The following is a 531,498-nucleotide window of genomic DNA, read 5'->3' on the forward strand; positions in this document are numbered from 1 at the left end:
GGGCTGCTTTGGCTCTCTGGAAATGTTACTGGAAAGAAATAAGCCTTGGTGGGGCTACTTTCACTCATTGGGAAGTCAGAGAAAAAGAGGGTTGTGGGGACAGTTCAGGGGGTTAGCCCAGGAAAAGCTGCTATGGCACAATGTTCCCCAGTTACAAGCCTTGTGAGGTCCCTTAGGGTTTAGGAGATGTCTGCCTGTGAGAGAATAAGAGGGTGAAGGAAAAGGTAGGGTAAGAGGGGGGAGGGAAAGTCACAGGAGTGCTCCTCGGAGGAAGAGTGTAGACTCTGGTCTAATGGAGAAATCTAATCAGATCACTAGGGTGGAATGAGGGAGGGGTCATAGGAGGAGATCTAGGGTAAACAAGCTAGCCAGTGATAGATTTCCCTACCCTTAGGCAGAGATACATTAGGGGGAGATGCTGATCTGCCAGTCTATGATGGAATTGGCTGAAAAGTTGGATGCCTTCAGAATGCATGAAATTATGGGTTGAAATATTTACTCATTAGGAGGGCAGAGACTCTCCTTCTTTCTCAGAGATCCACCTGGATGACTGTGCTGGAACCACCTGCATTTCCCAAAGACAGTATTTTTAAATGGGGGAATGAACTCCAGGTGCAGCCTAGGACTTGCATGGCCTGGCAGAAGGTAGCAGGGTTATTTTTCCTTGGGTGTTTTACAGAGAATGGGCTCTGAAGCAGAAACCTACCATTCTTCCAAAATTGTGTAGCTTTTGAATAAAAGATTCCTTTCCTTTTTTTGTCAAGCCTCTGCCTCCAGAATTTCCTGTGAGTGATGGGCAGCAGGACCCCATACTGGGCAACTCTGGGACCTTCTTGTTTAGGGTTTTTAAAGCCTAGAAGTTTAGGGAATGTCTTAGGGGAAGATCTCAGTAGACTATTCATCAGCTTTATGGTGATGTGCCAAAATGAGATTTATTCCTTTAACTTCATCTGTGCGTGGGTATGGTTGGCAAATGGCACCAATGGGATTACTGCTATCTCTGAGTAGGGTGATTTAGGCTGTTTATGTTACCAAACAGACCCATGGTGGGGAAAAAAATACTATTACTGAATGGATTCCCCCTTCTCCCCGGGTCCCCCTGCTTTAGGTTCACCTTGCCTACCATCAGGGAATTAAGGTTTTTAATGTCAGAGAATGGCAAAAAGAAAAGAAATTATTTATTCAAAGGTTATACAGACTTAGAGTAATGACTTAATGTCTTCATTAAAATCCCAGTGTCCCTTAAAATACCCACAAACACACACAGTCCTTCCTTTCCCCCTTTGCCTGATCTGGGGTACCATATCTCAGGAAAAGAAATAGAAGCCTATGACTCAGGTAGCCCCCGGTTCCCAGCAATCCTCGCTCAGCTGGCAGGCCTCCCAAGATTCCCAACACCATCAGCTGTGTCACCACAATCTCCAGTTCTTAATCCAAACCCACGTGGCACCTTCTCCTGGCCCACAAGCAAGAGTCCTTTCACCCCTTTCCTTCCCACAGTATTTCTTCTGCATTTCTCCAACCTGCTAAGAGAGAGCTCTGCATTGCTGCTACGTCTTGCTTTCTGGCTTCCTAAACTGCATGGCAAAGGGAGCCCCAAAGCCACGTGGTTCTCCCTTTCTTGCCAAGAGCTGTGTGGTCCTCTCTCGTCTGGCTGCCCCACCTGGGTTTAAATCCCAGCACCAATCTTCCTCTGTAGCCCCATTTCCAACTTCTCCCACAATTGACTATACATGCCAGCATTCCCATATTTTTCCAGCTTTTCTGGGCTGCCTTAGTAAGTTCAGACAAGCATTCCCCATGGCATGGAGTGAATCATCCCTGAGCTCTCACACAGGCGCTGTAACCAGGGGGAGTTGCCTCCCAGGTACGTCATGAATTGAAGTCACTCCCATTTCCCTGGTCTCAAAGCACAGCCACAGCTATTTAACATATCCATGAAACCAATCAAAAGTTATAGATGTATTAAATGACCATGCCTGAGGTTAGTTGCAAAACTGTTGCTATGCAAAACAGCTTTTAATGGCCCTGCTCCCTGTGTGCCATCTTCCAGTTCAGACTTGTGGGGGCAAGGACATACTACATATTTTTTAAATTTCTTGGACACCCTGAGCTCTGGACCCCATTACAAATCCCTATTTGGGGGGCCCCCTGGCTGCACCCTGTTACATTTACCCTCTGATTGGAGAGAAGTGAAAACCATTTACTTTTAAGTGTCCTTGGTTTAGGGAAGATAAAATTTACTATATGGCCGCAAACTGCTTGGCATGTAGATTACTAGATGACTGTAAATTGTTTAACTATCTGCCTCAGTTTTCCTATTCTGCTTGTCCTGGGTTACTAATCTGTCTCAACCACACCTTGCTCAATATTGATGATAAATGAACAAATGTACTCATACCTGAGAAACACTGTTACCAGAGCTCAGACACCTCAGGGATGAAGATCTGGGTCATTTCACCAGATAAGCAATCTAGGCAAGCAGAGGTGCCAGAAGTAGCAAGATGTGAGGTTATAAAGAAGGTACAGCCCTGGCTGGTGTGGCTCAGTGGACTGAGCACCGGACTGTGAAGCAGAGGGTTGCTGCTGGTTCGATTCCCAGTCACATGCCATGTCAGGGCACATGCCTGGGTTGCGAGCCAGGTTCCCCAGTGCAGGGAGCATAAGAAGTAACCACACATTCATGTTTCTCTTCCTCTCTTTCTCCCTCCCTTCCCCTTGGTCTAAAAATAAATAAAAAAATAAACAGTCTTTAAAAAAATAAAGATGGTACAAAATAAAGGAGGGAGACAATGAAAATTTGTTGCAACCTCAAGACAAGCCACAGTAGTGGGGATTACAGTTGATCTGAGTATCCTTTCTTTTCTATGTTTTCACAAGATAAGTTCCCAACAAAAATTCTGCATAAGCTGTGTACAGAGGGGTGAATATCTATGCAAAACAACTGGATTCAAAGAGCACAATAGGAGGACTGTAATCAATGCTGTAGTGAACCAATAGATCCCCTTTTAGAACCCAGGCCTCTTTCCCTGGTATTGATTACTGATGGCTAAGTCCTCTCTGAGAATTGCCTTGGCTGAAGTAAGTCACTTTGCACAAGGTTACACCCACTCCCTGAAGGTGTTGATGTCCAGCAACTGCTCAACGAAAGGGAACAAGTGTTAGTCCTCCTGAAGACTTAGGTCTTTAACCCTATTATGCTCTTCCTTCAATATTTTTTGCTCTCTCTCTCACTCTCTCTCTCTCTGCTATTTTGAATTATACTTCTATGACTCTTATTTATGGTACCATATTTTCTGAGTTTTTTTCCTAAGACCTGGAAGACTTTTTCTACTTTTTCTTCTAGGCTGTTTATTAAGTTTTCCTTCTATAGCATTTTTTTTTAATTTCTAAGAATTCTTTCTCATTTATTTGTTTGTTCCTTTTACTCATAACACCATGTTCTTGTATAGATATGTTTGCTTTCAAGTTTATTTTTGTTCTCTAAATTATCTTCGTTTCTTCCAGAATCAGCTTTTTTTCTTAGCTTGTTTTAACCTTTCTCACTTACACAGCTGACTTCTCTCTGCTTACTGTTGAGTAAGCTGGTCGACATCCTGACCAGCCTCTCTCCTGAGTGGAACATGTGCCTGGGCACTGTGAATGTTAATGGATAGATTTTGTTCTAGGATACTGTGAGGAATACTTTCCATTTGCCCTTCCTTCCACCTTTTTCTTCCTGATCTCTGTCCTCTGGCTCCCAATATGATTAGTCAACAAGGCACTCTGATAAGAGATGAGAGGGAGTGAACACAGTATGTTCTGGGAATTGACTTTCCTAGCTTCCTCTCTGGGTGTTGCTACTGATCGTACCCATCAACAGAAAGTTTTGGATATTTTCAAAATCACTCTCATCATCCAGCTTTTGCTGACTGCTTCCTGTCCTTGTCTTTTCAAGTCAGATGTTATGACAACTCTACCGCTTCTGACTCAGGTCCAGCACCATGTTTGTCTTCCAAACACACCCACTTTCATTTTCGTTATTAGGACCTGTGTTACCCTGGGCTTCAATAGAAGCCAGGAAATGCACTATTGCTATTAGAAAGTTCAATCCCAGAGCAGAGAAATAAGAAAATGAGGGATAGGAGGGAGAGCCAATCCTAGGAAGCATGATAGCACTGGCTGCCACTGAGTGCAGTTTGCTCAGTTTCACAGGACTATGCTCTTAGGTGGGATGTTAATAGAACAGCTGGTGTAGAGGGAGATAGAGGCAAGAATGTACTTACCAGTTCCCATCTCCCATTTGTCAAAATAACTCAGTAATGCAGGTGTAAACTCCTCTGCATCTTCAGCTTATACACTGTGGCTCCAAACATGGCATCCTGTGACAGTGTGCTAATTAAACTCCAGGGCAAGAGGTAAAAGTGTGCTGTGTAGACATGAGGGGAGGTGCTGGCAGATGGTACTAATGTGGTGCTGCTAAGTGTTTGACATCTGACTTTCCTGTTGCCATTGTACAAATACTCCCCATGACTGATTTCAATTCAGCCTTGGAAAGAGGGGCCTTATATGGTGTTTTCATCAGATGCACAATAACCTCAAGAATATAATAAGAGTAAAATGTAGTAAAATAGGTAGAAATTAATGATTTTTGAATATTGTTTTTGCTTTTAATATAATTTAATTGTAAGTTTATACAATTTAATTATTTAATAATGACTATGTTTAACCCTCCCAAGCCAATAAGGAATAGCTCCACACATTAACTGAATTGTACCTGCAAAAAAGCACTTGGAGCCCATGGAATGGCCACTGCAACAGAAGCTCAACTGAGAAAGAGGTGAGATACAAAGGATCCAAAGCCAGGCATTGGAGGAATCTGGTATAGTACCATATAAATACACCCTCCTCTCATTATTCTAATTTGAATTGGGACTTGATGATACAGTTGAGTAGCTTTTGGGCAACTGTCAAGCCACATACCCTACAAAGGCCAGAATTAGGAAGGCATTACTTAAGAAGCACCAAGATCCACCCACAAGAACACACCCTTCCATGTACATTCAGCTTCAAGACTCCCCAGATTTTGATGGGGATCTGCATATGTAAGGTGGGCAGTTTTGGAGTAGTTGTGTAAACATTCCTTCCCTTCCACTGTTTTCAGCCCTATTCCTCACTCCCCACCCCCACCATACCTGCCCATTCCAGGTGGAGCCTCTGGGAACCCAGACAACCAGTCCGGCCCCACTTTCCTGGGCTGTAGCTTCTTTCACTCTGTGAGTCAACACACTCCCTATACTTTCCATATCCCAGAAATTTGTTGGGATTTCTCACATATTCATCAATAACTGTGCAAGATCTCTTTATTTTTATGAGTGAATTTCTTTTTGTACTCAAACTCCTACCTCAAGTGGATGTTTTGGAGCATTAGAGACAAACATATAAGGTAAATGCATTGTCTCTCACGTGATTAAGTAAAGCACATGAGTGAATTTCCACACATGTGACTACTAACTTACATCATTACTTACAAAGTAGGGAAAGTAAGTAGACAATTTAATGACTACCTTTGAACCTGCAAACAATCACCTGTTTCTCAGAAGATAGCATTATGCAAAACTTGAGTCAAAGAAAACTTCAGTTCATTTAAAATCTCAAACACTGACTTGATTTCTGACCTATGGCAACTCCTTAAACTTGGGGTTCACACTATCCACATGTTAAATGGGCTAATGGTACCCATGAAATTCAGTTATAGACATTGTTACCAAGGATTTATTGAGTATTTGTTGTATACAAAAAGGAATGAAAGAGAGAGAAAGAGGAGAGAAGGGAACCATATTCTTGTGTAGAATATAAAATATGCCTAAAGAGAGCTTATGTTAATTGACTGGTGGATTTTGTAAACGATAACAAAATGGCAAATTGGTAAAACTATAAAGAAGATATTATGATAAAACATGACTAAAAGTTTGCCCTATGTTTTCATACTATTTTAAAATCTAACTTTTATTTGTGTTAGAGAGACTAATAATTATTCAACCAAACATTTTTCTTTCAGTTTTCTTAGGAAACAGAGCATTGCAGCCATTTACCTGGAGTGTTGGTTCACCCAAGGGTTCATTCTTTTTTAATTTTATTTTTTATTTAAGTATAGTTGCTATACTATCTTATATTGGTTATACTAGTTTCATTTGTATGATATAGTGATTCAAAGGACTCACTCTTTTTTAAAAACAATTTTTATCTATTTGATAAGGATTCTCTTAGCAGGTAGGAGCCCAAATAGACAAAGGTTAGCAAAGGCTAGTTCTCATGACTGGGTGATTCCTGAAGGAGTCACTCCAATCATTTCATTGTTTGTGAACGATCTTTTTCTTCCTGGGGAGTAGGGTAATCATTAAATTATCACATCTTCAAAATAAAGGTTCATATATCTGGAAAGAAGCCAACAAGTCCACCTCATTAAGTGTTCCATCCCTGTGGCTCAGCACCATGGAGTGAGTGATTTGCTAAGCATCAAGCAGCCGCTGAAGCCAGACCTGCCTACTGCCCCAACTGATGCCTGCCCATTTTCTCGTCACTCCTGGTGTATATACTTTGAAGATCTTTACAGAGCTTTTTAAAACCTGCCAAATGAAAATATACTACTTCCCTTTTGTTTATCTCTTCTTGTGTTAGGACAAATTGAGAAGATGAGTCTGGGCATTCAAAAATTCAATAAATTAGCTAAATGCTGGCTTTGCTCACTAAAGTAGAGGCTTTGTTTTGGTACATGCCAGAGTGAATGAGCTATTCTTTTGAATAGGAAAATTGTAGGGTGGCATCTATGAAATCATGCAAATGTAAGTTTTCTTATCATTTCCTGGGTGGCTTTCAGTACATTCAAAATCATGTATTTTATTGGGTTGAAACAAACATTTTAAAATATTAAAATGCTCTCCCTTTCTTCTCCTATTATTCCCAAATCTTAATAAATAAGTAGTCACCACTTTGTGGAAAGGGAACACAAAGCAGAGAAATGCAATATGTCTTCTAAATTTTTTTCAGAATCAATGTTCTGTGAATATACTGTTAGCAAGAGCCTAGTCTGGGTTACTAACTTCTGACCATCATCTCCTCTCCAAGCCAGTAGAATACTATTTATTTCCTTATAGTGAGTTAGATCCTCCCATTGCCCCTGAAAGTTGCTCAATATCTCACAGGTAGCAACAGGTAGAGCCAGAGAATCCAACACCATAACTCTCACCCTTGACTATGCAAAAAGCTAGAGAGAATAAGCAATTACTCTTAATGTTAAAACCTCTCTTGGTCCTGGCTGGTGTGACTCAGTAGATTGAGCACCAGCCTGTGAAACAAATGGTGCCTGGTTCAATTCCCAGTTAGGGCACATGCCTGGTTTGCAGGCCAGGTCCCCAGTGGGGGGCACACAAGAGGCAACCACACATTGATGCTTCTCTCCCTTTCCCCCTCCCTCCTCACCCACTCTGTCTAAAAATAAATAAATAAATAACATCCCTTAAAAAAAAAAAACCTCTCTGGGAAGAAGTGGAAGATACAGATTATTGAAATGGCATCCTGATAAACCTGGGTGGGAATATGAGATAAGTGCCTATTTGGTAGTATCTTGAGTTAGGACTGAGAAATAAGTGATGCAAAAGATAGAAAATAAAAGACTGTAGCCAAGTGTAGAGATCTTTCAATGTCAGCAATATTCATTAGCAACTAGGTCAGCAGGTATAACACAGGTCCAAAGACTGTGGCTTAAATATATTAGGTGGCAATTCTCTCATGAATAAGAAGTCAGGAAGTCAGTTATCCAGGGCTAGTATAGCATCTTCAGGGACCCAGACTGTGTCTATCTTTCTGCTTGTTTATTCTCAAGGCCACAAGTTGGTGGTAGGAGATCCAGCCACCTTGCCTATGTCCTAGATACAATCCTGAGAAGGGGAAGAGCAAAGGGTAATAGGTCACACCCCTCCAGGTGAGTCAGTTCCTCTAAAAGAGCTTTCTAATAGAAGTCCCAATGAGTTCCACATACAGCTCATAGGCCACAAGTGAAGAATAAATATTGGGTAGGCATACTGGATGACAGTCTCAGCCTCACCAGACTAAGGAGTGCAGACTCTTTTCTTAGACCCTGGAAAGTTACTGGAGAATTCTGAGAACAGAAGTGAGGCAATTCAGTCAAGAGATGAAATGGACAGAAATGTGAGAGCAAATAGAGAGGAACAAACAGAGGGTAATACTGTGTAAATGTGCACAGGAAGGAAAATGGATGAACATACTCCAACCTTCTCATAATAACCTAGGAAACTGGGACAGATGTATGACACTGCTTTAAGAATTATCTTCCCACCCTGGCTGGTGTAACTCAGTGGATGGAGTGCCAGTCTGCAAACCTAAAGTTCACAGGTTCAATTCCCAGTCAGGGCACATGCTGGCATTGTAGGTCAGGTCCCCAGTTAGGGGCATGTGTGAGGCAACTAATCGATGTTTCTTTCCTTCTCTCTCTCCTTTCCTTCCCCTCTATCTAAAAATAAATGAATAAAATTTTTAAAAAATATATTTTCCTTGCAGCACTTGAAGTAACAGGCCAGTTGGTGGACTGAATGTTTTTGATTGAATATGAGATGTAATGGTGATAGGGGAATTCAGGAGTTAAAACTTTTAGCTGTAGTTATAGTTGATAGGCTGAAGTGATTAATGCATGTAGAAAGCTGTTATTCCAAGAAATGAAATGTATGACCTAAGTGAATCCAGGAGGTTGACAAAGCAGTTTAACCTTTGTTCCCTAGAGGGTCTACAAGCAGCTAATCGAGATGGTATCTGAGCAATTGTGTTAAGGGAGGGAATATCAGTGATACAGATGCAGAATTGTTGATTGGGAGATAAAGAAATACTAGCAAAATCTCCAAGGGACTTCAACTCTTATCTGATTAACCATCCCCCCCGCCCAAATTGCTACCTATGTGTTTTTTTCTCCTTAAAAATGTGGGCTTGGGATAGGTACATACTCTTTGCCTCATGTCACAACCAAAAAGACAACAACAAAAATTTTTAAGTATATTTTATTGATTATGCTATTACAGTTTTCCAAATTTCCCCCCTTTGTCCCTCCTCTGCCCTGTACCCCCAACCCTTCAGCATTCCCTCCCACTTAGTTCATCTCCATGCATTGTACATATAAGGTCTTTGAATTCTCTGTTTCCTATACCATTTTTTATCTCTCCCTATTTTAGGACTACTAATTATGCTTCTTCCCTGAACCATTTCCCACCTATTCCTCCCTTCTCCCTCCCCACTGAAAACCCTCCATGTGATGTCCATTTCTCTGATTCTGTTCCGGTTCTGGTTCTTTGCTGAGTTTTATTTTGGCTGTTTTTCTTTTACTTTAGGTTTATTTGTTGATAGTTGTAAGTTTATTGGCATTTTACTGTTCACAGTTTTTGATCTTCTTCAATTTCTTAGATAAGTCCCTTTAACATTTCAAGCCCATATAATAAGGGCTTGGTGATCATGTACTCCTTTAACTTGACCTTATCTGGGAAACACTTTATCTGCCCTTCCATTCTAAATGATAGCTTTGCTGGATAGATTAATTTTGGATGTAGGTCCTTGCCTTTCATGACTTTGAATACCTCTTTCCAGCCCCATCTTGCCTGCAAGGTTTCTTTGGAGAAATCAGCTGATAGTCTTATGGGAACTCCTTTGTAGGTAACTCTCTCCTTTTCTCTAGTTGCTTTTAAGATTCTCTCATCTTTAGTCTTGGGTAATGTAATTATGATGTGCCTTGGTGTGTACTTCCTTGGGCTCAACCTTTTTTGGGACTCTCTGAGTTTCCTGGATTTCCTGAAAATCTATTTCCTTTGCCAGATTAGGGAAGTTCTCCTTCATTATATTTTCAAATAAGTTTCCCACTTTTTGCTCTTGTTCTTCTCCTTCTGACACCCCTATAATTGAGATATTGGAACATTTGAAGTTGTCACTGAGGTTTCTAAGCCTCTCCTCATTTTTTTGAATTCTTGTTTTTTCATTCTGTTCTGGTTGGATGTTTATTTCTTCCTCTTGTTCCAAATCATTGCTCTGAGTCCTGGTTTCCTTCCTGTCACTGTTGGTTCCCTGAATATTTTGCTTTATTTCACTTTGGATATCTTTTCAACCAAGCTCAGTCAGTTCTGTGAATATTTTGATTACCAGGGCTTTAAACTCTCCATCAGATAAGTAGGCTATCTCTTCATAACTATCTCTTCATAACTTAGCTCTCTTTCTGGAGTTTTGCTCTGTTCTTTCATTTGGGCCATATTTCTTTGTCTCGGTACACCAGTCTGCTTGGTCTGGTTGACTGTTTCTTTAATTCATTGGTTGGCAGAGTTCCATGCAGTTTGATTTTCTGGCACCTCTGGCTGTTTATAGATTTTTAGATTGGTTGTTATACTCCTTTTAGTTGTGTGAGGAAGCAAAGGGTTTATACCTATGCCTTCATATTGGCCAGAACTCTGCACAACAACAATTAAAAAAAACAACAATGAAAAAAAAAAAACAGAACTTCCAGAATATCAAACTGTATGGAAGTCCAACAACAGAGGAGTTAAAGTAGAAACATTCTTCCAGACCTGTAAAAGGGGTGGACACTGGCAGCCAGGGCAGAGAGCATTCTCTGCAAGGCAGTGACTGGAAGCCAGGGTGGGCAAGGAAGCAACTGATGGAATGTGCAGTCCCACATCTGCTTGCGAATAAAATTGGAGGAACACCTGGGGAGTGAGGCAGACTGTGCAACCCAGGGTTCCAGTGCCAGGAAATAAAGCCTCAAAACCTCTGATTGAAAAAACCTGTGGGGATTGAGGAGGTGGGAGAAACTCCCAGACTCACAGGAGAGTTTTTTGAAGAGACCCATAGGGTCCTAGAACATAGACAAACCCACCAACATGGGAATCAGCACCAGAAGGGCCCAATTTGGTGGGGGTAGCAGAGGAAGTGACTGAAAGCCAGTGGAGAGCCAAGCAAGTGGCATTTATCCATTTCAGACCCTGCCTCTACAAGGCAACAACATGGGTTGCCCTGACCTTGTGAATACCTAAGGCTCTGCTCCTTACTACATAACAGGCACAGTGAGACAAAAAAAAATATAGCCCAAATGAAAGAACAGATCAACACGCCAGAAAAAATATAACTAAGCATTGAAGAGATAGCCAACCTAACAGATGCACAGTTCAAAACACTGGTAATCAGGATGCTCACAGAAATGGTTGAGTATGGTCAGAAAATAGAGGAAGAAGTGAAGGCTATGCAAAGTGAAATAAAGGAAAATATACATGGAACCAACAGTAAAAGGAGGGAAACCAGGACTCAAAGCAATGATTTGAAGCAGAAGGAAGAAATAAACATCTAACCAGAACAGAATGAAGAAATAAGAATTCAAAAATATAAGGAGAGGCTTAGAAACCTCAGTGACAACTTCAAATGTTCCAACATCCAAATCATAGGGGTACCAGAAAGAGAAGAACAAGAGCAAAAAGTGGGAAACTTATTTGAAAATATAATGAAGGAGAACTTCCCTAATCTGGCAAAGGAAATAGATTTTCAGGAAATCCAGGAAACTCAGAGAGTCCCAAAAAAGGTTGAGCCCAAGGAAGTACACACCAAGGCACATCATAATTACATTACCCAAGACTAAAGATGAGAGAATCTTAAAAGCAACTAGAGAAAAGGAGAGAGTTACCTACAAAGGAGTTCCCATAAGACTATCAGCTGATTTCTCCAAAGAAACCTTGCAGGCAAGATGGGGCTGGAAAGAGGTATTCAAAGTCATGAAAGGCAAGGACCTACATCCAAAATTAATCTATCCAGCAAAGCTATCATTTAGAATGGAAGGGCAGATAAAGTGTTTCCCAGATAAGGTCAAGTTAAAGGAGTACATGATCACCAAGCCCTTATTATATGGGCTTGAAATGTTAAAGGGACTTATCTAAGAAATTGAAGAAGATCAAAAACTGTGAACAGTAAAATGCCAATAAACTTACAACTATCAACAAATAAACCTAAAGTAAAAGAAAAACAGCCAAAATAAAACTCAGCAAAGAACCAGAACCGGAACAGAATCAGAGAAATGGACATCACATGGAGGGTTTTCAGTGGGGAGGGAGAAGGGAGGAATAGGTGGGAAATGGTTCAGGGAAGAAGCATAATTAGTAGTCCTAAAATAGGGAGAGATAAAAAATGGTATAGGAAACAGAGGATTGAAAGAACTTATATGGATATGAACTAAGGTGGGGGCAATGATGGAAGGTTGGGGGAGCAGGGCAGAGGGAGGATAAAGGGGGAAAAATTGGGAACAGAGAAAAAAGATAATGTTAAATGAAGACTTACTGTAAAGGGCATGTAAATTAGTGAGTTACTGCTGTGGATAACTGGGGCTCGCTGATGCTGTGGACCCTGGGAGACACAGAGTAGGGCATGTCTCAGAATTGCCTATGGAGGAGAGCTGAGAAAGTCAGGACACTTATCCACCAACTGGTTGAATGTTACTCCAGGGGCATTAGGAGTCTGACAATTTCTGGCTGCCTTGCAGCCCCCAAGTAGAGAAGAGGCGGGCAGGTACTGGAGATAGAAAACTGTTAGTGTGCAGCTGCAGGTGAACATGAGGTGGGCCAAGTTGATGTCCTCACTCTGCTCTCACTCTCATCATCATAAAGGTCTTAAAGGCTGGTTGGCTCTCTTTTACTTTGCCAAAGGTGGGCAGATTCACTGGTACTCAGATGTCTGGCTGATGCCTGGTCCGCAGGCAGGTTCATTCACCAGCTTTGTAGTGATGTAGAAAGAAGCTTCTTCTGTCAGCGTGGGCTAAACATAATCCTCTAAGCAGGGACTGATCCAAAATTTCCACATTGGCAGGGCCTAGAGGGCAGCCATCTGGCTGGAAGGGAGATTAGGGGACTTGTTTTAAAGCTTTCTTAGTATGGGAGGCACCTTGATATCACTTGGGTTGTATAATAGTTTGGGATGATGGAGGGGTTGGTGCACATTATAGGAAAGCTAAAGTGTGCCTGCCATTGCTTGGTCCCTCATTGCTTATGAACAAGATTGTCCTACAGATACAATTTGGCAGGAATGTGATGGGGGAGAAGCAAGCAAAGCCAGAGAAGGGGACCTTGACCTTTAGCTATCAAAAACTCACCTTAACTCTGCTAGATTTGGTTTTTAATAATGCATGGATTTTGGCAAATCAGGTTACACCTCCATTAGAAAGAATAACAACCATCAGTCTTGAAGTAGGAGGAAAATTTGCGGTTTTTACTGTTACAATTTTTGATAAAACCCCTGGAACAGTTCTGCAGTCTAGACCCTCACATTCCTATAGAGAGGGGCAATTGATATATATTTACCATTTGATCCAGAGATCCCACCTCTAGGAAACTTTCCCACCAATGCAGTCGCAAACATATGTAATACATGTTTACAAAGTTATTAATTCAGAACTATTTATAATAACCAAAGATTAGAAATAATTAAATGCCCATCAACAGGAGACTGATTTAATAAATTAAGGCACATCCATACAATAAAGCTGCTAAAAGAGTGAAGAATATTGGGATGGCTGATTTTATGTGTCAACTTGATTGGATCACATGGTAGGTAACACAGGTATTTGACCAGATTTTGGTCAAACATTATTCTGGGTGTCTCTGTGAGGGTATTTTTGGATCAGATTAGCATTTAAATTGGTGCACTGAGTGAAGCAGATTGCCCTCCCCAATGTGGGTGGGCCACATCTAATCAGTTGAAGGACAGCCTAAAACAAAAAGTCTGGCTCTGAGCTAGAGAGACCCCTCCTGCTTGATAGCTTTTGAGGTAAGACATCAGTTCTTTTCCTGCCTTAATTGGAAGGTTTGACATTAGAACAGTGTAGTAAATATTAGTCTTTGTGGTAGCTGAGCCCCTTAATATAGGCTACACAAATACACTCAACAATGTCTCCTGAATAAATGATACAGTCAGTCATTGAAGGTTGATACTGCTGAGGTTATTCAGCTTGGAAAGCAAGAAGCTACTCAGATTGTTATAAACCAAACTCATTGCTAGTTATAGGCAGAAGGGGAGATGAAGTAAGCAAAACAGTGGTCAGAGCAAAGAAAGCTCAGAAGCCACAAGATTTAACACAATATTTTCTGAGAAATTGGGCCATTTTAAACTCTTCCTACTGTTAAGCTGCTTGCATCCAACCGCTTTCAAATCATGAGCCTGCAAGGGATTACTGTAATATGCAGTAATGTCATTTCATGTAACAAAACATTTCATAATAATTCACTAAAAATATCTGCTGCTGCATTAAAAGCAGCTTTTTGGTAATGCATACACAAGATGAGTAAATGGAGGCTTCTGATAAGCATCCCAACCTGCTGATCCAGAGAAAGCTGTAACAGATGCAGCCAACACACTGGCCACCAGAGCCCTTAAATGCAAGAGTCCACCCTTCTTAGCCCATCAAAAAGTAGCTTTAAATGATTACACCTCAAAACAAAATAGGTCAGACTTGCTTCTGGCACTGTTTGAGTCCATTTGTATTCTGTAATTACCTACCAGGTTCTTGGACACTACAAACATTACCTACTTGTAGTGGATTTAAAGTAGGGTAAACGGGAACCTAGCTGACTAAACCCAGCCTCAGGGGCCAGAGATCCCTTTGCAGTGAAGCCTTGAGGGAGAAGAAACTTCGAAGGCAAACACTTGAAAAAAGGAGGAAAGTGCCTCATATAGCACTCAGGTAGAAGAGCCTCAGTTCCAGCAAAGATTCCATCTTTGGCTCTTGGATGGGACAACATTCCAGTGGGACTGTGTCCAGCTTCTCACAGTGATAGCCTCTTCATTAACACACCCTGAATTGCAGGGGTGTCCAAACCACAGCCCCACAGGCTGCATGTGGCCCAGCATGGCTATGAATGCAGCCCAGCACAAAATCATAAATTTACTTCAAACATCAGAAGATTTTTTTCTGATTACATGTCACAATGTGTTTAATACGTGGCCCAAGACAACTCTTCTTCCAGTGTGGCCCAGAGACACCAAAAGTTTGGACACACCTCATTGGCTGCCTCCCCTCCTCCCTTCTCTCACTTCCAACTTCTCCACTTCCTGGGATGAGCTGCTCACACTCAAATGTTTTTCTTAGTGTCTGCTTCACAGGGAACCTAAATCAATACAGTCTCAGAGGGCTACAAACCCTACTGGGTCCACCAGCACAGGAGAGGGATTCCAGATTCCCTTACCAGAGAGTCATTCTAGAAACAGTTTTAGTGCTAACAACAAACAGAGACAGAAACAGCAAGGCTGATAGTATACAGGGGCTGAACTCTATTGATCCAATTATAAACAGTGAGACTAAAATTTCATACACTTGCAGGTGTGGTGAGTGAGCCCAGTTGGGATCAGATGAGTCTGGTTCATATGAGCAGAACTGTAGGATACTAAGCAGTAACGGAACTGGTTGTTTAGACCTACAAGGCTTGGGTCATTTCTTTACAGCAATAGGAACTGCCACAAGATGCCTGATTTTTTTTTTATTGATATATAATTTACAAACAAATTGTATATATTCAAAGCATACAATGCAATGATTTGATATACAAGAAAAAAGTTCTCCTTATGTGTTACCAATAAAGAAGAAAATTGTGGAGAAAGAGCACTATTGCCTCAAAGGAGGGTAGAGAGTTGTGACTGGAGACCATAGCTTACCTGCAATTTTTAACTAGAGGCATAATAAAAGGACTCCAAACAATTCCTTCCTTTAAAACATGTTATTGGTTGGACTGACTGAGGCTGAAATGCAGGAACCTCCTCTGTCAACACCCCAAATATTTTCTCTGGAGCTCTGGGCTGTTCAAGGAACCAAGTTCCTCACTTTCAGGCAGAGAGTGACAAAATATGTGTAGTGTGTGTACTACTCAGGTAATACTTGACACTGCACTCTGTCCTGATGTTTACATCTCACTGTGGTGAAAAAGAACCAAAGGAAGGTCACAAGAGAAGCAACTCCTAAAACTCCAAGGACTCCAGAATGAAACACACCAGCCTCGTAGTACCATCTGCTTCCCTCAGCTGTATCTACTCACTTCTCAAAATTCCTCTGTGAGGTACAAAATGGGAGAAAACATTTTTCAAACATGTATCTGAAAACAACTTTATCTAGAATATATAAGCAATTCTTGCAATTTAATATCAAGACAACTCAATTTTTTAAAAAATGTACAAAAGATTTGAATAGGCAGTTCACCAAAGAAGAGTTTTAAATGGCAAACATATGCATAAAAAGATGTTCAACCTTACTAGTCACTAGGGAATACAACTCATACTGAGATATATACTGAATACTACTACAAATCCAAGGGAACAGCTAAAATTAAAAAGATCTGATCACACCAAGCATTGGCAAGGATTGCTAAAGCAACTGGAACTCTTCCACTCTGCTGATAGAATTATGAATACCACAATCGCTTGGAAAATAATTTGGCAGCATATTAAAAGTTATATGTAGTCCTCTATGATCTAGGTAGTCCATTACTAGAGAAAAAACAGCATATGTCCATACAAATATTTAAACTGGATGTTCACAGTAGCTTTATTTTGGGATAGGTCACAAACTGGACAAAACCAAAATGTTCAATACACAGGTGAATAGATAAACAAATTATAGTATATCCATAGGATGGACTATTACTCAGCTAGTAAAAAGATAAGCTACTGATACACACAACAAGAGGGCTGAATCTTAAAATCATTGGGGTGAGTAAAAGAAGCCATACTGTATATACAGTATGCTCTGCTCCATGTATATAAAACTATAGTGAATGCAAAATTAATATAAAGTGACAGAAAGCAGATGAGTGGTTACCTGGTGATGATAGGAGTGTTGGAGAGGGAAGGATTATAAGGCCAAAAGTGAACTTTTGAGAATGATATCTACGTTCCTTATCACAATTGCAATAAACATAATGAGTATATACATGTCAGAACTCATCAAACTATATACACGTATGTCAGTTTTCTTTTCCTAAGGCTGACAAGGGGTTGTGACACCTGGCACATTTGATGCTCCCATTCTGGAAAATTCTAGTCCTTCCCAGCATTCTTAGAGGAATGTTCCACTAGACCTCTGCATTGTCTTTCATAAGCAAAATAAAATGAAGCAAGCATGGTCCTTTGAATTGCATTCTGCTGGGGGCTTGGCCACTTTGGCAACAGTCAACCTCTGTCTCCAACAGATGGGGAAAATGAAAGGCTATGGGACTGGTCCAAGATCATTTATCAAGTCATAGCCATTACCAGTAATTTGCCCCTACCAGTCCCCAACTATAAAACTGTGCATAGGTCACTGGATCACCCAGCTTCCCAGTCACTTCACAGCCACTGCTGCTTTTCTGGTGTGTATTTTCCCTCTGAGTGATTGATTGAGAGAATTTCTCTAAAGTTCAGAGTTTAAGGACTTTCTTGAAACCAGTCCCAGCTTTCAATGAAACTGATATTCCTCATTCATTGTATCCCTGGATCACAGATAAATAGCTCTTTAGTCCTCCTGAGTCACTTTGATCATTGATCTCTTTATCCCAGATCTGTACCCTAGCAAGCCACACCCCTCTGGAGCCCATATGAGCCCAGAACCCTGTATGAATAATCTGTGGATCAGTTTGACATACATATGCTTAGCCAGAGTCATAAATGCCTTCATTATCCCAGACAACCCAGCTAATATTTTATCTTTAATATGAATGCCCAGCCCCACAATGGCCCTGTTGTTCTGAATCCTTAGGCTGTGACAAAGCTTGACCATAATCTCCCATTCATAAAAGACCTATATGGCTCAGATTATTCTTTATAGTCCTGTGAGCACTTGCAAAGTGCTTGGGAAACCAGTGTAATTTACAGCAGTGTCTTATGCCAATCGTCTCTTAAGTTCCTACTGGCCATTCATAGGCGATTTCCAATGTTCCCTGCATACCACCACCCAGAGTGGCTACCAGCACCCACTGTGCCCACGTGCCAACACTGACATGAGGCTCAACTCCATGCTGGGGGAGGCCCCCAATACTTTTCCCCAAGCTCCTGCCCTCCCCACTGCCTGCCTCTGACTCTTGAAAAGAGTCTGTGCTATGCACACATAACAGAAATACAGGAGAGCACAAGACAGAAAAGTCACAGGCCAAATGAAACTCATGTAGTATTGACCCCTGTCCATCTGCCTCAGTATACCCTGGAGGAGAATAGAGAAGATGTCTGTCTGCGTGGATAAAACCCTACCCAAACTGTTTATTTTTTCCAACAATGAAAGTGCCTCTTTTTTCCTTCTAAGCTATTGCTGAAACCCTCAGTTTTAGTGCTGAAAATGAAGACTTTTTGTAGACTTGTCCACTGGCACCTTGATTCTCAGTGTGGTAGGTGAACCAGCAGCATCAATGTTACCTGGCTTGTTGGAAATGCAGAATCTCAAGTCCCATCTCAGTTTCACTGAATTAAAATCTATATTTAATAAGATCCCCAGCTGATCAAAGCCTGAGAAGATTTTCTCAAAAATTAACTGTTGAATACTCCAAAGAGAGAAAGTTAATAGGCCACCTTGACACAAAGTGCCATAAAAGTGGGAAGGAGGCTATTTGTTTCCCAGAACTCTTTGGCAGTTTCTAGCATTCCAAAATTTCCTAAGAGTGATTCCCCAGTGGCCCTATGGGAATCATTCTGGAATAAATTAAAGAACATTGACCAAGGTAAGATATAAAGCATATATTCAGCATATTCTTGTGGTGGGGGCAGAGAACATAGGGAAAGTCACAAATGACATGAGCCCTTCCCAATATTACTAAAAGCCCAGGGTCACCAACTCACATGACTCCAGAAGGTGACAGCTATTTTTACCAATCTTAATAAACCTCCATCATTATTTCTATTTAAAATATTTCCCCTTTTTAGAGGCATTACTTGTACCTTTTGTCTTTAGACAGGTTTTTCCATGTAACACACACATACATCCAAATAAATGTATTCAAATTGAACTGCTAGAAAAACAGGGAAAAGGTTTAAATCATCTGGAATTATCTCTGCTGAGCAAAAGGACTCTATAGGAATGGTCAAGTTAATGCTATCACTTTGGGATTTTCTCCTGGGATCTGCTGCATTGCGTTCCTCAGTTCTCTCTAGACCAGGGGTTCTCCACTAAGGGAGATTTTTGACTCCCAGGGGACACTCGGCAATGTTTAAGGACATTTTTGGTTGTCACAGCTGGAGATAGGGAGGCACTAGTGTCATCTAGTGGGTAGAGGCCAGGGATGCTGCTACATTTCCTACATACAAAGAAGAGCCTCATCTGACCCCTAATGTCAAAAGTGCTAAAGTGGAGAAGCCCTGCACTAGACAGCTGCTGGTCTAACCACATTCTATGGCTATTTTAATGTTTATCCTACAAGTTCCTTCAACCAGCCCTTCCCAAAACAACCATCTCTCTCTCCTTAGTGAATACACAAAGGATTTAAAAATAAATATATACCATATTTATTAAAATTTAATCTATCCTAGGCATTGTTCTAGGTGCTTTCCATACTTTCCAACAAGTCCTCTTCTCTTTACAACAACCTTGGGGGCTACTATTTTTATTATATTATTATTATTGCTACCATCCCCCATTCAACTGATGAGGAAATGGAGGCCCAGACAGGAATACCTTGCCTGCCTGAGGTGTCTCGGCTAGTAAGCAGTAAAGCCAGGATTTGCACCAAAGAGATTATCTCCAGAACCCACTTTCTTAGCCACAATAGAACTTCAGTAACTAAACACTTGCCAAGAAACTGAGGATGATGGAACTTCTGTGGTGAGAGTTTGTCGCACACCAACCAGAATTTAGGAACCCCAGCCCTGTGGACAAGTCCCCCTCCTCAGGAGAGTTTCTCTTATATTCAGATGGCCTCAAACCCAGGATCCAGGTTGACCTGGGAAGTTGGAGGGACAAGAATTGGCATTCATTGTGCAAAACGCAGAGGTGAGGAAGTTTAAAATATCTCTGTGAGAAAGTGTGCCATTTCCCTAAAGCTTATGCAGCAGCAGTGTACAAGTGGGTAAGATAACAGTTGGGTCCTCATGGCTTGTGGTTACTGATAGAAAAGATGCAGAAATAGCCCTAAATCTGGCAACCTGGTTTGTAAAAAAAAAAAGAGAAAATCAAATGAGTTGTGGTGATTCTGTTCTTAATGTTTGAGGAACAAAAAGCAATGCTGAGTGATTTGTGGCACACCAGAGGAGTTCCATTCTTTGTAGGAGAAAAGCTTATTCACACTGTTTAAAATGTTTAATGTTTAAAACAAAAGTTTTATTTTGTAATAGTGATTTACAGAAATCCTAGCCCTTTTTAAATGTTTCACCAACCACATAGCTAACCAAGCCCTTATTTACTGTCCTACCTTATACCCACAAACTCACCCCAACCCACACTGCAACCAAAGTAAGCCTAAGTGTTTTACAAATGGCAGTCAAACATAGTGTGTAGTAAGTACAGTCATTTAACACTTTTTATGGAGAGAAATTGAAGTTCAAATAGTTATAATTTGAGTGTTGTCATTTTCTTTTGATATGGGCAGAATTTTCTTTAGATGAGGCATTCCTGAAAAGAATATAAACCAATACCAATGATAATATTAACCATGGATGGACCAATTCCTGATTGCTGGACACTATCCTCACCATTTTATATGCATATCTCATTTAAACCTCACAATAATGTTGCCACTTATGGATGAAGAAAGACAAAATCACATGCCCAAAGTCACATCGATGGCCAGTAACATAACTGGAACTCAAGCCTCATTCCTAATCACCAGGCTGTCCTGTGGTCCCTCTTGATCAATTAAGCTGTCATTAAGGTGTTCATTTACAACTTGGACAGCCACAGTCCAAGGGTACCAAAGTTGCAGCTTCTTTCATCTCACGGTATGTCGGTTATTCAGCACATTACTTTGCCGCAAGTTCTAGTTCTGGCCAGTAAAGAATAAAATACCTTCCCAAGAAGGTAGGATCTATTTCCCACCTCAACGGCTCCTGGGGGAACTTAATGACCCAAGAGTTGGTCAGTATGTTGAGGAGAGCCACTAGAGTCAGAAGCTTTCAGGGGAAAAGGGAGATTTTTGTTCCCTTGGAAAACAGAAGATAGCACAGACAGGGTTGCCTTGCATTCAGGCAAAAGGAGTTTAAAACATACTAACAGGGAGGAGAAACTGATGGAGGAAATGGAGAATTTGCCATTGTTATTTTGGTGTATCATTCTTGGGAGGCTTTATCACTCTGATCTGATCAGGCTGCTGTAACAAAATATTCAGATACTGAGTGGCTTATAAACAACAGGAATATATTTCTCACAACCTGGAGGCTGGAAATGTGAGATCTGGGTGTCAGTGTGGTGAGGTGAGGGCCATCTTCCAGGTGCCTGACTTGTTATATGTTTATGTGGTTGAAGGGAGAAGGGTGCTAGAGAATTCTCTCAGGTATCTTTTATAAGGGCACTAACTCCATTCAAGAGGGCTTTGCCTCCCAAAGGCCCCACCTCCTAACTAAAGGTTAGAGTTCAACATATTGTTGTTGTGAGAAACATCCAACCTGTAAAGAATTTCTGTAAGAGTTTATTTGAGCCAAAGCCAGCAAATAATGGGAAGCAAGATCTCAAATTCTCTGGAGAATGGCAGTTTTGCAGGGTTTTTAAATGCATTTGAAATGAAAGAGAGAACATAAGGGAGATTTCATGAAGGTGGGAGAAAGCAAGGCAGGATTTATAACAGAATAGTTAAGATTATGTGCTCTGTTGAGGATGGTTACACTTATTTCAAAGTTGTGTTAACCTAGATACACAAAAACAATGGACAGGTCTTGGTCAAGGCAAAGATAAAGCTTTTTTTAAAGAAGTTATATACCTGGGGTATTACTATCCAACAAGATCTACCTAGTTAGGAATTTATGATCAGATCACCCTCTGAGTTTACTTTCTGTAGAACCCCCTTTTTTTTTGTCCACAGCATGAATTGTAGGGGACACATCCAGACCACAGTAATATCTATGTCTCTATGTCAGTGGTTCTCAACTGGGGGTGGTGATTTTTACCAACCAGGGGTTATTCAGCAATGTCTGGAGACATTTGGGTCACCACTGTGGGGTGGTGAGTGGTAGTGTTACTAACATCTAGAGGGTGGAGACCAGGGATGGTGCAGATGGGCGAACTCAGTAAGTTAAAAATTTTTAGCCTTAAATTATAGTTAGTAGGCTTAGTAATAAATGCATGTAGAAAGCTATTGTTCCAAGAACTGATATATATGACTGGACCTACCCTAACTCCAGAAGACTTGCAAGCAATTTGACCTTTGTGCCCAAAAGGACTACAAGCAATCAAGATGGTATCTGAGCTATTGTGCTCCAGGGAGTGAATGTCTGCCAACCAGGATACAGATAAAGAATACAGGATACAGATAAAGAATACAGGTTACAGATAAAGTCAGCTGATGTGAGGATGCTAGGAAAACTGCCAGGCTGCAGCTTTTACGATGAACCTTTTACCCCAAATCCTTACCTACTTTTTTCCTAAATTTCTAACCCCTTATCTACCCTCTTCTTCTCCTTATAAAAAGGTCAGCTTGAGATGAGATGTAACACAGTCTTCTAGGGTATATAACCCATCATTTTCTCAGATTGTCAGCCATCTAAATAAGTTCCCATAAAGATTCAATCCTTGTCTCTACTTATTAGTTCTGGTAATGACGGAAGCACTAATGCCAACTTTTCTAGTTTCAGTGCTGGACTTTTTCAATGCATTAGGACAGCTCCTGACAATGAAGAATTATGTAGCCCCAAATATTGATAGCCCCTAGGTAGAGAAATTCAGCTCTAAACAATAAATCATGGGGCTTCACAAGCACAGCTCAAGTACAAGGTATTTGGGTTTACCTTAACTACAACTTATCAGCTTAGAGAACATCATCCTTCCATTTTACCTGGCCTCATTTCTCAATCAACAAATGGAGCAAGATCCAGAGATTTACTAATTTCTCTGTTTTGCACACAGGAATATGGACAAAAAGTGATTCTCAATGCTCGAATGTCACAGCCTCCAGGTACCTTGATGATTATCTATGAGGCCATAACTACTTTACTCCTCCTTACAGAAATGGAGCATCAGAGAAAAAAGCCTAGAAAACTAGATGGGGGGCAAGAGAGGGAAGGAAAATGGAAACATCCCATTTATCCTGCAGAGTAAAGTAAAATGTACAATTAAAACAGTAGCAATAATAACTCCTCTTCCTACCACCCCCTCTTGCCACTTCCCCTTCCTCCCCTCCCCCTAATTCCACCTACTGACCAGGCCCTTCTGGGTAGGTGTTAGGAGACTGTTCTGTGTGGCATGGGCTCAGCTCCCACTCAGAGATGCACAGGACCCACACCCATGGATAGGTTCTCCTGTGGGGAATCAGGCCTGCAATGTGCCTAGGCCGCTTTGAGTATTGCTCTTGCTAAAAAAAACTCCCTCACCCTGAATTGAGGACATTTACTGCAAAGTAACTTCCTAAAATCCATGCTAAACCTCCAAGGATGAGGGTAAACGGGTTTACCACTTCTGCCTTTTCATTTGCAAATAATCCTCTTCTGTGATGTGATTAGCGGCATTGGCTCCTGGTTTTCTGTAAAATGAACCACCTAAAGTGAACCTGTGCATAGTAAATGAGGACCATCATGTAATGTGCTGAGAACCCAATAAAGGCTGGTCCCAGCAAGAGTCGAGGCTTTGCTCCCCTTGAGAGAAAAGCCTTGCTGTCCCTTTTCCTCCACCGAAAGTAGTAGTCCATGTGAATGTCTCATTTCATCCACAATGACGCAGACACTGCAGGCTGGTGTCTGCATCAGGTAGGGGACCCACTGGGGCCGATGAAATGTGAGTGGCCGCTCGTGTCCTGATTCACCTGGGGCCATAGTGTCCATCAGTCCCTTGGGCTTTGGCTCAAGAAAAACAAGGAGCGAAGTAGGGCCTCCCCTCCACCTGACAACACCACCCTCCCCAAGTGGCCCAGTCTGCCATGTATATTCCTCCTCTTGGAACTGGGCCAACCCTGTACAGGTCACTTTAGCAGCTGTGCAGCTTGGAAACAATAAGACCTAGGACCAGCCCAATCAGCAGAAGGTACAGAGCTAACCAGGCTAACAAAAAAGATTGAGAAGCAGCTGCAGAAAAGACAAGTAGTTTACCAGGCCATGCACTGCTGCAGGCTGCTGGCTACTGGAGATCTGGTAAAAATGCCATTGTGAAGCAAATGAGGATCCTTCTTATTAGTAGGTTTAATGGAGAGTGGTATTGCAGGCTGCCAGGAGCAACAGTCACAGCAAGAAGGCCACCAAAGAGCAAGACATCAAAAACAACCTGAAGGAAGGCGTTGAAACTAGGTTGTGGCCATGTGGCCACCATGAGCAACCTGGTGCCACCCCCCCATGAGTTGGCTAACCCTTTAGAAACAGTTCCAAGTGGAATACATTCTGAGTGTGATGAATGTGCACAACTTTGATTTCCCTCCTGAATTCTATGAGAATGCCAAGGCTTCTGTGGGAAGATGAAAGACTCCCACCTGCTATGAAGACTCTAATGAGTACCAGCAGATTGACTGTGCTTCAGTACTTCCTGGGCAAGATTGATTTCATCAAGCAGGATTACTATTTCCCTAGTGATCAGGACCAGCTTTGCTGCCCATCCTGACTTCTGGAATCTTTGAGACCAAGTTCCAGGTAGACAAATTGAACTTCCACATGTTGACATAGGTGGCCAGTGTGCATGGGAGGATGAGGTTCCAGGATAAAATTTATTGATGATTGTAAAATTAAGGGAGTTCCATTCCTGACTTCCCATGACCCATCTCCATCCATTTTGCCATAGAAAAGGTCCAATCTTATCTTTAGTAGGGCTGAATAAAGGCCACTGCCCAGAGTTTGTACAGTCCATCCACTATCCAGCTAGCTTAGCATATGTTCCCAGCTGTAGTCCATTGCCCTGCAGTATTCAAGCTCCCTCCTGGAGCCTGCCTATGGAGTCCACATGGCCATGGGCCATGCAGCTGCCAGGACCCACATGGCCATGGAAAGAACAGGTGAGTGCACTGTGCCAGTGTGGGTCATCAGGCGAGAGAGAGAGAGAGAAGAGAGAGAGAGAGAGAGAGAGAGAGAGAGAGAGAGAGAGAAGGAGAGAGAGAGAAGGGAGAGTGGGCTTCTTTGTTTCCTTGGGATTATATTAATTTGTGTTTGGAATGGACCAGGTGCTTTTCAAAGAATCAATCAATTTCCCAAGCTTTTGCAGGCTTTGCATGGGACCACCCCCTATTTAGACTGACAAGCCTTTTTGGTCGAGCACCTCTCCCTGGAACCCCCAACAATCCAGTACCAGAAAGGAAGGGAAGATTGTTAATCCCCCTGGTGGAGAAACACTGTAATCCTCTGAGGTGTAAAGCTGTAGCTTCCTAACTAAGCAAGCAGACTTATGCTCCCCTGTTTCTTAAACTCAATGTTTAAGTTCCTTTGCTCTCTTACTTTTTTATTATAATCAGCTAAATACTGATGATGACTCCATTATCTTTCTGCTATCATTTGAGACAACTGTGGTTGAAAAAGAGGCCACATACTAAACCTAACAAGCTCAGGGGAGGCCTGCATGGTGGCCTTACAAATTCAGAGACCTAAAGTAACCACAGAGGATGGCCTGAAATGAAAACTTCTCAACTAAAAAGCAAGTCACGGTGGTAGCCATGTCCTAGGCCAGTATCTTCCTTGATGAAGTCAATCTTTACCTAAACAAGATTTATCTCTTGTCTTCTTGCCTCCAAGATAATATAACCTTGGAATGCTTGAGTAATCCCTTTTTCCAGACCCCTCAGGACACAAACTCCCACCACAGCACAAGACCACAGATCTTCTCATTACTATTATTATCATGTTAATTGTTTTTAAAATTTTATTTTAATCATTGTTCAAGTACAGTTCTCTGCCCTTTACTCCCATTCCAGTCCACCCACGCATCCCTCCCCACCTCCCTCTCATTTCCACCCCCCCTAGTTTTTGTCCATGTGTCCTTTATATTTGTTCTTGTAAACCCTTCCCATTCTCCCCTGAAATTCACCCCCCCTCTTCTCTGGTCACTGTCAGCCTGTCCTCTATTTCAATGTCTTTGACTATATTTTGCTTGTTTTTTTTTGTTTTGTTGCTCAGGTTTCTGTTAAATGTGAGATCATATGGCATTTGTCTTTCACTACCTGGCTTTTTTCACTTAGCATAATGATTTCCAGCTCCATCCATGCTGTTGTAAAGGGTAGGAGCTCCTTCTTTCTTTCTGCTGCATAGAATTCCATTGTGTAAATGTACCAGAGTTTTTTCATCAATTCACTTACTGATGGGAACCTAAGTTGATTCCAGCACTTAGCTATTGTAAATTGTGCTGCTATGAACATTGGGGTGCATGGGTTCTTTTGGATTGGTGTTTCAGGGTTCTTAGGATATAGTCCCAGCAGTGCAACTGCTGGGTCAAAAGGCAGATCCATTTTTAGTTTTCTGAAGAAGTTCCATACTGTTTTCCATAGTGGTTGTACCAGTCTGCACTCCCACCAACAGTGCACTAGGGTCCCCTTTTCTCCACAACCTCTCCAACACTTGTTTGTTGCTTTGTTTATGATGGCCATTCTGAGTCGTGTGAAGTGGTATCTCATTGTGGTTTTAATTTGCATCTCTTTGATAGCCAGCTATACTAAGCAACTTTTGTATGTCCTCCTTGGAAAAGTGTCTGTTTAAGTCCTTTGCCCATTTTTTAATTGGGTTGCTTGTCTTCTTAGAGTGGAGTCATGTAAGTTCTCTATATATTTTGGAGATTAAACCCTTGCTGAGGTATCATCGGCAAATATGTTTTCCCATACAATTGGTTCTCTTTTATTTTAGTACTGTTTTCTTTAGCCATGCAGATGCTTTTTATTTTGATGAGATCCCATTTGTTTATTCTTTCCTTTATGTCCCTTGCTCTAGAGGACATGTCAGTAAAATGTTTCTGTGAAATATCTGAGGTTTTTCTTCATTTAATTCTGCTCTGATCTTGGTTATTTCCTTCCTCTCGACTTGCTCTGGGTTGTCTTTGTTGTTGTTCCTCGAGTTCTTGTAAAATGTAGGTTAGGTTGTTTGTTTCAATTGTTTCTATCTATTTTAGGTAGCCTTGTATTGCCATGAAGTTCCTTCTCAGGACTGTCTTTGCTATGTCCCATAAGTTTGGGTTGTTGTGAGTTCGTTTTCATTTGTTTCCAGAAACTTTTTGATTTCTTCCCTAATTTAATTCTGACCCATTCATTGTTTAATAGCATGCTGTTTAATCTCCATGATTTTGAGTGTTTTGGATTTTTTTCCTTGTGGTCAGTTTTCTAGCTGTCAGTCCCTTGTGATCGAGAATGCTTGGTATCATTTTAAATTTTCTTGAAATTGTTGAGGCTTGTTTTGTGTCCTACCTTGTTATCTATCTTTGAAAATGTTCCATGTACATTTGAAAAGCATGTGTATTTAGTTTCATTGGGATAGAGAGCTCTATATATATCAGTTAAGTCCATTTCCTCTAGGGCATTATTCAATGCCACAATATCTTTGTTGATATTTTGTTTGGAAGATCTGTCCATTTTTGACAGTGGGGTGCTAAATCCCCTACTATGATTGTGTTGCTGTCAATATCTTTCTTGAAGTCCTCCAAGATTTTCTTATGTATTTGGGTGCTCCTATGTTGGGTGCATATGTTTACAGTGTTTATGTCTTCTTGGTGGATTCTTCCCTTGAGTATATATCATGTCAATAGTTAACTGTTAACTATCATATATCTGCCTCTGTCTGTTCCTTTTATCTTTTATTTAATGCCAGAGATTCCCCACTTTGCTTTCTTCTGCCTCCCTAATCTATCACAATAGATTTCATGTAACCCCCTTAATCTTCTCCTTTGATTCTAATGTACAAAGAAGTGGTAAAACTGCCATCTGTGGACCACATTCTAATCTGTTGAGATTTTGCTTCCCAGCAATTTTCATCAGTTTGACTCAAATAAACTCATAAAAATTCGTACAGATTTGGACATTTCTTACACGGATAGGACAACCAAGCCAACCACTGGCTGGTGGCTTTGAACCTCTTAAAGAATATCTGGATCAACACATGCTCTAATTTCTGTTCTCAACAAGCAGATCTCTTTTCTGAAAAGTCCTTGCTGGAAATAAAAAAAATTACTGCTTCCAGAATTTGCTAACTATACTCCTCCTGGGGATGCTAACTTCCTGAGCCTGGAGAGGATTGCATGCTTGACCCAGGCCAAGAAATTCATCTGCAATGTGTTTCTGAGAAGCAGCACTGCTTGTGCAAATGGCCACCACTACTGCTACCTCCACTTCACTTGCACTGTGGACACTGAGAGTATTCACTGTGTGTTCAACAAGTGCCACAACATCATTGAGAGCATGCACCTTCATCAGTGTCAGCTGCTGTAAAAAGGAACTTCTGAATTTAAAAGTCTTGAGCATTATTAATTAAAAGTGAAATGTAACCATACACAGTTATCATCAACCATAGGGCATTCTTGACAAGCAACCTTTTCTTTCTCCTTCAGTGATTTTTCAAAACCCCCTCTCCCGTTTAGAAAGCTAAGGCAGCTTTCAGATAAAGAAAACAAGGTCACAATGGTTCCCTTTCTCTTTAAAGTACTAAAATAACAGCAGCAAACAGAAATAAAGAAGTAAAAGACAATAAATATTGTCTTGTGCAGCATTAATAATCAGAATAAAACTAGAAAAGCCTGCATTCATGCTGCCCATCACCTACCCAGAGTCAAATAAGCAGAGATAGGGATTTAGTCTTTATGGGCACTTAATTTAGATAGCTAGTGATCTGAGAAAATGGTGGTTATGTACCCTAACAGACCATGTTTAAATTCATCTTAAAATGACCCCATTTATAGGAGAAGGAAAGTGTAGGTAAGGGGTTTGGAATTCAGGGAAAAACTTAATCAAATAAAAGGCTGCAGCATTCTTTCATCTGTGTCCTGGGCAGTGGTCTTTACCTGTTGTCCTGGGTTATCGGAGACCATTCTGCATGATGTGAGCCCAGCTCCCACTCAGAGATGCACAGGACCCACACCCACAGATAGGTTCTCCCATGGGGAATCAGGCCTGCACTCTACCGAGACTGCTATGGGACTTGCTTTTGCTAAAAACTCTCCTCACCCTGAATTGAGGCAGCAAGTGCTTACTGTAACTTCCTAAAGTCTGTGCTAAACCTCCCCAGTATGGAGTATAACCGGTTCAACCACTTTTCCCTTTGCATTTGCAAATATCCTCCTTCTGTGATGTGATTAGTAGCAACCTCTCCTTGGTTTTCTGTAAAAGGTAACCACCTAAATCTAACCCATGCATAATAAACAAGGACCATCATGTAACGTGCCCAGAGAAGCAATAAAATCTTGTCAAGCAAGGGTTGAGGTTTTTTCTCCTCTTGTGAGAGAAGCTGCACCGTCCCTTTTCCTCCACAGGATTCAGTAGTCTGTGAGAATTTTTCATGTCTCATCCATAACACCACAGACTCCATAAGCCAGGGTCTGATCACTGGGTGGTTGTCTTTACCTTTCTCCTGGCAGTAGGCATCTTAATGTGGAGTACAGTGGTTCAAGATGAAGTCTTGGTTTGCTTGTAGTACTCCTGGGGCACAAAGGTGGGACCTGTTTATGGTGTCCTGGAGTCAAGGTGGTTATACCTTCAGTTCCCATCGGAACAATAGCTTCTACATGTATTTATTACTAAGTTTATTAGCTATTACCTAAAGTAAAATTTTCCAACTCCCCCATCAAAAAAAATAAATGTGAAAAATAAAAATAAAATAAACAAACACCCAATGAACAACCAAAGTATAGGTGTTAGTCTTGCAAATTGGGACCTTTGCAATAGTTTTGCAGTTGGGAAAGGACACCACTATGCCAGCCCACCAGGAGTTCCACACTAGAACTTCTGAGAGGAGCCCCACCTTGGAAGGAAGAAAGGGGTCTTGTACGTCTACCTGCCTCAGTCTTTGGCTAGGGGCAACCCCCAGAATAGCACCTAATCAGCCAGTTACACCCCTGACAGCACGTTCTTTCTAAACAGCAAACTCAGTTGTGTCCCCAGAAGTAGACCCTGAGACAGAGGTTGTAACGAGATTCATGAGGAAGCATTCCCAGGAAAAACTTGGAGTGGGATAGTGGACCAGCGAAGGGAGAGAGGGTAAGCCAGGAAAGATCATATGCAAAATCCCATGAGGGCAACTTTGGCTCAGCCCTGGTGAAGGTCATGGTTGGACGTACCAATGAGTCTGTACCCTGTCCCACCCACTCCCAACTTCTGAATCACAGTCACATCTATTCTCTGTGCCATAGGCAAAGTGAGTTCCTGAAGTTAGGGCAGTTGGACAGAGACTCACTTTCTGGCTATGGGTAGTAAAAGCACTCCAGAAGTAGACGTGTTTGAAAAGGTAAAGGACCTGAGGGCACAAGGGTGGAGCTCTCAGCTGAAACCAAATTTCTCTGCATACAGGCTGAAACTAAATCTATAATGATTGGTGCAGAAAGGAAATAGAAAATAAAACCATTATTTTAAAAGTTTGTAACACTGTTCATTTAAAAAGTCAACCCTGACATTTTTTTTTTAATGAGGGTATGGAGGGTAGGGGAAAAAGGAGAGGCTGGGGAAAGGGTACAAACTTTTAGCTCTGAGATGAGTGAGGTCTAAGGATCTAATGGTGTAACATGGTGACTATGCTTGATAATATTGCATTATATAATTGAAAGTTTCTCAGAGAGTAGGAATTAAACTTTCTAACAAAACAAAAAAAGATAAATGTGTAAAGCAATGGATGTGTTGATTAACTAGATGATAGGAATCCTCTCACAAAGTATATGTATATAGAATCACCACAATGTACACTTTAAATTTCATATGATTTTATTTGTCCTAGTATATTCTATAAACCTGAAAAAATCAGGGTACTGTAATGAGGCTTTGAGCTTGCTAAGAAAGTGGGAGGAAACATGTCATCCTGCTTCACCCTATGCAGGGCTGACCTGTCTGCTTCACTATGAGAGTCCAGCAACTGCCTGAGATGTCAATGGGGCCATAAAGACACACTGACTCGTCAGATTCTTCCTATCAGAGGATTATCTATGAAGAATAATTCAAAGGGAGTGGAAATCCAACTGCTTCACTGAATCAATTAAATGTATTTTCCATAATTATGATAGTGAATTTTGCCTCAATAAGGTCTTTGGGTTGTGAAAAGAAAGTCCATCAGTAACTTCAACATGTGCAGAAGGATGTAGTTAAGGTAAGCCAGAAGTTATTCTCAAACTGTGTTACCCTAAAGTTATATTGAGGAAGCTTACTCACAGACTTACTTTTCTTTCAGTATATTTTCTTTGAGTCTCTAGAGAGAAGTTTCCAAAAGAAACTTCAGAACTCTTGTTTCTCAGGTTCTTACAGGGATGGGAGATGGGTCAAAAATTCTCCTTATTGCAAATCAATCCTCAGAATTAGATTTCTCACAGTAAATTTGATCATTATGATTGTGGAACTAGATAACTCTTACCCAAACAACCACCTCAAAATCCAAGTTACTCATCTGGAAAGTTTATGCTAGGTTAGCCAAAATTGTCAAACCTCCACAAAGGTTTACAAGCACATGTAGAATAACTCAATTTGCTTTTTCTTTTATTTTGCTTATTGTTGTATTTGCTTATTTGTTTTTGAGGTTTTTTCACAACACTTTTAGATCTACAGAAAAATTGAAAAGGTAGTAGAAAGAGTTCCCATTTAGCCCTGCCCACAGATTCTCCTATTATGGGCCTTTTAAACTAGTATGACATACTTACTACAATTAATGAACAAATATTGACACACCATTATAAATCAAAGTTCATAGTTTATTTGAATTACCTTAGTTTTTAACCCAGCATCTCTTTTCTGTCCAAGATTCCATCCAGGATATCACATTATGTTTGGTTATCATGTTTCATTAGGCTCCTCTGATTGTGACAGTTTTTCAGACTTGTTTTGATGACTTTTACAGTTGTCAGAAGTACTGGCCAAGTATATTATATATCTTCATTAGTATTTGTCTCATGGTTTGTCATAATTAGATTGAGATTAATGGTCTTAGGAGGAAGATCAGAGATAATATGTCGTTTTCATCACCTCATATCAAGAGTATACACTATCAACATTATTGTAACTGTTAATGTTGCCTTTGAATCACCTGGCTGAGGTAAATGTTTGTCAGGTTTCTCTGCTATAAAAATTTCTCTTTTATTTTCCTTTTCCCTACTATGCTCTTTGGAAACAAGTCACTGTTTGCAGCCCACACTTATAGAATGGGGGTTATGTTCCACCACTTTGTGGCTGGACTATCTATATAACTCACTTGAAATTCTGTATGGCAGATTTGTCTCTTCTCCCCTGTTAATTATTTATTCACCATTAATTATATCATTATGGACTTATATATTTACTTTCTATGTTAGCACTACTTTATTTAATACTATTTAATTTATCTAGTTACTCACATTGTTCTAAATTTAGCTATGGGGAGCTCTTTCACCTGGCTCCTCTGGTCCTTTGACATGCCCCATCAATCAATGTGTATATTTTTTAATGCTGCCTAATATTATAACACTGCAAAATATTTCATAGTTTTCTTGTATATTTCCTGTCCCAGTTGTAAAATGAGCTATTTCTCCAAGGAGCTCTGGTCACCTTTAATGGAAAATGGTATTAGAAACCAAGATACACACATCTATACACATATGCATATCTATAAATATTTCTATATGTAACATCTGTATTTATATTGAGTTAAATATCAGTTCTTATTGATATCTCTAACTCTAATCCATTATCATATAAATCAGCAGTTTTTCAACTGGTATGCCACAGAATTTTCAAACATGCAATACCTGACTATTTAGTCAGGGGCAACTGACCTCTTTTCCTTAAGAATATCAAATAAAATGACAATAGCCAACACAACAAAAGCTGTCCGGTGTGAAAGGCCCTGTTTTGAACCATAAGTACATAGGTCATATAATAGAGTTGCATCTTATTGGTCATGTCACATAATAAGGTTGCATGTGACTGGTTAATTCTTGGTACCAGAAATCCTTAGATACAAGTACAGGCACCTGATTCTTTTGAAAGTTATTTGGACAAAAAAGAAGGTAATTAGTATTATTTTTTATTTTTAACTTTTTTTATTATTGTTCAAGTACAATTGCCTCCATTTCCCCCCACCACTCCCCACACCCCAGCCATCTCCACTTCCCACCCTTGATCATACCCCCCCCCTTCAATTTGTCCATGTATCCTTTATAGACGTTCCTGAAAACCCTTCCCCCTTTATCTCCCCACAATACCCCCTCCACCCCCACCCTCCCCTATGGTTACTGCTAGTAATGTCTCTGGTTATATTTTGCTTGCTTGTTTGGTTTGTTGATTACATTCCACTTACAGGTGAGATCATATGGCATTTGTATGTTACCACCTGGCTTATTTCATTAGCATAATGCTCTCCAGTTCCATCCATGCTGTCCCAAAGGTAGGAACTCTTTCTTTCTTTTTCCTGTGTAGTATTCCATCATGTAAATCTGACAGTTTTTTGATCCATTCATTTACAGATGGGCACTTAGGTTGCCTCCAGCACTTGGCTATTATAAATTGTGCTGCTATGAACACTGGGGTACATAGGTTCTTTCTGATTGGTGTTTCAGAATTCTTAGGGTATAATCCCAGCAGTGGAATTGCTGGGTCAAAAGGCAGTTCCATTTTAGTTTTCTGATGAAATTCCATACTGGTTTTTCCATAGTGGCTGCACCAGTCTGCATTCCCACCAACAGTGCGCTAGCGTTCCCTTTTCTCAGCATCCTCTCTAACACTTGTTTGTTGATTTGTTTATATTGGCCATTCTGACCAGTGTGAGGTGGTATCTCACAGTGTTGGTTTTAATTTGCATCTCTCTGATGGCAAGTGATGCTGAGCATCTTTCATATATCTCTGGGTCCTCTGTATGTCTGTTTCAAGTCTTTTGCCCATTTTCATTGGGTTGTTTGTCTTCCTGGAGTGGAGTTGTATGAATTGTTTGTATATTTTGGAGATCAAACACTTGTCCAAGGTACATTGGCAAATCTGTTTTTCCATATGGTTGGTTTCCTTTCACTTTAATGCTGTTTTCTTTTCCCATTTGAAGCGTTTAATTTGATGAGATCCCATTTGTTTTTTTCATTCCTTTATGTACCTTGCTCTAGGGGGCACATTGGTGAAAATATTGCTGTATGGAATACCTGAGATTTTCTTGCCTATGTTTTTTTCTAGGACTGTTATGGTGTCATGATTTATATTTAGTCTTTTATGCACCTTGGATTTATTTTTGTGTATGGTGTAAGTTGGGTGATCAAGTTTCATTTTTTTGCATGTAGCTGTCCAAATCTCCCACAGCATTTGTTGAAGAAGCTATTTTACTCACTTTTATGCTTCTTCTTCCTTTGATGAATATGAATTGACCATAGAGACTTGGGTTATTTCTGGGCTCTCTGTCTGTTCCATTGGTTTATGTGTCTGTTCTTATGCTAGTACCTAGGCTATTTTTATTACAGTGGCCTTGTAATACAATTTGATATGAGGCATTGCGATCCATCCTACTTTACTCTTCTTTCTCAAAATTGCAGTAGCTATTAGGAGTCATTTATGGTTCCATGTAAATTTTTGAAGTGTTTGTTCTATGTCTGTGAAATATGCCATTGGCACTTTAATAGGAATTGCATTGAATGTGTAAGTTGCTTTGGGTAGTATGGGACATTTTGATTATGTTAATTCTTCCAATCCATGAACATGGTATATGCTTCCATTTGTTTGTGTCTTCCTTAATTTCTTTCTTCAATGTTGGGTAGTTTTCTGAGTACAGGGTCTTTTACCTGCTTGGTTATGTTTATTCCTAGGTACTTTATTTTTCTTGTTGCTATTACAATAGGATTTTTCCCAATTTCTGTTTCTGATATTTCATTGTTGGTGTACAAAAACGTCTTTGATTTTTGAATATTGACTTTATATCTTGCTGTTTTGGCCAAATTCACTTATTAGGTTGAGTAGTTTTTTGGTGGAGTCTATAGGATTATCTCTGTACACTACCATGTCATCTGCAAAAAATAACAGTTTTGCTTCCTCCTTTCCTATTTGGGTGCCTTTTTATTTCTTTTTCTTGTCCAATTGCTGTGGCTAGGACTTCCAATAGTATGTTGAGTAGAAGTGGCAAAAGCAGGCAAGCCTTGTCTTGTTCCTGATCTTAGTGGAAAAGATTTTAGTTTTTGCCACTGAGCATGTTGTTGGCTGTAGGTATCTCGTATATGGGCTGCAGTATGTTGAAGAATGCTCCCTCTATCCCACTTTACTGAGTATTTTTTATCATAAATGGGTGCTGTACCTTATCAAATGCTTTTTCTGTATCTATTGATATGATCATGTGATTTTTTTGTCTTCCATTTGTTTATGTGATGTATTACATTTATTGATTTGTGAATATTGTATCATCCATGCATCCCTGGGATAGACCCTATTGATCATGTGTGATCTTCATAATGTATTACTGGATTCGGTTTGCCAATATTTTGTTGAGGATTTTAGTGTCTATGTTCATCAGTGACATTGGCCTGTAGTTTTTTTTCTTTGTTGTGTCTTTATCTAGTGTTTGGAATTAGGATGATGCTGGCCTCATAAAAAGAGTTTAGGTGTCTTCCATCTTTTTGGAATTTTTGGAATAGTCTTTGAAGAATCGGAGTAAGCTCTTCTTTAAATGTTTTGTAAAATTCTCCTGTGAAACCATCTGGTCCAGGACTTTTGTGTGCTGGCAGATTTTCTTATTACTGCTTCAATTTTTTGAGCTTTTATTGGTCTGTTCAGGCTTTCTGCTTCTTCTTTATTGAATTTTGGAAGATTATGTTTTTCTAGAAATTTGTCCATTTCACCTAGGTTTTCAAAGTTCTTGGCATATTGTTCTTTGTAGCAATTTCTTACAATCCTTTGTATTTCTGTGGTATCAGTTTTAATCTCTCCTCTTTCACTACTGATTGTGTTTGTCTGGGTCCTCTCTCTTTTTCTTGATGAGCCTGCTTAAAGGCTTGTTGATTTTGTTTTATCTTCTCAAAGAACCAGCTCCTGTATTTATTGATTCTTAGAATTGTTTCTTTAAGCTCTACATCATTCAGTTCTGCTCTGATCTTGATTATTTCCTTCCTTCTACTTTTTCTGGGCTGTCTTTGCTGTTCCTCCCATTCCTGTAGATGCAGGGTAAGGTTATTTCATTGAAATGTTCCTGTATTTTTTTAGGTAGGCTTGTATTGCTATGAACTTCCCTCTCAGGACTGTCTTTGCTATGTCTCATAAGTTTTGGGTTGTTGTGAGTTCATTTTCATTTGTTTCCAGAAACTTTTTAATTTCTTCCTTGACCTCATTCTTAATTCATTCATTTTTTAGTAGCATGCTATTCAATCTCCATGAGTTTGAGTGTTTTTGAGTTTTGCCCTTGGGGTTGGTTTTTAGTTTCAGGATCTTGTGGTCTAAGACGATGCTTTCTATAATTTCAATTTTCTTGAATTTTTTGAGGCTTATTTTGTGCCCTCTCATGTGGTCTATCTTTGAAAATATTCCATGTGCATTTGAAAAGAATGTTTATTTTGCTTCTTCAGGATGAAAGTTTATATATATATGTAGTTAAGTCCATTTGATCTAGGATGTTGTTCATTACCACAATATCTTTGTTGATATTTTTTTGGAAGATCTACCCATATTTGACAGTGGGGGTGTCAAAATCCCCTACTATAATTGTGTTGCTGCCTATATCTTTCTCGAAGTCCTCCAAGATTTTCCCTATATATTTTGGGTGCTTCTGTGTTGCGTGCATATATGTTTACAATGTTTATGTATTCTTAATGGATTCTTTCCTTGAGTATTATGAAGTGTCCTTCTGAGTCTTTTTTTATGGCCCTTGTTTTCAAGCTTGTTTTGTCTGATATGAGTATTGCTACCCCAGCCTTTTTGTTTTCCTGTCCATTTGCTTGGAATATTTTTTCCATCCCTTCAATTTCAGTCTGTATAGGTCTTTTGTTCTGAGGTGGGTTTCTTGTAGGCAGCATATGTGTGGATCATGCTTTCTTATCCATTCAGCTACTCTACATCTTTTGATTGGAACAATTAATCCATTTATATTTAGGGTTATTAATGATAGGTGCTTATTCATTGCCATTTTACTTCCTTCATACCTGTGTTCCTCTCTCTCTCACTCTTTTCCTTCCTCTTCTTAAAGCAATCCCTTTAGCATCTCTTGCAGAGCTGATTTTGTGGAGGTGTACTCTTTTAGCATTCTTTGGTCTGAGAAGCTCCTTATTTCACCTTCCATTTCAATTGAGAGACTTGCTGGATTGAGTAGTCTTGGTTGGAGGACTTTGCTTTCCATTACGTGGAATATTTCTTCCCATTGCCTTCTGGCTTGTAGTGTTTCCATTGAGAAGTCAGCTGCTAGCTTTATCAGGGTTCTCTTGTATGTTACTTCCTGTTTCTCCCTTGCTGCCTTTAAGATTCTCTCTTTGTCTTGGAATTTCATCACCCTAATTATGATGTGTCCTGGAGTGGGTCTCTTTGGGTTCCTCTTGATTGAGACCCTCTATGCTTCCTGGACTTGTGTGACTTTTTCTGTCATCAAATTAGAGAAGTTTTCCATCATTACTTTTTCAAACAAGTTTTCTAACCCCTTGCTCTTCTCCTTCTATGTTACGGATATTATGACGTTTCATGTTGTGCTGTAGTTCCCTTAACACCTCTTCATTCTTTCTTCTGCATCTTTTTTTTCCTTTTATTGTTCTTTCTGGGTGTTTATTTGTGCCTTGTCCTCCAGCTTGCTGATTCAATTCTCTGCTTCATCTAGCCTGCTTTTGATTCCTTCTACTGTGTTCTTCAGTTCAGAAATTGTAGTCTTCATTTCCTCTTGGCCCTTGTTGATAGTTTCTATTTCCTTTTTCATGATGATATAGTTTGCAGTGAGTTCATTGTAGTTTCACTGTAGATTTTGGTAATTCTCAGTGAGCTAATTGAGCTTCCCTATAACCATTTATTTGACTCAGTATCTGATCGTTGACTTCCCTCTAGTTCATTTAAACATTCTTTCTGAGGCTTCCTCCTTTCCTTTCATTTGGGGACTGTTTTCTTTGCCTTCCCATTATTTGTGAGACTCTTCTTCTTTGCGTCTGTTTCTTTCTGAGATTGATCTGTGTTGATTTCCTGAGTTTCTGGTGTGGTAGAACTTCTATGGCAGGAGGCCTGTGAGATTCAGTGGTGCAGTCTCCTTGACCTCCTGAACTTGCTGCTCTTGGGATGCCATTTATGTTGGCTTTCTGGATGTATTTGAGTTTTGATTGTTGTTGAGCCAATCTTTGGTTGGGTCCTTCCCTCTAACTGGCTGACTGAGAGTTGATCCATCCACCATGTCTTTGTATGCTGTTGTAGAGGTGCAGCTTTTTGTCAAAGCTGGTTCTTCTGTATGTCCAAGGTTTTAAAGGCTTCTCTCTCACTATTGTTCAGTTGTTTGTTCTGGATAATTTCTCCATAGTTTAGTTTTAATTCCAGATTGGTCTTGAGAGTGGGTTAGTGTGGTTTCCACTCACTCCTGCATCATGTTGCCACCCTCCACTTTTATTATTTTTTTAAATCCACCAAAATTATAACTTTTTCTTTGCCAGATTGGCAAGACATAAATTTTTGGCATGCTGTAGAATTTTAATAATTAGTTTATGTGTGCCATGAGATGAAAAGGTTGAAGTTGCTGATATAAATTATTCTAACCTCTGCCCCTTGCTTATATGTAAATTTCCAGCCAAACAATGAGAAGCCTGGTTTCCATCATTGACATTCTGAGTATTAACTTAATTGTTCATTTCTATATGTCCTTATAGTAGTAGCAGATTCATTAATACATACCCTTATAGAAAACAAGTTTATCAACTTGAGTACAGTAGTAATATGCAGTTCCTTTTGTCTTTATTTACTTATTTATTTTTTAGAGAGAAGGTAAAGGAGGGAAATGTCAGGGGAAAGAAGCACTGATGTGAGAGAAAAACATCAATGGGTTGCTTCTCTACATGCACCCCAACTGGGAATTAAACCTGCAACCTAGGCATGTGCCCTGACTAGGAATCAAACCAGCAACCTTTCACTTTGCAGGATGACACCCAACACACTGAGCCATACCAGTCAGGGCTCCTTTTGCCTTTAGACTAACAGTCTCTATTCACTTTCAAAGTTTCTTAGGTTAACATCTTTTCCCATACTGACTTACATTATTTCATACATTTATAATACAGTTAGATCCTCTTATCTTAGTCCGCAGTTTCTCCTGGGGTTCTGCTTAACTAGATATGGACTTATAAATTTAAAGTAAATTTTTCTTCCCTTCAGATTTTATCAAATAGAAAACTTGAGAAGCAAAATTATTTTCACTAACAATCCAGCTACATAAAAAAGTTGTCATCAACTATCTGAAGATTTAAAAGAAAGTATAAGTTGCCACAACCAGGTGCCAAAAAGACTGCCAAATTGTTTAACTCCTATGTACTTCAATTTCCCTTCTGTATCATAGGATGATAGTATTAGTCCCTACCTCCCAGGGTTTTTATGTGAGGTTTGAATGAGTTTAATATACCCACCATCCTCAGAACAGTCTGGAGCAACTAGAAAATGCTCTACAGATGCTCTTGTTGTTATTAGTCCTATAGGATTTCAGAGAAGCAGCACTGTGGCATGATTAAAATCTTAAATGATTATTCTAAAGCAGGAGACAGGGAGACTAGTGAAGAGGCTATTGTAGAAGTTCAAGTGAGAAACACAGGAAGCATGGATGCAGTCATGGAGAGAAAGAGAAGTTGCCAATGGATACAATGAGATATAACACCACAGAGAAGAGTGAAGTCTAATTTTTGTCTTGAACAACCAGGCACTAGGAAAGTGATACTGTTTACTGGGGAGAGAAGACTGGAAACCTTAATTTGATAATCCTCAAAGCAGAACCTGCAACAAGCATGTGAGTGTCAGAAATTTATTTCCAAAGTGATTCCAGGAAACTGGAGTGAGGGATAGTGATCTGGAAGGAGAAAAGCCCATAATGGATATGTCATTGTGCTGATCATCACTATGATGCTCACCATAGTGAACATCACCACTGGGCTCAGTTTTACAGCCCAGGAAACAAACCCACATCCGCAAATATAACTCCCCACACATTCCCACTATCAACAGCAAGTAAACCAGTATTAGTAAGGGTGTAAAGAGGTTAAGACTATTATAAGAAAGGAGAGTGGAATGAGATGGCCTACTGAAAGAAAAAATGATTTCATAGGGTAGAGAGAGGAGCACTAATAAGAGCTGGGAGTTGGAGCAATGTAAAGAAAGAAAGTAAAATTTATATCATGAATAAAAAAGGGAATAAAAATGTGAAATGGAGAATGACAAGTGAAGCATATAGTATTAAGTTTAAACAAAAATTAAAATAATATAAAATAAAATAGAGTGCGAGAGAGAAATAAAAAGGAAGGAAAACAGTAAACAATTAATAAAAATATAGGAGACAAATTGGAGGGAAAGATCAACAACAAATGAGCAAAGATTAGTGTAGGTGGTATGGAATAAGAGGGGAAAAGAAACAAAGAACAGTCTAAGAGATTTTTCAGAGGAATGGGAAGTGATTTTGAAATGATAGAGGGAGAAGGAATACTAAGAGTGAGGAACAAAACACAAGCTAAGACAGGGAAAAATTATAATTTGACATGTAAGGAAAATCAAGAAGGAGGATAAAGAAAAATAAAAGGGCAGGATGAAAGAGAAATAGAAGAATGAGAAAAAAAGAAGAAAACAGGCTAAGATGGCAGAATTAAAAATTTGAGATGAAAAAAAGTGTAGGAGAGGGGAACCAGTAAAATTTGATATTTGAAATGCAAAATTAGTAAAGTTCTAGAGATAAAATTGACCAAAAATGCAACAACTACCTTACTCACAACCAAAGATTACTAAAGGTGAAGAGAGAATGTGGGTCTTTGAAGAGTGGGGAAAAAGGATGTGAAATGACCATTGACAAGAAAATTGGCTTTGTGTGTCTTGACAGGGGAGAAATAGTATGAGTGTGGAATGGAAACAAGTTGTAGCAAGAGAGGAAACAAAAGTTGAAATGAAAATAATGGGAGAAAAGAAGAAGGTAAAATGGAGTAAGAGGAGGGAGGGGCAAAATATGTTAATTGAAATACATTACAGCATAAAATCTAGTGACTTAATATGTATGAACTTGCTGGACAAGAAAAGAATGTTAAAAAGCTATGCAGGAAAGAAAATACTGCAAATCATGGAGAAGACCACAGTAGATTTTCATGTGCAAAGCCCTGATGCGGGATATGCCTGATCCATTAGAGCTGCAGCTAGAGGCTGAGGTGGCAATGAACAAGCTACTGTGGGGTTTTGACATAGGAATTTTTGTGATATAAATTCCCTTTCAAATGCAGAAATAACTTAATATCCATCCTTTTAAAAATACTTATTTATGTATTTATTTATTTATGTATTTAGAGGGGAAGGGAGGGAGAAAGGTGGAGAGAAATATGAATGTGCTAGAGAAACATCAATCATTTGCTTCTCACACAAGGCTCAATGGGGGACCAAACCTACTGTACCCTGCTGGGAAATAGAACCAGTGACTTTGGCTTTGTAGGATGATGTCCAACCAACTGAGCCATGTGGGCCAGGGCTTAATCTCTATCTTTGATGTGAATATCTGAGTGTGCTCATCTTAGGGATAGTAATAATGTAATAAACTTCTGACAGCTGGCCAGAAGAGGAATTCAGAAAGAGTCAAGGGGCTCCTTCACATAAGAACCCATCCCACAAAAGCTTGTTTGCATTTGGTGATTCTAGTCCACCATAGCCAAAGACTTTAAAAGTCAGGCTGGCCCTGGGTGGGTAGTTCAGTTTGTTAGAGTGTTGTCTAATATGCCAAGGTGTGGGTTAGATCCCTGATTAGGGCACATACAAGAATCAAACAATGAATGCATAAATAAGTGGAATAACAAATCTCTCTCTCTCTCTCTCTCTCTCTCTCTCTCTCTCTCTCTCTCTCTCTCTCCCTTCTCCTCTCTCTGTCTTTAAGGGGAAAAAAAAGGCTGAACCTGATTTTAAGAAGAGCCAAAGACCTAAACAAACACCCCACCAAAGAAGATATACAGATATACAGATGGCAAACAAGCATATGCAAAGATGCTCTATAACATATATCATCAGGGAAATGCAAATTCTGAAAAACAAGATAGCATTTCACAACTATGAAAATGACCACAATTTAGAACATTGACAACAACAAATGCTAGTGAGGATGTGGAGCAACAGGAGCTCTCCTTCATTGCTGATGGGAATGCAAAATGGTACAGCCCTTTGGAGGAAAGTATGGAAGTTTTTACAAAACTAAACATACACTTACCATATGACCCAGCAATCACACTTCTTGGTATTTACCCAAGAACTGAAAACAGGTCCCCACAAATCCTTAACATGGGTATTTATAGCAGCTTTATTCATAGTACTAAAACTCAGGTGCAACCAAGATGTCCTTTGAATGGTTAAATAAACTGAATGGGTAAACAAACTGTGGTGCATTCAAACAATGGAATATTATTTAGGAAAGAAAGAAGGAAAGAGAGAAAGAAGAGAGAAAGAAGAAAGAAAGAAAGAAGAAAGAAAGAAAGAAAGAAAGAAAGAACAGAACAAGGGAGGGATGGGAGGGAGCCGGAGGACAGGAATAGGGGAGGAAGTAAAGATTGAATGGGCAGGTAAGGGAAGGGAAGGGGAAGTGGACACAGAGGAAGGGAAGGAAGGAAGGGAAGGACGGGAAGGCAAGGAAGGGAAGGGAAGGGAGGGAAGTGATACCCGGCCATGAAAAGACAGGTGAAAAGACATTTACTAGGGGAAAGAAGCCAATATGAAAGGGCTACATACGTTTGATTTAATATATAACATCTGGGAAGGAAAAATGATGGAGATAGTAAGAGATGATGTCGCTAGGGGTTGGAGCCGGAAGGAAGGATGAATAGGCAGAGCACAGACAATTAGTAGTAGTAATGAATTCTCTATCTGGTACTTTAATGTAGATTGGCTACATTAGATATAAATTGTCCTGAAGCCATAGCATGTACACACCAAGAGTGATTCCCAATGTAAATTATGGGCTCTAGGTGATAATGATGTGTGAATGTAGATTCATCAGTTTTAACAAGTGTACTAGCCTAGTGGGGATTCTGATAATGTATGAGTCTATGCATGTGTAAGAGTACAGAATATATGGAAAAATCTCTGTACCTTCCGCTTAATTTTGCTGTGAACTTATAACTGCTCTAAAAAATAAAGTTAATTAACTAAAAAATAAAAGAGGCTTATTTGCATATCAACTGTTCTCATTAATTAGCACGAAGTGGAAATTGGTATTTCTCTGAGCTGAACACTCATCCCTTGTTATATTATTGTCATAAAATCCCTTCAAGGGTTTTTCCACTCACTCCATTCAGTGCTCACCAGTCCTTTGAGGGGAGGGGTAAACCCATCTGGTTCCAATGAGAACTATTCTTTCAAATGTGTTTCCCCTCTGGCCGACTATTCTAAAGTTCTGTGGTAGAGACTGGGGGCAAATCAAAAACTATGCCCTAAATGGAACACCAATGCAATAAATTCTAGTATCCACTTAAGAGAGTTTTACACAGCCATTTACAATAATGGCTATGATGACTATGTGTTGCCAGTAGAAATTGGGTCCTTTCATAGAGTTGTGAGAAAAATATTTACAGGGACCCACACACGGGATATTAGGGTATTAGGATAAGATTTAGGACAGAAATAACAGACTAACCCCAGGTTCCGGCTGTTTCATCTCCATCCATCCACTGTGGAAAGAAGCCTAACTTTGTCTTCAGCAAGCCCAGGAGAAAGGCCAAAGTCCAAAATTTCTGGGCCACAGAAGAAGAGTTATCTTGGGCCACACATTAAATACATTGAGACACATAATCACACACAAAAATATCATAATGTTAATTTATGATTTTGTGTTGGGCTGCATTCACAGCCATACTGGGGTGCATGTGGCCCAACAGGATGCTTGGACACCCAATGGTTTAGTCCATATCAAAGCCTCTGTTCCTGTCCTGCTACACTAGCAGGACAGGAACACTCTCCTGTCCTGCTAGTGTAGCTACACTCTCTTCCTGGCTGCACTCTGGCTGCTCTGCATTATTACATCCAGGCTTACACTCGGAGCTCCTGCTTGGAGTCCATGTGGTTACTGGGCCTTAGGTAGTTGCTAGGTCCACATGGCTGCTATGGAGAGAGAACACATGATTGCACAAATGTGTATTCCCAGGCAAGAGACAGAAAGAACTTGGATTATATTATTCCCAACTGGGTAAGGACCAGGCGTTCTTTTAAACTAACCAATCAACTTTGCAGTCCTTCACAGGCTTGTGTTGGACCCTCACATAACCAACCCATTTCCTAGATCTTCCAAGGTTTTGAGTCCCTTTTCCAGTTCAAACTATTTCCAGGTAGGTTTGACCCCTTATGATCGCCACCTTAGTTTTTACTGCCCCATACCTTATAGTCGAAGGACATTCTGCTGGCCATCTTGGCTTCTACTGGGCATGTGCCTAGCAGAGGAATGTCCCTTTTATTGTTTAGTACTCCCTTACTGAGTGTGTAATTGTTGGAGGGTGGACAGGTGGACTGGTTGTACTCTGGGGAGATTGGAAAGCCAGCCCTTCCTCCCTATATGAGTGGGGAGGGGGGAGGGACACTAACCTTCTTGGTGGAGCAATGCTGTGATCCCCTGGAGTATTGGAAGCAGTAACTTCCAGACTTAATCAGGCTTATTGTCTGATTCAGTTCCCTAGTACATTAGGCTCCTTAATGTTTTATTCCCTTTGCTTCCTTCCTTTATTAAATATCTAGCCACCTGTGCTAACATATTCAGCTATGTAAGAAATGCTTTGGGGAAAAATAAAAACAACTATAGAATTACGTACAGGCCAAAAGTACCAAAAATACACATTTTAAAGAAATTGGACAAGAAAAAATAGTGGGGAGTGCATAAAATAATAAAAAATACAATAAGAATCATATATAACATCACTATGAGTGTATTTTATTTTCAAAATTATTTTAAACCCCTAGCTTCCTGACTTCTCTCTTTGCTACATAAGAAAGTCTGTCTTCAGAAAATAGTTTTGGAGAATTTGAATGTCAGACACTCTGAACAGCTCAATTGCTCTGCTCTGTCTCCTGTGCCTGGAAGCAAAGTCTCAAGTGCCCCATGTGGGAGGCTAATGTTTGAGTCACACTCTGTCATGTTTCCTGAGAACAATATAACAATTCCTGGCAGTAATCACTAGCAGTCAACAAATTAAACTGAAAAAAAAAAACCCCATGATATTATCTTTCCTCCTTCTTTGTCTTCAGAAATTTAGTCAAACAAGAATGCTTACAGTCACCTTTGTTGCCACATGGTTTTAATACTCTTCTAGCAACCTCAGACACTTCTCTGCAAATTTAGTGACTGAGCAATCCCTGATACCAAATGTAAAGGGAGGAAATAAAAGTTTTGAGTTCAGTTAGAAAGTGGGGTATAAAATGTGATTTGTAAATGTTCAATTAAAGGTTTAAGCTACTTAAATCCACATGTTTATGCCTATGCAAATGCTGGTCACTTACTTCTCAAATAGTTCAATGTCTTTTTTGGTGAATAATAATTTATATATAATCAATCAGATCTCAATTTTTTTCTTTCTATAAAAATTTCTGCATCATGGGCCTACCTGTTGAGTATCCATATCCTGACTGATTTCTGATATCCTAAACAAGTTGCCACAGTGTCCAAATGGATTTAAAGGATGACTGGATTTATACTCATTACTTTCTAGATCAACATCTAATAAATACCCCCATATAACAATTGTGGATTTTTGTGACTATTTCTCTTTCCTTCCCTCCCTTTCTTGCTGACTAAAATTAAAATAATCATTAGTCACTTCATGATCATACTACTCTTTCTCATTACACTTAAATTATTGAGATTATTTAACAGGAAAACATTTTCCTTAATTTTTATTCAGTGAAATGCAATTACATTCTCCAATATATTCCTCTTGTCCTTCCTCTCTTGCTTTGTTTTGCTTATTTCACCTTTGTCCTCTTGTAAATGGGAGTGTGGGAAAGCTACAACCAATATTTGGGGCAGGGGAGATACAACAAGGTTCTATCACTAATTAATGCTCTAATTAAAGTGGTCGTTGGAAGTGTTCTTCCAATGAACTGCTGCATCCCATTTCCACAGCTTTGACCTCTCTCTGACATAGCTACTGTGTGGCTCTGCTTCCATCCTTATAAAAAGCAGACCCAAGAGTAACTTGGCATTGCCTGTGGTTGCAATAATCTTCTGGCATTTCTACAGAGCTGCATAGTTTCTGCTCTGTTCTGAACCAAGTTGACTTCTTCCTTTCCTCCTTCCCTAGGTCTGAGGCCTGATGTAGTGGGCATGTAGATGACTTGACATCTATTAAAAAATTTCTAAGACTTGTCTTTGACAAGATTAGATGTCTCAGTGGCTATCCCTGTACCCTGGCTTCCCTGCTATTGGGAACATAATCATATCACTGTTGTAAACCTCAATATGACTTCCCACCCCTCATTCTGAACCCAACACAACCTCTCTTAGACTTCTTCCTGTCCAAGTGATGACTCAGCTCTGTGGCAGAAATATTCTAGATATTTTAACCAAACACTCAACACTTCAAAAAATAGGTGTATGAGCCCTTATCTTCACCAATTTGTATGTAATAAACATAGCAGAAATTATACAGGTACATCTGATGTGCAAATGAGTCCATTTATTCTGGCAGTATACATCCAGAATTAATAGAAAGCACAAATATGTTGAAACTAGATGGTTTCCCAATAACAATTGGTTCCAGCACAGCCATTTGCTTGCAGCAACACTTACCAAGAGATTTGAATATCCAGACGTTTGTCATGGAAACAATTTAATGCCTTTGTTTGTAAGTAATTTGTCAGTGTAAGGGAGAAAAAAACATGTTTCTCAACCATCTTAGTGTGTCTGCCTAGGTCTGAAAATTAAACTGACAGAGACAGATGAATAGGAGAAAAGCATGCAAATTATTGAATATGCTTTATGTGACACAGGAAATTTTAGGTAATGAAGACCTAAAAGAAACAGGTAGACCTGAGTATTTTTATGTGAGAGATTTGATGAAGAGGTGGGCAGTCCATGAGAAATATGACAGGTTAAGAGTAAGAGGTTTAACATAGTAAATTGAGGGAAACCTAGCAAGGCTTGTGTGTTTAGATTCTTCTCAGTATCCCTTTGTCTTCAGAGATAAGGAGGATCTTTCATCCAGGTATGGGGAGGGCACCTCTTATGTGGAGGGTTTTTATCACCTTGTCATAGGAGGAGGGTGGGGGTGGTCAGAGTGACCTTCCTGCTTCTGCTGTTTTCCTTGAACTCCTTCAACTTAAAATATTCAAGAAGCCACGGTGACATATTTTGGGTTAGCATGACCTGAACCCCATCACCTGTTAGAACTGTTATATTGATTCAAGTGTTTGCTGGAGTATAGATTTGAAGGAGAAACAAAGGTTTTATTGAAATACCAAAAAGAGTATACATGTCAAGAGTATAATAGTTTGCTGCTGAATTTCTCAAAGTGAGCACTCCTTGCAAATCACACCCAGATCAAGAATTAGAACATTTCAGTCCACAAAATCCCCCTCAAACTTCTTCAGACACTAACCTCCAGCCCAAGTAACTATATACTTCTAACAACATAGATTAATGTTTCTATGTTTTGCACTTTGGAGGTGTTGGCTTCCTTCTTTTTTTTTTTTTTTTTAGTCTTTTAGGTTTCTTTTATTTTATTTTAATCATTGTTCAAATATAGTTTTCTCTCCTTTTACTCCCAGTCCAGCCCCCTCCCACCCCTCCCCACTTCCTTTCCATTACCACCCTCCCCTAGTTATTGACCATGTGTCCTTTAAGTTTGTTCCCGTGAACCCCTTCCCAATGTCCCCTGAAATTCCCTCAACTCTCCTCCGTGGTCACTGTCAGCCTGTCCTCTATTTCAGTGTCTTTGGTTATATTTTGCTTGCTTCTTTGTTTTGTTGTTTAGGTTCCTGTTAAAGGTGATATCATGTGGTATTTGTCTTTCACTGCCTGGCTTGTTTCACTTAGCATAATGTTTTCCAGCTCCATCCACACTGTTTGCAAAGGGTAGGAGCTCCTTCTTCTTTCTGCTTCATAGAATTCCATTGTGTGAATGTACCATCATTTTTTGATCCATTCATTTCCTGATGGGCATCTTGGTTGCTTCTAGCATCTAGCTATTGTAAATTGTGCTGCTATTGAAGATTGGGATGCACAGGTTCTGTTGGATTGGTGTTTTAGTGTTCTTAGGATAGAGTCCCAGCAGTGGAATTGCAGGGTCAAAAGGCAGATCCATTTTTAGTTTTCTGAGGAAGTTCCATACTGCTTTCCATAGTGGTTGTACCAGTCTGCAGTCCCACCAACAGTGCACTAGGGTCCCCTTTTCTCCACAACCTCTCCAACACTTGTTGTTTGTTGCTTTGTTTATGATGGCCATTCTGACTGGTGTGAAGTCGTATCTCATTGTGGTTTTAATTTGCATCTCTCTGATAGCTAGCGATATTGAACATCATTTCATGTGTCTTTGGATTTTCTGTATGTCCTCCTTGGAGAAGTGTCTGTTCAAGTCCTTTCCCACTTTTTAGTTGGATTCCTTGTCTTCTTAGAGTGCAGTCGTGTTAGTTCTTTATATATTTTGGAAATTAAACCATTGTCTGAGATATCATTGGCAAATATGTTTTCCAATACAGTTGGTTCTTTTCTAATTTTGATACTGTTTCCTTTAGCTGTGCAGAAGCTTTTAATTTGATGAGGTCCCATTTGTTTATTCTTTCCTTTCTGTCCCTTGCTCTAGGAGACAAGTCAGTAAAAAACTTTCTGCGTGAAATAGCTGAGAGTTTCCTACCTACCTTCTCCTCTAGGACTTTAATGGTGTCACGGTTTATATTAAGTCTTTTATCCACCTTGAATTTATTTTGGTATATGGTGTATGTTGGTGTTCAAGTTTCATTTTTTTCGCACGTGGCTGTCCAGTTCTCCCAAACACCATTTGTTGAAGAGACTATTTTTACACCATTTTATGTTGCTTCCTCCTTTGTCAAATATTAATCGACCATAGAGACTTGGGTTTATTTCTGGGCTCTCTGTTCTGCTCCCATTGGTCTATGTGCCTGTTTTATGCCAGTACCAGGCTGTTTTGATTACAGTGGCCTTGTAGTATAGTTTAGTGTCAGGTATTGTGATCCCTCCTACTTTACTCTTCTTTCTCAAAATTGCAGCAGCTATTTGGGGTCGTTTATGATTCCATATAAATTTTGAAGTGTTTTGTTCTATGTCTGTGAAATATGCCATTAGTACTTTAATAGGAATTGCATTCAATGTGTAAATTGCTTTGGGTAGTATGGGCATTTTGATGATATTCATTCTTCCAATCCATGAACATGATATATGTTTCCATTTGTTTGTGTCTTCCTTGATTTCCTTCCGAGTGTTATGCAGTTTTCTGAATACAGGTCTTTTACCTCTTTGGTTAGGTTTATTCCTAGATATTTATTTTTCTTCTTGCTATATCAAATGGGATTTTTTTCTTGATTTATGCTTCTGCTGTTTCATAGTTGGTGTACAGAATGCCTTTGATTTCTGGATATTGACTTTATATCCCGCTGTTTTGCCAATTCATTTATTAGGTCAAGCAGTTTTATGGTGGAGTCTATAGGATTTTCTATGTATAGTATCATGTCATCTGCAAACAGTGAAAATTTTGTTTCCTCCTTTCTGATTTGGATGCCTTTTATTTCTTTTCCTTGTCTGATCGCTGTGGCTAACACTTCCAGCACTGTATTGAATAGAAGTGATGAAAGTGGACAGCCTTGTCTTGTTCCTGACCTTAGTGAAAAGATTTTAAATTTTTCCCATTGAGAATGATGTTGGCTGTAGGTCTCTCATATATGGCCTTTATTGTGTTGAGGAATGCTCCCTCTATTCCCACTTTGTCGAGTGTTTTTTATCATAAATGGGTGCTGTACCTTATCAAATGCTTTTTCTGCATCAATTGATATGATCATGTGATTTTTGTTTATGTGATGTATTACATTTACTGATTTGTGAATATTGTATCATCCTTGCTTCCCTGAGATGAATCCCACTTGGTCATGGTGTATGATCTTTTTAATGTATTGTTGGATGCAGTTAGCCAGTATTTTGTTGAGGATTTTAGTGTCAATGTTCATCAGCAATATTGGCCTGAAGTTTTCTTTCTTTGTTGTGTCTTTATCTGGTTTTGGAATTAGGATGATGTTGGCCTCATAAAAACAGTTTGGGAGACTCCATCTTTTTGGATTTTTTTGGAATAGTCTATGAAGGATAGGGGTTAGCGCTTCCTTAAATGCTTTGTAGAATTCTCCTGTGAAACCATCTGGTCCAGGGCTTTTGTGTTTTGGGAGTTTTTTTGATTCCTGCTTCAATTCTTTTGTTGTTATTGAGTCTGGTTCAGGTTTTCTGCTTCTTTTTCATTGAGTTTTGGAAGATTATATTTTTCTAGAAATTTTGTCCATTTCACCTAAGGTTTTCAAAGTTCTTGGCATACAGTTCTTGTAGTAATTTCTTACAATCCTTTGTATTTCTGTGGTATCTGTTGTAAATCTCTCCTCTTTCATTTCTGATTGTGTTTATTTGGGTTTTCTCTCTTTTTTTCTTGATGAGTCTGCTTAAAGGCTTGTCGATTTTGTTTATCTTTTCAAAGAACCAGCTCTTGGATTCATTGACCCTTTGAATTGTGCTTTTAGTCTCTATGTCATTAAGCTGCTCTGATCTTGGTTATTTCCTTCCTTCTGCTTGCTCTGGGCTGTCTTGTTGTTGTTCCTTGAGTTCTGTCGATGTAGGGTTAGGTTGTTTGTTTGGAATGTTCTAACTTTTTTAGGGGGCCTGTATCGCTATGAACTTCCCTCTCAGGGACTGCCCTTGGCGTGTGTCCATAAGTATTGGGGTTGTTGTGAGTTCAGTTTTCATTTGTTTCCAGGAACCTTTTGATTTCTTCCTAATATCATTCTTGACCCATTCATTGTTTAATAGCATGCTATCTAATCTCCATGATTTTGAGTGCTTTGGGTTTTTTTTCCTTGGGTTGGTTGCTAGCTTCAGTCCCTTGTGGTCTTGAGAAAATGCTTGGTATGATTTCAATTGTCTGAAGTTCTTGAGGCTTGTTTTGTGTCCTATCATGTAGTTGATCTTTGAAAATGTTCCATGTACAATTGAAAAGAATGTATATTTAGCTTCTTTTGGATGGAGGGCTCTGTATAATCAGTAAAGTCCATTTCATCAAGGGTATTGTTCAATCCCACAATATCTTGGTTGATATTTTGTTTAGAAGATCTGTCCATTTTGATAGAGGGGTGTTAAAAATCTCCCACTATAATTGTGTTGCTTGTCCACATCTTTCTTGAAGTCCTCTAAAATTTTCTTTATGTACTTGGGTGCTCCTATGTTGGGGTGCATACATATTTACAATATTTATGTCTTCTTGGTGGATTCTTCCCTTGAGTGTTATGAAGTGGCCTTCTGGGTCTCTCTTTCTGGACTTTTTTGGAAGTCTATTTTGTCTGATTGAGTATTGCTACCCTGGCTTTTTTTTCCTGTCCATTTGCTTGGAAGATTTGTTTCCAGCCCTTGACTTTCAGCCTGTGCAGGTCTTTGATCCTGAGGTGGGTCTCTTGTAGACAGCAGATATGTGGGTCATTTTTTCTTATCCATTCAGCTATTCTATATCTTTTGATTGGAGCATTTGATCCATTTACGTCTAAGATTATTATTGATAGGTACTTATTCATTGTCTTTTATGTATGTACGTGTGTTCCTCTCTCTCTCTCTCTCTCTCTCTCTCTCTCTCTTTTCCTTCCTTCCTTAAAGCAGTCCCTTTAGAATCTCTTGCAGAGCTGGTTTGGTTGAGGTGTATTCTTTTAGACTTCTTTTGTCTGGGAAGCTTCTTATTTGGCCTTCTATCTTAATTCAGAGCCTTACTGGATAAAGTAGCCTTGGTTGCAGACCTCTGGTTCTCATTACCTGGAGTATTTCTTGCCATTCTCTTCTGGCTTGAAGTGTTTCCATTGAGAAGTCAGCTGTTAGCCTTATTGGGGCTCCCTTGTATGTTACTACTTCCTTTTTCTCCCTTGCTGCCTTTAAGATTCTCTCTTTGTCTTGAAATTTTGCCATTTTAATTATGATATGTCTTGAGGTGGGCCTCTTTGGGTTCCTCTTGATTGGGACTCTCTGTGTTTCCTGGGTTTGTGTGACTTTTTCTCTCATCAAATTAGGAAGTTCTCCTTCATACTTTTTCAACTAGGTTTTCGATCCCTTGTTCTTCTTCTTCTCCTTCTGGTATCCCTATTATACGGATATTATTACTTTCATAATGTCTTGCATTTCTCTTAATCCCTCTTCATTCTTTCTGAGCCTCTTTTCCTTTTCTTGCTCTTTCTGGATGTTGTTTTCTACTTTGTCCTCTAGCTCGCTAATCGATCTTCTGCTTCATAGATCCTGCTTTTCATTCCTTCTACTGTATTCCTCAGTTCAGAAATTGTATTCTTCATTTTCCTCTTGGCCTTTGTTGAGAGTTCCTATATCCTTTTTCATGTTTATATAGTTTTCGTGAGATTGATGTAGTTCCCTCTAATTCTGATAGCTCATTGTGAGTTCATTGAACTTCCTGATAATCATTGTTTTCAACTCATTCTATCTGATAGTTGAGTTGCCTCTATTTCTTTAGCATTTTCCTGAGGCTTCCTCGTTTCCCTGCAACTGGGAGTTGTTTCTTTGTTTTCTCAGTGTGTCGTGGTTCTTCTTGTTAGCCTCTGTTCTTAAATTGATCTGTTCTGGTTCCCTGCAATTATGGTGTGAACTTTCTGGGGTAGAATACTTGTGGGATTCAGTGGTCAATCTCCTTTGTGTATCCTGGTGCTCACAGCTTCCCCCTACTCTTTTTGTGATCAGTTGGAGGAGTAAGGTGAAATGGTTTAAGACAGCAAGACAGCGTACTATGATATTTACATTAGCAGCCAGTAGAGAAGAGATGGGTTATCCTTTGGCTCCTTATAGTGTTAACCGTGATCCACCCCCCAACTATCCATGTTTTAGAAAGGATGGAAAGAGGGTAAGACTCTTATTGAGGATGAGAGGACTGATAGTTGGATCTAGAAAGCTGTGAGGCTGTGGGAGGTCAGATTCTAAGGTAGGGTTGGATTAAAGATTAGTATATAGGAGTAGTGTGCAAAAGAATGGAGAGAATCCCCACATATTATAGTTCAGGAAAATTGCAAAGTGGGCTGAGATCAGGTAGGGATATTGAGTAGTATTTACAATTGTGTGGACTGGGTCTTATTAACCGTAATAGTAAAGTGACAGTCTTGTGGTAGAATCGATGAGATCTAGATAACAAGAATAAAGAGTATAGAACCTTGAGAGGTGTATTAATGGAACACAGATGAAGGATAGTAAATTATCAACACACTGTGACTGAGATACCAGGGGAACCTATCAAATGACAGTATAACCAGCCAAGCAAAGATTATACAAAAAGAAAAGAATACCAAAGTATTATTAAAATAAAAATGTCAGAAAGGTGAGAGAAAAGATAATACAAATTTACAGTAACTTGCAAGATAAAAAAAAAAGGAAAGAAAAGCAGAAGATGGAGTGCAGGAGAGATAAATTTTGGATTGGAAAGAATATTATTAGGATGAATGGAAGAGAAACATAAGGGATTGCGAGATATAAAATAATAAGAATTGAAAAATAAAATGTCACTTAAAACTCAAGATAAAATCAATCATCCAACAACAGCCACAAAAACCTAACCAAACCAAACCAAACAAAACAAAATAAAAAAACCTCTTGTTGGTTTCTAACTGGCCAGACCAGTTTTTCTGATCTTGCTGGCTTCAGCTGGCTGAGGGACCTTTGAAATGCTTCTCTCTCTTCCCAGCCAGATCTCAGCAAGTCTCTCAGGAACCCTGGATGATCCCAAGCACACTTGCTCTCCGGAGCTCACTGTCACATTTTTCTGGACCCCGGAGTCCCTGCAGGGTTCCAGCTCTATGATCTCAGGAGGTACCCGCTACGTTTTGTGGATTCACTACGCCCTCCCTGGGAGTCAGAAAAGGGCGCGCCCCTCCACGGAACTTTTTGAGATTCAGGGCTATAGGGAGGCACTAAGCGCCTGTCTCTTCCGGATTCACAGCGCGAGAGTCAAGATTCCCGATGGGGCGCGCACTTCCCCAGATCAGAAACTGCTGGCTCCTGAGACCTTAAAATGCCTGAGCCCTTGCTGGCTCTGGGTTTTCACCGATCGCACTCCACCGGGCTAGGGGTGCAGGCACTCTTCCAGGCTGCCCTTGGTCATGCCGGCTGGAGGCCCTCACTTCTCCCATGTCTCTGGGTGGGTGTTCATAGTCCCTGGGCAATTTTTTCCCAGTCCAACTGGCCAATCTGTGCCTTCAAGCAACAAGTTCTCCCCTGGAGTTGCTCAACCTCCATATTCAGGGGGAGGGAGCAGCAGCTCCCCTCTCCCGGGAGCCCTGAGGCAGACCCCGGAGCACTGGGCCTGGGGACTGCACACCCCTAGTCCCTGCGCGGATCCCTAGGTCCCTTTTGTCCTGAAGCAGTCTCCTTGCCATCTGGTTTTTCAATGATCGCAATAATTTTTGATGTCCTGCTTTCAAAAGTGATTTGGTAACCTAGTCCACTTGCTCTGTTTCTCCACTGAACCACGAGTTTCCCTCCTCTTCACAGAAGCTGAGGAAACACACTGCCTAGAGTAAAGCTGCCATCTTCCCTCTCCCTGGTTTCTTTCACTCAACATCATATTTGCAACATTTACAAGGTTGAGTGTGTTTGTAGATCATGCATTTTTATTGCTTTCAAGATTTTAATTTCCATGATGTGAATAAACACACAATTCATTTTACTGTTTCTGGCAATTTGGCTCATTTGTTTTGGCTGTTACAGATAGTTCTGCTGTGAATGAGCATTGTGGCACATGTATGTTCATTTCTAATGAGTATACCTGCAGCACAATTGCTGGGTCCTAGAGAATGTATATATTTGGTTTTATTAGATAATGACAAACTATTTTCCAAAATGACATTGTGTTAGTTTACACTCCCACCAGCAGTTACCACCATGTCATCATATATTTGATATTATCTATGTTTTTCATTTTAGCCATTCTACTGATGGCTATAATTAACACTTCCCTGATTTTGATTTGAACATGTCTCATATGTTCATTGTCCATTTGGATACATCTTTAGGGACAGATTTTTGATATTTTCAAAGAGTGTTTACTTGTGCAGTATAAAATAAATAGAAAAAACACTGTCCATTAAAAAATGAAAACACAAAACTAACTTTTCATCCTCACTTAACTTTTCATCCAGGTGTACAAATACAAGTGAACATTAGTTTCCTGGGTGCAAAAAAATCTCTCTTAGCTGGATTAATGAAGGGAGTTAAACAGTGGTATAGATAGCATTAATAGGGGACAGAGAAGGGCCCAGGGACCCAGAGCAGTGGGGAGCCCTTATCACCCCAGACCTACAGAGGCAAAGGGAAGAAGAAGTGTCCCAGGAACCTAGTGAGAACTACTCCAGGGAAGAGGATCTCCTGGCAGAAGCCAGTAGTTATGGGGAGATATAACCACTGCCAGAAAACATTGCCTAGAGCATAGAGGAAATGGATAAGAAATACATCACCTCTCTCCTGCGCTCTTTGCCCCTCTTCTCCTCTGCTGGTACTTGTCATTGGCCAAATCCAACCTGAGCCCAGAGAACAAGGAGGACTGGATGGGGCAACCAAGGCACAGAACAGGACAGAAAGGAGAGCAGAGTGGACCTGCAGGAATGGAGGTGGGGCAGATTAACCATGACATTGGGATTTTACTTCAGTGTGGTGGGAAGAACATAGTACCAAAAGCCCCTAAGCTCTTTCACTCATTAGCTCTGTGTTTTTGAGAAGAGAAATAACCTCTGTGAACCTCACTATCCTCATATGTAAAGGGAAGGTTTGCCTAAACTGTCTGTAAATTTTTTTTGAGTCCCAAGATTGAGCTTTTCCAGCAGAAAGCAGTCTAGATGCAGGGCAGGTCCCCTGGGAATGGCTGATGTGACATATAGCATAGGCATTTGTGTCCACAATGACCTGAAGGCATTGAAGACATATTAAGGCAGAGGTCTACACCTACATGCTAATAAAATAGGAAGGAAGGGGGAGAAGTATTGAAAATGCCACTGCAAAATATAACAGTAGCTATGAAAACCTAAAACATGCACATCTATAACCCAGCAATTTTACTTCTTGATATATCCCCTAAAGAAACTCTCATACATGTGCCTTGCTTCACTTAAGTTGAGGGTTCTACCATTTTATTATCTACTTATTACTTCCCTTCTTATTATTTATTCTGTGTGATCAGAAAGTAGTAATGGATCAGTGATTATTTTGATTCTGTGTTCCCAGAGATTGTGCCTTGAGCTTCAGTAACAGGCTTGATTTCTGCAGCCTATTAGAATGTTTTTGTTATGCCATCAAGAAATTTAATACCAGGAATTATTGTCTAACAAACAGAGGGCTAGAGGGAAATTCCGGAGGGCCAACTGTACCAGCCAACTTCTCTACAGATTGCAGAAGTCCTTGGGTAACCTTGCTCATTGCTCTTGTTTCTCTTATCTGTGCATGCAACTCTTTTCCCCAGATCTTTTAGGTCACTTTCATTTATGAAACAAAAATGTAAGGAGAACCTTGGTTCTTTCTGTACTTCAAACAAATGAATACCTTTTGATGATTTAAGGTGAATGTCTTATCCTTTTATCAAATTCATTGGAGTTTTTTGTGTAAGAGAAGTATCTGTTCAGACAGCAACCCATGGAAGTTTTTTATTAAATGAAGTTGAAATTAAATTGGCTTTTACAACCTCAGGCAATTCAATGAATTTAGGTGATGAAAATTTTATTTATCCATGTAGCATTTCATCTATCTTTTAATTTAGAAGTAGAAATTCAACATGATTTAATAGTCAATGAGTAGAAAATACAACTGAAATTACGAGTAGAATTATTCAAAATTATTATGGTATTACAAAACATTACGTTTCTGTTGACACCTTGAAATGGGGGTATTTTTAGATCAAATCAATGGAAGCATGTAATTTTAGCTTAGTTCTAACTCTCCAATTTTTTCTAATACAAAAGATAAGCCTTAAATATCAAGGCTTTTTAGTTTTTAAAAAGAAATTATGTAGTTTAAGAAATGCAAGAAACATTAACATGGATGTATTTCACAGACATAATGCTAGGCAAGAGAAATAAAATACAAAAAACTATATACTATAAGATTCTATGAGAAGTTCAAAGACAGAATAACTGACCTATATTAATAGTATAGTGGCTACCTCTGGGAGTTATAGTAGACAACAGGAGAAGACTTCTGTGTGCTTGAACTATTCTTTATTTTGGAGTTTCATATTTTTGCCCTTTATTGTGTACATTATAATTAAATTTAAATAAATAAAGTTAAAAAATGTAATTGAGTAAAAAAAAACACCTGACACACACTGATAGTTTAAGACTATTATGCAAATAATCCATCTATAATTTAGAATATTCTGTTATATTTTAGTGGCTATGAAAACAAAGAAAGACAATTGATCTGTATTAATAGAACAAATGATTTAGGTAATCAGTAAAACAGAGACTCTCAGAAAGAACAATAATGAAGATGCCCTGGCTGGTGTAGCTCAGTGGGTTGAGTGCAGGCTGAAAACCAAAGCATTGCAGGTTCAATTCCCCGTCAGGGCACATGCCTGGGTTGCGGGCCAGGTCCCCAGTGGGGGCCACATAAGAAGCAACCACACATTGATGTTTCTCTCTCTTTCTCCCTCCCTTCCTGTCTCTAAAAATAAATAAATAAAATATATTTTAAAAATAATGAAGAGGCATATTCTTTACTAAATCTGATGTATTTCTCTAACCAGTAATCTCAGTTTTTGATATTACTATTTAGTATTTGATGCTGATGATTTGGATCATATAGAATATTCTATGATATCATATATTTTAATTACTTCATTGTTCATAATGTCCGTATCTGATTACAAATAATTATCCTGTAATATTTGGTTATATGTATTTACTCATATAGTATCTGATGATAAACACACTCATTAACATTTTTCTTTTATATGTTTTTCTGTAAAACATCAGCTGTGTTGCTAAAAATGAATGTGTTGGTGGTTTTGGCTAGTTGTTGAATGGAAAATGTTGACAAATTATTAAATTAATCTTGGAGCTATAATTATCATTATTTCTCTTGCAGCTATACATTTGAATGAAAAGAAGTGTCAAACCCCTAAATTACCAGTAAACCAAGAACACCTGTTAAATTCTATACACAGAGCATGCTGGACAGTTTTATGTTTATTTTCAATTATATGCACAATTACTGCTTCCACTTCATTTTTTGAATTTCTGCTCTAGAGATCTGGTACTAAATAAAGCTCAGACACACAGAAAAACAAGGAAGTGACTGATAAAAATCATATCATAAAGCAGCTTATGGGTCTAAGCAGCTTATTCTGTCCATAGAGATAGTTAAAATTCTTGCTCATAATCATTCCTGGATGAATTTCCACATGAATGAAACAAGTCCCCATCATCCTAAACTATAAGATTATGTTTCCAGAAGTTGAAGTGATCCATAACAAACTGTTGGTACTCTGTCTAGATTTCCTTCCATGCCTTTCACTATGTTTATGTGTAAACCTTACCACTCCCCATCAACCCCCAAACTTTTGTGTGTTACCGTCCAACATGTGGGGAAATTTTTGAAAACACAGTAAGTTGAAAGTCTGATGACAAAAAAGAAAACTATTTGTAATAGATATGATAGACCACATCATTCTATTTCTAATATATATTGACCTCATGTTACTAGATAAGAAAAAACACCAAAATTACAATAGAAAAGTGGGCAAAAAATATAAACAAAAAATTCACAGAAGAAAATACCAATCTTACTACTACACAAAAAACTGCAAATCAAATGAAATTGTGATGTCATTACTCAAGTTAGCTAAGTATATTTTAAATGAACAGTTAAATGAGCACACCAAAACATTGCTAGTACCAGAATAAATTGGAATAGCTTTTCTAATAAGAAATCTTGACTTAAATAAGTTTGTACTCTTTGGTCTTATTAATTCCCCATATAGAAACCAACCTACAAAGATAGCTTTTTCTTTTTGAAGGCACATTCTTAGCTACTGGAACTATTTTTCCCAAATGTGCAGATGGCCTGTAGTGCTGGGAAGTTATTCCCCTCCAGTAACTGTTAGGTGCAAGACTATGAAAGCCCAGAACTTCCATTATCTATCACTTTCACAAAAATCTTCATATTATGGTTTGTTTCTGGGGAACCTGAATTAAGACATGACCCAAAACTCTAATCTGTCATCTCCAACTTGAGTTTGACAAATTCTGCTTTATTATTGAGATTTGATGGGGCTCAGGGGCTGAAGTCTGCTCACCATTACTGCTTTTTCTCCATTCTCTTTTTACTCTTGCAAAAATTCATCACTTCGAACTCTCCCTCACCCCCTTCACACATTCAGCAACTTTGGACTGTCAACCTAATGTTAGCACCAAAATATACAATTGAATGGTATATAACTTCAAAGTGGCTTTTAGAGGAAAAATGACAGAATCATAAACCATCCACCTAATTTACTTCTGGCAGGTTGGGAGCATAAACATAAATCTTTTAAATAAAGGTCTTACCAGTCCAGTGTTATTATTAAGCATTGTTATTACAAAGCAGCATAACCAGTTGAAATATAAGGCATATTCTCACTCTTCATACATTTAAAATATATGCAATGAAAAATAAACTTAAAATGCTCATTTTTTACTCCATGTACATAATTGCAAATGTAATAGTGAAAAATGCTTCAACTCATTTGAAGAAACACGGTCAAACTTTCACTCAAAGGAATGAACCTGAAATCACAGTATTTCTTAATATAGGTAATTTGCTACTAATTTGAGCTTTACTAAGCCCAGGAGACCTAATTCAACAATAAAATTCTTACATTAAAAAAAATTCTTACATTGAAAAAAATTCTTACTTTTATAGTTACTTTTAAAAATCTCCCTGGAATAATAGAGATAAACAGTTGGATAAGTTTTAGTATAAATACTACAATTTCGATTTTTGTAAATATATGTAAAATAATCAACAAATCAAATAATTAAGTCTCTGAGGTTACAACAGATGTAGTGTCTCAAAGAGGACTCAAAAACAGGGCCATACTTCTTACCATAATACTTTCTTTCTCACAACTCAAGAATAAAAACGGAATTGGGTAGCTGGGTTATTAACTACTGTTACAAACTATTTTTCTGAAGAGTGAATTGTTACTAATTCAGGAGACAGTTCTTATCCTCCATCCCCATACCTGGCCATGAAAATAAGGTAACAATGATGTTAAAGCATAAAGATGACGGACCCAAAAAGTGGCCCATAGTTCTAGGTCCTTATGGAAATGGGTTTTGGGCATAGAAATTCAAGAATGAATGGCTGAGTTCCACCATGGATTTCAAGTTCTTTTCCTGTGGTGTACATGAGTTTTGAGGGGAGGGTTTGGTGGCTTCTACCAGATTCTCAAATGGGTTCACTCACAGAACTTGGTTAAAAATCCCTGCAATAGGTCTTATTTCTGCTCACACAGGATACATACAACCTATGACCCCATCCTGGTCAGGCCTCTTTCTAGGCCAGACTCAGACGTGAGTTGAGAAATGTTGTTCACCTTACTACAAGATATCAGCAGCAGATTAGAGACTGGAAATGAAATGCAAATCAAAGCAACCGGAACATTTATGAAATGTATATATCATACAGTTATATTTTCCAAGTTGTTCTGAACTTGACTGTTGAAATTATGGCAGAATGCACAGCAGCAACAAAGAGAATTCCAGCATTGAACAAAAGAAAGTGATTGTCAGGGGTAATACTGGTGGCTTGCACCAGGACAGTAGAAGTTAGATATAAAATGTGGTCAGATTCTGGATGTGTTTTGAAGGCAAAACCAACAGAGTTTGCTAGTGAGCAAGCAAACATGTAGCAAACCACTTTGCGTTGGAGCATGTGACAGTCAAACATTATGCTTGAGTGTAATCAGCTGGCAGGATGGAGTTGCTGCAAGGGAAAATCTGAAGGTGGAGCACATTTGAGTGGGAAAATCAGGCATTCTGTTTTTGATACATTAAATTTGAGGTGCCTGTTAGACATTCAAGAAGAGATATTGAGTAGGCAGTTCATGGGAAAGTTGCAGTCTGGACATACAAATTTAAGTCATTAGAATAAATGTGGTATATAAAGCCGTGAGACTCTTTGAGATCACCAAGAAATAGAAAATAAAAAAAGAAAAGAAGTCCCAGGACAAAGCTCTGTGGACTCCAACTTTAAGGAGTGGAGAAGAGGAATCAAGGGTGAGAAGAAGCTTCCACTTAGGAAAAAAGCCAGGAGAATGAAGTACCCTAGAAGCCAAGTGTGGTAGATTTTATCTTCTAAAGATAACCATAGCACTATCTCCCTTACAATGTGAGGTTAACACTGCTGCATCAAGAAGTGGGGCCTGTGACTACCACAAAAGTGAAACTACACAATTTCTAAGGGTAGTTGTGAAAGGAAAGCTGGTACAGCTTTTGTCTGGTCCCTTTCCTCAAGGCATTTGCCTTGTGAAGCATGAGAATGTAAGAAGTCTGTCTACTCTGATGTTGATGCTGCCATGCTGAGGAGACCACAGATGGACAGATACCCTAGGACCCCAAAGATTCCAGCCCCTAAGTTTTCCCTGCCATTGCACCAGGTATGTGAGTGATTGAACCTCAGATAATTTCAGCCACTGGCCACCAAGCTATCTTAGCTGACATGAAGTGCCATAGAAATGAGTTGTCCCCACCAAGCTTTGCCCAGATCACAGATTCATGAGCAAAATAAATATGTTCATTGCTTTAAGTTATTAAGTTTTGAGATATTTTGCTTTGTTGTTCTACTAACAGGAACACCAAATGAAGACAGTTTCAAAGAGAAACAAGTTCTCGCTTGTGTCAAAGGCTGTTGTAGGTAAAATAAGGTGATGGCTGAGAATCGACTACTGGATTCACAATGTAAAACGAACTGCAAACACTGAAAAGTGATGAGGGCAGAGCCAAAATGGAGTGAGTTTTTAAAAATATGGAAATTGAATTGGAAGCAACCAGTAATGACAAATCTTTCAAGGAGTTTTGCTACAAAGTGGTTTGGGAAGTGGAACAGTAGCTGGAGAGGAAAGTAGAGCTAGGAAAGAGACTGGTTGATGTCGGAGATGTAGTAGTACGTATGTTGATGGGAATAAGCCAGTGAAGTGGAGAAATGGATGATGCAGAAGGGAGGGGTCTGAGTTGCTGGAACCACTTCCAGGAGAGGTAAGAGAGTCTAGAGTCTAGGGATCTGTGATACAGGTTGGAGGGTGTGGCTTAAACTGGAACATGAACAGTTTATTTGTAGTTTAAGAAGGGAAGGCAGAGTCTCCTGTCACAGCTGCAGGGAAGTGAGTAAAGGTGGTGGTAGGAAGACAAATAAGTTCTTTTCTGTATTCTTCCATTTTCTTAACAGGAGAATAAACAGACTAGAGCAATAAACATGCAAACCAAACAGAATAAAGGGCCCATTTGAAGTCCATAATCATGAATTTAAAAGAAGATTAGTGTGGTTATGCTGTTATCCATCCACACTCAGTGGCCTGAGCACATATATAAAATAGGCAGGACATTGGACTTAACCAGGGTTATGGTGTTGCCAAGAGAAGACTATAAGAATGAGGGTGGCAAAGGAGTTGAGGGTCCATGCAAACGAGTGTTTATACCAATTGTGAAATTTAAGCTGGGCTAAGAGGAAAGGAAATATGTGTGAGGGGTGTGGGACAGTAAAGACTCAGTAGGATCTATGCATTGTCAGTCCCAGAAAAGTTCAAGAATTGCTTGAGTTCATATACTTAAATATGCACATTCTGAAGACGAGGAACTTTTTGTTCTGAGAGGTGAAAGTGCCTTGCAAATGAAGTAGCCAGGGAGTGGCAAAGCTAGAATTCATACCCAGGCTGCCCAACTCCTGCAATAGTGAGAATGCCTCTTTTCATAGCCCAGCATCTGGTCAGAAATAAAGGAGAGCAAAAGAACATTCAGCTTTGATGGTTACCAAGATCTAGAGAAAGTTTGGCAGGGGGTGGGGTCCCTTGTGTCTTGAAAGCTTTGTTTGAAACCCTGAGGAAAATTATATTACGTGATTTTTAAAATATTTGTGGTTATTTTTCTTGGAAACCAGTTTTTTAACTGAGTTCTCTTTAGAACAGGGATGGAGCAGAGAGTTAGTGCATAGGTATAGAAACTAAAACTGGTAGTTTCAGTCTGTCTTGTGTGACAGGTACATGGATCCTTCCCACTGAGGTATTTCCTGCACCCCATAGAAGTTTCCATCAAAGGAAGCCTGTACTAGAATTATATCAACAATCCTATTGTTTAAAAGTTTAGTAAGTGCCAATTAATTATAATGAGGACCATATTTCAGCCCTGATGAACTATTTTGGCCAGTGGATCACGCCACAATGATGAGAGGGTGTTTCTAAGAGGAAGTTTTGTAAGAGGAATTTGTCAAGGTTCTCAAGCATATTATGCTCTCGATTGTATTTGCAATATCATTTCCTGTTGTTGATTGTCATGTAATTCTGGTCATGTAGCAACTGTGGTGTTGGTAATGTGTTTAATTCCATAGGCGGTCTTTTTAATGGGGAAGATGAGGAAAGCTAATAGGCTGTTCTTTATGTATTTAAAAAGCACAGGTTAGCCTGAAGCCAATGATCTTCTCTTTCTTTCTGCTGCAGAGAGAAACAAATTTAAAAACCTGGACAAATTCTACAATTTAGGAGATGATCGTGTTAAAATAATTGGAAGGAAACCAGGTTATTCAAGACCAAAATAAGGCTCTAGGGAAGGAAGAATTTATTCATTGCTCACAACATATTTATCCCACTTCATCCAACCATTCCACCTTCAGCCCCACCCCTACTGGGACTTTTGGGACTCTCATTACGTTATAAATACTGACTCAAGGCATAGAAGGAAGAATATCAGTTATAATTTCAGAAAGACCTGAGTTTTTAGTAGTTTCATCTTAATGTGTAGCATTGAGCCAGATGAGGCTCTGAGACTCAGTTTTGTCCTTCATGAAGTGGAGATCATAATACCTACCGCATAGGGTGGTTTGTGGGGATTAAATGAAGAAAGTATGAAAAGCATGTGGTTGTTCACCATTGACATAATGTTTTGTTACCTTTTGTTCCTCAGTCTGTGATTCTTCTTACAATCTAGTCATTATTTTAAAAAATATTTCATTTATTTATTTTTAGAGAGAGGGCAAGGGGAGGAGATAGAGAGGGAGAGAAACATCAATGTGTGGTTGTCTCTCTCACACCCCCCACTGGGGGCCCAACATGACCCTCAACCCAGGCACGCATCCCAACCTGGAATCGAACTGGTGACCCCCTGGTTTGCAGGCTGGAGCTCAATCCACTGAGCCACACCAGCCAGAGCTCTAGTCCTTATTTTTGAATGTAGTGCTTGGAATGTCTCTCACATTTTAACAAATTTGATATGCCTCCCTCCCTTCCTTTCATGCATTCATCCTCCCTCCCTTCTTTCTTTCCTTCCTTCAGGCCCCAAAATCCCACTTCCCAATAAAGCCTTTCCATTTATTTAGGAGACACAACTTACATGTCAAGTTTCCCTTGCAATTATAATATATAAGTTTTTATGACTCACATTACTATACATTTATCATGAAATCAATCACAAATTTATTTATTTATTTATTCATTTACTTATCCAGTTGTTTGATTTATATACTGGTTCAATGTTCACTTCTTATTTGTGCATCTCTATGTTTGACTCATACCTGAGATCTTACTTTTTAAAAAACTTTTAAAATATTTTTTTTTATTTTTAGAGAGAGGGGAAGGGAGGGAAAAAGAAGGAAAGAAACATCAATGTGTGGTTGCCTCTCATGCACCCATTACTGGGGACCTGACCTGCAACCCAGGCATGTGCCCTAACTGGGAATCAAACTGGCTACCCTTTGGTTCTCAAGCCAGCTCTCAGTCTGCTCAGCCATACCAGCCTTTTATAGTGTTTCATACTTTGTTTCCAATATGTTTTATTATATATTATCTCAGTCCAACTTTATACTGTCCTGTGAGTTAAGCAGGACAGATATCATCATTTTCTACTTTTATAAAAGTAAAAATGGGTTCTGTGGAATAAGCGGCATAGCTACCCAAGATTACAACACTGGCTTCCAGAAGCCACCTTGACTCGAAGCATATTCATAATCTTCATAAGCACCTTCTACGTTCCCCAATCTGTCTTATGCTATATGTGACCCTAATTCTATCAATGAAATTCTCTAGCTATAGAACCCCAGGAATGTGGGTCACTGTATACTCTAGTAAATCTTTCCAGGCTACACAAGGGCCTATTTGAAGTAACCTTAATATTATATAAATCCTAATTTTTCTTTTATTTTATATTTCTTTAGTGCTAAGAACCATAAATACTGTTTTTGATTTTTTAACAGTTTAGGGCCATCAGGAGAAATATTTTAATTCTTATGGTAAGAAGAGAAGATCTTCAGCAAAGCATTAGCCTGGCTTGAAGAACTGGCAAGTGTTTGAACTAGTTCTTCGACCAAACAGGTTCTGCTGTCCCTTATAATAATTCGTAAGTTCAAGAGTATGTTGATTTTCATTGTTGAAGAACCTGCTTATCCCTTATCACATAAACAGTTGCAGAATGTTTAAATTAAGTTGATCACTGCTCTTTATGTCTCCATCCTTTTCCTTCCCACTCACCATATCACACCCACATGAACCAAAACCTTGAACACTCCCATATTGGCAATATAGTAACCTTCTAATTGTATTTAGGTTCCAGAAAAAGCTGTGTTTGAGAGAATTTACATGTTCTCAGACAAATCTGTAAAATCTTGATGATCTCATTTGTGTTGCATATGGCCTCATTTTAAACTTGATCTCCACCATAAGGCACATGAACAAAAGAAAAAATACAACAATGAAACATATATTCAGTGTTTGAAGTTTATATTAGTAAGTCTGCTTGAATTAACAGTAAGTCAACATTCTTTTCTGAACCAGGTTTTGAGTCCTATGTCACTGGCCATTATCTATTTTTGCTCCTGGGAACCTCTGAATAAACATTTGTCTTGATAAATTTTTAATATTTTGAATGTGTGTTAGTGGCTTTATGTTTTATCTTTTAAGGAAGCTTTAAATGGTTAATCTCTTACACATAAGGATGAATTAAAGTGTATGTTGTCTCTTGGTCACTTGAGCTAAATGTAAAAGACAATTCCATATGCATGGAAGAATGTTCAGAAATGAACTTTTAATTCATCAATATATGTTGCATGTTTACTTTGCAACATGCAATGGGAGAGGAAAAAAGATATAAATATGGGCTTGGTTTTGGAGCATGTGAGATTTACCAATAAAATAATTAGATAATTATTAAATATAGTTTAAAATAAAGTGTTAAATGAAATACAACCCATTGTCAGATGAGGTTATCTGTGCTACAGTAGCAGAAAAGATAATTTTTAATACAAACCCAAGTTGTTGAGGAGTTGTTCATACCAAGTACCTTGACTTTTGGATTCTTAGCATAATAAGTGTTATGAATGATGGATAAAAGAAAGTTCTCATTAGAAGTCAATTTATTGAGAGTCTATTTCAGTTATACATTGCAGAAAAACAAGCCACTTCAAAACTTAGTAGCATAGAAACAATAACCATTTTATTATGTTTTCACTTCTGTGGGTTAACTTGACTCAGCTGGGTGGTTCTGCTCCTTGTGCTATTGGTTAGGACTCAAAGGCAACTGTGCAAGGGCTTGACTGACCGAACTGGAAGTGCACAGTGAAGAACTCACATGGCTGGTGGTTCATTCTGGCTTATATCTGGGAGCTGAGCTGGGACCACATGCTGAGGGTTTTGGTTCTCCTCTACATAGCTTGGGAACCTAAGAGGATGGTGACTATGTTATAAGAAGGATATAGAAAATGTCTGGGCTCTTAAGGCTCAGTCTCAGAAGTCTCAGAAAATCATTTTCCATCATAATTTATTGACCAAAGCTGTCACAAGGTCTGTCTAGGTGAAGGGGAGGAGAAATAAATACCACCTTTCAGCGGCAGAGTGACAAAATGATGAGGAAAGGTTTTTATGGTGGCCACCATTGTAGACTATCTAACACACAGTTCAAGCAAATGCTCAAGATATGCATGGTAAATGAAAGACCTTTGTGTTGGTCAAACTACCAAAGCCATTGTCACCAGCTCTGTTACCAGTCCCGTCTTTATCTTCTTCCCTTCTGTTCTTCTCTTCTGTGAAATAAACCTATGACTTCTGAATTCATTCTAAACTCAGGATGCCTGATTCTTTCCTGGGATTGAAAGTCTTCTGCGATGGACTTTCTTCCTAGGCTTGATTCTCTCTCCTGTACTCCAGCCTCACAGAACTATCCTTAGTTCAATGGGGTCTCTCCCAGAGCCATGTTTAGGCCCTGATGCCCAATTACTTCTGTGGGGTTTTCATAGGCCCTTAGTTCCAGCCTGTCCATGTGGAATCTAATTTATTGCTCCAACACTCTTGTTCTAACATCAATAGAGCATGGGATTGGAGTGGATGGATAGCCATAAAAGATCCCATAGTTCTTACTTAACAAGTTAAACAGGTTTTGATCGAACACAGGATGAAGAGTCTGAGCAAAGCTGTACTATTAGGACTAAGAATAGGATGCTTATATAACAGACAGGAAAGCGGAAACTTGGCTTAATAAAGTGGGGGAAGGTAGGAAAATTTGGGTCTAGAGCTGGAGGACAGTCAGGCAAAGTAATCTAGACTTTATATGGTAAGAAGCCACTGTGCATTCTTGAGCAGAGGTGTGGCCTGGTGAAATGATGTTTAAGCAAGATTAGTGCAGTGGTAGAATGCAGGTTAGAGTGGAAAAATTAAAATTAAGGAGGTCAGTGGTTACTGGGCTCATGGATAATGAGTAATAGAATTGAGAAGACTATAATAGAAATGGTAAAAAAATGGATATGACACAATTGGAAGAAAATTTATAGGGCAGTGGCTCCTAGAATATGGGAAATTAAACTAAAGATGAGAAAGAAATGGATTAATGAGATAGACAATGGAAAGTTGTTGTGGGCTGTGGGGGGGGGGGGTTGAAATTATTGACTGCAATGTGCAGAAAGCAATGAACAGGGAGAGACCAGAGGAAAGGAAATGATAGTTAAACAGTAATGACTCCCTCATCTAGGCTGGTGGGGGCTGAAATGAAGAAGAGATAACTCAGGAAATTTCACAGGCAGAAGAAATGAACTTTAATAAAAGGTTCAATTGTGACTAAAAGGAGAAAGGATAGATTAGAAACCATTAATCTGGATTTTGAAAATTTTGGAGCCATTGGCAGAAAGAAGGACATGTGAAGGAAGATTAGCTTGGGAGGGAAGCTGAATATCATACAGAGTCTATGACAGCACTTAGCACTCTGGCAGGAATATCTAAATGATCCTAGAAGTGGAATGAGAAGTTAGATAACGCAACATTAAAGACTAAATCCCTTGTTTAGAGTTGAAATCTTGTGCCAGTGGTACTTACCTTTATTCCTGCACCACCTTGAGTTTGATCTTGACCATTATGAGTCAAGGGTAAAATGGAGGAGAAGGAAAGAAGATGTTACAGAGATGGTATGGGAAGCCCCATGATTCCAACTTTTGCCTTTAACCTTTTGAGTTTTCAAGTGAACTCCCTTGTTGTACATCTGATCTCCATCACCCAGCATGAACTGTTCTGGTTACTAGGTCTGAGGAAATCACATGACTCAGTCTTGAGTAAATTTGAAGCCATGGATCCCAGCCATATGTCACAAGTGGAAGGACAAGCGAAAAGCCTCACAATCCCTTATGCACACACACTTTGATGACCCTCTAGACCTGAGACCTCAAGTGGTAGTTCAGACTGGTTCATCCTTCCTCTCTCTTCCCATGCTACATGAGCCTGCTGCATCCCCAAGGTGTATCCGGAGGAGTGAGGTCCTACCCTCTTCTCTCTTTTGCTGACATGAAACATAGATGCTGCTCCCAGTTTGCCTCTTTTCCTGTTTCTGGAATTTGAGTGTCTATCTGCTTTTCTCAGTCCTGTCTCTTGATTCACAGCTGAGCTTATAAAGAATTTCCATCAACCTCAAGCTTTTAGTAAATTAGAAGTTTCCTTATTCAGCTGATATCAGGATTTTTAAATGTATTCTCTCTCTCTCTCTCTCTCTTGCCCCCCCTTCATTCCTCTCTCCTCCTTCTCAAAGGTAAGTTATATTCATCATAGGCTTTTACCCTAAATGTTTTATCATATATTATCCAAGAATAGAGATTTTCTCTTACATAACTAGCACAGTTATCAAATTCATCTATCACCTTTGTAAACAGAATTTAAAATTACACATGTAATACAGAAATCTGCTATTTAAAAATAGTAATAATAACATTCCAAATAAAGCTAAATCTTTAACCATCTCTTTCCTCAACCCTGGCTTCTTCTAACCTCCCAAAACTCATCATTGTTATAAGTTTGGTTTCTGCATCTCCAAAATTTTATTTTATTTCTTAAAACAGTGTTATGTATATAAAGGCCCATTAAAAAATTAGGCAAAACATTTGAACAATTAAAAGGAACTACTGATATCTGCAATAATGGATGAGTCTCAAATTCATTAAGCTAAGTAAAGGAAACCCAGACTCAAAAGATTACATACTGTATGATTTCATTCAACAACACTTTGGAGAAGAAAAAACTATAAGATTAGAAAGCATATTAGTGGTTGCCAGTTGATTTTATTTCAATTAATTTTTTTTAGATCTATCTAGGTTGATATGTAGAGTTCCAATTCATTCCTTTTTAACTGCTATATAGTTATCCCATCATATATAAATACATCAGTTTTCATCTGTCTAAGCTCCCTACTAATGAACATCAGGTTGTTTTCAATGTTTTATTAATAAACAAATAGCCATGAATATCGTTGCACACATTTGAATGAGTTTCTCTACAAATATGCAAAAGTAGAATTGTTGGGTGGTAAAAGTGTGTGCAATTTCAGTTTTAATTATTACTATCCAGATGTTTTATCATATATTATTACCACCCAACAATTATTAATACCCAGATGTTTTATCATATATTATTACCTTCTAAAATGGCCATATAAATATGAACATCTACCACAATGGTGTGAAATTACTAATTTTTTCCAATATCTTGCAATACTCCATATTATCAAACTTATAATCACTATAGTTTTACTATACTTCTTAAAACATTTTAAATAACAAAGTTTTATTTTAACAAAGACTGCTTCAGTCCCCTGGTTGAGGTAGGATGAAATATATGTCCCAGAGAGATCTTTATGCACACACATTTAAAGGGGCTTGAATATATTTTTCCACTAACTTTGCAATGGATGAATTCACTTAGCAGGAAAAGAGCAGAAAATTCAAACTAAACTTTAGTAAACACCTGTTTGCAGTTCATGGAGTAAAATTAAAAGTGAATGAGGAAACCTGGCCAGGTGACTAAGTTTGTTGAAGCATCATCTTGTCCACCAAAAGGGTCAGGGCACTTACCTAGAAGGCAGTTTGGTCTCAGCTTGGGTCACATACAGTAGGCAACCAATTGATATTTCTCTCTCACATACATGTTTCTGTCTGTCTCTCTCTCTCTATCTCAAACTCTCAATTTCCCCCTTCTTCCTTCCATCCCTCTCTCTCTAAAATCAATAAACATGTACTTAGGTGAGGATTTTTTTAAAAGTGAGTAAGGAACAGGAAGAACTGGTCAAAGACATAAGAGAAATACCAAGAGAAGAAGCCATGGAAAGAGCTGGCAAGTAAGAGTTTGGGAACAGAAGTGTTTCTGGGAAAGCAGAGTATGCTTACAACAACTGAACCCTTATTATGTCTGGGCTCTGCACTAATTGCTTTGCATGCATATTTCATGTAATCTCCACAATTAACTTTATGAGTTATTTTAACTTGCCCACAACTCTGAGGCAGGTTCTACACTTAATCTCAGAGTTTCCAGTTGGGGGAGCAGGGGTGGGTGTTAAGTTGTAATTGCCCTCAGAGGCAATTTGCTTTAGAATGAAGGCTTTAATGGCTTCTCCTTTCCCTATTTACTTCCTGCCAATGTTCATAGTGTCACATCCCAAATAGCTATTTGCACTCACACACTGTGTCAGGGTTTCAGCTGAGTGCCTATGGTGTGGAAGGCCCTGAGGTATAGTGTTTTCAGGCTCCACAAAGGTTGAGAGCTTGAGCTAAGTACCTGGGACCTGCTAAGTAGGAAGAGGTAATGCCTCCAGAGGGTGTGTGCTGGTGCTCAGGCAGCAGGCTGCTGGAGTCCTTGGCAGGATTTGAGGGTAGGCCATCAGAGAGAGCAAAGGTGGTGCTGATCAGCTGCAAGATGGCTGATGTTCCCTGTGGGCGGGAGATAGACACAGATACAGACTGATGCCCAAAGGCCAGCAAGGTCTCCAGGAACCACGGGAGTAAACGACCACTGCCCCAAGAGGGAGCAGGAGAATACTTTCTCCAAGGACTCCAAATCTTACTCTTAAATTTTCAAAAGCCATCTTGCAAAGGATTCTGGGAAAGAAGTGGAGGAGGGAGAAATCTGAATGACTTATGAGGATTGCTTTATAAGACAATGAAAACAATCACATCGGGGGAACTAAAAGTTAATTGTTTTTTCCCACTCGTCAGTGAGAAGAGGCTCAGGATCCAAGTCAGACAAGAAAAGGAGCTCCTTCTTCTTTGCACAGACAAGCTGTGCTGTACATAGAAATGTGTGATTCCACTGGAGCAGCCAGTGGGACTGAGCTGCAGGCCTCTACATTGGAAGCTAGTTCCCTTATGACTAAAAAAATTTTCCAGAAATGTCATATGCCACCGCTGATGGTTAGAGGAAATATACTTCATAATATCTTCTGAACATGCTGGGATTTGAATTGATCTCTTTTCAATCCTAGCACATTTTTCAGGAGTGGCTCTGTGTTTGTTTAAAGTACCTCTCCACCCATGAATTCTGGCCCTCCAGGAACAGGGTGTTATACAAATAGGTCAAGTTTTCCACGGGGCTCTCCTTCCACAAGAATATCAAATATACAAAAAGGCACTTGTCTACTCTGTTTTGTATTCTGCCTGAGTTGTTCTTTTGGTAATTCACTAAAATAGAAGCTGGCCTTGCTCAGCTTGGTAGGACACATTCTAGCCCCTTGGCCAGATCAGTGGGGGCCACAGGGTTCCCTGCAATGCATGGAGAGTTTGAGTTAAGCCTGCTTTTATGAAACTACCTATGAAGGAAAAGGGCAGTATGTGAGCTTTAAAACTTGAGCTTCTGCTAAATAACAACACTGATATGATTATTTGGGTAGGTGGGGAAACATGCCATTACAGAGCAAATATGAGGTCACTCTAAGGAATTTACACTTTGTGTTGGCACTTTGTGTTGGCAGGAGTTTAATTATTCAATCCCAGCCAGCCAGATCACAAATATTCAGCTGACAAAGCTTCAACCCTTCTCTGTGACCATTAGAGGAAGTGGTTTGAACCCTCTCACTTGAGTAAACACACAGTGAGTATGGTTCTTATGTCCTGAACAATATCTGAGAATAGAGCTCCAGGCCATTTCCTTTACTGGCAGAATAGTGACTTTTTAAACATGGAGTTGGTGGGGGGAGGTTGTAACCATAACAGCCACAAGAACACCAACAAGTAGGAATTACACATTGAGCCCCTTCTATAAGCCAGGCCACATTAAGCATCTTCCCTGCACCCAGGACAACCCCCTTTATCATTGTTACATTTGAACATACTTGGACTAAGAAAAAGAATATTCCTCAAATTCCAATTCAACAACTTAGTTAGGATTTCCTGGCTAAGTGACTAAGCCATAATTCCAGAATTAATAGTCCCATTCTATTCACTATCTCTATTTATTCTCTCCCTCTCATCTTTCTGTCACTATGGAACTACCTTCCAAACCTTTGATTTTACAAGTGAAAAATGAGACACACCCTTGTAGTAGACAATTTTCTCCCCAAAGGTCTAAAACGAAGTCACTTCACTCATGACTTCAATAAAATAAAATAATATTTCAAAATTCTGTACTCTCAGAAAACTGGATTTTGTCACCTGCCATTAATTTGGTTTCTAAGGTTAACAGGGTGAGTGGGCCGAAAATTTTCACTTCTATTTACATGATTTTTTTTTCAGAAAGCTTTTGCTCACAGTCCCACTTTCCTCTCATGTTGGCAAATAAACATGGTAACCTTTGTTTGAAGTCTCTGAGATGCTGGTTCTTCCTTTACAGAATTTCTTCTCTTACCTCTCAACACTGACTCTTACTCCAGTTCCAAAAATAAGGCCAAGGAATAAAGACAAGGTAGGAAACAAAGCTACCATCATTCTTCCCACCACACCTGCTCCCACCACCTGTCACCACCAAGTGAAGCAGATCTATAGAGATATTCCATTGAATACATTTTCACTTTTCACACCCCAGACAAGGTTAATGAATGCTTTAGTCTTTCTCCTTATAGCATTTTTAAATTAGTGAATTCACGTTATACCTCAGATTCTATTCAGTTGTACCTGTGCTTTGGTTTCAATCATATCAATTTTATCTCTACATGGAAATCATATATTCACATTCCATATCAAGTGTCTGCAAAAAAACAGCAGCAACAATGTGAATCTACTGCATTTACATTCAGTAAAACAAATTACTGAATGTGAATTTGTTTTCAGTAGCCCACTATTCACTCAGGTATCCCACAGATGATTATTTTGGACCTCCTATTTCTATGTGCCTACTGTCACCAAGGCAGGACGACTACTTCCCAAAACTAGTCATAGAAAATTAAGTTGGCCTAGCAGGGTATTATTCAAATATTTGTGAGGTGATTGCTGGGAGTGGGTGGTGGGGAGTGATGTAAGGGGACTAAATGGTAATGGAAAAAATATAATAAAGATTATATTAAAAAATTGTGTGTACTTTAGGGAACAGAAGATGCTACTTGATAGGTTTCTGCTGGATTTTCTTCTGCTCTAGGATAAGAATACAAACAGAATGACTCTAAGATATTTGTTCAAAGGCGAATTTTTAAATCATCTTAGTTAGGTTTTTCTTCATAAATCAGGTTATATAACATCAGTGTTAAGTCTCCCTGGTCCTTGCCAAACTTTATTTGTATGAATTGCTTTTGACATAATGCCCAGAGTTCCAGAAAAGAACTCTCAAATGTTGACTTTAATCCTTCAGTGCTCAGTTTTCAAGATCATGTATATTGGCCCATTTACAACAGGAAGCTTGAGAACATTACCCTCCCTTGCTCCCTTCCAAAGCAACTCTGCATTTGTCACCAGCCACTTGAGCTCCCAAAACTGATGTAAGGAGTTATAGTACAGCTCCATGAATAACACTTCTGAAGCACTTCTCTGTCCTAGATAATGTGTTCAGTGCTTTGGAGGGACATTCATTTATTTATCCCCATTAATGTGTTGCCTGTCAGTGTGCATCTGGCAGGTAACAAGTGGCACTCAAAGAGTTCAACTGAAGGGAGTTCAATGAACGGACATTTACAGGGCTAAGGGCAGGGCTGGGGGACCAACATGGGATGGTGAAGTGTCCAGGGAATAGCAGCAGCAAACAGCCTTTAGTACTTAAAGCTTGGAGGAGCAAGGGAGAAAACAATTTGGTTACAGCTGAAGTCACAGAAGGGGGACCATTTGCAGAAAACAGCTACATTTAGACAGCCAGTCCTGAAGGGAGTGCTAGTAGATTGGGTGGGGGTAGGGAGACAAAGGAAAGTTGGAAAGATATGATACATTTTTTTGTAGCAGATACATATCTTGTAGCAGATACACTTTAAAAATGTGGTAATTAGGTCTGGGACATTTTGAGTAACAAAATAAATGATGATAATAATTAATAATAACCCACAGAGTACAATAAATATCTAGGAGTCCATGCTGATATAAATAATTGAATAAATGAATGAACAGTTAAATAAATAAATGAGAAGGGAAAGCTTTTCATTATAGCAGAATTCCAGCTAATAAATGAAAAAGGAATGATAGAATTAGAAAATCACTATTTAGAAAATATCACAATAATAATTATTCCAGACAACAAACATCAGTAGAAAAAAAGGTGGTGATGAAAGTATGAAAACAAATTGTTTGCATAATCTCAAAGTATCTTCCTATAAGATAATTATTAGTTTCTTTTTAAAACATACTTTATTGTTTATGCTATTACAGTTGTCTCCACGTTTTCCCCCTTTGCTCACCTTCACACCCCATACTCCCTCAGGCAATCATCACACCCTTGTCCATGTCTATGCATTGTGCATAAATGTTCTTTGGTTAATCCCTTCACTTTTTCTCATCCAGTCTTCCCTCCTCTCTCCCCTTTGACAGCTATTAGCCTGTTCTCTGTATCCAAGACTCTGTTTCTATTTTGCTTGTTAGTTTATGTTGTACAGTAGATTCCACATACAAGTGAGATCATATGGTATTTATTTTCACTGACTGGCTTATTTCACTTAGCATAATAGTCTCCAGGTCCATGTATGTTGTCCCAAAAGGTAAGAGTTCCTTCTTTTTTCACTGCTGCATTGTATTCCATTGCATAAATGTACCAAACTTTTTAAAAAGTATATTTTATTGATCACACTATTACAGTTGTCCCAGTTTTTTTGTCCTCTTTATCCCCCTCCACCCTGCAGCCCCCCACCATCTAGCATTCCCCCCATGCTTAGCTCATGTCCATGGGTCTTACATATAAATTCTTTGGCTTCTCTATTTCCTATACTATTCTTAACCTCCTCCTGTCTGTTTTATGCCTAACAATTATGCTTCTTATTCACTGTACTTCCCCCCATTCTTTCCCTACCCCTCCCCACTAATAACACTCCATGTGATCTCCATTTCTGTGATTCTGCTCCTGTTCTAGTTGTTCGCTTACTTCATTTTTATTTGTTTTTTTTTTTTTAGGTTCAGTTGTTGATAGATGTGAGTTTGTGGTCATTTCACTGTTCAAGTTTTTTATCTTCTTTTTCTTAGATAAGTCCCTTTAACATTTCATATAATAAGGGCCTGGTGATGATGAACTCCTTTAACTTGACCTTATCTGGGAAGCACTCTTTCTGTCTTTCCATTCTAAATGATAGTTTTGCTGGATAGAGTAATTTTGGATGCAGGTCATTGCCTTTTATGACTTCGAATACTTCTTTCCAGCCTCTTCTTGACTGTAAGGTTTCTTTTGGGAAATCTTCTGATAGTCTTATGGGCTCTCCTTTGTGGGTAACTCTCTCCTTTCCTCTTGCTGCTTTTAAGATTCTCTCCTTGTCTTTAATATTGGGTAACTTAATGATGATGTGCTTTGGTGTGTTCCTCCTTGGGTCCAATTTCTTTGAGACTCTCTGGGCTTCCTGGAATTCTATTTCCTTTGCCAGATTTGGGGGGACCTCTCCTTCATTATTTGTTCAAGTAAGATTTTAATTTCTTGCTCTTCCTCTTTTTCTTCTGACATACCTGTGATTTAGATGTTGGAACATTTAAGGTTGTACTGGAGGTTCCTACACCTCTCCTCATTTTTTGGAATTCTTGTTTCTTCATTCTGTTCTGGTTGGATGTTTATTTCTTCCTTTTATTCCAAATTTTTTATTTGAATATCGGTTTCCTTTCCTTCACTGTTGGTTCCCTGTATATTTTATTTTATTTCACTTTGGGTAGCCTTCATTTATTCCTTCATTTCACCACCAAGCTCAATCAATTCTGTGAGCACCCTGATTACCAGTGTTTTGAACTCTGCATCAGATAGGTTGTCTATCTCCTCAACACTTAGTTCTTTTTCTGTTGTTTTTATCTGTTCTTTCATGTGGGCCATATTTCTTTGTCTCAGCACACCTATTATGTTGTAAGGGGGCAGGGCCTTAGGTATTCACCAGAATAGGGCAACCCTCTTTGATGCATTGTGGGGCTGTCTGTGGGGGAGGGGTCAGAGAGGGAACAAAGCCTCTTACTCACTCTACTCTAGCCCCACTTTCCAATGAACTCTCCTGTGAGACTAAGAGTTTCTCCCACCTTCATAACCCCTGCAGTAGTTTATAGCTAGTGATTTTGAGTCTTTAGTTTCCTGTTCGGCCAGCCCCACCTCACCCTTGCGGTCCGCTGCTTTTCCAGGATTGTCTCCACCTGCTACCTGTCTTCTCCCCTCCCACCAGTCTGAATGAACGTTTCTTTAACTCCTTGGTTGTCGGAGTTCCATGAAGTTTGATTTTATGGTAGTTCTGGTTGTTTATTGTTTTCAAATTGCTTGTTATTCTTCTTTTGATTGTGTGAGGAAGTGAAGCATTTCTACCTACACCTCCATCTTTGCCAGAACTGTATCAAGCTTTTTTATCCCCTCATCTAATGATGGACACTTAGACTATTTCCTCAATCAGTTTTATGCCTAGACTTCTCGGTTGCATGAAATAATAAATTGCCTTTTAATCCTTCCACCAGCTGGAGTTGTGCTTCTTCAGAACTACATCATAAAAAGTCTTCACTGACACTGTTAATCTGCTTTACTCCAAATATACTCCAGCATATTTAATTCCTTCTTACAATTCAAGATATGGCTTTATCTCATTTCATTGTTGAGAGTGGGCTTTTAAAAAAAGCCTTTTTGCATATAACAGAGTACACAGTTCCCAAATATTCAGTTTGATGATTTTTGATGAATGCATATACCTGTGTAACAACTGCCCAAAACAAGATATAGAATTTTTTCATTTAACCCCAGAAAGTTCTCTTACTCTCTTTCTAAAGTTAATATCCTTGCACTACATGAGGAATCAGGTCTTGATTTCTATAACTAGAGATTTGATTTGCCTGTTTTACTTTGCACAAATGAAATAATGAAATATGTGTTCTTTTGTGTATGTCTTCTTTCACTCAATGTAGTGTTTTTAAGATTTACTCCTGTTGTTGCATGAATTAGTGGTCTTTCGCTGTTATTGCTGAGTAGCATTCTGTGGTATTGGTGGACAGTTGTCCATCTTTTTTCTTGTTGGATATTTGCACTGTTTCAGAGATGACATATTTTTTCATATTCATGTTACACAAAACTCAGGAGCCCAGTATACTCCCGTAATATCATAGATATAAAAACTTAGATGACAAGATCTGGTTTCTCAAGTAGATGCTCATCAGAGAGGATGGACCCAATAAATACTCCACAGGGCAAGGAGGAACCTAAAGATGATAGGCTTTCCTGCATGAAATAGGCAAATGGAGCTTATTAATTCAACATATATTTATGAAGTGCCCATTATGTGCCAGGGTTCCGTGGAGCTCACATTACAGAGGGTCCTTTTGTTATGGAGGATTGTCCACGCACACTAGAATAAGATCATTTCAGATTGCAAAAAGTTCCCAGAGGAAAATAAAGCATGCAGGAAGTCTAGGCATTCCTTTAGCCTGGGAGAACTGGAAAGGCCCCAAAAGTGGTGATGCTGGAGTAGAGGTGAGTCAACTGGGTGTCAATGCCCTGAGCTGGAACCAGTTTTCAGCAAGCATAAAATGGGAACATTCAAAGGAAAGAAAACCAGTGTGGGCCAAGTGGAACAGATGAGGAAAAGAGATCTGAGATGTTAGGGCATGCCAGGAGTGCAGGACTTTGCAGCCATAGTATGGCATTTACTACTTTGAATTTCTCATGAGTAGGAGGAGACATCCCTGATATGCAGCCAACCTGGTGGGCCTCTCCCTGTCTCCACCTCTCCTCCCTGTGTCACCTGGCATCCTCCTCTCAGACCCACTGGGATGAAGAGAAGATCTGGGCCATGTCTTAGAGTACTATCCAGTGCATATACCAATATGAAAAAATCTCAGAAACATAATACTGAGCAAAAAAAGCAAGATGCAAGATGAGCTGTAAAGAATGGTGGTGTCCTTTTATAAGGCTTTATGAACTTTCACAGAGATAGGTGGTAAAGAGTAGAGGCTGTCTTTCCTTAAATTTCCAGTTCGCCTGCCTCTGACCCCCAGGTTAGGACATAGGCTGATAGGTCACATAGATAGTAGGACCCATCATTTTCCGTAAGTGTCTGTCTATCTCTCACCCACCTAGAAGCCCTGGGATTTTTCTTACTAGAATCTCATCAACTTAAATCACTTTCATTTAGCTTATAATACCAGTTCCTACTTTGCTGAATTTAACAAAGACAAAGAAAAACTATGAAAATCCTAGGTATTACTCTAGTGACCATAGCTCTCTTGTGAAACTGAATACTTTCTTGGGTTGAAACAGATTTGCAAACAAGTAGTTGATTTGGAGGAAATCCCAAGGAAACATTGGTAGCAGATTGGGGAAATTAGACAGGGCAGGGAATGTGGCCCATGTGGGGTTCATTGTAAGGCAGGTTACCACTGCAACTGCATAGAACACATTTCTCAGAGTCATTACACTCCAAAAATGAGGGAACTGGGACCTTTATCCATCACCTCCCTGCCTGTCATTGGTTGAGGGCTGCTTCTGGAAGCACTAACTCTCTGGCATGTTCAGCTTGCCCTATGCATGGACCAAGCATGCTCCCATAGTGAGAAAAAAGCCCTTTGGGCACAGTTACAGTTTTTCTTAGTAAGTGGACTTTGGGCACAGAACTGATGGTAGAAGGAATGGGAATGGGTAGTACACTAAAAATGTCTGCTCAGCTTATTTTTTTTTATTGTTGTTCAAATACAGTGTTCTGCTTTTCCACCCACCCCGGCCCAACCCCTCAGCCCTCCCCACCTCCCTCCCTTTTCTACCCCAATCTGTTATTGCCCCTGTGTCCTTCATAATTGTTCTGCAAACCCTTCACCCTTTTCCCCTGAAATTCCCTCCCCTCTCCTCTCTGATCACTGTCAGCCTGCTCTTAGTTTCAGTGTCTTTGCTTATATTTTGCTTGTTTGTTTGTTTTGTTGATTAGGTTCCTGTTAAAGGTGAGATCATATGGTATTTCTCTTTCACCACCTGGCTTATTTCACTTACCATAATGCTTTCCACTTCCATCCATGCTGTCCCAAAGGGTAGGAGCTCCTTCTTTCTTACTGCTGCATAGAATTCCATTGTGTAAATGTACCATAGTTTTTTGATCCATTCATTTACTGATGGGCACCTAGGTTACTTCCAAAACTTGGCTATTGTAAATTGTGCTGCTATGAACATTGGGGTGCATAGATTCTTTGGATTGGTGTTTCAGGGTTCTTAGGATATAATCCTAGCAGTGGAATTGCCTGGTCAAAAGACAGATCCATTTTTAGTTTTCTGATGAAATTCCATACTGTTTTCCTAGTGGCTGCACCAGTCTGCATTTCCACCAACAGTGCACTAGGGTTCCCTTTTCTTCACAACCTCTCCAACACTTGTTTGTTTGTTGCTGTGTTTATGATGGCCATTCTGACTGATGTGAAATGGTATCTCATTGTAGTTTTAATTTGCATCTCTCTGATAGCTAGTGATACTGAGCATATTTTCAAGTGTCTCTGGATCCTCTGTATGTCCTCCTTGGAGAGGTGTCTGTTCAAGTCCTTTGTCCATTTTTTAATTGGGTTGCTTGTCTTCTTAAAGTGGAGTTGTGTGAGTTCTTTATATATTTTGGAGGTTACCCTTGTCCAAGGTATCACTGACAAATATGTTTTCCCATATGGTTGGTTCTTTTTGTATTTTAATATTGTTTCCTTTAGTCGTGCAGAAGCTTTTTATTTTGATGAGATCCCATTTGTTTATGATTTTCTTTATGTCCCTTCCTATAGGGGATGTCAGTGAAAATACTGCTGCATGAAATATCTGAGATTTTCCTGCCTATGTACTCAACTAGGACTTTAATGGTGTCACAACTTATAATTAAGTATTTTATCCACCTTGAATAGATTTTTGTATATGGTATAAGGTGGTGATCGAGTTTCATTTTTACATGTAGCTGTCCAGTTCTCTGAAACACCATTTGTTGAAGAGGCAATTTTTACTCCATTTTATGCTGCTGCCCCCTTTTTTGAAAATTAATTGACCATAGAAACTTGGGTTTATTTATGGGCTCTCTGTTCTGTTCCATTGGTCTAACTGTCTGTTTTTATGCCAGTACCAGGCTGTTTTGATTACAGTGGCCTTGTAATACAGTTTGGTATAAGGTATTGTGATTCCTCCTATTTTGTTCTTCTTTCCTAAAATTGCAGCAGCTACTCAGGGTCATTTCTGGTTCCATATAAATTTTTGATGTATTTGTTCTATATCTGTGTAATATGCCATCAGTACTTTAATAGGTATTCCATTGAATGTGTAAATTGCTTTTGGTAGTATGGACATTTTGATGATGTTAATTCTTCTGATCCATAAACACGGTATATGTTTCTCTTTGTGTCTTCCTTGATTTCTTTCTTCAGTATTGTGTAGCTTTCTGAGCACAGGTCTTTTACCTCCTTGGTTAGGTTTATTCCTAGGTATTTTATTTTTCTGGTTGCTGTGTCAAATGGGATTTTTTTCCTGATTTCTGCTTCTGCTGTTTCATTGTTGGTATACAAAAATGCCTTTGACTTCTGGATATTGACTTTATATCCCACTGTTTTGCCAAATTCATTTATTTTTTGGCAGAGTCTATAGGATTTTCCATGTATACTATCATGTCATCTGCAAACAATGATGGTTTTGTTTCCTCCTTTCCAATTTGGATGCCTTTTATTTCCTTCTCTTGTCTGATTGCTTCAGCTAAACCTTTCAATACTATGTTGAATAGAAGTGGTGAAAGTGGACAACCTTGTCTTGTTCTTGATCTTGGTGGGAAAGATTTTAGTTTTTGTCATTGAGTATGATGTTGACTGTAGGTCTCTCATATATGGCCTTTATTATGTTGAGGAGTGCTCCCTCTACTCCCACTTTGCTGAGAGTTCTTATCATAAATGGGTGCTGTACCTTATCAAATGCTGTTTTTTGCATCTATTAGTATGGTCATGTGATTTTTGTCTTTGCTTTTGTTTATGTGATGTATTACATTTACTGATTTGCGAATATTGAACCATCCTTGCATCCCTGGAATGAATCCCACTTGGTCATGGTGTATGATCTTTTTAATGTATTGTTGGATGCAGTTTGCCAATATTTTGTTGAGGATTTTAGCATCTATGTTCATCAGCAATATTACCCTGAAGTTTTCTTTCTTTGTTGTGTCTTTATCTGGTTTTTGGAGTAGGATGATGTTGGCTTCATAAAAAGAGTTTGGGAGTCTTCCATCTTCCTGGATTTTTTTGGAGTAGTCTGTGAAGGGTAGTCTTCCTTAAATGCTTTGTTAAATTCTCCTGTGAAACCATCCAGTCCAGGGCTTTTGTGTGCCAAGAGTTTTTTTTATTACTGCTTTGATTTCATCAGCTGTTATCAGTATGTTCAGGCTATCTCCTATCTTCATTGAGTTTTGGAAGATTATGTTTTTCTAGAAATTTGTCCATTTCACCTAGGTTTTTGATTTCTTGGCATACAGTTCTTCATAGTAATTTCTTACAATCCTTTGTATTTCTGTGGTATCAGTTGTAATCTCTCCTCTTTCATTTCCGATTGTGTTTCTTTGAGTCCTTTCTCTTTTTTTCTTGATGAGTCTGCTTAAACATTTGTCGATTTTCTTTATCTTTTCAAAGAACCAGCCCCTGGATTCCTTGATCCTTAGAATTGTGCTTTTAGTCTCTATGTCATTTAATTCTGCTCTGATCTTGGTTATTTCCTTTCTTCTGCTTGCTCTGGGCTGTCTTTGTTGTTGTTCCTCCAGTTCTTGTAGGTGTAGGGTAAGGTTGTTTGTTTGAAATGTTTCTATCTTTTTTAAGTAAGCCTGCATCGCTATAAACTTCCCTCTCAAAACTGCTTTCATTGTGTCCCATAAGTTTTGGGTTGTTGTGAGTTCATTTTTGTTTGTTTCCAGGAATTTTTTGATTTCTTCCCTAATCTCATTCTTGACCCATTCATTGTTGAATAGCATGCTATTCAATCTCCATGATTTTGAGTGTTTTGAGGTTTTTTCCCTGGAGGTTGGTTTCTATTTTCAGCCCCTTGTGATCCGAGAAAATGCTTGGTATGATTTCAATTTTCTTGAATTTGTTGAAGTTTGTTTTGTGTCCTATCATGTGGTCTATCTTTGAAAATGTTCCATGTGCATTTGAAAAGGTTGTGTATTTTGCTTCTTTGGGATGAAAGGCTCTATATATATATCAGTTAAATCCATTTCATCTAGGGCATTGTTCAATGCCACAATATCTTTGTTGATATTTTGTTTGGACTATCTGTCCATTTTTGAGAGTGGGGTGTTAAAATACCCTACTATGATTGTGTTGCTGTCAATATCTTTCTTGAAGTTCTCCAAGATTTTCTTTATGTATTTGGGTGCTCCTATGTTGGGTGCATATATATTTACAATGTTTATGTCTTCTTGGTGAATTCTTTTCTTGAATAGTATGAAGTGACCTTGTGGGTCTCTCTTTATGGCCCCTTTTTTGAACTCTATTTTGTCTGATATGACTATTGCTACCCTGGCTTTTTTTCCTTTTCATTTGCTTGGAAAATTTGTTTCCAGCCCTTCACTTTTAGTCTGTATAGGTCTTTGATCCTGAGGCGGGTTTCCTGTAGGCAGCATATATGTGGGTCATGCTTTCTTATCCATTCAGCTATTCTATGTCTTTTGATTGGAGTATTTAATCCATTTATGTTTAAGGTTATTATTGATAGGTGCTTATTCATTGCCATTTTTTCATACCTGTGTTCCTCTCTCTCTCACTTTTTTTCTTCCTTTTCCTAAAACAGTCCCTTTAGCATCACTTGCAGAGCTGGTTTGGTGGAGGTATATTCTTTTAGACTACTTTTGTCTGGGAAGTTCCTTATTTGGCCTTCTATCTTGATTGAGAGCCTTGCCAGGTAAAGTGGCCTTGGTTTCAAGCCTGTGGTACTCATTACTTGGAATATTTCTTGCCATTCTCTTCTGGCTTGGAGCATTCCCATTGAGAAGTCAGCAGCTAACCTTATTGGGGCTCCCTTGTATGTTACTTCCTGTTTCTCCCCTGTTTGTCGCCTTTAAGGTTCTCTCTTTGTCTTGGAGTTTTGCCATTTTAATTATGATGTGTCTTGAAGTGGGCCTCTTTGGGTTCCTCTTGATTGGGACTCTGTGTGTTTCCTGGATTTGTGTGACTTTTCTCTCATCAAATTAGGGAAGTTTTCCATCATTACTTTTTCAAACAGGTTTTCTATCCCTTGCTCTTCTTCTTGTCCTTCTGGTATCCCTATTATATGTATATTACATTTCATGTTGCCCTGCATTTCCCTTAATCCCTCTTCATTCTTTCTGAGCCTCTTTTCCTTTTCTTGCTTTTTCTGGATGTTTTTTTGTGTCTTGTCTTCCAGCTCATTGATCCAGTCCTCTGCTTCAGTGAATCTGCTTTTGATTCCTTCTACTGTGTTCTTTAGTTCAGAGATTGTATTCTTCATTTCATCTTGGCCCTTGTTGATAGTTTTTATTTCCTTTTTTATGTTGACATATTTTGCAGTGAGTTCATTGTAGTTTCCCTGTAGTTTCTGGTAATTCTCTGTGAGCTCATTGATCTTCCTGGTAACCATTGCTTTGAACTCAATATCTGATCATTGACTTGCTTCTATTTATCTAGAATTTATCATTCTTTCTGAGGCTTCCTCCTTTCCTTTCATTTGGGGATTGTTTCTTTGTCTTCCCATTGTTTGTGAGACTCTTCTTGTTAGCCTCAGCTTCTCCACCATTTAGTTGTATTTCCAGATCAGTCCTGGATTGAGGTTAGTGTGGCTTCCAGTCCCTCCTTCACCTTCTTCTGTTGTTATCTGTTGGTGGTTCCTTCGTTGGTGGGTTTCCTCTTCCAGCAGGTGTACTGGTATTCACCTCTTCCACCTTGCAAGTTCTCAGAGTAGTAAAGTAAAATTTGTCTCACTGACTCTGTTGTTAGGATGACCTCTGTTTGGGTCTAACTCTCGTCTTTTCATAGCTCAAGGTTTTCTTGTCTCACTGTTTGATTTTTCAATGTCTTATACAGTTTTGGTCTCCAGTATTTGTATACACTGGAATAGCATTGGCTGTTTGCTCTGTTCCTCAGAGGATTGGCTAGGTGTTTCACCTGTGTGCAAGAGGAAGTGGACTTAGCTCCCACCTGTCTCACCACTATCTTCCCAATCTTCTCACCTTCTTGAGTATGGATTTTCAAGGGGAAGTTTTATGTCTACCCGTACTTTCTAGTCAAGTTCCAAATTATCATGTCATCTACCAGAGCTATTATGATAAAAGTTACTATTTGCTAGGATTTCATGTTCCAGAGCTAGAAACATATAACCATATAAATGTTTTACTGAATGCCACACTTTTATGGAAAAATTTTCTTTGTGTCAGGACAGTGAACATATTTCCAGGGCTCAGAACCTCAAGTGGTCGGGGCTCTGTCATTAGAAACTCATCTGCAGCTAAAGAACTACCAACTTAGGAGGAGTACTACTGTCCCAGAGAGCCTTACAAGGTCTGAATTTATTGGTAGGATCACCACAAGTCCAATGTTTGGTTATGCAGGTCCAGAAATTTGGTGTGATAATGTCTGCTTGTGGCTTTCAAGCTTTGCATAAGTAGCCCGTGCCAACCAATCCAATTAATGAAACACTTTATAAAGAATAATGGGATTAAAATAAAATTTAAAAAAAGAATAATGGGAATTGTTATTGAATGATGCTTCCCACTTTCCAGCTGTTTTTCCCTCTAAGTAACTACTGGAGTTATGATTGGCAGGTACACTCTTTTTCTCTCTTGGAAGTTTCAGATAAATACGGGCACATTTCATTTTATTGCACCTCCCTTTATTGAGATTCACAAATGTTTTAACTTTTACAATTTGAAGGCAGGGCCTTTCACTGGCAAAAAGATTATGACAAGCTATTGTGGGGGTCTGGAACCAAAACCTCAGTATCTCCAAAGTATGCCTGTATTGGCAATGTCTTACTGCCTAATTTGCCTTTCAACCAGTTATCCAAGTGACCTTTATTGTAATAGTTAAAGTATAATATAATGAAGTCTGTTGTATCATTCTCATTTCAGCAATTCCTTCCTGAGACTATACCCGGGTCTCTTAACAGAGACTTGGAAAATCAACTATTACTGCAATTACTGCATTTATTCCCTATCTCTCAGGACAACGTTTTTCCTCACACCCCAAAGTCCAGTGGTCTCTATGTGCCTTCAAAAAGGCAGAATATATTTAAGGATGTTCACAAAAGGGAAGTCATATGAATGACCAGGGAGAAATATGGGTTCCTTTAATGTGGCTGAAGGACTGAAGACTATGCAGAGCAGCAAGTACTCCTTGTTAAAGGGGCAAGTTTCCTTTGCTTCAAGTCCCTGGGCACTAATAATGCTGCCTAATCAGACAAGACTTCCTGATAGATCCTTCACAAAGCTCCCTTTAGCATTTCCTTGTTAGACTGATTAATGGTCATAATTTTTAATCCCTGTCTATATCCATTTGCTTTGTTCTCCGTCTCTAACTTTCAGCTCAGCCATGTGAGTTCCTTTGGCCAATAAAATAATAGCAAACATGTTATAATTAGAGGCTTGAAACTGCTTGGGCAATTGGGCTTGCTCACCCCTGTCTTTTGTCATTACAGTAAAAAGGACATTCCCAAGCCAATCCACTGGTCCCAAGAGAAAGATGAAAAAAATATTGACTAAAGCCTAGTTACCCTGGTCATCCTAGTCAAAGCCACCCAAGATCCGTCAATGACTATTAAAATCCTAGATAGGTAAGCAAAGTCAGCCAAGATCAACCAAACCCAACCCAGATCAGGTGAACCACATAGACTCATGAGCTGAATAAATGTTTATTGGTATGCCACTGAAATTTTGTTGTTGGTTGCCATGCAATATATTAACAACATAGATAATTCATACACCCTCTTCCCAATTCCTCTGGAGACTCCTTCTGTGTTCCTGCCTGCTCACCAGTCACAAGTAACTAGTTACAAGCCCAGTACATTTTTAAATGCTTCTGTCATTCTAAATGAGTCAAAAGTCAATTTCTGAAGTCAGTTTCTGTTGATTTGACTATTTCAGCCTTGCCTGGTGATTTTCTTATAGGCAGTCTGTTAATTACTGTATAAATACCCCAATGTCTGCCGTGGAGATAAACTTTAGGTTTTCTTTCCTTGCTACCACTCATTACCCTGTCTCTTGGAGCTTCATCTTTTGTATGCTTGTAACTCTGAAAGACCATTTTTCCTCCCTTATTGTTACCTACATTCTACTCCTTGGTGGGAAAAGCAATCCTTCCAAGGCCAGTCAGCTTCTGAGAACAAAAATCTCTTTATCACATAGACACTAGACTTATCTGAGATCACATGATGAGCCAAGGAGAGAGTCACAGGCTTAAAGAACTTTAGAACCAGCCCTGGCTGGGGTAGCTCAGTGGATTGAGTGCAGGCTGCGAACCAAAGTGTCACAGGTTCAATTCCCAGTCAGAGCACATGCCTGGGTTGCAGGCCATGGCCCCCAGCAACCACACATTGATGTTTCTCTCTCTCTCTCCCTCCCTTCCCTCTCTAAAAATAAATAAATAAAAATCTTTAAAAAATAGCTGTAGAGGCAAAAATAATTTAAAAAAAAAGAATTTTAGAACCAGAAGAATGTAGAGATAAACCACTGGCTACACTATCTGGCTTTGTCCAGCTGAGGAGATGTATGAGCCTTTGAGATTTGCTAGTTCCAGGTTCTTGGGGCCACAAGCAGACACTCTCTCTGTTTCAATTACTTATGCTATACAACAAACTAGCTCCAAACTTAGCGGTTAACTACAACAGACATTTTGTTTATCTGTTCACAATCCAGTGATTTGGGTAAAGTTTGGCTGGGACAGTTCATCTCTGCTCTGCATGGCTGACTGGTTTGACTGGAGCTGAAGGGTGCACTTGCAAGATTTCCCATAGCTGGATAATTGGGGTTGGCTATTGGCTTGAAGGTTAGCTGAGGCTGTTAGCCATTGGTTTCAGTTTCTTTTAGCATGGCCTCTCCACATGGCTAGATTAGACTTCTGACAGAGTGACAATTTCTGCATAGTGAAACTTCTTACATAGAAGTAGCTGTCTTCCTTCAGAGTGCAAAAATGAAAGCTTTCAAATCTCTTTAAAGCTTAGGATTGAAATTGATACCCTGGCACTTCCTTCTTGTTCTATTGGTTAAAGAAGGTCACAGAATCAGCCCAGATTCAAGGAGAAAGGAAAAGTACAAGGGTATGAATACTGGGAAGTGTGGCTCATTGAAAGCAGTCATTTTAAAAGATTAGCCCACTCTACTTTAGTTTCATTTAAAAATTAAACTTTCACTGACCTTTCCTGCCAGCAAATGATGTGGTTAAATTAACATTGCCTAGGAGTCAACTTCTTACGTAGCTGGACTGTTGATTAGCTTTAGAGGCTTGAAGAAGTCAGCTAATTCTGTAAGTTTCCTTGTCTGGATGAATTATAATGTAGCTTCTGGCTCTAAATGCAGAGTCCTAGGTCTTGGTAGAGTGGCAGGATAATAAGAAGCTAGCAAAATTCCTGGGAGAGTGGAACAGGGAAAGAAGAAAAGTAAACAAGGCCAAACAGTTTGAGTATCTTACGGCCAGCTGGTGAATTGAAAGACCTTATCCCTCCTAACCAAGGACACTCGCCTGGGCTGAGGAAATAGAGAACAGAGACCCAATTAATGTCATTTCTCCCAGCTAAACCCAAGAGCAGATGAAGTCGGGGAAACAAATAACAAAAATAAATAAATAAACAAACAAATAAATAAATAAATACAAAAAAAGGCCCTACAACATTAAAAGCCAGACAGACCCAAGATAAAAGTAAAACAGTATAGCAGACCAAAGAATATTCCCCAAGCCCCCTATACACTCATTTTGATGCACCAGCATATTAAAGATGCACCTGGAAAGCTAATAAATATTCTGCTAAAACCTTACACTAAGATTCTTACCCACAGAAAAAAAGATAGTAAGTCCTCAGGACAAAGACTCAGTATGGGCTCTCTCTAGAGCTTGTCTATGACCCTTCCCAGGCATGAACCTTTTATTTCCTCCTAAACACCAGGGGTGTCCAGGAGACTTGCAGCCAGGGGAGCAGTGAGCAGCAACAGCTCATGCTGAACTTACCCCCTGATCCTGTCTCCAGGACCCCCCTTTTCTCTGACTTCTTGGTGAGGTAACAGCAGCCCTTCCTTGTCTCACTCCTTCCCTATAACTTTTCTAGGGAGCCAAAGCAGAGCATCTCCTAGGCTCTGTCTTGTTACTTCTCCTATCATAAGTCCTTCCTTTGTTTCACTGTCCCTGGCCTTAATAAACATACTCTCAAATTCTCACCTGGGCTCCTGTAATCTTTCCTACACAAAGTCAAGAACCTGCATGCTACAGGCCAGCCTGAGGCAGAACTATTCAAGGCTGGTCCTTTTTTGGTAACAGTGGGTCTTTAGTTCTTGACTGAGGCTTTTTATTCTCCTTTATGAGCCTTTCCTATTCTCTGAACTGGGCTACCTTGATCTCCAACTAAGGGAAGACAAAAAAAGTCATTTATTTACTTCCTATGCTCTGCTATTCTAAGTCCTTCTTCTGATTTGCCCTTTTGACCTACTTCTTGTGAGTTGGATGACCTTGAATCAGCCACACAACTCTGAGTTTAGGTGAAATAGGATAAGAATCCCAACCTCATGGGTTTTAGTGAGGATTAAATGGGAATGTTGTGGAAAATAACTCACATGCAGGGGAAGATGGTGAGGCATGAACCTTTATTACTTGAGGGCTCAGAGGGGTTAACTACCCAAATTCTGAGCAATGGGCTTTGTTTTCCCGGGGTTTAAATAGCCCTGGACTTCCTGCCTACGTGGTGAAGCAAAGTTACAGAAGCCAAATGCGGGGGTTAGTGGCAGCCTTGAGATAACGGCTGTTGCCTTGGAAACAGCTGCTACTCAGCTCCTACCTAAGAATAGCTACTGCTCAGCTATGTCCTGTCACATTCCCCCCTTTGATGCTATAAGGTGTTTTATCCCTTTTAGCATCACTATATATATACCTGGCTATAAGGCTGAGGTCCTTGGGAGGGTTACAACTGCTGATACTGGTGTTGGTACTGCTGGAGGGCTAACACTTTGGCGGCTGCCCTACAAGTCACTGTGGCCTCAGGTGTTGGACCAAAGTCCGGAGGATGCAGGGTCCCATATGCCTGACACTTCTGGGTCTGGTATCCTATGGTCCTGGATATTACTCCAGTCTGGTATACCTTCCCTCCCCAAGTGCAGAGGGATTGCTGTGGCTGAACACAACCCAATGGCATGTCATTGGAGGAGCTGAAAGCTGACCTTGGGAGATAGTAAGAGACCACTTTACCACTGAGCATAATCCTATGTCCAGGGGTATTACATTTGCAGGCTGGGGCTGAGACAGGAGCCACATTTGTTAAGCAAAGCATACAATAAATCCAAATGCAGAGACCAAACAGAGATAAACTATTTCTAGGGTGACCTGCTTCACAGGGATTTCATTCCGAAGGGGCCACAGTCACTAGTCCAATTCTTAATGCTCCTGCGAAGGTGCCAATTAAAGTCAGGTACCCTGCAGAACAATGGTCCATTTCTTTTTTACTGGCTGGCATCCTCCAGTGCCTCAGAGTGGGTATTCTAGGTGTAGGCCTAGTCCTCAGGTCCTCGGGATCTGCTGCTGTTTTGGCCCGGCTGTAGTGGATCCAAGGGGTGACTCCTGAAACCTAGGCAATGCTAGTGGCAGTAAGTCTGTCCAGGGCACTCCAGTTTCCTTCTGTGTACCTGGCAACTCTCCTGCCCTTAACCATATAGCTGCGTCCATCCATGTAGTGGGTGACATCAGGTTGGGCCAGGGGCTGGTCCTGGAGGTCTGGCTGGCTGGCGTGGACCTCTTCGGTTGCTTCAAGACAGTCATGGTCCAGCTCTCCAAGTTCTGCCGGTAAGTAGGTGGCTGGATTGACTTGTTTCATGGTCTTAACATGCACCTTTGGGTTTCCTTGGAGGATGCCCTGGTACTGAGTCAGTCTAGGGTTTGACAGCCACTTATGCCCCTGCCCAGCAAGGAGGCTATTCACTGCGTGTGGTACATGAAGACTGACTTCTTGGCTTAGAGTTAACTTGTCTGCCTCTTGCAAGAGGGCTACGGCAGCAGCGACTGCCCTCAGACAAGGTGGCCAGCCGGTGACGACATGGTCCAACTGCTTAGACAGGTGAGCCACCGGGTGTTGCCATGGTCTGACAGGCTGGGTCAGGACCCAAGGGCTACCTTGTCTCTTTTGTGGGTATACAGATCAAAAGGCTGCCCCGGCTCTGACAGTTGAAAGGCAGGAACATCACTGAGGCACCTCTGGATATCTTGGAAGGCTTTCTCTTCATTTTCTCCCCATTCTAAGGGCTTAATGCCCGGACCCTTCAAAGCCTGGTAGTAGGGCTGAGTTCCACAGCAGCAGGGTGCAGGCTGGCTTTTCCTCAGGAGACTGAGCATTTTTCTCAGAAACCAGACAAGGTTCTGGAGGGTGTTGGCAACTCTGCCATTTTCTGTCCGCACCTCTGATCACACCATGAGTACTTCCGACAAGCCTGGTTGCTGAGCTCTGCACCTGGTGACACTGCCAGAGCCCCAAGGGAGCTTACCAGCCACTGGGGCAGGTGAACCCCACAGAGCACCGTGAAGGGCCATGACAGAGGACTGCGCAGACAGCTGTGGGGGCACTTCAGATACACAGCATGCGCCCTCTGCAACTCGACATGAAGAGCAGGAGTGTGTTTAGGATGTGCTTCTGGTGTTCTTTCCTTAATTCAGCCAGGAGCTTCAGCAGCGTGTGCATTCCCTCCCAGCACTGTTTCTGGGATGGGCCGCCAGGAGGAGGTCATCCATGCACTGCAGAATTGTCAGGTCCGTCCCCCACTTAACAAGGGGCTTTAGGTCTCCTGCTAGGGCTTCCCCAAATAAGATTGGGGAGTTCTTAAACCCCTGGGGCAGTTTAGTCCAGGTCAACTGAGTCTTGACCGCTGGGTGCGGATCTTTCCGTTCAAAGGCAAAAATGGGCTGGCTGGAAGGTGCCACAGGAATGCAGGAGAAGGCATCCTTCAGATCAAGGCAGGTAAACCACGTTGCTGTTGGGGGAAGCTGGCTCAGGAGGGTGTACGGGTTTGGGACCACGGGGTGGCGGGGGAGGGCTGCTTTGTAGATGGCCCACGGATTTTGGATGGGCCGGTACCCACTCCCATCTGGCTGCCATCATGGGTCTGGGCAAGTGTGGCCCCATGTTATGGAGCCAATCTTCTCCAAGCTCCCACAGGTGCTGTAACTCGGGGGACCTGCCTCCCAGTCACATCTTGGGTAGGGGAGTCTTTCTTTATCTCCCTGGCCCAGAGCATGGCCACAGTTATTCAGCATATTTAAGTGACCAGCTGAAGGCTCTAGGTATGTCAAATGACTGTGCCATGGATTAGCTGTAAAGCTGTTGCTGTACAAAACATCCCTGCATGTTCTTGGTCTGTGTGCCCCTCCCCCAACTCATGCCTATGGGAGAAGGGGTGAAGACATCTTAAAATCTCCTGGATGCCTTGAGTTCTGGACCCCGTTTTAAATGCCCATTTGGGTTCCTCTCTCTTGGCTGCACCCTGTAACAATTTCTCATTTTAGATATATACCCACTTTAAATTCTTTAAAGGACAATGGACGAAGGTCTTATCTTCTTGTAACTGCTTCTGGCTGGAAATGGACGTTGTTCTATCTACCCGTGGGTCTGGCATGCCCTGAAGGGGGGTGCAGCATGGAGGGAGTCCTTCCTGTAAGGGCAAGGACCTTACAGAATCCTGGTCAGTTGGCTTTCACCAGAAAGTTGCCAGCTTGGTGTCCAAAGACTAGCATTACTGGATATATTGGCATCCTGGTTATATTCTGGAGATGACAGGTTTGGAAAGAGTTGGAAGGCACAATTAAATCATAACCACTAAATGACAAAGGCAGGGGCTTAGGTAAAGAATGGCTTATCTGGAGGAAGGTATATAAGGCATGCTACACCTACCCAAAACTCTTGTGGTCCATTATACTTCACTCGAGCTGAGGGGAATATATTAGGATTTCCCTCCTTCCAGATATCTGAACCCTTCCTGTCCAAGCCATCAAGACAGAAAAGGGAAAATCAGTTCTAAAGTGAAGCCCACAGATCGCCCAAACTGCTTACCAACCCAACCACTTAGTTCAGCCAAACCATTGAGTTTCAGGGGGCGATGATGAAGAATGGGCTCCTTAAGTGAGGCCTATATTGCAACCAATTACTCAGGTAATGAAGTCATAGGCACACGTCCTTGAAAACAGAAGAACACACAGGTTAATTCACACAATAGTCCCCAAACCAGTCTCTGTGCCTTTGAGACTGTCTTTTGGGAAGACATTCAGTTGCTAGGTTTTTCCTGCAATGACATTCAGCAATGGCAATTTGACAGGTCCTCCAGACCTGTAAATTGTACATCTTTGATGATATTACAAAACCAGTTTTAACTTTTAAACAAAAAGACACTTTCAAGACAGTTAGCTACATCATTCTGATATCTAATACTGAGCACTGTGATTTTCCTTGAACCACAATTTTTCTCCTTAAGATCACCCTCACTGTTATTAAAGGGACTACTTTGAGTTCCACTTTTCATTTTGACTGTTCGTTTGCATAAACACACCAAGAGCAGCCTGGATCACTTATGATCTTTAAGCCTGCTTTGCTGGAACTCACACAGGGAACCTTTAGATTGACTTCTCAGTCCGCCCCTTGGGGCACAGAAGCAGAGCCACACATCTGTCATCTGGCTTTGCCTGTACCAGTTGTTTTACTCAGATCCTTGAGGCTTCCATTGTGCCCACAGGTTTCTTTTTGGCCATCTTTCATGAAAGCAACCTTTGTTCCTTCCTTGGAAAGACTGCCATGAACTGCACAACCAACCAAAGTACCAGGCTTTTCTCGTGGGCTTCACTAGCTTCACAAGTCAATCCCCATTCCTCAGGACTTTCTGGTGATGACCAGAACCCATACATGCTTCCTTCAGACATGACATTCCAGTCAAAGTCTTGGTTAACAAAACCACTATTAACTACTGGTCTTATTGGTCTTATGCAAAGAACCTTATGTCTTCACTCACTCCTTCAGAATGCCAAATTCTGGAGGGATCAGGCAGGGAGAAAAATACAAAGCATGAAGGGAAATCTTTTTCCTTCTGATATCCACCGGGCTTTCAAACCTTTACTTTTACAGACTTTCTGCAACATTTACAAACCCTTTATTCTTCCTTTCATACAGCTTCTGATATCCACTGAGATTGTATCTCCATGCCTTATACCTTCTATTACTAACGCCACATAATTCCTTTCTAAAACTTTTACTTTTCTATTTATTTTTGCAGTTTCCTACAGACCTTCTTCATATATATATATATATATATATATATATATATATAATATTTTTTATTTACTTTCCTACAGAGTTTGAAGTTTCAACCTTCCCTGGAATCCTTAATTTCCTTTTTAGAGCAGATACAGAGCAAAATCCTAAACACAGAGTTCCAGAACAATACACAGGTAGGGGCATTCTCTTGCACCAGTGCGCCCATCAGTGCCTCACAGAGACATGCTCCTTCAGGCCCGGCCTTTTGGCAGAGACATGCTGCTTTGCCTCTGGCTGAAGCACTCATCAGCCCCAAATGACCCTTCCTGGTTCCTGAGTGGCAAAGGCATTCTCCCCGACCAGTTACAGGCGACCTTTCTTAGCTCTTACAGGTGACCTTAAACAGGTCTTTAAGTGCAGAGGGTTTCTGATCAGAAACAACACCAATGTTAGAAATTTGCTCTTTTCCCACAAAACCAGAAAACAAATAGTTGAGGTTTCCTTTACTCCAGGTTTAAAACTTTACATTTTTTATACATAATTTTACTCATTCAGATTTAACCATCATTCTCTTTTAATCCTGGTTCCTTTCCCACTCTGGGAAGGACTATATTTAAACTCAGCATGTGGCAGCCGAAAGTCCCTGGCACCGCAGGCACCTTCCACTAAAATTCCCTAGATTTGCAGGGACATCCTGCAGTTTTCTGAAGCTCAGACCCTGCAAACACCCTATAGGTCAGATGTTCACCCTTGTACCTCAGTTCATGTCCTTCAGAACCAGAGCCATTCTTATCAGAACCAGTTTTACAGATAACCTGACTGGTGCAGTGCCCACACAGCAGCAGCATACAGCCCATAATCTGAAGAGAACCCTTAGCCTGGCACCTTGCCTAGTTCCAAGATGGAGGGGCTCTCACATGACCCATTATCCAAGATGATGACAACCATGCACGCTCCACCCTACACGGTGGGGCACTCACATGGCTCGTCCATTTTACCCAAATGGCGACGTGCTCACATGGCTTGGTGTTCGATCTCCAACATACATGCAATATAGTACTGTGGCAGAACGCCCCCCCCCCCCCCATGAATTCTCCTGATCGGTGCAGACAAACAAAGGGAAAGGGGATCTTTTGCACACCTGCTGCAGGTGAGGGCCCAGTCAGACTCCATAAGCCTGGCTGGCTCGTGGAGTCGCAGATATATTCACATACACAGTCACACAGAGTTTACAACTTTTCCTCCCCCAAGTAGGAGTCCGATGGTCTGAGCCTTGGCCCAGACTCCTGAATTTTTCCGGTTGAGAGGTGATCAGCCTCTCTCTGGTCTCAGGCCCGGTACCTGGGGCACTTACTGATTCCGATTGGTGCCTCCGACAGTTTGTGGTTCGTCTCTCCCCCTCCGCCCGGGTCTTAGAGTGGTCGGGTATGCGGCATGGGAGTCTCCACCCTGGGAAGCCTGGAACAACCAGGGCATGTACTCCTTCCCTTGCAGCAGGGTTCCCCCGCCGTCGCCCCTGGTCGCCTTCACTGGAGGCAAAATGCCTGCTCGCGTGAGTCACTTTCCCAGTCAGGGAACCAAAATGTTGCAGAAAATAACTCACACTTGAGGGAAGATGGAGAGGCATGAACCTTTATTACGCGCGGGTTCAGAGGGGTTAACTACCCAAATTCTGAGCAATGGGCTTTGTTTTCCCAGGGTTTAAATAGCCCCGGACTTTCTGCCTATGTGGCGAAGCAAAGTTACAGAAGCCAAAAGCGGGGGTTAGTGGTGGCCTTGAGATAATGGCTGTTGCCTTGGAAACAGCTGCTGCTCAGCTCCTACCTAAGAATAGCTACTGCTCAGCTATGTCTTGTCACAGGAAGAGGTACATGAAACTGCTTTTCAAAATGGTATTCAAAAGTAATATTTTCCAGCCAACCTAATAGCACCAGAAGCATCATGGTAGAATTACGTGAGTGTTTCCATCCCCAGTTCTGACAACAGCGAATCACTAACCAAATTGGGTTCCTTTATTTCCCACTTTATAAAGAAAAAATACATCTATCAGTCACATTTTTCCCTCAAAACTTTCTATGATTCCAGGATTTTCTTGCTAATAACCCTTGATAATTATATAAAATTATTTAACCCAGATTTATAGAAGGCAATATCAAGACCAGGGCTGGGATGGAGGGAGGCAGAATTATACAAAGGCAAAGCAAATAAGGGGTTTTTGTTAAGACTTTCTGGAATTTAAAAATAAAACTAGTTCATATTTATTCTGCAAAGTGTCCTCTTTGGATAGTTTGTCTAACCAGATATGAGTTCGTTGGGAAGAAGAATTTTTTCCTTTTTATCTCTGTCTATTCAGTGACTAGAATATGTGCCTGGCAAAAAGAATCTCAACAAATGCATGGTGAATGAATAAAAAAAAAGTTAGAGTTGTGAAGGGACTCAATGAGACAGGTTTATTATTTTGATTTTTAAAATAAACAGTTAAGTGGTGGAGAAAAATGTCAATTTGCATTTTTGGATAGATTATTGAAGCCAAACTTTTTAGTCTATGAGGTTTCACTTTGTTGTTTTTATGACTGTTATATCTTAGATTACTAACTTGATTTATAATCATATAAATTATTACTTTAACTTTGTAAAGGACCTATAAACTTTTATGGGTTCAGTCTTATGATAACCAATCTTATGAAAACACACCCTGCAACACATTGCTGAGGCACACATTTAGGTCCATGAGCTCTTGGCCAACATTTTTAATCCAGTATAATTTAAGGTCGACAAAGAAGCAGATATCACCTGGTATGATGGAAGCATCATTGAAGATACCCTTTCTTGCCAAGGAGTATAAAACAAGAACAGGGAATAAAGGATTCTGGGACAGTGCTTCTACCTATTCTGACGGTGTCCAGTGTGGACTATGTAAAACCATAGGAAACCTTAGCTGCATAAAGCCCTCCTATTCAACACATTTAGTAGTGAAGTGTGCACACAAATGAATAATCTTAGCAATCAGAAATTACCTTGTTCATATTTTCTGGGAGTAGGGGAGAAGAGATAAACAAAATAATGTTTATTGAATATTTTTGTACCAGGCATTATGGCTCAATTTTTGTAGTATTATGTTTATTTATTTCCTGTTTTTTTAAGAGAGAGGATGGGGAGAGAGAAACATTCATTTGTTGTTCCACTTATTTATGCATTTACTAGTTGGTTCTTTTTTTATATTTATATTTTTATAGATTATGCTATTATTTTTCCCAATTTTCCCCCATCCCCCCTCCACCCTACCCCCCAACCTCCAACATTCTCCCCCCTTAGTTCATGTCCATGGTTTGTACATATAAGTTCTTTGAGTCCTCTGTTTCCTATACCATTTTTTATCTCTCCCTGTCTACCTTATGCCTACTAACCATGCTTCTTCTTCCCCGCACCTTTTCCCCCTTATTCCTTCCTTCCCAACTCCCCACTGAAATCCCTCTGTGTGATTTCCATTTCTCTGATCCTGTTCCTGTTCTAGTTGTTCGCTTAGTTTTTGTTTTCATTGTTTTTATTTTTTTTAGGTCCATTTCTTGATAGTTGTGAGTTTGTTGTCATTTTATTGTTCATATTGTTCATATTATATTTAATATAATAAAGGCTTGGTAATGATGAACTCCTTTAACTTGACCTTATCTGGGAAGCACTTTATCTGCCCATCCATTCTAAATGAAAGCTTTGCCGGATAGAGTATTCTTAGATGGAGGTCCTTACCTTTCATGACTTCAAATACTTCTTTCCAGCCCCTTCTTGCCTGTAAGGTTTCTTTTGAGAAATCAGCTGATAGTCTAATGGGAACTCCTTTGTAGATAACTCTCTTCTTTCCTCGGGCTTCTTTTAGGATTCTCTCTTTACATTTAATCTTGGGTAACTTCATAATGATGTGTCTTGGTGTGTCCCTCTTTGGGTCCAACTTCTTTGGGACTCTCTGGGCTTCCTGGACTTCCTGGAAGTCTGTTTCCTTCACCAGATTGGGGAAGTTTTCCTTCATTATTTGTTCAGATAAGTTTACAATTTCTTGGTCTTCCTCTTCTCCTTCTGGCACCCTATAATTCAGATATTGGAACATCTAAGATTGTCCCAGAGGTTTATAAGAATCTCTTCACTTTTTTGAATTCTTGTTTCTTCCTTTGTTCTGGATGGATGTTGATTTTTTCCTTTTGCTCCGAATCATTGCTTTGAGTCCTGGTTTCCTTCCTGTCACTGTTGGTTCCCTGAATATTTTGCTTTACTTCACTTTGGTATCCTTCATTTATTTTTTCATTCTAAGACCAAGCTCAATCAGATCTGTGAGCATTTTGATTACCAGAGCTTTAAATTCTCCATCAGATAGGTTGGCGATCTCTTCTTCACTTAGCTCTCTTTCTGAGGCTTTACTCTGTTCTTTCATTTGGGCCATATTTCTTTGTCTTGGTGCAGCTGACAGGTTGTAAGGGAGTGGGGCCTTAGGTATTCACCAGGGCAGGGCAACCCTTCTTTCCATGCTGTCTGTGGGGGCAGGGCCAAAGAGGGAAGAGGGCGGCTCACCTGCTTCTCTCTAGCACACTTTTCAACAGACTCTTGTGTGAGACTGGGAGCTTCTCCTACCACCACAACCGCAGTAGCCCACAGCCACCTCTGAATCCCCTTAAGTCAGCCCCTCCCACACAGTCTGTGGGCAGCCAGCCCCGCCCCCAATGTCCACCACGTGGTGCAGTTTTTCTGAGTCAGCCAGAGTGGTCTGCTGCCTTACCGGTCTGGTTGTTCTGTTACAGAAAAGACGACTCAAACGGCTTAGGGGTTTTCGAAGTGGAGTTTTATTCATGCATGTGGGCTCAGAGGAGATAGATTCCAAATTCTGGGCCCCAAGCTCAGGCTGGGGCTGCTTACATTCTTGTTACAAAGACAGAAGGAAGAGGGGGAAGGAGTGCAGCTGCTGAAAGCAGGCATATGGAAGCAGAAAGTGGAGGTTAGCGTATGACCTTGAGATAACTGCTTATCTGGGAGTGGCTGCTGTCTGAGAATGGCTGCTGTTCAGCTATGTCCTGTCACAGTTCTGGCTGATATTTTCTTCAATTCCTTTGTTGTTGGAGTTCCATGCAGTTTTATTTTCTGGTGCTTTTGGTTGTTAGATTTCAGACTGATTGTTATTCTCTTTTTGGTTGTGCAAGGAAGCTGAGGGTCTCTACCTATACCTCCATCTTAGCCAGAACTCTCCTTAGTTGATTTTTGTGTGTGCACTCACCAGGGATTGAACCTACAACCTTGTCATATTAGGATGATGTTCTAACCAATTGAGCTACCCAGCCAGGGCTTCAGTTCTTTCTATGCTCATTTACTCCTTAGACTAAATAGCCCAATGAAAGTTTATCTCCATTTTATAGATGAGGAAACCTGCGGCTTGGAGAATTCAGCCACCCATTTAAGATTACACAGCTAGTAAGGGGAATGGACTGGGAATCAGAACCTTTGTTTTTGCTATCATCCCATCCTGTCTTTCACAGATTGAAATGAAGTTCGCTTATCTCTTCCCACTTTGGCATCATCACCTTTTACTATCATTCAGCCCTGTTCTTTTTACTAGTCTATGAGAATATAGGCACATTTTCACAACCCCAAAGGTATGCTGTATACAATCACAAGCACAAACCTGGGTAGCAATCTCACAACACCAAACTGCTTCTGGGGATCTTTACTCAGCTCATTGCAACTTACCTCTTTGCCTTGTTTGGAGAGTGCTCAGCTCCATTCCTTAGTTCAGGTGTCACCTCCTCCAGGAAGTCTTCTCTGAATCCTTCCTCATCCCTACTGCCCACTCCTTCCTGATATCTCCCATAATACACTACACATATCACTATTATTAATTACTGTTACCTAGTTAGATATCTATCTCCCACATTAGATCGTGAGTTCCCTACAGTCAGGGCTGTGCCTGTCTCTTCCATTAGACAATGACTTTTCTGAGAGTTGAGGCTGTGTCCTTACCATATTTGTAATTTCATCACTGTGCATAAAACTATCACAGAGTTGGGACTCGGTTAAGTCTACTGACTGGATTAAAAATATTACCAAGAAAGAAAATAAAACATAATAAATATTAGTGTGCCTCAGAAAGGGGTACTCCAGAGAAAAGAAGAAAAGTAAGAACATACAAAAAAGGATAATATAAAGGGAGGAACTTAAGAATGTTCTCTGTGGTAGTTGAAGTCTTCAATTTTGATTAAACAAAAACAATAATATAATTTAATTCTTTTTGACTATTCACCATGATGATTTTAATAATTGCATAATTCACACATACCTTATGTCTAAGTGATCACATCAGTGATTTCCCAGTTAGAATTTGGGGAAAAAATCAAATATAATTCTTAAAAATTTACTGAGAGTAGCCCTTGCTGGTGTGGCTCAGTTGGTTAGAGTGTTGCTCTGTACACCAAAATGTTGGGGGTTTGATCCTAGTCAGGGCACATACTCAGGTTGTGGATTCAATCCTCGGTTGGCACATGTATCAGACACAACCAATTGATGTTTCTCTCTCTCTCAAAAGTCAATAAACATATTTTTAAACTTTTAAAAAATTTACCAAGAGTAGTAAACTATATCTTTCAATCATCTTACTAAAGTACAGGATCTTAATTATAAATCAGCTCTGTAGGAAAACACTTTCCTTATTCCAGGGCATATATTAATTTATGTCAAATGAATTATAAATAATGATAATCCTGTTCATTTTATTGGTTTGTGGAAGATATATTGGTTTATTGGTGTTATTATTTTAGCTAGTCAGAATCCAGTATTCCTTTCTTCAACAAAGCACTCTACTGTTTTCTTGGGAATGGGAGGGAGTGGATGTCTTATCCAGTTATAGTCTTGGTAAGAAGTAGTACCCACATCCTACTTCCAAAGAGGGCTAGCACCTCAGATTTTCTAGCCCAGGGCATCGAGGGAGGGTGGACACATAACCTGGGCATCTGACTAAGGCTTAGCTAATTGGGTGTTCTTGAGACTTTGAACTTAAAGATGCAGGGATGGTGGGAGGTCCTTCACTGTCTTGGAAGCCACATTACCTACCCAGGCCTCCCAGATATGCCTTGGTACCTGATTTTCTAGTTATTTTCTAAACTTGGTTCTCCACCCTTCCATTGATTTTGTAAGCCTAATATTCTTTTAATGAATTAGTTATCTTTCACTTAAATAGCCAGTCATTTTCTGATTCATACAATTAAAAATCTTGTCTGAAATACCAGGTAAAAATAGTCTCAATTATGCCAAGTGAAACAAGCCAGTTAGAGAAAGACAAATACCTTATGATTTCATTGATATTTGAAATCTAAAGAACAAAATAGCAGACAAAATAGTAACAGACTCACAGATACAGAAAAGAGACTACCAGCTGTCAGAAGGGAAAGGGCTGGGGAGGACTGCATAAAAAAGGTGAAGGGATTAAGCAAACAAAACAAAACCCTTAAAAAACAAAACAAAAACACCTCATAGGCAAACAACAGTATGTTGTTTACCAGAGGGAGAGGGGAGTGTGGGGAGGTAGGAGAGGGAAAAGGGAGGTTAAATGTGATGGAAGGAGACTTGGCTTGAGGTGGTGAATACACAATACAATATACAGACGATGTATTATATAATTATACATTTCAAACCTATATAATTTTATTAACCCATCACCCTAAGAAATTCACTAAAAAAGACATTCATATGTAAATTGGTAAAATAATTTATAATCTTGTTTAGTGTTTCTCGAGAATTATTGTTTCCTAAAAATTATTTTGAGGTTCACCTTTTAAAGAAATTATAGGAATTTATGAGTAAAACAAACTGTGTGATGAATGTCTCTATTTTGAATGAAAGTTGTTGACATTCTATAATCTGCCTTCATTTTTAGGAAAATTAGCACCCAGTTCTAAATTAGGGCAGCAGTCTGATCTAAAATAAACCTAATGGCGGCAGTATGTGTTTTGGGGGCAGGTGTGAGGTAATGATCAATGTTTTAGATCATTCTAAACAATGTTAACATTCAATGTTAACATTCAAACATGTTTTTTACTTATAAAATTTCTTTTATGGGCTTATATATTTTTTAATGTTGATGCGTATCCATGATTCAATACTGAAATGTTAAGACTGTTTTGATGATAAAAAATGAAAATGTATCTAAAACAGATGACATCGTGGTTGAAATGCATAGCTGTAAAAACATCTGTTTGAATAAATTTAGAAAAAACATTTAGGTTTATTTCCCTTAAGGCATTACTTTGTTATCAGGAGTTCATTAGACATATCAAAATGGCAAATACATTTTCAAAAACTTTTTCAAATCTGTTTTGAAGTGAAATTTTCATATAAAATGATTTATAGTCAATTTTAAAGTTAAGTATTAAATATCCTTGCTTAACAGATATTTAGAGAGAAAAAAACTAATAGTTTCCTACTAGAACAGGAACTAATAAGAAATACATATACTTTTAGTGTATATAGTAATATATCTTTTGGAAAACAGAAACATTCGTTTTCCTGTTTCTTAAATATTGAGTTTGGCATTTCATTCTTATGAAAGCTTATCATCCCTTCTCCTTTAGGAATTTTAGGTAGGTGTGGATTCTCAGGAGCACAACACACATATTGAACAGATGTTAAGTCAACATTTCAGGGTGAAAACTACAAGAAAAATTTGAATTTATTATACTTCAGTGTTTTTTTTAAAGTAAGAATGCAAAGGGTCCTGTGAGGAATAAAAACAGACTGTGTGTCACAGGGGTCCACCAAGGGTCAGCTTTTTGTGGCCATAGCATCCAAATGAAGATTCACAGTTTGACATGCTTGAAGATCTTTCTCCTGAGGACAGGCACAATGAGCTTAGCTGATAAGAAAATTTGTGGCTAGAGGTTGAATTTTTCCATACACTAAAACTAACATAATATTCATGATAATCAGGATTAATGTGCGGGCACAGGGTATTTTAGTCAATTTGAAAAAAAACCCCACAAATCCTTCTAAATGGAAAACCTGATGAGTGAAAAATTAGGAACTAAAATATATTAACATTTAGGTTTTCTGTAAACTACACAGCTTGCAGGTTTAATCATCTAGAATGATTCCAACTATGCAAGTTAAAAGGTAAACAAATTGTCTCATAACAATGACTGAATTTTGAAGCAAGAGGTGGCTGAAATTAAATGGGGAAGGTCTGCCAGACATTTCTTCTTTTTTGCTAGCAGCAACACAACTTTTGGAGGAGATAAAGGGGGTGTGAGCTGTCGGGGAGATAAATTATTGTTTCATAAATGATGAATGATCTGTTTAAGATAAGAAAGCCCAAAATATTTCTAAGAAAATAAGGGTAAAATTTTAAAATCTGGGTGCATAATACATAGTTAGACTGAGGACATCATACTGAACAACATTCCCAAAATATGCTGACTCAGATATTACTGAAGCAGAGAATGAGTAAGTCCATCCATTTAATAAATATGGATTAAATGTGATGCTGGCCCTATGCTGGGCACAATCGTGGCAACAATGAATTGTAGAATTGTTTGATAACTATTTACCATCAATGATTATAGGAACTGCAGTTTTCACACAGGCCTTTGAAAGACCAATTTTCAGTACAATAGAAAAGAGTGGGAAAGTGTAAAACTATGATCATCACAATTTAGCTATAATAGTTGTTTAGTAAATATATGTTCATTTACATTTATGTAAATAGTATACCAAAAAATCTAAAATTGTGCTCCAACAACATCAGAAATTGATTAGTGTTTCTATTTATTTTTTGAGCCTTTTTGGTCTGTCATCTCATTTTCCTTATTTTGCCATGGTCAGCTTGGCCACTGTCTTCCTGAACAATCAAATTCAATTTGTTGTCATCAGGAAAACATGCTGCTTTTCTAGCAAGCAATGAAGGCAGGGAATTATAAAGCTCTAAAGTCCTGCACTCTCCCCTAATCAAGATCTTGAAATACTCATACATACCCAATTCAGATGAGGTTCCTCATTTGTTGCTGAGTAAGGGTCTTAGCCACCTGAGGGTCCTTAAATTCTATTTTTTTAAGTCTGTCTGAAATCATCAAAGATGATTGAAATGTTCAAGAAATGTTTTCTATTTGAATTCACCTAGTACATTGAAAAAAAGTTATTTTGAATATCATTATGAATTCTTGAATTTCCATTTACTCAAAGTGTTATAATAAATAACAGTCATTCTTTTTGATGATCAAATTATCCCACATTTGTCCATAAGGAGCCACTTTAAGCTGGCTCTTATGTTTTAGAGACTTTCCATTGATCTTTGGACACAGTATAATATTTATTCTATATTTCCCTCTATATTCTATATTTATAGAATAAATATTATTCTATATTTACCTGTAATTTGCCATTTCTTTAAAGAACACTGATTACTTTTGGTTGGGAATGATATTTGAAAACCAAGGTCTGGGTGATAGGTATACTCATTGCCACTGGATGCCATTGCTTCTAGGTCCTTTCAGAGATTAGAAGAATTAGGAAACACAGCTTTTTTTTTGGTAAATATAAATTGATTTTAAATTTTATATGGGATTGGAAAAGACCTAAAAGGCAAAATAACCTTAAACAAGGAAAAATATACAATACATGAAATCAAGACTTACAATAAAGTTTTTAGTAGTTAAGATAGAGGGATAATAGTTTAAGGGTAAACAACCAGATTAATGGGACAGAACAGGATGTCCAGAAATGAGTACTCACATATGTTTAATTCATAATTGACCAAGGTACCAAGTTAATTCAATAGGGGAAAGTCTTTTTATAAATATTGCAGGAACAACTACATATGTGTGTATAAAAAAAAAACAACTATGATCCATGCATGTATTTTTAAACCATGAATTCAAATTGATATTTCTAGGTAAAATTTAATTTTACAGTTTTTACCTAATTTTTTTTAATTTTGATATTTGTGTGTCTCCTTTTCATATGCTGAAAATCTTAGTCCTAGAAACAGTAATCTTCCTTTGCAGATCCTTCGCCCTTAGCATATATTCCTTTAGACAGGTACAATCAGAATAGAATCTTTAAAAGTTACTTAAAATAATTATTTTGTCTACATAGTTATGTTACCAGTTAGATATATGATTGGGTTCATTTATTCGATGTATCTGTTTATTTTTAATTATCAGGTTTTATCTTTTTATTTTAATTTTTGAATATGTAAAACATTTAAATGGTTCAAAAGTCAAAACTGTGAAAAGGTATACTTGGGGAAGACTCTTTGGCCAACTTTTATCTGTTCCACTCCTTTCTCCATGCCACATAGGTAAGTATTAATGTTAGTTTTTGACTTATTATTCCAAAGTTTCTTTTTGAAAAAAAAAAAGCAAATAATTATGTATTTTATATTCTGTCCATTTCTTTTATACTTAACAGTGTATATGTAAGATTAGGTCAAATGAGGAAACTTAGGACATTTTCTCTTTTTCTCTATAGTTGCATAGTACCACATAGCACTGCTTTATATAGATGTACTGGATTCAACAAGCCACTTTTAGATGTGTACACATGCACTATACCCAATCAGATCCCATTAGACAAGTACACTGGGTTCTCTCCACTATCTGCCAGTATTCCTTTTGGGGGGCTGTTGCAATAAATTACCACAAACTAGGTGGCTTAAAACAACAGAAATTTATTTTCTCATAGTTCTGGGGTTCAGAAATCTGAAATAGAGATGTTTTCAGATTTGTGCTCCCTCTGAAAGCCACCAGGGAGATTCTTCCTTGCTTCTCCCAGCTTCTGGTGGCTGCGAAGTTCTCTCAGCTTGTGGTTACATGACTCCAATTTTCACCTCTTTTCACATGGTCTTTTCTGCGTGCCTTCTCCTCTTTTGTCTCTTATAAGAATATTCACTAGTTTTAGGGCCTACCCAGATAATTCACAATGATTTCACCTCGAAATCCCTAACTTAATTATATCTGTAAAGATGCTTTTTCCAAAACTCACAATCAAAGGTTTTGGGGATTAGGATAACGACATATCTGTTCAACCCACCACATTGGCGATTAATAGTGCTGGAAGGAATAACCTTCCACATGTGGTTTTGTATTTGTGGAGGTTTGTCTTCACAATAGATTCTTAAAAATGGGATTTCTGTGTTGAAAAAATAACATGTAATTTTGCTAAATTCTCCTCCATAAAATTTGTACTATTTTACACTCCTATCAGCTCTGTTTTTCTATAGCTTTGCTACCAGAGTTTGTTGTCATACCATGTTGTTGTTGTTTTTTCCTAATCCAAATGGTATTTCAGGGTGGTTTTCATTTGCATCACAAATTTTTAACTGTTGATTTCATTTTCTTTATTTATTGATGAAAGTGGGACATTTATTCAATAGCACTTAGATCTCTGCAAATTACTTGACACCCTGAATCTCCAGTGATAAAGAATTAATTATAGAGCTAGTGATGCCCCCAAATTCACAGTACTACAGGAATGATTTTGAAGAGTAAGTATTTTATTTATTTTTATTTAATACATGTGGGTGAACAAAGCAACAAAATGATACTTTATGTTTCTTAAATTTTTGGAGAAGACCTGGAGTTCTACATTTTCATCAGTAACTAGAGGCTTATAGGATAGAAGAGGTGAATCTATCTGCACAAATGCCTATTTCTGGTATTACCAAGTTTTTTCTTTTTTTTTCCTTCAATTACAGTTTACATTCAATATTATCTTGTATTAGTTTCAGGTGTACAGCATAGTGGTTAGACAATTCTGTACTTTGCAAAGTGTTCTCCCAATATTTCCATTTGCCACCTGGCACCATAGATAGTTATAACAATATTATTGAATATATTTCCCATGACTGTTTTGTAACTACCAATGTGCACTTCTCAATCCCTTCATCTTTTTCACCCAGTCTCCCAACCCTCTTCCCCTCTGGCAACCATCAGTCTGTTCTCTGTATCTGTGAGTCTGTTTCTACTTTTTTTGTTCATTTATATTGTCCTTTAGATTTCACATATAAATGAAATCATATGCGGTACTACCAAGTTTTGACAGTGTCACATGTTCACAATACACTGTCATTTACCCAGTTATTTATGCAGTTCTTCTGCCCCTCAACTACATTGTATGCTTTGGAGATCAGGAGGCTGCATCTTTTTATCCCCAAGACTTAGACTCATGCTTTATACATAGCGGGTGCTCAATAAATGTTTAACTATGATGACAGGTTACTTTATGGTAGAAAAAAATTGAATTTCCGAAGGCAAGTGCCTTCTATTTTTGTTCAATCAGTGTAATGAAAGGTATCATTTTAAAGAAACCTGGCAATGAATATTGTGACTTACTATGTATGATCAAGTACAGGCTAAGTTGTTGTAACAAGGCCACTCAAAATGTCTTAAAAGATTTTTTTCTCTCTTGTAACAGTCTTGAGGGGTTTGTAGCTCCAAAGGAGATGTCATTTAGGGACCCAAACTGGTAGGACAGCTCTGCCATCATCCTGAGTATGGATGGGGCTTTCATCTCTGGGTCTGAGATTCATCCATTTTACTGGATGTATTACTAGTCCATTCCTTTTCATTGCTGAATAATAGTCCTTCAGTATGAATATAATCCAGTTCTAGAAATGCTATTTGGACAACTCTAAAACTAGAGGCTTTAACAATTATGAGGTTTTTTTTATGTATGAAAAAAATATATAGCACCATTTTGGCTTTTTATTTTCTTTTATTTAATGAACTTTTATTGAGTGTTTCCAGAGGCCAAATACTGTGCTCAGCGATCAGTGCAAAGCTGTGTAAATCCCTGATTCATCCTCCAAGGTACAGTTCATCCAAATGAAAAAACTCTGTGGTTCCAATCTGATGGAAACCACATGTTTTTAAACAATCAGTTTAAGTATGGATACTTGCTAAAATGATACTTTGTAGCATCAAAGTATCTAGATGCAGTAAGATCTCTTGTAAGACATCTCCAGACCATCTTCCTTCTCAGTCTTATTCCAAGTTACAGGTGCCTGGCCTTAAAAGGCATTCAGGATTCAGTGCCATGTCCCTCAGGTTCTGTTTACTATTCTACTACTGGATTGCTAATAGGGCTTTGCACAACAGAGAACGTGCATTTCTTACGAAGCAAGAAGCAAGATCCTGTAGAACCATCTGAGTGAGGGACTCTCATATTCCAAGTGAGGTTGGGTCTCAGAAACCAAGGGCTCTTCATCGACAGCCTAGGCACATCCTTCCCTCTTGCCAAAGCCATGTATTTGAGCTGCGATTTTGGGATGATCAAAGGGATTTCCATGGATCCCTGTCCCCTCGGTGTGATTCCAGAAGCTATTGTAGAACTTAAAATGGTTTGAATTTTCAAAGCCCTGAAACTTTTCTTACTGAGGTGTTTCTATGGTTCACGTAACACTAGAGGGAATTGGGCTTGGCACAGACCTGGGCGTCGCTGCCCAATAGCTCCACGTTCTGGAAAGGCGGTCGCAGTGCCTTGCTTCTTGCATAACTACATTTCCCAGGAGACCTTGCTAGGTGGAAGGCGGACTGTGCTTAGGGCCGGCCCACTGACTCCCAGCGTGCCAAAGTCGCCGCAGTCTGATTGGACGGCTCTATCGCAGTGCATCCCGGGACTTATAGTACAGTGAAGGCGTGGGGCAAGCTTCTTTGTGACGCGTGGCGCGGGCTTGGCGCTCCTTGGCCCTCCTTGGCCCTCCTTGGGGCTCCTTGGGGCTCCTAGGCACTCCTTGGTGACCTTTCGCGCCCCTTCTAGGAGTCCAGATCAACGCGCACGAGCTCAGCGTCTGAGGTGAGACTGGCACCTCCCTCGGGGCGGGGCCGTTGATTCGCCTTGACACCACCTTCCTGCCCCTCCCCTATTGGTGCCCGGCCTGCCCCTCCTTCCTATAGTCACGACTGTTGCGGCGGCAGCGCGAAGGGGGGCTGCAAGTGGCCCACGCGATTCTCAGGTCTGGACCCTGTGCGGTGACTTGTGCAGCGCAGGCGCCTCCTTGTCCCCCCGGCGGGACCCCGGCTTCCCGCGGCAGGATGTTCTCCCGAAGGAGCCACGGGGATGTGAAGAAGTCCACCCAGAAGGTCCTGGACCCCAAGAAGGACGTGCTGACCCGCCTGAAGCACCTGCGGGCGCTACTGGGTGAGGCGCGGGCGGGAGCTCTAGTATCGGAAGCACTGCTCGGGCGCGGGCTGGGTTGGGGTCGGAGCTGGGATGCCGAGGGCGTGGGGTGAGGGTGGCTGGGCGTCTGACCCGGTCTCTGGGTCTTGGCATTGTTCCCCGGAAAACCGGCAACCTGGCCCTCGAGCAGTTACCCTGTATTCTCACTGGGTAACCTCGAGGTGGGCACAGCCGTGACCGTCCCTTCCCCAGCAAATACTGGACCTTAAGTTGCCTTCACACGCGCGTTGAGCTGTCATCTCCCTTCCCAATTTTTAAATTTTTATGAGTCCCAGAGTATACTAACCCTAAGTAGTCCTCGCATACACTTAATTGAACTGTTTCTCTTTTTGCTTCCTCTTCCCCCTTTAAATTTTATTTTTACTTTTGAGACTGAGACTCCAGGTCGTCCCAGGATACATTAAATTTAACTATAATATCTCTTTGCACTCCACCCCCTCCCCTTTAAAATTTTATCTTTATTTTGAATCTGGCTGCTTCAGTTTCTTTGTGTTCTTGGTCGTGTTTGCTTGGAGGGAGGGGTGACTTTCCTAGGTTCAAGGAGACTGCTTCTCCTTTATTGCAGGATGACAGTAATGGTTATATGCCATCTTCCGTTTTTATGAGACTGCTGCGTGGAGGTTCAGTAGCTCCTCAGGTGGGTCTGCAATTGACCGGGATGAAGCTCATCCCTGTGGTTGTGCAGTATCCACAAGGCTTTCTGTTACCTGCTGCAGGTGATTTGTAGCTGGTTTGCTAAGCTGTTTTGTGTTCTATTTTCTTCCTTAGTTGTACCTTTTGTTTAGGATGAAGACATCTTTGCTGTCTGTAGACTTTGTGTATTTGGGGGCTGAGAAAAGGACACCTCTGCTTCTTCGAGGTGCCATTTTTCTTAAAATGAGCAAAAATCACCTGATTTAGGGCAGGTAGTCTTAATATATCTGTCCCTAATTTAGGGTACATAGTCTTAATATGTTGAATATAGCAATAAAAGAACTAATTTTATTTGTAAGAATTTTACATAAAGATCTTGTTCATGAGATTAAAAGTTGCAAATTATTTTTATACTCTAAAAGAAAAAAACATCTGGTTTTGCCAAGTGAAGTTCTTCACAATCACCATTCCTTAAGATTTCACTGTTTGTTCAGTTTAGGATGAAATGTAAATTAGTTACTGTTAGAGGGATTAGTTTTCAAGACCTTTGAAAGTGAAATGTGGTGTTCTTGGTAAACTGAACTTTCTACTTCCTGTAGTAAAATACCAGGCACACACAGGTTGCATTGTGCAGAGCCTTTTTGTAGTGACTGATTAACACCTACTGCAGGGGCATTTTTGATAAGTTGAGCAGTATTTTAAAGCATTTGATACTTTAGGACTTTTTCTGTGATAGAGAATTTTAACTTTTGTAATGTCCAAGTCTGTAAGATTAATTTGACTGTTTTGTAAAGGCAGAATCAATTAAACCGAGATCAGTTTGGTTTCTTAGAGATACACAGTACACAGTTACCATTCTGAGAAAGTAGTTAGCCAGCTTTCAAGGCTATGTAATTGTGGTTTCATTTATGCGTGTCTTATTTTGAGGAACTTTTATCATTTCATTTGAAGTCATTATGACTTAAGTTGTGTAACATGGAGAGGTTCTTTGATATTTCTATAGATATATGTTGTTCTTTTGTTGATGCATTCGTTTGTGGAATGGCTTAGTTTATTATTGTAATTTTTACCCATTGGGACTAGATTTTTGTAAATGTATCTCAGGAATTTTAGTCATAATATTTAATGTAAACTTCCACTTTCAATTGTGGTTTAAAACTTTAAAGAAAAATAGTACATTACTGCCTTAGTTCCTACCACTTCACCACTTGTTGGCTATTTTAAGAAAAAGTCTACTTGGGAAAAAAGGTCTCTTGATCTGAAAGATGGGAATTAGCCAAGATCAAGAAAACTATTTGAAGAAAATGAATAGAAATTATTATTGTGTTTTTATTTGTATATTTTATAATACTCTTGCACCCATTTTATCTTCCAGTATTAATAACGATGTCATTTTTTACATACAGAGATGATACTACTGACTTTCATTTGCAGCACAGCTACGTGAATTTGGCCTAGTTACTTAGCCTATGTTTGAACGTTAGTTTCTTTACTCTGTTAAATGGGTTTGATAATGTCTGCCTTGTAAAGGTTATTGTGAGTGTGATATATTAGGTTGGCCAAAAAGTCCATTTAGTTTTCTCCATAAAATAAAACACATTTTTCATTTTAACCAGTAATTTTATTGATTTGGATATTTTGTCAGCCAGCTGTCTTAAGTAGACTAATTTTTTAAAAGATTTTATTTATTTATTTTTAGCGAGAAGGGAAGAAAAGGAGAAAGAGAGGGTGAGAAACATCAATGTGTGGTTGCCTCTCATTTGCCCCATGCTGGGGAACCTGGCCTGCAACCCAGGCATGTGCCCTGACTGGGCATGGAACCAGTGATCATTTGGTTCACAGTCCGGCACTCAATCTACACACTCAGTCTACCGAGCCCCACCAGCCAGGGCAAGACTAATTTTTATGAAGAGAGAACAAGTCTGTAATAAGTATCAAAATAATAGAGGCAGGGGAAATTACCACAATCATCATTCCTTGAGATTTCACTGTTTTGTTCAGTTTCAGGTCATGTATATTATTTAGTTATGTCAGCTCTCTCCCTCATGGTATAACGTTGATTATTCCCAATTAATGCCTTGATTTGATTGCTGTCAACTTCAAGTGGTCTACCCGACCATGGAGCATCATCCAGTGAGGAATCTCCACATGAAACTTTGTAAACCACTTCCCTTTTATATGTTTATCAGTCACAGCACCTTCTCCATACACTGCACAAATTTTTTCGCGTTTCAGTTGCGTTTTTACCTTTATTGAAATAATCAAGCATAATATGCCAAAAATCTTGCATATTTTCTTCTATCTGCAATATTAAAACGGCTATACCAGAATTCACCAATTTTGATGTTTTTTTTAAAATGCACGCTAATATGACAGCTGTCACAATACAATCTAACAAATTGTTTCGAATGAAGTTAAAGACAACTAAGCACTGCTAGAGCCAACTTACAGAAAAAAAAAAACAAACTTTTTGGCCAACCCAATATAAACTATTTTAACTTGGAGTAGGCACTTGACAGTTTCTTCTTCCATTACTTGTCTATCATTCATAGGCTATGAGAAGCATAGGTAATCCCCCCCCCCACCTTTACTTCTTTTCATAATTGTGATGGACTGGTTTTCTCTTCATAAAAATTTTGTGTTTAAGACAGCTGACTGACAAAACACAATTAGCTGTGAAAAGTAGAGTATTTCTTTGTGTCATAGTAATGACTCCAATTAGAACTTGCTTAGCTACTTTGATCTGGCTTTATATTATAGATTGGCCTGATTGATTTTACAGTGGGGGGAAACTGAGGCATAGAAGGCCTTACAAGGGGCCAAACCATGTGCTAAATTGTCTATATATAGGAAGAAGAAAGAGCTATAATGTCCCCTGACTTCCAATTCTCCCTACACTGTTTCAATTGTTATTGGGAAAGTAAATGAGTAAATAAAACAAAACAAAAACAGAAAAACATACTGTGTATTGCTATCTTGCTCCAACAAAGATCCTTTGTCTCATTAAAAGTTTAGTGGCTACTGAGTCCCAAAACAGGGTATAGAAATGGCATTGTTATAACAAGAAGAGTGGGGGTAATAGTAAACAATAGTGCACTGTGTAATTAGATAGTGGCTTATATGGTAGACTCTGTTATAGAATTTCAAAGAGGCAAAAAAGATAATTAAGAGTGGTATAAAAATAAGAGCACCTTGAAGTTTTAATTGTGCTAGGCCCTGAAGAATGGTTAGACCAGCTCTGTCCAATAGAAATATAATATGAGCCACATGTGCAATTTAAATTTTCTAGTAGTCACATTTAAAAAAGTAAAAAGAAACAAATGAAATTAACTTTAATAATATATTTTATTTAATCCCATGTATCTAATTTGTATAATATCAATAGGTAATGAAAATAAAATATTATTTATTATGTATTGTAAACTTATACACATCTCATTTTAGACTAGCGTCATTTCCAGGAGTAAGTAGCTATATGTAGCTAGTGGCTACATACTGGACAGAGCAGGGTTAGAATTTGGGAAAGTAGAGGGGGAGGGCAATTTCAACTAAGAGATGATGGAATATACATGGCAATGATGTGGAAGGGTAAGGAATGCCAGCCTACCTCTTCCTCATGTCCGGTGGGGGAGTAGTGAGGGTAATGTTGGGCATTAAGGATAGGGTGCTAGAATCCTGGTCGCTGTGGGCATCCAAGTGTCAGATAAATGACTGGAGTACTGTGTAGGCCAGGAGTAGGGGCAGGACAGTGAGTTGTACTGAGGACTTGTCGGGAAGGAGAGGAGTAGGATTGCTTGACTAGTTCAGGGCCAGATTAGAAAGGTTTTGTTTACCTGAGTTAGAAGCTCAGATCTTATTCTGTAGGTGAGAGGGCCTGCTTGGAGAATTCTTAGCAGGTCAAATAATAATTCTGAGAACTTTGTCTCTGCCAACAGGGCCAGGAAAAATGGATTGGGGCTCATGGGAGGGGTGGCACTAAACACAGGTAATGATGGAGCAAACAAGTGATGAGGTCCTGAAATAAGAAGTTCCATGAATGGAAAGGAAGGGTGGGATATTAAAGAACCAGAGTAGAAGGAGTGCTTCTCTTAATAAAATAATGAAAGTGAAGTTTGCAGAAGCTAGATGAGGAGTAATTAATCAGAAGGAGAAGAGGGTTGGGATCAGAAGCCACAGTCAAGTGCAATCAAGTGACACAAGGGTTTGGACCAAATATTTAGAACCAGAGAGGGAGACTAGTTTCTCACTAGTTTGCTCCATGCACTATAGAGCAAAATAGAACATTGTGGTATATTTTCTTTTGTGCATCTGTTGCTCTAAGTTCACTTACAATGTTAAATATTGCCTTTTAAATTTATCTAATACTAGCATTTCCCCTTGTTTTGTTTCTCTCATTTTTATTAACTACAAACATTTGTTGAGACTGTCTTCCATAATTTAGCTTACCATTTCTTGTATGGTTAAATTGTTTTATTCCTTCCTTTTTTCTTACTCCCCCTTCCTACCTCTCGCTTTCAGTAATATAAGTAATACTGCCATAAACATCTTAGGAAACAGCTTTTTCTATATTTTGCATTATTTTCTTTGAGTAGATTCCATTGAAATCAAATTGTTGGATTTTAGCATGTTTGTGCCTCGATTCACATTGCTTTCTTAAGTGTTGCTCCCTTTGGGCTTGCCAGCAGCAAGGGTTAGGACTATAGTCTCCACTCTAGTCTGATTAGCAATAAACATATTTTCAAAATTTGATAATTGGTGTTAGGTGTTGGGGACAATGGACATGTCATGGATAGATCCAGAAGAGTTGGGAGCAGATCATGGCTAATGACAAGGGAGGATGAGTTAGGTGTTATGTATGTTGACTTTGAGAAAAAGGCACGATCCAAATGGAAATGTCTGGGAGGTTATAGGACATGGGGTCTGGAGCTTAATGAGAGGATAGAAAGTGATGATATAGTTGTTTGTTATTGTCAGAATTTCATTGATCTTCCCACAGTTGTTGAAGGTAGTGTTTCTACCCCAACCTACAGATGAAGAAATTAACACTCAGTGAGGTTGACTAGTTGTCTACTAGCTCCTAGCCAATAAGTAGCAGAGCTGGGATTCTTAAAATTTATAAAACCCATGTTGTGCTTCTGCTAAGTATCTGACATAAAAACATGTTTACATACCAGAAAATATATTTGTGCACCTGAATAAATGTTAAGATAGTAAACAAAAGCCAAGCAGTTTTTGCATGTCTCCCAAAAGTATCACTTTGAATATTGCTGCTCTCTTCCTGTTCTGTTTTGCCATATTAGTTTGTGGAGACTTGAGGCTATATTTGATTTAAATATAGCAGAAGATAAAAAGACTCCATCTTTATTTTTGTATTCATTGGCTTCTTTGTGCCCTTGGCAGGCCTAGCAGGTGGTAGAATATTTGCATGGACCTTAGTGCCATGTGGATATTTTACAACAAGAACAAAGCTGAGAGGTGTAATTTCGGGCTTTTCAGGCAGTCTTAATATGATCTCTTTCATTTGACCTTGTTTGAAGCAAAGCAATTTTGCCATAACGTTCCCTTTGCTATTGGGTTGGCCAAAAAGTTCATTTAGTTTTTTCTGTAAAATAAAAGACACATTTTTCATTTTCACCAATAACTTTATTGATTTGGATATTTTGAGTATGTCATCTGTCTCCCTCATGGTATAATGTTGATTGTTCTCAGTTAATGTCTCGATTTAATTGCTCTCAACTTCATCTGATCTACCTGACCATGTAGCATCATGGTCCAGTGAGAAATCTCCAGCAAGAAACTTTGCAAACCACTTTTGACATGTTCAATCTGTTACAGCACCTTCTCCATACACTCAGTGCACAAATCTTTTTTTTGCATTTCAGTTGCATTTTTACCTTTACTAAAAGTATAATATGCTGAAAATGTTGCGTATTTTCTTCCATTTTCAATATTAAAATTGATAACACAAAAATTCACCAATTTTGATAAGTATTTTTAAAATGTGCACTGATATGACGGCTGTCACAATACAGTCTAACAAAATTGCTTCAAATAACATTAAAGACAGCTAAGTGCTACTAGAGCCATCTTATTTACAGACAAAACCAAATAAACTTTTTGGCTAACCTGATATATTTTCATCAATTAGTAACATTTTATATCTGTAACCTTTGGGATGTAAAATTAACTTTGGACACAAACATGTAACACAAATATACCATTCCTGCTTCTAGGACTTGAGACTATCTAGACTTCTTCTTTTTTTTTTTTTTTTTTTTTTAAGAATTTTATTTATTTATTTTTAGGGAGAGAAGGGAGAGAGAGAGAGAGAGAGAGAGAGAGAGAAACATCAATGTGCGGTTGCTGGGGGTTATGGCCTGCAACCCAGGAATGTACCCTGGCTGGGAATCGAACCTGGGACACTTTGGTTCCCAGCCCGAGCTCCATCCACTGAGCTACGCCAGCCAGGGCACTATCTAGACTTCTAATGTGAGAAAGGTGAACCTAGAGTAAAAGTCTGATTGAACTCAGATGTATTGTTTAAGATAACTCAAAAAGGTTGGTTTTACCTTTTATTTTGGGAAGAGAGATAACTGGTAGGTCCAGAATATTTTGACATAAACTTTTATAATTTGCATTTTTATTTGTAAGTGCTTTATTTGCAATGGGCATACAAACTTTTACTAGATGTTTAGAGTACTACTGATCTTTGGTCTCTAAATTGAATACTGAAAATAAAGCTGTAGGGAATTGTTTATTTAAAAAAGAAAGACTTTCAAAATAACAAATTGATTCAAATTTTAAAATTACTTTTAAAGGAAGGAATATAAGTTATTTTACGGTAAATTTTTAAAAGGGGAAGGGTGGGAGAAAGAGAGGGAGAGAAACATCACTGTGTGGTTGCCTCTCATGTGCCCCCTACTGGGGACCTAGCCTGCAACCCAGGCATGTCCCCTGACTGGGAATCAAACCAGAGACCTTTTGGTTCACGGGCCAGAACCCAATCCACTGCGTCACACCAGCCAGGGCTATAGTAAAATTTAAAAAAATAATATATAAATGTAGTAAACAACTATCTTTGGATTTAAAAAAAATTCAGTTTCACAAACATTATTGTATTTATGTGTGTGTCTGCCTGGTAAGGTTGTGTCTTTAGAGATTAATAAGGCACAAGGCCAGGATTTGCTGATTGGTTGGAGAGACAGACAGGTAAACACCTGCTGTATTTTGCCATGTATAATCTGCACTTTTTTGCCAAAATTTTGAGGGAAAAATAAGGATGTGCATTATCCATGGGTAGTACTAATTCCATATCTATATAAGTATTTTTAATTCTTTTATTTATGCTATGTGTTAAAAGTGTAACTCTAGAAAGCAATAATGATATCCGTATGCAAAATAATATCCTGGAATATGATAATTGGTTTTGTTGAATTTACAAAGAACTTATAATGAAAGCAGTTGCGACTCAATGAAATGAAATGAAGAGCTATCCACAGAGTTATCCACAGAGTAAGAGAGATCATGTTGATTGTTACCCAGTTGATAAGATAGGTGATGCTGACTTTATTACCATACAGTGAACAGCACGTAAACTTTAGGCAGGAGAAACTATTGGAAAATCCCTTGGAAAATGTTGAAACAGTTTTTCTACACTGCAAGCTTTAAGCTAACAATTATTAAGAATGCTGAAAAGCATGGCAACAGAGCTGCAGAGAGACACTCTAGACCTCCTCCCATAGAGAGTGTTATCAGATTGTGGAGGCAACAGAAAGAAAAGCTTTTTCAGATTGCCAAGACAGAAGAAGGCAATGTGAGGGAAACCTCCATAGTGGCAAGAGGTGGAGCAGGAGGTGAAGTTCTGGAGCAATGTTAAACTGGGATCTCTATTTTGACTAAGATGATACAAGAAGAAGGTAAAAGGATTCCATGAGAAAAAAATATTGATGATTTCTTGGGGACACCTCAATGGTGCTTTAACTTTATAAAGAGAGCAGGTTTGAGCATGAGGATAAAAATGAAACTTGCCAAAAAAACTTCCAGCAGCCTATGAGAATTACATTTTAGAATTTCATTCTTACGTTATCAGTCTTCAAAAAGACTTACAACTTTGAGCTGTCCCAGATTACCAATATGGATGAGCCATCCAACAGAACTGTGGATATCAAAGGAGCAAATACCATGACTGTTAAAACTAGCGGTCATGAGAAAACATAGTTCACTGTTCTTGCCTGCTCTGCAGATGGGACAAAGCTACCACCTATGATCATCTTTAAAAGAAAAACATTTCCAAAAGAAAAGATTCCAAGTGGAGTTTATTGTCCACATGCAATGAAAAAGGATGACGAATGAAGAAGGTGTGGACATCTGGTTTAACAAAGTGGTCACAAAGGCCTGGAGGATTACTTAAAAAACAGTTTTGCCTGTTTTTGGTCACTTCAAAACCCATGTTACACAAAGCGCAAAAGTAACCTCAGGAAACTTGAAAACCCAACTTGCTGTGATACCTGGTGGGCTAACCAGCCAGCTGCAACTTCTTGATGTGTCAGTAAACAAGCCCTTTAGGGTCCTAATGAAGAAAGAGTGGACATTGTGGATGCAGTCAACTGGTAATGATTTACTACTTACAGGCAGAAGAATCAAGAAAGTGTCTATCACCCAGGTTTGTGACTGAATCCTAAGATTGTGGAACAATGTCAAGAAGGAAGTAGTTGTAAAATCGTTTAAAAATTGGCATCATCAGTGCTATGGGTGGAACTGAGGACAATGAAATTTACCCAGATGAGGAAAGTGACTCTTCAGAAGAGACTGGTAATGTAGGAATTGAAGAAGGTGATACTTCTGATATTGACAGTGAGGAGGAGTTCTTGACCTTCTGTGATGGGTAAATATTATAAATTTGTTACATAAAATTTCTTGTACCATAATATATTCAAAAGTAAATGATAAAATTCCTTTATAATACAAAAAACAAGTATTTAAATATAAATAAATAATTGAATTAAAAAATTAAAACCAGAGGTTTTTTTTCCTGAAGGCTTGGGCCAAAAATGTGGGTATACATTATACACGGCAAAATACAGTACATTTACTATTAGTGTTAGTGAAACTGTGGAGGAGCCTACAAGGTGCAGAGGAGGCAGAGCAGAAAGGCCTCTTGGAGGGGTGCATGTCTTGATGGAGGCTGGGTCTGAAGTGTGTTTGGAATATGGGAATTTCCTAGGTAGATAAGTTGGGGGTGAGGAGACTGCAAAGAGTAGCTTGTGCAAAGGTAATGGTTTGGCCACCATGGAGTTAAGTGTTACTGGCTTTTATCTGGTGGTGTGGTTAGATGTTGGGAATCTGGTGAAGAGTTTTTAAGCAGAGGATAGAGCCAAATCCATGTCTTCCCTTGGTGAGTGGTCCAGAAGGCCCAATCTCCCTGAGATTTGAAATAGTAGATGATAAAAGAGCAAGGCTCCCATCGTTCTGGATTGCAAACCATGAGGATATAGGCTGGGCTGCATGTGCTCATCTTTCTTCCCACATGGAGAGCACCTACCTCAAATTGAATTCACACTCAGAGGGAGGCAGAGCAGAGAGAGGGAGAGTGAGAAGGGCCCAGCGGACCCTGTGTGAGCCAATGGGTTCAGCCATGTGTGTGCCATCTCCACTCCTGAGCTTTGCAGTTGCATAAGCCAATAGTAATACCCTGTTTTTGCTTTAGCTTGCTTGAGTCGAATTTCTGGCTCTTGCAACAGAAGAGTATAGATTAATATGACAGGAAGAGAATGGGAAATTCCAGATCAAAGATGGATGGGTGTTGTGTGTGTGCACACTTGCATGTGTGTGTAGATAAGATTTTTGTACTTTTTTTAAGGCCAAGGGAATTTGAGTTTATTTACATTTTGGAAAAGGAACTAATAACAGAGCAAATGAATAAACAGTAGAAGAAAAAGGGGATAAAAATGGAGAAAGGTATGATCTGCAGTAGAATCAGGAGCATGGGGAGGAGATCAGGCTTGACAAGGCGGGTACCTCTTCCTCTACCGCTATGTGGAGAAAGCAAAAATTGTGTGCTGGGTCACAGGGACGTGGAGGGACCTCTCACAAGACAGGTTCTGTTTTCCCTGTGAAGGTAAGAGGTGTAAAGTGAACTGCTGAGCCATTGTTATCACTGGTGTAGTGATAGGAACTGATTATGTCTTGGTCCCTCATCTGTACCATGTATCTCCTTAAACTAAATATTGTAATCTGTAACATACTCTGTCCTTTTGGGGAGTGATGTCATAAGTGCATTTAATTTATATTTTAAATGGTTGGCCAAAAGGGAAGTGTGTGTGTGTGTGTGTGTGTATTTATATATATAAATAATGAGAATAATTTTAAGTAGTGCAGATGTTGCCTGGCCTTCTACTTAGTGATCATGTGCCTGATAGTGATATGAAGTGGGATAAGAGAATTTGCTCTGTCCTCAGTGGTCCTCTTTCCTTCACGTTCCTCACTGTGGGAGCATCTCCCCTGCTGTGTGTGGCTCTAGTATTTAAGAGTAATTTTGATTTTTTCCATTTTTGCAGACAATCCATGTAAGATATAACTGTATTTGACTGTATTGATTTTTTTTCTTTTTTAAAAATTATTCCCCATTTTCTCCCACCTTACCTGCCTCTACCCAGCCCCTGCCCCCTTCCTTTTGGCCATTGCCAACTGTTTTCTCTCTGTGACTTATGCATATGTGTTCTTTGGCTAATTTTTTCACCTTGATTTCTTTCTCTTTTTTTTGAAAATTTTTAAAAGATTTATTTATTTATTTTTAGAGAAGGAGGGGAGGGAGAGAGAGAGAGAGAGAGAGAGAGAGAGAAATATGAATGTGCGGTTGCTGGGGGCCGTGGCCTGCAACCCAGGCATGTGCCCTGGCTGGGAATCAAACCTGCGATACTTTGGTTCGCAGTCCATGCTCAATCCACTGAGCTACGCCAGCCAGGGCTTGATTTCTGATATTAATGTAGTACTTTATACTTTTGTAGAGTGGTTTCTCATATTCTTATTTGATAAAATTGCTGCCAGTTCATAAAATATTTACCTTCTGGATTCTTAGGAGACCTTTGTTTCTGAGTTAGTTCTGATCCTCATTTCAGGGCTTTAACTTTAATTTTTAGAAATGAGATGTATCATAATCACTTTTGTATCTTCTATATTGCTTTAGAAACTGAAACCACATCTGGAAAATATTGAATCCTGTTAGTTGTAATCTTTAACATTAAATATGTACTTTGACTTCATAATTACAATTGTGGTTTGGTTTAAAAAAAATCCCTTTTGAAAAAGTTAAGCACCAGTATTGTCTTTGATTTTAAGTGATGGCAAATATTCATTGAGCCTCAACCATGTTTTCATGAACACATAAGGTACTGATGACATTGCTTGTGCCCAACTGTGGGAACCATGAGAATGCACCACTCAGAGCTCTAGCTGCTGTCCTTGGCTTCACCACCACTTTCTAGCCAAAGCTGAGCTTCTTTAGGGCTACTCCCAACCAATTACTAAGCAAGCAGGAGTACTAACGTGGCCCATTCCTGTTAGACGCAGTTACCTCTGAAAGGTGGCTTTGGCTTGAAGACTCCGCATTGGCCTGACCAAGACCTTCTCAGAAATGTGTTGAAGCCTGAGATTTCTTCTCCCCTGCCTCCTTCCTCCTGTCCTTCACAGGAATCAGAAATCCATTGTGGTCTGAAGCCTCTCCCTGCCTTCTTAGGTCTTCCCCTTTATCCTTCACAGAAGTTTTCCCTGATAAATCTTTTGTATGTCTAATTTTGTCTTGGTGTCTACTTCTCAGAGAACTCAAACTAATATACTCCCTCTTTTTCCCCAGAAGGTGTTGCCCATCCTGCCATCTAAAATTCTTCCATGAGACAATGCAAACACATTACATATTCTCCATAAGCTTTCTTCGTCCCTCTACACTAAAATGATCTTTGCTCAGAATTCCCATAGCATTCTGTACCTCTTATTTGGCATTTATAGCCTTTGGCTTTGTATTCTTCTTGTTTGTGTTCTGCCTTACCTCCCCCCACTAGTTGATAAGTACACTGAGAACATGAATGGCTTCTTGTTCATCTTGATTCCTCTTGGTAACATGCTTTCTTATTTGTAATAATAATAATTAATATTTAATCAGTACTTTTTAAGTGCCAAGTATTGCCAGAAATACTTTTACATATATTAACTCATTTAATCCCTCCAATTGGGATGGTAATATTGCTATCCCCATTTTACAAATAAGACAAAGAGATTAAGAACCCTGTCCAAGATTATGCATGCAGCTAGTAAGGGACCAAGTCAGGATTTGAACTCAGGCAGCTGGCCTCTTATTCATTAGCAGGTATTTTTTTATCCAATACCAACCATTTGCTAACCATATAATACAGTCAGGTATTGTATACAGCACTGGGGACACCAGAGCTTTCCATCCAAGTCTGGAATAAATATTTGAAAAAAACCCCAAAATATGATTTCCAAATAGATACATCTAAGTCTATGGGGGAGTAGCAGCCACCTGTGTGGATGATTTGAAAAATTCCTGAAGCCTTCCTGTCCCAAAGATTGTTTTCACCAGCCAGAAGTTCCTATTATGAAAGCAACACTTTTCAACTGGTGTGCTGCAAGCATTTTTAAAACATGTAATACCTGTTTAGTCAGGGGCACTGACCTCTTTTCCCTTAGACTGTCAAACTAAAAAAAAAAGGGCAGAGGCCAACACAACAATATCTGTCCAGTGTGAATAAATCAAAATTATACCTTCTTTTTTGTCAGTTCAACAAACATATTTTTGGTGTGCTGCACAATTTTAGAAATTAGTGTATGTGTGCCATGAAATGAAAAAGTTTGAAAATCACTGCATTAAAGTAATGATTAAGACCATGAATTAAGATCTCAGACTCACCCCTGAGATCCCAAGGGGAATAGCTGTAAGAAAGGACTATTTCTTCAGACATGAGGGAGAAGAGGTTGGGAAACCTTGGCTGGGGTGGGGAGAGAAGAGGCAGTAGGTCCAGAAAGCTGTTTGGTAGTAAGGACAGGCTTGGGTGAGGCTTAGGCAAGTGCTCCAGATATTCTTTCATAGAAACCAAATTGGAGAGAAACAATTATAAAATTTTAAATTTACAAAAACCAAAACTGCATCACCACCCCTAAAATAGGACCTGTTATAACTAGTGGTGAAAATGCTTTCAATGACATCTTTGGTAGTATTTTCAAGACTGCATGGAAGAAGAGGGAACTAATGACATATGTTGCTTCTTTATTTTTAAGCTTAAAAAAAAGATCTTATTTACTTTTAGAGAGAGGGGGAGGAGAGAGAGAGAAACATCTGTGTGTGGTTGCCCCTCAAGTTCCCCCTACAGGGGACCTGGCCTGCAACCCAGGCATGTGCCCTGACTGGGAATCAAACCAGCGACCCTTTGCTTTGCAGGTTGGGGCTCAATCTACTGACCCACACCAGCCAGGCTAATTTTAAACTTTTTAAAGAGATTGACGTGTCTTATTTCTGTCTGTTCATATTTCTGGTGCAAACAGTGCTGACTTCTTTATTTTATAGATTATAAAATCAGATAAAATGAGGGTGTGTTTGGGTCAGATAGACTTGAGGTAGGAGAGTTTATGCTGAACTCCTGGGGGGAAGTAAAATACCACTTAGTCTTTCTCTGTGTTTGTGTATGTGTCATACTATAGATATGATGGGTTTTGGGGGGGGGGGGGTTTGAGAGAAATGTTCCCATTTTTCTCTTCCTGCTTCTAAAATAAATATATACAAATAGACACATCACCTTTAACCCAAAAAATAAATAATAAACTGAAAAATATTTGAAACTTATAGGAGAGAAAATAGTTATACATTCAATACATAAAGAGTTCCTACATATTAACAGGAAAAATTATAGTAAGTGTTCAAAATATGTGTATACATTAGTCACAAAATGAAGAAATGACAACACTCAGTGTTTTAAAAGTCACTTCTCATTAATAATCTAAGATATATAAGTTTACAGATTAAAATGAATTTACCTATTAGTAAAGTTGCTGGTTTTTAATATTTTTTTCTAATAATAATATACTGTGTTAGCTCTCCAACACACTTTTGATCAGGTTATTATTTAGTATGATCTTTTCGGAAAGTAATTTGTTGATATGTATCAGTGATTTTAAAAATTTGCATAACATCTGACCCAATTTCCTCTTCTAGGAAATTATGATAGATATACTTAAAGACTTTTGTATTAAGAAATGCATTACAGCATTATTTATTTAAAATTGTTTTACCAAAGTCAATTTCACATTATGTAAAATTTAAAGCAAACAATTCTGTGGCTTTTAGTATATTTACAGTGTTGTACAACAAGTACCTCTATCAGAACATTTTCATCACCCCATCAGAAAACTAATCATAAGCTGTCACTCCTGATTCATTCACTCTTCCCTGTAGCCTCTGGTAGCTGCCTGTGTGTGTATGTGTTTAATCAGCCTGGGCTTTTATTTTGCTCCACCAGAATGGTAGTATATGTTGTGCATATTTGTACCAGTCAGGACTCTTGGTTGCAAGTGTTAGAAACCTAGCTTAAACTAATTTAAGGAGAAAGTATTTAAAGACCCAGGCAACTGGTCTAGGGGAACATTTGGTTTTAGGTATGGCTATTGAAAGGGATGTATGTGGTGTTTAGGACACTCATCCACTCTTATCTTTTTTTTCCCATCTCCCCCCTTGGTGGAAACTACTCTTCTCCACTCTTGGTTCTGTGTTTGTTTTCTGTTTCTTTACTTCATTCTCAGGCTGATTCTGCCAGGTGTAGGTGAGATGGTCCCTGAATGCTAGTGACTTGAGATGAATGTGGCCCCTCCCTGAGGGCTCACCCCAGTTCCTGAGACCATTTTGATTGGCCCTTTGTGGGTCATGTACCAATCATCAGGTGAGGGAGATGTGGTACTCTGATTGGCCAGCCTGGATCACTTGCCCTGTACCTAGAGACTGAATCTCATTCTGGCTTGTGTATTTCTGAGAAAATAGTTCTGGACAGGCATTCTGGCACATCCCCACACAAAGCAGCACTGCTTATATTTTGTCTGTGCCCAAGGTGAAGTTAATTGACTTCTGTGTTAATAATCCTAGATCATTGAGAACATCTTAAATAACGTTCTATAAGTTTTATTTAAGACTATGGGAGTTATATTTGAGAATTTATGTAATTTGAGGGAAGTCAGGTTATCATTTTAATAAATGGATTGATCATTCTTGAGTCTGTCTAGGTTAGATCATATACATTGTTTTTAAGTCATTCTATAAATAGTTACTGAGTGCTGCCATGTGCCAAATGAGGCCCAGCTTTATGAGATTTTTATTGAATTAAGGAAGGTGGACAATAAACAAATAAAAAACATATATAATTTCAGGTAATGTTTATACAATAATGAAGCTTGATAAGGGTGTGAGTGTGCTGATCTAGATAGCAGAGTCAGGGAAGGCTTCTCTGAAGAGGGGTTTACAGCCAACATCTGGCTTAAGTGGGAACAGTTTGTGATTATTTCTGGGAATAGTATCCAAACAGAGACAGCAATGGTTGCAAAGGTTCTGAGTAATAATAGGCTTGGGAATCTCATGGAAGTCAACAGAGTTGAAGGAGTAGTGCACAGATGGCAAACACAAGGCTCGAGGGCCAAATCTGGCCCTCCACCTTGTTTTATCCAGCCTGGTGCTTTGTTTCTACCTGGCAGCAGCATCAAGCTCTCACTTAACTGTTAAGAAGTAGTTATATTTATACAGTTCTAAAATTGCATTTGGCCCTTTGAAGGCAACCACGAGGCTGATGTGGCCCCCGGTGAAAATGAGTTTGACACCCCTGGAGTAGGGGTTAGGGAAAGGAACATGAATGAGAAAGTAGAGGTAAAGGTAAAACCAGGTGGGGCTTATAGGTCTCAGTGATTTGGGGAACCCTAGTGTGGGGCTAAGAGCAGGGAAGTGACCTAAATTGGCCTTTAGGTCTGATCTTTGTAAAGAAAGTTTTCTTTGGCTTACTTTTTAAAAGTCACATCCTTTGCCCCAAAACTGAAGTGTCTAGGGACAGTAAAGAGGAGGGAAGAGAAAGAAGTGGTGATGGAGAAGAGAAGTGAATGACTATGGAAGCCATGGCAGGCCCAGTTTTGAGGAAGATGGGCACACATGCCTGCCTGTGTCTTTTCTTATTGCAGCAGTGAGCAGTGATAAGTAGAAAGGCTAGGAACACTGGCAAATGGGACAACAAAACTAGAGCTTGTAATGGTATAGAGATGAGCTTGCTGTGTTACTCCAAATTCTAGTGAGAGGCAAAGAGCAGATACATTGAAAATGCCTCTGATGTTGACATAAAATGGGGCTTTGACAGAGGCTGAAAAAGAATGAGCACAGGAAAATGCTAATGGATTAGTATATTACTAATTTATCCGTACAAATGATTACAAAAGTCAGCAAACACTGCAGTCTAGCCCTGTTTCAGGTACCCAGCTAAATTAGGACCCTGTTTGTACTTTTTATTGTGTTTTTTAATAGAAAGGCCTGAGGGAGTCTTGAACTTTGGCTCAGTGTTAATTGAAGATCTGATTTTTATGAACCAATGTTGCTGAGTGTGCCCTGAAGGAGATTTTGTATTTGCAGTTGCTAATCAGTGCTGACTTAATGTGTACTAAGGCTACCAGGTTTTGCAAATGAATCTTAGCATGATGAAATTTCATCACATGTTTTCATTTAGAGGTATCACACATTTGCTTGTCCCTCCTCTGCAAGGTGTTGAATAGCTAGACAGAGGTAATTTCTTTCTGCTTGGCTCTATGCTTTTACTACACTTTTCAGTAAGTGGTGATTAGAAAAACATAGCTTTCCCTAAAGATAGCAAGCGTCCTTTATAACTAGATCATTACAAAGCATTATGTACATTGTATGTGTTATTACAGAAGTTTAATTATAATGTTGGACAGGGGAATTTTAAATTATTTGCTGTTTTAAGGACATTTTAGCCTTGGTAAAGATACTATTTCATATATTGTTTGATATTGAGTGTTCTTCCAAGTTGAAAAATAAGAGAATTTTGGAGAAAATTATGGCCTGGTATCATCTCTGATGAGTTTTTCTTTTCATTTTTGTGGCAAATAGCCAGACTTTGAAAAATATTTTTTTCTGTAACGTTCTTGGACCTTTCCCCTTCCACAAAATGAAAAATAGCTTTATACTTTTTTCTGGTTATAAAATTTTACTTCCTCATTATAAACATTTGAATAATACAAATAAGCAAAATATAATTTAAGTATAGGAAAGCTCTTCAAATTCTGCAGTCTCCTGGTAATTATTGTTAACATTTTGGTAAACATGCTTTCTGTGCTTGCTGTTGTTTCTGTGCAGTCTTCTGTTTTTCATACTCTCTCTTTGTGTCTGGTATTCGTACACACATAAACACAGTTTTACAAGAATAGTCTTTATACATGGTGTAACACTATATTTTTTACTTGAAATGCCCAGGACATTTTCCACATCAGTAGTTGAAGACATAAAATACTTAAATGGTCATATCATAGGACTCATATAACAAATTGTTCACCACCATTTTACAGGTTGTGAGTTTCAGGACTTCCCAAGCCGTAGCAGATTGTGGCCTGGGAGTGAGAAGAGTGTGCTCAGCAACCAGAGGAGCCTTTGGCTTCTTGTGAGAGGAATACAGCAGATGTGATAGTGTTTGTGGCTATAGACAGGGCAGTGGACAGTGTAATGATTTTCTGATGGTAAAGTGAGCCTTTGGGAGAAGGCCAGTTCAGTGTTTGATGAGTTAATTTCACAGAAAGGCCACCCTTTTAACTGGTTCAGAAGGAAGGTCGTTCTACTTGCAGGCTGGCTCTGGTGTCCTAAATGAACCAGCTGTTGGGTTTTCTTTGGGATTTTGTAACTATTTATTTCTGTAACTTATACCAGGTCTCTCTTATGTACTTTTAAAAAATTGTATTTCCAGGTATGCTTCCTGGGCCTCCTTGATCACTTTCTGTTAATACTAGACTTAATTAGATGAGCAGCATGGGAGCCTGACTACCTAGGTTAAAGTCCTGGTAGTGGCCTAACTTTTCTGATCCTCCACTGACAATAAGGACAGTGTCTGCTTACTAGGGCTGTTGGAGATCTGCTTGAGTTAATAATATATATAAAACTCTTTTGTAAGCTGTTACTATAATTACTGATAATAATAATTTGACATAAGTAAGATGTCTCTATCCTCAATACCACTTTTTCCTTAGATGTTGGAAATGGAGGTTTAGGTCACCATTTAGCTTCTGCTTTATTTTATTTCTGTCTCCAACTCTTTCTTTACTGAGTGCTTTTGACTGTAATACAGTCTAGCCCTATTTCAGAGCAAGAAAAGTAGAAGAAACGGATTCCTGCAAAAGGAGTGGATATATTAAAATGTATATAAAACACATTTGATTTGAACATTATATTTCATTGGTGTTTATGTTGTGTTTTTTTATATTGATACTTGCTATCTCTGTTAAGAACAAAGGTATAGAATCCTGTGTTTGAGATATATGTGAAAAATGTTTAAGATAAAAATAGATCTACTTTTTAAAACTGTAGCACTAGATAGTTGGAGCACATACAGAATTACTTTTACATGTGACGTATCAGTCCTGGATAACAAAGTTAACATCTCTCTGACTTCTTAGAATTTTATTTTCTATATTTAGATGAAAATAATACATCTTAGGAAATGAAGTGGGGTGAATATAACTTTTACAACCTTTCCAATTATACTAGTATTTGTTTCCTATTCTACTGTCAGATTTTATTTCAGTATCTGCAAGGATGTTTTTGGTTGCAGGTAATAATAGAAAACCCAAATATAAATGTAAACGATAAAGAATGTTTTTCTCCTATAAAAAGTGGTCCCATGGCAAGGTAGGTCCAGAGTTAGTTAATTAAGCAGTTTGGTGACTTTGAAAACCCAGACTTTCTCTGCTTCCTTACTCTGCTGTCCTTAGTGTCCTCAATGTGGCAGGTTTGTCCCTCAGGTAGTAAAATGACCACAGCCATTGCAAGCATGGAACTCAGAGAACAGTGTCCAAGGCAGGGAAAAATGAATTACTTTTTCTTTGTGTCCCTTTAAGAACAATTTATCTTTTGCAGACATCATTAGAATTCTTCACCCCCCCCCCTTTTTTTTAATTGAGCAGCTTGAGCCTAAACACTTTACTGGCAAGGAGCACAGTTGCCACAATAATTGGCTCAGCAGCATCAGGTTCCATCTGCTGGAGCAAGAGAAAGGCCACTCTCCCTAAAAGTCATGGCTTTCTGGGGGAGGATGATCCCTGAACAGGAAGAGGAAGGATCTGTTGTTGGTTAGGGTTAGGAGACTGGCGGGAAAGCACTGGCTGTGCCATGTCACTCTCACTTTTTAGTTTAAATGCTGTAGAGAACACCTATGGCAATAAATGATCATTATGATATAATTTTGAATATATATACATTTTTAAGGAAAATTTAAAAAATTAAAACTATAACTGGTATGTAGAACATGGCTGTAATATCTGTAAGAAACAAAACTATCAGTGAAGCTAAAAGATAAGTTTGTTTTATTTCATGCAAACAGGAGTATGTAGTTTAGGTCCCAGTTTTCTTCTAAAAGTATTCCAGAGTTCTAATCTCCTTTTTCTTCTGTTAGGCCCGGCTACTGCTTGGGCACAGAGGTATGTGTGCATCAACTGTTGGCTGTGGAGAGGACTGAAAATTGGCTAACAGTGGAGAGCAATTTAGAGTGGTGGGTGGGGCAAAAACTTGATTGGCCTGGATGCTTGGGTAGGTAGGTGGGTTTAAAGTGTTGGTTTTAGCCCAACTTGTGTGACTGAGTTGGTTGGAGCATCATCCTGTAACCAAAAGGTTACAGGTTTGATCCCTGTTGGGGCACACATGGGAGATAACTGGTCAATGTTTCTCTCTCATGTCAATATTTCTCTCTTTCCCTTTCTCTCTCCCTCCTATACCTCTAAAGCAATGTAAAAATGTCCTCAGGTGAGGATGAAAAAATGTTTGTTTTATTATTACATATCATAAGTTACATATATACAAACTTCTTTTTTTTTTAAAGATTTTATTTATTTATTTTTAGAGAGGGAAGGGAGGGAGATAGAGAAACATCACTGTGCAGTTGCTGGGGGTCATGGCCTGCAACCCAGGCATGTACCCTGACTGGGAATTGAACCTGCGACACTTTGGTTCACAGCCCATGCTCAATCCACTGAGCTATGCCAGCCAGGGCTCAGATTTATTCTTTTACATATGTTTAATATATAAAACAACAATTTAAAAAATCTTTTGTGTCTAGCACATGGCCTGTGCTCAAATACATACTTTCAATTACGTCAAGGTCAAAATTGAAACTGGGATTTTAAGTAAATATGATGGAAGGGGGAAAGGAGAGGCTTGGGGGACAATGAAAGGGCTGATTGAAAAAATGGACTGTGGAAACCAGATTAGAAAAAAAGAAGTAAAGACTTGAGGGGGATCATAAATAGTGATAAGATAGTGGGATCACCAGGTTCAAGGACCTGGTAGGATTGAAGCATTGTTGGAACTAGGTTCCCAGAAGGAGTGAACAGGAAAGATCAGAAATGGCAGGTGGCAGGAGAGTGTATTGAAACAGAGGTATTGGAGGCAGAGAGGTTATAAGTAATGACTGGGTCTAGGATATGACTGTTGGGCATGGGTGACAGAGATAGGGGTGGAGGACAACCTCCTTTGACATAAAGTCAGGTAGCATCTATATAAATGTTGAAATCAGTACTAGTTATGGAGTGAAAAATAGTGAGCTAGGTCCTAACATCTTTAGGAGAGCATGCTGGGGTGAGTAAAAGACTGTGCATCTTGGGTTGGAGGGCCTTAGTTGGTAGTCTGATGGTGTGATTAGCACAGAAGCATTTTGTGTGCTAGGGGAATCCCGAGAATGGTCTGGATATTGCAGTGAGTGAGCAGGGAACATGCCACCCTCATCTTAGATCATCTGGTATGTAGGTGTAGGAGGAAATGAAAGACTTACCTGACAGTCTGCAGGGAAGCAGTGTCCTCAGGGGACTGCCTGTTTTCAGGTGGAGCCAGAAGGGGAAGGGAACCTTTAGAGATGTAGTGGAGGAGAGGGGATAGCGTGAGCTTTAATTTACATAGCGAGTGGAGGGTTGGGATTAGGAAACAAGTGAGATTAGGTGATGCCCAGAGCCATGTGGAGGTGACAGTCAGAGGTGAGGGTCCTGTGGGAAGCTTGGATTTACAGGGAGATAGATGGAAACCCGAGTGCAAAGCCTGAGGGTCTTCACTGGTGTATGCCCAGAGGATGGCTAATGATCTCTTCTAATTATAGTTTCCTTATTGAGTCTGATCTCTTAGGCAGCTTGTGGTGGGGAGGTAAGGAAGAGGGGCTGGGTGTCTTCTGTCACTCTGGTGGAGTGTGGTAAGGGTTATCTTCATTTGGTACATTATTACTTAACTTCTGGATGACTCCAGGAGAAATTCCATGTCAAATATATCCAGTGATGTTTATACCTATAAGTGGATATGGATTAAAAACATGGTACTTGAAGGAGTTTTTCTGAAATTTAAAGTCTCCATGGCATTAGAAAAAGTGTTCTTGTAGAATGGACTTTGATCTTTTAGTTCTTAAAGCTTTGCAGATATTCTATAAATAACCATGCCTGGTTGGGGGTTGAGAGGGTGGGTATAAGGCAAAATATCCCTACCTGCCAGCTGACTTTGGTGAGTGAGTACATCCACCTCCTGATGCATCCTCTTCTCCAAGTCTTCTCATACCATAATGCCACATCTTTGATCAGATCTCATGTTTCAGAGCCCTCTGGAGCCTTTCAGTTGTTGTGTAAGTATTTCCATTCACAGGAAGATTTAGTATTTGTATATAAATAGTACCAGGGACATTTTTAGGTCTGTATATAGTGCATTTTTCAGATATGAATTTCTCTTTAATAATAATGATGACAAAATTATTGATTTACCTTGAAGTACAATCAGCATACCTTCTGTCTTATGACTGATTATCTCCTGAGTCTTGAAAGGGCTTCAATTGTGTTGACTTTATCTGCTTACCAGGTAAGCTCCAGGTCATTTACCTGCTCTTGGTACAATTCTGCATACACAGGAGGTTCTAAAACCTACTTACTGGTTGATACCAGGAAAAGGAGTTCCTGCCTGTACTCTGCTTAGTATGGTCACAGTTGACAGAAAGTTTGTATCAGTGGGCAACTTATGTTATTTGGATCCTTTTTTTCCCGCTTTTCCTTCTTTAAGGGGGATGACAATGTGTTATACTCAGGGGTGCCTTTTCATGGACTTGTTCGCCTTTATGGCCAGTGAAGCTGCTTGGTGGTGAATTTCTTCCCCACTGACATTTCAACAATGATGTTGTGTAACAATCCACCCCAAACCTCACAGCTTGTGTAGGCCTTATGGCAACAAGCATCTATTTTTCTCCCTCACAGACAGACCTGCACTGGCTGGGGTGATTCTGCTTCTGGCTGCAGGTTCCCTGGGATTGGCTCCACTATGAGTTGGGTCCAGTTCCACTCGATGAGTTTCTTCATTTCCCTTGGACCAGAGACGACCTGAGGCTCTCCTGCCACTGTTGGGTCATATTTCTAATGATCAGTTGGCCATAGCAAGTCAGGAGATTCAGCCCTAAATCATTTTGGATGGGAGGAGGGAAGAAATAATATGTGGTATTTCTACAAACTACCACAACAGGGAAAGAGGGCAGGGACCTAGATCACTGTTAAAAGGTGAATTCACCAGAATCATGTTAACCTTTAACTAACAGTCCATTACCAATAACATTCATCTTGTCAGTGTTCCTGTCTTGTGTCTGAGTAGTTCATTTCCTTTGTTCTCTTTGTTCTCACTTATATGTAAGTAATGCTTTATTAAGTTGTCAAGTTAACTTTGAATTTTTCACTTCTCTCTTTCCTTATCACCAGCCTGTGGTCTTGAGCATCATGCCTTCAGTGCTGTATCTAGGGAATAGGAGTAAAATAGTAAATGATATTATCTTTACCTGTACATACATGTGTAGGCAGAGCTGGGATGGCTCTCACTCTGGGATGAGGGTGAGGAATAGAGGGGGATGGGAGGATTGGGGGCAGGGTCATTCTCTACCAGGGAAGAACTGAACTGAGCTCTTTCTTCTTGATGAAGTTCACTGGGGGCTCTCAAGTGGAAGAAGGATGTTTTCCCCTTCATTTGGTGCTTCCCAGGGGTTGCTGAAGCAGGTTTTTGTGAGACTCTGCTATGATCCCCCCAGTTAAAAAGGAGTAGAATTGTTACTGAAAAGGAGTATATGTGGAAGAAAATGGAGGGATAATCCCACTGGTTTCATAGGTATGTTTATTAGTAGTGCTTTCTCCTATATTGGGATTAAGGGGTCATCTAATAAGGGATGGTGTCATTAAGTATATGAGTTTCATGAGTCATTGAGTTTTATGGCTTTATAGGTAGGTGAAGCTGTGTTATTCCCACCTAGTAAGATGGCCTTGGCCAGGAGTTAGGTAATTGTAAAACAACTAGCATTTATATAACGCTGACACTCTTGGAGGTACTTTGCATATGCTCACATTTGTCATCATTGCAGTCCTGTGATGTGTGGACCACTTCAGATGAGGAAATTGAGGTATAGGGTGTTTAAGTAACTTGCCAAAGTCCTGTAGCTTCTGGACTTGAACATAGGGAGTCTGCTCTAAAAGTTTTGCCTTTAAGCTTTGCTATTGCCTTTCAGTTAAATGTGGAGAAATAATTGTCAAGAAGAGGTTTTACTGGACAAAGGTGTGGGTCAGTGTAGATTTTGGTGTGGAATATAGAAGATTTTTTTGAGATATAAGGGGAAATTAATAGAAATAGTTGATTGGCTGTTGGTGGTAAACAAGAATGAGAAATTAAAGGACATTTCTTTAAAAAATCAGGAATGACTTCTAGCTCTATACTGCTATCTGCTGGTTACTTATCTGGTTAGTATGAATGTACTTCTCTGAGTTTCCAGATTATAGTAAGGTGACGTCTTAAGTGTCTGTGCCAAACACACTGAAAGTCAAAGGTGGTTTACAGTCTGGGCTTTATGGTTCAGGATGTGTTCTTCACTCTTCTTACTAGCCCCCATGAATAGGAAGATTACCATAAGCTCCTTCTTGGGGAAATCAGCAGTTCCCATCTTCAGTACAACTCTATTTCCTCTTCTTTCTTACTTGTCTTCTTATCACCTGTTCTTTTTCATCTGGCTCTTCTGCACATGCACAAGGTGATAACTTATTTCTTTGTATTTATGACCTGATTTCTAGTTTGATTTATTTTCACTTATCTCTCAGGCCTCTGTGGAGCTCAGGTTTTAGTTGGAAGACATGAACAGGAGTTCTGCCCACATCCCTGACTGGCTATGTTACCTTAGGAAGGTCACATGAGATCCTGAACCTGAGGTTTCTTTATCTTAATCATACCTGCCACATCTACCTCACAGGGTTGTGGTGGGGGGTCAAATAAAAGTGTCTTTTAAAGCATAACTGTGTAGCATTATTAATATTCACAACTTCCCCAAGTGGCCTTGTTCAAACCCTTCCTTGATGCCCTGCATAAGCTCTGGTCATGGTGCCTGTCCTATTACTTGCTTGTTTATCTGTGTACCCTTGAGGACCCTGAATCTTACTCACTTTAAATTTCTTAGCATTTGGCTTAAAGGCTAGTGGTATGGATATGGGCTCAGTAATGTTTGAATGAGTGGGTAAAGAATGTCTGTGTATAGGAAGTTTGCTGTCAGACATTTCTCCCTGCCCCCCCCCCCCAACAGAGTCTTTCTACAATAGCTCCATAGTTTTTGAAGTTAGCCTTGTTAAAAAGCAGTCCTTCAATACTTTCTTTTAAAAACAAATATACTTTATTGATTATGCTATTACATTGTCCCAAATTTCCCCCCTTTGCCCAGCTCTGCCTGGTATCCCCCTTCCCTCCAGCAATCTCCCTTACCTTAGTTCATGTCCATGGATCATGCATATACATTTTTGGCTTCTCTCTTTCCTATACTATTCTTAATATCCCCCTGTCTATTTTGTACCTACCAATTATGCTTCTTAATCTCTGCACCTTTTCCCCCATTCTCCCCCTTTCCCCTCCCAGGTGATAATCCTTCAAATGATCTCCATATCTATGATTTTGTTCCTGTTCTGGTTGTTTGCTTAGTTTGTTTTTTTTAGACTCAGTTGTAGATAGTTGTGAATCTGTTGTCATTTAACTGTTCATAGTTTTGATCTTTCTCTTAAGTAAGTCCCTGTAACATTTCATGTAATAATGGCTTGGTGATGATGAACTTTTTTAGCTTTACCTTGTTGGGGAAGCACTTTATTTGCCCTTCCATTGTAAATGATAGCTTTGCTGGATAGAGTAATCTAGGATGTAGGTCTTTACTTTTCATCACGTTCATACTTTCGGCTAGTCCCATCTTTCTTGCAAAGTTTCTTTTGAGAGATCAGCTGATAGTCTTATGGGAACTCCTTTGTAGGCAACTCACTGCTTTTCTCTTGTTGCTTTTAACATTCTCTCTTTATCTTTAACCTTTGGCATTTTAATTATGATGTGTCTTGGTGGTGTCCTCTTTGGGTCCAACATGTTTTAGATTCTGTGCCTCCTGGACTTGTATGTCTATTTCCTTCACCAAATTAAGGAAGTTTTTTTATTATTTTTTCAAATAAGTTTTCAATTTCTTGCTCTTCTTCTTCTGGCATCCCTATAATTTGGATCTTGGTACTTTTGGAGATGCCCCAGAGGGTCTTTATATTACTCGTTTTTTTGAATTATTTTTTCTTCTTCTTGTTCTGGTTGAATGCTGATTTCTTACTTATGTTCCAAATCAGTGATTTGAATACTCCCTCTTAGTATAACCTTCATTTCTTCCTTTATATTGTTGCCGTACTCAATAAGTTCTTTGAACATCCTGATCACCAGTGTTTTGAACTCTGCATATGATAGGTTGGTTATCTCTGTTTCGTTTAGTTCTTTTTCTGGGGTTTGTTCCATTCTTTCATTTGGGCCACATTTCTTTGTCTCCTCAATTTGGCAGCCTCCCTGTGTTTGTTTCTGTGTATTAAGGAGAGCTGCTTTGATTTCCTATCTTAGTAGTGTGGCCTATTGTAGAAAAGGCACATGTAAGTTGTGTGAGGTAGAGCCTTAGGTAATCACCAGGGTGGGCAACCTACTTTACTGCTTTGTGGCTCTGTGTGGGAGGAGGACTTAAAGAGGGGACAGTGCCACTGTCTGGCTTTCTGGAGGTTTGCCTAGCACTCACCCTATTTCCAGTCACTTCACCCACTTCTTGTATGTGACTGGTGCCCTTACAGTTGTTGCCCTGATGGTGAATCCCAGAGTGGCAGGTTTGTGTATGTTCTAAGTCTGTGCAGGTGCTTTAAGCTGAGTCTCCTGAAAATCTGGCAGTTTCTTCTGCCACCCTAACCCCAGTGGTTATTACATCCAGAAGTTATGGGGATTTATCTTTCTGGTGCTGGAACCCTGGGCTGTGCAGTCTGTCCTGGGACTGGTATTGCTTGTTCCCAATGTATCCCTCCTGATTTTTATCCACCATATGTGAATGTGGGATCATCTGTTCTGCCACCTCTGCCTCTCCGAGCCATATAACATCACTGTGCTTCTCTGCCCATTTTCACCACTCTGCCCCTCCTACCAATTGGGAGAATGTGGCTTCTTTAAATCTTGGTTGTTGGACTTCCACATAGCTCAATATTCTGATGGTTCTGGGTGTTGTTTGCTTTAATACATATAGTTGTAATTTTTTCTATGGTTGCGTGAGGAGGTCAAGTGTGTCTACCTATGCCTCCATCTTGACTGGAACTCCAGATACTTGCTTGTGTTCCCATTTGCAGGATGCCAAATTCTAATGCCTGTGCTTCTCTTTCCCAAGATCAGTGCTTACTTTATAAATAAGTCTATAAATATTCATCTGATGAGTCTTGTTTTTTAAGGACTAATCAACAAGTCATTCTAGATGTTAAATTAGAGTTAAAAATATTTTATATTTTTTGTTTACTCATCTAACTAATATATGTTGAGTACCTTGTGGGTGCCAACTTCTGTTTTCTTGGATTGGGAATATAGTAGTGAACAAAACAGGTGAAATTCCAGCCCTTGCGCAACTTCTATTCCACTGGAGTGCCAACCAGTGAAGAAGTAAATGAATAAATGAGATAATTTAAACTAATATTAAGTGCTTGTAAGGGGGAATCATGTGAAAAGGACTCCTAATACTGAGTTCTCACACATGTAGATAAACTGAGTACATTTTGGATATTATCCTCTTTCACTTTGTATTGGGTTACTTTGAAGGGCTCTAATTGTCTTGTTTAGGTGAGTATTTTAAGCCTAACATTTGTACCTCATTTACAAGAAAGACAGTGAATGGCTGAGGAAAGAAGTGGTTGTTACTTGGACTTAGGCTTCATGAGAGCACCTCAGTCTATAGAAGGGTTTCTAAACCTGAATGAGGACCCTCTTGTTCAGGTTGCTGATATTTCAGTGTCTCAGAGAGACCAAGAGAGTCCCAGGGAAGATGGAGAAGTTGTTGATTGTGCCATCTTACTGCATCAGTGCAGTCACATTCTCAATGCCAGAGAAATTCTTTGCTTGTATTTTGTGTCTGAGGCTATTTGACACAGTAGTCAGGCATTTATCCATTGCAGAATCTATGAAGAAGGTTGGGTGATAGGATGAAATGTGAAGAGTGATACATGGGGACACTTTGTCAGTTTGTGTGACCCTAGTTCTGAAGGATGCAAAGGAATGAGTTGTATGAAGATCTAAGGATGTGGGCGGGAAACATGTTTGGGAAGTTTGGGGAATGGAAGAAAGTCACAGTGGCTAGAATGTATGTAGGATGTGAACGAGTGGTGTGCAATGAAGTTGATGTTGAATGGAGGAAATCATGCAGGACCTTACAGACCTTGGTAAAAAAATTGGATTTTGGAGGAGGCACAATGGCAGGGGAGAGAATGGAAGCCACACTAACCTCCACCCAGGGCCAATCTGGAATTATAACTAAATTTTGGAGAAATCACCTGGAACAAACAACTGAAAAATAACAAGAGGGAAGCCTTATAACCTCGGACAGACAGAAGAATTATCTTTGGCACTAAATGACTGGTAATTAGTGTGGTGGAGACTGGAGATGGCTGGCTAGGACCCATAGATGGCAGCAATGGAGGGATAATTAAGCAGCTGGTTGGATCCTCCTGAGAAGAATGGGGTCTAAACCCTAAGCTAATATGACCAGCCTAGAGCATCAGAGCCCAAAAAGTTCACCAATAACAACTGATGGCAAAAAGCGACAGGGTTACTCCCTACCAGACACAGAGGGCTGGAGACGCAAGAGCCATTTGATGGCCCAACACATAAATTTTCATTATCGGCCACTTACCTGGGACTCTGGCAAAGGCAGGGGCACAGCAGGCTGGTGATGCCTGAGGAGAGATGGGGGACAGAAGCCTTGGGGAGAGAACTGAGAGACTAGATGCCAGGATCCCAGTGCTGAGTCACCCCCAGACAGCAGCAGCCATCCTACGCAGGTAGACCACTTCCCTTCAACCAGCAATGGCCTGAGGTGAAACAATGACCCCAACACCAGGACGGATTTGGGTTTTTTTCTTTTTCTTTTTTTGTTGTTCAAGTAGAGTTGTCTCCATTTTCCCCCAGCCAGTCCCCACCCCAGCCATCCTCATCTCCCGCTCTTGATCCTGTCCCCCTTTAGCTTCATCCATGTGTCCTTTAGACATGTTCCTTGACAACCTTACTCCCCTTTTCCCCTATCATCCCCTCACACCTCCCCTCTGGGTACTGTCAGTTTGTTCTTTATTTTAATATTTCTGATTACATTTAGCTTGCTTGTTTGTTTTGTTAATTAGGTTCCACTTATAGGTGAGATCATATGGTGTTTGTCTTTCACCACCTGGCTTATTTCACTTAGCACAGTGCTCACCAGATCTGTCCATTCTGTCGTAAAGGATGGGAGCTCCTTTCTTTCTACTATGTAATATTCCATTGTGTAAATGTACCATAGTTTTTGGATCTACGCATTTACTGATGGACACTTAGGTTGCTTCCAAAACTTGGCCATTGTAAATTGTGCTGCTGTGAACATTGGGGTGCATGGGTTCTTTTGAGTTGGTGTTTCAGGATTCTTAGGGTATAATCCCAGCAGTGGAATTGCCGGGACAATAAGCAGTTCCATTTTTAGTTTTTTTGAGGAAACTCCATACTGTTTTCCCACCAACGGTACTAGGGTTCCCTACTATCCACAACTTTGCCAGTACTTGTTGTTTGTTGATTTGGTTATGATGGCTGTTCTGACCGCTGTGAAATGGTATTTCATTGTGGTTTTGTTACAGAACAACAAGGGCGGGGGGCTGGGATTATATACTATTACCCAAACGGAACCCCCTAGGTTCATTATGTCCGCCACCAGAGGAAAGACATCTCTCAATGCCAGAGATTTGTAAAAAGGAAAGGAAATGTTTATTTAATGCTATACAGACTTAAAGTAGTGACCTAATGTCTTCATCAAAATCCCAAAGTCCCTTAAAACACCCACAAACACACACAGTCCTTCTTTCTCCCCTTTGCCCAGTCTGGGGTACCGTATCTCAGGAAAGGAAATAGCAGTCCTTGGCTCAGGCAGCCCCCAGTTCTTCCCAGTAATCCGTCTTGGCTGGGAGACCTCCCTGGGTTCCCGGCATCCTCAGCTGTGTCTCTGGGATCTCCGCTAAAGCTGGGTGGTGGTTCCCCCTTCTAAAGCTCCGGGGGTCCCCACTCTGGCAAAGGCATGTGGTCCTCTCCCCACCACTCCAGCTGTGTGGTCCTCTCTACCCAGGGCCACGGGAGTCCCCACTCAGCCAAAACTGCGTGGCTCTCTCTCCAATGGCTGCTGCATCTGGGTTTAAATCAAATCTTTCTCTGCAGCCCCAATCCTGACTCCTCCACAATGACACTCGGCCACACTTGCCCTCAATCTCCCATCCTTTCCAGCTTTTCTGGCTGCCATCGTGGGTCTGAGCAGGTGTGGCCTCATGTCATAGAGCCAGTCTTCTCTGAGCTCCCTCGCAGGCACTGTAACTCAGGGGACCTGCCCCCCAGTCACATCTTGGGCAGGGTAGGGGGAGTCCCTTTTCATCCCCCTGGCCCAGAGCATGGCCATAGCTATTTAGCATATCTAAGTGACCAGTCAAAGGCTATAGGTATGTTAAATGACCATGCCATGGATTAACTGCAAAGCTGTTGCTGTACCAAACAGCCCTGCATGTTCTTGCTCCGTGTGTCCCTTCCCCCAACTCACACCTGTGGGGAGAGGGGTGAAGACATCTTAAAATCTCCTGGACACCTTGAGTCCTGTACCCTATTTCAAATGCCCATTTGGAGTCCCCCCTCTTGGCTTAACAGTTCTAATCTGCATCTCTCTGATGGCTAGTGATGCTGAACATCCTTTCATATGTCTCTAGGCCCTCTGTATGTCTTCCATACAGAGAAGTGTCTGTTCAGGTCCTTTGCCTTTTTTTAATTTTAATTTTTACTTTTCTAAAAACATTTTATTGATTATGCCATTACAGTCCTATTTCCCCCTTTTTATTCCAGTCTGCTCTGCACACCCCCTCCCACCTGCATTCCCCACTTTAGTTCATGTCCGTGGGTCATACATATACGATTTTAGGCTTCTACATTTCCTATAGTATTCTCAACATCCCCTTGTCTATTTTCTACTTACTATTTATGTTACTTATTCTCTGTACTTTTCCCCCCTACCTCCTCCTCCCACTTCCCCACTGATAACCCTACATGTGATCTCCATTTCTGTGGTTCTGTTCATGTTCTAGTTGTTTGCTTAGGTTTTTTTTGTTGTTTTTTCTTGGGGGAAGTGGGGGTGTCAGTTAATAGCTGTGAGTTTGTTGCCATTTTACTGTTTATATTTTTGATCTTCTTTTTCTTAGATAAATCCTTTTAACATTTCATATAATAAGGGCTTGGTGATGATGAACTCCTTTAGCTTTACCTTGTCTGAGAAGCACTTGATCTGCCCTTCCATTCAAAATGATAGCTTTGCAGGATAGAGTAATCTTGGATGTAGGTCCTTGCCTTTCATGACTTCGAATACCTCTTTCCAGCCCCTTCTTGCCTGCAAGGTTTCTTTTGAGACATCAGCTGACAGTCTGATGGGAACTCCTTTGTAGGTAACTGTCTCCTTTCCTCTTGCTGCTTTTAAGATTCTCTCCTTAAAATTAATCTTGGCTAATGCAATTATGATGTGCCTTGGTGTGTTCCTCCTTGGGTCCAACTTCTTTGGGACTCTCTGAGCTTCCTGGACTTTCTAGAAGTCTATTTCCTTAGCCAGATTGGGGAAGTTCTCCTTCATTATTTTTTCAAATGACTTTTCCACTTGTTGCTGTTCCTCTTCTCCTTCTGATTCAGATATGGGAACTTTTAAAGATGTCCTAGAGGTTCCTAAGCCTCCCCTCATTTTTTTGAATTCTTATTTCTTCATTCTGTTCTGGTTGAATGTTTCTTTCTTCCTTCTGTTCCGAATTGTTGATTTGAGTCCCAGTTTCCTTTCCATCACTGTTGGTTCCCTGTACATTTTCCTTTATTTCACTTTTCATAGGCTTCATTTTTCCCTCTAATCTGCAACTATATTCAACCAATTCTGTGAGCATCCTGATTACCAGTACTTTGAACTGTGCATCTGATAGTTTGGCTATATCTTTGTCGCTTAGTTGTATTTGTTCTAAAGCTTTGATCTGTTCTTTCATTTGGGCTTTTTTTTTTTTTTTTTTTGGTCATGGAGTGCCTATTATGTAGTAAGGGGAGGAGCCTTAGGTATACTCCAGGGCAGGGCAACACTGGTCGCTGTGTTGTGACACTGTATGTGGGTGAGGGGTCCAAGAGGGAACAATACCATTTGCTTGGCTCCCTGCCGGTTTTTACTCACTCTCTCTGCTACCCACAATCAAATTGGGACCTTCTGGTGCTGACTCCTGGGTTGGGTGGGTTTGTGTACCTTGTAGGACCCTGTGGGTCTCTCCAGTGAACTCTCCTGTGAGTCTGGGAGTTTCTCCTGCTGCTGCCTCAACCCCCACAGGTGTTTTCAGTCAGAGGTTTTGAGGCTTCATTTCCCCATTCTGAAACCCTGGGTTGTGTGGCCTCTCATGTTCCACAGTTGTTCCTCCCGGTTTATCTGCACATGAATGTGAGACTGCCCAGACAGCCAGCTGCCACCTCAGCCAGTCCTCCAGGCACTGCCTTGATGTGACTCCTCTCCACCTGGCTGCCTGTCTACGCCCTTCCTACCAATCTGGGTGAATGTTTCTTCTTTAACTCTTTGGTTTTTGGATGTCCATATAGTTGAATTTTCTGTCAGTTCTGGTTGTTTTTTTGTTTTTAAATTTGCTGTCCTTATTTTGGTTGTGCAAGGAGACACAGTGTGTCTACCTACACTTGTGTTGTGGCCAGAAGTCCCCTTTGCCCTTTTTTTAATTGGGTTGTTTGTGTTCCTGAGTGGAGTCACGTGAGTTGTTTATATATTTTGGAGATCAAACTCTTGTCCAAGGTATCATTGTCCAATATGTTTTCCCATATAGTTGGTTCCCTTTTCATTTTGCTGATGTTCTCTTTAGCCATAAAGAAGCCTTTTATTTAGATGAAGTCCCTTTTGCTTATTCATTCCTTCATGTGACTTGCTCTAGGGGACGTATTGGTGAAAATAGTGCTGCATGGAATATCTGAGACTCCTCCCTGTGTTCTTCTCTAAGACTTTTATGGTGTCATGAGTTATATTTTAGTTTTTTATCCATCTTGAGTTTATTTTTGTATATGGTGTAATTTGGTGGTCAAGTTTAATTTTTTTTACGTGTAGCTGTCCAGATCTCCCAACACCATTTGTTGAAGAGGCTGTTTTACTCTATTTTATGGTTCTTCCCCCTTTTTCAAATATTAATTGACCAGGGACTTGGGTTTATTTCTGGGCTGTCTATTCTGTTCCATTGATCTGTATAGCTAATGTTATGACAGTAACAGACTGTTTTGATTACCATGGCCTTGTAATATAATTTGACATCAGGTACTGTGATCTCTCCTACTTTGTTTTTTCATAAAATTGCTGTGGCTATTCAGGGTCGTTTATGGTTCCATATAAGTTTTTGAGATGTTCGATTTATATCTGTGAAATATGTCATTGGTATTTTTAAATAGGGATTGCATTGAATCTGTAAATTGCCTTGGGTATCATGGAGATTTTGATGATGTCAGCTCTTCCAATCCATGAACATGGTACATACTTCCATTTGTTTGAGTCTTCCTTAATTTCTTTCTTCAGTATTGTGTAGTTTTCTGAGTTATAGGTCTTTTACCTCTTCAGTTAGGTTTATTCCAAGGTACTTTATTTTCCTTGCTGCTATAGCAAATGGGATTTTTTTCTTTATTTCTGTTTCTGATATTTCATTGTTGGTGTACAAAAATGCCTTCGATTTCTGAGTGTTGACTTTGTATCCTGCTCTTTTGCCAAGTTCACTTATTAGGTCGAGAAGTGTTTTGGTGGAGTCTACAGGATTTTCTATGTACATAATTATGTTATTTGCAAACGGTCATTGTTTTGCTTCCACCTTTCCAATTTGCAAGCTTTTTATTTCTTTTTCTTTTCTGATCACTGTGGCTAGGACTTCCAGTATTATGTTGAATAAGAGTAGTGAAAGGAGACATCCTTATCTTGTTCCTGATCTTAGTGGGAAAGCTTTTAGTTTTGCCCATTAAGTATGATGTTGGCTGTAGGTTTCTCATATGTGGCCTTTATTATGTTGAGGTATGCTCCCTCTACTCCCACTTTGCTGAGTGTTTTTTCTCATAAATGGGTGGTGTACCTTATCAAGTGCTTTTTCCACATGTCTTGATGTGATCATGGGATTTCTGTCTTTCCTTTTGTTTATGTGATGTATTACTTTTATATATCATATCATCCCTGCATCTCTGCTTGATCATGGTATATGATCTTTTTGATGTATTGCCTATGTGATTTGCTAATATTTTGCTGAGCATTTTATTGTCTATGTTCATTAGCAGTATTGGCCTGTAGTTTTCTTTCTTTGTTGTGTCTTTGTCTGATTTTGGGAGTAGGGTGATACTGGCTTCATAAAAAGAGTTTGGGAGTCCTCCATCTTCTTGGATATTTTGGAATAGTCTGTGAAGGATAGGGGTTAGCTGTCCCTTGAAGGTTTTATAAAATTCTTGTATGAAACCATCCAGTCCAGGGCTTTTGTGTGCCAGGAGTTTTTTGATTACTGCTTTGAACTCTGTCAGCTGTTATAGATCTGTTCAAGCTTTTTGCTTCTTTTTCATTCAGATTTGGAAGATTATGTTTTTCTAGAAATTTGTCCATTTCACCCAGATTTTCAAATTTCTTGGCATATAGTTCTTCATAGTAGTTTCTTACAATCCTTTATATTTCTGTGGTATCAGTTGTAATCTCTCTTTTGTTACTGATTGTGTTTATTTGAGTCCTCTCTTTTTGTTTTTGATGAGTCTGCTTAAAGGCTCGTTGATTTTGTTTATCTTTTCAAAAATCAGCTCCTGGATTTATTGATCCTTGGAATTGTGCTTTTAGTCTCTATGTCGTTTAATTCTGCTCTGCTCTTCATTGTTTCCTTCCTTCTACTTGCTCTTTGTAGAAAGTAGAGGGAAGAGTTGTCTTTGTTGTTGTTCCTCCAGTTCTTGTAGGTATAGGGTTACATTGTGTATTTGAAATGTTTCTGTCTTTTTTAGGTAGGCCTGTATTGCTATGAACTTCCCTCTCATTACTGCTTTGGCTGTGTCTTATAAGTTTTGGACTGTTGGGAGTTCATTTTCATTTGTTTCCAGAAACTTTCTGATTTCTTCCTTGATCACATTCTTAACCCATTCATTGTTTAATTGCATGCTATTCAGTCTCCATGAATTTGAATGTTTTTGAGTTTTTTCCTTGAGGTTAGTTTCTAGTTTCAGTCCCTTGTGACTGGAGAAAATGCTTGATATGATAATCAGTTTTCTTCAACTTGTTGAGGTTTGTTTTGTGTGCTATCATGTGGTCTGTCTTTGTGCATGTTCCATGCACAAAAAATGTTCCATGTGCATTTGAAAAGATTGTATTTTGCTTTTTTGGGATGAAAGGACATAAAATATGTATATATCAAACTGACTTAACTGATATATGTATGTATCAGTTAAGTCAGTTTGATCTAGGGCATTGTTCAGTGCCTAAATATCATTGTTGATATATTGTTTGGAAGATCTATCCATTTTTGATAGTGAGTGTTCTTATCCCGTACTATAATTGTGTTGCTGTCAATATCTTTCTTGAAGTCTCCACAAGTTTTCTTACGCATCTGGGTGCTCTTATGTTGGGTCATATATGTTTATAATCTTTATGTCTTCTTGATGGATTCATTCTTTGAGTATAATTAGGTGTCCTTCTGGGTGTCTTTTGATGGCCTTTGTTTTTAAGCATATTTTGTCTGCTATGTGTATTGCCACTCCAGCTTTTTTTCCCTGTCTTTTTGCTTGGAATATCTTTTTCCAACTCTTCACTTTCAGTCTGCATAGGTCTTTTGTTCTGGCATGGGTTTCTTGTAGGCAGCAGAAGTGCAGTCATGTTTTCGTATCCATTCAGGTACCTCTGCCTTTTGATTGGAACATTTAATCCATTTACATTTAAGGTTATTAATGATAGGCACTTATTCATTGCCATTTTCCTGCCTTTGTACTTGTGTTCCTCTCTCACACACTCTTTTTTTTTCCTTTTCTTAAAGCAGTCCCTTTAGCATATATTGCAGTGTTGTTTTGTTGGAGGTGTATTCTTTCAGCCTTCTTTTATTTAGGAAACTTCTTATTTCTCCTTCTGTTGTAATTGACAGCCTTATTGCATGGAGTAGTCTTGCTTCCAGACCTTCATTTTTCATTACTTGGATTATTTCTTGCCATTCCCTTTTGGCTTGCGGTATTTCTGTTGAGAAATGAGCTGCTAGCCTAATTGGGGCTCCCTTGTATGTTACTTCCTGTTTCCTCCTTGTTGCCCTTAAGAGTCTCTCTTTTTCTTGGAATTTTGTCATTTTAAGTTTGATGTATCTTGGAGTGGGCCTCTTTGGGCTCCTTTTGCTTGGAACCCTCTGTGCTTCCTGGACTTTTTTGGCTTTTTCTGTCATCAAGTTAGGGAAGTTTTCCATCATCACTTTTTCAAACAGATTTTCTACCCCATGTTCCTCTTCTGCTCCTTTTAGTATCCCTATTATATGGATATTACTTCATTTTATGTTGTTCTGAAGTTCCCTTAACTCCTCTTCATTATTTTTGAGTGCTTTTTTCCTTTTTGTGCTGTTTTTGGGAGTTTTTTTCTACCTTGTTCTCTAGCTTGATGATTCGATCCTCTGCTTCATTGATCCTGCTTTTGATTCCTTTTACTGTGTTGTACAATTCAGAAATTGTATTCTACATTTTCTTTTGGCCCTTGTCGATTGTTCTTTGTTTTGTTTTTTTTTCATGCTGATATAATCGCAGTAAGTTCTTTGTAGCTTCCCTGTAGTTGTTGGTAATTCTCACTGATCTCTGATCTTCCTTATAACCATTGTTTTGAACTCAGTATCTGATAGTTGACTTGCCTCTATTTCATTTAGCATTCTTTCTGAGGGTTTCTTCTTTCCTTTTAATTGGGGGTTGCTTCTTTGTCTTCCCATTATTTGTGAGACTCTTCTTGTTTGCCTCTGCTTCTTAAATTGATCTGTTTGATTTCTTCAGTTTGTGGTGTGAATTTGTATGGTAGGAGACCTGTGAGATTCAGTCATGCAGTCTCCTTGATCTCCTGAACTTGATGCTCTTGGGATGCCCTTTATGCCATTTATGTTGGTTCTCTGGATGTAATTGTGTTTTGATTATTGTTGTGTTGTTCTTTGGTGTTTTCTTCTCTCTAGCTGGTTGACTGAAGGTCACTCTGCCCACCACGTATGCTGCTGTGCAGGTGCTGCTAGAAGAAAACCACAAAGCCCATGGCATAAGCCCACATCTGCAAAAATACCTCCCCCCTCAATCACACTATCAACAGCAATGAACAAGTATTAATAAAGGTGTAAAGAGACTAAGACTATTATTAAAAAAGAGAGAAACAAACTGTAGTATAATATATAGTGACTTCATATGCGCAAATTTGCTGGACAAGAAATGAGTGTTAAAAAGCTTTACAAGAAAAAAAATACCGCTAATCATGTAGAAGATCACAGTGGATTTCATCTCTGTAGCCTCTAGTATTTCTCACTGTTTTTTCTTTCTTGATCCGTGTCTGGTGATGTCAGATGTTGACCCCATCTGATCTTAGGCAGTCTGCTCTGAGACTGCCAGGGATCTACTCTCTGTGGACATCTCCTTCATTTGTTAATCTAGTCACTCTACACTCAGCAGTGAGGCTTAAGCCCCATAGGGTGGGGCAGAATACATCCTGGTAAGATAAATAACCCAATGGGCTATTAAAAATGGGCAAAGGATCTGAACAGACACTTCTCTGTATGGAGGACATACAGAGGGCTTAGAGACATATGAAAGGATACTCAGCATCATTAGCCATCAGAGAGATGCAAATTAAAACTACAATGAGATTCCACTTCACACCAGTCAGAATAGCTATCTTAACCAAATCATCAAACAACAAGTGTTGGTGACATTGTGGAGAATAGGGAACCCTAGTAATATTGGTGGGAATTCCAGCCACTGTGGAATGGAATTTCCTCAGAAAATTAAAAATGGAGCTGCCTTTTGACCTGGCAATTCCACTGCTGGGATTATACCTTAAGAATCCTGAAACACCAACTCAAAAGAACCTAAAAAGAACCTATGCACCCCAATGTTCGTAGCAGCACAATTTACAATGGTCAAGTTTTGGAAGCAACCTAAGTGTCCATCAGTAAATGCATGGATCCAAAAACTATGGTACATTTACACAATGGAATACTACATAGTAGAAAGAAAGGAGCTCCCATCCTTTACGACAGAATGGACAGATCTGGTGAGCACTGTGCTAAGTGAAATAAGCCAGGTGGTGAAAGACAAATACCATATGATTTCACCTATAAGTGGAACCTAATTAACAAAACAAATAAGCAAGCCATATGTAATCAGAGATATTGAAATAAAGAACAAACTGACAGTAACCAGAGGGGGGGGTATGAGGGGATAGTGGGGGGAAAAGGGTGTAGAGTCATCAAGGAAGAGTAATAGAGGACACATGGACAAAGCTAAAGGAGGATAGGATCGAGGGTGGGAGGTAGGGATGGCTGGGGTTGGGGGTAGTGGTTGGGGGAAAATTGCTCAACTCTACCTGAGCAATAATTTTTTAAAAAGCAAGAGGAATATGAAAAAAAGTAATAAAAAATAAGAAAAAAGAATTTGGACTTTAAGTACTACTTGCGGCCCTTCAGAAGGTGTTTTTTAGAAAGGAATTGTTCGATTTGATTTTCAGTGTCACATTTTCTTACTGACTGCAGTGTGGAGAGTGGATTATAGAGGTAAGGAGTTGATGCAGTGAGCCCAGGCAGCCAGCATGGTTGCTGCCTGGGTGAGGATTTGTAGTGATCTATACCAGGCAAGGCTGTGAAGGGTGAGAAGAGGTCGAGAGCTGGGACGTTTTTGAGGTGGAACTAACACCCTGGAGATGATGCTGTGAAGGACTGAGAAGAAGCAAGGATGATGTTTAAGTTTTGCCTTGCACTGCTAGGTGGATGGTGGTCCCTGAGGGCAGATCAGAATATGAGGGGAGAAAACAAAACTTTCCTTTGGGAATGTTTAATTGGAGAAGTCTTTTAGAACTTCATGTGGAGAAATCCAGCTGGTGGCAGGCTGTGAGCTTGAGGGGGAAGGAGGTATAGAAGGGGTATGTCAGGGCTACAGGTAGAAATCTGGAGTCCTCAGCAAAGGGATAAAATTTTTCTCTTGAGCCCTGGCTGGTATAGCTCAGTGGATCGAGCACAGGCTGCAAACCAAAGGGTTGCAGGTTCAACTCCCAGTCAGGGCACATGCCTGGTTTTCAGGCCAGGTCCCGTGGGGGCCACGTGAGAATCAACCATATGTGATGTTTCTGTCCCTCTCTTTCTCCTTCCCTTCCCCTCTCTCTAAAAATAAATAAATAAAAACTTAAATTTTTTTTCTCTTGATAGACAGAAGGATTTGAAGGAGGGTTAGGCTTTTTTTCTCCCTGTAGCCTTACACGTTGTGGTCATTTCCTATCATTGTATGTTATAGGCTATTTCTGTTATCCAATTCATCCTAGAAAATACTGAACTAAATACTGTGCTGGATGAAGAGGACATAATGGCGCATGAGATAGACTGGGAGTTCTATGAAGGTAGGGAGTATTTCTAATAGACAGACCATTTAATCAAAGTTAATTCAGGAATTCCATCAGAAATTAAGTAAAGTAAAATATGTTCTATGATAGGGAAAGAAGACAGTGATAGGACACAAAGCAGAGGCACTAACCTAGTCTTGGGGTGGGCTGGGGATATTTCCCTTGACCAGTGAGTGGTGAGTAGGAGCTGGTCAGGTGAGGTGCTTTAGAGGAAACAGGTAGCAGTGGGCGGGATAGCAGCTTATATTGGAGTGAAAATGGACAAAACCTTATTGGAACTGGCACATTGTACAGAAGATACTGAAGGACTGAGTAGCAAAATTGTACCTTGGCAAGATTGCACAACTCATAAAAATGATAATATTCATATGATTAGTGATACTAGTTTCATTGTTACCTTCTTCCACTTAGGTTAACTTGTTAGTCTAGGAACTTTCATTGCTCTATGCTCAGTTTTATTTTAGGGCAGGAAATAGAATGTGAAATTGGCAGCTTACATGACTTAAAAAACACCTTATGTGCATTATTTCAAAGAACCAGGGCAAATTTTTGCATGAAGGGTTCTATACAGTCATGAGAGGAAAACAATTCTTTAGATGCACTAGCAGTAGTGTTAACTATATAGAATTTAAGCATAGTAATGGGTGTGTTCACATATATTCCCAGTTTTAGGACCCCAAAAGTAATTGATGCCATTCTATTGTAGATTGAATAGCAACACATTTTTCTCCATTGTGTAATTTTAAGGAAGCTGTTTTTCATTTTCCTAAGGTTATTAGTATAATATCCAAAGAGATAACACCTTGTCAGGACCCTGTTGTAAATGGCACAAACAACCTTGTTTGCTAAGGGAAACATGCAAAGGTGTGTTGACAGTGAATAAGTTCTCTGATGGGAGTTGTGAGGGATGATTGTGCCTCTGTTAGAAGTGGCCGTGTTGCTGGCTCTGCCCCATCTAGAGTTATTGCTGGGCTAGATTCCCTGTACAACTGGTGCAGCAGGGAGAAACACTACTCACAGCACCTCTAGGAACTTATGGAGGGCTTCACTACATCCAAACGGGAATGGGACAGGTCACCTAAAAGATGGAAGGAAGGTGTTGACCAGTGGCCTAGACGGAAATGGGTGGGTGTGGTGGGGAGCTCACCTGCTAGGTTTCTCTTGCTGGTTTTATGTCAGTAGAGGGAGGGCACAGACTGGGCCATGACTGTACCAGTCAAGTTGTTTTTCAGATGTGCAAACCTATCCCTCTAATGGCCTATGTCAAAAGCTATGAATACTTTGCCCACCGCTAACGGGAAGTCATCTTTTCCTTCCCTAGTCTCTCAGTTCTGACCTTCTGGCTGGTCTGTAAATGCTGTGCCCACATGGCTCTGATCTCCTTGACTCCAGTCTCTTGCAGGGGTCAGCTTTGGGGAAGGGTGCTCTAAGCCCATTCAGAGCTCCCTTAATAGGAAATAAATGGATGGAAATACTATTTTTTAAAATTTTGTCTTATGAAGGGATAAAGCTAGTTTTTACTTTCTTTAATTTCTGAAAAGTTGTGAATTCTCATGACTGTATAAGGTCATAAATGAAAACTTTTTCTTTCAGATAATGTGGATGCAAGTGAACTTAAGCAGTTTTTTGAGACCAACTATTCTCAGATATATTTCATCTTCTATGAAAATTTTATAACACTGGAAAATAGTTTAAAATTAAAAGGTAAGCATTTCTGCAATTTTTTGACATACATTTTTTTCAAATGTTCAGATTTTCCTGTACCTCAAACTCAGACTTCCCAAAGCTGCACTCATTCTCTTACCTTCCAAACCTGGCTTCTCTAACCCTAACCCAGAGTTTCCCCACTGCTGTAATGGCAGCTTATGAACCAGACTCAACATCCTGCATGCATCTTTGATTTCTCCCTCTTACATCCATGAAGTGTCCTGTGGGGCACTCAGGTATATGTTCTGGCTGGGCAGTAAAAATACAGGGACTGGAACTTGGGGGAGAGGTCCAGTCATGCTGTTTTCAAGGAACAATGTATATGCAGAGAAAGAGTGGCAGTCAGGGATTTGGGGTAATTCCTTCTTTTATTGGGCAAAGAGGAAAGATAAAGGAGTAGTGGGTGAGGGGAGGAAAGTGTTTGGTCGCAGATGCCCAGAGAAGAATTTCAAAGAATGAAAGATCAGCAGTGCCTGTTGATGCAAAGAGGTGAGTAGCAACAGGACTAGGAAATGATAGTGCACTGAGGAGTTTGTCATTGACTAGTGAAAGAAAAGCTCTAGCTGAGTAGTGTAGTCAGAATCTGGACAGAGAGAAATGGAGTAACTGTGTGGTGAGACCATGAAGGCTATATGTGAGAATACTGCTTTTGAAAGTGTAATGATGAAGACAGAGGATTGTATCTCAAGGGGTAGCTTGGCCATGGGAAGGTTTTATAGGATGCATTGCTTGTTTTCAGGCTGAGGAAAGGAAGATAACTGATGGTGGAAGGTAATGAGGGAAGTGAGTTGAGACTGGGTCAGGGAATTTGAGGTGAGGCAATGTGGTGGTTTCTGACATATAGCAGATGGCTCAGTTTTACAGAATGCTTCGGGCCTCTAGTAGGTCATCATACATAGGCATGTGCCTACAATGCCAACAAGTGTTTGTTTGTTTGTTTGTTTTTTAATGAATTGCTCTGTTTTTCCCTTGTGATGTATAAATTGATATAAATCTTGAACTTAAAATTCTTTGTTTTCCAAACCAGTAGATATTTCAAATACGAATTCATTTAATTATTTTGCTTTCTAGCTTTGCTTCAATTCACTTTCCTTTTATAGGTGTGTGGAGAATAGTGTGATATTACATGCAATCAAAATAGCAAAAAAAATTTAAAGCCCCATTATCTTAAAAAGACAACAACAACCCTACAACCTAAAAATCCCATTTTTAAAGGGTCCTCCCTTCCTTACTCCTCCTTTTTCTTCCTCTGTATTTTTAGAAAAATATAGCTGTTTAAGATTGTATCAGTTAGTTTGTGCTGCATAGCAAACCATCCCAAAACTGAGTGCAATAAAACAATAGCTAGTCATTTAGCTAATATTTTCTGGGTCTGTTGTGTGGTTCTTCTGTTTTGAGCCAGCTCATGCCTCTGATATTAGCTGGTGGTAGATGGCCTCATTCACATGTCTTATGGTTATTAGTAAGCTGTTGACCAGGGTGCCTTAGTTCTCTTCCATGTGGCCCCTTTTCTCCAGCTAATAGGCTATCTTGGGCTCCTTTGGATGGTGGTGATCTTAGGGTTCCAAACTGAGGAAGGTTTTTTTCAACTCTATCTGGCATTGGCCAGAGCAAGTCACACGGTATCTCAGATTCAAGGGATGGAGAAATAGATATCTTCTGATGGAAAGGAAAAAACTCTCCATTTTTACAATCTATTGCAAAGAATCATTACAAAGAACTAATAAAAACAGGGAGAGATTTTGAAGTTTCTTGATTTTGGTACAATCGTGTTTTGATAGGAATACAGGGAAGAAAGTATACTAAAACAAAAGAATCAAGGGAAATGTTTATTAGGAATAATGAACTCATCTTAGTATAACTTCAGTCTTTCAGTTATTCAGGCCAGATCCTGAGTTATTGACTTTGATTTGAAATACATCCAGAATCATTGGCCTCTCCTTATTGCCTATGCTGGTAATGCTGGAGCTCCCATTATTCTTACATGGATCATTGCGCTCTCCTTTCCCTCTTTAATCCCTACCAAAGTCTCTTCAAAAGAGCAGCTGGAGTGATTCTTAAAACATGTGAGTCAAATTATGACTCCCAGCTCTCCAGACCCTCAGATTGCTTCCCATTCCTTAAGTCATTACAATGGCTTCAGACCCTACCTGCCTTCTTTTACTCCATCCACCTACTACAATTCTCCCTCTTTACTCCAGACACAAGGGCCTTCTTGCAGTTACCTTCCTTCCTGACCATGCCAAACCTGCTCAGCCATAGGACTTTGCACTGTTCAGTCATTCCACCTGGAAAACATTTTCCCCAAATTTCCATATGGCTTATTTTCTTACCCCCAACTTTTCATGTGGTTTGTTCCTTAGGCTCTTTTATATCTTTGCACACATGCACCTTACTAGCAAGGTGTTACCTGACTTCACTAGTCAAAATTGCATACCACCCTTTTGGGCATTCCTCATCTGCCTTTCCTTTTGGTTTTCTCACTTATTTTTTTGAATGCCTCCTCCTGCCAGAATGCAAGCCTCCTCAGGGTTGTCGTGTTTTATTCACTTCTGTACTCTCAGTTCCTGGAGTAATCCCTGATATAGAGACATTCTTTGATATTTGTTCAATGAATGAATGATACCTACTTCATAGAGCTGTGAGGATTCAGTTAGATCAGGCATCCACAACTTACAGCTTCCTGCTTGTTTTTGTAAATCAAGATTTATTGGACACAGCCATACTCATTCATTTATGCATTGTCTATGGCTGCCTTTGCACTGTAACTGCAGAGTCTAGTGGTTTAAGAGAGGCCTGAAAAGCCTAAAATATTTATTATCTGGACCTTTACAGAGGAATTTGGCTTATTTTCTAAGTTAGATGATGTATGCTAAGCACTTAGCACAGTGCTTGGTACATAGACTGGACAATACATGGTAACTGCTGCTGTATGTATTACAATTTTTATTATTATTCTTATCAAAAAGAGCAGTGTGCAATTGCTTAAAGATATATGTGACTTTTATGGTTATTACTGCTCTATGCCTCTTCATATCACAAAATTAGAACTCTTTCTTCTGTTTTACTGTGCACTGTATCATAATTTGACCTCTTAAGTAACTAATTGAGAAATGAATAAATTACCTGTCATGGGTTGTTAACAACTTGGAAAACATGGAAGCTGTGTTTAAACAGTTAGCGAGCAGCAGCTCTGCTAGATGTGGAGCCTAGGTTGTTAGTTCATCTGCATTCCTAATGTGGGTTCCACACTACCTCCCAATATTATTTCAATAAATAAATGTATGTTGAGGCTTTTAATGTTTTAAGATACTTTTTAACATAAGTTTTTAATATCCTAAAATTTATACATTGTGTGATAACTATCTTTTTTTTTAATATTCCAGGGAATAATAAGTCACAAAGGGAGGAGCTTGACTCCATCCTCTTTCTTTTTGAGGTAAGTTTTTATTAATTCATTTAGCTTTTAAGATTCTTGTTGAAAATTTGGTATTTTATATCTTTGATTTTACTTGAAGACAAATAAAAACGGACCCTCCCTCCCTCCCTCCCTCCCTTCCTTTCTTCCTTCCATTTTTACTAATAATACTGCAAAAAAAGGGTTCTTGTGATTTTTTTTGTAGATATGTGGGAGAACTTTTTCTGTGTGAGTATCTAGACATGAAATTGTTGGATGGAAACATATGCATATTTTAAATGTTGATAATGCCAAATTGCTCTTCAAAAAGGTCATATAAAGTTATATGTAAACTTATCTGGAAGTCTTATGTAAATTTCACTGACCAACACTGGACATGATTTGTCTTTTTTATATATGCAAACTGACATGAAAAAACTTGTTGTTTTTAATATATATTTTTCTTACTACTGGTGAGGTTGCAACCTTTGTATGTATCCATGTATCCATGTGTATTGATTATATATTCTCTTCAAAGTTGAAATGACATTTGGGTTTTATTTTTGATCTATTAAGCTTAAAGTCTTTTTTTTTTCCAAATGCATCAGACAAATGGCCAGATAACTGGTACCTTGCAAGCTAGATGAGAACCAAATTATGGGCTCTGAAAGTTAATTGTTGGTTATCTAGAAATTATTCAGGGTTTCAAGGCACAGGCAGATGTATAGGCTCCTCTAAATATCTTGTTAACTGCAGATGAGAGATGGCTGGTTATAAATGGGGGTAATGAAGAGGCCCAACATCTCCAACAAGAGCATCTCAATAGGACCCCCAACCCAGCTGGGAAAATTCTCATGACAGAGCCTAACTGGAACCCAAATGGTGGTGACCTAACCTTCCTGAAACACAACAGAAAGTGTATACTGGAAGTGTATAAAGGGCTTTAGAAGGGGGTGCCCAAACAAAAAAGTCTGAATATGATACAAGCCCTTCAGGAAAAGCCAAATGAGAATCCTTCTGAATTTTTAGAGAGGATCCATCAGGGCTATAGGAAGTACATTGATGCTGACCCAGAGGCACCAGAAAATATGCGGATGGTGAACATGACATTTACTGGGCAAAGTGCCCCAGATATTAGCAGGAAATTCCAGAAGTTAGGTAGGACATTGGGAATGAATCCCTCTCAGCTGATAGACATAGTCTTTAAAGTTTACAATGACCAGGAAGCAAGGAAGATAAAGCAGGCCATGGTGTTCTTAGAAACACTATGGTGAGACCAGAAGAAGAGGCAGGACCCCAAAGGTAGGAGGAAAGACCCCATAGGTGCCAATCAATGTGTGTATTGTAGGGAGAAGGGCCAGTGGAGAAGGGAATGCCTGAACTAAAAAAAAGAAAAATACAATAGATTAGGTTTGAATTTTCTAGAACTTTGTATATATGAAAGCATATAGTATATATTTTTTTATGCCTGGCTTATTTGGTTAGAAAAATATTTTTGAGATTTATTTATGTCCTTGTATCAGTTGTATAAATATGAGACAAGCTAGTAAGCTAGAACAAGTGGAATAGGAAAACTAAGTAAATTGTTAATTGACCAAGCAATTCACAGCCATCTAGTAAATTGCAAAATCCTATCTTTCCTAAACCAAGGACACTTAAAAGAATATGGTTTATACTTTTCCCCAAACAGATGGTAATAGCTTATATCACCCTACTCAGGGAAACAGATGATTGAAATACAACTAGTGCTATTTGTACTAACCACACTCAAAGACACATAAAAGACCTAGAAGACTCAAGGCCCTAAACAGCAGCTAGCCAAAACAATGGATAGGTCCCTATGATATCCTGTTGACAACGCATTCTTCCCTAAAGCTAACAGGAATCAAGCCCTGGATCCACTACACATGGGTAAAACTGGTACCACCTGATAACACAGACCCTGCTGCTGTGTTTGATGCTGAAAGGGAAAGCTGGACCTGTACTCCTCCAGATTTGAAATTCCTCTTTCAGACAAGAACAGTGAACTCTAATACAGGGTGACATTATTTGTTTTACTTTATTCATGTGCTTGTAAGCTAGAGACTTTTAGTTGCCAGATACTGTATTTGAATGTGGTCCTTCCCAGTAGGGAAAAGAACAAGGATTGAAAGTGAGTTATGGCTAAATCTAAATGAGTAAAGGTATATATAGGAGGTTGTGAAAGTTTTAAACCTGGAGGAAAGGAAATCTTACTCTTGGATGTGGTTATTTTTTGCTTGCTTGGTTTCTTTGTTCGTTTTTTGTTTTATGGGGACATGGCTTGAAATTTACTGTTTTGGGTACATCAGGAATCCTCTGTCTCTTCTGTTTGGCCTTTGGGATCTAGGAGAGGTCATCTGTGAAACCAGTTGGACAGAATGCTTTTGTCATTTGGGACCAAGGAAGAGTCATTTGGCGCTGGTGAAATCTGGCTTGGGGCAAGAGAGACAGCATGTCTATGATGTGAGACTGGGTGGGGAGAGGGTATATCTCTGTAAAGACACCAGTGGATGCCCTGGTAGGCGAGAGAGTGCCTCTACCAGTGAGGCTTTGGGCCATTTGGGACCTTGGAAAGGTTGCCTGTGTGGCCAGTTAGTGGGGCCGGTGGGAAGTGAGACAAGATTCTAAGGCTAGTTCTAGTTCCCTTTCTTCTTTTGGAACTCTGTCTTTGCTTCGGATTTTGCTTTGTTTCTGTTCCAAAAGGAAATTGAGGTTTGTCAGGGAGAATTAAAACTTCACATCAAATGGAAAGTAAACAATGAAAGGTAAAAGGCATAGAAATGAAATTTTGGTGGATATTAGAAGGACAGGGATTTTCCTTCATGCGTTATATTTTTCTCTCTACCTGATCCCTCCAGAATTTGGCATTCTGTAGGAGTGAGTGATGACATAAGGTTTCTTTGCAGTAAATCAGTAAAACTAGTTGCCAATGGTGGTTTTGTCAACCAAAATTTTGATTGGAAGGTCATGCCTAAAGGAGGCACACTGGGGCTCTGGTTGTTACCAGAAAGTCTTGAGGAACTGAGATTGACTTTCAAAGAAGCTAGCAAAAGCCCACTGTAGAAATGGCCTGGTTCCATGTCTGGTCAAGTGGTTCATGGCAGTCTTTCCAGGGAAGGAATGAAGGTTGCTTTCCTGAAAGATGGAAAGGAGAAACTTTAAAACAGTACAGGAACCTCAAGGACTTGAGGGAAGCAGGTACTAAAGGCAGTACTGGATAGCAGGTGTGTGGCTTGGCTTCTGTGCCCTGAAGGGTAGACTAAGGGTCAGTCTAAAGGTTCCTTGTGTGAGGTCCAGCAAAGCAGACTTAAAGGTCCTGTGTGATCAATTGTTTCTTCTTGTGTTTATACAAATGAACAGTCAAAAATTAAAACTGGACCTAATGCAGTCCTTTTGAGGATATCAAGAGTGATCTTAAGGAGAAAAATCGTATTATAAGGAAAATCACAATACTCAGTGGTGGACATTGGTCTAGTGCAGCGAACTGTCTTCAAAGTTTTGTTTTCAAATGGAAGTTAAGCTGCATTTGTGACATCATCAGAGATGTTCAATTTATGGGCAGGAAGAATTTGTCAGATTGTCACTGTTTAATATCATCCCAGCAAAAGAATGGTGTTAATGCAGCTGAATGTCTTCTCATAAGGTAGCCTCATGGACTTGAAGACTGGTTTATGGGTTATTGTGTGAATTAACCTGTGTGTTCTTCCTTCTGTTTTTGTAGGGCATATGCCTATGCTCTCATTACCTTGGTAACTGTTTACACAGTATAGGCCTCATTAGAGAAGCCCATCTGCATGGGCTAAACAGCCACCTCCTCAGACTGTACGGCTTGATCGGACTGAGTGGTTGAGTGGTGAAATATGGGGTGGTCTGTCAGCTTCGCTTAAAACTGCTTTCATTTTCTGTTCTAATGGTTTGGACAGAAAGGGCCCAAAAGTGTTAAAGGGGAGAATTCTAAAATATTTCCCCTCACCCTCAGTTAAGTATAGTGGTCAAAAGGGCTCTGGACATGTGTGACATGCTTTACACACCTTCCTCCAAGGAAGCCACTCTTTCTTAATTAAAGACATTGTAGAATTGGTCTGTAGCTTTGTCCTTTACTGGTTATGGTGCCAATTGTGCCTTCTAACTCTCTTGCCAAATTTGTTATCTCCAGAGTATGACAAGAAGGCCAACTTGTCTAGCAATGCTATCCTTCAGATATTTTGCACACCGCTCCCCAGGATTAGTGAACTAACCTCGACTTTGCAAGGTCCTTCTTTCTTGTGTGAAGGCCTCCCTCCACTCCATGCCCCATTTCTGTTAGAGATTTCTGGACCAGAGGATAGGTAGGACTGTGCCCATGGCCAGCAGAAAGTAACTACAGAATGAGACCTTCATCTGTTTGCCTTTGTAAGATTGCAAAGGTCCCGAAGTGTTAAAGGGGAGAATTGATACAGAGAGATCTGATCACATCACTGGGGAGGAGTTAGGAGAGGCCGTAGGAGGAGGTTGTCTGAGGCAATGGTAAACAGTCTAGGACAGACTCGGCTAAGAAGCTGAATGCCTCCAGAGTGCATGGAATTAAGGGACAGAAGATTAAACAAAAAAGAGAGAGAGAGCAGAGACTGGCTCTCAGGCTCTTCTTCCTCAAGGATGCCTGGATGATCATTTTGCAGCTGCCTGCATTTTCCAACAGACAGTATTTTGGATGGGAAGGAAATTCAGGTACAGCCTAGGATCTGACTGGCTTGGAAGAGGGTGGCTGGATTATTCTTCTTTGGGTATTCTAGAGGGGAGGACTCTGAGGCAAAAGCCTGCCATTCTTTCAAAATTGTGTAGCTTTTGTATCTTATGTTTTTTTGTTTGAAACTAATCCTATAGAAATAAGACAATTAAAAACTAACAGGGAGAAAGATAGGAGAACTCAGGCAGAGTTTAGCCTTAATTGATAGGTTTAAGTGATTAAAGCTATAACTAAAGAGTTAAAGATTTTAGCTTTAATTGATAGGCTTAAGTGACTAACACATGTGGAAAGCTATTATTCCAAAATTGTGTAGCTTTTTAATAGACTCTTTCCCTTTATTACCAAACCTCTGCCTTCAGAATTTTGCCTAGAGGGGAGTGGTGGGCAGAAGGACCCCACTTGCTATTTGGTTACAATATCAGCATGTATTAAAAAAAACCCAAATTGGTGAATTTTTGTGTAGCCATTTTAACATTTTAATATTGAAGATGGAAGAAAATATGCAGCATTTTTGGTAGGTTATGCTTTATTACTTCAAGAAAGTTAAAAATGTAATGGAAATGCAATAAAAGATTTGTGTAGTGTATGGAGAAGGTGCTGTGACTGATTTATCGTGTAAAAAAGTGGTTTGTGAAGTTTTGTGCTGGAGCTTCCTTGCTGGATGGTACTCCACAGTCGGATAGACCAGTTGAAGTTGATAGCGATCAAATGGAGACATTAGTTGAGAACAGTCAATGTTATAGCACATGGGAGATAGTCAGTACACTTAAAATATCCAGTCAATGAAGTTACTGGTGAAAATGAAAAATATTTCTTTTATTTTACAGAAAAAACTAAACAGATTTTTGACCGACCTAATATATTGGTAAATAGAAATAATAAAGGTGGTCATTCTGTTTCTGATTTAAAGAGAGTTTCATTAATGTCTCCACATTAGGAATAATGTTTTCTGTAAATTATGGGTATGTATTTGGTCACATTAAAGAACTTTGTTTCTATTCCTTGTTTGGTAAGATTTATAAAAAAATCATAGATGGGTCTTGAAGTTATTGAATGTTTTTTCCTTCATTGATTGATATAATATATATAGTTATTCATGAATATTAATGTGGTGAATTATAGTTCTGAGTTTTTTGGAGGCTAATATTTTATTTACATTGTTAGATCTATGTTTACAACTGAAGTAGGCTCAAATTCCCCTTTCTCATATTGTCTTCAAATGATCCTTTTATAAAGCTTATAGAACCTGTTGTCAGGCATTTCTTCTTTTTCTATTACATAAAATAGTTTGTATAAGCTTTAAATGGCTGGTTTCTGGAAGGTTTTTAGTCTTTTTATGTAAAAACTAGCTGAAACTGGTGCTTTTTTGTTTAATTTTTTCATGGGAAGATTATTTTCTTCAATAGATTTAGTATTATTTTTGTACTATTCTAGTTTTCTACTTTTTCTTAATTCATGTTTGGTAAATTTTATGTTTTTCTAAGAATTTGAAGAATCTTTTTTTTTTAAGATTTATTTATTCATTTATTTATTTATTTTTTTTTTAGGGAGGGAAGGCAGGGAGAGGGAGAGAGAGAGAGGGGGGGAGAGAGAGAAAGAGAAACATCAATGTGCGGTTGCTGGGGGTTATGGCCTGCAACTCAGGAATGTACCCTGGCTGGGAATCGAATCTAGGACACTTTGGTTCCCAGTCCGCGCTCAATCCACTGAGCTTCGCCAGCCAGGGCTAGAATTTGAAGAATCTTAAGACTTTGTTCTTATTACTGAAGTTTTCAAACTTATTTGCATGACCCTTTTAGAGGTCACAATCTCTTCAGCTTTATCTGCTCTAGATTAATCTTCATTGTCTTGAAACAGTTATTTATAATAGGAACATTATTATTATTGGTAGTAATACTGGTAATAGTAGTGAAAGTATTTGTGTTATGCTATACAGATATCATTTTACTATATTGTCTATTTGCCATTGTAGCAGTTTTAAACTCTGCTCTCAGTTTAATTGCTGTTCCTTTAAATACCTTTTCTCCCTGGCTTCTCTTAAAATCTTTCTTTTTATTCTTTGGTGTTCTGCAGGTTTACCACAAAATAACTAGTTGAAGAATTTTTATTTATCTTTTTACTTTTTATTTTATTTTTAAGTGTATAATATTTATTGTATTTTTTTCTATTACCATTTAGTCCTCTTCTACCCTCTCCCCTCAGCAGTCACCACCCTGTTGTTCATGTTCATGACTCCTTTTTTTTTTTTTTGCTCAATCCCTCCATCCCCCAACCTCCTCCAACCCCACTAGCTGTCATCAGTTCTCCATCTATGAGTCAGTTTCTGTTTTTCTTTTTAGTTTAGTTTGTTCGTTAGATTCTACTCCTGAGTGAAATTATATGGTATTTGTCTTTCTCTGACTGGCTTATTTCACTTAGCAAAATTTTCTCCAGGTCCATCCTTACTGTTGCAAAGGGTAAAATTTTATTCTTTTTTATGTCCAAGTAGAATTCCATTCTGTAAATGTCCCATACTTGTTTTACCACATATCTGTTGATGGACACTTGGGCTGCTTTCATATCTTGGTGATTGTAAATAACACTGCAATGAACATAGGGGTGCTTATGGTCTTTCAAATTGGTGTTTTGGATTTCTTCAGATATATTGCCAGAAATGGAATCGCTGGGTCAAAAGGCAGATCTATTTTTAATTTTTTTGGTTTCTCCATATTACTTTCCACAGTGGCTGCATGAGTCTGCATTCCTACCAACAGTACAAATGGGTTTCCTTTTCTCCACATCCTTGCCAGCACTTGTTTTTTGATTTATTGATGGTAAACATTTTGACAGGTGTAAGATGGTATCTCATTATGGTTTTTATTCACAATTCTCTCATGATTAGTGACATTGAGCATCCTTTCATATATCTATTGGCCATCTGTATGTCCTCTTTGGAGAAGTGTCTATTCAAGTCCTTTGACCATTTTTAATTTTAATTTTTATTTCTATTTTTTATTTTTATTCTTTTATTAATTTTTAATTCTTGTTCAAGTACCGTTGTCTCCATTTTCCCCCTCCACTCCCCCACATACCAGCCATTCCTGCCTCCCACCCTCTATCCTACCCCCCATTTGATGTTGTCCATGTGTCCTTTACAGTAGTTCCTGAAAACCCCTCCACTTTTTCCCTACTTTATCACCTCCCACTTCCCATATGGTTATTGTCAGTTCTTTATTTCAATGTCTCTGGTTATATTTTGCTTGCTTGTTTTGTTTGTTGATTAGGTTCCACTTATAGGTGAGATCATATGGTATTTGTCTTTCACCACCTGGCTTGTTTCACTTAGCATAATGCTCTCTAGATCCATTCATTCTGTCTCGAAGGGTAGAAGCTCCTTCTTTCTTTCTGCTGTGTAGTATTCCATCTTGTAAATGTACTGTAGTTTTTGGATCCACACATTTACTGATGGGCACTTAGGTTGCCTCCAGCGCTTGGCTATTGTAAATTGTGCTGCTGTGAACAATGGGTTCTTGCATAGGTTCTTTTGAATTGTTTTTTTTCCAGAGTTCTTAGGGTATAATCCCAGCACTGGAATTGTTGGGTTGAAAGGCAGTTCCATTTTTAGTTTTCTGATGAAATTCCGTACTGTTTTTCCCAGTGCCTGTGCCAGTTCACATTCCCACCAACAGCCCTTTTCTCCACATCCTCTCTAACACTTGTTTGTTGATTTATTTATGATGGCCATTCTTACCAGGGTGAAGTGGTATCTCATTTTGGTTTAAATTTGCATCTCTCTGTTGGCTAGTGATGCTGAGCATCCTTTCATATGTCTCTAGGCCCTCTGTATTTCTTCCTTGGAGAAGTGTCTGTTCAAGCCTTTTGCCCATTATTTAATTAGGTTGAATTTGTCTTCTTGGAGTGGAGTCATGTGAGATCTTTATATATTTTGGAGATACCTTGTCTGAGGTATCATTGGCAAATATGTTTTCCCATATAGTTGGTTCTCTTTTCATTTTAATGCTGTTTTCTTTAGCCATGCAGAAACTTTTTAATTTGATGAGGTCCCACTTTTTATTCTTTCCTTTATGTCCCTTGCTTTAGGGGACATATTAGTGAAGATGTTGCTGCATGAAATGTCTGAGATTTTTCCTGTCAGTGTTTTCCTCTAGGACTTTTATGGTGTCAGTACTTATATTTAAGTCTTTTATCCATTTTCAGTTTATTTTTGTGTATGGTGTAAGTTGGTGGTTGTGTTTCATTTTGTTGCATGTAGCTGTCCAGATCTCCCAACACAATTTGTTGAAGAGGTTATTTTTACTCCATTTTATGCTTTCTCCTCCTTTGTTGAATATCAATTGACCATAGAGACTTGGGTTTATTTCTGGGCTCTCTATGCTCTTCCACTGATCTGTGTCTGTTCTTATTGCCAGTACCAGGCTGTTTGAATTACAGTGGCCTTGTAGTACAGTTTGATATCAGGCATTGTGATCCTTCCTAGTTTGCTGTTCTTTCTCAAAATTGCTGTGGTATTCAAAGTCGTTTATGCTTCCATATAACTTTTTGAATTGTTTGTTCTATCTCTGTGAAATATGCCATTGCTAATTCAATGGAGATTGCATTGAATCTGTAAATTGCTTTGGGTAATATGGCCATTTTGATGATGTTAATTCTTCCAATCCATGAACATGGTACTTGCTTTCATTTATTTGTGTCTTCCTTAATTTTTTTCTTCAGCGTTGTTTAGTTTTCTGAGTACAGGTCTTTTACCTGCTTGGTTAGGTTCATTTCTAGGTAACTTTATTTTTCTTGTTGCTATATCAAATGGGATTTTTTTTCCTGATTTCTGTTTCTGATATTTCATTGTTGGTGTACAAAAATGCCTTTGATTTCTGAATGTTGACTTTGTATCCTGCTCTTTTGCCAAAATCATGTGTTAGGTTGAGTAGATTTTTGACAGACTCTTTTAGGGTTTTGTATATACACTATCATGTCATCTTCAAACAATGTTTTGCTCCCTCCTTTTCAATTTGGATACCTTTTCTTTCTTTTTCTTGTCTGATTGCTGTGGCTAGGACTTCCACTACTATGTTGAATAGGAGTGGTGAAAACAGACAACCTTGTCTTGTTCCTGATCTTAGTGGGAAAGTTTTTAGTTTTGCCCATTAAGTATGATGTTGGCTGTAGGTTTCTCATATGTGGCCTTTATTATGTTGAGGTATGCTCCCTCTACTCCCACTTTGCTGAGTGTTTTTTCTCATAAATGGGTGGTGTACCTTATCAAGTGCTTTTTCCACATGTCTTGATGTGATCATGGGATTTCTGTCTTTCCTTTTGTTTATGTGATGTATTACTTTTATATATCATACCATCCCTGCATCTCTGCTTGATCATGGTATATGATCTTTTTGATGTATTGCCTATGTGATTTGCTAATATTTTGCTGAGCATTTTATTGTCTATGTTCATTAGCAGTATTGGCCTGTAGTTTTCTTTCTTTGTTGTGTCTTTGTCTGATTTTGGGAGTAGGGTGATACTGGCTTCATAAAAAGAGTTTGGGAGTCCTCCATCTTCTTGGATATTTTGGAATAGTCTGTGAAGGATAGGGGTTAGCTGTCCCTTGAAGGTTTTATAAAATTCTCGTATGAAACCATCCAGTCCAGGGCTTTTGTGTGCCAGGAGTTTTTTGATTACTGCTTTGAACTCCGTCAGCTGTTATAGGTCTGTTCAAGCTTTTTGCTTCTTTTTCATTCAGATTTGGAAGATTATGTTTTTCTAGAAATTTGTCCATTTCACCCAGATTTTCAAATTTCTTGGCATATAGTTCTTCATAGTAGTTTCTTACAATCCTTTATATTTCTGTGGTATCAGTTGTAATCTCTCTTTTGTTACTGATTGTGTTTATTTGGGGCCTCTCTTTTTGTTTTTGATGAGTCTGCTTAAAGGCTCGTTGATTTTGTTTATCTTTTCAAAAATCAGCTCCTGGATTTATTGATCCTTGGAATTGTGCTTTTAGTCTCTATGTCGTTTAATTCTGCTCTGCTCTTCATTGTTTCCTTCCTTCTACTTGCTCTTTGTAGAAAGTAGAGGGAAGAGTTGTCTTTGTTGTTGTTCCTCCAGTTCTTGTAGGTATAGGGTTACATTGTGTATTTGAAATGTTTCTGTCTTTTTTAGGTAGGCCTGTATTGCTATGAACTTCCCTCTCATTACTGCTTTGGCTGTGTCTTATAAGTTTTGGGCTGTTGGGAGTTCATTTTCATTTGTTTCCAGAAACTTTCTGATTTCTTCCTTGATCACATTCTTAACCCATTCATTGTTTAATTGCATGCTATTCAGTCTCCATGAATTTGAATGTTTTTGAGTTTTTTCCTTGAGGTTAGTTTCTAGTTTCAGTCCCTTGTGACTGGAGAAAATGCTTGATATGATAATCAGTTTTCTTCAATTTGTTGAGGTTTGTTTTGTGTGCTATCATGTGGTCTGTCTTTGAAAATGTTCCATGTGCATTTGAAAAGATTGTATTTTGCTTTTTTGGGATGAAAGGACATAAAATATGTATATATTTTATGCATAGGGCATTGTTCAGTGCCTAAATATCATTGGTGATATTGTGTTGCTGTCAATATCTTTCTTGAAGTCCTCCACATTTTTCTTGTGCATCTGGGTGCTCCTGTATTGGGTCATGTATGTTTATAATTTTTATGCCTTCTTGATGGATTCTTTCCTCAAGTGTAATGAAGTATCTTTCTGTGTCTCTTTTTATGTATCTTATTTTGAAGTCTAGTTTGTCTGATATGAGTATTGCTACTCTGTCTTTTTTTTTCCTGTCCATTTGCTTGGAATATTTTTTTTCTAACCCTTTACTTTCAGTTGTGTAGGTCTTTTGTTCTGGCATGGGTTTCTTGTAGGCCACATATGTGTGGGTCATGATTTCTTATCCATTCAGGTAACTATGCCTTTTGGTTGGAACATTTAATCCATTAACATTAAAGGTTATTAATGATAGCTATTTATTCATTTTTCCTTAATTGTACCTGTGTTCCTCTCTTTCTTACTCTTCTTTTCCTGTAATAGTCCATTTAGCATCTCTTGCAGTTTTGGTTTGTTGGAGGTGTATTCTTTCAGTCTTCTTTTGTCTAGGAAACTCCTTATTTGGCCTTCCATTTTAATTGAGAGCCTCACTGTGTAGAGGAATCTTGGTTGCAGGCCTTTGTTTTTCATTACTAGGAATATTTCTTGCCATTCTATACTGAATTGGAGTGTTTTTGTTGAGATATCAGCTGCTAGCCTTATTGTATCCCCTTTGTATGTTACTTCTTGTTTCTGCCTTGCTGCTTTTAAGATTTTGTCTTTGTCTTCAAAATTTGGCATTTTAATTATGATATGTCTTGAAGTCGTCCCCTTTAGGTTCATTTTGACTGGGACTCTCTGTGCCTCCTGAACTTTGTTGTTTTTTTTCTCTCTCCAGATCTGGAAAGTTTTCTGTCATTATTTTGTCAGACAAGATTTCTACCCTTGTTCCCTTTCTTCTCCTTTTGGTATTGCTTTGATTCATATGCTGTTGTTTTCCTGTTATCTTGGAGTTCTCTGAAGGTATCTTCATATTTTTTTAGTCTTTTTTCATGCAGCTGCTCAACCTGGATGTTTCTTTCCACTTTGTCTTCCAGCTCACTAAGTCGGTCCTCTGCTTCACCCAGCCTGCTTATAATTCCTTCTAGTGTGCTTTTTATTTCAGAAATTGTATTCTTCATTTCTTCCTGGTTTTTGTTTATAGTCTTTTCCTGTTTCATACTGTTGTAGTTCTGACTCAGTTCCTTGTTGTCTGTGAGTTCCTTGAGCATCTTTCTAACCATTATTTTGAATTCCATATCTGATAGTTTGCTTACATTTAGCTCTTTTAGTGGGGAGTCTTCCATGTCTTTTGATTGCAGGGGGGTTTTTTTGTCTCCACATTTTAGGTGACTCTTCTTGTTTGTTTCTGTGCTTCCTGGTGTTCTGCTACACTGTCTTTGCAGGGTGAACTCTATTGTAGGAATTCTTTGGGATTCATTGCTGTGGTCTCTTTGATCTCTTTGTCTGGATGCTGTAGGGTTTCCCTTTCTTTTGTTTGTGTGGGCTGTCTTGTTGTACTTGGGTTTTTGTGTTTTGGTGGTTCATTTGATGGTGGGTTCTCTCTTCCAGCAGGACCCACCTACTCTTGAATGTGATCAGTTGCAGGGTGTAGGCAAAATGGATTAAGACAGCGAGAAAGTATTCAATGGGATTTAAAGTACCAACAAGTAGAGAAGATATAGGAGATCCTTTGGCTAAGTAATTGGGTGATATTTCACCCAATTAGCCATTTTTTATAAAAGGTAAAAAAAAATTAAGACTCTTGTTAGAGGGGAGAAGGATTGTGAGCTGAATCCAGAAAACAGAGCTTTTGTGTGAGGTTAAGTGATGAGATATAGTGAGAGTAAAGGATAGAAAGTAGGCATAGTGTGGGAGAGAATAGTTAACCACAATAGTAATAAAGCTCTAGAAGATAGTGAAATGGGCTAAGATAAGGAAGGAATGCTATGTAGTATTTGCAATTATGTGGAACAATAAATTATTTACAATATTGGAACAATAATAGTATGACAAGAAATATATGATCTGAATAACAAGAATAGGAAGTACATGACCAAGAGTAGTGTGATATTGCAAAACGAGTGAAGTGAAAGAAGGAAAATTAAAATACAATATGAAAGAGAGAACAAGGAAAAGCAGTCAAACAATGCAATTAAACAAAATGAAAAAAACTAAATAGAAGAGAAATAAAAAATACTAATAAAGAAGTAAAAATAATGAAAAATAATAATAATACAAGTAAACAATAACATGCAGGTTCTCTAGAATAGCAAAGTGAAATTTATCTCAGTTTCTCAGTTGTTGGGAGTTAGCCTTGGGTTTGTCTCTGGAGGTTTCACAGCTCCAGGTCTTACTCTCTCAGTTGGGGAGGAAGAAAAAAAAGAAGACTCGTACTTACTTTAAACCCACCAAGGGAATTCTTTTGGTCTTCCAGGATGCCCAGGCTGAGGGGGTTGGGCTTCACTTTTCTCTCTTCATATGGTTTTGTGAGGAATGGGGGCAGGTCTGGGCTGCAATCTTCACAGTTGCCCAGTCTCCAGCCAAGGTCCTCTGTGCACTGCCAGGCCCCCTCTGTCCATCTGTACCAGACTGGCACCTTTAATCTACTAGTTGTGCTTTCCATGGGGAGCACTACTTAGAGACATCTCACATACCACCTTCTCCCTCTTCGTTGTCCTAGGTGTTGGGCACTCTCAAAGTCTCTTCTGGGTAGTTTAGCTCCCCCACTGAATTAAGTCTTTCTGGGGACTGCTAACTCCCTGAGCCCTGCTGCCTTCTCTGAATGGTCCATGTAGGGCACCTCCTCATTTCTTTTCTCAAGCTAATCATGGTAGAATCAAGGGGTGTCAGTGGTGTGAGAGTTCCTTCAACAGCGACTGAGAGTCTTATTTTGGAATAGAATCCTCTTGTTTAAGCCTGCCACTCCTAACAAATGCCCGTCTTTTCACACAGCCCTTTCTAATCAGGTCGGAGACTATCCAGGTCAGAGTCCAACAGGGCTCAACTCTTCTCCCTTCTTCAGGTGTCACCCAGATCCCCAATTTCTCTGGTAATGACCTAGCTAGTGTCCATAGTCCCAGTGGGTAAACACTGCCTTTGTGCACCTCCCACTCTTTCTTTATTCCCCCCAGTGACTTCAGGCATCCAGGTCCATCCTGGTGCTGCTCTGTTCTCCCTGTTTGATAGGGGATGGAGCTATTGATTTGGCTTGCCTCCAGTAATTCTGCGGCAGGTGCCAGGCCACAGCAGCCTTGGTTCCTGCACTGGTCCTAGGGACCTTATTGTCCTAATGCAATCTCCTTACTGTCTGTTTTTCAATGTCCTCTACAATTTTGGCCTCCAAACTTCATATAAGCTGGGATTCCCTTGGCTGTTCACTGTGTTCCTCAGAAGGTCAGCTAAGTGTACCACCGGTGTGCTGGGGTCAGTGGGCTCTGCTCCCCACCTACTGCACTGCCATCTTCCTGTTGGAATCCTTTGACCATTTTTTAATTGGGTTGTTTGTTTTTTTGGTATTGAGTTTTGTGAGTACTTTACGAATTTTGGATATTTATCATATGTGTCAGCGAATATGTTCTCCCATTCTGTGGGTTATCTTTTTATTTTGTTGATGGTTTCCTTTTCTGTGCAAAACCTTTTTAGTTTAATGAAGTCCCATTTGTTTATTTTTGCGTTTGTGTCCCTTGCCTGGGGCAGATACATCTGATAAAAAATTTGTGTGTGCAATGTCCAAGATTTTTCTGCCTATGTTTTCCTCTAGGATTTTGATGGTTTTGGATCTAACATTTAAGTATTTGATTCATTTTGGATTTATTCTTGTGTGCAATGTAATAAGGAAGTATAGAGTAATTTTTCTCTGCATATAATCTGTGCAATTCTCCCAATACCATTTATTGAATAAACTATCTCTAATCCATTGTATGTGCTTCCTTCCTCTAATATTAATTGGCTATAAAGGTGTGGGTTTATTTCTGGGCTCTCTATTCTGTTCCATTAGTCTGTGTGCCTGTTTTTATGCCAATACCAGGTTGTTTTTATTACTATGGACTTGTAGTATAGTTTCATATTAGATAGTGTGATTCTTCCAACTTTGTTCTTCTTTTTCAGGATCACTATTGCTCTGCAGGACCTTTTGTGGTTCCATATAAATTTTTGAAATATTTGTTCTAGTTCTGTGAAATATGTCATTGGAATCTTGATGGGAATTGTGTTGAATCTATAGATTACTTTGTGTAGTACAGACATTTTAATGATATTAATTTGTCCTATCCATGAACCATGGTATATACTTCCACTTATTTGTATCTTCTTCAGTTTCTTTCTTCAGTGTCTTATAATTTTCTGAGTATAGGTGTTTTACTTCCTTGGTTGGGTTTATTCCTAGGTATTTGATTCTTTTTGAAGCAGTTGTAAATGGTGTTATTTTCTTAATTTCTCTTTCTGTTAGTTTGTTATCAGCATATAAAAATGCAGCTGATTTCTGAATTTTAATTTTGTATCCTGCTGCTTTGCTAACTTCATTTATCAGTTCTAGTAGGTTCTTGGTGGAATCTTTGGGGTTCTCTATGTACAGTATCATGTAATTTGCAATTAAGAGACAATTTTCCTTCTTTCTTTCCAACTTGGATGCCTTTTATTTCTTCTTCTTGTCTGATTGCTGTAACTAGGATTTCCAGTACTACGTTGGGTATGAGGAGTTAGGATTTCCAGTACTATGTTGAATACAAGAGGTGAAAGCAGACATCCCTATCTTGTTCCGGATCTTAAGGGGAACATTCTGTAGTTTTTGCCTGTTAAGTATGATGCTGGCAGTGGGTTTGTCATACATGGCCTTTATTATGTTTAGGTATGTTCCCTCTATTTCCACTTTGCTGAGAGTTTTGTCATAAATGAGTGCTGGATTTTATTAAAAGCTTTTTCTGCATCTGTTGATGTAATCATGTGGTTTTTATCCTTCATTTTGCTTATGTGATGAATCACATGTATTGATTTGTGAATGTTGTATCATCCTTGAATTCCCAGAATAAATTCCCCTTGATTGTGGTTTATGATCTTTTCGATGTAGTGACATATTCAGTTTGCTGATATTTTGCTGAGGATTTTAGCATGTATTTTCATCAGCGATATTGGCCTGTAATTTTCTTTGTAGTGTCTTCATCTGGTTTTGGAATTAGGATAATGCCAGCCTCATAAAATGATTTTGGGAGCCTTCCCTCCTCTTGAATTTTAGGAAATAGTTTGAGAAGAAAAGTTGTTAGTTCTCAGAATGTTTGGTAAAATTTATATATGAAGCCATCTGGTCTAGGGCTTTTGTTTGTTGGGAGTTTTTTTTATTACTGCTTCAATTTCATTAGGTATATTCTGTCTATTCAAATCCTCTGTTTCCTCTTGATTTATTTTTGGAAGATTGTATGTTACTAGGAATTTATCCATTTTGTCCAGGTTGTCTAGCTTGTTGGCATATAATTATTCATAATATTTTCTTGTAATCCTTTGTCTTTCTTTGGTGTCAGTTGTTATTTTTTCTCTTCATTTCTGACTTTATTTATTTGGGTCCTTTCTCTTTTTTTCATGATGAGCCTGGTTAAAGGTTTGTCAGTGTTGCTTATCTTTTCAGAGAACCAGTTTGTGGATTCATTGATCTTTCGTATCATTTTTTTTTAGACTTCATTTCATTTAGTTCTGCTCTGATTTTAATTATTTCCTCCTTCTACTCATATTAGAGTTGGTTTGTTGTTTCTTTTCGAGTTCACTTAAGTGTGAAGTTCCATGATTTATTGGAGCTTTTTCTTGTTTTTTTAGAGGTCGGCCTTTAATGCTATGAATTTCCCTAATAGGATTGTTTTCCCAATGTCTCACAGATTTTGGATTATTGTGTCCTCATTTTCATTTGTTTCAAAGTATCTTTTGATATCTTCCTCAATGTCATTGACCCATTCATTGTTTAATAACATGTTATTTAGCTTCTATGTCATTGTGTGTTTTCCAGTGTTATTCTTGTGGTTGATTTGCAGTTTCATATCATTGTGGTCACAGAAGATGCTTGGTGTGATTTCACTCTTCTTGAATTTATTGAGACTTGTTTTGTGTCCTAGCATGTGATCCATCCTAGAAAATGTTCGATGTGCCCTTCACAAATATGTATATTCTGCTGCTTCAGGGTGAAATGCTGTGAAGATATCGATTAAATCCATGTGATTTAGTGTGTCATTTAAGACTGCTATTTCCTTATTTTTCTGCCTGGAAGATCTATCCATGAAGTCAATGGGGTGTTGAAATCCCCAACTATGACTATATTTCTGTTGATCTGTCCTTTTATGTCCATAAAGATTTGTTTTACATATTTAGGTGCTCCTATGTTGGGTGCATAAATGTTACCTAGTGTTATATCCTCTTGTTGGATGGTTCCCTTTATCATTAGGTAGTGTCCTTCTTTGTCTCTTACTATACCTTTTGTTTTAAAGTCTTCATTTTGTTGGATATAAGTACTGCTACCCCAGCTTTTTTTTTCTTTTTCATTTTGCTTGAAATATCTTTCTCCAACCATTTCCTTTTAGTCTGTGTGTTTCTTTCAATCTGAGATGGGTCTCCTGGAGGCAGCATGTATATGGGCCTTGTTTTCTTACCCATTTAGCTACCCACTGGTAGGAGCATTTAAGCCATTAACATTTGATTGGAGCATTTAAGTTGATTATTGATAGATAGATATATAGTACCATTTTATTGTTAGACTGTTTTCCTCTGGGTTTTTTTCCCTTTCTCTTTTTCTTCTCTTTCTTTTCAAAGCAAGCCCATAACATTTGATGCAATATTAGTTTGGTGGTAAGAAACTCCTTTAGCTTTTTCTTGTCTGGGAAGCTCCTTATTTCTCCTTCAATTTTAAATGATAGCTTTGTTGGGTGAAGTAGCCTTGGTTGTAGGTCCTTGCTTTTCATCACCTTGAATATTTCATGCCACTCCCTTCTGGTCTGAAATGTTTCTAATGAGTAATTAGATGACAGTCTAATTGGTGCTCTCTTGTAAGTAACTACCTACTTTTCTCTTGTAGCTATTAGGATTCTCTCCGTATCCTTAAGCCTTGTCATTTTGATCATGATGTGTCTTAGTGTGGACCTTTTTGGGTCCAACTTGTTTAGGATTCTCTGAGCTTCCTAGACTCTTGTGTTTTTTTCCTTCACCAGATTAGGTAAGTGTTTGGTTGTTATTTCTTTAAATAGGTTCTTGATCCCTTGTTCACTCTCTTCTCCTTTTGGTATTCCCATGATGTGGATGTTGTTACGCTTCATGTTGTCTAAGAGGTTTCTTAAGCTTTTCTCATTTTTTTAAGTTCTTTTTTCTTTCGCTGCTCTGATTGTTTTTCTTTCTAACTTGTCTTCCCAAATACTGGTTTGATCCTCTGCCTCACCTCCTGTTTATTCCTTCAAGTGTATTATTTATCTCAGATAGTTCATTCTTTATTTCTGACTGATCCTTTTGTATGATTTCTATGTCTTTTTTCTTGCCGTTGAGTATCCTTATAATCCTTACACTAAACTCTCTATCTGATAAAGTGCTTACTTCAATTTCATCTACTTTTCCTGGAATATTCTCTTGTTCTTTCATTTGAGGTATATTTCTTTGTCTTCCCATTTTGTTTTCTTTATATTTTCTGCCTTAAATGTTAAACTAATCAGCCAGTGATCTGATCACCTGTTAATGTAATCAATATGTAATCAGCAGTCAGGCTTAAGCATCACAGGGTGGGGCAGAGAAATTCTGGTTGGTGAGCTGTTCCTTCCCCTTAGGCCAATGCCATTCAGAGAAGAGTGGTTTTCCTGAGAGAGATGGCTCCAGCAGTATGGGACATGATTCAGCACAGGGATCCTGGTGGCTGTTCCTCAGTTTTTTCCCCCGAGCCACCAACCCCAGACTCTCCTTAAGCGTCACTAGTCCACTATGCCCTCCCTTTGCTGGCATCCGGGGTAAGTGGCTGGAAATGAAATTTTGTGTCCTGGCCCTTTAAGAGGCTCTCTGAGTCTCTAGGCCTCTCTTCCTGACACACAGAAACCTGCTGCTTTTCGCAGCAGCGTGTTATCTGGGTTCCTTTCCATCTCCAGTTCTGTAGGCTGGGGAGCCCAGCTTGGGGTTTAGATCCCACACTTCTCAGGGGGAACTCCCCCTGGCCACTGAAATATCCCTCCAGCACTTTAGTTGCCACCTGTAGGATCCCAGCCTGCCCTCTTACATCTCCCCCACACTCCTTACAAGTCGCATTGTCCTGAAGTGTTTCTTCTGTCTGTGGTTGTAAGGCTTCTTTCCAGCTAGTGTTCAGTTGGTTATTTAAGGTGATTTCTCTACAATTTAGTTTAGTTCTTTACAATTTACTTGTAATTCCAGATTGGTCCTGGGAGGAGGTTAGTGTAGCTTTCACTTACTCCTCTTCCATCCTGGATCTACTTAAGATTTCTTATTTTGCTTGGTATATATGTCCTTCCTCCATTTTTTAATTCAAATCTTTTATAATATCTGTAAAATTCTCAGCTACTATCTCCTCAAATATTATTTTTTTTCTATTTTTTCTGGCCATACTTTCTAGGATTCTTATTTAAATTTATTGATATGTCTTCCATATCTCTTAGACTCGCTTCTGTCCCTCTGTTTGTCTTGTATTCTGGGAAATTCCTTTAGTTCTCTTTTCTAGTGCTCTAACTGTTTTCATTTGGGTCTAATCTGTGCAACCATTCTATTGAGTTTTAAGTTTAAGTGATTCTTTTTCATGTTTTATTTTGGTTTGGTATCATGTGGCTTGTTGCTTTTGATTGTCTCTTGATCATTGTTCATTTTTAGACTTTTATTTTCTTAAACATTTAACATGTAATATTTTATAGTCTATCTGTTCATTCTAACATCTGGATTTGTCTGAGTTTGTTGGTTATTTCTGGTATCTCTCACAATGGCTTATTTTCTTGTATGTTTTGTGAAGTGATTTTTAGGCAAGATTTAATCAATTATAGATGTAATCTGTTTTGTGTGTGTGTGTGTGTGTGTGTGTAGGGCTTTGCCTTTGATTTTGTCAGAAGTCTGGGAGTGCTCTTCATTGAGATCACTGTTGCTCCATTTGAGGCATCTCAGGTTCAGTTTCTCAAACTTACTGAGGTGGGAATTGGATCTGGAGACCTTGGACATCTATAGATACTTCTGTGGAATTGCATTAGCTCTCTGGCACTCTGCATTGTTTTTCTTGAACTTGTTGCTTACAGGTGAGGTTTTGGCTTACTTTTCTTCTGCCAGCTTTCTTCTTCTCTCCTACTTTCTCTCCTACCATTTTTAAGTTAGTTTTCCTATGGCCCCTAAAGTTCAGATTTTTTTTTTTTAAATCCTTACCTGAGGGCATGCTTAGAGAAGGGAAGGAGGGAAGAGAAACATTGGTGTGAGAGAGAAGTATGAATTGGTTGCTTCCTGCATGCTCCCTAACTGGGGACAGAATTCGCAATTTAGGCATGTGCTCTGACTGGGAATTGCATCAGTGTGACCTTTTGGTTCACAGGACAATGTTCTAATCAACTGAGCCACAGCAGCCAGAGCCAGAAATCTTTTGAGAATTGCTCTTGCTCAGGTCTAGTTGTCCTGCAACAGGATAGTCTATCAGAGACCTTTGTCCTATACCTCCCACAGAGGAATTTTCAATACCTTTTCCTCAAGTACAGAAATTCTAGATTGGGGAGGGTGTTATTAGTGATACATTACCAACTAAAGAGGATTAGTTGCCAATAAAGTAGAACAAACACATTATTCAAAGTTCCATAAAACTCATTTTGCATAGTAAATGTTAATGAACAATGAACCTGTGTTAATTTTGTTTATGCTTTAGTTCTCTTTCTGTCTCTGACTTTAGAAGTTAAGTTGTAATCTGTATTGTTAATTCTGAGAACTAAGTAACTATTGCTACTTTCTACAAGTTAGTGCCAAATAAAGAGATAGTCTATGAGGATTTGGAGGTAAATTCTTATCAAGGGGTGAATGATTTGAAAATGCTTTCTTAAGACATGTTAAGTCACAGAAGGGATACTGTAAAAATAAGAAATGGATTGGAAGAAAGCATAGAGTTAAGAAAGCATGAAAGAAGAGTATGTAAAGAGACATGCTGTCTGCCTTTGTAGGTCAGAGGCCAACTGAAAGGGAACCTTTGAAAATGGAACAGTAGTTTTTAGATATAGTAGGTACTGGAGATGTTACAGTGTTGTGATAAAGCAAGTGATGTGCAGTCCTGGCTGCCAGCCCAGTCTAAGTGGCAGTTTCAGGCAATGAGCAGACCTTTGTGTTGGCCTTTATCTCTAGTGGGAGCACTTGTACCCCTTGGAAGTTGACCTCCAGCCATCTTTGCTTGTGGTTTCAAATTTGTATACCACTTAGAGTTTCTGTTGTTGCTGGTTCATGGAGATGTTTGTCACATTATTTTACTGAGGTTATGACTCTTTAATTTTACCCTTTTTTTAAAAAAACATATTTCATCTGTCACTGGTGTTTCAGATGTGAGCGACGGGTTCCCTAAAGTGAATTTACATTGTCATCTTGACCATAATGTAAATGTTTTACATGGGCCATCCTCTTTAATCCTTTCCTTTTGAAGTAGGTCTTGTCTTCCCAGTTTTTATCGATGGAAGAATGAGAGCTTTGTCATATTAGGTGACTTGTCCAAGATTGTACATCTCCCCAGTGGTACATGGAGATATAATCTGTTGTCTGACTCTAGAACCCATTTCCTTAATTCAGTGCCATGCTGTATATCACTTAGGAGTCTTTATATTCTCCTGCTTCTCAAGCTGTATTCCATAGGCTATCTGTACCAGCATGCACCTATTCTTTATTACACACATTTATTGGGTACCTTCCATTCATCAGGTTTATTTATAGGTGCTAAAGATACGGCAGTGCCAAACAAAGACAGGCAGGACCTCCTGCCCTCATGGAGCATATGTTAAATTTCATGGTAACCTGAAGAGTCCACTGGTAAGAATGGAGTTATGTCAGAGTTCTAGTAATGACCTTCTAAGTCAGAGAAAATTCTGAATGGCCCTTTTCAGAAGTGTCACTTGGTGGTAGCCTTTAAGGTGGCTACCTGCATAGGGGAAAAGGAGGATTAGTATAGAAATGTAAGGCATCTGGTGAATGGGTTTCAAGTTTAAATAATTTACTTGATTTTGAGAACCTTCTGGATTCTGCAGTTAAGAGGTTATTTTAATTTTATGTGGATTTTTTTTAATCAGGTATGGTAAGACACACAGACCTGAAAGTGATTGGTATGAAGGAAGAAGTTGTTATTGTACTCACAGCCCCTTAGTTAGAGGAGGCACAACATTGTCACAAAGGGCCATACAGAGAAGCACCATGGTAAAGTGAGTAGGCATAGAGAATGGACCTGAGGGTAGGAGTCTAATATGGTATGTCAGGAAGAAATGGACAAGGTAAGGCAAACAAGCTAATAAGAAGTTTGAAGTTTGGGATAGTTTGAATAATTTTGGTGGGCTCTATGTTGTAGAGATGACCCCTAGTTGTCCAATACTTGGTCCCTCAGTGATTTCGACAGGAGGATAGTGTTCCAGAGAGTGAGAGCCCATAAAAGGAGGTGATTATGGGTATGGATTTGGGATTATTTCGTTGGTTGATTGGACTATGAAAGTCATGCTGGCAGATAATATTTCTAGTAATTAGCTAACAAGGAGAGGCAATCCCTCCTAGGTCTGCAAGGCCCCAGAATGTCAGAGCATCAAGAATACAGAAAATAAGAAAATACAGTTATTACAGAAATGTTTCAAACTGCCATGATATATGCCATCCCCCTTTAGTAGAGATATGGAGTTATTTGGAGTTCTTGACAGAGAACTATCTACTATCTTGTGTAGAGATATGGAGTTCTGAGTTAAGAAAAATTCTAGCCCTGGCGTAGCTCAGTGGATTGAGAGTGGGCTGCGAACCTAAGTGTTGCAGGTTCGATTCCCAGTCAGGGCATATGCCTGGGTTGCAGGCCATGGCCCCCAGCAACTGCACATTGATGTTTCTCTCTCTTTCTCTTTCTCCCTCCCTCCCCTCTCTAAAAATAAATAAATAAAATCTTAAAAAAAGAGATTCTCTTTAAAAAAAAAAAAAAAGAAAAAAAAAAGAAAAATTCTAGAATGTGATAGCAAGGCATTTCATTACCCTCCCATGCCCCAATTAAAATATACATTGATAGAAGAGATTTATTTTTTATTTTTTAAAAGGTTTTATTTATTTCTAGAAAGAGGGGAAAGGAGGAAGAAAGAGAGGGAAAGAAACATTAATGTGTGATTGCCTCTCGTACACCCCCCAACTGGGGACCTGGCCTGCAACCCAGGCATGTGCCCTGAGTAGGAATCGAACTGACAACCCTTTAGTTTGCAGGCTGGTGCTCAGTCCAGTGAGCCACACCAGTCAGGGCCAGGGCTGGAAGAGATTTAATTTCAAAACTTTAACACATGTTCTGGCCTCATAATGTTGCTTATTTTGTCTGTTTTTCAAATATCACAAAGGCAGAAATTACAGATAGGACATTTGATTTCTAGATTCCTAATTTTAAAATTTATCCAAATTACCCCTTCAAATTAAATAAATCCTTTTTTTTCCTAGAGACTGAACTTTGTTCTTTATAATGTATAGAGTACAGCCCAATGTGGTCTAACACCAAGAGTCCCCTACATGGTCCTTGTGTAGCTTTCATTCACATTTTAGTGTTGGTTTTGCTCTGTGGAAGTGCTCTGTCACACACATAGTGCTTTGCTTATTGTCCCTTTACCTCTTTTTGCATAGTTTCACTAATGCCCCTTGGTTTATGCAATTCCTTTTTCAGGGAACTGCCCTTTGCTCCCCTCATCTGGCCCAGTCTTTCAGGCTCTCTTCAGACCCACTAATTTCTTCTGGCAACTCCAGCTACAACTTGCCCATTCTTTTCTGTGAACACTTACAACACTCCCCTGCTTGTTACCATTTGATTGTTGATGGATGTTCTTAGCATTCCTTTCTGTGTCTTAAGGCCAACAACCATTACATGAAATATTTTGTATCCCCTGCAGTGATTTGCACCTGTTAATATTTATTATATTTAAATCTCTTAAATTCTCAACTTATCTTTCATGGGATTATTTGATATTTTTATGTTAAAAATATTTCCTTTTCCCACCTAAAACTCTCTGGATAAAAGAGATAGGAAAAAAGGTAGAAGTCTGGCTAGGTTTAGATCAGTTCTGGCTTTGATGCTAACAAGCTGCATGGCTTTGATTGAAGTACTCAACCTTTCTTTACCTTGGCTTCCATGTCCTTAAAGTGAGGGACTAGGTGAGCTCTGTGGTCTCTTCCAGCTATACCAGCTTAAGATACTTCAAATACAGCTTTTTTTTTGAAGTCTTCAAAATAAAGTTCATAAAGTCATTTTTAGCATGAAATTTAGTTTTATGCTTTCATTTAGTTTTAAATATTAAATTGATTTGACTCGGATTAGCTTTTGCTAATCAGTGGCTTTTTTCTCTAGAGTAGCTCTGTTTAATAGAACTTTCTGTGGCAGTAGCCTATTTGGTATCCAATTAGGTAACTAACCACTAGCTACATGGGCTCTTTAGAGCTTGAAATGTGGTGATTATGACTGAGTGACTTCAAGTTTAAGTGACTTAATTTAAATTTGGGTTGCCAATGGCTGCTGATTAGGCAGAGGAGCTCTGTAGTATTCCATTGGAGCCTCATTGTCTCATTTTAAAAACTCCTCTTTGTTAAACATTGGTTAATCCTCAGCATGTTGCACATCTGTGTCCTCTGCGGTAGGGGACTTGAGGTTTAGTATTTTAAAGAAATGGTGTCCCTAGGCTTCTCAGGCATTGCTACTAAAGTGCCCTTGGCCAAGGGGTAATAAGCATTTGCCTTCATAGGTTAGGGGAACATGACTTTAAAGTGGCCTTCTGTAAATGCAAAAATGAAAAGCCACGCACAATTTTATTTTGCTCTCTTCATGTTTAAGATGAAATAATATTTTAAATAATGCACAGTCAAATTATGTAGTACTTTATCTCCCCACCATGCTTTCCACCACCCTGCAGCCCCATCTTCAACCCCAGATAAAAAAAAAAACACTTCTGGTATCATTTCAGGATGATGCATGCTGTTTCTCCCTCACCGCATCTTTGGTGTGGGAGAAGCATGGACATAAGAGACTTGACTGCAGCAGGCGAGCTGCCAAGAGAGTATAAAGGATATGTGGGCTTCTTCAAGGGTAGACAGAGGAAGGGGCATAATACTGTGGTTGTTAGTTTTTGTTTTCTTTTACTATTGAGGGTGAAAGATTGGTTGTCTGAAATTACTGTAGACCTCTCACATACCATTTATTTTCTCTGCCTGTATTGTGGAGGTAATGCTGGATTAGAGGCAGGACTAGGTGTGTGCAGAGTCTTGTGGGGTGCAGTTATGTTTGGGAGTCATAACTGACCTGCATTAAATCCAGGGCTGGCATGAAATCTCTCTTACTTGAATGGAATTCCACACAGGGTTTGTTGTTCTTGTTCCAAGGGAACTTATATAAGATAGCTGGTTTAGCCTTTGATTCCTTAGCTTTTCTGATAATAATAACACAATTGGTTCCAATGTAGTGCCCAGAGTTGTACAAAAGGTGAAACAAATGGCAGATTTTCATTCTATACAATTGTTTTGTATACTCCCTCCAATAATTTAAATATTGCTTTTATTTCCTATACAAATGCACTTATTTATAACTTTTTACATTTAAGTCATATTTTTCTTTTTTTTAATATATTTTATTGATTATGCTATTACAGTTGTCCCATTTCCTCCTTCACTCCCCTCCACCCTGTACCCCATCTCCCACCCACGTTCCCCCCCTTTAGTCCATGTCCATGTGTCATACTTATGAGTTCTTTAGCTTCTACATTTCCCGTACTATTCTTGCCCTCCCCCTATCTATTTTCAACCTACATTCTATGCTACTTATTCTCTATACCTTTTCCCCCTCTCTCCTCCTCCCACCCCTACTGCTAGCCCCCCATGTGCCCTCCATTTCTGTGGTTCTGTTCCTATTCTAGTTGTTTGCTTAGTTTCTTTTGGTTTTGCTTTAGGTGTGGTTGTTAATAATTGCGAGTTTGCTGTCCTTTTACTATACATGTCTTTTCTTTATCTTCTTTTCTTAGATAAGTCCCTTTAGCATTTCATAAAGTAAGGGCTTGGTGATGATGAACTCCTTTAATTTGACCTTATCTGAAAAGCACTTTATCTTCTCTTCCATTCTAAATGAGAGCTTTGCTGGATGGAGCAATCTGGGATGTCGGTCCTTGTCTTTCATGACTTGGAATATTTCTTTCCAGCCCCTTCTTGCCTGTAAGGTCTCTTTTGAAAAATCAGCTGACAGTCTGATGGGAACTCCTTTGTAGGTTACTGTCCCCTTATCTCTTGCTGCTTCTAGGATCCTCTCCTTCGTTTTTACCTTGGCTAAAGTAATTATGTGCCTTGGTATGTTTCTTTTTGGGTCCAACTTCTTTGGGGCTCTCTGCGCTCCTTGGATTTCTTGGAAGACTGTTCCCTTTGCCAGTTTGGGGAAGTTCTCCTTTATTATTTGTTCAAATAACTTTTCCACTTGTTGGTCCTCCTCTTCTGGTACCCCTATAATTCGGATGTTGGAACGTTTAAAGGTGTCCTCGATGGTCTTAAGCTTTTCTTTGATTTTTTGAATTCTTATTTCATCATGCTTTCCTGCTTGGTTGATTCTATCTTCCTTCTGGTCCACTGTGTTGTTTTGAGACTCAGATTCCTTCCTTTCACTATTGGCTCTCCTCCATGTATCTTCCTGCATCCCTTTTATGGTAATCTGCATTTTTTCATGTAATTTGCATCCAAAATCAATCAGTTCCGTGAGCTTCCTGATCACCAGTGTTTTGAACTGTGCATCTGATAGATTGGCCATTTCTTGGTCACTCAAAAGGATGAGTCCTGGGGGACTGATCTGTTCTGCTGGAAACATATCTTATATCTTTCCCTATCTCTCCTATTATTTTATTTATTTACTTATTTTTTTCTCTGGTCTGTTTGCTCTTGTTACGGTGGGGGGCGGAGCCTTAGGTGTTCACCAGGGCTGGGCGCCCCAGTCGCTAGATTGTGACGTTAAATGTGGGGGCAGGGGCGGGAGCGGGGACAGGAGGGATCAATGGCGACCGTTCTGTACTCCTGGAGCCAGACACTTCCCTGGGCTTCTGGGCCGTGAGCTCTGTCCTGGTCCACAATTGCTGCCCCACTGATTCCCCCAGCCGCTGCTTGTGTACTCAGGGATCACCGCTGCACCGCTGCGCTCCTGCGCCCTGGATTGCTGTCGTGCGGATTTTGCACCAAATTTCCCCCGACCTACGCGTGCCTGCGACCCGCGCCATCCCCGCACCTACTCGGCTCGTCGTCCCCTACCAGTCTGGATGTATGGGTCTACTTCAACTTCTTGGCTGTCCGACTTCCATTTAGATAAACCCTCTGACAGTTCTGATATTATGACTGCAAATCATTGTTGTAAATTATTGTTGTTCTGTTCTTGGTTGTGCGAGGAGGTATGGTGCGTCCACCTATTCCTCCATCTTGCCGGAAGTCCCCAACTTTTTACATTTAATACCATCACTCTACTTCAGATATTAATAATGAAGAATTGCCTGAAGAACAACTAGAATTATGAATATAACAGGGTTACAAATAATTCTGAGGTGTTTGTTTCCATTCTCCCCCAAAACATCTCTGCTCCTCCCTTTGTCACCTTCTCCTTTCTGTTTTTGGTGAAACTGTATATCTTTTATAACTCTTTGAAAATGGAACCAACTTAGTTTAGTGCAAATGCAAATGCATGGGCAGGTGTCCTACAGGATTTTCATAATTCTTTTTCTCTTTTTATGCAATGGCTAAAGCCTTTTCTTACAACCAGGTAACACATAGCAAGACAACATATTTGTATTTTTACAATTAGCTGTTTCGACAGCCTTTTTAAAATTTTATTTGTTATTATTCCAGGATGTCCAGTTTACAAAAATACTTCCATGCTGTTCCCTCCTCCCTACACCCAGGTGAAGGGCTTCCTTCCACAAACGTTTTACGCTATTGTTTCACACTTTTTATTTCTTTTCCTCGTAAGGACTACTTTACTGTATTGAGTGCAGGAGGGACAAGAACAAAAAACATGAACAGGAAAAACAGATTCTTCTTAAATCCTTGGAATTTAAATTCCTATTCAGTTCAAATATTTGGATACTTCAATGGATATTTTTCTAAAATGAATGGTTCCAGTTTTGAATGCAGCTCTTGGGTCACTTCCATAATTCTAAATGATGGATAGGAACTGAGAAATGGTCATTGTTAGTCTACATTTCCTGGAGAACATTTTAAAAAGACAGAGACACCCATCTCACCCATCTCTCTTTCCCAAAGTCATACTGAGTTCCTTGGCACTGCCACTGTTGTTATTACCAGAATATTGGTTCACCTTTATGACACTGAGATATATTTTTAATATGTTTTATGTATATATATATATATAACAACAGAATTAGTTACTTTATTTAAAAGAAACATTAAATGTGCAAAATTACATTTCATGATTTAATACACATAAAAGGAGTATGCATACTTTACATTGAAACCCACATACAAAGTTAGTTGATCACATAACAATAAAAGAACTGGCAAAATGGAGAATGAGAACTAACTGCTGCAGATTTTAAGTGTTTGCCTCCTAAAATTAAAACCATAAATTAGATCTCTTTAAAGGGAATTTAAGAAAATCAAATACAGACCTCAAGTAGTACTAACAACATTGAGCACATCTCTTTTATATATATTTTAAATGATAATAGAAGTATATAATTCTCCTGGCTCTTTTCATAATGTTAGTCAAACTTGTTTTTATTAATGTTGAATTTGGCTGGGAACAACTCTAGATGACAGCATTATTATTATGACATAGTGTGACCTGCCCCCTCTGCAGGGATCACAGTAGTGGGCTGGGTGGCCTGTATGTTCTTTCTCACTGGTCTCACGTATTGCCTGTGGTGGTGAGTTAGCTCAGTAATCATTCCTCAGTGCTGTGTCCTATACAGGATACTGGGGAAATGAAACACAGGGCCCAAGTCTCTTATTTCCATAGCAAATGGTTATTGTGATGTCTACTTTTGATCATGAAATGTTTGTGATCTCTGCAAACTGGAAGATGGCAACAAAATATAAACATCTAGTGCTGGAGACTTTGAATGCATTGTTTGTGGTAAATTTTCGATTATCTTATTACAGCATGTTAATTTAATTAGATCACAAGTATCTGAGGTTGAAAGCCATTTTCAATGGACATTTTTTAACTTTTACATTTCATGTTCAAGACTAAAGTTTCCCTTATATGTCAGGACTTAGGTGTGAAACCTGGGAGTCAACCAACAGGATACACTGAATTACTCAATCCACCTTCAGAGAAAGGAAACTGGAGACAAGATGTTTGTGAAAGTCTGAAATTACATTCTTGTGATTATCTGTTGCAGCCCAGGTGCCCTGAGCTTGGTGGCATGCTGGCCCCTCTCACTTGAGACTCATTGGTAACTGACACTCTCTGGAACAAGTCCTCTGGAAGATAGCAATAGCAAATGCTTCCAAGAACCCTTTAAGGGCAGATGGTAGAAACTGCATCAGGGCTAAATATATGGAAAATTCACCATAAAACTTGAGTATGTTGTATTTATTGTTAGAACAGCAGAAAATATGTAAAGAGTGTTTTCCTTTGAATTTTTTGGAATTGATGTGTTAATACAATTTAGATGAAATGATTTCTTATATACATGTGTATGTATATTATTTCTTATATATATGTGTATGTATATATACACATACACATGTATATATAAATCTAAGAGGGAGTTGTAGGAATATATGCTCTGTTATAAATTTTCTATAGCTTGTTTTGTTTGGATGTGCAGCATGGTGGCTGTTACAGAGTGACACCTAGTATTTGATGTGCTAGTGACACTGGACAGTTTGGAAGGGAAGAGTATCTGGCTTGAAGATACTCTTCCTTGGGCATTTATTGAGTGAACTTGGAGGAGTGTCCAGTCCTGAGATGATTGCAGACTGTGATACTTCCTAATTGTGTTGAAGTGAGAATTTAAATCCTGTAAGTTTTTAGGATGGTGGGAGCCATGTGGTGGAATTTCACAGGGTCATTGTGATTTCTACTTATCAGTAACCTAGAAGTTCCCTGGAAGTGAATTTGTGTGTGTGCGTGTGCGTGTATAGTGAAAAATGGCACAGAAAAGGCAGCCAACTCATTGTACTGGTACTAAAGTTGAAGAGACCTGAAAAATGTAGTTTTTAGCCAGAAAATAGAAGCTTGCATGAAATGAAGAATATGACAGATTTGGTTGTGACAGATCTCCCATCTAAGACCCTTGTGTGAAAAGAAGACTCCCCTTGAATCTGTTCCAGTGAGTGCTTTATTCAGGGCAAAACAGTGTATTGTGGATAGAATTACACGTCAGGTCTTTGGATGTTCTCTCATTAAGAGTAAACAAAGAGCCATGGATGGGTGGCTTAGTTGGTTGGAGCATCATCCCATACACCAAAAGGTTACGGGTGTGATTCCTCAGTTGGGACGTGTTGGGAGGCAACCAGTGGTTGAGGGTTCAAACCTCAGTCAGGACCTGTCTAAAAACCAATAAACATATCATCTGGTGAGGATTAAAAAAAAAGTAAAGAAAGAGTCTAATATAACTTGATTTTCTTTAAAAAGAGATTAGACCTTTGCATGATCTTAATTTAAACAAAGTGAAAAAAATAACTTCTTACAATCTCTCAAGTGCATACACTTCAAAGTTTTTTTTAGCACTTATTAAAAATAGTTTTCTACTTGCATCTGTGTATTTATGTTGATCTCTATTGAAAGTGTTTTTCTCCACTCCAAGGTTCTGTACATCTCATGCAGGTGCACTTGGACACCTTATTCTGCCTACTGCCTTAGTCTCTGTTAGACTTAGTCAGAGCCTCAGTTTTTTCCCCCTACTGGAGTATCTGTTAGTCTGTCTTTTGGTCTGTGATCTTCTGCCCCTTCTCTCTCCCTCACCTACTTGGGAGTGATCTCGGTGCAATGTAATTCTGATTCCCATGGCCTTTAGAACAGGTCAAACTCCCCAGCAAGGTTTACCAGGTTCTTCCTGTTCTGACCTGTGCCTCCCAATACATCCCTTGTCACCCATCTTATTTCTGCCTCATCTGGCAACCTTTTGAAGGTCAGAGAAAGCAGCAGGTTTTCCCCCACTCCTACACCTTGAAGCTCCTTAGTCTGCTTAACATGCCCTTCTGTGCCTGGCTCATTCCTGTGTATCCTTTAGGATTTAGTTCAAGAGTGGTTTCTCTTTGTTTTGTTTTGTTTATTTTTAATACAAATTTGTATCATTCTGAATTGACATAATGTGATATAGAAAAATTAATGGAACTTCACTTTCATACAAGCTTTATTTTTATTATTTATTTTAAATTAATTTTTTCAATTACAGTTTATATTCAATATTATTTTATATTAGTTTCAGGTGTTTTATTTTTATAGTTTAAAAAGTTTATTTTACATTTTAAAATATAGTTTACATTCAATATTGTTCTGTGTTAGCTTCAGGTATTTTATTTTTATTTTAAAAATGTCTCTAATTTGAACAATTTAAAACTTAGAGAACAAAATTCAACAGAGTAAATTGAACAGATCTTATTGGCTTTTTCAGTAAACATTCTCTTTTTGACAATATTATTTTATATTAGTTTCAATATTATTTTATATTAGTATGGCATAGTGGTTAGACAGTTACATCATTTAGGAAGTAATTCCCCTGACAACTCTAGTACCCACCTGGCACCATACATAGTTATTATAATATTATTGATTATATTTCTTAGTCTGTACATTACATCTGGTGACTCTTTTGTAACTACCAATTTGTACTTCTTAATTCCTTCATCTTTTCTAACCATCAGGCAATCCTCAATTTACTGTTTCTGTTTTGTTTATTTTGTTCTTTAAATTCCACATATAAGTGAAATCACATTTGTATATGTCTTTCTCTAACTTATTTCACTCAGCAAAATACACCCTCTATGTCCATCCATATTGTTACAGATGGCAAGATTTCATTCTTTTTTTTCCCCCCGGTTCAGCCATATTTCACTGTATATATGCACCACTTCTTTATTCATTCTTTTATTGATGGATGCATAGGTCACTTCCATATCTTGGCTATTGTAAATAATGCTGCAGTGACCAATAGGTGCATGTCTTTTTGATTTAGTCTTGTGGGTTTCTTCAGATAAATACCCAGAAGTTGAATTGCCGGGTCCTTCATTGTCTCTTGTTATAGCCTTTGTGTCAAAGCCTGTTTCATCTCGTATAGGTATTGCTACCTCAGCTTTTTTTTCTTTGTTTCTGTTTTCATGAAACATCCCTTTCCATCCCTTTGTAGTCCATGTGTTCCTTTCGCTCTGAAATGAGTCTCTTATAGAAAGTGTACGTATGTAAGGGTCTTGTTTTATTATCCATTTAGCCACTTTATGTCTTTTAATTGGAACATTTAATCCATTTACATTTAAAGTAATTGTTGATAGATATGTGTTTATTGCCATTTATTTAATTTTTATCTTTTTTCCCTTTTTTTTTCTTAAAGAAGACCCTTTAACGTTTCATGTACTATTGGTTTAGTGGTGATGAACTACTTTAGCTTTTTCTTTTCTGGGAAGCTCTCTGTATGTCCTTCAATTCTAAATGATAGCTTTGCTGGGCAGTTGTAGGTCTTTGCTTTTCATCATGCTGAGTATTTTGTGTCAGTCCCTTCTAGTCTGCAAAGTTTGTGTTGAGAAATCAGCTGACAGTCTTACAGGAGCTCCATTGTAGGTAACTAACATTTTTTCTGTTGCTGCTTTTTAAGGCTCAGGGAATCACTAGGGCTGGGTGAACAGTGTTATCCAGGTGGCAGAGACTCAGATATGACATGGGCTTATGCCTGTAGGTAGAGGGCTCTGGAATGGAGCAATAGCTTCTGCTAGGACTAATGCCTGGGAGAAAGCTGCCCCTCCAGCTCTCATCCCACCAGACAATTCAGTTTCTCACTGTATGTCCCTAGTGCTTTTCAATCTGCTGCCCTAGTGCTGGAGCTGAAAGCCAGTGAGTCTGAGTCAAAGTCTGAGCACAGGCCCTTTAAGAGGAATGCTTGGGACTTCAGAGAGCCCTCTATCCCTCGAGCATAATCCTGTTCATTTTCACAGCCAGAAGTCATGGGGACTTCTCTTCAGGGCGCTGAAACCCTGAGCCTGGGTTCCTGGTGTGGGGCTGGGACACCTGGCTCCAAGGTGGGGGACCTCTGCAGCAGATATATCCCTCCCAGTTTTTAACTGCCACACATGGATGTGGCACCAACCTGTGTGGCATCTCTGGACCTCCAGTCAGTCTTGATGTGGCTTCTTCTTTATATTCTTAGTTATATTTATATTCTATTTCTATATACATTTCTATTCTATATAAATATATTTATATTCTTTATGTTCTAGCTGGACTTCTGTTCTCTGGACTTGTGCACCTTAAGACGCACCTAGATTTTAGAGGAGGAAAGTAGGAAAAAAATTTTTGAAGCAAAAAATGCGGTAAAAAAGTGCATCTGATAGTCTGGAAAATACAGTATTTCTCTGATGATTGTGATGTTGAGCATCTTTTCATATGTCTATTGGCCATCTGTATGTCCTCTTTTGGAGGAATGTTAATTCAGATCCTTTTTTTTTGCATTGAATTGATGATTTTGGATTTTGTTTTGTTTTGTTTTGTTTTTGTTTGGTGTTGAGTGGTATGTGTTCTTTATATTGGGCTGGCCAGAAAGTTTGTTTCTGTAAAAAAACAGAAACACATTTTTCATTTTCATCAGTAACTATTGATTTGGATGTTTTGAGTGTGTTGGCTATCTCCCATGAGGTATAACATTGATTGTTCTCAATGTCTCGATATGACTGCCAACTTCAACTGGTCTACCCCACCATGGAGAATTGTCCAGCAAAAAATCTCTAGCACATAACTTTGCAGACCACTTTTGACATGTTTGATCAGTCACAGCATCTTGTCCATATGCTGCACAAGTCTTCTTTTGCATTTCAGTTGTGTTTTTACCTTTTTAAAAAAATTACTTTATTGTTGTTCAATTACAGTTGTCTGCATATTCCTCTCACCACTCCCCCAACCCAAATTTCTTGAAATAATAAAGCATAATATGCCAATAATGTGTATTTTCTTCTATCTTCAATATTAAAATGGCTACACAAAAATTCACCAATTTTTGTAAGTATTTTAAAATGCATGCTGATATGACACCTATCACAATACAATCTAACACAGTTGTTTTGAATAAAATGAAAAACAACTAAGCGCTACTAGAGCCAGCTAACAGGAAAACCAAATGAACTTTTTGGCTAACCCAGTAAATTTTGGATATTAACCGCCTATTGGATGGATGTGTCATTGGTGAATAACTTCCCCCATTCAGTAGGCTGCCTTTTCCTTTTGTTGATGGTTTTCTTTCCTGTGCAAAAACTTTTTAGCTTGATATATTCCATTTATTTTTTGTTTTGTTTCTCTTGTCTGAGGAGGAGAGACATCAGAAACAAAAATTGCTGAGAGAAATGTCAGTTTGCTACCTATATTTTCTGTTAGGAGTTAAGTGGTTTTGAATTTTACATTTTAAGTCTTTAATTCATTTCAAGTTTATTCTTTTGTAGGGTATAATAAGCTGACCTAGTTTAATTTTTTTGCATGTATCCAATTTTCCCAACACCATTTATTGAATAGGCTGTCTTTACCCCATCATATGTTCTTGCCTTAGGTAGTCTCCCTTTGGAAGTGTGCCTTGTCTGTACTCCCTTGTGCGTGAACTGACATTGCTGATGTTCTTGCCTTTTCCTGTTAGGGCTGTAGCTTTTAGAGCTACATGGCACTGGGTACAAAAGGGGCACTTAAGAATATTTCTTAAGGAATCGAGTAAATAGTTGATTCAGAGGTAATTTGTTTTAATTACTTATACTACTACCAATTAAAATTTCTGTCTATAGCTTATTGATTTGCAGTGCTTGGAGAGGATTTCATTGATACCAAAATTGTATTGATTCTATATTTATTTTTAAAAATCACCTTTATTCAACTTTTTGAGTTTAAAATTTAGTTTTTTAAAATTTTAGTCTAGTGTTATAGAAATTTAAAGTCTACAAATTTGCCTTATTTTTAGCTTTGACTAATTTTTATTATATAGCATTTACATTGTTGGTATTGTTTAGTTTATAATTAAAACATTTTTTTGTAAACTTGAGTGTCACTCAAAAGAGTATTTCAAAATTCCTCAAATAGTTAAGAAGTTTTAGTTTAAACTCAGTGGTGGACCTTTAATGTGTTGAGTTTGCTTATGACCTGTGAAACTCCTCCTTTGAGGGGTTTATTTACATGGCTTTGAAAAATAACTTCTAGTAAATGTTTTATGACTTTTAGGATCTTTGAAGTGATATTTCTCTACAAACATATCTATTAAATGAGTCTCACTATATTGAACTCTGTTGTATTGTACTTTTGACTTGTTTTATATGTCAAAATAGATCATTAAAGTCTTCCATTATAAATGTATTTTCTCCTGTGTCTGTATGTTTTATTTTCATGTATTTTATTATTTTATCTGCGTTATTGGTTGTATAAAGGTTTTTGAGTATCAATAGCTAAATTGTAAATTACATTTTAAATCTTTTTGAAATGATACCTTGTCTCCCCCGTAAAGTCTTTCACCTGATATTGGTGCTGTGTTGTTGTGTGTTTGTGCCCACATGTACCTGATACATCTTCTTCTGTATTTTATTGTTAATCTTTCTGTGTTTGTAAGCCAGTTCTGATTGACTTGATCTTATAGGTAAATTTAAACTGTTTATATTTATATTCATATTTATATTACTCTTTCTGTGTGATAACTAACATTTTTGGTTTTTTCTATTACATGTGTTTTTTGGGGGAGAGTTTACTGACTTTCACATTATGGAATATACCTTGTGACTAGGGAAATATAGTGTCTACTTTCTATCATTCCAGTAATTATCTTTATGTTAACAAAATACTATTTGAACCTTTTTTCTTCTGATTATCCATATCAAGAATAAAGCAGTGTTTGATAATATCCCCATACTTTTTCTTTAACCCTGTGTATCTTTTGTAATTCTCACTTCTCTCACCTATCTCCTTAAGCATTTTATATCCAGTTATTTTATTATTTTTTAGGATGTTATTTCTCTTATGTTAGTAATTTTGAGAATTTACTATATTTTATAATCATACTGACTCCAATGATATAAATATAGTTCACTGTCACATTATTTATACCCCTTATTTTTTATTTTTAATTAATTAACTTCTATGTTTGCTGGAATATGAATCACTTAGTATGTTTAGGAAGGACAGTATGTGGCTGATACATTTCCAGCTCTAGAATATCTTTTTTTAGCTATAAACATATATAGCTGGTTATGTAATTTTCAAATCATAATCTTTTTTCCCCTCAAAACTCTGAATTTGTTTGTTTTTCAAAGTTACTGTAATTTAGTCTGGCTATTTATCATATACTAGATTCTTATGTATGCCCTGGTCTACTTTAGGACTGCTGATCTCCATATGTGTCTATATTCTGGTGCCCATTCTAATCAGCTTGGCTTGTAATGAGTCACTAACAACACTGTCTTCTGGAGCTGAATGTTGCAGAGAAAGGCCATGGTCAGCATGATTTTTGTTCCTTTGTGGATACTACTTTTTCCTTTTAGATTTTTGTTGGATTTTTTTTTTAGATTTTATTTATTTATTTATTTGTAAAGATTTATTTTTTTTAGGGAGGGAAGGCGGGGCGGGGGAGAGAGAGAGAGAGAGAGACAGAGAGAGAGAGACAGAGACAGAGACAGAGACATCAATGTGCGGTTGCTGGGGGTTATGGCCTGCAACCCAGGAATGTACCCTGGCTGGGAATCGAACCTGGGACACTTTGGTTCCCAGCCCGCGCTCAATCCACTGAGCTACGCCAGCCAGGGCTTGGATTTTTAATTATATTTGAATTTACAACTTTAAATTTGCTACATCTAGACATTTTTCTCTGTAATTGTAGGGAGGTCCTATGTATTGTGCAATGTTTCATCGCAGGGTTACAATGGAAAGACTCTGCAGAGGATTCTAGACTCATGCTTTCCATGTGTTTTATTTCCATGTAATATTTCTGATTTTTCATAATGTCACTTATTTTTGTATCTGCTTCCTTTATTTTCCTAGGTCTTAAAAAGTTTCAGTGGAACATGAATCAGAAAGTCTAAAAAAATTACCCTGTTTCTTTTTTCTTTTTTTTTTTTTAAGCAAATGTATTTTGGAAGAATGAATTTCCATTCTTCCATAGGAGAAGAATTTCTCCTTTGCTGCATATCCTAAGTGTGTTTTGCTTTCGTGACAGGGGACCACCACAGCCCCTCATATGTCTCTGCAGTTTCATTTGTGCTTTAAGCAGTAAATCTTCTAAATGTTTTGGGTGTAGTTGGAGGTTCTTTGCCCTTTCCTGGTTTTCATTTCTTAATGAGGTTTCTTTAACTTTATAATATGGGTTTTTAAAATGCAGGAGGGAGAAATTGATGCTTTTCCCTTTTTATTACATTCTATATTTCCTTTAGATGCCTTTGCCTTGTATGTTGTGTCTCTTTTGAAATAATTTTATTCATTTTCTTGTTAGCCAAGGAAAGTATGGCCTTTTGAATGGTGTTCTAGGCAAGCATTAGATTTACTACAGTGTTTGAAAGCACGATTTCATTCTCAGTTATCTTTATAAAGTGCCCAGTCTCCAGGTTCTGTGTTTCTATCATGTTAGAGTATGACTACCTTTCTTAAGTTTGGACATTTCCCTGTGTCTGCCTGTGTGTGTGAACTAAAATAATAATTCCCATGGTTTTTCTTTTTGTAATTTTCACTTGTCTATTTGTGTATGGAGTGCTTATCAGGAAACATTATGTGCCAGGCACTATTTTTGACATTGGTAATATAAGATGGCTAATATAGGGTCTCTTTTCTCAAGGAATCCAGCATCTAGTGGTGGAGTGGGCCCTGTGGCCATCTAGCTGAAAAGGGATGTGGTGAGAGTTACGGTTGAATTGGGCCTTTCTCAAAAAATGATGTTTGAATTTGGTCATAAAGACTGAAAAGTATGTGTCAAGATGGAGCTGGGCTATCCTTATTTAGTAACAACATGGCTAGTGATTAGATAGTTATAAGAAGAAAAGCATTTTTTAAAATGAAAAAAAATGTAGTCACCTTATGTTTGAGATTATGTAATTCCTTATTTTAGCTCTATTTTTCTTAAACTATAAGGTCCCAAAGAGGTGTTGACACTCAAAAACTTTAATGAAAATATCTCATCCATGTCAGGAAGTTGAGTCATTTTTAATAAGAAATGAGTGGCCAGGCCCAAGACAGCCGAAGAATAACTTGCCCTCTCCATAAGTCTATCTGGAAGTGTTCATACCTCTGGGCTCCTGCTCACATGGGTCCTTCTGAGACCATCCTTGTAGCACAGGCATTCACAGGATGTTTCTTTTAAACCTAACTGTCCAGTTCTCATCGTAAATTTTCTGAACATATATAACTTGAAAGGTAAGTAAGACTTCTATTCTTTAAAACCAAACTTTTGGTTTTCTCCGTAGTCAACATTTTCTTTACCTAGGACCCTTGTGTCATACAGCTAGTTTCAGGGAGAGTTTCTTTCCTTGTCCTCTAGGTATAGTTAGTCATTGTTTTAGTATGTCTTATATGAATTAGTATGTAATATTTTCCTTGTTCTTCACTGTCTTCCATTTCTAAGTGGAGTAGAAATCAAGTGTCAATGTCCTGGGATATGTTGCAATCATTTGCTAATAATTTGGGGAAAAAAAGTTCCCCACACAAATTTAATGAGAATCAGCATTTTTAAAGTACACCATAGCATCTTGTATAAACTCCAGCTTCCATTTCACATTATTTGTGGTCATGCAGTAGGTTCTGAAGAAAAAAGAACTGTGGATAATCAGTTAAAAGAATGACAGATTCCCTGTTGTGCTGATCAGTTAGTAACACTTAATTTTGATTTCTGGTGTGCTATAATGGATTACCATATAGATGTAGCTGAGCACTGAGCATTAAACAAAGCCATATGTTTTTCAGAAGAGTAATATTTATTGACACTGTGTGACTTTGCTGAATTTTTTTTATTTTACTCTCCAGTGAAGCTACAGATAAGATGTCAATAACTTATATGGCATTCACAGTAGTGTAACTTAGAATAATGGCTGCAGTAGAAATGTCATATTGTATTTGCCTCAGGAAGGGTAGGCTTCATCTGGGACTTTCAAGGGGCAGGCTTATCATTTAGACACAGATGATCATGTAGGTCTTTATTTTTAATTGACCTTACAGAGTTTAGTATATAAAATTGGCCCTTGCAGTATTTGGATACAAAGAGAAATTTCTCTGTGGAAAAGAAACCTAAACCAAGAAAACCAATAAGTAGTTTGGAAAACTGAAAAGCATGATTCAGTGCCAAATTGGTTTCCTGACTAAAGTAAAGATCTGAAGAACAGTGTGCACACCAGGCATTCATCTAGTCCAAGATAAGATCTATCCCGAATCTCTAATTTTTTCAGTGTCTTCTGTAAGACATTTTTTAAATTAAGTGGCAAGATGGGATCAGAAGATGTCCCTCTAATATAACTGATGTGCTAAGTCCCCTTGGATGAAAATGTGTGAAAAAATAGTACACTGGTCTCTGTTGTACTATTTGCTCAGGAAGGAGGCAAAAAACGTACAGGAAGGACTCAGTGGACCCAGGCTTCCATCAATGTGGGGCAGCGGCCAACTGATGAGAAACATTGTCAGCAGAGACTGTTTCCCTGAAGTAGGATACAAGTCTGTTAATTCTGCAACCTCTTAATATGATGAGACTATTCTAATTAATTATTTGAACTTTATTGTGGGAGACATAGAGGTGTGTTCCTTACATTCTCCTTCGAGAAAGAATTTGCTGTCCAGCTGCAAGGAATGGATTAACTGGCAACCTGCAGCTGTTAATACCTTCAGCTTTCCAGCCATGGTCAACCCCTTATCATGGTCACCAACCAATGACTGAGTGAGGCAATGGTCTTACTATTTTCAGGCACTTGGGGCACCTCTAACATACCATCATTGCTCCAGAGTTCTCTCAAGGCTGGCAGACATTTGTTAGCTCTGTGTGGTGGCCTGAGGCTCCTTGCCCAATCCTGCTTTCTAATTTCTCTTTCACAGATGCTATTCCCCAATAAGTCATTAGCACACCTAAGTCTACTGAGTATTCTGTTCCCCAGAGAACTCAACCTGCAACAATTATTCAATTCTTTATCAATCATATTGAATTTGCCTCTATAGTAAATTTTTTACTAAAGAGAAAGTATGAGTTAAAATATCATAAAACTTAGGTGAAAGTGGAGGTCATCTTTCTTTCTTTAGTCTGAGGACCTCCTAGTCCATCTCTACATTGTCCTTATTCCAGGCCCTAGAGTTGCTTGTTTGGCCTGGCAGCAGCCTGACTGCTGAGACCCTCATACTTTTCTCAGTTCCAGAGTCATCAGTTTACTTGTACTAACTTCTTTGTTTGTGTTTTCTCATAATCTCTAGAAAGCTCTCTGGATTTCTCACACCTGTCTGTGTCCTCTTCTATACCTTGTGGGGACAAGTTTAGGTTTATATTCTCTAACTAGGGCAATGCTCGTGTGGGTTCTTATTAAAGTATTCTCTAGAGAACTGTTGTTTTTTTTTAACCCTCACAAGAGAGTATGCTTATTGATCTTAGAGAGAGAGGGAGCAGGGTTGGGGGAGGAGAGAATGAGAGAAACATTTGTGTGAGGGAAACATCAACCAGTTACCTCCCATATAAGCCCTGACTGGGAATCGAACCTATAGCCTTTTGGTATTTGGGATGATGCTCCAATTTCTGATTTCTTTTTAGTGTGATGGAACTGAAAACATAATGTAGTTTTTGCATTTAGTTCCTTTCATGTGTTATCCATGTAAAATTCATGTTGGTGTGTGTATATTGTAAGGCGAAGACCTATTTTGGTTTTTTTCCTCTCAAAGAGCCACTTTCCTCTGCACAATTTATAGATGGATCTTTCCTGCCTGGCATTTGGTGTCTGGCTGACAAATGTTTGGGTTCTCTGAGCAACAGTTAACATTGAGCACCCTGATTTAATATTGAAGTCACTTTGTTACATGGCATAAATTTTTCCCACATATGCCAGTGTCTTTAACTTTTTCTAACTACTTATGCATATAACAGACATTACTATTTCTAATCTTTAAAACAAATAAACATACCAGCACTTGACACATCAAGAGTTTCTTCTTTGACCTGTGCACATTGTCTTTAGCTTCTCCTCTACCTCCTTCATCCTTGCTTTCTTAGTACTTTCTTAGGGGAACTCCAGTGCACTGATATTTCTGAGGTTTCTTCTCATCTTCTCATTTTAAATTCTCTCCCAGAGGGATTGCATGTACTACATCTTTGGCTGCTCCCTATATCCTGTTATCATCTAAATCCTGCTCCTGCATTCCAGACTGAAATATTCAATTGCCTAGAAGATCATCTCCACTAAGATACTTATTTGACACCTCAAATTCCAGAATGTCCAGAAGTAAACTAGACATGCTTCAATTCTGGGATTCCATCTGGATTTGATATCTTAGATAAAAGTATTGCCATCTACTAAGCCATTAGGGAGTCATTCTTGAGTCCTCCATTTACCACAATTCTACCTGCCCATCCTGACAATTTTACCTCCTTACTATCATGATCGTATACTTCTCCTTTTTACCATGCTAACCTTGGTCCAGGCCATTTCATTCCTTATCTGAAATACTACCATTTCTTCTTTGTGGACAATTCTGCTTCTCTTCTCATTCATCTTAAATTCACCTACAACTGGAACCTAAATAGGTACTGTGCAGTGCTCTGTGAGAACATTAACTCCAGCCTCACCTGCCTCTTCTGCCTCTCCAGTCCCATCTCTTCCCATCCTTGCCCATCTACCAGTCAAGTGGACCCTCTTGCTGCTGCCATTTCTTTAAGACACCAAATTGTCTTTGCCTGTTGGCATTCACATATGCTCTTCCTTCTGTTTCTGTTCTCCACTAGGTTAATTTAATCCTGTACATCTTAGCTCAAGTGTCTTCTTTTCCAAGAAACATTTTATGATGCCCTTGCTGAGATAACATACTTTCCCCCCTCACCTCTGCAGCACCTCAGACAAACTTGTGTCAGGCTTTTTTCCCCTTCTCCTTATTGATATTGGGTTGGCCAAAAAGTCTGTTTAGTTTTTTCCGTGAAATAAAAGACACATTTTTCATTTTCAGCAGTAACTTTGTTGATTGTTCTCAATGCCTCAATTTGATCACTGTCAATTTCAACTGGTCTACCAGGCCATGGAGCATCATCCAGCAAGAAAGCTCCAGCACAAAACTTCGAAAACCACTTTTGACATGTTTAGTCAATCACAGCACCTTGCCCATATCTTTTTTTTTTTTTTGCGTTTCAGTTGTGTTTTTACATTTCTTGAAATAATGAAGCATAGTATGCCGAAAATGTTGCATGGTTTCTTCCATGTTCAATATTAAAATGGCTACACAAAAATTCACCAATTTTGATAAATTTTTTTTTAAATGTATGCTGTTAGGACAACTGTCACAATACAGTCTAACAAAATTGTTTCAAATGAAATTAAAGACAACTAAGTGGTAGTAGAGCCATTTTATGGAAAAAAACAAATGATCTTTTTGGCCAACCCAGTAATTCCTTTACTGTCTCTCTTCTTCACTAATCATGAAACCCTTAGAAGTGAAAACTAAGTATTTGATTCACATTTCTTTTATTTCAGATGTCAAGTTTGGTATCTAGTGTGTAGGTATTTTTCATTAAATAGGATTTGATACATATGCACACCACATTGTATGTGTCTTTGTGTGTGAGTGTATGTTAGCATTATGACATAGTAAAATAAGATATACTTTTAGAGAAGGGTCTTAAAAGATAACAAACCAACATGTTCTAGGGGAAGTCTGCAAAGGAAATGCAGGAGAACATTAACTTTAGTGATTTTCAGCATGTGATCAGCTATGTACTGCTTTTAATATATAATCAAATAACCTTTGATATAGTTTATACAGCGTTGTTATCTGTGTAGATATATAGTTTGAAGAATTTGTAATAATGATCTAAATACATTTATATTTTAGTATTTATATTTATCAAATCTTGAAAAATTAATTTTTTAAATTTTTTTGAGTTTTCTTTACTAAGGGCTAAACTATGCCCACATATTTTAATGTGAGTATTGTTAGGTCAATGACATTTAAGGAAAGACAAAGTATATTTTAGTTAATGTGAACATAGGACCATAGCAAAGATTGGGCTTACCTGTAAAATTCACAATTTCACAAATTAAAAGCTTTCAAAAATCCCTTTAATGAGTATTTATTGAGCACATACTGTGTGCCAGTCATGCTGTAGGTGCTGAGGATATTTCAGGGAACAATATGAAGATATTATTGCTTTTATGGGGCTTATACTCTGTTGGAGGGAATATTGCTTTGAAATGAGTGAACCAAGATCCTTTCCCTAGGGATGAGGACTATGAAGATAGAACAAGTGATGCAGAAAGCACCAGTGGGGTGTTACAGGATGGAAGCCTCTCTTGATAGAATTTTAAAAGGCCTTTGTGAGGAAGTAACATTGTAGTGAGACCTGGATGGTCAGGTTATCCCTTCTGTTCAAGGCTATGGGTGAAGAAGTATCCAAACTGAGGGAAAAGTCTTTGCCATTTAAAGTCATGTTTGATGGAAGTTTACTTGTTTTGCCTTTTCCCAGAAGTTCTTACATAATCCTTTTATTGTCAAGTGAGAACAAATTAGGTAAATACATGTGTATTGTTACTGACCCAGTTAGAAAGTTAAGACAAAATCAAACCAAACCAAACCCCAAGATGACTTGAATGCAGAAGGCAGTTTGTTAGCTGCCTAGAAATACAGTTATCAGGAGATCTGAATATAAAATATTTACCTTAACCTTTCAAAATGTTAGAGTATTAGGTGTAGATCAGTGATTTTCAACATGTGTGCCACAAGAATTTTTAAAACATGCAATACCTGACTAGTCGGGGACACTGACCTCTTTTCCCATAGATTGTCAAATAAAAGCAAAATGACAACAGCCAACAACATAATCAAAATTATACCCATTTTTTGTCAGATCGACAAAAAAAATATATTTTTTGGTATGCTGCAGAATTTTAGTAATTAGTTTGTGTGTGCCATGAGATGAAAAAGGTTGAAAATCTCTGGACTAGATAAACTTAGATGGAGTATTTTCATAGTAAAATAGTAAAGTATTATCAATACCAAGAAACGTTATTTTGTCTAGTTTTGGATTTCTACTTTTTTAAAGAAAAAGGTAGTTGCAGGTAAAGTAGAAGAAATCATAATACCCAAGGATAACTTGCCAAAACTTGCTCTAGAGTAAAAAGTATAACCCTCATTGGTTTTGGGTTTTTTTTGGGAGGTGGAGGGGCGGGGCACTGTTTTTATTAGCCAGTATTCTTGTATGTCGTAAATTTGTCTTTTGGAAATGTTCCAATGGGTGGAATCATAACTACAGTCCTAAAACTTATGTTTAGCTGTTATTAATCTCAAGAAATTTTTGCTGCTAGTTTCATTTTATTACTCCACAGAATTGTTTATGATCTCATCCTCTTTTGTTCATCTTTCTTCCCAACTCTGTTTCTTGTACAGACACTAACAGTGATTATAATGGAACTGGGAAGTGAACGGTGAAAAACAAGAAACCTGGGCAACATGACATTTAAGAAATTAATCTTTTAATATTTAAGTAATGGCAGTGATTTAATTAAGATAAAATTTTCGGGTTTTTTTGTTTTTGTTTTTCATTATGAGGGAATTAAATGTGGGACAGGAATCTCTTTAAAACATTTAGGGAAGCTTGCATGGGGTGAGTAAAAGAAACTGTTCCATAGGGGCACAGGATCAAGTACAGTGTTTATGTTATTGCACATAATTTTTTTCTTTTCTGAAATATATATAGTAAGTACTATGGACCTATCATGAAAATGTGTAATTTCATTTATAGTTCATTTTCTTATGATTTTTTGTTTGTTTTCTAGAAAATACTGCAGTTTCTACCTGAACGCATTTTCTTTCGATGGCATTACCAAAGTATAGGTAAGAACAAATAAATATTTTTCAAGTAACATGGATTTCTTCTAATTGAATTTTCAGTAATGTTTTATATAATTAACACCATCAAGATAGATTGTAGCAAGGAATATTAACAAGGTATGCTAGTTAAAACTGAGACAGGACGAGCCTGGACTTGAGGACATATAATATTTGTTTATGCTAAAATGTGGTTTGTAGATCAGCAGCAGCATCCTCAACAGAGAGCTTTTTAAAAATGCAGAATTTCAGTTCCCAGCTAGACATACCAAATTAAGTCTTCATTTTTAATCAGAGCACCAGGGGTTCCTGTGCAAAAAGATTTGGTGAATTATGATCTCGAGAATTTTTCTTAAGTAATTTTACATTTTTACTTATAAAAGTATCTTGTTCTTCAAGCCTTAATCATTGACTTAAAATTCTTCTGTTTGAACGCTGTAGGATGTGGCAGCAAGAAGGTACTTGAACTAGAACAAGTTACCTTGGCTACCCTTTCTGTCCAATTCTTGACATTGGATAGCATTTCAACTCAAAATAATATTTACAGCACAATTAGAGTGCCATATTTTTCCATGTATAATGCATACTTTTTTGCCTAAATTTTTGAAGGAAAAATAAGGATAAGCATTATACATGGGTAGTACCTAAAATGCCTTGTATCTCTTCTTGTGTTTTGTAATTATTAGTTATATAAAATTTCTTGTACCATAATATGTTCAAAAATTAATGCTGAAATTTCCTTATAATACAAACAATAAGTATCTAAATATAAATAAATAAAAATTGAATTAAACATAAAAGATTTTTTTCCTGAGAGTTTGGGCCAAAAATGTTGGTGCACGTTATACATGGCAGAATATGGCAATTTGTGGTTCTACCTTCTGTTTAATGAGCTTCTGGTTTAGTCCTTTAGTCTTAGAAGATTGACATTTTCTATAATTTTTCTTTATTAGATGATTGCATTTGAGGACAGTATGGCCTTATAATGGAATCTTAACTGTTTATTCATTCATTCAAATATTTACTGAGGGAGAGACATTTCTCTGCAAAGTTGTGAGGCAAAGTCAAAGACTAGGTTACTGTCCTTGTATAAACCAACTATCTAGTGGGGGTTAGATGAGAAAAAAAATTATTACAGTATAACTGTTACTATGAAAGAAGTGTAATGGTAGCAAACAAGAAAAGTTGAATAATTCTATTCAGAGGAATTGAGGAACGCTTCAAGAGTGGTAATTTTAATCTGAGCCTTGAAAGATGAGTGTGAAAAGTGTGGAAAGGGCTTTCTGGGTGAAAAATCAGTATGTAAAAGACATGGAACCTGAAAGAAGAGGGCACATTCAGTGGATATTTCAAAATTCAGAATGTTAATTTTAATTTGGAGTTATTTGTATGAAGAATATAACTGACTCTTAACATAAACTGAATTATTTAAAGTTTTGTTATTAATGTATAGAAAGTAAAGTATGTATAGTAAATACATCTATTGAACTGAGTGATTAAATCATTAATGATAATGCCTCAGTGTTTAAGTCTTTCAAACACATGTATAAAGTTTTTTAAATTTTAGGTAGTTGTTGATAGCCTTTCTGCTACTTGATGCTTTGACCTTTTGTATTTAAATTAAAAATAAACAAAATCAAATGCTTAGTATAAAGAGACATCATGGGGATTTGTTATACTTCATGATATAGTAGGAATGGATGACAATGAGAAGTAACTACATATAAGTATTTTTTATCTTTGTTAGATATATTCCTTAAATTTTATGCCATTTGTATGAAAACCATACTCATTTTCTTTGGATAATACTTTAAAGCCTCTGAAGACTAGTAGGCTAACCTCAGCATGAATAAATTTATTAGAACTATGTGTGGGAATTAATTTGCCAAATGCGTTGTGAAACTTTGTGCATCTAGTAGACAGTGTTTAGTGTTACTTTAATTCTGCCTAGTACCACATGGTTACTGTTAAAATTATTGGTACAAGTATCTTTTTACCCTATTTAATAGCATTTTACCAGGAATAGTTGACTCCTGGGTTGGGTTTGCAGAATGTGTTGTTTACCTAATTTATGTAGTATGTATCAGGTTTGCCAAAAAGTTCCTAAAAGTGAACATCCCCATCTTATTCCTGATCTTAAGGGAAATGCTTTTTGTTTTTCCCCACTGAGTCTGATGTTAGCTGTGGGTTTGTCATATATGGTCTTTATTATGTTGAGGTATGTTTCTTCTTACTTTGTTGAGAGGTTTTATTATAAATGGGTGCTAGATTTGTCAAATGCTTTTTCCGTATCTGATATAATCAGATATGGTGTATCATATTAATTGATTTGCAGATATTGAAGCATCTTTGCGTCTTGGAAATAAATCTCCTTTGGTCATTTTACATAATCTTCTTAATGTATCGCTGAATTCAGTTTGCAGATATTTTGTTGAGAATTTTTGTGTTTATGTTCATCAGAGATACTAGCCTATCATATTCTTTCTTTATAGTGTCTTACTCCTCTTGAATTTTTTTGAAATAGTTTGAGAAAGAAAGGTATTAGTTCTTCTTTGAATGTTTGCCGAAATTCACCTGTGAAGCCATTGGGTTCAGGACCTTTTTTGGGTTGGTGGGAGAAGAGGTGTTTTTTTGTTTTTTGTTTTTCTATTACTGCTTCAATTTTATTGGTTGTAATTGGTCTCTTCAGATTTTCTATTTCTTTTTGATTCAGTCTTGAAAAATTGTATGTTTCTAGGAAGACATTTATTTCTTCTAGATTGTCCAATTTTGGGGCATATAGTTTGTCATATTTTCTTAAAATCCTTTGTATTTCTGTGGTGTCAGTTTTCACTTCTCTTTCATTTCTGATTTCATTTATTTTGGCCTTCTTTATTTCTTTCTTGATGAAGCTGGTTAAAGGTTTGTACATCTTTTAAAGAACCAGCTTTTGGTTTTGTTGATCTTTTTAATTGTTGTTTTAGATCTTTATTATTTTCTTCCTTGTACTCACCTTGGATTTTGTTTGTTCTTTTGCCAGCTACTTTAGGGGTAACCTTACATTATTTATTTGTGGGGGGGGGGTTGAGGTAGGCCTGTAGTCTATGAAGTTCCCTCTTATGACTGCTTTTGTTGTGTTCCATAGATTTTGGGTTGTTGTGGTTTTATTTTCACTTGTCTCAAGATATTTTTGATTTCTCCCTTGATCTCTTTCATTGCTTAGTAGCATGTTAATTAGCCTATATGTATTTGTGTGTTTTTCAGGTCTTTGTGGGATTTTTTTTTTTTGTAATTGATTTCTGTTTTCATAACATTGTGGTTGGAGCGGATGCTTGATATAATTTCAGGGTTCTAAAATTTGTTGAGACATTTTTGGGGACCTCACATGTTGTCTATCCTGGAAAATGTTCTGTGGCACTTGAATGTACATTCTGCTGCTTTGGCATTCTGTTCTGTGGCACTTGAATGTACATTCTGCCCTGAAAATATCAATTAAACCCTTCTGATCTCATGTGTTAGTTGAGGCTGCTGGAGTTTTTGTTGTCGTTGTTGTTGTTGATAATTTTCTATCCGGAAGATCTATCTATTGATGTCAATAGGGCGTTAAATTCCCTACTATGACTGATTATATTACTGTTGAACTCTCTGTTTATGTCCACTCATCTTTGCTTTATATAGTTAGGTGTTTTTATATTGGGTATATAAACGTCTACAAGGGTTATATCCCCTTATTGAATTTATCCCTGTATCATTATAATAATGTACTACTCTGTCATAGTGCTTGTTTTAAATTCTACTGTTTAATTATTTAAATGTTGCCATCTCAGCTTTTTTTGTTGCTATTTTCATGAAATATCTTTTCCATCTTTTTACTTTCAGTCTGTATGTGTATTTTGATCTAAAATGGAACTCTTGTAGACAGCATATATATGGGTTGTTTTTTTCTTATTCATTTATTTATACTGTGTTTTTTTATTGGAACATTTAAGCCATTTGCATTTAAAGTGATTATTGATAGGTATGTATTTATTGCTCTTTTGTGATACATATTAATGTTCCTCTTTTTTACTTCTTTAAAGAAGTTCTTTTAACATATCTTGTAATATTGGTTGTGATGAACTTCTTTAGCTTTTTCTTGTGTGGGAAGCTTTATATCTTTCCTTCAATTTTAAATGGTAGCCTTGCTGGGTAGAGCAGTCTTTGTTGTAGGTTCTTGCTTTTCATTTCCTTGAGTATTTTGTGGCCATCCCTTCTGGCCTGCAAAGTTTGGGTTGAGAAATCAGCTGACAGTCTTATGGGTGCTCTCTTATAGGTAACTTTCTCTTGCTGCTTTTGAGATTCTTTTTTTGTCTTTAACCTTTGCCATTTTAATTACCTTGTGTCTTGGTTTGGGGCCTCTCTGGGTTCACCTTTTTGACCTTTCTGCACTTCTGGGCTTGTATGTATTTTTTCTTCAGTAGGTTAGGGATGTTTTCAGTCATTCCTTTAAATAGGTTCTCAATCATTTGCTCTCTTCTCCTTCCAGCACCTCTAATATGTAAATGATGTTATACTTGATTTTGTCTCAGAGGTCCTTTGAAGTATTCTCTTAAAAAAATTTTTTTTTGCTCTGATTAGGTGTTTTCCCCTACATAGTATTACAGAATGCTCATTTGATTCTCTGCTTTATCTGATTTGCTTTTGATTCCTTCTAGTGTATTCTTCATTTCAGATATTGTATTATTCATTTCTGACTTCTTTTTCTGTTGAGTTCTCACTAAGTTCTTCGAACAACCTTATAATCATTGTTTTGAACTCTATCGGGTAGATTGTTTGCCTCCATTTTATTTAGTTCTTTTTTTGAGGGATGAGGTTTCTCCTTTTTTCATTTGGGGCATGTTTTTTGTCTCACCATTTTGGCTGCCTTTCTGTGTTTCTTTCTTTGTATTAGATAGATCTGCTACTCTCCCAGTGCTGGCCAGGTGCCTTATCAGTAGATGACTGTGGGAACCAGTGGTGTAGTCTCCCTGATTATTTCATTCAGGTACCCTGGAGTTTCCTTTGTGTGGGTAGTATGAGCCCTTCTGTTGTAGTTGAACCTTGGTTGCTGTTGGCATGTTCATGTGTGGGTTTGACCCTCAGGCTGGCTTGCTGTGAGTGTTAGGTAGTATAGGATAGTAAACTAAGGTAGGGAGGAGGAGGAAGACATGGCTCACCAGTTGATTCAGCAATTATGAGCCTGGTCCGATAAGATTGCTGGACATTCAGAACATCACAAGCAAAGATAGCACAGGAGGAAGGGAGTCTTTGAGACTCTGTGCTGGGAAAGGGAGTCTCTGTAGCAATTTCACTATTAAGACAAAGAGCCTTCACTAGCTGAAAAAGAAAGCCTTTGTACCTGTACATTATTCCTGAGGTTTAGAAGGGGAAAGAGGAGGGGGAACCTCGAAGCTGACTAAGGTATATAACCCCCAAACCCTAGGAGTTGGTGCACCAGATTAGCTGAGTACCCACTTGTAACCTCGGCTCAAGTGTATAGAAAAACTTACTAACGACTTTATTTCCTCTATACGTGGGGCATTCAGATTAGCTGGGTGCCTGCTGCTTTAAGCTTTGTGCTCATATGTATTTCATAAATAAGCTTACTATCTCATTTCCATGATACATGTTTGTTTCTTGCTTAAATTCATCTCTTGCAAGCGAGACAAGAACTGAGGAGGAAGATTGAGGTAGGGGTTGGGAGCCCTGACTTGGGTCTCTCCCCTGTAACATGAGGATTGGTCATGGCCATAGTGTAAGAGTGAGGCCTAACCCCATGAAGCAGAATTCACCTCAGTGAGGTCTGATGCCTGTAAAACCTCCCTGTGGGTATGGTGCTTATGGAGCTAACTGGATTCTGCTTTGTTGTGTTCTGAAGCTAGCCACTAGGTGTGTTCATTCTTGGACCTTTTGGGGAGGACTCCAGTGCAGGTTAATGTCACACACTGCCTATGACAGGCCCTAGGCTATATGTTAGGAGCTACAGAGTGATCCACAGTGTTTGCTGCCTGTGCTGGGCCTGGGTTTGCATGGGAGGGACCAAGCTGTGTCCTGCTGCTGGCTGCCACCAGTACCAGGCCTTGAGCATGTTAGCAGAAGTCCCAGGGCACCCTGAGACTTTCTGCTGCTTGCTGGGTCCTTGCTCAGCTCTACCATTGAAAGAGCCTTTGGGCTAGGTTCTCAGGGAATCAACAGGTAAGAGCAACATAGATTCTTTTCTTTTTTTGATGGCTAATTTATTTTATTTTTATGTTTTAAATATTTTATTGTTATTCTATTACAGTTGTCCCAGTTTTTCCCCCTTTGCCCTCCTCTGTTCCAGCCCATCCTCCCCCACCCCCTCACTCTCACAGCCATTCCCCACCCTGTTGCTCATGTCCATGGGTCATTAATGCATACTCCTTGACTAGTCCTTTCGCCTTCTTTTCACCCTTACCCCACTCCCGAGAGCCATACAGATTAAATCTAGGCACCAGTGCCAGTCTGAGGCCACTCAGCAAAAGTCTCAGGGTATACTGAGACCAGCCACCAGCCACCTGGGACCTGGGGACCTTTGAATTGGGGCATGGTCTCAGGGTGTCATCAGGGTGGAGCCAGTAGAGTTCTTCAGGCTAAAGCAGATAAAAATTTGGCTATGTGAAGGGAGGACCCAGCACAGGAATGGTGGTGTTCATCTGGTATGCAGGAAGATGGCCTTTGTTCTAAAGGTGCACAACTCAGCCTCTTCATGTATGTCTCTGGCAGCCACCAAGTCTGCCTGGAGTTCCCCATTTTAAGAACAACTGTAATGTGGGCCCATGCTGGTCACCACCTGTAGAGACTACAGTGGTGTGTAAACTGGGTAGGGTAAGGCCTTAGGGAGTTGCCAAAATGGAGCTAGTGGAGCTTTCTAGGATAATGCTATGAGGATACAGGTTGGGCTCAACACAGGAAGTATGGCAGGGGTAGAATGAAAATGGAAAAATGCCCTTGCCCTGATAGTCACACAACTCAGTTTCTTTTTCTGTGTAACAGGCATGCCCTGAGCTTAGCCAGAATACTTTGAGACTTCTTTAAGAAACACTGCAGCACAGACCCAGGCTGGGTGCTGTTCAGGGTGTGGCCAGTGCAGTTTCTTAGGCTGATATTGTTGTGGGGAGTGTTCTACCCAGGAAACATGGCTTCTGTGGGTGTTGTGTGAGAGAGGGACTCAACACAGGGACATTAGCGGCTGTCTCTCTGGCCCTCTCCTCAAAGCCACATAACTCAGTCTCTCCATGTGTGCCTCAAGCACCCTCACAGCTGCCCTCCCTTACCTAGAGCTCAGGGTGAGTGCCTGTGAGTGAGATTTTGTGCATTGTCCTTTTAAGAGGACACCTGAGTTTCCAACAGCTTTCCCTCTCACCTAGGCAGGTAGAATTCCTGCTGAATTTCACTGCCAGATGTTCCTCTTCCTGGCACTGGTGATTTGGGCTAGGGAGCTTCCCATGGGGTTGAGACACAACGTTCCTCAGGGGGTACCTCAGTAGCTGAGATATCCCTCTGGATTCTCAGCTGCTGCACATGGGTTCAGAGCTAGCCCGTTTTGTGCCTTCACTTCCCTACCAGTCTCCATGTGGCTTTTTCTGTATATCCTTAATTATGAGACTTTTCTTTAGCTAGTCTTCAGATGGTTACCCAGGTTGATTATTCTATAATTAAGTTGTAATTTTGACATGGTCATGAAAAAGGGTAAGTGCAACTTCCACCTTCTTTGCCATCTTGAGTAGGTACTCTGATATATATTTAGAGACTTAAGGCTTGGTTTACATACCACTGATTCAGTTTGCTTGCTGTCTCATACTACAAATGGCAATGATACTAAGCATAAAAGCTTAAAATAATAGCAGTGTCTGTATTATGGCAAGTCTTTAAAGCTCTCAGACCTACTGGATAGCTACATTTTATCCTGAGAAGAAAGAAAGTAATTTATAACATCAACTGCCACAGTATTTGAAGTTTTTTTTCTTAATCACCGCGTCTTATTGGATCTTCAGGAAAAAGAGACATTCTAATTCTCTTAAAACTCTTTTTAGAAGGAAAAAAAAAGTCCTAAATTTTCTCTTTGTTTATGGTTTTAAAGACTGTATCATTGCTATATAAATCATTGAGTGAGGACAAATCTTTGAACTTTTAAGTTTTGCAGTGTGTAATGAACACAGGTTCATTCTTCCAGGCAGTTAGAGATATTGCTTCAAGTCGTGTTTTAGAGAGTAAGAAGATTAGGGAAATAGTTGACAAGGCTCTCATCAAGTCTGATGTATGTTTATTTGCTACTCAACTATTTATAAAATTTTATTACTGATTACAAATTGAAAAGAATCGTTTATCAAAATTTTCCTGAAGTCATTTTTAGGCCAATAAATCATGGTGGGTAAAGGTGGCTGCTTATAGTCTCATCTCTGTGAAATAATGGAATTGACACGGAGTGAGGAGATGACAGAGAAGGGCACATCAGCAAACCAGGGATATTCGGTGCAAGGGAATGCTGTGGCACCCCTTCATGTGCTCATGTGGCATCACTACAGGACTCAAGTTATATGTGTGTTTGCTTTAAGAGGGTTTACTACTCACAAGCCTCTAGAAAGCAGATTTCCTGTCCCATTCAGTGTACAGTGTTGTGCCTATATTCAGTAAATATTTGCTGAGTGGGTAGAAGGATATATTTTATGCTCGAGATACTTTATGTAAAAAATGTTAAAAATAACCTTGTACTTAAAGGAGTGGGCTCAGGTAGTGAAAAATTCACACATGTACAATACCTCATATGTGTTTTATATGAGTCATAATTGAATCTAGTTTGCTCAGTTAGATTTTTCTCATACATAATATAAACACCAAGGACATAACTAAACTGCACATTTGTTTATGACCTTTTAAGGGTGGCTCTGGCTTTATGCCTTGGGCTACTCAGTGGCCTCATATTACCAGGGATATGAACATGACCTTTGAGCAGCCTCATTTCTCAAAGTTTCTAGGGCTCACTGGGCTCTAACTTCTCCTCAGGAGTCTGAATTAGACAGGCCTTGAGTTTGACAGGCTACACCATAGCTTACTCTTTCTGAGCCAGCATGGTCTCCCAATGTCCTTCATGCTAGGACTCCTTTAGAGGTGCATCAGAGCCCGGCTAAGCGAAATCTAGGGTCCTTGCATGCCTTCATGTCTGCCCGGGGTAACTGGATTTAATGCTTCCTCAGCTCACTTGGCATCTACTCAGGGTCCTCTTTGGAGTGCTTTTACCATCAGTGTTCTGCATCTCTTCCCTTTCTTCCCATTGTGTGATCTTCCCTCTGGAAATTCTCTTTATGGGATAAGCAACAGCCCTACTGATTCAGCCTCTTGTGTTCATCTCTTTGGCCATGTGAAACCTGGCTTTTCTCTGAGGCTTGTCTGTGTTCCTCAGGGATATGCAGGTAAAAATAATGTTCTTTCTTTCCTCTAAGGCTGATTCCAGGCATTATCCACTATCTCCCTTGTGGAAATCTCTCTCCTTTGGCTATGACACCTTGTCTTCTTCCTTGTTGCTGCCGTGTCCTCTTGCTCTTTTTTTTAATGCCTTGTTCTCTCCCAGTTCTTTTTCTTTATGCCAAGTTACCCATTAACCCCTTGATCCCAACACCCTCTGTGGTTTCCTTACTTTATCTTCTGGTCCGTTGTCACCTGTTGACCTCTGTCTGACTGCAACCTTCATCCTCCTGATCTTTCACTGAGTCACTTCCAGGCTACCTGCTCTGCTTTTTATTTTTTTAAAAAACAGATTTTTCCTTGGAGTATAATTTACATACTTATTTAAAATGTACATTTTTCTAAGTTTTGACATAGATGTATACCTGTGAAACCATTACTACCATCAAGATAATGAATAGTCATCACTCCCCAAAGTTTTCTCATGATCCTTTCCCACCTTTCCCCATGTTATTCCCCAGTCCCAGGCAACCATTGATCTGCTTTCTGCCGCTATAGATTAGTTTGATTTTCTATAGTCTTAAAGAATCCTCCAGTGTGTACTCTTCTTTGTTTGGCTTTCACTCAGTTTACTTATTTTGTGATTCATCTGTGTTGGTATATATATTAATAGTTCATTTCTTCGTATTCTGAGTAGTACAGCATTCCACTGTATGGCTATAACATAGTTTGTTCATTTGTTGATAAACATTTGGGTTGTTTCTAGTACTTGGCCTCAAATAAAGCTTTTTTGTTTGCATGTAAGTCTCTGTGTGGTCATGTGCTTTCTTACTTCAAGAATGGAATGGCTGAGTCATATAAAAGTATATATTTAACTGCTAGATTGTTTTCCAAAGAGGTTGCACCATTTTACATTTCCACCAGGAAGATGAGAATTCTCATCAACACTTGATATGTTCAGCTTTTCTGGTTTAGTGGTAATGGTATCTTGCTGTGGTTTTAACTTGAATTTCTCTAATGACTAATGATCTTGAGCATCTTTTCATATGCTGTTTGCTATCACTATGTGGTAAGGCATATGTTCAGTGGTATTGCTCAGTTTTTATTTATTTATTTATTTATTATTTCAGATTGTATTTATTTAGAGAGGAAAAGGCAGGTAAAAAGACAGGGAGAGAAACATCAATGTGTGGTGGTCTCTTTCATGACCTGCCCTGCAGTGGGGACCTGCCCTGCAACTCAGGCATGTGCCCTGACTGGGAATTGAACTGGTGATCCTTTGCTTCACAGTCCAGCGCTCAACCCACTGAGCCACACCAGCCAGGGCTCTTCTTGAAGTTTTATACTTACATATTTCACATTTAGTTCCTTGAGTCATTTTGAGTTAATTTTTGTTAATTTCAGATTACTCCAGTGGACTACTGCTCCCTTGTATTTGTTAGACATTATAATGCCAGAAGGTCTATGTTCCTGCTCCACTGTCAGCGTTTGGCAGACCTCACACACCAGCACCAAAGAGGGTGTTTCTCTGTGTTTTTGTCTCTTTCCTGGTGGTATACTGCCATTGATTGTTGATTTTAGTTTGTAGCATGATATATAGAGGGAGTTTTTAAAAAATTAAAATGAATAAAGGATTTTATAATGTTAAATTTATATTTGAACTATCTTTATGAACTTGTGGCCTTCAAAAGATCTTTAAAAGATTGTCACTTCTTAGGTGGACAAGTATGCTGATTGTGGGTGTGAGGAGGAGAGGGATAGAAAGGAGATAAATGGTAATGGAAAAAATACAATAAAAAATAAAATTAAAAAATTGACACTTATGTCTCAGGAGAAATTATCAAGAATGGCCGTTCTTGGAATTGAAAATGAGATAAGCAAGAAAGTAGATTTAGAAAATATTGATGAATTGGTTCCATTAAGCCAGGAAAGCAAAATTATAGTGTATTCTGTTTTATAAATATTTAAAATAATGTGAGTTTTAATACTTTTAATACTTCTAATATTGAGTTTTTAAAAATTTTTCAATATTTTAATGTTTGGAAAAATTGACCATTAAAAGTACATTAAATATATATATATATATAATGTCTTGTGTTGTAAGAACATTTTTTCTCTCTAAAACTAATCTTTTAAAAATAGATCTCAAATTTATATGCTTTATTTCTGATTTATTGTTTTAAACTTCCAGGCTCAACTTTAAAGAAGCTTCTACACACTGCAAATTCTATTAAGGTATTTATTTTAGATGAATATGTAATGGTATTTTTAATCTTAAATTATTCCATAAATTAATAAAATTAGGCCACTATGAAAACCACTTTACTTATTTTTTTAATTGAGAAATTATATTTCTAATATTTGTTAGAGTTTTTGTTCTTCCATCATAACTTTTGTAATAGACATCTTAAATATAATTAGGAGAAACTGGCTTGGGGTTGGAAGTTTGGAATTCTGAGTTCTAATTTTGATTCTGCTGTGTACAGTTAGGGAACCAATAGCAAGGTGCTAACTGCTCCAGTTTTATCATCAGAAAGGGAAGGGGTTGATTACTTCCTTGCTGAGCTTCAGAGCTAACATGCTTGATTCTCTTCACCCCAGTAATCTTGTTGTTAAAGTTCTAGTTGTCTATGAATTATTTTTGAGCACCATTGTGTGGGAAAAGAGTAACAAAACCTTCCTTTTGAGTATTTATTGATTTACAGCAGATTGATCTTACAATTTAAGTTAAAATTGGCTTATTAAAATGAATATGCCTTTTATGATGACATACCATTTGATGCTGGGATAAGATGGCACTTAAAAATCATTGACGAAAGAAGCCAGCTTTGGATGTGTGTTTTATGAAAGGTAATTCACTCATAGCTCATTAAGTTATATGTGTGCCTTTAATAAGCTAATGCATTTTATGTTTTATAGCAGTTTAAAACATCATAGCCAATTAATCTTGGTAAGTTAAGTATTTCTTACATGTTGAAAAAAGGAGACAGGCTATTCCTAGCTTCACAATAGATACCATATTTTGTCCCTCCTATTTTAATTAATAGTATAAAACCGCCAGGTCATTATCTCATGTTTCTTATTGGCCTTATTTATGTTTAGTTACCTTAAAAACAGTTAACATAAAAATTGAAGATTTATGATAGAATTTTAAAGAAACTTTCCTCTTGTTAAATTTAATATAATTTAGTTAGGTATATATAGAGCCATATCATTTTTGGCCTAATGCTGAATAATACTATGCATTCACCAATGTCACCACTTATTTCAATGCTTGGGAGAGGACAGGTGTGAGTGGGCATGGAGCTTTATGCAGAGAAGTGGTGAGTCCACAAGTGTGTCTGAAAGTGTGCTGTGGAATTCACTTTTAATGGGAGGAGCACTGTCATCAGTCTACTCTGGGGAGTTAGCCCAGATTTTTCCTTCTCTCTCTCTTTTTTTTCCCTTTATTTTGGGTTGGGAGTCTTCTTTTCTTGGCTTTTCTGCAGAGCTTCCTATTTGGCTTGTTGGAGGAATCTACAGCTTGGTGTAATTGAAAGGAAATCAGGCAGTTCCTCAGTTACCTGCATTTGGAGTTCATTAATCTTTCATCTGTGTCTGACTTATTTTTCATCTCTTTTGCTTATTTAACTTCTTTTATTGACATTATCTTTTAGGCCATTTAGGAATATAAGAAATGGAAATACCTGTGGTTATAGATTCTTGGAATGGAATGAAGTTGAAAGTAAGTCTAGAGGTAAAAGGAGGACACATCTACCCCTATAGACGTATAGAAAACACCGTTCAGAGCATGGCAAAGGTGTTGAGAGAATAGAGTAGGTACATAAGGCAGGGAAGCTAGAGAGCTATTTCATCCCATTGAGTCAATTCTTTAAGGTCTTAATTAGCTCTAAACATTCAGATATACAAGAACATTGTACTTGTGCATATTGTAGTGACATGACATAAATGCTGTCCAAAGCACAGTGTGAATTTGGAAGATTATCTTTGCATTGTTTTCACGGTTATTTGAGTGTTCCAGATATGGGGATTGTGCCTTTAAGAATTAAATATTGTCAATAGGAAATAAATAGTGCTTACTGTGAGTTAGGCACTCTTCTAACTCATTTAATCCTATACCAGTACTTTGTGGTAAATTCTGTTATCATCATCCCTATTTTACAGTTGGAGACACTAAGGCATAAAGAAGTTAAGTGGTTCTCCACAGGTCACAGCTAAGCTAGAAAGGGACACAGCCTGCATTTGAACCCAGGCACCCTGGCTCCAGAACCCAAGGTCTTAATCCTAGTGCTGTATTGCAGCATCCTTCCTTACTTGTCACCAAGTAAAGAACTTAGCGCAGTGCTTTAACAATACCTTTCACTTCTAGTTTTTCTTCCTCAGAACTGATGCTACATTGCAATGCATTTCCACAAGTACATATGCTTAATTTTGTTGCTTTTATTTTTTTTAGATAAGATGTGAAGGAATCAAGTTGTTTCTTCTGTGGCTTCAAGCACTTCAGACAAACTGTGCAGAAGAACAGGTGCTGATTTTTGCTTGCCTCGTGCCTGGTTTCCCAGCAATCATGTCCTCCAGAGGGCCCTGTACTCTGGAGACACTCATCAGTCCAAGCCCTAGCACAGCTGATGGTGAGTGATGTGAGCAGATCTTACAGGTTGAAATGACTCTTAAAGTTACATTGAGGAATTCCTTGGTTTGTCATTTTCTTGAATAGAAATCTTGATTTCATAAATGAATTTTGAACAGGAATTATTTCCCATTCATATTCATGGTAGATTCTTATACATATTTGAATTGGAAGACTTAAACCTATTTTATATGAAATGATGGCAAGAGAAAATTACTGAAGTGGTGGGAACAGGAATGGAAGGGAGTAGGACAGATGTTGGCAATAGCAGGAAGTAGGGACACTTGGTATGTCTGGAGTGTTTTTGTGACTGGTAATGCAATTCAAATCCACTATCCATAGTATTTACTGTCTGTTGTCCTCATTGCTATTGTTTCATTCATTTGCTTACCAACATTTTTTTTTTGTTAGCTATGTATTTTCATGCAACATTAACGGGAGGACGGTAAATGCCTCATGGGACTATTAATGGCAGCCATTTGTGTCCTGTTAGGGCCATTGATTTATAACTACCTGTCACTTTTATTGCCAAATGAGAGGTATTTGATGTTAGGATGACCAAAGCAGAATTTGAAAGGGGAAAGAATGGTGCAGTGGGACAGGTGGCTTTGTGGCTTCTGTATCATGCTTCTAAGCCCTTCATGCACACTGACTTGGTCCATGTGAGCAGTTCTAATAAATGGATACATGTATTTTAGTAGAGGCCATTTTTAAAAAATCCCGTTTAAAATTTAATTGTGATGAAAGACTCTCATTATTTTCCACTCTGCAGCAAAGATATATCCAGAAGAAATCACTCCACTTCTGCCAGCCATATCAGGGGAAAAGATAGTTGAGGACCAAACATGCTTTTTTCTCCAAATACTATTGAAGTATATGGTTATTCAGGTAAGAGCAAATTGTAGATAATTTAGTGATGGTCTTATTCTCAGTAGGAAAGAGAAAACATTCTCTCTTTTCTTTCTGTTTGCTCACATTTTCTACTTTGCTTTTTATTTGAGATGATTTTATGTGCTATTTCACTAAACACAGAGTCTGGCCAGGGCACTTCAGCAAATTCCAGGCATACACACTATTTTATGTAAGTGTGCAGGTAAAAGGAAAAATTCAGTTCTCCATCTGTGTATCTCCTTTACTGTAATATTATTACCACATTTTCAGAGAACAGTTCATGTGTGATGCTTCTGGTCACCAAATGTATGGGATTTTTACCCCCAACAAGCAATTCTCTGTGACAGCAGCTAGGGTCTCACAATTTAACTCAATTCTGACACCGTCTACCTGGAGATAGCATCCGAGCCCACATGTTAAGATCTTAGCCCCTTAACACTATTCCCATCCTATTCAGACACCAATTGCAAGTAGTAGGTCCCCAGGTTACCCACAACTTCTGTCCAATTTGGCTACAAATCAGAGCTTCTTATGATTGCATCTTTAGATGTGATTAATTTATTAGAGGACTAATAAATTAGAGGACTAATAAATTAATCACAGAACTCAGGGCAATATTTACTCATGTTTACTACTTTAAAGAATATGATAAAGGCTACAGATGAGCAGCCACAAGAAGGGAAAGGCCTGAGTGCAAGAGCTTTTGTCCCCATGGAGTTGCAGTATGTCAGTGTCTGGTACATGGAAGCTTCCTGAAACCCCTGCTATATTTGGGTTTTATGGAGGTTTTTTTCCCCATAGGCATGACCTATCATTAACCCAATTCCAGTCCCTCTCTCATTTCTGGAGAAATGGAGCAGCTAGGATCTAAAAATTCCAAGTTCTAATCATGGCTTAGTCTCTCTGGTGACCAGCCCTCATTTAGGAGCCATCTAGGAGCCCATCCAGAGTCACCTTAGTAGAACAGAAGGTGCTCCTAGTGCTCTCATAACTTAGGAAATTATAGGGGTTTTAGGGCCCAGTACTTGTGGCCAGGAACTGGGATCAGAGGCCTATATATATATTTTTTTATTATTACTATTATTTCATTGCCTAGTAAACTATTTTTGCCTCTTTACTCTTTCCCAAACCCTGATCTCTATGCTAGAGAGACAGACGGAAGACGAGGCAGGCCCTGAAGCTGAATGAGTATAATAGATTAGGAATAGGCAGAGCAGACAAGGAGATTTGAACAAAAGTATATTTAATTACCTCATTGTGCCATCAGCACAAGCCTGCTTTATGTCACATAATTTCTTTCTTTTATTTTACCAACTGAATACAAAATTAAAATCATTAGTTTATGATTTCAATAGGTGATTTATGTCTCTTGGTCTGTATTTCTGAGCATTGATACAGTTTGGAAAAAGCTCCTGAGTGCTTTTTTCTTAGCAAACACTTCTCTCATCTCTGAGTTCTTCCTGGGTATAGTCCAATCTCTGTCCTTTCATTTCACAACCAAGTTTGTTGACCTAATAATCTCTGTGAAGTCTACTTCCTCCCCTAATATTCCTTGACACCCTCTATTACCTGCCTCTCTGCCTTGTCACTGCTAAGAGGTCCAAGAATATTAAGGGATTCTTATGGTCAAGTCCAGAGGGAGGACACTCTTAAGTTTGTGCTGTACTCAGTTTTTCAGATGACTTGACAGTCTACCCTTCCTTTATGAGATTCCTTCCATGATATTTTCTTCTGGCTTTCCTTCTCCCTTTTACTTCTTTCCAGTTTCCACTGGGGAATGTGTTTCTCTGTGCTGTCCCTCAAGATTCAGTCTTTGGCTGCTCTTTCTGAATACCCTTTCCTGCTGGGTAATCTTGTCTGTTCTCCTCTCCCATTTCCTTTAGCCAGCACCAGAAACACAGGGCTCTAAAATTCTGAGAGCCCAACTGAGGTATTCTCTCATCTTCTGGAATTTTAGTTCCTCTACATTTTATCTCTGCAGGCCCATTCTTCATGGATTGTGAACTCTATCTGTTCAGAAGTGACAGATCAGCATACAGTATCTCAAACTTTGATGTTTTGGGAGACTTGGGTTTTCATTCTAGATATGTTATTAATGAGTTGTATGACCTCAGATAAGTCATGAATACCCCAGGATTCCATTAGAGGAAGGATGCCGTTGATATAGGGGAAGGTTTTTACATGGACTGTGAGCCTTTAATATGTGTGCAGAATTGTATGGGCATGGCCATCCCCCTCTCATCCCCTCCCTTCTGTCTACTGGGGTGAGTCCTCAGAGCAGAATTTCTACCTTGGCTCATCCCAGAGAACTGGAAGTTTACAGACTCTTGAGATCTTCTGCCCTGGGGCAGCTAAGCCCCTCATTTCTTTACCTTAGGTGCTGGACTACTGCCATTTTCTAAGTGGGCTGCATTATAAAGGAATTTGGGAAACTGCTTAGGACACTCAGTGTTATAGCAAGTACTAAGACTCGCTGACAGGTGGGGCTGGGGTGTCAGGCCTGGCTTATACTATCCTGTGGATTGCTTTTCATAAGGATACTGCATTTTTCAAGATTCCATAGCTATACCTTTTGGTACTGATTTTGCATGTAGGTAACATTGAATAAAATCTTTGGAAGGGTTTGTTTCCATAATTGTGTTTATAATAAATGGCCTTTTCTAAGTTTTTTAGATTCAATGCAATCCCTATTAAAATACCATTTCAAAACATTATATGGAACTTTTGGCCAAGATAGAGGAGTAGGTGGATGAACTTTGCCTCCTTGCAAAACCAAAAGAAGGACAACAGCAAATTTAAAAACAAAAAATAAACAGAACTGCCAGAAAATTGAACTGTATGGAAATCTGACAGCCAAGGACTTAAAGAAGAAACATTAATCCAGACTGGCAGGAGAGGCGGAGATGGGCAGCTGGGGAGGAGAGGACTTGCAGCAAGGTGGAGGCTAGAGGACTAGACAAGTGAGGCAGCAGCTGACAGACCAGGCGGTCCCACATTTGTGTGTGGATAAACCGGAAGGAGCAACTGGGGAGCCAGACTCACCGCGCAACCCAGGGTCCCAGCACGGGGAAATTAAGCCTCAAAACCTCTGGCTGTAAAAACCTGTGGGAATTGCTGCAGTGGGAGAAACTCCCAGCCTCACAGGACAGTTTGTTGGTGAGACCTACAGGGTGCTAGAATGTGCACAAGCCTACCCACCCTGGAATCAGCACCAGAAGGGCCCAATTTGCTTGTTGGTAGCAGGGCAAGTGATTGAAGGCCTACTGAGAGCCAAGCAAGCAGCATTGTTCCCTCTCTGACCCCTTCTACACATATAGTGTCACAACACAGCAATGTGGGTTACCCCACCAGGTGAATATCTAAGGCTCTGCCCCTTACAAAGTAACGGGTACACCAAGACAAAATAATATGGCCCAAATGAAAGAACAGATCAAAGTTCCAAAAATAGAACTAAGTGATGAAGAGACAGCCAACCTATCAGATGCAGAGTTCAAACCACTGGTAATCAGGATGCTCACAAAAATGGTTGAGTATGGTCTCAAAATAGAGGAAAAAGTAAAGGTTATGCAAAATGAAATAAAGCAAAATATACAGGGAAACAACAGGGAAGGGAAGGAAACCGGAACTCAAATCAGTGATTTGGAACAGAGGAAGGAAAGAAACATCCAATCAGAACAGAATGAAGAAACAAAGATTCAAAAAAATGAGGAGAGGTTTAGGAATTTCCGGGATAACTTGAAACGTTCGAACAAACGAATCATAGGGGTACCATAAGAGAAGAGGAAAAGCAAGAAATGGAAAACTTATTTGGAAACAAAATAGAGAACTTCCTTAATCTGGCAAAGGAAATAGACTTCCAGGAAGTCCAGGAAGCTCAGAAAGTCCCAAAGAAGTTGGACCCAAGCAAGCATACACCAAGACACATCATAATTATATTACCCAAGATTAAAGATAAGGAGAGAATCTTAAAAGCAGCAAGAGGAAAGGAGAGAGTTATCTGTCAAGGAGTTCCCATAAGACTAGCAGCTGATTTCTCTGAAGAAACCTTCCAGGCAAGATGGGGCTGGAAAGAAGTATTCAAAGTCATGAAAAGCAAGGATCTACATCCAAGATTACTCTATCTAGCAAAGCCATCATTTAGAATGGGAGGACAGATAAAGTGCTTCCCAGATAAGGTCAAGTTAAAGGAGCTCATCGTCACCAAGCTGTTATTATATGATATGTTGAAGGGACTTATCTAAGAAAAAGAAGGTGATCAAAAACATGAATAGTGAAATGACAACAAACTCAACTATCACCAACTGAGCCTAAAAAAAAAAAAAACCAGAAAAAAAACAAACTAAGCAAACAAGTAAAACAGGAACAAAATCACAGAAATGGAGGTCACATGGAGGGTTATCAGAAGGGAGGGGTTGGGGGAGGATGGGGGAGTAGGTGCAGGGAGTAAGAAGCATGAATGGTAGGTACAAAATAGACAGGGGGAGGTTAAGAATAGTGTGCAAAATGTAGAAGCCAAAGAACTTATATGTATAACCCATGGTAGTATGGGGGGATGCTGGTGGGAAGGTTGGTGCTGGGCGGAGGGGAATAAATGGGATAACTGTAATGGCATAATCAATAAAATATATTAAAATAATTAAAATAGTTCAGTGGATCAAAAATGACCCCAAATAGACTCAGCAATCTTGACAAAGGACAAAGTAGGAAGGATCACAATACCTGATATTAAACTGTACTACAAGGCCACTGTAATCAAAATAGTCTGATATTGGCATAAGAACAGATACGTAGATCAATGGAATAGAATAGAGAGCCCAGAAAAAAAACATGTTTCTATGGTCAGTATTTGACAAAGGGGACAGAAGCATAAAATGTAGTAAAAATAGCCTCTTTAACAAATGGTGCTGGGAGATCTGGAATGGTACATGCAAAAAAATGAAACTAGACCTCCAGTTTACACCATACTCCACAATAAACTCTAAATGGATAAAAGACTTGAACATAAGTCATAATACCATAAAAGTCTTACAGGAAAACAGGCAGTAAACTTTCAAGTATCCCACATGGCAATATTTTTGCTGATACATCCTCTAGGGCAAGGGAAATAAAGAAAAGAATAAACACATGAGACTACATCAAATTAAAAAGCTTATTCACAGCCAAATACAGCATCAAAATGAAAAGGGAACCAAGCATATGGGGAAACATATTTGCCTACAGTAATACCTTAGACAAGGGTTTGATCTCTAAAATATATAAAGAACTCATATGACTCAACACCAGGAGGACAAACAACCCAATTAAAAAGTGGGCAAAGGATCTGAACAGACATTTCTCCAAGGAAGACATACAGAAGGCCCATAGCATATGAAAGGATGCTCAACATCACTAGCCATCAGAGAGATGCAAATTAAAACCACAATGAGATACCCCCTCACACCTGTCCGAATGGCCATCATAACCAAATCAACAAACAAGTACTATCGAGGATGAGGGAAAAAGGGAACTGTAGTGCACTGTTGGTGGGAATGCAGACTGGTGCAGCCACTGTGGAAAACAGTATGGAATTTATTCAAAAACTAAAAATGGAGCTGCTTTTTGACCCAGCAATTCCATTGCTGGGATTATACCCTAAGAATCCTGAATCACCAATTCAAAGGAACTTGTGTAGCCCAATGTTCATAGCAGCATTATTTACAATAGCCAAGTGCTAGAAACAGCCTAAATGCCCATAAGTAAGTGAGTGGATGAAAAAACTATGGTACGTTTTCACATTGGAATACTACCCAGCAGAAGGAAATAAGGAACCTGCTACCTTTTGGGACAGCATGGATGGAACTAGAGAGTATAATGCTAAGTGAAATAAACCAGGAAGCAAAAGACAGATACCATATGATCTCACCTATAGGTGGAATCTAATGAATAAAAGAAAGGAAATGAGAAAAATAGAACTAGTGGCATGGAAACAAGCAACATATGAACAGTGACCAGAGGGGAGGAGTTGGGGGGGCGTGGTGAGAAGGGAGGAACGAAGGGGAAGGGTCTAGTTGAACAAGCATAAATGACTCATGGACATGGACAGTAGGGTGGGGATTGACTGTGGAAGTTGGGACGCAGGGTAGGGGAGAGCAACAGGGGAATATTGGGACTATAATAGACCAACAATAAAAACATCAAAAATAAATTAAAAATTAAAAGCACCTTGTGACCTGACTGGTGTGGCTCAATGGGTTAGGCATCATCCTATAAATCAAAGGATCAACCAGTTCAATTCCTGGTCAGGGTACATGCCTGGGTTGCAGGCAAAGTTGCTGGTTGGCAGTGTGGGAGAGGCAACCAATTGATGTTTCTCTGACACAGAAATGTTTCTCCCATCCCCTCTCTAAAAAATAAATAAATAAAATCTTTAAAAAAAATGTACACCTTTTTATATCTAACTAGATGTTTTAATGGTATAAGGAGTGTTAAATCATTACAAGGAACATGTGGAAAAATAGGGGCAGGATGTCGGAGATCAAGTCTCAAAGAGTGACATTATTGGATGATTTTTGTAATACTTAGTAAAAATGCTGCTTTTAACATAGTTGCTGTTTTGTTTTCAACTATTTTTTGTCATCTGAGTTTTTAGATATGATTTTATTACATAATTATCAATATTATTTGTCCATTTTTTAAATTACAATAGGAATTTTAACAATAACATTTTCAGTTTAGTATACATTAATTTGAAATGTAAATATATGTATTTTTTTCCACATATTATCCCAAGGCTGCAAGCTTGGAGTGGAAGAATAAAGAGAATCAAGATACTGGTTTTAAATTTCTTTTTACATTGTTTCGAAAGTATTATCTTCCTCATTTATTCCCATCATTTACTAAGTTAACAAACATCTACAAACCTGTACTTGGTAAGTACTTATTGAGCCGTGTACAGAGGATTTCCATGGGGAAGCTGTACGGACTCTTTCAAAGTGACCTTTGATTATTTTGAAGTAAAATAGTTAATTTATTCTTATACTTAATGCTAACTTTATTGTAAGATACTTAAAATTTCCTAATAAATGATTTTAAGTGTTCTAAGCGTTTGTACAAACTAAGGTGTATCTCAGCTCACAACAATAAAAGGGTACTGTGGTTCCTGTGTTCAGAAATAATTTGAAGTGAATTGTGATTATTTTGATGGAATTACAATTAAAATCTTTTAATGTGGAAAAAACAAACAAACTTGCATTTCCTTAAGTGTTCTCTTACTGGTGGTGGCGTATGGTGATCCCAGACCTTAGTCAGTGGTCATAGGCAGGCCACCCCAGACCACACAACTTCCCATAGTATGCCATTTCTTTTTTACTGGATCTTTCATCTAGCAGCAGCTGCTTATGGAGGGGCAGACGTTTAGACAATTGGGCATCCTGGGGATGGTAAGCCCAGAGGGGAAGAAAACATAAGGGAATTTCTCATTTAGCTTCTAAAGTTTTTCTTCAAAAAATGAGAATTCATAGGCCAGAAGCATCCCTTAGTGTGATGGAGGTAGGGCAAATCTTCCTTTGCCTCTTATTTTAAAGCAGGTGAAATTAGTTAAAATGAGTAATTAAGAACACTTTTAGAGGGGAAAAGTCACCACAGACATTAATCCATCTAGGGAATGTAGACAACTAATTCAGTTGTCTGTGGGTGTTTACTTGTAAAACAAACATACACTTGAGCAAGGGGAAAACAGATGAAACTTGGTGCATTTTGAAAGTTGTACTGACTTTAAGGGTACTGTGATGTTATATATTTTGTTAGCAATGTATATGCATGTTTTTTTCAAATTTTGTTTCTGATTTTTTTTTAAGATTTTTTTTTTTTAGAGAGGGAAGGGAGGGAGAGAGAGAGACAGACAGACAGACACTAATGTGCGGTTGCTGGGGGCCGTGACCTGCAACCCAGGCATGTGCCCTAACTGGGAATCGAACCTGCGACACCCGAGCTCAATCCACTGAGCTGCGCCAGCCAGGGCCTGTTTCTGATTTTATTAGTAATCGATATCCATTTTAGAAAACATAGTATATTGTTAACATTCCGAGATTAAAAGTTATTTGCGTTTAATGCCTCATGAAGTTCCTTCAGCATTTACAAAAATTAGTAGGAGGTGGACTACAGCATGTAGTTATCTCAAATCCAGTGTCACATAATTTTTGTATTGATAATGGAATTTAAAAACCTCTTATTAATACTTTGGAAATGGTGGTGTCTGATGCCTCAAAAATGAAACATGACTTTTGAAATTCTTTCAGCTATAAAGTAGGTTATACTGATCCCATTTCCTTGGATTCATCTAAAGAGAAAAGGATACAAGACTAAAGTTCAATTGCTTTTATTATTGTAGTGTTGGATACTAAAATAAAATGATGAAGAACTGTCTGTATATTTCTGGTTTTACATTTGTTCTTATCATAAAATGATATTTAATTGGCTATAATGTATGTGAAAAGATTTTTATTATTATAATCTCATGTCATTCCTCAAATTTATGAAGAGTGATTAGATTAGTTTTTCCGTAGTTGTATACCACAGCTGTAAGGAATAACAGCCACCATCAGTCCATCTTGGTCAGATTATGAGGCAGAATTAGAAACAAGCCTTCCAAAAGATGACATTTTTAATCATTTCTGGTTCTTTAATCTTATTGCTATTCATACAACCAAATATATGTCTATTTACTTGGAAACTGAAACATTTGTAGGGGTTAGATAATGTCAAGACTCACCAAGTAATGATGTATTCTTTTTTCTTCCAGATATCCCCCATTTAAGACCAAAGCCAGTGTATATTACTACAGCTCGAGACAATGAAAACATTTACAGTACAAAAATTCCATACATGGCAGCACGTGTTGTTTTTATTAAGTGGATTGTAACTTTCTTTTTGGAAAAAAAGTATCTAAGTACAGCACAAAACACTAAAAATGGAGGCGATGTATTGCCTAAAATTATGCAGGTATGTCATCATCATCTTTTTATATCTTCATATGTATGTAATATCACATACTGACACATTATTTGATTATTAGAGTTATTGGTTCTTACAGGTTGTTGTAAGTTTCTTACAGGTTCTTCTCAGTTTCTTTGTGTATTCTATGTCTAAAATGCCAAGGTCTCATAAGAAGCCTGAGTTAGAAGGACTTGTACTCTATTGGCATACCCATGATGAGGCAATCTTGAGGGTGAAGGGAGGCATTCTGAAAAGATGGTTGTTTGCACACTCCTGGCTCCATCTCATTTTTCCCTCTTCACTCTGGTCTAGTGACTTCTGAGCATTACACCAGGGCCTATCTTGTTTTTTTTCCAGTCCCCAGTATCTGAAAGGCCCTTAGGAATTGTGCAGATAGGCTATGGAGAAGATCCGTGAGACTGCCAAGTACTCTCTGGAACTCAGGAAGAATAGATCAGCAGCTCAAGATTTTGGGGTGATTGTTGAGCCTTGTTGGGGTCCCTGGAAGAGAAGGCTATCTTCTCTTTGAGGCATTAGGTGAAGACTTCTTCTATGGGGCCTTCTGGTCCTTGCTGGCCTTGGTCAAATGCAAATGAGGCTTGACCAGTATTCTGAGTTCCTTAGGGACTTAGTGCTAGGTAGAGCAGGATCACTTGTGGAGTCAGAGAGCAGCCACTTCACAGAAGAGTTATGGTTTTGTGAGGGGTTTTTGTTGTTGTTGTTGTTGTTTATAAGAACAGGGACAGAAGTGTGGTCTATGTAGTGGTGGTTTGCCCTAGAGTTCCCTAGCATTGTGACTTAGGCCTGACTTAAGAAAGTACACACACCTGAGGGGTAATTGGCACCTTGATGAAGGAATACTAAACTGAAGTCCAGAGCATCTGGCCCCATTGAACTGACTGAAGAACTAGAAAAACATACTTTCAAAGAAGTCTAATGGAGACACAATATCAGTACAAACAACAAAAGACTTGAATGTTTTTAAAAACCTTAATTTTTTTAATACAAAAACTTAGTAGGTACAACCAAAGATGGTAGTGATTACTGCTGAGAACAAAATTAGTTTTCTGAAGAAATATCCTACAACACTGAGCAAAATATTCAAAGACTTGGAAATTAGAAATAAATAAGAGTTATGGACAGATTCATACATAACATGCAAATATTGTGAGGGCAGAAGAGAAAAGAATGAGAAGTAATAATTGAACTAGTAGTATAGAGAAAAGTTTACCTGAGCCAAAAAGAAATGTTTTAGACTAAGAGGCCTTTGAGTCCCAGGAAGAATTAGCTAAACAGACACAAATCTAGGCTTTTGATTTCAGGGATTAAGAAAAAACTATACAGCCAGAAATTAGAGGTTTCTTCAAAGGAATAAGACCTATCTTAGCGTTGAATAGGCAATGTAACCTATAGCTCTGAAGCTGAAAGAACCTGGCTATCTGTCTCTCTCAGAACTTCCTTGCTTCACATCACATACATAAGCAAATGTCAGATTGATTTATAAAAACAAAATAGTAAAGAACTTGGGAAAAAATCTAGGGAAATGTATAAATTTGGCAAGTAGTAGACCATCTTAAGTAGAGATAAGGCTCATAAGCCATGGAGGAAATTAGATTTGACTTTATTTGAAAAAATAGAAAAAGATTTATGTGTCAAAAAGATAGCATAAAGCCATGCCCAAGCAGTCAACTGTGAAAAGCATTTTTAACATCATGGCTATTAACAGAACTCATGTCTCTACTGTATAAAGAGTGCCTACCAATTGATAAGAAGACAGATGGCCCAACTGAAAAATGGATAAAGGAGGTAAAGGAAAGTTTACAGAAGAGAAAATAAAAATGGGCCTGGATTTCACCAGAAGTCAGGGAAACAGTTTGTTCTGAGCCACGATGAGAGATTTATTCACCAGTCATCTAGACAAAAATGTGTGTGAAATTACATAGAAGAAACTCAATCACACTGATAAATTTTACAACGCATCTGTGTGGTTTTTCAGTCAATTCAAAACAGTCCACCTAAAGGATGTAACTTTCCTACCTACTTCTAACTTTTGAAAAACCATCACCTTTATTTATTGAAAATAAGTTTCTCACTTGGATGATGAGAAGTAGCAAGAATAGCAAATTAACCACTGCCTCAAGGTTATAACTTTTTCCCTTAGTTGACTCTTCACACTTGTGAGTCATCTACTTTTATTATCTTTTTTAGTGTCATAAAGGTCTGAACTCCTCAATAAATTAGGGTGATTTTTATCACTGTAACAGAAAAAGGACACCAGAACCAAACTGAACTAAAACGTAAAAAGAAATATTTTAATCTCATGAAAAAGAAGTGAATAATGTGGCTGACAATAAGGTTCACTCATGCTCTCTGCGGTTTTCTCTTTTCTACTCAACCTTTTTTCCCTCTGGCAAATGTGTCTTCAGCTTTCCCAATAATTCCAAGCTGGGGCATTGTGCTCATTGTTCATGCTTAGAGACAACTGAAAATACAAAGCCATTCCTTTTGTCTAAGTGGTACAACTTAGGTTACCTGCCCACTTCTAGAACCATAACAAGGCACTGATTAGCTTAAAACTGGGTGTGAGAATGTTGCAGTAGGGAGGGACAATTGCTTCCATGATGAAACAGAACATTCCCTTGGTACTGTGGATTGGGTTAGCTTCTTGTGAGTCAACGTGGGCTTCATGGGAAGAGGCACACCAAGCACTGGGGTTCTGTCAGGGAGTGGGAATGGATGCTGGGCAGACAACCATTGTGCCCAGTGCTACCACACCCTGAAGATGGCTATGCATAGAAATGCCACTGTCGCTGTAGAGACTATTAAAACATCTCATAGTAAGCTGTTATATTAGTTGCTTATTGCCTCTGTAGCAAATTACCACAAACTTAGTGTCTTGAAACAGCACAAATACATTGTCTTGCTGTTCTGGAAGTCAGAAGTCCAAAGTCAGTCTTAGTGGAATAAAACCAAGGTGTTGGCTGGTCTGTGTTCCTTCTGAAGGCTCTAGAGCAGAATCAGTCTTCTTACCTCTAAACTGTATACAGCTTATAGAGACTACCTGCATTTCTGGACTCATGATCTCTCATCACATCATCTTTTCTCCCTCTGTTTGCATCTTCATATCACTTTTTCTGTGTCTCATTTTTCCTTACCCCTTATGATCCTTATGGTTACACCGGGACCACACAGATAACCCAGGATAATCTCGCTGTCTCAATGTCCTTAATTTAATCATATCTGTTAAGTCCCTTTTGCCACATAAGTTAACATTCAAAGGTTCTAGGGGTTAAGGTATGGACATCTTTCAGGGGTCATTATTCTGCTAACCAGTTGTCTGCTATATTACGTTCTCTGCCTTACAGCTGTGGTTCCCACCTCATCTCACATGCATCTCCTGTGTTCTACAGTTCATTTACATTATACATTAGAAAAAGAAGCAGTTTAAACAACTGAATGTTAACCTTTGGAAATGAAGTTGCAGGAATAAAAGGACACGCAATTGCATTTTGTCTCCTGAATATTTTTGTTCAGAATTTCAAATTTAATATAATTTTAATCATGTAAAATGAACATCACTGTCTAAGTCAGGTGGTCCAAAATTTCTTTTCAAAGAATATACTGTTTTTATGAAAGCCCTTTAAAACTTTATTTTAAGTGCTGCTTCTAAATAGAATTCACACTTTGGCCACTATTACTATGTTAAAGGTCATGCATAAGGAGGGTTTTGTGTGTGTTGTGTGTTTTTTTTTCCCAAAGAGAATTTACTTCCTCTTGATTAAAAGTAGTACATTTGACAGTATTTTTCACCAAGGAAGAAAGGAATTAGTGCATCTTCTGGACTTAGCTTATTTTCCACTCAGAGAATCTGGTGTCTTTCATAGAAGAACAAAAAGTACATCCAATGCATCTATAATATGTTGGCAATAACAGCAATACCTCCTTTTATACCTGGACAATCTTTGTTCATCATTTTAGTTGAAAGTGTTTTCAGTGAAGAATTACTTCTTAATGATTCATTTTTATAAGACAGTAGTATTTCAATGTGTAATAGAAAAAGCAGAATGGTGATTTTAATTGTGGCAGCAACTGTTGTTTTACTAGTTCTATATGTACATTAATTAAACATTAAAACCCAGAGAAGTCCATTAGTGAATGAAAAAGAAAGTTTGAGATAGTAAGACACTTGATCACATTCATTTGTATGATAACTCTTTTAGTTACATTACTGGAGTATCACTTTTACTGAACTAGCCCTGTAATAATGATTCATGGGGCTATGGATTTCCTGAAATTGTTCTATTTAATGAGATGAACAGTTAGAGAAAGTGAATGGCATAAATTGTCAGCCCTACAGAGGTTAATATATTGTACAAACGCATTTGTTGACTACCACTTTAATACTTTCTGTGTTCTTAAGCTCTCCAGGGAAAATGTAGGCTGCCCCCAACCATGCATGCACATCATGATGGGAACTGAGTGGCATCAGGCACTCAGTTGCATTGTTTCACACCTACTTTGTAGGTGTCCTCATTGAGCCTTACCTTGAGTCTGAACAACTCTCCCTTTAAGGTGTGGGTTAAAAAGAAACCAGAGTAGTAGGGGGGGTTGATGGGAAGGGATTAAAAGGTAGTCTGTATCAAGCAATTCCCTGAGCCCTGGCAGTGCAGGCATGGTCTAAGCAGATAGGTCTTTCCCTAAGGCTTCATCATATGCCAAAGAGTAAGAATCATTCTTGCATTTACCACCAAGTTAGCTAATACCAAATAATAATGGGGATTCCAGCCTGATTGTAGTGGGTGGAAAATGGACCTCTTTCTGCTGTGGTTAATTCTTATTCATGCTCTCATGGTTAATCTTCCTAAAAGGGATCAGAAATGAATAGACTTAGATTATCAGTTTGTTTTCACTCTCATTACTTACTATATAATTATAATTGTCTGTCAAAACATGTTGATACTTTTGGAAAGCAGCCTTTTGTGGAAGGAGTGTGATCTAGAGGAGGCTAAGAAAAGCATTGTTTTATCAGGAGTACATTATTTTTCATTTGTTGGGAATCTGCACATGCAGCAGGGGTTAGTGGGGGAGCATCCTAGGTTAAATGGAGGCTTTTGACTCTGGCAGGTGGGTGTCCCTAACTCCCATGTTGTTCAAGGGTCAACTAATTTTAATTAAGGCATGATAGGAAATCCATTATGCTACCATTGTGTTCTATTTGGATAACAACTTATTTTTTTGAATGACTGGGTACCTTTAAACATAGTTCTTTATCTACATTATTTTAGCTATCTAATTGTTATTTTTTTAATTAATTATCTAATGAGCTCAAAACTTAGTGGCTTAAATAAATAAACTCTTATCATTCTACATATTTCACTTACTGGTTCAGGAATTTGGGCGGGATTTGGTTGGGCAATTCTTATGTCATGTGGCATTAACTGAGGTCATTGGGTAGTAAGATCTTCAGCTGCCAGCTGGCTAGTCTGAAAGGTCCAAAATGACTTCACTCACATGTCTTACTTTGGTGGGCACATTTGGAAGGCTGGGCCTAGCTGGGCCTATCTTTCCATGTGGTATTTGTCAGAGTAGTTGGACTTCTCTCCTGTGTGCTTAGGGCATCAAGAACAAATGTTCCAAGAGATGGGGAAGGGTGACAGTCAACCTTTGGGGCCTGGGCCTGATATTGGCACACGTCACTTCTATTCCATTCTGCTGGTTAACACAGTCACACAGTTCATGTGGATCAAAGAGAGGGGACATAAACTTCATCTTTCTACACAAAGAATGTCAAAGTATTTGTGGCCATTTTTAATTTGCTACATATTTATTGTATGTATGTTTTTTATTTCCTTTTTTGGCCTGTGGGGAAAATGGGAGTTGTTGATCAAAAAGTCACAGGTTATAAGCCTCAAGAGGTATTAAACTTAATCTAGCCTCCATGCTTTACCAATTAAAATAAAACATATATTACTCAAAATGAGTAAAATTTAAATTTGTTGTAGAATATAGTTAATCTATCAAAAAGATGAAATAATTTCTATAGGTACCTCATCTCAACGTGTGATAGTGCCTTTGATAAGCCATGTAGGTTTAATAGTTAAGGCATGAAGAGAAAAATTATAAATATTCCATTAATTTTCCCTAGAGATTACTATTTTGATATCTGCTTTGCTTTCAAACTGTCCAAGGTAGTTACTGAAATGACTATTTTGTACTACTCATATCTTACCACTTCTTATAAAAATACTTACAGTGGGTAGAATTTTAGTAGTATCTAGGTTATTTACTTTGGCACTTAAAAGAGTAATAGTGGAATTTACAAAAATGAAGTGAAATTATACATGTTTGGAGGAAGCATTTAATTCTCTGGGAAAGGAGAGCAGAAACCAGTGTTAAACTTTGTGACCCACTGCATGAATTATTTTATTTCTTTCTGTTCTTATAGTCTCCTAGATATTTAAAGTTTTATAAATATTTCAGTTAAGTTTGATCTAGATATAAAACTCAGATCAAGGTTCTTATACCCTTTAAAGATCTGGGCACTCCCCATCAAGTTGTCACTTAGTCTTGTGAGTCAAATGATGCATGCAACATTGTGGCTTCAAATTATTTGCTGAATTATCAGGTCTCTGCAACTGTAGAATAAATGCCTAAGTGTAGAGACCAAAGATGATGATAATATCAATTCATTCACATGTTAATTTATTCTGTGATTTTACAAACATAAATAAAATGTTTTACATTGGTAAAATTTCACAACCTTCCTTCCTATAATAATTTGGTAGTTTTCCTATTAAAATAACTGAGTTGGGGAGGGGTCAGCTGGTGAATTGGAAAGTTGGTAAGTTTAGGTCCTGGAGTCCCTTGTGCTTCTTGCAGTGCTGTTTTCCAGCTTGTTGTCAAGTTGATTGTAACCAGAGTTCTTTAAAATAAAGCAAGTCTTCAATTTTCCTAGGTGTTCTTGAGTGCCAAAGAGGGTGACTCAGAAGTGGTAATAACTTTCTTCCAGACTGTTGGTGGTGGTGTAGTTCAAGAAAGGGCACCAGAGCTGGAGAGTGATGGACCTGCAGAGCCAGACAAAAACCATTCTAACAGCAGCACCTTGTCAGACCGGAGACTCAGCAACTCTAGCCTTTGTAGCATTGAAGAAGAGCACCGAACCATGTATGAAATGGTGCAGCGGATTCTCTTGTCAACACGAGGTTATGTCAATTTTGTGAATGAAGTATTTCGCCAGGTTAGTGTGTATGTTCATGACATTGAAGAGATTTTTGTTCTTCTTTTACTCATAATACTCCAAGAAATAGTGTTGATGAGTTGGGTCAAATTATATGATTGAATAATCCTTCTTACCTGCTTTTAATTTGTCATCTGGAGTATTGTGACTGTTTCATTTGTGAATTTTTAATTGTATTTTTGTAGAATTACTACATGTGGAGGGAAAATTTTATATTTAAGCAAAATCATTCCAAAATACCTCATGTTTCCATAACAAACTTCAAAACCAGAGGTAGGTGGGAGGAAAATCATTCCTGAATATGCTTGAACAAATGAACAAGGAAAGAAGAACCCAGATCTGGTATTGTTCCAAGGGCCTTAAAAGCTCTCTGAGGAGCTCAAGATTTCTGCAGACAGTTGTACTTGCCCTGCAAAAGCCTATGGCATGCACATCTAATACAAGTATTTCTGGCATAAGTGAAGAAAGGTGGGTGAGGAGGGCAACAGGGGGCAGGCGAGTAAGAGGACAGAAGTGATCAGAGGCCGGGGGAGGGATTACCAACCATGAGCAGCAACCAAGGCTGATTCTGCTCCTGAGGGGATATTTGGCAGTGTCTGGAGATACTTGGTTGTCACAACTAGGGAGAGGACAGTGCTACTGGCAGCTAGTGGGTAACCACTGGGAATGTTGTTAAATATTCTACAAACACAGGACAGCCACTCCCCCCTCATCCCCCAAAAAATAGTCTGGTCCAAAATGTCATCAGTGCTGTTGTGGCAAAACTGAGCTATAGCAATCTGACAGAGCGAGGAAACATTCAATATAGTTAGGAAGACAGCAGCTCTGTAGTGTGCAGTGGAGCCACTGGCCACCTATGTCTTGGTACTGGTGCCTTGGAAACAGAGAGCATGGCTCTCTTGTGCACCTGTGTGTATAATGGGGGAATAGTTGTTTCATCCATGTACCAGAGCAGAGGCTGAGGCCCCTGAATGTTGAAAAGAAGCAAATTCTGTACACATGAGTGATGCATATGCGCCATGAAGAGAAAAGATTTCCAGGTAGTAAATGATCAACTCTTTTATTTCTGAGACTTCCATTAAAGAAAAATCAACCAAAAATAAAAGTTCCAGCATAATCCATAACAATCTAGAGGTTTATTGTATTTTTTATTTTAATGAAAGTAAAATTTTGCTTAAGAAAATGTTTGTTTAATCTGTAATTAAAATTCCCCTTATAATATATTTTTTCTGATTCTGTGACCCAGCACTGCCTTAGTTCTTCTCGCTTCCTGGCTGTCTTCTCTGTTTCATTTTTTCCCTTCTTTTTGTTTCACCCCAAATTATAAGAGTTGACCAAAATTCTGGACTTGAGCCATTTCTCCTATAACTCCACTCTTGTCTCTTTGGGGTCTTCAACTGCTTGTCTAGTGCCAGCAACTACTTTTGCATGAGACTTCCAAACAAGTCTTTTTGTGTGTTTAGACCTTGCTTTTGAATTCCACATTTCTCTTTAAAATGCTCACTTGTGATATCTGACATTCCTGTGCTATCCTCATGAACACAAGGCCAAAATTTATCTCATTTCTTCCCTAACATCAACTCTTCCCGACTAGACTGCTTCTTTCTTGGGTGCATATTAATTTTAGCCCTCCTAGGTTCCTTATCCTCTCCTCCTGTGAGCCATCACTGACTAGCCAAGTTATGCAGGAAGTTTTTCACTCCTTTTCTTTTGACCATGGTTAGCAAAATGCTTCTTGGCGTCCTACACCTTCTGTGTCATCTCTTTCTAGTCTATACTGTATACATTGGGCTGCCAAAACTTTCTTTCATCATAATAGTTCATTATTTAAAAATCTGGCCCTGGCTAGCGTAGCTCAGTGGATTGAGCGGGGACTGTGAACGAAAGTGTCGGAAAAAAAAAAAAAAAGAAAGTGTCGCAGGTTCAATTCCCAGTCAGGGCACATGCCTGGGTTGCAGGCCTCGCCCCCCAGAACTGCACATTGATGTTTCTCTTTCTCTCTTTCTCCCTCCTTTCTCTCTCTAAAAATAAATAAATAAATTTTTTAAAAAAATCAAAACTCTATTTCATCTTAAAAAAAAATCTGCCATATTCCTCCCATTAATGTTGCCATAGCAATGCATCTGTTATACACATACATGGACAGTAATGATTTAATTTGAATTGAATAGTCAAGATCCAGAAGGAAGATGATCGACCTATGAAAATACTAAACACATTTTTTAAAATGTATTTTATTGATTATGCTATTACAGTTGTCCCATTACCCCCTTTATTCCCCTCTACCCTTCACACCCTCTCCCACCCACATTCCCTCCTTTAGTTCGTGTCCATGTGTCATAAGTTCTTTAGCTTCCACATTTCCCATACTATTCTTGCCCTCCCCCTGTCTATTTTCTATCTACTATCTGTGCTACTTATTCTCTGTACCTTTCCCCCCCCTCTCCTCCTCCCACTCCCCTGTTGCTAACCCTCCATGTGATCTCCATTTCTGTGGTTCTGTTCCTGTTCTAGTTGTTTGCTTAGTTTGTTTTTGTTTTTGTTTTAGGTATGGTTGTTAATAACTGTGAGTTTGCTGTCATTTTACTATACATGTTTTTTATCTTCTTTTTCTTAGATAAGTCCCTTTAACATTTCATAAAATAAGGGCTTGCTGATGATGAACTCCTTTAACTTGACCTTATCTGAGAAGCACTTTATCTGCCCTTCCATTCTAAATGAAAGCTTTGCTGGATAGAGCAATCTTGGATGTGGGTCCTTGCCTTTCATGACTTGGAATACTTCTTTCCAGCCCTTTCTTGCCTGTAAGGTATCTTTTGAGAAATCAGCTGAAAATCTCATGGGAACTCCTTTGTAGGTGACTGTCCTCTTATCTCTTATCTCTTATCCTCTTATCTGCTTCTAGGATTCTCTCCTTCATTTTTACCTTAGCTCATGTAATTATGATGTGCCTTTGGTGTGTTCCTCCTTGGGTCCAACTTCTTTGGGACTCTCTGAGCTTCCTGGACTTCTGGAAGTCTATTTCCTTTGCCAGAATGGGGAAGTTCTCCTCTATTATTTGTTCAAATAATTTTTCCACTTGTTGACCTTTGTCTTTTCCTTCTGGTACCCGTATAATTTGGATGCTGGAATGTTTAAAGATGTCCTCGAGGTTCCTAAGCCTCTCCTCATTTTTTAAAATTATTTCTTCATTCTTTTCTGATAGTATGTTTTTTTCTTCCTTCTGGTCCACTCCATTGATGTGAGACCCAGCTTTCTTTCCATCACTATTAGTTCCCTGTGCATTTTTCTTCATTTCACTTATTGTAGCCTTCATTTTTCCATCTAATTTTCAACCAAAATCAACCAATTCTGTGAGCATCCTGATCACCAATGCTTTGAAATGTGCATTTGATAGGTTGGCTATCTCTTGGTCGCTTAAAAATACTGATTCTGGGGCTTTGATTCGTTCCTCTGTTTGAGCCATCTTCCCCCCCCCCCCCTTTGGTCTGGTCATGCCTGTTATGTATGAGGGGCAGAGCCTTAGGTGTTCTCCAGGGCCGGGTACCCAGTCGCTGGGTTGTGACGTTGCATGTGGGGTGGGGTCCGAGAGGGAACAATGGTGCTTGCTCCGCTCTCCCTGGGACCTCAGTCCCTTCCACCGCTCCCCCTGAGGAAACTGTGCCCCTCTGGTGCCAATTCTGGTATGGGTGGGCTTGTGCACCCCATGGGGCCTTCCAGCGACCTCTTCTGTGAGTCTGGGAGTTTCTCCCTGCGCCTCAACTCCCACAGGTGTTTTCAATCAGTGCCCCAATGCTCTGTGTCCCAGCAGTGGGCTCCTGGGTTGTACGCAGTGCCTTGCTTCACAATCGCAGCTTCTCTGGGTCTGCCTGTTGCCACCCCTCAGCCGGGGTCTGCTAGCTGCCGCTTGCAGGCCCAGATGCCTTAGGCACTGGGTCCCAGTGCTCTCTGCCCTCTGCCCCACGACCTTCACTGGCTGCCCGGCTCCGCCCCTTCTACCAGTCTGAATGAACATGTCTATTTTAACTCCTTGGTTGTCCAACTTCCATATAGTTCAATTTTCTGTCAGTTCTGGTTGTTATTCTGTTTCTAAATTGTTGTTGTCCCTATCTTGGTTGTGTGAGGAGGCACAGTATGTCTACCTATGCCTCCATCTTGGCCAGAAGTAAACAAATTTGAATAGTAAGAAAATGGAACTTTTCAACATTAAAAATTATAACAATTGAAATATTAAAGGAAAAATTCAGTAATAATTTTAATAGCAGATTAGATACAGCTGAATAGAGAATAAACTGGATGACATATCTGAAGAAATTATTATCCTGAATGTACCTCAGAGAGATGAAAAGTATGAGAGGTTGAGACGTGGAAGATATAGTGAGAAGGCAAGAAGTATGTGTTTAGCTCTCCTCTTCCTTATTATTTCTTGTCTGCTGTTCTGCCAGTTACTGAGAAGATCCTAGTCAGACTGGATTTGTCTACTTTTTCTTCAGTCAATATTTGATGTATATCTTTGAGGCATAATTATTAGTTGTGGTACAGATTTAGAAATATTATTAGCTTGAATTGAATCTTTTATCATTAAGAAATTTCTCTCTTTTCCTCTAGTAATGCTTTTTTTCCCTTCTTCAAAGTTGATGTTGTCTGTTCTTAATATAACTCTACTGGTTTTCTTTCAGTTAATGTTTGCATCGCATAGCCTTTTGCATAGCTTTTCCTAACTTTTTATTTTCAACCCACACATATCAATGTATTTTGGTGTCCTCTTATAAATGGCTTATAGTATTTTTAAAGTTCAGTCTTATAATTTCTTTCATTTTGAGAGTTATTCCACTTTCATTTGGAACATTATTCAATCAGCTCCATTTAAGGTAACAACTGATATAATTATGTTTAAGTTTATGGTCTTTCTACTTTCTAGTTGTCTTGAATTCTTTCAGGGCATTGTTTTTAGCATCCTATTTTTTCTCCTTCAGATTAGTATTTTTGCACTCATTTGTTATATTTTCATGGTTGACAGCCCACATCTATAACTTAAAAATCTAGCATTAATTCCAACTTTCACCCTTTTATATGCACTTTTATTTACTCCTCAGTTTGTGCTGTTGTTATGTATTTGAATTCCATGTTTTGAATAGTGTAGTATGTTTTATATACCTATAAATACATATATATATATAATCTCAGAAGTACTATAATTACACAATTTTATTTACTTTATTCATATATATGTATTTACTTAGATTTATCTAAATAATTACTCTTTTATTACATTCTATCCCTATCCAAATCTGTGACGTAGGATTATTTTCCTTCTGCGTAAAGATAAAATAACTTTTAGTATTTCCCTTAGGTCAGATCTCCTGGTAAAATTTTTATTTTCTTATGTGAAAATGTCTTTATTCTGCTTTCATTTTACAAATATATTCTTTTAGGATGTCAATGCTACATCGGCAGCTGTCTTCTTTCTGCACATTGACTATTTTGTTTCGGGCTTCTGGCTTGCTTTATTTCTTTGAGAAGTCATGCTAAGTCATTTGGTTGCTTGTTTAGAATAAATGTATCCTTTTCTCTCTAGATGCTTTTAAGATTTTCTGATTTTCTTTGGTTTTCAGCAGTTTTACTGTAGTGTACTTTGTATTTATCCTGCATGTGTTATTTTGTGATTCTTGAATCTGTGGATTGATATCTCCTAACAATTTTGGCGAAATTCTCAGACATTCTTTCTTTAAACATTATTTCTGCTCCTTTCACTAATCTTTCCTCTGCATCTCCAGCTATGTATAGGGTAACCTTTTCATTAGCCATCCTTTTGTCTCTCAAGCTTCACTCTAGATGTTGTTTTCTTCTGATATATTTTCTCTTCAGCTGTGTTCATTCTGAGTTTTTCATTTCAGTTATTTATTCAACTCCTTTTACGTCTTTTTCTGATACTTTAGATATATGTATTTTTAAACTGTCTGTTTATTATTGTTTTGTTAATATTGACTTCTAATATTTCTGACTTTTTATCAATATGCTACATATCATACTAGCTAGACTGTTCATACAAATAATTTTGGTTTCATTATTATTTTATTTTCATCCAGAGAGAATTTATATTTGTTTTCTGGAAAGAGTATAACATGATATACCTTGCTATTGGATTTGAGTTAAATCATTGTCTGCATTTGTCAAAACTCATCATATGCTCCACTTAACATTTGTGCATTTTATTGTTTATAAATTTTATCTAAGTATGATAATTAATTTTGAACTGGCAGTGATATGCATGCTGAAATGTTTAGGGGTGCTGATTTTTGCAGCTTTCTTTGAAATGCATCAAAAATAAAATGAATTAAAAGAAGGATAGATACAAGGATGTATTGACAGATGTGTGTAAAGCAAATATAGCACAAATGCTAATGGTGGAGTCTAGGGGATGGGTATATGGGTAATCATAGTAAAAGTCTTAGAAATTTTTCTATGTGTGAAAATATTTGTAATAAAATTTTGCAGCAAAATTAGAATGGGATACCAGTATACTTTTGTTACACTCTGCTTTTGTTCATCTTTCTTGCAGCACACATCAGAATATTCGATACATTGATATGTTGCAATCTTGTTATAACAGAAACCTCTATTCTGGAATTTCTTGAGATATGGTCAATGCCTATGGATATTTATATATTATATAAACCATTGTTGCATTGAACTCTACCTCTAACTGGATCCTGAAGCATGAAGCTTTAGGACGGTATTAAAACAATGTCAGAAACTTGAGATCAAGATGTGGATTCATTGCTTATTAACTTTATAACCTTGGAAAATATCCCAGTTGTTTTGAGTATCATCTTAATTTCTCATCTATGGAATTAAAGCATTCATTGCCATGTTGAGTACTTCTTTGTGTTTAGCCCTTATACAGAAGTATTTCTTAAAGCTTATACTAAAAAGGCAAATGCATTTTCCCTTTACAGTTTTGAAATTTATTACATTAAATCAAAATCTTATGTAGATATACAAGAGAATTTCTTAATGTCAAATGTACTAAGTATGCATAATGCTATAACTGGCCAGTGCTGTCATTACCATTAGTATTTCTTCTACATAGTGGTGTGCTGGTAAATATTGAACAACTGGCTCTCAAAAAAGTGAGGGAGGGAGGAAAGGAAGAAGGAAGGAAAGAAAGAAGGAAAAGAAAGACAAAGAGAAAGGCAAAGACAAGAAAATAAAAGCAAAAGCAAATGGTATCTTTGGCAGACTTCTGGGGTATAAGTACTTTCACTTTGGCTAATTCAAGCTACCAACAGGGACATCACTGAATATGGAGTTGTGACAGAGATGTGACAGGGAAGAGATGTGACAGTTGGCTGCAACTGGCTGTGCTAGTTTGTTATCTTAAATCTATATCTGATTCATTGGGAAAAGTTCCCCATTGTACAGTTATTATTGTTTATATTGCTAATTGGACTATCTGTATAGGTTTTCATTTTGGTTATTTTTGTGGAAAAATTGTTCAGAATATAGAAATTATTTTTAAATTTCATTATATTTTCTGGCCCAATTATGAAAATGCTTTTTTCTTTAGGTAAGTTTGGTATCCACAAAAATATATAGCCTGTGTAATGTATTACTTACTATATGTTTTAAGAGAAAGTCTGAAATTGGTGATGTTGATTAGAAATGTCTGTTGTGTGTCTTTGTAGTGATCTTAGCTTATGTGGAGTTAAAGGTGGTTTTCTCTTTTCATTTTAGGCATTTTTGTTGCCTTCCTGTGACATAGCTGTAACAAGGAAAGTAGTTCAAGTGTACAAAAAATGGATCCTCCAGGACAAACCTGTGTTCATGGAGGAACCAGATAAAAAAGAAGTTGCCCAAGCAGATGCTGAAAAATTAGGATTTTCTGAGACTGACAGCAAGGAGGTAATATTTTATCATTTGTTTCATTTGGGAGTATATACACATATGTACACACACACAAATATAAAATGTATAAAATTTTTTAGCAAAGTATACCTACTAAGTCATAGATCCCAGGCAGGTCGATCTCTTCTATCATCTCCTATACTCTCAAGTTGCTGAGACAGTCCTGAGGACCTGTCTCAGTGAGACTATGTCTGTGCTCTATACAAGATCATTGGTTATCTAACTCTCAGGCTAGGTCCACAAGTGCATTGCAGCTTCATTATTCACCATTGCACAAGAGTTACAAAATAAACCATCATATTTTACATGTCTCCATATGAGCCTAAAAATGTCACTGCCTTATCATTGACATGTTTAAATAAATAACATTTGAGAAACTAAATTTAGAATGTTTGGCAGCCTTTTCTTAGGTAGTGGCCTGTACCAGAAGCAGTCAGGATGTTACACACTTGAAAAGACTAGCCCAATAATGAGTGCTTTCTCTACCATAAGTAAGCCTCACTGTGGGCTGGGTGCTGTTCTTAGAGAGTGGGTGCTCTCAGAATGGACCTCTTAGTCTGTGTTTGATAAAGGTACAGGCTGGATTAATATAAAACAACAGAGTGGACCTGTTTCTGAAATACAAAAGAAACTTCAGTCAAATCTATATTTATGGAGTGCTATTTTGAAAGTTAGCCCGAGAAATATTATTTCTAAAAATAGGTGTTTGTCATAGCAGTTAACAAACATTTAAAAATATTTGTAACCAAAGGCCTATCACTTTTAAATATCTGTATTAATAATTACATAATTTTGATTTTTCAGTATTGGTGAAATCATTTTAATAACTAGCCAAGAGGTCAAAATCAATAGATAAGCAAATGGAATTAATCATACATTTTAAAGGTTTATGTATTACATGTTCATTCAGTCATTGTATGTTTATTTATTCAACACATAGCTAACTGACAGACTATACAGTTTAGGTGCTAGAAGTAAAGTGGTGAGCAAAACGGGAAAAAAACCTTGCCCTTCTAGAACCTATGCTTATGAATTCTGGTTTAAGTAAGGAATTAAATATTTGAGTATGTGCTTTTTTCCTCTCTGTTAACTGATTGTTATTTTCTAAAGACTGCATCTGAAAGCTCCGGTCATAAGCGATCTTCCAGTTGGGGACGAACATACTCCTTCACAAGCGCTGTGAGCAGAGGGTGTGTGACAGAAGAGGAAAATAAGAATGTGAAAGCTGGGGCCCAGGCTACACTGCAGGTATGCTGCTGGCCAGCCAGAGACATAAAGGCACCCAATTGGAGTCAATCTGAACATTTGTATATTAAGACAGGGTCCTATAAGTGTGGTAATATTTTTAGCCATTTGTCAGTAAACAGCTCTTAAACTCTCATTTTAAGTTTTCTTTCATATTTCTTTCAATTTGTAAAGATTTTTTTTCTGTCAAAGGAGACATATGAAGTGGTTGCACATTTTTAAGAATGATTATTATATAGTAAATGTGAAATGACTGAGATTTAAATCTTAAAAGTGTCTTCATTATACATATGGGTAATTAGTTACCTGGACTCTAATTTGCAAGATAAGCGTGGTTGATTATATAATCTTATAAGTAGTATTCCTCTTAAAAATTGCCTGTATTTATGAAGAGTGATGATTAATGCAATAATTTTTATATAGTTATCTGAATGAATTCATAAACTAGAAATGATACCATTTGGGAAGATTGGAAAGAACAACCTTGGCTCATCACTTAATTTCCCCCATCCTCAGTATTTTATCTCAGAAATAGGGATTGGGAAATTACCTCTTGGTCCCATTCAACTTACAACTATAAGTGAAAACTCCTTCCCCTGCTCTCTGGCACTCCATCTTCCATCCCATATGCACATTTATGGCTAAGTCCAGTTAGGCTTCCCACACAGCACAGGCGTGGAGTCTGGTCGTCACCAGATTCCATGCATGGGCATGGATGGCATGCATGTTACTCAGTTTTCAATGACATTTCAATTTTATCATCTGTCTCTTGATAGGATTTTTACCATGGAATTCTTTTCCACTGAAAGTTGGCAAATAATTTCAACTTAATTTTTTAAAAATCAAGATGATTTTACTTTAGTTGCTTCACAGAACTTTGGTGAGGCTCTTAAATGTAACCTGTGTCCCTACCAAAGAAATGCATGCAGGAGTCCCTATTCTGAGCCCTTTGGTAGCCCCCTCCTTCAGGTGGATGCCAGATTGCTATTGTCAACCATCCCAATGTTGGCCAGGTTTCAGGTGCCAGTTACTTCTTTGGCTTCAGAAGATTGTTACTTGTTTTCTGAAAGTATAAGTTACAACTACTTGGCTGAACCAAGAAAAAATATTCTACTTGATTTTAGCATTACAGGTTTTTAAAAATTTGGTTTGGACTTAAATAGCTGTTCGTATTCTCACTATATCCAGTACCTGGGCCCTTTGCTCCATTCACTAGGAAAAAGTAGCCAAATGGAGGTTGGATAAGATAGTACTCTTCTATAGCTGCTCTTCCTAAGTACAATGTGGACATACTAACTTTACTAATTTGTTTATTTTTACCTTAACAGATACTAACATGGTCATAAGAAATATCCATGTAATTCACATTTTCATATTTTTTAAAAAGCAAAATGAAAGAAGTATAATACAGGGTATGGCGAAAGTAGGTTTACAGTTGTTTTTTGGGAATGCAGTAATTAATAAGTAATTATACAAGAATAAATTGTATTTCACATACTCATAACTGTAAACCTACTTTTTCTCCACCCTGTATATGAAGACCTCCTCAGTTTTACTTGAAAATATGCAAAAGTTTCAAATTCAAATCAAGAAGCCAAATAATGTTGAATGAAAAGGATCTGCATTGCAACGTGTCACCCATGGCAAACTTTATTTAAAAATATAGTCACCGAAACTGCTTTAGTTTGTTAGTCAAAAGGTCTTTTGTTTTCTTTTTTCTTACTTGAAGACTAGTGAATTCTTTACCATTATTATTATTATCTATTATCAACTATTATGCTGCTTATTTAGTAATTTTTCCTAGAAAATTGGGGCATTATATCTTTTTAATATTGTATAAGGTAATTTTCTAGACTGTCAATATTTTAGTTCATACACTTGACTTTTGAGTATGTTCCTTTCTGTGGTCAATTTTGCATCTGTTTTGAGATGCTAACAGATTTCATCCACAGGTGAGCCAAAGTTCTACTTATTCCCAGATCCTTTGAATCTGTACTGTTGAACACAAAGGAAACCTAAAATGGAATAAAGCTCTAGATATATGGAGCAGATCCATCCACATTACCAGAATGACAACTCAGAATCTCCTCAATTGAGAGTTTGCTAGTGTCATGTGTCTAAATGGTAACACATTGTAATTTTATTGTAGTGCCCCTAAGCAGTAAACTTGTCATGTGATAGCCTGGGTCACTGCTTCTCATAATTTTCTGCTGAAACATGCCTGCCTGATGTTAGAAGATAGTGAACTTGTATCCTAAAGGTTTGAGACAGAGCATAGATTGATCGGCTGATTAAATTTTTTTTGAAATCTGTTCTTATCTTAAGAATTAACTTAGAGAGTCCTGGCTGGCGTAGCTCAGTGGATTGAGCGCGGGCTGGGAACCAAAGTGTCCCAGGTTCGATTCCCAGCCAGGGCACATTCCTGGGTTGCAGGCCAGAACCCCCAGCAACCGCACATTGATGTTTCTCTCTCTCTCTCTCTCTCTCTCTCTCTCTCTCTTTCTCTCTTTCTCTCTTTCTTTCTCTCTCTCTCTCTCTCTCCCCCTTCCGTCTCTAAAAATAAATAAATAAAATCTTTAAAAAAAAGAATTAACTTAGGTTTTACATTCTACTGCACAGTAGAGTTCTCATATTAAAAAAAAATATATGCTCCTGGAAGATGTGCAATGTCAATTGTGTGGCTTTTATTTCCTGGCATGCCACTGCTTTTAGAAGTCCACACCCATGTTGGGCGGTACTGGCTATGCTTCCTGTCAGAGTTTGTTCATGTTCTGGGAGATTCAACAATAATCAGATAGTTCTTTCCAACCGCTTTCTGACCACAGTGTCTCTTCCTTTTCCCTCCCTCACACAATAATTTCTCAATCAGAGGCAGTGATCATATCTTATCTTTTTTTCTCTCTTTTTGGAGGAGGTATCAAACAAAGGTTTTCAAAAGCTTTTCTGGCCCTGACTGGTGTGGCTCAGTTGGTTGAGTATCATCCTGGCAAGCAAAAGGTCACCAGTTTGATGCTGTGTTAGGGCATGTGGCCTGGGTTGCAGGTTTGGTCCCTGGTTGGGTGTGTGCGAGAAGCAACTGATTCATGTTTCTCTCACACATTGATGTTTCCTTTTCCTCCCACCCCATTCCATCTTTAAAAGTAAATGAATAAAATCTTAAAGTCAAATTTTAAAAGGCTCTTCTGATTCCTATGGTTTCTAAAGTCACAACATTAATAATATGTAATAGTAACATTTTTTAAGAAAGATCTCAAGATGTCTCAATATTTGAGTGATTCTAAGAGGTAAATTTAAAGAAATTTTGAGTATATGTTGGTACCATATTTTTGCCTTACTTGAACTAACTCAAAGGTGATTCATTGGTAAAGGGAAATTAGTGTCTTTATTTTTAAGCAAAATTTGTTCATATTTAATATTTTCTAAAGGAAAATTTGTTTATTTTAAGGTATTTTTGACAAATGCTGCAAATGTCTTTTTGCTGGAACCATGTGCTGAAGTTCCCATACTCTTGAAAGAACAAGTTGATGCTTGTAAAGCTGTTTTGATTATTTTTAGACGCATGATAATGGAACTTACAATGAATAAAAAGACATGGTAAGTTTATTTCAAATTAATATTGTAAAACAGATGTTTCAGCTTTTCAACATAATAATTTAAATGTTATAGCTTTCATATTATATGGCTTTACAGAATTACCAATAAGATGATAATTAGTCTTTTGTAAAATTTTCTGTGAAGAAGGTAAATATTCAGTACTTTGATAGTTCCTTTATTTTCATTATTGCTTTTTAAAATATTCTTGAATTAATAGTAAGTAGTCAGGTTACTTTAATAGCAGACTTTTTCATTTTAAACTGACATTTTAATCAAACAGTTTTGCGGACAAGTAATATAACTGAGATTTTTATAATATTGGGTTGGCCCAAGAGTTTGTTCATTTTTTTCTGTAAGATGGCTCTAGTAGTGTTTAGTTGTTTTTAACTTATTTTGAAACAATTTTGTTAGATTGTATTGTAACAGTTGTCATGTAAGCAGTATATTAAATAAACCCCATCAAAACTGGCAAATTTTTTGTAGCCATTTTAATATCAGATATGAAAGAAAATATGCAACATTTTGGCATATTATGCTTTAAATTATTTCAGGAAAGGTAAAAACACAATTGAAATGCAAATAAAGATTTGGTTGGTGTATGGAGAAGGTGCTGTGACTGATCAAACGTGTTTCAAAAGTAGTTTGCTAGAGATTTCTCACTACATGATGATACTCCATGGTTGGGTAGACCAGTTAAAGTTGATAGTGATCAAATCAATATGTTAATTGAAGACAATCAGTGTTATACCACATAAGAGATAGCCAACATACCCAGAGTATCCAAATTAATAAAGTTATTGATGAAAATGAAAAATGTGTGTTTTATTTTACAGAAAAACCCATATGGATTTTTTGGCCAACCCAATATCATTCTTCATAGGCCCTGTTCCAAAATGCTGTAAACTAACTTTTGTTTCTTCAGACTTGAAGTTTGAAATTCATTTGGAAAACAAATTATTTTAAATGATAAATTGTCAGAGTGACTGAGTCAGAAATAATAGTGGCATTGTTAAAATATGCTTATGCAAAGTATTTTCACTTTTAATCTTTGTTTTTGTTTGCTGCTTTTATAATATCCCTAGAGATTAACAGTGAATTAGGTTTTTTTCCCATCCTCTTCTCCAAAATGAATATCTTCAAAGCATGTGAACTTCTGAGGTATTTTTAGAGGTTCTCAGCCACACACCAGAGCACCTCAGAGCTGCTTTGTACTTCTTAATGTATCCAAAATACAGTCTCTCAATTCTGCCTTTAAAATGTCTTTCCAGTCCATTTTTTGCATGTTCCTTTCATCCAGCCACCATTCACCAGCAGATAACCTGCCCTCACTGTTCCCCTGGCTATGGTCGGGATTCCTTTTGGTGATATTTGGTTGTGGCTTTTAGTTCACTGAGGTCACTGCAGACCGACACTGATGGCACACTTCTTTCATGGAAGTTTGGGGGGTCTTTGTTACCAGGCCTGTGTTCTGGATGCCTTTCTGGACATCCTTAAGTCAGCACAAAGGGTGCTGTGAAGGGATCTGTCTGTACATATTGGAAACCATAAAACTGAGTTCAGATTGAACTGGCAAGGACCTTAGGGGCCAATGAGTCCAGCCCTTTTCTTTCACAGGTGAGGGAAAGGTAGACCTAGAGGAACCCTGTTTGCAGAAAGTTCACTAATAGATAAACTACAAGCATCAAAATTATTATTTTAAGATATAAATTCCACTGTCATCTTTCCTAGACTTTTTAACTTAGCACTGTTTGCCAAGAAGCAGTTGTTAAAGCTGGAACTGTTAGAGTGATAAACAATATGATTTAAACAAAGTTAAATACTATGTCAGTATTATCAAAAGTGATCAGAAATGCTGGTGTGCTTTGATCTGCAACATCTGCTTCTTAATACCACAGTTATAACAATAGTATTTTGTATGTTTTTTTCTTTGAAAACTCTATGAATTCTGTATACTATTATATCAGTAGTTTTTTGATATTTTGTAAGCTTTTTAGTGAAAATTGTAAGGAATGAAATTATACCATTCCTTTCTGTTCCTTAAAATTCAGAAATTTCCAAGTGAAAGTATAAAATAAAACAAATTATAGAAGTGGGTGAAAATGCTCATTAAAAATAGTCAGTAGAGTATAGAAAGGGATGTGCCTTTATCCCTAACAGACTTTCTTATGTATTTTAGAGCCAGACAATTCCTGAATTCCCTTCCTTCCCTTGCTCTTTTCCTCTCCCACCTCTCCTTTCCTTCTTTTATTCAGTAAAGAACTACCTAGCTTCTGCTACTATGAAATTGACAGATAATGTCCCTGCCCTCATGAGGTTTGCTCCTTACAGACTGAGAAATATGATGCTCACAGAAGCAATTTCAGTAGTATAAAACAAGGAAGCAGTGTAGGGTGGGGTAGATTTTTTCATCATGTGTCAGGGAAGGCCTTCCTGAGTAGATCCCTAAGGAAAGGGAGAAGGGGCTATGGGGAGGTCTGAGGGGAGAGCATTCCAGGTAGAAGAAATAGCAGGTAACAAGTACAGTATGTTCCAGGCCAGATAAGATGATAGCCAATGTGTTGGAGCAGACACATTGGGAAAAGGAGGGGGGAGAGCATGAGGCAGGGGACCAACCATAGCCAGGTTGCACAGGGCCTTCCTTGCAGACCACGGGAAAGCCACTGGCTGCATCTCTGTGTGTGAGCAGCAGTGTGACACAAATCTGATTTATGCTTCCAAAAGATCTCTGATGCCATGTGGAGAAGAGACATGAAGTGGGTGGAGCGCAAAGTCTGTGGCCATAGATGATGGCAGCCGCTAGACCAAGGCTGTAGTCAAGGAGATGCTAAGAAATGGCTTCAGAATAGTAAACACTGGTGTGTGAATGAGCAACAGTATAATCTGTGTGAGATCATGAGGACAATGTAAATAATAAAGAGTGCAGGAAAAAAATACCCTGCCAACACGAGGATAGTTCATACACATAATTTCATATACTCTGATAGAAGTTTGTTACATTTTTGGAACAGTGATCCTTTGAGGAAGACTTACCAAAAGTCGGTGTTTCACAAAATAGAAGGAAACAAGCTAAAGTCAAAACTGTTAGGAAAGATCTTTCCAAACTAGAGACAATTTTTCACTCTCAGATTCTTCCAGATGATGATTATGGGAATTTCATGGGTTTTCAAGCTTTCATGGGTTCAGAAATTTAATTCACGTGTGTCTTTGTCAGTCATTGCTTAGATCAGGTTTACATTTTTTGATAGTAGTTCCCATGACTGAGGTCTTATTTAAAATTATTATATCTCTTGTTCTCATCATGGTTGCAGGATGGGTATATAACTATTCATGTGAAAAGGGTCTTTTTTTCATTGTTTTAAGCATCACTTAATGTGAGTGGGCAGTGGTGACAATGGCTGCCCTTCTTTCCACCTATGACAGGGGCCTGGGGACCCCCTATGTGGTGAGTGACAGGCTGTCCCCTGCTCTGCTCCATTTTTTCCTTACCTCTTTGCAGTCACAGTTCACTCTATGCACATGTGCCCATATCTCTCATGACTTGATAGGTCTTCTTATTCCCTGCTCTGAAATCCATAGACAGTGCATAGGAGAAGCAAACAGGTAGAACAGAGTGCGGTGAAAATGTACACTAACAAACCCCAGGATGAAAATCTAATGGGGTCTCAGATGCAAGTAGGGCAGGAAATCTGTAGAGGTCATAGAAGTTTAATGAGGTTCAATGTCATGTTAAGAGAAAATAACTGTCTTAATGTGCAGAAATATGAGAAAAGTATAAAGGAACTATGATTTAGATATCTCATCTGACTTGAACTACATGACTTTGTCCAGCTCTTGATCTTATCATTAACAAGCAGTAAGGCCAAAAAGAAAGTTATAAAGATAAACAAATGGTTAGTAAGATCTCAAAGGAGAAGTTAAAAGTGGAACTGAGGTGATTTCCCTTAGAGAACAAATAGACTGCCCCATATATAAATACCAAAGATAATATATTCACAGATAGAATTTGGGATAAGAAAAAGTGAGCAGACTCTCTCATATGAAGAATGTAAGTTAGCTATGAGAAGGAAAAATGCCCTTTGGCTGTTCGGAAGACCATATTACTATTACAATTAGCAGTGTTACTGTCTGTCTGGTGTTTTATACTCTTCAAAGATCTTTTACACAAAAACCCCTTTCTGCCAGGTACACTATGACTAAGATGTTATGATTGCAACTGTCTCAGTTGTACCTTGTGGTACAGAGTCAGGATCTTCCAGGAACAAAAGTACTCAAAGTAGCCAATAGTGGCCTTTCCAAACCTTCCTACCTTAAGAGTACTGTGGAGTTCAGTTATACTATTATGCTGACTGCATATCTCTGCAGAACAAAGACCAGAAAGTTAAGTTTTATTTTCTATCACAAAGGTAGATAATGAAACCTTAGAGGTTAAGTAAAATAATGGATATGAAAATTAAAGAGTGTTGCATAAGTTCAGAAAGGCACAGGTGGAGAAACAGTCTTGTTTCCCTTCTTGCAAGGGGAGAAAAATTAGACCAGGATGATACCTGTTTTATCCTGCCTATTATTGTGGGCATAAGAGGAATATTTTTAGAACTGTTGTAACATAAGGTAGCTTATTTTGATAAAATATAGTATTTGTTATGTAATGGGCATTCCAATTTTTAATATTTTTGAGTAATACATGTTTATCAGTGTTGCTGAATTCTTAAGAGAATTTCTGGTTCCTATAAATTAAAATGCTTTGGAGATGTGATTAATATGAGCTTTTATTTTGGGTGACTCAGGGAACAGATGTTGCAAATACTACTCAGGATAACGGAAGCTGTCCTGCAGAAGCCAAAGGATAAACAAATAAAGGACTGGTTTGCCCAGAGTTTGGCAGGATTACTGTTCAGGGTAAGTCTTTTTTTATTAAAACACTGCAAGTGCACCAAATGAATCAGATTTTACATCAAAGTAGTTTTAATCACAGAGAATTTTGACTAAAAATTAAACTAACTTTAAACTTCTAGAAATTTAATTAGAATTTTTTGTTTTGTCATAAAACTATAATCTATTCTTTACAGTTAGTCAAGGCTTCTTTTATGCCTTACCTCTTTGCCATTTACTTCCTCTTTTGATTTGCTTGAAGTTCATAGAAATTAGGAAAATACTAAAAGCTGATGACTTTGGTGGAGAGCCAGATAGATTTGAAGAGGTAAAGGATAAACAGAAGTATGGGAATGGGAATAAGGTCAGGGAGCAGTTTAGGCTAGAAATAAAAATGTGAGCACCATTGGTGTGTTGAACAATTGTGTTTAAAGCCACATTACCAGATGGGATTACCTAGGGAAAGAATTTATGTCATAGAAGGAAGAGGGCCATTTCCATGATTGGTGAAGGAGAGAAGCCAGCCGAAATGCTGAGAAAGAGTGATCAGGGAGCTAGGAGGAAAACTAATCTGGATGCCTAGAGAAGCATATTGGGTAAGAGGGGAATGACCAGTGGACCAGTGACTTGGACAGTAGGTAGGTGAGTGGTTGAGAATGCTCTAGGAGAATGAGGCCCATTTGGAGTGAATGACAGTGGGAGCCTATTTGTCTTGATTGGGTAGAAGTTATTTTGATTTGAATTTTAAAGGATGTGGAATATTTTGGCAGAGGTAAGGAACTGGGCAATTTTAAGGTAAGGAACTATCCAGAATATATGCATAGTAGTCTTGTGGGGTTGCCCATGTTGCCAGTTGTAATGCTGTAGATCATAAGACTAGAGGAGGGACACAGAGAAGTTAATAAACTCCTAAGGAAAAGGGCATTAAGTGCTCTGATGGAGGAAAGTGCAGAGAACTATAGAAACTGAAGGCTACTGGAAGAGCAGGAGAGACCAGGTCAAGGGTTTGGAAAAATCTCAGTGGAAGAAATTGAATTCTTTTTACTATTATACTGTATTACAGATGTCTGCTAAACATGCAGGTAGAGCTATCTAGTTAGCAGATAGGTCAGGAAACCAGCAAAGAGGTCTGGAATGAACATGGAGATTCAGAAATCAACAGTACACAAATGATAACCAGAGCCATGAGAATGGAGATCAAAACCCAAGCAAAAGGTGGGATGGCCTAGGAGGGAGAAAGCCAGAGGTTGACTGGGAGATGAACAAGTGCAGATGGAGTAAGTGTGAAACTTGGCTTTGAAAGGGGGAGAAATGGGGCTATAGCTAGAGGGGGAATCTTCATAATCCTTGTTCAAGGGAACTATTTTTTTAAGATGTGGAATAATTGGAGTATTTTATGCTGATGAGAAGAGCTGGGAGGTAGGCTGGATTGGAGATAAAGGAGAGGCAGGGCTGAGGAAGAGGTCCAGAGCAGAATGGGGACATGTGTTAAGAGCAGAGACTGCAGGTGGCAGACATGTGGCCTGGAGGGCAGAGGTCAGAGGCATCTTGTTTGATGGATTATGTTTTCTCTTAAGTCTGCAGTGAGTTCATCTACTAAAAATCAGGGAGGAGTTGGTGAGGTTGGAGGTTTATGTATAGAGGATGATGTCTAAAGTAGCCACTGTAGAGAATGAAAGAGCTGTTTCAGGAAACAGAATAGTTGTTGTACAAAGAGCTTTGTCTTCTCCTCAGTTATACCAGGACCAATTTTGAATTAGTAGCTTTGTTCATAATTTTGGACTAGTAGCTTTGTTCATAATGATAACTAACTTCACAGTAGCTCAAAAATCCTGATTATAGTTGATCAAGTGGATTTTGAGAAATTACAAGAAAAACAAAATCCAAAAGCACTTACTATTATAAAATTCATTTTGTTATTAGTGACTTAATATTTTGTTAAAAATTATACTTTTTCCAAATGAAGATAATGAATCCTCTCACTTGGTTGGTTGGTTTTAGACACTCATTGTGGCTTGGATCCGAGCAAACCTCTGTGTGTACATTTCTCGAGAGCTCTGGGATGACTTTCTTGGTGTGCTGTCCTCTCTCACGGAGTGGGAGGAACTCATAAATGAGTGGACCAACATTATGGATTCCTTGACAGCAGTACTTGCAAGAACTGTTTATGGAGTTGAGATGACAAACCTACCTCTGGACAAATTACGTGAACAGCAGGAAAAGAAACAACGAGGCAAAGGTATTTCTATTCTGACAGGGTAACTCCAGATGTCTAAGACATCAGGAAAGGAGTATTATGAAACTTCATAATAAACTGAACCAGCCATATAGATAGGCAGTATCTTCAGTGGGGCCATTAGATTGTGTCTTATGGTATTCTATTCCCTTAATGAGGATGATAAGTTTATGAAGAGGCTGTGGAAGAAGAAGAAAGACAAAGGGGATAGTAGTAAAAAACAATAATAATGGCTACTGCTTTGTACATATCCTCTCTCTTTACTCTCATGGTTTCCTATGAGGTAGATACTGTTGACTATCCCCATATCACAAACAAAGAAACTGAAGAATAGAGTCTACAGTGATTAACTCATTCAAGGTCACATAGCTAAGAAGTGGTAAAGCAAGTCCAACTCAAAATGCCACACTAGAAAGACATATTCTGTTGCCTCCCTAGGAAAAGTGTAAACATTCAGAGTACTTCAAATGGGAGTCATTTTGGCTTTGATGTGTTTTGGGGTAGAAATTGGTTTGATACCTAGAATCAGATCAAGGTGGAAACATCAGTGGTGGTTTCTTTTGGGATGACAATTTGGCAACCCCTGTCTTCATTACTGTTTTGAAGGAAGGCTGTGACACAGTTCATAGAATTCACTTGTTCTCCAATTTATTATGTAAAGATTTGAGGCAGCTCATAGAAATACATATAGTACAATCATTAAAATTCATAAGGACATCAGGACAAAATGAAAGGGATGGAGCTACAGGTATGGTTAAAATGCCAAATTGCATGCCATAGAGCCTTATGCTTGCTAGAGAGGTGGGAAGGCAGCCTCAGATTGGACTCTGATTTTCACAGGGTTACATCAGAGCATCAGAGAGTACTTGCTTAGGTGATACGGCTTTCTCCTTCAAAGACTCATAAAGGGTACATTGCTTTTTGTGGTACACTGCAAGCTCATCAGTAGCCTTATTATAAATTGTAAGTTAGCTTTTACTGTGTGACAAAGCACCCCAAAATGTTGTGGCTGTAAATAATAACCATTTACTTAGTAATGATTTTATGTATTGGAAGTTTGGATCAGACTTAGCTGGGCAGTTTTTCTGCTGGATTCATGCCTGTGTTTACAGTCAACTAGACCAGTGATTTTCAACTGTTTTCATCTCATGGCCCACATAAACTAATTACTAAAATTATGCAACATATAAAAAATACATTTTTTGCTGATCTGACAAAAAGCTGTAATTTTTATTGATTTACAAAAAAAGTTACAATAATAATTACCTACCTTTTTGCTCCAAAGTGACTTTTTAAAAATCAGATGCCTACACTTATATATAAGGATTTCTGATACCAAGAATTAAGCAACCAGATACAACCCTATTATGCAACATGATTAATAAAATGCAACTCTTTTATATGACCAGTATATTTATTGTTCAAGACAAGGCATTCACATAGGATGGCTGTTGATGCATTGGCTGTTGTCAGTTTTTTTATTTGCCAGTCTAAGGGAAAAGAGATCAGTGCCTCTGACTAAATCACACATTACATGTTTTGAAAATTCTTGTGGCACACTGGTATGCCATGGCACACCTGTTGAAAATCACTAAGTTAGACTGAATTGTCAGCTAGGCAGCTCTCTACTTCTAGGGGCTGGCTAGCTGTCAGGGGTGACTGGGCAATGGGTGCATTTTAAATCTCTGCTTGCTCAGTCTTGCTACCAAAGTAAATCACATGATGAAGCTGTAAGTGTGGGAGAGAGGACAAAAGAGAATGTGCATATTGGTAGGTGTGAATGAGTTACAATCATTAATATGGTTGATTCTTATAGTATCTTCATTGCATTCTGTGAGTGGCTTGCCAAAGCATCAGTTTACAAAAGCAAGTTAGTAAGAAGCCAAAACAGAGTAGTCTAAGCACATAGTATTCCAGTGAGACAGTTTAGTTTAGATTTAGACTAATGATTTTCTAATGTATTTTAGCAGCATATCCCTTTTCCTCCCCCTTTGAAACTACAGAGCCCTTCCTAAAAACTGTATTAAACTGGAGATTTGGGATTGAAGTAGAGTCAGGGAGCCAAGAGCCTGGGCCCTTGGCCTGTGTCTTGTGCTCTGTAGCATCTCTGAGGGCCTCTATGTAAACCCAGGCCTAAGACAATAAACTTGGCTCTCTAAAACTTTAGTTCTCAGCCCAGAAGAGAGTCTACCTGACTATGAGTGACTTTCAGGATGAGGGGAGTTACTGAGACAGGAGGTCAGGATTTTCTCAAACTCAGCACATTCTCTACCTCCTGAAATTCTTGTAATCTACCCTCCCCCTCAACCCCCACAATATTTTTTCCTCTCACTGTTTGAACAGAGTCATAGGAAAAGATAGATGTGTCTTAGAAAGGTAAACAACTTCAGAAGCACTATTTTTGGAACAATACAGAACAAATTTAATTAATGAGTATGGAATATATTTCTGATTTATGTATTATATTGCTTTATTCTAAAAATATTTAAATATTCATTATAGAAGTACTTGGCTTCTAATCACTGGACCTGGGGAAATAAAATACACTCTGAGAGGAACCTGAGTGTGAAAACAAGCCACAGGTGGCAGCCAACAATCACATTATACCTGTGCAGAAATCTCTTAGTGTCTCATTCTCTTTTCTTCTGTATTTCTTTTGTATTCTGGACCACACATTTGAAATACATGACCAGAGCAATATGAGAGGAAAGAAGAGAATCTGAATTGCAGAGCTGTAATATTTCATTGTTTTGGAGCTTTACTAAAATAAGATTTTTTATTATTTGTAGATTGTCATTTTCCTTGCTTATTTGGTTGTCTCTAATTAGAGATTATAGGCATCAGTTTCTTTTGGGTATTTGTGGAGAGGTTGGTACCTAAAGGATGAAATACTAGTCTAAAATCAGATGTCTGATTTTCTGGTTTATGAAAGTTTTTGGAGCAGTGGTATAACTTCATTTGACATTGTTCTTATATTGAGAGAGGTTTACTGATGTGTTCTTGTGTGTGTATTGGAGTGAGTACTATGAAGATATGGGAATTTTCATGAGACTGTTGGAGATGCTTGAAAAATACTTTGTCAGTAGGAATGTTTGGATTACCTGTACGTGAATGACTTCCTAAATTACAATATAGGGAATTGGTACCTAATTTGCAACAAGAGAAGCTGCCGATTATACATAATTGTGGGTATGAAATTTGCTGAGCAACATAGGCTATAAAATGAATAATAATGAATTCAGCCTTTAGATTTTTTTTTCTTGTCTTATCCTTTATCAGGTTGCATTCTAGATTCTCAGAAAGGAACCACTGTGGGGAGATCCTTTTCTCTCAGCTGGAGGAGCCACCCAGATGTGACTGAGCCAATGCGATTTAGGAGTGCCACCACATCTGGGGCACCAGGAGTTGAGAAAGCAAGAAATACCATTCGCCAAAAAGCAACTGGTAAGCATTTATTTAAATATACCCCAAAGGTATATTGCTATCTAACATGGATTTATGGGACCCTGGCCAGTGACTCAGTTGGTTGGAGCATTGTCCCATGCACCAAAAGGTTGTGGGTTCAGTGTGTGGTCAAGGCAGAATACTTAGGTTGTGGGTTTGATTCCTGGTCGGGGTACATAGGAGAGGCAGCTCATCAGTGTTTCTCTCTCATGTTGATGTTTTGTTCTCTCTCTCTCCCTTCCTCTCTCTCTAAAAATCAGTAAACATATCTTTACATGAAGATTAAAAAAATAAAAAATAAAATGGATTTATGGGAATAAAATGTTGTAAAAGTTTTAAAGTTTTACTTAGGAATTAAAAGCTAGACCTTTCATTAAATGAAATTTGTTTATCTTTTTAACTTTCTATTATGGTTACTTTCAATTTTTCATATTTTAAATCCTTCATTGTGGTAAGGCTTTAATATTGAGTGAGATGTTAACATTGACTGAGGTGTTTGTACAAGCTAGAAAATAGATGTTTTATTGAATCTTAAGGAAATAAGAGTCTTAGTGTTACAGAACAGACACATTTGGCCCAGGTACTAGTACTAAAATAGGCCCCCTGCCCTGGGATCTTTCTGTGCTATGGTTCTTCTTGCCTGCTGCCAGGTAGGAATTGCGGCTCTCAATGCCAGAGTTTGGTAAAAAGGAAAGCAATTATTTATTCAAAGTTATGTAGGTTTAGCATAATGGTGGAATGTTGCCATTAAATCTCAAAATCTCTTTAACACACTCACAAACACACATAGTCCTACCTCCCCTTGCCGATCCAGGCCAGTCAGATGTACCATATCTCAGGAAAAAAAATAAAAGTTTATAGCTCAGCTGGACTCCCAGTTCATCCCAGTAATCTGTGCATGGCTGGGCAGGTCTCCTGCAGTCCCCAGTACTACCAGCTGTGTCACCGCAATCTCTAGTTCTTAACCCACAATGATGTGGCACCTCCTGATGGCCTTCTAGCAAGAATCCTTTCACCCCTTGTCTTACCGCATGGTCTCACTTTGTCCCCCATTGTCTTGCATTGTGCCTCATCCCTTGTGGCAGACTGTCTTTAGTTTAAATCCCAGCCTGGAACATCCTCCATAACCCCATTTCCGACTCCTCCCACAATCCGATACACCTGCCAGCACTTTCATATCCTCTGCCTTTTGTGGCTGCCATAGTTAGTCCAGGCAGTTGAGGTCCCATGGTATAGAGCCAACCATCTCCAAGCTCTTGCACAGGGCTGTAGCTGGGGAGCTGCCTCCCAGTTACATCATGGGTCAAAGTCATGCCCATCTTCCTAGCTAGCCTCCTGTGGATATGCAAAAACAACTCTCAATTCCTGCCCTGCTGCCCCTTAAAGCTCACAAGCCACCAAGCCTGTGGGAGGGGCCTCTCACCCTTCATCTCCCGTTATACTAGTAGTCACACAACTAGTTACATTAATGTCTATTAATGTTATTGAAAAATATGAATCTTGAAAGAGTGTGGCAACTTGTCCCAGCAACAAGGAGAATAATAGTTTTCAGGACTGGATGCAGACATTTAAATTTTTTGTATCTTTTGAAAATTGAGTTTTACATGGCTATAGATACCCTTAACAGCCAGTAAGAATTAACTAGAACATGACCAAGAACCCCAGTTAATCAGACTGCTTTGCTACACTTTACTCTTAAAACAAAAAGAGAAATCTTCAAAAAGTAAGCTTATATCCAGTATTTAATAACAAATAAAGCACCACCCCTCCAGTGACTCTGAAGCTGTAACTTAAAACAACTTTCCTGCAGTTTTTCACATCAATAATACATGCAATTATAATTGTTAATCAGCATGTTTACTGCAGAAGTTATAATATTCTCTAGTAATAAAGATTTATTTACACTCAACATACTTCTCAGTGTTTAGTAAATAAATATAGATGGTTTAGAATCCTGTTGGAGTTTTATGGAAATATACCGTAACACTGTCTCATGCTTTTGGCTGAAGCATTTGTTGATTATTATCACCCACTTTACATTCACCTCTTATTTAACTCCTTTCTGCAGCATCCTCTCCTCTGAGGAAACTCCCTATTCCTGGTAACAGGCGACTTGTAGGGAGGTTTATCCACTGATTTCCTTTCTTGTCCCACCTCCTAAAAACTCCTTTCTTTTATCACTGGATCTTTAAAAGAATGGGATCAGAATAAAAGTTTATGACAAAAGTGGTGTCATATCTGAGCTGCTCAGACTTCCTGTTGTCAGTCACAACCCTTGAATCACTATGGTAATAAAAGTGATCATTCAAAACACTTTTAAAAACTCTATTCTCACCTTTTTTTGAGGAGCAAATTATTGGACATTGCATGTTTCATATGCCACTACTTGGCCAAAACACAGCCATAGAAGAGATTGCATCTTAGTTTTTCAATAGATATATTAGAACAATAATATGGTATAGGCCACAGCATGTTTTAAAAAATCCTCAGCACGTATAGGCAAGTGAGGATCTGTTTATCGGTGTCCTCAAGTGTCTGAAAAGCCATGATATTGCAAAAATAAGAATTTTATAAAATCATAAACATATTTGTAGACCATGTCACTTAAAAACCATAAACCTGGCCTTTGTGGGATTAATTAAATTAAAAATACTTGAAACCATACCCTGTAAAAGGTAATGAAGATGTGAGCTATTGAGTTGGACATATCTATAATCTTATATATTTTGCATATATGTATATATGGATACATATGTGTGAATGTCCTATTTTATGTTACATTTTTTAAAGTTATAAAATTATAAATCTTGTTTCCTGTGAAAGCATGGTCTTTGAAGATTTTATATTATGCTATTTTATAAAATTAATCTCTATAAACTAAATATTAGTGGTTTCACTCAGTTTTGTTGTTTGTACGTTGTATAATAATTTACCTGTTTGTCTTTTAAAAAGGTCCAGATTATTTTCATGGTAGATTTTTATTTATATAGAGGACACCTTTTAATGAGAGAACAAGCACGTTCATGAAGTTAGTTTTTGCTACTTTTAGCATTAAGATACTAATATGGAAGACTCATTTGAAAGTGACTTTTTTTTCCAGTCTCAGAATAATTGAAGACTATTATATTTTGATTTTCCCCACAGACTACTCTTAGTTTGAGAAAATGTCAGTGATGGTAGCAAGAGGGAAATATAAAATGAGGAATTGCTGAGTAAGGAAATGGCAATTTAACAGAGAATGTACTTAGTTTGCAAGTTAAAAGGACTAGCAAGGAAAGTGTTAAAGAATTATAAAGTAAAACTTTGTTCCTGGATGTGAATGATACTAAAATTTTAGGTGTGTAAAATGAGTGATTAAAGCAAATCAATTTTCACACAAAATAATTATTCTACATTTTATTATCTCTGAAGTATCTAGTGATCCGTTTTGGGAAAATGCACAATCATTTGATTTGTAAAAGGAACACTTTTTAAAACAACACTCAAATCTGTGTCTAACATTGAGAGATGAACAAATCTTATAGGAAATTTCAAGTCAGTCAGTTTGGTGTTTACATAGAAGTCGTTTTCACTTAAATATTATTTTACACATTTGTGAATTATACTGCAGTTGCATTGCAGATAGTCCTTTAGAATTGGAAATTCTGATAGCCAAGGGATGGAAGGAAAGACAGGAAACTAAAAAGTTTGTTTCACTTTTTGCAGATGTGTCACTAGCATTTGTAGTTCTATTTCATTAATGTTAAAATCGCGTAAAGATAACAAGAGAGCAGGTAAACCTTTATAATTTTGTTTTAAGGATAAACTGATTTTACTGATGGTACTTTCATATGGGAGGCATATTCTCTTCCTGCATTTATTTTCTCAAATGGTCATTTGGATAGCAGTAATACTGAAAACTTAAGAACACCATAAAGTTTGTAATAGGAAATTATGAATTTAAGAAGCATGAAATGTAATGTAAAAAAGGATGGGTTTCATGGAAGTTTTTATCTTCTTTCCATTTATTGTATCTTAATTTTTAGTTTGACTTTTATATGTGCTTAAGCTTTTCGAATGTTTAATTTACTAAATGATTTTCTTTTGAATATAGTCAGCTCTCAGTAAATCAATTTTTGAATTATGTGTTATTTATAGAACACTTTTAATCTTAGGCTAGATTTTCTTTCCCTCGCTATGGTCTTTTTTGTGTGTCTTATAGGAAGGGAAAATGGATTATCATGCTTGCCCAAATAAACAACCCAAATGTGAATCTGAGACACAACAGAAAACAAGGAAAGACTAAACATATAAAGCATTCTAAAATAAAATTGAGTGAGCTCTGGCTAGGTAACTCAGTTGGTTAGAGCATTGTCCCAATACGCCAAGGTTGTGGGTTCAATCCCCTGCCGGGGCACATACAAGAATCAACCAATGAATGCATAAATAAGTGGAATAGCAAGTAGATGTTTCTCTCTCACCCCCACTCCCTCCTTCTTTCCGTTTCTCCTTCCCCTTTCCTCTATCTTTCTAAAAAATAAAATAAGATTGTTTGTGAATTGTTCAGTCTCCCATACCATCAGAATGACTGAAAGTTGACTGTATGTGCTTTGTACTGACTGCCTTTAAAGTTTAAAATGACCTCTTTTAAATAATGGGTGGGGCAACAGTAGGTTTACAGTTAGTTGTTGGTATGGTAAATAATACAGTCATTAATAGTAATACAAGAATAAACTCTGTTGCATATACTCACAACTGTAAACCTACTGTTGCCCCATGTTGTATTTAAAGAGAACCCAGAATAGTAATAATAATAATAATAAAAGTGAAAGATCCTTATGTTCTTCTGACATAATTATTACTTTATCTTTCCTGGAAGCTAAGAGAAGCCAGTCTATCAGCAACTGTGTCCAACTTTCTGAGGCTTTGCCTGCTACTAAAAGCATCCCGCTCCTCCTTCACAACGTGAGCACTCTCTTACCTGGTCTCTCTTACTCCTCTTGCTCTCACAGGCTACCAGGTACTGTAATGCTTTCTCATGTCTGTCAGTGTTCCTGGGCATCTTCCACTTGCCTCTGGATCTTGCTTTCTTTGTTAATATCCTCATATCACACATGTGTACCTGGGCATTGTACTTTCTGTTGTTTCCCAATGAATATTAATAATCATTATTATGTAGGTAGACGTTTAGTAGCAATTAATAGTCAAGAAAAAATTCTGTAGCACCACTGGTCTTTGCAGTTAAGAAGGATAAGAGGATTTTTTTGGCCCATAATTTATAATAGAGAGAAATAGTTACGCCTGCCTCAGTGTACCTTCTATCTACTTCCTTGAAAATGGAAGGGAATTTTCATAAAATTTTACAAAAGATTTGAGCATTTCAATGTTAGAATGCTTGCTGTACCTCCTCTAAAATGAATAAACTAGAAAAATTATGCTGGCAAGGCTTCTTTGGAGTTAATCAATAATAGCCACATATAAAGTAATGATCAGTTTATGCAGATACATACTGCTTATTGAGATTTGAGTAACTAAAATCTCTGCTAAAAAGTTCTAATTTTTCAAATAAAGAAAAATTGTTCCTAAGCTTCAGCCAATTAAAATGGACTTTAGCTACATGTGGTTTATAGACAATATAATGTCTTAATGGTTTATTAAGACATTGTAGCAATAAACCTTTAAGACATTATAGCATCAAAAGTGATTTTGGGCATAGATACTCCAACAGAAGGATTTACTTTGCACTACAGTGAATAATTAGGTCTCAGTCTATATGTTTTTTTAAGTGATCCTAAGATGAACTGAATCTTCTAAAGAGGGAAATATTTTCATATTCTTTTTTATTTTTAGAAAGAGGGCATTATTAGTATTTATTTAATATTGGAGATAACCTAATTGTGGCTTTCTGTGCCACTAAATGATGCCATAGGATGGCTTAGCAAAGCAAAATTAAAGCTGAGTTCCCCTGATAAGTATGTAAAATATCATATTATTTAATTTATAGAATATGAGAGCATAAGATAGTTTTATTGAGAGAGAATAAGGACTATATGATTCTTAGAAGAGTCTTTTTCTCTAGTAAATACCAAAGGTGAAAAACATTAAGAGTGGTATATGGGGTGATGGGTATCAGTCAAATAACTGATGTACATTAATTCTTTGGTAATTTGGTTTTCAAAAAAATAACTATTATCTAGAGCTGATTAATAAACTATTTTAAATAGTTTAGTTTTCTATTTGGCTGATAGTAGACCCAAAAGGTTTTTTCATGGTTTAAAATTTTCTTTTTTCACAGTCCATTTTTCCTCCCATATTATATAAATTTTTATCAGTTTGTCTGGGATATTGTCTGAGAAGAAATCTCTTCTTGTTAGTAATCTCATTTGGGAGACTTTTTTCTCATTTGACCTTATAGTTTACTCAGATTTTCTCTCAATTCCTATATATACCTACACTGTTCCAACAGAAGTTGAGTATGATTTAGAGCCATGGTTGTCAACTGGGAATTATTTTGCTTCCCAGAGAACATTTGACAATGTCTAGAGACATTTTTGATGGCCACAACTGGAGCAGTGCCACTGATATCCAGTTGGTGGAAGCCAGGGATGTTGCTAAATAACCTGAAATGCACAGGACAGCCCCCACCACAAAGAAATACCTGACCCAAAATATCAGTAGTGCTGAGACTGAGGGACCCTTATTTAGGGTGAGACAAAGCAGGCTGTGCTGGGTCTGTGTTTTCCTGTCTTTGGCATAAGATCTTATCCTTGTTTTTTTTGTTTTTTTTTTGTTTTTGACTTAAAGGGTAAAGAGACTTTGTAGTCAAGTGAGGAAATTATCTATTTGTAAAGTAGTAAATTATCTTTTTGTTCCTTTTCTTTTACCTAACTACATTAGTGAACTCCTCCTTAGTCTGATGCCATTTGTTCTTTAATATTAAGGTGATGCCATTGCCTTTGTGGCTGTTCTATCAAGAGACTGGGCCAAGAGCAATGCATTACCAGTCCTCAGTCTTAGTTTGTACATTATTCACTGGTTGGCTTAGTAGAGTCTTAAGCTTGTTCTCTAATTTAAATCCTAGTGTATTTACATATCTTGCTAACCTGTTGCTAAATATCTAGATAATGTAGATTCATCTAACCATAATGTGCAGGCCCATTTGATGTTGACTTTCTGATCACTGGTATTTTACTATAAAAATGATTGCTAATTTTTTGTTTAAATTAGCATTTCTTATTTTTATTTCTAATCTTTATGATTATTTGATCCACCAAATTGTGTTAATAATATAAACAATAGAAAGTTCCTTACCTTCAACCACTATTACTTCTCATTCTGATCCCTTTCTGACTTTTTATTTGGCCACAGCAGAATTTTGGGAAGGTCACAACCACCTGTAACCCATTAACATGAATAGCTATATACAGAAACTTACGGGAAGTAGAACTGGCAGTTTCAGTGATTTCCCTTTTTCTCCTTTGTGGGAACAATTCTTTCTAGCTGTCTTGCAATTTTAACTGCTTTTATGTTGGGACATTTATCAGTCTATAACAGCAATTGTCAGCCTTTTTCATTTCATGGCTCACATAAACTATTCACTAAAATTCTTTGGCACACCAAAAAATACAGTTTTTGTCAATGTGACAAAAAATAGGTATAATTTTAATTCATTCACACCAGACAATTATTGTTGTGTTTGCTGTTGTCATTTTTTTATTTGACAATCTAAGGGAAAAGAGGTCAGTGTCTCTGACTAAATAGGTATTGCGTGTTTTAAAAATTCTTGAGGCATACCAATGTGCCTGCCACAGCATACCAGTTGAAAACACTGATTTTTAGTGCTTACAGGCCCTGAACATGATAGATACTATTTTTCTTTTAGGAACATTGTAATAGTAGTAATTAGAGAATCTGTGATCTTTCTTCATTTTAAAAGAGACTTAATGGGACCTGATTGAAAGCCTCACTTAGCTGCTTTTGCAACAGGTTCTCTGGCTTCCAGGTAGCACTTCTTGATTGTTAGGAAGTGCTTGTTGTTAAGGTCCAGGCTGATTCATCTTTGAACTTTGTAATAAACATCAAGATGCTGAGTTGTTTTACACATCTTGTGTTTTTACAGGGGTAGGTTAGTATCATGCACAGTGCTTTAAAAGATGGGAAATTACTTACTTTGCTTATGCAACCTTGTATGAGGCCTAAGTAGAATCCTGAATTTTGGTAATTGAAGAATGAGTCTCACACCATATATTAAGGTAAAAGAATGAGTGAGATTACTTTGAAAAGAAGTCAGATATCTGGAATAAATAGAAGGTTCTGAAGAGCTTACGTACTTAATTTAATTATGCCGATTCTTCTCTCAGTGAGAAAAATGAAATTAAGTCATCCTTATTTGATCAGTTGACTAGTGTTTTGAATGGAGCTTTAGAAAGCAATGGTTTAGTAGTGGTTTTGTGTGGCTTGTCAAGAAGCTAGAAAGTTAACACGTTAAAAATTTGGGTTATTTGGTTAGCTGTGCTTGGGAGAATGTGAATGATGTGAATCTGAGATAGAATTGAGCTCTTTGAAGTGATTCCAATTGATATTGTGTGATATTCTAAATAGAGAATGCATTAGAACTTCCAGGATTTATAATGTAATTTTTATATATCTTAATTTTTTCTATTTTAATATCAGATAATTCTTTATCTTGATATTTGAATATCAGTATTAAAATGTTTTTAAATATATTATGAAAGAGTAACTGCTACAACTGATACTGTACAATGGAAGCAGCTTTAATGTTACTTGCTCTTCACAAATAAACGGCCAGCAGAGGGAGCTCAAGAACTTTTTTTTTCTTTCTTTGTGTTAAGGAGCTGCATCAAGAAAATGTTTTTGGTATTCATGTATTCATTTATACAAAACATATATTGATTATATACTTAGTACAAAGTGAGAGAAAAGGCCAAGAAGTGTATACTTACACATGTAATTGGGTTTAAGTTGTAGGATAGGTAGAATTTAAAATTCTTTTTTTGCACACAGTATCACTTAACAGTCAACTGCAGGAATAGCTTAGGTATCAGTAGCACAAGAGCCCTCACAGCACTTTTGACATTATTATTCTTCCCTTTCTTCCTGTCCTTATCACGGATGCTCCCACTCGCATCACTTCTGGTGATTTCCACAAGCTTGGACTTGCTCCACCTGAGAATTCCCTACCAACAATTTTACAAAAATAGAGTCTTAAAGTTGCATCAGGCCAACCTGTTGGGTAGGCAGACCAGCTGGTGATGGCAGGCTCTTCATATGTCTGTTGTGTGTGGACCAGTAGAGACATAGTAATTTGGAAACCATGATGCTGCAGCTGTATCTCATCCCACCAGGTGACGATGTTCTTTATCTTTATAAAGATGCTGCCAGTGTTGGCCGAGCTCTTACTTGTCTGCTCATAGCCCAGAAACTATTAGCATGAAATTTAAGTGAATAACACCCACTCTTCTCATTACTCATAAAAAATGGCACCACTTATTTTTTAGAGCACTACTAAGCTCTTGGACTCCCTCTACTGATACTGGATGAACAAGTAGGTTCATTAAGAACTAAAACTCTTTCCAGAAGGTTTCAAAGTCTTGCCTAATTACAATAAACAGTGCAAGAAGAGAGTTGGAGGGGGCTGATCTGGCTTCCATTGCTTAGAGCCTGGAAGTAGACCTGTGAAAAGTCCATACTTGGGGGTGTGTGGATAGATCACAAATATGTACGCAAATCTTGTGTTTCTCTGTAGGAAAATGAACAGCTATTCAAGAAAAGAGCAAAGACATCCTGGAACGACAAGGCTTTAATGAGTTTGTGTGCTCTTGTACTTGGCTTTCCTTTGATTATACCCTCAGTTCAGCTTCCTGTCAGTGTCTGAACTTAGACTGTGGCCCAATACTCTGAATTATAAGTAAAGGATCTTGCAACTTGTATCAGTGTACTTTAAATGGGATTTTTATTTGGAAAGTGTAAATAAGGAAGCAATTTTTGTTGAAATCCTTTCTCTCATATTTAGAATTTTCCTACATAGAACTTATTGATTAGGGTGAACCAGAACATTGGTTAGTGACTCAGATTAAAGGATTATACAGAGGGGGTGGCACATTGACAGCGAGTCTTATTTCAGGTAAGGAATTTGGTGATACTACTAGGTACGATGATACAGGATAAGTTTTGATCCATTGCTTCTTTAGGAGTAAAACTTTACTAATTAAGCTTTCAGAAAATATGACATTATAGTTACATGGATGTAAAATTTCATGACTATGGAAGTGAGTATGGAATCTAGTCAGGGATGTAATAGTGAGGTTCACATGCAAGACCATGTGGTGAGTTCTGTAGGGGCTATTCCCAAGCAGTATGGGAGAGAAGGAGGAGGGAACAGGGGTGCCAAGTTAGCAAGGAGAAGTAAGCAGCAGGAGGGAGAGAGCAGCACGTACTGAGTAGACTAGGGTTCCTGGAAACTAAAGTAAATAAGAGCTCTTTGTGCAAGGTCTAGTCTGTGGGGTGAGATCAAGGAGAGCCCTGAATCCACTGTGAGGAGCATGGGCCTGACTATACAGTGATGGAGGGCCTTGACAGGAGAGGAGTGGTACAGTCACATCTTAGTTTTAAAGGGACCTCTTTAGGACCACATAGAGGACCATGTGAGAGTGGCAACAAAACGGGGACTGTGACCAGTTAGGAGAATATTATAATAACCTAGGCAAAAAATAAGGCCAAACCAAAATTATAGTTCTAGAAAGAGAAGGTACTGTGATCTTCGAGTGCCTTGTGTTGTGTTTGTAGATTAAAATGAACCATAGAGTTTGGAAATGAACTAGAAGGGCACTCATTCTCTAGGGCAATATAGTTTGTCATACTGCTAGATAAGATTATCCAGTGGTTAGTGCTCATCTGTGTTTTTCTGGGGTTTTGGGTGTTTTGTTTTGTTTTGTTTTGTTGGTCAATATATGTATTGATTTTCTGAAAAGACCTGTGAATCATTTTTATACTTCATTGATTACTTCAACATTGCATTTGGTGGTATAAGCGATTAAAAATTATAATTTTTTATTTTGGAAAGTTGTACATTTATTCATTAAAAGGAACAGAGTTGAAATTCCCATGTTTCCTTTTATCTTCCTTTAAGAGTGTGTGTGTATGTGCGTGTGCACTGATTTCTGTGCCCTTCAAATGTAAATGACCTATTCCTTGTATCTTCTGGGTCTCCCTTTCCTGGGCATGCCTGTCCCTGAATTCCAAATGACTTTTATAATACTCAACCATTTCTGTGGTTTTTTTCTATCCTTCTCTTCATTTAGATTACAAAACAAAATGCTTTGTAGAACTTTAAAGTAAGTAGTATATTAGTGTTAACAAGTGTAGGAAACTTTCTAATGTAAATGCAGATTATCTTCCTGCACAGTTTTTGTGGGGGAAAAACTATACCTAAAACTACATTTTTAGAATCAGTTGTTTTAAGTGGTGAAATTATTTTTAAAAATTTTGAAATACATCTCTACATGTTTTGTGTTAATGCCCACAGAAGTGGAAGAATGTCAGCAGTCAGAAAATGCACCTGCAGTTGAATCTGGTCACCTGGTGGCAGAGCAGCAGCAGCAGATTATTCGGAGCAGCAGTACACCTGATGTCACTGAGCCACTGTGCTCAGGGTCAGCTCAGGGTATGGAGGAGGTTCTTCGGTTATTAATGCAGAAATGTTGACTCTGGCTAAGAAGAAGCTTGTATGACTTACTGCTTTCTGCATTTATTCTACTTATTTCAAGGGAATTTACTTCTTAGTTTTGGAATTTAAGGGTATAATTTCTGGGAATAAAATATTTTCACTATTTATTTTAATATAGTTATATAAATTGCACTTACATATGTCCAGTGTTTTTCCAGTGTGGCATGTTTGGGAACTAGAAAGATGTCCTGAGTGGCTGGAACAGGCATGAAGCAGAGAAGGTTACACCACAAGGTCAGGGAGAGGAGCAAGTTAGGTAGAAGGCAGGGCAGGATTAGGTGGATGTGGGAAAGAGCCATGAAGAGAGCCACGAAAGTTGACAAAATGGAAAGCTGCCCAGACTTTTGAAAAATTTTATTGGCAGCTTGTAGACTCTATTGACATTGAAAATAAGTCTTAATAGCATTATTTTACACGGTTTCTCCAACTTTCAGCAGCAGCATGGCGTAGAAAGCAAAGAGGCAGATGGTTGGACCATTGTACACATAGAATGAAAGAACATATGTAAATCATGTCTAGTGTTAATGAACATACTTACCATTCAGTTTACTTTTATGAATTACATAAAGAAAAAAATAAACCTTATTTATTTACAAGTTTTCTCAAAATTCTTAATGTCACAGGCATGCTAACCTCATCAAATGAGTAGGGAAGTATTGCTTCTTAGAATTTTCTTGAAATAAAAAAATGCAATAAAAAATAATTTGAGAACTATATTATCTGAAGATTTTCTGGTCTCTGAAAGTTTTTGTGTAAGATTGTTGTGATATTTTCCCCTTATATATTTGGGTAGAACCCACCATTTGCCAGTTTTCTGTGGGAAGGTTTTTAAATACCATTCAAGTTTTAAATCATTATAAGACTATTCAGATTTTCCTTCCCTGTTTTAATTTTGATAATTTTCTTTTTCTAGGGATTTGTTTAATTCATGTATTTTTTTTTCAAATTTATTGGTCCCAGATTTTCACAAAATCCTCTTATGGTCTTTATGTTTGTAGGCTTTGTGATGATATTCCCTTTTTAATAACTGATTCTGGATATTCTTTTTCTCAGCAGTCTTTAATCTTAAGAGATTCTGAGCCACCTTACTGATTTCTTCTTCCTGTCAGCTCACCTGGCTAACTCAGGCAGCTTTTTTCTGAGATCTTTTCTTTACAACCTCCAGGACAGTGTTCCTGCCTTCTCTTGTGCTAACATAATGTGCTGAGAAAGAAGTGGCATTCAGTCCTTTTACAAGGTCACTGTGGGCCAAAGGTTTATAGTGTGGACTTAACCCGTAGACTACCAGTTTGCCAGACCTCTGACTACCTGTTTTATCTATCTTAGAATTTCTATATTTAATAATTACCTATATATAAAAATACTTTTTCAGTTTTACTACCTGACATATTCCTCCTGTTGATTTTTTTCCCCACCAAATCTCTATCTAGGTCAAAAGGTAGAAAACACACAGAATTTGAGTTCTTCAGAGCCTAAGCCTATCCAGGAGAATAAAGGATATGTGAAGAAAGAATATGAAGGAATAACAGTAAGATATTTTCAAACCAAATTAATTTGTCATTAAACATAAACATATAAATTACTGACACAATAATACATTTATTAATGGCAGTAATAGTTTTCCATTTAGATGGGTCATAAGCCCATGTAACCTTGAAGTCTTTTAAAGTCTTGCTTGCTTTCTATGTAAAATTATAGTCACATTACAAAAAATAGAAAAATTAACATGAAATGGAATCCACCACCTGGTGTGTATTTGGCACTCTCTATTTTTTAATCAGGTATTTTTGCCTTTCAAAAATACATTCAGATCCCTTGTTCCTAACATCATTTTAGGTAGTAGCCTCCATCTGACATGAGTTGCTAGGTAAGTCAGTTTTTGCAAAGATCTGTTACAGTTTCTTTTTTTTTTTAATGTGTAAAATAGCATTTTTAAAACAACTATAAAGTATAAAGAAGAGAATTTAAAAGTAGCCTATATTTCATTTATGCAGATAACTCCTGTTTATTCATTTTTTTAAAATGTGGTATATATCATAGAAAACCCCAACATCATAAAGGGTACAAATTAAAAAGAGAAAGAGTTTGCCTGGAAGATAACCAGTGTAAAATTTCTTTTGTCTTTATTTTTTAAAAGGACATATAACAGCTTATATATGTACGTTCTGTATGTATGTTTCAGTAATCACATAAACACCCACAAACTAACGCCTCAGCTTAAAAACTAGAACATTTCCAGTGGCACTCCTTTGGCTCGTAACTTCCTTCCTTGTCCCCTCACAGGAGCAGCATTTTCTTGGCTGTGTGTTTATCATGCCCTTGCTTTGCTCTGTAGTTAAACAATATATATCCTTTAGTTTTTCTTATTTTTAAACGCTATAAAAGTGATGTTATTGTTTTATTCAGTCATTTATGTATTTCTAAGATTCATCCACATTGCACCATGTAGCTGTAGTTCATTAACTCTTCTCTGCTATATGTTATTTTACTGCGAATATACCATAATCTATTTCCATTCTTTTGTTGATGAACATTTAGATCATTTGAATTTTTTTTAATGAAAGATGCAGCTATATACATTCTTGTATGTGTTTTAATATCTACAAGATTAAGGTTTTCTCTGTGGTAGCTATTTAGGAATAGAATTTATGAGTCATAGAGTAGAAGAATATTCTACCTTACAAGAGAATGTGTGTTTTCCAAAGTGGTTGCACTATATATTTCTGCCAGCAACATACAAGTTACCATTCATTCACATTCGTGTCAGCACTTGCTTTGCCAGATTTAAAAAAAATTATGACTTATGTACGTGAAAATGGGATCTTATTTTTTTATTTTTCAAATTACTAATAAAGTTTAAAATCTTTCCATATGTTCATTGATCATGTGTGTTCAACTGTGCAATGCCTAATGATGTCCTTGCCCCATGTCCTATTGATTTGTCTTTTTCTCTTTAATTTGTACTAATTCTTCATATAGCCTGAGTACTGATCCTATTTTGGTTGTTTCTGGCAGATTTATTCTCCCAAAGTACATCTTATGTTTACACTTTCTTTGTGGTGTCTTTTGATGAAAAGATGTTCTTAATTTTTCTATTCTTGGTTATCAAACATTTTTATGGCTCAGTTTAATGGAAATTTTAAAATACCAGTCCACAGGGATAAGTATATTTACCTTATATTTGTAAGTGTTTTCGTTTTTTTCTATACATATAAGTCTTTCCTCCATCTGGAATTGATTTTTATCTGGGGAGTGAGGCAGGGATCCAGTCCTCTGTCCCACCCTGCACATAGATAGCTACATGTCCCAGGTCCCATTTATTAAATTATTATTATTTTTTAATTGATCTGAAATACCACCTCCCTTTTTCATATATACTGTTTCCCAGATGTGTGAGGCTTTATTTTGGTGTCTCTTACCTTGATTCTGGTTACTTTATTTCTCTGCACAGTAGTACAATATCTTAATTAGGTAGTTCCCCACTTCTTTATCCTTTCCCAACCTCTCCTAATGGAAACTATTTTTCTACTACCTTTTGTCTGTCATTATTGCTATTCTTGCATTGTTGAGAAGTCCTCCATTCATCCTCTTTGTTGTTTCTCATTCTTTGTCCTTGTCCTTCAATTTCACTATAGTATATTTAGGTGCAGTTTCTTTTGGTTTATACATTTGTCTTTTTGATATATGCTCTGTGGCAAATATTTGTAGATGCCGTCTTCCATTGTTTTTGGAAAATTCTTGGTAATCATTTCTTCACATATTGTCTCTTTTGTTCTCTCTGCTCTTCTGGGATTCTAGGTAAAAGTATGTTTAGACTTTCTTATTCTGTCTTCCATGTCTCTTAAGCCCCTTTCATATTTTCCATTTTCCTTATCCCTCTGGGTACATTCTAGGTAATTCATCAAATCTGTCTTTCATTCAGTTTAATAATTCTCTCTTTACTTATATGTAGTCTGCTATTTAATACTTCCATTGAGTTTTTTAGTTCAACAATTATGCCTTTCGCTTTTGAAAGTTCAGGTTGATTCTATTCAAGTATATCTGGTATCTGTGATTTCTAATAATCTCATGTTGCTTGTTTATTTTTGTAATTCTTATCTTTTATTTTTTTAAATTATTCATCTATTATACTTCTAAATTCTTTATCTGATTATCTATAACCCTTGGGAGGGGGGTTTAAGTCTAATATTTGTTGTTTCTGAGACTCTTGTGCATGGTGATTTATTTCCTTAGGTGTTTGGTGGTCTTCGATTTAGTTCCAAGATGGCTAATATTAATCTAAGAAAACTTGAATGTCTGAAGTGATGGAGTTTCACCAGGACAGCCTTTGCATTTGTTTCTTCCAGGAACCAGGGAGTACTACTGTAATCCTAGAGTTTTAGTTCTTTTGCCACGGGCAGTGGTAATACTAGATTTACCCTTAAGATAGACCCATTTCACTACCCAGGTTTCTCCTTGCTTTTGGGAGAGGGGCTGTGGATTACTTGGATTTTCTTTCATTTCCTTATGAATCCCAAATTAAAACCCAAATTTTTTATGTAGGATCTAGTTCTGTAGCTGGTGGACATATCACTTCTCAGTCGGAAGCAGAAGAGCCTGCATTCTGCTTTTCAACTAAGGAAATATCTGGGTATATTTCCATTATCACATTAGAGCTATATCATCCTTCTTTAAGGCTGTATAATATTTTTAATATACCATTGTACACCTTTTTATGGCTTATAATTATTCTGCCTTTTAATTAATTATATCTTAGTCCCTACTTCTCATTTGTTTGCTTGTTTAATATTTGTTCTTTTACTTGGTTCATTAAATCTAGGTTTTCTTAATAGACGCTACACTGGAGGACCTTAAATTTACATTTTCATTCCTGGATTTATCTTGTCTCACAATCCTGAATTTTTGTTGCCTACTTGTTACAGAACACACAAGGGGGGCCTGGGATGATATATTATTATTGAAAGAAGGCCCCGGGTCTGTTATGTCCGCCGCCAGGGGAAAGACGTCTCTCAATGCCAGAGATTCGTGAAAAGGAAAGGAAACGTTTATTTAATGTTATACTAACTTAAAATAGTGACCTAATGTCTTTACCAAAATCCCAAAGTCCCTTAAAACACCCACAAACAGACACAGTCCTTCCTTCCTTCCCCCTTTGCCCAGTCCAGAGTACCGTATCTCAGGAAAGGAAATAGAAGTCCATGGCTTAGGCAGTCCTCTGGTTCTTCCCAGTTAGAACTCCATCTCGACTGGGGTTCCCGGCACCCTCCGCTGAGTCACCGGGATCTCTGCTAAAACCAGGTGGTGGTTCCCCCTTTTAAAGCTGCGGGGGTCCCCACTCTGCCAGGCATGTGGTCCTCTCTCTCTCAGGGCTGCAGGAACAGAGAGTCCCCACTCTGCCAAAACTGCATGGTTCTCTCCTCCAAGGCTGCCGCGTGGTTCTCCCTCTCTCAGGGCTGCAGGAGTCTCCACTCCGTCAAGGCCACGTGGTTTCTCTCCTCAGGGCTGCGCATGGCTCTCCTTTCTAAAGCAGCACGGTTCTCCTTCTCTCAGGGCTGTGCATAGCTCTCCTCCTCTGGGCTGCACATGGCTCTTCTTCTTAAAGCAGCCTGGTTCTCCTCCTCAATGGCTGTACATGGCTCTCTACTCCATCGAGTCTGCGTGGTTCTTCCCTCAATGGCCGCCAAATCTGGGTTTTAAATTCCCGCGGACAATCTTCCTCTGCAGCCCCATTTCCGACTCCTCCCACACTCGGCTTCACATGCCAGAACTCTTGTTCTTCTAGCTTTACTGGGCTGCCATCATGAGTCTGGGCAGGCGTGGCCCCATGTCCTGGAGCCAATCTTCTCTGAGCTCCCACGCAGGCGCTATAACTCAGGGGACCTGCCCTCCCCAGTCTGGGTGGGGAAGTTACTTCTGTTCCCCTGGCTTAGAGCTGATCACGGCTACTTAACATATCCATGCAACCAGCCAAAGGCCATAGATATGCTAAATGACCAACCCAGAGGTTAGCTGCAAGGCTGTTGCTATGCAAAACAGCTCTCAATGGCCCTTTTCCATTTGTCCCTTCCCCCAACCCACACCCTGGGGTGGGGGATGGAGACATCTTAAAATCTCCTGGACACTTTAAGTTCTGGACCCCATTTCAAATGCCTATTTGGGGTCCCCCTCTTGGCTGCACCCTGTAACATACTTACAGGACATTCTCTTTGGATATTCAGCCCATAGGTGAAAATTCAAATATCAGAAACTTTCTCTGTTCCTTTGTTTATTACCCTTTTTTTCCTTCCTTCCTTTGTCACCATCATTAACATGGTCCCCTAGGTTCATTTCCTTTTGTGATTTCATTTTATTCCACTGTCATATGCAGCTGATTATAATCTCTTGTCTCCCATTCTTCAGCATTTTTCTTTTTTAATTATTTTATTATTGTTCAATTACAGTTGTCTGTATTTTCTTCCCACCCCTCTCCCCCCATCACCTTCAAACCCACCGCCCTCCCTTGCTTCCACCCTCCCCCTTGGTTTCCTCCATGTGTCCTTTATAGTAGTTCCTGATGACCCTTACCCCCTCTGTCCCCTCCCCCCTCCCCTCTGGCTATTGTTAGATTGTTCTTATTTTCAATGACTCTGGTTATTGAAAATTTCTTATTTCATTTGCTTTTTTCTTCTGTTGATTATGTTCCAGTTAAAGGTGAGATCATATGGTACTTGTCCTTCACTGCCTGGCTTATTTCACTTAGGATAATGCTCCCCAGTTCCACCATGCTGTTGCAAAGGGTATAAGCTCCTTCTTTCTTCTACGCAGAATTCCATTTTCTTACTTGCCTTTTCCCTCTCTCTCTCTTCCCCGCTTCTCTCTCTTTTTTACCAATAAAAGCCTTATCTGCTCATTTCTGAATCACCATAACAGTTCCATAACAATTTCTTCTTAACACTAATCCTGCAGATAACTACTAGACTTTTCTATCTAGATATGTTTTTAATCACAATAAGTCATTGTTTGGAAGAACATATAGTTGCTCATTTTGTCAATGTTGGGTTGAAATTCCTAAACCTGATGTTGAAGGCCCACTGGCAGTTGCCTCTTTTAGAAGGTGGTCTTCATTTTCTTATCTTTTTTTCTCTTCACCTGCCTGCCCTGCATGGCCTGCTATAATCAGCTTCTTTTCCTACACATAGAATTTGCTGATTACCACTCAGTGCTTCCTGCCTTGAATCCCCTCCTGCCTTCTCTCTACCACTTCATGTCTGTTGCCTTCTTGAACAGCTGTCCTGTTACTGTGGCCAATTAAGGTAACACTTTATTCTGCATACCTTGTAGAAAAGTTTATTTGCCTATTTTGCTTATGTACCTTGTTATCATTTTGTGTAATTTATATATGTTTTGTCTCTCCAAGCAATGCATAAATTTTATAGGATGCAGATTGCCTCCAAATATTTTGGTGCTCTATATTCAATACAGGGTCCAATGTTGAATGGTGCTCAGGAAAGTCTGTTGCACGTTTAACAAGTAAGGCACTAAGTGACTTTTAGAAAAGTCTTGGTGGAGTTTATCCCTTTCCTGCCAGCAGACTTACCATCTGTGGGAAACTTAGGCCTTCTGGAGAATTGCATTCACTATATATGTGTGTTTGAGCAGAGGAACAAAGAGAACTTGAAAATAAAGTATTTTCATATAATTTTGTATTTCTTTTCAGTAAATCAGTTTAATTGAATGTCAGTTGACAAAGTAGAAGCCATAAATTTTGGATCGTGAGTAATTTATAATTCAATTATAATTTGTGAACACATCCTTTAAATAGAAACAACATTCAGGTTTTTTTGTTGCTACTATTGTTTATTTCTCTTTCCTTAGAAATGTAGACTGAAAACTTTACAGTCTTGTAAAATGAAAACTTTCCTGTAACAAATAAAATATTTCTTTTGTCTGAAGATCTTAGTTCGAAGAAGCAGCAGCTCTGCTGAACTGGATTTAAAAGATGATTTGCAGCAGACACAAGGAAAATGTAGGGAAAGACAGAAGAGTAAGTTCCAGGAAATGTGGTGTGTTTTCATCCAGATCCAGAGTTGTTGTATTTCATTTTCTGTTTACTTTCTAATTTAAATGCTATCATCTAAAGAGATGTGGTTGCGAAATGGGACATTGTTATTCCTGGAATCTTAGGATTGATGGACATTTAGTTCACACATACAATAAACAGTCCCAGTCAGTTACCTGTACCTTAGAGGCCTATCTCCACCACCTTCCCCCTACCACCACCACCAGGCCTTTCCTCAGAGAGGCACAACCAAGACTAATAGCTAGGTGAGCAGACAAACCAAGAAGGAAAAATGATCTTCCCTAGAGTATCCCCACCAGCTAGGAGCAAAATGCTTCAGAAGCACATTGAAGTCAATAGTGTAAGTACTTAAAAAATAATACTTGATTGGAATCCTTACACATTTTATCATGTGCAGTAAAATGTGGCCCTCATGTGTCTTAAAACTCTGCTTTCTCAAGAGCAAGTGCTGGGCCACCTTCTTCTCAGAGCAACGTAGTAAACAACTCAGGTCCAGGGTGTTCTTGGTGGGATATGGAGGAACTTCTCTTAGTCTCCTTCAGTCCCTGTTGTCTTAGAGTTCTGTGGCAGTGAAGTAAGGGACTTAACGGGTTAGTAACTAGGACAACTTTCAGTTCTTTGAAAATGGAAAGAGGACAGCAGATTAGAAGCAGTAAGGCTGGGAACTGTCAACTACAGATACAAAAAGCAGCTGAAAGAGTGAGCCAACAGAAAGGGGAGACACATAAATTGTTATGAAGTAGACAGGAGACCTGGAAGAGTAAACTGTCTAGGTCTGTTTTGTGTTAGACAAAATAGCCCTCTAAGGCTTAATAGCTTTTGAAAGCATCATTGTATTTTAACAAATTACAACTTTTTAGTATATGAAGGAGAGAGTTTCAACTGCAGATGTTTTGCTGCAGAATACCTTATCCTCTAGTGATCCTGGGTGATTCAGCCTGAGTTGAGGTCTAGACATCAGGCTCAAAATGTAAAACATTATTAGACTCTTCTAGCCAGCAGAATAAACTTGCATTTGTAGTGAACCAATTTCCCCCCTTTTCTTCCACCCCCATTTTATAGTTTTATAAGTTGCAGTACAAAGCTTAAGGAAATGATGCAGTCCTTTGGATATATGGTATAACTAAGTTGAAGCTTCTGAAAACGATGCTACTTGTGTGACATACAGTGAACTATAATAATTATTAAGGTCCTGCACTTAAAAGCTTTGTTTCACTGAGCAAGAGCCCCACAAAGGCATGTTTTGAGTCCTTCTGCCCTTTATGACTCCTGTTGTGTCAGGTGTTTATTTACTTGTGTGTAGGTAATTGTGAGCATTCTAATTTCCAGCTATTAGTTATCTCAGACTTTGCTTCTTCCATTGTGCCAGGTGAAAGTGTCAGCAGTGACACAGCTCTTGGCTGGAACAATGAGGCAGAGTTGTCCATGACTTCATGGCAGACCTGTGAGGAAGATACAGAACTGAACTCTCCCACAGATGTTGTAGCTGACTCTGATGCCCGCCATTGGTTACAACTGAGTCCCACTGATACTTCAAACTTCACAGGTAACTGTGTCTTTGAAAAGGAGGCAACAGTGCTAATGGATGGGAGATCCCATGGTTTCCTAGTTGTAAGAAATTTAGGGGTCCTTTAGCACAATGATGATAAGGGTGCCACCTCCAACCAAATTGCTTGTGGCAGCCCCAACCACCTGTTTATAATCAGTCATGAATTTTGAGACATGTGGAGAGGGTTCTAAATTAGTGGCCAGATAATAGAAAGAAAACTACAGTCACTATCCACCAAAGGAAGAAGTGATGATACTCATGTCAAGCCTTTGACATCCCTGACTCTGAAAACAGAAGAGTGATTTTATTCACTTTATAAGGGCCCTAAATCTAGGATAAGTTTTAGACTTTGAATAGCTTATTGATGAGTATGTTTTTGAAATTTTACTATAAAAAGTGAGTACCAGTGAGCATAGTACACAACTTAAGAGATAGAACAACAGCCCTGGTGGGCTAGCTCAGTTGTGTAGAGTATCGTCCTGATACACCAAGTTTGTGGGTTTGATCACTGATCAGGGTACATAAAGAAGCAACCAATGAGTACATAAATAAGTGGAATAAAAGTCAATGCCTCTCTCTGTCTCTCTCTCTTTGTCTGTCTCCCTTTGTCTCTCTCCCCCACTCCTTTCTCTCTCTAAAAATGGATAAATAAAATTAAAAAAAATACAATATCCAAATCAGTAAGATTTCCTAGAAGGCCTTCTCGAGTCCCATTCTCCCATTACTCTGTGACCCTATCTCAAAAATTTTTATAATCCCTTGATTTATTTATATATCTACCTCATATATCTGTCCTCAAGCAATCAAATAGATCATATTTTTAAACTTTTAAAAGTGATGTTATACTCCCTATTTTTTTTTGCACCTTTTACCCCATAGTATAGTATTTTTAAGATTCATATATGGACTACAAAGCCAAACTTTCTGGGTCTGCATCCAGGCTTTGCTGAGGAATTGATGGGTGACTTTGAGCAAGTTAGTTAATCTCACTGTCCTTCCTCTTCTTTTCTGTACAATAGGTATAATAATAGTCCCTACTATAGGGTTGTTGGAGGAACGAAAGAATGCACATACAAGTCTAGTGCACAGAATATTGTGTGGAAGTGCTCTGCAGTTTAAGCTATTCATATGCACACATACACACATACACATGCACACACATGTATAATGTGTGACCCTGGGGGTGCAAACCTTGAAAGGTTTAGCTCCCTCACCTTTGTGACAGGGCTGTTGAGAATGGTGACCCCAAAGAGAGTTGGGTATTTGTTTTGCTGAGTTTTTGTGTCAGGAGAGACAAGTATGCTGAGGAATTCAGTGTGGAAAACACTGACCATAGCCAAGTCTTTCCTGGTCTATCATGCTCATGTTTACATACAGGTATCTTTTATGAAACAACAAGCTATAAATCACATGTTGAGAAGTTGTTATTAAAATGCCAAAAATGATTTTCATATAAAGTTTTACCTTAAGTAGTTTTTTTTTAACCAAGCAAATTTTGGTTTCTATTCATCCTAATGTAAAATTTAACCAGAGTCTCTGATGTTTTGGAAGTTTCTGATGGAGTAACATTAAAACTTTATAAAATTTACATAGAAAAGTGGTATACGATAAAACCTCTTATGTATAAAATAGATAAGACCAAGAAATATCTTAATGTGTATTTAATGTATGTGTGTTTTAAGAATAGAATAATAAAAATAGACCAATTAGCTATAACATACTGCCTTATAATGCTGTAGTGCTATCCTTAAAAGATAGTAGACATTTTTGGTCTGTGTATTCAAATCTGCCATGGTAGAATCCTTGCAAAGGCAATGAGAAAATGGGAAAATATGGGGTTAGTTTGTAAATTATTGGGTAGCAATTTGTACTTCTCAAATTTTCATTTCCTTTTACAGTGATTTAAAATTGTTTATATATAGTTATGTATAATGATTTTGAATAATAATACTGTAAATTTTTATGGGATCTAACCCCTTTACAAAGAACTTGATTCTGTACAGTAAGAAGGCTAAGTCTGACATAGTCTGTTTTAGAGATGGGAAAACTTAGTCCCTGAGAAATTTAATCTAGCTAGAAGGTACGTGCCACAGTTAGAACTGGATTTTAAAGTGTTTTGACTCCACATGCAGTGCTGTCTACTCCCTTCCACTGCACTGCTGTTAAAATTACAACTGCAAAACCCTGTAAACTATTTGAAAATCATTAATACATTTGTGGAATAAATGGCTTCTCTGGGTTTAATATACAGACTACCTAAGGGAAACTCATGGTGGCACTATTGAAGGCAATACTGAATCTTTAAGTTGAATTTATTTAAACAGAAACTAGTTTTAATTATTTTTATTGAAAAGAAAGAAAATTGGGTGATTACTTCCTTTGTCCTTTGGAAAGATTAGTTTTGATCCCATTTCAGAGTATACATGGGATACCTCAATTTAATAAACTTATGTGAGGTAACTGTATATGATGTGTCATGATTAACTCCTCCAGCTACTTAGCTCTTCTTTGAAATGCTGATGTAGAGAATCAGCACACTCAGTTCAATAGTTCATCTTGTCATCTGTGAAAAGGACAAACCGTAATATGATAAGGTTTAAGGATTATCACAGTTCTGAATTTAACTTTCTGTGCTTAAGAGGATTTCTTTGTAAATGTACAAAATAAAACTAATGTTAGCCTGGCCTTTAGGACATGCCAAGAGAGTGATCAAACAATTTGAGTGTATCTGTTTCTCATTGTCTAAAATCTTAAATTCTTTTATCACTGGCAAAAGAACAGTTTAGTTTTGTATTTGCTTTCTCATTTAAATCATTTCATGTTTACTGAAAATAACAGCTAAATTAACTGTGCCTTCTGTCAAAATGTAATGGGTATTTGTTTTAATCTGGTATGGTAAGGCATGCAGACATGGAAATGATTATCATGAAGGAATAACTTTATACTCACAGATCCCTAGAAACAGGAGGCCAGGCCTGCTGTGCAGGTGAGCCACACAGGAAAGCACCAGAGTTGGTCAGGAGACAGTGGGAAAGAGGGGGAAAACTGTGCAACAGCCTTAATGTCATTTCCATGGGAAAGGAAAGGCAAGCCAGGGTAAGCAGAGATAGGATAGCTACTTTGAACAGTTTCAGCTAACTCTGGAGCATAGATGCTGACCCTGATTGCCCAGTGCCAGGCCCTGGGGTGACTGTGGCAGGGAGATAGATATGTTGGCTTGATGTGAAAGAGCCAGATAAAGGAGATAGTTAGGAGGTATGAGCTTTGTATTGGGTAGTATGAAAGGGACAATTTCTGGTGAGTTGTTGGCTGTCTCTTGGAATTATTAACCCTAGGAAGGGCAGGGACGGTCCTTTCCTGATCTGGAGGTTCTGAATCCAGAGCATCAGTTGATACCTTTATCAATTTTGTTCTGCTGAGGTAATGATTTTGAAGAATATTTACGACTAAGAATATTCTCTTATACTAAATAATCTCTTATTTAGCAAATAAGCTCACAAACTGGAAATACTGATTTTGATGCTATAAGAAGTAAAAACAGGAATAATCGTAACCACAGTTGATTTAATAGCTTACCAAGAAAACAAGACATTTCCTTGTAGTGACAAATAATGTGATAAGTGCTATGAGGTTCATATACAGAAAGTTTTAATCACAGAGATAGACAAATAGAGTAATAGAATAGAATATAAAATACTGAATCCACACAGGAATGGAATCATGATGTTATGAAAGAGGTGGCAGTCTAGATCTAGCAAGGAAAGGATTAATTTTATCCTTTTATGCCTGTGGGGCAAGTATTTAGCCAAATAGAAAAAAATGAAATATCATCCCTACCTTACACCATGCTCAGTCAATTCCAGATGGATAAAATACTTAAACATTAAAAGGAAATTTTAAAAACTTTTGGAAGAAGAATATCTTCTAAAAATATCTTAAGACTTTTGGATAGGGAAGGTTTTCTTAAACAATATGTTTTTTAAAAGCTAACCGAAATAGAGTTATTAGTCATTAATTTAATTGCAGCATAATTAAAACTTTCTTTTTATTATCAGAAAAACTTTAAGAACTCTAAGGGGTGGCAGAACCCTGAAGGGAAAAAGCCAGCTTTGGTGTTCTTCCCCCTCCAGGTTCCTTTCAGGTCAGTGATGTGTTTTAAGATAAGGTTTAGTAAGAAATTGTATTCAACATTTTGGGTTAGTGAGGAGAAGGTCACTGTTCTTCCCCTGCTGGAATATAATCTCGGGGAGGGTGTCATTGTTGTTCACAGCTGATTCTTGACTTCCAGAACTGTACAGGGCAGGAGAGGAACATTAGTAAGCCGAATCAATGAATGAACAGGGGTGTCCAACTCATAGGCAGCATGTGGCCCAGGATGGGTATGAATGCGGCCCAACACAAAATCATAAATTTACTTAAAACATTATGAGATTTTGTGTGTGTGTGTGATTACGTGTCATTATGTATTTAATGTGTGGGCCAAGACAACTCTTCTTCCACTGTGGCTGAGAGATGCCAAAAGGTTGGACATCCCTCCTTAAGTTTAGACTATTGTTTTATTTAGTTAAAATACCATTAAATTTTAACCTTTTTTAGTAATAAAAAATGTGAGATTGTTTCAAAACCTTTTTTGTTTAGTGTATTTCTCACATCCCTGCCTCCAAATATTGTTATAGAAATCCTTTTAGCACTTCTGCTTTTAATTATAGCTGTGCATATGAATTACATTCATTGTTACCTGCCTCCAAAGCTGTTTTGGTGAAATAGTGTGCTTGTCGGCGTTGTCTGCCATTAGACTTTTTTTTCAGCATTTTGGCTTTGATCTGTCTGATGGGTTGCTCATCTTGGAAAGCAGATAAGGAAGGAGAGAAAGTCAGGCTCTAGTGCTAGCCAACAGAACACCAGCAAACCTGCTACCTCTCCACTTTGGATCCTCAAAGGTCAGGCCTGATTTTTCTGGTCCCAGAATTAAGGTGTTTCAGTTCAGCCTTTAGATTTGTCTTTAATTTCAAATCAAAAGAGAAATTCATTTCTAAAGTGCCTGGTATGTTTCTTTAACACTCTACCACCCCTACATAAAATTGCCCCTGTGTGAAATCATTTGGTCATAAGTGCCTATTTTACCAAGACTTATTTTATGACTAAAAATTTTTGTGTATTTGCAAAGTTCTAAACTTTATATTGCTCTGTTAAAAATCATGTATATGTTTAGAGAGAAAGAGATTTTATTTGTTCACAAGAGTTTCCAGTTTAATAAGAAATATTTAAATGCCCCTGCTGCATTTAGTCATAATGAAATGAAAAGATCCTAGGTTAGCATACCAGCTTGCTCATGAAAAAGAAAATAAAAGTAAATATTTGGCGTTTTTTGGGTGAACATGAAATTTTCTGAAATCTCTCAAATCCCTATTTTTCATTAAGTACTGCTTCACTGAGGAACCATCTACATGTAAAATGTCAGCATCTGTTCTGTTACTTATGCCATGAGTGCAGTAGTTTGGGGCAAAAACATTTCATCTCATTAAAAATTTTTTCACAGTAATATTGAGCATGCAATTATTTCAGACACTTCTAAAAGACTCAACATATTTTGATGGCAGTGTTACCTAGGATTTTATCACTGAGGTATAAATTTTTCAGCGAGCATAGGAGTATTGAAAAATTTTTTTAGATAGGGTCCTTTTTATAACTAAGAATGTATTATTTGCAGGTAGCAAGGAGGTGCAGATGATGAGGTACCTAGCCTTTTTTACCTTGTGGTGTCACTCAAGCAAAGCTGCAGTGTGATTGGAGTTTAGGGGGCTAATCTTTATTTTGTATGGCTGCATTTTAGGAATGGTGGGAAGGGATTAAATAGAACTATAAATCATCTAATCCCCTTACTTTTTAATACCCCTCAAGGGATTAAAGACATCATAGTATTTTTTATGAGAAAAATAAATGCCATATTATGCTCTTTATTCATTTGGGGTCTTGTGTTGATTTATAAACTTTCATTAAAGCTTTATCATACCTTCTTGACAGATGCTTGGTATTGTACTTATTTTATAGATTAAACATTAGGAGGATGAGTCTCTTTCAGAGAAGAAAAGACCCATAATCAGGCTTTTGTTCTCTATACCTCCCGTCTTTGAGTCACAATGTTTAGGAATTCCATTTTGAATTAGATCTGCACATTTTAGTGTGTCTCTTTAGTGGATTATATGATACTTATATGGGAAATACAGATGTGTTTTCTTTTAAGAAGGAACAGTGCTCCTGTTTAAGGTCTTTCCATGACACTGTGTGCCACCCTCATTAAATCGTTTGTTTCAGTGTTTTGGGATCTTTTAATGTATAATAAAATAAGCTATTACCAGCTGTCTTGAGTGCAGGAAAGGATGCAGACCATTCTTGGATCTGCCTTGGCTCCTTGTCAGATTCACTCCTTTTTGTTCCTCATTGAGTCTTGTCATTCCTGTACTTGAGTTCCTCACACCCACCAACTGTGCTTCAATTTCTTTGATTAGGCCCTATAAACACCAACAACATAGGTACTCAATGAGAGTGGGAATTAATAATTGCCTAGAAATCAGTCTTCATCTGTGTGGGAAATTTTTGAGGACTACAACTTTAGGAATAATTATGTTAATAACAAATGATGTAAGATAAAAGAGAAAGGGGTCTAGTAGTAGAGGTAGGACACAACTTTTTAAACTGCCTCCAAAGATTTAAAAGAGAAGCAGAGCAAAGGAGATCCTAATTAAATCAACATATTGATAGATAAGAAGAAAGAAAGAAAACACTGGTCTAACTATATGTATGTATGTCACATAAACTTTAAAACAGAAATCATTAGTAACAGCAGTAATTCTGAATTTATGTGAACTTTATAACCTCTAGATAAATGAAGCAAAAGTTGACAGAATTATAAGGAACTACGGATAAAACCATATTTATAGTAGAAAAATTTAATAACTCTAAGAAATTGATGAGTTAAGAATATATTAGATTAGAGAAACCTTATACAATACAATTAATGGAGATATTTATATATACTCAGTGGAGATATTTTATACCTGTATAAAACTTTGGACTGAATTAAAATGTGATTAAAACGTGTGATTAAAAGCATATGGAACATTTACAGAAATTGACCGATTACATCTTTAAGGAAGTCTCAACCAATGTCAAAATTTGCAATCATATCACATTCTATAAATGTGATAATATAAATTAAGAACAAAAGAATAATAAAATAAAAATAGATTAAGAAACTAACCACTGTACTTTATGTAAGTCCAAAAAGAAATTAGATTATAAATTAGGAAATACTTCAAACTGGACTACGGTGAAAACTACCTATCAAAAGCTCTAGAATGTAGCTAAAGACTATATGGAAGAAAATAGGTTTTTATATTAGAAGAGAAAAAATTTATCTGTGTGTTCTATTAAAAATAATTAGGGGAAAATGGCAGAATAATATATAGAAGTTAATAAAAATGGAACTAATAAAGCAAAGTGCATACTCATATGCTAGAAAGTAATAGAGGGGACTATCAGAAACAACTCTTTAAAAAAATAAAATAGATGATTGGCAAGATTGATTAAGGAAAGAGTATTGGGGGTGAAAAGGGAACAGAACTAAAAAAATTTTAAATAATATAGTAGGTTAATTTGAATATATTTATAAAAATAAAGACCAATCCCTAGTTTTGTGAAGCTTCAAATAAGTGAGAAACTATTTTTAACAGCCTGTTCCAGATGCCAGAAGGGAAAGAAAGCTCCCTAACTTCTGTTATCTAACTTGTGTTACCTTGATAATGAAACCAGACAAGGTGCATACTTAAAAAGGAAAAATTAGGGTCCATCTTACTTAAAAGTGTATCAGCAAAATTCCTAAACAAAGCATTCCAATGAAATCTAAGAATATTGGGAAAGGATCATACATCAGAAGTAAGAAACATTCTTTACAGGAACACAAGCCAAAAAGAAAAAAATTCATCACGAGAACATCAGACAAATCTCAGTTAAAGAAGATTTTATAAAATATCTGATCAGTACTCTTCAAAACTGTCTATGTCTTTAAAAAGAAGGAAAATCTAAGAAAATGTTACAGCCAAAAGCAGGCTAAGGAAACATGACAGTTAAATGCACTGTCATATCCTGGATGGAATCCTGGAACAGAGTAAAGTTATTAGCTTAAAATTACCTAAAGCAATCTAAGGATGGACTTTATAATAATGGTTTAATATTGGTTCATTGATTGTAACAATGTGCCATATTTATGTGGGATGTTTAGTAATAGGGAAACTCTATATGGAGTATATGGGAACCCTCTATACTATCTTAGTAATTTTTGTATAAGTCTCAAAACTATTCTAAAAAAGTTTATTTTTTAAAATAATTCAGTAAAAATTGTCAAATAACAATTTTCATCTTAATGATATTACCCTGAAGCACTGGTAATTTTCATTCAAGAAAAAGCCTCCATGATGAAATCAAGATTATGATTCCAGGGTTAACACACATGTTTTTCTCTGTAGATAGCAGCGAATGCCTTGCAGATGACTGCAGCATAATTGCTGGAGGGAACCTCACTGGTTGGCACCCAGACTCTGCTGCTGTGTTATGGCGAAGAATCTTAGGAATCCTTGGAGATGTGAATAATATCCAGTCGCCAAAGATCCATGCCAAAGTTTTTGGCTATCTATATGAACTCTGGTACAAACTAGCAAAGGTACTCTTGCTGTGTTACCTTTATTCTAATATGGAAAAATTGACTTAGTTTAACATAAAAACTGTGTTGCAAGTCATTACTGAACATATCCTGGAACAAAAACTAGTTGTTTACATGAAGTATGTTTGATTATCAAAGAATAAATAATATTTACAGTTTGGTTATTTTATAAATATAAAAATTATTTAATGTATAAATATAATATTACTATAGGATACTAAAGAATAGGGTGTTGTTCAGTCATTTTAATTACTCTTTTTATAAAACTGATACTGGTTTTATTTTACAAGATTTGAAAAATGTAGAAAAATACTAAGAAATAAATTGATATCACCTCCCCACAGAGAGAACTAATAATAAAAATGTTTTTATTTCTACAGATAAATAAATTTTTGTTAGAGTACATACAATTTTCATTCTGGTTTTTGTTTGTGTTAATAACATTTGCCCCTTTTTTTCCAATCCATGATTTATGTTTATACAGTATATCTTGTTGAACCATTTCTTATCATTTAGAGTTCAGGACCTCTTCAGGCATTAATATTCAAGGAAAAACAATGCCCTAATTTTGTATTACATCTAAAACCACATATGGTAAATTAGACATATAATTTGAAAGGACAATAGATCTCATAATAAAAGAAAAGAAAAACTTATAAACATTGTAGGTTTTCACTTACAGAAATTTTATTGGAAGAAGCTATTTGACCATGGAATACAATATTGGAATATTGTTGGGATAAACTGTGTTGTTCCTTAAAATTCTTCTCTTTGTGAATCAGATACGAGATAATCTAGCAATAAGCCTGGATAACCAGTCTTCTCCATCTCCTCCGGTCTTGATCCCACCACTCAGAATGTTTGCATCATGGCTATTTAAGGCAAGTCGATATGTTTTTATTCCTTCATTGTAATTTCCTCTTCCTTCCTGAAATTGAGTTTTAAAAATGTAATTGCCCAATACTGGATGTTTTGAAGACAGTCTCAGTATTACTAAAGCCAACGCATCCCACATCTCCATATGGAAAACTGAAAAATAAATGAAATGCTGGAATGCTCTGCTGCATCTGGAGTTGATTAAACCTTTAAACATCATCTTCTTGGCAGGCAACGACATTGCCAAATGAATATAAGGAAGGTAAACTACAAGCCTACAAATTAATCTGTGCCATGATGACCAGACGCCAGGATGTTCTGCCAAACTCAGACTTCCTTGTACATTTTTACCTTGTGATGCACCTGGGATTAACCAGTGAGGATCAGGTATTCTGTGATTCCTTTATCATGGTAGCCCATTATTGGGAATGTGCCTATAACTCTGCAGGTCAAATCAGGGTTTTTGAAAATACATCAGAACTGTTAAAATCCTCAGTAGTTTTGACTCTTTCATACACAGTACCACACTGGTCTTTCCAAAATATAAATAAGATTTTATCATATACCTATTTCTTCTCTCCACTGACTTTGCATTGAATCAACCAAATTTGAATTTTATTCTATGCACTTCTATATAATCTAAACTTTGCTTATGTTGTCAGCTTCAAAAAGGCTGCTCAGCCACTTTTTGTTGGGGTTCTACATCACATATTGTTTGAAGAAAATGATTCTGGTCTTTTAAAAATGTTCGAATGTTTGAAAACTATTGTTTTAGAAGTTAGAATATATTTGTGGAAGACCTCATCCATGAATTAGGGGTCCTGACATTTCTTGATCAGGAGTTACTTTCATTTCTTCCACAGAGAAATATTGGTGGTTAAGTTGAAACAGAAAGGCCAAAGGAGTCATTAGCAATAACGTCTTTTTGTAGACCCTGGGTGTGCAGGGTGGGCTGTGGCCAGACCCTGGCCTTCCTCCCTTGAGAACTCTCCTGCCAGTGGGCAGAAGACGGGAAAGAAGCCAGGAAAACCCTGAGTCTTGAATTTCTGTGTGAATGTCCTTCAAACAAGTGATGTGATTGATTCGTATTTCACAGAGATTATTCTGGACTCTGCTTGGAGAATAGATTTAAAAAATGTGAAAGTGGTAGGATAGAGCAGGAAGTTGGGCCTGGAGACAGATTAATTAGGAAGTAATTAAATTAATATACAATTATTTTTGAAATGATAACTAAGATGGTAGCATTGAGGATGGGAAGAACAGCAGGAAAGAGTCAAGAAATTTTAAGGCATTTAATTTTATCACTAGGTCTTTACCAATTTTTGAGCTAGTGTAGATATTTATTAATGAACTTGAATCATTCGTGAATTGTAAGTAGTCATTCTTTCTGTATTTCTTTCATTCTTGAATGTGTGATGCAGATACAGACTTTTTGATACTCCTAGGATACATGTAAGAGATCATTCTCCTGATTAACCACCTTTTCTTTTCTTTCTTAATAAAGATTTTATTTGTTTGTTTGTTTGTTTGTTTATAGAGAGGGGAAGGGAGAAAGAAAGAGAGGGAGAGAAACATCATTGTGTGGTTGCTTCTGAGTGCCCCCTACTGGGGGCCTGACCTGCAACCAACTTGTGCCCTGACTGGGAATTGAACCAGCAACCCTTTGGTTCCCAAGCCAGCACTCAGTCCACTGAGCCACACCAACCAGGGCTTAACACAACTTTTTTTTGTTGCTTCACAGTGTACTTAAATCTTCCTAACCAAACTATTGCGTTATGTTCCCTGATTAACAATTTGAGCTTTAATCATTGAGCTTTTTTATCTGAAGTTAATAGCCATACTGACCAACTGAATTGTTTTTATTATATTTGCTCCCATTTCAGCTTTGTGTAAAGGACATTTATATCAGGCTAGACTTAGACCCATAGTCTCATTTATTTCCTAAATAGAAACAGATGGGAAAATAGAAGTGTTTGTGCTCTGTGCTCAGATATTTTGCAGCCATCATTGCAGGTGGAAGCATCTTTTGCAGAATGTTGCAACTCAGGGGATATGGTGTAAATAAGGAAGAGAATTAACTCTCACAGATAGTAATGACATCCCTCAGTGACAGAACCAAGAGACGACTCTGTAGTTAACACTGCTGCACTTGCAAGTAGTATTTTGCTAAGTTTTTGCAGGAAAAAAATTTACTTAGAAATAATAATCAACTGTAGAATCTTCTAATTTAATAAAAACAAATTTAAAGTTAGCAGTAAACAGTATTTCTAGAATGAATTTTCTTGAAAGTCATATGCATAGGTGTGAGTTTAGAAACATCTTTCTATTTTTAAGTGTGTTGGAATGAAAATGAAACAATAAAATGAGATTAAATAAGTATAAAATTTGAGAACCCAAAACATTATTTTGAAAAACAGGATTTTATAGTGCAGAAAGTTTTCAAATTTTATACTTAAAATCATTTTCACATTGTAATGTATGCCATGTTTTTTGTTAATTTGATCTTTTGTAGTTCATTGTAAAATACATAAATCTCTTTTTTTAAGGTTTGATTTATTTATTTTCAGAGAGAGGGGGAGGGAGAAAGAGAGGAAGAGAAACATCGGTGTGTGGTTGCCTCTCGAGTGCCCCCTACTGGTGACTTGGCCCACAACCCAGGGATGTGCCCTGACTGTGAGTCAAACCAGCAACCCTTTGGCTCACAGGCAGGCGCTCAGTTTGCTGAGCCACACCAGCCAGGGGGAAAAAAAACATAAATCTTAAATGATGGCCCATTGCTAGCAGTAGTTCCAGTGTCTAAACTTCTAAGATAAAATGGGGATATGATAAATCTATTTTATAACCTCCCTGTTTAAATTTTTGTGTTTAATAGAATTAACTGTTTTGCTTTAACCTTTACAATTATTGGTATATGTTTTAGAAGCCTTGGCTGCCAAACAGAATTTCTCTAAATAAACTTTACTCCTTTGCCAGAAGAAAATTACACATATCTTCCAATGAAAGAAACTTCTCATTTAAGTAAGAAATATCTCTGGTAATTAATTTAACTGTGGCCCACATGTCTAAATAGATCATTGGTGGTTGTTCCATAACTTATATGTACTTCTGGAAACACATGTTATATTATAAAAGGAAAAGGAAGCTTTTACCATAAATAGTGCAGTTAAATTCGGTTTTTTAATTGGCAAACTGTGCACCTGTGATGGCTACCGTCTCAGGGCTTGTTTCTATGTTGTGAGAGTTCTCAAGAGCCACCCTTTTATGTCAGGCACTAAAGCCTTTGGTCATGCAGAAAGAGCTTTATTAATTTTTCTTATTTTTAATAAGATAAGTAATAAAAATAATTTTTATAATTTTACCATCTATTAAGTTTCACACATTAAAATCTAAGGTGCATTTCTTCCTTTTGCCTCTGGGTGGCATACTTGTCTGCATGACTCAATTGTGTGGCTCAAGGACCACCACTGAATTTTAAAATTGCCTTAAGGCCCAGGGCCCTGTGAGCATCATCTTGTGGCATGGTAATTTTACAAATGCTTTCCTAAATCTGAAAGTATCAAAATTATTTTAGAAGTGACTAATAATGTGTTGAATTTGAAATAAGCTCTAAGATGTTAAAAATCTTTTTTGTTTTTTTTCTTCAGATATAAGGATGCTTGTATTAATTAAAGACTTTTTAAATTAAAAAAACTGGGAAATAAGTGTCTCACAGATTGCATTCTGTGATACAATCTTGTGAAGTCATCAATTCATCTAATATAGCAATTTTCAACTTATCTCCTGTGGCACACTAGTGTGCCACACAATTTGTAAAACATAGAGTACCTGACTATTTAGTCATAGGCACTGACCTCTTTTTGTTAGCTTGTCAAATTTTAAAAATGACAGCAGCCAGTATAACAATAGCTGTCAGTGTAAATGAATCAAAATTATATCTTTTTTTTTGTCAGAGCAGCAAAATATATATTTTTTGGTGCGCCACAGAACTTCAGTAATTAGCTTATTTGTGCCACAAGGTGAAAAAGTTTAAAAATTGCTGATCTAATGTGATAGCAAATTATGTAAACAAATATAGTTACCTCTATATTTAAATAATAGTAAATTATATTGAATAGCCAGAATTCAAAAAGTGACATTCCAAATCAACTGTTTTTAATATTGGTTGGACCAGTTCTAGCTAGTCTAATAACTTTAATAAATTTAATAGTTAAAACAATGACCTTATCAAATAGCATTGCCACAGTGTAAGTTTAGTTTTTTAGTGTGATTGAGAAAAATACTTTGAAATAGCTTTATTTTTCCTTGACTATAAGTTTTTCAAAAATTGATTCTGTTAATGGTTTAGAAAAATAATTAGGGTCTAAAGACTCTCAGAATAACTGTAAATTATGAATGAAATTTGGATTTCTTTTGGGGCTGCCCAGCCCGCTTATGAAAGGTCTTTCAGTTGGCCCTCCTCTGCACAGCTGCTTTGTGTCTAGGGGGCAGAGAGTCTTTGTTCCCCCGGTACCTACAGTGCCAGACTCTGATGCGAACTGCATGATGCTCTCCCATTGATTTTTCTTTGCAGTTCAGTTAAAGAAATATCATAACCCATTGTATAAATAAGTAACTTTCAAAAAATACTGAGAACTTTTGTCCAATGCCACATATTTTTTATAAAGACTTAGAATTCACAGGCAGGCCTAGCTTAATCCAGAGGGTATATCTTTTTCATTGATTCACAGCTGACAAGTGTGTCAAGCAAACAGTCCTTGGTCCTATTCCTTCCTTCCATCTTGTTTTATTTTATTTTTTTATCCTTACCTGAGGACATCTTTTCACTGTTTTGGGGGAGAGAAGAAGGGAGAGAGAGAAACACTGATGTGAGAGAGAAGCAGGGATTAGTTGATTCCTGTACATGCCTAGACCAGGAAATTGTATGTTCCTGTGTCTGGAACTGGGATTGAACACACAACAGGGATTGAACTGGGGATCAAATAGGCATGTGGCCCAGCCGAAAACTGAGCCACAACCTTTTGGGTACAGAAGATGCTACAACCATGCCACACTGGCCAGGGCGCCTTCTGTCTTGTTTTGCCTGGGCTCTGACCGTGGTCTCACCTGATCTCAGAATCTTCCTTTTTGGAATACTGTCTCATGTCCAACCTGCAAATACCTTTCATAGTTGCTCCCTAGTTCATCACCCTCTTTTAATTTCTCTTTTAAAGCTGTTCCTAGTTCTTAGGTTTTCCTAATGCTTAAGCAGATTTTTTACCTCAGTCTTCCCAAAAATATTTGGACATGAAAGAAGTTATGATTTGGATTTATTAAGAACAGTTACTATTAAGCCCTGGCTGGCATAGCTCAGCGGATTGAGCTTGGGCTGCGAACCAAAGTCGCAGGTTCAATTCCCAGTCAGGGCACATGCCTGGGTTGCAGGCCACAGCCCCCAGTAACCGCACATTGATGTTTCTCTCTCTCTTTCTCCCTCCCTTCCCTCTCTAAAAACAAATAAATAAAATCTTTAAAAAAAAAGAACAGTTACTATTAATTTCATCATTATTTAAAGCCTATGGAAAGATCAATGTGTGTGAAATGGAAAAGGACAGTTGAGGAAAGGAGTTTTATGTTTCATGTTTCTAAGAACATGTATCAAAGACTGGGAAGTTTTCTTTGCCTAAAATAAGTAAACTATTTTTTAACAGTGACTTACAGATTTAATGCCTTAATGTAATTTGTCTGTTATACATCAAAGTTGAATTCTCTTTAAATGAAAAACTTATATTAATGCAGAATTATTATTGCAAATTTGCATGTAAAAATTCTAGGAAATACTGGTCTTTGTTATTTTCACCTATAAGGTCATTATTGCATCGTGTTACACACCCAAAAAGCATGAGGCTCTCTCCACTGGAGGAATATGTATTATTTTTTTCTGGATGTAACAATCCAGTTACAGATCAGAATCATAGTAATATAAAGTTATGAGTAGTATAATGTAGTATGAAATTGTGTAATTGTTCAGAGCATGGACTTCAAGATAGCCTGTGTGAGCTCCAGTCTTGTCTATACCCTTACTCAAGTCATTTCACCTTGATGTGCCTTGGTTACCTTACTTATAAAATTAGGTAATTATAGTGCCTATCTCAGAGGGTTGTTTGAAAACTTTGAGGAGGTAAAACATGTAGTGCACTCAGTTAAGAGCCTGGACCCAATGGCCTTCAGTAAATGTGAGCCCTTGTAATGATACTGAACGGGGTGAGGAGATGGACGGCAACAGTTTGAATAACCAAGTTATTTTATTTTTCTGACATCTTAAATGTTGACTCTTTTTCTTCCTCCATATATTTTCTTTTGAACAAATGATTTCACTAAGAATGTAGGTAGGCATTGTGAAATTTCAGAACATGTGGAGAAATAACCTCTCCCCACACTATGGGTCAAATACAGTAGTATGTTTAATTAACTCTTGTGGGATTCTGAAACATTTCTTGTGTGTCCCTGTCCCTTGACTCACTTTACTCGTTCCTTGCCCCACCCACCATGCCTTATAAATGATAGAAGCGAGAAAGCTGAGCTCTGCGTGTCGCTAACTCCTTGCAGCTGGATTGACATGGACCCAAATTCCATCTGGCAGAGGCAGCTATGTGGCATTGGAAAGCAGACATGGGGAGTAATGGGTGGCAGCTGTTGTGGAAGTTTTGCTCAGGCACCTGTATTGCTGGTGACACGAGCAGGCACAGAGTCTCTGCAGGAACTGCACTGTGGTATGCCTGGGTGTTTCTGCTTGCCACCTTGTTCCTGGCTACAGAGGGTTCACAGTTGGTTACCTGGCACTTGTAGAAATTCTATAAGCCATCTTATGCCATGATATAAATCCCTTTCCTCTTAATCTCAGCAGAATGGATTTTATTGTCTGCAAGTAAGAACCTAGCTTAGACGGTGACTACTCTGCAAGGTACTATGCTAGGCACTGGCAATACATGATCAACACTGGTTTATATATTTCAGCTATTAAATGTGCAGTAGTATTTCTTTTCTTCTTCTCTTAATTTTGGTTACTTTCTTTGTAGCCAAGAGTGATTAACTCGTTTTAGGAACATTTTGCTTTTATTTAATTTTATATTTTAATGAACCTTTTTGCTATACCAATGTTAAAACAATTTTAAACATTACATATAAAGTAATATTCTATCAAAGAAGTCAAAATAGTTCATGATTTTCATAACAGATGTTACAACCTCCTCTCATGAGGTATATGATGGAATAATATAATAATAGGCATTTGTAAAAAATCTCTCAAGGGGCCCCTCAGTGAGCTATGAAAGCAAGATGCAGGGGTGATACTTATAAATTGGCCATACCTGACTCCTTTAATAATCCCAGACAGCCTGTATCATGCAGTGATATGTAATAATTGCATCACCTTTTTTCAGACAAAGAACTGTTCTTTGCTGAAAATTTGCTTTTAACTAGAACCATATATGTTAGATACAGATAAATTTATAAATATATTTAAGGCTGAACATAAATGAGTATTTGGTTTCAGAGAATGAAGAATAAAGATGGCAAAGTAGGGACCTTGTTTATCTCAAATCCAGGGAAATAATTGCAATACATCTGAAAATATTTGTTCTGTACATATATATATTTTTTAGGTTTATTTTAGTTTTAGAGAGGGGAAGTCAGGGAGAAAGAGGAGAGAAACATCAACGTGTGGTTGCCTCTTGCATGCCTGCAGCCCAGGCATGTACCCTAGACCTGGAATTGAACCTGTGATCCTTTGATTCGTAGGCTGGCACTCAATCCACTGAGCCATACCAGCCAAGGCAGAAAGTGTTTTTTTAAACCAGTGTTTGAATTCATGGGATTTTAGTGCAATTGTAGCAGGAGAAAGTGCATATTTATACATTTAAAGGTCTACTTGATGTTTAAAGGATTAAATATTAACCTTGGTATGCCTCAGTGCAGGAAATTTATAAGGCTAACTTAAAAGCTTCATTTAAAAACAGTTCTTAAAAACTATAGGGTTGTACAGTGAATAAAAATAGGACTAAGTCCAGGCCTTATTCCTAAGGTTGTTAAAAATGGGGAGATCTATCTTCAAAGACTATAGGATATAAGATAGGTTCAAAATATATCCAGCATTTGACTTTTATGGATGACAGTCTTCTTTTTGGAAGCTAAAAGACCTGGGTGCTAGATTTAGCTTTGCCACACACTGGCCATGGGGACTTGCCAGACCACAGATGGTCAAGTGAATGAGCTGAACCTGAGGACCTCTAAGGACCCTCCTACTGAGCATTCTTGGATTCTCTGATTTATTTTTAAGCATTTTATTATGAGGATCACATTGTTCTTTACTAAAGGTTCAATAAACTTTTCACTTGGAATATTTTTCCTTACTATAGTAAAGTCCTAACTAGGTTCTGAAAGGTGTATATACAGTAGTATGATGCATGTAAATGAGAATCTGTAATATCCATTAACTTGTGCAAAAGGCCAAATTAGTGATACACAGGTTATAGGAATTGCACTGGGTTGAATACTCCTAGTTAAGTTGGTTTGAAAGGAGCGCTCAGAAGAAGTAGAATTTGAGCAGGAATTTCAAAGATGAATAGGATTTAGATAGTAGGATAAGAAGCAGGGTGGAATGTCACATATCAAAGATACTGTCCTTCTCAAGCCATGTTCAAGGAACAGCGACCATTGTGATTTTTATTTAGTGCCACATATGTGCACTATAAAGAGCCTTGATTCAGTCTTTTTTATCCAGTGGATAATGGGGAGCTGTTGAAGATTTTTGAGCACAACACTCAACATGACAAAAAAAAGGCATTTTAAGAAACTTAAGCTACAGTCATTATGTGGGAAGGATTATAATCAGGAGAGAATGATGACAAACACAGAAAGGAGGTTACTGTAGTAGCCCAGGGTCAAGGTGATGAGGGCCTAACAAAGATTGAGATATGGATGGGATTTGTGTGTGTGTACAAATTTATTTATTTATATGTGCGTACATACATATATATTTATGTACTTGCATGCATATGTGTTTTGTGTAGATTGTGCATATATTTGTATGGGTGTGTATAAAATACTTGGAACAGGTAAAATATAATGCTGAGTGGTAAATGCCCTGAGAAGGTAGAGACTCCCTGACACTATACCCATTATCCCTGAAAGCAAAAGTTGATTCAGGAAAGCAAGAAGATGAATTGAGGAAAGGTGGCGGGGGTGGGGAGCAAGGGATATGATCCCTCTCTTCATCATGGACATTGTTGCACAAGGCAGGCTAGATATATCAGGGGTTGCCCCCAAAGAATTCTTGCCTGTTAGGAAGTAGAAATGCATGGGAAAGATTTCCAGGTATGTTTTCTCTCCACTTGAGAACATATTTTCTACCCTGTTGGAATTCAAACAGTTGATATACAAAGTGTAAATTTTTTTACATTTGTTAAACTGGAATTTCTAAAGGTCTCTGATATTTTATATATTTGTTAGTCAGTTTTGTTACTCTTTGTTTTCTAAAGTAATTTGACACTTAAAAACGCTCTTTATTTTTCTAAAAATATTTTCATTTGAATTTACTCTATTTACGTTAATAAGACTTTATTGAGTATAAAGGTATACTGGAGCAATAAACAAAACTTTTTATTTGACTTAGGTTTTGCTGGAATAATAGCTACAAGGATAGATAGTATGTATCTGCCTTCTCCTGACATATTATTAAATTAATGATAATTCTTATTATCATCACTTACTGTATAGACTCAGGGTGATCAAATGTAGAATCTGTCGTATAATTAGTATTAATGCCAACAAGTAATATATAGTGGTTTCCTATAAAGTTTCATGAGAATTTACAAGCCAGAGATTAGTCAAAGTTTTATAAAAAAAAAGTATTATAACTTTATCCAGCCATCAGTGGCTATGAGACTTTAAGTACTGCCCCCAAATAATATATTGACAAATTTTTTCTTTCTTTTACAGCTATAAATCCAATAATTGTTTTCACTAAGCTGCAGACTGAGCCCACTTACACCTAAATAAGGAAAGTAGAAATATGTAGAAGGTAACAGATGGTTGGGGTTTCAGTTATGAGGTTTAACACATGTGCAGTAAATTTGTTTCACCGCTTTAAAAAGGGTAAGATGATAGCAAGGGAGGCTGATCCAGACAGGAAAAAGACTACCTGAGAGCCAGAAGCTAGAGTTTTGTTTGATATCTCCATTTGAAGTTAAAGTTGTAAAGACTTTTAAATGCGATCAGTGAAAAAATATGAGTAATCTATATATAGCTGTGTTTAATAAGCACATGCTACATGAAATAAAGCATAAAATGCAATATAATAGCAACTTAATATATGTGGAAAATTGGATTTTTTTTTAATTAAAAAGTTACCATATGATATAGTGTGTAAGCTGACCTGCAATTTTCAGTAGAGAAAATGTTCTTTTGCCCTGAGGTCTGTCTCTAGAAAGAGACTTGCTGTGACCTCTAGAATCTTCCTTAGTAGACTAACTGGAGTGTATTTTGTCTTCTCCTACACATAGCAGGCACTCAATAAATGTGTGGATTGATAGAAAAAAACTTTTTTTAAATCAAGACCTTAAAACCAGGTGGCCACATGGTGAAGAACGAGTGCCCAAAGTAGCTGAGTTGAAGCATTCTGGTTGAGTCTCTGGCTCCAACTATCAACTTCATTGCAGGCATTAACCTTATAGAGTGTTGAGCCAGCCAATTTCATTTTCCTAAAACAGTGATTCCTGAGACAAGGATGGTGAGGGAGTTGCTACCCCCACTACTTTGGGGACCAATGTCTGGAGACATTTTGGTTGTCACAAATGGGGAAGTGAGATAGTCTGGCATCTAGTGGGTAGAGGCCAGGAATGTCATCAACTTCCTATGATGCACAGGTCCAAAACAAGGAGTTTACAATCCAAAGTGTCACTAGTGCTCAGATTAAGAAACCCTGTTCTAGAGGAGTACTATGCAGATGACACCAGAAAGAAGAGGCAGGCAATGTAAATTAAATGGCAAACTCAGTAATCAAAAAAAAAAAAGTATAAAAGACTAGCTCTGTCAATTTAACCAAGGAAATTAAAACATACACAAATGTAACCAGGGAGATTAATATGAGGCAAATGTTCACATTGAACTAGATGAAAATTGCGAATATTGAACTATTTTTCAAAAAGGTGGGGGGAGGGTGACTTTGTATGGTTCAAACTTAAAAATTTCTGCATTTATATTTTAAAAATTAATTTAAGAAGTAAAATATGGAGAAATCTGCTAAGTTCAATGTCAATATGAAAAACATCTGAGATTGATTTCGTCTGAAAGCCCAATAGAATAAGTAGTGTAAGTCTGCACCCACAAAGCCGAAAGCACCCAAGCATGAATGGAGGGAGGGAGGGGCTCAGGATAGTTCTCTTCCTCCCATGCCTGCCACTCAAGTAGCTGAGAGGAAGAAGAATGGTGAGAAAATGGCTTGTGTGGTGAAGAATTGGCACATGGGCACAGATCATGGCTTCCTTCAAATGTCTGGAGCCTCATCTGTGAGGAGAAAGGGATCAGGGTGTCTTACTGGCAGTGCAGGGACTGTTGTAAGACTTCAGCTCACCACCAGAGACATTTTCTAACCCAGTGCCCTGTTAAGGCATGGAGGGTGATGTATTTGAGGTTTGTTTGTCTCTTAAATACTTACTCATCCAAGGCTATTTGCCCTGGCTGTCTCACAGGCAGCCTGGGCAAGAGGGACATCTATTTTGGAGCTTTAACCCTGGCCTTGCACTTAAGTCACTGCATCCTTGAGTCAGTGACCACATAGCCTTTTCAGGCTTGAGCTTCTTGTTTTGTGAACTGAGATCATTGTTGTTCTTTTTGGGGCCTTGGAAAGGTGAAGGCAGGCCGTCAATAGGCATGGTGCAGGCACTGCAGAGGGGATTTATTGTTTGAAATATCACTGTTAACCTGCAAGACCATCTTTTTCTATTTAGAAGTCTATGAAGATTTTTTTAAAAATTCACATTTTTCTTTAGGCAGAGAAGAGCTGAGAGACAGCCGTATTTCAAGTGCTAAATAGTACTGGGAAAGAGTGGTACTTTAACTCTCATTTGGAAAGGAGTGATTTTCAATATAAGAGATCTGAAATCTTGACTGCGGTTTATGATCCATAAAGGATAGTTTGGATACAAGGAAATAACATCAGGCAAAGCATTTTAAATTGCAAGTTTTGTTTCTGTGGGAGAGTATGCTCCTTGTGGGGAATAATCTCTTCTTGCCTGTTACTTTCTCTTCAATACATAGCAATAAGTGGTAGTGTGTTAATTGCAGATTGTTCAGCTATTAATGCTATTTACTGGAACACGTTTTAGAGAGAATATTGTTTTCTATAGAAATCATAAACCACAGTTTTTCTTTTGTTCTTCCATGGAAAAACAGTCTTTCCTAGGTTTTCGAAAGGAAAACTCCTATGGGCTAGAGAAATTTTGGCAGAAAACTTTTTACTAATAAGATATCAAAATAGAGCACTATTTTTTCCAGCACTGGAGTCTTGTGTTGAACGTGTTCAGCACGGTCCTATTATCAAGAACCAGTGCCTTCGTGTCTTCCCCTTGGTCCCCATAGACGACACTGGTCATCCCACTGCAGGAGCCATATGCTCTTCTTCCCTGGCCTTGCTCTGCATAGCTGGGCCCTGCCCCTAAGAGGTGACTGCTGGAAGGCAGGGGCCATGCTTTATTATGCCTCAGACTCCTCCCAGCAGCTGACATGGTACCTTCAACCCAGTCAGCCCTTGAGAAATTTGTCATCTTATTGTTAAATGCTTGTTAATGAAATTATCAGAATGACTTGTCTTTCATTTCACACTTTTTTAATGAGTAGATTTTAAGTTTAAGTTTTAATTTTCAGTTGATCTTTACTAAATATTTTAGTAAGATCATGATTAAAATGAGTCTGTAATATAAAAGCAGTGGTGTATGAGGCTCTAGAATTTACAAAATACTTTCAGGGCAGTCTCCTATTCCCTAAAAAGTAGTGCTAATTCTGTTGTCCAAGCAAAAATTAAAAAAACAAAAAAAAGTGTCTGTTGCAACTGCTTTATGTAATTCATCTAGATCTCCATCCCACATTGGTGAGTGGTCTGTAGACTCCCATAATTGAATGATCACTGGATTTCTTTTTTAATACAGAACACGGACATGTTAAAAGCTTCAATGTTGCTCTTATGTGCAGGTGGATAATTTTATTTTCAAGGAACAAAACTAAAGCATATGCATTCTGTGTTAGCCTGGAATGAAAAGAATGAATAATAATGATATTCCTAAGTTTATTACTTTCCTAGTGTGATAATATTCCAGAAGACATGGAAAGTTACAACAGAAATAGTTTTCCCTTTTAACTTATTTCTGGTCATAGGCTGGGAAACAGCCCAGCAGAACTCAGCACCACCTACCAGGCTCACTTTCACCCAAACCTGAGAAACAGGTTTCCCAGATGAGAAGGAAAAACTTTTAAATGCAGTGGAGGCTAGCCTTAGCAGCACCAGAAGCTCTAAGTCTTTCAAGCAGAATTGAGGCTGGTGTGGGTTTTCTAGTGGTCCCTTTGAGAGAAAAATAGGAATCTTGATTTCTTTTTGCAGTCTTGGGAAATTTCTCGGTGTTTTTCCGTAAAATATTTATAACCATGACCTCCCCATATCCATGCCTGCATACACACAATTTCTAACAGTTTCCTAAGAAGAATATTGAGGTGAGAGGCTCATTTTTATTTTGAAGATACATGACCCAGTTTCCTCATGTGATAATTCTGTGAGAGTAAGAGTTATGTGTATATGTTGGAAACACATCTTTAAGCCATAATAGTCATTTGCTGACTTCACTTGGAAGTATAACTTTAATAAGTATTACTTGCATTTTAAAATGATTAGGCAAAGTGAATGAGATGAAAAAATACCAGTAATTTGTACTTTAGAGGTAGGTAACATCCTCAAAACAGTGCTGTGCTTTATATTTGAGGCTGGTCATTCATGAATGTTAAATGGTGTTCTATTGCCTCTGAGTTAATGTTTTTTCTTCCTCTAAGGAGAAAGAGAACACTTGGGTTTGTGTCCAGACCTTGGGGCAATTTCTGGCCTTGATTGATCTCCTACCTTATGTCTGTAAAATAAAAAGATTGGGTATGACCTCAGATCTTTCCTCTCTGTTTTCATGGTTCCAAAGGAACAAATTCAGTGTCCTTGTTACCCAAATTCAGTAGAGATGTATTTTCCCTAGTAAATTTCTGCTTCATTCTAAGGTAACATAATTGTGTAGCTGGATTCCAGCATGGAAGCATGATGATTATTCTGTTTGGCATCATGGGTGATATTGATTAAACCTAAGTGTATTAAGGCTACAGTTTTATCCAAGAATTTTTTTTTTAATATTGTAAGAAGAATGTATTTCTAGCAAATGCATTCCTAAGTCATACTGGGAACAGTATGGCTGCCTGTCTCTTGCATACCTGTTTTAATTATGTGTGCATATTTCAATCATTGCAGTAATTCTTGCCTTAATGGTATTACTTCCATAAATTATGCATTTCTACCAATCTTGTTATCTATGAGTGCTGTGACTTAGCTTTTACTTATGCTCCAAAACGTTGTAAAAGCTGTAGAGGAGAGGAGTACTACGGAGTATGGAGACTTGATTAGGTTTATTTTCTTTTGAAACAAGCAGCTGGTTGCCTCAGAAAAAGCCGTTTATAGTATCCTCCTATTCCATCCCACCCACACTGCTCCCTAGTCCCTTGTAAATTCTTGATATGTACAAATGCCATTCTGCGTAGACTTGTTTCTGAGCTTTGGCCATCATGTTTAGTCCTCTTTCAGAGTACTGCATGGATGTCCTGTGTTCTGAGAGCACTTTATGCACACGAGTCTGATGCAGCCTCGATGCTCCCACTGTCATTACTTGCCAGTGGCAACTCATTGAAGCCCTCATTCACTAAAAGCTCATTGTGAGGAATTAATAACCTCTCTAGAGCATCTGCATCAACCTCATTAAGCCAGCCCATTGTACAAACTGCAGTGTTGTAGATTTGAGGCGTATCAGGGTCACAACTAAGACAGCCATTACATATTCAGACCACAGCATCTTAAAGGCATGATTGGTACAGCTGGTAAGTCACTTCTTCCTACAACCCTCCAACATTTTCCTTCATCTTGTGGATCATAAATGTGCCAGAATTTCTTGACGGGGTTGCCCTCTCCTCAGTCTCCGCATTCTAGGAAGCACATGTAAAAGCAGCCCATTGTGATCTGTGGGCTGGAAGCAGGATGTTGTGTTGGTCAGAGTAAAGGGGGCTTTATATTTTGATCACATTTGCTGAGGGCTTGAGACTGAGGGAATGACCTGATTCATGTGATAATGGGTAAGTTCTTTCCCACAGCCTCTGATCTCTGAGTACCCTGAGCATCCTTACACTAATTGACTAATCTCCAAAATTGTTTTGAGAAAAGGTTACTCTGGGGTTTGGATATCACATCATTGGCTCAGGCTTTCTTCCCACCAAAAAAAAAAAACAATACACATATCCCTTTTAAACTTCCATGTTCTCCCTAAGATCAGGAACAGCACAAGGATGTCCATTCTCACTGCTTCTATTTGATGAACAATGTAGTAGATATTCTAACCAGGGCCATTAGGTAAGAAAATTACTTTAAAGGCATCCATGCTGGAAATAAAGAAAAGCTATCTGTATTTATAGAAAACATGATCTTGTATATAGAAAACCCTAAGACACAGGTGGCAAAGAAGACCTGTGGGCCAAATCTGGCCTGGCACCTTGTTTTATCCAGCCCAGCACCTTGTTTCTACCCAATGGCAGTGCCGAGTTTTGGCTTAACTGTTAAGGAGTAGTTACATTTATACAGTCCTAAAATTACATTCAGCCCTTTGAAGGCAACCACGAGGCTGATGTGGCCACTGGTGAAAATGAATTTGACACCCATGCCCTAAGAAATACACACATACGCACTAACAGAATGAATAAATGAATTCAGCAAGGCTGTAAGATGATAAATCTGTATACAAAAATCAATTATTTTTATTTTTTATTTTTAATATATTTTTTATTGTTGTTCAAGTACACTGTTCTGCCTTTTCCCCCCAACCCTCCCCACCACCCCAGCCTTTCCCACCTCCTTGCCCTGTTTCCACCCCTTCTTGTTATTGTCCATGTGTCCTTTATTGTTCCTGTAAACCCTTCCCCCTTTTCCCTCATTATCCCTTCCTCACTCCCCTCTGGTCACTGTCAGCCTATTAAAAAATGAGCAAAGGACTTGAACAGACACTTCTCCAAGGAGGATGTACAAAGGGTCCAGAGACATATGAGAAGATGCTCAGTATTGCTGGCCCTCAGAGAAATGCAAATTAAAACTACAATGAGATACCACTTCACACAGGTCAGAATGGCCATCATAAACAGAGCAATGAACAAGTGTTGGAAAGGTTGTGTAGAAAAGGGAACCCTAGTACACTGTTGGTAGATTGCAGACTGGTGCAACCACTATGGAAAACAGTATGGAATTTCCTCAGTAAACTAAAAATAGAACTGTCTTTTGACTCAGCAATTCCAGTGCTAGGATTATATCCTAAGAACCCTGAAACACCAATCCAAAAGATCCTATGCACCCCAATGTTCATAGCAGCACAATTTATAATAGTCAAGTGCTAGAAGCAACCTAAGTGCCCATCAGTAAATGAGTGGATAAAAAAACTATGATACATTTACACAGTGGAATTCTACACAGCAGAAAGAAAGAAGGAACTCCTACTCTTTGCGACAACATGGATGGAACTGGAAATTGTGCTAAGTGAAATAAGCTAGGTGGTAAGGGACAAATATCATATGATCTCACCTTTAACTGGAACCTAATCAACAAAATGAACAAGCAAGCAAAATATAACCAATTATAGTTCTATACACCACAATAAACAACTTGAAAATGAAATTAGGAAAACAGTTTCATTTACAGTAACATCAAAAATAACAAAATTTTATGAATAAATACAGCCAAGGGAGTGTAAGATGTATACATCGAATACTGCAAAATGTACTAAAAATTTTTAGAAGACCTAAATAAGTGGGAATATATCTCATATTTTTTATTAGAATACTGTATATTGTTAAGATGGCATAATCCCCAAATTTATCTACAAATTCAACACAGTCCCTACCAAAAGCCCAGTGGACTTTCTTGCAGAAATGAAAACACTAATCCTAAAATTCATACACAATTTTAAGGGGCCTTGCAAAACCAAAACAATCTTAAAAAAAAAAGAATAAAGTTAGAAGATTCACAGTTCCCTACTTCGAAATTTACTCCAAAGTTACAGTAATCTAAACAGTATGGTACTGGTGAAAGGTTAGACATATATAGATCAATGGAGTCCAGAAATAAACCCACACACTTGTGGACAATTGATTTTCAAAAAGGGTGCCAAGAGATTCAGGTGGGAAAGAATAGTCTCTTTAGCAAGTCGTGCTGGGAAAACTGGATATCCACATACAAAAGGATGAAGTTAGACTCCTGCCTCATGCCATATATAAAAATGAGCTCAGATAGATTAAGGACCTAAATATAAGGCTAAAACTATAAAATTCACTTTAAAAAGAGATAGAAATTGTTGTGATCTTGGATTTTGCAGTGAATTCTTAGGTATGACAACAAAAGCACAAGCAATGAAAGAAAAAAAATGGGTGAATTGTACTTCATCAGAATTACAATCTTTTGTGCATCAAAGAACACTATCTAGCAAGTAAAAAGACAACTCACAAAATAGTAGAAAATATTTGCAAATCATATGTCCAGTAAGGGTCTAGGGCCAAGAACACATAAAGAAGTCTTACAACTCAACAGGGGGAAAAAAACGGCCCATTTAAAAAATGGTGAAGGATTTAGTCATCTCCAGAAAAGATATAATGGCAATAAGCACACGAAAAGATGTTTTTCATTATTAGTCACCAGGGAAATGCAAGTCAAAGCCACAGCAAGATATCATTTCACACTCACTAGGGTGGCTATTATACTATTTTCTTTTCAAAATGATGGGAAATAAATGATGAGGAAGTGAAGAAATTGGAACCCTTGTACACTACTGGTAAAAATATTAAATGGCAAAGCTGCCACAGAAAGATTGGTAGTTCCTCAAAAGTTAAACATAACTTTTATGTTGTGTTTCACTTTGGTTAACTTTGGCTGCTGTAGCTCAGTTGGTTGGAGCGTCATCCCATAACCAAAAGGTTGCAGGTTCAGCTCCTGGTCACTGCACATACTTAGGTTGCAGGCTTGGTTTCTGGTCTAGGTACATAGGACTCCCAGTCAGGGTGTGTACAGGAGGCAACCCATTGATGCTTCTTTCTCGCATTAATGTGTCTCTCCTTTTCTTTCTCTAAAGAGCAATGGAAAATGTCCTCAGGTGAGGATAAAAAACATTTTTTAAAATAGTTAAACATAAAATTACCATATTAACCAGCAGTTTCACTTCTAGGTATATACTCAGAGGAATTGACAACGGGTATTCAAACAAAAATCTGTACACAGATTTTCATGGTAGCACTAATGAAAATCACAGGAGTCACTAAAAGGTGGAAACAACCCAAATGTTCACCCATTGGTAAAAGGGTAAATAAAATGTGGTCTAGCCATACAGTGGAATATTATTTGGTCATAAAAGAGAATAATGTGTTGCTACATGCTGCAACATGGATAAACCTCGAAAACATGCCGAGTGAAAGAATCGAGGGGGGAAAAAAGCCCACCTGCTATACTTACTGTATGAGCCAGATTCTGCAGTGTCCATGATAAACATGTTCATAGAGACAGAAAGCAGATTAGGTTGCCTGATGGAGAGGGAATGGAAAATGACTGCTAATGAGTAGAGGGTTTCAATTTGAGGTAATGAAAATATTCTCAAATTAAATAGTGATGATAGTGCACAATTCTCTGAATAGACTAAAAACTGAGTTGTATAATTTGAAGGGTGAATTTTATTATATGTAGATTATGTCTCAGTGAAGCTCTTACAAACAAAAAGAGCAGTTAAGATAATGTGGTGATACAACAACTCCAGTATAAATTAAATTCATAAAATTTTCTCAAAATCCATGAATCATACTCCCACTTTGCCTGAGCAGTCTTCATCAGTATAAAGGCAAGGAGAGTTTTTCTTTATAGAGGTGTGGGATTAAGTGTAAAGCAATCATGAAAAATATGGGCTTGAGAGTTACGAAGACTTTCTTGGCCATCTGCCTGGTGGTTCCCTCTCTCCTGAAATCCCGATGCTATGCACACTGTCAAGAGCAGCTCCTGTAACTGTCAGAAGTTTATTTTTTGTAATGAGAAGCACTAGGGCAATTGTGTTTACCCAGTCTTGGAACCAACTCATCTGTCATGTCGTATTTCTCCTAGACTTGATAACATAGTTATACGGAGAGAAGTCACATTTTTCTGGCATTTATAAAAATCTACTTTTTCTCCAGGTTACACAAAGGTAATGTAAAGGACATTACAGGGGTCTTGATAGTAATTTTTAGCTTTGTCCTGCTATATTTTTGTTTCCAGTGACTTTTCTATAAGTGCAATGCTGGTGACATGATCTGCTGTGCTTTTTAAAAAAGCCAGTATTTTAAAGGCTTTGTTTTTATCAACGAAAAATGCTACCTGAACCAATGTAGAGCATGGAAGAGTCTAAGTATCCTCTTGTGGTATGTAAAAGATGTCTTTGTGAATGTGATGGAGCCGAGACTCACTGGCAGAAACAAGAAGAAACAAGCCTTGGGACTTTGAGGACTCCATATCTGTGCTTCTGGTTAACTAAAACCTTTTGGTCACTGAGCATTTCTGAGCTTTGCCAGTAGGGCCATAATTGATACCTAGAAGTGTGCTCTCTAGGTACTGCAGGATTGTGGCTGCCTTTTGAATTGTTAAAGAAAACTTAAATTGTGTCCAGGTTTAGTGTTAAAAATATCACTTTCCATTCAGAGTTTTTGATAATTAGTAATTCCACTTGGGTGTGGAATGAGTCATACATTTTTATTAACTAGGTTAATGGGATAAGCAGATCTGAACATTACCCGTAAGACCAAACAAGAGCTTCATATAGAATTTCTAGATAAAAGACAGGTATCTTATCTGAAAAAATGATGAATTTATTCTGTAGCATTTTCAGTTTTCTTAAAAAGTTAAAGGAGGAGTCCAGTGATTTTTGCATGCATAGATTTTATTTCCTAACAATTCTCTTTGGCCTCCTGGAAGGTCTGAATGACTTTAGGTGGAATAACCGGATCTGTTTGCTCCTGAGAAGCAGGCGTGAGTTCCCTAAGAAAAGCCTGGGAGACAGATGGCTGGCTATTATGTTACAGCCATCATCTGCTGGGCCATGAGCAAATATTAAGTGAATAATATATATGTAATTGGTGTGAAAGTACAGTTGCAACATTTCTAATTCTGTTTGAAGGATGGGACTTCTTGAACATTTGTGTTTCATAGAATACTGTTTTGAAATGCTTTTTGTTTACGGGGTAATCCATTTTAAACTATTTTAAAGTCAACATTTTGCCTCATTTTTGACACCACAGTGTGATATTTTGAATTGAAATGGCCTGTAATGGCCTTTTTTTTATTTTCCGTAACAACATGAGCACTAAATTATAGCTGTGCAATTATGTAAACAATGGAAATGCTTCAGGAATGAATCCTTCCTTTTAAAATTCTCATTTTGTGTAATTGTTAGAAGGTTTGGGACCATAATAAACAAAATTATTTTACACATTTATCATTCTAAAGGTCAATTATAAGAGAACTAAAGAAACAACAGTATGTAAAATGAATAAACCAATTTCTGTTGCCATCACCATATGTTTTTTTCTTATCACTTACGGTTTTTCCAGTTACTGTGTACATAGCATTCAATTAAAGCGATTCATTTACCAGGCCGAATGTGGTTTGTGTTTATAGAACTGTGCTTTGGAGGAGAGGAAACAACACGCCTGTGTTTGAATTACCTGATTTTTTGTAAGATCAGTGATAAAAGACAGATGTTCTCACCAGTTACTTTCTCATAAACCTAAATCTTTTGATAAGCTGAAAATTCACAATTATCATCTTACAGTCTAGTTTTCACACTCAGTGTGTAGCATGTCTATGGACTTTCAACCAAAATCAAGAGAAAAATGCTCGTTTTGTGGCCTGTTTACTATATGACAGCATTCTGAAAAATGTGTTTTATTTCCCTTGAAGAAAAGCTTGTGAAAGGGTTTTGTCTATGTTTTAAACTGGTGAATGTTCAAGAGTAAATAATTCCTATTTTTCATTGAACTTATTGTTTAGTGTATTATTTTTTAGTCTGCTTAGAGTATGAAAAATAAACTAATGTTTTGCTATTGAAATCACTTGTATAGGGTAAATAGAAGAGTGGAACCTAGAAAATACATAAAAATCATTTTCCTGTTTTTCTTTCACTTACCGCAAACAGATGGGTAATTGTTGTAATGCTTTGCTAAGGATATTACTTGAAAGCATTAATGTCTAGAGTTTTTTAATTTCTGGGATAATATAATCTAAGACAATTATCTGTGCCACCTTTGAAATGTTTTTAATGTTCTTTCTGAATGTCATCAAAACAGTAGTTCATAGAATTCTGCAAAGTAAATTCTGGAAAGTAAAATCTTTCATAGTCCTTCTATTTAAAAAAAAATTTTTTACTTGTCACTCTTTACTTGTCGCAGAGGCATGTGTTCACATCTTTCATACCATTAGATAACAGCTCTGTAAAAGGAAATCATCCCATTTTATGGGAGAGAAATATGAAGCTCTAGGCATGACATGATCTGCCCATGATCACATATACTAGGCCTTGAACCCAGGCCTCATCTCAGTTCTAGAGAGACATTTCCCACTGGTGGTCACAATGGAGGTGGCACTGAATAGCCTCAAATCACACAGTGGGAATAATGGCCTCTTTCTAGTCCTTTGACTCTCCTGGGTATTTCCTGCTTACAACACAGGATACTAGCTTTCTAGAATAATTTTATTTAAGTTCAAAAAAGTACTTTGAAAATGGACAAATAATATTCACTTTGGGTGTGGATATGACAATAGCATGAAGTTGTACATGAATAATAGGCATTTGGGAAGTAGTGTTCTGTGCTGTCTATATATAAAGCCCTGGCGACTGTGAAGAAAACTTCAGAGTCTCAAGATTTTTATTTTTCCAAGGATTCCATTTATAGCTATGATCTTGATGTATCAAGGGGAAAGTGAAAGAAGGAGTCTACTAGAAGTGAGTGGAACATATTTTTGGATGTCCCTGTATTCAGAATATACAGCTCTCTTGAGTACCACTCAGTTATTCCTAATTTTAAAATGTTAACCACAAAGATAAAATCTTTGGGTTGTTCCACTTCAGTGTAGATAAGCAAAATAAGCAGGCACATGGCCATAATTTGGCAGATTGGCCATATATTTCCCTGTTTAACTCACACATTAATCTACTCCAATGCTGTCTTTAACTGACCTCAGCAGCACAGGCCCTGCTTCTCCTTGGGGCTCTGTCTTATGTGGGTGGCAGGGTACGGTAGGCTAGCCATCTGTTATTTTGCTCTCTCTTTCCAATCTTCTTGCCCATAGAAACAGGTTCCATTGAAGTGACTGGCCAAGGTCCAGGGGTACGGGGAACTGTGTGACTTTACCTTGGCTACGTGCATTTCTGCTGTCTTTAGTATCAATGCCAACTCAGTAATTTTTTGTGAATGCCCCATTTACAGATCATTGCCTGTGCACATATGAATCTCATAAAGCAAAATGAATTTCTTTTACAAATTTTGGCTTTAGCTTATTAAAGGATTTCATTCATAATTACCATAAACTTATCCCAGAAAAACATTTTTAAATTAAAATTCTAAATTCCAGTTGTGAAATGGCTTATTTGAGTTAAGTATGGGCTAAAGATACTAAAAATCTATAGTGTTCAAGGCTTAGTTCCTCATCTCAACAGATGGAATTAACACTATAAACATAATAAAGTTAACATGGTTGTTTGCATTATTAATCTTCAAATGCATGGCATTTTGCTACCTTGCTAGCCAGGTTTGCATGAATCCTTTCATTGCAGCATATGTCAACAAAAATGTGCTTCCATCTGCTGCTGGATAGCTTGATGCTTGATATTCTGAGACAAGGCCCAGCACAATGCGTACCTCTGTGAGTAATTACAGGTGTGTGGTAGGGAGCCCAGGGCATTAATCAGAGGCTTAATTATGAAGAAGGTGGATCTTTTGTTCCTCTTGGAGCATGAGTTTACCACACAGTTTTTAAACTGCAGCATCCATCTGCTAAGCCCTTTAGAATGTTTGCCTTGGCTGATAAGGACCCTAAAGTGTATCAAAGGATGTGATTAAAGCAGGCTTAAACATTAACTTGGAAGAAGTGGTTCAGGTTTTTCTTTTTTTCCTTCCTTCCTTCATTTTATCTGTTTATCTATTTATCTGTATATTTATTTTTATGTACAAGTGAAAGTCTGCTGAATTCTAAAACTTTAAATTAGGACTTGCTGAACTATTTACCATATATGAGCTGTAATAGAGTAAGCATTGGACAGTTGATTTAAGCATATAAACAGTAAAATTTGTAGAAACAAAATGAATCCAGTATGGAAGGAAAAGAAGTCTTTTATGAACACAAAAATTCTCTTTTTAGATAAGAAATGAGGTTATTTTGATTACAGAACACTTATGTCAGAATTCAGTATGTTGCTACTACTATGCTCTAATTTAATCAAATTAAATTGAGATTATTTTGCAGGATTTTTGAAACAGCCACACTGAAATCTGAGAAAATAAATAAAATTTTTTTTTATATTTTGCTTTTTTTATTTTGAGACTGACTGTAGGTTGTACAACTATCAGTAACATAGCTATAGTATGTTAGCCTGTTTGATTAATGTGCATTGCCTAGAACTACATAAAAGTAGTTTTTGGTTTTCTTAATGACCCCCCTTGTGCATACACACTTACACAGATGGTTTCATAGATGTGGCCTGATCATGGGGGCATGAATGCTGTCCAGTGGAATCCTGGTCTGGTCTGCCACAGGTTGAATGGGTGACTGCCTCAGAACAGAGCTGGTGGGCAGGGGCCAGCTAGCCAGCCACTCAACAGTGAGAGGCTATTCCAAACACAGGAATACCAGGTGTCTGGGCAGTTGTGAAAAAAGGCTACTGCTGCACTTTGTACTTAGACCTCACAATCACACTTATACTCAGAGCTACACCAACTACCTGACCTTAGAATATGACCAGTTACAATACTACTGTAGCACTCCATGCATTCCTATTGTTTAACCCATGAAATTACCTGAAGAGTAAAAATTTCCATCTTTTTGACTGCTTTAAGAATTTTTAATGTAACAGTATGTTAACTTATGGAAATTGAAGAATATGGTAAGTGATAGATGTTCAAAGCTTTTATTTGTATATTTACCTTAACACTTCTGTAGGTTGTCCAGAGAGCTTCCCTTTAGGAGGAAGGCATAAGAAGTGTCTAGGCCCAATGCCACAATTTCAATTTTGGACAAGTCATCTTACAGTTTAGTGGCCCCATTCTCTTATATGTAAAATGGATACAATAGCCCTTGGACTAACTCATCTCTGAGTACCCCCTTTACTGAGAATTTTCTGTGATCTGTGTACACTTAGATTATCTTACAGTGGTCATGTAGAGACTAATTGACTCTTTTACAATTCTGTTATTGAAAATTACAGTTGTGTTTTTTTCTCTCCCTTTTAGGATATCTTAAATACCATTATAAGGCACTGTCCACCTCGTTTTTTTTCCCTGGGTTTGCCTGGCTTCTCAATGCTGGTAGGGGACTTTATCATGGCTGCTGCCAAGGTTCTCAGTACAGACATGCTGGCGGTGAGTATGACAATGCTCAGCATCCAAACTCCCAGGAGGCTTTACAATTGCTATCAAGGTTCAGATTTCTCTACTCTTAACAGGTGTTGACTCATTAGTGCAATGTGAAACTGGGCTCTCAGATAGATGCCCTGGCAGCTGATGTGTGAAATTGTAGGATAAGATGACACACTGGCATTGGGAAGGCGTTTCATCAAAAGGCCAGAGTGTGAAAAATCATATCCTCACTAATATATCAGCACATTTACACAGTCAGAAGCAGGACTTGTCTCTTAGATTTTTATTAGCATTTTCTAGTAAATGGTGGCACAGACTTAGATGTATGTAATAGAGAATTTTAAGTGACCATTATCGATAATATTTTTTTCATTATTGCCTTATTTATTAGAAGTCTAATAGGAAATATTTTCTTAAAATGTTAGAACATAAAGAGATGTCTATGATAAAGACAGAATTTTAAGTGTACATTATCAACATTTTTTCATTATTGTCTTAGTTATTAGAAGTCTAGTAGAAAATAGTTTTAAATATTAGAACACTAACATTTTAACTTGAAAGTGAATATATATTTTATTAATGTGCAGAATTCCTGTACCGAAAATTTGGAAGCACATGGACTGACTAAATGGGTATTAAGAGCTTAAAAAAGAATTTATTTGCAATTTCCACATTAACTTCCACTATTAGGGCAACATCTTAATGCCTTTTGAGAGAACACTCATACATTTAAGTTTAAAGGGCTTCTTACATTTGTGCTCATTATAACTGTTACCTGTTCAGATTCATTTTTTTCCTTTTCAAACAGTGTAAATAAAATTAGCTTTACTGGCCCACTGCCCCCCATCCTTGCTCCCTCTCACTCCCTACCCTCCACCTGCCATCCTCTGTGGGTTCTCTCTTTAGTCTGCCACCCCCTCTTCAGTCACCCACCCTAGTCTCCAAGCTTGTGACTCACTGACAGGCATCCTCAGTGCAGAGAGGTGGGAGCCAGAGCGTTGCCCGGGAGCCTTTTATCAGAAATTCAAGGCACTTTGTAAAACCTCTGCCATACAGGTGGATGGCAGCACATTTGTAAATAATGGCTACCTTCTAGAAGAAATTGGTGATGGTTGGTGGAAACTTTGGCAAGACTTGCATGCTCATTATTTTTAGTTGTGTTTTTATGATCACTTGAGGCTTCTCTCCTACCCAGACATTCATGTTATACTGACGTGTTTCTCCATTGACAGCCCTGATAGTTTAGAAAACGCCCCATAAAAAATGGACTCTGGAAGTCAGGCATTTCTGTCCCAGCATGCCCATCATCCTGGTTGGGAACAAGGAGGATCTTTGGAATGATGAGCACACAAGGTGGGAGTTAGTCAAGATGAAGCAGGAGCCAGTCAAATCGGAGGAAGGCAGAGATAGGGCAAACAGGATTGGTGCTTTTAGATACATGGAATGTTCATCAGTTAAGACCAAAGATGGAGTGAGGGAGGTTTTTAAAATGGACACAAGAGCTGCTCTGTACGCCAGACTTGGGAAGAAAAAAATCTGGATGCCTTGCCTTGTGAAACCCTGCTGCAGGTACAACCATCATGTGGTTTATTTTGAAGTTCTTTTTATTACTCTTAGGATATGATTATTGGCCTTTTTCATTTATCTATACTTTGCCTAAGATCACAATCAGGAGTATTTTGCTACTGGTGTGTAGAAGCCAGCCATAATTATTACCGATGTCCCACCTACGTGACCTGCCAGGGTCCTTGTAATGCCTTTCTAATTCAAGGAATTTCTTAACTTCTTGCTTCTTTCTAGAAACAGTAATGGTAACTTTTGTGAATTAGTCTGTAACTACTTCATAACTGACATATCTTGCCTGCCATCTGTCAGCTGCAAGGTACACTGGTGAGTCCCCACTTGAGAACTTTACTTCTGAACAGATTTCATTGGCATAGCACTGGAGTGGGCATCCAGTTTTTTCAAAATGTGTTCATCCAGAAAAGGCCCAAGTCCATGCAGCTGTAGCAAAGTTACAGTTCTGTGGTTTCATGTTAAGTTACCTTACAGTTATAGTGTAATTAGTGCCACTTAATATATATTACCAAAAAGTAAATATATCTACCCCAAATAATGTATAGTAATTTTTGTAAAATTACATTTAGATTTGCTAATACTGATATTTGTCATCCCCACAGAAAGTATGCTGTTGTTGTTTAAGTGTACTTGAAAATAAAGTCAGATGGAAATTTTTCTTAAAAATTGGCTTGACTGTTTGCCAGGGACTTGTATTGAAATCAATAGGTGTATCTAGCCACCTGAATTTTCTTTGACACAATGTTACTTTTTTTTACATTTTTTAAATTTTATTTTAATGGTTGTTACAGTACAATTTTCTATCTTTTACTCCCATCCCAACTCACCTACCCAGCCCTTCCCTCCTCCCTCCCATTTCCACCCACCCCTAGTTTTTCTACATGTGTCCTTTATACTTCTTCCTGTAAACCCTTCTCCTTTTCCCCTGAAATTCCCTCTCCTTTCCCCTCTGAACTCTGTCAGTCTGTTCTTTATTTCAGTGTCTTTGGTATATTTTGTTTGTTTCTTTGTTTTGTTGTTTAGGTTCCTGTTAAAGGTGAGATCATTTGGTATTTGTCCTTCACCGCCTGACTTATTTCACTTAGCATAATGCTTTCCAGTTTCATCCATGCTGTTGCACAGGGTAGGAGCTCCTTCTTTCTTTCTGCTGCATAGAATTCCTTTGTGGAAATGTACCATAGTTTTTTGATCCATTCGTTTCCTGCTGGGCATCTAGGTTGCTTCCAGCACCTAGCTATTGTAAATTGTGCTGCTATGAACATTGGGGTGCAAAGGGTCTTTTGTATTGGTGTTTTAGTGTTCTTAGGATATAGTCCCAGCAGTGGAATTGCCTGGTCAAAAGGCAGATCCATTTTTAGTTTTCTGAGGAAGTTCCATACTGCTTTCCATAGTGGTTGTACCAGTCTGCAGTCCCACCAACAGTGCACTTGGGTCCCCTTTTCTCCACAACCTCTCCAACACTTGTTGTTTGTTGCTTTGTTTATGATGGCCATTCTGACTGGTGTGAAGTGGTATCTCACTGTGATTTTAATTTCCATCTCTCTGATAGCTAGCGATATTGAACATCATTTCATGTGTCTTTGGATTTTCTGTATATCCTCCTTGGAGAAGTGTCTGTTCAAGTCCTTTGCCCATTTTTTTATTGGATTCCTTGTCTTCTTAGAGTGTAGTCATGTAAGTTCTTTATATATTTTGGAGATTAAACCCTTGTCTGAGGTATCATTGGCGCATAGGTTTTCCCATCAGTTGGTTCTCTTTTGATTTTGATACTGTTTTCTTTAGCCATGCAGATGCTTTTTATTTTGATGGGATCCCATTTGTTTATTCTTTCCTTTATGTCCCTTGCTCTGGGGGACATATCACTAAAAATGTTGCTGCGTGAAATATCTAAGATTTTCCGGCCTATGTTTTCCTCTAGGACTTTAATGGTGACATGGCTTATATTTAAGTCTTTTATCCACCTTGAATTTACTTTTGTATATGGTGTAAGTTGGTGCTCGAGTTTCATTTTTTTTGCATGTATCTGTCGAGTTTTCTCAACACCATTTGTTGAAGAGACTGTTTTTACTCCATTTTATGTTGCTGCCCCCTTTGTCAAATATTAATTGACCATAGAGACTTTGGCTTATTTCTGGGCTCTCTGTTCTATTCCATTGGTCCGTGTGCCTGTTTTTATGCCAGTACCAGGCCGTTTTGATTACCGTGGCCTTGTAATACAGTTTGGTATCAGGTATTGTGATCCCTCCTACTTTGCTTTTCTTTCCCAAAATTGCAGCAGCTATTCGCGGTCATTTATGGTTCCATATAAATTTTTGAAGTGTTTGTTCTATGTCTGTGAAATATGCCATTGGTACTTTAATGGGTATTGCATTGAATGTCTAAATTGTTTTGGGTAGTATGGACATTGTGATGATGTTAATTCTTCCAATCCATGAACACGGTATGTTTCCATTTGTTTGCGTCTTCCTTAACTTCTTTCTTCAGTGTTGTATAGTTTTCTATGTACAGATCTTTTATTTCCTTGGATAGATTTATTCGTAGGTATTTTATTTTACTTTCTGCTATATCAAATGAGATTTTTTTCCTGATTTGTTTCTGCTGTTTCATTGTTGGTATACAAAAATGCCTTTGATTTCTGGATATTGACTTTGTATCCCGCGGTTTTGCCAAATTTGTTTATTAGGTCAAGCAGTTTTTTAGCAGAGTCTATAGGATTTTCTATGTACACTATCATGTCATCTGCAAACAATGACAGTTTTGTTTCCTCCTTTCTGATTTGGACGCCTTTTATTTCCTTTTCTTGTCTGATTACTTTGGCTAAAACTTCCAATACTATATTGAATAAAAGTGGTGAAAGTGGACAACCTTGTCTTGTTCCCGATCGTAGTGGAAAAGATTTTAGTTTTTGCCCATTGAGTATGATGTTGGCTGTAGGACTCTCATATATGGCCTTTATTATGTTGAGGAATGCTCCCTCTATTCCCACTTTGCTGAGTGTTTTTATCAAAAATGGGTGCTGTACCTTATCAAATGCTTTTTCCACATCCATTGATATGATCATGTGACTTTTGTCTTTGCTTTTATTTATGTGCTGTATTACATTTACTGATTTGTGAATATTGAACCATTCTTGCATCCATGGGATTAATCCCACTTGGTCATGGTGTATGATCTTTCTAATGTATTGTTAGATGCAGTTTGCCAATATTTTGTTGAGGATTTTAGCATCTATATTCATCAGCAATATTACCCTGAAGTTTTCTTTCTTTGTTGTGTTTGTATCTGGTTTTGGGATTAGGATGATGCTGGCCTCATAAAAAGAGTTTGGGAGTCTTCCATCATTCTGGATTTTTTTTTAATAGTCTGAGAAGGATAGGGATTAACTCTTCCTTAAATGCTTTGTAGAATTCTCCTGTGAAACCATCCAGTTCCGGGCTTTTGTGTGTTGGAAGCTTTTTGATTACTGCTTCAGTTTCATCAGCTGTTATTGATCTGTTCAGGCTTTCTGCTTCTTTTTCATTGAGTTTTGGAAGATTATATTTTTCTAGAAATTTCTCCATTTCAGCTGGGTTTTCCAATTTCTTGGCATACAGTTCTTCATAGTAATTTCTTACAATCCTTTGTATTTCTGTGCTGTCAGTTGTAATCTGTCCTCTTTCATTTCTGATTGTGTTTATTTGGATCCTTTCTCTTTTTTCTTGATGAGTCTGCTTAAAGACTTGTTGTTTTGTTTATCTTTTCAAAGAACCATCTTCTGGATTCATTGATCCTTAGAATTGTGCTTTTAGTCTCTATGTCATTTAATTCTGCTCTGATCTTAGTTATTTCCTTCCTTCTGCTTGTTCTGGACTGTCTTTGTTGTTTTTCCTCCAGTTCTTGTAGACATAGGGTTAGGTTGTTTGTTTGAAATGTTTCTATCTTTTTTAGGTAGGCCTGTATGGCTATGAACTTCCCTCTCAGGACTGCCTTAGCTGTGTCCCATAAATTTTGGATTGTTGTGAGTTCATTTTTGTTTGTTTCCAGAAATTTTTTTATTTCTTTCCTGATTTCATTCTTGGCCCATTCATAGTGTAATAGCATGCTATTGAATCTCCATAATTTTGAGTGTTTCAGGTTTCTTCCCTTGGGATCAGTTTCTAGCTTCAGTCCCTTGTGGTTAGAGAAAATGCTTGGTGTTATTTCAGTTTTCTTGAATTTGTTGAGGTTTGTTTTGTGTTCTATCATGTGGTCTGTCTTTCAAAATGTTCCATGTGCATTTGAAAAGAATGTGTATTTTGCTTCTTTGGGATGAAGTGCTCAAATATATCAGTTAAGTCCATTTCCTCTAGGGCATTGTTCAATGCCACAATGTCTTTGTTGATATTTTGTTTGGAAGATCTGTTCATTTTTGACAGTGGGGTGTTAAAATCCCCTACTATAATTGTGTTGCTGTCCATATCTTTCTTGAAGTCCTCTAAGGTTTTCTTTATGTATTTGGGTGCTCCTATGTTGGGTGCATATACATTTACAGTGTTTATGTCTTCTTGGTGGATTCTCCCTTTGATCATTATGAAGTGACCTTCTGGGTCTCTTTTTATGGCCCTTTTTTGGAAGTCTATTTTGTCTGATATGACTATTGCTACCCTGGCTTTTCTTTCCTGTCCATTTGCTTGGAAAATATGTTTCCAGCCCTTTACTTTTAGTCTGTATAGATCTTTTGTCCTGAGGTTGGTCTCTTGTAGGCAACAAATGTGTGGGTCATGCTTTCTTATCCATTCAGTTATTCTGTGTCTTTTTGATTGGAGCATTTAATCCATTTACATTTAAGGTTATTACTGATAGGTACTTACTCATTGCCATTTTCATACCTGTGTTTCTCTCTCTCTCTCTCCCTCTCCCTCTCTGTCTCTCTTCTTTCTTTTCCTTAAAGCAGGCCCTTTAGCATCTCTTGCAGTGCTGGTTTGGTGGAGGTGTATTCTTTTAGACTTCTTTTGTCTGGGAAGCTTCCTATCTGGCTTTCCATCATGATTGAGAGCCTTGCTGGGTAAAGTAGCCATGGTTGCCGGCCTCTGGTTCTCATTACTTGGAATATTTCTTGCCAATCTCTTCTGGTTTGGAGCGTTTCGATTGACAAGTCAGCTGCTAGCCTTATTTGGGATCCCTTGTATGTTACTTCCTGTTTCTCTCTTGCTACTTTTAAGATTCTCTCTTCGTCTTGGTATTTTGCCATTTTAATTATGATATGTCTTGAAGTGACCCTCTCTGGGTTCCTCTTGGTTGGAACTCTCTGTGTTTCCTGGATTTGTATGACTTTTTCTCTCATCAAATGAGGGAAATCATTACTTTTTCAAATAGGTTTTCTATCCTTTGCTCTTCTTCTCCTTCTGGTATCCTTATTATACGGATATTATTATGTTTCATATTGTCTTGCATTTCTCTTAATCCCTCTTCATTGTTTTTTAGCCTCTTTTCCTTTTCTTGCTCTTTCTGGCTGTTTTCTTCTACTTTGATCCGATCTTCTGTTTCCTTCTGATCCGATTTTCTTCTATTTTCTCACTGATCCGATCTTCTGTTTCATTGATCCTGCTTTTCATTCCTTCTACTGTGTTCTTCAGTTCAGAAATTATATTCTTCATTTCCTCTTGGCCCTTGTTGATAGTCTCTGTTTCCTTTTTCACGTTGATATAGTTTTCAGTGAGTTCATTGTAGCTTCCCTGTAGTTTCTGGTAGCTCATCGTGAGCTCATTGAGCTTCCTGACAATCATTGCTTTGAACTCAACATCTGATAGTTGAGTTGCCTCTATTTCATGAGTAGCATTCTTTCTGAGACTTCCTCCTTTTCTTTCATTTGGGGATTATTTCTTTGTCTTCCCATTGTTTGTGAGACTTTTCTTGTTAGCCTCAGCATCTTAAACTGATCTGTTCTGGCTCCCTGGATTTGTGGTGTGAACTTCTGTGGTAGAATACCAGTGAGTTTCAGTGGTGCAGTTTCCTTGATGTCCCGAGCTCACTGGTCTTGGGCTGTCGTTTAAGTTGGCTCTGTGTTTGTCTTTGGGTTTTGATTGTTGTTGGGTCTTTCTTTGGTGGTTCCTTCCCTCCAGCTGGTTAAATGGGGGTCACCCTGTCCACCACCTCCTGTATTTTGTTGTGCTGGTGAGGGTAGGTTGTGTTGAGTCTAGTTCTTCTGTGTGTATGAGGTTTTAAGGATTCTCTCTTGCTCTTGTTCAGTTGTTTGTATTGGGTACTGTCTCTACTGTTTAGTTGTATTTCCAGATAGGTCCTGGATTGAGGTTTGTGTGGTTTCCACTCCCTCCTTCACCTTCTTCTGTTGCTATCTGTTAGTGGTACCTTTGTTGTTGGGTTTCCTCTTCCAGTGGGTATCCTGGTGTTCACCGCTTCCACCTACTCTTTTTTGTGATCAGTTGGAGGGGGAAGGCAAAATGGTTTAAGACAGCAGGAGAGTATTCTATGATTTTTACAGTAGCAGCCAATAGAGAAGAGATAGGAGATCCTTTGACTATGTATAGTGTTAATCATGATCTTCCACCCAGCTAGCTGATTTTTAGAAAGGATGGAAAGAAGATAAGACTTTTGTTGGGGAAGGAAGGATTGTGAGTTGGATCTAGAAAGCAGTGAGTTTGTGGGAGGTGAGATTCTGAGGCAAGGTGAGAGTAAAGGATAGTAAATAGGTGTAGTGTGTGAGAGAGCAGTTAACCACTACACAAATAGAGTTCGGGAAGCTTTGAAAGGGGCTAAGATCTAGGAGGGGTGTTGTGAAGTATTTATAATTGCATGGAGCAGCAATTATTTACAGTAATATTATGGCAACAATCATGACAGAATCTATGAGATCGAGGTAACAAGAATAGGGAGTACAGAACCTTGAGTAGTGTGCTAATGGGACACAGGTGAGTTAAGGGACAGTATATTAGTAATACACTATGAAAGAGATATCAGGGGAAAGCTGTCAGATCATACAATATAACCAGCCTAGCAAAGCAGAGTATACAAAAAGAAGAGGGATACAAAGATATTATTTTAAAAAAAGATGTAAGAATACTGGAAAAATAATAATAATACAAATATGCAATAACTTGCAGGTTCTCTGTAATAGCAGAGTGAAATTCATCTCACTTTCCCAGCTGTTGTGAAGCTTCTTCTTTGGGTTCAACTCTGGTCTTTTCACAGCTCCAGGATTTTGTCTCACTTGTAGGTATTTTGTCTCACTTGTAAGGCAGACGAAGGAAGGAAGAAGAGAAAATTGGAGGAAAGAAAGGAGGAAGGAATAAAACGAGAAAGCAGGGAATAGAGGAAAAAGAAATTAAAAGAGAATAAAAATAATAAAAATTTAAAAATTAAGAATTATTAAAAAAAATAGAATGAAATTAAAAAGTCTCTTGGTTTCAAAGTGGCCAAACCGTTTTTTCTGATCTTGCTGGCTGCTGCAGGCTGAGGGGTGATTGGTATGGTTTTTCTTCCTTGGTTGGTGGTGTGCACAGTATCTGGGAAGCAATTGTGGCTCCTTAGCCCTGTGCCCTGGGTGTGGGAATCAGGGCTTTCCCCAGGGTTACTGCTGTGGGCTGGGGTGCGGGGATGCTCTCCTGGGAGCACACCCTCGGCCAGTCTGCCTCACCCTTCCCAGTGCTATGGGGCTGCACAGGGTCCTCCACAGAAGCACACCTTCCATGCAGCCTTGGGATCACTGCCCAGCTGGGTGGCAGGGAGGCTGGAGCAATTGATCACTTTAGGAGAATTCCCCAAACAGAGTCTGTCTTTTCACTCCTTCCTCTTGAGAAATTCCTCCTATTCAAGCCTGCCACTCCATACAGTGGCCTGGCTTCTCCCACAGCCCAACTCTCCAACTAGACCGGTGACCACGGGGATCAACGCCTGCTTTGTGACCTAACCCCTCCAACGGTGCTCACAGCCCTTGTGTGTTTACTAGCAACTGGGTTCCTCCTGGTGCTGCTCAGACCTTGTTTGGCTGGGGAGGGAGCAGTTGTCCCAGCTCTCTCCTAAGGACACTGTGGCAAACCCAGCAGCAGGTGCTGGGCCTGGGGCTGCAGCCCCTGGACCCCGAGCTAGTCCCTGGGACCCTACTGTGTTGCAGCACTCCTCTCAGGGACTGGTTTTTCAGTTCTGCCACAATCTTTGGTCACCTATTTTCACCTATGCTGAAGTATGTTGGTTGCTTTCTCCTCTACTCTGTAGATCGGCCAGGATTTTATCCCTGAGCAGAGGGAAGTCAAATGTGCTCCCTCCTACTCCGACGCCATCTTCCTTCAGCCCCACAATGTTACTTTTTCTCTCTTATTTTTCTGTGCCTAATTTCAGACTCCAGCACTGAATTTTAAATTAAATTGCTTTTTAATATATTGTATAAGTGGTATTTCATACTGCTATTTTCACGCACTAATTTTTTCTTATAAGGCTAAATTAAAAAGCAAAGGGAAGGAGTGAAAGAAGGAAAAAAGGAAGAAAAATGTCGAATTTCTTTAACTCTTTTTCTCTGCAGACTATGACAACTTTAAATACTTCATTTCTAAAAGATTTTAGGATAATCATTCTCAAAGAACTTCAGATTTATTTTCAGCCATTGAAATCAACATTGAAAAAACACAGGATATGGGAAGGAAAAACATACTATTTTTTTTCTTACTTGATGTGAGAATTTTTTATAAAAATGGTGGTACCCTTTCTAGAGTAATATGAATGGTTTTCATTCTTTGTGAAAACTTCTCTTTTGGCTAGATGAACTATTATAGTAGCCTTCCAAGAGAGAGAGAGAGAATGAGAATTTAAGAGTTGCTTAAAGGAACAATAAGTCTTTGAATTACTCTCTTAGTTTAAAATTGAAGATTAAAATTATAGGGGAACTGGTGAGAGGTGTTTAGATGTGACATATCTGCTCAGTCAAAATTTTCAGTTAGCATATTAATTACAAGTCCAAAGTACCTCTGCTCTGTCAACCTGCCCTGCTAAGGCAATGAGGGAAAGAGAGATGCATACATGCGTCACAGGAGATGGGTAGAAGCCTGTGCTCAGCAAACATTATTTGTAATAGCCGAAACCTAGAACCAATTCAGATATTTATCACAACAGAACAGATGAATTGTGGTGTGCACAAAGGGTAGAATATTATATATAGTAAGTCTCTTTCCATTCTTTACCCTGGAGCTCCATAGAGCCAGGACTGGGTTCAATCCCAGCACTGCCTTATATTAGTTATCCTTGGACCATATACTTAAGCACAGGGGCCTCATTTCTTCTGTATGAAAATTGGGGTTCATCATAGGCCCAGTGCTTAGGTAAAAAAAATCATCTAGATTTACTACATTCTTTGAATTAAGCTGTGCAACAACTCTATTTTCTTTCTTTAAGATAGAATATTTTGTATTTAGTTGTTATGTAGTCTGGCACTGCATCTAAAAGTCCACGATGCAAGCCAGACTCACACACTGTATAGTACTTAAGGCTACTTAGGGAAAAGAATCAACTTAAAGTCTTCACTAAGACTGGTAGAAAGAACAACAGTGAGGGGTGACAGAGTAAGTCTATTTGAGAAACACCATGGACCTACTGTGAGCCAGGACCTGGTCCGAATCAGTATGACAGGGTCCCTACTCTTAGAATCAGGTAAGTAAACTAAGTATTAATGTTTACACATGAGTTTCTTGCAGCCACAGTAGAATCATATCCAGAACCCAGAGGAGCACCAATATAGGAATAATTAATTCTGCTTGGTAAAAGTTGGTGGGGAAGCCATGCATTTGGAAAGTCTTCATGGAAGAAGTGATGCTGAAGTAGAAGTCTGAAAGGTGATCAGTGTTCATCCAGTAAATGAGGACAGCAGCAGCCACCCCTTATCTCAAGGCAGTATTTATTGAGCATCCGCTGGGATAGAGAAGTGATGAAGACTGTCAAAAACTTTGCCTTCTTGGAGGATACAAACATTAAATGAATACGTAACGCAACAGGAAGTGATGATTAAGCAAGAGGAAAAAAAAAGCAGGGATGCTAGAAAACAGGTGAAATGACACAATCTTGAATTTGCTTTAAAATGCTGAAAGTGAAAACTTAAGTGAATTTTAAATCTTGAAATCAAAAGTGAAAAGGAGATAGATGAGGTAAGAATGGTAAAATCTTTTTTCATTTTATAAGTAAAAAAATTTTTTTTAATTATTATTATCATCATCATCATCATCATTGGATATATCTTCAGAAGTGGGATCACTGGGTCAAAAGGCAGTTCCATTTTTAACTTTTTGAGGAAATTCGATACTGTTTTCCACAGTGGCTGCATCAGTCTGCCTTCCCACAAATAGCATGTGAGCATTCCCCTTTTCTCTACATCCTCACCAGCACTGTTGTTTGTTGATTTATTGATGATGGCCATTCTGGCAGGCATGAGGTGATATCTCATTGTGGTTTTAATTTGCATTTCTCTGATGACTAGTGATATTAAGCACTTTTTCATATGTCTATTGGCATTTATATGCCCTCTTCGGAGAAGTATCTATTCAGGTCCTTTGCCCATTTTTTAATTGGGTTGTTTGTGATTTTGGTGTTAAGTACTATGAGTTCTTTATAAATTTTGGATGTTATCCCCTTATCCGATGTGTCATTGGCAAATACGCTCTTCCACATAGTAGATTCCCTTTTCATTTTGTTGATGGTTTCTTTTGCTGTGCCAAAGCTTTTTAGTTTGATGTAGTCCCATTTGTTTATTTATTTTTTATTTCTCTTCCCCTAGGAGATATATCAGCAAAAATATTGCTATGAGAGATGTCTGAGATATTACTGCCTGTGTTTTTGTCTAGGATTTTTATGGTGTGGTGACTTACGTTTAAGTCTTTTATCCATTTTGAGTTTATCTTTGTGTATGGTGTAAGTTGTTGGCCTAGTTTCATTTTTGGCATGTACCTGTCCAGTTTTCCCAACACCGTTTATTGAAGAGACTCTCTTTACTTCACTGTATGTTCTTGACTCCCTTGTCGAATAGTAATTAAACATAAAGACATGTGCTAATTTCTGGATTCTCGGTTCTTTTTCATTGATCTGTATGCCTTTTCTTATGCCAGTACCAAGCTGTTCTGATTACAGTGTACTTTTAGTGTAGCTTGATAGCAGGTATTGTGATACCTCCAACTTTGTTCTTCTTAATTAAGATTGTTGAAGCTACTAGGGGACTTTTTTGATTCCATGTAAATTTTTGGAATACTTGTTCTAAATATATGAAATATGTCATTGCTGTTTCAATAGGAGTTGCATTGAATTTGTAGCGTGCTTTGGCTAGTATGAACACGATATATGCTTCAAGGAGGGTAAAATCTTGAACTACGTATTGGGTGTATAGATAAACATTTTTTCTTTTACATTTAAAATTTTTCTTAACATAAAAATGAAAGTAAAGGTAGCAGACAAGAGGACAGAGCAATGGAGGCAGGTGCTGTTAAACAGAATTACAGAGTTCTGTGGTAAGGTGGAGCTTGTTAGAGTGAGCTGCTTTCTTGAGCCCCTAGTGGAGATGTCAAACAAGTACTTGTATCTACAAATCTGGACTTCAGGAAGGCAGTCTTAGCTAGAGAGATATGTTGGGGAGTAAGAAACATGTTAGAGGCATTTAAATCCATGGGTTTGGATAACCCTTGGAGTGAGTTTATATCTAAGAGAGAAGAAGGCAAGGAACTGCACTCAGAATCCCAGAATTTAGATCCTGAGGAAATGAGAAGTTCCAGCATGGGGATTGTCAGATATCCTTGGAAACCAATAAAATGGTGTCCCATAGGCCAAATGATTAAAGTGTTCCCACGTGCTAGGGAGCTGTCAACTTGCATTCATTGCCACTAAGGAGTCAGGTGAGATAAGGCCTGGATGGTGACCATTGAGTTTTGCATTGTGGAAGTCAGATAACAAGAAGCTGTGTACTCACTGACTGGCGTAAGCAAATCTTTACATTTTGCTATAGTAGTTTCAAATCTTTATGATATGTCTCCTAGGGGAAGAGAAATAAAAAAATAAATAAACGAATGGGACTACACCAAACTAAAAAGCTTTGGCACAGCAAAAAAAACCATCAACAAAATGAGCGTCTTTATCCCTGATGCCATTGCCCCTCAGAGCTATCATTGCGCTTGCCTACACTATACTTCAGTGACTGAATGCTCTCTCCTCTTCCTGATAGAATCTATTCATCCATTCACACTCCTGCTGGGGTTAGGAGTCTGATGGTATCACTCCTCAGATGGAATAGATGAGAACTGTGCCACGTGGCTTGTGGATGTCTTCCCAGGCACCCCTGATGCCTTTCTCAGACTCCTCTATAGTAACTCCAGCCCTTCTAAGCAAACTTGCATGTTCTCTGGGCCCTGTGCACCTGATACCTTTTACAGTTCCATGGGTGCCCTGAGTGCCTTTGCCTTTTCCATTGTCACTGCTTACAACGTGCCTCTTGACTCCGTGCCTCACTCTTACTCTCCACCTGTCCAGATGACTCCTACTCCACTATATGACTCTTAACAGCAGTTTGTTTTAATGTTTTCTAACCATCCTGAGAAGAACAAATCATTACCTCATCTTGGTTCCTATCCAGGGGTGCCCCACCTGTGGCGCTACACAAAATCCTAACTTTACTTAAAACATTATGATTACATGTTACAATGTATTTAATGTATGGCCCAAGACAACTCTCCTTCCAGTATGGCACAGAGACACCAAAAGGTTGGACACCTTTCTGTGTGTTTTATGTTGTCTTTTATTTACTTAAGTACTGATCAGAAACAAGACAGGTGAAAAATGAATGTAATGGGCTCCTATGATATCCCTAGTATGTGGCTCTCATAGCACCGCTTCATTGAATTGAACATAGGTATTACTTGCCTCTTCTCCCCCATCCAACAAACCACACTGCCATGTCTCTGAGGGGAGCTCTCTTTAATTTTGTACTCAAGTATTCAACAGTATAGGCCCAGTGTAGACCCTAGAGTTAGATGGCATCATTTCAAATCAGGGTTCATTACTTGAAAAACTAATTTCTCTAAGCCTCAGTTTTCTCACCTGTAAAATGGAAATGATAGCAGTAGCTACTCATTGGGTTATTGAGGGTATTCTATGAGGAAATGCTTGTACAGCACTTAGAACAGTGCCTAGCAGAGTGAGAACTCCTTAAGTGTGAGCTACAGTTGTAATAATTAGATAATAGAAGATAAGCAGAGGTGAATGGATGGATGACATACCTTTGTAATCCTGGTGCCTGTCCCCATTCTTGGCTAATCATAGATGTTAGTTAGTGTTGGTTGAATTGAAATCTAGTGAAATGCTTCCTTTAATATATACCTAATTGCAGCAATGAGAAACGAGTGATGTTGTATCTCACTGGATGCCAGACACTGTATTTTGCAAAGTAGTTCAATAAATTTGGTAGATGATGTCTTCTCTCTCTACCTTCTGATAGTTAGCCTGACCTCTCTTCCTTATGAATTTTCATTAACTGTCTTTACAGAAAAACTCATATTAAGTTGGTATCATATACCTTTTGTCAAGAACATAAGACTAAAAAGAAAAGGTAAAACAATTATGACTGAGTCATTTGCTTTTCCGACTCTGAATGAATCTGCAGACCAGTTTTCACTTGCTTCTTTATATCTAAATATAGTGATATTTTCTGTTCCTTGGAAATGTGCTTTTTCATTTAGGCAAACCTGTTTGCTTAAGTATTCATCTGGGGGAAAATAACCAGGTATAGCTTGATATTTTTAATCTAAGATAAAATAATTATAAAGATTTCCTTTCAAAAGCATGAAAAAGTAAACATGACTCCTATCTAAAGTTTCTAACTTACAGGAAGTAAAATGTGTTTCACTTTTTTGTGTGTAGGCACCTCGTTCAGAAGCTCTCACCATTCTAGGCTCTCTTGTCTGCTTTCCAAATACCTACCAGGAGATCCCTTTGTTGCAGTCAGTGCCAGAAGTTAGTGAAGTCATTATAGGAACTGAAGATGTCAAGGTACATAATGCATTTGATTAAATCTCAAGTTTAGCATTTTATAATTCTAGCTCTATGGTTATCTCTTCCATTATTACATAGTAACCTAATTATGCCTGAAAGTTTTGCTATATTGTTTAAATGTTTTAATTGTTTTGTTTTGTTTTGTTTTGTTTTTAGAAGGCTGTTTTAGGGGAATTAAATGTATGAGATTCAGAGCATACTCCAGGTATAACTGATAGGTTCTTCAGGTGTTTTTTATTAGATCTGTTTATGAGGCCTATGGTCATAATAATGTAATAAACCATCCTTTATAATTATTTTTAGTTTAATTATGCTGCATTAGTGCATCAAATGAATTTAAAAAAAATAATTGAAATAAGCTAAATATTCCTTTTCATTGTGGCCTGATTAAATTATACAAATAATTTGAAATTCCAAATTATTCCTTGGATAATAAAAGTAAGCATTTGCTCTCTCCTCCCCTGACTTTGGGGCAAAAAAGAAAGTGCTTTCCAAATCCCAAAATTGATCAACCTAATCTATCTGTAGTACATAATTACAATCAATAATTCAGTATATAGTATATAAAGACAATTAAAGACAGTTCCCTACAAAGGAGTGCCCGTATGACTATCAGCTGATTTCTCCAAAGAAACCTTGCAGGCAAGAAGGGGCTGAAAAGAAGTATTCAGTCATGAAAGGCGAGGACCTGCATCTAAGATTACTCTCTTCAGCAAAGTTATAATTTAGAATGGAAGGGCAGATAAAGTGCTTCTCAGACAAGGTCAAGTTAAAAGAGTTCATCATCAGCAAGCCCTTATTATGCGAAATGTTAAAGGGACTTGTGTAATAAAAAGAAGATGATCAAAACTATGAACAGTAAAATCACAACAAATTCACAACTATCAACAACTGAACCTAAAAAAATCCACAACAAACTAAGCAAACAGCTAGAACAGGAACAGAATCACAGAAATGGAGATCACATGGAGGATTATCAGCAGGGAGGGAGAGGGGGAAGAATGAGGGACAAGTACAGGGAATAAAAAGCATACATGGAGCCCTGGCTGGCGTAGCTCAGTGGATTGAGCGCGGGCTGGGAACTAAAGTGTCCCAGGTTCGATTCCCAGCCAGGGTACATTCCTGGGTTGCAGGCCATAACCCCCAGCAACCGCACATTGATGTTTCTCTCTCTCTCTCTCTCTCTCTCTCTCTCTCTCCCTTCCCTCTCTAAAAATAAATAAAATCTTTAAAAAAAAAAAAGGCATACATGGTAGGTACAAAATAGACAGGGGAAGGTTAAGAATAGTATAGGAAATGGAGAAGCCAAAGAACTTATATGTATGACCCATAGACATGTACTGGGGTGTGCAGGATAGGATTGTGGGAGGAGGTTGCAGGACAGAGAGGAATAAAGAGGAGAAAAAATGGGACAACTGTAATAGCATAATTAATAAAATACACTTAAATATAAAGTAAAAGTAAACCAAGATTTTCCTATCTAGAAGTCTCATTTCTTTGCTAGGTTTTTATTGTATACTCAGAAACTCTGCTCTGTAGGCTAGCATGATTGCCCAGAGGGCTACCCCAAACCGCCTTGTTTCCTTCCCCCAGGTTCTCCCTAATAGGAGCCTCTCCAGAGGTCCCTGGTCCTTCAGTAACTCCCGACTGCCTGGAACACAGTCAGAACATGTGGGAAACCAACAACTAAACAAAAGTTCTTATTTTACTTAATTTCTTTTTTTTTTTTAGCATTGCCTCATAAATATTTTACTGAAGAATGCTACAGAGGAACCAAGTGAATGTGCAAGGTAAATTTTGAATAAAAGTAAACCATTTCACAATTTTAAGATACACATTTATGTGTAAAACACAATGTTAATAAATGCTTATTATTTTGCATTACCCTTATACACACTAAAAAGTATAACAAGTATTGTATCAGGAAATTGCTTTACTTAATTTTTTCATCAGAAATTTATTCCAATTTCCACTATGATTCCTTCATTGAGTCATGATTTATTTAGAGACATATTTTTGAATTTCCAAATATATGGTTATTTCTATTTATCTTTTTGCTACTGGTTGCATCATTGGTCAGAAACACTGTTTGCCTGCACATTCAGCTCTTCAACAAGTTGTCAGTACTTTTTTTTCAAACCCCTTTTCTTTAGTGTAGAAAGTAATGTGTATGAGACAGTCTCTCTTAGTTGCATATAAAAGGAATCAGATTATGAAATTAAGGGCATGTAAGTGTAAATAAGCAAGCAGACTGACATATGATCAAGATTTCAAATAAATTGAGACAATTAAGAGAATATAGATAATGATGAGTGATAATTTAGAAAAATAAGTTTTGTTTTATCAATTGGAGTGGTATGAGATGGCATAGTAGCAAAGAGGAGACCTTGTTGGAAGATAGCATGAGAGTGAAGGTAGTATTGCCATTAGGTAAAAAAGAGTCTTGATACATAAAACTCATTTGGGATCACAAAGGACATACTTGGGATGCAGAGACTCTTAATTGGCAGGAATGCCTAGGCATGAGGAATAATTAATAGTATTGGAATTGGAAGATGCTAAATGGGAATGTTAAATGATAAATTTCAAAGAAACAAAATAGCATGAAAGAGCTCTTATAAGCTCATATGGCTTAAAACTCAAAGCAAGTGAGAGTAGTTTAGATTATAAAACCATTTTATGGGTCACAAATGTTCTCCATAGTGCAAACTTATTAATTAACAGAGTAATCCATGTATTACTAGAAATGAGAGATCTTTGCTTTTAACAAATTATATCTAACAAGTAGGTTAATGGGTTGTAAAAAAATATATGTATTTTCATATACACACTCATTTACATACACACATGCACACAAAGAAAGCGAGGCTCTTAAAAAGGTAAAAATGGAATTTTGGATGTAATTTCAAGTTGTGTAGATTTTAGTGGGTTAAACAGAGTCTGGGTTAAGCTGCAGGAAAATAAAGAGACTTTTTGAAAAGGTATAGAATACCATAGGAATGTAGAGTATATGCAAACTAAGAATGCAAAGTAGTTCTATATGAGAGTAAGCATAGGAATTAGGCAAGAGAAGAGACAGGAACATCAAGGGTTAGAATCATGTGGAACTCCTGAATAATGCTGGTGTTGGAGAATCAAAAAAAGACCGGGCACAACTTGTAAACTGAGTTGAACTGCTTTACTGAATGAATTTTGGCAGAAGGCGACACAGTCTTCAGAGGATTTTAATATGTCTGTTCTGATGAACTCAGTCTATCCTTATTTAAAGAGGAGAGAATCCAGTGAAACATGGTAGTTTAAAAGACTCAATGATTTTAATTGTGGAAATACATTGAATACAAAGGAATGTTCAATGTGGAGAGCAGAGCAGTATGTCCAGTTTGACCGGCTCTCAATGTGACCTCTTATTACAAAGAACAACAGATACATTGTACAGCTAAGGTCTGTTTCCAAACAGTGGTTGGCATCCCCTTTTTTGTTCTGAAAGTAAGTAGTTTTAAGAGCAAATATTTTAAATGTACATATAGGCTCTCAGAAAAAAAAACTAACAAGAATATGATTTTTTGATTATTGCAAAAGATAATGGAGTGTATCAATTCCAAGAGAGTTACCATTTAAAGTTGATTTATAATTGAGAAAGGTAACTTGTAAAGGACTGTACAACTCAAAAACTATTTTGTCTGAACATATTGTTTAAAAGAAATAACAGTGAAACTTATTTTGGAAGTTGTATTCAAATATTCTTCACAACAAAATACAGGGTTTGTCTTCCATTTGTGGCTGATGTTATATATTTTATTGTAAGGAAAACAATTTCAAATTCAACTTCTAAATTTTTCTAAGATTCACATTTTTCTTCTTCAAAAATATCTTGAAGCAGTAAAATGTAATAGAAAATTAGTTTTAGCAAAAGTAAGTACTATGTGGGCTGTTACATTAACAGAAAATCTACCATTTATTTAATTAAATATCGAATTACTAACCATTATCAATATTTCTATTTGTCCTGAAACTGGTCTTTTGAGGTTACCTTATCGTTGTTTCTCAAGAAGACATTCTGTTGGTATAACTATAATTTTTGCTACTTTAAAAAATATTTTTATAATTTGAAAATACCAAGAAAATTAGGTACAGGAATTAAAACATTAAATTTCATGAGACTCTTTCTCCCTTTTTTTTTTTCCAAAAGATGCATTGCCATTTGCTCCCTTGGAGTCTGGATATGCGAAGAGCTTGCACAGTGTACAAGGCATCCTCTGCTGAAAGAGGCCATCAATGTGATAGGTGTCACTTTGAAGGTATTACCAACTCATGATGTACATTGAACATTAAGCTATATTCTAGATTTTCAACTAGTTTTTGTTTGAATTAGCCCCATTTTTATTTTTCCCTATATTATTGAGAGATTTTTTAATTCAAAATTTCTTTTTCTGAGAGCCATATTGAATGTTCTGTGAGGTTCTCAGGTGAGACTACCAATGGCTGCTTCCCACTGTCTACAACCCAGTCATCCATAGGCTGAGTGTTCCTATACCAAGTTCAGTGGCTAAATTGAGTTCCTCTGGTGGCTGGACAGCTCCACTGGCAAGCAGGACACTGTCACCAGCCTGTGGGAGGGACAAGAAAGTGAGAGTTTGTGCTCTGGTCTCCTAGAACTAAGAGAAACCTGATAGCCCTGGTTAGTGACCCTGAGTGTTCATGGTCCAACTGGGCTTTGGGTACTCTCAGGACATCTTTCTTCCTTTGCTTTGGTAATGAAAAGAAGAACTGCCATTTATTGAGCATTCACACTGGGCCAGATTTCATGATAAAATTTCTAAATTCTTTTGTTAACCTTCATGACAGCTCTGTGAGGTAGATGTTACAATCCCTGTGTCATGCCAGAGAAAAGCAAGGCCCAGACAAATCAGCTCATGATCCCATGGCCATGCAGGCATAAATGATGAAGGCAATAGTGATTACTGATCTGTGTGACATGAAAGACAAAACTCAACTTTTATTTGTCCTGTCAGGCCCCTTCTTAAACTACAGATCAAATCCTCCTGGGTCCTTTTCTGACTCCTGCTTAGAAATGGTAATAATTAACACTGCTGATAATACACTTCTGGAACCAGTGAGTCCCCAACCCCTGCTGAGGACATACGGAAGTTCTCAGTTGCGAACTCATTGTCTCATTTTACAACGGAGGAACTGAGGTGCAGGAGAGTTAAAGAACTTGTTCCAGACTACAGAGCCTGGCCAAGTCAAAGTTCAAATCCTGAACTGTCCATGTATCACCAACATTCAGGCTCTTGCCTGCTCTTGTCTCTGGTCTGCTACAATAATAACAGCCATTGCAGCTGATGCTGTGACAGTCATCACCAGGCCATTAACAAGCCCCTGTGCTACCCTTTGTGTTTTAGCCCATGGGGTAATGCCAGTGGTATTCCCCTGCCTATGGCTCAGCATCTAGCCCTCTGATCTAGCCGCTGTCTTCCTTGGCAGCCTGATTTCATAGCAGCCCTCCTCACCCACCCCTCTTCCTAACCAAACTCAATGCCTCCTGCTTCCTAAATGTACCCTCTGACCACCTTCCTCTGCCACCCTGTCCTCTTCCTTCCTCATTGACACTTGGCATTGCTGGTTACATATATCATGAGAGTTGGAAAAATGCTTGCTGCTGATCCATGTGGAATGGAATGGAAAATTGATCAAACCAAGATATCACTTAGGAGTGCTCCTGCTGGCCCCTTACTTTTGTCATTGTATTTAATCCTTAGAACTACCCTATGAGGGGAAGGATTTATTGTCAAGTCTACTTCACAGATAAGGAAAATGAGCTTATTGGGAATGATAGAGCTTGCAAGGGTAAAACCCAAGACATTCTGGCCCCATGTCCGGGCTTTCTTACAATTGTGGTATAGAGGACACTTCCCCGTCTCCCAAAGCCATAGAGAAATATTCACATTAAAGTAAAGAAAGTTGGATGTCAACTGTATATCCATTGGATTGGCCAAAAAGTCCATTTAGCTTTTTCCATAAAATAAAAGACACATTTTTACCAAATCAATAGTTCAGTAACTATTGATTTGGATAGTTTCAATATGTTGGCTATCTGCCACTATTGGCTTCTAGTGGGCGGAGGCCAGGAGTACTGCTAAACATCTTCCAATGCATAAGACAGCCCCAACCACAGCAAAGAATTATTTGTTGAAAATGTCATTAGTACCAAGAAACTTTGCAAACCACTTTTGACACATTTGATCAGTCACAGCACCTTCTCTATATACTGTACAAATCTTTTCTTGCATTTCAGTTGTGTTTTTACCTTTCTTGAAATAATGGAACATAACACACCGAAATTTGAATATCTTCTTTCATCTTTGGTATTATAATGGCTGCACAGAAATTTACCAGTTTTGATAAGTGTTTTTAAATGCACACTGATGTGATAGCTGTCAGAATACAATGTAACAAAATTGTTTCAAATGAAGTTAAAGAAAACTAAGCACTACTAGAGCCATCATACACAAAAAATTAAATGAACTTTTTGGCTAACCCAATATGTAGATTGATTCCAATTCATTTTTTAATCTCTTATCTTTCCAATTCTAAGATCTGTTTTTCAAATTTTAATTTTTCTTAAATCTATAAATGTATATTTAAGGTAATATGGCTCTCCCACCTTTATCCCTTTCCTGGAAAAGCTGTTAATAATTTGATAGTATCTTAGAATGAAGGAGACATACAAATATACATATGTATATATGTAGCCTGCTACCTTAATTCTTCTGTGTAGTGTAGAAGAGAGATAGAAATTGATAACAAGAGAGGGATTTGAAAACTTATTCTTTTCTCTGTATTTATACAGATTTTCAAAAATTTATCTAATTTTTCTGTAATTATGAGGAAAAACATAAAGCACCAGAATAAAAAGTACCTGCCATGTATTGAGCCCTTACTCTGTCATGGGTGTTCCAGTACAGTGCATGCGCTGCCTCACTGAATCCCCCACCCCTGTACATTCTGTTGCTCTATCCATTTTAGAAATAAAAGAGGTGAAAAAGGAAAGCCAAGGAACCACTTTTGCTCCAGCTTGAATGAAATAGAGTTTAAAAATATATATATAAGATCAATGAAATGAAGAGTGGGTTCTTTGAAAAGATATATAAGATTAACAAATCTTTAATCAGACTCATCAAGAAAGAAGAGGACCCAAATAAATGAAATCAGAAATGAAAGAGAAGTAACAACTGACACCACAGAAATACAGAAGATTGTAAGAAAATATTACCAACAACCATATGCCAACAAACTGAACCATCTGAATAATATGAATAAATTCCTAGAAATATACTGTCTTCCGAAACTCAACTAGGAAGAATCAGAAAATCTGAATAGACTGAACACAACTAATGAAATCGAAGCAGTAATCAAAAAATTCCCAATAATCAAAAGTCCTAGACAAGATGGCTTCACAGGTATATTTTACCACATTCAAAGGAAAACTAACACCTATCCTTCTCAAACTGTTCCAAACACTGTTCCTCCTCAATAGGAGGGAAGACTCCTAAGCTTATTTTATGAGGTCTGCATTATCCTGATTCCAAAACCAGATAAAGACACTACAAAGAAAGAAAATTATAGGTCAATGTCCCTCAGGAACATAAGTGCAAAAATGCTCAACAAAATATTATAAACCAGATCTAGCAATACATTAAAAAATATCATACACTAACACCAAGTCAGGTTCATTCTGAGGATGCAAGCTTGGTACAATATCTGCAACACCATATAAAATGTGAAACACCACATAAACAAATTGACAGATAAAACTCACATTATTATCAATAAATGTAGAAAAGGCATTTGATAACATCCAGCACCCAATTATGATTAAAAACTCTTGCAAAGTGGGAATAGAGGGAACATACCTCAATGCAATGAAGGCCACATATGACAGACCCACAGCCAAAATCATACGAAAAATGTTTTCCTTAAGTTTAGGAATAAGACAGGGATGTCTGCTTTCACCACTCTTATTCAACCTAGTACTGGAAGTCCTAATCATAACAATCAGACAAGAAGAAGGAATAAAGGCATCTAAATAGGATTAAAGAAATTAAAACTTTCACTTTGCAGAACACATGAAACTGTATATGGAAAACCCTAAAGATTCCACCAGAAAACTATCTGAACTGATAAATGAATTCAGTAAAGTACCAGGATATAAAGTAAGTATCCAGAAATGTGGTTGCAATCTTATACACCCATAGTGAACTACATCAGAAAGAGAAATTAACAGTTGCATCAAAAAATAAAATATCTAGGAATAAACTTAACCAAGTATGTAAAAGACCTATACCTGGAAAATCATAAGATACTGAAGAAAAATTGAAGAAGATACAAATAAGTGGAAGTAAATACTGTGTTTATGGATAGGAACAATTAACATTAAGATGATTGGAGCCAAGATGGAGATATAGGTAGAAACACTTCACTTCCTCACACTACCACAAGAAGGAAAACAAAGAACAACCAGAACTGCCAGAAAAATATTTGCATAGAAGTCCAATAACCAAGGAGTTGAAAAAAAACACTCAACCAGACAGTAGGAGGGTCAAGAGAGAATTCAGCTGATGGCCTGCACTGATGATCTCACATTTGCACGCAGACAAGCCTGGGAGAAAGCAGGGGGGTCAAGATGGACCGCTAAGGCTGGGTTTCAGCACAGGAAACTAAAGACTCAAAACCACAGGCTGTTGAAAAGATCTGTGGGGATTGTGGCAGTGGGAGAAACACCCAGCATCACAGGACAGTACGTTGGAGACACTCATTAAGGTCCAAAAACACACACAAACCCACCCACCTGCAAATCAGCACCTAAAGGACACATACTGTTTGTGGAAAGCAAGGGAAAGTGTGATGAGAGCAGAGCAAACAGCATTGTTTCTCCTCTGACCCCACCCTCACAGATAGCACCACAATGGAGCAAAGAGGGTTACCCTGCCCTGAGGAATACCTAAGGCTCCACCCCTTACACATAACAGGTGCACTGAGACAAAGAAATATGGCCCAAGTGAAAGAAAAGATCAAAACTCTAGAAAAAGAACTAAGCAATGAGGAGATAGCCAACCTGTCTGATGCAGAGTTCAAAACACTGGTAATCAGGATGCTCACAGAATTGATTGATCTTGATCACAAAATGAAGGAAGAAATGAAGGCTAAACAAAATAAAATGAAGGCTAAACAAAGTGAAATAAAGGAAAATATACAGGGAACCAAAAGTGAAGGGAAGGAAACTGGGACTCAGATCAGTGATTTGGAACAAAAGCAAAAATAAACATCCAGCTGGAACAGAATGAAGAAATAAAAATTCAAGAAAATGAGGAGAGTCTTAGGAACCTCTGGGACAACTTTAAATGTTCCAACATCCAAATCATGAGAGTGCCGGAAGGAGAAAAGGAAGAGCAAGAAATGGAAAATTTATTTGAACAAATAATGAAGGAAATTTCACCAGTCTGGCGAAGGAAATAGACTTCCAGGAAGCCCAGAGTCCCAAAGAAATTGGACCCAAGGAGGAGCACAACAAGGCACATCATAATTAAGTTATTAAGATTAAAGATAAAGAAAGAAACTTATAAGCAGCAAGAAGAAGGGAGATAGTTACCTATAAAGGAATTCCCATAAGGCTATCAGCTAATTTCTCAAAAGAAACCTTACAGGCACAAATGTGCTAGAAAGAAGGATTCAAAGTCATGAAAGGCAAGGAAGGACCTGCATCCAAGATTATTCTGTCCAGCAAAGCTTTCATTTGGAATGGAAGGACAGATAAAGTGCTTTCCAGATAAAGTCAAGTTAAAGGAGTTCACCACCACCAAATCTTTATTATATGAAATGTTAAAAGGACTTATCTAAGAAATAGAAGATCAAAAGCTATGAATAGTAAAATGACAACAATCCCACAACTATCAACAACTGAACCTAAAAAACAAAACTAAGCAAACAACCAGAACAGGAATAGATTCACAGAAATGGAGATCAGATGGAAAGTTATCAGTGGGGAGGGAGGGAGAGGGGGACAATGGGCAAAAAAGGTACAGGGAATAGGAAGCATAATTAGTAGGCACAAAATAGGGGGAAGTTAAGAATAGTATAGTAAATGGAGAAGCTAAGGAACTTATATGCCTATTCCTTAGGCATAGGGAGGTGGGGGATAAAGGGGAAAAATGGGACAACTGTAATAGCATAATCAATAAAATATACTTTAAAAAAACAAAAGAGACATTAAAATGTCCATACTACCCAAAGCAATCCAGAGATTGAATACAATTCCTATCAAGATGCCAACGTTGTATTTCACAGAATTAGAACAAATATCCCCCAAATTTATATGGAACTACAAAAGACCCTGGATAGTAACAGCAATCTTGAGAAAAAAGAACAAAGTTAAAAGAATCACGCTACCTGATATCAAACTATACTACAAGGCCATAGAAATCAAGACTGCATGGCACTGGCTTAAAAACAGACACATAAATCAATGAAACAGAATAGGGAGTCCAGAAATAAACCCTCACCTTTATGGTTAATTAATATTTGACAAAGGAGGCAAGAACATACACTGGGGTAGTTAGTCTAGTCAATAAATGGTATTGGGAAAATTGGACAGATAAGTGCAAAAAATGAAATTAAACCACTTTCTTACACTAAACACAAGAATAAACTCAACATGGTTTAAAGACTTAAATGTAAGACTGCAAACCTTAGAAATCTGAGAAGAAAACATAGGAAGAAAAATCCAACATTTCTTGTAGCAATATTTTTTCTGATATATCTCCTTAGGCAAAGGAAACAAAAGATAAAATAAACAAATGGGACCACATCAAACTAAAAAGTTTTTGCACAGGAAAGGAAACCATCTACAAACGAAAAGGCAGCCCAGTGACTGGGAGAGCATATTCGCCGATGATATATCTGATAAGGCGTTAATATCCAAAATACACGAAGAACTTACACAATTCAACACACACACACACACACACACACACACACACACAGAAATAATCCAATTAAAAGAACAGGCAACGGACCTGAATAGATATTTCTCCAAAGAGGACATACAGATGTCCAGCAAACATGAACAGATTCTTAGCATCTCTAATCATCAGAGAAATTCAAATTAAAACCACGAAATATCACTGCACACCTATCAGATGGCTGTCATCAATAAATCAACAAACAAGTGCTGGCGAGGATGTGGAGAAAAGGGAACCCTTTTGCACTTTTGATAGGAATGCAGGTTGTTGCAATCACTGTAGAAAGCAGTATGAAGTTTTGTCGAAAAATTAAAAATGGAACTGCCTTATGACTCTGTGATTCAACTTCTGGGAATATATCTGAAGAAACCTGAAACACTGATTTGAAAGAATATATGCACACCTATGTTTATTGCAGCATTATTTGCAATAGTCAAGATTTAGACGTAGTCCAAGTTCCATCAGTAGATGAGTGGATAAAAAAAGCTGAGGTGCGTTTACATGATAGAATACTAGTTGGCTGTAATAAAGAAGGAAATTTTACCTTTTGCAGTAGTATAGATGGACCTGGAGTGTATTATGCTAAGTGAAATAAGCCAGTCAGAGAAAAATGAATACCATATGATTGCAATGATATGTGGAATCTAATTAACAAAATAAACAAACAAAATAGAAACAGACTTACAGATACAGAGAATAAACTGAGGTTGGCCAGATGGGAGGGAGGTTGGGGAGCTGGATAAAAATGGTGAAGGAATTAGGCATAAAAAAAAATCTCATAGACACAGACAACTGTATAGTGATTACCAGAGGGAAAAGGAAGTAGGGGAAGTAGAAGAGGATAAAAGGGGGATGAATGGTGACAGGAGACTTGACTTTGGGTGGTGAACTCACAATACAATATACAGATGATATATTATTGGATTATACACATAAAACCTATATAATTTTATTAACCAATGTCAATCTAATAAAGGCAATAAAAATTATTTTTAAAAGAAGCTACAAAATGAAATCAGAGACCCAGGATCAGCCAAATCAGTCTCCTGTTAACTATTATGATTAACAGAGGAAAACTCCTAGATGGAAGTCCTGATTCCTGCGACACCTCCCACCCTTCCTTCCTTCCTCCTTCCCTCCCACCCTCTCTTCTTCCCTCCCACTTTCCGTCTGATGTCTACGTCCCCGTGCCAGATGGAATTTTACTAAAGGAGGTAACACATAAATGTAAAGGAACAAAGACTAAAAGGGAAAGAGTCACCATTAGGAACAAGTGTATAACAACCACTCAGGGAGGCTCAGGGCTCTGCCAGGACGGGGAGAAATTGAGGGAGTGGGGAGGAAGAACGGGAGGCCCAGCCAGGACCAGGAACTACCATATAGGCAACAGGGAGCCTGAGACCTAGAAGGGCTTTCTGCCTTACAGGCTCCACATAGCTCTGGAGCTCCAGGCACTGCTCTGCTGTAACCATGACCTTTGGGAATACCTGATGAGGTTGCCCTGGATATTAAGGGCACAGGTCAGGGAAGGCTAAGAAAATGCTCCCCAAAGAGTATCAATGAAAATCAGCTTGTGGCCACAGCAAAAAATGAGAATAGTGTATTACACAGCCAGTCAGAAAATCCCATTCGGCTAGTTGTTTCTGGTGAGGTGGTCTGTGGGGGTAGGGATAGATGGAGGCTTCTAAGCTAGTGCTGTATTTACAGAGTTATATGTTCCATCTAGGACCTGTGGTGAGGGCACTAGAGTGACAGTGTTGGCTCAGGCACAGGTAAGCTGCCTGATCTTGCCTCCAGGACAGCTCAGGTGAGAAGAGGCCTGACCCAAGGCCCCTGCCCTCAGGCCCACCTGCTGTTTCTTTTATCCCATCTCAGAAGATACCTTGGATTTTCTTCCCCTCCTTATCCCTCACTATTTCTAGTCACGAAGTCCTGAATGCCCACCCAGTCACATCTCCTGCCCTGGGGCCATCCATCACATAGTTGGCTCACTCTGCTCTGAGCCTCCTGTTCCACCATCTTCATGGCCCTAGTCTGGACTCCACAAATTTGCCCATACTTTTGCCAAAGAGATCAGTCTACAAACAGTCCTCATGACATGATCCACAGACTATAGAGTATTGGGCATGGCCCTTGGGTGTGTACATAAATGGATACCTGCCTGTTTAGATCCATTGGGTCCAAATGGATCTCTGAAACTGTCAGTTTCTTCAGAGTAGGAACTGTATCTGCCCTGCTCATATTGTGCCCTATGCTTGTAATTTAGTGCTAGCACACTGTCAGTACTCTGAGTATGTACTAGGTGAGTGAGTGAGTGAGTGATTTACTTCATCCTAACAATTCCCCACAGCATTCTGAGTCAGTTACACCACCCAATTTGAAGCTCTCAATGCCTATACCCTGCTGTCCACTGCCTGAAAGGAAACTCTCTCCTTCTGCATTCTTACAGGCTCAGCTCAACTCATCGTCCACAATACCTTCTCTGGCCCTCCTTCTCATGCCTCATCCCTCTCTACCAATAGCCCTTTTGTCTACCGTAGCTCTCCTTTCATCATTATCCTTTTGTCTTTTTTTAGCTTCTAGATGTAAGAGCCATAACATTTTTGTATCTACCTTATGACCCCACTGTTTCACAGCAGAAACATACCCATTGCCCACTCATTCTTCCACTCCCTCTATCTTCCATCTTTACTGCAAACACACCATGCATTTCCTCCCAGAGGACTGTGTTAGGCATTAGAAATACAATGGTGAAAAAAGATGCAGGAAAATAAGCACAAAAGAACAAGTGGAGAAACACAACTGATCAGCTCTGACAGCCCTTAATACCATAAACTATAATGGGAACAGGATGAAACTGAAGAGCTGGAGGAGGTGGGCCACTACTTCTTCGGATGGGTATGGTGGCCGTGTGGAGGAAGTGGCATTTAGTGCTTTGAACTAAAAGATGTGGCTGCATCCACCAAATACAGACAGGGAGAATGAATGCCTCAGGCAAACATGGAGCAGGTATAAAGGCGCTGGGGCAGAAACAAGCCAGAGTGTTGAAGGGATGAAAAGAAGCCCATGAGAATCAAGATAGTTGAGGTCTGGATGAGACTGTGAAGAGCCCCTGAATGCATGTGCTTTCACCCTGGTTTACCTTACCTCTGCCAGGAAGGGGTAGTCAGTAAATTTTTATTCTGTAGAATTATTCAGTAAAAGTAATCACCTGTTCCTTCTTCTCTGCATTAGTCACTGAGGTGCTAAATGATAGATTTTCTGTGTTGTTTTGTAGTACCCAGGTCAATTGGTGTCTGCTTCATGTAACTAAGCTACATATCCAGAAGTTTCCCTAGACAGAAACACAGAATCAGTGACAAACCTTTCTGCTCTAGAAAATAAGGTGTGGATAGCCATGTAGCCATGTAGCTTCAGGTTCTGGCCAAAGTACTCTCCTCTTTTATATGCACCCTCATCCATTGGTCCTCACAGTTGCTTCCCTTTTGACATGCCATCTCAGAAGAACCTTGGACACATAAAAAATCAAAAAACATACTCAAAGTAATTGAATATACTATAGCTCATGAATCATGTTCTCATAATCCCAAATTTTTCACATTTTTAATGTTACACGTATGGATTAAGTTTAATTTCATAGGATAGAAAGTCATTTGATCAATCCATTTCTCTATATGTAAAATGAAGATAACATCCACTTTAAAGAGCTGTTAATGAAGATTTTTCAATGCTAAAATGAGTAAAAGTCTCATAAAAGATTTAACACACAGTGGATACTTAATAATGTACTGATTTTTAATTTCCTCATAGTCAAAACTATGATTTATGTGATCTGAATAAGATCACATTAAAAAAAAACTTTTGAAATTATGGTTTTAATTTCCAAGTGATAGCTATTTTTTTCTACAGAATATTATATGAATTAATACAGCTAGTCTAAGATAAGAATTCTAGAATGGTGATCATGTATAAACTGTCTGATTTTTCACAAACTTAATGCAAAACAAGGAAGTCTGTCTTTAAAAGGAGCTGGAAAGAAATAGCTTTTGTTCTTCCTTAGGAATAATGTATATGCACATGTTAAGTTAGGTTATTTGGTTCAGGGTTTTTTTTAATATGTTTTTTGATTGTGCTACTACAGTTGTCCCAGTTCTTTCTCCCCTTTATTCCCCTCTGCCCTATACTCCCACCTCCCACCATCACTCCACCACCTTAGTTCATGTCCATGTGTCATACATACAAGTTCTTTGGCTTCTTTATTTCTCATACTGTTCTTAACCTCCCACTGTCTATTTTGTACCTACAATTTATGCTTCATCTTCCCTGTACCTTTTCCCCCATTCTTCCCCCTCCCCCATCCCTCTGATAACCCTTCATGTGATCTCTATTTTTGTGAATCTGTTCTATTCTGGTTGTTTGCTTAGTTTATTTTGTTTTTGGCTTTTTTTTTTTAGGTTCAGTTATTGATAGTTGTGACTTTATTGTTATTTTACTGTTCATAGGTTTTTATTTTTTTCTCAGATAAGTCTCTTTAACACACAGGTGGTAAACACAAGGCCTATGGCCAAATCCCACCCTTCACCTTGTGTTATCTGGCGTGGAACCTTGTTTCTACCCAGCAGCAATGCCGAGCTCCTTGCCCCTAGTTAAGAACTAGTCGCAACCATGAGGCTGATGTGGCCTGTGGTGAAAATGAGTTTGATACCTCTGCTTTAATACTTCATATAAGGGCTTGGTGATGATGAACTCTTTTAACTAGATCTTGTCTAGGAAGCACTTTATCTGCCCTTCTATTCTAAATGAAAACTTTGTTGGATAGAGTAATCTTGGATACAGGTCCTTGCCTTTCATGATTTTGAATATGTCTTTCCAGCCCCTTCTTGCCTGTAAGGTATATTTTGAGAAATCAGCTGATAGTCTTATGGGAACTCTTTAGAAGGTAACTGTCTCCTTTTCTCTTGTTGCTTTATCTTTAATCTTGGCTAATGTAATGATGATGTGCCTTGTTGTGTGCTTCTTTGGGATTCTCTGAGCTTCCTGGACTTCCTGGAAGTCTATTTCCTTTGCCAGATTAAGGAAGTTCTCCTTCATTTTGTTTTCAAATAAGTTTTCCATTTCTTGTTCTTCCTCTTCTCCTTCTGGCACCCCTATGATTCAGGTGTTGGAAAGTTTAAAGTTGTCTAAGAGGTTCTTAAGATTCTCCTCATTTTTTTTGAATTCTTGTTTCTTCATTCTGTTCTGGTTGAATGTTAATTTCTTCTTTCTGCTCCAAACTGTTGATTTGAGTCCTGGTTTCCTTCCCATCACTGCTGGATCCCTGTACATTTTTCTTTATTTCACTTTTCATAGCCTTCACTTTTCCTCTATTTTGCAACCATACTCAACCATTTCTCTGAGCATCGTGATTACCGGTGTTTTGAACACTGCATCTGATAGGTTGGCTATCTCCTCATTGCTTAGTTGTATTTTTTCTGGAGCTTTGATTTGTTCATTCATTTGAGTGTTTTCTTTTTGCCGGGGGGGAGGGGGGAGGTGTCTCAGCGGGCCTGTTATATAGTAAGGGGCGGAGCCGTAGGTATTTGCCAGGGCATGGCAACCCATAACTGCATCATGGCGCTGTGTGTCAGGGAGAGGTCTGATAGGGAACAATGCCACTTGCTCAGCTCTTGGCTGGCTTTCAGTTACTTCCTGCAGAACCCACAAGCAAATTGGGCCCTTCTGGTATAGATTCCCAGGTGGGTGGTTTTGTGTATGTTCTAGGACCCTGTGGGTCTCTCCAGCGAACTGTCCTGTGAGGCTGGGGGTTTCTCCTGCTGCCTTAACCCCCACAGATTTTTTCAGTTGGAGCTTTTGAGGCTTTATTTCCCTGTGCTGGGACCCTGGGTTGCGTGGTCTATCTAGCTCCCCAGTTGTTCTTCCCCATTTCTCCACACACAAATGTGGGGCTGCCTGGTCTGCCAGCAGCTGCCTCTTCTAGTCCATCTCACCCACCCTGGTCCTCCAGCTGCTGTCCTGCTGCAAGTCCTCTCCACCGGGCTGCCTATCTACACCCCTCCTACCAGTCTCGATGAATGTTTCTTCTTTAACTCCTTGGTTGTCCAACTTCCATACAGTTAGATTTTCTGGCAGTTCTGGTTATTTTTTGTTTTTAAATTTGTTGTTGTCCTTCTTTCAGTTGTACAAGGAGGGAAAGTGTATCTGCCTTCACCTCCATCTTGTCCAGAAGTCTGTACTACTTTCTAGTTAGGGTTTTGTTTTCTTTCATAGTTTCCTAACAAAATCGTGGCTCAGGCAGCTTGCGATGTTCTTCAGTTGCTGGTTTCCTACTGGGAAAAGCTTCAGATGTTTGAAACCTCTCTGCCTCTGAAAATTGCAGAAGTAAGTCTGTTTACTGCAATGCTAAAGTATAAGCCTTTTATTTTTTATTTGATATTTATTAGTTATAGATACTCAAATAATTGTTAGAGAACTGACAGTTAAATTGCCATATGAGTCATTCATTTTGAAGTTGAATTAAACTGGTTCTCAGCTGTGATTTCAGGCCCTACGTAATGAAGCTACCAGTTCCAGGGCAGGGTCTTCCACTTGGACAGTTTTAAAGGCAGACTAGACAACAACAAAGAGACCTTTTGTAGACTGAACTTTATTCATCCAGAGTAATTTGGATGGTGCCAACAAGGAGTAAGCAGCTGGTTATGAAGCCCTCAGTGTGTTTGGGGGGATGCATTGGGGAGAAAGTGGGGACTGTTGTATAGAACAGAAGTCTTTCCCATATTGACGTCCTGGACCATGCTTTGCTTTAGCATGATTACCCAGTGATAATGAGATTACTGCTATAATACCCTCTGTGAGGGTAGTTGGTGGAGGAGAGGGACAGAAAGAAAAATCATCTCAGTGATATTGTCCTTAAGGTTGATTACATTTGTGGTTGCTTGGTTGTGCAGGAGCAGGTACCCTCACCTCTCTAGGGGCCTGATATTAAAGCACACCTGTTTCTGCCATTTTTATAGCTGTACTTATACAGTGGTAACTCTTCAAGAAAATTTGGTTTGTCTCTCATGTGGTATTCCAGGGAGAGAGAACAATAGTGATTTATTTTCTCAGCTCTAAACAGATTTCAACATTGAGATCACTTTATTCTCTCTACTACATCAAAAATCACAAGTGATGTTTCCCCTTAAGTGACTTAGAGTGAAATAGAACTTTGGACATAGGAGTGTAAGGTACTGCAAAATGTGAAGTTAGGTTATAAGGCAACCATATAATTTATCATCTAAACAGAATATCTTTGAGTATAAAAGGGATGCTGGGACACTTGGATAACAGGTGAAGACCTGGGGTAGTATATAAGAAAACTAAATGGAAGCATTTTCATAGTTATTTTTTCAAAGTATTTTTTGATTTCCTAGTGAATAGTATGGAGATTGAAGGTAGAAATTATATGACTCTAAAGAGAAATAGTTGTCTCTGGGGTCCCCAGTTTTGCCACATATGGAGTGGAAGCCATATGGAAATTTTTACCATGTGGCTTCCAAAATTAATACTATGGTCTATTTGATTGGGGATTTGTCTTTTATGCAGATCCTTGTGGCCACAATTGCTTTTCTTTTACCAAGTGCAGAGTACTCCTCAGTGGAAACAGATAAGAAGGTAAGTGGCACATTGGATAAGTTTTCCCTAGAAGTTATTTCTTAAATATGTAAAGCATAATGATAAATAATATTACATGCAGGGATATCTTCACAGGGGTGTCCAACCTGCGGCCAATAGGCTGCTTGTAGCCTATGATGGCTATGAATGTGGCCCAACACAAAATTGTAAATTTACTTAAGACATGAGATTTTTTTGTGATTATATGTTGCAGTGATTTAATGTGTTGCCCAAGACAACACATTGTGGTCCAGAAATGCCAAAAGGTTGGACATCCCTGCATAATATCCCTCTCTGCTGACATTCCTATGAAAACCTTTGTTCATTCACTTACCCCTTTTTTACTTGTGTGTCCATTGAGTAGTTGCTATTATGCAGGGACAATTCTGTTGTTTGTTAATTGCCTTTAGTGAAGTTTAAAAGACTGCAGTATAAGGTAATGGTCCTGTTTCCTGTTCCAGTTTATTGTATCCTTGTTACTCTGCCTCTTGGACTGGTGCATGGCTTTGCCAGTGAATGCCCTTCTCCACCCAGTGTCTGTGGCAGCCCTCGAGGAACAGAACTCATCCAGAGCCCCTTTGCTGGACTATATCTACAGGGTGAGTCTCCAACTGGGCCTAAAAGACATATAATATGGACTTAAGCATCAGAGAATTACAAAAATATGTTTTATGCATTTACTTATTTGTGCCCTTTTGAAAAGGATTTATAGGGGGATTAAAAGGAATGAATAACTTCGAGAGGGAAAACAGAATGGGTATAAGTGTAGAGAAGCAGTGATTACCTTGTGAACGATGCATGCATTTTTACATGGCATGTCATCTTTAAACAACTGCAGTTTGATCAGAATCCCCCAATTTTCATGGAACATGGTTCAAATCTACTTAATTTAAAAAAGAACTGTCGATATTATAGAAATGTCTACAGCCTTAGTTTGACAAAATCTGTTTTTCAATGGAAGAAAAAAGCATAGTACGTCTAGTGATCTCTTTGCTTTAAAAGATCTTAGGAGATAAATTAATGAAATATATCACATCAAAATAATTAGCCTTGTTTTTACAGTACTTAAAATATTTGAAGTCACCCCATATTAATGACTAGGTATGCTGTTTACTCTGCATCCTTTGTACTGTTCTTCTATATGGGCCTTACAGTCTGTCCTGTGAGGGCTTCATTTATTTATTTAGCATTGGGTATCCATTGAATAATTACTATTATGTAGGGACAATTCTATTGTTTATTTTTTTAGTAACAAACTTTTTTTATTTTAATTGTTTACCGAGTACAGTTTTCTGCCTTTTACCCCCATCCCAGGCTACCCCACCTCCCTCCCATTTCCACAACCCTTGTTATTGTCCATGTGTTCTTTATACTAGTAACAAACTTTTAATAATAGTTTTTTAAAAAAGAGATGAAGTCATTAAGTGATTAATTTATTCTTATTTTAAAATTTACTAAATAAAAAAAAATACCACTTGACCTTGGTTGAAATTCTTCTAAAAAGTATTGTGTATTTTTAAATGGATTCTTTACTGGTCACAGATTTTAACAACTATTTTAGGATCAATTATATAAAAAATATCTCTTAAAATTGCTTTACAAAAGTCACCTCATAGTTAACATGATTCAGTTAACACATTTATTGAATAACTTTTTATATATTTTTAAAGGAAACTTTCTATTGTAGTATAAATGCATTTAGAAAATTGCATCAGTCATAAGAGAGAGCTTGATGAATTTTCACAAAGCCACCTGGGAAACCAACTCCAGAAACAGAATATTCCTAGCCTCCCAAGAAGCCCCCACTGCACCTCTTCCTAGTCACTACCCCCACGCACATACTCAGGGATAACTGCTATCCTGTCACAGCATACATAAGATCTGACTGTTTTTGAACTTTATATCAATAGAAACATACAGTATGTCCTTATGTGCCTAATGTCTTCATACAATGTTTTTTTTTTGATGGCTTCATTATATTGTTGGGAATAGTTACAGATTTTCTTGCTCTCACTGCTATTTAGTATTACATGATGAGAGTAAACCACAATTTATGTTCTATTCTACTGTAGGTAGAAATCTGGTTAGTTTAGATTTGGGACCATTAAAAAGAAAGTTCTGTGAACATTCTATTCCAGTATGTTTTTTTTAGTATACATATGAATGTATTTCTGCTGGATTTATACCTAGGAGTAGAGTTGCTGGAGTACATGTGTTCTGCTTCAGTGGTGAACACTAAATAATTTTCCAGAATGATTATACTAATTTATACTGTCACCAACAGTGCGTGAGAGTTGCAGCTGCCAACATTTTGCTATGTGATATGTATGGAGTGGTTCTGCATTGTGGTTTTAATTTGCATTTCATATTTTTATTGCAATTGACTAATAGAAATTAATTTTCTCAATGAGAGAAGCTCAATTTTTATATTAATAAGAAGGGCACCATACTTTTTCTGTACTGCTTTTCTGCTAGGAACAGGACATACTTAGGTAAGTATCCTGGCTGAATATAGTTCTTGGTACTTTTCAGCTGAGCACAAAAGTTGCATACCCCTAAATCTTCCTCTAGTCCCCAAGAGTCAACATGAGTAGAAGGAACTAAACAGGAAGCTGTCCAGCCCCAAAACAAGGCCTCCTGCCATGTGGGTAAATCAAGCTACTCATCTAAAAGTGAATTGACAGAAGGAGACTAGACTTTGAGTTGTGAACACATAGTACAATGTACAGATGCTGTGTTATTGAATTGTATACTTGAAACCTGTATGATTTTGTAAACCAATATCACCCCAATAAATTCAATAAAAATAATTTTTATTGATTTTAGAGAGAGCAAAAAAGGGAGAGAAACAAACAGCAATTTGTTCTTACATTTATTTATGCATTCATTGGTTGATTCTTATATGTACACTGACCAGAGATTGAATCCACAACCTTGGTGTATTGGGAAGACATTCTAGCCAACTGAGCTACCCGGCCAGGACCAAATAAAAATTTTTTTGAAATAAATAAGTAAAAGTGAATTGACTTGTATAAATATAGTCCAAAAGATATCTCCCCAATTTCTAAGGTTTTACCTTGATTTTCATAAAAATCAGCATTTTTATTTTATGATTTTGAATTTATGATCAAAAAGTAAAGTATTCTATAGTTATTAGCTCATTTATACATTTTGACATGTGCAAGATGATCTGCATTTACGTAGCTTCTAAAGCCTCTAGAGTACAATTTCGTCCAAGATGGGCATAGGTAGATACTCTTTGCTACCCAAAGAAGGGCAACAACAAATTTAAAAACAAAAAACAAACAAATGCCAGAAAGTCAGACTGTACGGAAATCTGACAACCAATAAGTTAAAGAAGAACCATTCACCCAGATTGTAGGAGGGGCAGAGATGGGTAGCCGGGGTGAAGAGAATGTGTGGCAGGGCAATAGACGGGACAGGCAAGGCAGCAGCTGGCAGACCAAGCAGTCCCACATTTCCTTGCAGATAAGCTGGGAAGAACAGCTGAGGAGTGAGACAGACCACACATCCCAGGTTTCCAGCCAGGGAAACTAAAGCCTCAAAACCTCTGGCTATAAAAACTTGTTGGGGTTGCAGTGGTGAGAGAAACTCCCAGTCTCACAGGAGAGTTCATTGGAGAGACCCACAGGGCCCTATAACATGCAGAAACACACTCACCTGGGAATCAGCATTAGAAAGGCACAATTCACTTGTGGGTAGTGGAGAAAGTGACAAAGTGAGGCAAGAACTGAGCAAGCAACACTTTTTCCCTCTCTGACTCCTGCCCCCTGTATAGCACCACAGTGGTTGCCACACCCTGACAAATACCTAAGGCTCTGCCCCTTACAACTACCAGGTGCTCCGAGAAAAAGAAATATGGTCCAAATGAAAGAATAGATCAAAACTCCAGAAAAAGAACTAAATGACAAGGAGATAGCCCACTGATCAGATGCACAGTTCAAAACACTGGTCATCAGGATGCACATAGAAATGATTATGTAAAGATGCAAAATAGAGAAAAAAGTGAAAGTTATCCAAAGTGCAATAAAGCAAGATATACAGGGAACCAACAGTGAAGGGAAGGAAACCGGGACTCAAATCAATGATTTGGAACAGAAGAAGGAAAGAAACATCCAATCAGAACAGAATGAAGAAACAAAGATTCAAAAAAAATGAGGAGAGGCTTAGGAATGAACCTCTGGGACAACTTTAAACGTGCTAACATCCAAATCATAATGGAGCCAGAAGGAAAAGAGGAGCAAGAAATGGAGAACTTATTTTAAAAAATAATGAAGGAAAACTTCCCAGTCTGGCAAAGGAAAGAGACTTCCAGACAGTGCAGGAAGCTCAGAGAGTCCCAAAGAAGTTGGACCCAAGGAAGCACACACCCAGGCACATCATAATTAAGTTACCCAAGATTAAAGATAAGGACAGAATCTTAAAAGCCCCAAGAGAAAACGAGATAGTTACCTTCAAAGGAGTTCCCATAAGACTGTCAGCTGATTTCTCAAAAGAAACCTCGCAGGTAAGAAAGGGCTGCAGAGAAGTATCCAAAGTCATGAAAGGCCAGAACCTCTATCCAAGATTACTCTATCCAGCAAAACTATCATTTAGAATGGAAGGGCAGATAAGGTGCTTCCCAGACAAGGTAAAGTTAAAGGAGTTCATCATCACCAAGCCCCTTGCTATGTGAAAAGTGAAAGGGACTTATCTAAGAAAAAGAAGAAGATCTGAACTATGAACGATAAAGTGACAACAAAGTCACAGCTATCAACAACTGAACCTAAAAAAAAAAGAAATCACAAAAATAAACTAAGCAAACAACTAGAACAGGAACAGAATCAAAGAAATGGAAATCACATGGAGGGTTATCAACAGGAATGGGGCAGGGGAAGGATAGAGAAAAAGGTACAGGGAATAAAAAGTACAAAGATGGTAGGCACAAAATAGACAGGGGGAGGTTAAGAACAATATCGGAAATGGAGAAGCCAAACTTGTATACAAAATCCATGGACATGAACTAAGTGGAGGGAAGTTTTGGAAAAGGGATGCCAGGAAAAGGGGGATACATGGGAGGGAAAAAATGAAACAACTCTAATACCATAATCAATAAAAATACTTTTAAAAAAGCTTATAGAGTCAACAGCAATTTGTAAACAACTGATAAGCTTTTAGGAAACTGATCTTGTGAGAATAAGAGTACTTAAAAAATTCATATTAAATTTAGTTCATTAATCACACTTTTAAAATTGTATTAAAGTAGTCTTTCCAATTCTTGGGGTTGTGAGTTATACTAATTTAAGGTCATGAGCATTTGTGAAATGCTGACAGTCTCTGCTTATTGCTTGCAGTCTACCCTTCACTATTAGTGATGGTGGTTTACCTTATGGCTTATTCCATAGCTAGTCTTCGTCTCCAGATTTAGTCCTTTCTAATTACTTCTGTTGTCCTTGGTGGACTAAAGCAGGACCTACGTATGTACAACCACACAGAATGGTGAAATAAGCACTTTTTACTTTTGTTTTTTTTGTTTTGTTTTCTTGCCTTGAGAATATATTTATTGGCATTGATGTGAAAGGAACGAATGAACTTGCCAATAGCAAGATTATGCTTTAGAATGGAAAGGATTTGATGTTTTCAAGTACTACCAAGCAGGAGTCCTACCTCCTAAGTGCTGTTGTAGTCTGACAAATTATCAGGTACAGAAGGTTAGCAGCATCCATGGCATACATTCCCTTCTTTTTTTCACAGGTTCTACACTGCTGTGTATGTGGCTCAAGCACATACACCCAACAGAGTCACTACACACTGACCCTGGCTGACCTGTCATCCTCAGATTATGACCCTTTCCTACCACTGGCAAATGTGAAGAATTCTGAGCCAGTCCAATATCATTCATCAGCAGAAATGGGCAACCTGTTTACTGTTGAAGAGGGTGAGGTTTTTTTTCAGAATATTGATTCTTGTGGGCAGGAAAAGTAAAGGTTCTAGCCTTTTATTCACGCTTGCTGTGATTTTTTTTAAATCTAGTTTTTGAAATCTTAGTTTCTATAGTCCTCTGTGAAAGTTCTGCCTTCCTTGTTTCTTCTCTTTCCTTTTCTTTTCCCACCTTAGTTGAATTTTGTGTTATTGAAGACCCATATATTTCAGACCCATGGAACTCACAAAAACAGTTTACTTTGTATCCCAAAGGAGTTCTACATTTAATAGGAGAGACAGGATTAATACAAAAGGACTCATTTGTGGACTGGTAGCACCATAGGGGCTTCCCATGGAGACGAACCAAAGCCAGACTTAGAAGGGTGGACAGACATTGAAAGAAGCTGGTAAAGTGTTCTAGACTAAGGAGCATCATGAAGAGAAAGATGTTAATTTACATGCCACAGTTTAAGGATAGCTCTTTTCACAGCACAGGGACCACTTTAGAGTGTGTGGGTATCATCAGGGCTTAGGAGCTGCTGTATGTCTTCCTCAACCACTCTTTTCCCCAGAATGACAAGACCCCTTCTCTGGAATGTGAGTCAAAATGTGCATGTGTTATCTATACATAAAACTAATAAAATAGCACTGTACCTTCCCACACACACATACACAAATGAGTGTATGTAGAACTACCAAACTCTAAATATTGATGAATTGTCTCAATGTCAGTTTCCTGATTTTGATATGGTACTATAGCTATGTAAGATGTTACTATTGGGGTGAAGGATATTTGGGATATCTCTGTATTTTTTCTCACAAGTGCATATGAATCTTCAATAATCTCAAAATTAAAAGTTTAAAAAAATGTAGGTGTGGAGGACCAAGAATGGAACCCTGTGGAAAAAGAAGGAGGAAATATCACTAGGAAAGCAAAATGAGGGAAATGGAAAAAAGCATCAAAAGTCATTTCTAGGAAGTCAAAGGAAGAGGGCAGATAAAGAGCCAAGGAAGGTCAGCAGTGGTAGGTGCTTCACAAAGCCCAGGGAGGGTGACAACAGAACAGGAATTGTTTTATTTCCCAAATAAATGCTTGGTGGTAGGTTTTGCTAGTCTCTAACCAGACAGCATGAACAGATACCCTAGGGGATGACCATTCAGAATTTCAAGACAGACTCCTCTTGTGGAGCCTTTGGTGGTGAAAGGAAGGCCACAGTAGGCATTAGCTGAGGAAGGCCATGGAGTCCAGGGCTATGCTTGTAGACTATAGAGTCTGGACTGTAGTTCAGGCTGAGAAGAAGGTGCCTAGTAAGGTGCGGATGAAGAGGACAGGAGGTGAGGCACCAGTCAGGAACAAGGGCTCTGGAATCACCCAGTCCTTATGTTAGCTCCATTTTGTAGATGAGCAAACTGAGGTGAAGGGATTTTTCCAAGGATATATATCTGAGAAGTAATGGAGGTGGGATTTGAATTTAAGATTTAATGATCAGGTTCCTGAAACCTCACTTTGATATTTTGCAAGAGTGCACTAAAGACCCATTTTGAATTGTGTTGTTGGTGGATGGTAAGTGGCAGATTTTCATGTTGTCCTCTTTTTGCCCTCCATTTGCTTAATCATGTAGATGTCTTTTCCTGGAATTCACTGTTCATTTAAACTGCAATATTTTCTTGCCTTTTTTCCCCACACTTGTAAATTCAAACCATACTTTTTAAAATAAAGTGACCCTTTATCTGTTTCTTTTGTTTTCTTCCTTGAAGTCTATGTCTCATAAGAAAATTAACTCTTTCCTACAGTCATATATTTGTATTCATCTCACGTAGCTATCACAAAAATGGGTCCACCACTTATGATGACTCGTCACTTGAAAATAGCAGATTAGCAGGTTAGTGAGAAAGGAAGAACCTAAAAATACACCTTTAAATTTTGGTAGCATTTTTCTTTCTGTGTATAATATTCTTTGACTTGAATATATCTGTTCTCCAGAAAACCTCAGGACCTTATGCTGTCTTGTTCTAATAATAGTTCTGTGGTACTAAAAATAATACGTACCACTTTAAATAAAAAAGCAAAGAGCCTTAGAAACGTATTGGCACACACAGATGCTCTTTCTGAGTGACTATATCCTGTTCAGAGTAAAGAGGAAAAATAGAGATAACTTAGATATTTTCGTTTAAACAATATGTGCTCATATATGAGGGATTTTTGCTTTCATTTAATGCCATAATTTATTATTCATAACCAGACTATTTCTAGTCAAGTAATGTTTCTGGTAAGCGATATTATATTTTATCTATTATTTTCAAATGATTTTTTCACCAAAAATTTCCAAGAAACACATTTGACTACCTACTGTAGCTGCTGGCCCCGCTCAAGGAAAAGTCATTAATGGCATGCACATGGGCTCTCATCATTAATACTTAAGTGCTTAAAATGAAGGGAGGGGAGGAGTTTTAAAAATAATATAAGTTAAAGGACAACCTAAAATTACTGATTTTATATTTAATTCCTAAATTTAAAAAAAATAAATACTTGGAATATATTTTTTCATAGTTTATAGAAGTCATGAGCTTGTTTCTTCTCTAATGGAGTTTAGATTTTCTTTTTATTTCTCAGGGCACCTATGAGCAGTTGATTCAGCTGAAGTCTGCCAGGGAAGAACAATTCTTATTTTATAAATATTACCTTTTCTTACTTTTTAGTACCAAAAATATTTTGGGTTTTTCTTTGGGTGTGTCATGGTTTATGACTTGATTAGTGTGACTACAGGTTAATTTCCCATTGTAGAATTCAAACATTTATTAAAATACAAATTTATATTTATCTCAGATTGAAAACACAACCTATGTAAGTAAAAGTAGGGGAAAGTTGCCTCTGCAGTTGTTGTTTTACGCCTTGGGCTTTATCAAGTTGGACCTTTGTGATTAGTTTCAAATCATGCTCTACTATATCACCACATGGTGTCTTACATTATGATACCTGAGCTGGCTGTGCCTTTGTTGGTGGGGCATTAACATTTCTGATGGAGCATACATTCATATGAAATGATCAGCACGATTAAAAAGCATGTATAACTTTGAAAAAGTTAATGTGGACACAAAAGCAAAGCCATTCATAGCTGTGATTTCAAGGGAATTAATCGAAGTATTTTAAATGTTTCAGCTGTTTGGAAGTCATATACAGTTCTACCAGGGACGAGAAGAAGAGTTGAATTTTAGAAATTGATTAGATGACTTCTTTGCTTCTAAAATAGGAGTGTTTTTTATGTGAAATTTTTATTTTGCATTACCGAATACAGATAATTTCTTGTTCACACAAAAGGAAAAAAACAAAAAATTCAAGAAAAGTCAAGACAGCCTTGTTTTACTCAGTCATCACATAGAATTTCTTAGATTCTAGAGTTTAATTGTTTCTAGGGTTTATACATCATAAAAGTGTTATTTTATAGAAAAATCAATTGGATTTTCAGTGTCTGAGAAGAAGGGTGTTTGACATAAGAAAGTTAAATTTCATGTTGTGGATTTAGATTAAATTAATATTAAAGTAATTTTGTATTAATAAATTGTGAATTTAGAAAATAAGTATGCCCTAAACCTGTAAGCCCAGATTTTAAATCTTAGTTTATTTAACATCTAGTGATATTTTTGTTAGAATTAAAAGGTTTCACTTTAACTTGTTCTTAGAGTAATGCACAATTTTATTTCTATTATTGTGGTGGATTAAACTCTCCCTAACTACTGTCAATCTTAGGTGGGTCATTCAGGCTGTACTTAGGGATTTAGTTTATCTGCTTTGCCCATATACCTCAAACATTTTACAAAGCCCACTTTTAGACGCTGTTCTCAAATCTTTCTGTATATTTAAAGTCTTGAAAATTTTGTAAACCAGTTGCTCTTCGCCATTTAATCATCAACTACAAATTTAGTTAAACCATGTAAGTATTTACATGAATGAATATATCAGATTCAGTGAAATATTTGAAATACCCTCACAACAAAACATAAATTGTCACAATGATCTTTTTTCTTTTGAAACTATTTTATTTTTTTAATTATGTTATTGTTCAATTACAGTTGTCTGCATTTCCTGCCCCACTCCCCTCCCCACCCCAGCCAAAACCACGTCCCTCCCTTGCTTCCAACCTGCCCCTTGGTTTTGTCCACCTGTCCTTTACAGTAGTTCCCAAAAACCCTTTCCCCCATTGTCCTCTCCCCCCTCCCCTCTGATTATTGTTAGATTGTGCATTTCAATGTCTCTGCTTATATTTTGTTTGCTTTTTCCTTTTGTTAATTTTATTCCACTTAAGGTGAGTTCATATGGTATTTGCCCTTCACCACCTGGCTTCTTTCACTTAGCATAATGCCCTCCAGTTCCATCCATGCTGTCACAAAGGGTAGGAGCTCCTTCTTTCTTTCTGCTGTGTAGTATTCCATTGTGTAAATGTACCATAGTTTTTTCATCCACACATTTACTGATAGGCACTTAGGTTGGTTGCTTCCAGCATTTGGCTCTTATAAATTGTGGAGCTATGAACATTGGGATGCATAGGTTCTTTCGGATTGGTATTTTAGGGCTCTTAGGATATAATCCTAGCAGTGGAATTGCTGAGTCAAAAGACAGTTCCATTTTTACTTTACTGAAGAAATTTGATACTGATTTCCACAGTAGTTTCCCTAGTCTGCATTCCCACCAACGGTGCACTAGGGTTCCCTTTACTCCACAACCTTGCCAACACTTGTTGTTTGTTGCTTTGTTTATGATGGCCATTCTCAATGGTGTGAAGTGGTATCTCATTGTGGTTTTAATTTGCATCTCTCTGATGGGTAGTAACATTGAGCATCCTATGTCTCTGGGCTCTCTGTATGTCCTCCTTGGAGAAGTGTCTGCTCAAGTCTTTTGCCCATTTTTTAATTGGGTTTTTTGTCTTGCTGGAGGAGTCGTGTGAGATCTTTATATATTTTAGAGATCAAACCCTTGTCCGAGGTATCATTGGCAAATATGTTTTCCCATATAGTTGGTTCTCTTTTCATTTTAATGCTATTTTCTTTAGCCATGCGGAAGCTTTTTAATTTGATGAGGTCCCATTTGTTTATTCTTTCCCATATGTCCCTTGCTTTAGGGGACATATCAGTGAAGTTGTTCCTGCATGGAATGTGTGAGATTTTCCTGCCTATGTTTTCCTCTAGGACATTTATGGTGCCACGACTTACATTTAAATCTTTTATCCACCTTGAATTTATTTTTGTATATAGTGTAAGTTGGTGCTTGAGTTTCATTTTTTCACATGTAGCTGTCCAGATCTCTCAACACCATTTGTTGAAGAGGCTATTTTTACTCCATTTTATGCTGCTTCTGCCTTTGTCGAATATTAATTGACCATAGAGACTTGGATTTATTTCTGGGCTCTCTGTTCTATTCCACTGGTCTATGTGCCTGTTCTTATGCCAGTACCAGGCTGTTTTGATTACAGTGGCCTTGTAATACAGTTTGATATCAGGTATTGTGATCCCTCCTACTTTGTTCTTCTTTCTCAAAATTACTGCAGCTATTTGGGGTTGTTTATGGTTTCATTAAATTTTTGAAGTTTTTGTTCTCTATCTGTGAAATATGTCATTGGTACTGTAATAAGGATTTCATTGAATCTATAAATTGCTTTGCGTAGTATGGACATTTGATGATGTTAATTCTTCCAAACCATGAGCATAGTACATGCTTCCTTTTGTTTGTGTCTTCCTTAATTTCTTTCTTCAGTATTATATAGTTTTCTGAGTACATGTCTTTTACCTCCTTGGTTAGGTTTATTCCTAGGTACTTTATTTTTCTTGTTGCTATATCAAATAGGATTATTTTCCTGATTTCTGTTTCTGATATTTCATTGTTGGTGTACACAAATGCCTTTTATTTCTGAATATTGACTTTGTATCCCACTGTTTTGCCAAAATCATGTATTAGGTTGAGTACATTTTTGGTGGAGTCTGTAGATTTTCTATGTACACTATCATGTCATCTGCAAACAATGACAATTTTGCTCCCTCCTTTCCAATTTGGATGCATTTATTTCTTTTTCTTGTCCAAATGTTGTGGCTAGGATTTCCAAAAGTATGTTGAATAGAAGTGGTGAAAGCAGGCATCCTTGTCTTGTTCCTGATCTTGGTGGGAGAGCATTAGTTTTTACCCATTGAGTATGATGTTGGCTGTAGGTCTCTCATATGTGGCCTTTATTATGTTGAGGAATGTTTCCTCTATTCCCACTTTGCTGAGTGTTTGTATCATAAATGGGTGCTGTACCTTGTCAAAGACTTTTTCCACATCTATTGGTATGATCGTGTGATTTTTGTCTTTCATTTTTTTTTATGTGATGTATTACATTTATTGATTCATGAATATTTTACCATCCTTGCATCCCTGGAATGGATCCCACTTGACCATGATCTATGATCTTTTTAATGTATTGCTGGATGCAGTTTGCCAATATTTTGTTGAAGAATTTAGCATCTATGTTCATCAGCAATATTGCCCTGAAGTTTTCTTTATTTGTTGTGTCTTTATCTGGTTTTGGGACTAGGATGATGTTGGCTTCATAAAAAGAGTTTGGGAGTCTTCCATCTTCTTGAAGTTTTGGGAATAATCTGTGAAGGATAGGGCTTAGCTCTTCCTTAAATTCTTTGTAGAATTCTCCTGTGAAACCATCCAGTCCCGGGCTTTTGTGTGTTGGAAGCTTTTTGATTACTGCTTCAATTTCATCAGCTGTTATTGGTCTGTTCAGGCTTTCTTCTGCTGCTTCACTGAGTTTTGGAAGATTCTATTTTTCTAGAAATTTCTCCATTTCACCTAGGTTTTCCAATTTCTTGGCATACAGTTCTTCATAGTAATTTCTTACAATCCTTTGTATTTCTGTGGTGTCAATTGTAATCTGTCCTCTTTCTGATTGTGTTTATTTAGGTCCTCTCTCTTTTTTTCTTGATGAGTCTACTTAAAGGCTTGTCGATTTTGTTTATCTTTTCAAAGAACCAGCTCTTGGATTCATTGATCCTTAGAATTGTGCTTTTAGTCTCTATGTCATTTAATTCTGCTCTGATCTTGGTTATTTCCTTCCTTCTGCTTGTTCTGGGCTATCTTTGTTGTTCCTCAAGTTCTTGTAGACATAGGGTAAGGTTGTTTGTTTGAAAGGTTTCTATTTTTTTTTAGGTAAGCCTGTATCGCTATGAAATTTCCTTTCAAGACTGTCTTCACTGTGTCCTATAAGTTTTGGATTGTTGTGAGTTCATTTTTGTTTGTTTCCAGAAATTTTTTTATTTCTTTCCTGATTTCATTCTTGACCCATTCATTGTTTAATGGCATGCTATTCAGTCTCCATGATTTTGAGTGTTTTGGGTTTTTTTCTTTGAGGTTGGTTTCTAGTTTCAGTCCCTTGTGGCTGGAGAAAATCCTTGATATGATTTCAATTTTCCTGAATTTGTTGAGGTTTGTTTTGTGTCCTATCTTGTGGTCTATCTTTGAAAGTGTTCCATGTGCATTTGAAAAGAGTGTTTATTTTGCTTCTTTGGGATGAAAGGCTCTCTCTATATATATATATCAGTTGAGTCCATTTCCTCTAGGGCATTGTTCAATGCCACAATGTCTTTGTTGATATTTTGTTTGGAAGATCTGTCCATTTTTGACAGTGGGGTGTTAAAATCCCCTACTATAATTGTGTTGCTGTCAATATCTTTCCTGAAGTCCTCCAAGATTTTCTTTATGTATTTGGGTGCTCCTATGTTGGATGCATATATATTTACAATGTTTGTATCTTATTGATGGATTCTTCCTTTAAGTATTATGAAGTGACCTGCTGGGTCTCCTTTTATGGCTCTTTTTTTTGAAGTCTGTTTTGTCTGATATGAGTATTCCTAACCCAGCTTTTTTTTCTTATTTGCTTGGAATATTTGTTTCCAGTCGTTCACTTTCAGTATGTGAAGGTCTTTTTTTTCTGAGGTGGGTGTCTTGTAGGCAGTGTATGTGTAATTCATGATTTCTTATCCATTCAGCTATTCTATATCTTTTGATTCAGGCATTTAATTCATTTATGTTTAAGGTTATTATTGATAGGTACTTATCATTGCCATTTTTTGTACCTGTGTTCCTCTCTTTCACTGTTTTTCTTCCTCTTCTTAAAGCAGACCCTTTAGCATCTCTTGCAGAGCTGGTTTGGAAGAGGTATGTTCTTTGAGGCTTCTTTTGTCCAGGAAGCTCCTTATTTGGCCTTAACATTTTAATTGAGAGCTTTGCTGGGTAAAGTAGTCTTGGTTGCAGGTCTCTGTTTTTCATTACTTGGAATGTTTCTTTGCTATTCCCTTCTGGCTTGGAGTGTTTCCATTGAGAAGGTGGCTGCTAGCCTTATCGGGGCTCTCTTTGTATGTTACTTCATGTTTCTCCCTTGTTGCCTTTAAGGTTCTCTCTTTGTCTTGGAATTTTTCCATTTTAATTATGGTGTGTCTTGAAGTGGGCCTCTTTGGGTTCCTTTTGATTGAAACTCTCCCTGTTTCCTGGATTTGTGTGAGTTTTTCTGTCATCAAATTGGGGAATTTTTCCATCATTACTTTCCAGACACATTTTCTGTCCTTTGCTGTTCTTCTTCTCCTTCTAGTGTCCCTTTTATACGGATATTGTTACATTTCATGTTGTGCTGCATTTCCCTTAACCCCTGTTCATTCTTCTGAGCCTCTTCCTTTTCTTGCTCTTTCTAGGTATTTTTTTCTACCTTGTCCTCCAGCTCACTGATCTGATCCTCTGCTTCATCAAGCCTGCTTTTGATTCCTTCTACTGTGTTCTTCAGTTCAGAAATTGTCTTCTTCATTTCCTCTTGGCCTTTGTTGATAGTTTCTATTTCTTTTTTCATGTTGATATAGTTTGCAATGAATTCCTTGTAGTCTCCTTGTAGTTTTTGGTAACTGTTTGTGAGCTCATTGAGCCTCCTGGTAACCATTGCTTTGAACTCAATATCTGATAGTTGAGTTGCCTCTATTTCATGAGTAGCATTCTTTCTGAGGCCTACTCCTTTCCTTTCACTTGGGGATTATTTCTTTGTCTCCCCATTGTTTGTGAGACTCTTCTTGTTAGCCTCTACTTCTTAAATTGATGTGTTCTGACTCCCTGGGTTTCTGGTATGAACTTCTATGGTAGAAAATATGTGAGATTCAGTGGTGCAGTCTCCTTGATCTCCTGAGCTTGCTGGTCTTGGGCTGTGTTTATGTTGGCTCTCTGTCTGTCTTTGGGTTTTGATGGTTGTTGGGTCTTTCTTTGGTGGGTCCTTCCCTACAGCTGGTTAACTGAGGGTCACTCCATCCACCACATCTTGTATTCTGTTGTGCAGGTATGGACAGGTTTTGTTGAAGCTGGTTCTTCTGTCTGTATGTGGTTTTGAGGGTTCTCTCTCATTCTTATTCAGTTGTTTTTTCTGGGTTATTTTACCACCACTTAGTTGTATTTCCAGATTGGCCCTGGGTTGAGATTAGTGTGGCTTCCACTCCCTCCTTTACCTTCTTCCATTGTTATTTGTTGGTGGTTCTTTTGTTGGTGGGTTTCCTCTTCCAACCATTTTAAAAACCATAGAATAACAGTTCCAAATTCATAATTATGAAGCCAGTACTATTCTGCATGAAAAGGAAAGGGTCCTCAGGAGAAAACAATCCAGCCTACTACCTGATCTCAAAATTTGAGGTTCCAGAACTGGGTTGTGCGTTCAATCCCTGAGAAGGGAGGATATACAAAAAGCAAGTGATCAATGTTTCTCTCTCACACTGATGTTTTTGGTCTCTCTGTTTCTGTCTCTCTTCTTCCCTCTCCGGGGTTTCAGCAAAAGCAGGAGCAGATTCACGTGGAGATGCCTGAGGAGACACTGCAGATGGAAGCATTGTGGAGAATGTAGAGAGAGTACCCACAGGGAAGCCAGTGCTATCACAATGACCTTAAAGTAAACTGCAAAATATAGAGGGTCGCCACAAGTAGTTTTGAAGTTCTTTGTGCAGAAAATAGCACAATAATTAATAAATAATAATATAAAAACAAACTGTTTTGCATACTCACAACTGTAAACTATATTTAAGCAGTCACAGGCTGGATTCATTTTCTTATCATTGTCTGCCTGTATCCCACTGAAAAAAGCAAGGTAACCTCTCTGGCCCAGCCTCCACCTGCCCTCATCAACCTCCATGCCTCAGCTCTCCAGCTGTGCCATCCTTTTCAATTGCAGATTCTGACTTCCTAGAGTTCCCAAACCACCACCTTTTTAACAACAAGGACTTTTCTCTTGTTCTTTTGTTTATTGTGTACACATAAATTTTTAAATGTCCCTTTCAGAGTGAAATCTTCATGTAAGTTGATTCTTTTAGCAGTCTATTTAATTTGTGCTTTTTTTTCCACATAGAATATGTTAAAAAAAGAAAATAGGTGAAAAAGATTCCCAGACTTAAAAAAAGCCAATATTGTAACTACAAATTGAAATTTGATGATATTGAGTGTTAATCTTCATTATCCACTGCTTCTTTATGTTTCTTTACTCCTGTTCACAGAGAGGAAGAGACGAAGTTTGGAGCTAATCCCTCTGACTGCCAAAATGGTGATGGCCCACCTGGTGAACCACCTGGGACACTTCCCCCTCCATGGGGGCCCAGCTGTACTGCATAGCCTGGTCAGCGAGAATCATGACAACACGCCTGTGGAAGCTTCTGAGCTTTCCTCCGAGGTGTTCAGGAGTCCAAACTTGCAGCTGTTTGTATTTAATGATAGCACCCTCATCTCCTACCTTCAGACACCCACAGAAGGAATGGCAGGCAGCTCACCAGTGGGCACCCTCTCAGATGTGAGGGTAATTGTGAGGGACATCTCGGGAAAGTACTGCTGGGATGGGAAGGTTTTGTATGGACATTTAGAAGGCTGCTTAACACCCAACAACAGAAATCCTTCATTTCTGATTTCGAGCTGGCATCATCAACCATTCGGACCTCAGAGAGATTTTTCTCAGACTGCAGAGGGAGATGATGTCCTTGATAAATTACTTGAAAACATTGGCCACACTAGTCCTGAATGTCTTTTACCATCACAGCTAAATCTAAATGAGCCTTCCCCACCCCCACTTGGAATGAACCGTGACCAAGAGAAGGAAATCATCAAGGTCCTTTTGCACCAGAATGCACAAGAAGATGAGTATGTTCAGAGGGATAACTCTGATTCGGCCCTGAGAGTCCCCAGCCAGGAGCAGCCCTCACCAGTGGAACCCCAGGGACCCTTTTATTTTTGCAGGTTGTTGCTTGATGAGTTGGGAATGAATTCTTGGGACAGAAGGTAACAATTTGCTCTACACTTTTAACTATTTTGTTGTTATTTTTGTGTGATTATTATTCTTTATCAAATTGGAGTTGGGGAAGCAGAGAATAGAAAGGGAAATTTTTCTCTTCTTTACACCTTTCTGCTGCTAAATTAAAGCTAGAAACTTTGCTATACTGATGGACAGATTGATTCCAAACATCTAGTGTATATTTTAAAGGGCATCAAACATTTTAAATGAAAAACGGCATGACACAGGAGTTCAAGAGGAACAGTTAAATCCAATGGAAAGTATGATTCAATGGAGAAGACTTTGTGGAAGGGGGTGTATATGAGCTGGAACTTGACAATGGAGTAGAATGTTTAAGGACAGAGGTAGGGGAAAGAGATTATTAGCAGAGCCAACAGTGAAAAAACAGGCACAAGCACACAAGTCATATACTCACCATAGAGCCATCCAGTGTCACTGGATAGCAATGGAATGCGTTGGAATTTTGCTACCTTTGAGTGTCATAAGGAGAATAGAGTTCATTCTGTGGCTGTGATTGCAAATCTTTTGTTCATGCAGGGGATGGGTAGATGGGTGAATGGATGGATGATAGGGAAGTTTGTCAGTTGATTGACTAGAAATGGAAAAATTGGTCTGATTACATGACTTTTCTTCCATCCCTTTTTCTTTATAGGAAGAATTTTCATCTGTTGAAGAAAAATTCAAAATTATTGAGAGAGCTAAAAAATCTAGACTCCCGTCAGTGGTATGTGAAAATTTATGACACCAATTTATTCCCTTCTGTCTTTGTGTGTCTTAGATCAGGGGTCACCAACCCCAGGCCATGGACCAGTATTTTTGTCCATGGCCTGTTAGGAACCAGGCCACACAGCAGGAGCTGAGTGGTGGGCTACAAGCAAACAAAGCTTCATCTCTGTTGACAGCTGCTCCCCATCACTCGCATTACCACCTGAGTTCTGCCTCCTGTCAGATCAGCAGTGGCATTAGATTCTCATAGGAGCCTGAACCCTCCTGTGAACTTTGCATGCAAGAGATCTAGGTTGTGTGCTCCTTATGAGAATCTAATGCCTGATGATCTGAGGTAGAGCTGAGGCAGTGATGCTAGTGCTGGGGAGCGGCTGCAAATACCGATTATCACTAGCAGAGAGGTTTAACTGTGCAGAGACTGTTCTAAAACCATCTCCCCGACCCCCAGGCTCCAGTCCTTGGAAAAATTCTTTCACAAAACTGGTGTCTGGTTCCAAAAAAAGGTTGGTGACTACTGTCTTAGATGATAGATAACGTCTGCAGGACTATAGATGGCTATACCTGCAGAAAACCCAAGGGTAGTTCTGTAACACAGAATCTAGTGACATTTGCACATGTCATTCTTTTGGTGTTTTTACCCTTGAGGAATAAGCTTACACACTTGCTTACACTAAAAAGAGGTTGGCGCTCCCACCTAATCTGTGCTTTTCATGTGGTAGCCAGTGGCCATTTATTCTAATTTAATCTCTGCAACCATCTTTCTTTCTGATGAAGAAGAGAGCCTTAGCTAGGCCAAATGTCTTTCCTGTGCTCTCACAATTGTGTTGCTTGAAGCAAGTGAGTCTGACTTCTTACCCCATGCTGTGTACTAATGCACTGGTATTCTGCAGTTTGTGCTCTACAGTGTTAGGAAGGATAAAATCAATTTGTTGTAATTGGTAACTTCCTAACAGGAAGCCTCATTTTCCAAAGCTGGTCAAATCTCAGTTCTCCCTCTTTTTCAAACAATCTTAGACACAGTTCTAAAAATAGCTCACAACCAGTTTTTTGATTTTGGGAAATGAGTGCTTCCAAAAAAACACCACAGTGAAGTAAATATAATACTTGGTACATAACAGCTACTCAAAAATCTTGAACAAACTACTTCCTTAATCTTTAGTTTTTAAAATATTCATTTAAAAAATGTCTTTTGTTCCTCTTTCATTCTCTTTAAGAATATCATTAGGTCTCCCATTGGGACTTGAAAAACCTGAAGCAGTTATTCCTTGCATTGACCCTCATCATATTCAGTTTCCCAGTTGTTGTTGTGCTTCTTTTTCTCTAGAAGAATAGGGACTGAATTCTCTTGGAAATTCTGTGAGGGACTTTTTCTGAAGGACTTAGGGATTCACTGTCCTCTCCCTCTCATCTTCCAGTATTAAATAAGCAGTCACTTGGGTTCCAAACCCTGCTTTTCAAGCATATGCTGAATTACTTCATGCTTCTTAGTATTAAGTGAATACATTGGTATCTTGTGAATGTTACTGAACTTTAATTGCATGAGGTACAATTGAATTAGCTCCTTGGGGTACTGTTGCAGTAAATACAGTTTTGGACAGCTGACTAGCAAATCCTCTGCCCCTTGATTAAAACCCCAACTCCTCTGCCTTCCACTTAAAACCCCAACTCCTGGTGCCTTCTTGACATCAAAAAAGTGTCAACTTACTTTATGGTAAAGGGTGTTTTCAAGGTTTTGTTTGGGTTTTTTTTAAGTGAAAATAAGTCAGTACTCTTCAGCTATGAGAAATATAGACTGTGGCATATATTGGTCAGTTAGCATGTAACATACCTTGTCCCTCAACTTTCAATTCAGATGTTTTTATTTATTTCTGTTATCAGTTTCTCTCTATGCTGTCAAGGCATAGTTCTTAGCATGTACTTAGGAAAAGTAGAGGCTGTCTTGCAATCATTTATATCCTTTGTATACTGTGAAGTTAGCAAAGATGTAAATAGTGTGATGACTATACATACAAATTATAGTGAGTTTCCCCTTTTAAATATTAATGCCTCTTGTCACCACATGGTAAGGTGAAGATTAAAATTGTTTCTTCTTTAGCTTTTTAATGTGACAGCATAGGGAAATTTGTCTATTTCTGGTCTATTTCTATTCTGGTCTATTTCTAATAAGGAAGAAAAATGCATTCTAATGAAGAAGAGGAAATGGTTGATATTACATATGTGTATTCTTCAATTACCTGCTCCTTCATGCATGGGTCCTGCAGCTTATGGATATGAAGTGCAGTTGATGTTGCTAATTATCATTTCAAAACCCTGGCTCTCATAAGGCCAAACAACAGCTTCTGCATCCATGCATGCTCTCTGTGGTGCTAACATTTTGGAGGATATGAAACTTGATTAATGTTCATAGCTAAAAGTCACCTTTCCTCACACCTATATCAGGCAGGCAGTTATTGGGGCTTAGCTCCTTTGTGCTCCCACATTTAGTTAATGACGACTCAAGGATATGTGAGCAGCTACAATGTAAAAAGTTTGGACTTTAAGGAGAATAAACAAAAACATTTCAGATAAACCTAAGACTGTTTTCATGTATGCAAAGTACATAGAATAGAGAAAAAATAAATACTGAGTTCTTTTAAATATAGAGAGAGAGCTGCCAAAAGAAATTAAGTAACTATACTTTTTTCTTCTTGGTTGAAAGACACAGTCTTTTAGGTCATGGTTATGGTCTCTAGTATCATCTGAGGCCCCAAATTATTATATCTCTGAGAATAAGGGAGTCATATTCTAGGCTGTGTATATACCCTGCTTGTCAGTCAGGGACTAAATGGTGTTACCTTCAGAACTTTACACTGCATGAGGACAAGTTTACTGACAGACAGTCTGGGAGCACACGATCTATACTAAAGCACTGAGTCCCAGGGATCCGTCCCCACAAAACTCACCTCTCTTTATAACACCTGTTCTCATCAAGAGAGGCACCCCTAAGAATGTGCTCATGCCACACCAGTTAGGGTGTTCAGATTGTTCACCTTCTCCAGTGGCAGCAGGACAGTGCACATCAAAAGCCTTAAAAATGGTTAGTGTTCAAGATTCCATTTGTATGAATTTATTTTAAGGACATATCAAAGACAATGAGAAAATGTCTCTAAAAATGGAAGCAACCTAAATGTCCTAGAATGAGGATTTGGTATGTAGTATATTAATACAATGGAATGCTATACTACCATTAAATAACTTGGTTATAGAAGCACATAGTATTAAAGTGTTCACACTAAAAAATGGTTCAAATGGAGAGTTGTATGTTATGTATGTTTTGTACAATAAAGTGTTCATAAATATTATAAGTGAAAAAATCAGTTACAAAATACAATATAGTAGCTGCTCATTTTTTGTACAAAAATAGTAACAGTTAATGTTCTTTGCTTATATATTCAGATAACAAGTTTTTGTAATTTTTTGTGAAATTTTGTGGTTTGCCTTGTATGTTTATTACATGTAAACTATGGGGGTAGAAATGAATAAGCTGTCTGGATAAATATGAGAGAACTCTCCTCCATTTATTTATATGACTTTTTGGTTGAATTTTAATTCAGTCTGATTGTTAGTAAAACAGACAAACAAAAACAAACTTCAGAAGGACATGCTTGAGAATGTCCTTGAGAATAAAATATGAAGCCCAAATTCCACCAATATGGATGTCTATAACATGATTACAATGTTGAGATATTAGACAACAGAAACATTTTCATATTGTTTATGCACTTAATAGTTTTTTTCTATGAGATCTTTCAGAATGCAATGCAAATATGAGAGGGATGGAACTACTACAGAAGTGGTGATTCAAATTTTAGAAGATAAAAACTAGAGTAAAATAAAACTCTTGAATGATGAGAGTGTGGAATGAACGATTCTTGATTAAACCACTGTTTCAGTGAGAACCATGTTTTCATCTCTAAACTGTTACCAAATTGCTTGGCAGAGATCCAGTTATTTTGACACTTTAGAGTATAATTTGTAGAAATTGGTCACTAATACATTTAAATATATCATCATATCTCTGGTCAGCTCACCAGAGATTCAACTGGGCACCTTTCCTCAAGGCACATATTATGTTTACTAGACTTAACAGTAACATGGCCAAAACCCATCATGGAAAAAGTGGATGAAATGTCTATATGGCCTAAGAGGTTTCCCTCTACAGCTATTCACCCTACCAGGCACCATCAGATTAGTCAGAGCATGAAGTGGGTATACCCCCTCACAAAGAAAGTATCTAAGTGTGTTCTCCTTGGAAGAAGTTTGTGTTTTTCATAAAGTTTTGTGAGGCATGTTCTACAGTTCTAGTCATAGAACTATCCAGTATCCCTAGCTCAAAGTTTAGAAATAATGAAATATGGGTAGGAACATGGATCTATTCACAATTGATATCCATTTAAAATGCTTTCAAATATATTTTCTGCCAAAAGTAGAGAGAACTTGTCAATGTGTTGTAACATGCTGTTAAATATGCCATATGTCTTTAGAGAGTGACCTCAAGAACTAGACTTCCTGCTTCAGTTCCCAGTCTCCAGCTTGGTGTATGTGCTTTTTAAAAACTTTCTGTGTCTCCTTTCAACCACCCCTACATGGAGGTGACGCTGATAATGCTTACCTCATTAGGGTAGTTGCAAAGAGTAAATGAGATCATGTGTGGAACCTTTCTAGAATAGTGACTGACCCCTAGTAATTTCTTAGTAAATGTAAGCTGTATAGTAGAAGTCATGCTGGTGGTAGTAGTAAAATAAAATTTTATATATAAGAATTCTTACTCCTTTAAATTTAAAAATTTGTAGCCGTGAAACACATAAAATTGCAGTGTTTTACATTGCTGAAGGTCAAGAAGACAAGTGTTCAATCCTTTCCAATGACAAAGGAAGCCAAGCATATGAAGAGTTTGTTGCTGGACTTGGATGGGAGGTAATACATTTCATTTAATAGATATTTGTTGACCAGCACTATTTGAAGATGTATATAAACTATACTACTTGTTTGTACAGGTAATCAATTACCTGATTAATTACCTGTGTTTTTACATGTGTATTTTACATTCAACTATAGCATGAGTAGAGTTCTGGAGTTAAAGAATGTATTGAATTTAATATTTTCTACTAGGTATTTAGTACTTCATACATGAACTTTTATTTCCCCTTAGCTTTCCTTTTAACATTATTTCATTTGCTCTTTATTAGAACTGAATGAATAGTCAGATCAGGTCAGATCAGCTCACATCAGTTCACCCAGCCATAGACAGTTTGTAGTAAGAGAAGGCAAATATGGGCAGAGAAGCAATGGCTTTGGCCACATTATGGAGAATGGAGAAGAAATCAATGACGTGATGGGTGAAACAATAAAGAATTGACTGAAGTCAAAAGTTGGAATGAAAATAGAATATAGTAGCTGTGATGGTTTAGCTTTCAACCTGTTTCTAGGATAGATCCCAGGATGACAAATAATGAAAAAATATGTTCTTTTTGTTTTTTTTTAACTAAATGATACTCTGACAGACAGAAATGTATACATTTTTACATATGTGTGCATATGCATATGTCTGTTCCCAGAAACACAATCTAAAGAAAAATATATTCCCATAATCTAAAAGAATTCAGAGTAATTAAAATGAAAATCAGCATATCTGAAATAATTTTTCTTCTTACTACTTTTGTTTTGGTTTCTTGGTTATTTGTGCTGTGAGAAACTCTCTGGGTGTATAAGAAAGACTTGTTTCTGAGAGATGAAGTTAACAAGGAACTGATATGGAGGTGGGGACAGGGTATTAGTACTTCAAGACAATGTACTTTCTGAAAGGTCAAGTAGGTCTTGGTCTAAGAGAGTTGTTATACTTTGAACAAATAATTATTCTTTTTACTAATAAGGTTACATTGTTGTTATGCAAAATACTTAACTAATAGGTTTTTGAAAAAGTAATTAGATTAAAAGTAATTAGATTAATTCTTAACTAGAGTTTTAACAAAAGATCAGAAAATTAGTTAATTCAGTGTATTTATTGGTTGTATTTGGCACAGAAGAGATTCTTCTGGTTTTTCCTTATTATCTTTGAATAGTTGCTTTACTTAGAAGAATACTAGTTTATGAAAATTTAAAAAACAAATCTAGGCACTGAGAAGTAAACATTCATACCATAGCTTAAAAAAAAAAATATGACTCCCAGCCAAGATGGAGGCATAGGTGGACACACTGTGCCTCCTCGCACAACCAAAATTAAGGACAAAAAAAATTTAGAAACAAAAAAAAAAAAAAAAAAAACCAGAACAGACAGAAAACTGAACTGTACGGAAGTCCCAACAACCATTCATCCAGACTGGTAAGAGGGGTGGAGTCGGTGGCCAATGGAGAGGGGTCATGGCAGAAAAAAGTGGTGGCTGGCAGACCCCAGTCACAGGCGTGGGGCGGCAACAAGCAGACCCAGTGAGGCACACAAGGCAGCTGGCTGTCCTCAGTCACACATTTGCTCGCAGATAAACCAGGTGAAAACGGGCAGTGAGACAGATCGTGCAACCAGGGTGCCAGCACCAGGAAATAAAACCTAAAAGTACTGACTGAAAACCTTGTGGAGGTTGAGGTGCAGGGAGAGACTCCCAGCCTCACAGGAGAGTTCAATGGAGAGACGAACAGGGTCCAAGAACATACACAAGCCCACCCACCCAGGAACCAGCACCAGAAGGTCCAATTTGTTTGTGGGAAGCGGCAGAAGGGACTGAAATCCGACAGAGAGCAGAGCAAGTGCCATTGTTCCCTCTCTGAGGCCACCCCCACATACAGCATCACAACCCAGCAACTGGGTTGCCATGCCCAAGGGAACACCTAAGGCTCTGCCCCTCATTACAATAGCAGGTGCAACCAGACCAAAAAAAATAAAGGCTCAAAGGGAAGAACAAATCAAAGCTCCAAAGCCAATACTTTCAAGGGACCAAGAGATCTCCAACCTATCAGATTCACTGTTCAAAACACTGGTGATCAGGATGCTCACAGAATTGGTTGATTTTAGTCGCAAATTAGATGAAAAAATGAAGGCTACACTAAGTGAAATGAAGAAAAATACACAGGGAACCAGTAGTGATGGAAAGAAAATTGGTTTTCAAATCAATGGAGTGGACCAGAAGGAAGAAAGAAACATCCAATCAGAAAAGAATGAAGAAATAAGAATTCAAAAAAGTGAGGAGAGGCTTACGAACCTCCAGGACATCTTTAAATGTTCCAACATCCAAATTATAGGGATACCAGAAGAAGAGGAACAGCAACAAGTGGAAAAATTATTTGAACAAATAATAAAGGAGAACTTCCCCAATCTGGCAAAGGAAATAGACTTCCAGGAAGTCCAGGAAGCTCAGAGAGTCCCAAAGAAGTTGGACCCAAGGAGGAACACACCAAGGCACATCATAATTACATTACCCAAAATTAAAATGAAGGAGAATTCTAGAAGCAGGAAGAGATAAGAGAACAGTCACCTACAAGGGAGTTCCCATCAGACTGTCAGCTGATTTCTCAAAAGTTATCTTACAGGCAAGAAGGGGCTGGAAAGAAGTATTCCAAGTCATGAAAGGTAAGGATCTACATCCCAGATTGCTCTATCCGGCAAAGCTTTCATTTAGAATGGAAGGGCAGATAAAGTGCTTCTCAGATAACGTCAAGTTAAAGTAGTTCATCATCAGCAAGGCCTTATATGAAATGTTAAAGGGACTTACCTACCAAAAAGAAGATAGCAAACAGGTACAGTAAAGTGACAACAAACTCACAGTTATTAACAACCACATCTAAAACAAAAGCAAACTAAGCAAACAACTAGAACAGGAACAGAACCCCAGAAATGGAGATCACATGGAGGGATAGCAACAGGGGAGTAGGAGGAGGGGAGAGGGGAAAAGGTACAGAGAATAAGTAGCATAGATGGTAGGTAGAAAATAGACAGGGGGAGGGCAAGAATTGTATGGGAATGTAGAAGCCAGAGAACTTATGACATATGGACATGATCTAAAGGGGGGGAATGTGGGTGGGAAGGGTTGTAGAGTAGAGGGGAGTGAAGGGGGGGAAATGGGACAACTGTAATAGCATCATCAATAAAATATATTAAAAAAAGAATATGACTCAGTCTTTTGGCAGTGGTGTAAACTAGAACAACCCCTTTAAAAGGCAGTTTAGCAATTACTGTTAAATTTTGAAACACCTGTACCCTTTGACCCACCATCCTGTAGAAATACTGCTTTTAATCATCCTCAGGTTTAACCAGCAGAAAAGTCAGTAAAACCATCAATAGGGAAAGTGTGTGTGTGTGTGTGTGTACACCTAGATACATAAATATACACTTACATATATACACATACACACATCCAGAATGAGAAAAGTTAGAGAAATATACAGGTAATTTTTAATAATTGGTAGGATTATAGAATACTTTCATTGTTAATGTTTCTTTAATATTTTAATTTTGTCTAACTTTTTATCAGAAAGCTATAGAAATGAACATAGTTGGATATTTTGAAAATCCATGTTCCTACTTAGTGAATAAGAACAGCTGTTTAACCCTGATTCATTTTTCCCATTGTGACCTGTATCAGGTGGATCTCTCAACCCACTGCGGATTCATGGGTGGACTTCAGCGCAATGGCAGCACAGGTCAGACTGCTCCTTACTATGCTACGTCGACTGTGGAAGTGATTTTCCACGTTTCCACTCGGATGCCATCAGATTCAGATGATTCACTCACCAAAAAGGTAAGGGGCCCTGGTTTATAGGTGAGGCTCTCCTAGAACTGAACAAAGGCCATGGCATAGCATGCATTGAACCAAGTTAATTCTGGATTCAACCTCAGTGTCACTCATCCCAAACTACAGTTGTAGTTAATCTGAAATATCCAGCGTATCACAAACCAGATAAAGAAATATGTGAAAAACAATGAGCCATTTGAGTCTTAAATCCTGAGATTAAGAGTTAGGAAAAAGAAGGATCTTAAATGTTGATACTTTTAGATTTTCTGTCACGTGACTGTTAACTGATAGTAAGTAATGGTGTTGACCTCTCAGGCTGGCAAAGGTCATAAGATATAATGACACTGTACTGGTGTAGCTCCAAGAAAGCAGGTACCTCTTAGGCTTGCTGTGGGATAATTTGGCAATATCTGTCAAAAGGATAATGCAGGTGTGCTGTTGTCCAGTTGTTACACCTTTGGCACTGTCCTTGTGTTCTCCTTCAAGTTGGCCCTGTGGGCAGTTTTCTCTAGAATTCAAAGGAAATCTTCTTCACCCCTGAGGAAACTCCCCGCCCCCCCTTCCTCAGGGTAACATGCCCTGTACTTTCCAATCTGCTGGATGCTCACCTCAGGTGACATTCTGTTAGAAGTAAGGAACACCTAAATAGAAGAAGAATTTTAATTTGAGAGGAAGCCTAAAAATCTGACCCACTCTTGTGAGTTTCCAGATGAGAAGAACTTTGACTAGCCTGCTAGTGAGTGGCAGAACCTGCGATTCCTACCTCACACCCACTGTGTTCCTACATGGATGCAAGGACAGTGCCTGGGTGGGTTGGAGTACAGATGCTGGCCCCCGGGGATGGGGAGTCTGGAGCGGTTCTGATAGCCATAGCCTGGAGACAGATAGATCTGGGCTCAAGTGTTTATCCAGTTACTTTACCAGCCTGTGCCTCAGTTTGCCCATCTGTTAAATGAGATTAAAAACAACCTATGTCACAGGGTTGTTGTGAAGTAAATGTATAATGCCTGCAAAATTGCTTGGCACAATGCCTGGTAAGATTTCTAAACATCAGCTCTCGTCATTGTACACCCATTGGTCTAATCAAGTCTTTTATTCCCCTGCCCCATTAGGCAGATGATTGATATTAGCTGATGGGCCTTACTATATCTGCTTTATTTCTTTCCTCTTCAGTTTTGCTTTTTCACTACAATAGCTCAGATCTGTGGACCACATTCGTGGTGTCTGGCAATGAATCTGCTAATGAGACCTCCAAACTTAGTTCATGGCCAATCACAGGCAACTCTCACAGTGACAAATTGTCTGGTATGTACAAAGCATGATTGGCTTTCACTTCTTGGCCCACATGCTATCATTGCCTCTCATTGGCCATCAGCTGGCTCCCACAGATGTGAAGGAGCTGCCTCCACGTCTTAGGTTTTGATGGCTGCCCTGGTTGTGGTGTTTTTAGTAAAGGGGACCCTACCCTCAGAGAATCTATTTCAGATTACCAAGATCTCAGGCAGGGCTTACACATTCATTTTATTTACAGTATCATATAATTGCTGCTACTCTGCAAATGTATCACCATAGTTTGTAATTTTATGACTGAAAACTATTTCATTAAAAGATAGATTTATATATAAATTATTTTTAAAAATTACTTCCTAAGTAAAGGAGGATTTTTTTTGAGAAAAGATTTAGTGTTTTCTTGATAAAATGTCATGTGATAAATAATGTTCCAAGGCTTGGCCTGCCTGAAAGATTCCCTACTGTAATAATCAAAATTCAGCTGATGCCTTTTGCAGCTCCAAGATTTAGCATCATTAGTGACAAACTCTCTTTATTAGGATGTCTCACAGCTAGACTAAAAATCAGTCACAGTAATAGCAGCCCACAGTTCCTTGTTTTATTCTAACTAAATTGTTTCTAACAGCTTAAAAATGAGCTGCAAAATTCTAAAGTGTTTCATGCTCTCTTATACCCCTGTCATGGAGGCAGTTTTTCAGTTCTGCAATTTGGTTGCAACCCCATACTGAACTCTTGATCCTTCACTACAGAAATTTGTTAGCTCTAGCTAGATTAGATTTTTCACAGCTAATCTAACTGCTGTAGGGGTTTGCAGAGTGGAGACAGAGCTGTGCTATTGGATTTGTCCAATTCATTTGACTCCAGGAATATAATTGCACTTATGTCTTACAAGGCTTTTATAGCCTCAGGCTGGCCAGCCACATAAAAAAAAACAAATTGGCAGTGATACAGTAAAAGTGAAAAGGGATGAAAGGCCCACATTATCAGTCTCCAGGCAGCACTGTTCTGGCAGGAAGTTTCTTGGTTAATTTACAAATAAAACTTAGATTTTAGGATGGGCACACTGTCAACTGAACAATGGGGATGTCAGGCCTGACTGTTACTTAGTAAAAGTAGCAGTCAGGCCCACTGAGGAGCAGGAATTCTTCAATCAAACAGACGACTCCTTCTAGAGCCAGCTGGCAATGTAATGCAATTAGTCGAGAAAGGAGGTCAGCCTTTTAGGTGTGCACCATGACCAGTGTCACCAGTGTATGCAGTGCATTCTGCCTGCAGTAGCAGGCAGAATGGCCCAGGCAGAGGGACTTTAAAACTCTGTCAGAATGTGAAGTGGCAGGACATGTGCTTGATTTCTTAAGACTTAAGAGCCAAACATTTGTTCTGAGCCTGTTGTACAGTTGAAGAAGTAGCTGGTATGAATGACAGCTCCATTCTAGGACAAGAATCCTCATTCTCCTCCCAGATTATACACAGGTCACATCACCTTAGGTTGTGTGCGCAGAATTCATTGATGAATCTCTGATTTAGGGCCTCTAATCCAAAATTTTCAAAACTCATAAAATGACATCTTGATACTGAAGTCCTTTTAAATTAAGCAACACTGAAGTTTCCAGGTTAATTTATTCATTTTACCTACTTGTATTGTCATTGACAGAAGTGGGTGTGTTTCTGCTCTTTGCTCCAGATTTATCAGCCAATTGGTCCTGTGGTCTTAGCTCTTAGTTTTGTGAGTTAACTAGTTAAACTGTGATGTGTGCAGAGGTCTGAGACACATGACATTGAAAGCAGCTTTGAGATGATGAATATTGTGTTATTATCACACAAAAGTAGCTCTTCCTTAATAACAAAATTGCCACATTGGGAGGATGGGTCTATTGGTATGGCACTTTTCTCTCTTACTTTAGTTCTAAAAATACAATTGCAAATAAAATTAGGAAAGACTTACTTGGGTTATACAATTGAGCAACATAATTTAGAAAAAGGAGAATAACTACAGAATTTCAATAATCACTATGTTACTTCTGAGCTAATGCCTTGCAACACATATTTCTGGATTGACAGGAGAGGTCACACAGAGGGTGTTGGCAATAGGTGGCAGCCCCACATTTGAAAGACATTCAGTAGGTGGGTTGATTCTGTTAAGATGTTTGTGCCAGCATTATATCAAGGGGCACAAAACCACCTGGAAGCTTGGCTCTCATTGCAGAATGAGAAGTATAGGTGTGAGTTCTGGGGAGCCCCAGTTGTCACAATTACCTTCTGCTGGTCTAAATTCTTTCTTAAGTTTCAACTTGATACTATTCATATTTCCCTTGAAAATGCCTTTATTGTGCTGCGGGGCAATGCTGGCTACCATGTTTTCCCTCCAGAAGGATTGCATGTCAGGTGTGTGTTGTAAGGTCCTTGAATGTTTTATGAAAAAGGAAAAAGAAAAGAAAATTTTAACCTCTAAGATGGAAAGAGAGAAATATTCAGTTACTGTGAGAACCCACCGTTTCTTTCCTATTTACGTAACGGATTGCCTGCTACTCTTTTATCCTTCATATGTGGTGGCAGGGCACAGAAGAGAAAATAAAAATATAGTGAATAGTTTTGCATTTAGAAATTTGTAGATATCATTACATTATCCTGGATATTGTGATTTGTGCTCAGCACCTACATTTGCAGTTGTCCCACAGAGCCCATATTCAGACACAATGAATTTGTGTGCCTCTCACTATAGGTGCAAAGGTACAAATACAAATCTGTTTTTCAAAATTTAACTTGTAAACTTGTTCCCAGAAGTATGAGAGTGAAGAATAAGAAGGCATTGTAACAGACCAACTTCCTTTGTAATTTTATAAAGGGAAAGGAGGCCATGTTAGCATCGTTTCCAGTTTTTCCTTTGTGGTCAAATAGTCTATAAAGAGAGTGATATTTACACTATTATGTTTTAAAAAAGAGTATTCCAAATCATCCTTTTTTAATATTTTAAGATTAATACATTAGCTTTGATATAACATTTGAATGCCTCTCAACTTAGTCACTTTTAGGGTTCATCTATCAAATAATTAATGTAGGAAGCAAGAAATGCGTTTTCAGCCCTGGCTGGCATAGCTCAGTGGATTGAGCTTGGGCTGCTAACCAAAGTTTTGCAGGTTCGATTCCCAGTCAGGGCACATGCCTGGGTTGCAGGCCATGCCCCCCAGCAACTGCACACTGATGTTTCTCTCTCTCTCTCCTTCTCCCTCCCTTCCCTCTCTAAGAAATAAATAAAAATAAAATCTTAAAAAAAAAGAAAAGAAAAGGCTATACATTTTTAAAAAATGGGTTTTCATGGTGGTAGAAAGTGGTATTTGGCAAGTGTGTGAGAGGGCTGAAATCTCAAATTTTCAGTAGGTGTCAAAGGGCCTTCACAATTTTAGGACTTCAGTTTTGGCCAACATTTTAATCTTTATGACCTGGTTTATTTTAAATACACTTTCAGGCTTTCTCAGATGATTTCATAGGCTGTTTTCTTCAGCCCAGGACATGTAAGCATTGTGTCAAGAGTTTTATCACAGGTGTCCTTGCATCTGACAGAGCTAAGTCCTAGAACTTAGAAAGGTCTCCTCAGAAAGGCCAGAGGCTCTGACTTGTTTTTAAATTTTATGGCCTTTCTATGTATAAAATGGTAAACAAGTGAGCTAAACTATTTGAGCTATGACAACACAAATAACTTTTGGTGTAGGCTTAGACAGGTGTGAAAAGTAGAAATGGCACTGAATTAAGAGCCCAGCCAAGGTTTCCAGGCCTGCTCTGCCACCCACTGTTCATGCACCTTGGGTAGGTGATGCCTTCGCCTTCCTGAGCCCCATTGCCTCCTTGTTAGATAATGTAAAGATTAAAAAATTATGTATGAACATACTTTCTATACAATAAGGCACTCTTTAAATAATAAGTACTAGTGTCCTTATTACATTTAAGTAATATTTATTAGTTTCTTAAACAAAACTAATTTTAAACATATTTCCTGAAGGTTTATCACAAGTCTAGCTTTATGCATTTGGTAGCAATTGTGCTATGATGGCTACATTCTCTTATATTCTTTTTTTCTTAATAACCATTCAACTAAGTCTTATGAAGCTCTGTAAATAATATAGAATAAAATACTCATGTCATTAATTATTTACAAACATGTTCAGCAATAAAAGTATAAGGCTTTGATGCAGGAGTAAAATTTAATTTTAAAAAATTCTTTGAAAAGGTCTTGTCCACATCCAGCCACAATGTGATGCTTATGTGCATCATCTTAATACCAAATGTGTTTTATGGCAGGTGAGCTGTGTGTTCATGCCTTGATGTTCTTTCAAATCCTCATAGAGGACATTGGTATTGTAGCCTTTTGTGGTAGTAAAATAATTTTTGTCTCTGAGTATTATAATTCAATTTGTAAGCCATGACCCCTAATAAACTGCTTGTTATTACTCTGATTAATAAAGAGCCAATTTGCCATTGCAGCTCCGCCACTTGGGGAATGACGAGGTCCACATTGTCTGGTCTGAACACTCCAGGGACTATCGCAGGGGTATTATCCCAACTGCATTTGGAGACGTTTCAATCATTATTTACCCAATAAAGAATCACATGTTCTTTATCACGATAAGGAAGAAACCAGAGGTACATTTTCATGTTATTGACTGACTCATATAGCATATGCCATGTGATTACTGTTATTAAAAACAATGATATAAATATGTAAAAGGGGATTTTTTTCCCAAGTCATAAATGTCTTACATATATCTGAATTACAAATGTTATAGGAATTAAATATGAATTGGGATTTTCAAAGAATCCATCATGAGCACAGAATTCCATATTTTATTACTTAGCCTTTTTGAAAATATTTTTTAAATGTCTCAATTTTTTAAATTTTGTAATTTAAAAAACTATAATTTTAAATTTGGGGCATTTTGATTAATAAGAATTAAATGGATGCCATATCACATCTAGTGTTTTGTGGATGGCTGCGGTTATAGAATTCAACCTTGCACAGTGAACAGACACTGCTTCTCGAGACTCGGACTGCTGCTAGCAGGGCTCAGTTCTTAAGGATTATGGGCATGTCCCTGAAGAAGCTGGGCTTCTGTAGCACAGCCCATGTGATGACCTTTAACAGTTGAAGCACCTTGCCACAGAATCAGCCATGTCAATTCAGCCATGTCAATTGGTATTGATCTTGGGAATAGCTGGAACAATCAGTAGTTATGTGCCATGTGCTAAATTCACTGCAGTTTTGGTCCTTACCATGTCTTTAGTGGTATTTAACTGTGCTTTACATAATGACTTGTTTTTGTTTTGGAATTATTAATAGAAGGGGTTTTATAAGTGTTTTAATTAAACATTTGATGTATTAAGTCACTCCTTAAGAAAATGACTTGTGCTTTTTAAGCTTGATATTAAAAATAATCATTTATATTCCAAATTATTCTCCTAAAGTAATTAAAAGTTACCATTCTAAATACTCTCTACTTTTGAGCTTTTAAATAATAGGTATCTGAAATTTTCTGGGATATATAACCTGAAGTGTTAAAGTCAGGAGGATTAAATGAACTAAGAAATGAAAGGTGCTTCAAACAGTCCCTGGCACAGAGTAAAGCTATTTAAATGTTAGTTATTATTATTATTGTCATTATTTTTTGTTATAGTTACCACCATGAAAATAGAATAAATAATGAATCTTAAGTTTAACGTGATTATTTCTCAGACTACATAGATATATTATTCAGCCACTCCTGAATTCAGAATGGTCACATTCTGTCTGATGAGAAACCTGACACAAAGGGAACCCTCTTTTCTTTTTAGGGAGCAAAGATGCCCATAGTTTTTTTATGTTAAGTATATGTATTATCTTTGATTCAGGTTTCTGTGTATATGAAGTTTTTGCTTTTTTATAAGAAAATGCTCTTAGTGCTAATAACAGTTTTATTTATGTACAAAGACCACTACTTCAATTTTAAAAATTAAACTGAAAAGTTTAGTATTAGCCAATCAATAAATTTAGTGCCTGATAGCTTTTATAACTGGAAAATGTGTTTCTTTAATATTTAGTATGGATTAATTTGGCTTTATTAGTTCATTCTCAACCTGCTTCTCTAAAATGTCACTTAATATTTTTAAAAATGTTGACTTTATTTCTATGATATATAAAGAACATAAAAGATAGTATATTTATAATGCATGAAAACAAATATTAACATAACTTTTAAAATTTCTTTTAAAAATATACGTAAGTTTTATAAATTTGGTCATAAATTCTGACAAGATGAATTGAGCAAATCACATTCTTAATATTTTAATTTTAAAAGCCTAAAAGGAAGAAGAGAATAATGGTGAACAAAAATTTAGTGTTATCCTATATTTAAAATACAAATCATTACAATGTAATAAAATTAATCCAGACATTTGCAGGGCAAGTGTGGCTGACCTTTTGTTCACCAACCACTGACCCCAGGGTGAATGCAGGAGGCTTGTGGAGGGAAAGTCTGTTTGTTTGGCTTCAGTCCCTGGTATTTAAATTGCATTCCCTAATCAAATGAAAAGGCTGTCCTCTCTATCAGGTTACAGAATCCATGGCAACATTTGGCCTTTTATATCCATAATGTTAGCCTTTTTGTTTGCATCTAAGTAGAGACACCTGGAGCAATGTTAACATTAACCGATTTAGCATTAATAGCTTCATTATATAAGAATTTCTGATCAGATAGCTGTTACTTTTGTTATATTGCTTCAGCTTGTATTGTTGTCATTTTTTATCTCCCTGCTTGGCAACCAGGCAGTGATTTGCAAATTTTTTTTTGTCTTGATTAATTAAGCAATATAATTATCAGTAACCCTGATGCAGTCTTTGCTAAACAAAGCTTCTGGGAGAAAACAATGGTCAGTCTGTTAGTATGAATGCATTCCACGCGTCCCAGATGCATGAGGATATTATGGACAATGAGGGGAAAGGCCGCCTGTGAGTGAGGACAAAGGGTGCCACGCAGACTCAACACACTGCGCATACCGCCAGGGACATGCTGCAGGCTCCTGGGACACAGACGCCTCGTTAGATTACAGCTAGTCAGCAGAGATTAATTCTCAGCCATTTGGTGCAATAATTTACCCATTCCCTAGTCTTTTAACTAGTGCTCCTTACTATGAAAGTGAAGGCTTTGTGCTCTGAAGGTTTATTTAACCTTGCCTACTTTTAGAGATTGCCACCAAAAATCATTATATTTGCTTAGAAATTATAATGACACAGCTGCTTGAATTTGAGTAATATTCTTTTGGGAGGATGGGATATGTACAAGTGTCAAAAATTCTGAGTCAAAACCATTCTCTCAGCATCTATATATTTCATTTGAATACAGTGTGGCTCAGTGGTCTAAGCGCACTTACTGGTGTCTGGGAAGCCATACTTCTCTAAGAATAATTTTAATCCTTTTTTAGGAAGAAAGAGAAAACCTCAACAGTACACAAAAGTCCTGCTCATTGGATAGAGTCATGCATATTCAAATTGTACTATTATTCATTCAGCCTCATTAATAGTGTATGTAATAATGTAAGGCTGTTTGTGATACAAGATCATAGGCAGCATTACTTCTAAGTCCTTTGCAATTTAACATATTTCACTTTCATTCCATACACTTCCCTTAAATATACAAATCATGTGTCTGGCAGAATCTGCAACCTCTTATTAATACACAACATTGGGAAATGTTGTGTTGAAGAAATGTGGGTGTGCTTATAATGAGCATATAAAACCCTCACATCCAAAAGGGCCTGTTCACTTCTTGAGCTTTTTACTGAACTTTCTTTTATAAATAAATAAATGCATACATACATATCAATGTGCTTAGCAATATCATTTCACTGTGAAATTACTTTCAAAGTAAGTCCATCTTCATAAATATTGACACAATAGTTTTTGGTTACAGAAAAGAAATGTACTATTGTTAGACTTCCGTTTTTTCTACTTTTATTACTAAGTCAACACTCAGGGAAGACTTGCATATAGAGCAGAACGTAAGTGATTTAAAAGGCTTGTTAAAATACCCAATTTGTTCTGCAGAAAGCTGAATCATAAAGCCTCCATATTGTAGTCAGTGCCCGTATTGCTGCCTTCTTTCAGTAAGTGAAAGTAATATTGGTGTTCAAAACATTTGCTTTTATGATTTTGTGAAAGTAAGTTTTAGCACTTTTCACATGTTTTTCTCTAGGCATAGTAGTGACTGGCTGGTGACTATCTAATGGAAGGGTAGAAATGCTGAAGCGACCTTGACCAGCAACAGTTGAAACAAAGGAAAAGTTTTGGTGAAGGAGTCTCCTTATCACCTCAACCAGAGTATCATTTTTATCATTGAAAAACATGTTAATGTCCTCCAAATGCTACTTACTCAGACCTGGTAGATATAGATATGGGGAGAAGGGGAGAGGATTTAATCATTCCTGAGAAGTATAGGTAGGAAAAAGTATAGAGTAGGAAATGAGACTGCAAAGTATCTTGGGTAGATCTTTTCCATTTCTTTAGACCTTAGCTTTCTGTCACATTCTCCTTGGGAACCAAATTCTCTTGACAGTCCTTTCAGGGTTTCTTCCTTCAAGACAAAAGGACCATTGCTGGATCTTCTTGTTCCTAGATAGATGCCCATCTTTTCCTAAGTTGTTCCAACTTGCCAGGCTGCTTTTGAGTTAGCATCTGGTTCCCTTGCAGACTCAGCAACTATTGTGAGTCAATGTGTATATTTGTACTTCTTCAGGATGACAGCTAGCCCAGGGTCATCACCTGGAGCAAGTGCCCAGAAATGCTCTTTAAGGCTAATTAATGCACCAGAAGTCACAATACCATTTGTACATGTGAGGCCAAGAGTAGCCAGAATTGGTACCTGTATTTGAAAGAAAATCTTTTACTACTGTGGCTTCACTATATAAGGAGTATGTTTGACTATAACATGGTTATGTAAATTTCTTTTTATTTCAGATGTGCAGTTTTCTTAAATATTTTTCTCATCCCCAACCAAATAATCTTTTTGAGATTAAGTCATTCACTTTAAAAATACTCTGGGAAATTCTCAGGGAAAGTGAGTTGTTAACTATTAAATATGTAAATAACCATTTATTTTGAAAAGGTCATTGCAGATAACCATAATTTACTAAAATTAAATGTATTACTGCAATAATAATAAAACATAATTTATTAATACTAAATATACTGAATATTATATTATTTGGTATAAGTAATTTATTAATAAATAAACATAATAAAATATTTAATTTACTATAATTAATTTATTGTGTTTTGGTAATTTATTATTGTTATCACTTTTCGTAAAGGAATGAAATTAAGAACTTGGTGAAAAGGCAGCTGTCAATTGCAGGTGTTACATCAAAATCAAATTTCTTTAATTTGTTACCACCCTTAATTTAGAGGAATTCCCTGGATACAAGGGATTTTTATTATTGCTTTTGTCCAGTTTCTGAAAGCTTATCTGTGTCTCCCATAGGCAGTTGCCAGAGAATAATAAAGAACATTTATTTATAGGATGAGTTTCAATGTAGATGAAAAAATCTATAGCCTGTTATTAACTCCTACCTCTTATCTTTCATAACAAGCTGGCTATTGAGAATTTCTTTTCAATTGACATTCCTCAAGAGTTGACATTATTTACTTCTTTTGTGGTTGATCTTTTATATATACATCTTATTCTCCTTTGCCTATTCCTCCCTCTTTGGGCCAGCCGGAGCTAGGGTGTAAATGTATACTGAGTAGCAAATGGTATATCCTGCTTTATGTCAAAAAACAAGACAGTTCTCATCCTCTAGCTCTGAGCTACTTCAGCAGGAAGGGCCTTCTGGCTCAAAAGACAGGGCATGTTCTCCTGACCTTTCAGCACCTTCCTACATTCCTATACACGTTTGCACAACTTGTGAGCTGAAGCCAAGCAAGGGAGGCCAGGGTGTCAGGGGCACACAGAACTCCTCTGTGAGAAGGAAACAAGGCCCTTAGTGTTCAAATCCTGGCCTCATTCCTTATTAGGGTATCTAACCTTAGGAGAGTTATTTAATATCTCTATACTTCATCTATAAAATGGATTATAAGCCCTCCTTATTCTAGGACTATTTTAAGGATTGAGATACTGTTTCAATGACCGAAATGTGACATTTTTCTCAGTGAATGTTAATCTTATTATTTCTCATGAAATGCCCACCCATATTCTTTCACATTTTTGTGATCATGTAACTATCTTCATAGCCTCATGGCTCTTTTAAACCACCTCTTCTGAAATAACTTTATTCATAGAATCACACTCATTTTTTTCATCTTTTTGGTGTCTGCTTTCCTAAACCATAGAGTACATATCACATCTAAGAATTTGCCCCCAGAATTAGAGATTTTATTCTTACAGGTATATTTTCTGTGTTGTATCTGAAATTCATCAGTTTGTTGTTGGTTTTTCTTTTGTTTTGTTTTCTTTATAAATACTTCCAGCACAGCTTCATCTCTGGTCTGCTTTTAGTGTAAGTTGTAGGAGGAAGTGCACTTATTTTTTTAAGGTATACATTTTAAACAATTTTTTTTAAGTGTGGTATTGCTAAAGATAGAAGGAGAGGGTTACTCTTTCTTATTTTCTTATTTGTTTGTTATTGTTACTGGGACTAGGCAACAGTGAGTGATTTTAGACAATGAGGACTGGTTCCTTGATTGTCCCCTTTGGAATTAAGATGCCCACTCCCCCAGTACTATCATGAGGAAACACTCATCAGTTGTCCTCACTACAACTAAGTCCCATCCTTTTGTTTCCATTTGAGTTTCCTCAGATCCAAATGCTTCCTCTGTACTGTAGGTGCTGATCTCAAAACAGCTTTGCCCAATCTTAGCAGTTTTTACATCTCTGTTTTAACTGTGGAGCCCTTTTCTCAAACCCACCTAACAGAAGAGGTATGGCAGAGGAAGCCTGCTCAGGACCCCATGGCCATGCCTGTCACTCTTTTTCTCTGACCTTTCAGCTATCTCCATGAAGTAAAAGACAGACAGTCACAACAGATCTTGTTCTAGAAATGTGAAGAGGGACAAGAGATTTGGTTAATGTCAGAGCCTGGGGACCTGGGGTCCTTCAATCATCATTCAGGCAGCATAATCTATTGAGGCTGCTTCATGTCAGGCTCTGTGTGAAGGCCTTGATAGCCAGTGGCAGTTTCCACTTCAAATTGAAGGAATCATTTTATCTAAAAACTAAAATCAGATCACCATTGTAGGAACACAAGGAAAAAATTATATGTGGGTCAGGAGGAATCAAGTGAGAAGCACTACCCTTGCCCCGCCCCCAACCCCATACCCAGACCTGAGTTTTCTGCTTATGGAAGAAATACCACCATGTATTGGCCTCTGGTTCCAAGGGTATACCATATCTTCTAGGTCAATATCCTCACCTCACAAGGTAATATATTCCAGTTAGTACTGGATTGAGTTGTCAGTAATTGTCATACATGCATGAGGTTGTGCCTGTGCTCCTCCATTCAGATCCACTAGTTTAGTGTGCCTCTGTCACATTGTCTTGATAGCTAGGACCAAGTCCCTACTCTGTTCTTCCTCAACAATGGTTAGCTTTTCTTGGTTGCTTTGATTCCATATGGATTTTAGTATCATTTCAAGATACCTTACATTCAACCCATAAATCAGTCTAGGAAGGGAAATGACAATAATGTTTAGTCTTCCAATCTGTGAAAAGATATATCATTCCTTTAACATAACCTCTTTACTTTTTAGACTACTTTAATGTCTCTCAATAACATTTCAAAACTTTCTATATATGTTTCCTTGTTAAATCTATTCCTATGGGCTTTGTATTTTTATGTCATTCTAAATAATATCTTTTCATTTCATTGTCTAAACATTTGTTGCTAGTAGATAGAAGTGCGATAGGGTTTTTGATAGTTTATTCTATATCTATTAACTATGCTAAACTCTCTTATTCTGAGCATTTTCTGTAGATTCTTTTGGAGATTCTGTGAAATTATGCCACCTGAAATAATGACAGTTTTGCTTCTTCCTTTTTAATTTATAATCTTCTATTTCTGGTTCTTACATTACTGTACTGGAAAGGATTTTCAGTGCCTATGTTGATAGATATGATCTAGGGGACATTCTTATCTCCTTTATGGTCTCACACATAAAGCTTTCAATGTGTTACACTTAAGTTTAGTGGTTGCCATAGGGTTGAGTAGGTATTCTTTAACAGATTAAGGAAATCCCCTTCTATTCCAAAAATGCTAAGAATTGTTTTTTCATAAATGGGTTTGAATTTTATGAAAAATTTTTAAAACATCTATTGAGGTGATCAGCTGACATTTGGCATGTATTCTACTAATGTGGTAAGCATACAGATTGATTTTAAATGAAAACCTATACATGTATTTCTAGGATATACCTAATTTGCACATTATTGAATAGGTTTAATAATATTTTGCTGGGATTTTTATAAGCATGTTCATGAGTGAGGTTGGCCTCTAATTTTGTTATTAATAAAATGAGTGGATTTGTTTTCCCTTTTCCTATACACTGGAAGTTTCTCTAGAAAAATTTTGTTTCTGAAGGTTTTGTATAATGTGCCATTAAAACTATCTGGTATGGCTTTTTTTTTATTGAAAAATAGGGGTTTTTTCACTGTGATTTAATTACTTTAAAGCTTATAGAATTAGTCCTAACTGACGTGGCTCAGTGGGTTGGGTATCATCCTGCAAACCAAAAGATCACCAGTTTGATTCCTGGTGAGGGCACATGCCTGGTTTGAAAGCCAAGTCCCCAGTTGGGAATGTGCAAGAGGCAACTGATGGACATCTCTCTCATATATCAATGTTTCACTCCCTATCTTTCTCCCTCCCTTTGCCTCTCCCTAAAATTTAATTAACAAAGAAAAGCTTATAGAATTATTAGTTTTTATTTATCATCTGTGTCTATATTTGTTAAGTCATATTTTACTGGAAATTTGGCCATTTTATTTAAATTTTCAAATGTATAGGCATAAAACTGTATACCTGTTCTAAGCATCTACAGTTGTATCTCTTATTTTTAATGATACTTATTTGTGCTTTTTTATTATTTTTTAAAATATATATAATCTTCATTATATTTTCCATTACTATTTAGTCCCCATATACTCCCCTCCCCCCAGCAGTCTCCACACTGTTGTCCATATCCATGAGTCCTTTTTCCTTTTTGTTCAATTCCTCCATCCCCTAACCTCTCCTCCACCACTAGCTGTCATCCATTCTCCATCTATAAGTCTGTCTCTGTTTTGCTTCTTAATTCAGTTTGTTCATTAGATTCTACATATCAGTGAAATGATATGGTATGCATCTTTCTCTGACCAGCTTATTTCACTTAGCATAATGTTCTCCAGGTCCATCCAGGTTGTAAAATTTTAATAAAATTTTACCCTTTTATCAAAGGGTAAAAGAAAAAAAATTCTTTTTTAAAGCCAAGTAAAATTCCATTGTGTAAATATCCCATAGTTGTTTTATCCACTCATCTGTTGATGGACACTTGGGCTGCTTCCATATCTTGGTGATTGTAAATGTGCATTCTTTCTTGATTTATCTTATCAGAGATCCGTCAGTCAATTGTATTAGACTTTTTTTTTTAAAGAAACAACTTTTCATCTTTATTATTTCTTTGCTTCTACTTTCTTTGAGTTTTACTCTTTTGTTTTTTCAGTACTTCTTGAGATAGATGCCTCTTTCATTAAGCTGCAATCTTTATTTCATTCTGATAAATATATTCAATCCCACACATTCCCAATAAGTACTGCTTCAACACATAATATCTGCCACTTTCATTATTATTTAGCTTTCAGTAAATAATAAAAATTATTTATTTACCTATTTTTAAATTTCCAAATCCATATTTTGTTAGCCCCTTAGTTATTTAGAAGTATGTTTCTTAATTTCTAAGCAAAGATTTATGCTAGTTATTCTTTTGTTGTGAATTTTTAACAACTCTTTGGGCACAGAGTATAGATTGTATGAGTTCAACTCCTTGAAATTTTTTGAGACTTCCATTATGACCTAGAACAGGGCTCAGCAAACTTTCTGTAAAGGACTAGGTAGTAAATATTTTAGGCTTTGCAGCCCACACAGTGTCTGACAATTATTCAGCTCTGTCATTGCTATGTGAAAGCCAGAATAGGCAATATATAACTGAAAGAATGAGGCTGGGTCACAGTAAAACTTTATTCTTGGACTGATTTTGAATTTCATGTAATTATCACATCACAAGATATTTCTTCAACCAGTTAAAAAAGTAAAAACCATTCTTAGTTTGCAAGCTATGCAAGAAAAGGCACCAAATTGGTATTAGGCCCTGAAGGCTATATCTGTGGATTTTCAGCCTAGAGCAGTAATATTCAACCAGTGTGCCACAAGAATTTTTAAAACATGTTAATATCTGACTATTTAGTCAGGGGCACTGACCTCTGTTCCCTTAGATTGTCCAATTAAAAAAAAAAATAACTATAGCCAACACAACAATAGCCATCTGGTTTGAATGAATCAAAATTGTACCCTTTATTTTTTGGTTAAATTGGCAAAAGTATTTATTTTTTAGTGTGCCACAGAATTTTGGTAATTGGCTTATATGTGCCATGAGATGAAAAAGATTGAAAATCACTGGAGTACCTCTCTCTATTTTGTACCTACCATTTATGCTTCTTATTTCTTTTCCTTTTATTCTCCACTCTTCCTCTCCCTGCTGATAACCCTCCATGTGATCTCCATTTCTGTGATTCTCTTCCTGTTCTACTTATTTGCTTAGTTTGCTTTTGTGGTTTCGTGTTGTTTTTTTTTTTTTTTAGGTTCAGCTGTTGATAGTTGTGACTTCATTGTCATTTTACTGTTCATAGTTTAGGTCTTCTTTTTGTTAATTAAGTCCCTCTAACATTTCATATTAAGGGTTTGGTGATGATGAACTCCTTAACTTGACCTTATCTGGGAAGCACTTTACCTGCCCTGCCATTCTAAATGACAGCTTTGCTGGATAGAGTAATCTTGGGTGGAGGTCCTTGCCTTTCATGACTTTAAATACTTCTTTCTATCCCCTTGGCTGCAAGGTTTCTTTTGAAAAATTAGCTGATAGTCTTATGGGCACTCCTTTGTAGGTACCTCTCTCCTTTTCTCTTGCTGCTTTTAAGATTTTTTCATTCTCTTTAACCTTGCATAACTTAATTATGATGTGCCTTGGTGTGCTCCTCTGAGTCCAATTTCTTTGGGACTCTCTGGGCTTCTTGGACTTCCTGGAAGTCTATTTCCTTTGCCAGATTGGGGAAGTTTTCCTTCATTTTTTTTTTCAAATAAGTTTTTTGTTTGATTGTTTATTTCTTCCTTCTGTTCCAGATTGTTGATTTGAGTCCCAGTTTCCTTCCCTTCACTGTTCCCTGTATATTTTTCTTTATTTCACTTTGCATAGCCTTTACTTCTTCCTCTATTTTGCATCTATACTCAGTCATTTCTGTGAACATCCTGATTACCAGTGTTTTGAATTCTGAATCTGATAGGTTGTCTATCTCCTCATTGCTTAGTTCTTTTTCTGGAGTTTTCTCTGTTCTTTTCTTTGGGCCATTTTCTATATCTCAGCAGTTCTGTTACATTGTAATGGCGGAACCGTAGATATTCTCCAGGGTGTGACAACCCACTTCACTGTGTTGTGGAGCTGTATGTGGGGGAGAGGTCAGAGAGGGAACAATGCCACTTGCTTGGGCATCGCCCCCCTTTCATTTAACTTTGCCCGCTACCCACAATCAAATTGGCCCTTCTGGTGCTGATTCCCAGGTGGATGGGTTTGTGTACATTCTGGGACCCTATGGGTTTCTCCAACGAACTCTCCTGTGAAGCTGGGAGTTTCTCTCACCTCCACAACTCACACAAGTTTTTTACAGCCTGGGGTATTGAGGCTTTAGTTCCCCTCACTGAAACCATGGGTTGCATGATGGGTCTCACTCCCCATTTGTTCCTCCCAGCTTATCCACATGCAAATATGGAACCACCCCATCTGTCAGCCACCCCCTTGCCCAGCCTAGTGTGTCGCCTTGTTCCACATCCTCTCCACCCCAGCTGCCTATCTCCAACCTTCATACAAGTCTGGGTGAATATTTCTCTTGTAACTCCTTGGTTGTCAGACTTCCATACAGTTCAATTTTCTGGCAATTCTGGTGGTTTTTTGTTTTTCAATTGGTTGTTGGCCTTCTTTTGGCTGTGTGAAGAAGCAACACATATCTACCCACACCTTCATCTTGTCTGGAAGTTCAAAAGATCATATAATTTATCTTTATTCTGTTAATGTAGTAAGTTGCATTGATGGATTTATAAATGTTAAATCAACCTTGATGTTTTATGGAAAATACCATTTGGTCAAGATACAATATCCTTTTTTATATATTTCTGGACTCAATGCTAACCATTTGTAAAAGGTTTTTACATCTTTGTCGAGATATATAAACCATACCTTTCTTATGCCCCTATGAGCAAATATTTCACCATATATCCCAAGAACAGCCACAGAAAAGGTGTTCTACTGATAAATAGTCTTTGGTCAGAAGGTCTAGGCTGAAGACCCATATTCATTAGTTTATCTAAATTATTTAAAATATTAATTAATTCACTCATTCAACAGTTAATTTTCATTCTAGCAATATGCCAGGGATAGTGCTTCTCATTGCAGGTTTTACTCCTTTATCTCCAGCCACCCCTCTTAGTCTTCGTTGCAAATTCTTTCTTATATCTCCAACTTCTAAACATTGGAAGGCCACAAAATATAGTCCTTGAACCTCTTTTCTTATCTATTCAGTTATCCAATCTTGTGGCTATAAACACCATCTATCAATGAATAACTCTTATAAATCTATACCCTTAGCCTCTACCTTGATTTCTAGCCTGATATATCTTCTGACACCTTTGTACACTACCACTGGATATCTAATAGGCATCTTAGACTTAGCTTATGCAAAATTGAGCCAATGAGCCTCCCCTCAGGAAAAGGCGGCTACAGCCTAACAATTACCAGGCTATACAACCATGGCATGATCCTTCAGTTCTTTTTTTTTCCTCTCCCATTTCATTAGTATTCCTCAGCAACATTCAAACTTTATCCAGAAACCAGCCACTTCTCCCCAGTTCTCCTGCTACCTATTCTGATTCAAACCATCATCATCGCTTGCCTGAATTCAGTAGTTTCCCAACTGGTTTCTATAACTTTCCCAACATAGCAGCCAGACACTACCTTTAAAATATAGGTTAAATTATATCCCCCACTTTCCCTAAACCACCCAGATGGCTTTTATCTTCTCAGAGCAGAAATACAGAATCCTTAAAATTTTCTACAAGACCCTTCTTATTACCTGTCCAACTTTATCTCCTTCTATTCTTTTTCTTGCTCACTCAGTTCCAGTCACTGTGTCTTCCATGCTGTTGCTTAAACATACTAATTCCACTGCCACCACAGGGCTATTGTATTTACTGTTCCTCTACCTGGAATGCTCTTCTATGAGATGACTCTATGGCTTGAGGTTCATTCCCTCATTTCTGTCAAGTCTTTACTGAAATATCATATTCTCCTTAAAGCTTTCCCTGACCATGTGATCTAAAATTGGGGAACTTACCCCCTCAGAGAGAGCCCCACTGCTCTTCCCTTCTTTATTTTTCACCTTGCACCTTCATATATTTTATGTATTTATGCTGTTTGTTCTCTGAAATTCTAAGCCCAGTGATATGAGGAATTTTTTTATTTATTGCTGTGTCCCCAGTGAATAGAACAGTACCTGTCATATATATTTTTGAATAAATAAGTAAGCAAGTGTGAGAGTGAATAAATACAAGAGTTACAAGTCAGACCCAGTCCTTGACCTCATGGAGCTGACAGTCTTCATATTAGAGAATGGAGTAAAGTCAAAGAAATTCTCATGGACAAAAGAAGTGAGAGGGAAGAAAGAAATCTAAAAAAGATAGGCATCAAAACCTTATGGATTGCCCACATGGTAGAAGTGGGTCCAGTGAAGGAAAGCGGAGCCTGTGTTTAAAGAGTAGAAGGGAATGAGGATAATGCAGTATCTTGGAAGCAGAGGAAAAAGGTTCAATATGAAAGAGGACTATAACTAGGACCTTGTAGGTGGTAACTGGGTTAGTCATCATCTCTGTTAAGAGTTATTATATATCAGGATCCATGAAGAAATGTTGCCAGTTCCAAAACTGGCTTCAGAAGGATGCAAGGCCAAAGGTATGGAGTGAAGCAAGGCTGTGTAATGTGCATAATGTGCACAATATAGGCACTTAAAATGAATAATGCCATTTCTGTAAATGACAACATGAAAAAAAAAAGAATAACCTGATAACGATTTGTCATTGGAAGTTTTGCCAAAAGAGTTCACAATAGGGGATAATTGTGGAGCAATCCTTTTTTCTGCCCTACTAAGGTCAGCATCTATTCCGTGGGTGAGAGCCTTAATGGTCATGGCAGGTCGGGGACATCAGTTGGCTATTCTCATTTCTTTGGTTTGACTTTTACTAGTTTTTGAAAATTCACTGTTTTTCTGTTTTGAATCAACAGGTTCCATTTTTCGGGCCTCTGTTTGATGGAGCCATAGTGAGTGGGAAGTTACTGCCAAGCCTTATATGTGCCACATGCATCAATGCCAGCAGGGCTGTGAAGTGCCTCATCCCACTCTACCAGAGCTTGTATCTTTTTACTTTAAATATACAATTTATTAGGCATACCAGAATCCAGAATCCTGGCAATTTTTCTTCCAAGGTAAGTATTAACAACTGTGTTGAAGAAGGAAGAGAAAATTTTCCATTTCCATTTCCATTTCCATTTCCAATTGTTTCATACCATTTGTTAATATATATTAAATACAGTAATTCTGTGCTGCATCAAACTTAGGAAGAGTTTATTTTCATAATTTAGTTATATAAATTTGTGCTAAGAAGCTGTGACTCTCAAGAGATGTCATATCTTCCCAGGTATTTTTCCCCAAGTTCTGACTCCTCCTTCATCCATCCCTATTTGTTGCAGTTGGTAGTGGGGTCTCCAGAGTGCCTACCAGAAACCAACAGCAAATGAAATAACTAATACATCAAAGAATGTGGCAAGTACCACCAGAGAAGTAAAAATACTCTTCTAGAGGTCAGAGATGGGAGAAATTGCATCTAGTTGAGAGGACAGGGAAAAGCATCCTTAACCAAGTTACATTTGAATTTATCAGTAAGAACGACGAGAAATTTTTTTGTAATTTTTCCAAATCATTAATATCTGCTTCTCTAATTCTTAATCTTCTCTAAAAACAGAAGAAATTTCACTTTTGTAATTTTTATGAAACATTAATTGGCATGCCGTAATTTTAAAATCCAGGCATGATAGCTGATTATAAGAAAAAGAAACTAAGTGACTTCATAAAATTGCTGCAGAACTCATCTAACCCCCTAATAAACCATAGAACATCTTTGTTTCTAATTGGTATTGATAGTGATTATAAACACTGCATTTGACCTTGTTCTCTCTACTTCTCCCAACCTAACTATAAGTGATGTGTCACTAGAGGTCAGGGGTGAGGGGTGGGTGAGAAATATCATGTGTGAATAGATACAGTATACGAAAAATACCTTTCATTAAAATCCTGGTCACTTCATTGACTGATATTCTGTCTTTAGATTTTAAAAAAAAATACATATACCATGTGGCAACTTGAAATTATCATAGAAATTAGTAATAGAAAACAGCTATTAGGTCCCATCTGGTCCCTCTCCAGAGGCCAGGGCAGCATTATTCCCTTCAGTGTGCTCTCTGATGCTTTGTCCAGGCTAGTGGTGCATGTTTTGGAGATGACATTCTTTGTAGTGATTTCTGCAGCATTCTAGACTTAATTGTATGGCTTGTGTTGATTTAGTCTTCAGCATGGAGTTTTTATTTCACATGCTGTTAAAAAGAGTTTCTTGGTGGAAATGAGAAAGACCTATTCAGCAATTGGCTTGTCAATTTGCATGTCAACCAGCATAAGTGGGACACTCATCAGTCAAGTGTGTTGGATCAAGGCAAAAAAAAAAATCATTTGCAAACAAAAATTCTGTTTTATGTAAGTCCATTGTGATCTTTGTCATGTCACCTTTTCCACCTGTCTAACTTCTCATTATAAAATACATGCTTTGTTAATTTTGTTGAACACTGCTTTCTCAAATAAGAATTAAGGTGACATCAGAATAACCAGGTTTAGGGAAAACAATATTTTTAAAGGTTCAGAGGATACAATTCAGCATCACTTTATAAACTTTTCAAGCAATACATTCAACTAATATGGATGCCAGTTAGGGCTATTGATGTGGGTTAGTAAATGATGTGTTCTAAAATAACTCATGAAATAGCCAGGTTGACATCTCCAAGGACAACTTAGTATAGAAATTAGGAAAGGGAACACCTATTCTGTTGATTATTATAAAAATATTAAATATTTCTTTTGTCTTATACCTTGAGAAGATTTAGTTGATGCTACTCAAATAATTCAAGACAATAAGTAATATATGTAACTTTTTATAGAAATGTAGTCAATGAGAAAAGCTTTGCAATCACTTAACTACTCTTTTCTTTTCTTTTTTTTTTTTCCTGGAGAGAGGGGGAGGGAGGAAGAGAGGGAGAGAATCATCCATCAGTTGCATTTTGCACAGGCTGCAACCAGAGACTGGCCTGCAACCCAGGCATGTGCCCTGACCAGGAATCAAACTGGTGACCTGTCACTTTATGGGATTATGCTCAACCAACTGAACCATGATGATCAGGGCTTAACTACTCTAATTCATTAATTTCTGCCTGTCATAGGGCTAATATTGAGGCCAGAAACCAAAGAGATAATAAGAAGTAAAGTGAGGGGGGAAGGAATTTTTTTGTATTTTTGTTCATCTACTTATAATTAATTTGCTCCCTTAATCTTTTGTTAAAGCATCTTGATCCTCACATGCTTTGGCAAAACTCTAAACTAGTTTCTGTAACAGCTGATATCTGGAATCTGCTGCTTTATGGAGATCAGTCTTAAATTTGAATTTTGAAAAACACTATTCATGGTATCAAGTGTCTCCTTATATTTGTTCATTTACCAAATAGTGTGGACTCTAGAAATATTGAGCCCAGTACTAGGGGCTCTAGGTACATGGGGACCAAAGCAGATGAGCTTCAGGGCCTGTGCTTCGTAGAGAAACAAACAAGCTGATAAGTTCTGTAGAACAACTACAAGGTGGGGGAGATGGTTATGGGGAGGGGTTAAACCATAGGGAAAAGTCCTCTTTGGAGAGATCAAATAGGCTGAGATTGGAGGGATGAGAGAGAAGCTTTCCCCAGGCAGTAGGGCAGTATTCTATGCAGAGAGCACTTAGCAAGTATAAGGACTGAGGGTGTTCTCAGGTGGTAAACTTGGGTTTGTTTGGGGTTTGGTTTTTTTTAGAATTTTATTCATGGTCAAGTCCATCAGGGTGCCTATGACAGACAGAAGAGCAAGCTTCCAGCAGAGATGGTTTTCAGGGTGGTACCTGAGAAAGCCAAGCTTCCCTAACCCTTTAACTTCATGGCACCTGCCTTGCAAGTTCTAATCTTAGTATAGCATCAAGGCTGCCTGAATCAAGACCACAGGTGGAGAGGAAGTGTAGGGGCTACCACCACAAGCCTCTGCAAGCCCCCTAAGGGCTGAGAAGATCAGTAATAGTGTGGACATACCTGAAATCATATCTGGCTACATAACCTGTGGGTCCAAATACAGAATGAAACTGCTTGTTCTTTTTGAACCCCTTGTTCAAAAAGAAGGGAAAAGTGACTTTAAAGATGCTAAAATATAAAACATTTTCCATTCTTCTGTGGCTTTGCTCTCAGCTGGTTTTGGTATTTTTTATTGTTTAATATCATTTTAAGTAAAAAATATTGAAATTTAAATTATTAACATTAATTTTAATCATTCTGTGTATAGCATAATGCCAGTTTAATATGCAAATATAAGAACATTGTAACTCATATGGAATCACCTGAATTACAGTTTATATTTCATAACTCCTACATGGATATATTTTGTTCTTACCACAACCATGCATAACTAATAAACACTGCATAAAACTAATTTATCTATTTTTATTTCACTCTTTATATGCACATATTGTACTAAATCTCTACTTTCAGTTTACTGATAAGGAAGGACTAGCAGGAAAATAATCTATGGGTCACTCTGTATTTCCTTTTCCTTCTATGTCATCATTTTCAGGGTAAATTGTTGGCTAACATAGAGGATTCCCAACCTAGGATAGTGCACCTTGCAAATTTTTTCAACATTCTGATAGTGGGAAAGTGGTACTTGAAATTCCAAGAAACCATACTTGGAATTTTGAATTTTGATCTTTACCCAGCCTGGCAATATTAGGTACAGTAATGAGTGTTGGCAAAGAAAGTGTAGTTTCTTTGTCAACACAGGCCAATTTATATCGACAATGCTGTGTCCTTATTTTGTTTCTAATATTTAGATTACAATTGTTAAGTAGAACATTGCCAAACTGCTCGTTTCATCCAAATTTCATTCACTTTCTAGGTATCCAAATGACTGTTTTATGAAGAAAGGGCATGCTGTAGTTCAGACATTCTATAAATCCTTTAAAAAAGGAGCTTGTGCTTTTTTGTATTGACCATAGATAACCAAACATTGGAACTGATGATAAGGAGCCATTAGAGTTAGTTTGCAGTAGTTATTCTCTCCTGTCTCTCTCCAGCTAGTGATTATTGTGCTTCACTGCCTTAGAATAGTGTCAATTGAGATTCAGTCTAGAGATGTGGACATTTCCTTATCAATTTTGTTTAGTATTGTTCAAGAAAATGTAATGTTTCCTAGTAAGCTGAGGACTGGGAGCATTGTTGAAATTGATTTGCTTTTTTTCCCTTAAATTTTAGGATCTTTTTGAGCAGTACATCCAACTTAGAACCTATACAAAGGAGTTCTTATTTGGCGTGGCATTGGCTAAATGATCATTGGACCTGAGTGGTAAAGGCTCATACGAGACTGAAAAATACCCTTAACTTATATGATAAAAAAAAATGTTAGCACAGTAGGGATGTATTTGGAAAGTACCCTCAGTAACATTTCAGCCTAGCTCCTTTGTTCCTTCTGGGTTTTCTGGTAACTTCCTCAGCAGACTAAATCAAATCTGTCAAGTGAAGCCTTCGTCCTGTGACCACTGCTCTTCTGAGTGATAAGGGCCAACTCACCTGCCATCTGCTTTTTTTATCCCTTGTGGGCAATCAGAGGGCCTGTTTCTGTGCCTAGAGTATTGCAAATGGGAAGCTTGCCACATGTCATGTTTACAGTTCCCAAGCCAACTAAAGATTCCAAAATCAAAACATGGTCAGCTGATAGAAGTTTCCAAAACCATTTGAACCAGTGTTTTCATTCTCTTCCTCAGATAACTTATTTCAGGGAAAAGGTTGCACACAATATGTATTGTGCCCATTAGGAGGAGGTTACCCAAAATCGGACAGATGGTGGTGTTTTAAAATAAACATCCACTTCAATAAAACAATAGTCTCAATGGCACTTGCCATCTCTGCTCCCTGGAAGTATCAGCATTTGACTGAGAGAGCTGGGGTGCCTAAGAAAAGTGATTTTTTACCTCATTCTTTCACATATGAAATTTAGTTTCATTTACAGGTAGCAGATATATATGATAATACTAGAGCTTCTGTCTTAGATTCGTGACTTCTTCATATTGCTAAGTTATATTCTCAATTTACACACCTTCAAAAATGGTCCTTCTCCCTAGAGATACAATAGACAGTCCTGTTTCTTGGCTCTCTAGCATGATCTTTTTGTTTTTTCTGAGAAGACTTTTAATTTCCTCCATTTGTCTCCATATACTTAAGAAAGTGTATGAAAATGAGGCAGGTGGTATAGTGTGGTTTATTTTGCCATGCAGCACCAGTTAAGTGTTTGCCAACATTTACTATGCCCTTGCCATGTACCAGGCATTGTCCTAGCCACTAGGAATAAATATATGAATAAAATATTCCAAGTAAGGGGACAAGAGTTGCTTATGGACTAAGCTCTGAAAAAGTACATCACATTTTTGAGAACCATAGATGCTTCATACAGCAGAGTGTGGGAGTCACACACAGGATAGAGGGGATGAAGGAATTTCAGGGGCAGTGGGAGGAGTTCAAAGAGTAAGTGAGGACCTAACTTCAGATAGTGGCAAGGGGATAGATTGGATACCTATGTAAAGCAGGTAGATTAATTCAGTGTGGAAACTGCTAGATTTGTTGGAGTGCAGAAGGTGATGAGAAGAGGATCAAAGACAGAACTTTTTGGAGCATCACATTGAAAGAGTAGGCCTAGGTGGAGGAGGTAAGGAGAGAGAAGGGGAGGAAAAGGAGAGAATAGTTTCTCAGCAAAGCAAGGAGGACAGAATGAAGCTTTAACTTCACCAGAGTAGACAAGCAAGACACAAGCTCCTGGGAGGTTATATGCATGGCCACTTCTAGCAGTCTCAAGTCTTCACTAGAGAATTGGGTATAATATGACCTAGAACTGAATTGTTTCAAGGAGAGAGGCAAAAAACATTTCAGATAACAGCACATAACCAAAAAGGTAACCAAAAGTAAGGGGTTGGTAGTGCCTAAGGATGGGAAATGCACAAGAGGGGGCTGAGTTGAAGAACAGCAGCCAGCCGTTCTGGAGTAATATTCCATACGTGAGGCTGTGCACAATGTTTTTCTAATTCACATTTCTAAAGAGGCCCAAAGGCAAAATATAGTTGTAATAGGGATTTACACTACTCGATGTTAGCTTCAGGGTACATTCTACTAAAGGCAACAAGCAATGATAAATTCTTGGCTGGCAAATAATCTCATCTCTCAGAAGATGGAGGAAGCAAATGCAGGGAACCACTATTTTGGATCCATTTCTTAGCAATTTAAAAGATTATAAGAATGGGAGGGAAATACAAGTAGACCTGTACCCTGCCTATGGAAGCACATTTCAAAAATTTGAGTTCAGAGGAGAAAATAGCACAGTCCCATACCTGGATTGAGGCTATAAAAGGGAATAAGAAGTGAGAGCTTTTTATTATAAAATGAAAACTATCCAAGAAAGAAAAGGGGAAGGCATATAAGAGCAGTATAGTTGCACAGAGTGAACTCTGATAACTTCATATTTAAACTATGGACATCAGGATTAAAAGAGGAGCTTTGCCTTGGGTTGACAGAAGGTTGTCATTGTTAACCTGAATCCCAGTTGTCCTCCATCTTCTTCATGTAAAGAGGATTGGCCTCTGCAAGTAAGATCCAGCCTTCAAGGCCATGTATGTTGGTTTTAGAACAAATTTACAACAGTCATATCAGAACCACAGGAACTTTTTTTAAAGAAATCATATATAAAAAGGATATACCCAGAATTGAAAACAGGAAAATATTTTCCTCAGTTCAAAGGATTAAAGGGTGAATTTTGGAATGTTGCATGAATTCTTTGTAAAATCGTTAAACTAGATTATTAAATGGCTTGTGACTCTTCAAGAAAGAGTTCACAGAGAATAAATATTTCAAATATTGTGTTCAATAAGATTACTATTCTCAGAGGTTAGAGAAAGTTTATGAATCTCAATTTCAGTAAAACACAAGATAAAATGTCGTAATCATCTGGCAGAGAGGCAAAAGAAATATGGGCCAATGGAAGCCGGGTGACTCCACTATGGCTAAACCTAAAATGTGTGGATTCATGGACCACCAATTGACTGTGGCCATTGTGTCTCTGGTACAGTGTGTGTACCATAGCTCTGCTCAAGCCCTCTTCTATTCAACAACTTTTTTATCAGCAGCTTTCACAAAGGTCTAGAGTACATTTTTATCAAAATACTATTTGTAAGAAAACTGAGAGGGTTAACTTAATTTCATAAAGGCAAAGTCAGAAATTAGGATTATCTCAGATGAGACTGCCAGACCCAAATCAACAAAGTGAGATTTAGTAGGGTAGACTGTAATGCCATGACTTGCATTTCAATAATCAACTGTGTGAGTACAGGATGAGGTTGATATAAATAGTATATACTAGTCACTTTTGAAAACATCTGAGGATTTTGGTTGAGCACAAATTTGAAATGAGACAAAAAGGGTGATGTAGTGGCAAAGCACACTGCATTCTCTGAGACCACAGCACAAGGAACATGAGGTCTGGGTCACAGGAATCACAGGTACAAATCATATCATCCCTTCACTCTCCCAGCTTCAGGTCACAATGTAAAAGGTGGTGCACCCACTCTGGGGCCATGCTGTAAGGGAGACCTCGACATTAAGATCATTGCACCTTGGGTCTCAGGGAACCATAAAAACCAAGGAGTTGTTTCAGGAACCTAGTGGGCTTTTAAAGAGAAGATGAGGCTATAGAACTGGGACCAATGAACAGCGAAAACCAGGAAGCATCTGTTAACTCAGTGTCAAAGCAAACATTCAAAACGCAAAGCCTACAAAACCTGCAGGCCGAATCCAGCCCCCAGATGGGCTTTGTTTGAACTTCAGTTGGCTTCCAGCGTTACTTATAAAAATTGAGGTTGTCAGCCACGCTGAAAAATTGGGTGATTTTATATTTTTAAAAAATCTAGATTTCTGACTTCTCTTAAGAATCAAAACCTCTGACCCTACCTGGTCCTCCTTTCTGCTGGCAGCAATCAGCCTCTTTATAGGCTATGTACTCTCCTGCTCACTACAGCCTGGCCCATTGACATATCTCTCCAGTGCAGAAGCCTGGCACCAGGTGCCGCCAGCATGGTGCCCCCACCCCACTTGGCCTCCATCTGAGGATTGGTGAGAGGATTAGTAGGTAAAGCAGGTAAAATAATGACTGGTCCATCATGAGAGCCCAGTGAATATTATTGCAGTTATTATCACGTTACCAGCCTGGACCCTATAAATATCAGAGTTTTACTTTATTTTTTTAATCTTCACCCAATGATATGTTTATTGATTTTATAGAGACAGGGGAAAGTAGAGAGAAAGAAACATCAATGTGAGAGAGAAACATCGATCAGTTGCCTCCGGTACACAACCTGATGGGATCAAACCCACAACCTGGGTATGTGCCGTGACCAGGAATCAAACAGACAAAGCTCCAACCAACTGAGCCACCCAGCCAGGGCAATACAGAGTTTTGAGCCTTTTGTGAAAACTGGAACCACCCAACTGTGGAGTTAGGTCTCAAGAAGTATTTACTTTTTGCCATAGCAGGTGTTAAAATAAAGGCCAGAGACTGCTTTTTCTTTCAGGAAAAGTTACTGTAAATCGAGCAATCTGTACAGAAACCAGGCTGACATCATGGTTAAGGAAATATCAATAACCACCCCAACTTTCCTCCTCTCTTCCCACTTTCCATTCTGTGGTTGTTGGGTCTACCCTCTCATCACCAGTCCTTTACAGAAATGTGCTCCTTCCCACTGTGCAGCCTTAGAGTACAGTGATGACTCCCGTTATGATTCCCCTCTTGGCCACTTTGCTGTCCCCCAACCCCAAGGCTCCTTTTGGGTCTCTCCTGTGACATAGATCCCTCACTGTCCGGTAGCCATCTAGCTTTACAAATATAGTTCTCCTTACCAGACAGGGCCTTCCTTTAACCTCTTCTCTCCCAACTATACTGTAAATTGCCTAGCCAGGGCCTTGTTTCCTTTCTGTTGATATCTCTCTCACATGCACCTCCTAGTACATCATGAGTGAGTGTATGTGTATGTGTGTGCATAGGAACAGAAAGGGAGGGGGAGAGATAATTTGGTAAAAAAAAAAAGTTTTCAGAAAACAAGGCAAAAACAAATCATATTTTATAAACTTGCCTTTTTTTTCAAAATTGAAAACCTTAATCATCCAAGAAACACTGCTCTATAAATAGAATATGTGTGTATGTATGTATCTATAGATATTTTTTAAGTTTTTGAATGTTTACTTGACTATTGGCTCTCTAACATTTAGAACAGCACTTTGCACATATGGAGTACTCAATATTCTTGAGTAAACTAGATTAGCAAAAAAATACATAGTAGTATTCAAGAGAAAAAATGGTAGAACTTTTACTAAAAAATGAAATTTTGTGTGTATTTTTCTTTATATTGAATGAAGATTAACTTTCTGTTGCATTCTAAATAATAATCATTCTGTTACTACCCCAAAAAGTCATTGAAGGATATTTATGTGAAAATTCTTACAGTTAAAATGATGGCTTCATATTTGGTTTTGAAATTAACAGAATCTTATTGAGAACCATGAAAAAGTAAGTGAAGGCTCTTCAATGATCCCATTTCCTTAGAGCAATAAATTTATTTAGTTTTAGAAAGAGAGATTGAATTTAAACAGTGTTAAGATCAGAAAATTTACAGACAAGAAGGAAGTGGGAAGGAAACCTGATGTTGCCATTAAAGCCATGGCCACAAGGGAGGGGAGTAACCAGTTCAGAGTAAGAAAGTATTGTCAGGAAATGCCTTAAAGAGTGTGACAGAATCTATGTCTAAATCCTAGGAACTTAGTTGTAGGGTTGTGGTTTTTTTTACCCTTAATTGTATGTAAATTTTATACACGTAAATAAAACGCCTGCAGTGCCTAAGGGAAGTTCTCCACACATCGGAGACTTGGAGCAGGCTGGGCCTGGGCTGGGCATGCAAATACTGACAGCTGAAGTCACTTGTTGGAAAGTCCGCAAACTCTGGTTACAGCTGCATTTGTTAGTAGCTTTAAGGGAAGTGTAATCAGCCAGAGAGATTAATTTGCATCTCAATTAGAGTGGAGTCGGGAGGAAGCACTAGGGTCTGATGTGGGAAGGTTGTGGAAGAAATCTCACAAAAGCCTCCCTCACTCTGTCCTCCAGCTGAGTAGAGGACAATATGTGAGGCTTCGTTTCCATAGGGACCAGAAGCCTGCTGGGCCCCAGAAGAATCTCGGGTTTGCACCATAATCATTTGGTCATGATGACACAAATTCCACTGTTGTTCCCAAATACATATTGCTGTTAGAAAAGTGGAAATGGTCATTATGTCAAAAGCAAGCAAGAGGGAATTTGCTGGCCCTACTACCTTTTTTGATAATACTGCTAGGATTTCTAGGCATTTAACATTTATTAATGTCTGAATATTCAAAGAGCAGAAGGTCATTCATAAATGACAATATTTCTCTAGCATTCAGATGGTTAAGTTGGAAATGGCATCACTTCAAAGGGAGCTATTATTCCTGATTCTCCCACACTCTTCAGCAGTATACAAACAAGATTATGAATTTAAAAGCACAGGCAAGGAAGAAACATGGAATCTTCTGACCATGGAGCAAGGAAGAAATTCTGGCCATTACAGGCCTCTTTAGAATCCTAATGAAACTGAAAGAGATATCCGTAACCTTAACTTTAAAAAGTGAAAATGGTATTAATTTTAAATCTTTCCTTCAAATATTATCTATGGTCAGTTTCACTGGCTTTGATATTTATATCAGACAGGTCCTTTGTTTTCAGAGATTTTCATGTTCTCAGAATTCTGTACTTGGGCCTAATGAGAGGTGAGACTGTCTAGGCCATTTACCCATGCCAGGTTACTCTGCCATAACCAGGAAGGGCTCACCGCTCACATTTTTGAAGAAAGAATTATTTGTGTTTATTTTCTTCTCTCTCAAACAGTTAATTCATTGGCTTAAGCTTCAAAGTAAGAAACCAAACTAAAAAAGAGAGAAAAAACTGAATCCTACATTACAAACTTAAATAAAACTAAATTCTCTTTTTGAAAAATCAGGGTTTTAAATTCCTCTTCCCATTCTGGAAACAAGTTTCCTAAGAACAATCTCTTCAGTGCCCACAGACTGAAATAACACATTGAAGCGAGACATCAGAACCTCTTAATCCAACATTAATCAAATTTCAGTTTACTAATTATCAGTCCTGTTTTGAAAGGAACATAATGCTATAAACAGCATCCACAGAACATTTAGTAGACTCTAGGATTATAAGCAATATATTTGAAAGTGAGACTTTCTGTTATTCAAATCTCAAAAAAAGGATAATACATGCCTTATTATAATAAGAGATTGTGCAAAGCCAAAGAAGGACAAAGCAGGCAAATCCAAATGGTGAGAGCCCTTCTGTGCCTGTCTGCCTTAGTGTATGCAGCAAGCTCCCAGCAGGCTTCTGAGCCGGAGTAATTTGCAACACATTCAAGTAAATTTTTAAATCAAAGCAGAATACTTTTTTGGTAGTATGTGGGTGAGTACAACCCAAATGCCATCATGTTAGCCTTGAAAGGATGTCCTTTTTACTTTGCTCTGTGGAATTTAACCAAACTCTAAAATGGGAACTTTGAATGTTGTATCTCAAATCCGTTTCTGAGGCCCTGTGCTTTGAAAGCATTTGACTTTGTTCCCTGAGACTTCATAAAGAACATTGAGGCCAGGGTAGGGGAAGGAAAGATGGAAGCTCTGAGGATCAGTGACAGTACCCATCTGGTCCCCTTTCCTCATCCCACTCCCCCAACCCTATTACCGCACCCCTCAAGGCTTGGGTGTCCAGCATGCAAGCCACTGGATAGTCAAGATAGACTTTAATGTTTATGTTGTATTTTGTACATGCCTTTAACATAGCCATCTTGAGGTACATGGTTGCTTTAGTTTCCAACAATGGCATGTTTTAAAACACAACAATTATTTTAAACAGACACCCCCTTTGGCATTGCTTATTACTTATAACCTATATCAGATACAGTATATGTCCAAGTGATACTCTTGTCACTTGTATCACTTCACAAAAATGAAACAATACAATACTTAGTGGTTTATGGTATTTATCTTTCCTTAGCTTATTTCTTCTAATACTTCATTTCAGACTTCAGTCTTTCTAATTTGGTCCTAGGATGTAAAAGAGTATAGAATATGTGTCCCTCTGCTGTGTCCACTCATTTAACAGTACAAAGCTTTGGTCCTTAATCCATCAGTGTTCAATGAAGAGGCTGCCTCCTAAAAACTCAGTGCCTGCTCGTCATGAAACAAGCCAGCCTTTAATATGCCAAGCCCCTTTGGTTCTCCCTTATTTGCCTATGAAGTGGGATGTAAGTATATCAGTGCATCCAGCATCCCGGCTTTGAGGCAGATGTGTGCCTGGAAGTGCAAAGTCTCATACCTCCACAAAGGGTAGCCGATGGGATTCTGAATTTATAAGCAGAGTTCCAGAATTCCCCCAGGGCCTACTTTTCAAAGGCAAATTAGTATGTTTGCAACTTGATCCCTAGGCAACTTTTGACAGTTGTTCTAAGAATAATAAAACAGATGGACAGAATAGATTTTGGGGTCTCTATCCAAACTGCCATCCTCGGTGGAATAAAGGAGTGGTGTTGATGGGGAGAGCTTCTGCTACCCGCCATTATGTTCTGCCTTTAACATCCAAGAACTTTTCCCCCAGAAGAACATGAAAATTATCATGTTGTGTTTTCCCGATAAGAGTTCAGCTTGACTGAGAAAATAAATAGGATATGTGTTTTCTTCATATATTTAAAATTAAAGGAATTGAACTTATTTAAATTGAATTTCTGCTCCCAAGAAACCAGTTTTAATGTGAATATAAGAAAGAGATGTAAAGTGCTTTAAAGAGTATTTTCATAGAGTTTTGAACCTTTTAAATAAAGGAGAGCCTATTTTAGAATGTCTCAGAAACACTATCTACTCATTAATTTGGGAAAATAGAATTTATGCCTCTCTACCAGGCTAAACATTCTCTGCAGGGAACAACATAATGCACATCAGAACTCTACATTATAAAACAGCATTTACATTTTTTGAATGAAGAAAAGAGATTATGTACATATGTATGCTCTATAATTTTGTCAGACAAATGCAGTATACTTATGCGTAAACATCACAAAAACTCCAAATTTTTGGAAAATTTCAGCCTTCTCCAAGTGTTGATTTTAGCTTTTATCAGATTAGCATAAGCTGTGCTTTTCTTTTAACTTATTGGCTTCCTCTGAGGTACATTTCCATACTCTTTAATCATTCCTTTTGTCTGGATTCATTTGTCCTAATTATCACACTTTAGGCCACAAAGATTAAATAAGGTGTCAGATCAGCTATGCTTTCTGAGTTTCAAAGATGCTTGAGTGACTATTGAAATATGTGTACTGGGGGCCCGTAATTTCCTTTGTGAGTTTGTCACGTAGACTGATTGTTTAACTAAAATTCTACTGATAACTCAGTAAGATAGTAAACTTTTTTCTTTTTCTTTTTTTAAAACCTGAAAGTAATTTCAACCCTTTTCTGGGTCTCACATTAGGCAGTATCACTGACTGAAATGACTTATGGTAAAGACTCAATTCTTGGACATTCTCTTCCCTTCACAGCAGCAATTTTCCTACAAGTGCCAGATAAATTGTAAGGTGTGATATGTGACAGTAGGCCTTAGAGAGACCTTGGGTTTCAGTTTTAGTTTAAATAATAGCTAGTTCTGTTGCTGTTAACAAGTATCTTTACCTCTGTCAGTGTCCCTGTAAAATGAGAATAATAATATCTCACAGCCTGGTTATTGTAAGGATTTATGGAATAAGGAGCATATAAAATGAATTAATCCACCAAATATAACCAAAATCCAGCTGCTTCATAAAACTCCATCATTCCCAGCCTGCTGTACTTAACCCTTGTGCTTACAGCTCCCAGGGCCAGTGTGGCAGCCTCCTCCCAATCTTCCTGCTTTTCTCTGTTCCCTGGTATCCCTGAAAAACTCTCCAGGAGCCAGAATTTTTTTTCTAAAATAGAGATCAGAGCATGTTATAGCTCAATACCCTCCAAGTGCTTCCCATTCTCACCCATAGAAAAAGCCAGCATCCTATGAGGACCCACAAACATATTCCAGCCTCAGAAACTGCATGTGTGCTAAGAATGCTCTTCTGTCCCCCAGTATCTGCATAGCTCACCCCTTCTGTTCCCTTCATTTTCTGCTCATAAGCTACTCATCAGAAAGCTTCCTAAAATAGCAAGCCCTCTCTCTGGGCAGTTTCACCATGCTCTCCTTAGCATGGAGAGTATGAATTTTGTTATATTCACTGCTGTATCCCCAACACCTAGACCCCAGAGTAAGACTGGCAAGAGGATACTCTCTGTAAGAATAGATTGAGAAATGAATGGATTATACATGGAACAAATTGATGGGCATATGTAAAAGTGGAGAGAAGGGCCTGGCACCCCCACTCATTTTCTATAATCAGAAGTGCCTATGTCATGCCACCAGCACAGAAGAACAAGTTGGGTCCCAGACACGGCCTCATGTGCCATGGTAACTCAGAGCAGTCATGTTCTATGTTTCTTTTTCAGCGAACATTGGTGTGGACATACAAGCACTGCAAGATGTAGAGATTAAGGGGCCCTGTCTGTCCTCAAGAAGCCTCCCAGCCAATAGTGATAAGACTGTGACATGGGGTAAAATGCAACTCCTGCTCTAACAAAGGCCTGCCCAGTGGGCTTTGTTGAATAATTAAAACATAAGATAGAATAAAGAGAATCAGATGGTCATGGGAACTCTAAGGGAAAAGATTATTTCTAGTTGCATTGTCAGATTGTTCTTACATTTTTGTGTATCTCTGAGTAGTGTCTCTTTATGTATATGTCACCTACAACTCAAAAAGCTGGAAATTTCACAATTTTGTTTTCATTTTGCCTTACAAAAAGATATTCATAAACTGAGTACAACTGATTACATAAATGCCTGTAGCCTATTCCATGGTGATGACACATTTATTTCAGTGATTGGGCTTCTGGAGAGGAGCCTTCCATTGTTGTTGTATGTAGCTGTTCCTCTTTCCATTCCAGAGGAGAGGAGGGAGGTGGCAGAACAGTCCTTGCTTCAGTGGGTGACGACACCCACCTCGAACCCACTCCCTAACTTTGTTTCTCCAGTCTTTTTCTGATTTCATAACCCATCAAAAGACAAAAAGAGAACTTTCAAATAAGCTATTCAAACATTTGTATAAGTATGTTTTAAAGTATATGCAGGTTCTAATATACTAATATGTTATGACATAAAATGTACTCAACAATGAGAATTTGAAAAGATGTGATAAAGATGAAATAAACAACTGGAGGTAAACAACAATTTACTAGTAAATTGTTTTGCATTTACTAAGATATTAATGCTATTTTAGCGAGTGCAATAGGATGACATGTGCTGCGTTACTTTTATAATCTTAGTTTGATAGTTCTATGATGCAGTGGTCTGCATCATAGATGCATTAGTTCTGAGGAGTCCCTCTAAACTACTTTTATTTTAATATTTGGTTTCAAAGCTTGCAAAGATATACAGACCCACTAGAGCAGAAGAGCTCTGTCTTGGCCTGCTAAATCATGATGCTTGTACTCATTCTTAGCCACAATTTCTATGAAGGTTCTTGCTGATGTCATATCAGTTGTTACACTGTTATTTTTTTTTAACATAAAGATTGAAAATGGCTTCACTTGGAAGGTTAAATACAGCTTACAAAATTCTGTTTACAAGTTTTTGTTTTTAAATCCTCACCGGGGGATATGTTTATTGATTTTTGAGAGAAAGAGAGGAGGGGGGGAGGGAGGGAGGGAGGGAGAGAGAAACATCTATCAGTTGCCTCTTGTACACTCTCTGACTGGAAATCAAACCCACAACCTGGATAGGTGCCCTGACTGGGAATTAAACCTGCAGCCTAGGTATGTGCCCCGACCAGGGATCAAACCTACAACCTTTTAGTGTACAGACAATGATCCAACCAACTGAGCCACCCAGTCAGAGCAACAAATTTTTTGATGGTACAGATAAGAAGATTTTCTGAAAGCATGCACCATATTCAACAATAAATTCCCATGTGAAGGCAGCATTTTTCAACATTTCTTCTCAGGTCTTATGTCCATGGCATGTTCTTTCAAATAGCATTTACTCTCTCACTTGGTGTCAGTTTGCCCCTTTAACTTTTGGGGAACAGTGGAATCTACTACACATAGGGTGTATGGCTAAGGGTCTACCACTTGTCTCCTACTTCAGTCTAACTCAGCACAACAGCCAGAGCCAACTTACTAAAATGAGATTTGAACCAAGTTACTGCCCTGCTCACACTCTCTAGGGGCCCTACCTCACTCAGAGTCAAAGTTGGAGTCCTACGGGGAAGGCCTAAGTGCTCAGTTCTCTTTGCATCTATCCCAGGATGCCCACCTGGCTTGCTCCCTCACCTCCTTCCCAATTCTCCCCAACCTCCCTGGAAAAAGTTTACCCGCACCTGCACACATACTTCCCACTACCTCCTGTGGCACACCTATGCTGTTTCTTTTCTCCATAGCCCGTTTTAATTTACTTATTCATTTTACTCATGCTGTGCCCCCAGAAAAAAGGAGTTTTGTCTGTTTTGTTCACTGATACATCCAAGGATGATATCAAAATATTTGACATCAGGTACCACAAGGGAAGGATACCACCTATGCTGGTGTTTTCCAGGTGAATACCAGCCCTGGATGTAGCTTCAGCACCTGCCACAGAATAAACATTTGTTCAATAAATACCTGGTGAATGCATTAGTAAATTTAGCCCTTGTCGTCGCAGGAAAGGTCACCAAATTTAGTGCATTTGTCTTTCTATTAAAAAAAAAGATGAGTAATTCATCTTTATGGTCAAGTATTTTTATAAGAACTTTCCTGTGCAATAAAGAGGAAACCTTTATGTGGTAGGAAAGATATTCATGGTCATGACCTGCCTCTGTACAATTGTATTAGAAAGATGATACTATTTATAAGGTAATAAAGTTTAGAACTTCAGTATTGGGGGGGTCATGTAAACCATGATACATCACACTGTGGTGAAAGTAGAGAGTTACCGGCAGGCCCTGTGCCCCTGTCTCACTAAGGACTGAACCAGACCTGGGAAACTGGTAGATGTACTAGCAAGATTGGCACCAGCCTTAGGCCATGTGTTAAATTTTAGTAAAGCTTCATTTTCATCTTAATTTGAGATGAAAATAAATATTAATAGAAGCACTATTAATGTGTGACAAGAAGTGTCTTGTCATATCTCACTGTGGACATTTGTGGGATAAAGTCTAAAGTCTTCTGCAGAGGTTTGTAAAAGAAATGGTGGAGGGAGGATTGTGCATGGTTTCCTGGGTTGACTGAACTCAGCTGGGTGGTTCTTACCCAGGTTTCTTATGTGTCTGGTACGTACACTAACATAGCTGAACAGCTGCAGACCACAAAAATCTCTCTCTTCCACAGCCTCCACAGTTGGCTAGCTCACAGCAAAGTAACCTCACAATGGTTGGTCTTGGTCTTCCAGGACTGCTCAGGGCTCCAGGAGACCCAGGTGGAAGGTGCAAGGTTTTTCCCATTCTAACCTTGGAAGACCCAGAACTGTTAGCCAAGAGTTCCAAGGCCGGAGCAGATTGAAAGGAGAATGAGCCTGTTGAGGGGAGTGGGCTGCTTGCACAGGGAGAAGAGGAGGCTGGCAGACAATTCTGTCTGGCACAGGTGGAGTGTTGCTGGCCACACTGAATTAGGGCTCATTCTGCTGTGCCTGCCCTCTCCAATGGATAGTGAGCTCCTTGAAGGCAAAGGCTATGCCTCATCGTTCTTTCAGTCTCCCACATCCAACATTATAAGAACTCAGTAGGTGTTCATTGAATTAAAATTGAAATGCAAACATTTTAAGGAATTTCTAATTAGGGCAAAGTAGATTCTAGTACCATTTATTTAATTATACCACAAGTTGTATTTATGCATGCATAGGAGGAAGTGACTTAAAATGGATACCAAGAAGAGATAGCTTATTTTAAATAATGACTTCTTAATCCAAAGAATTTAATCATAAAAGCAATAAAATTGAATTCAAATCTATTTTCGTGTCCACAGGGACACACATTTAAAGGGTACATTTTGTTGATAGCTTGATTTCTTTGGGTTACATTTTTTATTTTAATCTGCTTTTATTGATCCTTTATTAACTGTTACATTGCCTTCAGGTATCACAAATTGTGATGTACCTCTTAATTGTACTTGACATTTTAGATGATTTTATGTTTTTATGCCTCTGGAAGTTTGTCTTCTTAAAAGTTCTTTGAAATTCATTTGCATAATTGAGATTCCCTTAAGGAAAATGTCAGTTTGGGCCAATTTTTAAATGTTCAGCTTTAGGTGGGAGGCATCAGCTTTAGAGGGGAAAGATGTTTGTCTTTTATAATAAGAGCTGTCCTCTGGCTTTGGCAAACTTTTCAGACATTAGAAGGACATTTTTGAAGATGCATGCACAGTGCTTTGACAGTTTTCTCAGTGTGGCCTCTGTAACTTCTTTGTGAAAGTAGACTGCTTGGAAGAATGCACAAGTGTCCTTCCTAGTCTTCTGTTGCCATGGTTTTTATTTGTTTGTTTTTTTTAGGGGGGGAGGGCAACCTTGAGATTTTGCACTGCATGTTCGGCTTCTCTGGAAGGTACTATGACCAGCTAACAGGAGAGGAAGTGACTCCTACACTTAAGTACTTAACCCCCACCTTTCTCATCTCTCTATACTGGGATGCAAATCATAATAACTCTCTTAGGTGGTGTGAAGGAGTGCTGACCCTCATTTAGAAGTACAGCTTCCTGCTGGAGCAGATCAATACCTGAGCTGTCTGTCTCCACCGTTTACCTTCCTTCTGCACAGCAAGATCCTTCTGCTGGGAGTGATCGATAGCTCTAATCTGCAGCAGCCTGCAGTAAGTCACATGAGGCAGAGCACTTAGATGACATCATATGGGACCATGGAGGCTGCAGCTCTGTGACTCAGTTTCATAGCCCTTTTCCTAGGGGCACATTCTGTTCATAATGTGGGCTTCTTATAATCTCCTCCATGAATCATCATTCCTCTGAAACTTGATTCAGGGAAATGGGTGCTTGGGGCATATGTGTGTGTGCGATTGTGAATTTCAGAAACAGATTTTGCTCCTTTCCCAAGCTCTACCAGCTCTCTCTGTTTTGTGCTGCTCCTTATCATAACTGTATCCTGGACAGTTTTGTCTGGTCCTCCACCTTGTGCAATTATTTGCATTCTTGGGTATCTTTTAAACATTAAAGTGTTTTTTTAATCTTTGAAGTCCAGTGACTGAAGACCATTTTTATTCTAGAAACTACTTTCCCACAAAAGATTATTCGAAGATAATGAACATTGTATGTCACTTCCATCTTTGAATGGCTATGGTCAAGTGATAGACACAGGCATTAAGTAAGACCTGGCTTTCTAGGACTACTGATGCCTTAGGACCCTCTGCCTGTGGATCAGCTCATGCCCTGTGCCTCCATGGTAAGCAGGGTTGGAGTCAGAAAGAGCCCCTGTTACTTCTTTACCTGGCCATCCAACCCCTATTTCCATATCTAGTTATCTAAAATATGTCTGAAATTCTAGATATAACGGTAAATTAAGGCCTGGATGTAAAGGAAGTAAATACATGGGATACAACAAATTTAAACCAGGGTCAAAACTGATAACTATGCAGGCTCACCCTCTGAGGAGCAGACAGCCAGAAGCAAATAGAGCTTAGGGTCTAATGCCTGCTACATGTAAGAGCCCCAGCAGCTTCCAGTCAGAAGAACTAAGACTTCCTCAACAAACAGTTTTCCAAGTTAAACCATGCTTGAATTCATCAATGAAGTCCACACTATATTTTATACAAAATTCATTAGGATGTTTATCACTGTACTTCTTAAATTCAAGTTCAGCTTTTCTGGTGGGTAATCTTTATTTCAATGTTTATAGCCTTTAAACTTTGTGGCAGATCATTTCACACATCTGCACTCCACAGGCAACTGCATGCTTTCTATTTTTCAGAAAGTATAGATGTCATCTTTAGAGACCCCTGAGTTGAACTTAGCTTTAGGAAAACTCAGAGGGGACAAGGTTTCCCCTCAAGTACCAGGCAGTCTTCTCATCATTTGTACATGTACCCAACCATAGGAAACAGGCAGAGGGTGTATCTGCTGCTGGAGAGGATCTTTCAATAAAATGTCTTTTATTTAGAGCTTTAAACAAACTCTTGGCAAAAAAGTCATCAACAGATTGTCATAATTTCATTCACACTCCCAGACACCAATTCCGAAAATGACAAGTTCAAAAGCAATTTTTTACATTAGTTTATTCCTTCAACAAAATATTCATTGGCTGTTTCCTATATGCCAGGAGCTGTGCTGTTGCTGAGGGTGCCCAAATGGAGGGCATGGTCCCTGTCCTCAAAGGCCCTTTGTTGAGTATAAAAACATTAAGGAAAAGATGGGTCTAATGTTTCATAATGGCATGATAGAGAGTTCAGCCCAGAGCCCAAAGGAAGGTATCCCAAGGAAGGACCTTTCACCTGATATTTGGAGGGTGACTGGAAGTCCCAGGGACTTAATCAAAGACAGGACATTCAGAGAAAGTAAATGCCTTTAAGTGGCACAGAGCCCTTAGTAGACCTGGAACCATCAAGGAATGTAGTGGTGTGGGGTCTGGGGACACCAGATACCACTGGGAGCCCAAACCCACATATCACTACTTACCACATCAGGATCCATAGAGTCCCTATCCCCATTTCCCTCATCACTGCCATCTCATCCTAATGTGTCACCTTCCCCCACCCCCACCTCCATCCCCATGAAATAGATTGCCTCCCTCATAAGGAGTTGTGCTGCCACTTTACACAGTGAAAAGAATAAGGCCTGTTGCCTTGGTTCCAGGAAGAGTGACAGAGCTCTGCTCTTTGGTCACCTGGACAGACAGCAGTTTATTGCTCTGTCCTAGGCACTATGAATTTCACATATATATTCAATCCTATGAGGAAGTTGCAGTTATCCTATTTTAGTATATTATGCAAATGCAGCACAATATCTTATATACTACAATCTATTATGTATTTGATTATATTTGAAAAATGTAGTTGAGGGCACAGAGGCCCAGAGTGGTTACATAACTGGCCCAAGGCCATACCGTTTTTTAGTGGTGAGCCAGGACCTGAACTCAGCAACAGCTGTTCAGCACACACTATTATCCCACCGCACCCAGACACTGCTTGAAGTGCCCAGAGATGCCTGTGGAAATTGTGCATACATTTTCAGTGCAACTTTTTAAAGCATGTTGGATCTGTTGAGTGGATTTATAAGTTGTGACCTACAACTGATTTTGATAAGCCACAAATGCCAGTATTATGTTTTAATGAGACTGAAGGCATGAAGCAGATTCTGCTCCTGAGACTGTTGTTGGGGACACGTGGACAGACTTTATAGTTGCCCCTCTGAAGGCCAGTATTGTTGCCAGGCTCATTAGCATCCGTGCTCTGCTCAGCCGTTGCTGCTCTCTAGCTTACCAGCTGTTCCTGCTGCTCTGTACAATGTCGGATGTGTTCAGCTCACTGGGTTCCTGTCTCCACCACCCGGAGGAGACAGCCCTTCCACTGGGGATGCCCACGTGGCTGCCTGTCAGCAGTGGCATGGAATAAAGTAACAGGCCTTCGCATGGCATATGGTGTCTGGATTCGTACAAGATGCAAAACTCTTCTACTGTTAATGCAGGATGACTCATAGCATTGCTAATTTTTCAAACAAAAGCTGACTTCCACACCCACACTTTTAACCCCTCCACCTAAAAAGTCTTTAGTTGCAAGGCTCTGGAAAGATGGCTTCTGGATTCTATATTTTAAATAAATAAATAAATAAATAAATGTGTTACACTTATTGAAACCATATTAAATGCCTTTGGGTTGAGGTTAAAATTTCTGGACTTTTTGTTTTTCCTCTGCAGAAAGGAAAAGTTTAAGCTTAAACTTTGTTCCTGCCTCACAATGGAAGAGTCTAATAGTTTGGTACGTTTTTTTTTTCTTTTTTTAAGCTATTTTTAGAAAAAAGTCAGAAGGTACTATATTGGTAGAACACTGGAAACTGCTCATAAGTTAACTTTCTGTTTTAAACGGCCCAAAGAAACTACTGCCTGATATTGTATCAGCTCAACTGTGGAGCATTTCAAGCTCTTCACATTAGAATATTTTAAGGTTATAAGAATTTGTTGATTCTTTTGTGGAACATGATACTGCATAGTCTCTTCAGGTGCACTAAAGGGGTCACTTATTTAAATATTAAGTCCTACCAAAACAAGTTTAGATTATAAATTTACATCAGATTCCTGGCTGGTGTGGCTCAGTGGATTGAGTGCTGGCCTGTGAACCAAAGGGTCACTGGTTCAATTCTCAGTCAGGGCACATGCCTGGATTGCAGGCTGGGTCTCCAGTTGGGGGCATGCAAGAGGCAACCACATATCAATGTTTCTCTCCCTTTCTTTCTCTCTCCCTTCCCCTCATTCTAAAAATAAAGAAATAAAACCTTTAAAAAATAAATGAAGTTTACATTAGAGTAAACATTTTTTCCAGCTATAAAATACATTGGTATTTTCTAGAAGTGTTTCTACTAAATTATTTAGGATCAGTTGTGTTAATAGATGTCCAAATTTAATCTGAGAGCATGTTTACCAAAATAAGGCAGTTATTTGCATTTATCCAATCAGACCTCCTTTTGAATTAGTAATCAAAATAGTGCTTCTTTTATAAATAATCCTTTATTGAACATTTTATTTAAACATTTCAGAGTCAAGAATTACCAGCATAAAATGATTAGACAGCATCTAATTATGGACCTAATCACTAAATGTTTTGCAGTCAGTCTGGCACAAGAGAGTTTTTGCAATCAGATTTTGGTGAATGCATGAATTTTTAAAGGAACTTTCATCTAGGAGGATAATTCAGATTTTTTAATAGATTACTTTATGTAACACCAGAAGATTTCTTTGGGGGAGGAGACTAGAGACTCATATTTTCAATATTTATATTTCATTTTGGTTACACTTTGAAATCCAAAGCTTTTCTTATCTACAGATATAAATTCAGATGTGCAGCTGACTTCTTATGAAGGGTATTCTGTTTCAGAAAATGGAACAAAACATATAAAATTCTTCAGTGTGCCTCACTTTCTAGATCTAGTGTTGGATGCTGTTTTCCAGAATGTTTGCTAATACTCTTTCCCTTTGCTATTGGAAATACGCCTTACAATTCACTAAACACTTAACATTAACCATGATAGTTAAAATTAAATTAAACAGATATTGAAGTTTTAAAAATATTTTACTTGAGTTTACCAAGCAAAGGATTTCTAATTTTGCTTCCACTACCTTGAGTTTGAGAGCTGTTTTTGTTGTAACTAGTGTCAACACTTGTTTTCTCCTATTTCTACTAATTTTTATAAAGTGACAGGGAAATGCAATGAAAAATCCAAGTAATTGCATAAGGATAGAAGTGGGGACACTACAAAGATTGAATGTGACTAATAAAATGCTGTCTTACCAGCTGATATACCAGAGGCCAAAGTCAGCATCCAAAAGGCAGCTTGGAACAGGGCTAGATAATGTGCAGAAGCACAGGCTGATCAAAGCCACACAGAGGATGAGGACCATTGGTTCATTATTCCCACTCTTGGTGGCAACCATGTAGAATAGGGCCATGTTAATCCAGCTTCACAGATGGAGGAAGCAGGGGTCTTGGCCAAGACCCCACAGCCAGGGCACGGCCAGGATGGGAGCCCAGGCCAACTGACTCTGGGCGCCCCCTGCTATTTCTTACTTGTCCACATTTTCCACCAAAGAACAGGAGGCCATCAGAATTATATAGCTTGGGAAAGTGAGGCAACTTCACTTAATTTTAGCCTACTCTATTATTATTGCTGCCAAAATTACCTTAGTCCTTTAAACCTTAATTTTATGCGATAAAGGTGAAAACAAAATTATTTCTTTAATTAGAATGGAAAGTATTACCATGCTGATACCATACATACATCCCTTTTACCTAAATACATGTGGAATCCAAGTTTTAAAAAGCAGTGGAAACATTACCAAGTATAAATACCATATTCTCAGTGATGTCTCGTCAGATTCTAGCTCAGTCAGTCTAGTCACACTTGATTGGTATGACTCATTATACTTTTGCCTTGATAAATAGTTGAAAACACAGTTTCATTATGATGATGTTTCTGGCAAGATATTTGTATATATTGAATCTATTTATATTCTACTTCTTTCAAAAATTGATTTCAAGGAACTTACAACAAAGGCCATGTGTACTGACAGAAAATCAAAGCCAAGGAAGTAGGATCAGGCATAATGATGTAGGGCATCCCAGTGGGGAGGTGTGGCAACAGAAGCAGGGATCCCCATTAATTAGTACTGACCTCTACAGCTGCACTATAATGTGTAGCTACCCTATGTCCTCTGAATACCCTTATTCCCAAGTTTTGAATTACTATATAAGAGAATATAGTAAATCTAAACTGGAAAATGTAGTAGATCATTTTAAAGAAATATAATTTTAATCTCAAAACTTTATGTACCAAACAACAACAAATATTTATAGCAAATTTTTAATATCAAGATCAATTTCTATTTTAGCTATGATTCTAAAAAAAAATCTTTTGACTTGATACACAAGTCCATGTGCAACAAAAGCTGGTTAGGACTTCCCCATCCCCAAAAGTTAAGGTTTTGACATAGCTGAAAAAGTAAAGAATCAATTAGTGATATGGGAAAAGTATCATTAAGAAATAGTTTTATGGATAGCAGCTTTGGCTAAGCCATTGGTCTAAAAAAACCCTAGTACGTTTTGCATTTCTGTTTTTCTGTGAAGATAAAAGGAAGCTTGAGTGTCTCATTCTTTAAATGCACTTAATATGTGACAGAAAGATTTCTTTTCCCTTTGTTTCCATGGCCAGTCCTTTTCCTATTATTGCTCCCCTGTCATTTCTTGCTTAACGCTCTGTAGACTTCCACCATTCTCCTTAGCCCCAGGTTTGGCCTGGGATTGCATGACCTCAGGCAGTTTATGGATTAGATACTTCACTCTGGTTGATGTTCTTGTTACCATGTTGCAGGACTTGTTGCTTTAATAATCCTGCTCTTCTCTCTAGCTTGTTTACTTGTGATCACTATGTAATCATTTATTTTATAGAGTCTCATTAAGGACTGCAAACCTCTGTCCCAATTTAGCGTCATTCGAGCGTAGGTAGCATCCATCTGCTCCACCCGCACTGTTTAATTAATGAACTTCATAATGTGTTCCTTGCCTGTGAAGAGCTCTTCGTCTTCCCAGGTTGTTGAATGGGACTTGCATTCCAGGTTTTACATGCTGAGATCTAGAAAGCCCACCATGGGAGGTGCTAATTATGGACTCACCAAATTTCTGTTAAGTTTAACTTAAAAGATTTACTTTTTCTTTCATCATATATGTTTGTGAAGTCAAAGTCAGATTAGTTTTTATGTAAGTTATTAATCAGTTTTTATAATTTCTTTCTCATGAGAGTAAAGATTCATATTTTAAAAATCTATACTTCTTTTCAGTGTAATAAAAATATGTTATTTTGAGATTTTTTCTTCCAGAGTAAAAGTTATTGAAATGCTCAAATGTCAAAAATGTCATTAGTGTTTTCCAGTATCAGTTTTATGGAACTGCCTAAGGAACTTTGTAGCACAGATTTTATTAAAAGTAAATGGAATAACAACAGCATTTGTTATTCCTCTGGGAAAATGGTAAGACTCAAAGAATTTTCAAATTTCAGGATCTACTTAATTTTTAATGTGTTATAAAATTCCATCTGGATTTAGAGGCTTTCTTATTAGCAACTATTCAAATACCTGTTAAATTGTTAATTATAAGGCAAATTATATAAGACTAGCCATGTTCATTTATTTTAAAACATACCTATGGTTTATGTGCCTTGTCTTAAAGACTATTTAATATTGAGATTAAACCCACTCTACCCTGTCAAGTGCTGTCAAGTCCTAGAATTTCTTTTTGTCCTGAAATATAATAGAGCCCCACATTCATAATGTATACAGTTTTTCTTCATCATAATATTAACTTATTTCTGTAATGGTAAAAATAAATATATCTAAACATTCATTTCTTCAAAAAGTATCTTTTCCCACCCCAATTAGAATTGGAGGGGAAACTATATTTTTTTAACAATTATAAACTTAATAAATTTGAAAATCAATGTTAAGTTAATCAAAACTAAGTACCCCCATATTTGGTGAGCATAAAAGCAAAAGAGGTTAATAGTGGGAAGAATTAATTGGAGCAAAAAGCAGCTAGAATGATGCTATGAAATGCTCATGTGTGGATAAATGGGATTATTACTTTTAGAAGAGTGCTACCTCTTTGCTCTCCCTTATCTAAGGTTTGTTGAGTAGAATGCAGTCAAGGACACAACATCCTTCTTAGAGACATCACTGATAAATTGATAAGAAGCAGGGATCCTCAGATTCTGCTGATATGACCCAATCTGGGACTGTCTCTTACTGTGTCTCCTCTAGAGGTGCTCAGAAAAATAGCTTCAAGACAAAAAATTAGAGACAGAATGCAGGATGAGTTCCACACCTTGCTTTAAATTGGGTTGAAGTACATAATTGCTGATGTTTGACTATTTTTGACCTAGTAAAAACAGGCTTTTTCATACAATTCAACCTAATTTTTTGGATTCCCAAAATGGTATTTTATATGAACATAAACTCCATGAACTGTGCAGAAAAATTCATGTGCATTTTGGTTATGAGGAGAATTTAGCTGCCTAACAGGACATCTGCCAGAGCCCAGGGCTGCATATACAAGGCTGCTTGTTCCATGGAACCTCTAGCTGTTGAGGGTGCTCTGTCTTGAACCATTTCGGTCTCTCTCTAACACCATCCTTTTCCTTTATTCTTGTATTTGTGTACCTGGTTTCTCTGGGCATTGCACCCAATGAATATGATTTTGTTATTATATCAAGTATCTCCAATCATGTTTTGTGATAAGGGCTTTTAAAATCAATTAATAAATGAAATACACCTTTACCTGGGAAACTTTTGAATTGCCTGCCAGGTTAGCAAATTCTCAAGACCAACACAGACCTCACAGCTAACCATCTCCTGATGCTGGTAGTGGATAGTCCTCCTTCATTTACCAGCCCTTTCAAAGGGTACTCAAACCACCTTTATATTATTGCAATAAAATTTGTGAATGGAAAAAATTATCTTTGCTTTATATGTAATTTTTATTAAAATTCACAAGTGAGATAATTAAAATTTTGTTTCTACCAATCAGCTGGGAAACCAGTGTAAGTGGGCTTTGAATCATGACAAATGGGTCATAAAACTCAAACTTCGAAGAACAATGGCAGCCACAGAGTTCCAGAGCAAGATTTGGCCTTAGAGTGCTTTCCTGCATGTGAATTTGAGCACAGCTAAGCAAAAGCAAAGGTGACTGGTCCGTCATTCCAAAGAAGTTATCCAGTGTTCCCACCCCAATATGGCCTCAGATATATTTTGAAGTTTCAGGACCTTGTTGAATCCAATAATCACTTTTATCATTTATATAAAACCATGGGGCCCAGTGGCATGTTTGGCCTCTACTAAACCTGTGGTATCCCAAGTCAGCTTTGTTCTAGATCACCCTGGGGCAGTACTGGCTAACACAGTGTTATCTCTTTACTGTTGTTAATTCATTTAGTCCACAGTAGTCCTGTGAAGTCAAGATACTGTAATTTTTTATGCAGGCTGCTGCTGCTGCTTCTCCTGCTCTCTCCCTCTCCATCCTCTTCCATCTTTTCCTTTCCTCCTCCTCCTGTTCTCCTCATTAATTTCACAACCTGGTTTGAAAATTCACATGTCTCATTACAAAAAAAATGTGGTTCTTTTCAAAAAAGGTTTATAACCACCCACCATATGTGTTTAACTTATTTATAATTAGTTTACAATTCTTTTTTCTCTAAATGGTTTTCACTTGTTTTTAAGTAAAATCGTCAAAATAAATTGAGAGGAAAAGAAATATCAAATTTTTCTGCTTTATAACTTTCAAGTTTTAACTATGTATACCTACTAACTAGAAACATACATATTTATTCAACAAACCAAGGAGGTGACACTTTTGATTTCTATTAAAAAACATGTAGTTAAGAATATAAAATTTCTCTGACCACAATGCCTATTGAAGGGAGAGGAATAGGTTTTCCAGCAAGAAAAATTATATTTTGGGGTCTAAGAAGACAATAGACTGTGTTTGTAAATTCAGTCATTTTTTTTTAACCAGATGTGCGTCATTCAGTACTAGTAGACTACATTAGCTTTGGCTATGTCACGATTTCAGCTTTTTAGAAAATGCCCGCCAATTCAGATCTTATAGTGTGTTTCCAAGCAGTTGCTGGATTTTGCCAGTTTTTCTTTTGAAGAGCATACTTCTTTACAAGCTGGTTCTAAGAATGGTACTGTCATTGGGCAAACTGATAAAATCTATTTGGAATTAAGATCACACTGAAATGTGAGTCTTAAAAGACCTAAGTTACAGTTCAGACACTATGGCAGTGCTTTGGTGCTGTACACAGAAGGCACTTTTGAGAGGCCACTGCAAAGTGGCTGTGGGAAACAAAGACTTGTTAGTGAGGGATTGGCCTCTTTTGCTTTTGGTTTGTTTTTAAAACAAGATTTTCAGGAGCCAAAGCCAGAATTAGGTTAAAGGCTCTCCTGAGCTTCCAGTTCACTCATTGGCCCTCCATACTCACAGCCAAACTCTAACTGGTATATTTGCCCTGTTATCTGTTCTTCTGCCATCTTGACTTTAGCCCTTTGAGTATAATAGGCTTCTCTGTCTTTGGGAATCTCCTTTCATAACTCAAACACTCCTGGGATAGCTAGACATTACATTAGAGCTTCCCAAACTGAAAAACCAGGCAATGAGCCAGATACAGGGAAGTCCCATGAGAAGCATAACATAGCAGACCATCAGCAGTATTTGGTAAGTGATCATTGACATTTTTTTATTAAAGTAAGCACAAGTCATGCATTTACATTATTTTTAAGATAAGAAATCTAACAATTTCATGCTTGTAGGCTTCTCAGGCCCAGCTTCCAGGCCCCCAGAGGTTCCACCCTCCTATTCTATGCCCCTGTGAAGAGAGGGGAGGACTCCAGGGGAAATGTTTTGTTGTATTGACTTGAGCCATGGTTCTCAACCATATAATCACATGGGGAATTGCAGTATTGACTAATGCCCAGGACCTTCACAGATTCTGGTTAACTTGGTTTGGGGTGGGGATTAATCAATGGTGATTCTAAGGTGCAGCCAGAAATAAGCTGCTGCCATAAGGGAGTGAGCAGCCCTCTTAACAGGAATTCAAGGATGTCAGGGAGAAGGGATTACTATTGATATGTGAAAGATGGAGTCAAGAACCTCCGCAGTTTCTCTGAGAGCAGGGAGTGGTAGATAGTAGCTAACATCCATGTAGGGCTTAGCTTTTGCTGGATACTGTACTAAGCATTTCATGTAGGACCACTGTTTTCATTATTTATACATGAGGACACCGAAGCCCAAAGAGGTAGTCTGACTTAACAATGAGCACACAGCTGGATGAGTAATGATGGTGGGCTTGGAGCACAAGCAATCTGATCTCAGAACCTGAACTTCACCTCATAAGAGTGTCACATGTTGAGAGTTGGACTATCAGCCTGGCAGGCAGGAGAAAGTAGGGGACATTAGGATATTGGTTGGAAATTATGAAAGACAAACAACACCAGCTTTACAATTAGGGTACCTGTTTTGGGACACCCAAAGCTCCTTCACAAAGACAAGGAGATGAGGGTGGAGATCAGGATGTATCTGGAGATATCATTCCATAGTTTCCCCAAAATAATGCAGTGTCAGAAAAGTGACTGCCTAGATTATCTCAGTTCTAAGGCATCTGTTTGCTAGAGAACTGTCTCCCCCACCCCCACCCAAACAGGTGCTTATTCTGCATTTTTCCTCATCTAAGAAATAAATATGATCCCCCTTCAAATCACATCCCTGTGCCACTCTAATTTTATAAACCTTTGAGATATTACTGTCTTATCTTTTTAGACCTTTATTAATTGATCAGAGTATTCAAGGTATAAAAACCATGTAGCCTTAAGGAAAATGTAGATATTAATGATTTTCCTTAATCTAAAATGATGGCTGATTTTAGTTAGAATGCTTTAAATGCAACTATTATAAAATCTCTGCCCTTGTATCAGTGGTTAAGTGTCATGGACTATTGATACAGCTATAGAAAGTTCAAAGGATATGCTAGCATATCTCTCATCTTTTAACTGTAAAGTAAAAGATGTCCTTGTATCAAGCCTTAGTATTTATGTGAAAAATGAAATTGGGTTCAGTTTGTGCATAGATTTTTAGAGAGATTAAAGTAGGCATCACACAGTGTTTCTCTATAAAAGTCTGCCTTTGATGTTCTTTCTGTCTATTCATACACAAGTGTCAGCCATTGTTTTTGAGCCACAGAAGAGCATCCGCTTGTCATTGGCACATTCCAATATCTTTGTGTTGGAGTCTTGTTCAAGGTGGGTCTTATAATTCAGAGATAATGTTATTAGACCCATACATTGTAACCAGATACCCATCTGCCTCAGTAAGATAAATGCCAAGGCAAAGCCAAAAGCATTTATCGAAAATGATCAGGAAGCAAAATGAAAACATTTATTTCTGAATGTTCAATTGTAATCTTGATATTTCATCAGCAATATAGCAAAGTTATTTTTTTTGTGCTTGCTTTGTCCTAGCACTGCGTTCTAATTTGCTTTTGTTTTTGAGGTTTTACTGCAAAAGAAATCAGTAATATGGTCACATTACTGGGCCAAGAGTATACCTGAGTGAGTACTCCCAACTTGAATCAGGCTAAGATAATGGAGACTGGAGTGGAGATGCCTTGGTGACCTGGAAGTTGGGATGTTCTCACAAAATGCCTACTGGTCAGATCCTTACCTGAGCTCATGGGATGTGTACAACATGCTGTTTTATGTGCAATCATCATAACTAAGAAATGGGGTTATTGCCCCATTCTACAAAAGAGGAAACTAAGGTACAGAGAGAAGTCAGTAACTTGCTTAAGTCTTCTGGCCAATAAGTAGAAAGGAATTCACATCCAGACCAGTGCTCACATCCTTAGCCACTATGCTTTCTAAAGTCTTCCAAATTCCCAGCTGCATTGTCAGAATATTGCTAAGAATATTCTGACAGAGTACTTTGAATTTGCATATCAACTAAAATTTTCCTTCCTAAATTTATTCAGACACACTGAATCTCTGAAAAAAAATCAAGGTTTATTTTCTTAAATGAAAATAAAATCCAGTAGAAATTTTTTCTTTGCTTGGTTTATGTTTGGTTAACTAATATGCACATCCGAATACTCTCACTTTTTGTTGATTTTTTTTTATTAATGCTACTTCTGAATTTTTTCTTTTAAATCCTGTTTTAAATCATCTCCCAAAGAGCTAAGGCTAAATCCCTAAGGACATTATTTAAGTGACTATCTGACCTTTCCCCCCTTTTTTAAATTGTTGTTCACATATAGTTGTCTCCATTTTCCTGCCACCACTCCCCCTACCTCCCACCCTCTATCCTCCCCCACTTTGGCTTTGTCCATGGGTCCTTTATACATGTTCCTTAATGATCCTTTCCCTGCTTTCCCCTGTTATTCCTCTTCCCCCTTTTAGTTTGTTCCAGATAAAGTTTGTTCTTCATTTCAGTGTCTCTGGTTATATTTTGCTTGCTTGTTTGGTTTGCTGATTAGGTTTCACTTATAGGTGCAATCATATGGTATTTGTCTTTCACCACCTGGTTTACTTTACTTAGCATAATACCCTCCAGTTCCATCCATGCTGTCACCAAGGGTAGAAATGTCTTCTTTCTTTCTGCTGTGTAGTATTCCATTGTATAAATGTACCACAGTTTTTTGATCCACTCCTTTACTGATGGGTACCTAGGTTGCTTCCACCACTTAACTATTGTAAATTGTGCTGCTGTGAACATTGGAGTGCATAGGTTCTTTTAAATTAGTGTTTCAGGGTTCTTAAGGTATAATCCCAGCAGTGGAATTGCTGAGTCAAAAGGTGGTTCCATACTATTTTCCATAGTGACTGCACCAGTCTGCATTCCCACCAACAATGTACTAGGGTTCCCTTTTATCCACAACCTTGCCAGCACTTACTGTTTGTTGATTTGCTTATGATGGCCATTCTCACCAGTGTGAAGTGGTATCTCATTGTGGTTTAAATTTGCATCTTTAATGGCTAGTGATGCTGAGCATCTTTTCATATGTCTCTGAGCCCTCTGTATGTCCTCCTTGGAGAAGTGTCTATTGAGGTCCTTTTTTCATTTTTTAATTGGATAGTTTGTCTTCCTGGAGTGAAGCTGTGTGAGTTCTTTATATATTCTGGAGATCAAACCCTTGTCCAAGATATCACAAATATATTTTCCTATATGGTTCATTCCCTTTTCATTTTGCTGATGTTTCTTTAGCCATGCAGAAGCTTTTTACTTTGATGAAGTTCCATTTGTTTATTCTTTCCTTTATGTCCCTTGCTCCAGGGGACATATTGGTGAAAATATTGCTGTGTGGAATATATGAGATTTTCCTGCCTATGTTCTCCTCTAGGACTTTTACGTTTTTCTTATATTTCTTACATTCAAGGTTTTCCAACACATTCAAATTGTGCAGCCATGTGTCAGAGGCTGCCAGCCTGAGTGTCTAACCATAGAAAGACTAAAGCATCCTCTGGGAGGAGAAAAGGTGGGCTCCTTTGGTGATCCCCTCTCTCAGTACCTGGGGAAGAAAAGCTAAGAAGTGGGAGGGAAAGGAGGGCTGCTTTTGTGCTGCTGTCCTGCCATGATCACCTCTGCCCCCTGAGGCCTGCAGAGAGCAACTCCCTGGTGGGTGGAAGGGACATCTTAGCCATCCATCTAATTCAAATGTTGTGTATCTACATGTCCACCTAAACTCACCTCCTTAGGACCACCTTCCACATAAGCATCAGCAACGGCTCTGCAACTTAGAGATTAGCAACCTTTCACACTTTGTACTCGTGTTTTCTTATTGTTCATTTTTTTATTAAAATGGTGGTCACATGAAAGATCCCAAAAAAGCATCTTATGTAAATTTATGCCAATATATTAAAATGTCCTTCTGCAAAAGAAAATTGGAAAGTGAATTCTCAGTTAAAACGAGACTTAGTTTTCTGGCCAGTTGATTAAATTCTGAATTTTTTTTTTTGCAAGTGAGTGTTGTTAGCGCATATTAAAATGAAGGCAAAGCTACACTGTTCATTTGGAAGAAGCAAGCATTTGGCCACTGAATGAGAAAAGCCAGGATCCATGTATAAATTATTCAGAAATTTGGTAAATAAATGTGCAAACTTCTAGCTGGGGCTATCGCTATTACATTATTCAGTCCAATAAAGAGAATTTAATTTAATGGATTTTCAGCAACATTGTTCAGTGATCAACAAAAGGCATACTGTCCTTTATGAATAACTGATTTTCCCAGGGCATTCTGAAGAAAGTGGGTCCTTGTTAACCCTAGAATGGCTAGCTAATGTAATTGAAGCATGACCACCTGGCAGTGAGGGTGCCCGTCAGCTGCCAAGGAAGGCCCAGGCCGAGAGGACCAGGTGCTCTGCTTGTGCTGTCTGATTGTTACAGTGGAATAAACAGCGTGATTGCACAGTATGGCCGGGGGCGAGAATCCAAGATTGCTGCCAACAGGAGAGCGTGCTTTCTTCCCTAGTCTTTGACAAGGGGGCCGAAAGCGCTTCTATTCAGAGCAGGTAATGCTGACAAAGCTCTGTTGCTGTCTGCTGCAATTAGGAAGGAAAAAAAAAATCAGACTGGCCTGAGAATGAAGCAGCAGTGAGCTTCAAGTACCTGTGTCTGCATCAAACCAAGCCTTGGCCTTTTTAATACAAGCTGTGAAGGTGAAACATAAAAATGTAAAAGAAATTCGAGAAAAGGAAATTAAATACTGAGCGACCACTGTTTCTTAAAGCATGCTAACTTTATTATGCTTCCTGTGTTGAAACATAACACCAAGTTGCCACCAAAAGGTAAACTTTATTTAGGCCTGAATTTCATGGCAACCCAAATTCCCTGGTTCCTCTGATTATACTAAATAAAATGGTTGGCCAGGTCTTTTTCTCCCTTTATAAAGCTCTACAAGCATCTATAGTTAACTAACTGAAATATTTCTCACTCTATACTGTTGTTTATTCTCAATAATTTTTAAAGCACTCCTATGCATGTGGAGGTATAAAAGAAAATTAGCATTATTTGTCTTAAAAATTTAATTAAGAAATCGGCATTACAACCTTTCTAAGGGGATTTGAATATTAAATGGTTCATTGAGTTCATGTTAATAGAAAAATAAAGAGCACTTTCTCCCAAACAGCAAGAAAACTATTGCTCTCTCAACATTGATTTATTTCCTTTGCTAAGCACAGAAACCATGAAATGCTTCATCCCCAGCAGCACATTAATATGTGCAGAAGTAAAATTACAGTGAACGGTACCTTGTACTTGTACTTGTGGTATGTACATTCAGTAGGCTGGGAGGAAATAAACAAACTGTAGAAAGATCCTTTTATGAAATTAAATTACCTGTTTTGTATTGCTTTGAAGCTGTGCACATAGCTGTTGATTCAGAGGAACTTGAACTGTTGCATGTAGCTTTTCTGTTGGTTAATCCCATCTACCCATCACCCCTAGATCAGTGTCATTAGAAACAGAAATGAGGAAAATGTTTCCAGTTGGGTATTTACTTTGTCTAGTGGTACCTAACAGTAAAGAGTTTCCACGACTGCTTAGAAGAACAAGTGTTAGATATGCAGTCTTTCTCAGTGCATTATCGAATGGCAGTTAGGCCACTTAGTAATAAACTGGGAGAATGACTAGCCAAGTTAAGTCATGGCTTCTAGCCTCAGTTTCCATGTCTGTGAAAAGGACTGGTAAATACAGTGGTACATGAAAAGCTGTCAGTGCAGGGTCTGCTACAGAGAGTAACTTAATAAATGCAATCTCTTTCCTGCTTACCACAAGTTGGGTCTTTTCCAATGGAAAATGACTCCATTTCATGCCTTTTTTTTCTAATGGATTTATTTTTCAGATCCCATTTTACATAAGTACTCTACAAGAACAAAGTAAATACATATGAAATTTAGTTTTGGGAAAAAAGAAAATACACACACATATTTCCCATCCCTTAGTCTCCTACTCTGGAATTTCTATCTTGGAATTTTCTCTTTTCTCTTTTCTCTTGGAACTTTCTGCTCAAACTGAAGAGCCTTATTGGCAACCCTCCCTGACACTGTCTCAGGATGTAGATGTGAATCCTGCTCTGTGTTGGACCTCAGCAATGCCCACCTCTCCATGACTCTTTATCTGTATGTAAGATGGGCTGAAGGCAGTGTGATCTAGAGAGATTGGACAGATTCAGTGGTTAGTATGTGTGCATTGCTCAGCCTTATTGTTAGTGTTCCCTGGGGGCTCTCACTGCCTCTGAGAGCTAGGCCTTGGGCATACCATAGAATTAAACAGGGACACTAAAGGCAGTCCCATTAGCAGGGTCTCTCAACCTTCTTTGTGCCGTGGACCTCCAGCCCTTTTTAGAATGTTTAAAAATGCAGAAAATACATAGGATTTATAAAGTAAATCAGTTAGAGTGAAATACTTTTTAAGCCAAGTACCTGTGTATGACATTTTTATTCATACATTCAATACTGAGCTGTAGTTGTGGGTGTTATTACTACTATAATTTTGAGGCAGTGATGAACAGAATCAATATTTGGAAACAATGGCAACAATATAATGTAATACAAAAATATCTGTAATTTTATTGGTGTCATAGTCACAGGTAGTTCCAACTGTGGTGCATTGTCCATGTTCATAATGGAAAGAATTGCCTGATTTAGAGGATAGTGAAAATAAAGATGTAGTTTGTACCATCCAAGTTTATGGATTCCTTGAATTCTAGTCATCATGTGAAAAGAGACACGTAGGGTGCATACACCCAGATTAAGAAACACTCCTGGGGGATTCACAGGAAACACAGAATCAGGAAAGCCCATTGCCCTGGCCTCATTGGAGGCTCTGAACTGGATAAAAGGCCAGAGTCACTCACTACAGCATTCCTTCAGCCACCCAGCCACCCAAGGAGTTGGTTCTGACACTGGTAGGTACAAGACCTGCTGTGGTAGGTGACAGGGCCAAGACCAGACAACACAAACTCCAGTCTCTGCCCTCATGGATCTTCCACTCCAGCAGGGGAGGCAGACAGCACACAAGATTATCATTCAAATGTAGAGCACATGGGTGGGTGATGAGTGTGGAGGAGAGCAGAGGGTCTAGATCAGGGTGCTTCTGGAGAAGGTAGCATCTGAATAAAAAGACCTGAATGAGCTGAGGGGAGGGATTGCAGAGGAGTGTTGCAGGCAGAGGACACAGAGAGGGCCGCAAAGGGTGCCTGGAGAGTTGGAGAGACGATGGACGTCAGAGATAATTGATGGCAAGGCCTCATCCAACGGAGGGCCTCACTGGCAGCTTAATGGATTTTGCTTTTATGTGAGATGGGGGCATTGGAGGAAGACCCCCAGCACTGGGTGCAGAGAGGCCAGCAGACTGGGTAGTGGGCTAGTGCCACACTCCAGGGACAAGATGATGACAGCATGTCTCAGGGGGGCGTACAGTGGTAACAAGTGGTTAGGTTCTAGATAGAGTTGGATTTACCCCAGATGGGATGTGACATTTCATAAGGAACAGAGTTGTGAGTATCCTAAATCACCAAGTCTTTAGGACAGTCAGTATAATTTATGGTCACTAGTTTGACTTAAAATCCTCATTTGCAAAAGGTAAATATCTACTTAAATTAACAATAATAACTAGCATTTGTTTAGTTCTGTAATATGCCCATTTTACAGAGGAAGTCATGGGCCTCAGGGGGTGGTGGGGCAGGGAACTGGCCATTTGGACCTCTGTGCCTCCCATCAGTCATCCAGAGCATGGTCTAACTGGTGTACAGTAGGGCCTGCCTGGCTCCTTGCTGATGCCCAGACTCAGAGGCTGCAGGCTTGTGACAGGGACTAGGTCAGGCATGGCTGTCAAGACAGTAACTCTGTCTCTTTTGGGTGCCTCAGGGACAACCCATTGCCTTCCAGAGAACCCTCCTGCCAAATCCAGAGCTCTCTTCTTTCTGTTGAAATGAGTCACCCACCTCCAGTTTTATGGCATCAAAGTCAACAGTGTCGACTTGCTGAGACCTTTGAGAGCCATCCTAGTCTTTGCCTACCTAGGGGAAGCAGGCAGGTGCCCTCGGCTGCCTTTCTGCTGCTTCTATTTATTTTTTATTTTGGAAATTTTTATTTTTTAAAGTATATTTTAATAATTATGCTATTACACTTGTCCCCTTTTCCCCCCCTTTATTCCCCTTCACCTTGCACCCCTCCTCCCACCAGCCCCATAGTTCATGTCCATGGGTCATACATGTGAGTTCTTTTGGCTTCTTCATTTCCCACACTATTCTTAACGCCCCCCCCCCATCTTTTTGTAACTACCATTAATGCTTCTTATTCCCTGTACCTTTCCCCCCATACTTCCCTCTCCCCGTTGATAACCCTCCACGTGATCTCCATTTCTGTTATTCTATTCCTGTTCTAGTTGTTGGCATAGTTTTGTTTTGTTTTGGGGGGTTTTTGTAGGTTCAATTGTTGATAGTTGTGAGATTGTTGTCATTTTACTGTTCATATTTTGATCATCTTCATTTTCTTAAATAAGCCCCTTTATATTTCATATAATAAGGGCTTGCTGATGACGAACTCCTTTAACTTGACCTTATCTGGGAAGCACTTTGTCTGTCCTTCCATTCTAAATGAAAGCTTTGCTGGATAGAATAATCTAAGTTGTAGGCCCTTGTTCTTCATGACTTTGCATACTTCTTGCCAGCCCCTTCTTGCCTATAAGGTTTCTTTTGAGAAATCAGCTGAGAGTCTTATGGGCACTCCTTCGTAGGTAACTCTCTCCTTTTCTCTTGCTGCTTTTAAGAGTCTCTCCTTATCTTTCATCTTGGGTAATTTAATATTGGTGTGTCTTGTTGTCTTCCTCCTTGGGTATAATTTCTTTGGGGCTTTCTGAGCTTCCTGGACTTTCTGGAAGTCTTACTTCTTTCACCGGATTAGGAAAGTTTTGCTTCATTATTTTTTTCAAATAAGTTTTTAATTTCTTGCTCTTCCCTTCTCCTTCTGGCACCCAGAAGGATGATCTGGTTGTTTGAACATTTGAAGTTGTCCCACAGGTTCCTAAGCCTCTCCTCAATTTTTTGAATTCTCGTTTCTTAATCCTATTCTGGTTGGATGTTTATTTATTTTCTTTTGCTCCAAACATTGATTTGAGTTCGTTTCCTTCCCATCACTGTTGGTTCCTGTATGTTTGTCTTTATTTCACTTTGCATAGCCTTCACTTCCTCTATTTGCATCCATACTCAGTCATTTCTGTGAGCATCCTGATTACCAGTGTTTTGAACTCTATCTAATAGATTGACTGTCTCCTTGTTGCTTGGTTCTTTTTCTGGAGTTTTGATCTGTTCTTTCATTTGGGCTATATTTCTTTGTCTGTTACATTGTAAGGGGTGGAGCCTTAGGTATTTGCCAGGGTGTAGCAACCCACGTTGGTGGATTGTAGTGTTGTATGTGGGGGAGTGGTCAGAGATGGAACAATGTGGCTTGCTTGGCTCTCACCCACTTTCAGCCACTTCCTCTGCTACCTACAAGCAAATTGGGACCTTCTGGTGCTGATTCCTGGGTGGATGGGTGGGTTTGTGTACATTCTAGTACACTTACAGGTCTCTCCAATGAACTCCCCTGTGAGGCTGGGAGTTTCTTCTGCTGCTGCAACCCCCACAGGTTTTTGCAGCCAGAAGTTTTGAGGCTTTCTTTTCCTTCACTGGAACCCTGGGTTACATGGTCTGTCTTGCTCACCAGTTGTTCCTCCTGGATTATCCAAATGCAAATGTGGGACCACCTAGACCTCTCTGCCCTGTCCTTGTGGCCCTGCCCTCCCCTCTCTAGCAGCCTGTCTCCACTCCTCCTACCAATCTGGATGAATGTTTCTTCTTTAGCTCCTTGGTTGTCAGACTTCCATACAGTTCGATTTCCTGGCAGTTCTGATTGGTTTTTGTTTTTAAATTGGTTATCTTTCTTTTGGTTGTACGAGGAGGCAAAGTGTATCTACCTATACCTCCATTTTGGCAGGGCCCAGGGCAAATGCTGGCTACCTGACAAGGAGACTTTGCCATCATTACTCACTTATTGCCATAGCATTTAAGTACACCTTCTCTGTCAGCCACCAGTTCATTTTTCCTTCATGTTAGGAACAGCATTGGAAGAGGGAATAGATAAAAATACTTTTGAGGAAGGAAAGATCTACCTTATTAAATTGTTTGGCCTAGTAGGGGTGGTATTTACACATAGACTGAAATCTTTTCAGAAAACTCTTGTAAAACCCGTCTGCAAGGTCTTGAGTTGATTTGGTGGGGCATGGAGACACTAAGGGTTTCATCACTCTGTGGTTCTTTTTGTGGGTTGTTTGAAGGATTCTGCAATCACTATATACCGGAGGCTCTTAGTGCCCTGGTGGGCTGTGGCCTAGGCAGACTCCCAAGGGGAAGCATCTAGAGCCCATGGGCTTTCCAAAGTGATCAGTGCCTTTCTGAATGAGGTTGGACCATGTGAAATTGCTGCTTTTTAAGTTCAAAAAATCAGCAATTTTGCATGATTCAACCTAATACTTAATTCATCCCATTTTTATACTTCAGCAGCTATAGTATTTGGGATTGTTCATTTCAAAAGAATTTAGAACAAGGTATCTCCAAAAATTGTTACCAGTCCTACCCACAGACTGACTCTTGGCTCTTGTCCATGTGAGTTCTATGAGAGCAGCCCTGGGAAGGGAAGGGGGTACAGCTCCTGCCTGTGGGCCCATCCCAGCATCAGGGTCCCTCACTTCCTAGTGAAGAGAACAGCCTCATTTCACCATACAAGGACTTCAGAGCAGCCTCCTAACAAGGCTAGATGTTGGGGAGATGTGACAAAAGGGGTGCATGACAGCTTTCACTTTCAATGGCTTTGCCTCTTAGGGAAGAAAATATGCACAAATACAGCTAACAGAGAAAGGATAGTGAAGAGTTAACTCTTCACTAATTGTTCCTAATAATTCCACTGTTAACCCGTGCCCCCTCTCCTTTCTCCTGCCCTGAAGGGGATGCAATGTGCTTGTCCCTCTTCCTTACTCCCAGAGGAGCAAGTTCTCAGCTCTTTGCACCAATGATATTCATTATAAAACCATTCCCTAGTCTTCTTCCTCAGATATGACTTATTGAGCTTACATTTGATTAAAGAGTTAACTCTTCACTATCCTTTCTCTGTTAGCTGTATTTGTGCATATTTTCTTCCCTAAGAGGCAAAGCCATTGAAAGTGAAAGCTGTCATACACCCCTTTTGTCACCCCTCCCCAACATCTAGGACAGATGACTGAACACACTATGTTTTCAAACTCTTACCTCTGCCTCTTTATTTTTGTTTTTTTTTTTTTTTTTATTTATTTTAATCATTGTTCAAGTACAGTTTTCTCCCTGCTACTCCCATTCCAGCCCACCCACCCAACCCTCCCCCCTTCCCCCCATTACCCCCCACCCCTAGTTTTTGTCCATGTGTCCTCCAAATTTGTTCCTGTAATCCCTACCCATTCCCCCCTGAAATTCCCTCTTCTTACCTCTGCCTCTTTATCATGAAATTTAGTTTCATAATTTTGCATCACTCATCTCTCCCTCCCACTGTCTCCCATGGCCATTTCCTTCATCCAGGACTGAGTGAAGTGCCAGTGTTACAGAAAAGACGACTCAGACAGCCTGGGAGTTTACGAAGTGGGGTTTATTCACGCATGCGGACCCAGAGGAGATAAAATCCAAATTCTGGGCAATGAGCTTAAGCTGGAGGCTTTATATGCTTGTTACACAGGCAGAAGGAGGAGGGGAAGGAGTGCAACTGCTAAAACAGGGGTTAGTGTACGACCTTGAGATAACTGCTTATCTGGGAATGGCTGCTGTCTGGGAACGGCTGCTGGTCAGCTCCTACCTAAGAATAGCTACTGCTCAGCTATGTCCTTTCACACCAGGAGTCACCAACAGCAGTGATACTCTCCAGTTCCATCCATGCTGTCACAAAAAATAGGAGCTCCTTCTTTCTTTCTGTTGTGTAGTATTCCATTGTGTAGATGCTAGAGCATTTGATGAATTCCAGCACCCATTTTTGATAAAAATACTAAGCAAAGTGGGAATAGAGGGAGCATACCTCAACATAATAAAGGCCATATATAAGAAACCTACTGCCAACATCATACTCAATGGGCAAAAACTAAAACCTTCTCCCTTAATATCAGGAACACAGCACAGGTGGCTTTGCAGAAACTCCAGGACGGAAATGGGGCTGAAGAGCCTCCTGCTCCGCAGTATCAGGTAGGTAGGTCCCTTGTACCTCAAGTGTTGGGACAGATTGAATTCTAGAACTGGAGAGAAAGAACAGATTCCACATTAGAGCTATCTCCATATGATGTCAGTCTGCTTTTGGTGCAAGGAGTATAACATGAAAAAATAACATGTAGAGTTATATCTCGTTAAGTTCACCCTGCTTCATCACTTCCAAGCTTTTATCCTAAAGCATCCCTGTGTTCTAGTGTCAGGGTACCTGCAACTTGCCCTCAGTGACTTCTGGGTGTAGCTGAAAAGGTCCCCTGCAAAACTCAGAAAGGGCTGAAAACGTCTCCACCTGTGTTTAAGGTGCTTTTACCCTTTCCCATCTACTCTGGCTTTCAACTGATTAATTTAAAAAGCCCAGGCCCTGTTGCTGACTGTCATTTTTCACACTGTACCTTCCCCAGGACCTGCACTAAGAGAAGGTGCTGGCACTTCTCACTGATCCTCATGAGAGTCCAGTATGCAGGGATATGAGTGACTTACATTTGAGGGAGGCTAACCATGTTACTAGAATTTGCTTTACTTTTTGCTTTCATTTTGTTTATATACACTTCATCCCTTACTATATGACCTGCTAAATTACTAAAGCTTGGTTCTTCAGGCTTTTTTTCCAGATACCCCCCAGAATATCGCCTTCTCTCTTCCTCCCACTGCAGATATTCTGCAACTGCACGGCATGTCTGAAAAGCTATGATTAAAACTGAGTACTTTTGGGGGTTCAAAACACATGATCAAAATTTTTGTCTCCATTTTATCAAGTATCCTTCTCTTTACTATACAAAATATGCATTACAGAATGTTGTTTCTTCCTTGATCTATGTTCTGTTCTGAAAAGTTTCAGATTTTCATCAATGTTGACTGCATTTCTAAGCTTTTTTAGCATTTATCTATTGTGCTTTGAAGCAGAGATTCTAGTCCTAGTCTTCTGTGACCATTGTCTTCATTTTCAAGAAAACATCCCGACTCTGTAACTTATCAGGTGACTTCATCTCTATAGTCCTTTTAGGTACATGATGATAACTAGCTTTAAGTGAGGACACATTAATTATGAAATTCATTAGTAAGACCTCGCTTTACATGGGCTGAGTGGGTTTGTTCATGAATATTTACAGCTACTAGACCTCATTTAAAAATATTTCAACCTTGTAAGTCAAACTGTTGATGGTACAGCATGTACAGAAATGTACTAGATTTTAGAATTGAATCTGTATTTATTACTTATTTCATAGTGCTAATTCCTAATTTGTCACAGTCTGTCAGCCTCTGGACATGGTCTCCCACGCATGGCCCCAGCTTTTCCATACCTCTAACTCCTGATGGGTTTAGGTAACTCTCTTAGTTCATTCCACATCTTTCAAAATATTTTGTAGGAAGAAATGCAGCCTGCACCACCCTGCTTCATATGCACACGCAGCAACTTATTAGGTTGAACCATGAATAAAATTGGTACTGTTGGTCTAATCTTTAACTTCTCAGAACCTCAGTTTCTTCTGTTTTAAAGTGAATATAGCAATACCTTTTTCATAGAATTTTCTGAGAATTAGTCTGAATAATCTTGGTGCCTGATCGGCACATAATAGGACAAATCGATGTACAGATGGATGGATATAAGTGTTGTCTTTGTGGCAAGAAGTAAAAATGATCAAATGAGTTGTCATTAAATTTGAATGGTCTTTCTTAAAATGCAGGCTCTTTAACATGGGCAGAATTCACTTAGGAGTTGCTGGGGCCCAACAAGACAGATGTGGACCTCCAGACATCTGAAGCAGAGGACTGGCTGTGCCCTGACAGAGGCCCCAGCAAAGAGCAGGTGCTTGTCATATGGGCAACTCCAGAATGGACAATTCCAGGAATTTATGCATTTAACAATGATAATGATTATCCCTGGCAAAAAGAGAAGGCCAGCTAGTTAAAAACAAACAAACAAACAAACAAAAATAAACATGAGACACAGCTAGTTGAAAAGAGATCAGAATTTATTCTTTTAAAATAAACCATTGTAATAAATAAAAAATTCTTTGCTTTCCCACATATGTATAACATAGCTGTGATACGTATATATGAATAGCTGAATCTACTTCCCCAACATTGAATTAGTCTGCTATTTAGTCTCCCTTAAGTCACTAGCTTTACATAACTGTTCTCTAATGAAATGCTGTGAACTTTATTTTTAATTTTCTCCTAATTGAGGGAATTAAATGGCATTACTAAGGCATAAAAAGTCCAGATAGGTGCCTTTAATTTGTCTCCCAAAAAGTTGAAAGGTAAAAAGCTCTTTGGATGATTTATTGCTCACCTTTAACTAAAGATGAGCATTGTTACAAAGCTGGGTGGAACCACCACTTGGTAACTCTTAACCTTTCCCCAATCTTTGTTCCATTGTGATCACTTTCACCTGGCTTCGACAGCAGTCAGCTAATTATAATTACCAAAGGAGACAGTAACTCATCAATAAGACAGACACATTCTTGGACCCATCTCTAAAAAAATGTCCCAAGTATTTTATTCTATAGTAGTAGGATCATCAAGGGGAAAAACATGGCTTGCTCTCATGCTGAATTCTGACAATCACAAGATTACTACTAACCCTGTGGGCAACAATGATTCCTTCTTCACAGCCCTTAGAATTTCTCTCACCAAGTACTTATTCAGAAAGATACACAATTTCACTTCCAGCCAAGATGGAGGCAGAGGTAGACTCTCTGTGCCTCCTTGCACAACCAAAACAAGGACAACAATTTAGAAACCAAAAACAACCAGTACTGACAGAAAATTGAACTGTATGGAAGTCCAACAACCAAGGAGTTAAAGAAGAAACATTCATCCAAACTGGTAGGAGGGGCGGAGTCAGGCAGCTGGGTGAGACAGGACTCACTACAAAGCGGAGGCTGGAGGACCCCAAGCACAGGTGGCAGTGGCCAGCAGCGGGCGGACCCAGCCAGGCGGTGGATTGTGGAGGGCCTAGGCATACAAGGCAGCTGGCGAACCAGCAGTCCCACATTTGCGCACAGATAAACCAGGCAAAACTAGGGAGCAAGACAGACCACACAACCCAGGGTTCCAGCTAAGGGAAATGAAGCCTCAAAACACTGATTAAAAACACCTGTGGGGGTTGAGGTGCCAGGAGAAACTCCCAGCCTCACAGGAGAGTTCGTTGGAGAAACCCACAGTGTCCTAGAGTGTGCACAAACCCACCCACCCAGGAACTAGCACCAGAAGGGCCATGTTTGCTTGGGGGAAGTGGGGGCAGTGACTGAAATCCAGCAGAGAGAGGAGCGAGCGCCATTGTTTGCTCTTGGATCCCTCCCCAACATACTGTGTCACAACCCAGCAACTGTATTGCCCCACCCAGGTAGACACTTAAGGCTCTTTCCCTCACTACATAACAGGTGTGACCAGACCAAAAAAAAAAAAAAAAAGCCAAAAGAACAGATCAAAGCTCCAGAAAAAATACAACTAAGCCACAAAGAGATAGCCAGCCTATCAGATGCACAGTTCAAAGCACTGGTGATCAGGATGCTCACAGAATTGGTTGAATTTGGTCACAAATTAGATGAAAAAATGGAGGCTATGCTAAGTGAAATAAAGTGGAACCAATAGTGATGGGAAAGAAACTGGGACTCAAATCGATGGAGTGGACCAGAAGGAAGAAAGAAACAACCAAACAGAAAATGATGCACAAACAAGAATTCAAAAAAAAAATGAGGAGAGGCTTAGGAACCTCCAGGACATCTTTAGATGTTCCAACATCTAAATTATAGGGGTACCAGAAGGAGAAGATAAACAGCAACAAGTGGAAAACTTATTTGAACAAATAATAAAGGAGAAATTTCCTAATCTGGCAAAGAAAATAGACTTCCAGGAAGTCCAGGAAGCTCAGAGAGTCCCAAAGAACTTGGACCCAAGGAGGAACACACCAAAGGCACATCATAATTACCTTAGCCAAGAGTAAAATGAAGGAGAGAATTCTAGAAGCAGAAAGAGATAAGAGAACAGTCACCTACAAAGGAGTTCCCATAAGACTGTCAGCTGATTTCTCAAAAGATACCTTACAGGCAAGAAGGGGCTGGAAAGAAGTATTCCAGGTCATGAAAGGCAAGGACCTACATCCAGGGTTGCTCTACCAAGCAAAACTTTCATTTAGAATGGAAGGGCAGATAAAGTGATTCTCAGATAAGGTCAAGTTAAAGGAGTTCATCACCACCACACCCTTATTATATGAAATTTTAAAGGGACTTACCTACAAAAAAGAAGATAGAAAACAGATACAGTAAAATGACAGTAAACTCACAGTTATTAACAACCACACCTAAAACAAAAACAAACTAAGTAAACAATTAGAATAGGAACAGAACCACAGAAATGGAGATCACATGGAGGGTTAGCAACAGGGGAGTGGGAGGAGGAGAGAGGGGGAAAAAGGTACAGAGAATAAGTAGCACTGATGGTAGGTAGAAAGTAGACAGTGGAAGGGTAAGAACAGTATGGGAAATGTAGAAGCTAAAGAACTTGTAAGTATGACACATGGACATGAACTAAAGGGGGGAATGTGGGTGGGAAAGGGTGTGCAGGGTAGAAGGGAGCAAAGGGGGAGAATGGGACAATTATAATAGCATAATCAATAAATTATATTTTTTAAAAAAAAGATATACGATTTCAGTGGCCTAAGTATTTGTTATGAGTTACTGCTAACTATATGCAAGTAACATTAGTAGATACTTCTCATTAAAGATAGTCCATACTTGAACTGCATGCAGAGGGAGATCCCAGGGCACAGGCTTGTTCCAGAAACTACTGCTGCATCCAGAGGTGCACATGTTCTCTCTGTGACATTTATGACATTGTGACACCTACTCACTTTGAGAATCTCAGAAAAATAACGATGTTTAAAATAGTTTTGCATGTTTCCAATCTCCCATTTCAAGAATAATTTTAGCATAGTCTATTACCAGTTTGCAAATATTCCTACAAATTCAATCAAAAACTTAAAAACTGTAAAATTTCGTGCATAATTAAGTTTCAGTTTTCTCCACAACGCCCAGTAGACCTGGTTGCTCTTTGAAATGTCTTCTGCCTATCTGGGATCCTCTCTTACCCTACTATTTTTCTCACCCACAGACATCAAGGGCTTTCTATACAGACCCCTGGGCTATGTGGTCTCTCTTTGCCCTCCAGCCTGTGTGCCTGGCTGTCATACCTGCCTCCCTACCTCATCAGTCTAGTTTTCTTCCTCTGGAGCCTTCATGCCTCCCTAATGCCAATATGTCAGGCATAGACATCTACACCTCCCACTCCTATTCCCTAGGAGCCTTGTTTTTCCTACTTTTTAAGGCATGTCTTCTTGGGAAATGCCCCGTGATGCTGCCCTCCTGCCTCCTTCATCGTTCTTTACCCTCCACATGTAGATTCCACCCAGCCTCAGAGCCATGGGTCAGGGAGGACCCTCTCCACAAAGCCCCGCAGCCACACCAAAAGCTATAACTGGCTCCTTTCTCAAAATAGTAGTGCATTTATCTGCACAATCTAGAAACTCTGAGAAGAGTATCCTGTCAGTCATGTCACGGCAGTTGTAAGCTAGGAGAGGATAGGGACCATGAGTTATGTTCCTTTTATAGTTTTCATGAACTCAAAAAAATATTACCCCTGATTAAGGATATGTGGGTGTTTTTTAAAGATCCTCTCATTTACACACTCCCATTGATCCTTGGGGTCCAAGTAGAATATATACTGGGACCAGGTGTTCCCAGTGACATGAGTATGGGACATTCCATGAAAGCAGTGAGGCTCCCTCTCTGCATATAATTGAGAGGAAGTCTAAAGGTGAGAGCAGTAAATGAGTACAAAGGGCCAGGAGAAGCATGAGGGCACTGAGCATCCCTTGAAGATGCAAACTCAACATGGTGGCTGCACTATCATCCAGGACTTGCAGAAGCCCTGCTAAGATGAGTGGGGTGAAACTCAGGACGCCATGAAAGCTGCCATGGCTTGGATCTGGCTGCCCTGGGTTCTGCCCACACAGACCCTCATCTCTGTGACTTCCTAGAGAGCCACTTCCTAGATGAGGAGGTAAAACTCACCAATAAGATGGACAACCACCTGAATCCATCAGATGGCCAGCCCCCAGCCTGGGCTGGGCAAGTATCTCTTTAAAAGGCTCACACTCAAGCATGAGTAGGAGCCTTTGGAGCCCAGAGTCCTTTGAGGGGACCCTGTGTAGTCCCCTGGTGTCAGGCTTCTGCCTAAGCCTCTTCCTGCAACCACTAGGCAGCCTTTTAACCACTCTGATGCCCTCTCCCATACCACAAATAAGATCAAATGGAAACAGTAATCTTTTTTGCAGCAAAAAAAAAAAAGTATAAAGGGAATTTCTAAAGTGATATTTCTAAGTAGGCATTGAAAGTGGGTGAGAATAGCAGGAAACAACAGTTTACAAAGTGTATCACCATTATTCTTGATCAGGTTCAGAATCTACTGTAGATGGGACTCAGGTTTTCACAGTTTAAAATGACTGCTATCCTAGTCCCTGGTCTTCCTGTCTTAGATTTGAATTGAGAAAAACGTATTCCCTGAAATATTTCCCCACCTGTTGAAGGACATAATTTCAGGCCATGGAACAAGGAAATAATGTGGCACTTTCCCATGAAGGGAAGACCTCAATGTTTCAGCTTCCTCAGGGACCATGACCTGGACACTGAATGTGTAAGAGAGTATTGATCGAAGCCTATCAGTCCTTCCATCCTGTGATGCCAGGACTCTTCACACCACAGTTTCCTTTGCCAGCTACTCTTTGGCAGGGTCCACCAATGGGGTGCTGCAACTCCAACAACTGCTGCTGTGGTCACAGACAGGCATTTCCACAGACCCTGGGTTCAGTACACATATAGTACCATTCCCCCTCACTGCAATGTGGATGTTCGAGTCAGCCCTGAAATCTCTTTCCTAGATGACAGGTGAGCTTCTTTGAGGCAAGCTGTTTGCCTGGGGTCACATGGTACAGACTCATTAGAGTCAGCATCTGAACTCAGGGTTGCCTTAACCATACAATAGCAATGACACCTGGAATATCTGGCCTCGGTTTCTAGTCCCTCTTACTCAGTCATTGCACAGGTGGTTTTACTCACTTCCATGTTTTTAATAACACCAAGTGGCGCATAATTTTTGTGAACAAAAATTTTCTAGAAGCTTTATTGCTCTTGGAAGATAGTAGTTGAAGAATAACAATCTTTACTGCCTCTCAGTGTTTTGATTGTGAAACAAAAGTCAAATGGGTCTTACAATGAAAGCTCAGTTGTTCTCCAGTGTTGAAGCATGTCACTGACTTCAAAATCACTATCCAGTGGTGCTGAATCATTTTCTCATCAAAAATGTCCATTCAAAATAATTAATTAATAAAATTTTAGAATTTTGTGCTCATTATCTTCAGAATGTGACTAGAAATAAGCACATAAGATCAAGTTTGCTGAAATGGTCTCATTTAAATTTCCCAATCCCTGATGCATAATTGTAAGGATTGAATTAATATAATTTATTACCCTAAATTCTGGCCTCTTATGTGAACCAGATAATTCATCTAGAAAGTCATCATTTATGCCAGATTAGTTGTAACAACTACCACTTTATTTTGTGCTATTCTTGGGAGAGAGAAGGATCTAATTTGTCTATCTTCATCCCTCTTGTCAGCGCCAAACAACAATATTTGTAAATTAACTTAGCATGAACAATGCAAGCTCTTAACTAAAATAATATTGAAATTAAATTGATACCGCATAAGAGTGGAAGACGCCAGCATTTGGAACAAATTGGCCTGGGCTTGAGTTTGAGCCCCAATGATTACTAGCTGGGTGGTATCAGAAGGATCATCTCTGCTCTCTTTCTCTGCTTTATCGTCTGTTGTTTGAGGTTTCCAGGAGAATCCAGTAGATTCCTGGCTATGAAAAGACAGAGCATTGTGTCAGCACTGGGTTGGTGGTTCTTATTTATTTCATAAATACTGTATTTTTTATTCTAAGTAACATTGTTCCAACAGAACTCAGGCTAATTACAATGTAACCTCTCCATGATGTGTTTTCGAATCCTCCCCAAATACTGCAACACTCTGTGATGTTGGAGTACTGTAGAAGCCAAGACTTAGTTTGAGAGTCGAAGAGCAAAAGTACTTTTCTTACACCTACAGGAAGAATAATGATACATAGAAGGCATTCAGTAAATAGCTGTATGGATGTGGGCAGGCACAATAATTGGAAGAAATAAGGAACTGAGGGGAAAGAACCTAGGCTTTCTGGTGTGGTTGGGACAACCTCATGAAGATCATATCTGGCCACCTGTTCTGGGGACCTGTGATACAATTGTGCTTCATATTTGAATTGTGAGGGACATCTCCACCTCTCTTTAAGTAAAATACAAAATGTCTCCAAAGGACATTTTCCTCATCTGAGCCATATCTCATGCCATTAATATAAAACTGCTGATTTAATAGAGCTGCTTTTAGATCTATCAAGGAAAGGCACACCTAATTCAATTTTGCTGTTTTTCCAAGAGTAAGTGTCTTCATTTGCAAGAGAATGATTTGATTATAATTTTAAGTAATACTGCAGTTATATTTTTAGTCCTAAAGATGATATCGAGTGACTCTTTGAGGCCTAAATGTGGAAAGTCCCAGAGAATTGTGTGAGTTGGGAATTTTATCTTTAACAGCATTTCTGTTGTAATGTGACAAATATTTAATCAGAATGAATGGGATCTCTTACAGGGAATTTTGCATGTAAAATATAAAAGCAGGTAATTTTCATTTGGAGTATAAAGTGGAATAATCCCAGAAAATAAAGATATGAAATCAAGAGGTAAATACCCATCATTTTTATTTATACATTTTGTTTTTAAAGTGTGTGTGGTGTTGTCATGAGAGAATTTCTAATTCTGATCTTTGTTCTCACTGGAACAGCCTTGTTTCTTTATTTCCTTTTGCATTACTCTCAAAAATGGAAAATTTCCATGTACTCAAAGGTACCTACTGAAATTTAGTGTAGATGTTGAATTTGTTGTCCAAATGTCAGAATCACATGGGACTGAATATCTGCTCTGCACCTGATGACAAATACTCTTCAAATATAAAAGAAGACACCCTTGCCCAAATTCCCCATCTTCCCTCCCACAGTCCACCCTGACCCAGATTTAGCCATAGATAAATGGAGAAAATTGCTTTTCCGTAACTTAACAACCTGTGAGGTCATTGGCATGACATCGTCTGGTATCAGGTTGAAAACCATGGTGGACACCACAGCAGGTAAATGTTAACACCAGGAGCACCAGGACGTGAAGGATGCACATGGCCACCCTGCACTACTGTGCCAGGGCTCCAGGCTCTGAGGAGTTTGGACACCAGCACATGGATGAGTCTGCCTGGGGGAGTTTAATTAAGGACTGAAGTACAGAGGGAAAGAGACCTCTGCATTGGTTAGAGCAGGATAAAAGGACTAGATGTGTCTGTGCTGCAGAAGTCCACCCTGAAACACAAGAATTACCCTCCAGTGGGATTTAGTGAAATAATCATGTTCATCCCTGCTCTAGCCCACAGGAATTTCTCCCACCGACATATTATAGCAAGCAGTACCTACTTGAGATACAAGCATTGAGATTTATTTAATTGGTAGGAGGAGAGATCTTTCAAAACACAGGGTTGTTTTTCTCCTGTGTCTCTTCTCTTCTGGGGAGAATTCTGATGTTGAATGACAGTGCCATGGCTGAAAGGAGGATCCAGAAGTCAGGCTACTGGGGCTTGAGTCCAGGCCCTGGCATTTACTATATCAGAGACCTGAAGCAAAACACCTCTATTCTCTGCTCTTCAGTTTCCTCCCCCAGAAAAAAAAATAATAATAGTACAAAGCATATAAGGTAGTTTTGGAGATCCAAGATATGACCTGTAAAATGTCTAGCACAGTGCTTGGTCCACAGAAAACATTTGATTATTTTAGTTGGATCACTGTCTAAATATACCAAATTTTTCACACTGTAAGACACTGGACCATAAGACGCACCTAGGTTTTAGAGGAGGAAAACAGGAAAAAAAATTTTTGAAGCAAAAACATAGTAAAATATTTAATAACATAAATAACATAGGCTGCCGCCGCCACCACCACCACCCCCACAGTGAGCCAGGTAAGCTACATTTGGACTGTAAGATGCACCCCATTTTCCTCCCAAATTTGGGGGATGCATTTTATAGCCCAAAAAATACAGTAACCTGTGATCATCACCACATTAGTAGAGGTGCCCCCTTCCCAGGGCTAGCAACACTTAGGATGTGGTTTGATTTGTTTTGCCACAAACAGACAACTCACCTGAAGGCTGTCAGAATAAGGACTTTTCGCTGGGGTGCTTTTGGAAAAGGGCACCCCATACAGCACTTTACACCATGTGTTATCAGTTGTCTCTGTGAATATGCAGTTTTCCTCACACTGAACTGCTCCCTAAGACCTCTGGTTTCATTATAAGGAGTTTCCCTTCCTCATTGGAAGCTGGAGTAGCCCAGGGACCCATGGCCAGTTTGTGGGGTCCTTGGCCCAGGGTACTTTAGCTGCAGACTCATTGGGAAACAAGTTGTTTTTCTGCCCCTTTTGTTGGAGGGAATTGTAAGGACATCTTCTGGTCCACTCAAGCAGCTAGATCAAATTGTTTATAACAGAACTACATATATATATTTTTTTCTTTGTACAGCCTAGAACTAAGATTGGCAGAGGTCGTATAACCCCACAGTTCAGTCCTTTATGAAATCAGTCATTCCAGCAGCTCCTGAAGAATTTTTGTGACCAAGCATGAAAGCAAACCTTAAAAACTTTCTACTACGTTATTTAAGTTACTTTTTTTATGCTTCATAATCATCACTTTTTTTTTAAGCTAACACTGACCCAATGCTGGGACAGATGTAAAAGGAGTAAAAGGGGTGCATTTGCCCTTCAGCTGCTCAAAACCACTTTCCCAGTCACAGCACTAAAGAAACTAGAGTTCTCTGTGCTCCTCTGGCCATTTTGGTTTATACAGGGCCCATGTCTATTGAGAGGCCTGGCCATGCCTACAGACTGAGCAGCTCTTCAGAGTGCTGTATCCATGCTGTCCCTGCCCTGTGCTACTCAGTGTGACAGCTCAACCCTTGTGTCCACTTACTGTAGCTTCTGCCTTAAGTGATCTATTTGCATCACCTACTTTCTTCTTGCCAGAAATCAGTTGCTTTAATATTAAATGGCAAACATAGTTTTTCTGCTTCTGATCATGGACAAGCTTTGTATTATTAGAATTCCCCCAAATTTCCAGTTAGGTTTAAATAATTGCACAGTATTTTTTTTTTTCAGCTCTAACTGGTAAGTCTATGGGTATATTGAGTTTCAAGTGTGGGTCAGCAGCAATATCTTTCACTCAGGTGTGCTATGACACTATTTTACCCTCTTGACCAGAGTCAGAACAGGCTAGAGGAGGCCACTTGGCACCCTTCACATGAGCTGCTTTCCTCAGTTTTTAGGTTGCTTGCATTTGGTAAACCCCTAACTTTTCTTGCAGTTTTTTGTCACTTGATAATTTGGTATTAAGATGAGCATCTGCCCTGGCTGGCATAGCTCATTGGGTTGAGCGCGGGCTGCGAACCAAAGCATCGCAGGTTCGATATTCATATTTATTATTTTTAAATGTACATAAAAACTTATTATAGCTCCAACTTTATAAACATCATAAAAAGGAATATTTTCCCAAAATAATTTTCAGAAATGAAAAATCAGGAAAACCTATACAGAGCTTGGTACAAAACTTTGGACCACAAAATTTAATTCTGCCACTCCTGAGCCCAGTCTGACTTCAACTGAGCCCACTGGGTTGTTGATGGGCAATAGTTTAGAATATTTCAAGAAAGTGATAACCAGAATATCTGCCACAGAAGATTGTTTTTGTTCTCGATAATTTTGTTCTCTTATAATCTATCATATATCATCATGAATATATTTTATTTTTAGATTCAGTCTAGATATAAAGTAATCCATAGGCTATTTGGAATTGGCTTTTGCCTCCAGAGTGAGAATGGTTGAAGAGTAAATACTGGATGACTTGGTTCTAATGACATTGCACTAAGTAATACCTATAATGTATGTTATTTAATAACCTTCCTCCTTCAGTCAGTGATGATAAAGTTAGAGTTTAAAATCCATGTGTGGTCTACCCTTTTTGTACCTTGTCACAAAGAGGATTCAAGACATTTGGCAATAGTTTGTATTTCTAGTTGTTGCCCATTTGGTTGTAACTGCATGGATATTAAATTTCAACAAAATGTCAGCAATATTCATTTCTATACCTAAAGTTGAGAGTACATTTTTTAACTTCTAACATACCATATCTTTATGATAGATGAAAACCTGTGAAAGAAACAGTTCAAGTGACATTGACTCCCTTCCTCCCAGAAATCAAGGTGTTGGCATAAGCATGGCAGAATTCCTAGGCTTTCTGTTGTTACTGATTCATCACTTTTTGGGTCATTTTCATCAGCAAACTAACCTGTGAAATCTTTGCTTACTCATTTGGCTTTGTGTTTTCTAGACATGAAATAGGCTGAATGCCTGATTTTCTTGACACTTGTGTTTTTACTGATGTGAGACATGGAGTGACAGTGTCACAGGGCCCCTTCTCACTTGGTGATTTACAGAAAGTGAGATGCGCTAGGAAAACTGGAGAAGATAGAAATGGAAAATGCCATAATTAAGAATGTGCCCCTTCACAAATCAATCCCCTGGGAAGAACTGATTGGAACATTTCTAGTGAAATATAGATCTAATCCATTGTACCCTTGGAGCATCAGATTCTGAGAGGGACCTTCCTTCCATTCCCTGTGCCAGAAGGACATGGGGATATGAGAGCAGAACTTCTCCAAAAGTCTATAATTTAATAACCTGATGAAAATCTGGGTGTTTTCCCCATTTTTATTTACTCTTATTTTCTCATAATTATTCTTAAACTTGGTTATAGGGGTATTTTCTTTTCTCTTAGCAGTAGTGGTCTGTTTTCCTCTCCAGGAGTATATCATTAGGGTTTGAAACCTAATCTAATATCTTATACCCCCATGTGTTTAATTTCCTTTTCCCAAACATCCATTTTATTTGGTTATATTGTTTAGAATCATCCTCTTTATCCACTACCAGAATGTGACATTTACTTTGAATGATTCATTTATTTGGGATCTTAAGCAATCCTAGAATTTAAATTTACGTGATATTGAAACACAAACCAAATGTTTGTAGAAATGGTGTATGGCTTTAGGCTGTGACTGGCATCTGTCCCTCTCTTGATTATTGTGGAATTTCATCCATTTAGTTAGGATTATTAGATGCCGACCTATCCCACCTATGGAGTATCCCACTGGGTAGAAGACACCAGGGGAGAGGTTAAGGATACAGGATCTGTGATGTGGCTTTCACTCTGGATCCCTTCTCCATCTCCCTTTCCTGCTCTTTGACTTCTGCCCCCTTCTGGAGTAGACAGAAGAGAGTTCCCAACATTGTGTTCTCTCCCTCCTCCAGGATAATCTTCAAACCTGTGATTTGTAGCTCTTTATCTCAAGCCCATGCCTCTGCTGGGGCACCATCATAACCTCCCCAGTATTTCTCCACTGACATTCCTATTAAGTCCATCAAACTCAACCATGCCTTCTCCTCAAATCCCTCTATGTTAGCATCTGCACACTTCATCTTGTCACCTACATCCTAATCCCTAGAGTTTTGTCCTACCTTCTCCCTCTTTCTCACCAAGAGTGAGCACCCTTATCCCCTCTGGGTCTGCCCTGCAAGAGCAGCCCTGCAATCTGACGTCTAGTCTTCATTCCCTCCACCATTGCTTTCTTGAGGCCCATGTCACCTCCCTTTCCTCTCTCTTCTTTTTTCTTCCTCTAGTTTCTCTTCCTCTAATCTCTCTCCCTTCTAGGTCCTTTCACACATGTCCTTCACCTCACCCCCTCATTATCTCTCAAGTACAGATTAGGTCTTGCTGTTTTTTGTTGTAAAACCTGCAGTGATTTCCAGGTGCTATAGACCTAAGTTGCGTCTCCTATCGTGACAGGCCCTTTGCTGTCTGGCTTACACCAATCTCCATACATAGGGAATTACACCACCCTCTGGATTTGTTCCACTCATGAGGTTACCATCTTGCATGTGATGGGTTTGTGTCTGTTTTTCCAGATTAATCTGCAGATGCTGTGAGAAACAACACTCACTCTTTTTCATCTTGTTCCTTCCTGCTTTTAGAACAGTGCCTGGCATGTGGTCTGCTCCTCTTCAGGTGTCTTCCAAGAATAAATGATCTAGCAACAGTTCCTGGAGGGTTTTACACTTTGCCAGGCCACCTTTCCATTTGGTCAGTAGTGTGGTCAGTGAGGACCTTTTCAGTAGAAGACTTTCCCCAGGACTCAGAATTCATAGTGTGTACTGTATACCAGTGGGCATTTGGCCAGGGTGGGGTGAACAGGGGGAAGGCGGGGATAGTTCTTCATTCAGGTATAATTTACATGCCATAAAATTCACCCTTTCACTTGTATAATATACAATGGTTTTTAGTATGCTCACCAGATTGTGCAACCATCACCATCATCCAATTCCAGATCATTTGTATCACTCCAAAAAGAAACTCCCTTACCCATTATTAATCAGTCCTTATTCCACTCCGACCACAGCAATCACTCATTTCTTTTCTGTCAGAATAAATGAAATAAAATAAACCCAGAGAGGTGTTTTTATTCCGGACATTTATATCAATGGAGAAACACAATATGTGGCCTTTTGTGATTGGCTTCTTTCATTTAACATAATGTGGCCATGTTTCATGTTAACAAAACATGAACATGTTTTTAAGGTTCATGTTTTGGCATGTTCAGTATTTCATTCCTTTTTATGGCTGAATTATATTTCATCTTATGCATATACCACATTTTATCTACCTATTCATCAGTTTATGGACATTTTGGTTTACACTTTTTGGCTATCATGAATGATGCTGCTATGATATGTGCATACAAGTTTTTGTGTGAACATATATTTTCAGTTCTTTAGGAGCAGGTTTGTTGGATTGTGTTTAGCTTTTTTGAGGAACTGCCATGCTATTTTCCTTATTGGCTACACCCTTTTAACTTTCTACCAGCAAGGTATGAGAATTTCAGTTTCTCCACATCTTCACCGATACTTATTGTTCACTCTTTTTAAAAAAAAATGTTGTTGTTCATCTTTATTCTTTGATTATAACCATCCTAGTGAGTGTATAGTAGTCTCATTGTGGTTTTGCTTTCCATTTCTCTGTTGACTAATAACATTGTGCATCTTGTCATATGTTGGTCATATGTATATCTTCTTTGGAGAAATGTTTAATCAAATCATTTGCCTATTTTTTAATTGGGTTGTCCTTTTATTGTGGAGTTATGAGTTTTTTATATATTTTGTATATGAGACCCTTATTAGGGGTCTCATATTGTTTGCAAATATATATTTTCCCTCATTCTGTGAGTTGTATCTTCCTTTGTTGATAAGCCCTTTGAAGTATAAAAGTATTTTATTTTTGATGAACTCTAATTTTCCTATTTTTTTCCTTCAGTTGCTTGTGCTTTTGGTGTCATATCTAAGACCAGTAAGCATTTAAAAACTTTTTCTTTGATCACTGTTCAAAAAATCCCGCCCCCCCCCCAAATGAAAATGTGTTATCATCTGCTGCGTCCTTTAATCCAAAAGCTACTGGTAGTGGGACCAACAGAAGATAATCAACTCACTAATTTCCTAGTTTTGTAAATTACTCTTAGCCATTTCTTTTCTGACCTAAGCTGGGTGGGGAGAGATTAGAGGGTGGAAGGATTGAGCAGAAAGGAAAAAGGACTCATGGACATGGACCACAGTGTGGTGATTGATGAGGGGGGTGCTATAAAGTAACTAAATGGTAATGGTAAAAAAATACAATAAAGGTTAAATCAAAATAAATAAATGTATCTATGGATATATTTTATGCATTCCTTGATCCATAGCTGTCTTAAGCAGTCTCATTTCCACCAGGTTTCTTTGAGCCCAGTACTATCCTTGTGTGAAGAATGTGCCCATTCCCTTGTCTGTAGTGCTTTGTTGTCTGCTTCACTAAAGGATAGCCGCTTCTCCCCTGCCTCTGATCCATTTCATCTTCTTTTCAAGTCAGGCACACCACCCAACATGACCCTTTCTCTGTCAAGACTATTTTCAGAAGTTCTGATTATTTCAGATCTTCAGGTAACTTTGTTACCTTTTCCACTTGCCCAAAATATATGTCATTCATTTCTGGAAACAGGCAAAGAATAAGGATAAAATATTAAGACATTGTATAAACCCATTGATTGAATTTATAGATACAATTCAGCATTTCCTCTTCAAAACTCAAGGGTACCCCACACTCTTCCTAGTGTTGCAAGATGTTCTAAGAGAGATCTAAAAACTTAAGATCATATGCTCCCTTGCCTCAAACCATTCAGGCCTCTGGTGACCCAGCCACAGCCAGTGTTTCAAGTGCATCTCCTGCTCTGTCTTGCCACCCTTTGGCTCCAGTCATCTTTCACGTGCTAAAACACCCTAAGCTCCTTCCAGTTCATTCCTCTCTGTGCCTGAAGTGTTCTTACCACCACCTACCCACATCCCCCTTGATTAACCCCTTTCCTGCCACTTCCTCAGAGACTTCCCTACCTTTCTTGGCCCCTCTTTCCTACCTGGCACTAATGTAAGGATAGTCTGCCTTATTCTTTGAACTTGTGCCTGCTAGAATTCAGGCTTGACAAGGACAGGGACAGCATCTGTCTATTTCCCAGTTGCATGCCCATCACCAAGTACAGATGGGCACACAGTACATATTTATTGAATGGATGCACACTTGAGTGAAGGTGGACCTGCTTTTTAATAATGGCAAAGTCACTTGAAATCAAGTTTTATGAGCAGAGTAGGATAATGTATAGCAATCATACACATAGGCCCAGGTACTATTTTGAGTCTAGTTCAGCCCATTTTGTCATTCACAGTGCATGGTAATTCCAACAGAAGTATTTTTGTAGAAAAGCTTATTTTGGCTGAAGCAGTACCCTCACCCCCATGAATAGCATGTGTGTCCATGTTTGACTTGAGCTCTTTAAAACCCATCTGTCAAAGTTTTCGAGATTATGTGAAAATTGGAGCTCCAATATTTTAGTCTGTTTCTGGAACTAAGACCTTTAAAATAGCACTGCCTGTTTTCTGCTTTCTCAATGTCTGAACCAAATGGACTTTTTTATTGTTGTTATCTCTAATAAGCAAACTTATACTTTTTATATCCACCTTGGGCTTGAAGAAGCTTATTCTGATCTGCCAATGCATGAGAAAAGATCCATTTGGTTGGTGTTATTTTCCATTCTCACCAGATTGCTTTTTTTATTACAAAATATTTTATATATACTAGAAAACATACAGCATTTATATAAGTTCTAAAGAATAGTGCAACATTTCCCTGTACTGACCCCATCTGTACCCACCAATATATTTGAGACCCTCCCTTGTACCCCCTCCTCCTTATCCCAGAGATAATCCTAGTTATAGTTTCACTGCATATGTGTATATCCCTAGGCAATGTGTTTCAGTGTGTCTGTTTTTAAAATTCATGTAAGTAGAATTTCACTGTACATGTTTTTCAGTGACCTAATTTTTTTGTTGAATGTTGTTTTAAGTTTCATCCATACAAATACATATACCTATGGTTTATTTTTCACTGCTATATAGTATTCTATTTTGTGGCTACATTTGTCAATAGAAGTTAAAAATGATTTTTTCAAGTTCCAGCCAAGATGGAGACATAGGTAGAAACCCTTTGTTTCCTCACACAACCAAAAGGAGGAAAACAACCAATCTGAAATCAATAAAGAACCAAAAGTGCCAAAAAATCAAACTGTGTAGAACTCCAGCAACCAAGGAATTAAAGAAAAAATCAACCAGAACAACCAGAGTAGTAAGGCAGCGGACCTGGCCAGCTGACTCAGGAAAATTCGCATCACCTCTTGAGGACATTGGGGGCGGGGCCGGCTGCTGAGTTGGGTGGGCTGTGAGGGAGGGGCTGACTTAAGGGAACTCAAAGGTGGCTGTGGACTATCGCTGGGGTTGCCACAGAGAAGCTCCCAGTATCATAGGAGAGTCCTAGAGTCTGTTGAAAAGTGGGCTAGAGACAAGCAGGTAAGCCACACTGTTCCCTGTCTGGCCCCTCCCCCACTGGCAGCACTGCTGCGCAGCAGAGGGTGTTGCCCTGCCCAGGTGAATACCTAATGCCCTGCCCTCTTACAACATATCAGCTGTGCCAAGACAAAGAAATATGGCCCAAATGAAAGAATAGAGTAGAGCCTCAGAAAGACAGCTAAGCGAGGAGGAGATTGCCAACCTATCTGATGGAGAATTTAAAACCCTGGTAATCAAAATGCTCACAGAACTGATTGAGCTTGGTCAAAAAATGAAAAAACAAATGAAGGATGCCCAAAATGAAATAAAGCAAAATATCCAGGAAACCAACAGTGACAGGAAAGAAACCAGGACTCAAAGCAACGATTTGGAACAAAAGGAGGAAATAAACATCTATCCAGATCAAAACGAAGAAACAAGAATTTGAAAAAGTGAAGAGACTCCTAAAAACCTCTGAGACAACCTGAACTGTTCCAATGTCTGAATTATAGGGGTGCCAGAAAAAGAAGAACAACAGCAAGAAATTGAAAACTTATTTGAACAAATAATGAAGGAAAACTTCCCCAGTCTGGTGAAGGAAACAGACTTCCAGGAAGTCCAGAAAGCCCAGAGGGTCCCAAGGAAGCTGGACCCAAAGAGAAACACACCAAGGCACATCATCATTAAGTTACCCAGGTTGAAGCAAGGAGGGAGTCTTAAAAACTGCAAGAGAAAAGGAAAGAGTTACCATAATTTTCAGACTGTAAGATGTACTTCCCCCCACCCTACTAAATTAGAGAGGATTAATGGTTGTTAATGCTGCTGTTGAGTTCTGTTTACATTGGTGAAATATGTTATTTATGCTATTAAATATTTTACAACATCTTTTGCTTCAAAACTTTTTCTCCTATTTTTCTCCTCTAAAACCTAGGTGTGTCTTATGGTCCAAAAAATATGGTACCTACAGAGGCATTCCCATTAGACTACCAGCTGATTTCTCAAAAGAAACTTTGCGGGCAAGATGGGGCTGGAAAGAAGTATTTGAAGTCATGAAAGACAAGGACCTACATCCAAGATTATTACTCTTTCCAGCAAAGCTATCATTTAGAATGGAAGGGCAAATAAAGTGCTTCCCAGATAAGGGCAAGTTAAAGGAGTTCATCATCATCAAACCATTATTATATGAAATGTTAAAGGGACTTATGTAAGAAAAAGAAGATCAAGACTATGAACAATAAAATGATGACAAATTCACAACTATCAACAAATGAACATAAAAGAAAAGAAAAACAATGGAAACAAAAAACTAAGCAAACAGCCAGAACAGGAACAGAATCAGAGAAATGGACATCACACAGAGGGAGTTCAGTGGGGAAGGGGTGGGAAGAATAGTGGGGGAAAGGCACAGGGAAGAAGAAGCATGGTTAATAGGCATAAGGTAGACAGGGAAAGATAAAAAATGGTAGGGGAAACAGAGGACTCAGAGAATTTATATGTACAACCCATGGATGTGAACTAAGGTGGGGGGAAATGATGGAGGATTGGGGGGGAGGGGGGAAAAGGGGGGAAATTGGGAGAACTAATAGCTAATCAATAAAAAATATTTTTTAATTTTTTAAATGATTTTTTCATTTTGATATTGTCTAAAGAACATTATAATATTTTTTAATATTTTATCTAAATTTTTTAAGATTTTATTTATTTATTTTTAGAGAGGGAAGGGAGGGAGAAAGAGAGAGAGAGAAACATCAATGTGCGGTTGCTGGGGGCCATGGCCTGCAACCCTGGCATGTGCCCTTACTGGGAATTGAACCTGCAATGCTTTGGTTCATAGCCCACGCTCAATCCACTGAGCTACACCAGCCAGGCATATTATAATATTCTTACATGCAGAATTTCTGACTCATGGAATATGCACATCTGCCCTTTCCTGAATAATGTCAAATTGCCTTCTGGAGAAATTGGGCCAATTACCTCCTACCATCAGGCATTGAGAGTTACTATGTCCCATGTCATCTCTAACATTTGACATTATTAGATTTTTTTGTTCTGCTGGTCTAGTATATACAAAATGGTATTTCACTGTGGCTCTGATAATCCCTGATTATTCATTATGTTGAGTATCTTAATGTCCATTCATATTTTATCTTCTGGAAATGCTTATATCTTTTTCCCATTTTTCTAGTAGATTATTTGGGTTTTTATTGATTTATAGGGATTCTTTATATATTCTTCAAACTACTTTTTGTCAGTCATGTGTTATAGATGCCTTCTCTCACTTTGTGCCTTGTAGCTTTACCCCCTTTATGATATTTTGGTGAACAGTAGTTCTCAGTTTCAATGTGTCCAGATGTACAAGTCTTCTCCTTTATGGTTCAGTGTTTTTTGTTTCTTGTTTAATCAATTATCCCATATCCCAGTGTCATAAAGAGTGTGCTTCATATTACTAGAAGTTTTGTGTCAATTCATTTTTATCTCTGCAGAATTTTACTTCAAATTGAAAACTCTCTAATGTCTCCTTACAACTTGCCTTTGCCTAGAATATATCTAGCAGTATGATAGTCCAAAGCCATGGGCACAAATTCTGGGTGTTCATAAGTTATGGAGCATGGTGGCATAAGGATGAACCTGACTCATTCAGTGTTCTCAAGGAGTATAGTGGGCTAAATGGTAGCCCCCAAAAAGATATGTCCACATTCTATTCTCAGAATCTGTGGATGTTAGTGTGTTGAATAATGTTTTTTGCAAATATAAATTAAGGATTTTGAGATGACAAGAGCATCCTGGATTGTCAAGGTAAGCCTTAAGTCCAATGATGTGTCCTTGTAAGAGACACACAGAGAAAAGGAGGAGGCAGTAAACCTCAGAGGAAGGAATAGAAGGGAAGCACCCACAGCCCAAGAATGCAAACAGCCAACTAGAATGGGAAGAACCAAGAACAGACTCTCCCCTAGAGCCTCTGGAGGGAGTAAGGCCATGCTAATACCTTGATTTTAGACTTCTGGGCTCACAGAACTGTGAGAGAGTAGACTTCTGTTGTGTAAAGATACCGTTTGTGGTCATCTACAATAGCCAAGAAACTGATATAAGTGTGCTTAAGATGAGATGTCTGTGTGTGGAAACTACAGGCAGAGGTTCTGTTTTCTCCACCCTAATACATCCTTGGTTAGGATACAATAGCCAAGAAACTGATACAAGTGTGCTTAAGATGAGATGTCTGTGTGTGGGAACTACAGGCAGAGGTTCTGTTTTCTCCACCCTAATACACCCTTTCTCCATCCTCAATGGATGGAACAAACACGGTACCAAAACCTGGGAAGGCCACAACTTACCAGAGGGGCACAGAGTTGGCTAAAGCCTCCAAAAGAGTGCAGGAATGTGGCTCTCTCTACTTGTAGATCACTGATGCAAGAAACAGAGTCTAGAGAGTCACAAGAATGCTAGCCCTTGGCAGGCTTGTGTCAAGCAATAAGGGGATACATGAGTTAAAAAGGAAAACCAGGATGTGTATAGAAACTGCTACAGAATCCTCACATGGTGACATTAGGAGGCAGCCTCCTCCATAGTGACTTTGTCTATCTGAGTATGGTGTCCATTCTCAGGAAATTTAGAGAAGGTCCAGGCAAGAAAGCCTCAAGAGTAAAAAATGTATGTGTCTGTACAATTTGCAATATAGACTCTTTCAAGCAGTTCTCTTTTTTCCTTGATAAAAAAATGGAATTATTCTAAGATAAAAGTTTAAAAATGCTAAGTGGGCAGTCATTAAACACATAGCCTGAATGAGGAAAAAGAAATTAAAATGAAATAATTGTAATTTTCATGAATTTTTAAAGTCAGCATGGTCTATGATTGTAGATGCAGCTTAAAGTTATGTACTCAAGTTTATGTTGCAGATTGACTTTTTATACGTATGTATATTTAAGTCAATTGATTTACCCTCAATTTGAGTTTAGCTCCCAACCTTGCATGAAATCTTGAAATTAATTTCATGTATTCTGGAATTCTAGATTTGAGGTGAAGGCAGTAAAAGTAAGGAGACCTGAGTTCCAGTCCCAACGGCACCACTGAATAACTGTTACACTAGCAAGTCACTTGGACTGTTTGAGCTTCTATTTCCTGATTGGTAATATGGAGATCACAGGACTCACTCCAGGTCATGAGGCTCCAGTGTATGAAGGAGGCTTGCTTATGGTAGAGCCTGACACAGACATTCCCTTTAGCTTATTCTTACATTCTTTCTGGAAGCTGACCCATAAGCCCACATGATAGGGGTTGGGAGGAGTAGGCAACCCCTCGTGCTTCTCTTGTGTGCTAGAACCAGGGTCAATGCTTCATATGATTCCTTTGACCTTCCTAGCAGCCCCAAGAGCAGATGTCACTGTCCCTGCTTCAAGAAAACCGATACTGGGGGGGTTGGCCCCCGGTCCCCCAGCTGGTGAGGGAAAGGCCTGGAATTCAGACCTACACCTGTCTTCCTCCAAAAAGTAAGCTCCTTCATGTCATGCTGCTGCTGCCATTTCTAAAATTTAAAACAAATTATAATCAGAATAAAGATGGGGGCTTGTAATTTGGATTCTCAGACTCTTGTAACCCAGCAGAGTGTGTGTCTTGAGGGTCTCAGAAAGTTCTCTTGGGAGTTTTGATGAAATGTAACCAGTAAATACAGATGGCCTCTTTATTCAAGTAGAGGAATGTTGATAATTGATAAAAATTCTTATGTGATATGTAGACAGAATGGGTCACTAAAGAGACTCAATAATAACCAGAAATCAAGATAGGTTTCTAGTTAGTAAGTTAAATGTTCTTTGAATTGAATAGTCAAGGGGTGGATTGCTCTTTAAGAAAGTACTTTACTATGGTTTTTAATGTGATAGTAATTCAGGACAGAATTGAAGTTACACATGTTAGTGGACTTTTTAAGAGAACAAAGGACAATAGTTAGTATTGAAACAGGAATTGGATTTGTGACCAAATGCCTCTTTAGCTACCTGCTTTCAGTCAAAGGTCACTGACCACCCACTGCCCAGCATTATTCCAGCATCCAGTCTACCTCTACATGTGAGAAGATCCTTATAAGCTTTTTGATATCTTGAGTTAAAAAATATTGTTATTGTTTTTTTAAAATTGAAAACAACCAGCTTGGAAGCCCTAAGGGTTTTACATAAGAAAATGTCAGGTGATACTGCTCCTAATTTCCCTTGCTAGTAGTTTAATAAATTCAGTTAAGATCCCAGAGCTACGTTTTTTAAAGCTAAAAAATGATTTTTGGCACCCACAAGCTCTCATGGCTGTCAGATTTGGGTTGATGTTTGTTTTCTCTTTGTCATGGTGTTTAAATGCCCTGGCGTGGGCCATGAGTGAAAATGCATTTGATGATCTCCTGGTCTAACCCCAGTCCCTAGTGAATGTTTACATAGATGACAACACCCAGTTTAGTGCTGTTAACGCTCCTGCAGCAGCATGGGACTAGCCTGGGGGTAAGGGAGTATGTGCTACATGTGACAGTTGGGGGCATAAATGATGAGGTCAGGAATCTTCTATGAAGTAAACATTCTCTAGTTATCCAGTTCTAGAAGCATCTTTTTGTCCTGTCTCCCATAGTGCCTTCCTATAGGAAACAGACCATAAATATTCATTGAATCAAATAATCTCACAACTTGATCATTACCTTCTGGGACTCTAATGCTGGACTTGCTCTTAGGAGCCCAGATCTCTCAGCATTGACGAGGACACACTTATGAAAATAGGACAGCGTCATGCAGAATGAGGTTGTCAGGCTGCTGTTTGGGGCCAGTTTATGGTATCATACACAGCATCCCTTTGTAGGTTTGACTGTGAGCTTGATTAACATGGCAGACACTCTTCCAGATAGCATATTTAACAAAATACATTTGCTTTTCTATTTTGTTCACCATTGTCCTGAGCAGTGTATGTGGATGTGTTGGACGCAGTGGGGCCTTTCAGGAAACAGCAGGATGATTCTAGGCAGAGCATGACAGATCTTTAGAGGGACGCACCTGCTCTAACCCAAGCCCACAAGCAAACTGTGGACTGAAAAGAGGCTCCATGAACTGAGCGTTGACACTGAGCCATGGCTGTCCGAAGGCTCAGGTGGTTGTCAGCCATAAGTTTAGCTTAGCTCTTTGAGTAATTTGTCACGCCTCACTCAGCTCCTGCTGGGCCAGCACGTGCCAGCTTAGTGTCAGAGTGCCTGTTCACCAGACGGCCACTCAGGCCTAACATCCTGCTGTTCTTGCAGACCAGCGGCTTGCTGGGGCCATGTATGGAGGGCCAAGTCGTGGCAACAGCCAAGTATTGTGCAGAATAAGCATGTTCATAATGAAACATGAATGACATCAGTGGGTCCCTCTAGAATTGGGCCTGAATGAGTGCCTCTTGCTAAGGAAGTTTGGCAGCCTGTTCATTAGTTAAGACAAGTCACCAGGAGCTCAGCCTGCAGTTGAGAAACCAGTTCAGGCTCATGCTGCCCAGGCCTTGGACTCTTATGACCATCTATATAAAAAGATCATAAATCATCAAGGGGCCACTTTTGAAATCTTGAAATTCATTTTCCTTTTTTAAAGTTGCATAGAATAAACCTAAGGAGAAATTCTGGAACAGTGCTGTCCAGCAGCTCTTTCTATGATCATGGGCATGTTCTGTCTGCAATACAGTATGATAACCCCTAGCTACATCTGGTTGCTGGGTGCTTGAAATACAGCTTGTGGGATAGAGGAACTGAATTTCTATTTCTTTTATTTTAGTTAATTTAAATTTAAATTCAGACAGCCATGTATGACTTGTAGCTGCACAGCCCTAGAATGCTTCTGGTCTCCTCATAGTGTGAAAAATCTTCCTCTGAATATAATTGAAGGAGAAGAAAGAAGAATAACCTGCACTGATGAATCGGTGTGCATACTTTGCCAAAAGAAAACAGAAAAATATTTTCCTATTTTAAAACACGTGCTCTATCAAAAGCTAAATAGAAGGGCATAATTGTTACAACTTATATATTTTTAAAGAGGCCATTTTGAAAATATAGTGAGAAATGCTAGAATTACTTTTGTTCTTCTGGTGCTATAGGTAATAAACTGATGATCCACATTCTTTATGTTTCTGGAAAATTAGCATGATTTTTGAAATAACTAAAACACATCTTTTAACTTGGTATTGATGATGCAGAAGGGGAAAATGAGACATCATGCCAACTTCCCCAAGTGTTAATTCATAAAGTCATACATGTGGTGGCCCCATCGCTGTTGAATTGTTCTGACGCTTTCCTGTTACTGAAAGTGAATGATTCACCTTCTAAGGAAACAGAAGCCACACACAAAAGGGGAAGATTTGCTTTCTGCCCTGTGAAAGATGGCCACACACAGGGGTCCTATTAAGACAGCTGGAAAGTTGCTTCAGCGTGTTACGCTTGTAAGTTTTATTGGTGACTGGTTTTTCATTGCACATTTGAATGTGTGTGTTCCAGACTACAGTTTTAATTAAAAGGTAGCACTCTCTTTTTTTTTTAATTATTGCCTTGTACATTCTCTGTTAGGTTCTCCGACTTATTAGTTCCTGTGTTCTAATGTTCATGTTCATAGCCTATCTTGGCTTTTGGCCCAGGTGCCCCTTCAGAGCATAGCTCCTGTCCTTTCCTCTTCCCAGTAACACGAATTTGCTTATTTTTAAAAGTGTATGCCACCATCTTATCACTGATTCTTGCTTAAAGTATCAAATCATTTTGTCAGTAGGCTAAAAATAACATTTTATCAATGAACTAGGAAAGGAAGATCCACTGTTGTCCCACAGTTCTCAATGGAAAAAAATGCTGTCATAGTTATTTATAATAGCCAACATTTGGAAGCAGCCCAAGTGTCCACCAGTAGATAAATAAATTAAAAGGCTGTCGTACATTTACATCATGGAATACCACTTGGCCATAAAAAAAGAAGGAAATCTTACCTTTTGTGACAGCATGGATGGACCTAGAGAGCATTATGCTAAATGAAATAAGCCAGTCAGAGAAAGTCAAGTACCATGTGATTTCACTTATACATTGAATCTAATGAACAAGATGAAGTAAAAAGCAAAATAATTACAGACTCATGGATAGAGAGCAGGCTGACAGCTGTTGGAAGGGGTGGAGAAACTGAGTAAAAAAAAAGGGTGACAAAATAAAACTCACAGACACAGTGTGGTGATTGCTGGGGGAATGGAGGTGGAGGAGAGTATGGGAGGAATAAATGAAGATGGACACAGACTTGGGGTAGTGAACACACAATACAGTGTATAGATGATGTGTTATAGAATTGTGCACATGAAGCTTGTATAATTTTGTTAACTAGTGTTCCCCAATAAGTTTAATAAAAAGGAAAAAAAGAGAGATGCTCTCATAATCAATGCCTCCGTTTTTTACTCCATCTTAATGATATTTTGATGTGATTTTGTAACCGTGTGTACATATTTTTTGTTGATACTAGTGTTGGATGCAGTTAAAATCTAAGAAAAACTTAGGTCTCAAAATTAGAATGTTGTCATTAATTATGACTAATATTTAATTTTTAGACAGATGTTAACAAACTTGCAAGGTAACTTCCCCCACACAATGTAAAAGTTGCATAGCTATATGTAAAATGAAGTAAACTACATTGTTGTTATGTGTGTCATTCTGCACATGCACTTGTTTCCTTAACTGATTACTGCAGCTATGAAGAGCGAGCTCTGTATCTTGAAGCAATAATTCAGAACCACCGTGAAGTAATGACATTTGAGGATTTTGCAGCCCAAGTCTTTTCTCCATCTCCAAGCTACTCCCTCAGTGGAATGGGTGAGTGTCTATATTATTCTTCCCTCACACGCTTAAGACGCACTCAAGCAGCAGATGTACACCTGTTTTTCACAGATAAATGCTTGCAAATTTAAGGAGAGCATTCTCCCTCTGAATCAACTAATGAATATCAAAAGGAATGATGACATTCATTTTAATTTGTTTTGTATCCAAGCTGTTCACTCAGTTCTTTTCTTCAGCTATCCTGTTAACCTCCAAATCTAGCAAGGTTAATGAACTTTTTCTCAGTAATGTGCTCTGGTTCATTCAGTGGTGTGGGTTTCTTGCTGAGCTGGGAATATGTTGTGTAAAAGCGATGCCTGAATTGGTGCTTACTTATCAAAAAAAGAGTTCCTCACAGTCGAAGCCGTTGATACTAATGCTAAATGGGGATTATGTTGCCCAGATAGTTGGGTCAGGGATTAATGGAGAAGTGGAAGGACAGTATCCTGGGTCCATCATTACAGCAGTGCAGCCTGCTAGCTTTCTCTCTGTAGTGGCCTGTGTCACATGGACAAGAGCAGCACCTGGTGTGGAACCTGTTTAGAAACTGGCTTACAATCATTTTCATTGGTTAGGCAAATGGAAAATTTCAGAATTTTCCATGAATGTTCTTGTTTTTAGGTTTTACTCTTCTTATATTAACAATTTTGGGGGGGAAATGTGTACTGCCACTTAAATTGATTGTATGATTACTGTGGGGTTTTGTTTTCGAAGAAGAGAATTACTTTTAAATTTCTGCATGTAATTACCGGTTAATTGCCTTTCAGAAAGCAAATGGGATATTTGGTCAATGCATGTTGAAATTCTCAATGAAGGCCTTCCTTCTTCCACTAGTGTAAACACAACTGTTAGAGTGCTTAACAGATTTCTAACCTGTGTTGATTGTCTCTGAATACGACCTTCCTTTTCCTATTCTGACTTGTTAACAAATATCTTCCACACAAAGTGAAAAAAATTAAATTCAGTGAAATAAACCACTTACAAATAAAATCAGTCATGCATCATTGTTTAACATCACTGGCTTCAATCCTTGCCTCTCCCAGCTTTGTTGGGAGATAAGAGGGAGAGGCTTGCACTAGCACAGGGAGCCAGGAGCATCAGGCAGAAGGCCTGGGAGATAAGCAAGCTGGCTGTGGTACCAGAGCCGCACAATTTACATAATCATGCCTCTGCTTCCTGGTGAGGCATCAAGAAACACAGAGATGGCCTCTATTGATCTTAGTTGAATTGGAATACTAAACTACATGAGAAAAGCTTATAACTTCAAGCTTTGATTAATGTTTCCTACATTAAAAAAGTAGAACAGCTGTGAATTGAATTCTTTCATACAATCTGCCAACATTCTATCTAAAACTAGCAAAAGAGAAGTCAGTTTCAAGGGAAATGAAGATTTTGTACCCAGTTGAGGCAGAGGTTTAAAACTGTTTATAATTTTTGGTGAAAGCACATAAAAGATCTGTAGCAAAGCTAATTTTTTTAAAGATACCATTCTGCTTCTTCCACCCTCATATTTTGGGACTTGAAATTTGTCAGTGCTTTTTGTCTGTCTGTTTGTTTTTTAAAGATTTTATTCATTTCTTAGAGAGAGGGAAAGGATAGGAGAAAGAGAGAGAGAGAAATATTGATCCATTGCCTCTTGCACACCCCCAACTGGGGACCTGGACTGCAATCCAGGCATGTGCCCTGATCAGGAATCAAACCAATGACCTTTCAGTTTGAAGGTTTGTAGGCTGGCACTCAACCTGCTGAGCCATACTAGCCAAGGCTGTTTTTTTAAAATCTTGAGAAAGCTTTTTGTTTCTTAAAATGAAAGAAATTAAATAATAACTAGCCCTGGCTGGTATGGCTCAGTAGATTGAGTGTCGGCCTGCAAACCAAGTGGTCACCAGTTCGATTCCCAGTCAAGGCACATGCCTGGGTTGCAGGCCAGGTCCCCAGTAGGGGGAGTACAAGAGGCAACCACACATTAATGTTTTTCTCCTTCTCTTTCTCCCTCCCACTCTCCCTAAAATAATATAAATAAAATCTTTAAAAAACAAATAATGACATTCATCAACTCAACTGTTACATTCTTAAGGCTCTTGATTATTAAAACAAATGTTGATGAACTTTATTTTCTAGGTATATTTTAGCCTCTATATAAATTTGTTTGATTTTCTTCTAAAAGTTTATCATTATCTAAAATAAATTCAAATAAGTTAGTGTGTAGGTAACATCTTAAGTGAGACTCTAGGAGTAATTTGGATTTTTTAAGACCTGCAGTTTGGAGACAATTGCTAACAAGCTTCTAGAAGAACATTGCATTTGCCAAAGTCACTTAACAGATAAACATTCTGACTGCTCCTAAGAGTGGACATTGGAACTTGTACAAAAGGAACATGAAACCAAATATAGGATATCAAGACAAATGCTGGTTCTTTCTCTTTTCAAGTTATTAACATCAGTGTCACATTTCATAATGTTTGGGGTTTAGAGTATTTGGTGTAGAGTGATAAAAATTTTTATATAGGTATATCACACCAATCCATGAATACAATTTAAGTTTGGGCATAATGTTCTCTTTTAACGTTTTGCATATCTGTCCACCACAATGATTAACAAAGAACTAGCCAACAACAAGCCAAATGGAAAAATTGAGCCCCAACAAGTGACTTAAGATCCCACTGTGCACTGAAGACCCAGTCAGACCATCCTGGCCAGCAGTGTCATCAAAGCCAGGCCTTCGGCTCCTGCTCACATGCATATGCACAATCTGAGCAAGTAGGGGCTCTCAGGTTTTCTTTGTATCCTTACTACAAGGACCTTTGTTGTTAACATAGAGGGAGAATAACCTGAATGCTTATTCATTCCACACTGGGTTTGTCACAGCCAGTCACCCACATTTTTAAAGGGAAGGACTCTAATGCCAGCCTTTAAGTTCCTGCTATAAGTAAGAGATGTACTAAGTGAGAGGGGCCTGTGCCCAAAGAGGCCACTGTTGGAAAATGCCCTCTCCTCAGACTCTCCTGCCCCAGGGCTGTTGCTTGTCACCCAAGCCAGCCATTGATGGTCACAGTGGCCAAGTAAATATGCCTCTATTCATGGTTCACTGTCAACCACTGATGCAATGGGGGGTTTTTGTTGTTTGGCTAATAGGCGGGTGTTCAGCGTTTTTTTAAGAGGTTTTATGTAAAAACCTATTTTGCCAGTCCAAAAATGTTGTTTTAAAATACCATCTACCTCATATCTATTCCGCCCATTACTTGTTTTGATTTACCCGCTCTATAATCAGTATTTGAGCTGCTTTTTAACCTAGCCCTGTAATTTGCATTCCTTTTGATTCCTTCCTTATTGACCAGCAAGTTTCTAAGTGGTAGCCAGTGTTAAAATATTGGCTGTAGTTAACACACACATTTGAGTGTTTGTGTATGTATGTCCATACGTGTGTATGTATGTTTTGTGCATGTATGTATGTGCATTTCACATACTTTGGGGGAGGGACTAAGTGCATACTTTGAAGAATGTTTCCAAGGAAGGGGGGCCAGCAGCAAGGCCTTTAAAGGGTTAACTGGAATGGGTACCCTCTACTACTGGGAGGGACTGATGTAATCACTGCAGCTCACAGCCAAGTGCATCTGTTCACCATGAGGTCATTCTGCATGCTAATGATTTGGAAAATCAAGTATAATGCTTGACATTATCAGAAAAGATAAATAGTGTAAATCTTTACTTTTTAGAAGATACTCTTATAAAACAAAAGGAGAAAAAAGAAACTTTAGCTTGGACTTGAGATTATTTTTTACAGAACTGCTTTACAGATTGTGTCTGGACCTTAATATCTTGGAGGAATCCACTTGTGTCTATTAATAAATGATCCCCAAATCATGTTACGATTATAGCTAACAATTGGTAATTGAGGATTATAGATATGTCTAATTTAATATGTATTTTAAGAATTTCTAAGTGCTTTGGTCAGAAGTTGATCAAGATGGATTTATTTCTCAAAGAATGTCTAAAACCAAGAAAAATGAGGGGTATTCTTCTCCATATACGAGCATTGACTGTTTGCTAAAGATGCCAGTACTGTTTGTTGTCCCTTCTGCTTTAATTTTGCTCCCAGCAGAGGGAGCACAGACGTGTGTTTATTTTTTAGCCTCTCATGAGACAACATGTGATTTCTCCAAGATATGGTCAGAAACACTTGCTCCTTCATGTTAGGCTATATTGTAAAGGCTCCAGGATTTAGAACAAGTGGCAGAAAATTCCTCATTAGGCACTATCAGATTCTGCCACGTTTAATACATATCACGTTTGGAGCTTAATGCAGATTAGTCTGAGTTTGTCTCTGGATGCTGCTGCCACTGCTGCTATTGTACAAAGTTTCAAATTTTCATTCTCATGCTCAGGAATTGCACAGAAAGGTTTATTATGCTTATCTACCTAACAGAAAAGACTTGAAATGTTTTTCTACAAAAAAATCATTATATTAGGTTCACAGAAACTATGGGAAGACTCTGGGTCTGTCTCCTAGCAGCCTGTTTCCTGGAAGGAGAGGTCCAAGCCAGGGCCACAACATGGGGAAATGCTGGCCCAGTGCCCACTCCATAGGACAGTCCTATAAATCAGAGCCATGGCTGCTGGCTTATTAATATCAGTTGAAGACCAGAACTAAAGCTCAACTCCATTCAGATAATCCAGAAGTTACTGTTAAATTCAAGTTCTCTTGTGGCACTGTCTATTCAGGAACCCAGGGCCACCCAGCTCCACGCCCTCAGGTTGTAGCTGGACAGGTGTAGCTACACTCTCTGCAACTGGGTGCCCTGTATGCACGTTCCTTCCACCCCAGTAATCTTTCCAGACTCAGCCCAAATCTTTCTTCCTACATAAGGCTCAATTCTGTCCCTCTTTGCATATGACATTTAAAAAAATATTTTAATGTATTATACTTGAAAATGCAATGAAGCATCCATAGGAATTTTTTAACCACCCACTATCCCATTGCTAAACCACTGGTGCTGGCTCCAGCTGCACATTGGATCACCTGCAAAGCCATAGGAATCTCGATGCTGCATGCCTTCACCAGACACTTGGATTTCCTGGTCTGGGCTGTGTTGTGGCCCTGGGGACTTTATTTTTAAAACTCCTGAGGGCATTTAAATATACAAGCAGGACTGAGAACCACTGTCCTAAATCAAAGCATCATGGTAATGTTTATGTTAATGTCCTCACTTTAGTGCCATCTCACTTGTCATTACTTATATCTTAATTTTTCTTAGCCTATGCAAGTCTTTGTCCTGTGTGTATGTTTCTTCTATCTATAATAGGCTGTAAAATCTTCAGTGAATTATGCATATAATTTCTTTCTTATAATATACACAACAGGAGTAAAATAGAAATGCTGACAGAAAGGAGTCAGACTGTTGCTTTAAGCAGTACAAGTGTGTCTCCAGACCTCAGATGTGTGTTAGGCCTGATGCAAGATACAGAACAAACACCTGCAATTGTGATTCACCTTTCCCCCTCACTTTCTGGTCTTCTAGTGAAAGCAGACTAATGATCAGCAGTATGGCCAAAACTGCCGTGGAGAATACCTGGTTAATCCACAGAATGGATGATGCAGTTTGAATAACTGACACTTGGTTTGGGATGCTTTTATAAATGTTATTCAGGGCTTTAAAGAGAAGAGTATTCTCAGTTGCCCTATTTAGTATTCATTTTGTCTTGTGCTTATTCATCATTTTTCCCCTTAAAATTCTTTTACTCACCTCAACGTCGTCTTTGGAAGGCAAGAAAAGGATGAGACAAACATTTTTTAAACTAGATCTGATAGAAAACTGTGGTGCCCCTTGTCAAATGTCACCCTCTCTGAATTGGACCTCCCCTCCCCTCCTTTGGCAGCTTCCACTGAGGAGGACTGGCCCAGGAATTGTAAGGAAACACAGAAGGCTCTGGAGACCTTGTGTTCTGCCTTTACTTCCCTTCTGGAGCTTGAAGTCTTGTTAGGGAAAAGCAGATACTTGTGAACCACCAAAAATGGCTAATGATTAATAAGCCCAGATTAGTTAGCTCCAAATTATAACTACATGTCAAAAAAAAAAAAAAAAAAACAGTCAGTTAACGGTTTGCAGTTGGGTTGACATTTTCCTGAGATGGGCTATGCCATCTGCCTTGTGAGTCTGGGAGAGAATGAAAACTCGCCTAATGTGTGTTAGATATTCTACTAAGCAGCCTGCCGGCCAATTTTTAACTTTCTCACATTGGCTAAGAATTGAGACATCTGAGAACTAGGAAGTCCTGGACAAGAAGAATATAAAGGCCAATAAATGTAGGAAGAGAAGAAAGGGAAAAAGGACCCCTTTCATAACCAGTACAGGGACACTCCTGCTCCAGGGCAGGTTTCCAGAAAAAGAAGAGACCTAAGATTATGTATTCTAAAGTGTTGACATTACATTTAATTTGTTCCTTTGCAAGAACTTGAAGATGCTGCTTTTTCTGTGAATTGCTGTCTTCATTTAGTTCTGGTTTCACAGTCCTTGCAGGGTTTTAAGAGCAAGTGGCATCTTCCTCCCTGCCTAGCTGCTAATTATGGCCTCTGGGAATACTTCAGCAGTTGCCAAGAGATGGCCAGCAGGTACCAAGAACTTTTCTCAGTCAGTTTTTGAAAATGACTCTTAATTAAAGCTTACTGGAAATAACCTTGAGAGTTTGTTTCGGAAGAGCCTGGAGCTTCTGACACCCTAGATTTACACTCCTGTTGAACCATGGCTGTGCTCCTTATGTCTTTCTGGTTCTAGTAGGTAGAACATGTACAACCTCAGCTGTTAGGGTGGTTCCTACAATACTCCATGGCTTTGCTTGATTTTCTGTTTAGCAAAACCCAAACCAAAACAGAGGCCAAATGGAGCCTCTCTTACCAGCATTTAGGTCTGCTGATGGAAAAAAGAAAGAATATTTTACACTTTTTTTTCCCAGAGGGCTCTATGATGATAAACAGGAAATTAAACCTCTAAACAGCATAATAAAGAAAAAAAGTTGATTCCATTTTCCCCATTAGCCTTTAAACTCCCTCAAAAGGCTGAAAAAATCCCTTAAAAATTAGAAACATGCCAATCAACTTTATTTTTTAAAATACCTAAAGTATTTACAGCTTCAACATGGCCAAAATCAATTTCTCAGCCCTAAGAAACCTAGTAGCATACTGTAAAGAGTGCCAAGAAAGACTAGGCAGAACCCTACTTTTTGACGACTTCAAGAACAGGAGACAGTAAATCCACCTACCTGCCACCCTAATGCCAGGTCCCTGCCCACAGCGCTCAGCTGCTAACCCCTGGTTGACACTCAACGAATATCTCTCTTCTCGCCAGTGAGGTTGCTTGATGGTGAAGAAAGCCACTGTGGGTCTTCCAGGACTCACTGTGAGGTTCTACTCCCCCAGCCCTAACCTCAGGCAGAGCCAATAGATGCAGGCTGCCTGTGTAGTAGCTGCTGATGTATGTTTGGGCAGACCCTGCAGCCAGCGTGAGCCTGTGCATGGTAGTTAGGGAAACCTTGCTCCCTAGCTACATCCCTAGGGCTCCAAGAAGTAGCTAGAGAAACAGTCCAAGTCTAGTTAATGCCAGAGCCCTCTTTGACATCTCAGGCGTGTGCTCTCTGAAGTCAGCTCCTGACCAGGGGGTTGTTAGCTGGATCACCAGGGGCAAGAGTCCCACAGGAGAGGGATCACCACAGAGAAGAAAGGAAGAGAAACCAAAAATGGGCACTCCATGGCCATGAAATTTGACTCTTGTGCCTCTTTACCCCAATTACCCAAAAGCTGGTGAATAACGAAGTCATATTTATATTAACCTGATGTCGCTTCGGTCCTGAGACACTACACATGCACACCCTTTTGCTACAGCTTGAATACATTGGAATTGTAGCCCCTTACTCATCAGATCATCACTTAACTCTGTGAGGAGTCAGGCCTTCAGACACTCATTTCATAAATGTTGAGAATATTGAGGGTTACTAAGGAAGAAAAAGAGCAGAGAATAACAATGAGTGCCTATAAGAAAACAACACTGGGGTGGAGTGCATTTTAAATTGGGGGAATAAGGGAAGCCTCACTGAGAAGGAACATTTGAGGAAGACATGACAAGATGAGGAGAGATGCATTTAGAATTTGTGGTGGGGACAAAGCATCCCAGACATGAAAGAACAAGAAACACAAAGGTCCTGAGGAGGAATCGTCCAGGAACAATGAGGAGCCCCTTGTGGTTAGGAACAGAACAAGAAAGGGATGAAGGGATAAGGAAAGTCAGAAGAGCCTTGTGGGCCCAGAGTAATGGGCTGTTACTCTAGTGAGATGACAGCTTTAGAGAGTATTAAGCAGTGAAGTGATATGATAGATTCTTGTTTAAAAAGGTCACTCTGGGTTCTGTGGGGAGGATGTTTTATAGGAGGGGTGGCAGGGAGACTAAATATATTACTATTCCTTGGCATGTTTGACTAATTGCATGAATATGTGGCAATTCCAGAGATGTTCCCCCTGAACCTTCCCTGATGGGCCCAACTAGAGAGGGTCCAGTGATGACACCCAACCCCAGTGCCACAGAAGGCAGACCATGACCAAAGACTTGACGCAGCCGGCTGAGCAGTGTAAAGGGGAGCACAGTGACACCAGCTCTTGTATGGGGGAAGATTTTGTGTGGTGGGGGAAGGAAGAAGGGTGAAAAGACAGAGCAGGTCGCATATTCCCCCACTCCTGAAGATCCTTCAGGATCATTCCAGAACTTGGTGGTTCTTCAAAACCAGTGAGCTGGCATGAAGAATCTGGTAGATGAGTATCGTCTAGTACACCAGAACATTGCTTGAAGAGACTTTAAATGATTCACAATTATCCAGAAGAGCTAGGGTTTGAGAGTGAGGTTCCTTGGCACTGTTTCACTCTTGTAAAATGGTCTCCAAACAAACTATGAGCAGTAATAGCTCCTTGCATTTGTGTGGAGATTTACAATTTTATGCACACTGCCCCCACAATCTGCCTCATAGAAGCAAGATTTATCTCTTTGGCAGTTTTGAACTGAGGAGGGTTTTTTGTTTTTTTTCTTTTCATTAGTCAAGTGCTGGTCATATCAACGGCCAGGGAGTCAAGTGCTTACGTTTCTGCAAACAAGACTCATTGTGTCCCACTCTGAACAGGACCCCTGCTTATGGAGAAAAAAACAATGGCAAGGAGAGGATGAGCTCTTTAGTGGCAAAAGCAAAAGTTCCTCTCCAGAGGCAGAAAGGACTACTTTATAGAATATATTGACAATGCACACCCACTAATGGCACAGGTAACTGAAAAGTTGACAGAAAGTTAACCAAAATATTTCCTGTTATAATGTAAATGGAGCACATAGGAACAATTCACACATAGAAAATATCTTAATTATGAGCCAAATAGCTTCCTGAATGTCTGAAAACAATAAGACAGCTTTATCAATGAAACTAACAGTTAGTTCCATTGCTTCCTTAACATTTCCTCAAATAAATAGAACTTATTGTTCTCCTACAAGTCACCACAATTTAACTGCTACATTTCTTGAGCTATTGATTATAGGAATTTAAAATACACTCCTATGCTGCATAGAAAATCCCAGTGTGTCCTGGGGACACTCCACTGCAGTCCCACCTTGCCGAATGCCACACCTGACTTTTTACCAAGACAGATGAAGGCAAGTTAGAATAAACCTGAAAGATGACCTTGAAGAAGGGTAATGTGTCATCTGATGGGTGGCCCCATTTTCTTTGCCTTGAAGATGGTTGAGTGTTTAGTGCAGCACAGGAGAAATGTTGCTGGGGGCAGCTGCTTAGCTGCCCCAGCCCTCTGCCTCCTTGGGTGTGCATAGGGTGTTTGTTTTCCCCTAGAACTCAGAGCCACTTCTGTTGTGTCACTTTTGGAAAAATAGTAGCAGTAGCTACCCAGACTACCTCTATGTTATTTTTCCCTTTTTAAAAATAGCATTATTGGGATATAATTCATATACCATTCAATTTAGCCATTTCAAGTATACAGTTCAGTTTTTCATACATCCACAAGGTTGTACAACCATCACCACAATGTAATTTTAGAACATTTTTATCCCTCGTAAAAAAAAAAAAAACCCCTCTGGTAGTCAAGTTCTCATTCACCCTGTCCCACACCCCCAACCCTAAGCAACCCAAGCCTACTTTCTGTCTCCATGAATCTGCCTCTGCTAGACATTTCACATGAGTGGAATCATACAGTATCTGGTCTTTGGTCACTGGCTTCTTTCACTTAGCATATCTCAATGTTCATCAAAGTTATAGCCTGTATCAGTATTTCACTTCTTTTTATTGTCTATTGTAAAAGTAGACCACATTTTGGTTCTTTCATCAGTTGATGGAAATGTCAGCTGTTTCCATTTTTTAACCTATTATGAATATTGCTGCTATAAACATTTTGGTATTGTTTTTGTTTTAAAATGTGCATTAAATCTGGTAAAATGAATAGCCATCACTTTGGTCAGATGCAACTGGAACTTTTGGTGTTTCTGTGAGATAGTGAGGGGGTCTGGAAACCTCTTTCTTCAGCGAGGGCTTATCAAAAAAGTTGACAACAGGATTTAATTTTAAATTTATAATCTACTTAATCTTAGTTTCGATATCTATAGAGTATATTATAGTGTGGAGGGGAAGAGAAAAATATCAGGAAGTTTTTTCATGGATGTTCCACATGCTGCTTAGTTCCCTGACTGCCACAAGTGCTTATGCACGTGCAGGCACGTAACACATACACTCTATCTCCCTGTCCGCATTTGGTCCAGCTGTCCTAGCTTTCTGCTTCAAAAACAAAGTGGATGGGCAAGACCACAACCAAAAAGAGGAAGCTTGAGCCCAGGGCCACTGCCAGAGGTTGGAAATACTGGAAGCCATTCTTGGGCCATTCAGAAATGTTAATTAGGCTGGCTAATTCCCACTGATCTTGGGTTGCCAGTGGTTGAGTTGAGTGTGTACGCTTATCCCTTCCACAGCTGCACCTGTTTCCCTTCCTCAGAGCCATTCCGAGGGGTCTGAATAACCCAGACAGCTCTCTGAGCTCCCTTGCTGTCTGCCTTCCTGCTGGGAGGATATTTAGCACTCTCCCAACGCTGAAACTCTGGTCCCACTGTTTCTCTCTCTCATCCATGCCAGCTCTCAAAATCATTCCCTTCCTAATTATCTTGAACCAGTTCATCATTTTCCACACTGTTCAGTAACAAGAACCCAATAGAGGCAGCCACTTCTCTTGTCCCACCCCTGTCCAGCTTATCCCAGGTGACAGTCCTGGATGGCACTTTCCTTGGAGATGAGAAGCTTGGTTTAAGACCTTGCTCTTTTGCTCCCAGTGAGTACAACAGAGAAAACATGCCACAGAAGACCCTGCAGCTCTTCACGAGCCTCCATGACACAGAGCTTTATGGAACACAGAAAATCTTCAACCAAGATTATTTCCTGTGTTTTTTTAATCTTTATATTTTTCATTATTATTTAGTTTATTCATACCCTTATGCCCTGCCCCAGCAATCACCACACTTGTCCACGTCATGAGTCCTTTTCCCTTTTTGCTCAGTTAAGTCCTCGTTGATATTCCAAGTATCAGAGAAGTCACGCGAGCCCAAAGAAGTAAGGCATCTTTTTCTAAAAGAGACTTCTAGATTCTCTGGGCTCCTGCTCTGTCTGAGCCTCTGAGTGGCTCACTGGCATATGAGTTACACCTGAAGGGCTCTCCCCAGAAGGGTCCTGCCCAGATGTTTTTAGGTGTGAGCAGGGCCGATTCTTGATTCCCAGCACCCTTAACTGTTAAAAAAATATTATGTTTAAGATATATTAACCCCATAAAACAGTGTCTATCAATCTATTTTTTTTTCATTATTGCCCCACCATGGAAGCTTTTGAGACATTTTTATTTCCTAATTTGTCCCCTTCCTGAAACACCACAGAAATCCTATTTGTTTATTTACTATACTTATTTCTGGGCTTTATGCACATAAGGAGTGAGATACTTTTGCCTCCCAGGGGATGACATTGCCTCATTAGAATACATGCCAGTAACTCCTCCACCAAAGCCCCAGAGGTAAGGGCTTCATCTGCTTTCTTCACTGCTATAGCCCAGAGCCTAGAACAGCACCTGACACACATCAGATAGCCAGTGATGAAAGGATGAAATAATTATGCTTTGTGTCTTTCCCCCATATGCCAAACATCACATGCCTTTTATCTTTCTGCCCCTCATCTCCAAGCATAGTGCTCTCTTCTGGTGCCTTCCAGCCTGCCCAGGAGACTTGCTACCTCATGCTCACCCTCAGGGATGTATCAGGAAGCTGACAGCCAACACATATGTTCTAAGTGCAGGCCTCTGCCCTTTGGTAGCATTACATGTGCGTCAAGGGCAAGTGATATTGTAGCCCCATAGAGTAATTAAAGTAGCCCCCAACTGTCTTTGCCTTTGTATCTCCTTAAGTTACCCATGGATTGGAGGTTATTGAGACATTCTTTTTGGTGCAGCACACCACACCAGGCTGCATCTGGGGACACACTGGGGAGAGATGCTAACCAGTCCTCATCAGCAATTACAAACAAGCCTCCATTGTTAGCTGCACCATCTGTTTTCTTGGTTTCTACCAATCGGGTGTCCCTATGCCCAGCATAACGAGGGCCAAGAGGGCTGCAGGGGAGAGAGGTCAAGGAGCTTCTCCGTGAGACCCCCTTTGCTCACCCTGGAGAAGTTCCATGGCATGGTGCCTGGACAAACTGGACGGCCTCAGCTCAAGGAAGACACATGAAGAGAGTTATTATGTGTGGGTGTTTTCTGTGACAGGAAATGGCCCCACAGCACAGTGTACTGGGGCAGAAATAGGAAATTTAATAACCACATTATCTAGAGGACCCACAGAAAACATTCTACTCTGTTACCAGCAATTAACACCTCCCAAGAACTTCTTGTGCCCTCAAGCACAATCACTGTGGTAAGAAGGAGTAGTTAACAGTGGTTGGAAATCAGGAAGACAGAGAATGATGCTGGGTCACCACAACTGGTTATTTATCCTGAAATTCCTAACCCCAAATGACTTTTTGTTGGGAGCAATAAATTTTCATCAATAGATTAGAAAAGAACCCCACTTAAAAGTATGTCAATGGTTGTTCCAATGGCATCTGAACCACTAGTCTTAGAAACCAGCCGTGCTCACTGTGCCAACCTTGTCAGGCGTGGTCAGCAGACAGTCCAAGTTTACAAATGTGACCACTCGGACAGCAGCCTGTGTCACTGATAAATGTCCTTTGTCTGGATTTGATTGTGGTCCAGTGATGCTAAATTCAAGAGCATTTGAGGGTTGGGGGTGCAGAGCAATGGACTGGATGCAGAAAGAGGCAGCATTTGCTAAGAAAAACCCATGTAGGAAATAAGATGGGCTAATTGAGAAAACCTGTCACAAATTACAGAAAAGTTTAGGTCCCCTCTATGACTAGGCATGACTGCTGAGATCCTGCTGCTTTTTGAGTGAGGGCAAACATATGGTCCAATTTCACCATTACAGAGTCCCCTTCCCGAGTTGCCCTGTGCACAGCATGCCTGGTGCTTATTTTCTGGGGACTGTCAATCACAGGTGACACTAATACTGAATTAACACACTGTACAACTCAGAAACATGGAAAAGGAAACTTAGAGATATGTAAACTCATACACACACTTGGAGGGTATTGATTTTTTTTAGGTCCTCCACTGAATTCCAAATACTTGTCTCAGAAACTCTTATCTTTGACTATATTTTACAACAAATCCATCTGGAAATATTGGGCAGCAGGAAAAAAGGATACAGTGGTGAGTACTGCCAGTGTCTCTAAGGTTCCCAATAACATCTGCTTTATACATCCTAGGAATGCTAATGTCTCCTTCATTTCACATTTATAAATGTGACAGCAGCTATAATTCTGTCCTGCCAAGTCGAATTTTAAGTGAATTTTCAATTCCTAATGATCTCTAAGACTGTGACAGTACTCAGGAGAGCCCAAGAATAAATGTATTATTAGCACTCTGTGTTCATTATCAAGTTGGGTTATGGGTGTGCTGGCTGTATTCATTTGATTTTATGTTCTTTACCTTCAGATTAAAATACATAAAGGTCTCATTGCAGTATTTGAGCAAGGTAAGACCAGCACTTCAGCAGATTTCCCAACCACCCTGCTCTTGGGGACAAGTATGTAAATTCACTAACAGACCTCCTTCCATGGCTAACACCTCACTGAAATGTGCCCTCCCCTTCCTACGGCTCTACCCTCCCTTCCCAAGGGCTCTGCCCACACTTCTCCTTCTGCCCCTGCATGTCTGTGCTGCTGAGGGAACTCAGCCCTCGCCTTTCTTCTGCTCCTGCACTCTGGGTGGAATCTGACTCAACACCTGCTGTCCCAGAAAATGTCTTTGTTGCCTGCCCTATTGTGTTGGGAGCCTCAGGGAGCCAGTGGACTCAGAGCTGCCCCCCTTTTGGTTGCCCAAGCCTGGAGGAGCAAGATCTTGAGATGGGCTGATAAGACTAAGACCAGCATGTGCTGGGCCCAGCCTTTGACCGCTTGCCTTAATCAGAGCCTCCAAGGCCTCAGCTCAGGAAGGCGTTGTTGTCCAGGGGGCTGGTGAATAAAACAGATAGGGGAGGAAGAGCAGACAAAAGCTGAGGGGAAAAAGGGTGGAGAACCAGGGGATTCTCGAGGTTTAGGACCCAGAGGACAGGCAAGCACTACAAGTGCCGCCTCCTCTGCTGACCTCTCTTGTCTTCTTAGTCCAGGTCCTTCCCTGTGTGCACTGACAGAGAGCCACATCTATAGATTCAGGGCTGGCTGAAAACCCTCTGCAGGTGGCCTGGCTATACCAGTTCGTGGGCTGACAGGTGGAAGGGATGTGAGATGATGATGACATGGAGAACATCAAGCTGTCTTTCATTAACAGCATTGCGAGAGTGGGACACAGCACAGACACCAATCACTGTCTCAATAAATGTGGAAGTGGGATGTTCTGGCTCAGATTTTTGGTTTATCCAAAACACCACTCTCCCCCACCAGGCAGGGGCTGTTATATCTGCAAGCCACTCAAGCAGCCACTATCACAGCTAGCTGACCCTCTAACCCAACTGCCCTTTCTTTTCCCCTCAGCCAGTGGTTTGACCCAGTCCTGGAATGGTCTCAAACTAGGCTCCCTCACATCAGGTTCTAGAGGCAACATCAGCCACAAAACTCAGGTGCTCATGACCAGGCCAGGCAGACCAGGGGAGTACAATTCCCTCCGGCACTGGGGCTTCATGCATCAAATTCTTGGATTTTCTGGGACCACCATATTCATGTATATCCTCATGCTTCTTACACAAAAGCGGTAAGTGGGGCTCAAGTATCCTTTCAATAGGAACCACCATCCCCCTCACCCCCCAGTTTTCAGCGAGGAGGAGGCTGAGTGTGTTGAATTGTCCCTTTTGTGGCCCCCTGCCTCATTCCACAGCTGTTTGCCTCCCCATTAATCATGGGGTGCGGTGGGCATTGCAGAAGCCATTAAAGGCTGAGGATATACCAGCAGAAAGTTGGGGACTAGAGGAATGCAGGGGGGCACTGTGATTTGGGCTGCAGCTTGGAGGTGGCCTACCCCTTGCCCTCAGCTATTGGGGCCACTGCTTTCAGACAGATGTTCAAAGGCCGCTTTGCTACAGAGGTCCATGCAGCTGTTCAGAGTTGGCATCACTCTGTCTACCTCTGCCCTCCCTGGGTGGGAGTGGAGGGGTTCGATATTTTTCTTTTACTTAATATCCTATCTTTGAACATTACTTTCTCTTTCATTCACTTTTTTTTTTGTTTTTGCTTCCCTCTCCCATGTGAAATGTTAAGGAATTTGAAGTGAAGGCATTTCAAAATGGAATATTATATGGGATTAAATGCAAGTCCCCACCTCCAACTACAAAGGACAGAGATGCCTGCTGACAGAGAATGCAGTCTCTGTCATAGATGACATATAGCTGTGTTGTCTTTGTCAGAAGCAGCCTGTTTTTAAAGATGACAATAGAGAGGCCCAGGATGTTCCCTCTCCTCTTGACCTCACCAGGAGCAGAGGAGAGGAGAAAGCCCCTGTGAGGGAGCCCCAACCCACTGGGGAGATGGCCTCCTCAGGTCTAAGCATGTTTGCAAGTATTGAATTTTAGAGGCTCTTCCTAGAAACATAACATAAGGTCAGAATATGAAAACAGATTCTGTCAGATAACTTCCATAAATTAATTTCAAATGCCAATAATAATAAAAATTTCAAAGGCCAAATCCCTGGAAGTGAAGCATCTTGGGAGTATAGAAGCTTGCTTTTGAGGCTTGTTCCGGAAACCTGAGTATAATGAAGCAGGGTTTAAAAAATAGACTGTGAAGGGGAAGCAGGGTGATGAAATGATCCTCTCACCCACAGAACTGCCCTGGGGAGACCAGACTGCACCAGCAACAGTGGCTGAGTATTGCAGCCAGACATTCCTGTATTCCTCTGAGCATGCTCCCACCGGCCAGGAGAAAGGGGAGTGCTGCAGCCACACTACTCCCTTTACTTCCCTTTCCCTCCAATGTTAAATAGCAGTTTGCTCATCTGAACTCATTCAACAAGCAGTTTAGTCCTGACCTCTCATCTCAGACCCTTTGGGGAATATTGAGTTGTAACTCTGTAATATATTAATATGTAAATATTAATTAGTATTCAATATCAATATGTAAATAAGGACGGAGCCAGAATCACAGACAGGGAACCACAGAGTGCCCTGTGAAGTTTTTACTTGTTTTCTCATTGACTCTGGACAGTGCTGTTTCATTGGCAACCTCCTCCCTTTACTGTAATCAGATACCTTTTCTCTTCATTCTTCATTTTGGATTGGACCAGTAAGGCTCCAGTTAATTTCAAAAGATTCATGGTTTCTTTTATGCTTCAGGAAAGCCCTGAGGAAAGGGCATTCATTTGATTGACTCAGCAAACATCCAGCACTCACAGCACTGGGGAAGTCATCAAACCCCTTCCTAGGGATGTGGATCCATTCTCTTCTGAATGCCACTACCCTCCTTGTTTGTATCTGGGCCCACAAGGGCCTCAATTGGTGCCATGACTCAGTCTTTCTCTGATTCTTTTGCAGGGCCCTGGCCACCAGCCTGAGTGCCTGCCCTCACAGCGCTCTTGGCAAGGAGGAGGATGGTTGAGACTCCCCCACTATCCTCACCCAGAAACCTCCAAACCCAGACACTCCGGAAATATGGTAGTTGTGCTAGTGCCCTCAGCAAACCTTCCATTAATGGACTTCCGAAGTTAAAGACAAATCCCACTGGAATGTTGCAGGTTGGGACCTTTCAAACTAGGCACTGTTGTATTGCCCAGAACCTCATGACCTTGAGCTTCAAAAGAAGAAAAGAAAAAGTCACCAACAAACACAGATATACCCACCATCATGTAGGCATTAGTGTGGCTGCTCCAGGCAGAGACAGCAGAAGATTCCCAGGCTTTCAGAGAGGGGCCAGGATAGCTGGTTTCTATGCCCTATATTGTTTCTTCTCATTGACCCAAGCAGGATTCACAGAGGGGCTGGCAAAACAACGTCCAATTGTTTGAGGAATTTTCTCTGCATTGATTTTGCTATGGTCTCATGTTAGAATATATGGTTTACTCAAAAATTTCATCATCAGGGAAATTGGCTTTCCCTAGGGTCTTTTGCCCAGGAGACGTTTTTACCTCAGTTGGTAAGTGTTTTTCCACCTGGTGACTGATGCCCACTAGCTAAGATGTTTTCCTGACCCATGCTGGAGGCACTCCAGGTAAGCTGACAATGATCCTCCTATCACAGAGCACTCAGATGTTTCTTGAAATTCAGGGTCCTGTTCCTGTGAAAGCTCTGTAGGTCAGGAAGCTTCTAAGGCCCCTCTCAGCACAGCACCAGTCAAGGATGCATGCCAGCTCAGGTGCTAGATTGAAACAGGCACCCTGCAATGTCCATCTGCCTCCAAGAGCTTCCCTGGAAATTGTGCTCTCCTGCCCACTGCCTGGAGAAGACCATGGCAGGGGGCCGTAGGGATATTCCCACATACAGAGCTTTAGGGTTGACCAGATTCCAAGCAAGGGTTGATTTGCATTTCAGTCATTGGCTCTGAGGGATGCATAATGACCCTATTTAAAAAAAAAGAAAAGGAAAACCAATGAAAAGCTCTGCCTCTTCTGGCACGTTCCCAGCACCCTTGCTGGGTGTCTGAGGGTGTCAGAGACAGAGAAATCAGTCAACAGGGAGACCTCTGCTTCTCACCTAGGTCTTGGCCTATCTCAGTGTGGAGTTCTGCCCTACACCCACTGCAGTCTTTGTCTTGTAAGGTCATTTCAGACACACAGGTCCAGAGTAGAGAAAGCTGCTGGCTCAGAATTTGGGGGTGTGGGGGGAAGACAGCCATTAGGAGAGGCCCCAGTCCAAAAAAAGGTCGGCCGTGCATGGGTGTTTTCCCTCTCTCTCCTCTGCCCTCTGCTCCTCACTCTGTGTCCGTCTGCTCTGGCACCCATGTGTGTTGCCCCAGCCCGCTTAGGTAACCTTTCTGTGAGCCCTCAGAGCCTACTTGAGAGTGTCAGTGCAGCCATTTTCACTAACCAGTCAGTTCTTCTGTCAACCATCCAGTTTGGTTTGGCTGGTACCTGACCTTTGAAGAGAAAAGGGCAGACCCAAGAGCAAGACTGCCTTTTGGGACAAGTGAAAGGGGATTGTGGAAGTCTTTCCTATTAGAAGGGTGGACCTTCTAGTTCTAAAGAGAATTTGGTTTTTTTGCTTTATAGGGCATTGCAGGTGGGGCTTAAGGCCCAGGCCCACCAACAGAAGCAGCTTAAACATATCTGTGTATGAGAGGATGGGGGATGCCCCAAAGTAGAATACATGGTCTTAGTCATTTTGTGCCGTTCTGTAAACAGGGATTTGTTCACTTATTGGGGCTGAATGGACCAATATAAAGGGCAACTGGAAGTCACAGCATTTTCTGTTGTCTCAGCAAATGTCAGGAGTTTATGTTCCCCTCCCACACAACACCTTTTACATGATTTGGGCTTTCTGGTGGGCTTGGTTTGCCCATCACTCACACTCGAGACTGCTGTTGAGTTGCTTTGTTTCATATTTACAAAATAGCCAAACCTTGTTCTTTCCCGGAAAGGCAGTGCATGTTGCTGGGCTCCAGAGTCCCATGGAGACTTGTTGGGAAGTAGTGTCTAGAACATTTCTACATGCATTCTACAACATTCTAGAATCTCCAAGATTTTAGAAAATTTCTTAGTAAGATCTACAAATCCCTGGTGCAGAATTTCTTGGATTTAGTTGAAGTGTTAGAACTGGGAGTCATACTGAACTCCCCTGGACTTCTGCTCCATGATTCCATTTTAATCTCCAGGAACCAATCCTTCTCACACCCTGCAGAGTGGCAAACTCAGTTGTAGGTAGCAAAGACCTTCTGTCATCCCTAATGATTTTGGCAAGTCTGTGACCCCAAATTACAACCAACGGTTTTGTCACTAGAGCTTTTCCCGAGCCCACTATTCTTAGTACCGAGTTTCATTTGGAGGACTTGGAATGGAGAAGCCGGGGATCTGGCAACCAGGTTTGCTTGCAATCATCGGGACTTTGAATCATTTTTGTAATTTGAGGTGGACAATGAAATTTTTTTTTACTTAGAAAAGCAAATATTGTGCTTTTGTAATTAATGCCTTTCAACTAAATTGCTAAGGGTCACCCATCCGGTGGGGTCCCACCTGAGTCATATTAGTAGGTCAGCCATCTGTAAACAAAAGTTGGCCCTTAATTGGCCCAAAAATCGATAAGACTCACAGGCTTCCAGGCAGGACCATCCTGGTTCCCTTCTCTGCACTCTGATGTTCTACAGTCTCACTGAGTAGGTTTTGTATCTAAAAAAATAGTAATGCCACAAAATGATGACTCCTTTAAATATAGTAAAATCTTAAGTAGCCAGAAGTGAGGAAATTTAGCTTGGGAAAATGACTGTCACAGTGTCTTCATGCAATTAAGCCTGCAGTTCCTAAAAACCCACGGGGAGGTGGAGGGGGTTCAGCCTTCATTTTGTGAGAGGGACTAACAGATCAGATCCTTAGCCTTACAAACAAGATCACCTGGGCCCATAGCAGTACAATCACATTGCATCTTCCTGAACTTCATCCTGTGCAAAACAACTGTGCTCCATGTACTGTTATATTTGTATCATCTGGAGGCTCAAGGGGGTTCTTTGAAACTTACTGTGATGTCTTCCATGTAACTATGCTACCTTTATGTCTACTGAAGGGGAGTGTCTGCATATGAAGGGAAGTTACCATAAACAACCACCCTTTTAGTTGCACTCAATATCTATGTATAACATACACATGAATTGAATGCTTGCAGGCCTACAATATTTAGTCCTTGTAAATAAGGAATATCATAATTAAGTTACAGCGTGTCATTTGATTTTTATTTTGCTCTTATTTAATTTTCTGAATGCTCACATCTAGGTTTACATCCAGGTGATAGAGATGTTTTGTGTAACACACCTTTGCAGGCATGTGTATATGTTGTGCCAGGTCACTGCACAGAGATGTGCCATACCCAGAGAAGCACACAGCTCCACAGGTAACCACCACAACTCTCTGGTCTACCCTCTTTTTTCTTCTTAATTATGATTTACCTGTGATGATTTAATAAAATAGAAACACAGCACTTATGTGCCATATGTTTTTTTGTTTGTTTTTATTATCATCTGTAGGAAAGTGAAGTTTATCCTAGCATTTAACAAAAGATGGTTTGCATTTTTACCAGAAAAGTAGTTCAAAAGCTTTTTGTTTCTAAATCAAAGCCTAAAGATTTATTCAAAATAGCAGCCGGGTACCTACCCAATGAAAAATTGGCCTCTGAGTTCATAACATGGTATGCTAAGACCACTCAAATGAGTATTTGAGTCTAAGCATCATCAATCTCATGGATTTAAATCCATCTCCTCTTCACAAATAAATAGCCAAGTCTATATCTCCTGGGATTTGTATCAAGGCCCACGGGACCCTCGACATTTCTCCAGGTGGCCCTCTGCATGAGCCACCCTTCCAGAGGTCTAAAGGCTCAGGCCCTGATGAGCATGTAATAATGGCCTCTGTTGCTGTGCTGAAGTCATGTTTATGGACCTGGCCTCAAGACTACAACCATCATGTTCTAATGGCCCAACCAGGTGGTCTTTGCCTATATTCTAAGCTACTCCTGTGCTCTGGACAGCAGTGAACTTTCAGGACATTGTACAATCGAGCTCTCTGAAAACCATCCATTTGCTCATTTAGCAAATATTATGAGTACCTATTACTTATAAGACATTTCTATGACTTCAAAATGGGTCCTGGTTCTGAGCCAAAGAGAGCCTGAATCAATTTGGTTTTTTTAGCTTTTGACTGATGACAAGAGCATGCCTTAAAGGTATGTCATGCTTTTAATACTTGGCTCTTCATAGAATGAAGCATGATGCAGAGGTCATTTTTTTTAATGTTGCCCTTTTTTTTAAGATTTTATTTATTTTTAGAGAGTGGGGGAGGGAGGGAGGGAGGGAGAAAGAGAGAGAAAGGAACATCAGTGCGTGGTTGCCTCTCGCATGCCCCCTACTGGGGAACTGGCCTGCACCAGGCATGTATCCTAGACTGGGAATCAAATCAGTGACCCTTTGGTTCACAGTCCCATGCTCAGTCCACTGAGCTGCATCAGCCAGGGCTTGACGCAGAGTTTTAGAAGCAGTGGTTCCTCCCAGCCCTGCTGTGTGGTTGTGCCCCATGTCCCACCTTGATTCTGGTCCACCAGCTCTGGGTATCTGGATAGAACCCCAGCACTGGTATTTTTAAAGCCTTCCCTTATACCCAGGATTCTGACCTGCAGATAGATTTTGGTTTGCAGCTTAGACCAGCCCGTTGTGATGCTTTGGGCAGCCCTTACCTCCTGTCTCATTTGTGCACCCTGGAGTAGAGGGAACATCGGGGAAGACTTTTTGGGGGAGCAGCAGGCTTATCTACAACTGTTCAGTGTAGTGTCCTGCCCCTTCTACTGATCCCACTTTACAGATGGCCCCAATTCCCCCCCAGGATAATTTATGGATTTTTTTTTTAGATCTGGAAATAGTCCTTTGAATTTCAGGGATATTGTTATGAAAGTCATTTGAAAAGCAGTTTATTGTCTTATTTATACAAAAAAGATTGAAGGGTTCTAGTCATCATACTTCCTAAAGTGATTCCATTCATCTTTAAAAAATATACATCAAATCTTAGGCCAAGTCATGTCAGACCTTCAGCAAAATTCCAAAAAGACTTAACTCTAGTGGTTCCCAAAGGACCATTGCTACAAATAATGACCTCAGCCTTTCTTTACTTTTGCCAAGTGCCAGAATTTAAGATAATAATGATACCCTTAAGTTACCCCCTGGCCATAGTAAAATTCTCTAAGTATTCCAGAAAAAAAATTCTGAACTTTTTTGTTTGCTGCCACTAGAGAGTCTCTCTCTGAAGTACAACTCAGACCTTTGTATTTGTTCACTTCTGTACACATTCAAGCTAGTGTTATGCTCCTGCAATGTGTGTATAAACTAAATTGAGGCCACTCTGATTTATTAAACAATTTATGTCAAGAGTAACTATTATCCTTTGCTTTTCATTTTATAAATGGAAATGTTTTTAATTGCATTTCATTTTTCAATTCAAAAAGCAAAGTTCATGAAAAATGGGAACACAGAGTAAACATCGTCCCTGCAGATCCGGTTTACCTGAGCACTGATCCTTGCCCATGCCCAAACAACATCCTCTACAATTACTGAAATAGGCCATTCACTCAGTGGACTCACACAACTGGAAAGTGGAGTTCCAGGCTGGAGGTGAGTGTCATGGGCCCCATTTCTTTGACAACACAAACCCATTTAGCAGTAGTCACCATTCTTAACCAGTGCATGGATAGTTTGTTTCCATGTTCCTTTTGCCACTGTGAAGGTTTCCCTAGGGCCAAGTCTGAAACCACTCTGACCCTCTCCTGGACCAGGCGCTACATGGACCACCAGGGGCACCAACATTGGGGAACTTGTTTTACCAGGTGACTCTTACCTATTCTCTCTATGGGCAAAGAAGAGGACGCTGGAGTTGATATTTCTCTATGACCCTGGAAATACAAAGTGCTAATGTCTTCAGATCTCAGAAATAGATGTTTGAGGTGAAGAACTCAGAGCAGAAGCAGGCTGCACATGCTGCTGATGCTGAGTGTGGGCAGGCCTGCCACACTCCAGAAGGTTCCTTCTGTTCTCTGCATACCCAGGTCCTCAAAGTAATTTAGCACTTGCTGCAGTCCGGCCACAATTTTATGTTTGTTGTCTCTTGAAAAAAGTTTTATGTCTCAGGAATTTGAGAGGAAAAAGCTAAAGATAAAACTGTCTTACATACCCCAAGACCTTACCTTGAGTGGAGTAGAAAGACTTGCTCCTAACACTGAGGTCACAGATCTGTAGCTTGCTGTCTACCACAGTTTAAACCACATCTTCACAGATAAATGACAAAACAGCTGACACCTCAAGAGATTCAGGAGCATTTTAATAACAGTACTATTTTCTCTGCCCCAGATACACTCTCAAATGCACCCTCTAAAAAAAATCAAACAGCAAAGAAGCCAGCAGGAACTCTGAAATTATACTTTCTTTCTGGGTAATAGAAAAGAATTGCTGGAATTGGATATTGGTCTTTTTCATTGTTAGAATTATAAATTTAAAATAATTTTCAATACCTAAGTCTCCACTATCCCAAGTTAAATTGAATTATATGAAGGGGATGAGAATTTATAACAAGTTGTCATGTTAAGAAATATTTGAAAAATTATGCCTCTTACACAGCAAAGGAGAAATTAGGAAGTTCTGTTCATACCTTTCTTCTCTACCATGTCTGGTGTGAAAAACACTGACCAGATTTTTTTAGACATTCACACCAACTTATTCCTGCCTCAGCTATCAGAGGATATTGTTCAGGTGATTGAAAATTCAATTTAAAACATTATTTTAGAAAATAAAGACTAAATGAATAAATTCTCCCCAGGACAGGAGTACTCTTCTTTATGTATCCAGGTATAATTTTTAATCTTCCACTTAGATGTCCCACCTTTCCCTTTAGCAAAATGCTTGCTGGGTTTGACAGAGAATGTTTTATATAAAGAGGTCACACTCATCAGTTTCCACCTTGACTGGAGGTCCTGGGGGTCTGAAAAGTGGAGTGTGCCTCTCACTGAGAGTGTGAAGTGGGAAGGGGCTTGCTATTATAGCTCCTGAAAGGATGTTTTTGACTCCAGAAAATAGCCTGGCAGAGAAAAGCTTTTTCCCATGAATATCCAGGGTCTGCATTATGCTCCTCAGATGGTGGAGGTGAGTAGTTTTAATCAATATTCACTAAGAAATGGGCACTGGGGTAAGTGCAAGGGAAGGGCTTCAATAACTCATCTCCTTCCCTCACCTGCAGAGCATTTCAAGCAAATTTCTCGTGTACAGTTTTAAACCAGTGAGGCTGCACATTAATGGCATCATCTCCTCCCTTTAAAATGTGTCACCGCATCTTGTCCTCCATGTTGATGCCTAATTATGGGCCCCTAGAAACAGTTATTTCTGTAGCCTTCCTTCAGGGAAATCGTTATCATCTTCATTTTTAGACACCAGGAAAAGTGAGCCCCTGAAACCATTTTGACCTGAAGAAGAGGGCACACTGCCAAAAAGAAAACTTTAAACAGTAGCTTCTCTTAATCAGGGAAGATTTACTTACTAATTACCATTAAGATTTTAAGGAAATAGCTAAAGTATAGATGTGTGCTTTAACTAGGTATTCTGTACTTTTTTTTCCCTAAAACTAATGATCTGCTCCCATTCCGCATTGCCACCACCCTACTCTCCAGATAAGCTGGTTATTCAAAAGAATATTCTTCTATCCTGCTTTCCAGATTAATGCAAACACACGCAAAGATACAATGTTTTCTTTTTTATAGAAATAGCATTGAACAATGCACATTTTTCTTTAACTTCCTTTTTAAACTTTATAGTATACAATGGGCACCCCTCCCCTCGAATGTGTTCTTTTTAATAGTTGCATATTACCCCTTTAATAAAGATGTACCTTTCTTATCTCATCCCATCTGTGATTTCCAATGTATGTTATAACAAATGCACCCGCAGTAAACACCATCGCACCTTGGCCTGACATCCTGCTGCTTTAATTTAAGATAATTCTCAAAATTGAAATGATGTAGACAGTTTATGTAATTTTAGCCATAATGGACTATTTGTTCACTTCAGAATTCTATAAAATCAGCTTTGGAAGTTCTATTTAAAAAAAAAAGCAAAGCTAGGATCCACATCTTCCCATGTTTGTATAATGGAACTCATTAAATTACCCAGCAGCTTAAGAAAACACTTTTTTAAAGGGGGACGCCCAATAAAAGACAAAATTTCAGACATGATAAATGAGGCATTTCTGGACTAAAGAAAGTTAGGCCTCCTGTTCATGTGTGCCCACCATAAGTTTATTTCCATTAAAAACTTCCTGATTTGAAATTTCTTCTCAAAATAAGTTCACCTTTTATTGTAGATGGAGGAGGAGCACAGGCCTGGGCATCAGATAATACTGACTTCAAATATCAGCCACACACTGCCTGTGTGGCCTTGAGCCCTTGAGTCCCAATCATTCTGACTCTTGTGATTTGAGGTAATAATACTACTATTGATCGTGGAGGCCCAGTGATCATCACCTCCTGTATTCACACCCTTATTTGGTTTCTCCTACACTAATTCAGAAATGACCTATAGAACCAAGAAAATACAAAATAGGATGTTATGCGTCTTTCAAGATTAGATTGATTATAAAGGCATTGCAGCTTCTACCATGGGCTCTTGGATTGCTTGCTCTGGAGAACATCAGGCACCATGTGGTGAGAACACTAAAGCAACTGTGGCAGCCTACAACCATGGTAGAGCCACCCTGGAAGTGAATCCTGCAGCACCAATCAAGCCTTCACTGACTGCAGCCCCAGCTGACATTTAATTGCAAAATCACGAAGGACCCCAAGCCAAAACCATTCAGCCAGGCTGCTTCTGAATTCTTGACCCACAGAACAAAGGAAATACTATAATAAATGACTATTGTTCTAAGCTACTGGTTTGGGGTGATTTGTTTTCACAGTCCTAGTACCTGAAACATTGACCTACTGGTTGTATTGAAGGTGAGATGAAGACAATGAAGTCACTTCCATACAGGAGTATATTCAATAGTGTTGTAAATGACACAATGAGTGAGATGATTATAAACCCTGTTCCTCCTGACCCTGAGCACATCACCTCACAGGGAGAGTGCTGTGCCAGGGGGCCAGGAAACAGGGTTCTGATCTCTGTGTCTCAGAGAGTTTTGTGATGCTAGGGTAAGATATTCAATATCCACAGGCATTTTTCTCACCACCAGATCAGTGTACTATACTTTCCACACAGAGTTGATATGAAAATCAAAGATAAAAATTCACATTCAAACACTCTGAAAACCAGAAAAAAACTCTAAAAATATAAAGTATGTTCTAGTTATCTATCTACTGCTATATAACAGATCATCCCAAAACATAGTGACTCAAAACAACAATCACTGTAGTGCTGTCTCTCACTGTTCTGGAGGGCAGGGGGACCCAGCCTGGGCGGTTTCCCCCTGGGCTCTCTCACAAAGGTGGTCTGACATGGGTAGAGGGGGCTGGCATCATCTCAAGTGCTCACCTATTCTCCTGTGAGTCTGGGGCCTATTCTGGCTGTTGACTAAGATCACATCTCGGGCTGTCAGCAGAACACCTATATGTAGTCTGTGTGTGTAGCATGGGCTGCCCCCACAATATGGAGACTGAGATTTCCTGAGAGAGACCCAGGCAGAAGTTGAAGGGCCTTCTAACCTAGTCTCAGAAGTCATACAGTATCACTTACACTGCATTTTATTCAAGGAAAAGTCACAAAGTTTTGCCCAGTTTCAAAGGACAGACACACATTCTACCTTTTGATGGAAGATATCTCAAAGAGTTTGCAGAGATATTTTAAAATCTGCACCAGGTGACATTAACATTATATAAAATTTAAAATCAGTACTCTCTCACAACTGGTGGATGGATCTGACAGATATCAAAGGACTCAAAATAACAAAATTAATAAGTGAGTTCTCATTAGCATTTGACCTGGATAATCTAATCTCAACAACAGAGCTAAGTATTTAGTTGTAGACAGCCAAATGCATTTTATCCAGATGAAGTAGATAAATAATTTATTAAAGGCTCTAAGCTTCCTTGCAGACTGTCTAGGAGGGCCACACAAATAAGATTTGGAGGCTAGAGAGCCAGGAACAACACCCAAATCACCCTGCCAGACAAGTGCAGCTCACATCATGGCGCTGGGCCTTTGCCATGGCTACCTCTGAGAGATGAATGCCTATCCAAGCCCCTCACTCCCCTTGCCACTGCTGACTGTACCTGACACCACCTCCTTCTGGTCTCTTTTCTGTATCCACATCTCATGGGTGTATCTGACTGGAGGTTGGGTACCTCTAAACTGAACTGTGAGGGTGCCCTGACTTTAGCACGTTGATCAAATCCATTCCCTGACAGCAGAGCCTTGCTGTAAGGAAGGCTGGAAAAGCCAGTTTCTGGATTCTACCTTGGGGAGGAAGGATTGGGTGGGATTGGGTGGGAAATTACCCCAGAACAAGAAGTGTCCAAAAGGTACAGGGTAAGCAGAAAGCATAATAAATGTCTACTACAGATAGATACTACTATTCCATCATTTATCAATGACAAAACATAGGCAAAGAGAGGTTAAGCAACTAACCCAAGGTGACATAGCTCTTAAATGACGGAGTTAAAATGATGAAAGCAGGCATTTGTACTCCAGACCCTTGGTACCTAACAGCCGCAGTACTCTGGAGAAGAAACAAGGTCCCTTCAAGCTTATGAAATCCCACTACAGTAGGAAAATAACAGGAATGTCCTGCTAGTATCAATATTATAAAAATCCATTACTTGGAAGTTACAGCATTGACACTGTCTTTGAGGTATAAAATTAAAATTTTTATTGAAACCTTTGACCTTGGCCTACCTTTCCTCAGCATTGGCAACCCTCAGCCTGCCCTTGGTTGAGACTGAGCTTAACAACCTGTGATCGGGGAGCTTTCCTTCTTTCACTCTTGCCAGTTGCCATGGTTCTGGGATGGTCCATTAACTTGGCTTGTGGGTGTAGAATAGTAAGTGTTTTTCACAATCAAGTGCTTTTAGAACCAAAGTGGAAGATAGAGAAATGACAGAAGGCAGAGTGAGCATACTAGCTTTAAGTGATATCCTCACGATGGCGCTGCCTTCACAGTGAATTTACACATTGCTTCCTCTTGTTGGTTTGCATCTTCAGCATGTTAAAGCAAAGCAAAAGTGGTTCAGAATCCATGAATCTGGTGTACAAACATGCCAGTATGAGAGCCTTAGTTATAATTATGGGATGTTAAATTAACCTGTTTCTCATGAATACTTGTGTTTGCAGATTGAGTCATGTAGAAATAAGAAGTTTCTCCAATGTACAAGATAGAAGATAACTTGAAATGGTGACATACTTGGCTCCTTTCTCTTACACCCTAGTAGAAACTTCAGGCTATTACTTTGGAGTCAAATTGCCAAAATGCAAACCAGTTGTTCCCATGAGCTAGGAGGAGGACTGTGTGTATCCTTATATGGTCGTGCACACTCCAAGCTTTAGCAGCCCCTGACAAGAAGATAGAATTCAGGCTCTGGTATTTCACTACCCATTTGAATTCTCCCACACTGCTCCATTTGCCCCCTTTGGGGTTTATCTCTATATCTCACTCTCAACTAGATTTCCCCACTTACTGGTCATGTCACCTTATAGGGCCTTCCATTTTCCCCTCTATTGTATGGAGGTAATCAATACAACCTCATGAGTAATTATGAGAAATCAATAAGCAATCATGTTAATTAAGGCCTCAGACCAGGTAAGTGATAAGGACTCAGTGAATTTAGCTGTTAGTACTGTTAGAAACCCATCATTAGTTGGAATTAGTGGTCTGTGGTTAAGACTTCAAGCCATCAACTCTTCCCACACCAAACTCACAATTGGTGGCAACATCCAGGAGCACTCTCTATGTGATGAAGACCTCACCTCCCACTCAGCACACATCAAACATCAACATGCACACAGATACCTGAGGATCTTGAGGAAAAGCAGGTTCAGATTTGTGGATCTGAGTAGGGCCTGCAATTCTGATTTCTATCAGCTCCCAGGTGACTCCAGCGCTGCAGGCCCCTGGCCACACTTTGAGTAACAAGAGCTGAAAAATACATACTAAGAAAGTACAACACATTCTACACTGTTGTTGCCACACTTGTGAGATTAGATCAGAAACCTGCTTTAGAAAAAATTTCAAGTAGAGGTTGGGCATTTCGAGTCAGAGCTGACTTCTCACTGTTCAACATTGATCTAAATGCCCCAAATGCTCAAATGTTTGCACAATTACATAAGGTCAGCAGTTGGAAAGTGCTCACTGCTTTGAATTATATATTTTAAAAGTTATCATACTGAATTAAAGTTATCTTCTGTCTTGATTCAAATTGCAAGCCAATACACAACAAAAATCCTTGAAATGTTATGTTGAACCATATAAGATTGTTGATATAACACTTCACTTTATTTTATTTTTAATGTATTTTATTGATTATGCTATTACAGTTGTCCCATTTTTCCCCTTCACTCCCCTCTACCCTGCAACACCCCCTCCCACCCACATTCTCCCCCTTTAGCTCATGTCCATGTGTCATGCTTATAAGTTCTTTAGCTTTCTACATTTCCATACTTTTCTTACCCTTCCACTGTCTATTTGTACCTACCATCTGTGCTACTTATTCTCTGTACCTTTTTCCCCCTCTCTCCTCCTCCACTCCCCTGTTGCTGACCCTCCATGTGATCTCAATTTCTGTGGCTCTATTTCTGTTCTAGTTGTTTGCTTAGTTTGTTGTTGTTTTAGGTGTGGTTGTTAATAAGTGTGAGTTTGCTGTCATTTACTGTACATGTTTTTATCTTCTTTTCTTAGATAAGTCCCTTTAAGGTATCATTTAATAAGGGCTTGGTGAGGATGAACTCCTTTAAATTGACCTTATCTGAAAAGTTTATCTGCCCTTCCATTCTAAATGAAAGCTTTGCTGGATAAAGCAATCTTGGATGTAGGTCCTTATTTTTTATGACTTGGAATATTTCTTTCTAGCCCCTTCTTGCCTGTAGGTTTCTTTTGAGAAATCAGCTGACAGTCTTATGGAACTCCTTTGTAGGTGACTCTCTCCTTTTGTCTTGTTGTTTTTAAGATTCTCACCTTATCTTTAATCTTGGTTAAAGTAATTATGACGTGCCTTTGGTGTGTTCCTCTTTGGGTCCAACTTCTTTGGGAAGAAGTTGGGTCCAACTTCTTCTCTGAGCTTCCTGGACTTCCTGGAAGTCTATTTCTTTTGCCATATTAGGAAAGTTCTCCTTTATTATTTGTTCAGATAACTTTTCCACTTGTTGCTGTTCCTCTTCTCCTTCTGGTATCTCTATAATTCAGATGTTGGAACATTTAAGATTACCTGGAGGTTCCTAAGCCTCTCCTCATTTTTTTGAAATCGTGTTTCTGCATTCTTTTCTAAATGTTTCTTTCTTCCTTCTGGTCCACTCAATTGATTTGAGTCCCAGTTTCCTTCCCATCACTATTGGTTCCCTGTACATTTTCCTTTATTTCACTTAGCATAGCCTTCATTATTTCATCTAATTTGCAACCCAATTCAATCAATTCTATTGGCATCCTGATTACCAGTGCTTTGAACTGAGCATCTGATATGTTGGCTATCCCTTTATCACTTAGTTGTATTTTTCTGGAGCTTTGATTTGTTCTTTCTTTGGGGCCATTTTTTTTTCTTGTCTTGATGAGCTTGTTACATATGAGGGGCAGAACCTTAGGTGTTCACCAGGGCAGGGCAGCCCAGTCACTGGGTTGTGACACTGTATGTGGGGGAGGGATCCAAGAGGGAACAATGATGCTTGCTCAGCTCTCTGTTGGATTTCAGTCACTTTCCCCACTTCCCCCAAGCAAATTGGGCCCTTTTGGTGCTGATTCCCATGTGGGTCGGTTTGTGCATGTTCTGGGACCCTGTGGGTCTCTCCAACGAACTGTTCTGTGAGGTTGGGAGTTTCTCCTGGCACATCAACTCCCACAGGTGTTTTCAGTCCATGTTTTGAGGCTTTATTTCCCCGAGCTGGGACCCTGGGTTGCGTGGTCTGTCTCACTCCCCAGTTTCGCCTGGTTTATCTGAGTGCAAATGTGGGACCAGCCAGTCCACCAGCTGCCTTATGCATTGCGCCCCTCCACAATCCACCACCTCACTGGGTCCACCAGCTGCTGCCTTATGCACCTGGTGTCTGCCAGCCACCACTTTGCCGAGACCCCTCTCTTCCCGGCCACCCAACTCCACCCCTCCTACTGGTCTGGATGAGTGTCTACTTTAACTCCTTGGTTGTCGGACTTCCATACAGTTCAATTTTCTGTTGGTACTGGTTGTTCTTTGTTTCTAAATTGTTGTTATCCTTATTTTGGTTGTACGAGGAGGCACAGTGTGTCTCCCTGTGCCTCCATCTTGGCTGGAAGTCTCACACTGATCAACACTTTATTTTTTATCTATAAAATAAAAATGTCAGTTTCTTATATTCAACTTAAGAGTTGCCTTTTCACTTGACAAAGTGAAGAATTAACCTTCCAACCAGGAGACAACCTCTCTCTCTTCCATTTGGTTTCTATGGATGACTTAACAGGTTAGAACTTGTATGTACTGTCTGACAGCTGCTACAGTTGAAATGACAAACATGAGCAGTACTAACAAGCCTATCTTAGAAGCTATTTCCTGTTTAGTTAACTTTCTCATTTAAAGAATTAGGGTTTTAACAGTAGTGCCTTAGGTGATGACCCCTATAAAAACCATGGTTTTCAAATTTGCAATTTTTGAGTCTGTAAATGCCAAGTTGTCAAGTTTATGGCACTCAACAGACAATTGAACAAAACAGTTTTCACAAAGACCAAGTTTTCATCTTACCAAGGGCATGAATGTAGGCAATCTATAAAACAGTACTGCAAAATTTTATTTTCTAGCCCTGGAGTCAGTAAACTTTTTAATAAAGGGCCAAATAATAAATATTTTCAGTCTTGTGGGCATATAGTCTCTATAGTGATGACCAAACTTGGCCATAGCAGTATTAAAACAGCCATAGACAGTAGTGAATGGACATGGCTATGTTCTAATAAATCTTTATTTACAAAACAAGCTTATAGCTGGATTTGGCCTTGGGCTTGGTTCACCCACACCTGGTTTAGCCTTTTCTGTTACGATGATAGAGATGGTGAAATACTACAATGGTGGCAATAATTGTGGAATCTCAGCATAACCTCAGATGGTGTAAGAGCTCAGCTGCTGCAACAAAGAAATCAAGGTAGCTATAATATGTGCTTACTGCCCTGGCTGATGTGGCTCAGTTGATTGAGCACCGGACTGTGAACCAAAGGGTCACTGGTTTGATTCCCAGTCAGGACACATGCCTAGGTTGTGGGCCAGGTCCCCAATAGGGGGTGTGTAACAGGCAACCACACATTGATGTTCCTCTCCCTTTCTTTCTCCCTCCCTTCCCCTCTCTCTAAAATAAATAAAACCTTTTTTAAAAATGTGCTTACTTTTTCTCAGTTCTCTTTAATTTGAATTATCAGATTTTGGAAATATAAACAAAGGGAAAATCATGATTTTTTGCTGTGATTAATAGAGCAAAAGATTTTTTGATACAAATCTGAAATCTTAATTATACTAATATTTCACTAAATGATTTTAAACAATAACTGTTTAGTGATTTAGCAAGATACTCATGTGAAAACCCTTGAGAAGATATCAAGGATAGTAATACTGTTCAAAAGAAGCAATACAAGTCTGCTATTAAAGAGGTGAGTGATAAAAAGAATATGTTTCTCTGTGGTGTAAAATATTTGATGAGATCTAACATGATTCTGTTCAGATTTGGATTCCAGAGACCAGAATTTGGTTCATCTCCTTTGTCCCAGACAATTCTCAGTTCAGTCATTTTTGTGTGTATTATTCCTATCTGTGTCTGCCCATCTCCTAAAAATAACCTCCTTGTAACTGTATTCTAGAATGGTAAAGGCTCATTTTATATAATACAGTAGAACAGATAGCAGTAGAAAAGAACTGTAATCAATTGGTGTTACCAACTTTGAAATAGCAATATTGTAAATGTGTATTTCAGCCTAAGTTCCCCATCCTTTTCCATTCTTTCTGCTCAAAGGAAATTTTAGCCTATCTTTTTTTTCTTCTGTAGAAAGAACCTTCTCTGGAACTTTTCCATGCACTGACACCTCCTCTCCTTCCTATCAGATTCAATAAAGAATAGCCTCTAAGCTCACTCTGTCCATCCTGTCACCATCAGGTGTGACTGTCACCTGGCTGTGGTGTTTGAGAAGGGGCACTGCATCAGAGATGAAGCAGATGTTGCATTCAAATAAAAGGGCCTTTTGATGAGTGAAAGGGGCAAATAATGGATTCAGGGTGATGTTTCCACCATTCTTGTTCCCCTTGTGTGATACTCAGTCTACTGGCTCAAATCAAGTGGAAGGAAGAGTGAATATCTGGGTTCTGGTGAAGAGACAGTAGTCCTGGTGAATTATGAATGCAAATAATGTGGACAAGCTTCTTACAGATGTTGGTGTCACTGCACAGCATGAAAGTGATGTGCTTCATATGCTGGCTGTCTATAATCACGTCTTTAAATGTGCTCCATTGGCAGTAAACATTCTATAGGTTTTATTTTGATGTAATTAATGTTCTAAGAATAGTTTATCCCTGTAATGTGGGCTTAAAGCAATGAGCTAATGAAAAAACTTCATTCAGTATGGATTCTCAGTGGACATGCCACCAGGAAGACCACACAGTACAGAAATTTTCAAATAAGACAAACACATTTACCCCACAACTCATCTGCTCACCATATATACCACCAGATAAAGTATGCATGTTCTGAACATTCCACTTACAGATGCAACAGAGCAAGCCCACAATAAAAGTATGTGGTGGACAAATGATGACAGTTGGGACCTAAAAGACTGAGGGCTATGTGTTTGGGTTAGTGAAAATATGTTAACTGACTTCAAATCATATGTTCAAATATGTTATGATTCTGAGAAACATACCAGGCCTTAATAAGGACCAGAAAATAGTTGTGAATGGTAAATTTGTAAGCCAAGTTGTTTCACCTAGCCATGAGAATTCAATTCCCTTCACCATGAAGATCCATCACAGATTCCTTGCTTGTGACAGCTCTCAGTGGGCTCTGTCACTTCCAAGACCCAATGTGGCCTGTAGTGGTTTCCTCCTGCAGTTCCTCATAAGGAATGTGCAAAGAAACAGGACCCATTTGTGTTCAGAAAAATCCCGTTGGTGGCAAAATTGCCCTGATGACACCAAAACCTGCAGCTGTTTGTTTGCATGACAAGGAGGTGATGAATTGGTAGGAAATAATTTGTTTCTTCAGCCACCTCAGAAGAAGGCAGGAGTTCTCTAGTTCTCCTGGTGAAAAAAAGATTTTCCCATTCATGGAAATCATTGGGCAGGAAGGTGCTGTCTTCTCACATCACACCTTCCTATGGACTTAACATACCTAATCTCACTGAGGAGACATGGTAGACCAATGGGGTTGGGAAAAAGCCCCAGGATGGTCTTCCCACTCTGGGTGTTCAAGAATAGTTTTTTCTCCCAGGGTCACAGGGTGGGATGATTCTTGTGGGCCCCATAACTAAGTCTCAGTTCTGAACATTTTTCTGTGTTGTCAATGTGCCTGTTAGAGAGAGTTGCCATATTACAACCCAGGACTAATGAGCATACCAGACTTTCCTGATGAGTATGGGTCATTGAATGCTACAGGTTGATAATAAAGAAATAAGTTTCAATAAATGCTGGAGTCCAGAAAGTATCCATCTACGTAATTTGAAAAATGGAGACATTTATTGAAGAAGATACAAGAAACTTTGTGCATAGACAATGATGCCTCAGTCCCCTTCAAAGTAGGCACTTTGGGACCTTACACAGTTTTCTCAGCACCTCTTCCACTGTTCAAAACACTCTGGAAAATCCTTTTTGGAATTATCATCAACTTCCCTGCCATATTCTCCTGACTGTCATTGATGGTCTGAAATCTTCCCTTTCAAAGGTGATTTTAGTTTTGGAAAAAGCCAGAAGTTACAGGATGCCAAATCTGGGCTATAAGGGAGCTGAGTCACCTGGGTGATTTCGTGTTTTGCCAAAAAACTCTGAGACATGATGCATGAGTGGGTGCATTGTGATAAAGCTGCCAATCACCAGTTGCCCATAGCTGCAGCTGTTTTCTTGGTATTGCATCTCTCAACCAATGAAGAACATTGAGGTAGCACCCCTTATTAATTGTTTGGCCTGGAGGGGTGTATTTGTGATAGACATCACCTTCCCAATCAAAAAAACCTGTAACTTTGCCATGCTTTTGTTGGGTGTGGAGAACACAGAGACTTCCATTGGGATGACTGGGCCTTCGTTAATGGATCACAGCCATAGACCCACAATTCATCTCCAGTTAAGACCTTCTTGAGGAAATCTGGTTCATTGGTAGCAGTTAGAATCAAGTTATCAACAACTGCAGTGAGATGTTTCTTCTGCTTTGGTAACAGAAGTCGCTGAACAGATTTTGCCGTGACATGTTTCATGCCAAGATCCTGGGTCAAAATCCCAGACATGGTAGTTTTTGGAATCCCAAGATCAGCTTCTAGTTCTCGCACTGTCAGTCACTGATCTTTGTTGATTGCAGCTCATACACATGTTCAACATTCTCAGGTATTCTGCTGTTGCAGGCCTTCCAGAAAGTGGATCACTTTCAATAGATGTTCAACCATCTTTGAAGTCTATGTGCTGCATTTTTATTTGCGCTGCACTCATTGCATTGTCCCTTGAAGCCTTCTGAATCATCTGAATAGTGTCCACAGAGGAATGTTCAGGCTTAACACAACATTTGATGAAGATTTGTTGCATTACTTGCTCAGTCATTTTGAATGCAACAGCCACACAGTGCACATGCTCACTCAGCAGACTCTACTGCCCCCACTGACTAGTACAGTGAAGGTGTCATTGTTCACTCTCCTTGGCTGCCAGTTTACAGCCATGTTGCTCAAACCATTCTTGTTACATTAACAATAGCTGAACTTTCTCCTGACAGATCTGGTGTGTAAAGATGAGATGTAACTTGAAGATGCATTTGGTTGCTCTCTCTCTCATCTGAGTGGAATTTTTAGCTATTATGTTCAAGTTATTTTGCCAAACATTAACCAGATGTTTCCATAATTTAGGATAGAATTCTAAATGTCTTTAGACCACTGTACTGTGTGCCCCATGCTTTGATACCATCTTGGCAATCAGGTGGATTCAAGATCCTTACATGTTGCTATTTAGTGGGTTCTCTGATACAGATGTGGTTTGCCATCTCATGGGTCTCTCTCTATAAGTCAGTTCTTCCCGCCCCTTGATCTTCTCTAAATTCCACAGCTTTTGCCTTTAACTACCAAACATTACAGATTTCTTTTGTCTTGCCATAAAAAGGCTATAACTTAAACTGGCTCTGTAATAAGCTAACATACACTATGTGTATATACGACACATAACTAACTATAAACTAAGGACTATTTGCCAGAAAATTTCTCTGCAAGACCAAAATGTCCCTTCTGCAAAAAGATAGCAAGTTTGCTCAAAGTCTGCCTGCCACAGGCCAGTGGATTTATAATTAATCCTAAATGCCACAGAATAGCACTCCCAAGATAGTGGGTCTTCTCCTGCCATTTAGAAAACGCCTCCTCCCTTTGGGATCCTTGCTGCCTCTCATTCTCTGGAACTCCTAGATGTCTCACTGTGTCTCACAGAACCCCATTCTCTCCAGTTGACAGGTGAGGACACACAGGTCTGTAGGAACCAAGGGAATCAACAGAGCCAAAGGGCTTGCCCATGCCACCAGACCCTTCCTCTTTTGCAAGACATTGGGTGGGTGAAGATGTTAGTTACAATGTTATCTATTCTCTAGGATTCTTGACACATTCTCCTGCTTTGTTTGAAGACTTTGTGGATGCCTGTAGAATTGAGTCCACAGGATGGACCTGGAGCTGGTGGAGGCCAAGGCTAGTCTGTGGGATCCTGCAGCAGAGCTAATGGAAGCAAATGTGAAAGAGAGCACCCTCAGCCACAACATCTAGGCACAGACTACTCTGGGTGACATCTGCCTGGTGACTGGCATTGGCCAACCCAACCTTGTGCACCTAGTCTCCCCAACATATCCAAATGTCACCAGGTGGCCAGAGCTCAGCAGCCTCTAGGACTCTGCTCTGCTCTACCACGGGATCCTCATGGACAGCTATTGAACCTCTAACCTTGGTATTGTGCTTACGAGTTCCACTGGATCAGCTGCCTCTGCTGTGTGGTGTGGGTATGATCCCATTGATAGACGCAGTGGGAGTTCCAGGTGGAAGGTGCTGAAGAAGTAATGTTACCTCCATAGCCCAGGTCTGAGGAGCTGGCCAGGGTGATGACATATCACTACAACATTCTTACTGTGAGAGCCATAGGATCCCCAACTTCTCCAGGCCTCCAGGGAAATGTGCCTGAAGAAGACATTATCAATTTTGAAGAAAAGGCAAATTGGCATGTCTGGCTGTTGTTTCAGAACCAAGGAGTGTTGAACAGTCTTTTGCTAGTTCCACCACATTTGTATGGAAGTAGGAAAGTGTGGAGACCACTGGCAAAAATAAAATCCTTTCCTTTATTTGTTCTATATTTTAGCTCCTTCCTCCTTGACCTGCTTACTTTTCCTGACCACTTCACCCCTCCCAGCACCAGTCCCTTATTGTGGATGGGTATAGAATCTTGGCTGGTTTCCAGTGATAGTTGTCCAAACTTGGAGCAACCTGAACACAGGATGTCCTCAGCATCCTTTGCATATTTATAAATAAGGTAAGTGCACTTCATACTTGATCACTTGATATTCTGTAATAGGAAACCTTGTGACCTCATTTTCCAGGGAGGAATGAGAGAGAGAGAGTGGGGAGAGAGAGAGAGTATATAAAGGAAACTGATTTCCTTCTTCTAGAATATTCTGCTAGCTCATATTGCATTACTTTGAAATAACTGACCAAGTGTTTTGATTTATTCTACACAGTTTAGCTAATTTCAATATACCTCATTTACTATACAATTTCACTTAATATCTTACATAAATGAAATATGGTTTCTGTGTTAGAAAAGGTATATTTGGTAAATCAAAATGAATTTAAAGGAACACATTTGTAAACAAAATTTTATTTACCATCATGGATAAGGAAAACAATGAGCTGAACACAGATGACAAGGTGCCATACCTGCACACAGGATTCCAGTCATCATGTGTAGCCAACCATGAGGTTTTTAAGGAAAAAATTTAATGACATAAAACATACACTAACCCTCAGTATGAGGGATCTTTTAATGTACAATGTAATTCAGAGTGAACTTTTTTTTAAATTTTAATATTATTGTTGCTCACAGGGAGCAGCCGTCAACCTACAAATTGAAGTTTTCAGGATGTTAAAAATACTTCTTTGTCCCCATTTGTCCCTGTGCTTTTATGCTCTGTGGGCACTGAGCTTTTGTCTTCCTGTTTTCCAAGCTGGTAAAATATGTAGTCATCAGCAATTCAAAGGACAGCATGCAGTTTGTCCCTGAGGCAACTTACCTGCAGTCGCTTCTCCTTCATTGTTATTCTTAAGTCTATTCCTCACAAAGGGTGGAATATTCAATATTCCGGAGAGCTGAGCCTTTCACTAAACCCTCTCTTATGCAAAGCTATAGGTTCACAGTCTGAAGTTTCTCAGGTGCTGCCCTTCCCACCACCATTCCAGATATGCCCTTCAGAAATGCAGACCCTGTGCATATTTCTAAAATCTCTTTGCAAACCAACGAAGATTTAGTGGGTCACAGGAAAAGTCACAAAGACATACCACAAAAGGAAGGGGAAAGCACAATTGTAATGTTTAGCACAGCTTGCTAATCAGTGTTTCAAAGGCAGAAGAAAACAACTCAAAATGTTAACTGATGAGCGACAGACTTGTTCTTCAAATTGCTGAGTGACACAAAATGGAAAACATTGTTTTCCATAATGACCTGCTATTAAATTTAATACCCCAAACACATGGTGTTCTATTCCGCCCCCACCCAAATCGATTACTCACCTGACTGGTAAATAATTTCTGAGCTCTTACCTCAAACCCAGTTGCCTAACTTCCACTGCATCCAAAAATTGGTCTGTTTCCCTTACTTTGAAAATCTGACTATAAAATCATTCTACTTTCTTCTAGTTTAACCATTTTACTTATTTGAAGAATTACTGTTACACTGAGCCCCAAGCTGTCAGGAAATAAAGGATCTGCTAAATTAGCATGATATTCCTGTATCCTCTTTGGTTAAAAGGATAGATTTATGCGTACTTATCTAGACTTCTCTGAAAAAGATTCTCAAAGCTTCCATTCTAACTTCACCTTCCAGTACATTTTTAAGGACCCCCAATAAGCTGTCAGCTCTAGTTAGGGGGGTTGAGACTGCACCCTTGTACTGCCAGAGGGCAGAATCCAGCAGTTTAGGCTCAGCTCTAAAAATCCAAGATCCTCATGACGGTGGTGGGTTTTTTTCACTCAATTAAAAAAATAGACTTTTAAAAAATCATCTGAAATTCCATTTCAAATCCTTATTGAAACCACATGATACAGAAATAAGTACACCCTACTTTGACTTTGAAAATATTTTATTTTAATAGTAAATAGTTATACAGTTGAAACAGTTCTATTGAAGCTTTCTATAAATAGCTAACACTTAAGAAAATAATGTATGTAGAAAAGAGATTGCATTTAAAAGTAAGAGCTGTCAGTCCTACAGGGCCTCAGGGGCCCTCCAAGCAGAATAAAATGGTAGGTTGTCTTTAATGCGCTCAGATAGGTATAAAAGTTAAAAATTTTAGCAGATCCCTTTAGAAAAAGGCTCTCTTGTAAAATGCACAGTGAAATGTCAAGAGTCGCAGGGGGAACACACACACCAAGAAAAAAAAGATCCGCAATCAAATAATATCTTAATCTTCATAATTAATATAAATAAATAAAGAATAAATAACAATTACTCATAAATCAACATATACATTTAGAGGGAACTCATATAGTCCTACCTCACTCAACAAAGGTGATCAAACCCAAAAGTCTTACATGAAATACTGAGGCAGTTTCTACAGCATCTTCTGAAAATTCCCTTCCCTCCCCCACAAAAAATCCCAAAAAGACAACAGTTCAAGGCATTTGTGGCTATACTAAAGAAAACTTTTTTTTTAAGCAATTCGATTTGTTCACATACAAAAAGGTAAAGCCAGACTTCAGCAGTTCACAAGCCATAATAAAGCTAATCGTGTGGGAAGTTCAACTTACAGCCTGTGAAATATAAAGGCATTTCTTCCTCAAGATTCACCCAAAACAACCCGTACACTACAGACATAGAGAGCAGAGATTGGTAGGCGAGAGCAAACCGCATTTCTAGACCATGAACACAGCGAATACTAGTAAGAAAAACAGCTCTCCCCTCCAAGGGGAGGTTTCCAACCACGAGACAAACGAGTACAGCTTTTCTCCCTTGCACAGAAGAGACTGGCTCCTATTGCGCCACGGGGGAAAGGGACACGACGCAAAAGAGGGGTCTCCAAAAGGCGTCACAACGAGAGAACTGGGGTTACCGTCACGCCACACCACAAGGAGTGGAGACAACACGTTCGCCCGGGGTGAGAGCCCCGGTGCAACGCGGGTCCGGGGCACACAGGGAGCACTGTCTTCATGGGTCTCCAAGCGAAGGCACAGTTCGGAGGGCCGGGATGGAGGGCGCGCTCTAGCAGGCCGGACGCACGGGCACCTGCAGGAGGATCACCTGTCTGTTCTCGGACGGGTGGCACTTGTTGATGTGCCGCGTGAGGCCAGGCGAGCTGTAGAAAGTGGCGGGGCAGTACTTGCAGGGGAACACCTGGGCGGCGTGCAGCAGGCGCAAGTGGCGCTCCTGGGCCCCCTTGCTGGGGAACGGCTCCCCGCATACAGGACACAGGTGGCACTCGGCCGTGGCACTCAGGCCCAGCACACCGGCTGCCTCACCGTCTCCGGCCTCCTCCTGCAGCGCCTTCTCTTCCGGCCCGGGGTACAAGGCCAAAAGGTCCTCCCGTGGGGCCGCGGGCGGCGTGCCCCTGGCCTGCAGCGCCTGGTGGTGCGCCAGCAGGTGCTTGCGCAGATAGGCCTGGCGGCGGAACTTCTTAGCGCAGTGATGGCACTCGTAGAGCCCGTCCTCCGAACCCGACTCCGACACCCCACCCGGGCTCGGCGTGTCGCGGTCACTGCCGCCGCCGGTCGCCTCCCGCGTCTCAGCCCTGGCAGCGGTTTCGGACTCTGACGCGCGGGCGGCGGGCGCAGGGCGCGGTTTGTGCCAGCGGCGGTGGGAGGCCAGGTTGGCGGGGCAGCTGAAGACCTTGGCGCACTCGGGACAGCGGTACTCCACGCGCACGATTCGAGAGCACTTGTGCTGCGCCAGCGCGAACGGGTCCGCGTACTCCTCCTTGCAGAGCTGGCAGATGAACTCGCCCAGTGGCCGCGCCGCGCCCCCCGCGCGGCCCCGCGGAGCTTCCACAGGGCCCTCCTTGATCTTCAGCCCGAGAACAGGCGACGTGGTAACCTCGTCCTCGAAGTGCAGCTTGCGGATGGCTTTGGGCTTCTTGGCACCCGGAGCCTTGGCCACCTTGACGGGAGGCTCCGGGGCGGCAGCGGAGGGCGCGGGCCGCTTGCCCGGGGACCTCAGGGAGGCGGCCGGGGGCAGCGGAGGGCCGGGCACCGGGCCACGGGCCACCTCGGTGCCCGCTGAGTACGCGGTGCCCATCTTGAGCTCCGCGGGCGCAAAGAACAGCGAGTCGCCGCTGCCTCCGGCACCGTTCCCCCCACCACCACCGCCACCTCCGAGCAGCGCAGAGGGCGTGGGGAAGGACTCAGCCGAGACCGGTGAGCCGAGGTTGAAGCTGCGCTCGAAGTACTTGTGCTTCTCGTGCTCCCGGCTCACTGGCCGAGTGGGGCTGTAGAGCGGCGCGGGGTGCGCGGCCTCGGGGTTGCCGAAGTGCGCGGCCGGCGGGCCCGGCTGGGGTGGCAGCTGGCCGGGCGCGCAAGAAAGAGAGGAGGCAAGCGCCGCCTGGGCGCGCTCCGTGGGCTGTGGCTGTGGCTGCCGCAGTGGACTCGGGCCCGGGCTCGGCACAGGGGGCTCGGAGCGAGCGCCCCGGCATCCCGGCGAGAGCAGGTGTGTGCGGTCGCGGTCCTCACCGCCGCGGACCCGGTAGGACACCGGAGTGGATTTCTTGCTGCGCTTCACTAGGAAGCCGCGGGGCATGTTGGTGCAGTGCGAGGGAAGGGCACTGTCTCGGTCCCACCTTTACGCTCGGCTGTGGCGGCCTCAGTGACCCCGGCCTGTGGCACGGGCACGGCGGCTGCGGGAATTGTGTGGCGCGGGTAGCGGCTCCGCCCGGCTCGACGCTCTGCACGCGTGTCCCAGACCCTGGGCCTGAGAGCCGCTCTCCTTTAACTGGGGGAGGGGGCCATTGTTCTCGCCTCCCGCGTTCCCCGTAGCCAATCAGCTCGCCCGGAGCTCCTCCCCCCCCCGGGTAGGGTGGGAGGGCGACGGAGAGGCAAAAAGGGGGTCGGGACTTGGGGGTCGCCGGGTAGGTGCGGCAGATGTACCTGAGGGCGCTCGGCCCCCTGCGCGCGCCCCGTCGCCGCCTGGTCCGGCGCCACCACCCCGCCAGGCCCAGGCACACGCCTGGCCCCGCCTCACTTCACGGTCTGCTGCTCCTGTAAGGGGAGGCGCACGTGCCTGGGCTTTGTGTTTCTCCTCCCGGGGGCGCGGAGTCGCCAAATGGGCGCGTCTATCAGCACGACAATGAATGCCCCCTCCCGCGCGGGGATTATCCGCGGGTCTCGAGCAAAATTGCAACAAAGGAGAAGAATGGTCCCAAATATGTCAGGAGGGCTCAATCCGCGATTCCGAGCGGAGGGGAAGTTGGGCGCACTGATTGGGTAGGGACGGTGGTAGGCCACAGCAGGCGCAGGAGAGGCTTGAGTGGACTGCTGAGGAGAGAGAGGGGGCCACGGAGGCACGGGAACTCCTCGTATTGTTTGGGAAATAATCGAGAATTGAAAATAGCTGCAAAGCCTGGGCTGTGGAGAAACCCAACCCGCGTATCTGACGGGTGGGCCGCGGGACTCGGATCCAAGCGAAAATGGGGTTCCAAGTTTAGGTCGAGGATCAGGCCTTGTGGCTGCAGCGCTGGTGATGTTTTCTCCACCTGGGCGCGCGACCCCAGGTCTTGAAAAGGTTTCTCTCGATTTAGAGAAGCAGTTGGCACCGCACTTCTTCAATTGCCAGAAGACGCTGTGCTAAAGGGGACGGACTGGCTTCGAAATGGAACTTGAATTTCTGAACTCTTTTTTGTTTAAGTTCAGGGAAGCTTAGTGATTGGCATCCTTCGAGGGGCCGGGTGCAGGCCGCTCGGAGCCTCCCAGTCGCCCGGGGCAGGTTTGATTTTTGGTGGAACCGGCAAAGTCCGAAACCCGAGGTCAGTCGCTTTCGCCCCAGTGGAGTTGGTTTCAGCTCTCCTTGAGGGGCCTCATGCATTTTCATTCGGATCGGGCATTTTGTCTGCCGGTTGACATCAGATGCTAAATCAAGGGCTCCAATCAAAGTTCTGAGGAATAAAAGGGCCGCGGGTCTTGGCGTAGGCCCCCCCGGAGCCATGCCCCCTTCACCTTTGTGAAGGAAATTAACCTCCAGCTATTGAGCACGGGTCGCGGCCAATCTGGATGCAAAAGCGACGCTTGCTGCTGGCTGAGGGGGTAGTGGTGGGGGGCAATCTGTCCTCTAAGGCAGGCTGTGACCTCGGAGAGGACAAGCTGCAGCCACCCTCCCCCTCGCCCCGTGCCACCAGGAAAACACAACAGTGAAGATCCTTGGGACCCAGACTCGGCCTTTTGCTTCCATCCTCTTCTCAGCCCAGCCCTGAGGAAGCACAAAAGGCAGCATCTCTGGGGACCGGGGCAGAACCCCAAGGGTGCACAGTGGCCCTGATCGCTCATCCCTTTGGGAACAAGTAGCAAAGCCACCTAAGTAAAGTGTGATATATTGTGAAAAAAATGTCACTTTACTGAAGGAAACGGATGTCTTTCTGCAAAGCCCTGTGCACCCTAATAGATCTTGCTGAGTTTTGCTTATGCTTAATTCCGCTAAAGGTATTTAATCATTTCCGGATTTTCCCTCTGAAAATACCCTGGCGTGGAAATTAAACATAATTTCAAAATATGAGTCCGCATGAGTAATACGTTGTAATGGGACAGTTGTTAGGGTTAATCAAGTTGGTTAAGGGAAAAGTGATGATTTTGTTTATGATATTTTTTAACTCACATACTGAAAAGAGAAGAATACATATAATGGAATATATTTTGAGAGCTCTCACCCTCACTTGAAAATGCTAAGTGGGATGAATGCTAGTTCTGCAAAAAAAGTTAGAAATCCTAAAATGAGTTTATCTAAAATTTGTAAATTGTTACAATCTAAAAGGAACCGATGTTATATTTCGTTGCTCTTTGAGCACTGGTTAATACTGATGATGAACAGAAGTGGGAAAGGGATTCCGGGGCCGTTTTGCCCACTTTTATTTTCTAATCACGAATCCCATCTGGATTGTGGAATAATAGGGCAGGGCTCGGTCAGCGATCCCCATCTGACTGCGGGATATTTAGTTCGGCATGTGTAACACTTCTTTCATGAAACAGATAACAGGGAGAGTTAGTCACCTTGTGAATCCTTTAAAAATAATAACACCCATAATTGTAAAGAGGGCGGAGGCAGGGGGCAAAACAAAACAAAACGCCTGCCTGAATGCAGCGAATTCAAACAGGGCTCTGAATTAAATCAAGAGAATCTATTGAACACTATAGAGATACTGGGATTCAATTGATCAGTTTCTTTTTTTATTTGTGGTTTCTAGTCTCGGCAGCGAAAATGAAATCTGCTTTTTGAAGGGTACTGTCAAAATAAATGGGCAGCTGAAAGGTACAAGTAATAGAAACTAATTTCATAATCCTGAGCTAGGGAGGGATCAGGCTGCGCGCGCGTGCACGCACACCCCACCAGAAAGCTCTGAGGACGTGCACTCCTGCACCTGGTCGTGGGTTCTGTTATTTTATGCGTGACTTTATTTCTCAGAATGTGCGGGTCTGCGGAGATCTGGACATGGAGTGAAGATATTTGTCTTCCTCAGGTTAGATCGAAGTGCCACCATGCTGCGCCCCTGCGCCGGCCTTTGCGCGCTGCATTTGTAATACCCGTCCAAAGAAACTGAGTTGGGGAAACTCGGAGCGTTGATTTGAGCCACACCCCCCATCCTTTCCAAGGTAGCTTCGCTGAAGCCGACAGGCGTAAGGATCCTAGGAAGGGTCCCCGAAGTGTCCTTCTCAGGTCCAAGACGACTCCTCCCTTTCCTGTGGGGTCCTGGCGGGTGCTGTGGAAAAATACGGCGGACTCTGTTGCTTCAAGTCCTTGCAAACCCGTTTGTGCCTTCATCCTTGGACGGCTGCAGAGCTAGAGGTCACGGGCTCTCTAAAATTTTCCGTTTTGAGGTCCCAGGCTGCCGTCGGGGAGCGCGCCTGAGTTCACTGTGATCTCGCAGCTCAAGAGTCTGGCTCCAGAGAGTTTCTAGAAAGCTCTAAGCTTGCAAATGAGAGTTAAAGAGGGGGTGGGTGGGGGATAGGGATTTCGGCCTAGGAATTGTCTCCTGAGGTGGTCACAAGTCCAGGCAACCCTTGAACTCTGAGAGGCGAAAACAAAAGTGTTCACAATCACACCCTGCGGCTTGGAGAGCGTTTGGATGAAGCCGGGGGCCGCGGGGGTGGGGGGTGGGGGAGCGGGACGGAGTAGTCAGTCAAGTTTCCACCCCCATGCACCCCAATCCTCCTTCTGGGGCTACCGCTCTCCTTAATTTACAGAAACCTCACCCCAGGCGCTCCTGGTACACGAGCCACGATCTAGCCTGGACTGTGCGTTACCGCCTTAGTACACGCCATCAAGTCCCGGAGGGGCCGAGCCCGAGAGGGCGCCGCGCGGCGACCCGAGCCCGGGAGAGGCTTTGTGTTTGCAGGAATGAGTAGTTGTTTTGTCAGTCCCGGGGGCACGCGAGAGACACGCGCAGCCCGCCGCCCGCTACCTCGTGCGGCTACTCGGGCCTCTGGGCACCTTTAGAGCCCCCGCCCGCGGGCTGTAGCCTTTGTTCCGCACATTAGCATAAAGCTGCTTCGGATCTCCCGTTTAAATAATTCCACACAAAAGGAGGGTGCATGAAAGAAAGCGGAACAAGGGAGAGTCCGCGAGGCCTTGCCGTCCACCGGGAGCGGGAGCAGAAGCGCTCAAGTACGTCCCTCCCCTTGAGTGTCAAGTGTCTCCCCCCACCCCCACCCCCAATCTGCTGCGCACGCATTACTGGACTGGGGGCGAAAGGGGTGGCTGCCGCCTCTTTTATCTTCCCCAGTATGCCACCGGGGCCACGGAACTGTCCTGGAAGTGCCCTCGGGACCGTTTGTTTTTGCCTCGGTTGGGACCATCGTAGCCGGGGAGAGGGATGAGGCAGGAAGGTCCCGGGCCGGACGACTGAAAGGGTGGCATCGGCAAAAACTAGCAAAGGCGAAGCTAGAAAACGTGAGAAACTCATAACCAGAGTAACCTTCAGGGAAGAACTGCGGTGGCACTGAGCAGCTCAGATTGCTCGGATTGAATGTGGCCGAACGAGGGGACTGCTACCACCTGTGAGGTGATGCGCCATTTTTCGCACGCCTCCATCTCAGAAAAGGCATCGACAAAACCCATCATAAACTGACCAGAAAGGCCACTGCGACTCCAGTATTCCCCTCTCTTCTCCTGCCCAGGAATACACACAGAGGTAGCCAGGCTCCTGGGGACCATAAGCCTGAACTTTTTGCCTTGGCTTGGGTCCCCCTTTTCTTGTTCCTGCTTTTGGTTTTTGGGTTTATGTGCTCTTACCCCGCTTTCTGTTTGCTTCCTCTAATCCTACTTCTCTTCTGATTTTTCTCCCACCTCTGTCCTCCTTTCCTTCCCTCCCCTTTCCTCTCTCCTTTTCTTTTCCACCCTTCTCTTTCTCCGTGTCTCTCCTTTCCTCGGTCCTGGTCTCTCCCTTTCTTTCTCCCCTTTCTCCACTCACTGCCCACCACTGGTTCTCTCCTCCCAACTCTTTCACTTTCCTGTCCTTCTCCCTCCTGGCATTTCCCACACTCTGACTCTCTCCCTCTCGGACTGTCCCTATCCCTTGTTCTCCCAGTCTCTTTCATCTCCACCCCTCCTGTTTTCTCTTCCCCTCCCCTCCTCTGTCTTCCCATCCTTCTTCCCTCTCTCACTCACACCTCTCTCCCTGTCTCCGTCTCCTCACTCCTACTCTTCCCTTCTGTCTTCCCCCTCCCTCACTGCCCCCTCCCCTAACTCCCTCCTCCCAGCAGGCCAACACGTGTTATTTTATTTGTCTAGAAGAGCCTATTTGTTCAGTGACGTGTGGCCTCCTGGCTGCCTGCTTTAATGGGGGAAGGAGAGGCTTGGTTTCTGTGAGCATTAGCATACAGCTGCCGGCTCCTGCCCCCTTTCCGGGGCTCACTTTATCCCAGCCTTATCGTCACCTCTTCTCTCAACCAGAAAACAATCAACAGCTCCTCTTGCTCACCCTATGCACTTGTGCGTTCTCTCTCTCCCTCCCTTCCTCCTTCTCCCTTTTCCAAGGGTAAATATTGATTGACTGGCTTTACACTTTATTCTCCGTGCAGTGTTCCCTTGCCTCTCCCACCTCGTATTTTATTTTTCCTTTGCTTTTCTGTGATATTGGGGTGTAATAATAGGAGCCACTTTGGGAAAGGAGGTGGCTGCACTCTATTACAATCTAACATATGCCAGGAGATCATTAAAGTCATCTGGGAGGCACTCTATTGCATGTAATTGGGAGAAACTTGGGAAAATCAACTTTGATATTTTCTCATCAGTATTCTTTGTTCAAAACCACAGAATTCAAAAGTCAGCCTTAGAGTCCAAGATGTCCCCAGCTCAACAGCAAATACTGAAATACATAGGGACTGCATACATGCAATCTGTCTTCACAGAATCTCTGCGTGTGCATACCAAGAGAAGTCCAAATATTGGTCTCTGAAACTATTTCTTTTGCAGGTCTTCATCATCAGTAAGAAGTAAATATCTTATTTCTCCCAAAGCCCTTAAAACAGCCAATTTCAACCTATGATCAGCCACTCTTGGATACCTCTCTTAGCCTTAGAAAAGTTGGTTCTTGGTGATAAAATGCTCGTTTTCACATACATGCTAATCTATGCTAGATTCATGAAATGACTCATTTTTGGCTGTGAGACGATGGTTGCGATAACCTCATCTGACACATTTTGCAGTCTAAAATATAATCTGGACATTTTCAAATCTGTCATGACACTTGTGGAAGTCCAGGATTGATTTTTAAAAAGCAGCAAAGGAAAACATCAAACTTATGTATGACTCAACATTAAGATTTACATTGTCATTTAGGGGTCCCTTTATTGTGACTAGCAGCTTGTTAATGGTAATACTTGGTCACAGAAATCATAACTGTTGATCCTCTAAGGTCTTTCTGTTCATCTCCACCCAAGGGTCCCAGGCCTGTCACAGATACTCCATTTGTTGGTGAATTTGATCTGAGGGCTTCTCAGGAGAAGGGATTGGGGAAGAATATTTTCTTGAGCTGCCTCACTTGCAGGGCCCTGAAATATGGTTCCATGGGTGTTGGGTTTGCAGTTTGAGGAGTAAATCAGTAATGATTGTTCTCCATTCAAGTTACAGTTTGTACCATATGGTCAAAGCTGGACCCTCACCCTAAATGACCCATGTATTTGTGTAAAATGCATGTGTAAAGGAATTAGTGGGGTTTATTGCTTACTTTTACCTTAGAAAAATCAGTGTCTGGTGTGCTAGAACAATTTTGTTTTTGAGAAGTATCCATTTGATGATAATGGATGTAGAATTCTGTAATGCCAACTATGACTTTTCCTCCTAATAGCTGTGTCATCCTTGTAATTGTGCCAACTTTTGCTAAACATTAACATGAATGTAAAAAAAAGAACAAAAACTGGAATTGTGTCTATAAAAACCAATTTTAAGCCCTGCTGGTCAAAATTGAGTCACAGATAGTGTCACACTATCAACTAAAAAGATCCAAATACATGAAAACAATCTTATGTGCTGTTTCTGGATTCATGTGTTTTCTAGTCGGCACTTAATTTGCCTTATTTGTAAGAGAGAGGGTCTCTGACACATATTACAAGTGACATGTACCAGTTCTCCCCCACCCCTCAAGCAAAGCCACAGGGCTAAAGGTCAAAGGAAATCAACTAGATTAATTTGCCACTACTGTTTTCTAGTCTAAAACCTGCACGTGAGATAAAATAAAATAAAATAAAATAAATCTGTGCATGAGACCATGTGTTATATTCTAGTTTTTCACTGCATTTGTCATGACTTGCAACATGGTATAGAAATGCAGGGGTTGTGACTGCAGACTCTTCATTCAAAAGTTGAGTTAAACTTTCCTATACAACCAATCCCTCTGATGTTGAATTAATTTCTCATCATCAATTTCACTAATTGTCCATGTGGGCACACAATTTTCTTTTTTACCACCCAAGATTGTTACTGTGTAAACATGTAAAAAACTAATAAAATTGATGGCAGAACATTTCAGGAGATGAGGAAACAAAACAGTCATACTCAAAGTAAACAACAACAAAACAACAACAGCAACAACACAAGTTTTCCACAGCCCAATCTTATTTTATTGCTAAAATAGATTATTCTGCTCAGGAACATGCCTGGCATTAGTAAAGACTCTCCCTGACTGAGAATAGAGATGCATTACCATGTGCCACCTACTGGGATGATAGAAAATGACAGGCATAAGTGGATGCGAAAAGAAATGACAAAACCAGGAGACAGCGGTGGTTGGCTGTCAAACCAGGTTTCAGAGAGGTTTCCTACTATATAGAGCAGTTCTAGAGACTATATGTGTAAAAAGCAATAAAGGGGAGACCATGGCCACAACTAAATGATGCCTGGCCATGCATACATGGGCAGGTGGTAGTGGTTATATTGCAAGTAGTCAAGGATGCTCTTCTCCACCAGCTTCTTGTAGATGGTTTCCTGGAAAACTCTTTTGAGGTATTTCCTGGGCTTCTCTTTCAGGTTAATTTCCTCATCTTCTATCTGGCGGGCCAACTGTTCTATGGAAGGGAGTTTTTCTTCCTGGCAAACACAACAAGAAGCCAGATACAGAAATTACCTGCACTTAGCCCCACCATAAGAGAGCAGCTTCACTAAAATGAAAAACATAGTGGTCAGTTCCCCAAGGATGGTTAAATTTGTCCTAGTTTTTAATATTTTTAATTGTGGCAAAATATACATGACAAAATTTACCACTTTACTTATTTTTAAATGTACATTTTAGTGGCATTAAGGACATTCACGTTTTTGTGCAACCATCACCAACATCCATCTCCAGGACTTTCGTATCCTCCCAGACTGAAATTCTGTCCCCATTAAACACCAACTCCCCATTCTCCCTCATCCCAATTCCTGGCAACCACCATTCTACTTTGTCTCTATGAATCTGACTACTCTAGGCACCTTATATAAGTGTAATCATACAGTATTTGTCTTTTTGTTATTAGCTTACTTCATTTAGCATGATATCCTCAAGGTTCACCAAGCATAGTGATTTTAAGATCTCAATTTTCAGACAAAAATTATCTGTAATTATGATTGTTTTAAAAATAAGAAAAGTAACTAAATATTTTTACATAAAAATTTCTAGATCGTTTACTTTACTTGGTTAGAATTCCTAAGAAATAGGATTTTAAAAGCTTAGAATACATTCTTAATAAAGTCAAATTTCATTGATATGTCTAAAGATAGGGCTCAGGGAGAATAAAGTTACATGAGGTTGAGAATCAGATGACGTGCAACTCCCTAATATAGTAACAATTTTTGCCAACATTTATTCTAGAAATATTCAAGCCTAGAGCAAGTTGACAGAATTGTACAACTTAGTACTTGTACACACATCACCTGAATTCTATAGTTAATGTTGTACCATATTTGCTTCATCTGCCCATGTATCTATCTATAGGAAGATTGTTATAAAAAGTACTTCACTAAGGTTTGAACTGTATGGTTTGTGAACACCACGATAATTGAAAATTACCCTAAAGAAAGAGTCACAAGGACTTTGAAGTTATATTTATTTGAACTTCCAATAATTCTTTTTACTTTGAACAGAAAAAAGTGGTAACTTGCATAGTTCTACTGGATCATTAATTTATTAATAGTAAGAACTTACAGATATAAAAATAATATTCAAACTACATGGGGGCATAGGGAAATTACCACTTGGTTATTTAAGTGAGACACTCCTCAGTGTCAGAGATTAAGTACACATCCATTAGAAGAACAGTCACTGAAGTCCAGGACTTCAAATCAGCCCAACAAAGATAGTGAGAGAGAAAAAGGCAACTGATGCCCAGAACTAAATACTGGAGGTACTTAATAATTTGATTGCCACCAGCATGTCCCCAAGGATATATTCTACAATTTATATGAGTTTGTTCTCATCTCCCTTAATTTTCAGGAGAATTGTGTCAAACGAAAGCAATAAACGTACATTGATTTTCCCCACAATAATTATTGAAGATTTGGGGCTCGTTATACTGTTTTGGCATTGGGATAAATAGTGTAAAGTCACAAAATAGAACTTCTGAGTTTACCTAAGACAAATACTTCTCTAGATTGTAAACAACTTTTTGTGCATTAGCTTCTTATAGTGTGACCCCTCTCAGTGTGACCGTCTCCCCTCTCAAAGTGCTCATCTATGACCAACCCTCTTCACAATGCCATATAAAATACACAATTCTTTGTATCTGGGTCTTTCATTTAACATAATGTTTTGATGTTCATCCACTTTGTAGAATGTATCAGTGCTTCATTACTTTCTATGGCAGCATAATATTACATTATGTGGATAGACCACATTATCCATTGATGGACACTTGGGCTGTTTATTCTGAATAATGCTGCTATGAACATTCACTTGGATGCTTATTTTTCAATTCTTTAGTTATATATACCTAGGAGTGCAATGGCTATGTCATATAGTAATTTTGCATATAAGATTTTAAGGAACCATCAACCCATTTTCCACAGAGGCTACACAATTTTACATTCCCACCAGCAATGTGTGAGGGTTCCAATTTTTCTACATTCTTGCTAATACTTGCTGCTATTATTATTATTATTATTATTATTATTATTATTATTATTATTTACTAGAGCCAGCCTCATGGGTGTGATGTGATATTTCATTGCGGTTCTGCTTTGCATTTTCTTGATTATGATTAATGATGTTAACATCTTTTCATGTGAATGAGTTTATTTCTGAATTCTATTTTATTGATCTATCTATCTATCTTTATGTAAGTACCATGCTGTCTTGGTAACCATTCTTTTGTGGTGTTTTCAAATTTTACAGAATATGTCCTTTGACTTTTTTTTTAATAAAATTAGACAAATTATGATTGCTCTTTTTTAAAGATTTTATTTATTTATTTTTAGAGAGGGAAGGGACGGAGAAAGAGAGAGAGAGAGAAACATCAATGTGAGGTTGCTGGGGGTCATGGCCTGCAACCCAGGCAGGTACCCTGACTGGGAATCGAACCTGCGACACTTTGGTTCACAGCCCACGCTCAATCCACTGAGCTACACCAGCCAGGGCTCCTTTGACTTTTTTTAATGTCCAAAATTGTTTTGGCTACTTGGACTCCCTTGCATTTCCACATGAACTGTAGGATTAGCTTTTCCTTCTACAAAAAAAATGCCATTGGGGTTTTGATGGGATTGCACTGAATCTATAGATTGTTTTGGATAGTATTGTTATCTTAGCAAATAAATCTTCAAATCCATGAACACAGAAGTCTTTCCATTTGTTTAGGTCTTCTTCAGTTTCTTTCAGAAATGTTTTGTAGTTTTCAGTGTGCCAATCTTACATCTCCTTGGTGAAATTTATGCCCATGTATTTTATTATTCTTGATGCTATTGTAAATGGAATTGCTTTTTAATTTCATTTTTGGATTATTCATTGCTAATATAGATAACTGATTATCATGTGGTCGTGTATTCCAGAATATGTGGACTTAATTTATTAGCTCTAATGTTATTTTGTGCATTATGTAGGATTTTCTATATGTAAGATCTTGCCATTGGAAAATAGATAGTTTTGCTTCTTCCTTTCCAATGTGGAGGTCTTTTTTTTTTTTCTTTTTCCTGCCTAATTGCTCTGGCTAGAACTTTCAGGACAATGTCAAATGTGGTGAAAGCAGGCATCCTTGTCTTGTTCCAAATTACAGAGGTAAAGCTTTCACTCTTTCATCATTAAATGTGATGTTAGCTGTGGGTTTTTCATACATACACTTTATTAGGTTGGGGCAGTTCCCTTCTATTTTTAGTTTTTTTCAGTGTTTTTTTTTTTTTTTACCATAAAAGCATGTTTGATTTAGTCAAATGCTTTTTCTCCATCAATTGAGATGGTAGCATTACCCCCCTTCATTATATTCATGACTAATTTTCATATGTTGAACCAGCCTTACATTCTTGGGGTAATTCTCACTTGATCATGGTGTATAATCCTTTTAATATGCTGCTGGTTTAGTTTGCTAGTATTCATTTAAAGATTTTTGCATCTAAAGCCATAGGGGATATTGTTCTGTAGTTTTTTTCTTCTGATATGGCTTTGGTATCAGGGTAATGATGACACCACAGAATGAACTAGGAAGTGTTCTTTTCTCTTCTATCTTTTCTAGGAGGAGTTTGAGGAAGATTGGTGTTAATTCTTTAAATATGTGGTAGAATTCACCAGTGAAGACGTCTGGTCTTAGGCTTTTCTTTGCTGAGAGGTTTTTGATTACTGATTCAATACCTTCACTTGTTACAGGTTTGTTGAGATTTTCTATTTCTTGTGGGGTCAGTTTTTATAGTTGTGTGTTTCTAGAAAAATTGTCCATTTCATCTTGGTTATCTAATTGTTTGGCATACAGTTGTTCATAATATTCTCTTATAATCCTTTTTTACTTCTGTAGTCAGTGGTAATGTCCTCATTTTTATTTCTGATTTTAGTAATTTATCTTTTTTCCTAGTCAGTCTGGTTCAAGGTTTGTTAATTTTGTTTATTTTTTCAAAGAACCAACTTTTGTGTTCATCAATCATTCTCTGTCATTTTTCTACTTCCTATATCCCTTATCTTCACTAAAATTTATATCATTTTCCTCTGTTAGCACTGGGTTTTCTTTGGCTTCTTTTTTTTCTATCTCCTTAAGATAGAAAATTAGGTTATTGATTTGAGATCTTTCCTTTCCTTTTTTAAAATGTAGGCATTTACATCTATGAATTTTCCTCTGAAAGCTGATTTTGATGCATCCCATATATTTTGGTGTATTGTGTTTTAATCTCCATTGGCCTCTGTTTTAATATCCCATTAGATAACTTCTTTGATCAAAGAAGTTGCTTAAGAATCTATTAATTTCCAAAAATTTGTGATTTTTTTCTATTGTTATTTCCCAATTTCACTTCATTGTGTTTAGATAATATATTTTGTATGATTTAAATATTTAAAATTTATTGACAATTACTTTGTGGCCTAAAATATGGCCTATCTTAGAAAATGATATGTGTACACTTGAGAAGAATGTGCATTCTGCTATTATTGTTGGATAGAGTGTTCTGTATGCATGTGTTGGTTCTAGTTCATTTATAGTACTGTTCAAGTCTTTTATTTCCTTACTGATATTCTGATTATTCTATACATTATTAAAAGTGAGATACTGAAGTTTCCAGCTATTATTTCAGAATAATTTCTTCCTTCAATTCTGTCAACTTTTGCTTCATATATCTTGGGGTTCTGCTGTTAGGTATAATATGTTTATAATTGTTATATATTTCCTGAAGGATTTTGAGGGGTAATTTTCACTCCACAATATTTCACTTTGGTGAATGACTCTTTGGCTTCAATCATAGCTAACTGCAGTGCCAGTGGATTTCCTCTCTTAACATCCACAAACGGATTTGGGATGTCTTATATAATGAGCTGCTTTTTAAAATAAATGACATATAGATTTAAGGTAACTTAAAACAGTCATAGACAATATTTTTTATTCCTTTCTCCTCATGTGGAAAAGGAGGAAAATTGATGTGCTAAACTCTAGTATATCATAGTTAATGGATTTTAATTTCTGAATTTCCATGAAAACAAGGTATAAACTGAGACGAAATGGGTTACATCAACTCAGTATTAGAGAAGAGGAATTACTATTATTCTTTAGTAAAGGATACACTCTCTATTTTCCTAATATCAGACTCTTTTTTTTTTATTTCAATCATTGTTCAAATACAGTTTTCTCCCCCCTACTCCCGTTCCAGCCCCTCCACCCAACCCTCCCCCCTTCCCCCATTACCCCCCACCCTTAGTTTTTGTCCATGTGTCCTCCAAATTTGTTCCTGTAATCCCTACCCCTTCCCCCCTGAAATTCCCTCTTCTATCCCCTCTGGCCACTGTCAGACTATCCCCTATTTCAGTGTCTTTGGTTATATTTTGCTAGTTTTTTGTTTTGTTTTGTTTTGTTGTTTAGATTCCTGTTAAAGGTGATATCATGTGGTATTTGTCTTTCACTGCCTGGCTTGTTTCACTTAGCATAATGCTTTCCAGCTCCATCCATGCTGTTGCAAAGGGTATGAGCTCCTTCTTTCTTTCTGCTGTATAGAATTCCATTGTGTAAATGTACCATAGTTTTTTGATCCATTCATTTACTGATGGGCATCTAGGTTGCTTCCAGCACCTAGCTATTGTAAATTGTGCTGCTATGAACATCGGGGTGCAAAGGTTCTTTTGTATTGGCGTTTTAGTGTTCTTAGGATAGAGTCCCAGCAATGGAATTGCTGGGTCAAAAGGCAGATCCATTTTTAGTTTTCTGAGGAAGTTCCAAACTGCTTTCCATAATGGTTGTACCAGTCTGCAGTCCCACCAACAGTGCACTAGGGACCCCGTTTCTCCACAACCTCTCCAACACTTGTTGTTTGTTGTTTTTTTTATGATGGCCATTATGACTGGTGTGAAGTGGTATCTCATTGTGGTTTTAATCTGCATCTCTCTGATGGCTAGCGATATTGAACATCACTTCATGTGTCTTTGGATTTTCTGTATGTCCTCCTTGGAGAAGTGTCTGTTCAAGTCCTTTGCCCATTTTTTTAATTGGGTTACTTGTCTTCTTAGAGTGGAGTCGCGTAAGTTCTTTATATATTTTGGAGATTAAACCCTTGTCTGAGGTATCATTAGCAAATATGTTTTCCCATACAGTTGGTTCTCTTTTTATTTTGATACTGTTTTCTGTAGCTGTGCAGAAGCTTTTTATTTTGATGAGGTCCCATTTGTTTATTCTTTCCTTTACATCCCTTGCTCTAGGGGACATGTCAGTAAAAAAGTTTCTGCATGAAATATCTGAGATTTTCCTACCTACATTCTCCTCTAAAACTTTACGGGTGTCATGGATTATATTTAAGTCTTTCATCCACCTTGAATTTATTTTTGTATAAGGTGTAAGTTGGTGCTCTAATTTCATTTTTTTGCATGTAGCTGTCCAGTTCTCCCAACACCATTTGTTAAAGAGGCTATTTTTACTTCGTTTTATGTTGCTGCCTCCTTTGTCAAATATTAATTGACCATAGAGACTTGGGTTTATTTCTGGGCTCTCTGTTCTGTTCCATTGGTCCATGTGCCTGTTTTTATGCCAGTACCAGGCTGTTTTGATTACAGTGGCCTTGTAGTATAGTTTAATGTCAGGTATTGTGATTCCTCCTACTTTACTCTTCTTTCTCAAAATTGCAGCAGCTATTCGGGGTCGTTTATGGTTCCATATAAATTGTTGAAGTGTTTGTTCTATGTCTGTGAAATATGCCATTGGTACTTTAATTGGTATTGCATTGAATGTGTAGATTGCTTTTGGTAGTATGGACATTTTAATGATATTAATTCTTCCAATCCATGAACACGGTATATGTTTCCATTTGTTTGTGTCCTCCTTGATTTCTCTCCTCAATGTTATGTAGTTTTCTGAATACAGGTCTTTTACCTCTTTGGTTAGGTTTATTCCTAGGTATTTTATTTTCCTTTTTGCTATTTCAAATGGGATTTTTTTCTTGATTTCTGCTTCTGCTGTTTCATTGTTGGTGTACAGAAATGCCTTTGATTTCTGGATATTGACTTTGTATCCTGCTGTTTTACCAAGTTCATTTATTAGGTCAAGCAGTTTTTTGGTGGAGTCTATAGGATTTTCTATGTACACTATCATGTCATCTGCAAACAGTGACAGTTTTGTTTCCTCCTTTCCGATTTGGATTCCTTTTATTTCTTTTTCTTGTCTGATTGCTGTGGCTAGAACCTCCAGTACTATATTGAATAGAAGTGGTGAAAGTGGACATCCTTGTCTTGTTCCTGTTCTTAGTGGAAAAGATTTTAATTTTTGCCCATTGAGTATAATGTTGGCTGTAGGTTTCTCATATATGGCCTTTATTATGTTGAGGAATGCTCCCTCTATTCCCACTTTACTGAGTGTTTTTATCATAAATGGGTGCTGTACCTTATCAAATGCTTTTTCTGCATCTATCGATATGATCATGTGGTTTTTGTCTTTGCTTTTGTTTATGTGATGTATTACATTTACTGATTTGCGTATATTGTACCAACCTTGCATACCTGGGATGAATCCAACTTGGTCATGGTGTATGATCTTCTTAATGTACTGTTGGATGCAGTTTGCCAGTATCTTGTTGAGGATTTTAGCGTCAATGTTCATCAGCGTTATTGGCCTGTAGTTTTCTTTCTTTGTTGTGTCTTTATCTGGTTTTGGGATTAAGATGATGTTGGCCTCATAAAAAGAGTTTGGTAGTCTTCCATCTTTTTGGATTTTTTGAAATAGTCTGTGAAGGATAGGTGTTAGTTCTTCCTTAAATGCTTTGTAGAATTCTCCTGTGAAACCATCTGGTCCAGGGCTTTTGTGTGTTGGGAGTTTTTGGATTACTGCTTCGATTTCTTTTGCTGTTATTGGTTTGTTGAGGCTTTCTGCTTCCATTTTATTGAGTTTTGGAAGGTTATATTTTTCTAGAAATTTGTCCATTTCATAAAGGTTTTCAAATTTCTTGGCATACAGCTCTTTGTAGTAGTTTGTTACAATCCTTTGTATTTCTGTGGTATCTGTTGTAATCTCTCCTCTTTCATTTCTGATTGTGTTTATTTGGGTCTTCTCTCTTTTTTTCTTGATGAGTCTGCTTAAAGGCTTGTTGATTTTGTTTATCTTTTCAAAGAACCAACTCTTGGATTCATTGATCTTTAGAATTGTGCTTTTAGTCTCTATGTCATTTAATTCTGCTTTGATCTTGGTTATTTCCTTCCTTCTGCTTGCTCTGGGCTGTCTTTGTTGTTGTTCCTCGAGTTCTTGTAGACGTAGGGTTGGTTGTTTGTTTGAAATGTTTCTAACTTTTTTAGGTGGGCCTGTATTGCTATGATCTTCCCTCTCAGGACTGCCTTGGCTGTGTCCCATAAGTTTTGGGTTGTTGTGAGTTCGTTTTCATTTGTTTCCAAAAACCGTTTGATTTCTTCCCTAATATCATTCTTGACCCATTCATTGTTTAATAGCATGCTGTTTAATCTCCATGAATTTGAGTGTTTTGGGTTTTTTTCCTTGTGGTTGGTTTCTAGTTTCAGTCCCTTGTGATCCGAGAAATTGCTTGGTATGATTTCAATTTTTTTGAAATTGTTGAGGCTTGTTTTGTGTCCTATCATGTGGTCAATCTTTGAAAATGTTCCATGTACATTTGAAAAAAATGTGTATTTAGCTTCTTTGGGATGGAGGGTTCTGTAAATATCAGTAAAGCCCAGCTCGTCTAGGGTATTGTTCAATGCCACAATATCTTTGTTGATGTTTTGTTTGGAAGATCTGTCCATTTTTGATAGAGGGGTGTTAAAATCCCCCACAATAATTGTGTTGCTGTCCATATCTTTCTTGAAGTCCTCTAAGATTTTCTTTATGTATTTAGGTGCTCCTATGTTGGGTGCATATATATTTACTATTTTTATGTCTTCTTGGTGAATTCTTCCCTTGAGTATTATGAAATGACCTTCTGGGTCTCTCTTTATGGATCTTCTTTGGAAGTCTATTTTGTCAGATATGAGTATTGCTACCCCGGCTTTTTTCTCCTGTCCATTTGCTTGGAAAATTTGTTTCCAGCCCTTCACTTTCAACCTGTGCAGATCTTTTATCCTGAGGTGGGTCTCTTGTAGACAGCATATGTGTGGGTCATGTTTTCTTATCCAATCAGCTATTCTATGTCTTTTGATTGGAGCGTTTAGTCCATTTATGTTTAAGGTTATTATTGATAGGTACTTATTCATTGCCTTTTATGTACGTGTGATCCTCTCTCACTCTCTCTTTTCCTTTCTTTCCTTAAAGCAGTCCCTTCAGCATCTCTTGCAGAGCTGGTTTAGTGGAGGTGTATTCTTTTAGACTTCTTTTGTCTGAGAAGCTTCTTACTTGGCCTTCTATCTTAATTGAGAGCCTTGCTGGGTAAAGTAGTCGTGGTTGCAGGCCTCTGGTTCTCATTACTTGGATTATTTCTTGCCATTCTCTTCTGGCTTGGAGTGTTTCCATTGAGAAGTCAGCTGTTAGCCTTATTGGGGCCCCCTTGTATGTTACTTCCTTCTTCTCCCTTGCTGCCTTTAAGATTCTCTCTTTGTCTTGAAATTTTTCCATTTTAATTATGATGTGTCTTGAGGTGGGCCTCCTTGGGTTCCTCTTGATTGGTACTCTCTGTGTTTCCTGTATTTGTGTGACTTTTTGTCTCATCAGATTAGGGAAGTTTTCCATCATCACTTGTTCAACTAGGTTTTCTATCCCTTGTTCTTCTTCTTCTCCTTCTGGTATCCCTATTATACGGATATTATTACGTTTCATATTGTCTTGCATTTCTCTTAATCCCTCTTCATTCTTTCTGAGCCTCTTTTCCCTTTCTTGCTCTCTCTGGGTGTTTTCTTCTATTTTGTCCTCTAGCTCGCTGATCCGATCTTCTGCTTCATCGATCCTGCTTTTCATTCCTTCTACTGTGTTCTTCATTTCAGAGATTGTATTCTTCATTTCCTCTTGGCCCTTGTTGAGAGTTTCTATTTCCTTTTTTATGCTGATGTAGTTTTCATTGAGTTCATTGTAGCTTCCCTGTAGTTTCTTGTAGCTCATTGTGAGCTCATTGAGCTTCCTGACAATCACTGCTTTGAATTCAATATCTGATAGTTGAATTGCCTCTGTTTCATTTAGCATTCTTTTTGAGGCTTCCTCCTTTCCTTTCATTTGGGGAGTATTTCTTTGTCTTCCCATTGTTTGTGAGACTCTTCTTGTTCACCTCAGCTTCTTATATTGATCTGTTCTGGCTCCCTCGGTTTATGATGTGAACTTCTTTAGTAGAGTAGCAGTGAGTTTCAGTGGTACTGTTTCCTTGACCCCCCAAGCTCGCTGGTCTTGGGCTGTTGTTTAAGTTGGCTTTGTGTTTGCCTTTGGGTTCTGATTGTTGTTGAGTCTTTCTTTGGTGGTTCCTTCCCGCCAGCTGGTTAAATGTGGGTCACTCTGTCCACCACCTTCTATATTTTGTTGTGCTGGTGAGGGCAGGTTGTGTTGAGGCTGGTTCTTCTGTGTGTACAAGGTTTAAGGAAATCTTGTTCAGTTGTTTGTATTGGGTACTGTCTCTACTGTTTAGTTGTATTTCCAGATAAGCCCTGGATTGAGGTTTGTGTGGTTACTACTCCCTCCTTCACCTTCTTCTGCTGTTATCTGTTAGTGGTTCCTTAGTTGTTGGGTTTCCTCTTCCAGTGGGTATCCTGGTGTTCACCTCCTCCACCTATTCTTTTTTGTCATCAGATGGAGGGGAGGGCAAAATGGTTTAAGACAGCAACCGAGAATTCTATGCTATTTACAGTAGTAGCAAGTAGGGAAGATATAGGAGATCCTTTCACTATGTATAGTGTTAACCGTGGTCTTCCACCCAGCTAGCTGATTTTTAGAAAGGATGGAAAGAAGATAAGACTCTTGTTGTGGGGGGAAGGATTGTGAGTTGGATCTATAAAGCAGAGAGGTTGTGGGCGGTCAGATTCTGGGGTAAGGTGAGAGTAAAGTGTAGTAAATAGGTGTAGTGTGTGAGAGAATAGAGTTAACCACTACAGTAATAGAGTTCAGGAAACTTTGAAATGGGCTACGATCTGGGGGGGGGGGTGTTGTGAAGTAATTACACTTGCATGGAACAGCAGTTATTTACAATAATATTATGGCAACATTCATATGGCAGAGTCTATGAAATCTAGGTAATAAGGATAGGGAGTACCGAACATTGAGTAGTATGCTTATAAGACACAGGTGAGTTAATGGACAGTAGATTAGTAATACGGTATAGAAAGAGATATCAGGGGAAAGCTGTCAGGTCATACAATAAAACCAGCCTAGCAAAGCAGGCTATACAAAAATAAGAGGGATATAAAAATATTGTTAAAAAAAAGATGTAGGAACACTGGAAAAATAATAATAATACAAATTTGCAATAACTTGCAGGTTCTCTGTAATAGCAGAGTGACATTTATCTCACTGTCCCAGCTGTTGTGATGCCCCTTCTTTGGGTTCAACTTTGGTCTTTTCACCGTTCCAGGATTTTGTCTCACTTGTAGGTATTTAGGAAAAAATTTAAAAAAGAAAAAAAATAGAGAAGGCAGACGAAGGCAGGAAGAAGAGATAAAATTGGAGGACAGGAAGGAGGAAGGAATAAAACAAGAAATCAGGTAAGAGAGGAAAAAGAAATCAAAAGAGAATAAAAACAATAAAACTTAAAAAATTAAAAATTGTTAAAAAAATAGAATCAAATTAAAAAGTCTCTTGATTTCAAAGTGGCCAAACCGGTTTTTCTGCTCTTGCTGGCTGAGGCAGTCTGAAGGATGACTTGTTTGGCTTTTCTTCCTAGGCCCGTGGGGTTCGCACTGGCTCCGCGGCCCGTCCGCCACCCGGCGCGGACCGGCGCGACCCTCACTCCCCGAATTCCGGTGAGCAGGCGCGGCCCGTCTGCTGCCTGCACGGCCGTCTGCCGCACACCGGTGCCCCCGCGGGCGGGCGGGCGCGGCCTGTCCGCAGCCTGCGCGCTCACAGCTTGATGCAGCGATCTGTTCTTTGTTCTTTCGGTTCTTCCACAATCCTTGGTCCTCCGTTCTCAAAAATGCTGAAATATGTTGGTTGCTTGCCTTTCCACTCCAAAGATCGGTCAGGACTCTCTCCCCTGAGCAGAGGAAAGCCAAATCTGCTCCTTCCTACTCCGACGCCATCTTGAGAAAATCTAATATCAAACTCTTAATATGAAATTTCTGCATGTGTTTATATGATTGCCATTTCCACTGTCAGCCTGTCTCCACCATAACTGTCACCACCACTGTTACTTGTGGTGACTGGCAGTTACTGAGAGCCATTCTTCTGTGCCAGATACTTGCACACATCCCATTCTTTACCCCTCCCATAGCTCTCTGAGGTGGGAACAGCTAGTCCCTGTTCTATGGGAATCTGAGCTAGAGGCAGACACTACTGCATGCACCACCTCTTCGTTTGGCCTTCCCCATTTGACAAAGGCAAATGTGGAAAACAGAACAATCCCCAATGGAGGCTTTTTTCCAGAAGTTTTTAGATTCTGGAAATCTAAAAAACCCACAGGAATGGTTAGGGAGCCCTTAGTGTCTCTTCCACAAATGTCCGTGGCCACTTATGATCTACTGAAAGAGCCTGCTGTCCACATTGTTCATTTATGGGAAACTGAACCAGAGCAAATGTCTGTTCACTGGTAAAGGTTGACAGTTCTCAGTGAGCACCATGAAAAGTGAGTTACTGGGTTTGACAGTTTACTTGGAAAAGTGAAGGAAAAGCTTCCTTTTCTTAGCTTGACACCTGAAACCCTTTGGCCTTGTGCAAAATGTTAACAGAGTGCTCAGATCTGGGCTTTAGAGGATATGGGCAACAGAGTTTTGATGGGGTAACTAGAAAATTAATGAATCTTTACTATGAGGCAGACATGAGCTGTAGAGTATATTTTGAGAGGCAGCAGGGTATCCGAGTCATTAAACAGAGTTCAGTGAACACCAGGCTTTCAATTGGGACTCATATTTCAACTGGACCTGACTTCCGTACAGCCTCAGGATGAAGTGCAGGGAACTGTCTGACCTATAGTCATAGTCCCCTCTACTTCTCTCGTGTACATTTACCTGCCAGCTTTCTACCTATGTACACCCTGACAGCAACTGAGTTTGATTTAAATTTTAAACCTATTTTTCTCAATCAGAATCTACTTCAGATTAATAAAATTGTTCCTGTTTCCTAGCTTGAATCCCAGCAATAAAACAGAAAAGCAGGGGTTGGGAGGAGTGCACAATGAAGAGAAAATACCAAGCCACATAGTTGGGTTCCATGTGGCTCAGTGCCTGTGTTCCTGTCTTTGGAGTGAAAGATCTTTGAGTTTGAAGCTTGCTGGCTACCGACTAGCTGTGTAAACAATGGGCAGGTCACTTAAAGTCTTTCAGCTTCAGCTTTCTCATTGGTAAAGGACAGATGATAACAGTCCCTCTGCCCACCTGGGTTGGTTCTTGTTATGATGACAACAGAAATGCAGGACTTGCCCATATAAACAGAAAAATGAGGTGGAAGCTCAGTTGTGCTTCAGCTGGTGTCTGAGTGAAGCAAGGGGCAGTCTTTGAGGATATTTGACCACTAATTAAGCACAGATGTTAACTTTACCCAACTCTGGTAAGCACTCTAGTGTTGAAAGAAATAATTTAAAGTTTCACAAATATTTTACTATTTACATTGCAGAGTCAAATTTCTTGCTGAACACGGAGCCTTTGGGATGTGTAGCCTAACTTACAGTTAATTCTGTACTGCTTTGAGACAGAAGTTTTGGTTACAAAAGAAGTGTGTCCAGACATCTGATGACTTCTCTTTACATGTTGAAACAGTACATGCGCACAAATGTTTGCAAATAGCTGGTCATAAACTAAAGGAATGCAATCTTCATTCTTGAGGACAAGCAGATATAATTCATGTCCAGCATTCATCAACACTGTTAGCTGATACTGAAAATACAATTATTTTTGTAAAGGAAAAAGAAATTTGCCCTTCATAAAAGGATTTAAATAATCCACTCTCCCTGAATATCACCATCCATGTTTACATACTCTGTAGTTTGTTTATATGAAGTATAGTTAGTTTGAAAAGTAAAACCATAAAGTGGGAATTCAGGGGAAAGTCTAAATTATCAACAACTATAAACTGTTTATAATTTCCAAGGAATAACTCACATATCCATTAATCACTCTTACCTCCTTAGAGGTTAAGATTTGGCGTAACTCTTTCCTGAGATCAATAAAACGATCATGAAAGACGGCTATACACCAGGGCTCCGTGAAGAAGCTAGTGAGGAAAGAAAAGATTCAGTTAGCTGGAAACCCTCTCATTACCACTAATAAAGTATTTACCTGCTTTTTTCCGTTATAAATTATAGTCCTGGCCCCGCTGCAATCATTTGCTCATAAAACGCTTCGTGGAATAGCCTGGCCAATCAATTTTTTAAATGGATGTTCCTGATGTAAGGCCAGGTTCCATAATTACATTTAAAGTGGTTTAATTCAGAGCTAGGGCAAGACCCAGTGAAGAATCCTGATTTTATCAGCATTTAAAAGCCTGAAGACCTGTAAAGAACGGTGTCTCCATTATCTGCCCTCGTTTGAGAAAAACAGATTGCAGGATTAACTGAACTGCTGCATAAACAAATTAAATTTGGGTAGACAATAACACAAATGTTGTTCATAATTAAGATTTCTGGATTAATAATGACCAGAAAAACAGTCCATCTCCATGTTGCAACATAGTTGCATCAATTGTACTGATGCTCAATTTAATCTCTTTTTGGAGAGCAGTTCTTTTAGTGTTTATATTTGCTAATTTTTCACTGAAAACTGTTCGAATAAATGCTTTCTTTCATGGAGGGTAATATGGCCATGCTTTATTTACAGATGATTGGTGAAGACTAGGTGCATTTTTGGAATAACCAAGAACATTTATTTATTTATGGAATAACCAAGAACAGTTATTAAATTTGTACTTTATTTAATGCTAGTGTCTTAGAACAGGACACTTCACTTTTTCAGGTGACACATAGATTACACAGGCTTCACTCTTGCTGTATGTGAGCCTGTCATTTCTATTACTGTTAAAGAATGTTATGTATGTGCACAGGGGAAGAAAACCTGGTGCCCATGCAGATGGGCACCTTCTGTTTTCCAAGGCTTTACGTTAATTCTTGGGAGAGGAGCTAATGAGTCTCAGGGACTACTGAGGCATTGAAAGAGAAGTCTAATGACAAAAGGCTGTGCTATGATCAGCATGGATTCAGGTACATCAATTATTGCCTATCATCTATTCACTTAACCAGAACATGACCCAATTTCTTGCTTAATTATCTACTTTGTTGTTCAGGTCATATATTCATATACTATTAATTCTACTAATATTTACTTCACCCTCATTCTATGCTCAACACTGTCTGGGCCCTGGGGAAACAGCAGGGACCAAACCAGACAAACATCCCTTATATTCAAGCAACAAATAGGCAAATATGTAGAATGTTAGAGAATGAGAATGATTAGGAGAAAACATAAATCAGGAGAGGACAGGAGGAAGCCAAAAAAAGGTTAAGTCACCTAAGACACCTAAGACAGGTGAGTAAATACCTGAGGGAAAAGAGTGAACCAGGTGGAGATTGGGATAAGAGGCTTCTGGAGAGAGGAAATAGTAGGTACAAGGATGTGCTCAGACCACTTGGGGAGGTGGGATGGATATAAACAAAGGGGGAGTGGTAGGAGATGAGCTCAGGAAAGTGATGGGAAGGAAGGATGCTCCTAGAGGCACGCATATAGTCAGGTCTGTTGTGTAATCATTCCATGGCTGTCTAGCTCAGCATTTGCCTGCAACAGCCATCCTTTGCCTGTTCATGAAATGAATGAAGAATAAGAGAATGAACTGATGAATGCACACTGCACTGTTTATATTCTATATACTTGGCCTTGGTTAGTTTTTCATTGATATAGAATAAAATTGTGCCAAATAAATAGGTGACAAAACTACAAAATGCCCTATGATTGGAAATTCATTAGAATTGTAGGAAAGCTGTGTGTGAAACTAGGGTTTAAGGATGGTCTTTCTGAGCCCTATAGCATGGAAGGCTGAGGGCTCCTAATGGAAATAGAGAACTGCTCACTTCTAGAGTTACTCCAGACCACTGAATTCTGAATGGATGCAGTCAAATTAATTGGAGTCCTAGTTATAGGGTTCTTGGCCTGTACAAACCCTTGCCAACATCCAACATCTAATTCCTGGAGTAAAGACATTGGTGTAGGGGTGGCTGCCTCAGGAGGCACCAACTCAGTAGGGTGATGTTTTGACCCATTTCAGACAATAGTTTCCTAGACCAAATTATCAATAATACCTGAAGTCCAGACACTTAAGGACAACTTTGCCAGAATGGTCCCTAACTCATAGGTCTAAAGAGCTTCTAGAGAAGCTTCAGGGAACTGTGGATGTGCAAATCCTGAAACTATCATAATTCCTACACTAGAAACCAATGTGCCCTTTTAAATTTGTTGCTATCCTTCCTCAGTTACTGAGATTCCCCACTGAGTGGTTCCATATATCAGTAGGAGTTCCCACCTCTTTTTTTGGTGATCAAGAGCCACATCCTTCTAGGTGGCATAAGTTCTGTCTCTCTGCTTTCCTCATCCAGCCCAACTCTGTTGCAACAACCCAGGTGCTGTTCAGGTGGTTTTTCTGCCTATTGACTTCAGAACTCTCACCTCTTTATTGTCTGCTTCAATGAGGGCATTCTAGGGAAACCCCGCTTCCCTTAGGGTCATAATGCTGCCCACCCAAGGCTCTGGCCTATTATCCACTGCCCACATTTGCATAGCCTCCATTCACAAAGCCAAACACAGATGGCTAGAGAAATAGGTGGCCCTTAATCCTCTGAAAATATCAATATAACTACCAAGCAAGTCTGCACAGTGCTTGGGGGGAGGAGAGGGGATGAGGAATTTGGAGGTACTGCAAATTCTTTCTTTGGCTGGCTTTGAAACTCTCCATGTTGAATGGCTTGCTCAGTGGCCTAGCAGACTTAAAATTGTGTTCCTTTCCCACTCCCTACCACTGCCTCCTATGGAAAATCATTTTGGGATCCTTGTCACAATTTCTATAGCCAAATGCTACCAATAATTTTGGAATTTGTCAGCGGCAGCCATTTTTTAAATTTCTAAAATAGAAAGATGGTTGTAGAGCTCTATTTGGATTTTTCTTTTTTGTCTCTCAAGAAAGAAGTCTTGGGTTCTAATTAAAAAAAGTGATAATGAAATAATACTCTTGAAAACAAACCAACACCTGGACTTCTGAAGGCTTGTTTTCAACTTTATTACAGTTTCAGTGGTGGTTCCCTAGAGACAATTTCGTAGGCTAGAGAAATGATAGATGATAGTACTCTCACACCTGGGAGAGCTGGTGCACCACCAAGAGTGGCTTATAGGTTACTGCCTCACCTGGAGAGCAGCTTCTGCACATCTGTCTGCTACATCAGATTACTCACAGACTGCCCCATGGATCAAGTTAAATATATATAAAGTGAAGTAGCTGCTAAAAATTTTTTTTTAAAAAGTGAAGTAGTTGCTATTGTAGGGTGGCTGCTAGATGTAAAGTGTTGTGGGTACAGGTGACAAGGAATTGTTTTTTCTGATAAAGAAAAAAAAATTGTACCCAAAACCCACCTAATGAAGAATCATAATTGCAAGGTCCTTCTCCAGTACTTACAGAAACTGGTTATTTTGGTAGTAACTTTTATTTTTATTTTAATGATTATGCTATTAGAGTTGTCCCAATTTTTTGTCCCCTTTATACCTCCCCACCCTGTACACCATTCCCTTCAGCATCCCCCCACATCTTCATTCATGTCCATAGGTCTTACATATAAGGTCTTTGGCTTCTCCATCTCATACTATTCTTAACTTCCCCTTGTCTGTTTTGTACCACCAATTATGCTTCTTATTCCTTGTATCTTTTCTCCTATTCTCCCCCTTCTGCTTCTGCGCTGATAATCCTCCATGTGATCTCCAGTTCTGTGATTCTGTTCCTGTTCTAGTTGTTTGCTTAGGTTTTGTTTTTGATTTTTAGGTTTAGCTGTTGATAGTTGTGAGTTTGTTGTCATTTTACTGTTCATAGTCTTGATCTTCTTTTTCTTAGATAAGTCCCTTTAACATTTCATACAATAAGGGCTTGGTGATGATGAACTCCTTTAACTTGATCTTATCTGGGAAGCACTTTATCTGCCCTTCCATTCCAAATGATAGCTTTGCTGGATAGAGTAATCTTGGATGGAGATCCTTGCCTTTCATGATTTTGAATACTTCTTTCCAGCCCCTTCTTGCCTGTAAAGTTTCTTTTGAGAAATCAGCTGAGAGTCTTATGGGAAGTCCTTTGTAGGTAACTGTTTCCTTTTCTCTTGCTGCTTTTAAGATTATCTCCTTATCTTTAATCTTGGGCAACTTAATTATGATGTGTCTTGGTGTGTTCCTCTTTGGGTCCAACTTATTTGGGACTCTCTGAGCTCCCTGGACATGTACATCAATTTTCATCAGATTGGGGAAGTTTTCTTTCATTATTTTTTCAAATAAGTTTTCAATTTCTTGCTCTTCCTCTTTTCCTTCTGGTACCCTTATGATTTGGATGTTGTAACATTTAAAATTGTCCCAGAAGTTCTTAAGCCTCTCTTCATTTAAAAAAAAATTCTTGTTTCTTCATTCTGTTCCAGTTGAATGTTTATTTCTTCCTTTTGTTCCAAATCATTGATCTTAGTCCAAGTTTCCTTCCCTTTACTGTTGGTTCCCTGAGTATTTTTTTTTATTTCACTTTGCATAGCCTTCACTTCTTCCTTTATTTTGTGACCATCCTCAATCATTTCTGTGAGCATCCTGATTACCAATGTTTTGAACTCTGCTATCTGATAGGCTGGCTATCTCCTCATCACTTAGTTCTTTTTCTGGAGTTTTAATCTTTTCTTTCATTTGGGACATATTTCTTCATCTTAACATAGCTGTTTTGTTGTAGAGGGTGGAGGTTTATGTATTTACTAGGGTGGGGCAACTCACTTTGCTGGGTTGTGGTGCTATTGCTGTATATGGGGGAGGGGTCAGAGAAGGAACAATACCACTTGCTTGGCTCTCACCCCACTTTTACTTACTTCCCTCAGCTACTCACAGCAAATTGCGTCCTTCTGGTGCTGATTCCTAAGTGGGTGGGCTTGTGTACATTCTAGGACCCCATGGGCCTTTCCAGGGGGGTCTCCTGTGAGAATGGCAGTTTCTCTCACCACCACAATCCCCACAGATTTTTACAGCCAGAGGTTTTGAGGCTTTATTCCTCCATGCTGGAACCCTGGGTTGTGTGGTCTGTCTCACTCCCTAGTTGTTTTTCCCAGTTCATCTGCAGGTGAATGTGGAACCATTTGATCTGTAAGCTGCCACCTCATCCACATCCTCTTTGTCCCAGGTGCTCACCTCTGTCCCTCCTACTAGTCTGGATGAATGTTCTTTCTTTAATTCCTTGGTTCTTGGGTTTCCATACAGTTTGACTATAGTTCTGGCAGTTCTGTTTTTTTCTTTACATTGGTTGTTATTCTTCTTTTGGTTCTGTGAGGAAGTGAAGTGTATATATCTATGCCCTGATCTTGGCCTGAAGCTTGGTAGTAATTTTTAAAGGGCTCACCAAATGATCTCAGAGTGG

At 38.8% G+C, this 531,498-nt stretch overlaps 2 protein-coding genes, 2 long non-coding RNA genes and 2 pseudogenes across 6 annotated transcripts; 3 read left to right on the top strand and 3 right to left on the bottom strand.

Moving 5' to 3' along the window:
- The first annotated feature begins 24,213 nt into the window (after positions 1–24,213).
- Positions 24,214–24,801, top strand: LOC114506058 (annotated as a pseudogene).
- An 85,146-nt stretch (positions 24,802–109,947) lies between these two features.
- Positions 109,948–479,347, top strand: RALGAPA2 (Ral GTPase activating protein catalytic subunit alpha 2). Of its 3 annotated transcripts, XM_036009475.1 has the most exons (41): positions 109,949–110,200; positions 151,939–152,049; positions 155,439–155,491; positions 201,084–201,141; positions 212,747–212,790; positions 215,009–215,186; positions 215,958–216,073; positions 222,846–222,984; positions 224,856–225,055; positions 232,059–232,286; positions 240,024–240,191; positions 241,305–241,442; positions 244,885–245,033; positions 249,818–249,929; positions 251,904–252,141; positions 255,418–255,582; positions 260,441–260,581; positions 267,107–267,244; positions 268,738–268,835; positions 275,240–275,330; positions 276,736–276,912; positions 285,441–285,634; positions 286,417–286,515; positions 286,742–286,897; positions 311,330–311,458; positions 326,888–327,016; positions 328,751–328,809; positions 331,209–331,317; positions 344,305–344,415; positions 345,619–345,687; positions 346,149–346,286; positions 351,442–351,625; positions 362,158–362,929; positions 363,595–363,666; positions 368,501–368,624; positions 372,281–372,436; positions 378,200–378,358; positions 392,313–392,440; positions 461,041–461,162; positions 475,276–475,315; positions 478,301–479,347. In XM_036009475.1, exons 1-40 carry the CDS (start codon positions 110,095–110,097, stop codon positions 475,278–475,280), a joined length of 5,763 nt encoding a protein of 1,920 aa, XP_035865368.1. In that variant the 5' UTR covers positions 109,949–110,094; the 3' UTR covers positions 475,281–475,315; positions 478,301–479,347. The 3 variants fall into 3 exon arrangements, with proteins under 3 accessions (XP_035865367.1, XP_035865368.1, XP_028379491.2); XM_036009474.1 differs by lacking the exons at positions 475,276–475,315; positions 478,301–479,347 and adding an exon at positions 467,043–469,156 and having other exon boundaries at positions 109,948–110,200; XM_028523690.2 differs by lacking the exons at positions 260,441–260,581; positions 475,276–475,315; positions 478,301–479,347 and adding an exon at positions 467,043–469,156.
- On the bottom strand, positions 189,749–198,573 carry LOC118496769. The gene is made up of 2 exons (XR_004899321.1): positions 198,459–198,573; positions 189,749–189,969 (listed from the first exon to the last, which is right to left on the bottom strand). It is a non-coding gene; the product is annotated as an uncharacterized LOC118496769 (long non-coding RNA).
- LOC118496770 lies at positions 269,092–273,726 on the bottom strand. The gene is made up of 2 exons (XR_004899322.1): positions 273,494–273,726; positions 269,092–272,216 (listed from the first exon to the last, which is right to left on the bottom strand). It is a non-coding gene; the product is annotated as an uncharacterized LOC118496770 (long non-coding RNA).
- LOC114506188 lies at positions 312,537–313,410 on the top strand (annotated as a pseudogene).
- A 21,772-nt stretch (positions 479,348–501,119) lies between the features above and the next one.
- Positions 501,120–506,498, bottom strand: INSM1 (INSM transcriptional repressor 1). Its single transcript, XM_036009476.1, has one exon. The coding sequence runs from the start codon at positions 503,780–503,782 to the stop codon at positions 502,256–502,258; it is 1,527 nt and encodes a 508-aa protein (XP_035865369.1). The 5' UTR covers positions 503,783–506,498; the 3' UTR covers positions 501,120–502,255.
- Positions 506,499–531,498: the final 25,000 nt, after the last annotated feature.

This window comes from Phyllostomus discolor, chromosome 9, assembly GCF_004126475.2.
Source record: "Phyllostomus discolor isolate MPI-MPIP mPhyDis1 chromosome 9, mPhyDis1.pri.v3, whole genome shotgun sequence".
Lineage (NCBI taxonomy): Eukaryota > Metazoa > Chordata > Mammalia > Chiroptera > Phyllostomidae > Phyllostomus > Phyllostomus discolor.

Bases quoted from the DNA above. Each gene is read 5' to 3' on its own strand.
- RALGAPA2 (XM_036009474.1), top strand. From the start codon at position 110,095: ATGTTCTCCCGAAGGAGCCACGGGGATGTGAAGAAGTCCACCCAGAAG. The intron at 252,142-255,417 runs GTATTTCTATTC...ATCCTTTATCAG, and splicing joins AAAGAAACAACGAGGCAAAG to GTTGCATTCTAGATTCTCAG. The intron at 275,331-276,735 runs GTAAGTTCCAGG...CCATTGTGCCAG, and splicing joins ATGTAGGGAAAGACAGAAGA to GTGAAAGTGTCAGCAGTGAC.
- INSM1 (XM_036009476.1), bottom strand. From the start codon at position 503,782: ATGCCCCGCGGCTTCCTAGTGAAGCGCAGCAAGAAATCCACTCCGGTG.